This window comes from Malaclemys terrapin, chromosome 2 (assembly GCF_027887155.1).
Source record: "Malaclemys terrapin pileata isolate rMalTer1 chromosome 2, rMalTer1.hap1, whole genome shotgun sequence".
Lineage (NCBI taxonomy): Eukaryota > Metazoa > Chordata > Testudines > Emydidae > Malaclemys > Malaclemys terrapin.
In genome coordinates this window covers 204899170-205475885 of record NC_071506.1, presented here as the reverse complement: position 1 = coordinate 205475885, position 576716 = coordinate 204899170, and the positions used below count along the sequence as shown (strand labels likewise).

At 42.5% G+C, this 576716-nt stretch overlaps 2 protein-coding genes across 8 annotated transcripts; both read right to left on the bottom strand.

The window, feature by feature from the left end:
* Nucleotides 1-125695: 125695 nt before the first annotated feature.
* Nucleotides 125696-132362, bottom strand: EIF1B (eukaryotic translation initiation factor 1B). Of its 3 annotated transcripts, none has more exons than XR_008443954.1 (5): nt 131980-132362; nt 129568-129731; nt 128735-128836; nt 128453-128623; nt 125696-126066 (listed from the first exon to the last, which is right to left on the bottom strand). XR_008443954.1 is itself a non-coding variant. In XM_054019545.1 (4 exons), the coding sequence occupies exons 1-4, from the start codon at nt 132008-132010 to the stop codon at nt 126022-126024; spliced, it is 342 nt and encodes a 113-aa protein (XP_053875520.1). In that variant the 5' UTR covers nt 132011-132352; the 3' UTR covers nt 125696-126021. The 3 variants fall into 3 exon arrangements, 1 of the variants encoding a protein (XP_053875520.1); XR_008443953.1 differs by having other exon boundaries at nt 128453-128603; nt 131980-132359; XM_054019545.1 differs by lacking the exon at nt 128453-128623 and having other exon boundaries at nt 131980-132352.
* A 33540-nt stretch (nt 132363-165902) lies between these two features.
* MYRIP (myosin VIIA and Rab interacting protein) lies at nt 165903-516696 on the bottom strand. Of its 5 annotated transcripts, XM_054019536.1 has the most exons (18): nt 516083-516696; nt 498529-498651; nt 341791-342012; nt 244678-244814; nt 242886-242966; nt 239164-239261; nt 238736-238816; nt 232493-232642; nt 216233-216410; nt 211651-212306; nt 202221-202460; nt 192279-192341; nt 179478-179672; nt 172898-173059; nt 171028-171132; nt 170880-170940; nt 169467-169585; nt 165903-168477 (listed from the first exon to the last, which is right to left on the bottom strand). In XM_054019536.1, exons 2-18 carry the CDS (start codon nt 498636-498638, stop codon nt 168445-168447), a joined length of 2691 nt encoding a protein of 896 aa, XP_053875511.1. In that variant the 5' UTR covers nt 498639-498651; nt 516083-516696; the 3' UTR covers nt 165903-168444. The 5 variants fall into 5 exon arrangements, with proteins under 5 accessions (XP_053875511.1, XP_053875507.1, XP_053875508.1 ...); XM_054019532.1 differs by lacking the exon at nt 192279-192341; XM_054019533.1 differs by lacking the exons at nt 169467-169585; nt 192279-192341.
* Nucleotides 516697-576716: the final 60020 nt, after the last annotated feature.

The window sequence follows — 576716 nt, the reverse complement described above, 5'->3', positions numbered from 1 at the left end:
TTACATGCAGCACTATTCAGACGCACACACCTCCAGTGATTGTAGATTGAATTGGCAAGGAGGGCTTGAGGAACAAAATCCTTGTATCGTTTTCCCAAGATGACCGTAGGCACTTCACAGTTGCAACATGCCCAGCCACCATTGGGCACATGAAGAGTGTGAGTCTTGTGATGATTCTTGCATAGCAGAACAATACATGATGTCTTCATGCCCTGCAAATGGGCCTTTTAAACCACTTTAAAAGAAAACTCCCTGTAGTATTGTGGTGCAACAAACATTTTTAAAAAGCAACAAAGAAATAAATCAACACAAAAACACTCTTGCAACACAAGCATGGTTGGTATGGGATTAATCATAGAGCAGTGATTAATGTTATGGTACTGCTGTTTTTTTGCATGTCTTAGACCTAGCCATTCACAGGATAAAAGAGATCATATATCTCTCTGTTGTTTCAGAGAGCTCTTAGCTTAATAATTAAAAGTGATTGATTGTTCCATGCAGTCAGTGCTAGTAATAGGTCAGATTAATAGGAAATTGATCATATTTTGAGTATATCATTGCAAAGTGCAGCATTAGCTACAAATGTATGTAAGCAACTTAGAAATGTATTACACTGTGAAAATGGGGGGATGGGGAACAAATCCTCAGTTATTGTAGGTCCATTAGTTTGACTGAGGAACAGACAAGGGATGTCCATCCACATTCATGTTGCTGGATCTCCCTGTGTGATGACTGATTGATAAGGGTATGATCAACAACTTTCAGTTTATCTGCTCTTGGGATACGCTTAAATATGTTTTATTAGTTAGTTTAATATAGGGGTGGCCAATCTGTGGCTCCGGAGCCACATGCGGCTCTTCAGAAGTTAATATGCAGCTCCTTGTATAGGCACCAACTCCAGGGCTGGAGCTACAGGCCCCAGCTTTCCAATGTCCCGGGGGATGCTCACTGCTCAACCCCTGGCTCTGCCATAGGCCCTACCCCCACTCCACTCCTTCCTGCCCCCTCCCCTGAGCCTGCCGTACCCTCGCTCCTCCCACTCCCCCTTCAAGCCTCCTGCACGCCACGAAACAGCTGATCCAGAGGTGCGGGGAGGGAGGGGAGACACTGATCAGCGAGGCTGCTGGTGGGTGGTAGGCGCTGGGAGTGGGAGCTCATGGGGGGCTGCTGATGTATTACTGTGGCTCTTTGGCAGTGTACAGTGGTAAATTCTGGCTCCTTTTCAGGCTCAGGTTGGCCACCCCTTGTTTAATAGGTTAGTTTAAATGGGGGAGGGATGTAGCAACAGTCCATTCTGTGACTGCTGAATCCAAGCTCAGACCCTGTCTGGTAGCTCTGTACAACACACACTGTGTTCCTCACTCTGAGAGCTGGAGCCTAGTGTGTGTGCGTGTGTGCACACAGCACCCTAGGTGTTTCTCTTACTTATCCCCCAGCTACTTATTAACCCTCCAAAGATGTTTATAGTAGGGATGGGATAAATTCACTTCCTTCTGGTCTGACCACTACCATATCGTTGGCCCTTGTTATTCAGCAGACCCTGATGATAAATAACGCAGGTGGTGATGAGACGGAGCCAACTCATAGAAGGGACCAGGAGAGGGGTTCTAGAATAGTGTCAGGACTCAAGGAAGTGGGTGAGGAGGTTGGGAGGGCCATTGGCAGGAGGAAAGTATCTGACCTAGGGAGGGTTCTGTATTTCAACGTGGTTGTGTTGCTGGAGGCGGTAACTGCAGCACGAGGAAGTAGGTGGGGTATTCCCTGCATTGCATAGAGGTGGCCTGGGCACAGAGGACCAGTTTTTGTTTAAAGGTATCTAGGTGCCTAAATATGCAGGTAGGCACCTAGTGGGATTTTCAAAAGCATCTGAATGCCTAGCTGCCATTGACTTTCAAATTCTTTCTCTGGCGTAAGTTACAGCTACCTCACAGATAGCCTGACTTAGGCCAGTTGGTAACAGTGCCCTAGAGGTCATTATGCAGCTGGGCATCACTGGGGCAGAAGGCACTCAGGCTGTGCTCCATCCTGAACAACTCCTAGCCAGGGCAGCTGAGAGTGGATAACACAGGGCAGCTTTCCAGCCCTTTTGTGCCATGGAAGCAGCTCATGAGGAATGCAGGTCTGGCCCAGAACATATATCAGAATGAGGTCTTTAAGCTATGGTGCCTGGGGCATGAATAAGTTCTTCATCTTAATAGCTTCAGAATCAAATTGAGAGGAATGTAGTAGGATAGCCAGTGGCATGTAGGAAAAATACAAATAGTCCTAATGATACTGAGGATAATAATGAACTGTTCCCAATCTGTGCACAATCGGAATGAGACTAGGACTTAAAACACTTTTAAGAACAGTTGATTGATACCATGCACAGCAATTGTATAAAGAATGCAGTTCTGATGGGCTGAGGGCTATGTGATTACTGAACAATAATAGACAATCGTTCAGTGGGCTTGACTAGATTTCATAAGAAATGTTATTCATCTGTGCCTGAGCTCAAATTCTCCCAATGAATACAGGCAGCAAAGGCAAGACTGCCACATCTAATGAACTTGCTATATGGCATATATATTTCTGTATTTATTTTTTCATTAAATGTGATCTACTGGTTCATTCTTTTGACAGGCATTCTGCTCTGCCACTGCTAACAAAAGAAAGGATGCAGGGTAAGAACCCAGTCCCATTCCTCTTGAAACCAATCGACTTCATGGGAGCTGGATCATGATCTAGGTCCTGCATGGTCTCTTTGGGCCTCCAGCAATGTGGCTTCAATGGAGCTATGTGGGCCAGATGGTAGAGTGGTGATGGGGCTTACAGAGACCCAGGGCCGGCTCCAGCTTTTCTGCTGCCCCAAGCGGCAAAAAAAAAAAAAAAAAAAAAAAGATGAGCGGCGGCTCTTCGGCGTCAACTCAAAGAGGAAGAGAGGGAATGAGGGACCTGCCGCCGAATTCCCACCGAAGACCTGGATGTGCCACCCTGATACCGGACAGAGTGCCGCTCCTTTGAATTGGCCGCCCCAAGCACCAGCTTCCTACGCTGCTGCCTGGAGCCAGCCCTGCAGAGACCATATTCCTGCTAGCTGAGGGTGGAAAGATCATACGCCTGTAAAGGTCAGGGTGGGAAGCTAATAAGAACTGTGTTACCTTTCCTCAGCTCCCTGCCCCACTGGGAATGCTTGGGGAAGCCGCTAGCTATGGCTGTTAGCATAGCTTCATCAAAGCCACATTGCTGGAGGCTCAGAGGCAGCATGCAGGCCCTACATGGCTTTAGCATCTCAGTCATCAGAATTTGTGAGGAACTTGAGGGATCAGTGTGGTTTGTGGTTGGGCCCTATGGCCTGTTCTATGAAGGGCAAATCCTGCCCCGTGACAGAATGACCAGGGAAGACTCAGAGATTTGGTACTCTTCAGTCTCCCCCCAAATAATTTTCCCACGGGAGGGGGGCGGTTGGGCCCACAATCTTTCCTGGCTGAATTACTTTACTCTGAAGAGGATATTGACTTGTTTAAAATAACTAGACAATCTTGAGCTACTAAAGAAAATAATAATAAAAAAAACTCCAAAGGGCTAATTCTTAGGGCTGGTCCACACTAACCCCCAAGTTCAAACTAAGATACGCAACTTCAGCTACGTAAATAACGTAGCTGAAGTCGAAGTACCTTAGTTTGAACTACAAGGTACTTACCGTGGGTCCACACGCGGCAGGCAGGCTCCCCCGTCGACTCCGCTTACTCCTCTTGCGGAGCAGGAGTACCGGTGTCGACGGCGAGCACTTCTGGGATCGATTTATCGCGTCTAGACAAGACGCGATAAATCGATCCCAGAAGATCAATTGCTTACCGCTGATATAGACGTACCCTTAGATGGGTAACTGGAATAAGAAACAGGAACACTTCTGCATCAAAGGGTTTTTGAAATTGCAATGAGTAAAAGAAAATTGCTAGTGCTTCAAAGACAATGCTTGCAGAGATGTTTTACTGACCTCATTGTGATGGCATAATTAGCAAAGTCACTTTGCATGCGATGGAATCACTCACTGGAGTAGGGTTGCCAATTTTGGCTGAACATATTCCTAGAGATTTCCTCACATGACATAATCTTTAATTAAATATTAATCTTTAATTCCTGAAGACTCCAGGACAATCCTGGAGGTTTGGCAACCCTAAGTAAGCACTACTCCCCATCATAAATGTTTGCAGATTTGGACCCTAAATTATTAATCCTAGTTTGTCTGTTCTCATTCAGGAGTTGCTTGTGAATCTGGTGGCAGGAGATTTCTTTTCTGAAATGGTAAAATCTTATTCTGTCTGGTATTTGCTAACTGCGTGCATGTACCATACTACAGGATTTATTATTACATTTTGTTGTTGTTGTGCATTTAAGTAGCATATAGGCACCCTACACGTGGGTTAGAAATACATCACAGTTCCACAAAGGGCACAACCCTCTATTGCTTTGCACCTTGTGTAGTCACAGATGTGCAAAGTGGAGTATAACACACGACTACAATGGGAGTATGTTATACCCACTTTGCACTCAGTCTGCCCAGATGTAAATCACTACATAGCATGCATGCAGTGGAGAATCAGGTGTTCTTACTCATAGCCCCTTTCTTAAATGGATCACAACCTGATGGTAGACATTATTGTCCTCTTATGCTGGTGTAAACCAGTGCTTTCATGCTGGTTGAAGTTAGTGGAGTTACATAGATGTAATGCCAGTGTAAAGGAGAGAAGAATCCAGGGAAAGAATCACAATAGTAACCACTGCTCCCATCAAACCATCTTTTCTCTCTGAGTTGTGGTTTCCTCCTGTATTTGGCAAAACGGGGAAATTTTCAAAGGCATGATCTTATACTGGCATATCTATGTCGGGGGTTGAAAAAAACACCATCTAGTGACATTGCTATACCAACAACCCCCCAGTGTAGCTGCAGCTATGTCAAGAGGAGGACTGGCCTACACTTAAAATGCTACAACGGCACCGCAGTAGCACTTCAGTGAAGACACTACTTACACCTATGGGTGAGGTTCTCTTGTTGGTGTAGGCCAGCGGTTGGCAAACTTTGGCACGTGGCCCATCAGGGTAATGCGCTGGCAGGCCGCGAGACATTTTGTTTATGTTAACCGTCCGCTGGCACGGCCCCCCGCAGCTCCCAGTGGCTGCAGTTTGCAGTTCTCGGCCAATGGGAGCTGTGGGAACCAGTGGGCCGCAGGGACGTGCTGGCTGCCACTTCCCACCGCCCCCATTGGCCGGGAATGGTGAACCGCAACCACTGGGAGCTGTGGCGGGCCGTGCCTGCAGATGGTCAACGTAAACAGACTGTCTCGCAGCCCGCCAGAGGATTACCCTGATGGGCTGTGTGCCGAAGGTTGCTGACCCTGGTGTAGGCGATCCACCTCCCCGAGAGGCAGTCACTAGGTCAACAGAAGAATTCTTCCATCAAACTAGAACTGTCTACACTGGGCCTTATATCAGTATCACTACATCTCTCGGGTGTGGGGAATGGGTTAATACTGATGTAAAATCCTTGTGTAGACCAGGCCGAAGAATTCTTCTGTTGGCATATCTAACGTCATTTGGGAAGGTGGTGTTCCTGAACCATAAGCGTACATTATGTCTGTACGAGGGGGCTATGCCAATCTGTGTTTCCCAGCAGAATCACAATTTGAAAATAAGCTGCAGTTTCTCTGAGTTGTAGCTGAGGAAAAAAATTGAGAGACTAGAACAAATAATTTTTAATTTATTCTTTTGGTGCTTTTTAACATATGGCTTCATTAATTTTCTGTTGGCACATAAATTTTGCCGGAAACTCCATTCTCCAGTTTTCTTTTTAGTTAGAAAAACTGCCCTACTCTTTTGATTCTATAGACTCTGGAGGAAATGTGTGTTGGTAGAGAGGAAAGAATCATTTTGACATGCCACACAGCTTTGCCAAACAGCTTAGCAGAATCTCCTGCTTGGAGAAAATAACCATCTGCTTAACTTTATAAAGAGGATGGTAAAAACCTATCCAAGGTTCTAGAAGCGCTTTTGTAAATATTATAAAAACTAGTCCTAAATGCCCTTTTCATGCTTGTACAGCATCCATACAACAATCTAGCAATTATGTACTTAGTACACAGTAAATGTTAATATTATTACACATTCATAGGCCAGATTGCTGGCACGTCATCTCTTTTCAGAGCTTGCATTAGAGAATCAGGTGTAGTGAAAGAAAGGAAAGATTTTTTACAAAAGAGCTTCTTTTGGAAATATAATGCCATGCAAATTACTTTAAGACCTGTGAAGTTTTAGAACTGTTTCTTTCTTACTGATACAAAATAAAATGTTTTCTTCCTCCTTCCTGCCCTCCAGTATTGGCCAGAGGACTTTGAGTGCAAACGATTGGCTTTTGTCTGATTGCCTGAGGCTTTGGCTAGAAAGTAAATAATGATTTGATTAATAGTTTCTTAAACAGCACACATGCTTCTTATTCTCTGCTGAAATGTGAAATAATGTATATTAGTCACAATGATTCACATGTTCCCTCTGGAGTTGAATGATAACATTAATGAGGCTAATTCTTTCTCCATTTAGAGCTAAGTACAGTACCATAAGTAGGCAGACTACATATGATATGTGATACTGATAGAGATGTCAGACATCTGGATTTCTCTGTGTTGAACATTCTTGCTTTCAGCATAAATTCTCACATCCTGCCTGTAACAGGCTAGAATCCTGAACCCTGCACAAGTGCTCTGCCACAGCACATGCGGCTGCTCAAAAGTGCCAAATCCATAGTCCCAACACATGCCTGATATGTTTCATGTGTAAGCCTCAAAGCTAGAAGGCTTAGCATATGTCTACACTGCAATTAAAAACTTGGGGCTGGCCTGTGCCAGTTGACTCAGCCTTGCGGGACTTGGGCTAAGAGACTGTTTAATTGTGGTGTAGATGCTCTAGGACCCTGAGAGGCGGGAAGGTCCAAGAGTTTGAGCTATAGTCCGAGCCTGAACATCTACACTGCAATTAAACAGCCCTATAGCCCGAGCCCAAGTCAGCTGGCCCAAACTGTCCACAGGTGTCTAATTGCAGCATAGACATACCCTTAGAAGGATGGAATTCTCTGCTGCCTTTACAAGGGAATAGACAGCTGTAGGGTGGCTTCATTTACATTAATTATTGTTACTTACTCATAGTTCCATAAACTATGTTTTGTTGCTTTAGCTGGAATTGTGGGTTGTGGCTAGGGTAACAGAGTCTGACAGAAGAACCAATGAGGGGAGGGGGAATGGAGGATTGTGGGTACAGGAATCATGGAAGAAGTGGAGCAGTTAGGAGAAAGGAAAAATCAAAAATGGGAGCAGAAGGAGATAGAATGTGAAAGTGGAAGCTATGGAGGTAGGAAACACTTTCTAACTATAAGGATCGTTAAGCATTGGAATAGGTTACCAAGGGAGGTTGTAGAATCCCCGTCACTAGAGGTTTTTAAGAACAGGTTGGACAAACAGCTGTTAGGGGTGGTCTAGGTTTACTTGGTCCTGCCTCATCACGGGAGGATGGACTAATGACCTCTTGTGGTCCCTTCCAGCCCCACACTTCTATAGTTCTATGATTTTATGCTGTAGGTAGGACAGACACAAATTTGGCAGCACACAGGGGAACAATTTCTTTTTTCCGGAAACTTCTAATCAGTAATGATTGTTTCAAAACTACAGCACTTTTAAAAATAATTAAAACCAGGTTATTTTAATAATTAATTATTTTAATTAAATTAATTAATTTAAAAATAATTAAAACCAAGAGTTCTAGGGGCCTTAATTTTCTGTCCTGCAGAGTGGCGGATTTACAGGCGCTTGGAGTTATTTAATATAATTCAACTTAATGATGTTGCACCAGTGTAATTTGAGGCAGAATTTGGCTTACTATTTCCCCGGTTACTGGCTAAGAAAATTGAATGTGGGAGAAAAATCACATCTATATTCATTATTCTTCTGTATTACAGCCTGAATTTCCAATTAGAAGGGATGGCAGGAGGAACAAAACATGTCCAAGCCACTTAAGTTCAGAAAACTCAAATGAAGCAATACAGGCCAAATTCTTCCTGTCAATTAGGGTTACCATATTTCCACAATCAAAAAAGAGGACACTGGGGGGGGGGCAGCCTCGCTCTAGCCCCACCCTTCCCTGCCCCCATCCACTCCCTCCTACTTCCCACCCTCTGACTGCCCCCCTCAGAATCCCTAACCTGCCCCTGCTCCTTGTCCCCTGACTGCCCCCTCCTGGGACCCCTGCCACTAACTGCCCCCTAGGATCCCACCCCCTATCTAAGCCTCCCTGCTTCTTGTCCCCTGACTGCCCCCTCCTAAGAACCCCCACCCTAACTGCCCCCCTAGGACTCTACCTGTCCCCTGACTGCCCTGACCCTTATCCACACCCCCACCCCATATTCACACCCCTGCCACCAGACAGAGCCCCGGGACTCCCATCCCCTATCCAACTGCTCCCCGCCCCCTGACAGCCCCCCCAGAACCCCCGACCCATCCAACCCCCCCCACTCCCTGTCCCTGCCTGCCTCGACCCCTCTCCACACCCCTGCCCCCCTGACAGGCCCCCCAGAACCCCTGACCCATCCAACCCCCCCACTCCCTGTCCACTGACTGCCCCCCTTCTCCAACTCCCCGGCCCCCTTACCGTGCCACTCGGCTTAGAGCAGGTGTCTGGCTCTGCCCCGCCCGAGCTGCGTGCTGAGGCTGTGGACGAGGGGGAAAGCGGGGGAGGGGCTCTGGCCGCTGCTGCCAGCCCCACCGCCGCGTTCCCTCACAGGCACACAGCCCCGCCCCCCAGCGCTGCCGGGCGGTGTACTAAAGCTGCAGGGGATGGGGGGAGCCGGGAAGGGGCTTTGGCTGCCGAGGCCCCAATGCGAGTAGTGCTCGGCTGCCCTGTCAGCTGCTTTTCGCTCTTTAAATGACGGGGGGAAATCCCGGACATTTTTAGATTTTTAGAAATCCCCCCCGGACGGCTATTTAAAGAGCGAAAAGACGGACATGTCCGGGGAAACCCGGACATATGGGAACCCTACTGTCAGTGGAATAGTTGAGGGTGTAATTCAGTACAGAATTTGGTCTTACACATTTTCCACACAATGATCAATTCAAAAGAACAGTATAGAAACAAATGGTGATTTCCCTCAAAATCCTCATCACAATCATGTAAAGTTCAACAGTATTGCTTCCAGAAAAGCAATTTAAACAGTCTTCTAGTCTGCATTCCTTAACCAGGAAGGCAAAGTTCAGTATCTATGGTACTTATGTGGCCCCCATCGCTGTAGTCAGGGCTGGCTCTAGGCACCAGCAAAACAAGCAGGTGCTTGGGGCGGCATATTTGCAGGGGGCAGCATTCGGGCCATCCTTTTTTTTTTTTTTTTAAACTCACTTCCTCCCCTCTCACAACCCTGCAGAAGCAGAGCCATGGAGCAGCGGGGGATCCAGCATGGGAGCTGAGAACCCTCGGGACCCTGGGAGCTGTAGTTCCTTGCCTAGCTCCCTGCCTATAGAGCCAGCCCTGGAGCAGGGAAAGAACTACATTTCCCAGGAATCCCTTGGCGGTTATCAACAGGAAAGGGAGGTGTAGGGAGTGAGGTAGCTGAGCCATGCTGCAGCTTGCTGTGAGTCGAAAGGGGTGGTACTGTGAATGGGGAACAAGTGTGCCCAAGTAGTAGAAGGCTTAGCCTCAGATATCCCCTTCAGAAGACTTTCCCAGACTGGATTAGGGATACTGGTGTGACCTCACCTTGCAGCCCCCAAAGAAGGAATTGGGTGGACTAAATGGACAGTGCCCCTCTCTATCTGAAGCCTAGCAAGGGAGGTACGTAGATCCCACTAGAATTTAAAATGAAAAGTAAGGGAGGGGAGGCTCTGGACCTGGGCAGCTTTAGATACAGTACCAGGCACTTAGGAGGATTTCCACTTCTGAGCCATGGAAGTAGAAATTGACTTTTCCTTTCCAGATATAGTTATTATTCAGAAAGGGAATCTAGCACCTGCCTTCCAGATTTGAACACCTCAAAATTCAGGAGTGCTCAAGCTCAATTCAGGCAGCTGTTACTTCATTTCTCCCAAATCAAATATACTGATCCACTGTAACTTGCTGTAGAAAAAGTAGGATAAAATTGAGCAAGAAATGCTTCCCAGTGGTTTTTAGGACTGGAATTGCTATTTTCAACAGCCATTGCCTTTTTTAGTTTTATTTGTTTAAAAGGAAGATAGTGACATTGCATTGGCAAATTCCCCGTAGAAAGAAAGAGTGGAACAAAAGAATAATAAAGGCACCTCAACTTTTCCTCATTTGTGTAGCACAGTCTTATAATATGCATCCAGATAGCCTTCAATCACACAAGCTGAAAATTGTTCCACTTTACTGCAGTTCTGTAACCATATGGGAACCAATCCTGTCTGTGTTCTGTGCACATCCAAAATTCATGCTGAATGACCCGCCCTGGGAGTGAGTTACCACTGACCCAGGGCTGGGACAGCAGGAGGGTGCAGGTTGGGGGGAGAGCCCAGGGCTGGGGCGGCGGGGGGTGTGGGTGGGAGAACCCAGGGCTGGGGTGGGGGGCAGCCAAAAAAAATTTTTTCCTTGGGGCAGCAAAAAACCTAGAGCTGGCCCTGGCTGTAGTATCTGAGTGCCCACAGCCTTTGGTGTATTTATCCTCACAATACCTCTGTTGGTCCTATTTACAGATGGGGAACCAAGGCACAGAGCGATTAAGGGTTTGTTTAGACAAACAATTAGTGGGTAGCAAGCTGGGGTATAAATCTGCACTAACTGTCTGAGAGGACCTTCATGCTGTGCACTAAAATTTTCCCAGTGCATATTGACCGTACACTAGCATGGTAGCAGGGCCCACATGGGACAGTTAGTGTGAAGTAGGCTAATGAGCTGTAGATTTGCACCCCAGCTTGTCACACACTAAGTGTTAGTTTAGGGTCACACATGAAGCAGGGACTTGAACTGTGGTTTCCTCAGCCCCAGGCTCTGAGCCTAACTGCTAGACCATGCTTTCTCTGAATAGGAGGTTAGTCTTGAGTTAAAAGGCCCAGTCATTAGAATGGGCTATTATCTTCTGCCCATGATTTCTCCCTTTTATAACCATATGAAACAGAAATGTAGGTGCAGTTTCCATCATCCTTTTTAACATCAGCTAGTATTTTAATGCTCGCTTCACGCAACAACTACAGCCTGCTAATCTGTTCTGTTAAACGGGGTTCTCTCCATTCCTGATAGATGACCAGCTCATGACCCTCAGAGATACAAGAATGGAGGCTCCCCATCCCAAGAAGATATCATCTCTTCTAAATACAAGAGCATCCCTCATCTCTGCAGCACTTTTGCCCTCTTACCAAGAGCCTTGTAGGGCTCTTTTGTAGGGTTGGTATCTGTGTGGTGGGCAGTGGTGGGCAAAGTGACTGGACATTCTGTTTTTTCCAGGACTGTCCCATTTTTCAACTATCCTGGAAATCTGGAACCTTCAAACTGGACACAAAGCTATTTGTTTTGTGCTCAGCAGCCTCCCATATTCCTCCTCCCTAGCAGGGGGTGGGGAATCCATTCTCCCCATAGGGCCTGATACCATACATAGGGCTAAAAGTTTTCCAAATTTTGATTTTTATGAAGGGAGCTCTGCTTCATGGTGGCAGAGGGGTAACGTATGGCCCTTAGTTTGTATTTGTTTTACTGTAAATGCCTATGTTGCTTTGTTAACTGAGTCTCTGATGGCTACAGTTTGCATTTTTTTCTGTCAGACCCCACTTTCATGGGCTAGATTCTTAAGTCATTTATCCATTCCCACTTTTTTTCTGCATTATTAAAATATCAGTAAAGAAGTATTTAAAAAATACCAACCAACCAATAAATAGCATCCAGAGCAGGGGTAGGCAACCTATGGCACACATGCCAAAGGCAGCACGCGAACTGATTTTCAATGGCACTCACACTGCCCGGGTCCTGGCCACCGGTCCGGGGGGCTCTGCATTTTAATTTAATTTTAAATGAAGCTTCTTAAACATTTTAAAAACCTTATTTTACTTTACATACAACAATAGTTTAGTTATATATTATAGACTTATAGAAAGAGACCTTCTTAAAACGTCAAAATGTATTACTGGCATGCGAAACCTTAAATCAGAGTGAATAAATGAAGACTCGGCACACCACTTCTGAAAGGTTGCCGACCCCTGATCCAGAGAGTGATCAGCTTCCTAGCTGAGGAAGCATAAGGGGATCGTTTATATCACCAAGTGATTGGAATAAATTATGTTCAATACTCTGGTTTCACATCCACTTGCTGCAGACAACAATGAAGGAATAACCTACAGTATGCATTTGGTAAGAAAAATAAAAATTCCCCACTCTTGTTTCAGGTGCTTTGCCTTTATAATTATAGAAGAGATGTAGGGCTGGAGAGCCCTGCTTTTCACAGCATAGCAGAATACTACCGGATCTCAGCAGCACAGAGACTGCTGATAACCCTTTTAAAGCACAAATCATTCCTAACTTTTTAGGTCAGCCCCTGAGAACAGAGGGGAGAATCACTACCCAAGTACTGAACAGAGTGTTTGAACACAGTGTGTATACTGGTGACATTCTGACATTTTGGTTATAATACACGCATTTAAGATTATTACACTGTGAAAGAGTGCTGGATTCACAAGGGTTTTCTCGGTCTTTTCTGAGCCAGCATTACAGCTGCAGTTTCAACTCTAATGAAAAGTGGCTAGGTCTTCTGCTTTTGTAAATCAGTACGACTTCAATGGAATTACACCAGTTTAAAACAGCTGAGGATCTGTCTGACTGCTTTTTCTGAACCAGGGCCGGCTCTAGGCACCAGCAAAACAAGCTGGTGCTTGGGGCAGCACATTTTTAGGGGCGGCATGGCCGGCGCCAGAATGCCGCCCCTAAAAATGTGCCCCGGCCGCCCTAGCTCATCTCCACTGCTGCTGCCACGGCGCGCGAAACAGCTGATTCGCACGCCGCTACTCGCGCTCCCTCCCAGGCTCTCAAACCTGCGAGGGTGGGGGAGCAGCGGCGCGCGAATCAGCTGTTTCGCGCACCGCGGCGGCTCAGGGTCTCCCCCTCCCTCCCAGGCTCTCAAACCTGGGAGGGAGGGGGAGATCCCGAGCGGCCATTTCGCGCGCCGCTGCTCCCCCCCCTCCCAGACTTGGGAGCCAGGGAGGGAGGGGGAGAAACAGCGCCCACGCCGCAGCCACTCGGAGTCTCCCCCTCCCTCCCAGGCTCTCAAACCTGGGAGGGGGGGAGACTCTGAGTGGCCGCGGCGCGGGTGCCGCTTCTCCCCCTCCCTCCCTCCCTCCTAGGCTTGAGAGCCTGGGGGGGAGGAGGCAGGGCTGGGGATTTGGGGAAGGGGCGGAGTTGAGGCGGGGCCGTGGGTGGGGTAATTAAAGAACGGGGGGGGGCAAAATTGTTTTTGCTTTGGGCGGCAAAAATCCTAGAGCCGGCCCTGTTCTGAACAGACCTGCTTATAGAGTCCAGGTGGTTACAGGCCTTGATTCTGTTCTAACGTTGCTTTTACACCAGTGTAACTCTATTGACATCAGTGGGGTTACTCTGACTTACACTGGTGTAAGTGAAAGCCAAATCATCACCTAAAGTCTAGTGAATGAAACTCTGATCATAAAAATTGGCTGTGCGCTGTCCTTGATATTTCCAAATTTCTGACCAGAACAGCTGATTTGTGAGCTGTGTGACACTTTGACAGATTGTCTCACTGTATGGTATTGTGTCATTTATTGCCTCCAAGATTAGGTGAAAAGAGGCAGATCCAGATTCTGCTGGGTGCAGAGAGAGTGGGCTGTCAAGGAGCCCATTATCACTAAGTGGTTCTGACCCTGATCCTAAACTGAAGAACTCAATGTAATTTATGCCATTAACACCACTGGGAGCAGGATCAAGCCCTCTCTCTCCAGCCTGACTCTGGGCACAGCTTAGAGTAGGCTGGGAACTGCTCTGAACAGTGCCAGCTCATGATACTTGGAGCACATCTTGCTCCAACCACCCTCCCAGCTGCCCTGACACATTCCTTGTGTGTTGGGAGGAAGGCAGAGGACCCATGTTTGCTGGATCTACACCTGCTCAGGCCTCTCCCATCTGACAAGAGGTACTAGCTCTCTTTGTGTCATATGAGTGATGATTAAGGAGCACAATAGGATAGGGACTCTGGCCTCTCTCTTTCTCTTTTTTTAAAAATTAAAATGATACTTCTCTGTAAATGGACATCTAAAAAACATAAAAATGGTGGATTTACTTTACCAAAAAGGTACAACATATGGACACATTTAGATCTTACTGTTTTCCTTCATGTGCACACAAGTTGTGTAAAAGGATCCTGTTTCTCCATAGACGATAGTATTTAATAATTAGCATCTGCTCAATGGGATAAACTTCCTCACATAACTGTTTGCAGGCTCTGGACCTCATTTGGTGATGTTAAAATACTATGCTTAAGCTCATTTACAGGACGAGACAAAGCAAACAGCCAAAATCCCATCAAGATGAACCGCTAACAGAGGCAGATTAAGGTTTCCTGGGGCCCTGGGCCAGAGCAAGTGGGGGGCCCCTCTCCACCTCTTCTGCTTGTGGACCCGCACCCGTTCTGCCCTTTCCACCTGAAGCCCAGCCCACAGTTCCACCCCTTTCTGCCCTTTCCCCAGGGTCCTGCCCTTGTTCCACTCAGGGTCCTCCCATTGCAGCCCCCAACCTGTTTGCTCCTTTCTCTCCCCCACTCCCGCCCCTGCAGCCCCAAGACCAGAGAAGCCCAGTCCCCATACCACAGCCCCTGAGTAGCTTGCACTGCTGCTCTCTATACTGTACTTGGTCTATGGTTAAGTGGTGGACTTGTGTCTCCAGAACTGTCCTGATACTTTTCACATGTGTTAAATTAACTTAAAACTTTTCTTTGGAGAAATGCAGGGAAACACATACAAAGTTGTAAATTAAAAAATTGGGGGTGTTTAGTCTAATATTTACCCTAGTATCTTTATGTTCCTAATTATAAGATTGGGTTTTGTTTTGTTTTTTGAGTAATTAAGCCTCCAAACCAGCAATTCCAGAGAGAGTTTGGAATACACATGTGAAGTATATAAAGGTATGTTTTATTTTAGCTCTAAATTTTGGCACTAACATTAGTGTTTACTTCTATAATACATAGTGGGCTAGATCCTTAGTTAATGTATATCAACGTAGCTCCACTGACTTCAGTGGAGTTTTATGCTGATTTACACTAGCTGAGGATCTGGCCCTAAATTTCTATAAAGTTCTTAAATCTTGATTTCTTTTTGGAATTCTAAGGCAAGGGTGTTCCGTAGCATTTTAAGTTGCAGGTGCTCCTACGTTAATTCTTCTTTGTGCTCTGCTGTTTGTTAAGCAACATTTACTCAGAATTTTCTCTTGGTCAGTAGAAATTGAAATTGACAGGCACAATTTTCTGCAGGGAGAGTGGAAATGTAATGAGAAACCTGGTGCCATGGATGCTCTTCCATGCAGGTATGTGAGAGTGACTGTGCTCTCGTACTATCCGTGCTGAGTTTCTAGGGAAAAAAAACTGGAGGATTCCACACAAATGCTACTTGATACCATGTTGAATTGTTTCCCTCCATTAAGTACTTCCCCAAAAAACAGAGTACTGACTTTTCAGGAATATTCACACTGAAAACAAACTCAGAGCTACTGATCACAACCAGTGCTATGTTCTCTGTTATATTCAATTATTATTTTAATGCATTGATATGTTGGTTTACATGTATGATATTGGTAATGTTAGGAGTATTGTAATGCTCTGTATATGTAAGCACAGGCATAAGTAGCTTATCTGTAGACAGTGGTTGGTTTCCATACATATACCTTTGGTCTAGGGAGTTTGATTTGTGCAGATTAGGGATGTGATTAATCTAATATATATTTGAGATATTCCAGATGCCAAAGGCCATCTCTCTTCCAACACACGCAAATCTGGATAATGACCCCTTTGGACAACGTCCAATCCCATTGACTTCAATGGTCTTTGGATTAGCCCTTCAGTGAAAATAACCCATGCTTGCATCATGACTCGTAAGGAATGAACTCAACTGCCACCATTCTTCAACAGACACTGAACCTGGAAAGCAGCTCCGCAGGCCTGAAAAGACTTTTGCTTCTTGGTGAGTAGCTCGTTGCTACGGAGATTTTAGTGTGGATTCCCCCAAAGCAGGATTTGCAGCCTATGAAGGTAAACTGGAAATTTCCTTGTCTTCTAACACTGTTCACATTTTAAATGTATTACTGAAGGGCTAACTTTTGCCCCAGTTACACCTACACAACTTCATTGAGTCAATGGAGCTGCACCTGAGGGCAGAATTTGGTTCTAAGGCCCTGATCTTGCAATGAGCTGAATGTAGGCAGAGCCCTAGTGAGCAGGATTGGGACCTAGGGTTTGTATTTTAAGCTCTTTGTCAATATGGCGATACACTGAAAAATCCCTAAATGCCAGCTCCAGAGAAAGTATGAGAGGTCCCAGCCCACTCCTAGGCAGATTGTCCTAAAACGCCGTAAGCAGAGAGAAAGGATGAGGAACTTCAGCCCACTCACACTCAGACTGATTCAGACATGCTAAGTCCCAAAGAGAAATCATTCACCTATGTAGACAGCTACTTAGATACTGAGTCTGAAGAGAAAGCGAAAAGAAATCACTGTTTAGGAACTTTCGGAATTGTAGAGCATTACCAAAAAGTAGCATTTAACTCTGCAGAATGGCACCCTTTATTTCTGATGGGGCATTTTAAGCCACTTTTATTCCCATAAGCAGAGTTGCATCTTGGGACAGGTTGTTGGTGTCGTGTGTGCATAAGTGTGTGCACGCTTTTGCGTGTCCCTCTTTGAAAATCTGGGCTTTGCTTTAGGTATAAGTTAACGTTGCCGCGGGATGTTTGTAAACATTAAACAATGTGTGTCCTTGCATCATCCTCATCGATATCCTAACATTTGCTTTGTCCTCCAGCATGAGCTAATTGTTGACATAAGGCTGCCATAAACTGTTGCTGACGACCTGTGGGATTAATGGGCTGGGAGGAGATGGCAAAGTATTAGATTTGTTCCTCATTTTGGATTATAGTTTGATCAATTGTACTGTGTCAATATGAAAGTTCAGGGTTAAATGAAGTGTATACTGTATTTTACAATATCATTACTAGTACTTTTTAATGGGCTTTGTTTTCTCTGTACTCTTCGAATGATCTTTGCATTCACTGCTAGATTGGAAAGGGCTGTTTTGACACTATTTATTGTTCTAAGCTAAATGCTTCAGCATTAGAAATTGTCAGTGATCTCTTTCAAGAAGGGAATGGTGGAAAGGGAGAGAGGACATTTTATGTAGTAATTGTCTTGTAACCAATTTAGACTCTCTATTGGAATATTAAAAGATGTTACAGCATGCTGTGCCTCTTGGGAACCTTTTAATGGTTCTATATTTTTCATCACTGAGGACAGAACTCAGGACATCAAGGAAAGGTCTAGAAACGGACTTTTTAACCACTTGACTCTAAAGGACAATCTCCCTTAGCCATCACAGCACTAGGGCTTTTTCCCCCATGGATCAGTCACTAGATGGTGACATGATCGCACACACTTCAACAAGTTGGATAGTCCATCAAACACACTACCTATTTGTGATAAATATCTTCATTTGCATTGAAAATATTAGGAAAAAAGTGATGCTCCTGATTCCATCTCCTTGATTGCTCCTCTTTGTTTCCTCAGGACACAAATTATGTGTAGGAAAATTTAAATATGCTGAATGTACTGTGTGTGGCTGGAATCATTGGGTGGGAAGTCTCTGGTGTGAGTTATACAGGATAATCACATGTTAGATGCCCATATGTTAGATGACTATACTCATCTCTGAATTTCCTGTAAAAGAAGGTCTAATAGGTATATCTGTAACAATCTTTGAACATAAATACGCTGGTTTCTTCTCTTTTCTTCTCCCCTCCTCCCCCCAATTTGAAAACCAAGGCCTGCATTTTCAAAAATGACAGATTTATCTCGTTAGACTGACCTAACACTTGGTAAAGCACCCCCATCCTTTCATGTATTTATATCTGCTCCTGTATTTTTTACTTCATACATCTGATGAAGTGGGTTCTAGCCCACGAAAGCTTATGACCAAATAAATTTGTTAGTTAGGTGCCACAAGGACTCCTTGTTTTTTAAAAAAGAGGACAGGTGATCTTGGGTGCCTTAAATCCTGGTTGCGCAACTTGAGCTATCTTAAAAAGGCCTGATTTTTTCTGATGAGTGGGTGCTATTCAAAATGCATGTATTCCCCACCACCCAGATGGAATGTTCACTGTGCCAATTGCCTTGCTTAAAGCTCCTGTCCAGCTCCTGGGTTATCATTCATTTTACAACAGAAGAAAAATTTCTATCTTTCACAAAAGTGTACTTCTCTGATATTTTATAACCTGCTTCCCCACTGCCAGAAGTTGGGGGAATGACTTAGTGGCATTGACTTGCAAATATTGATTATAGCCCATTGACTTCAATGGAATCATCACTGATGTGAGAGCAGCATCAGGCTCTCTGTTTTGAACTGTGTGCATCTGAGATTTATTTGCGCTGCTGTTTCAGTACTGTCCTTCCAAGTACAGGTGCTAATTAGAGGCGAGATTGAGGCCTTCTTGCATAGTCATGCAAGAGGGTCAGGAAGAGAAACTTTACTTCCTTGCATTGGCCACCCAGATTGTGGGCATCAGCAAAAGAAGAAGAGCAGTCTCTCTGTGGGGTTGCTGCATTTCCTTATCCTACTCAAGTGGGTGAGGTGTAGGTAGCCTTCGCTCTGATCCCACAGTTCACCAGCTCGCATAGTTGCAGTGGTGTGCAGGGAGAAGTATGCTGCACCTGGTTTAGACCTGCCACAAAGTAATTCCCCTTGCAGAGCAAGAGGGAAACCAGAAGGCAGATTGTGACCTAAGACGCCAGTCTGCCGTTGGGACAGCATAACATAGTGCTCAGGACTCCTGACTGATCCCCAAGGATAGGCCCATGCTCCAAAATTCAGATCTAAATCTTGACCTCCTCACACTTGCCGTATATGTGTATTAATATCCAGGGTTTTATTTTGACCCATTACAGAATTGCAGCAACCAACAGTGAAGTTCCAATCTGGGGTTTTGCTTTGGGCCAATCTTTCACAGTAACACTGTTGTGTTTCACGTTAAAAGCTGGAACCTTGGCACTGACTCCAAATTTCGCATTTCAAAGCATTCCCCTGTTCTAAATAAACAGCAGCCGCAAACTCAGCCAGCAGGAAAGGTAGACGTTGAGACAGGACATTCACATTTCCACCCTCCATGAATAAAGAGACAAAAAAGATCCACCGAACCAGTGAAAGAGCTAAGGGCTCAGAGACAGGGAAGTGAAAATTCACCAGACACTTGTTAGACTTTGCATGAAGGGTTTTAAATAGACAGTTGAGGAGAGTATGTTATCTCTGCCAAAGTAATGAAAAACAGATTGCAAAACAAATTAATAACAAAGGGCAGCATCTGGCAAAAGTGGCTGTACACACTTCTGATTTATGCCAAAGAGAAATATGTCTAGGAGACTATAGAATAGAACCAGACTATATTAAAATTTTTAAGTGCCACTTCTCATGTTGATGAGCATGAAGAGATCCCATTTCCCTGTGCTCTGTTTAGTAGTGCACATGATTAGATGATACCAGACAGGATAAACCATACTTTGTGCAAACCCTGAGCTTTTTCGTTGGCCTGCTTGATTAACCATACAAGAAGCAACACCCATAGACAGATTTTTAGGCAATTTTCAATGTATTTAAAAAAAATTTATGGGGGCTTAGGGATCAGAAGCAAATGGAAAAAACATCAGCTGAGCAGTAAAACTTATAAAAGTTGATTAGAAAATAAAACACATTTAAAACTGTCAACCCCAGCTGACTGTACACAGCCAGCTGTCTAGCTGGAAAGGTAGACAAAAATGTACATGGACACAAAGATTACATCTACACAGGGATAAAAGACCAGCGACATGGCCATGGTTGGCCTGGGTCAGCTGACTTGGGCTTGGGTTGTCGGGCTAAATATCACTGTTTAGGTGTTTGGGCTCCGGTTCGAATTTGAAATCGGGGACCCTCCACCCTTGCAGGGTCCCGCAGCTTGGGCTCCAACCCAAGCCCAAAAATCTATAAAGCAATTTTTCAGCCCCAGAGAAGAAGCCCCGCGAGCCTGAGTCAGCTGACCCAGGCCAGCCGTGGGTTTTTTATCCCTATCTAGGCGTATTTTAAAGGCCCAGGGCTAAATTTTCCGCTAGCATAACTCCCTTGACTTCAATGGAGTTACACCAGCAAGAGAATTTGGCCTCCAGGTTCACTCAGGATCTACACTGGCTTCTGCCTGTGTAGATGCTGGTGGAAGTCAGTGGAAAATCCACCAGGGAGAAGGTTGCAGTATTGTGAAGTGTAGTATCCTCTCCATCCGCTGCTGGGGTTTCAGGAAGCAGGCACAGCACTGATTAAATAGTAAGCTAGGGCAGCCAGGGAATGCATTGAAATAACACATTCACTTAGCAGGCCCCACCATTTGGACTCCTATGGAACTTTACCCCATACATTACAACAGCTGTGTCTGGTTGGGCACTCTGGATGGAAAGGTGGCAGCCCTGCCCCAGGATACGTTCCTCAGGGGGAGAGAGGTGCAATTTTCACCTCCCTACCATCTTGCATAAATATAGTCCTCGGCGGGGGGCATGTGAGAGAGAGAATGTCTGTAAGAACCCTTGTTAAACATGAATGTCAATGCACTGCCAGTATAGGGTCCTGTAACATCATAGCTGGCTATTAAAGGAAACTGGGCTCAGCTCTCCTGTTCCAGTCCAGGTGAACCCATTTGGGCCAATTAAGAGGGCAGGGAAGCATCTAGGGGCTAAAAGAGGCCTGGTAAGAAAGCCAGGAAGTCAGAGCAGACTGAGTCAGTCAGGAATCAGACAACAGAACACCAGGAAACCTGTCAGAGAGAGAAGCTTGTTCCTGGGAGAAGGCTGAAGGCACGAAAGTAACAAGTGGGTTTGCTGGCTGGTATCACCAAAGCTGGAGAGAGCTGAAGGCAGGAGGAGAAGCAGCAGAGGGAGTTGCTTGCTGGCTCTAAGCCAGAGAGCTCTGGACCCAGAGATACTGTGAGAGGGCCAGGGGGAGTGAGGGATGCTTCACGCCAGGAGGCTGTGGGATCTCCTGCTGGGAATAGTGGGGTTATCCCCCCAAAGGAAGGGCTGGAGTGACTGTCCTGACAGACAGTCTGGGTATAGCAGAAGACACTGCAATGTCTTATATCAATGGCCAAGGAGATCTATGATTTTTAAGGACTATGTGCACTGGGGTGAGATGGATTATGCTATGGGACTTCTGCTTTATGTTTTGTTGTTAAAGCATTTTGATGGACTTGAGGACATGCTTGCATGGAGTTACTTGTGACGCAGGAGGCAAACTGAGGTGAGGCCTCTAGGTCACAAGGGGATGCCTGGAGAAGGCAGTGCACCTACAGATCCCCAGAGGTTTATTTCTGCAATCCAGATTTTGCTACTCTAAGGAGTTTGTGTGTGTCGAAGGGATGCTGCTGGAGGCAGTGTAGAAGAACAAAGTGTGAATGATGGTACGCATTTTCCATTTTTCCCCTTCAGCAGAAGAACATCTATGAAATTCAAAAGCCAAGTTGAACTAACACTAAGTTTCTGAAACAAGCACAGAGAGAATTTCACAGCCAAGCCTGCCATTCTGTGGCATAATCCACCACATTATACTTAGATATCACAGCATATATTAGATAATAGTGAACCACCCTCCAAATGCTGTCATAACACAATAAACTGTTATAGCTAAAATTGCAGCTCTATATGCATTATAAAGCTCTGTTTTTTCATACACATAGCTATGTTCAGGACATACCAACAGAGAAAACCCTAATTCTCTTGCTAGAAGGTTGCAGCATAACACTACTTTATTTCTTAAAATTCAGAATGATAACACACAAGAACCCCAAAACACAGAGAGAGACAAAGCAGGCTGCTCCTTAAGGCAGAGAGGCACAACTCAAACCACTTCATTCTAAGATAGGTGTCTGATGAAGTGAGTCTGATTGCACACTTTCCTACAGATTCCCCTAACCTGCAAGCAGGACCAGGAAACTCCTTAAAACTTAAAGTGATAGCTTGTAATTTTAACACCTTTTCAATACACCACAATAATACGGTAATAAGGTTCCTTTTGGACCATAAGCTCCCATGCTTGGTCTCAGCCCAAAGATGGATTTTGTTTGGAAATTTGAGTTAGAGCTATTTGGCCATTCTTGTGGAAGCTGTTGTCTCCCACTAGAGGCCGAGTCTAGCTCCCACCAGCATCAATGGGATTTGAATCAGGCACTAGCCTACACTTGGGTTCAGCTTCTGATAAGGCTGCAAATTAAATGAGCTTTGTGGTCTGTTCCTAACCCCAGTGGGTCTTTGTCTGCTTTACAAAGCCTCCGTACAGCTTAGCAGAAGGTGCCAGTAATTGAATAGCAGGAAAATTACAAGTCATGACAGAGGTGTATTGACACAGCTCTGTGGAGCTTTTTGCCACACTCCATTCCTGCAATCCACCATTCAGCTGTGGATTCCCTGCCTGCAGGCTGAGTTCCTTCATAAAAGACCCCCTCTTCCTGCAGCACTGGTGGAATTTTTAGGCTGTGGGACTGCAGATCTAGGTCCTAGGAGTGTTACCACTTCCTGCTCACAACCTCCAAAATGAATAATAGAAACTTAATAATAGTAATAAACGGAAGAGACTGCAATTAGAGCACATTTGTTGCAGCAATTTCTTTTCCAATAGATTATTCTGAAATCACTTCTGTTTCAAACTAAGCTTCCAAGCAGTTCATTTTTATTGCATCCTAACACCTGCTCGGTTTGTTTAACCTAAAATAAAAATGAGCATGAAAATATAATGCTAGGCGCTTATTTGGTTTTTACTGTTATAATCCAATAAGAGTCATGTCTTGGTTTTGTTCCCCAGAGAGCAGAGTAATTTTTGTTTGGCAATAATGTTATAAGCAGTTAGGAAGAGAGATACCTCTACTATATATATTTGTGTGATTTTTTCCAGGATTAAATAGAGTACAGAGTTCTAAACAGTGAAATGAATTGAGATGCAACTGACGTGCTGTATAAATTCAACATACTGTAGCAGTAAACCTATATGGAAGATCTGCACATTGTGAAATCTCAAACCAATAGGTTACAATGATGAACACCAGGCAAACAGCTGTAAAAAAATAAGGAATTCCTCCTTCTGTTTTTACTCATTGAAAAGGTCCCATTGAAGATGATAGGAATACAGTACTCATGTGTGAGTAAGGTGAGCAGGATTTGGGGCCTTTTCTGTGTGTATTAAGTAAAATCACAGTCCAAGAAGAACAGCAGGAATTCTAAGGGATTTATAGATAGAGGATAGAGGAATTACAAGAAGGCAGTTGCAAGTCACAAAAGACGGGCTGGGTCATGCCCCACCATATGCTTATGGGGAAATCCTATAGATTTTAATAGGGATTAAACCAATAGGTCTCTACAGATTTGACAGGTATCTATAGCAATGACTCTAAATACCTGTAGAATTAAACAGAGAAAGACCATCTTTATAGAGGCTTCATGAGCCATCCTATAAGAATTCTACGGCAGGGGCAGAGTTCCCTCTTAAATTCCATAGGTTGATCTAAAAGTCCTTTAGAAAAGTTATTCTCTCTGAAATTTGTCTAGGATTTTTCCAAGAGGGATTGTCGCTTCTTTCTCTTGGGATGTCTCCTTTTTCCCATCTGGTGCCCATGTCCCCTATTTTGCTGTCCCCACATGCAAACTGCCAAACTCTCTCGTGTCTGGGACCAACCTCTTTCCACACACTCTTTGCTTCTCCTGAAGATTCTGACTCCCATTCGCTATCTCAGGCCATTGCTAGCTCTGACCACTCAGGTATATTACTACTAATTAGAGATTGGTGATCCAACTTTATACACAACAGTTTTGCGCTCCCATTGGGCATGGGATTATTTTACAAACTCGTGATTGGCAAAATGCTCTTTGAAACTGAATCCTTGCAGAAGACTCTCTAGTGCAAGGCAATCACAGCTCTGTGTTTGGGATTGAGAAATTCTCTCCCCTTAGTGGGAGCTCTGGGAGGAATTCTGCCTCAGAAAGGCAGGATTGTTCCCGAGGATATGCTTGATGCACAGAAGCAGCGTACCTGCTGCTACATGGCTTCTGGGGCCACAGCACACTCACCACGGCTTACCCAGCCAGTTTTGCTGGCTAGTGATTGATGCTGGGGAGCTATTGGGATTGTAGGCCTACTGTTTACCTGCCCTTCCTCACCATCTTTGGGGTGTCTAACCCCCAAGGCAGCACAGAGACTGCAATGGTTTCTAGTTTCTGCAGAGAGGTGTGAGACAAAGGGTGTAGGGGGCTCTGTGCTCCCTAACCCGCTGCAGCTGCTGAGGAACCTAGTCTCAATTAAGCATGGGTGTTTCAAAAGTGACCTGTGGCCCGCTGACTTTAGTGGAGCAGAGTTAGGCCATGCTGAGCATTTTTGAAAATCTCACCCTTAGTAAACAGACCCAAAATGCTAATATGCACCGCTCAGTGCTGTGTTTTTTGCAAAGGGGAGGTCCAGAAGCTGGGAATGTTGATTTCCAGAACAAAGCACATCCCCTTTGCTCCAAGCTTAATGCCGGATTTTCTCAAACATACAATATCTGGAGCACAGCTCCAAGCTCAGAGAGAAAAATCCTTTCTCATCACTGCCAGATAAAGGCCTGATCCTGGCCCATGGAGTTCTCTGGGAGTCACCTCATTGAACTGATTGGCTAGTAAACGTAAACAGGACCATAGTGAATATAAAAAGACAAGGCAATAATACCTGACAGTCAAATGACAAATTCTGTCTGATACAGCTTAGCAAAAGGAAAAGCAGCCGTTCTTCAGGGGTCTATGCTCTCTTGATGAATTTGACAAATATAAATATTTAGTAATAGATGAGCTGTCCAGGCCTATTAAATTTCATGCTGTTTGGCAGTTGTGAATTGAATTGTCACCAGCTGTTTAATAACTTTCACCAGAAACCCTTGTGAAAGATCTCATTTGGCTCTGCAGTCCTAGGAATCATACTGAAAACCAAGTGGATTTATCATAATACACTATCTGTTCTGTTCCACAGCATGGGTCTCTAAACAATCTGTAGGCTGCATTTTGCCTTGGAGTGACATTTCAGGGTTCTCTGTGAGTCTAGATAGTAAACTGAAGTCAGCATGCTGTCACAAAACCCTCCCCAACATGAGACACTTTTGCCCACATGCATTCAACTTGTGTATTTCATTAATATCTTGTTATTTATTACTAGCTATAGTTAAATTTACTGCTATTTTTACACTATTCCCTGAAAAGTTGACAAACAGCTTAATTGATATTTGATTCTGGGCACCTTAGTTTGCCTGGGATCTTAGTAGTTACCACTTGGAGGGATAGCTCACTTTTTTCTAGTCCAGCTGATATTTTTGGTAGAAGATGTAAGGAGAAGCTTTAGGCTTTTGTTAGTAACTGTTTTTTTTTTCTTCTTATCACCATTATTGTTTTGCTTTCCTGACGTTATTACCTTTGCTCTATTGTATTCCTTTTTGTTGCCTTTCTGTCTTGTGAAATCTAATTTCTTAAATTACAGTTTTGTGTTTTCTGTGTTCTGGAGTTGGGTTAATTCAATTGAATATTTTGACATTTTCTGTTTTTACTTTCATTCAGACTGGACCGAGCATTGGGGACTGTACTGGAAGGAACAGCCCTGCACTTGCATGAGCTGGCCAAGATGATCCACTGTATGCTTTACACTTCTGAGTTCTGTTATTCTAAACCATTGGGTTGAGAGCATTCCTTCCTTCCTTCACAGGCGAGGAGAAGAATGCCAGCGACTGAATGAGCTAGTGAAGTATGATGAATGCATGAATCCTCAGATTATGCAGCTGCAAATCTTGTCCAAACTTCCCAAAACCTCTTTGGTCTGGAAATGGAACCAGAGATCTAATATCTGGCTCTTACGAAGTGCTTTTCATCTGTAGATCTCAAAGCGCTTCACAGTCTTTAATGTATTTATCTTCACAACATTCCTGTGAGGTAGGGAAATGCTCTTATCCCCATTTCACAGATGGGGACTGAGGCGCACGGAGACTAAGGGCATGTCTACACTTAAAACACTACAGTGATGCAGCTGCAGTGCAGGTAAACACTACCTATGCCGACGGGAGGGGTTCTCCCATCAGTGTAGGTAATCCACCTCCCCGAGAGGCGGTAGGCAGGTTGACAGAAGAATTCTTCCGTTGACCTAGCATTGTCTACACAAGAAGTGACTGGCTTAACAGTGCTGCTCAGGGGATTTTTCACACCCCTGAGGACATAGTTACACCAACCTAATTTTCTAGTGTAGACCAGGCTTAAGGGACTTGCGAAAGGTCACACAGGAAGTTTGTGGCAGAACGGGGACTTGAACCTCTGTCTCCCAAGTCCTAGGCTAGTGTTTGAGAGACAGGATCCAGTGTTGCCAGCTCTGGCTATTTTATCACAAATCGCATGATATTTGGTGTTTTCCTTGATTCTCCATCTCCTGGATGCATGTAATTGAGAATCTCACCTTTTGCTTTTTTTTTTTTTTTAAGTAAGTTTCTAGTCTTTGTGGCTATGGAGATAGTTTTTTAATTCATGAATTTTAAGCCTAATAAATATTGGGTTCTTTGTTGTTTGCTTGCTGGGTTTTGAGTCTTCAGGGTGTACTCAGGTCACGTTTTCAAGCTTGCCTCATGATTTTTAGGGGCCTGACTCATGATTTTTGAATGTTTGAGGTTTGTTGATGCTGAGGATCTCTTGTAAGGTTTCTAGTACTACTTCATTTCAATGGATATTTGCTATTTGAGACTTGACCCAATTCCCATTTTAGACTTTACGTTGCCTGCAATGGGCATTGAATCAGGGCCCTAATACTTTTTGTTGCATTATAATCTGGGGTGCACAAAGAGCACACAACTGAAGGAAGGAAGGAAATTATTTTTATACAGTACTTCAAAATAGCTTTGGTTTCAATCAATGGATGATTCAGGTTGCTGCTTATTGTAATCAAAGCAGTTTTCCCATGCCTACTTCTCACTTATTGCTCAGTTAGGTCAGTTAGGAATGGCCCTGCATTCAGGGTGCTGAGGTGCTGCTGTATCATCCCGGGTGGAGCAGTGGGAGGCATTCTGCATCAGGGTTTGCAGGTGTACAAAGGACGCATGCCTACTGCTACACCCTTTTGTGCAGTTTGCCACCTTCTCTCAGCAGGTTAATTCTCCTGCCCAATGTGGGAGGGATGGGGCACATCCAGAATGCCACCTTATCATACACACCGCTCCCAAGGGTGTACCATAAAAGAAGCAGGGAGAAAGAAGTTTCTGTGCTTCCCAGGGCAATTCTACCTGGCTTTTCTGCAAGCTTCATAGTGGGAGAGAAGGCTCCATATGCCCTACCTTACACTGTACACATGCGTAAGATCTAGGCACAATCTGGCCCTTAATGTTTTTTTCATGAACCCTGCTCTATTTCATTTACCTTTCCTGCCTCCAGGTGTGTGGTGAAAGTTCAATCCAGGTAACTATGGACTGGAATAAGGTATCAGTCATTCTGTTCTGTAATAGCTATAAGTAACTGTAATGGTTTCCATTGTGTGCATTGAAAGGATCTCTGGGTTGAGCGAGAGTCTAGGGAAAGGTCTGGCCCTTTTGCATTATTTATTTAGCTTAGATAAAGAACTACATAAATCCATGGAGGATAGGTCCATCAATGGCTATTAGCCATTATGCACAGGGATAGTGTCCTTAGCCTCTGTTTGCCAGAAGCTGGGTGACAGGGGCTGGATCACTTGATGATTACCTGTTCTGTTCATTCCCTCTGGACAGGATACTGGGCTAGATGGACCTTTGGTCTGACCCAATATGGCCATTTTTATTTTCTTATGTTACCCCCATAGAAAAGTGTAGAAGAATCTGGACCTAAATAGCCAAGCAGGTAAAGAGTAAATGAGGCAGCAGGATAATTCACTGTTCGGTTTCTTGCTTCTGCCTTCTGTTGTTGTAGCATTCAAGCCCCAATCAAGACTGGGACCCCATTCTGCATGAAGCTGAACATACAAAGGTAAAGAAACCTTGCATTTAAAATAATTTAAATCCCTTGTCCAACACAAACTGAATATTAACCTGTCAGCTCCTATATTGTTTAGCCCCTTGTTGGCTTGACTTCACACCCCTCTCTTATGTAGAGAACTGAGAAAACTCTCTAGCACATCAGACATTGAGAATCTGAATCATTGCTTCAGTGGAACAATGGGCATGGAGTGCAAAATAGATGCAAAATGCTACCATTCTGAATTAGTAGTGATTGATACCCCGTTGCACTGATGTCAATGAGGAGAGAAGGTGCAGGCTAACAATGAACTAGGGCCAAGATGTTATACTTGGGATGTACGGTGTGAGTGCTTAGTAAGTTTAACTCTTTCTCTGAGTGCTGTATGTCCTGAACCATGCTGGTAGCAGATACTGTGCTGCTGGAGGTATGATGGTCTGGAAGAGGTGGAAAGCCAAGGTCTGACGATTCATAATCATTAAAAATCCAATAGAGCAGTTTGTTTAAGCGAGAGGGCAGTTATCCTCAGTGGCCTGGCCCAATTCCAGTTTGATCCATTACATTCTGTCTACCAAAAAATCCCGTCTGCTGTTTCAATTGGATAGAATCTTCGTTCCTTCCCATCTTAAAGTGTACTGATGCTGTGCACGGTTAGACAGCTGCTGTTGTTCCACCCCAAAGGTGGCTGCATTCAGTGGTAAACAAAGTGAGGGTGGTATATTTAGGGATAAATAAAGGCTCTGAGTCAGCGGAGCACTGGGGACAAAGCAGCTGTGACACAATAGTGGTGGTGGAGGGAGGCCTTATGCCTACAGGATTGAAGGGGGAGCATGCTCAGGAGTGGCACTTGTTACAGCGGTATTCAAGGTGAAGCAGGTGCTGTTCCCCTCTCAGTACTGCCTTGTGCAGCTCAGGGAGTGCAAGGTGATGCACTGTGGCTGCACTCCTGTGCATGTGCCCTCTAGGGTGACCAGATGTCCCGATATTTAACCTTTTGTCCCGCGTCCTGATCAATGTATGATCGGGATACCATTTGTCCCAATATTCAGGTAAGGAGAGGGAGGCACCGACGCTGTGGGTGCTCCAGGGCTGGAGCACCCACGGGGGAAAAATTGCAGCCAAGCTCCCCCCTCTCACCTCCTTCTCCCCCCTCCCCCTCCAGTGCTTTCCACCGCCTAACAGCTGTTTGGCAGTGCTTAGCGCTTTCCAGGAGGGGGGGAGGAGCAGGGATGCAGCATGCTCAGGGGAGGAGGCGGAGAAGAGGCAGGGCAGGGGTGGGGCTTGGGGGAAGGGGGTGGAATGGGGGTGGAGCGAGGGCAGATGCTTGGGCGGGAAGAGGCAGGGGGTGGGCAAGCACCCACCCAGCCGAGAGGAAGTCGGCACCATAGGGGTGAGTGGCGGGCGGGGAGGGTGAAGAGGTGAGCGAGAGGTGGGTGGGTGGGGGGTGAGGAGGCGAGAGGTGGGTGGGGGAACTGAGGAGGGAAACAGCAAGCCAGCAGGAGGCCGGGGGATGAGGAAGGGCATGGTGGGGGCGAGGGGGCGGGACCTGGAGCAGAGTGGGGGCGGAGCCTGGGAGGAGGGGACATGGACTGTGGGCGGGGCTGACAGCACCCCAATCTGTCCCAATATTGCAGTGTTGTGATCTGGTCACCCTAGTGCCGTCAGTGGGGTCTGTAGGTAAAAGGACTCTCTCCAGTTCACCGGGGCACAGACTGCCATAATTTGTAAGGCGCTACACTCTCTATGGCTACCACATTAACAGGAGTTGATCTAATCATTTCTTTAAAAAATTAACCTCTTTCTAACTCCCCCCAAGGTTTGGGTTCTGATTCAGTTCCTACGGTGGGCGAATGCTCTGGTCAATTTTTTCATTATCTGAACCACTTTCCCTCATCCTTAATGAGATGTCACTTTGTGGCCATTGACATACCGGGAGTTTGATACTGGAGTAGCTGGTGGAATAAGTTAGATTAGCTACATTGACTAAAGAAAAATAATACAAAAGTTGCCAAGGACCTTAGGGCAGAAAAGATAGAAAAAGAACACAGTAGATACGTTTCCTGGGAGATAGTGGCAGCTGCTTCTATCTTACTCCCTCAACCCCAACAAACTCACCAATTAATATTTTAAAAGTCCCATTGAAACCCTATTCAATATTTTATTAGATGAGGTGATTCTCTTTTATATTGTCCTGGTAAATATTTTATTTGCTTGTAAGGATTCAGCATGTGAGAGAAGTTTCTGTGTTTTCCCCCCAGTATTATTTTTTATATGAGCTGATCCAACTATAGCTCTCTCATCAGTGATATGAAAAGGAATACATTCTCCAGAGTGCTTTCTCACAGAGTCATAAAAATCAGAGCTGGAAAGACCTATTGGGCCATCCAGTCCATCCCCTGCCATTTGAGGCTTGCTTCCTACAGTATATGCTTGAGAAACAACTGAAGTGATGGGACTTCAACTATCACCCTTGAGAAATTATGACAGAGTCTCAGAATGGTACATTTTACCTGACGTTAACAGGAAAGGAACGAAACTATACAGCCCCAGAAGGTGCCTTTGGCGAGATTCCATAAGGTCTTTGCATGTGAAATCCAACTTATTTCCCCAAGAAAGTTTCAATTTGCCTCAAGCAAATTCTGCCTAATATGAGGTACTTAACGTAGATCAGCCATGAACTGTTTGTTGAACTGAGGTGAATAGTCCCTGTGAAATCCTGCAGTCATGCTTTCCTCTGTTCACCTGGGTATAACCCAGACCAGTGAGAGATACTGTCACCACTTGTCCTGTAAACCTGAGTAACTTAAATGCTCTACTGCTCTTGCTCTCTGTGTGGACACTCCCAGCCAGCATACAAGCATGCACTGAGGCCTGGTCTACACTAAGAGGTTATATTGAATTTAGCAGCATTAAATCGAATTAACCCTGCACCCGTCCACACAAGGAAGCTATTTAGTTCGACATAGAGGTCTCTTTAAATCGATTTTTGTACTCCTCCCCGACAAGGGGAGTAGCGCTAAATTCGACATGGCCATGTCGAATTAGGGTAGGTGTGGATGGAATTCGACGCTAATAGCTCCGGGAGCTATCCCACAGTGCACCACTCTGTTGACGCTCTGGACAGCAGTCCGAGCTCAGATGCTCTGACCAGCCACACAGGAAAAGCCTCGGGAAAATTTGAATTCCTTTTCCTGTCTGGCCAGTTTGAATCTCATTTCCTGTTTGGACATCGTGGCGAGCTCAGCAGCATTGGCAACGATGCAGAGCTCTCCAGCAGAGGTGACCATGCAATCGCAGAATAGAAAGAGGGCCCCAGCATGGACTAATCGGGAAGTCTGGGATCTGATCGCTGTGTGGGGCGATGAGTCCGTGCTTTCAGAGCTGCGATCGAAAAAACGGAATGCGAAGATCTACGAGAAGATCTCCAAAGCCATGACAGAGAGAGGATACAGCCAGGCAACGCAGCGCCGCGTGAAAATCAAGGACCTGAGACAAGGCTACCAGAAGACCAAAGCGGCAAACGGACGCTCTAGATCCCAGCCCCAGACATGCCGTTTCTACGAGGCACTGCATTCCATTCTAGGTGCGGCCGCCACCACTACCCCGCCACTGACCGTGGACTCTGACGATGGGGTATTGTCGATGGCCGCTTCCTTGGAGATGTTCGTGGACGGGGAAGATGAGGAAGGAGATGAGGAGGACGAGGCAGATGACAGCGCATACAACGCTGATTTCCCCAACAGCCAGGATCTCTTCATCACCCTCACGGAGATCCCTTACCAACCCTCCCAAGACGTTAACTCTGACCCTGAATCAGGGGAAGGATCAGTCGGTAAGTGTTTTAAACATGTAAACATTTATTTTGACCAGAACAGGAATGGAATATTAACAGTGGGTTTTTCATGATTACTTTGCCCTAGGCGCTTTATTTTTTAGTCCTTGCCAGTGCAGCTACTGGAAAATTGTGTCAATATGTCCGGGGATAGAGCAGAAATCCTCCTGGGACATCTCCATGAAGCTCTCCTGGAGGTAATTTGAAAGCCTTTGCATTAGGTTCCTGGGGAAAGCGGCCTTATTGCATCCTCCATGGTAGGAAACTTTTCCACGCCAGGCTAGCAGCAAGTACTCCGGGATCAGTGCCTCGCACAGCATGGCCACATTCGGCCCTGGTTTTTGCTGGCATTCATGCAGCATGCGGTCTTTCTCTGTGTCCGAGATCCTCATCAGAGTGATATCACTCATGGTGACCTGCTTTGAATTAGGGGAATGTTAGTATTGGGACTGATTGCCTGTTCCTTTACATAACTGTAACCAGTGGTTTACAGCCACACGGTGGAGGCGGGACAGGGGCAGCATGCAGAGATCTTTCCCGGGGACAGCCATGAGGGGGGTGGGACAGGGGCAGAGTTCTTGCTGGCTGGATTGCCGGCAGCAGGAACTGGCCAACGCTAGGATCATTGCTTGGAACGTGAAAGGAGGGCACTGCTATAAATTAAGCTTTAAGCAGCCAAAAGTCTACGGCTTACCATGTCCGCCTGCTAGCTGAATTCTGTTGTCCGGCCCCACTTGTGATCTGTACAGCAAGACCCCAGGCACTCAGTGGGAAGGCCGAAAATTCGACCTTGTACTGAGTGCGCATGTGATAGGTACTGTGTATCGTCTTGTTCACAGAGAAAGACTATATTCATTGTTTGCAAAAATGTATCTTTTTGAGGAATTCACTCCCTTTTTCCCATCCCACGGCTGTGAGTGTCTCCCGAGCTACCCCGGCATCCCCTTCCCAGAGGCTGGCACAGATCAGGTGAAGAAAGAAAAGGACACAGGACGAGATGTTCTCAGAACTTATGGGCTGCTCCCGAGCCGAGGCAGCACAGCAGACCCAGTGGAGGGAGAACATGTCGCAATACCAGTAATCACACAGCGAACTGGAGGACAGGTGGCGGCAGGAAGACCAGCAGGCGACTCAAACGCTGCTTGGACTAATGAGGGAGCAAACGGACACGCTCCGGTGCCTTGTAGATGTTCTGCAGGACCGGAGGCAGGAGGACAGAGCCCCGCTGCAGTCTATCTCTAACCGCCCTCCCCCGCCACCAAGTCCCATATCCACCTCACCCAAAGTCCCAAGAAGGAGGGGCGGCAGAGGCCGTGAAAACAGTCACTCCACCCCTGCAGACTGCTCAAGTACTTGGCGGCTCTCATTCCCAAACTTCTGATAAGTCCTTTCCTTCACTCCAAAAGCACCTCACCCAAGCCCCCGTCCCAGTGTCATCCCCTAACTGTGTAGTTGTTAATAAAAAATATGTTTCTGTTCATTACTGTTTCCGTCAGGTTCTTTTAGAGGAGAGTGTGTTTGAAGGGGGGAAAGGGGGTTGGTAATTGGAGAGGACAGTCACCTTTACCAGGGTACAGACACGGGGGCAGGTTCAGCAGCAGGTCACACACACATTGCAGTCACTAGGCACCCTGGTCAGTCTGGGAGGTGGTTTTCATGTTCTGTGGGGGGGGGGCTATGTGAGTTTGCGTCGGGGGAGGGCGGTTACAGATCTCATGCAGTGGTCCTTAGCCTGGATGACAGAGCCACGCAGCAGGGGATCTGTAACCGTCCTCCCCCGCCACAAAGTCACATAGCCCCCACACACAGAGTTCCGAAAAGGAGGGGTGGCAGGCTCCGTTGAAACAACCAGTCCACTACTGCGGACCGCTCTAGGAGCAGGAGCCTGTCATTCCTCGAGTTTAGAAGCGTCCTTTCCATCACTTCACCCGCTCCCCACCACACTCTGCCTCCCAGTTTCAACCCTTTACCACGAAACCCTTAATAAAGAAAACGGTGTTAATGAACAAAGTTCAATTTATTTTATTTTTAAAGGTATGTTGGAATGGGGGCAACGGGGTGAAGGGGGTATGTAACTGGAGAGGATAGTCAACATTAAGTGGGTAAAGAAACGGGGGCAGGTTCAGCTTCTCTTTAAACAAACTTAATAGTCACAGGTTACCCTGCTCACTGTGGAACCTAGCTTTCAAAGCCTCCCGGATGCACAGCGCATCCCGCTGGGCTCTTCTAATCGCCCGGCTGTCTGTCTGGGCGTAATCAGCAGCCAGGCGATGTGCCTCAAAATCCCACCCCGCCATAAACGTCTTCCCCCTTGCTGTCACAGAGATTGTGGAGCACACAGCAAGCTGCAATAACAATGGGGATATTGGTTTCGCTGAGATCAGAGCGAGTCAGTAAGCTTCTCCATCTCCCCTTGAGACGTCCAAAAGCACACTCCACCCCATTCTGCACTTGCTCAGTCGGTAGTTGAAGAGTTCTTTTTCACTGTCCAGGGCACCTGTATAGGGCTTCGTGAGCCAGGGCATTAGCGGGTAGGCTGGGTCCCCGAGGATCACTGTGGGCATCTCCACATCCCCAACAGTTATTTTGTGGTCCAGGAAGTAAATGCCTTCCTGCAGCCATCTAAACAGACCAGAGTTCCTGAAAACACAAGCGTCATGAACCTTGCCCGGCCATCCGACGTAGATGTTAGTAAAACGTCCCCTATGGTCCACCAGTGCTTGCAGCACCATTGAAAAGTAGCCCTTTCTGTTAATGTACTGGCTGGCCTGGTGCTCCGGTCCCAGGATAGGGATGTGAGTTCCATCTATAGCCCCACCGCAGTTTGGGAATCCCATTGCGGCGAAGCCATCTATGATGACCTGCACGTTTCCCAGGGTCACTACCTTTGAGAGCAGTAGCTCAACGATTGCGTTGGCTACTTGCATCACAGCAACCCCCACAGTAGATTTGTCCATGCCAAAGTGGTTTGCGACTGACCGGTAGCTGTCTGGCATTGCAAGCTTCCAGAGGGCTATGGCCACTCGCTTCTGGACAGTCAGGGCTGCTCGCATCCGGGTGTCCTTGCGCTTCAGGGCAGGGGACAGCAACTCACAAAGTTCCAGGAAACTTCCCTTACGCATGCAAAAGTTTCACAGCCACTTTGATTCATCCCAGACCTGCAGCACTATGCGGTCCCACCAGTCCGTGCTTGTTTCCCGGGCCCAGAATCGCTGTTCCACAGCATCAACATGACCCATTGCCACCATGATGTCCACGGCGTGGGGTCCCGTGCTTTGCGAGAGGTCTGTGCCACTCTCAGACTTAATGTCCTGACCACGCTGCCATAGCCTCCTCGCCCGATTTCTCTGCATCTGCCTCTGAAAAAGGTGTATGATAAAGTGCGAGGTGTTGACAATGGCCATAATTGCAGCGATGGTCGCAGCGGGCTCCATGCTCACAGTGCTGTGGCGTCTTCGCTGTCACTCACCAGAAAAGTGCGTGAACTGATTGCCCGCCGGCGCTTTCAGGGAGTGACGGTTGAATGACGACAGTTACCCAAAACCACCCTCAACACATTTTTTTCCCCAGCAGGCATTGGGGGCTTGACCCAGAATTCCAATGGGCAGCGGGGACTGCGGGAACTGTGGGATAGCTGCCCACAGTGCACCGCTTCCAATGTCGACGCTTGCCCTGTTAGTGTGGACTCACAAAGTCGAATTACTGTTCTTAGTGTGGAAACACACGTTCGATTTTGTAATATCGGTTTCACTGATTCGATTTAAGTAAAATGGAACTACTCTCGTAGTGTAGACGTACCCTGAGTCTCTTTGTGATAAGCAGCCCTAGTTCAGCAGTTCTGACTCCAACAGCTTTGGTTAGTACTGGCCAACTGACCCCAACACATTCCACTTCCAAATTTCCCAGCCTTCTATTGGAAAATGTAGGTCTATTGCTCTTTTAAAGAGGCAAAAACACAGCAGTTTGTTGCTTTAACTGGAGTCAACAATCACTTCAATTCAAACACAGCACTGAGTTGGTTTAGATTAAAAGTAAATCTTTTGTGGTGGGCAGGATAGCTCAGTGGTTTAAGCATTGGCCTCCCAGAGTTGTGAGTTCAATCCTTGAAGGGGCCACTTAGGCATCTAGGGCAAAATCTGTACTTGGTCCTGCTAGTGAAGGCAGGGGGCTGGACTTCATGACCTTTCAGGGTCCCTTCCAGTTCTATGAGATAGGTATATCTCCATATGTTTGTGAGCCTGGCTAACTCAGTTGGCAGAACACCAGACTTTTAATCTGAGAGTCCAGGGTTCAAGTCCCTGGGCAGGCAGAGGGACACTTTCCCCCTGTAATATCCTCCAAGAAGAACTCTCTTTGACATCAGTTTTGGGGGGAGGGATAGCTCAGTGGTTTGAGCATTGGCCTACTAAACCCAGGGTTGTGAGCCCAATCCTTGAAGGGGATACTTAGGGATCTGGGGCAAAATCAGTACTTGGTCCTGCTAGTGAAGGCAGGGGGCTGGACTCAATGACCTTTCAAGGTCCCTTCCAGTTCTAGGAGATAGGATAAAAAATTAAAACAAGTTTATTAACAAAAATGAGAGGTTCTAAGTGAGTTCAAGTATAAGGGATAACATTAGAAATGGTTACAAATAAATAAAAGTGAAAAATGCTTTTCTAGTGACTAAGATTTAACAAAACTACAGTCTTGGTTGAAGATAAGACTCTTACCATACCTCTTCCTAGCAAGATGGCTGACATCCCCTTGGTCAGGATCTCCCACAAACTACAAAGCACTTGGTTCCTTTGTCATCTTAGGTGAAAGATAAGATGGGGTTCATTGTCCCTCTCTCTTATAGTCCAGTGAACTTTTAAAATGTATCCTTCTCAAAGTCCAGTGACTGTGAGGAAAGGTGCCATGGAGTCTGAGGGAGAAGGTTCCATGCTGGTTTCTTCCCGCTGGTGCTTTCTTCAATGCAAATTGATCTGTTCCTGCAGCCTGTGATTGCCAATTGTCTGTGATTACACCTGGATGGAGACATTGGCCTTTCCTGTGTCTGGAAAAAACGTGTTTACCCACTCCCCAGACTTGTCTGGTTCAAACACATTTTAGTCCCATATTTCCTTCACATTTGTACAGTCCTTTGGGTGTTTACTGTACATCCACCACACAAGAATATTAATGATCAGTATGTTATTGGTTTTCCAGTGATATCTTACTCGACACCTATTAGACACAGATCATGACATAAGTGATGAACTGGTCAGGCCAGCTGAAATTCACTATCTGATACCAGTGATCCCGTTGCCCTCTGGCACTGGGATGCTCTTAGGGTCATAATCTGTCACATTCTCATTTTCTGCCAGGCTTTCATGCAGTCAATACTCTTGCCTTGAGGATTTTGACTTGATGACAGTATTAGAGACTTGATTGTGATGAGCATTGGCCTGCTAAACCCAGGGTTGTGAGTTCAATCCTTGAGAGGGCCACTTAGGGATCTGGGGCAAAATCAGTACTTGGTCCTGCTAGTGAAGGCAGGAGGCTGGACTCAATGACCTTTCAAGGTCCCTTCCAGTTCTAGGAGATGGGATATGCGCACATGTAGCAGCTAATTTTTATAAGAGACCTAGCAGTTAGTGCCTGCCTACAGTATACTGAAAGGCAGGGTTGAGCCATAAGACTGGATTCTCCAAGTCAGCAGAATAAGTTTTTTAGTCTTCCTATATGTTTGTACAGTGTTTGTACAGTGTCTCTCTCGCACACTGAGGCCCCATGCCTGATTGGAGCCTTTGGTTGTTACTGTAGTACACATATTGATGATTTGGTTCAATAGGATCTATCTATTCAGATTTTTACAAATTCACTCATCATTTAGGTATCTGAACACATGTATTATCATTGGTGTTGAAAGTAACTTAGCTTGGGAGATCAGATCAAATCACAGTCTAAATGTTCTCTTCTGGAGTAAAAAAATGCCTTTGCTAATACTTTTCTTAAATCTAATGTGATGAACAGGTCAATTTTTTCATATTTTCACATAATAGCAATTAATCTTTTTGATAACATGAAGCAACTAAGAGTCTTGTGTTGCATCATTTTCTGCTCTATGTAAAATACAAATCTTGGAGTAAGAATAATTTTGTAGACAATTTTAGATATGTCCTGTTATTTCTTGCCAGTAACTGGTCATGTTTGGACAGTGGCAAAACATCTGTGTATTACTCATATAACTGTGACAGTTCAATGTACCAGATTTTAGAAAATTACCTATATTTGATGCTGACAATGTGGGGTTTGGGGTCAAAATGTTATTCCACTTTTTAGTTTTATGTCCAAATCTAAAACCCACTTTTCTTTTCTTTTTACTAATTCCACTCTCAGTTAAACTAGCATAAAGACTGGAATAACTACACTAAAGGCATCAGAACTACTCTAGAGTTTCACTGTTGTAACTGATGTCAAAATCTGGCTCTACGTTTGGCCTGTCTATGAATACAGACAATGGACCTGAGTCTGATCTTATTTACACTGATTTTACAGCCGTGTAACTCCACTGACTTCACTCGAATTCTTGATTTGCACTGGTATAAGTCAGAGAACCTGAGTGTACTCTGTGTAATGGACAAAGCTGTACAAATCTCCGATTCCCATTTTTGACCCTTTCCTCCCCTCCCCCATCCGCATATCAAATAGTTTCCACTCTAGCTTGCATTCCTCATTTAAAAGTCATCTCTCGTGACTAAACCTTTAATTAATCTGACTTCGTCTTGATCTGAATTTTTTAAAAGTAAATACAAAATAAATAATTAGAGCTAGTCAAAAAACAGAAACAATTTTGTGAAATATTTCAAAGCTGTTTCCATTTTTATGGTTCAAAATGGGTCTGTTACTTGTTTTCCACTGAATTTTCAGCAATATTTTTACCAAAACATTCAATAAAATGTTTATCAACATTTTTACTGACTTTTTTGTCAAAATCATTTTTAAATGTTTTTTGTTTAAAGAAGAAAGCACATTTTTGGTTTAAAAAAACCCCCTCCGGAATGATTTCAAAAATATTTTTGATTAAAAATTTGAGTTTACAAAAAAAGTATAAAATTGCAAAAACCAGAAAATTCAATGTCAATTGGGGGGGGGGGGGCGGGGGAGAGGAGAAGGCCATTAAACAATTTTGTCTCATCCTGCTCTATAAATAATGATGCCTTGTGCTGTTAAATGCCTTTCCTGCATCTCTTGCAACAAGAATGCCTTGATATTTCTTCTTAAACTGTATGACAAGTTTCTTTCTATTTACCTAGATTTTTTTATTATAGGGTTTATTCTATTAACCTAATGCAAAATTAGATTATATGACCCTATAGAAATAGATGTACATGACACAACATAAGAAAAATGAAGGCAGCCCTCCCATGGGAGAAATAAAAGAAACAGTCCAATCCCACTTTGCAATAGCATCAATTAGTAGAAAGAATTGATTCTACCATCTGCCTAGGACTCCTAGTTAGCTGAGTCACACACAATAAATGCTGCAGTGGAAAAAGACAACTAATTCCCAAAAATCCCAATGGGAAAGAAATTAATAGATGCTGTTTTGCAGGATTTAAAACAAACAACCTGAGGGTCATTTTTAAGCTCTATATTATAAATTACTGCATTTGAATTATTTGCATTATCCCTCCCAATTGTCTTTACCTAGTAAATATGTAACTTTTCAGATCAATTTATTCAGTGCTTTGCTTGTAGTATGTTCCTGATCTTCCTAATTTCTTTGAAAGCCATATGCAACCTAGTCTCATAAAGGGAAGCTGTACAAAAACCATAAAATGTAGCTCTTAGATTTGGGGCCAATCATTTTAACTTCACTTGAAAGTGTATGTTATTTTTAGGGAAAGATCTTATCAGATTTATCACACACATTTATTTCAATGGGGGTTCTGTGTAAGATTGGATCTTTAACTGAGACAAAATTCTTATGCTTGTTTCAGGAAATGAAAAGTGTGTGATTGTCTTTGTAAGAACAATTATGTAAAATCTTAAACACAAGAGTACATAAGATGCCATCAATTAACAGAATTAGTTAGAAAATATACGACACAAATTCTCAGAGCTCTTGGAATCTGATATGAACTGCTAGAACAGTCAATTCAATAGAGACCTGAGGATTGTAATACAAACCTGTACCAAAATAAAAGAGTAGTAGAAAACATGCTTTATGGACACGGAGTAAATCTGTAATACACTAATTTAGAAATGTGAGTGAAATATTAGCCACTAAATCAGGATTAAAATAGATGGAAATATATTCAATACATTGATGGTATTTGAAAGGTTATATTTAATGTTATCTTGTCTTGACCTTTAGATGAAATTTGCATTTGATTTTGGATGCCTCAGTGAATTTTCTATTTCCTGTTCAAAACCTTTTTAAATCTTGAGGAAAACATATACGGTTGCAATAGGCATCATTTTACAGTCTCACTAATATAACTTTACACACCATGACTTTATAACGTTAGCTATTATTTGAGGTCAAATTCTGCATGGAACCTATATCCACAGGGAATGCATGGGGTATACAGAAACACAGAATTTGGATGCTGAGTGTTGTTATAATGACATTGCCCCTTCCAGATTTCTGACCAGGACTTTAGAAGACGAGACAGACCCAAAATATCTGTCCCAACTTTTACACTAGATGCATTGTATGCTATGGCAAAAAGTTATGAGTTTTACTTAGTGCTTGCTGTGTGCTCTTTCAATATAGGCATGTTTACTAAAACTAATCGAACAGTCATTCAAGAAGCTCGCAGTAATACAGGACATTGCACAAGTCTGTATGTAGAGAGAGCACAATCCTGAAAGAACACACCAGTATGTTTATAAATGTGTTCTGAAAATGGCACGTTGTATGTAACCCTGTACTTATAAAGCACAGAGAACAAAAAAATGAGTTAGCCTGTAGTGGGGAGATAAAAGGCAGTCCAAACGTCAGAAAAATTGGAGATTGTTTCTTTCAAAAAACACATGGGGTCTGATCCAAAGCCTGTTGAAGTTAATGGAAGCACACTCATTGACTTCAGATCAGAGCCACAGGGTCCTTTGGGCTATGGGACCTGGGATTCTGAATGGGCTAAACACAGTGTTTATTTCAGTTTTATGTTTGGTCAGATTTCTTTGAGTTTTGTTCGTCCCCATGTATTATAGCCAGTGCTTGTGGTATAATATGTTCAGTGAGGGAATTACAGCAGACACCTAGGAGGTGTAAGTGTCATAAAGGTGGCCAAACAGTTTCTCGTCTAACCGTTATTTTTACCTGCTCATTGTGGGGGGAGGGAGAGAAGGTGTTAGACATTTTTAACTTTGGGGCAGAAATCTTCCATGCTTGGGGCAGAAGCTTAGTGTTGTTGTTTTATTTTTGTAAAAGCTTGAACCATCTTTGTGCAATGGGAGAATGGAGGAAAATTACACACGCTTTTTTGAACAGGACTCCAGCCCAAATAGCTGAAGTTTGGAACTTGACATTTTGTGCAGACCTACCACAGTGCTCACTGAGGCCTGTTGTAGGTTTGGAGGAGTGGGAAAGAAATGATTAAAAAATATATATCCAAAAATCATTTCTGAGCATGCTTAGGAGACATCTATTAACAGTTTAGCAAAGCCTAATGAAGCCAGTGGCCTAACTGACTTCACTATTCACTGTGTCTGCCTGCTCTGAAGAAGGGATCAGGTAGAAATAGTCTATTCATGTCAGGGCCCATCTATACTAAAAATAAAAAGCCCTAATTTGTTGAGGAACTTGACTACAATACAATTGTCCCTTGAATGGCTATCAAAAACAGAAAAGCACCACATGTGAAAACATGTAACAGTTCTGTACAATTATTCACATATTAAAAAGTGCAAATGCAAAGTAGGGTGGCCAACCCTCCAGAAACTAAAGATTAATCTTGAATTGACGATCACATGATGTGATGAAACATCCAGGAATACATCCAACCAAAAGTGGCAACCCTAATGAAAAGGGTGATAAAATATTTATCACATGCTGGATGCAATACTGAAAGGATTTCTTGGAAGGCAACAATTGCTGGCTCATACTAGCCTTCTGCTACTGTATGTCTATTCTGCAGTTCATGCTTATGTTAGAACATTGAACAAAAAACCTCTAGAGGACAGAGCACATCATTCCACTTGTACTTGGAAGCACCACCATAGGCGTCGACTTTCTAATGTGCCGGGCAGTGCTCCCGCCAGCTCTGCCCCCACTCCACGCATTCTCCCAAGGCCCTGTTCCGCCCCCTCCCCTGAGTGTGCCCCACCATCTCTTCTCCCCCTCAGTGCTTCCTGCACCCTGTGGAACAGCTGATCCACAGGAGGCGGTGATCAGCAGGGCGGGCGGGCGGCACTGGGGGGAGAAGGAGGTGCTGATGCAGGGGCTGCTGGTGGGTGCTCAGCACCTACCATTTTTTTTTGTGCGTGCTCCAAGGCTGGAGTTGGCACCTATGAGCACCACTGTTAATTTTGTCTTGTTTGGCTAAACCAGCAGTTCTCTACCTGTGGGCTGCGGGCACCCACGGTCCACTGACTATGTGTAAAGGGTCCACAAAAGACACAGACTGAAAACTGACTCAACAGAATTCAACTATATATACAGACGATAGATTTCCAAAGGGGTCTGCACCTCCATTTGAAATTTCTAAAGGGGTGTGACCTCCATTTCAAATTGTTTAGGGGTCCTCAAGTGAAAAAAGGTTGAGAATCACTGGACTACACCATTTAATCAGCGAATGTTTGTCTAAGTTTCTCTGGCTGATACCAGAGATCAGATCAGGTTAGCAATATATAAGGAAAATGTAAAAATCTGTTTTTTTTTCTATGCAGGAGATTTCATTGTGAATCGTAATTACTCAGGAATTCTGTAAGGAGCTTGATACCACTGCTGTTCTCAGTGTTTGCAGACAAGTTTACATTTGTTCCAGCAGCATGGCATGTGTCTGTGCTCTCTGATTTTTCTAAGTGACCCCTCAGCAGGCAAAGGAAAGGAATTAAATTGGTAATCCCCTTGCAATGTCCGAGAAACACCTATTTTAGCTGCCTTGTCCTGGGTTGGGTATTAACGTAGACTTCTTTCTGTTCCAGAAATAACTGGGATATTAGTAAATAGAGCTCAGGGCTGATGTGTTATCTGACTGTGAGCCAGGCTCCTTCCTGAAGCAGATCAATTCAAACTTTTTTCTTTAATCTGTATTTTTCTAGAATTCATGTAAGGAGACCAGCTGTACGGACCACAGAAAGACCATTGTAGATGTTAAATATTGACGAGAGCCATCTGGACTTCACTGCAGAAGATTTACAGAAATTCTCGTTCCTCATCAGGTAACACAAACCCAAAGGAAAAAGAACACAGCCAATGGATGGCTGCTGAAAGCTTTCTCAGCATTTGTATTTTACATGATGACAGAGAAATTCTGAGAAGAGTGTGGGGGTGGGGAAACAAGGGCCCAGATACACTGGAGCAAATCTGAAGTGCAGTGGGGGCTAAGGTGGAGTTAGCCACATTTAACCGGGGGCCAACAAGAGTCAGCCTGGTCCCCAGTGCAACATAGCATAACCTTTGGGCTGCTCTATATTATACCCCCTGAGGCTGTTCTGGCAGCTGGAAATCAACTGGGCAGTGAGGTGCTCTGGCTGGCCTCATTTTCCCTGGTGATGCCCCCCACCCCTGCACAGGGGCCTGGGATGGGATTGGCAATAGAGATATGAGGGCGACCCTATGCTTCCAGATGATTCCCTTATGGAGAGGAATCCTTCACTGGCTGATGAAGCTAGATTTAATCAGAGACTATGGCTTATGTTAAAAAGCAGTGCAAAGCAGACTTTACAGGCCAGAGAGACTGGTCCAATATTTAAAAAACTTGTTAATTCATAACTGGACTCTCAGCATGGTGTTTTGCCAGAAGCACTAACTTAAAGCATGACTTCACACACCAAAAACATTACAAAAGGAAGGGGTAGAAAACCCATTGGTCAGGCATTTAACACTATAGTGAACGAAGCATTCCTAAATATACCCCAGGGACTAATCCTTCCCTTGCAAGGAGATGGATTGAATGATGTAACTGGTCTGTCTCCTCTCTGACACAGAGTTTAGTTTAAGGCCAGAAGGGACCATTAGATCACTTAGTCTTGACTGACTGTATATCACAGGCTATCAACAGCACCTCCCACTAAACCCAACAACTGAAATTAGACCAAAGTATTGCAATCCACAGGAGACTAAACTATTATGTGCCACTGGCAAAGAATAGGAGGGACTGAGGTGTACCAGTGCCAGAGGCCCATACAATGGAGGATGATTCTGTCACCTGTAATCAAGGATATCTTCTGTTCCATAAATTCATCTCAAATTAAATGACTGTCAGTTTCCAACTTCATGTAAGGTGCAGTATAGCCTGCAATGGGCACTGTTTCCCCTCAGCTCCTGCTAATAGCACAATTCCTAATAAGGGGGGGTCAACCCCCTCTTCGCAGACACATGGGAGGGTGGTTATGACATATCCCACAAGTCTCCACTTAAATGGTAACGTAACTCTTGATGACGATCTGTGACACTTATATAGCATTGCTCATCCCAAAGGTCTTTCAGAAACATTAATTAGTTAGGCCTCACGCCACCTTGGTAGGGTTGACAAGTGTTAAGTTATAATGTAGTATTATTACATGCACTAGTGAAATGCCACCCAGGGATCAGAGCCCCACTGCCGTAGGCATTCTACATGCACGCACACAAAGACAGCCCTTGACCTAAAGAGCTTACAATACAAACATATAACAAAAGACAACAGGGCAAGGAAAACAGGTAGGCGAAGATACTGTAACTACGAAACATGCTGCTTTTTTATTACAATAAGCAGCACTCACAGCATGCCCACTGCCTTGCCATATAATCACTCCCAACCCGAGAACAAATCCCAAGGAAAAAAAATCAACCCTTTGAAAATGTTCTGGCTGAGCCACCTCACAAGGGAAAGAATGACACACACAACATCTGCAGCATTTGTTTCAAGGATCGCATGACACACATACCGTTAAGTGTAAAGAAATACGTTTTGCTATTGAGGTGAGGGCTGCATGCAGCACTTGATGAAACAATGATCCTCTTTGCTTTCTGGAACTGGCAATCTGATGACCAGCATCTTTAGCGCAGTGAGATTCATGGCCTGCTGTATTAGACAAAGCAATCTAGAACACACTTGGACTCACTCTCTGCACATGAGAGGCCTGTGTGGAAATGGAATGATCACGAACACCCTTGTCTAGGTGTTTATTTCAAATCTGATCTTAATTCATAATGCAACAGAAATTTTAAAAAGTGTAACTGAAATACTGTGATGGCAGATAAGAATAAGTAGAGCCGGGAGAACTTGGGAACATCCTGTGCATTAAGTAGTTCTGGTCAAATAGCAGGGGAAAATATGTTGAATAATTAATGTCACAAATATTGCTAGTACTTACTGAATAATTTATTCAATACATATCCCCAGCATTCATCACATTTATTCAATGAATAGGACACAAGCAGCTATAGAGCTGGTTAAATCCATAAAAAAAAACGGTTGTTAAATAAATTATTTGATTAAGGCAGCAATTTTTGGTGTCTAATATATTCTGTAAATATTATTCATCCAGCTGTAGTAGTAATGAACAGGCTCCTTTTAAAAAGTTCCTCCAGTTTTTGGAGGCTTCGAAGCCTGTAGCTGTATAATTAAGGCCAGAAACAAAAGCTCTGTTCAAGTAATATTACAATTCAGGTTTAAACCACAAAGGACAAGGAATTTAAGGCTGCACTCTCTTCTCCACTTATCCTACTATGACATACTACGGTAAGGTTGCCCTACAAGTTACATTGGTGCAGGACTGTCCCAGCTTCTGAACAGGTCCTGCATTCCAGAAGTGCGTTGTGGGGGGAGAGAAATTAATGAACACAAACACAGGCATTGTTCCCTAGTCTATTGTTTACAATAATTACATAGTTCCTGTCAGTGCTATGAACAAAGACAGATAACTTTTCTGCAGTTTTTGTTGTTTTTTTAACACAGCTCTAGGATAACTTTCAGAGTTCCAGCAAAATAACAATGTTTGCAAATGCTCAGCGAGCCGGCCTGCTCCCATGTTCAACTGCTGTGCAAATCTTCCCAGCCCTAAGCTACCTTTGCTTAGCACAACCCTTCCTTGGTTCTAAGTGATTAGTATCTTTAGCCATGTGCTTCTGGGCACATGGTTCATGGGGCAGTTGCATCTTAGCCAATGTGGGTGAATTCTTCTTAATGCCCATCTCCCAGAGATTTCTCTGGGAGATGGGCATTAAGATCCGTTGAGGCACCATAGGAGCCCTGCTGGTTGTGTCTCCCAGGGAGACATGCTGAATCATGTGTTGTTTTGTTTGTCTTGGATATGGAAAAATGATGGTAGTGAGGTAGGGGAAGGGTGTTCATTGTTGCTGGGGGTAGTAGGCAATGTTCCCTCTAATTTTTACATCCATGTGCAGAATGAAATTTCTTATGTGCACCAATATGGAGGTGATGTGTGGCGGGGGTGGGGCTGAGGGGTTCAGAGTATGGGAGGGGGCTCCCGGCTGGACAGAGGGTTGGAATGTGAGGGGGTGAGGGCTCTGGCTGGGGGGTGCAGGCTCTGGGGTGGAGCCGGGGATGAGGGGTTTGGGGTGCAGGAGGGGGCTCAGGGCTTGGGCAGAGGGTTGAGGTGCTCTGGGGTGGGGCCAAGGCTGAGGGATTCAGGATGTGGTAGGGGGCTCGGGACTGGGGAAGAGGGTTGGGGTTCAGAGGACTGATGGCTCCGGCTGGGGCTGTGGGCTCTGGGTGAGGCTGGGGATGAGGGGTTGCGGTGCAGGCTGCCCCGGGCCTGTGGTGGGGAGAGAGGACTCCCCCTAGCCCTCTCTTGCTGCAGCTGCCCTGGCGCTGGGACTGGGAGAGAGGCTCCTCTCCCCGCTGTCAGCAGCTCCGGGGCCAGGGCCCGGGGAGAGGCGTCTCTCCCCGCCGGCAGCGTGTCTGCATGGCCCTTTATAGCCTGCTGCACAGCTGCGCAGCTTAGAGGGAACTTAGGTAGTAGGTATTTCTGCATGTATCTCTCTGTTGGTTTAGCAAACATGCCTCCCTCATCGCATATCCTGTATACTCTGCGCACAGTGAACAAGGTTCTCATCTTACTACATACTAAGTCACAATGACACCAGAAAACATCTCCCTTTTTCCTACACTATTGTGTGTGGATATTTTGTAAATAGTTGGGGCAAAATACAGCTGTGTTCATAAACTTATTTCTCTCAGTTTAACATGCGTGTTTGCCTATGTGCCATCCCCTCGTACTTTCATACCGCAATAACACCATTTTCTGTTTGAATAGCACTTTCATTTCACTACATCACCTTGCTATCCTTGATACAGCTTTCTGATTGAAACTTACTATATAGTAGAACTTCAGAGTGATGAACACCTCGGGAATGGAGGTTGTTTGTAACTCTGAACAAAAGGTTATAGTTGTTCTTTCAAAAGTTTACAGCTGAACATTGACTTCATACAGCTTTGCAACTTTACTATGCAGAAGAAAAATGCTGCTTTCCCTTTATTTTTTTAGTAGTTCACATTTAATACTGTACTGTATTTGCTTTTTGTTGTTGTCTCTGCTGCTGCTGCTGCCTGATTCCATACTTCTGGTTCCAAACGAGGCATGTAGTTGACTGATCAGTTCATAACTCTGGTGTTCATAACTCTGAGGTTCTACTGTACATGTATTACGCTGGGTGAGTCTTATTGCTCTGAAGTGTTCTCTATGCCCATAGACTGCACAGGTTCTGCAAAGCTAAATCAGGTGGCGTTGCTTCAGTTTCTGCTGCTCTTATCGTTATTGCCTAGTATATAACAAAATAACACCTCCTGAAGAATAGTATGCAGTAAGTGTTGGCTACCAATCAGAAAAAAAAACCCCAAAGGAACTACTCATTTAAGTTATCTTCCTTCACTATTGGGGTAGAGATACAATTATAAGCGGAGGAAGCTGTGTTGTTGGGGGTCTCTTTAGTTTGCTTGCCGGGGCGGGGGGGGGGGGAAATTGGATTAGACCTAGGACCCATGTAGTCTTAATGCACCACTGTATCAACATCCTGAGGCCAGAGCTTTGGGGCGGGAGAGTGGAAGAAAATTTAGGGTGAAGTCTAATGGGAGCCATTGAAACTAATGCTGAGCACTTTTGAAAATTCCACCCTTTCCGCTCTTTAAATTATCCACTTCATGAATATCCAGTTGAGATTTTAACTGAGGCAACCAAGCAATTAATGTGTGACACTGATCTTTAAATTCTTTACCCCAAGAGGGAATAGAACATGTTCATAGCGGCCAAGAGTCAACAAGCTCTTGCTTCCAAAGGAAAAAAGTCTGCATACTTTCTATACTTTCCACCAAATCTGTCAGCACCGCTAAAGAATGTGTTGACAGGTTAAGCAGTCTTGTAAGGACAAGACCTAAAATGTTTCATCAGGTGTTATGCAAAGAGGCAGAGTAAGATAATAAATACACTTCACTCTAGATGCAGCTGTTCCCCATGTAGAGTATTTGCAGAACAGACAATTTGATAGTGACTCATTTGCAGGGGGATGATCAGTGGCTCTCTAGCACTATCTGTGGAGGAGCTTGAGAGAATCAATCAAGTCAAGTGTTTCTCTCTCTCTCTCCCTATTTCCACCTCCTCCCAGTCCTTCAGAACGCTGACTGCTACTAACAATTTTAAAATCACACACTTTTGTGCCTGATAACTACTGTTGTCTGTATGCCACTGCTGACCTGCAGAGCATGCCAGAGCATCACTCAGAGAAAGGAAGACCAACAGAGTTAAAAGGCCTTTTTCATTTTCCTCACATCACCCATTTTATATCCCCTCCTCTTTATGCCTGTTTCCTTTCACAATGGTGCTATATGCTGATAAGACAATATTTGATTGCAAAAAAAAAATCTCATTTTGGCCATGAGGGATGGACTTTTTGGGCTGCTTCAATATTCCTCTTTAAGGGCTCAGTCCTGTAATGTGCCAAGCACCACAACCTCACACCTTCAGGAGGCACTCAGTACCCCACAGCATTGGGCCTTGATTACACACTAATTTCATGCCCTTATCTTCCAGGCCTTGCACAGTTTTGGACCAGTTACTCTCTTCTCTCATAGCCTTCAAGTCTCTCTCTCACTCAATCTTCACATTCCTCAGAGCCTCTCATGTAGGGCACTCTACTCGCCTCAGCTACACTGCTATATACCAGGCTAGCTGGGTGTGACGTATCTGTGGCGGGAGGTCCTAGTAAAAATACGTTACAGAATTAAAGAAACAGAAGTTTTTCTGTGTCCCCAGTAAAAATCACCAAGACTAATACAATCGCTGCATTGCTTGCACCTAAACTGATAAGGCTGACGTTTTGTCAAGATATTTCTAATGTTCCCATCACAGCAGTATCTGTGTATCCACCATCTGACTGCTGTCATCGTACTTGGATAATTTATTACAACACTAATCAGGGCCAGCACCAGGCACCCAAGCACATGCTTGGGGCGGCACCTGGTAAGGGGCGGCGGGGGGAGCGCGGCGCGGCATTCCGTGTGGGGGGGCGCTCTGGCGGCGCGGCGCTGGGGGGGGCGGGCTCCAGTTGTGTGGGGCGCGGCACTGGAAGGGGGTTCCGGCGGTGGGGGGCGGGGGCGGGCTCCGGTGGCGCAGCGCTCGGCGGGGGGGGGGCAGCTCGGGGCTCGGCGCTCGGGGGGGGGGTGCGGCGCTGGAGAGGGGTTCCGGCAGCGCTTGGCAGGGGGCGGGGGCGGGCTCCAGCGGCACGGTGCTCAGCGGGGGGGGGGGGGTTGCGGGGCTCGGCACTCAGGGAGGTTCCGGCGGCGCTCGGCGCAGGGGGGGGGGTGGGCTCCGGCGCTCGGTGGGGGGGCGGCGCGGGGGGCGGCGCTCTGGGGGGGGGGTTGGGGCGGCGCTTTTTTTTGCTGCTTGGGGCAGCAAAAAAGCTAGAGCCGGCCCTGACGCTAATAAGGACTAGACAAGCTAAAAAGAATGACTAATCCACATGACAATGTACATTTCTGCTGTGACAAGTTGACACACAATAGAGCAACAAATGGGAGTGTTATTACATTGTCAAAGGAGAATATTTTATACTGTATGGTCCACTATATACTAGATGTGGGCTTGTTTTTTAAAATTCTGAAAAGGAGAACCTGGTATTGTTCATGAACAAGTTCACTCTACTTCACTGTTTTGAGGGAAAACACTTAACATAACACATATTCCCTTTCTTCTCAAAGGTCTCGAAGCAGGTGGCAACCAGGGCCTCTGAGGCTGGCTAGAACAGTACCATGGTTTCTGAGGTTGGTAGCAGTAGGACTCAGTCTAGTGTTTAGTCTAATGGCAGCAGCACACAGTTTGCCAATGAACCTATCAAGTAGCTGGCTAACTTCCACCACATATGTGAATATCGTTACAGTAGAATCTCAGAGTTACAAACTGATCAGTCGGCCATGCACCTCATTTGGAACTGAAAATACACAATCAGGTAGCAGCAGAGACAAAAGACGGAAAAAAAAGGTACAGTACTGTGTTAAATGTAAACTACTTTAAAAAAAAGGGAAAGCAGCATTTTTTTTTCTGCATAACACAGTTTCAAAGTTGTATTAAGTCAATTTCAGCTATAAACTTCTGAAAGAATAACCCTAACGTTTTGGTCGGAGTTATGAACAGTTCAGAGTTACACGCAGCCTCCATTCCCAAGGTGTTCATAACTGAGATTCTACTATAATTCATCCTACCATGTCAGCCAAGTGTGTGATCTTAAGTGCGCACTTAGTAATTCTCCTCTCACTATAGCAACTGGTCATTTGCTTTGAAAATTACAGTATAATTATTAATTAATTAAATGTGTGCAGCCTTTAGATTGACGGCCTCTTTAAACCTAGATTAAAATATATACTAGCCCTAATTTTTAATAAATACTCTGAAGTTTGTTAGGACAGAAGCCATAGCACTCTTTATTAACTGCACAAGCACTCAGTCCAGTCAAAGCATGCTTGGTTTCTAGAAACTCCTAGTTCACATTGGACATGTTTGTAGGCTTAATGAACTTTAACACATTATGTAGCCATTCCCCTTTCTTTACAGCATGGCTGTAGTGTTGGCTTCATTTTCCCCATCCCCCCTCCAAATATTGCCTGTTCAGAATAAAACTAGGTTACCTTGGTGGAGAAAAGTTCACTTTAATTAACAAGTATAGAAGTGTATAAAAGGAGCACCCACTTCCAATACTTGTGTGTATCTGTGAGTGTACTCCCCCCTGCAACACCCACAGGAATTTTAAATTGCAGCCTGAACAATGCACGTAGATTGAGAGAATTTTATTTAAAAAAAAAATCCTTTTGTTTGTAATGATAAAATAGCTACATCTCTATAGTATTCCATTAGTTTATAGGTTAGCAGAATACAGTATTCAGAATAAATATGCACAACTAGCACTTCTATATTATTATCACATTAAACCCCTGGATAAGTAAGAAAAGAATAACAATTGTAGTTTTTATGTATCCCTTTATGATACCTTTGAGAAAACTATAGCAATTGTAGTTCATTATGAAAAATGCAATTTTAAAGTACTGTAGTTGGAATTTTGCACAGTATAACTGCCTGATTTGATCAGTCTGCTACTCTTGCTTAACTTGCTGATAGCTATCTGTAGACTGCTAAGTTCCTCACTGGTGTGATGGTTTCCAGTTCCTGGCATAGTCTTTGGAAAACTCCTCCATGTTCAACACTGATGTCTTTACTTGTGCTGGGAACCTAAATCTAAAGGATTTGAAACTCATTGCCTAACTGCTACCCGTGATTAAATCAATCAATGAATCTGTCTAGGTCTTTTCCAGCACTAATTCTTAGGAATAATATCATTGAGATAACTCTAGTCAATTGATCCTGCCAATTTAAAATTCTCAAACTATGTCAGGCCTTAAGAGAAAAACATTTCAATTCTAAAAAAAACGAACCCTGAAAAAAACTCAATTAAATGGGATAATGTAAACTCAATTAAAAATATCATAAATAAAATCCCAGCAAAAAAAATTGCAAGATCTCCTGTCAGCATAATACGTCTTCACCAGACGTGCTACAGCTGTGCTGCTGTAGCACTGCAGTGTAGACTTGCCCCTAGTGTCAAGGAGGGCAGATTTTGAGGGGATGTTTTAACGACATGAAGGGCCAGAGTTTCAACCATGTTTGCGTGCTGAAAAATGCATATACAACTGCATACTTAATTTGCACATGCATTTACTGTGATTGTGCATGACAACTGGGTCACTGTAGTTAACTGTATGAAAATTAAGCTTGCAGTTGTATATGCAATTGTTTTGTTTCAAAATCTGGCCCAAAAGATACAGTTACCATACTCCCATACATATTTAACATACTGAGCCAGATCTTTAAATAAGTTGCTGTAAATTGACATAGGGTTTGTCTACACAGTGCATTAGTCCGCACTAGAGGGTGTAAATTCTAGTGTGCAGTAGGCTGTCATGCACTAACTGACCCCTGTGGACACAATGACATGCACCACAAGTTCCCTAGTGCATAATAATATAGTCCAATTTCAAACAGTACTTTGTTAACACACACTAGGGAAGTCTTAGTGCACACCAAAAGTGTCCACATGGGCCAGCTAGTGCGCATTAAAATTTATATTCCTTTAGTGTGAACTAATATGCTGTGTGGACAAGCCCTTAGCTCCCTTGGCTTGTATAGAATAACATAGATTAACAGCTGAGGATATGTCCCTATATAACAGACACACAATAATTTCACTGAAATTTTCTGCATGCCTTCCATATTGTAAAATGGACACACAATATGGATAATTGAGGGTACTGATTATTCATAGGGCCTAAGCACTTCAAATGCAGTTCTATTAACCAGATCGCCTACTGTTCCTTATTTCTATGACCCCTAATTGCAAAAAGGCGTTTTGAGTTAGTTAACCTGGAGGGCAAGAATTATTTATAAAAGATTAGAAACACTGATGAATATTTTTAGTGGTATATACTCCAGAGTTTTTAAGTCAGAAGGGTGCTGTTACATCTGTGATCAGAAGTTGAAACAAATTTACTATAACAGGTATTTCATAAACATCAAATGTACAGTATTCTTTTTGTAGTTGGTAAAAACGAATGGAATCCTTGACAGGCAGAGCTATGTAGAAATATGTTTGCTCTAGAACTGCTTTAGTTCAAGTAACACAGTTCATGTTAAGTCCTTCTGTCTTATGAGGAGTGGGTAGGGGTGGGAGTGGAGGTGTTTCTGTCTGTCTCTCTCCTCGTCAGATCTCTTAGTTTTTGTGTATTGAGATGTTTATAAATTCACATGACCTTCTGCTCTTTCCTGTTTGTTGATAGTCAGAAGGAAGGATGTTTATTAAATACCAAATATAATTTCCTTTTTATTTCATTAAGGACGTGTTGGTTCTTGAAGGAGCATTATCACCACATTGGCCCAAGTTGTTAGCTGGTGTAAATCAACATAGCTCCATTAACGCCTATGGAGCTACACTTACGCCTGCTGAGGATCTGGCCCTGGAGTGTTTTTAATAGATGTAATGGTGGGCACATTCATTATAAAGAGGAGACAGGTTACTTCATTTCTTTTCCCAAGGATAGTGGAAGAGGGATAGTCAGATATTTCAGCTCCATTTTGAGGGATGGTCAAATGTTTGTCTAATGGCGGCCAGATGCTTAGAAAAGACCTAGCAAATCAGTAGAGTCCATCTTCATCAAGTGACTGGATTTGCTGTATAGACATGCATGAATATTATCTCAACCACCACAAGAGGCAGCAGCTTCTCTAGATGAACTAGAGGGAAACACCCCCTTGGATGAATCAACTTGAACCATGGTTCAATCCCCAACTCGAGGTTCTTCTATTGAAGTTATGATGCACATCACACTGAAAACTAGATAAGCATTTGAAGTGGCACCAAAAAGCAGATGAAACTTAAGTTTTGCTATAAACTTCATCTTCAAGACAGGTTTGCCCAAGGGTTCACTGGGGTTCATGAATCTCTTGCCTAACCAGTTTCAAGTGAGCCTAGACAGACTTTTGGCTGTTATCAGAAACTATGTGAAACTCATAGTTTTGTAAAAAAGCAACAGAGAGTCCTGTGGCACCTTAAAGACTAACAGATGTATTGGAGCATAAGCTTTCGTGGGTGAATGGAGATTTCCAGAGGCAGGTATAAATATGCAGGCAAGAATCAGTCTGAAGATAATGAAGTTGGTGTCAAATTTGCAAATTTGAACTATCAGCTCAGGATTAAACAAAGACTGTGAATAGCTACCCAACTACAAAAGCAGTTTCTCCTCCCTCAGTGTTCACACCTCAACTGCTAGAAGAGGGCCTCATCCTCCCTGATTGAACTAACCTCGTTATCTTCAGACAGATTCTTGCCTGCATATTTATACCTGCCTCTGGAAATCTCCATTACATGCGTCTGACGAAGTGGGTATTTACCCACGAAAGCTTATGCTCCGATACATCTGTTAGTCTTTAAGGTGCCACAGGACTCTTTGTTGCTTTTTACAGATCCAGACTAACACGGCTACCCCTCTGATACTTGACATCATAGGTTTGTGCAGCTTTGACTTGAAACTAGGCAGTTTTGGTTGTGTTTCATTTTGAGATGACCAGTAGAGCTGGTTGGGAATTTTTTGACTAAATGTTCTTTCAGTAGAAAGTGTCAGTTTGTCAAAAATAGAACTTTTCAAAGGAAAGGGGCGGTTTCAATGAATTTTTTTGACTTGGAAAAAAATAAAAATTGTCGAAACATTTTGTTTCAATTTTCAGAGTGAAAAAAACTGGTTGAAAATGACTTTTTATTTTCAAATTTAAGTTAAGCATCGCAAATAAATACATAAATGGGCAACATCAAAATGAAGTATTTCAACTGACCCAAACCAAATATTGGGGTCAGACTTTCAGTTCACAAAATTTTTTTCAAGATTTTGACATTTCATCCTCTATCGGGACAGGAACATTTTTCAATATCTCACAAACTTTCATGTAATGGAAACACCTGCTCTACTTCTGAGTTCATTACAATGCAAAACTCAGGGATTGCCTAACCAAGCAGTGTGGTAAAGCTTTACCAACATTTCCCATGCCTTTAGCTTCCCTTTTCTGATCTAATTTCTTTACATGCTTTCTCTTTGACAATGCCATTATAAAAGGACGGTCAACTGATTTATTGAAGCAAAAACATTCCACATGTAAATTAAATTTCAATCAAAAAGAGAAAGTAGGGAATTTCAATGCACTATTTATGTACCAGCACAACATGTAGTTTCACAACTATTTGATAAAATATATACTCATCAGTGCATAAGCATTTTTAAGTGGAACTTCCCTTTATTATATTTTTCCCCTTCTTTTATTATAAAGTTCTCACCTAAGCATGTAACCAGAGCAAGAAAATTCAGAGTAAATGCTCTTGTTCCACACCTAATTTTTTCCATTTTACATAGAAATTATTGATTCTGAGAGCAGAGACAGAGTGTAAGTAGTGTACACTATATACTCCTATAAACTAGGCCTAACAATGACAGCTTTGCTTCTGAGTGTCCTTGCCTTGATCTTTCTACATTAATTCCTATTCCCATCTATTACAGAGAAGATCATGTCTGGATTTAAGTGAAATTCAAAAAGAACAATATCCCCATTTCTGTGATGATGTTTTCATTTTTGTGCTATCATCTTCTTGCCCTTGGTTTAAAGCAATGAAATTATTATGGTGCCCCTGATGACCCATGTATTGCTGCCATCCATGAAATCTGGAAACAGTGAATGCCACTGGCAGTGAGCAACAAAGTTTGATTAGTCTAAATTCCATTTGAAATTGTGAAATGACATAGCAAAAACTATGTAACCCAGCTCCAAATTTAGGCAGAAATAAAGTTCGGGGGAGAAAAATATATCTAGACCTAAGGCCTGTTAGGATGCGGCTAATATTATTTATTCATTATTTCAAGCCAGGCGTAACGATTCTATAGCATGCCTAGGATCTGTCAAATAACATTCCTTTGATTTATGGTGTGAGGGGGCGTACAAGCCCCACACTAGGAAAGCAAAGGTTAACAAGCAGCTCTGGGCCTAGACCATCACACCCCACCACACCTGTGAGGCATGCTCACAATGGAGGCAGAGCTCAAAAGGGAGCAGCCCAGTGCAGTCAGGGTGGACAGAGTGATGGAGCAGTCTTGTGCTGTTAGCTGCTGCAGAGAGGCCACAGAAACTCCACACCGACTGGACCAGACCTTGCTGCCACGCAGTCAAAGGCCCCCATGGAGACCGGGAATGGGTGGCTGCACCTGACGGAAAAGAGTTTCTGCTAGGGAGAACCGTTCCCACACACTTGATGAGTCCATAAGCAGAGTCTACGGTGACTTTGGAGGGGCAGAGGCCCTGGCAGGGAGTGGCCCAGGGAGCAGGCTTATGGAGGGACATCCACTCTAGGCCACATACCTGACCTGCTAGTTACTGGGTCCTGGGTTGGAACCCAGTGGAGCAGGGAGGCTCTGAGTTCCTCCACCGCCAGCACCACTGACTCTCACCACTTGGCCATACCGCTTCAAATTCTCGCCACTGGGAGATGCTACCGGGTTCAGCTGCTGAACCCTCTGACACATGGTTATACAAGATGTTAGCTAGACCCCATGTTTAGAGTCCAGTAAATTGGCTATGTCTACCCTGTCCGGTTAACCTGGGCCATTGGCACCCGGGTGTCAGCACCTGGGTTAGCCTAGCCAGGGTGTAAGCATCCCCCCCAGCAAAGCTCTATCTACAGTGTCATCTCAATGCTTCTGCACGGTGACTCACCTGTGTGTGTTGGGGGCATAGCCCAGGATTCATTGTGCTGAGAGGCTCTAGGGTTCTTTTCCAGTCAATTGTGGGAGAACATGTCTGTGTTTTGAGGAAAATTGTGGGAAGGCACTGGAGGATTAAACCAGCATCCTCACTGCAAAGTGAACAGGTTCCAGCCTGAGTTAAAGGAGAGCCTAGAGTCTAACCCACACCCTCAGGTAAGCAAGCTAGCCTGGGCTAACAGCACCTCCAAATCAGGAGCAGAGGTTTTTCTGTGTGGCTGGTAGTGGGGGTTGGGCTAAAACCCAGGTTAACTACAGTTTAGACATACTTATAGTATTAGAAAGGTGAGTCCAGGCCTTTGCTGAAGCTTGTTTGGCTTACTTGCCTATTATCCTAATACAGAGAGTAGCCATGCATGCAGCACACAGGCCTCAGAGGCAAATAGCAGAACATTATGACTTCCTTATGCAAATAGAATAGCACTAGCATTCTCAGTGATAAAACAAGAGTAAAACTTGAAAATAATACCAGTACCATTTCTGTATTTTCCCTCATATCTCCTAAAACTTCATAGATTCGTTGTTATATCAACTTAACTTTGTATTGCCCATCCACTTAGGCACTTCTGTGGCCTCTATCATGGTTGTATGTGAACACCTCACAGCCATTAATTAATTTATTCTCAAAACATCCCTGTGAGAAAAGGATGTTTAATTAGCCCCATTTTACAGATGGTGTAAAGAACAGCCTTTGCAGTGCACAACAAGTTTTACTGGTCCTATAAACTTTAGGAACTATGCTACTACCTATTGAGCACTATCTATTAGCACCTTAACTATTTACATATAGAGAGCTACAGAGCACTCCTGCAACAGTTTGATTGAGCCAGGGATTAAAGCTTGGATTTTCAAAGGCCTTTAAGAAAGGCAGGAGTCCAGTTCTTATTGAATTTCAATGGAACTTGGGCACCTAACGTCTTTGAAAATTCCATTCTAAACCCAGGTCTCTAGAAAGCTACAGGACTATTTTTCTTCCCTGTTCTTTTTTTCCCCATGAGGTCAGGTTCATTTACCTCAACAGGCATTTTCCTTCTGTTTATTACAAATATCTACCAATGAAGCAATGGTATCGGCAGCCTCTCTTATGGTACTGTATAAATTGCAAAAAGTTCTTTTCAGAAAGCACCATATACCTTCACTTTCTGGATCCTTGATTATGCTGTTATTTCAAGGAACAGCATAAACAGCAAAATATTCAATGTATCTTTGAAACAGAGAAGTAGCACACTTCTAAACAAGATTTATTGCTGTTAATGAAGTTTGGAAGCCCTTGGGGGCAAGAAAGATGATAGCGAAAATCTCTAGAGAGGCCCTTCAGTTATAAAATATTTCCTTCATAAATTGTGGAGCAGAAATTCTATCACTAAAAAACTTTGATTTGGTTTCAAAGGGAGCATGTCTTTGCTCTGAAAGCATTTCCGTGCAGCTGGGACCTATAGCATTGCTATGTAATTTTGTCCAATGGTGGATGTGCTTCCTTTATAAAAGCTTTTTTCTATTTCGTCCCTGCACGATAATTCTACAAAGATAAATAAAAACAAAATGCAAAACTTCCTGCAAGCTAGTGATAAAATACTTTGCAAGGTGGCAGAACACTCTTTGAATGTACTTAACTTAGTTCTTATAAACAATTCCAAACTGATCAGACTGGTAAGCAAAGTGCCCTGTATAGCTAGGGGATAGGCAAAGGCAGTGCACACTTCTCACCATGGCAGGATACCTCAGCCCTGATGCGGAGAGAGCATTCTCTGGGAATAAGAGAGCAATTCCGTCTCCATGCCGGTTCAGTCCGCAGCCTCTCAAATGAGCCGGACAATGAGATTGAGCATTGTGGATATATCTACACTGCACTGAAAGACTCGTGTCTGGCCCAGGCCAGTTGACTGGGGCTCGCGGGGCTTAAGCTGCAGGGCTATCAAATTTCAGTGTAGATGTTCGAGCTGTAGCATCCTCCTCCCTTGCAGGATCTCAAAGCCTGGGCTCCAGCCCTAACCTGAGCAGCTACAGTGCAATTATATAGCCCTGCAGCCCAAACCCCACAAGCCCAAGTCAGGTCACCTGGGCCAGCCACGGCCGTGCTGCAGCTGTTTTATCACAATGTAAATGTACCCTATGATGGTAGATTTTTGTGATATGAACATGCATCTGCTGGAGGCCAGTCAACTCATTTCACTCAGGCAACTGAATAGTCACAGCATGGGAGCAGACCAATTCTACTTCAAGGAAACCCCATAAGAAAGGTCCAAAGAAGGAAAACTCCCCTATGACAGAAGGGAGTTGAAGTGCTGTGTGGTCATCCCCCCTTCCCAGCCATGCAGATATCAGGGATTCATGGGAATGGGAGAAGCTGGAGGGATGACTGGTGGAAGAGCCCCAAACTCGTTCTGGCCCCTCTGTCAGGTGAACTCCTGAGCAGCGTCAGCCCTCTGTTAGGTGATCAGCTGCCTAACTCCAGCTTTCCCTCTGCCCCCAGGTTCATACTGAGAACAGTAGTTCCCCTGCTCTGCAGCCAGTCTATTGTTCAGGGGTGGATCCATCTGAATGGAGGACCATCAACGTTGAGGACCCTTAATGGCTTTCCCACTGTTAGCACCTCTGCTTGGTATAAGGATTTCTCCTAACACTTCCTGCATGTCCCTGCTCAAGGGATGGAGGCTACAGTGCAAAAGTGAAGAGCACAGTACAGTTTACAATCAAAATGACGTTCACAAAACAAACTGGAGGTTGTGGCTAGATACAGACATATCCCAATCCATCACAGTGATCGTGAAACTCAATCTTAAGGCCTGCATGCAAAAGGATAGTATCATGGTTCTGAAGACAACTTTAACTATGATTTAACAGCCTTAATATTCTTTTAACATTGGTTTCTCTATGGAATTTCCAAGAGCAGTTAAAAGACAAATTATAAAACTAAGAAATTCCATTAACGTGCAGTTATGTGCTGGACAGCTGCAGACCATAATATCTGCACCCACTTAGGCAACAGCTGTCACAGAATAAATTGGGGCTCTCAAGTCCTATGTACTTTTTATGTATCATATAGAATGCACCCCAGCATCTCTCTAGTATTGCCATATTTCAGGTTCCCAAAAAGAGGATACTGCCAGAAGGAAAGGGGCCTGGGGGTGAGGGGGAGCTGGAGAGGGGTACAGTTGGGGGTGATGGAGGGGTACCTGCATCAGGGGTACTCACTGGTGGGGGGGGGGGCAGTGTTGCTCCCTGTCACAGTGGCAGGGCAGCTGCGCAAGCTCAGGATGCAGCACCAGCTGTCAGTCAGCAACTCCCTGAGGAATCCCCTCTCCAGGGCTGGGAGCCGGAGTCCGGATAGGTGGGATCCAGCAGCTGTGACTTGCAGAGGATTGGACCAGTCAGCTGCAGATGGCAGGGGAGGGCCCAATCGAGGCGCTTTCTGAGGTGCAGCGTGTCTGCTCTGCAAAAGCCCCTGGACATTTCCTGTTATTTCAAAAATCTGCCTGGACAGAGAAGGGAAGCTGTAACGATGCTGGTTCTGGCGGGACCCAACTGAGAGTGCCAATTCAGGACAAATTGCTTAAAACAGGGCAGTTACAGCCCAAGGCTGGGGGTTTTCCACCTCTAAGGCAAACCAAACCAGCCAAACAGAGAAGACTTTGGTTTTACCCCACTGGCTAACCACAAGTCACACAAGCACTTAGACACTCCAGTTTCCCAGTATCACCACCAGTGCCACTCGTTATGGGGGACAAATGGTTATGAAAACCAATACCCCAGTAAAAGAAAAAAAAGGTTCTCTTGATCCCGAAGGACGAAGCCCCAGACCCAGGTCAATATACAATATACAAATCAGATCTTACCCACAAATCACGCTGTTGCCAATCCTTTAGAATCTAAAATCTAAAGGTTTATTCATAAAAGGAAAAAGATATAGATGAGAGCTAGAATTGGTTAAATGGAATCAATGACATACAGTAATGGCAAAATTCTTGGTTCAGGCTTGTAGCAGTGATAGAATAGACTGCAGGTTCAAAATTAAGTCTCTGGAATACATCCCCAGCTGGGATGGGTCATCAGTCCTTTGTGTAGAGCTTCAGTTTGTAGCAAAGTCCCTCCAGAGGTAAGAAGCAGGATTGAAGACAAGATGGAGATGAGGGATCAGCCTTTTATAGTCCTTTCCAGGTGTAAGAACACCTCTTTGTTCTTACTGTAGAAAATTACAGTAAAATGGAGTTTGAAGTCACATGGACAAGTTCCTGCATACTTCGCTGAGTTACAAGGCATATCTGCAAAAAGAACAGGAGTACTTGTGGCACCTTAGAGACTAACAAATTTATTAGAGCATAAGCTTTCGTGGACTACAGCCCACTTCTTAGGATGCATATCTGCTTTCTCTCAATGGGTCAATTGTATAGCTGATGGTCCTTAATGGGCCATCAAGCAGGCTAGGCAGAGCTAACACCAACTTGTCTGGGATGTCTCCCAGAAGCATAGCATAAGTTTGAAATACAGACAGTAAAGAGCCAATATTCATAACTTCAACTACAAAATCGATACACACATATAGACAGCATAATCATAACCAGCAAACCATAACCTTGTCTTAGACACCTTATTTGACCCCCTTTATACAAGATTTGGTGCCACTACAGGACTTTGGTTGCAACCATGTTCTATATGGTCCCAGTTCAAGTCAATAACGTCACAGAAGCTCAAAAAAGAGGCTATGTCTGGGAAAACCCAGATGTATGGTAACCCTACTTCTCCCACGTGCCTTCACGCTACCTCTGAAAGGAGGCAGGGCACACATCATCACAGAACATATGCCACAATGTGTCGCATATTAAAACTGAAATTCCACTCCGCTTTCTTATGGACACCTGTGCAACCCGAATGGAATACTGGGACATCATTTATTCAGTGGAAATTTCCACTCTGCTTACATACATATATATATATATATATGCTTAGTGCCAATGGGATGTTGGCTGCCCCACTGATTATAATATAGACGAACTGGCTTCTTCAACACTTTAAACCAATAAAAACAAATGTAAAGTTATGGCAGCGTGATTAAAAACTGCTAGTGGATCGATGCTATTGAAAACAGCATTAGAAATAACATTTAGACTGGAAGTGATTGGCAGTGTTTCACAAAAGAATACTTATCTGAAGTCCCACCTGCTTTACTGAAATTGTGGTTTTGCATTTCTTTCATTTGCATTGATATAACAGTTACAACTAAGAGGCTCTGACACTGTCAGCAAAGATGGCAATTTGGATCCCTCATTTTTCTGTCTGTCAATCAAGCTGAAGCTAACTGGGGTAAGAGGAAGCTCCTGCATAGTTAAGCTGAATGCAGTTTTTCAGCAACTTAGGAGTGCAAACTGTAACAGAATTAATAGAGATATTTCATAATGTGCGGTGCATGTCACCTCTTCCCCCCCTTGCATGGACAGCCACAATTTTTAGCATCTCACTTCAAAGCCTAACTTCTACCTGACCACTTCTCTTCCTTCTCTGTCTTCAGCACAATTGGCTAACAGCTTGATGTAGCCAACAGAGAGTTCAGAGTTCCGGATTCCTTTAATGTAGTTACATCCTGCTACAGATTACTGGTCCTCTCAGCAGATCTTTAATTAAGCCCTTTACAAAATGAATGGCAATAGAGCCTTCAGTGTTCTCACGCAACCCTATAATTCCAACAATTGAGGAACTAGACCACTTTTAAGGTCTAAAACTTGCATAGTTAGTATATACACTAGATACGTACAATGCTACTAGTTGTGTGGCACTTCTCCAAAAAAGGGCCATATTTGGAGTTTAATGTACCCACCCTAGACACAGCCACATCATATCATTTGAGAGCTTATTTTATGTATATTTAGATGAGGTATGTTGTGGAGCTTTCAAGTAGTCCCATACACCAGTAGGCAAAGTGAAACAATGGTACCTAAAATGAGAATGTCATTTTTTTTTGCACCGTTCCAGAAACACTGCAACATGATAATAACTATAGTTTTTACCGTTTAAGTTAATTTCAACATCTTAATGGGATGTTTATTGGTCAAAACTACCACACAACAATGAATTAAAAGATTTTTATTTATTGGTTTTGCATGGGCAAGTATTTTCCCCCCAGAAATGCTGAAGCTGTTTAGCATGTAAATATCAAAATTTTGCAATAAAATACATATTCTTAATTGTCAATGTATCTCACAAGTGATTACAATAGTTTTCTATATTTTCAATTGAAATTTGCTGACCAGATCAGTCTCACATTGAAGGTTGTGCACCAGTAGCAGTAGTTTGCATGCCCATAATTTGCTTCATGGATAGATGTAAATGCATGTGAATTCCTCATGTAATGCTTCTTCATTTGTCAGCGTTTTTTACATACAATGTAGTATCTAGTCTGCCTAGTAGATGGTTTTAATGTGTAATTGCCTATGCATGCAGTACTATCCTTTGAAATATTTTAGAAATTAGCTTTTTAATTCAGTGACACTTATGTACAGCTCAGTATTAGTGTTATCGATGACAATACACAGCTTCATATTATGAATATGCAAACACTATGAGAGAAAGAAATCGCCTAACTAGAAGTAGCAAAGACAAAATCCACACACAAGTCCTTGTCTCTGCACTGAAGAGGGATGATGAGTGTTACGGCTCTTACCAACCATGTCAAACAATATGACAAACCCATTTGACACTGAATCACATCCAGAAGTGCTTATCAACATATCTATTGCACTTCCCACAATGTCAGATGTACAAGTGTTTCTACTGAAAATAACGGATGTTGGTGAAGAACAAATAGAGAGATTTGTGAGATTTGCACTTGATTCTGATGGGACACGTAGCTTCTGCAGCCTAGCCAAGAAATCTGGCATCAAAACATTTGCTCACATAGCCAAGAAGTCCAAATATAAGTCTGGAAAGGGAGGGACAATCACAGCAGCGCAGTCTAGAAATTGTTTTCTACAGAGCCCTGTCCTTAGCAAGATGCAGCGTTCTATTGTCCTATTGGGCGAGGCCGGCTTTAGGGTGATTCACCCGATTCACCCGAATTGGGCCCTGCGCCCCTAAGAAGGCCCCGCAACGTCCCTAAGAACCCTCTGCCGCTGTGCCACCGAAGGCACCGGCAGACAATAGAGCTGCTGCTGAAGTCCCACCACTGTCTTCAGCGGCAGCTCAATCGCTGCCGTGGAAGGAGGACCCTCCGCTGATGTGCCGCCGAAGGCACCGGCAGCCAATTGAGCTGCCGCCGAAGTCCCGCCGCTGTCTTCGGCGGCAGCTCATTCGAATCGGGCCCCGCAGTGCCTAAAGCTGGCCCTGCTATTGGGGTCACCCAATGGGACTTGTGCCCATGTCCCTCTTCCATGCCGATGGAACAATGAGAAGAACAGACAAAGGTGAAGTAGGGTATCAGCTGGAAGCTCAAGCTGAAAGAATCCATGAGCTAAGAGCATGCAACAACGAAACCACAATGTACATCAGCGATGCCATGGATGTCATATAAATGATGGCTGGAGACAGTATGCGCACATTCAATGAATTGGCTGCTGAGTACTTGAGGCAGGTCCTAAAAGGAGTTGATAAAGCTCATTCTGTAATCAAAATCTTTGAAAGATATGACAATATTAACTCTGTGAAAACTGCAGAAAGACAGTGCTGAACAGGAGCTAACGTTGGATGCAAGAAATGCCAGGTGGTTGGGGGATGCCCAATGCCTCCATGGAAAAAGTTTCTAAACATGGCATCCAACAAGCAATAACTTGTAAAATTCCTTTATGAATATATGGTTCAAAATGCACCTGAGAGTGTAGGAGTGCATCCAACACAAATATTCCTTTCTTGCAGGAGGCTTTTCCAATGGTGAAGTAGCAAAATCCATCACCAACAGAAGCATTGAAAAAGCACAAGATTTGTACAGTACTCAAAAGGACATGGTCACAAGGATGCTTCTGCATACTGCATGTGCCAATATGGTTTTGGGGTTTCTTGATGTCAAAGGAACCATGACAATTAAGTCATCCGATACAGATGTTTTGGTCCTTGCTGTTCATTATATTCCAGAAATGGAGCACATAGATAACATGTGGATTGAAGCAGGCGCCATTACCAGCACAACTGACAATTGTTGCTTCATACCTGTGCATGCAATTTGTGACACGCTCACTTCTGCCTTCTGCAACATACTTCCTGCTGTACACAAATTAACAGCATGTGACTGTGTCATCCCTATTTGGTACTGAAAAAAATCTGTGTTTAATGTTCTCAAAACAAAGAGAGCTTACCAGAGGCACAGACTCCATGGGTGCGCCGGGGCTGGAGCACCCACAGAAAAAAATAGTGGGTGCTCAGCACTCACCAGCCACCTGCCAATCAGCTCCTCCCCTACCCCCAGCTGTATATAGCACTGTATATACACGGTATATCAGCTGTTCAGCGGCGTGCAGGAGGCACTGGGGGGAGGGGAAGGAGCAGGGGCAGGAAGAGGCAAAGGGCGGGGGCAGGAAGAGGTGGGGCGGAGGGTTGGGAAAGGGGTGGAGTGGGGACAGGGCTGGGGTGGAGTGCGGGAGGTCGAGCACTTCCCCGGAACGAGGGAATTCAGCTTACTGCTGCATAGATCTTGCAAAATTTGGAGAGAATTTGAAACTGCAACTTCTGCAGCAAGGAAGCTGGAAGCAGTGCTGTATGACCAGAGTGAGATAGAAAAGAAGACCCATAAAGACATGAATTGCTTGTGCCTCAATCTAGCCATCAAAAAGGACAAATCATTGGCCAAACTCCCACCAAATGAGTCAAAAAAGTGCATGTCAAAAAAGCATCTTGGCAAACAAAGATTTGGATGTCTCCATACATAGTTAAACCAGATGTTGGATCACCATTGCAACATGGGTGGAAAAATGTGGATGATTAACTACTCTCTGTATTCTTCAAGGGCCCAATGGCATCTGACCTCTACAAGATTTTTTTTGTGCCTGTACCAGTAGAGGTTGTTGCACAATCAACTGTGTCTGTTGTCACATAATTCTACACAAGGAAGTTTGTTCAATATGCCAAGGCAATGAAGACTGTAGTAACCTACACACTCTCAACAAAGGTTGTAATCTTGAACAAGATGATGATAATGATGATTATATGATGATGCCTGTACAAATTTATTATTAAATTTTGTTTTACTCTTTATATTGTTGTGATGCTTTGAGGTCACAAAGAAATCCAATTTTATTTCTTGAAGTAATACATAGAGTAAGTAATACATTAACAGAAATGAATGCAAATATTCCAAAGTGGTCATTGTTTATCCCTGTTTCTATAGTAATGGCACCATTTGACAGCTCCATTTCATATCTCATCTTAAAGTAGACATAATAAGCTTTCAAATGATATATTATGTACAGGTGTGGAAAGGGTACATTAAGTAAACCCAATCCGTGGTGTCAGCCACTCATCTATACAAATGTAGTTGATACTACAGGTATTTAGAGACACAGTTAAACCAACGATGGACTAATGGAATTCTGACAGTATCACAGAAATGTCATTATTTAGTGCATTCATCTCTCAGAGTTTCCAGTTAATTTTTTTCCATTTTATTGTGAAGGAAATAATTTATGAAAGGGGAAGAATGCCGACATGCTGAACGTAATTTCAAATAATGTTATCAATTTACAAAATAACACAATGTACCTTCTTAATCCAAAAATCACTGACGCTATATCTTGACATTTTCATTATGGGAGCTGTCATGAATAATCTGGAAGGGGGAAAGTGTCGTATTAGAAAGATCCTTCTTATCTTCTATAATCAAATAATTAATCTTCAACAGCACAGGTCAAGTAATTTTTATGATACAGCCTTTAATCCTTTCATCAGTTGCTACTTTTAATAACCACAGAGTGACTGGGAAGTATAGCGATTCTCTGGTGACAGTACAGTACTGACCTGAAAAGTGCTCTACTACAAAAGAGATGGCAGTATTTTTTTTTCTTTCCCATATGAATGTAGTGGTTGTAAAAAATGCTGATCTCATTACCTGGAAGACTATAAATCTTGGTCATATTATCTGCATATGCACAACAGGGCCAAATTAAGGTTGCACAGGGAACCTTACTTAGGCATTTAACTTCTTGACCGCTTGACTTTGCCACCTTAACATTCATTTAACACAACCAACCACACATATATATTGTTTGTAGCAGGAATTTGGTCTTTGGAAGGGAACTTTTGCTGGTCCCATGAAATTCCATTCAGCTCTGGCCTCGTTACAAACTGGAGTACTGTCTACCTCAGTAATATATATTTGCATGGTACATTTCTATTGAACTTACTCACTTTCTTTGGCCCTTCAAATAAATGCACACGATGTAAAAAGTCTTGTGTTATCTTCAGTCAGGATTCCATGCCCCATCACCTTCTTGGGAAGAAGGGCATAAAGAATGAAGGCCACATCTTGCTCTCATGATTTCATAAAAGGAATAATTCAACTGCAGTCTTTTCTTAGACCAGATACTGCTCTCAATTGCACTTCAGCAACCCCATTTATCTCAGAGATGAGTTCAGATCAGTGGGATTGCAGGGATGACACAGCACAGTGTAGGGTGACCAGATGTCCCAATTTTATAGGGACAGTCCCGATTTTTGGGTCTTTTTCTTATATAGACTCCCATTACCCCCCACTCCCCGTCCCGATTTTTCACACTTGCTGTCTGGTCACCCTAGCACAGTGTGGTCCTTATTGATTCTATAGGCCAGTGGCTCTGAACCTTTCCAGGACTGTCCCCCTTTCAGGAGTGTGATTTGTCTTGCCTGCCCCCAAGTTTGACTTCACTTAAAAATTACTTGCTTACAAAATCAGACACAAAAATACAAAAGTGTCACAGCCCCACTATTACTGAAAAATTGCTTATTTTCTCATGTTTACCCTATAATTATAAAATAAAGCAATTGGAATATAACTATTGTCCTAACATTTCAGTGTATAGTATATAGAGCAGTATAAACAAGTCATTGTCAATATGAAATTTTAGTTTGTACTGACTTCACTAGTTCTTTTTATGTAGCCTGTTGTAAAACTAGGCAAATCATCTAGATGATTTGATGTACCCCCTGAAAGACCTCTGCGTTCCCCCAGGGGTAAGCATACCCCTGGTTGAGAACCCCTGCTACAGACCACAACAGCAAAGTCCAATTTTGAGTTAACAAAACATATGTGAACCAGAGCACAAAGAAATCGTTCATACCAAGCAAAGCTTTTTTCCCTTCTCTATATTGAACACCTAACTCCAAAGCAAAGATGCAAAAAAAAGACCCTGAAAATAGTATCAGTATATGTCAGAGGCTGAAATTATTTGTCAAGCCATTACTCAGTATGTTGCTTACCATATTTGTCATGTCTCCTCTCAGCTTCAGTTCTTGCTGCTCATGGTTATTTTATATCACTTCCTTGGAGGGAGAAATAGAAAAGAGGGATTTTATATGCCTATTACTTAATTGAAGGACTTTCATTCCAATGGAACGATGGACAAGAAGGATTTTGATGGACAAGTAAAGTGAATTAGATCACATACAATTTCCTAACCCTGAATCTTTATGAACTAATTTGCATAACTCCAATTCCAATGCCACTGACTTCTTTTGTCCTCCATTGTTTTTCTTTAAATTCAATTGCATGTATATTCATTTTCATGCTCCCGGAGCCAGCATCTCTTTGAGATCTAATTTAGATCCTATATATATATATATATATATAAACCTTTGGAAAATAAGAGAGATTCAGACTATTAGAAATGAAGGTCAAGGACAACAGCATCTTTGAAATAATTGACTGAGAAAAGTCAGTTTCTGTTTCATTTACAGACCTTGTTAAGAAGTTTATTTTCTTCTCAGGATATTTACCTGCATAGGGACTTCAGGTTCTGCTACAGTAAGGGACCAGCTGCTCCAGCAGTGCTGGCTGCTTTGTGCTGCAGCCTTGACGCAAACTAACCTTAAAGCTGGTGCAACCAGCCTGGGAAGATTATTTCAGGGCAAGAGTAATAGTCCTTGTGATGAATGCCAGCATAGAGATTTTACACCACTCATCCTCCCTGCTGCTGGCATGACAGGGGAAAATGGCCATGGACAATTTATTTACCCTCTCCCTTGCCCTGATTACAACAGCATTATAACAGCAGCTGTGTTGTGAGTTCTAAGGGACGTTTAGTGTACTCCACTTCACATTTTATAGACCTCTATCATATTCCCTATTACTTGTCTCCTTTACAAGCTGAAAAGTCCAGTCTTTTTTAATCTCTCCTCACACAGAAGCTGTTCTGAACCCTTAATAGTTTTTGTTGTCCCTCAAATACCGTTAAATGGCTGCAGGGATATTGTTCCCCTTTGGAGTCTGAATCTACGTGAATGTTCTTCCAAAGCAACAATGAGAGCATGTCAGCTGGGGATAAGGACAATATCTTATTTCCATTAGCGACAAGATGATGCCTTTCACATCAAATTTACGCTTCTCAACTCCTCATCAAAGCTAATGTTCCTGCCTCTGCTCTCTGCTTATTTCCTCCACCATCTGCAACTTACAGATATTCCAAACCTCCCTTCTTAATGCCCCTTTTGATCATTTTCCCCAGGCTCATCTTTGTACCTTCTTCCATGCCAACCCCTGCTCTTGGAACGCCTTCCCTCGCCTTCTGCACAAACAAGCTCCTTTTGTAAAAATGTTCATTATTAAGCCCTCTAAAACAGAACATTTTTAAAGTTGTATCACTACAAAACTAAACTCACAGGCGGTGTCTCCAACATGTCTGACCTACGTTGATTATGAGTTTCCTGGACAGATAAGTCTTCCTCTGTCTTGTCCTGCATGCTGACAGCACTCAATAAATAAAATAATAAAAATGGTCATAAGACATAACATAAAACTGTTCTCTGGTCCTGAGGCATGAGTAAGCCCAGATGGAGGGGCAAAGGTGGCTTTAACACACCTTTGCACTCTTCATTCCTGAGCCGGAGTCCTCGACTGGTTCCTAGTTTACAAGAGAAATCTGATGCCAATACCCCGCAGGGGCTGTTACAGCAACAGGGGATAAGCTGGATGCACGGCCTGGCCTTGCCCTCTTTTTCCTGGCCACATACTGTGCAATAGAGGCCTAAAGTGGCTGGCACTGGACACACTACAGTTACTCAAGAGCATTATGCAGTTCCCAGTTAAGCCAAAATTGCCCAAAGTGGGCCTAAAGTACCAGTGACTCTGTCCCTGTAATTTCAGTGAGATAAAGAGAAACTGCAGAATTTACCAGTGGCACAATGAACCTGATCATAATTTTGCAAACTTTGCACACTGTGCTCCAGTTTCGCTGCTGTAAAATGATGCAATTTGCAATACCAGATGAAATCCTTGTATCTTCAAAACAAAATATATTCTAGAGGCACACCTCTCTCCTTTTCCATGTGCAATTAATGCCGGTGAATGTTTGCGCGTGTACACACATATATGTATACAAGGTATGTCTACACTTCGAGCTGGAGGTATAAATTCCAGCTTGAGAGTCATACGCATACTAACTCTGATGGAGCTGGAGTGCTAAAAATAGAATAAATGGGTGGTACAAGTAGTGGGAGGGCATAGCCACCCCAAGCATGGATCTAGTATCTTGGATAGATACATATTAGGGGTGGCTAGCCCCTCCCACTATATACTCAGGCCTGGTCTACACTACGACTTTAATTCGGATTTATCAGCTTTAATTCGAATTAACCCTGTAACCGTCCACACAACGACGCCATTTAATTCGATGTAAAGGGCCCTTTAAATCGATTTCTGTACTCCACCCCAACGAGCGGAGTAGCGCCAAAATCGATTTTAGCAATTCGAATTAGGGTTAGTGTGGCCGCAATTCGATGGTATTGGCCTCCGGGAGCTATCCCACAGTGCATCATTGTGACCGCTCTGGACAGCAATCCGAACTCGGATGCACTGGCCAGGTAGACAGGAAAAGCCCCGCGAACATTTGAACTTCATTTCCTGTTTGCCCAGCATGGAGAGCACAGGTGACCACAGATACCTCATCAGCACAGGTAACCATGCAGGCTGATAATCGAAAAAGAGCACCAGCATGGACCGTGAGGGAGGTACTGGATCTGATCGCTGTATGGGGAGAGGATTCAGTGCTTGCAGAACTTCGTTCTAAAAGACGAAATGCAAAAACTTTTGAAAAAATTTCCAAGGGCATGATGGAGAGAGGCCACAATAGGGACTCTGAGCAGTGCCGCGTGAAGGTCAAGGAGCTCAGACAAGCCTATCAAAAAACAAAGGAGGCAAACGGTCGCTCCGGGTCAGAGCCGCGGACATGCCGCTACTACGCCGAGCTGCATGCAATTCTAGGGGGGGCTGCCACCACTACCCCACCTTTGTTCGTGGATTCTGGGTCGGGGATAGTCTCGACGCCTGAGGATTCTGCCGATGGGGTAGAGGAGGAGGAGGAGGAGGATGAGCTTGCAGAGAGCACACAGCACTCCATTCTCCCCAACAGTCAGGATCTTTTTCTCACCCTGACTGAAGTACCCTCCCAAGCCTCCCAAGCCAGTACCCAAGACTCTGACCCCATGGAAGGGACCTCAGGTGAGTTTACCTTTTAAAATATAAAACTTGTTTTAAAAGCAAACGGTTTTTAATGATTACTTTGCCTGACTTTGCATTCGCGGTCAGTTCAGCTACTGGAAAAGTCTGTAGCTACTGGAAAAGTCTGTTAACGTGTCTGGGGATGGAGCGGAAATCCTCCAGGGACATCTCCATGAAGCTCTCCTGGAGGTACTCCGAAAGCCTTGCCAGAAGGTTTCTGGGCAGTGCATCCTTATTCCCTCCTCCATGGTAGGACACTTGACCACGCCATGCTTGCAGCAAGTAATCTGGTATCATTGCCTGACAAAGCCTAGCAGCGTATGGTCCCGGTGTTTGCTGGCATTCAAGCAACATCCGTTCTTTATCTTGTTGTGTAATCCTCAGGAGAGTGATATCACTCCTGGTAACCTGGTTGAAATACGGGAACTTAATTAAGGGGACAGAGGTGGCCGTTCCTACTGGGCTGTTTGCCTGTGGCGGAAAATAAATCCTTCCCTGCAGTTAGCCAAGCGCAGATGGGAAATTGGCCCTGAAGTTTTCCGCGTTTGGCTAGCAGGGTTCTTCCCTGTTACCAGCCACGCGGTGGGGGGAGGGTACCGTGATCATCCCAGAGAATTCATGGCGAGGGGGGGCGGCGGCGGCGGGGGGGGGGGTAGTTTGGTGCCTGCAGGGATCTTCCCTGATACCAGCCATGCGGTGGGGGGAGGGGTACCGTGATCATCCCAGAGAATTCATGGCGGGGGGGGGGGGGTTAGTTTGTTTTCTGGTGCTGCTGAATGTTAACAGAAAAACCGCAGCACTCTACTTGCCTGAAGGGGCCCAGACAAGCCCCCCCACACTGCCCCCCCCCCAACTGGCTGAGATTGGCCAGGCTTCTGCAGCACTCTACAGGCTATGCTTGGTATGTGGGAAAGGAGGGTGCAGAAGCTGTAAAACAATGGCTTACCATGGCCGCATGCAAGCCGAATTCTGTTGCCCAGACCTGTGATCTCTAGCAGCAAAGCCACAAGCACTCAGCATTAAGAGGCAAAATGCGACCTTGCACAGAAATCACATGTGCTATGTAATGTGAACAGTGTTGGTCACCGTGAAAGAGTATAAGCATTGTTCTGCAAAATGTAGCTTTTAAAACAATTCTCTCTTTTTTCCCCTCCCTACAGCAGCTGCAAATTCCTCAAGCCTCCCTCCTCCATCCCGAAGGTTATCACAGATAAGGCGTCGTAAGAAGAAGACGCGGGAGGACATGTTTTCTGAAATTATGCAATCCAGCAGGAGTGACAGAGCTCATCTGAATGAGTGGAAGGAAACAGTTTCAAAGTATAGGAAAGAAGTCAGTGAACGTGAGGAGAGGAGGGACCAACGTGAGGAGAGGAGGGACCAACGTGAGGAGAGGAGAGACGATCGAGATGAGAGATGGCGGCAGGAAGACCAGAGGATGAAGGATGCAATGCTGGGGCTGCTCCGGCGTCTGGTGGAGGTTCAGGAACGGCTGCTGGAAAACAGACTGCCGCTTCAGCCCCTGTTCCACCCTCCCCCCTCCCCATGTTCCGTATCCTCCTCACCCAGACGTGTAAGAACGCGGGGGGGGAGGCTCCGTACACCTTCCCATTCCACCCCAGTAGACAGCCCAAGCAAAAGGCTGTCATTTTTTTAACCTTTTCTTTGTGGCTTTTTCCTTCCCAGCAATCCTCCTCCCAAATACCACCCGGATTCCCTCCCTCTTTTTCTAATCTATTAATAAAGAATAAATGATTTTTAAATGATAGTGACTTTATTTGGTTTGAAAGAAAGCTGGGGGAAGGGGCAGGGTGGGTTCCTTACAGAAAATCAGTCAGTAAAGGGGGAGGGTTTTCATGAAGGAGAAACAAACAGATATTTCACACGGTAGCCTGGCCAGCCATGAAACTGGTTTTCAAAGCTTCTCTGATGCACAGCGCTTCATGGTGTGATCTTCTAATCGCCCTGGTGTCTGGCTGCGCGTAATCAGCAGCCAGGCGATTTGCCTCAGCCTCCCACCCCGCCATAAAGGTCTCCCCCTTACTTTCACAGAGATTGTGGAGCACACAGCAAGCAGAAATAACAATGGGGAGATTTCTTTGGCTGAGGTCAGAGCGAGTCAATAATGAACGCCAGCGACCTTTTAAACGGCCAAATGCACATTCTACCACCATTCTGCACTTGCTTAGCCTGTAGTTAAACAGCTCCTGACTCCTGTCCAGGCTGCCTGTGTATGGCTTCATAAGCCATGGCATTAAGGGGTAGGCTGGGTCCCCAAGAATAACTATGGGCATTTCAACATCCCCAACGGTTATTTTCTGGTCCGGAAAGTAAGTCCCTTGCTGCAGCCCTTTAAACAGAGTAGTGTTCCTGAAGACGCGAGCGTCATGAACCCTTCCCGCCCAGCCCGCGTTGATGTTGGTGAAACGTCCTTTGTGATCCACAAGTGCTTGCAGCACCATTGAAAAGTACCCCTTGCGGTTTATGTACTCGGTGGCTTGGTGCTCCGGTGCCAAGATAGGGATATGGGTTCCGTCTAGTGCCCCACCACAGTTAGGGAATCCCATTGCAGCAAAACCATCCACTATAGCCTGCACATTTCCCAGAGTCACTAACTTTCGTAGCAGCACCTGAGTGATTGCTTTGGCTACTTGCATCACAGCAGCCCCCACCGTAGATTTGCCCACTCCAAATTGATTCCCGACTGACCGGTAGCTGTCTGGCGTTGCAAGCTTCCACAGGGCTATCGCCACGCGCTTCTCAACTGTGAGGGCTGCTCTCATCTTGGTATTCTGGCATTTCAGGGCAGGGGAAAGCAAGTCACAAAGTTCCATGAAAGTGCCCTTACGCATGCGAAAGTTCCGCAGCCACTGGGAATCGTCCCAGACCTGCAACACTATGCGGTCCCACCAGTCTGTGCTTGTTTCCCTTGCCCAGAATCGGCGTTCCATGGATAGAATCTGCCCCATTAACAACATGATCTCCAAAGCACCGGGGCCTGTGGTTTCACTGAATTCTGTGTCCGTGTCCGTGTCCATGTCCTCATCATGCTTGTCGCTGCGCTGCCGCCGCCGCTGCCTCCTCGCCTCGTTTTTCTGGTCCTGGCTGAGCATAAACTCCACAAGAACGCGCGAGGTGTTTGCAATATTCATGAGTGCTGTCTTGACCTCAGCGGGCTCCATGCTTGCCGTGGTATGGAGTCTGCAGTGTTCACCCACCCAGGAAAAAAGGCGCGAAAATGGTTGTCTGCCGTCCGTTGCTTTCATGCAGGGAGGGAGGGAGGGAGGGAGTGAGGCTGTACCCAGAACCACCTGCGACGATGTTTTTTGTCCCATCAGGCACTGGGACCTTAACCCACAATCCCAATGGGCGCAGGAGACTGCGGGAACTATGGGATAGCTATGGAATTGCTACCCACAGTGCAACGGTGCAGAAATCGACGCTAGCCCCGGTACTTGGACGCACACCACCGAATTACTGTGCTAGTGTGGCCGCACTCATTTCGACTTTATACAACCTGTTTCTCAAATCCGAATTATCTAAATTCGGATTAATCCCGTAGTGTAGACATACCCTTAGTTGACTTGTTTGCCCAATGCTTGCTCAAGAAAACCTATAGTTCAAATTTTTGATTATGCCACAAAATATTCTTGGTTGTTTCTTACTTAGTGACTTTTAGTAATTTTCCAGGCCCATCTCCTGCCATATTTTAAAGATGTAAGAACGATTCAGTGAGGATCCAACGAAAGCATATTTCTAAATGGCACAACAGTTACAGTTGTACTCAAGAGTTCTTCCAATCAGAGATGAGCCTATGCCACAAACCCAGCAACACACAAACGTTGAAAAAGCTAAGATACAAATTTTGCAGCGCAAGCTCATCTGTACCCCCTGTAAGCAAACACCTGTATGAAGTGACCACTAAGTATCCTCAAGGGTTCTCAGTGCAATTGTATGCAACCATTAGTTAACAACATCCTTACTAGGCAATCACTTTTTGTTTCAGCTCTCTGCATAGTTTACTACCTCTCCTTGCTTTACTGCTCAGCTGGAAAACATCCAGTGTATACTGCCACCTAATGTCTGTACTGGGTGACGTAAAGTACTGTGGGATATCAGAATAAGGATATGAAATCATTTGATTCGCGTTACATTTATTAAGCCAAAAGAATGAGGTTGCTAGAAGTCATTTTCTGTTGCATGGGAAGTCAGTCGTACAAATCCCATGAACTTTAATAGTAGCTTCACAGCTAATATCCATGGAAAAATTGTGAAATGCTATGGTGCACTGACTAAGTGCTGAGTTGTATTTACCCATAATGCAACACCTCCATGCTTGTAATTAACACATTAAAATAGTACTGATTTCAGTCTCTAATATTTTTGTTTAGGTGCACCAGCTTTGCATCCAAGAAATGAATCCTGTGTTAGTGGATAAAAAAAAGGTCTATTGATATTCCATATGCACTGAACTAAACGCCTATAGGGTGGGTAGTCAAATATATTCATACTGATGGCTCCAAGAGTATTTTTGTTACATTAAAAGTTTTCATGGCACCTGATCTTTTTCTGGTTAATCAAAACATGCTGCTGGCTTTTGTAATCAAGTTGCAGTCTAATTTTATAGGCTGATACTGGATATAAAATGACAATACAGCAATTAAATGAGCCATACAGCGGAAAGTTTAACATGCATTTGTATGCAAATAAGGCCAGCTTTCCATCAGCTAAAGGAATGCTGTTGCTTCATATCATTTATAAGAGCTACTTGTAGTCCTAGATTTTAAAGCCAGAAGGGACCACTGTGATCATTGAGTCTGACCTCCTGCATAACATGGGCCATAGAATTTCACCCAGTAATTCCTACTGTGAACCTAATCATTTTGAACCCAATAACTGAACCATAGATTTTAAGAGTCATCCGCTCTGCATTTGGACAGCCTTAGAAAGATCTGGAGAGTTATATACCACACAGCAGGTTTTTGGTAAGGTTCAACTTTTGGAAGGAAGTTAAGCTCTTTCAGCTACATAGAGCCTCATTCTGTTTTCCACTTATGAAAGCAGTAAGGGCTAGTCTTGTAGTTAAGACATTGGACTGAGACTCAAGAAAACTGAGTTCAGTTTCTAATTCTACATGAACTTCCTATGTGACCCCGGGCATGTCGTTTAGGCCAGCCGTGCCTTCTGATTTGGAATGCCTCAGTTTCTTACTCAGCTTGAAGTATCTCAGGCCTGATTTTCAGAGTGGGCTGAGCATTTGCAGCTCCTGCCAACTTCAGTCAGAGGTGCCTGGCAGCACCTCTGGAATTCAAGCAAAGGATATGTAAAATAGGGCTCCCTGAAATAGCTCCAAAAATCAGTGGCTACTTGATTATTTTGGCCTTCATCTCTCCATGTGTCAGGTCTCCTGCTGTAAAATGGGGATAACAACCTACCCCATGGAGGTGCTGTGAGGATAAACTCATGAATGCTTGTGGCGTGCTCCGATACTATGGTGATGGGGCTATATAAGTAGACGGACTATGTACCTTCTTTTATTTATATGAAATCTATAATACAGTCTGTCAACACTTGTCCACAAAAAATTCTTACACCCCAGAATAAAGATTTACTCCTAGTAATAGCCTAAGTAAAACTATTTAATTGATTTACTTTATGCACCAAGGAATCTAAATCAGTCGTTTTTACGGTAGTTGTGTAACGTTACATGTCCATGTGTCACTCGTGGATCATATTTGGGGGTGATTTTAATTAAATGAACAAAAGCTGAGGCTATTAACAATTACTGATATTCATCACAAGCTGTTCCAGTGATTTATAAGTGTGGCTTTTGCACTGATATCATAGCACCCCCATAATTTTCACCCTGTTTTGCAGCTGAATGGTGTACTCACAAACTAACTTTCTAAAATTATTGATATCTTTTAAAAAATGGCAGGGTTGGCAATCTGTATTTCAGACTCCAGCTCTTTCTTCTGACCCAAGGGGTTTTGGTGTTCTCAGTTGCCGAAAGCAATGTTGGGGGGGATGAATAATTTATTGGGCGAGATCTAGATCTATGTCATTCACATCTTATCCCAAATCTAATCCTTTCTTTCAGACAATTGAACTTTGCAACTGAGATGGCTTTTTTTTGATCCCTTGGGCTTTACTTAAATGTTGGATCAGAGACATTTTAGAGATTTCTGCTGCCATAAAAGTATGTAAAAACGGCTATTTCAACCGAGCACTACTTAGAACTGGAGAGCAAACAGCTGAAGTTTCGAGTTGTCAGTACCCCTATTTCTCCCTCATCCTTTCCATATAGGCTTTTTGTCTTCACTACTAAAAAAAAGGGGCGGGGGGTTGCTGTTTTATTTTTTACAGCAAGATAATAGTAAATGATAGTTATCATGCTGTCAAATCCTAGTGGAGAGATGCTCCCTGTAATTTTTATCCATGAGGTAGCTAGGTGAGGTCAGTGCTGTAACTCCGCTTGGGGTTGACCTCATCCTATTTAACTTGCAGTAAACCTGCAGCACCTTGTCTCCACAAGGAGTTTACATTGGGCTAGCTCACACATTAGTAAACATGCTGTCTTTTTAGCAGTGTAGACAAAGCTATAGATATTCAGTGAGGCGAATAGGCAGGCCTTCTTCAGAGACCTATAAAGTAGAATGCTTCTGTTTTATTTCCCAAAGACAGCATCCTACAACAGGAAACTAGGGCCAAGTCCATACTACAAAATTTTGATGGTGTAGCTATGTTGGTCAGGGGTGTGTGAAAAAACCCCAACATGCCTCTGTCAGAACATGTATTGTTGTTCAAGGAGGTGGTGTTCCTACACAGGCAGGCAAACTCGTTCTGTTGATATATGCTGCGTCTACACTAGGGGACTCTGCCATTATAGCTATACCAGCAAAACATTTGTAGTGTAAACAAGATACAGATTTGGTCACTGGATAGCCAGCTTTACAAGGCCAACTTCACCCCAGATGAAATTCCATTAAAGTCAAAGCTACACCAGAGGTGAATTTGCTCTTTAAAGATGGAGCTGGAAAGATGCACTGTTACTGCCATGAGAAATTCCCTCTATTCACAAAACTGACATGAGGCTAACATGTGAAGAAATCTATATAATCCTCATATAACATAGTTAGTTTTGTAGGTCATTAAACATTACTGCTAAGCTACCAGAAATTCTCCCTCAATTATTTACCCTAGAGAAAAAGCCACTCAACTAAATGCATGCAGAGATGTCTAGAAAAGAAATTTCATCCAGTGAGAATTCAAGCTGAACAGACTTTTTGTTTTATGGGTTTTTTTGGGGTGGGAGGTTGGTAGGTAGAAAAGATTTAATTTTTAAAAATTACCAAATTACAAAGTGTATACATGTTTAATAAACCTTCTGAATGTAGGATGAAGCTCTCTACACCAACATTCCACACAAAGATGGACTACAAGCCGTCAGGAACAGTATCCTCCAATAATGTCATTGCAAACCTGGTGGCTGAACTTTGTGACTTTGTCCTCACCCACAACTATTTCAGATTTGGGGATGATTTATACCTTCAAGTCAGCGGCACTGCTATGGATACCTGCATAGCCCCACAGTATGCCAACATTTTTATGGCAAACTTAGAACAACACTTCCTCAGCTCTCGTCCCCTAGTGCCCCTCCTCTACTTGCGCTACATTGATGACATCTTCATCATTTGGACCCGTGGGAAGGAGGCCCTTGAGGAATTCCACCAGGATTTCAACAATTTCTACCCCACCATCAACCTCAGCCAGGACCAGTCCACACAAGAGATCCACTTCCTGGACACTACAGTGCAAATAAGCGATGGTCACATAAACACCACCCTATATTGGAAACCTACTGACCACTATACTTACCTACATGCCTCCAGCTTTCACCCAGACCACATCACACGATCCATTGTCTACAGCCAAGCCCTAAGATACAACTGCATTTGTTCCAATCCCTCAGACAGAGAAAAAAACCTACGAGCATTCTTAAAACTACAATACCCACCTGGGGAAGTGAAGAAACAGATTGACAGAGCCAGAAGGGTACCCCGACGTCACCTACTACAGGACAGGCCCAACAAAGAAAGTAACAGAACGCCACTAGCCATCATCATCATCAACTGTTGCAATTTTTCACTGAGTGAAATATTCCCAAAATGGTTGATTCGGAAATGTCAAAATGTTTCCTTTTGACATTTTTGGTTGAAACAAAATGTTTTGACATTCCAAAAGCTAAAGGTTTCGTTTCGGTTTGTTGACTTGACCTGAAACAATTTATTTGAAGTCAGTTCAACATTAAATTTCATTTTCCCATTGCGGCACATTTCCTCGTGGGAGTTTTAGTTTGGGAGCCTAATGGCTCCATTCTCCTCTTTTGGCCAGGCTCCCAAGCCTAAATAACAGCCCAGTGACACAGACTCCAATAAGCCAAATATTAAGAACAAAACAGATCCCTTTTTGGTTTTGTTTTATTTTTTGATTGCTCTAAGCAAGAGGTCTGGTCAAGCCTTCCAGCAGGTGCTGGAGGCATTTTGTACTGGCTGGCTGGTGCTTATGGGGTGTGATTTGATTGGCAGGTTCGGGCTTCTGCCTCCAAGGAGCTACCAGCAGGAGTGAAACCCATTGTCATGGATTTGCAGACTTTCCCTGGGAAGAAGGTGGTCAATTTCAGTGGAAAATTCCCAATTAGTGCTATTTACAGCTATGTTGCTGTTTTTTTAATTATTCCCCTTAGAAATGGATGAAGTACAATTGTCTAGAGAGCATATGCATATTGTTAGGAGCTGAGTGAAACCTTGTTATGGGTTAAGTTAAAAAAAAACCTCATTCAAATTGATGTCTGAACACACGCTTCACTTACAATCATAGTGAGACACAATTAAGGGCCACACCTCAAACAAGACCTAATAGAGTCTGACCAGAAAATAGCACCAGGTGGGTGGGGAGTTCCACTGGGGACTGTGACTGTGTCTGGGTAGTGTGACCCTGGATAAAGCTGGAGAGAGAAAAAAGCTGGGTCTTGGGCTAATGAGGCTTGGCGCTGTAAGCTAAGGCCAGGTCTACACTACCACGTATGTCAACAAAACTTATGTTGCCCAGTGTGTGAAAAAAACCACCCCCCTGAGCAACATAAATCACGCCTATATAAGTGGTAGCATGCACAGTGCTAGGATGGCAGGAGAGCGTCTCCCGCTGACATAACCACCGCTGCTCATGGGGGTGGTTTTAAACATGTCGACGGGAGAGCTCTCTCCCCTCGGAATAGAGTAGCTACTCGAGAGATCTTACAGCAGCGCTCTAGTGTAGATGTGGCCTAAGAAAATGCTCCTTTTGTTTTTGGTTCCTCCTGCATTTGGAGAAGCAGGACTTGGTCCATTCCTTGCAAATAAACAAGATTGCATCAAAGAGAATACCAGACTCCATCAGTGTCTACTTCCAACTGGAACATCCCAGAGCCCTCAAATTTGACTAGCTGCTCAAGTCAAAAAGAGGCAACATTATCATCAGAAATAAAGAGGACAGATTTTGCTCTACGTGCACACCTCACTGGTTGTACAATTCTTACGTGATAACTCAAGATTTATATTTCAGAGCTGACAAGCAGGCCAGGACCCCATGGTGCAAATATATAGTAAAGGACAGTGCATGTCACAAAGAACTTACAGCCGAAACTGAAAATAGATTGTGGTCCTAAATCTTATGTAAGACCCCTTGCTTGTATTGACATGACAAATATAGTTACAGCTTTAATCTTGACAAAGAAGCTAAAAGGTTAGTTTACCTGACCTATAAGCTATTTGGTTTGACATTCTATATCTTGCCATCAATAAACTTCAGAATTAAGTGTTCTTTTTGTTCATTCCTAGTTTCTAAGGAACCTACCTGCTTTATATGCACACATCCATAGTTGTGAGAGCTTGTTTTGCTAGATATGAGAGTAGAGATTTATCAGATCAGCAATTCCCAAATAGTGATCTGCAAAAGAGCTGGCTGGCCACAAGGACCTGATGTGTGTAACTCCCACTGAAAGGTAGGAGAGAGGTCCTGGAGGCCAAATTTAGGCTGATAAGTAAGAGACTAAAGTCGATGACATCCATAGTAGCCTTCTCTGAAATGCTTCCAGTTCCATGAGCAGGGCCAGTTAGGCAGAACTGCAGGGTCTCAATGTACGGATGAGAAGATGGTGTAGGTAGATGGCATTTAGATTTATTAGGAACTGGGGAACTTTTTAGGAAAGGGGGAGCCTGTACAGGAAGGATGGGCTCCACCTAAACCAAAACAGAACCAGATTGCTGGCATGTAAAATTTAAAAGGTCGTAGAAGAGTTTTTAAACTAAGGGCTAGAGGAAAGCTGTCAGGTGCTGAGGAGCATGCGGTTTGGACAGAGACATCTTGTAGAGGAGGCTCTATTAATGGGAAATGAATGTCACTCACTTCCATCACATGAAGGCAGACAACTAAAAAGTGACAAATTTTATAAGTGCTTATATACAAATGCTAGAAGTTTAAATGCCAAGATTGTGAACTTGAGATTTTACCATACTAATTTCCCCCTACTGTTACTCACACCTTCTTGTCAACTGTTTGAAATGGGCCACCCTCATTACCACTACAAAAGTGATTTTTCCTCCCTTGGTATCCTACTGTTAATTGAATTGTCCCGTTAGACTGACCCCCCCCACCTGGTAACTCCCATCTTTTCATGTACTATATATATATATATATATATACCTGCTACTGTATTTTCCACTCAAAGTTAGGTCCCACCCAGCAAGCTCCCATAAAGTCAGTGGGAGATAGAGTTGCTCAGCACCTTTGAAAATAATTATTTAAATTGCCATAGTGCCTTAGCCAGTCCCAAGCTTTGTTGAAAAAAGAAAGGAGGGTAGGGGTCAGATGGGTAGCCAGCCAGAAAACATTCCAAAGAAATCCATGAAATGAGTCCTACCCAACCTCACATAGATTATACTAAGGCTACAAGAAGAAAGAGGGGGTGCCCAGGAGACCTAGACCATGACACCCACAGTGCTAAGTGCGGTACAAACACAGAACAAAAAGTTGGTCCCTGCCCCAAACAGTTTACAATCTAAGTAGGCATCTAAATATGGGTTTGGGAGCCAAATTTTGGGTATCCAGATTTGTTAACATTTGCTTTAAATATTTTAGGTGTCTGTTAATGTAATTTAGCAAAGCACTTAAGCCTGTGTTTAAATCCAGCTTCCAACAGTGCCAACGTTAGATACTTCAAAGGGAATGATCAGAACAGGGCAGTTATCAAGTGATCCATCCCCTGTATCTAGTCCCAGCATCTGGCAGTCAGAGGCTTGGGGTACCCAGAGTATGAGGTTGCATTTCTGATCATCTTGGCTAATAGCTATTGATGGACCTATCCTCCATCTAGTTCTAGCTAATTCTTTTTTGAACCCAGTGAGCTGAACAGTCAGTCTTTTTAATTTCTTCTCATATGTGTTGACCCTTCCCCCAATAAGTTGTGTACATCTATGTGTCTGATAATTATGTTCTTTACTATAGTTTCAACCAATTTGCCTGGTACTGAAATTAGGTTTACTGGCCTGTAGTTGCCAGGATTGCCTCTGGGGACTCTTTTAAAAATTGGTATCACATTAGCTATCCTCCCGTCATTTGGTACAGAAGCTGGTTTAAATGATAGGTTACATACCACAGTTAGTAGTTCTGCAATTTCAAATTTAAATTCCTTCAGAACTCTTGGGTGAATACCATCAGGTCCTAGTGACTTATTGCTGTGTAATTTATCAATTTGTTTCAAAACTCCTCCATTGACGCCTCAGTCTGAGTCAGTTCCATGACCTAAAAAGAATGGCTCAGGTGTGGGAATCTCCCTCACATCCTCTGCAGTGAAGAGTGATCAAATAATGCATTTAGCTTCTTCACAATGGTCTTGTCTTCCTTGCGTGCTCCTTTAGCACCTTGGTCATCCAGTGGCCCCACTGACTGTTGGGCAGGCTTCCTGCTTCTGATGTTCTTTCAAAAACTAAGAGCAATTTTTTTTCTGTCTTTTGCAAGTTGCTCTTCAAATTCTTTTTGACTCGCCAGAGTTTATGCTCCTTTCTATTTTCCTCAGTAGGATCTGACTTCCAATTTTTAAAGGATGCCTTTTTGCCTGTAATGGCCTCTTTTACATTACTGCTTAGCCAGGGTGGCATTTTTTGAGTTCTCTTAGGGCTTGTCTATACTTACGCGCTGGTTCGGCGGCAGGCAATCGAACTTGAGCCCAAGTTTGAAACATTTGGCCTAAGTACTTTCCTAGCATATGCATTTGTTCTAATTGCCACAGGGATATTATTGTATTCTGAAAGGGAGGGGAGGTGGTCCCAGCAATCCCAAAAAGAAGGGCAGGTGTCCATGAGACAATCTCTAGAAAAATGTGCTTCACACTACAATAGGATTAAGAAACCCTGCTCCAAGTTACTCATTAAACCTTCGCAAGGTCTCTTTCCTTATGAAGGGCAGAGCCTCATATATATAAATTGTGATAGCGCCACTGGGCCATAGGCCCATGACAGAGACATGACTGGCTAACTTGACAAAGTTGTCCTATGCAGTCTAGAATATTACTAAGCTGCCCTCCACTAGAGATAATGAGTGAGGCTTTTTTTTTTAATTGGAACAATTAAGTCATTTATTTGGTAGGTTTGATGCTTCAAAGGATGCACAAATACATGATGAGTTACAGATGTCACCATTTCTAAATGAACTCACCAGTAAGTAGCTTTGTTTTGTTACCCATGAAAGCTCGTCAGGTGTTCTACAATGTAAAATGTCATTGCGCTGAACCAATTCTTTACAGAGATGATATGCCTCTCTGCATGCAGACGACAGCCTTTGTTTGCTGTCTAATTGTTTCCCTCCTTGTGAGGGCTGAAAGAAGTCATCCTGATCAAGTTTTCCTTAAAGAGAAACAACTGACTTTCATGGGGATTGATTTACAATTACCCTCCCCACCATCATTTGTCCCTTTGTTTTGTGCTCTAATGGAAATATGCTGTTGGGTGTTTCCTGTGGTTATGTGTTGCACATTGGTTTGTTTGTTTGTTTTAAAGTGAAGTACGATTTTCAAGGGGAATACAGTCCCAAGGTACATTAAGTTATGCTGGAGTTCTAGAGTGTGATGTGTTGGGGGAATAGATTATTCACATAACTGGAACGATTGATGTCTCTGCCTCCCCCAATCCCATACAACCCTCTCCTCCATGACTATACTGGCTTCTCTATACCTCATCTTCTCTATGCCTTTTTTCCAGTCTTCTACTCTCATATTATCATCTTGCGCCCTTCCATACTCTCTGTTAGTCCCAGTCCCCTGCCTTTTTTCAATACCTGTGATCTGTCGCCCCACAACACTGTGCATGTCTCCCTGTGCCTCACCAGTTGCCTGCTGCCCCAAGTGCCTCCACTTACTGTTTTCCCAGAAACTTTTCTACCCATTCCAAGCCCAGCCAACATGCCTCCATTCCATCCTTCCGTATCTCACAATCCACGGCTCCGCCATTGTCCTGCCCCCTTATCCATGTTCCCCATATCCCTTCCTAGACTCTTTCTGATTCCCCTGCTCTTCCCTAACTCCCACTACATCAGTGCCCCTCTGGCTTAGTGCAGCCTCTGCAGCAGCTCAGCCTGGACTCAGCAGGAAGTCAATTTATATCTGGAAATGTTAAAAACTAGTTTGAAACTGCTCTGTGTTCCTCTGAAGGTGGCTCTGCATGTACATAGCCTGGGCTGTAGCCAAGCCTAAAAGAATGTTTTAAAAAATTTACACTGTTAAACTAGATCCACTTAGAATGGTTTTTAACCTTCAAACACTATTTAAAAGACAGGCTATTAAAGCCACTGGTGTTACTCCAAATTCACATGATCACATCATGATCAGAAGCTGGCCCACAGACTTCAGTTCAAGGCTGGTTTTTAACATTCATTTTTATGTGCCAGAAATGTTCATTGAAAAACACCTGCTTCACTGATGATCAGTCACTGCCTATAGGCAGTTGTTATGTGGAACAAAATGAACCTGGAGTAATAGTGTGAAATCTGCTTAGTCATCTGCCTGCAACACTGCCATAAAACCCCTTTGCATATACAATCAAAAGTGGCTATTGGGGTGGGGAGAGCATTCAGATGAAGCTGAAGGTGCAGGGAACATCCACAAACTTTTCAAATGTGGGTCGCTAATGTGAGACACCAAAATCCAGATCTAAGCAAAAATTGTCTGAATTTCAGAGGTGCTGAATAGCTGTAGCTCCTGCTAATATTCAGGACAATTTCCTTTAGATCCTTAACTATAGATTTGGGGACCTAATTTTTAGTCATCCACAACTGAAAGGTTTAACCTAAATGGCCTAGAGCTGAGCTACCTCAAGGGGTATCTCTCCCTTTTTGAGCCACAATTCCACCTGCTTTTGGCTGGGACTCTGACGTTAACCATCTCAAGGATAAGGCTTCAGAGAGCCAGGAGCAGTCTTGGGAATTGTCCCTTCTTCCCTCTAGATTTTGCTCCTGCCAGGTCTAAGTCTAAGCTTGGTCCCATTCAGAAAATTAAGGTGCACCATTCTGTCCAGGTAGTTTGCTAGCTAGTGGCTCCCTCGCCACCAGCATTCAGCCTACTGGTAAGGTTTTCACCATGCCTGACTTTAAAGTTGAGCTGTTCTTGGGTATTAGCTTCCTACACAGTAACTGGGAAAATGGTTTCCCTTATCATCTAAGCCATGGCTAGAGGGCCAGATCCCAAGTTGATGGTCTGAGCTATTCAAACAACAGGAAAAATACTGTGAACATTTTGGTTGAAGTTTTTCCCTTTGTCATAAATATTTTTCAATGAACATTTTATGCCATCTCTGGAGAGGGTCAGAAAACAGAAGCCATTATTGGTGGCGATTTTCTAGCTGTATCTTGTGATGGTGAGTCCCTATAAATGCTCCTAATAAAAGAAAGTCCTCTTAGCAGTAGTCCAGACTTTGAATGGCACTCTATAGACTAATGAAATCCTTTGAGTGGTTTGATTTTAAAAAGAAAGAATTGATTCACTAGGCTGCAATAGCCAAGAAAAGCAGGTGGTGCCGTAGGAAAGGAACCTGAAACCTACTACAAGAGGAACAACAATGGCGCTAAATTGCTAGGGGCCAAATCCTGCAAACTCTTAAGCATGCACATAACTTTATTCAAAGGAGTACCCTCACTGGGAATGTCTACACTGCAAGTGGGAGCAAGCCCCCCCCAGCCCAGGTAGACAGACATGCACTAGCACACTAAAAATAGCAGTGTGGGTATTGCAGCTCCAGTGGAGACTCAGGGCTGGCCACCCAAGCTTAGACTCTTCAGGGTCAGGTGGGCTTGAAAGCCTGCGTGCCACCCAAACCACAATGTCTACACTGCTGTTTTTAGCGCGTTAGCTCAAGGGGAGCTAGCGCAAGACTGTCTACCCAGGCTGGGAGGTTTGCTCCCAGCTGCAGTGTAGTCATAGTGGGATGACTCACGGGAGCAAATTTACTCACCGGTGTGTTTGTAGGATTGGACCACAGGCATGTGCAGTAACCTTCATTCAGACTCAAGTGTTGCAGGTACGTGCTTTCACCTGCACAGACTTATTTAGATGCCTAAATAGGAGATTTAATTGGGATACCATGTGAGTGCAAGAGTCTGCCTGTGCAGATCTGGTTGCAGAGACAGGGCATGGTTGCAAAGGTCAGGAAAAATCACACTAAAATACCTAATAATCCAGAGCCTCTCTCCTTTTTATGGAGCTAGATATCTGGTTGGTCTTCTGCTGTGGTGCTGTAACCAACACACAGTAGGACCATACAAAGCCCTACCACACCCACCACACCCACACTGGTTCTGAGGCCCGGGGAGCCCAGATGTAGGGCTGGATTTTGCCATTTCCACTGTTTCTCACTGTATCTCACTTAGGCCATAAAAAGTTTTACAGGGTCTGATTTCTTCTTATTGTAAATGGCAAAACAACAACTTCTCAACCAAGCAAATGACAAGTCAGTCTCCTTCCCTTAGTCCCAAAACTTGGGGAGCAGCTGGGACCTTTCTGGCAAATAAGGCACTGTTGTGATTCTCGGTGGAATTAAAATAGACACTGTAAGAGACAGCTCTACCCAGGGCTAGTTAGGTCAGAGAGCATAAGCAGAAAAGCATCATCTTACATTCTAGAAAAATGCTATCCAGTTTAATTATCTGTGCCTGAATTGAAAAATTCCTCTCAGGGATACAGACTAGTCAAGTGTCTCTTATGAAAAGGCTGTTCAAGGTAAGTCAGAGAAAGTAGGTTCAAAACCACCACTTGTGAATTGCAAGAAGGTAATGATTATACGTGAGATCTTATTTTTTAATACGGCTCAGTGGATAGTAACAGCCAGCCTGCCAAATCCCTGGGTACTAACTCCTGGCCAGCTAGCTCACAATTACAGAGCAGACTGTGGGCTCATTTCTACAGAAAGCTCTTGCAATAACTTTACATTTAGAATCAGAGTCGCTGTAACGGCTTCACAGTTGTTAAACGGAGCTTCTTGTTGGTTTGTTGGGCTGAAACTGAAAAAAACCTCTTTGACTTCAGGAGTGAGCCCAATAATTTTTTTCACTATTAAACAGGGGCTGGATTATAACCCTACAATGCAGCCTGAGTAAAGATTAGCTGTACAATAAGCACCATACTGCTGCCCAAAGCCAACTTCAATGGCTTACTCCTGAGAACGCCCTTCTCTGAGCTACCTCAAGCCTTACACTTGAGGTGATTAATTTCAGTGTCCTAGGTCAACACAGGTGCTGGCCCCTAAACTATATAGGTCAAAATTTTCCAATTTATTTAGGAAATCAATTCCAGACTTAGTAAAGCTGATAGAAATTTTTCCATTGAAACAGTTTTTTTGATGGAAAATTGGGTTTTCAACTAAAGTACCTTTTTTTTTTTTTCTTTTTTCAGTGTCTGCTTTTACTGGAAATCGTTGATTGTCTGGTGCTGGAGTGGGAGTAGAAAAACAGAATGTCTGAAAACTGAAAAGGGAGCCTGGCCATAAAGGAGCACAAGACACTTGAACTACAGCTCCCCTGAGGCAACACAGGAGCATTTCTGAATTGAAATATCTCAGAGGGTTGATTTTTCTGCAAAAAGTCAAAATTTTCAGATTTTAGATTTTTTTTCCTTTTTGTTAAAATATTCCATAGGAAAAATAAATCCTACCACCTCTCATACTTAAACAACTAAATAAGACTGGCCTGATTTTCAGAGGTCCCAAGTAGCCATACCGCCCACTGAGAATGGGTGATCGAAATTATTCAGTGAACACTTACAAATGAATTCCCAGGAATCAGGATCAGTTTGTGAATGAGTCAGAAATAGAAAACCGGGCTAATTTAGTGATATTATTTGCAGCCCATAATTTGATCAGTTCTTCTTAAAGATAAGGTAACACCATCAAAAAATTTTACTGAACTGGCACGTGCGGAAGAAAGAGTCCCTGGCTATTCCACAGAACTCCACCTACCAAACTCTCCAACAAGGATAGCAAGTGTTAACTCTACCAGCGAAAGACAAGTTAAAACATTAGAACAAGTCCCTACTTGCTGATCATATCGTGAGATCAGGAGACTGAGTCCGGCTGCTTCTGAAAGCTACCTTTGCCAAATTAATACGTTCATAGGTGTGATACATCACAGCTCCTGAACTCTTTTCTGTTTCTTATTGTGCAATGCATGCCACTTGAAGAAGGATGAATGGACCTCATCACATTGCACCCTATAGTCTCTCTTGTAAGCTAAGCCCCGTTAGGTGGTGTATTCTTCGTAAAGAAATTTTCAAGTTGTCAGAAACCATCTAAATAAGCATAACAAACACACTGCATTTGGGGATTAATTTGTTATGGAAACCAAAATCATCCTCACACTCTTGGCATTCACATTTTCACTTGAGGTGAGCCCCCGTGGCTTTGTCATCAGTACATTTGATGGTAGCAGAGAAGGAGAGTTCCTAATGTAAGAATTCCTCTTATGGAACCTACTCGGAATGTCTTGCTTAAATGGATATCTGTCCATTTCACTCACAAAAATGGATTTCAAACCTACTCATAGCATTATATTTTTAAAACCCAAAGACATGCTATATTTCTTGCATGTTTTTAAAGCAGAAAAAAAGGCTCTTAATTTAGCATGTTTCAGAGTAACAGCCGTGTTAGTCTGTATCCGCAAAAAGAAGAACAGGAGTACTTGTGGCACCTTAGAGACTAACAAATTTATTAGAGCATAAGCTTTCGTGGACTACAGCCCACTTCTTCGGATGCATATAGAATGGAACATATAATGAGGAGATATATATACACACATACAGAGAGCATAAACAGGTGGGAGTTGTCTTACTAACTCTGAGAGGCCAATTAATTAAGAGAAAAAAAAAAAAAAAACTTTTGAAGTGATAATCAAGCTAGCCGAGTACAGACAGTGTGATAAGAAGTGTGAGAGTACTTACAAGGGGAGATAGTCAACGTTTGTAATGGCTCAGCCATTTAATTTAGCATGTGGCTCTGGGTTTCTAATTCCGCACCTGCACTAGATTTCTTCTTCCGGGGTATGTTCTTAACATTCAGGGAAGGCCCTCCCATTGCTATTTATTATGTGAATAGCAGTATTGGGCCAGAGTCTTACTTGGTGTAAATTGGCAGAGATCCATTAACTTCACTTGAGGATCTGGCCCCCAAAGGCATCACTCGATGGACAGCAAGAGAACATAACTCTTAGTTTTTCTTATGCTGCTGGGGAGGAGGCCTTTAAATAGACTGTAGAAGCTCAGTCTATCCTTCCTTTCTTTCTCCCTTTTGAAAGATGATAGGCTCCCAAGACAGAATTGAATCAGTGAATTTGCAAACAAGGCAAAGGTACTGATGCTCTTTCTACACTTTTGTTTCAGTAGTTTCCTCCTCCCCCTTCCCCAGCGCCTCCCCCCGACCCCACAGCTGCTGTCATGTACTCTGCTTTGTTACCAAACTATTTAATAGCTAATCACAGATCCCTATTAACCATGGTTGGAATAGCATTATTTCAAGAAAAACATATCACATGACAAATACATAAAAGAGTAGAAAAAATTGCATGAAGTCAATAAGCACCCCTAAAGTAGTTAACTAGCTCCCCCTAGTGGAGCTAGAAAAGTACTAAACTACTACAAACTATATTTGACAATGAGATCTGCATTTTCTTTTTACGCTGGAGATTTTGCAGTACACATTGTACAGCATATTGAAATTTTAAAAGCTCACACTAATAGCTACACGCAAAAATGTAGTAAAGATACTATACTACAAAAAGTTCTGCTATATCATCATTATTATATGATATACTCAAAGTGATCTCTGTTAATTCCATGTTTGAAGTTTTATGGAACTTACTGTGAACAATATTTAAGGACCCTGGGTCTGTTCATCTGAGGCTCTCATAGTGCTTCAAAAAGATTGGTATTGTTATCCCTGTTTTATAAATAGCATAACTTATGTTCAGAGATGTGAAGGGACTTGCCCAAGATCAAATAGGATGAGAAAGAACACAGGTCTCCTGACTCTTAGCCCTATGCGCCAACCAATAAACCGTGCCTCTCCAATGGATCCTTTACTCTTAATTTAGGTCACTAGTTCAAATCCACCTCAGTGCAGTAGTGACCAGATGTTTTTGCCACTTGATGACTATTGGTGTCTTATTTCAGTGGAATGAGATCTTGGAGTCACCATGGATGGTTCTCTGAAAACTTCAGCTCAATACACAGCAACAGTCAAAATGGCTAACAATGTTAGGAACTATTAGGAAAGAGATGAAAATAAGCCAGATAATAACCTAATGTCACGATATAAATCTATAGCACTCCCACACCTTGAATATACTTCCAGAAGGATAACTGGAAAAGGTTCAGAGAAGAGCAATAAAGATGATCAGGTGTATGGAACAGCTTCCTTACAAAGAGAAACTAAAAATGTTAGAAAAGAGATGGCTAAGGGTATATATGTATATAAAATCATGAATAGTGTGGAAAAAGTGAATAGAAAAGTGTTATTTACCCTTTCCCACAATACAAAAAACAGGGGTCATTCAATGAAATTAATAGGCAGCAGGTTTAATACAAAAAAGAGGAAGTATTTTGTCACACAACACACAATTAACCTGTGGAACTCATTGCCTTAGGATGTTCTGAGGGCCAAAAATATAACTGGGTTCGGAAAAGAACTAGATAAGTTCATGCAAGATAGGTTCCTCCATGACAATTAGCTAAGGTGGTTAGGGATGCAATCCCATGCTCTGAGTGACCTTAAACCTCTGACTGCCAGAAACCTGGAGAAGAAGACAGGGATGGATCACTCCAGCTGCCCTGTTCTGCGACTACCCCTGAAGCTCTGGTACTGGCCATTCCTCGGGTGGGGGTGGAGTGTGGGTGGGGCCACGGGTGGAAGAGGCAGGACAGGGAGCTAGCCTCCCCCAGGGGAAGCTTCACCACTGCCTATGACCTTAAGATCAAAGATATGAGCTACTGTGGGAAACTAATAATATTACCTACATTGTCTAACTCTCTCTGTTATAATGAATGACTGGCGGTTATATTACAGTGTAACTACATTATCTGTGCATGCACAGGAAATAGAAAATTAACTTCAAAGCAAATGTCCACAAACTATCTGCAATGTCTATTCTTCCTTGGAGGAAAGCCTTGCTCTGACAATTTCTGTGAGGAGGCTTGTCAGACTGCTAGGGGGTATACAAGAGAAGCCTCGGGCCTGATCCTCTCATCTCAGGTCTGCTTAACTTTAATAGGGGAGGTCTAAGCCATAGGACTGAGATCTTCCAAATAGTTATTTGGAATACCCTGCAATATTCATGGAAAGACTCTATGGCCTAGTCTACACTGCCGCTTAAGTCGATGTAAGTCAGAGGTGTGAAAAAAATCTCCACCTCCCCGAGCGACATAGCTTACATTGACCTAACACAATGTCTGCACTGCGCTATGTTGGGCAGGAGAAGCTATCCCACCGACATAGCTTCCACCTCTCGACGGGAGAGCGCTCTGCCATCAACTCATTGCGTCTTCACCAGACCCGCTAAATTGACGCCGCTGCATTGATCACAGCAGCACCGATTTAGCGTGCCAGTGTAGACAAGCCATCAGACTCTACATCTAAGCTGCATTTGGATTCGAATCTTTTTGGGATGATTCCAGAGAGACTTTTACAAGCCAGCACGTACAACATCAGTGCTATGAACCTGATTTGTGAACATGGAAAATCACTTGTATGTATATGACTCCTTAATCATTAACAACATTTTTCTTTTCTTTTATTAATAAATTTGTAGTTAGTTTACTAAGAACTGGCAGACAGTGTGACAGTGGGTAAGATCTGAAATTCATATTGACCTGAGGGTAAGTGTCCGATCCTTTGGGATTGGTAGAACTTTAAGTATGGTGAATAGGGTTTTCAATAACCCCTCACTATATTAGACTTGGTTGTCTAGATAGGAGCCAGGGGCTGGAATGACTAAACAGGGACTGTGGTTGGCTTCTTGTTACCCAGTCTGGTACTGCAGAAGCTCTTTTGTTACTGGCTTGGTGAATCTAATTATAGAATAAACCACGAGTCTGGGGGATTGTCTGCTCTATTTCTTGCAGTCTGCCCTGAGTGTGGCATTCTCAGTGGGGCCCATCCAGGCACCCTGTCACAGCCTGGTGTCTTTGGTTTTCTGTGTATAAGTCACATATTGATGTGTTGCAACTTTTTACAAGAGTTTAGGAATCTCTGAACTAATGTGCACTACACACGCTTTTGTCTGAGCCACCTAAAAAATTTCATTCTAAAAAATACAAAACAGAAAAAAGTTCTTGAGTCTTACAAAGCAATCTTTCTTCAGATAGGGCCTAATCTTAAGCCTATTGGAGTCAATTGAAAGACTCCCATTGACTTGTAGTGGGCTTTGGCTCAGGCTAATAAAGGATAAACTTATTTTCATCACCAGAGGAAGGAAACTAGCCAGTGTAAATTAATCCCCTGGCCAGCTCCCATCTTAAAGTCTGTTGATTTTTATCCTCTCAGAGGTCAAGTTCTAGAAGTAAGCATCACTTTCAGCACCTGCTAGCCAACCTTTTCCACTCCTGCTGAGTTTTGTTTAGAGAAAGCATTCAGTTATAAACAAGGTCTTCAGGCAGTTAACAATTCATCGAAGACGAGTCTTAAAGCTGTTTTACTGCATAATGGCAATGTTTTGCCATCAATTCCAGTTGGTCATGCAGTCCATATGAAGGAAACCTATGACAACATGAAACAACTTTTGAGGTGCATAAACTATGACCAACATCAGTGGCAGCTTTGTGGCGATTTGAAGGTTGTTGCTCTCTTGCTTGGTCTGCAGACTAGATACACAAAGTACTGCTGTTTTCTCTGCGAATGGGATAGTCGTGCAAGAGATTCCCACTACATCAAGAAAGATTGGCCACTCCGACAGTCATTGGAGCCTGGGAGGAAAAGTGTTCAGCATCCACCACTTGTTGAATCAAGGAAGATTTTACCACCACCCTTACACATCAAGCTGGGTCTGATGAAGAAGCAGAAGCGGGAAGACAGTCTCCTGACCCTATTGATTCCATTTGCACCACTGACCTATTTTGTTTCAGTCACAGATTTGGGCTCCTCAAATGACCACTATTACTACACTCTATTGGAGGAATAGGCTCTCAGATGGATCAGGAAGGATGCATCTCTGAGTTGAAAGGTTTGATTTGTGGGCACCCAAGGTACTGGGGCAGCGGGAGGAGTGTGAAGTCTTCAGGGCAGGGACTGTTCCTTATACTGCCTATCACAATGGGGGCCACAATTTTGGTTGGGGTTTTTATGAGTTACGGAAACACAAATCAACATACTGTAACACTGTCTGTAATGTCGTCTCTTTAGGTCTCACAGCTGCCTTTAGTTAGTTAACTTGATCAAAGCTAGCTGAGATGGGTGCTGCAATCACACTCCCTGATTGCTGTGCAGACATGCCCTTTATATCCACTCACTTCACACAGGTACCCCTTCAAAACTTTTTTTTTTTAATGTCTTCTTGGAGAACTGCTTAATGTCATGTGTATTAAGGTGGCCTGAAAAATAGCATAGGGAAACCTTTTTAAAGGGGGTATTAGAAACAAAAGTCTATTTATGAGATTTTTTTTTCCACCCAAAGAACCCACTCCAGGAGCAGAAAATTCCATGTCATACACACCTTGTCTTGCTCCTTGCAGAACTACTGTGCTTATATAAGCTTGTGCCCTTCTCTATTACAATGCTGAGTAGGAGAATGGTTTCTTTGTGTTCAAACTGCCAATGGTCTAGTCTGACATTCTGCATCTACTAGAAAGGGGGCACTTCCTCCTCTGAATAGGAAATAGCTTCTGCAGCTGTGAAGCCTGTTTTCTGCTGGATTCAGTCCTTGGTACTTCCAGAAGTATGCAGATGCATTATGAACATAGCAGGGTGCTGACAAGCCCCCTCTATAGCATGGGATGAGATCACACCTACAGTATTGCGTTCAATTGTAGGCACCTCTTTACCATGAAGAGATAATTTAGAGAACAATAAAATGGATTAAAGGAATGAAGGGACACAGATCTATAGTTTAGCTAATCAATGACTAAGAAGAACAGGATAACTTCCTATATGTGTTCATTGTAGCTAAGACAATCCACGTATTACAGAACACTCATACCTAGCAAATTCCCTAAAGTAAGTGTTTGAATAAATCAGTGCCTTTAAAGCAAGCAGATGAAACAATCATTCCTATAGAGAATGAGGGAAAACCCTCCCTTTAATGCAAATTAAATTGCAGGCCAGCAAGTTTACCTGTGTGGATGGGGGAAGAATGTTGCACCTGGTGAAGAGGTGAGCACTCTGCGCTGCCTCTGATAGCTTGGGAGCTCCAGGAAGTGCTTCCCCTGGGCTGACATCTGCACCGTACACTGTGTCTGAGCCCTCTGAGTAAAGCATACACTTTCAACTATTTGTCCCACCTACTGACCGTTCAAATACATATCTGTAAAAACAGTACTGTGGCTCCATGAACCTGACCATTTTACTGCATGGTAGGGGAAACAAGCAACCTTAGCTAGAATAATCCTTCCCTAGGAAGTGGTGCCAGTCGCCTGTAACAGTAAATGCTGTCTTCTACACACAAGCACCATTCACTGCTGAGGAATCCTTCCTAATCAAGCATCTACTGCCTTTGGGTAGAAGTTTGCATGCTTTGTTCAGGCAAAATTCCCACTGAATTTAAGAGGAGTCTTACCTGAGGAGGTGTGCAGGATCAGGCAAGCCGTAGCAGCAAAGCCCCTGTTCTAGCTCAGTAGTTTGGGGCATCCAGGTGTTTTTGATCAGAGTATTCTAATTATTAATATTATTTGTTAAGTTGTATTGTACCTAGAGGCCCTGATCAGCAATCAGGCACTGTATATACATATATATAACAAATATAGTCCCTGCTCCAAAGAGCTTGTGTTCTAAACATATAATAATGTTGTCTACTTACTATTAAGCTTGCAGTCTGTGCAGTGCTTAGTACAGGTTTATTTGGGCTATTTAATTCCTCCCTAACCAAGTTTAGAAACCATTTGCTTTGACAATTCTAAAAATAACCAACTCATTATTTTCAAGGAAATTTGTATGCTGTTCTGTTCCCCCTCATAGTAAATTGCCTTGAGCCATCTCATAGACCTTGAGTACATGGGCTGTGTGTGCACGGGGGAGTTTTCTCTCCCCTCCACCCTGACCAAGGAGTAGCAGCACAGCCTGTAGCTCTGCAGAAGCCTCTACAGTTGCTGTACTTCCAGTCTGTTAAGCGTGGTTTGATAAGTGGAGCTACTTTAGATTGGAGCCAGTCACTACCCCTGCCCAGACCAGGGCCGGCTCTGGCTTTTTGGCCGCCCCAAGCAAAAACAAAAACAAACAAACAAAAAAAAACAGGGCGGCCACAAAGACAAAGCAAAAAAAAAAAAAAAAAAAAACCAGCAGCGCGGCCGGAGCGCAGGTGCAGGGGGAGCAGCTGGGGGGGGGAGGAGGAGGAGGGAGTGGGCAGGAGAGAGAGAGAGAGAAGGGGGCGGCTAGGGCTACAACAGGGGCGCTGCTACGCGGCCCCTCCCGCTGCACCATCTCCTGCCGCCTGCCGCGAGGGCTCCGCTCCGGTCAGCGGGGAGGGAAGGAAGAGGACTGCCCTGCAGGGCGCTCTGGTTCTCCGCACCGCTGCCCCCTACAGGGCAGCTGGAGCGGAACAACAACAAAAAAAAAAGCAGCCGTGCCGCCCTAGGATTGGGCAGAATGCCGCCTCGAACAATCTGCCGCCCCAAGCACCAGCTTGCTCAGCTGGTGCCTAGAGCCGGCCCTGGCCCAGACAGCTCCTGTGCTGGGACCCCAAGTCCTGTTCTAGATCTGCTGGGCCCAGAGAGTTCTGTGGGCGTGGTAAATGGTGATAGGGTGTATCCACTGAGGAAGAGTAACTAACTGAATGATTGGGGTGTCCCATCAGGAAAGGTTTTCTCTATTAACATAAAACCAACACAGACTTGTTTTCACTGTTAAAATTAAATAATTAATAACTCATATAATCCACTTTCTAGAACATATTCCATTCAAGTAATGAATTACAACACATTAGTGAGGGCTGTAGTGGAAAACTGGATACGTGCCAGGAGGCTGGCTATTTAGATCTCAATGTGACAGATAGCAGGCTTAAGCAATGCCAGTAAATTCACAAATCTTTTTTATAGTCAGTAACAGTTAATTGATGGGTACAGGCAAGGCAGCCAGAAGTAGACAGTCAATCTCATAATTTGTGAATGTTGCAAAAGTATATGAATCTGACACAACCAGCCTATGTCTGAGGAAAAATGGCTAACGGCTTGTCTTCACAGCAGAGTTAATCTGAGTTAGAATTCATGTGTTGCCCCTAACTAAAGTCCCATTCACACACAGAATCTCTTGAGTGGGATGGTGCTTTTAACTCAAGTTAGCCAGCCCACTGGGGATACAGGCTACCCCACAAGTTAGCTTTGCTTGTGAACAGTTAATGCAACCACTCGGTGCAGCTCGAATGTTATTCTGCAGTGTGGCCACTCTCAATGGAGCTAAGCTAATTTGAAAGGAATTAATTAGAGTGTAGATAATAATTTGAGTTAACTTGGCAAAAAAAGACACATTGTGAATGAATAGTGGAAATTACAGAGAGGCTGTAAGAGATGCCATATTTTGTCCCAGTTTCTTCATTTCATTTGTATTTGAAGATAAAGGGCAGTTCCTCAGCTGTGCAGTGCATCTGAGGGGGACTGGGGTGCGTGTATGTATGTGGGGAATGGGGGGGAGTGACTGAATGGGCTGAGGGAAGGAACAGAAACACCTTCCCTTTTCTAGAAACCAAGAAGGTGATGGTGGCAATGAGAAAAGGCTATTTCCTCTCCTGGAAGGGGGAGGAGGGGACAAACAAGGGAGCCCTAATCTTCACCCAGCAGTTGGGAGAGGAGAAAGAAAAACTTTCTCCCTTCCTTCTCAGAAATCGCCTTCCCAGTAATGGTGACGATTGGTCTCAGAAGGGAGAAGAGGGCAGAAAGAGAGTGGAAAGTGAATCCCACTCCTTAGAGCACTTTTGAAGCAGTCTCTTTCCAATTCCCGGTCTCATCAAGCCCCAGCAGCCTGCCCACACAGGTTTTATTAGGTATCAGGGATAATGCTTTCTCCAGCTGTCAAGCTGCCCATTGTTAAAAATCATGTTTCTGCCCTTGTTTTATAATCCCTTTGTTTTACACAAATAGCTCACTAGCAGGAACATTCTCAGGCTTTCAGCTTTGAACAGCTCAAATAGGGTTTCAATGATATTATGACTCACTACCTCTCATTTTTTAAACTGCTGGCCTTGCACTATTAAGCTTTTCCTTGCAGTCATAGTAAATAGCGACCCTGTTTTTTAAGTTCCTGGATCATGTGAGAGTACAGGCAGACTATTCTGTTATTTCCTTGCAACTCTCACTAGTCATGTTCATGGTGGATTCTGTCATGTTCTGTCTTTCAAACTCAGCATTTTTTTTCTGGCATCTTTCCTGGCTGCTTTGTCAGCTCCTTTCACTGACCCTTTGGCTCTCTCTGCTTCCATTGGTACCTTTTCCATTGCAATGGGAATCTGTTTATCAGTCTCCAAGTTTGAATGGAGTAGCCACTTTTGCAAGTAGCCACAGCAGACAGTTATAGCAGCAGGGTTGGTCAGTGTGACAGAGATTAGGGCTCTATTAGAGGAGTGGGTAGTTGAGGTTTGGTGGCCTGCAATGTGCAGGAGGTCAGACTAGATGACCATGATGGTCCCTTCTGACTTTAAAGTCTATGAAACACATTTCACAACTGGTTACTATCCACTCAGTTACTTAATATGAGAAATAACATTAATATAAATAAAAAATAATCATAAAATCTATCTAGAGCTGGTCAGACATGTTCAGATGGAATGCTTTTCTGTCAGAAAGTGCTGATTTGTCAAAGTTGAAATGTTCCAAAGGAAAATGTTGATTTCAACAAAATTCCAACTGGATGTCTTGGGAACTGGAATGAAACACTGCCCGGTTTCCTGCCAACTCAGCCAGCCAACTCATTGACAACTTGCCTCTGGGGGTGCTGGGGAACCTGCTCCCAGCTCATCAGCAGCCCAGTCTCCCAGGGATCCCGGCTCCCAAGCTCTCTGCCTGGCAAGATGCTGAGGCTCTGAGCAGCTCAGGGAGCCTTTAAACGTTTCATTTTCATTCTGTTTGGAACTTTTTTTTTTAATTTCAAAATTTCCCATAAAATAGAAATTCTAGTTTCCAGCTAGCTCTACTTCTAACCACTAAAGATAGTGCACACTACTAGAAACTGGTTGTAACGTTAGTAGGGTTACCATATTTCAGCAAGCAAAAAAGAGGACGGGAGGAGCCCCGCCCTAGCCCCGCCCCATCCTGCCCTAGCCCCGCCCCTGCCCCTCCCACTCCCCCCCCCTCAGAATCCCCAACCCTCCCCCCGCTCCTTGTCCCCTGACTGCCCCCTCCTGGGACCCCTGCCCCTAACTGCCCCCCAGGACTCCGCCCCCTACCTAAGCCTCCCTGCCTTTTGTCCCCCCGCCTGAGACCCTCCTCCCATCCTAACTGGCCCCCTAGGACCCTACCCCCTACCTGTAGCCTGACTTCCCCAACCCTTATCCACACCCCCACCCCCAGATAGACCCCTGGGACTCCCACGCCCCATCCAACCACTCTCCACCCCCTGACAGCCCGCCCCCCAGAACTCCCGACCCATCTAAACCCCTCTGCTCCCTGTCCCCTGACTGCTCCAATCCCTCTCCCCACCCCTGCCACCTGACTGCCCCCCCTCCAGAACTCCCAAACACCCCCCCCCCGCTCCTTGTCCCCTGACTGAGCCCTCCTGGGACCCCTGCTCCTAACTGTCTTCCAGAACTCCACCCCCTACCTAAGCCTCCCTGTTCCTTGTCCCCTAACTGCCCCCTCCTAAGACCCCCCCAACTGCCCCCCAGGACCCTACCTCTTACCTGTACCCTGACTGCCCAAAATCTTATCCACACCTCCCCCAGAAAGCCCCACCCCAAACTCCCGCCCCGCCCCCCGTCTCTTGACTGCCCCCTCCAAAACCTCCCTGCCCCTTCTCCAACCCCCTGGCCCCCTTGTTGGCCTTCGCCTAATGTCTCTGTGAACTTGCTCAGGAACGGCCTGAGCCACTCGTCTCGGCACGCTGGGCAGCGGGGGAGGAGCTTCAGACTGCCGGAGGCGATCTGTGAGTGCAGGGAGGGAGGGAGTGATCTCTGCTGCAGGGGAAGCGGAGGAGGGGCTCTCTCTGGCTGTCGGAGCCCCATGTAAGTGGCACCATCCGGCCGGCTGTCCTGTTAGCTGCGCGCGCTCTGCATGCGGGGGGGGGAGGAAGTCCGGACATTTTCAAATTCCCCCCAGACGCTATTTTTAGCTCAAAAAGCCAGACATGTCCGGGGGAATCCGGACGAATGGTAACCCTAAGTAAGAGCAGGTTTATTGCATACCAGAAGGATTTGCATACCAGCATTTTCCAACCTGGTTGCCTACAATTAGGCACTTACACTTGTATTTAGGCACCTCAATAAAGGATCAGATTTTCAAAGGTGTGGGTGCTCAGCATCTTTGAAAAATCAGGCCATTTTTATTTAAGACCCTAAAGATTTATTTAGGCATTTACTTAAATTGAAAATTTTGGCCAAAATGTACAGCAAAAATATCTGGACTTTTCTTTGACCTGTAATGTCCAAGGAAAAAAATCATTTTTTATGACTAACACTTGTGTGCTATTAATTCTCTAGCATAGACTCATTCTCTTTCCTCAAATCACAGCATTATAAAATTAGCAGCATCTGCTTATATAATTAACTAGTCATTCATGCTACTCTGGGGGATGAGATTCTGGATAAGTTCAAAATCAGCAAATCAAGATTTCCCTTCTCTACACTGGGTCAGATTTATGACAGAGAAAGATGATATGTTCCTTCTTCTTTCCTGTTTACACTCTGGTTCTCTCTCCTAATATATTTTGAGTTCACTGTGGCTTTGGCAAGCACAGAAACTTTGGCTCAAGTCAACTAGACTTCCACTTACGTTGAGAGGAGAACATAAGATCTAAGTACTGCAATTAATAGATTCATAGAATTTAAGTCAGAAGGGGCCATTTTGCTTAACTAGTCTGACATCTCCTGCGTAACACAGGTTATAGAATTTCACAAAGCGATTCCTGCATCAAACCTGTAACTTCTGGTTGAGCTAGAGCATATCTTTAAGATTAAAGACAGTCAATCTTAGTTTAAAGACTTCAAGTGACAGAGAACCCATCACATCCTTGGGTAAGTTTTTCCAATAGTTAACTACCCTCACTGTTAAAATTTTGCCTTTTATTTCTAGTCCTGATTTGTGCAGCGATTGGATCTTATTATGCCTTTGTCTGCTGACTTGAAGAGAAATCTTCAGACTGTTCAGAAATCTTCTCCCCATGTAGGTACTTAGGTCAATTTGTAAAGGCAATGTAGATGAGTAAAGATGCAGATAGCCTCCTAGTAGGATTTTCAAAAGTGTCTAAGTTAGGCACCTAGGCACTTTTGAAAATCTCACTAAACAATACTTTGTATCATTAGGTGCCTAAATACATTTACAAATCTGGCCCTTCTAGACCATAATCAAGTCATTTAATGGGGTAATGCAGTCCCAATTAACCCAATAGCCTAACTACATAATGGCAATGAGAAGGCATTAAAACTGATTTTTAAACATCCATAGTACTAACAACCTGACCTGGTGTTTATCTGCAACTGGAAGATTCCAGAGGGATTTACAATACATGTAAATGGAGTAATGGATCATAATTTTGATACCCACCACTGTTTGGAATCCCAATTCTGAGTGAGCTTAAAACAGAAGTTCTGTTACAACAAAAGTTCTGGTAAAAAGTTAAAACAATAAGCCGTTCACCTGATGCTTGGGTTTCACAGAAAAGATGTTGTCAAGTTAAACTTGTCCCAAAAATTAGAATCTATTTAAAACCGCAAAATTAGCACAGTAAATTTTAAGACCAATTGAAATGCTTCCATATCTTGTTTTGCTTTTCAAATTCAAATAGAAACTTTAAAAAATATCAACCATTTCCCCCCTGTAGTGTTTGCAACACAAATATTGGCATAATTTGGTAGCGTAGGAGAAGCAGAAAAGGAAACTGGCTTGTCAGTTTTCCTTGTCCACACTGAGAGAAATGCAAAAAAGCAAAGTGAACAGGTAAATTAGAAGTTTTGCATAAATACAGTTTTATAATGTGAGGAGTTATTTGTAACATTTGATCAAGCAACTAGTTTTTCCACTTACATCTTGACATTTGTAACACATATATATAAATCTAAATGTATGATATATTTAAGCTATTTAACATTTTATATATAACATATCCCATTAAAAATAGCTTATATATATCAGCTATAAGCTATATTAAAGGGATACTAATATACATTACAGATAAAATGTTAGTATCCCTTTAAAGATAGCTTAGCCTTTATAAGGAGAGTGAGGCAGGGTGTTGAGCATTCTAATCTTCACAATTACTTTCAAATACATCACTATTCACCAAAGCATTGTGTGTGCAGTAGAAACCTCCCCTGGCATAAACAATTATGCATAGTTTACACATTCATAGGTCATCACAATATAATTTTACATCACCTTATAATATGTAGCAAAATTTCTCTATTTAATATTAATTGTAGTACGTTTGCTCATACTGCATTATCTTGGCATTCATGGAACCGTATTAAGTAACCCTATAGCAATTCTCTTGAATAATGTATAAATTATTAACCTATAAGATGCTACCTATAACTTTATAAATCATCTGAGGCAGCACTTCCACATCATGTGCTCCTGGGGTCTGGCCCAGATATGGTTTTGAGTAAAAAGATGTTACAAGAGACTGAAGATATATATAACTACCGTACCACTACATAGCATGCACCGAGCACAATTCATAAGGCCATTTTTAGCAAGGTTGTACAGTAGGATATGCAAGAGAATTGCCAATGTTTGCCTTATATGGATATATATTATTTACTGAGGATTAGCGCATTATTCAACATTTTCCATAAGCAATTCCTACATTACCAAAAGGCACCCCAATCTCTGTATTTCTTTTACAACAACAGTTTCCCATGGACTTGTCAGTAAAAGTGCAAAACCATAGCAAGCCAAGTAGGTTTTCAGAGAAATAAACACAATAGTTCTCAACAGGAGTCTTGGATTTAGATGTAACAATTATTCTTACACTTCTCGCTGTACAGCAGTTCCATGACTGCCAAATACACACTAAGTATTTATGCCTTATTTTGGTGTTTAAGCAGTAGAATATCCATGTGTTTAAGGTGCTCACTTGAAAGGAGAGCTTTGTAGTTAAAGCATTGGACATAGACTAAGAAGACCTGAGTTCCAGCTCTACTATTGACTTCCTGTGTGACCTCACTCAAGCTGTATAAGCACAGAGACGTAACTACTGTTGTAAAGCAGCAGAACTATGCTTGACCATGGTTATTTTTGCTATAATCATAGCAAGGCTGGTTTAACAGGGACAACTTACCAAGCCGATAACTCATTTTTAAGGGCGGTATGACAGCATGCAGACACAAGCTATATTTGAAAACAGTTTAGAGTCTACTGTGGGCAGAGACTTATTCTAACTGCCAGTACTTGCATCATGTACAAATATTGTGACTGTCCAGAATGCTAGATGATCCTCCTCTACCTAACATTCTGGACATAGTATCAACAGCCTTGTTTTAGAACTGTGAGATCATTCCAGAACATGGCACAGTATGCTTAACTACTTAAGTCAGTTAACATAGCCACAGATTGAAACTTAAAACTGCAACATATTGTTTCTCACACTGAAAAGTATATTCCCCATTTAAACTCTGCTTCCTTTAAGTATTTTTGTTACATAATGAAAAGACAATTCAGAAAACTGATTACGCAAGACTCAAGTACTAACATTAAACATTAGATATTAGAGGATATTAGGGCTGTCAAGGGATTAAAAAAATTAATCATGATTAATCGCATGATTAATCACGCTGTTAAACAATAATAGAATATCATTTATTTAAATATTTTGAGTGTTTTTCTACATTTTCAAATATATTGATTTCAATTACAACACAGAATACAAAGTGTACAGTGCGGGCAGGGTTGGAGTCGGGGCGGGGCCGGGGGCAGAGGGGTGTCGAGCACCCATCGGCGCCAGCAGAAGTTGGCGCCTATGATCAGCAGCATGGAAGCATGTCCTCTGGAATGGTGGCTGAAGCATGAAGGGGCATACGAATGTTTAGCATATCTGGCACATAAATACCTTACAATATGGGCTACAAAAGTGCCACGTGAATTCCTTTTCTCACTTTCAGGTGAGACTGTCAAATAAGAAGAGGGTAGCATTATCTGCCATAAATGTAAACAAACTTGTTTGTCTTAGGGATTGGCTGAACAAGAAGTAGGACTGAATGGACTTATAGGCTCTAAACATTTTACATTGTTTTGTTATTGAGTGCAGTTATGTAACCAAAAAAAAAAAATCTACATTTGTAAGTTGCACTTTCACGATAAAGAGATTGCACTACAGTACTTGTATGAGGTGAATTGAAAAATACTATTTTATCATTTTTACAGTGCAAATATTTGGAATAAAAAATAAATATAGAGTGAGCACTGTACACTTTGTATTCTGTGTTGTAATAGAAATCAATATATTTGAAAAAGTAGAAAAACATCCAAAAATATTTAATAAATTTCAATCGGTATTCTATTGTCTAACAGTGCGATTCATCACAATTAATTTTTTTAATCGCAATTAATTTTCTTGAGTTAATCGCGTGAGTTAACTGTGATTAATCGACAGCCCTAGAGGCTATATATTACTCATATTTTCCAAGAAAGAATCTACCTTAAAAATGGCATAAACTTTAATTTTTTAGAAAAATGTACATAAGACAACACTAGTACAATTTCTTTTAGATAGTCTCCCATTATCTCAACTAGATAGCATTACTGAAAAACAGGTTAAGACTTAACATGAAGTGATCAGTTACAGAAATGTAACTGAAACAGAAATAAGTGTGCCAAATAGTTAAAAACAAAAACAAAACCCACAACAACTTCAAAACATTCTTTATATGTAGATTGAAAGTAGTATGTACAATGAATCTGTGTAAAAATCAGTAAACACTTTAGTTTTTCCCTTACTCAGTTTATAAAAACATTTGAACTGCCAATTCTAAAAATAATCAACACATTATTGTCAATGGAAACCTGTATACAACAAACCCCACAGGCTTACAGACACATTAACATTTAAGACTTAATTAATCATAGCTTGTATGAATGCCTAGAATACAACCTGATGAAAGGGACCTGAGTGTACAGAGGTTTAATGTTCAAAAAAATGTGTGCTATCTGTAGGGTCAATGAGTCATCTTAAGGATATTCACATACCTCACTGGTTAGGAGAATTTTGATCCTTGCTGGGACGATTGTGATCAATGCCACAGCACCAAAAATGACTAAAGATTGTTTGTCTGGGGGTTTTATTTGGAGGGTGAGGAGAAAGAGAGTTGGAAATAAACACATATGGTAACAAGAATTTTTTGGGGACTGCAGTATTTTAAAATAAATATCTACACACTTCAGAGAGTCTGAAAATACTCAGTTAAAGTTCAACTACCAGCCCCCCCCTTATCCCCTGCTTACTGCTGGGAGAATCCCCGCTAGTTGACACAGAATAGAAACAAGCACTCCCTGTTGTGCACATGGATTACAAAGTATGGCCTTTTGTTGTATGATATACCCTGTACACACCATCCCAGCCTATAGCAGGAGGAAATTTCAGGCCTGTTTCAACAAGAGCATGGTACAGGGAGTCTATGGACCATTGCCTTTAGCGAGGACGTCAAAAAAGCTAATCACTGACCTGTAGCATGAATATCGGATCTGACCAATATTGTACGGGTGATCAGGGTATCCCCCAGACAGCTGGGTGGTGGATGAAAGCAGGATCTTGTGCAGATTATATGAACAAGGTGATAAATCCCCAACCCATCAGTAAGAGTGGCATCTGGTCTTTTCTCTACTTACGGATGGGTTTGGAACATACAAGTCTATATGTAGTGTTTTGTTTAGGATAACAGGAGTATGCAGACCATAACCAGGATGGCAGAGAGTGATCAGGAGAATAGGGCGGAGTTAAAGTTGATGTTGAAAACGGAGTATTCCCAGCCTCTGATGTAATTGTTTTGTGGGAATTTCCTTAGTATTTTAAAACCAACCAGTTTAAAGTGTTATTTCTATTTCTTTCTGGCATTATTTTTAGAGTAGAGTACAACCTAAGCTACTTGAGACAACTGCCCCAAATGATACAAAATAAAGGCATAGCCCCTGATCTTTTACTAGCGAAACAGTCCTACAGGAAAAAGAGCAACCTGCTTAGTATGCATAAGGAATGGGATGGAGAATAATATAGAAAATATGACATTATATAAATCAGTAGTATGCCCTCAGTTAGAAACAGTCACCCATCTCAAAAAGGATGCTGCACAATTGAAGGGGATGAGGGAAAAAGAAGGGCAATGAGATTGATTTGAGATACGGAAAACCTCATCTAAAGATTCTGTGTCTCAGCACATGAACGAAGGACATTTGAACTTGAAAGGTGGCAAATTCAAAACTGATACAAGGAAATGCTTTTACACTCAGCATGTAATTAGACTGTGGAACTCATTGCCAAATTATATTGTTTAAGTGAAGAATTTAGCAAAATTCAAAGAGGGACTGGCCATGCATATGGGTAATTTTCTGTTAATGCTAAAAAGTTTTGAAGGGATATGAAATCTCATGATTCAGAGTTTAAAGCAATCTAAGTATTAGCTTAGGAGGAGACCTTCATAGGGGCCAATTATTGCTAAGGCTAAGATTTAATCACGGGTATTTTTAGTAAAAGTCATGGACAGGTCACAGGCCTGTGATTTTTTGTTTCTTGCCTGTGGGGGGGGGGGGCACACTGCATGGGGGAAGCCCCTGGCACCAGCTACAGGGGGAGCCCCAGGGGCCCGCTGCCACTGTTGCTGCCCCCAGGGGGAGCCCTGGGGGGCCTGTGGGGACCAGCTCCAGTGGGAGGAGCGCCAGGGGGCCCATTGCCAATCCAGCTGCCACTTGGGGGACAGTGCCGGGAGGCCCGCTACTGTGCTGACCACTGCCTGGGGGGGAGGGGAGGAGGGGAAAGCAGCTGTTTTGGCTCCCACGGCGGGGGGAGGGGGGGAGGGCGCGGCACAGAGCCCAGGGCTAGGCACTACTCCAGCCGCCCTGGGATCACTGCCCAGAGCTGCTGCACTATGGCTACTCCGCCTGCCCCTGGGACTACTGCTCAGGTGGTCCCTGGGGTCAGCTACATCAGCAGCTGCTCAGGCGATCCCAAGGGCCAGCTGCCAGGTGCTGCCTGCCAGAACAGCTGGTGCAGGTGGCTGTGGGGCTATCCAAGTGGCTAGCTGCAGAGCGGCTCCGGCAGCAGCCAGTGGGGCCAGCTGTTTGAGCGGCCCTGCGTTCAGCCACACCAGCTACTGCAGAAGTCACGGAGGTGGCAGGGGGTCACGGCCTCCATCACCTCTGTGACAAACACAGAGCCTTAATTATTGCACATCTGCCTACTGAAGTTTCTTGCATCTTCCTCTGAAGCATCTGGTGCTAAGTCTGGCCATTGTCAGAAACAAGTTACTGAACTAGGCAGGCCGTAGGTGTGATTGAATATGGTAATTCCTATGTTCTTGGGAATTCATGAACTCCACAGGAAGGAATGTGCACATCTGCAGCTTCCAGGATCATGGGCTCTCTCTGTGTGAAGGGATAGGGTACATTACCCCATTTTGTATCAAGGTGAGATGGTTCAGTTAATCGTACTTATCGTACTTACAATGTTCCTAACAGAATTAGAAAGCAATAAACTCTACAGAAGACATCTTAAAAGATTTAAATACTAATTTCCAGAATGGCTTGACCAATTAAGTCACAGATTTTTATGGCCAGCAGGAACCACTATGATCATCAAGTCTGACCTGACACAAAGTAATTTCATCCAGTAATTCCTACATCAAACCCATAACTTCTGGTTGAACCACAGCACATCTTTTATAAAAACATCAGTCTTGATTTAAAGACTTAGTGTTGGAGAAACCGCCCCATTCTGTGCTAAGATTAAAGAGCTCTATTAAATCTTTTCCCAGGTAGGCAGTTATACAGCATCATGTCACTTAACTTGCTCTTTGATAAGTTAACTAGGCAAAGCTTTTAAAGTCTGACTGTAAGGCAGGTTTCCAGGCCTCAAATTGTTTTCATAGCTCTTTTCTGAACTCTTTCCAATTCTCAAACAGATCTTTGAAGCGTGGAGACAGTATGTCAGTAGTAGTCTCACCAATTAACTTAGTTTAAATATTATTTTTGCAGTGAGAATTGACAAGGAAAGCAGGTTGGGGTTTGTTTTGAGGATAGGAATAAATCCTGAATTTCCAATGAAAACGTAGATATAATCTTATCAAGTCACCACTCTAGTTTAAAAAAAAAAATCAAGGTTAGTGAAAGTGATTTGTGCTTTTATTCTAGATGGGTGTAATTTTCTCTTGTATGTTACCACATTAAAACTTAGCTATTCAAACTTTAGCAAAACATTACTTATTTACACCCCCTGAATAGGAAGTAAAAAAAAAAAATTCCCATGCAACATGAAATCAAGTCACCCAACCACACATTTCTAGCAAGATATTCAGAACTTAGCAAGCTTTTTCTGCTACACAAGCTTTTAAGCAGAGGAAAGAAAATATGGCAATAAAAAGGCTTAGTCACTATGCTTAAAATAAAAAAACAAATTTAAAGATGGATGATTCAGTTTTCAAAAACCCCCAATGGATGCCTTCTGCACCTAGGAGCCAGATTGAGTAACATGATGAGACAGTCTGTATCCCTATCTTCACCCTTTCTACAAGACTGGTATTTTTTGTACAAAGTATGCCTTGTGAGGCATCATTTGAACACTCAATTTGCTGAGTATTGTCCTGGTAAAATGTGAGAGACAACATTGTATTTAAAGTTAAGATTCTACTGTACGAAATTACTGCGAGAGGTTCCAAATGTAGAAAACCAGGCACAAACCAGTTCCTCAAACAAAAGGCAAACTGATGCCTTGGCCAGCTATCAACATAATCAAATGGACTATCACCTGGTTAAAAGAGGCGTAGCGAGCGCCCTCCGTACCCGCCGATCGGAGGGGGCTCCGCAAGGAAGAGGGCCCCTAAAAGTGACAAAATAAATACCGCATTCCAGTTTCTGCATTGTAAGGGGACCAGCCCGGACATATGTTTGGAGGGGGCCACCGTTCGGAGGGGGCCACATTCTTTGTTGCTTCGGCCCTGGCTGGGGAAGTCACTCCACGCAGCCAGAAGTATTGGATTTCCCCACGGCATTTGCAGCTGGTCATTCACAGCGACTCAGAGCTCAAGAAACTGCTGGGAGGTGTCACCATCTGGTTTTACCTTCCAAGAAGAGGAATGGCAGGAGAGCCATCAAGAGAAGGATTGCCCCTGCTCCTGTCCCTGTTAAGTGAGAACAGAGCAAAGGGGAGACTGCCACCCCAGATTTGGGAGAAATGACATTCACTTGATTGCAAGGCTCTTTTCAAATGCATCAATATGGTCTAATAAAAGCAGTTAAAATGCCTGGTCTTCTTTTGTGAATTAATTTCCTCTTTTACTATCCTACAATTTTAAGGGATCATTCAGTTGGTCAGGTAGCTGCATTGATAATATGGTATAAAAGCCTAGAAAGATAGAACTCAATCATTTCATTAAGAAATTTACATCAGAAATTGTCTAAATGGTCTCAAGTATTAGAGGGGTAGCCGTGTTAGTCTGGATCTGTAAAAAGCGACAAAGAGTCCTGTGGCACCTTATAGACCAACAGACGTATTGGAGCATAAATGTCTAAATCGTGTAGATTCTGGGAGGTGATTTCTGTGTCTTTTTCAGGCATTTCCCCAATAGATTGAAGATTAGGAATATTTTTCCCATCGTGAAGTTGATGTGTATTGCATGTTTTGTGAAAACAGAAAAAAGAACAAACTCATGACAGAAAAATGTCATCCATTACACATGAAGGATAAAGCCTATGGGCCTAGTTTTTCTTTTTGTTTTGTTTTCTTATTTTTTAGTTACCCCATTATAAAACCATTGACTCGTTTAGAGTAATATCAGATTTATACAGTATAAGTGATACTAGAATCAGGCTTGCTGAAATTATTAAATACCTGAAGGGGTTCACATAAACTTTGATCACCTTTTTAAAGGGAAAACATTACCCACTTGCCAGCACACAGGTGTCCAGGTAGACTTACAAGTAAAAGAGAGCCATCTGCAGACCATTGTCCTGGTTAATGGGAGTCATCAAGATTCCAAACCACCATTAATGGCCCACACTTTGCATAATTACAATAGGCCCTCAGAGTTAGATTTCATATTTCTAGTTTCAGATACATGAGCGGTACATTTATACAACTAGGATGACCACACTCAGTAGATTATAAGCTTTGTAATGGTACCTTACACGAGACCTTTTGCATGAAGCATATTCCAGTTACATTATATTTAACTCATTAGCATATTTTCATAAAATCATATAGAGTGCAACATCACACAATGGATTTGGCCTGATCTGAGGGGTTCTCTCCAGATGCTGTTTTTAAACCGGTCTCAGAAAATAGCTCACGAACAAGAGAAGCGGCTAATCAAACCTGAGAGTGACAAATGGTGAACACTTGGGTTTCTGGAATGGCAAAGAACCCTTACCATGGGCTTGGGTGCCAGGAGGGTTCTCTAAGAGACGGGAAGCATCACCAAGTTAAGGGCTCCAGAGAAACTGGCCAATATTTTCAAACTTTAGGGTGCCTGAATTTCAGCCCCTAAACCCACTTTTAAGCAACTAACTAAAAGTGACCTGATTTCCATAGGTGCTGAGCACTCAAAACTCCTAGTGAAATCAACAGGAGCTGTGGGTGGTGCTCAGCTCCTCTTCAAATCAGGCCACTTATAAGTTATTTAGGTGCCTAATTTAAGGCATCTAATTTTCAAAATGTAACCAAAGCCTATTTCATGCCCTTACAGGATGAGTTTTGCTAATAGCAGATATCACTGACTAAAAATCTAACACGAACGGTGAATCAATGGGAATGATGTCATAAAAGGATGACATATCCCCTCTGGCTTGGGTAACAAATGAAGTAGCTGCCCATTGGTTCTCAGACAACCAATCAGAAAGTATGTTTTCTCTGTCTGCACTGAGGTTATAAAAGGCTGCAGGTTCAGACAGGGTCAGCATACTACTCTGGTGATTTCAAGAGGTGGCTTAGCCAAGCCACACTTTGTCAGGCCAGTCATAATCAGGCCAGACTAGGAAGAAATCAAAGAAGGCAAAATAAGACAGAGAAAACCAAGTGAACAGAGCCAGGAACAGAAGGAAAGAGAGTCAGGCAAGCCAAGCAAAGAAAGACACAGGCAAGTGGAGCCAAGCAAGGAAACATCCTCTGAAGCCAAGCAAGTCAAGAAGAAAGCTAGGCAGGCCAATTCCTGAGTAAAGACTCAGGTAAACCAAGCAGAGAAAACAAAAGAAAGCCAAGAAAGTCAAGCCAAGTGTTGCTGGAACCCTAGAAGTCTGCAACATGTCTGAGACTGAGTCTGAGTCTGAGCACTGTGGTGAGACCTCAACCGCAAAAGACCCTAAGGCCAAAATCACCCCTTCTTCCCGGGCTGGGCTGCAGTTCTCTGTCGGTCGCATAGACAGATTGCTCCGCAAAGGACAATTTGCAGACCGTATTGGAGCTGGAGCCCCAGTATATATGGCCGCGGTGCTTCAGTAAGTGACTCGGGAGATTGTGGATATTGCTGGGGAAGTCGCTGCACGCAGCAAGAAGCGTCGGATTTCCCCACGGCACTTGCACCTGGCCATTCACAGCGACTCAGAGCTCAAGAAACTGCTAGGAGGTGTCACCATCTCTCAGGGCGCAGTCCTGCACTTAAATCAGCCTGTGGTTTTACCTTCCAAGAAGAGGAATGGCAGGAGAGCCATCAAGAGAAGGATTGCCCCTGCTCCTGTCCCTGTTAAGTGAGAACAGAGCAAAGGGGAGACTGCCACCCCAGATTTGGGAGAAATGACATTCACTTGATTGCAAGGCTCTTTTCAAATGCATCAATATGGTCTAATAAAAGCAGTTAAAATGCCTGGTCTTCTTTTGTGAATTAATTTCCTCTTTTACTATCCTACAATTTTAAGGGATCATTCAGTTGGTCAGGTAGCTGCATTGATAATATGGTATAAAAGCCTAGAAAGATAGAACTCAATCATTTCATTAAGAAATTTACATCAGAAATTGTCTAAATGGTCTCAAGTATCAGAGGGGTAGCCGTGTTAGTCTGGATCTGTAAAAAGCGACAAAGAGTCCTGTGGCACCTTATAGACCAACAGACGTATTGGAGCATAAATGTCTAAATCATGTAGATTCTGGGAGGTGATTTCTGTGTTTTTTTCAGGCATTTCCCCAATAGATTGAAGATTAGGAATATTTTTCCCATAGTGAAGTTGATGTGTATAGCATGTTTTGTGAAAACAGAAAAAAGAACAAACTCATGACAGAAAAATGTCATCCATTACACATGAAGGATAAAGCCTATGGGCCTGGTTTTTCTTTTTGTTTTGTTTTCTTATTTTTTAGTTACCCCATTATAAAACCATTGACTCGTTTAGAGTAATATCAGATTTATACAGTATAAGTGATACTAGAATCAGGCTTGCTGAAATTATTAAATACCTGGAGGGGTTCACATAAACTTTGATCACCTTTTTAAAGGGAAAACATTACCCACTTGCCAGCACACAGGTGTCCAGGGAGACTTACAAGTAAAAGAGAGCCATCTGCAGACCATTGTCCTGGTTAATGGGAGTCATCAAGATTCCAAACCACCATTAATGGCCCACACTTTGCATAATTACAATAGGCCCTCAGAGTTAGATTTCATATTTCTAGTTTCAGATACATGAGCGGTACATTTATACAACTAGGATGACCACACTCAGTAGATTATAAGCTTTGTAATGGTACCTTACACGAGACCTTTTCCATGAAGCATATTCCAGTTACATTATATTTAACTCATTAGCATATTTTCATAAAATCATATAGAGTGCAACATCACACAATGGATTTGGCCTGATCTGAGGGGTTCTCTCCAGATGCTCTTTTTAAACCGGTCTCAGAAAATAGCTCACGAACAAGAGAAGCAGCTAATCAAACCTGAGAGTGACAAATGGTGAACACTTGGGTTTCTGGAATGGCAAAGAACCCTTACCATGGGCTTGGGTGCCAGGAGGGTTCTCTAAGAGATGGGAAGCATCACCAAGTTAAGGGCTCCAGAGAAACTGGCCAATATTTTCAAACTTTAGGATGCCTGAATTTCAGCCCCTAAATCCACTTTTAAGCAACTAACTAAAAGTGACCTGATTTCCATAGGTGCTGAGCACTCAAAACTCCTAGTGAAATCAACAGGAGCTGTGGGTGCTCAGCTCCTCTTCAAATCAGGCCACTTATAAGTTATTTAGGTGCCTAATTTAAGGCATCTAATTTTCAAAATGTAACCAAAGCCTATTTCATGCCCTTACAGGATGAGTTTTGCTAATAGCAGATATCATTGACTAAAAGTCCAACACAAACGGTGAATCAATGGGAATGATGTCATAAAAGGATGACATATCCCCTCTGGCTTGGGTAACAAATGAAGTAGCTGCCCATTGGTTCTCAGACAACCAATCAGAAAGTATGTTTTATCTGTCTGCACTGAGGTTATAAAAGGCTGCAGGTTCAGACAGGGTCAGCATACTACTCTGGTGATTTCAAGAGGTGGCTTAGCCAAGCCACACTTTGTCAGGCCAGTCATAATCAGGCCAGACCAGGAGGAAATCAAAGAAGGCAAAATAAGACAGAGAAAACCAAATGAACAGAGCCAGGAACAGAAGGAAAGAGAGTCAGGCAAGCCAAGCAAAGAAAGACACAGGCAAGTGGAGCCAAGCAAGGAAACATCCACTGAAGCCAAGCAAGTCAAGAAAAAAGCTAGGCAGGCTAATTCCTGAGTAAAGACTCAGGTAAACCAAGCAGAGAAAACAAAAGAAAGCCAAGAAAGTCAAGCCAAGTGTTGCTGGAACCCTAGAAGTCTGCAACATGTCTGAGACTGAGTCTGAGTCTGAGCACTGTGGTGAGACCTCAACCGCAAAAGACCCTAAGGCCAAAATCACCCCTTCTTCCCGGGCTGGGCTGCAGTTCTCTGTCGGTCGCATAGACAGATTGCTCCGCAAAGGACAATTTGCAGACCGTATTGGAGCTGGAGCCCCAGTATATATGACCGCGGTGCTTCAGTAAGTGACTCGGGAGATTGTGGATATTGCTGGGGAAGTCGCTGCACGCAGCAAGAAGCGTCGGATTTCCCCACGGCACTTGCAGCTGGCCATTCACAGCAACTCAGAGCTCAAGAAACTGCTGGGAGGTGTCACCATCTCTCAGGGCGCAGTCCTGCACTTAAATCAGCCTGTGGTTTTACCTTCCAAGAAGAGGAATGGCAGGAGAGCCATCAAGAGAAGGATTGCCCCTGCTCGTCCCTGTTAAGTGAGAACAGAGCAAAGGGGAGACTGCCACCCCAGATTTGGGAGAAATGACATTCACTTGATTGCAAGGCTCTTTTCAAATGCATCAATATGGTCTAATAAAAGCAGTTAAAATGCCTGGTCTTCTTTTGTGAATTAATTTCCTCTTTTACTATCCTACAATTTTAAGGGATCATTCAGTTGGTCAGGTAGCTGCATTGATAATATGGTATAAAAGCCTAGAAAGATAGAACTCAATCATTTCATTAAGAAATTTACATCAGAAATTGTCTAAATGGTCTCAAGTATCAGAGGGGTAGCCGTGTTAGTCTGGATCTGTAAAAAGCGACAAAGAGTCCTGTGGCACCTTATAGACCAACAGACGTATTGGAGCATAAATGTCTAAATCGTGTAGATTCTGGGAGGTGATTTCTGTGCCTTTTTCAGGCATTTCCCCAATAGATTGAAGATTAGGAATATTTTTCCCATCGTGAAGTTGATGTGTATTGCATGTTTTGTGAAAACAGAAAAAAGAACAAACTCATGACAGAAAAATTTCATCCATTACACATGAAGGATAAAGCCTATGGGCCTGGTTTTTCTTTTTGTTTTGTTTTGTTATTTTTTAGTTACCCCATTATAAAACCATTGACTCGTTTAGAGTAATATCAGATTTATACAGCATAAGTGATACTAGAATCAGGCTTGCTGAAATTATTAAATACCTGGAGGGGTTCACATAAACTTTGATCACCTTTTTAAAGGGAAAACATTACCCACTTGCCAGCACACAGGTGTCCAGGGAGACTTACAAGTAAAAGAGAGCCATCTGCAGACCATTGTCCTGGTTAATGGGAGTCATCAAGATTCCAAACCACCATTAATGGCCCACACTTTGCATAATTACAATAGGCCCTCAGAGTTAGATTTCATATTTCTAGTTTCAGATACATGAGCGGTACATTTATACAACTAGGATGACCACACTCAGTAGATTATAAGCTTTGTAATGATACCTTACACGAGACCTTTTGCATGAAGCATATTCCAGTTACATTATATTTAACTCATTAGCATATTTTCATAAAATCATATAGAGTGCAACATCACACAATGGATTTGGCCTGATCTGAGGGGTTCTCTCCAGATGCTCTTTTTAAACCGGTCTCAGAAAATAGCTCACGAACAAGAGAAGCAGCTAATCAAACCTGAGAGTGACAAATGGTGAACACTTGGGTTTCTGGAATGGCAAAGAACCCTTACCATGGGCTTGGGTGCCAGGAGGGTTCTCTAAGAGACGGGAAGCATCACCAAGTTAAGGGCTCCAGAGAAACTGGCCAATATTTTCAAACTTTAGGATGCCTGAATTTCAGCCCCTAAACCCACTTTTAAGCAACTAACTAAAAGTGACCTGATTTCCATAGGTGCTGAGCACTCAAAACTCCTAGTGAAATCAACAGGAGCTGTGGGTGGTGCTCAGCTCCTCTTCAAATCAGGCCACTTATAAGTTATTTAGGTGCCTAATTTAAGGCATCTAATTTTCAAAATGTAACCAAAGCCTATTTCATGCCCTTACAGGATGAGTTTTGCTAATAGCAGATATCACTGACTAAAAGTCCAACACGAACGGTGAATCAATGGGAATGATGTCATAAAAGGATGACATATCCCCTCTGGCTTGGGTAACAAATGAAGTAGCTGCCCATTGGTTCTCAGACAACCAATCAGAAAGTATGTTTTCTCTGTCTGCACTGAGGTTATAAAAGGCTGCAGGTTCAGACAGGGTCAGCATACTACTCTGGTGATTTCAAGAGGTGGCTTAGCCAAGCCACACTTTGTCAGGCCAGTCATAATCAGGCCAGACTAGGAAGAAATCAAAGAAGGCAAAATAAGAGAGAGAAAATCAAGTGAACAGAGCCAGGAACAGAAGGAAAGAGAGTCAGGCAAGCCAAGCAAAGAAAGACACAGGCAAGTGGAGCCAAGCAAGGAAACATCCACTGAAGCCAAGCAAGTCAAGAAGAAAGCTAGGCAGGCCAATTCCTGAGTAAAGACTCAGGTAAACCAAGCAGAGAAAACAAAAGAAAGCCAAGAAAGTCAAGCCAAGTGTTGCTGGAACCCTAGAAGTCTGCAACATGTCTGAGACTGAGTCTGAGTCTGAGCACTGTGGTGAGACCTCAACCGCAAAAGACCCTAAGGCCAAAATCACCCCTTCTTCCCGGGCTGGGCTGCACTTCTCTGTCGGTCGCATAGACAGATTGCTCCGCAAAGGACAATTTGCAGACCGTATTGGAGCTGGAGCCCCAGTATATATGGCCGCGGTGCTTCAATAAGTGACTCGGGAGATTGTGGATATTGCTGGGGAAGTCGCTGCACGCAGCAAGAAGCGTCGGATTTCCCCACGGCACTTGCACCTGGCCATTCACAGCGACTCAGAGCTCAAGAAACTGCTGGGAGGTGTCACCATCTCTCAGGGCGGAGTCCTGCACTTAAATCAGCCTGTGGTTTTACCTTCCAAGAAGAGGAATGGCAGGAGAGCCATCAAGAGAAGGATTGCCCCTGCTCCTGTCCCTGTTAAGTGAGAACAGAGCAAAGGGGAGACTGCCACCCCAGATTTGGGAGAAATGACATTCACTTGATTGCAAGGCTCTTTTCAAATGCATCAATATGGTCTAATAAAAGCAGTTAAAATGCCTGGTCTTCTTTTGTGAATTAATTTCCTCTTTTACTATCCTACAATTTTAAGGGATCATTCAGTTGGTCAGGTAGCTGCATTGATAATATGGTATAAAAGCCTAGAAAGATAGAACTCAATCATTTCATTAAGAAATTTACATCAGAAATTGTCTAAATGGTCTCAAGTATCAGAGGGGTAGCCGTGTTAGTCTGGATCTGTAAAAAGCGACAAAGAGTCCTGTGGCACCTTATAGACCAACAGACGTATTGGAGCATAAATGTCTAAATCGTGTAGATTCTGGGAGGTGATTTCTGTGTTTTTTTCAGGCATTTCCCCAATAGATTGAAGATTAGGAATATTTTTCCCATAGTGAAGTTGATGTGTATAGCATGTTTTGTGAAAACAGAAAAAAGAACAAACTCATGACAGAAAAATGTCATCCATTACACATGAAGGATAAAGCCTATGGGCCTGGTTTTTCTTTTTGTTTTGTTTTCTTATTTTTTAGTTACCCCATTATAAAACCATTGACTCGTTTAGAGTAATATCAGATTTATACAGTATAAGTGATACTAGAATCAGGCTTGCTGAAATTATTAAATACCTGGAGGGGTTCACATAAACTTTGATCACCTTTTTAAAGGGAAAACATTACCCACTTGCCAGCACACAGGTGTCCAGGGAGACTTACAAGTAAAAGAGAGCCATCTGCAGACCATTGTCCTGGTTAATGGGAGTCATCAAGATTCCAAACCACCATTAATGGCCCACACTTTGCATAATTACAATAGGCCCTCAGAGTTAGATTTCATATTTCTAGTTTCAGATACATGAGCGGTACATTTATACAACTAGGATGACCACACTCAGTAGATTATAAGCTTTGTAATGGTACCTTACACGAGACCTTTTCCATGAAGCATATTCCAGTTACATTATATTTAACTCATTAGCATATTTTCATAAAATCATATAGAGTGCAACATCACACAATGGATTTGGCCTGATCTGAGGGGTTCTCTCCAGATGCTCTTTTTAAACCGGTCTCAGAAAATAGCTCACGAACAAGAGAAGCAGCTAATCAAACCTGAGAGTGACAAATGGTGAACACTTGGGTTTCTGGAATGGCAAAGAACCCTTACCATGGGCTTGGGTGCCAGGAGGGTTCTCTAAGAGATGGGAAGCATCACCAAGTTAAGGGCTCCAGAGAAACTGGCCAATATTTTCAAACTTTAGGATGCCTGAATTTCAGCCCCTAAATCCACTTTTAAGCAACTAACTAAAAGTGACCTGATTTCCATAGGTGCTGAGCACTCAAAACTCCTAGTGAAATCAACAGGAGCTGTGGGTGCTCAGCTCCTCTTCAAATCAGGCCACTTATAAGTTATTTAGGTGCCTAATTTAAGGCATCTAATTTTCAAAATGTAACCAAAGCCTATTTCATGCCCTTACAGGATGAGTTTTGCTAATAGCAGATATCATTGACTAAAAGTCCAACACAAACGGTGAATCAATGGGAATGATGTCATAAAAGGATGACATATCCCCTCTGGCTTGGGTAACAAATGAAGTAGCTGCCCATTGGTTCTCAGACAACCAATCAGAAAGTATGTTTTATCTGTCTGCACTGAGGTTATAAAAGGCTGCAGGTTCAGACAGGGTCAGCATACTACTCTGGTGATTTCAAGAGGTGGCTTAGCCAAGCCACACTTTGTCAGGCCAGTCATAATCAGGCCAGACCAGGAGGAAATCAAAGAAGGCAAAATAAGACAGAGAAAACCAAATGAACAGAGCCAGGAACAGAAGGAAAGAGAGTCAGGCAAGCCAAGCAAAGAAAGACACAGGCAAGTGGAGCCAAGCAAGGAAACATCCACTGAAGCCAAGCAAGTCAAGAAAAAAGCTAGGCAGGCTAATTCCTGAGTAAAGACTCAGGTAAACCAAGCAGAGAAAACAAAAGAAAGCCAAGAAAGTCAAGCCAAGTGTTGCTGGAACCCTAGAAGTCTGCAACATGTCTGAGACTGAGTCTGAGTCTGAGCACTGTGGTGAGACCTCAACCGCAAAAGACCCTAAGGCCAAAATCACCCCTTCTTCCCGGGCTGGGCTGCAGTTCTCTGTCGGTCGCATAGACAGATTGCTCCGCAAAGGACAATTTGCAGACCGTATTGGAGCTGGAGCCCCAGTATATATGACCGCGGTGCTTCAGTAAGTGACTCGGGAGATTGTGGATATTGCTGGGGAAGTCGCTGCACGCAGCAAGAAGCGTCGGATTTCCCCACGGCACTTGCAGCTGGCCATTCACAGCAACTCAGAGCTCAAGAAACTGCTGGGAGGTGTCACCATCTCTCAGGGCGCAGTCCTGCACTTAAATCAGCCTGTGGTTTTACCTTCCAAGAAGAGGAATGGCAGGAGAGCCATCAAGAGAAGGATTGCCCCTGCTCGTCCCTGTTAAGTGAGAACAGAGCAAAGGGGAGACTGCCACCCCAGATTTGGGAGAAATGACATTCACTTGATTGCAAGGCTCTTTTCAAATGCATCAATATGGTCTAATAAAAGCAGTTAAAATGCCTGGTCTTCTTTTGTGAATTAATTTCCTCTTTTACTATCCTACAATTTTAAGGGATCATTCAGTTGGTCAGGTAGCTGCATTGATAATATGGTATAAAAGCCTAGAAAGATAGAACTCAATCATTTCATTAAGAAATTTACATCAGAAATTGTCTAAATGGTCTCAAGTATCAGAGGGGTAGCCGTGTTAGTCTGGATCTGTAAAAAGCGACAAAGAGTCCTGTGGCACCTTATAGACCAACAGACGTATTGGAGCATAAATGTCTAAATCGTGTAGATTCTGGGAGGTGATTTCTGTGCCTTTTTCAGGCATTTCCCCAATAGATTGAAGATTAGGAATATTTTTCCCATCGTGAAGTTGATGTGTATTGCATGTTTTGTGAAAACAGAAAAAAGAACAAACTCATGACAGAAAAATTTCATCCATTACACATGAAGGATAAAGCCTATGGGCCTGGTTTTTCTTTTTGTTTTGTTTTGTTATTTTTTAGTTACCCCATTATAAAACCATTGACTCGTTTAGAGTAATATCAGATTTATACAGCATAAGTGATACTAGAATCAGGCTTGCTGAAATTATTAAATACCTGGAGGGGTTCACATAAACTTTGATCACCTTTTTAAAGGGAAAACATTACCCACTTGCCAGCACACAGGTGTCCAGGGAGACTTACAAGTAAAAGAGAGCCATCTGCAGACCATTGTCCTGGTTAATGGGAGTCATCAAGATTCCAAACCACCATTAATGGCCCACACTTTGCATAATTACAATAGGCCCTCAGAGTTAGATTTCATATTTCTAGTTTCAGATACATGAGCGGTACATTTATACAACTAGGATGACCACACTCAGTAGATTATAAGCTTTGTAATGATACCTTACACGAGACCTTTTGCATGAAGCATATTCCAGTTACATTATATTTAACTCATTAGCATATTTTCATAAAATCATATAGAGTGCAACATCACACAATGGATTTGGCCTGATCTGAGGGGTTCTCTCCAGATGCTCTTTTTAAACCGGTCTCAGAAAATAGCTCACGAACAAGAGAAGCAGCTAATCAAACCTGAGAGTGACAAATGGTGAACACTTGGGTTTCTGGAATGGCAAAGAACCCTTACCATGGGCTTGGGTGCCAGGAGGGTTCTCTAAGAGACGGGAAGCATCACCAAGTTAAGGGCTCCAGAGAAACTGGCCAATATTTTCAAACTTTAGGATGCCTGAATTTCAGCCCCTAAACCCACTTTTAAGCAACTAACTAAAAGTGACCTGATTTCCATAGGTGCTGAGCACTCAAAACTCCTAGTGAAATCAACAGGAGCTGTGGGTGGTGCTCAGCTCCTCTTCAAATCAGGCCACTTATAAGTTATTTAGGTGCCTAATTTAAGGCATCTAATTTTCAAAATGTAACCAAAGCCTATTTCATGCCCTTACAGGATGAGTTTTGCTAATAGCAGATATCACTGACTAAAAGTCCAACACGAACGGTGAATCAATGGGAATGATGTCATAAAAGGATGACATATCCCCTCTGGCTTGGGTAACAAATGAAGTAGCTGCCCATTGGTTCTCACACAACCAATCAGAAAGTATGTTTTCTCTGTCTGCACTGAGGTTATAAAAGGCTGCAGGTTCAGACAGGGTCAGCATACTACTCTGGTGATTTCAAGAGGTGGCTTAGCCAAGCCACACTTTGTCAGGCCAGTCATAATCAGGCCAGACTAGGAAGAAATCAAAGAAGGCAAAATAAGAGAGAGAAAATCAAGTGAACAGAGCCAGGAACAGAAGGAAAGAGAGTCAGGCAAGCCAAGCAAAGAAAGACACAGGCAAGTGGAGCCAAGCAAGGAAACATCCACTGAAGCCAAGCAAGTCAAGAAGAAAGCTAGGCAGGCCAATTCCTGAGTAAAGACTCAGGTAAACCAAGCAGAGAAAACAAAAGAAAGCCAAGAAAGTCAAGCCAAGTGTTGCTGGAACCCTAGAAGTCTGCAACATGTCTGAGACTGAGTCTGAGTCTGAGCACTGTGGTGAGACCTCAACCGCAAAAGACCCTAAGGCCAAAATCACCCCTTCTTCCCGGGCTGGGCTGCACTTCTCTGTCGGTCGCATAGACAGATTGCTCCGCAAAGGACAATTTGCAGACCGTATTGGAGCTGGAGCCCCAGTATATATGGCCGCGGTGCTTCAATAAGTGACTCGGGAGATTGTGGATATTGCTGGGGAAGTCGCTGCACGCAGCAAGAAGCGTCGGATTTCCCCACGGCACTTGCACCTGGCCATTCACAGCGACTCAGAGCTCAAGAAACTGCTGGGAGGTGTCACCATCTCTCAGGGCGGAGTCCTGCACTTAAATCAGCCTGTGGTTTTACCTTCCAAGAAGAGGAATGGCAGGAGAGCCATCAAGAGAAGGATTGCCCCTGCTCCTGTCCCTGTTAAGTGAGAACAGAGCAAAGGGGAGACTGCCACCCCAGATTTGGGAGAAATGACATTCACTTGATTGCAAGGCTCTTTTCAAATGCATCAATATGGTCTAATAAAAGCAGTTAAAATGCCTGGTCTTCTTTTGTGAATTAATTTCCTCTTTTACTATCCTACAATTTTAAGGGATCATTCAGTTGGTCAGGTACCTGCATTGATAATATGGTATAAAAGCCTAGAAAGATAGAACTCAATCATTTCATTAAGAAATTTACATCAGAAATTGTCTAAATGGTCTCAAGTATCAGAGGGGTAGCCGTGTTAGTCTGGATCTGTAAAAAGCGACAAAGAGTCCTGTGGCACCTTATAGACCAACAGACGTATTGGAGCATAAATGTCTAAATCGTGTAGATTCTGGGAGGTGATTTCTGTGTTTTTTTCAGGCATTTCCCCAATAGATTGAAGATTAGGAATATTTTTCCCATCGTGAAGTTGATGTGTATAGCATGTTTTGTGAAAACAGAAAAAAGAACAAACTCATGACAGAAAAATGTCATCCATTACACATGAAGGATAAAGCCTATGGGCCTGGCTTTTCTTTTTGTTTTGTTTTCTTATTTTTTAGTTACCCCATTATAAAACCATTGACTCGTTTAGAGTAATATCCGATTTATACAGCATAAGTGATACTAGAATCAGGCTTGCTGAAATTATTAAATACTTGGAGGTATTCACATGAACTTTGATCATCTTTTTAAAGGGAAAACCAGGGCCGTAGGAACAAAGAACGTGGCCCCCTCCAAGCATATGTCCGGGCGGGGCCCCTTGCAATGCAGAAACTGGAATGTGGTATATATTTTGCCACTTTTAAGGTCCCCCTTCCTTGCCGGGCCCCCTCTGGTCAGAGGATACCGAGGGCGCTCGCTATGCCTCTGCTGGTTAAGCAGCCATTCTTTGGCAAGAAAAAGAGTGTGAGCAAGAAATTTACAGCTTGGTCAAGGAACAGCTGAGGTTTCCTATGCAAACCCTCTGTCTCTTGAACCTCAGCTGAAGCTGATTTTCAAAGAGGAAAATATAAGTGAGAACAGAGGACAAATCCTCTCTCTTTCTCTATGCCCACAACACCTGAAGGACAAGGAAAAACATTGGACTGGAGGAAGCATCATGGCTGAAAGCATCCAGACAGTAAGACTGCAAAAGCAAAGCTGTGTTTTGAATTCACTTAGCTTTAGTTAGAGGTTAGTTGCATTTTACCTTTTATTTTCTTTAACCAAATTCTGACTTATGCCTAATTACTTGTAATCACTTAATCTTTCTGCAGTTAATAAACTTGTTTGATCTAAGCCAGTGTTTTGAAACTTCCATTTGGGTTAACAGGGTTTGTGCATATCCTTTTCTATTACAAAAAGAAGACTATGAGCTTGCCTTGTCCAAAAGGAAAGAGCTGGGCAGTACAATGTGAACATTTCTAGGGACATGTCTGGAACTGGGAATTTGCTGGTGTAATGCTGTACTATAATTCAGGAGTGGCTGGCTAGAGCACTCATAACACAGCTGCGAGTAATGTACATGCTAGAGGCTGTGTGTGAGCAGACCAGGCATGGTTGCTCTCAGTGTAGCAGTGTAAAAGGTACCCCAAGTTGGAGAATTAACGTGACACAGCTGTTCAATAGTCTAGATTGTTCCCTGGGGAATGTCACATGGCTTTCTGGTTTGCTAATCATTCTTTACAATCTAAGCCCATGTCTGCAGTAGGCATAGATGCAGCTAGAGTGGAAAATTTGCTTTGTACCCAATGAGTAAATGCACCACCCGCCGAATGAAACAAGCTATACCACTAAAAATGGGATCCCCCCCATACACACAAGCAATAGCCAACGTAATTCAAAACTGTTATTTAGCTACAGAATGCTGCTCCCTGATCCTACTTATTAGCCCCATAACTGCAGGATCATACCTGATGTAGGCTGGTGGAAGGGGGTTACACCAAAGCTGCACCAATCCAATGTTTAGTAAGTCAAGCCCTTTAGGTAACTAGCGAACAGCCATTATGAGTATTTGGTATAGCTCTGCAGATCCCACAAACTGTATTTACTACTTAGTCAGTTCCTATTAATCCTAATGTTTGTACATGGAAGCATAAACCAGTACAAAATTTTTTTTGGGGGGGGGGGGGGGGGAAGTGAGGGGGTAATATTTGGTGGGGAGATGGGATGTTGGAGAACAAAAGTCATTTTAGGACCTCAGCTACGGCAGCAGTTTTGTAATTTCCTGATTCAGCATATCTGAGGTACCTATTCAGAAGTTATCCATGCCCTTCCCAAAAAAGGAAGGGATGTTTGCATACTTCAGTAACAGGAAACATTTTTTTTCTATGAACAGATATGACCTAGAGATGGAAGTCCCTTTAATGGAAACTAGAAGGCCAGCTTAATAAAAACATATTGTTTCAAACAAAACAGAATGAGCTTTTTGATAGCAAAGTTACCTAAGCCAACTTTCTGAAATAACCACTATCCCTAGATAAGGAACTAAACTCCAAGGGCACAGCTGTGGTAGAAGCCATCTCAAAACATTCTCCCTCCATTTGGGAGAAGGGAAGAGAAGATCCTATGCATTTCTTTAACTTTTTTGGTGCTGAAGATAATGGCAGTGTGTAATAGAAAACCTAGATATGAAGTACAATAGCCAAGGTCCTCTAAGAAATCAGTACTGCTTGCAAAAGTCCTCTTGACTGTAAGACTAGCATTTCAGAATTTACTGATTATCTTAGATTTTAACCTAGTGAAGATCCAGTTCTTAACTGTACAAACTATCAATAATTGTATTAATAAAATTGGTATTAAATGCACCAACTCAGAAGAGATTGTAAAGTCCTAATTTATCTTACTTTTGATTTTAATTAGCTAACACTTCATTATGCAGACCTCAGTTTAGTTGGTATTCAGTAAACTAAACTTGCCACAGAGCTGTTTTAATCACACTAAATCAGGATTGTTGCTTGACTAAGTGTTCCAAATACTCAAAGAAACATACAAAGAGACTTAATTTTTAAGCTGCAACATACATGGTTTTAATACAACAAAAAACATTTAAGTCAGGTGAAAAGTAATAAACTCAACAATCAGCACTAAAACATTTCCATTGGAAATGTGTTAAAAATTCACAAAGGTCTTCATTACCATCTTACTGCAATTTTTTTGTGTGTTTCTAGTCTACACACCACATGTTTTCTGTAATCATGCAAATGTGAATAAAACTTTAAATGCTTAGGTAAGTGGGAAGTCCATTTACTGAAAAGACTCATATTTCACAGTTTAGCCAGTGTGAGTATGAACAAAAACTGCAGAATTCTTCATGTGATTATACACATTTTAGAAACCATGAACTTTCAGCTGTTCCTCCTTGACGATGCCAACCTGCAAAAGGGAAACACAGTTCAGTAAAGCTTCTGTACTGCGGAGTGACCATAACATTACATCAAGAGAGAAGATCTAGCAGTCATTAGGAGTGACAAGGGACTCCATGTGCATCAACAGGTACAATACAGGATTCATGGCCGTTTTCCAGGTTCCAGAGTCAAATGTTAAGAGAATTATCTCCAGAAGTTTGCCCCAAAGAATTATGCCTTAAAATTTTTATTTAGGAACCTGGTTACTAGAAACAACGTAGAACATCTCAATCTTTTAGTCTTTTCCACTTATCCTTTCGATTTGAATGGCTTTAAAAACCCCAACTGATAACACTGCTTCAAACAGCAGCTACAACTGAGTATTCTTATGACAAGACAAAGGATATTAGCTATTTTACCCCCACCCCACAGCACCTGTTCAGTATCAGTTATATTTGTCAGACATATTTTGGCTTTTACAACAAGAGGCAAAACTCAAAACTTTGTTTCCCCAAAGAATGGGAATTGTTAATTCAATAGAGAGGTGCAAGAACATTTAGAAACATTTTAGACTCGTAGATGTTTATCACCTGATTATCACAATACAATACTACACAAAATACTATACAATCACAAAAAAAAGGTAGAACATCAGAAGCAGGAAGCCTGCTAAGCAACCAGTAGGGCCACTGGACGATCGAGATGCTAAAGGAGCACACAAGGATAAGGCCATTGAAGATAAACTAAATGGATTCTTTGCATCAGTCTTCACAGCTGAGAATGTGAAGGAAATTCCCAAACTCGAGCCATTCTTTTTAGGTGACAAATTTGAGGAACTGTCCCAGATTGAGGTGTCATTACAGGAGATTTTGGAACACATTGATAAACTAAACAGCAATAAGTCACCAGTACCAGGTGGTATTCACTCAAGAGTTCTGAAGGAACTCAAATGTGAAATTGCAGAAGTACTAATTGTAGTCTATAACTTATTTAAATCAGCTTCTGTACCAAATGACTGGAGGATAGCTAATGTGACGTCAATTTTAAAAAGAGCTCCAGAGGTGATCCTGGCAATTACAGGCTGGTAAGCCTGACTTCAGTACTGGGCAAGCTGGTTGAAACTATTGTAAACAAAATTGTCAGAGACACAGATGAATATAATTTGTAGGGGAACAATCAACATGGCTTTTGTAAATGGAAATCATGCCTCACCAACTTACTAGAATTCTTTGAGGGGGTCAACAAGCATGTGGACAAGGAGGATCCAGTGGATACAGTGTACTTAGATTTTCAGAAAGCTATTGACAAGGCCCCCCACCAAAAGCTCTTAAGCAAAGAAAGCTGTCATGAGATAATAGGGAAAGTTCTCTCATAGATTGGTAACTGGTTAAAAAGATAGGAAACAAAGGGTAGGAATAAATGGTCAGTTTTCAGAATAGAGAGAGGTAAATAGTGGTGTCTCCCAAGGGTCTGTACTGGGCCTAGTCCGATTCAACATATTCATAAATGATCTGGAAAAACAAGTAAACAGCCAGGTGGAAAAACTTGCAGATGATATAAAACTACTCAAGATAGTTAAGTCCCAGGCAGACTGCGAAGAGCTCCAAAAGGATGTCACAAAACTGGGTGAACTGGGCAACAAAATGGCAGATGAAATTCAGTGTTGATAAATGTAAAGTAACGTACACTGGAAAACATAATCCCAACTATACATATAAAATGATGGGATCTAAATTGGCTGTTACCACACAAGAAAGATCTTGGAGTCATTGTGGATAGTTCTCGGAAAACATCCACTTTATGTGCCGCAGCAGTCAAAAAAGCGAACGGGATGTTGGGAATCATTAAGAGATAGATAATAAGACAGAAAATATCATATTGCCTCTCTATAAATCCATGGCATGCCCACATCTTGAATACTGCCTGCAGATGTGGTCGCCCCATCTCAAGAAAGATATATTAGAATTGGAAAAGGTTCAGAAAAAGGAAACAAAAATTATTGGGGTATAAAACGGCTGCCGTATGAGGAGAGATTAATAAGACTGGGACTTTTCAGCTTGTAAAAGAGATGACTAAGGGTCTATAAAAATCATGACTGGTGTGGAGAAAGTAAATAAGCAAGTGTTATTTACTCTCTCAATACAAAAACTAGGGGTCATCAAATGAAATTAATAGGCAGCAGATTTAAAACAAACAAAAGAAGTATTTTTTCACACAACGCACAGTCAGTCTGGCGAACTCTTTGCCAGACTTGGTGAAGGCCAAGTTTATAACGGGTTCAAATAAAGATCTAGATAAATTCATGGAGGACCGGTTCATCAATGGCTATTAGCCAGGATGGGCAGGGATGGTGTCCCTAGCTTCTGTCTGCCAGAAGCTGGGAATGGGCAACAGGGGATGGATCACTTGATTACCTGTTTTGTTCATTCCTTCTGGGGCACCTGGCATTGGCCACTGTCGGAAGACAGGATACTGGGCTAGATGGACCTTTGGTCAGACCCAGTATGGCCGTTCTTATGTACTGCAAGCATCTGGTTTTGTCCTTTCAGGTCAGTGTATTAAGAGCTGTATTAAAGGTTCAAAAACTGGTTAAATGTAAAGAAATAGATTAATATGATACCTTTAACAATTAAGGTCTTTATCAGTTTCAGAGAGAGATCTAAAATACTGCTAGTGGTCTGTCTGTAGTCACTCACCTCTAAGAGGAATTGGCAAATGTTCTTTCTCTGGTCACCTTGAAGCTGGATAACTTCACCGTACTCAGGATGCTCAATCACAGTACCATTACAAGCAAATTTCTAGAAAAACATTCATATTGTAAGACATCTCATGTCAACTGTAATGAAGCTTACTATGCTTTACAGTGTACTTTAACAGAAGCTGCGTAAGAAATATTGAAGGTTATAAATAAGTTGGTTATCAACAAAGAGACAGAAAGACAAACATGGTTAAAACGACACTATTCTTATTTTTAAAAGGAGTATGGAAGCTACTTGGTGACACCAGGACAGCAGCATTAGACACGCAAAAAACTGTAAGCTGGCAAGCTGCAGCCCCTCCCGCCCCCAACCAAACAAAACACTTAAAAGCAAAAGATGGAAAGTCAAGCACAGTAAGATTTGCCTGTCCAATTTGCCACTAGTTTCCATGTTTCTTAAGAGTTTCACTGGAAACAAGACACTCTCACTGCAAATCAAAAATTGCAGTACCATGAAGTTAAAAGCAACACTCATGTCATTGATTTATATCTGCCAAATCAACAAAAATGGCAGACACCTGTGGAAATTAACTAGATTACTGAGAACAAGTTTTAAGAGACTAACATTTGTAAAAAAATTGTTCATTTCACAAATACTGTATTGTCCCTTGAACAAAGGTAATTATTTTATACAGTTTTGACAAACTGTTCCCTTCCGGCTTAGCCAAATGTGAAAATGAAGCAGACACGTAGCCAAAAGTCAAAGTAAAATACTCTATTTTCACAAATTGGCACTGCGTTCCCATTTCCACATCAAGCTAGCAGCTTTACCTTTTTGAAAGCTTTCACAAGTTTTTTTTTGTCATAATCATCTGCAATTCCCTGAACAGTAGTTAACGTCTTCCTGCCGTTTCGTTGCTGGATCCTTATATGAATGTAATCCTCAGTCCCTGCCGGGAGTAAGTCGTCACCCTTAGTTGCATCAGCAAAGGGGTCTGCAGGGAAAGAGGCAATTTACTACATATGAAGCATTTTTCATGAGAAAATCAATACAGCTAGCAGAGAATTTTCCAGTTGTACAGAGGGCCCTTTGGCAGAGTCTTGTTACTCTGATCCTAGGGATAAGAGTAACGGGGGGGTGAGAGAAACTGTTTTTATCCCAAATAGAACTAACTACATTATAATAGCTCTAGCTAACTCACTGTCATGTTTTCACCAACTCATACATTTGTTTTCTCTTCAAAATCCCCTCAAAGGTTAAATAGATGACACAGCCCAAAACTATTGTGTGTTTACTTGTTAAACCATAAACACTGAAATCCAAGAACGGTCACATCAAAACTTCATTTCACACAGAGCCCCATCACCTTAAAGGGGGTGTCTCAACTAATATTTCTGCTGAAAAATTTCCCCACCAGTGAGGAGTCCTAGTTCCAGACAGTCACCATAATGTTAAGCACTATATGTAACGCTGTTAAGAGGTCTTCAAGACATGGTGACAAACACTGGCAGATACCAGGGACTGCACACACACAGTGCCCTCTACAACTGGTACCTAGTTTCAGGCAAAAAAGCCAATACAACTCAATTTAGCCTTGTCTACATAACAGCTCCCTTCAGACTCCTTCAGTCTTCAACTGCACTGAAGCATGGGGAGAAGAGCCAAGTGTCTTTAGAAGGGGATAAAGAAAAAAAAAAAATGGCTTCCTATTGCCCTTCAACCAGTTTGAGGTATTCCCTACCCCCTAAACAAATGGGATTTAAATACCTTTTCTAACCAATTTAGATTAGACCTGCATGTTTCCCAAACAACAACTCCTTCACCTATTACATAGCATTCTTCAGCTAAAGTAGGTAATGAGCTTTAGGTCAAGATTTTTAGACCTTACTAGTGATTTGGGTTACCACTTTAACAGCTCCAATTATCAGAAGGTGTATAACTCAGCACTTTTGGAAATTCAGGACATTTTAAGGTGTCAAATTTAGCATAGAAAATTTGAGGCCCAAAAATGACTAATCACATTTGAGAATCTTCACTTAAGCATCTACCTATGCAACTCCACTACTTTCCAGAAGCAGAAACAAACCTCCAAGAGAAGGAATGCTCAGGCCTAAGAGCACCAGCGAACTAGCTTGGCAGCAGGCCAGGCACAGGCCTGGCCTGCAGAAGCAACTAAAATGGGGAGAATGTGGAAGAGGGGTCCAGTGGCTTGGGTCAAAAAGCACAACTCTGGCCTGTCAGGAAGTGGAAGGAAGGAGAAGCAGGTTGGTTCCACTTCCTCCACACCTCTGTTAAAGAATCAAGGAATTCTGGATCATACATGAATCCCTTGAGTCTGCACCTTATTAAAAGAGTCAGTGGGAGTGGGCATGGGAAAGGTTTAAATTCTGGGGCAAGTTGACCAAATAGGGATTTCAGTCACTGTGGATATAAAGGAAGAGGGGACCAAGAAAGGAAAATCCCTTACCAAAGGGGATAAGAGTCTGGACAGGGGGCGGGCCCGTTCTTACTCACAAGATGAGACTCCCCAGGTAGGTCAGTCACTAGGATTTGGGACTCTGCCCCAGGCAGCATGGTACCAGTACCTGGGACACCTTCCTTAAGGATTAACAGGCCCCACAATCCATGCAGGTCAATACCTGAAGTGGGCTCTACGGTAAGGCAGTCACCAGGATTTGGGGGCCAGAGTTTTTCCCCACTGAAGGACAGTGGGTGACAGGGGATGGAGAAGATAATCCCATGGCAGTTCAATTGCCAGTGCCTGGGCAGATCCAATCCCAGAGGGTCTATACAGCGGATGGGGGGAGGGGGAGGAAGAGATGATGAAGCTATAACTTCATGGGGCGGGGGAGAGGGGTTAGCTCTGCACAGCAGCTATGGGGCAGCCTAGGCACTGCCAGGGAAGCAGAGATCCTAGAGGACGGACTATGGGGGGGGGGAAGGAATACCCCCAGAGCAGTGCTCCTTACAAAGGGGGACAAGGATCATGGACTGAGTGGGGACGCGCCCCCCACCAGGCTGCTCCCCACTGCAAGGAGAAGCCCAGACACCCGGGATAGCGGATGGGGGGCGGGAGGAGGTCAGGGGGCCCAGTTCAGAGGATGGGACACCGGCAAGCGATGGGATCGCCCGCACGGGACGCCGGGAGAGCCTGGCAGGGGCGGCGGGGTGTCAGGTGGCTCCGCGCTGGCGCGTAGCCGGGCAGGGGCCTCCCGCGGCGGGGGGTGCCGGGGGGCGCTTACCGAAGGATTGGAGGTTCTGGATAGTGGACATGCGATTCAGTGGCGGGGCGCTGAGCAGGGGAGAAGGCCGCGGCTGGGTGCGCCCGGGTCACGTCTCACTGGATCTGCAGGGAGGAGAGAAAAAAACAAACCGCAAGTCCGGAGCGACGGCAGGGAGCCGGGGCGGCGAGCGCGGCGCAGACGCGGAGGCAGCAGCGACTGCTTCTCTCACAAAATGGCCGCCCGCTCTTATGCCCGGCCCTTGCCCCAGCCGCGGACACGTGACCTCCGTCGGCTCGGAGCATCCTGGGGAATGGAGTCTTCCCAAGCCGGCAGCAAGCAGCCGCAGAGCGGTGGGGAACAACAACGCCCAGCATGCACCGCGCCGCCACTGCCAGCTGCCCCGCCTGCTTCTCTCCCCCCCTCCCACCACCACCGTCTGTCTCTGCCCAGAGCCCGGTCCCGAAAGGGTCGGCTCGTCAGGGACCCTGCAAGCGGGGACGGGAGACAAGGACACCCCAGGGAGCAGTGTGTGCGTGCGACCCCTCCCGCCGGGGCATGCCACGGAGAGAAAGAGAGAGAGAGTGTGTGTGTGACACTCTGCAGCCCCCCTCCCCCCCCCGGCACTAGATGGGACGTGACAGCCCGTCCTACATACTCCGCGCACAGCCCTTTCCCTCCCCCGGAACGGACCCTGTGCTCTCTACGTGTGGCAGGACACGGACCGTATCCCTCCCCTCCCCTCCCGGAGAATAGCTACCGCAGAGCGCTCTCCATGCGTTATATTCACCAAGGAACAGACATCGGGCAGGAGAATGTGCATATTATACACCTCCCTCCGCCAGGCAGCCAATGCTGTGCTAAATACTTCCCGTATTATCCTCCCCACCCCCACCTTGGGGACTAAACATTGCAGTACACACACACACACCCCGCCCCATACGTTAAGTATCAGAGGGGTAGCCGTGTTAGTCTGGATCTGTAAAAAGCAACAGAGAGTCCTGTGGCACCTTTAAGACTAACAGATGTATTGGAGCATAAGCTTTTGTGGGTGAATGCCCACTTCTTCGGATGCACGTAATGGAAATTTCCAGAGGCAGGTATAAATATGCTGGCAAGAATCAGTCTGGAGTTAACGAGGTTAGTTCAATCAGGGAGGATGAGGTGCTCTGCTAGCAGTTGAAGTGTGAACACCAAGGGACCAGAAACTGCTTTTGTAGTTGGCTAGCCATTCACAGTCTCTGTTTAATCCTGAGCTGATGGTGTCAAATTTGCAAATGAACTGGAGCTCAGCAGTTTCTCTTTGGAGTCTGGTCCTGAAGTTTTTTTGCTGTAAAATGGCTACCTTTACATCTGCTATTGTGTGGCCAGGGAGGTTGAAGTGTTCTCCTACAGGTTTTTGTAGATTGCCATTCCTGATATCTGACTTGTGTCCATACGTTGTTTCCTTCACCACTCCTGGGAGATAGATACTATGCCACATACGCTGCTTCTTCTACACCCTTTGCGGGTCTGGGAATAGGTACCGTGCAGGATACTCTGCATAGTTTACTCCTCCCCCACATCCCATTGGAGAATAAATACTGCAAAATATACACATACACTCCTAGGAAATATATAGCACAGACTATAGGCTGCTTATTGTACACCTCAAACAAACCGTAATTCTGTGCAACATTACTATATTGGCATGACCACACTTCTACAATTAAGGCTGCATTCCGTTTGTCACTTAAGCAGTCACTGCTTGGTTTTTGGGGGAAAAATCCAGTGTAGCTACCCAAATTTAAGATCAGAATCTGTGATTAAACTTTTCAATTTCTGAGGATTTGCAAGGAAATCTGTTATTTATTTTATGAACCAAAGTTAATTAAAAATAGGTCCTTTAGGAAAAAATTCTGAGTGGCTCATTGCTTTTGGACAATACTAGCTAACAAATGCTTCCTTTGTTATCCTCCAAATTTTCCAAATAGCTAATTTATTGTAAACCAGTGCCCAATGTATATCTGAAGAAGCCAGGTTACAATTAAGCTCAGTGATTAACGATGGTTGTGTTTAATTTTCCCTTTTTCAAAATGATCGCTACTTCCCATACCTTACAATAAGACTGAAGCCAAACTGTCCTCAGGGAAAATGCGACCCCTCTCCCCTCCTTCCTCCTCTTTCCCCTTCCCCCACAGTTCTGTAGTACATTGGACCAAAAACTGAGAGGAAATAATCTATGTTGTGAACCCTGTGTCAGTCAGGATGAGTAGCAGGAGTTGCTAGGGGAGAGGAGCTACAAGCTAAAGCTCTCTTCGGCCTTTGTTGAAGGCTAAGCTCTGTGGTTTTGACAGAGGCTACTCCACTTTTCAGAAGCAATAGCATAGATGGCTTGACAGACTCTTACTCTTTCCATCCCAGGATTGCAGGCACGGTTGTGCTGGAAATAGGGAGATAGAGACAGATCTACCGCTGGCCTCACAATTATCCTCCCCTTACCTCCCTTGTAGTGTGAGCTGACAGAGGACTACCATGTGGACAAAGTTTACAACCTCCATGGGCTTAAGCAGAGAAGTAGAGTGTGAGCTCCTGCCCAGAAGCCCCTCACTTTATGAAGGTCTTCCTACAACATATCCTGATCCACTCTTGGTAACTGGAGGACCAAGAACTCCACAAATTCAACTCAACACTACATCCCCTCCCTACCCTACTGTCTGCCCCATGCTGTGCCTCCGTTAACCCTTCCTGTCCACTCACACCAGGGGCAACATCGAGAGAGGGCGTCCCTTCCCCACCACCACCCTTGTTATCTACCCCTTCATATCCTTCTTCGCTTGTAAAAAACAATAAACAAAACCACCCAATAAAAAAAAACAATTCCATTAGGAAATAGTTCATTTGAAAGGGATTAAGGTTGGTTGTGTGACATCCCCCCAAAGTGCAAGCCACAGAAGGAAGGAGATGCCATGTACCCTCACGTCCATTGAATAGGTTTACACTGTTAGTCACAGATTCCACAGCCTTCACAAGGAATTTTCTTACGATTCCAACAGATAAAACACACTTCTCAATCCTATTAAATCTCCTTCATAGCCATATAATGCAAAACTAATCCCAACTTCAGCAGCATTAGCAAATATTCAGCATTGACATGTGTGTGTGTTAAGTGAGCATGTCTTACGTATTTGTGGGGGAAGAACAAGGTCAGTACACCCGTTGCGCATTGCCAGAGCACAGTGTGCTCCAACTACAGCCCATTGAACGCTCTGGTTGTGGCACTGAGTTGACTATGCCATCTGTACATCATCTCACCAGCTGGGGAATCCCCCATGCCAAGAGAAGCTTAATGTGGTTCAATTTGTGCTTGTCATACCAGGTATGTATGCCATGCTGTTCCAAAGAAGTTCAGCAGATAAAATTGTACATATGTTGAAATTGAGGATTAGCAGAGAAGGGGTTAAAATAGCTTTTAAACCTAGGTACCAGCAGGAGATATTTTGATACCACCAGTGTCATCTCCTACCTCATTGTTACACACCTAAGGTGGGTGTTAATCACAACCACACATTCTATTGTGTTTTACTATTTAAACAACAGATGGTCTACTATGGGCAAATTAATGATATAATTGCATGATTAATATATAACCTAACAACTACGGTGCAGTAAAAGAACATCATTTCTAATTATCCTGCTCATAGCTTCATCCTTTTAAAATATAGTACTTGGAAGATCTGGTTAAACAATTAGTTGGAATGAATAGCAATTAGTAATTCCTGTGCTTGCATTTTACTGCACCTTTGTTAAGCTGTCATGTTTCACATGAATAATAAAACACTATGGCAGGATCAGGAACTATTGTTAAATCTTGGGACTTACTATCATGTATGAAAAATCCTACATACTGTAGCAAGCCCTGAAATTCATCCCTATGCAGAGGACCAGCACAAGCCCCACGCAGAGAGCTGAATTTCACTCCCACCTTCATAAGTACACATTTCTTTATAGAGCAGTGAATAATTCATACAGATAGGGAAAATCTTGTATACTTTTTCCCTTCAAGAGAATTACTGTACCCCAAGCTCTTAAAGCAAATATAATTAAAAAGCTTTATGATATGAAAGAACCAGTATTCCAGTGAGGAGGAGCTATCTCTTTGCCCTAATACTTATGGCTATTGGTATGTTTGCTCAGTGATCTTACTATCACTAGCCTGAACATACAGGTGAGTCGCATCATATGCGCATTTAACTTACGCAAAATCAATTATACGCACTCTGCAAAAAAAAAAGAAAAACAACAAGATACCTGTAAACAGTGCAGGCGATTCCACCCACCATTCCACTCATGAGCATATGCCCTGGAGAGAGCATGAGATGGGAGACATGAATCTGCTGTTCCCTCAGTCAGTCTCAGTTCCTGCATGCCTCTCATAGTGTGAGCATCTCACCGCGCTGAGTGTGATTCTAGTGTTTTAAAAATATGTATTTTTCATACAACATGGCCCCTAAACGCAAGCCAATTACTTCATCTGGTGCTCAACTGAAGAAACAGTGATCTGTTCCAACACTGGAGGAAAAACTGGCTGTGTTGGACTTATTGAGAGACAGTATGTCTGTCTCCAACGTGGCACGTAAATATGGCCGCAATGAATCTAGCATCTGTGCCATCAAGATTCGAGAGAGAGAAATTCGTCAAGCCGTGGCATCAAGTGCTCCAATAACTGCTAAGGTGACAAGCCAGGTGAGTAATAAGACTTTAGTGAAGTCTGAAAAGGCATTAAACTTATGGCTGGAAGATATGAACCATAAACGTGTGCCTATCAATGGCAACACGTTGCGAGAAAAGGCTCTTAGCCTCTACGCGCTGTTCAAACCTCCTGCCGAAGAGGGACAGCCTTCTGATGAGAAGGAATTCAAAGCCAGCCAAGGTTGGCTTAACAGTTTTAGGAACCGCTTCAACCCCAAAAACGTGCAGACTACTGGTGAAGCTGCATCTGCCAATGAAGAGGCAGCAAAAGCCTATCCCGAACAATTAAAGAAAATCATAGAAGAAAAGGGCTATCTTCCAGAACAAGTTTTTAATGCTGGCGAGATTGGGCTCTTCTGGAAAAAAATGCCCGACCGCACTTACATTTCGAAATCAGAAAGACAAGCCCCTGGCTTCAAAGTAACTAAAGACCGTGTGACTGTGTTGTTTTGTGGCAATGCGGCTGGGCATTTAATAAAGCCGAGCTTGCTCTACAGGGCTGCAAATCCCCATGCCCTAAAAGGCAAGAACAAAAATCTCCTGCCTGTGTTCTAGCAATCAAATAAAAAGGCTTGGGTGACGGCAGCATTATTTCTGGATTGGGTCCACAAGTGTTTCATTCCAGAGGTCAAGCGGTACCTCGAAGAGAAAGGACTTGTCTTTAAAGTGTTGCTGATCATAGACAATGCTCCTGGTCACCCTGCAGCACTCTGGTTTGCACATAACGATGGTGAAGTTGTCTTTCTCCCGCCCAATACCACCTCCATCTTCCAACCTCTCGACCAAGGCGCGATTTGTTGTTTCAAGGCCACATACAGGAGGCTTACGTTCTCACGGATATATAGCGCTATGGATGCTGATCCCAATCTTAATGTGATGGAGTGTTGGAAGTCCCTCAACATTGCCGATTGCATCACTTATATTAAACAGGCAATGGATGCAATCAAGCCTGAAACGGTCAATGCATGTTGGTGAAACCTATGGAAAGAATGTGTGAATGATTTTAAGGGTTTCCTGACCATTGACAAAGAAGTGAAACGCATTGTTGAGGTGGCCAGGCAAGTGGGTGGTGATGTCATCATCGACATCCTTGAGGAAGAAATTGACGAATTAATTGAGAGCCATAGAGAAACATTGACTAACGAAGAGTTAGAGGAACTGATAAAATCGTCTAAAGAAGACGAAGATGATGAAGACGAACAGGAAGAGCCAGCATGTTGGAATCTTCATAAATTTGCTGAAGTATTCCAAGCAGTGAAACACTTGAATGATTTAATTTCTGAATATGATCCCTCTATGGAACGAAGCCTCAAAATCACACGTAGTATTATGGACGATTTGAGACGGTATCAAGAAATGTTTGAGCAGCTCAAGAGACAACAGCGACAGTTGCCGATCACCATGTTTTTCAAGGAAAAACAACCAGCAGCAGATGAACCTACGCAATCAACTTCTCGAGCTGAACCAGACCCAACCACTTCGTCTACAACTCGCTCTCCGTCACCCAAGCTCTCCGTCACCTCTGTCTCCTGGATCGACATCAAGCCCTGACGACCCCCTGTAATTAAAAATACAGTACTGTAAAATTATATTTTGCATATGTACTCTTTATTATAGACTGTACATTACTGTATACATTATACATTTATATATGTTACTGTACAGGTTGTATACTGTACACAAAACCATGTATACTGTACTTTATGGGTGATTTAAGGGATTTTCAAGGGTAATTTTGACTATATGCGATTTTTGCCTTATGCGCTGACTTTAGAACCTAACCCCTGCGTAAGATGCGACTCCACTGTAATTCAAAGAGTTCCAGTCAAGGCAAAATCTTTATCACATATCACTTGGTTTACTTCTCTACTATTTGTATATCAGGAGTCAGAGGCTGGTTTGGCTTTGGATTTTCTTCTTTTCTTTCTTTTTTTTTTTAAATTTGGTTGGTAGCTAAACTGTTCATTCTTTTTTTTAAAACATAAAATTCAAGGCATATTATAAACCATGCATTTTTATTGATTCATGACAATTTTTGAGATTTCAAATTTTGTCCCAATTTGTGACAGATTTTTTTTTTTTTTTAAATCTCAAAAATTCTCATGGGATGGAAAAAAACATTTCCCACCCACCTCTAGTATTGAGTTCAGAGCTGAAGCTAACGTGACCCAAAGTTTGGGGTGGAGAGTGACATTTACGTTGTAGATGGTGCACGTAACAAAATTCATTCCGCACATGGATGAAAAAAAATAGAGGGAACAGTGCTTGTGGTATAAAATATGCTTGTTATTAGTTTTTATTATTACAACAGTGCCTAGAGACAACAAGCATGACATTGTGGTGGGCACAGTATGGACACACAGGAAGGGACAATTCCTGCACCTGCCCAAACTTTTCTTTTACAATGTTTGACTGTGACTGGACAGTAACAAAATACTGTGTGGAAGGCGGTCTTGCAAGATTTCCATCCAGGAGTGGAAATGCTGGCAATCTCACAAGAAATCTTGTTCTTGCAAGATGTCCAGTTTGATTTTTGCACAGTTGGGTGTTTTGAACAGTTTAATTAAGCTTCAGCTACCCATTCAAACTTCTGGATTTTTAGGGCTTGTCTACACTACCACGTTTGTGGGGAAAAACACACACACACACACACACACACCCTGAGCAACATACATTACGCCGACAGGAGCACCAGTGTGGACGGTGTTATGTCAGTCTGGTGGGAGAAGCTCTTCCGCCAACATAGCTACCACCACTTGTGGAGGTGGTTTTATTATGTCGATGGGAGCTTTGTCTCCTGTTGGCATAGTGTAGCTACGTGAGCAATCTTGCAGCGATGCAGCTGCATTTGTACAGTAACTCCTCACTTAATGTTGTAGTTATGTTCCTGAAAAATGCGACTTGAAGTGAAACGATGTTAAGTGAATCCAATTTCCCCATAAGAATTAATGTAAAGGGGGGGGTTAGGTTCCAGGACAGCTTCCCCTACTCTGCAAGCACCAGGGGCGGGGGGGCTCAATCCTCAGCCCGCCCACTCCACACCTTCCCCCAAGCCTCCACCCTTGACCCGCCTCTTCTCCCCCCACACCTCCTCCCCCTTTACTTTGCACGCTGCATCCTGGCTCCTCCCCACTCCCTCCCCTCCCTTCTAAACGCCACAAGCCAGCTGACTGCCGCGTTTGGAAGGCAGGGGAGGCGCACCGAGTCCTCGCTCCTCCCCACTCCCTCCTGCCCAGGGCAATCAGCTGGCTTGCGGCGTTCGGGAGGCAGCGGAGGGAGGGGGAGCCTGCGCGCCGAGTCCTCGCTCCTCCCCCCGCCCCGCCTCCAAAACGCTGCAAGCCAGCTAATTGCCATGGTCAGGAGGAGGGGGAAGGTGCTGATCCGCAGGGTCTGCCAGTGGGTGGGAGGTGCTGGGGGGGAGGGGGGCGGCGTGTAGGGAGGCTGCCGGCTGTGGAGAAAGCAGGCAGCCAAACAATGTAAGACTGGAGTATTGCACAACTTTAAGTGAGTATGTTCCCTAATTGATCAGCAACGAAACAACGTTCAGAGGGACGACTTTAAGTGAGGAGTTACTGTACAGCTGTGCTGCTGTAAACTTGCTAGTTTAGACATGGCCTTATCCAAACTCTAAACCTTTGGAGTTTCACTCACTGATGCTTACAAAAGGTATGTAGGAACATGAAGCCAGAGAGATTACTTTTGGTTTATCCACTAGATGGTGCTTGGCTATCAAAGAAAAAACAAACATTCTTTAGCATGCTTCCTCTGGACATGAATAATGTTCATGAAATAACTGGATGTCCATGTCCAGAAGTAAAACAGCAGATAATTATAGTCATATCCACTCACTTAATTTAAAGTTTTCTACATATTCAAATCCTTTTGCGCTACTTCAGTTCAACCAGCCTATTATGAATAATTTAACAATAAACTATGCCATCGTCTCCATCAGGGCATCAAAGTCCATGACTGGAGCTGGCTCTTACAGCTTAACGAGAAAAGAGCCTATAGGAAGCAAGCAGCTCCAAACCACGATACATACATTTGCAATAACTGCCAAAGATCATGCAAATCTCGGATTGGACTAGTCAGTCACATGAGACATTACAGACCATCTACATCATAGGCTGCAATTCCCACCATCTCTGGTAGACAAAAGGATGCCAACAAGAGGCAGAGTGACCTCCCTCCAAGCTTGAAGGGGAGGGTCTACTACATTCCCCCTGGTGGGTGGTGCCAAACCAGCTCCACCCCCACTCCAGAAGCAGAGGGGTGGGGCAGGAGATATAAGAGGTGGGCCCTTGAGCTCATTGGGAGGGAACCAGTGAAGGAGGTAGAAGTTGTTAGACTGCTGCAGGACTCCAGCCCTGCTACTGAGCCATGTAGCACCCTGCCCCCAGAGGGGACTGAGTGTGGAGAGGAGCTGCTGGGACTGCTGTTTACCCAGAGGAGACTGAGGACTCTCAGATGATGGAGCCCTGACAGTGGACTGCAGTAGGAAGTAGCCCAGGGAAACTAGACATCAGTCTGGTTGTGCTGTCACATCATGAGTCAGTGGGTTCTGGTAGGATTCCTGCTGACCCATGGTGGGACCACCTGCCACTGTTAGAGCCGTGGGCTGGGACCTGGTGGAGTAGGGTGGGCCTGGATCTCCCTACCCTCTGCTGCCACCCCACCCCTGGGGTGGTGTCCTACTCATCCTAGGCCTGAAGGCCTGTGCCTTGTGTGTTGGCTGTCTGCACTAGGCAGAAGTCCAGTCTAAAAGAGTGCTCATTGCTCTGTCCTGCCCTGGGGGTCAGAGCCCCAGACAGTATAAATTACTGTCTGCCCTGCCAGGAGGTTGGGCTATAGCCTGAGTGGTGCTTGGCCCTGCCCAAGGTGGCCAGAGCCCTATCCTAATAATTAACTATCTGCTGTGTGAAGTAGTGAGGCAGAGTAGCCTCCCTCTGAGCTTGACAGGGAGGGACAACCACAGGCCACTTCAATTGCTTTATACCATTGTGTCCAGTATTTTTATATTTGCAATGTAATTGTGTGCTGTATAGATAAAACAACCATATGAAACACTGATGTGGGAAGGCTAGAAAAATCATTCTGTTTAGCACACAAGAACTGAATTAAGACACCCCTGGTTTGGTGTTTTCACTTTCAATTTGAGGAGGGTCAGATCACTTACTGGAAGGTTCTGGCCAATGTCAAAAATGTTGTAAATTAGTTTTGACTTTGAGTGGGCTTAGCTGTAGTATTAGTATTAAAAACTGAACCTCATTTAGGCCCTTCCTGCATCCACTGGGAATATTCCTCTCTATAACAGACTCCCCAAACCTCTCCGTAATCTCTTACTCACTCCAAGGTCCTTCACCTCTCAAGAGACTCCCTAATCCTCTCTTACTCCCACCATCTCCTCCTTCCCATTCCTTCTCCAATGCACTGTTGTTCCCTTTTCGCTCTCTTTGAAGCCAGCCCTCCTGATAATAGTCATTTTCAACTCTCAGTCCGTTCCTAATAAAAGTCTTCCTGATCACACCCTGCTCTTGTGAGAATATGTCTCTGGCAAGGATAGCAGGTGGAGGATCTGCGCAGCTCCCACAACTGCCCAGGCTCCCCAACCAGGCTCCACACTGGCCTGGCTGGGGGGTGGGGCCTCGGTGGGGGAGAGGAGGGGACAGGGGTGGAGTCTGCCCTGGCAAAAAGTGGATTGGTCAGGCCGGTCCACTTTCAAAAAGTGGGAGGGCCCTGGCCCCTCTGGTTCTGGTGCCACTGTGACCGCCCATTCCCAGATTTTGGGGCTGCTGGCAGGTGTTTTCTTTGTTTTTTGTCTTTTTTTTTTTTTTTTTAAATACACTCCTGGTGGTTCATAGTCCCACTCTACTTCAATAGTTTCCCATCTTTGAACATACTGGTTGAACTTGCACATGTGAACATTATTGCAAGACATTCCTTTTCAATCTGGGTGTATCTTTGTTCCACTGGTGATACTAGTGACTTTTGTGTGAAAGCTACCAGCTATCCCTCTTGTAGTAGTGATGTTCCAAACCCCATCTTATTGGAATCACATTGGATGGCTGCCTCTTCATTTACATCATAGTATTTCAAAATGGGATATTTGGTCACCAGCTCCTTGTTATGTGCAATGGCTGGATCATGGTGAGGTACCCATGTCCATACTGCATCTTCGTCCAGTAGTTGCCTCGGGGCTTTGCACACATCTGAGAGGCTTGTGTAACGTTTTGGGGATCACCCAGACCATGAAGGGGTTCTCTCACTGCCTGCCTTATAACGATGCTGCTAGGGCTCAGAGCCATGACACCAGCAGCCTGCCTACAAGCATAAAGGTCTCACCCAGGCTTCTACCAGCCTAGTTACTCCTTGCAGGTGTGACTCCAACAGCCCTTCCAGTCCTGAGTCACCCAAATCCATCCACATCGAGTTCTTAACTACCAGACACTCAGACTTTTCCACTCTGGTTTGTCACCTCTGAGGCCTGGAATCAATCCCCAGCCTGGTTTGCTTTGGCGCATACACTCCACACTGTTTGCACACCAGAGATGCGGTTGGGATAAAAATAATGTTTTTTGATAGAAAAATCAGATTCAAAGATGAAATGGTGAGAGAGCAAGCCTGTACAAGTGACAGAAAATAAACAAAGACACAGCCTCAGACTTTACACTTTCTTTTGTATTAGAAAAGAGATTTTTATCTAAGCTCCCTATTGCTTTTGAACCATTTCCCAGCAGACCTCCTAACTGTAGCAGGGGATCCAGCATTTCACAGATAGCTTCCTAGCCTAGCTGCTGTCCCTTGTCGCTAAAAGTCAGCGTGTGTAAACGCTCTGTCGGTATTTTGTCGGCACTTATGCCGACAAAATACTTCCACCACCGCGAGCGGGGTTAGCTTTGTCAGCAGAGCAACAAAACCACATTCACACTGCCACTTGCATCGGCAAAACTTTTGTCTTTCGTGAGGAGGAGGGGCTTTTTAAAGTAAACCCGTGAAAGACAAAAGTTCTGTCAACAACGACACACTGTAGACAAGCCCAAAGGTTTTAAGGGATTTTTTTCCTTTCAGTCACTATAGATATTCAAAGTGGGGTAAACTCCCTCCTTTTATAGTTTTTCAAGATGGGGGGAGGGAGGGTGATTCTTTTCAGTTGTGTCAATGTTTTCCCATTAATTTTTATGGCCCATTATCGGTCTTTTCCTAGGTTATACAATGCTAGGTACTTGAAGCTAGTTTTGGCTGTTTGGGGAGGCAGACCCTGCCTACCAGAGCTGTATGTTGCAGCAGAAATTAGGAGCACAGTTATATACAAATTCATAACTATAGTCTGTACATGTATCTAACAATCACTGTCATGTTCAGAACATGACAAGCTTTCATAAAAGACCTTACTTGACATAATTTATAGCACATAGCTCAATCAACTGGTTGTATGCAGTTTATTCTTTGGGGTTCAAACCCCCTGTTCTCTGCTTGGGGTGTCTGGAACCTGCTTGTCACAGCTTTGTAGAAATTTTGTCAGATAATTTACGAATCTACCAGGCCCTAAACTGATTTAATATCTTTAGGTGTGGGCAACTGCTGTATTGCTTTTACCTTTTCAGGGTCATATTGTAGCACTTGGGAGGTCAACAAGTGTCTCCATGGATAGTACTGCAGTCAATTACAATTCCATCTCGCTTTTATTCAATTTCTGATTAGCTTTCTTGGTGATTTCTAGTAGACGGATAAGGTTGTAGTCGTGATCTGCCACAGCTTCTGCCATGCTGCCTTGACATTCTGATGTATCGACATGATGCTGATCCCTGCGAGTCCGGTTAGTATGTCGTATTCGCAGCACTGATATTCTTCTGCTACAGGTTTGATCCCAAACAGCATTCTCAACTATCTGTATTTACCTCCTAGTGCCTGGGCTGTGGTGAGGTAGCTGTTTCACTTTTCCGGTAGCACTTGCCAACACCCATCTTTGGTATCAAGTATTAAAATTGGGTAGCACTTCAATTGTAGGAATTTGGTAGTACACTCTTTCGTGCTTTGTTTAAATTGCTTGGGTCTATACAAATGTACAGTTTGTGTGGCTTCTCACAGGCTATAATGCTTCCTATCCAACTTGTGAGGTCTAACTTTAGCAATGATGCTTTCTTTTTCCATTTACTTTATTGCTCTGATTATATCCCATTTTAATGCAAAGGGTACTCTGTAAGGTAGGTGCTGTACTAGTTGAATTGTTTGTGTTTCTAGGTGTAACATGTCTGGAAGACATCCCAGATCTTAAAAGTTCATCTGGGTAATCCGTTAGCAAAGGGGTGCCACAGTGTATATTTTGTTTTGCTTGTGTGCCTATTAGGAGTCATTTGTCCCAGGTTTAGTGTCACTAGACTGAATTGACTAATTTTAGCTAAATGCAAAGGTTCCTGTGTGATCTATATTACCTGAAATTTCAGCCTGTGTTCTTTCCCTTGGAATTCTGCATATAACTTGTATTGCTTATAGGTATTATGATTGTGCCACATTTGACCTTGGTTGCAATTTCACTTTCTTCTCTTGTGTATAACTGACCTTGTCTACACTGGCAAGTTTCTGTGCAGTAAAGCAGCTTTCTGCGTTCTAACTCCCGAGATGTACACACTGCCAAGCCACATAATGCGCAGAAACTGTGTAGTTGCAGCGCTCTAAAAAAACACCCACCCCAATGAGAGGAGTACAGCTTTCTGCACTGGTGATAAAGCACTGCGGTGCCAGTGTAGACATCCTGCTCGATTACAGCACTGCTACTGGCCTCTGGGAGGTTTCCCACAATGCCTGCTCTTGCCTCTCTGGTCATCAGTTTGAACTCTACTGCCCTGCCTCAAGTGACCAACTGTCAGCCCCACCCCGTAAATTTCTTGGGAATTTTGAAAGTCCCCTTCCTGTTTGCTCAGTGATGCGTCTCAGCGCATCTTTCCAGGTGGCAATGCCTGCTCCATGCACAGGCGATCCCCCACTTGGAGCAATGCCGAGCTGCTGGACCTCATCAGCATTTTGGGAGTGGAACTATAGGAGGGAACAATGGTCTCTGGCTGTTCAAATTCAGCCTCCAGGTGCTAAACCTCAGCAGTCCAGTCAAGCTTTCACCCTTCCCTTCACAAATATTATGGCATGTACAGCACATGTCTATAAGCATAGGAATATTGTCATCGGCCAGGTCCAGCCTCCCATATAGGCAGCGCCAGTGGGCCTTTAAATGGCCAAAAACTCACTCACCAGTCATTCTGCACTTGCTCAACTGTTGTTGAACTGCTCCTTCCTGCTATCAAGTTGCCTCGTGTATGGCTTCATAAGCCACGGCATTAAGAGGTAGGCGGGGTCTCCCAGGATCACAGTGAGCATTTCGACTTCCCCTACGGTGATCTTCTGGTCCAGGAAGAAAGTCCCTGCTTGCAGCTTCCTGAACAGGCCGGTGTTCCAAAAGAGGTGTGCGTCCTGCACATTTCCGGACCACGGTGATCCACAAGCTCCTGAAGAACCATAGAGGAATACCCCTTCCAATTAATGTACACAGTGGCTAGGCAGTCTGGTGCCAGAAGTGGAATATGTGTGCCATCTATCGCCCCTCTGCAGTTACAGAAGCCCATTTGTGCAAAGCCATCCACAGTGTCATGCAGGTTGCCCAGAGTCATGGTCTTTCGGAGCAGGATGCTATTAATGGCCCTGCACACTTCCGTCAACATGAGTTCAACAGTTAACTTTCCCACTCCAAACTGGTTACCGACCGATCAGTAGCAGTCTGGAGTAGCCAGCTTCCACAGTGCAATTGCCACATGCTTCTCCAATGGCAGGGAAGCTCTCATTCTCGTGTCCTTGTTCCACAGGGCTGGGGTGAGCTCATCACACAATCCCATGAATGTGGTTTTCCTCATCCAAAAGTTCTGCAGCCATTGCTCGTCATCCCAGACATGCATCACAATGTGATCCCGCCCTCAGTTCTTGTTTCCCTAGCCCAAAAGCAGCGTTTAACTGTGGTCACCACCTCCATGAATGCCACAAGCAATCTCATGTCATAGCAACAACGTGTGGCAAGATCAATGTCGCACTCCTCTTGCCTTTGTAGTTTAAGGAATAACTCCACTGCCACTCATGACGACTTAGAGCAAGCAGCATACTGGTCAGCAGTTCGGGATCCATTCCTGCAGCCCAAAGAGGCAGAGTGCGCAGTACACAAACCGTTGGAAGATGGCGCCAAATGTGGGTGGAAGCGCAGGGATTGCTGGGATGCGAAGCAATGCATCATGGGGCATTGGGAAAGGACCCAGGATGCCCCTCAACCCCCCTCCACCTTCCCACAACTCTTAGCGGCAGAAGAGGAAGAGATACTCTGTTGGATAGCTGCCGAGAGTTCACTGCTCCAAATACCACTGCAAGTGCCACAAGTATGAACATGCTATTGTGCAAGCAGCTGACAGTGTGAACTCACAACAGTGGTTTCCCTTTAGCACTCCCCGAGCAGCGCTGTAACTGCCGGCATTGTAACTCTGCCAGTGTAGACATACCCTAAATCTTTGTAGTCTAGCACATTCACTGATGGCCCCTTGTCTATTTGGCATTCAGCCTCCTGTTTGTGTGCTGCTGCTTTGTTTTTGCCTCTGGTGCTATTATAAACTTTACAAGACACTTATTTTTGCTCTTTTACAATGTATTAATGTCCTGTCATTCATTAGAGTAAAGTCATCTGTCTTGTGACCTCATTGGAGTTAAGTCATGGCTGCCGTGAGCCCATTTGGTAACAGCAAGGATGACTATTCTTTACAATTTCACTATTGGGAACATAGAATATAATCCAGACATGTCACACTCAGATCAGTGTTTAAATGTATTTTCCAGTCATGCTAAAAGTAATGAGATGTTTTAAGAGTCAACATTTTTGTGTTTTTTTGGTTTTGAGTCACGCTACAGTTTCATGTCCTTTACACTGTTTTATTTATTCAATAAAATGAATAGCCAATCAAAAGTGACTTGTGAAACCTTGTGCCTGGAAAACAGCTATGCAGATATTCCATTATTCCTCTGAGGAAGAGACCATGCAGAAAACACAATGCTGGATGATCCACAAGTTTTTTCCACACTTTAGCATTATTCCCAGAATAAATATATTCTGAAAGGGACTCATTTCTTCTAAAAATCATATAAAAATTATGCCTGCATTCAGCAGATAAAGAAAAGCCAAATTCCTCCAACCTGGATGCCTAAAGTTAGTCTCCTGGATTCATAACTAGTTATCTAAATAGTAACCTAATATTGTGACACTCTGTACCTCGGGGGAACACCCTACACCTCCATGTTCATCCTTATAAAATGATTGTGTGGTATCCAATGCAAAGTTTGTCATGTTGGGAGTCTTCCGAAGGCTCACGATGCACTGAGCATTGTTGTTATAAGTTATAATTTTATGTATATAGTTATGAGGCTGAAAATATATCCTCATGTCTTAAAGCAAGCCCAGACAAAGACTCTCCTGAAGCAGAGGGGCAATTCACACCTCACCAGGGCATGGATGGGACAAATCCAGCCCAGCCTCACAAATATATAAACAAGTGTTTTTAATTTATAAAGGGGGTTGTACTCAGAAGCTTGCTATGTGAAAGGGGTTACCCGTACAATAGTTTGAGAACCACTGATCTACAGCCACCACCACCAAGCGAGTGAAGTGCTGATCAAAGGGGCGAGCCTGGCTGAAGAGCAACCAACCAGCTTGCGGTGAGAAGCAGCTAAGTTTGTAAGGGCACTGAAAGTGTTAAGATCAGCTTAGAATGCGTTTTGCTTTTATTTCAAATCTGACTTGTTCTGCTTTAACTTATAATCACTTATAATCTATCTTTATAGTTAATAAATGTGTTTGTTTATTCTACCTGAAGCAGTGTGTTTGGTTTGATGCATGTCAGAGGCTCTTCTTGGGATAATAATCCTGGTCATATCAATTTCCTTGTTAAATTGATGAACTCATAGAAGCTTGCAGCATCCAGCAGGCATAACTGGACACTGCATGATGGACATTCCTAGGGTTGTGTCTGGGACCGGAGATATTGGCTAGTGTCATTTGGTTGCACAATCCAAGGAGCAGCTTATGTGCCAGAGGCTGTGCGTGAACAGCCCGGGAGTGGGGGTTCTCACAGCAGAGCAGGGTAAGGCTGGCTCCCAGAGTCAAGAATTGGGTGACCTATCAGATCACCAGTCCAGATAACACCAGAGGGGAATGTCACAAATATACAAAGGAGCAGAGCACATGCAGTTCCCACTGACTTCAGTGGGATTTGTGGGTGCTCAGCATCTAAGCATCTGGCCATTTTTATTTATGCACCTAAAAATGAATCCCAGGTGGAAAACTTTGGACAAAGGCTGTAGGTGTCAAAAATATGCTCCTTTCCTATAGTTCACTTGCACATGTGCCAGTAATCACTCTTCCTGTGGGAAATGCCTGAAGTATCTCTAGGTCTGGTCTCTGAACCTAAGTCGCCCCGAGGCAACTTTCTATATAAGGATATGACACCTATAATGAGGTCAGTGGTTTGACATCAATAGGAGTTTTGCCTGCAATATTTGGCCTCTTGATTGAAACATGGTTAATTAATTTTGACTGTTCCCGAACATTTTTAGTATATCCTTTCACTATCGTATCATGCTTGAAAGCATGAAAATATGTGCACTTTAAACTGTAGCTCTCACATTAATAGGCATCATGTCATGTTGCATTTCACAGCAGTACATTAATTTGGATCACTACTTTACCAACTGGCATAGAAAAAGCATAAAACAAAATAAAAATTGTATGGTAACTTTAATACAACTGGGTCATTCCTTGAGGTACCCAATGTCATTGGTGCTATAGAATCCTAGAAATTTAGGATGGCAGACCCAGGCCCCCTGCACTGAGTTCCATAATATAATTAGATAAAAATAGCAGAGGGAAAAAGAAATGAAGAGGCATAAGCAGGATGGGGACAGGGAGGAATAGATTAAATGGAGAATCAACCAGGCAAAAGGATAAAGGAAGGCTGTTCTAAGAGCTAGGAGAAGTCTCCCACACCAGCAGTGGCCCAATTGAGTAGAGAGAAACAGGAGGCGAGTAGTAAATGAACAGAAGTACAAAGGAGAGTGGCAAGAGAAAAGGTCTCTGAAGCAGAGTGGAGTAAAACCTGTGTTTGGTTTGTCCTCTTTGTTGGTAAAAACCAAGAAGTGGATTCTTAGCATGAACATACACAATTAGCAAGAGTGAAGAGTAGATGCTGGCTCTTGAATACATTGATTTTTTTTTTTTGGTAGGAAATATTTTCCCCGTAATTTGAGGTTCAAAGTTAGTGCTCTAAAAATAGGTAGTATAGGAGAGCATGTGTATGCATTATTGACTGAGTCATGTTTAGAAAGGGCTGTAGTACTCTGTTGTGGACTTGAAGTGTTTTTAATATTTTGCCAATGTGATCTTAAGCTGAATAAAATCTTAAACTTTAGGTGAGGAGTGTGACAAGTTCACCCCAGGGCACCACGTAGAATTGGGGTACTACTGAAACCCCTGACCCACCAGCCTGGGCTCCCTCTCACACTGTACTTTTGTGACAAGCTGCAAAGCCCCCCAGACTGCACTTTCACCAGCATTCATACAGGAAAGGACAAACCCAGCTGCAGTTACTTGCAGGCTCTCTGACCAGCCCCTGCATAGAAAGGCTACAGCCAAAGCAACTCTCAGTTCCCCAGGCACACACCCCTCTGGAGTATAAACCCAAAATTATACCGGCTTGCACTACACAGGGAACTGTACAGCATAGCTCATAAACTTTGCCCCCTCTCTCAATGTGGAGAGGAATATGCAAGTGCCTTTGCCCCTGGAGCTATACTTCCCATACACTTCACTCCAATTCACTGGTTTAGATAATAAACTTGTTTTTGCTTTAACTACAAAATATAGATTTGAAGTGATAGCCAACAGATCAAAGCACACTACCTAGCAAATAAACACAATCTAAGCTTAATATACTTAATAGATTGGATATGAATTAGCAGATTCTCACCCTAAGAGATGATACAAGCAGGCTGCAGATTCATAAGGGACAAGCTGAACTTGCTGTACAGGTTGGAATCCCCAGGTGTTTCTTTCACAGGCTAGAAATCCCTTGAGCCTTGGTCCAGTACTTTCCCCACTTTAGTCTCTGTTCCTCACGTATTTTCTTGTGGGGGAGTGAAGAACAACAGTTGATATCACTCCCTGCCTTATATAGCTTTTGCATAGGGCAAGAACCATTTGTTCCAAAGCTTGGTTCCCAGACCAGTCTGTGGAAAAATACCGACATGCCAAGATGGAGTCCAGCATCATGTGGCCTGGTCACATGTCCTTGAAGAGTCATAGCAGCCATTACTTACAGGCTGTCTGGAGTGTTCTCAGGAAGGCTCACAGGTGGGGATAAGCTTCTCCTAAGGCTTATTGTTCTCCCTAATGGCTCATTGCCCTAAATAGGCCCTTCCTAACCAGCTATCTAGACTTGTCTAGTGGGCGTTACCCAGTTATAACATTTGAAATACAGATACATAGCCAGTATTTATAACTTCAGATGCAGAAACGATACATGCATACCAATAGGGTAATCACGTTCAGCAAATCATAACTTTTCCAATGACACCTCACGTGACGTATCTTGCATAAAATAATTATTCTATCACCATATCATAATAATATCACTGAAGAATATGGGGTGCAGTGTCACAAAGAGCATTTTTTGTGATCTCTTTAAATATCATAGCACTGGAGAAAGGAGCTGTGATGTTGCACTCCATATGATTTGATGAAAATATGCTAATGAGTGTGAATATAATGTAACTAGAATATGCTTCATGCAAAAGGTCTCTTGTAAGGTATCATTACAAAGCTTATAATCTGAGTGTGGTCATCCAATCTGTATCAATGTATCATTCTTGTATCTGAAACTAGAAATATAACTCTGAGGGCCTATTGTAATGATGCAAAGTGTGGTCCGTTAATGGTAGCTTGGAATCTTGGTGGCTCCCATTAAAGTAAATGGCTCTGTTTACTTGTAAGTCTTCCTGTATACGTGTGTGCTGGCAAGTGGGTAATGAAGTCTTACAGTGACATGCATAGGTGGTGAGTTATATGGGCCCGTGGTACCCGTGCTTCACCAATATTCAGAAATGTGGGCCTGACTCCACCAATGTTTGGGCTTATTTTCAGAGCCCTCCTGTCCATAGGGTGGACTGGGGCAACTGCCCCGGGACCCATGCTTTGGGGGGCCCCACACTTCAGGGTGATGCAGGGTCCAGGGCAGCCTGGGGAATTAGCGGGGGGCCTGGCACCAGCAGCAGCAAGCGACCTGGCCCCAGCCCACTCCGCTCCTTCCCACCCCTGCTCCACCTCCACCCTGCCCCCATTCCACCCTTTCCCGGCTTCCGCCCCCTCCCCCGAGTGATGCCGGAAGCCGGTGGAACAGGGCGGGCTGGAGCCAGGTTGCTTGCTACTGCCAGCGCCAGGCTGCCCTAGACCCTGCGTCCCCAAAGCACAGGGCCCGGTCCATTCTATGGACGGGACAGCTCTGCTTGGACCCATTCTGGGCACCACCAAACCTGGCACCCATGGTGATATGTGATCTGAACTGGAATCCATCTTTAACCTGGTGCTTTTCCATTTAGAAGGAGGGGTGGGAACCCAGAGAGGGACAAAGAATTCCCGCCTTGTGCAAAACCTATATAAGGGGGTGGAACAGAACAAAGGGGGGTGCAGTCATGAGAAATCCCCTAGCCACCACCTGAGCTGGAACAAGGACTGTACCAGGGGAAAGGATTGGGCCCAGACTAGAAAGAGGTTAGTCTGTCAAAGAAGCTTATTGGAACATCTGTGAGGGTGAGATTTGGCTGCATTTAGTTTCCTGCTGCATTAGGCTTACACTTGCATGTTTTATTTTATTTTATTTGGTAATTTACTTTGTTCTGTCTGTTATTACTTGGAACCACTTAAATCCTACTTTTTGTATTTAATAAAAATAACTTTTTACTTATTAATTAACCCAGAGTATATATTAATACCTGGGGGGGGGCAAACAGCTGTGCATATCTCTCTACTAGTGTTATAGAGGGCAAACAATTTATGAGTTTATGAACGGATTTATTTGGGGTTTAGACCCCATTGGGAGCTGGGTATCTGAGTGCTGGAGACAGGAACACTTCTTAAGCTGTTTTCAGTTAAGCCTGCAATTTATGGGGGACATAGTTCAAACTTGGATCTGTGTTTGCAGCAGGCAAGTGTGTCTGGCTCAAACAAGGCAAGGTACTGAAGTCCCAAGCTGGCAGGGAAAACAGGCTCAAGGCAGTCTAGGTGGCACATCAGGTGGCAGTCCTAAAGGGGTTTCTGTGATCCAACCCATCACAGAAGCAACTCTGCTATATGGGAAAAATATTAATTGATTTAACATCTTGATTGAAGTTGGTGAAATGAACTGACAAGTAGTATTTTCCCTCTGTCAGATGATATCTGGTCTCATGTCACAGCAGGGACTTCTGAGAGTCAAAAGTGCATCTTTTAATATAGGCAGCAAAATACAACAATACCCCAGCAGCAAAGCAAAAACATTTGTTTTCTTCATATGTATCTGCTATGGAAAACTTCTCTTTAATGTACCATGGATTTCAGTACTTAGCAAATGTGATGTTTTCCCCCTTATGTTAAAGCATTCCTCCTGGCTAAAAACTAGTTACTGTATTCAGTTGTTCTATTTACTCAACTGACCAACTTTGAAGCATTTTTAGAGCACAACTAAATCACAGATCTCTGATTCTCTGTGTGTACATGTATAGACATATAATTCCACTTTAATAAATGAATAGCAATCACTCCATTCCTCTGCACATATTCACAATAGAACTAAGAATTTCAGGTGTGGGATTAAAATTTCTTCTGGCTGCAAAGCTCACAGCTAGCAAAATGCCAAATTAGACCATCTTTTTAACTGCAAACATTTTTAGCAACAGGCCCTGGGCTTAGTAATGGCCTGCAGACACTTGTATAAAAACTTACCACTTTCAGCAGCACCAGGTGACCACGAATTATCAAGGACATACCGGCCTATTCAAACCCTGTTCAGAGAGTTGTATGTAAAACTTCAGTTTTGAAATCAAACATAGGCTTACTTAAATAAATGGAAAGATCCCTAACACCACCCAGACTACTGCAGTGAGGACAATCGAATACCAGTTTAATCAAGAAACACAGTTATAATGGCCTTACTGGAGAAATGATTGATGGAATCAGCTGATCCAGCAACGCATTTAAGCACATGCTTAATGGTTTTTTTTTTTTTTTTTTTTTAAATAAGTACTTTGCTGCCTAGGGATTGCCTTAACAATTTACTTCAGGATTTTGTTGACTTAAAGGGTGTCATAAGGAGGAGGGAGAAAACTTGTTCACCTTAGCCTCTAAGGATAGAACCAGAAGCAATGGGTTTAAACTGCAGCAAGGGAGGTCTAGGTTGGACATTAGGAAAAAGTTCCTAACTGTCAGGGTGGTTAAACACTGGAATAAATTGCCTAGGGAGGTTGTGGAATCTCCATCTCTGGAGATATTTAAGAGTAGGTTAGATAAATGTCTATCAGGGATGGTCTAGACAGTATTTGGTCCTGCCATGCGGGCAGGGGACTGGACTCGATGACCTCTCGAGGTCCCTTCCAGTCCTAGAATCTATAAAGCCCAAAAGCATATGCTTAACTCTAAGGAGTGGGGAGTTGTCAGTTTCAGGCATTAAAGTTCAGCAGGTGTGTAAACGCTGCTCCGGGCTCCGTCCTGGGATGCGACCGGTGTCCCCCAGGCTATTGGGGGTGGGGGTTATTAGCCACACACAGGTGAGTGAATAGCCACTGATGAAGGGGGGAGATCGGCGCAGCGTGGTGGTTGCTGATCACTGGTAGGAAGTCAGCTGGGCTTATTAACTCTTCCTCGCCCTAGTGTGGGTAAGGGGAGCAAACCGCTTCAGAGCAGCGTCCCGCAGAAAGGACAAACAGCAGCACGCAAGAAGGGGGGCGGCTCTGCAGCACTGGCCTAGCCCCCTGCCCTGGCAGTTTCCCTACTGCTGCGTGACCCTGGGCATCAGCAAGCACTTAGGGCTGGAGACTGCTCCCCTGCCTCCCCCCAGCAGGGCTCTCCAGCATGGGCAGGTTTTTCCCCACCTGCGAAGTGCTTCTCAGGCACCCACCTTGGGCTGGTGGGAGGAGCTCACCTGCTGCTTTAGCCCCTGAGAGCCAGCGGTAGTAACTCCATGGATGGGGGCTAAGGCTGAGCCCACCACCTCGCCCCAGTAGCCTCCTCCTTAGTCATGGGGCGCCTAGCAGCTGCTCCATCAGCCTGACAAAGCACCCCCAGCCGTGCGCTGCATTAACACCGCCCCCAGCTCTGCCCCATTGATCGGTGCCTGGCTAATGGAGCCACACGAACTACTCTCTTGCTCCGGCTGATTTAAATGGTGCCCGGCCACGCGGCTGACGCCCCCTCGGCTCTCCCCTCCCTCTCTCCAGCCCGAGCCCCCAGCTATAAAAGGCCCGGCTGCACCCCAGCTCCGGGACTGGTTTCCCTGTGGAGCAGCAGCTACTTACGGAGCAGCAGCCCCCGGGGGACAGGTGAGTGAAACAGCTTCAGCCACGGGCTTAGCTCGCCTTTGGGTGAGGGACAAAACTGGAGCGCAGCGGCGTGGGGAGGCAGCTCCGGTTTCAATGGGGATTTGCTGGGCCAGGCGAGCGAGTGCGAAGGCTGGTCAGAAGCAGGTGTCCGAGTGAAGGCAGATCTGGGGCAGAAGTGGCGGGTCTTCCTGGCTCGATCCCTGACTCTGCCAGGGACTCGGGCAAGACCCCAGCTGCCCCCTGCCTCAGTTTCCCCACATGTAAAGTGGGGCTGAGCCCTGCCTTGCGGGGGGCGGGGAAGGATTGGAGTTTAACGTTTATAAAACGCTTTAAGGACTTGACCCTACCCCCGCTGAAATCGGAGGCGAGGAGTGCTGCTATTGACTTCGGTAGCTGCGGGATCGGGCCCTGAGCTCTTCAGATTCACGTTCCTGTAACAGTATGAGACTGTGTAACGTAAACTAACTCCCAGTAACTTTTCCCCATTCAGATGTCAAGATCTAACCTCTGAACGAGGTTTCTAGGCAGTTGCGTGTTGCTGCCAGACTCCCGTGGGGAGCGTGTACAGGGCACCCAGAAGCAGCCGCCGTTCCCTTCCTGGCACTGGCTTTCTCCCCCTTTGGAGAAGGAAGGAAATGTTATTAAAGAAATATCAGCGATCTCCCAGCTCAGTCAGTGTCGGGGTGTAACAGAATCTTCCAGCGCTGCAGCTGATATTTGATCGTGTGGTTCACTGGAACTATTTCCTCCAGACTCGTTTACTTTTGCTCCAGGAGTTTTAGGCATGTCATGGAGCAATGGGGTCTGTTCCCGCTGGCCTGCCAACATCAATAATGAAATACTCAGAGGTGACATGATTTCTCTCCTCAGTAACTAATAATCCTGGTTGGATTTAAAGATGAACAGTTCACTCCGTTTATTTTAGGAGGACGATGAGCTTGGGGCTAAGGCATGGGTGGAACTAGAGAGCTCTGGGTTCACTTTTTTTTTCTAGTTCTACCACAGACTCACTTGGGCAAGCACTTAGTGCTCGATCCTGCAGGGTGCTAAGCATGACCTTGTTGAAGGAACGTATTTCCCACTGAACTCGCTGGGAGTTGAGTGTGCTCTGCACCTTGCAGGATCAAGTCAGTAGTCTTTCTGTGCTTCAGTATCCCCATCAGTAAAATGGGGTTACTACTTCCCTTCCTCCCAGGGATAAATGAACTAGTATTCTGAGGTGCTGTCACTTGGTTATGTGGGTCATAGAACTAACTACAGAGAAGTGTGTGGAAGAAATGCACTTCACTAAGATCCTGTCCTGATTAGGATTAGCCAGTCAGGCCGCTTGAATCAAGACACTAATTCTATAGAACTATGCTAAAAAACTTGCATTATGCAGACAAGTATAAATGCCTTTGCTTTTTAAAATATTTTTTCATTTTATAGCAATAATGACCTCAATGCAGGGACTTTTCTGGGATAAATGACTGCAAGGAGGCTGATAAAGATGTACAAACCAGACAGTTGTTAGTCCCCAAGAATATTTATTGCTTTAGTAATGTCATGGAATGAGAGAGAGTCCTTGTAATGTGACATTTGGGATCCAGATTCTGGTTTCACTACTTTTGGAGTCACTCCACAGATATACCCATGTAAATAAGTGACAGCAGAATTTGCCCCACAAAGTCTAATGCTCAGGAAGAGTTAGGATATTTCTAAACACATTCCCTCTACTAGTTTTAGAGAGATTTGGCTGGATGAGAAGTAAATCTATTATTACAGTGAGAATTATGCAGCTAAAAATTAAAGGTTGTTTAAAATACCCTTAAAACACTCCTTCTCTAAACTGTTATATGCTTGTTTCTCACTCGGTCTTAAATAACCGGCAGTGTAAAAGTAAAACTACATTTGGAGGATTGAGCCTTTGACTGTACAAATATTTTACTAAACAAAGTGAATAGAAATGCACAAGTGCTTCAGACAACGAGCATTAGTTTAGTGCACTGCATATTATGCTTTGCACTTTGATAGCACCTTGAATTTGAAAATCTTAGGGCCCAATTGTATACTTATTGGAGTTAATAGAAATACTCTTCATGGAGTTTAATGGATGTGGGATCAAGTCCTTGATGTTAAACTAAACTTTACTACACCTCTATAAAGTACATATTATCCTTGCTTCACAGACAGGAGAACTGAGGTATGGAAAGATTATGTCTCAGATCTTCAAAGATATGTAGGCATTTAACTCCCATTGATTTCAACCTAAGTACCTTTTGAGGATCTGGGCCTAAGTGACTTGCCCAAGACCTCCGAATGAGTGAATGTCAGTGCTCAGAACAGAACCCAGAATTTCTTACGGTCTAGATCCTAACGTCTGGATTTCTCTCCCTTCCCCCCTCCCCCCATTACTGCCTGGTTTTTGACCCTTGATGTCTGTAGAACTCATCCTACAGTCCTCAGGTAAGATTCCCAACAGTGCCCTGGAGAACTAAGGACTGCAGGATCAATCAGTGGAAACTGTTTCATTTAACAAACCACAAGTTGGCACCTGGAAAGCTTTATCTTCTAAACAGAAGAATTAGTTGATAAACCAAATTTTAATTAAAATCTAAAAATGTCCTTTATAAATGCTACAAGTTCAGAAGATTAAAAATAGTGATATTTTGCACAGCAACATTCAGATACACACAGATGCATGTACTTAGCACTAGAGAGAGATCTAGAATGTATTCTCATTGTTTATGGGAATTTAGCCCTATTTAGGGCAGTAAAAATACCTTGATACTTAACATTTAATATTAGCATCTTTGTGCAAAGGAATGATGGAAAACAATAAAATGGGTATTTGTTAAAGTATACTTCATACAGCAAGTGCTTACATACTACAGCACACTGCATCTCTGAAGCTCCTTTACGGTCTTTGACTGACTAGTTCTCAACACCTCCGAGGGAGGTAAATGTTACACCCATTGTCCAGGCAAGGAAGCTGTGGGAGACTGAGTGAGCTGCCTAAGGTCACATGGCAAATCAGTGGCAGCACTGGGAACATTGTGGTTTCCTGCTCTGTGGATTAGACCCTGGTTGTTAGATAAATAGTTGTTTAATAAACAGCCCTAGTTATCAACTGTCATATCTATAGATCTTTTTTCAAAACTGATGGAATGTTTTTTTTTTTAATCGTGTAGTTTATACCATGTTCCCTTCTCTCCTCCCAGCGGCCTTACAGTTGATCCATCATGTGGCATGCAGTGGCGGGGTCTCATCGCTCTCACTGTTCACCTCAGCCCAAGCACTTAAAGCGGATCACAGTCTACATGTTGGTGCTGTTGGTATCACTCAGCTTTACGTCAGGCCAGCGCAGACCGTTTAACCATCAGATAGACAACAGAAGTAAGCACTGACTTTCTGGCTTTTTTTTTTTTTTTTTTTTTTTTTTTTCAAATGATCATTTTATTTTGTTCCCATACTGGCCACTACCAGCCGGATTCTCCTCTCGCACCGATTTGACACAGTAATTCCACTGGCTTCCACCGAGTGACACCAGACTCAAATATGCATGGGTGAAATCAGATTCAGGTTGGGGGTCTCATGGAAAGTCCTGTCAGATGTGTATATAATGTTAGAAAGATGTAGTAGGGCATCCTGGGGGCATTACTACTTAATGTGAATGGGATGAGGGTCTATTTCAGTGTTTCTCAAACTGGGGTCGCTGCTTGTGTAGGGAAAGCCCCTGGCAGGCGGGGCCAGTTTGTTTACCTGCCCCGTCCACTGGTCCGGCCGATTGCGGCTCTCACTGGCCGTGGTTCGCCGCTGTTGGACGCGGTGCGGGCCGAGGGACTTACTGGCTGCCACTTCCAGCAGCTCCCATTGGCCTGCAGCAGCAAACCGCGGCCAGTGGGAGCCGTGATCGGCCGGACCTGTGGACGGGGCAGGTAAACAAATTGACCCAGCCCGCCAGGGGCTTTCCCTACACAAGTGGCAACCCCAGTTTGAGAAACACTGGTCTTTCCTTACATGCTCTGAGTCAAATAAAACTTCTGTCACAGAATTTTAAAAATGGAATCTAATGCACGGGGGAGAATTCCCCTCCAATATTTAAGTCAGTGTAGTGCTTTGATGCCAGGCTAGATAAAGGGCATTATCTCTTTCTATACTGGGCCACATTTAATCAGAGAGGCTATCCTGACAACAAGCAGCTTTGAGACAAATTCCCTCCACGATCATGGGTAGAAGGGAGCAAAAAGTAATGGAAGGGGAATATTAGCTCCTAGGTATGCACCCTTCTTTCCCCTGCCCCTCAGAATCTCCTCAGTGGGTTCTGTGTGACCACAGGACTCTGTGGTTGGGGAGGGGGCTGGCCATGAGTGGGATGAGTGACAGGAATGGGCTCCTGCCACAGTATGTTCTCTACATTTTAAAAAATGACTGGAGATTTTGGGAGCCTCGGTATTTGGGTGCCCACTTGAGCCAACGTAAAGGGTCTGGTGTTCAGAAGGTGGATGCTCAGTCTGAAAATCAGGCCCCTTTAAGGTGTCAAGTTGGGCACTCCAAAATTGAGGTCTCTAATCCCATTTACACTACACATCTTTATGAAAAGTACCTTCTATTTATGGAGCAACTTGTGGCCAACACGGAAGGGAATTTTTTGCACTTCTCTCTTGTTAAAGAATCAAAATGCTCCAGCCCAGATTCTGCAGCCTTACTTCAGGTCCTGGAGATATCTGTATAAACTAAGAAATGTTTTTGAAATTTATCACTCTCAATCTTGACATTTCTATGATATTCCTGGAATCTCAGCCCCATCATTATGGTTCTGGTGGTGTCTTCATCAAAACAGTTATAGATTTCTCCCCTCTCCCCCCCCCCCCCCAAATGTTTGCACTAACTAAACCTTGCCACTCTCCTGATACAATTAAAAAGAATTCTGAGCTTGAAAAAAAAATCCTGCAAATTAAACGAAGCACAAGTGAGCCATGTAAAAATGTGATCTCCATAAAAAGAATTTCATTAGCAAAGGGTGGGTTAGCTCTTTGAAGGAGTTAGCTTTAATTCCCACCCACACTGCAGCTCAGTGTATTTCTGAACCTTATTATGGGAACCAGAATACTCTTCAGCCATGTCTCTTGACAAAGGCTTTTCTAATGCAGCTCCTTCATAAACATCAGTTATACAGCTCAACTGTTCTTTTTGTACATGCTGAAACCACTGATCTGTGATCAAAAATCAATTAGCTGCAGCTTCAGATATTTATTAGAGCTGGTCAAAAATGGATTTTCAAAACTTGTTTTCATTCTGAACCAGGATAAAAAGTTGAAATCTCAAAATATTTAATGTAGTAAAATGTGACATTGCAACTTGGAAACATCAAAACTGCCTTTGAAATGTTTTGATGTCAAAACTTAGTTGGAACATGTAATGTTTTATATTAAGTTAGTTAAGTTGAAACAAAACTAGTCAGAACAAAATGACAGTGAAAACATACTCCATTTTGATTTTGAATAGTTTTGAAATTTTTCCATCAAAATTGACATGCTCCCACAAAATGTTTTTGATTTTGACAAAGCAGCATTTCCTTGAAAAATTTTTCCATCAATTGTTTTCAAACCAGCTTTTCACCTTTGATTTAGGAGGGCCAATTTTGGAAGCAATTCCATTCACGTGCAAGGTCTTCACTGACCGCTTATCTAGCAGGATTGGTTGAATGCAATCTTCTCTAAATTAGACGTTAGATGGAAAAGACTTGAAAATAAAATGGGTTTTGCTCCAGTGGGGGGCAAAGTGAATTTACACATTGAGCTGATGCACCCATGCTGGTGCCAAGAGGCATCTTACAACAAGCTAGCAACCTATGACTGAGGGAGGGTGGGGGTGGTTACCTCAATTGAGGGCAAACACTAATATTGCCACCCTTCTTCAAGACTTCTGCTGAAGAAGGGCAGTTTTAAAATTGATCAGGGCTCTAGAAGAGTCCAGGAAGCTCAAATACACAGGTCAGTGCATCCCCCTGGTGTGAGCTATCTTCCACAACTACAACCTTCCTCCCCAGTGGATTTTCCACCTCCAAGGCAGTGTTGATAAAAGTTGGTGCAGACCTAGGTCTGAGTGCAGGTCAATAGTTTGCTTTATGCATTGTAAGCGCTAAATCAAGACAAAGCTCCCAGGAGGCTTTGCCTGTATTAAAGAGGAGAACAAAATCAGGCTTTAGACTTATTTCAGTAGACTTTTAATTGAATAATCTTGTCTTAGTACAGACACACCCTCCCAAAGAAAGCATTGTCTGACAGGTGGCTACGATTTCCAGAAAAATGTAGTGGCAACTTGTGCTGAAAATTACTTGCCTGCCATTTTGTCATTAGAGAAACCACTGCGGGCCCTTAATGAAGTCAATGGGAGCTTTGACTGAGTAAGAACTGCAGGTTGAGGCCCATAAACATGGAGAAGTCTTTTTGATAGGAAAGATCTTGGCCATACCTGAACCCTTATCCTACAGCCCCTACAGATGGGGAATTTCCATTAAAAGCAATATACGTTTGATGTTTAGGACTATAGGGGTGCACTGTTAGTGATCCCTGGGTTTTTCTTAGGGTATATTATCCCTTTGAATATTCTGGCATTGTTCAGTAGATGTTGCTCCCAAGCGGAGTGCTGTTCACTGATCGGGGCTCAGTGTGCACTTCCTTACTGAATGCTTTGATTTCCAGGTCCTGAGATTGATCCGTTTTGGTACGTGGGACGTGGGGTCCGACCTATCGGCCGGTTTGGGAAAAGGCAGCTAAGGAGCAGCCACAAGAGCCTGAGGCCTGGGACCAGCAGCCTGGAGCTGATTGTGAACGCTTTGCAGGAGCAAGAAGCCCTGGCTGCAGAAGATGGTGACTGGTGGTGATTTCCTTGTCAACTGCAGTAACTAAACTCAGTTGCTTCTCTCATTTGAATTGAATTCTCTCTCTCTCTCTCTCTCTCCCCTCCCCACATACACATTCATTTGGTTCTGCTTTTTGCTTACATGTCCTTTGCCACATCTTTGGTTTATTTCCTGTGTAAACTCCTTTTAAGAGAAGCACATTCAGGTGGAAAGATCCAAACTGAAAAGTGATGCTGACTGCAAACTACACTGTTCACACACTTTCTCTCCTGAACAAAGCATCCATGCTCCCTCCTTCCCTCCCCCATAAACTAATGCCACTGTGAAAGTAGATCTGTACAAGAACCAAAAGATTTCCATGCTTGGAATCAACTCTGTATAAAACATGCTCTCCATGCTAGCCTGACAACAAACCTTTGTCATGTTTCAAAGCAACTTGTTAATGCTGGTTAAAAGTAAACAATGGCTGGCTGAACTAAAACACATTCTCAGTAATGTATTTACCACTATTAAATAGATATGAAATGTTAGTGCTTTTTGAGTATTTTCATACCACAGTGACATGTGGTTGTGATGCATGTGTAATGGCTTGGATTTATACACTGTATATTCCTGGCCCTTTAAAATGTCTGCTATCGTACAGGGTGTACTCTACAAACAGGTGCATTTATTTTTTGCTTGCTTATTTTGAAAAAAACAAACAACCCTCCCTTCTGAAGGACAGGGAGTTTAAAAGGCCACAGGCTAAACTGTCAGGGTAGCTTTGTGCCATCCTAGCACGTCACCCTCAGCAGCACAATGAGGCCAAAGACAAGTGAAGCTGCTGGCTGATGTCCCTCTAGAACAGTGGTTTTTAATCTGTGGTCCACGGACCCCCTAGGGGTTTGCAGACTATGCTTAAGATTTCCAAAGAGGTACACACCTCCATTTGAAATCTTCTGGGGTCTGCAAAGGGAAAAAGATTTATAGTAGTGGTTTTCAATCTTTTAACTGGGAAAGCTAAAAGTCACTGTTCAAGCATCATACCTAAAAAATTATCCTATTATAGTGGATTGAATAAATAATCCATGATTGCTTGATTAATGTGACCCATCACTCTTCTGGGTAATTCAAAAACTTCTAATTAGCATTGCTCATATAATTATACATATTTAATCTTGATAAGCAACTCGTGCCACCAAAAATACATCAGATAAAATTATAAGCTAAATTGTAGCTCATGGTAAAAAAAAAAGGCCATTCACTATTTAGCTAATGGACCAGAATTAAAACTTCGGTCCTGAAGAGTACTTCAGAAGATAACTAGACACACAAGCTTGGTCTATTGTCTTCATGAATCACTGCCAAAGTAGCAGTGGTTGACTTAATCACAGCACATCATTTATCCAACTAACTTAATTCAGAGGCAGAAAAATGGGCTATCTGCCATCAGGAGGTGATTTTATTTTTACAGACTTGATTGTATTTCTCAGTTGTTTGATAAATAGTTTGTGTGAAGGAATTTGAGCCCTGGGCTTGGTTGTAGACTGCTTGCTATGCATATCCACTATTTGTTGCTCATATGAGATGTGACCTGAGTCCCATATTATTGCAGTTAACTTTTTTAGGAGAGTGTGGATAGCTTATGAACTAAGACTACTCCAGTTTTTAAAGCCAATCATTCAGACTTGTTAGACACAGCTATTGCTTGAACAACAATAAAAAGACAATCTACCAGCACCACCAAAGAAGCCTCTGTCACACCTATCTTAAAAAAGAGAGGAGGCTTTTAGGTAATAGTGTTTTGTCAGCATTATGCCAAAACCTTCTGAATAGCTTAATCAAAAACATAATTATAGTACTACACAATCTTATAAAATCTTGGCCACTGTGGCCTGTTGAAGGAACAGTGTATCCTCTCAATGGCCTTTTGCAAGCACTCCGGTTCCTTTAGCCTGCAAGGGTGTGTATCCTTAAAATAGATCCTTCACATCACTGAGGTAGGTAGCCTTAATGCAAGAGATAATGGAAATGTTCAGTTCCTGATGCTAGTCTAGTTGCCAACAGCCTAACCACCCACCCAAGCTAAGACAACTGCCCACACTCATGATGCAGCTATGTGAATGGAGCATGAAATCAGCTGGGATTATCCAGGGCTCTCACTATGGTCATCATCCATTTGGCTGTTAAAATAAACCCACTATCAGCCTTGGTAGCTCCTATGCCACTACAGAGAGAAAATTCAACAGCTTACATAGACTTTGCAATGGAGTAGAGCAAACAGTATACCAGAACTAGTCCCAACTTGGCCTGGGACTCCCACACAAGCTAAATATACTGGGCCAGATGATCAAGATTGTGCTGGTCCAGGCCTGAAGAACTTAGAGTGGCACCAGCTGCTAGCCCTCAGTAAGTCATTCTGGTGGTCAGGGTTGACTGGAACTCCGTACTGCTGCACCCATACCCCCTTTTTAGGGGATAGAAGATGTGTACTGTATAACTGCTACTCAGGCTTTAGGCCAGCCAGGGGATTCTGCTTTTGTGAGGAAATCTCCAGCTAGCTGATTGAGGCATTTTTTTGTATGCGCATATATCTTTTCTGTGAAAGGGTTCTGCAGCCATATTCTGACAGCTGACACTCACTTGAAGGAAGGCTTGTTATCCACAGCACTGTGAATATGAGCACCACTGAGAGGGACTATATTTCCATCGCATTTTCCAAAGGACCAGGCCAAATGTGAAGTACTCACTGCTTGGCAATGCAGTAATCCACACTAAGCGTAGTGACACTGACTGCCCACAGCACAGAGATGGAAAAGTGCAAGCTATAGCAGTAAAAGCCTCAGACTGCACAATTCCAGCTGGGCTAGGAAAGTGATTCTCCTAATCATGAGGAATACAGAGCCTGGGGTTTAGGACATTTATCACTTGCAAGAAAAAAGCACGGGGCAAGAACGCAGAGCAAAAAGGTAAAAGTGAATGTGCTACCTGCAAGGAACCTGCCACATGGCATGAAACTTGCATTGGACACATTAGAACAGGGAAATATAGGAAATGAAGGTGGTGTATGTATTTAGAGAGGCCCAAAGCCTGAGGTTACCCAACCCAGCTCTTAAACCCCCACTGACATCTATGGGAATTTTGCCAGTTGAGGGACAATATTTAGCACAACGTGCATATGGTTTAGAAGGATGTAATACATTTCTTAAAGGACTCTCTTCTTTTTCCGCTAAAATCAATCTGAAGGGAAGAGTATGTCTCTCTATCCCTCCCTGGCTACATTGGTGCATTTCACACACTGGAATACTGCAGTCTTTTTCTGAGCTGTATAGCTGCGAAAGAACCAATGGAGAAGTGGTCATTTATGTACAGCAAGTTCTTATACTGCCAGGGCGGAGCACTTACCATCCTACTCAAATATATGGCTGTGCAGTCTGCACCTTTTCTGAGTAAAGTGCACAGAAATCCGAACAACAGGAGATTTATTTTCTTTTTCTTTATGAATCAGGTCCCTGCAAAGCCATTCTTTTTCATAAATTGCTTTTACTCTTATAATTTCTCTTAACAAGAATTCCTGGTGAATACGCAGATAACAACAACAAGGCAAGCTTTACTTTCACTCAGACTTAATCAAATAGATCATTATATAGTCTTAATTTTTGTAACCATTAAAATATTTTCATTTATAAAAATTAATCTAAATATAAATATTAACGCTAAAGATTGAAATCACTTGATGACAAAATAATTCTTTGTGTGCTATAACATGTTTTTATGATTTTTTTAAAACAGTAAATTAAATCTTTGCACATATTTGGCACAAGTAAATCTGTAAAAATGCAAATACCATGTAGCGGGGTGGGGCAGGGTTTGTTTTGTTTTTTTGTTTTGCAATACCTACACAATACACATTTTTGTCAAAGAAGACTTAACATTGTAACAACAGTAGTTGCTTTTCATGCCTCTTATGGAAAACATCCTACTCCAAAGTCTGTTTTTTAAATCACACTAACAGAACAAAAGCCATTAATCTATTAAAATTAGTCATTTATGAATTGATATTACATACACAGTATTAGCTTATTATTAGACAAATATGTAAACCAACCACTATTAGTGACATTTCATGACACGCATACCTGCATAAACAAAAATCTGGGAATGTATTGTACACACATAAGAGAACAGTCTACTGGATGGAGATTGAAAAATGTATTAGGCATCCTATTCTGTTTAATCTCCTTCATTAAATGGTGTGTGTATGTGTGTGTATATATACACAAACACACATATACACACACACACTATTTTTAAACATACTGGACCAAGTTCTGTCCTCATACTTGTGCAAACAAATTGAAGATAATGAGGACTGCAAGAAAATAACACAAGGCATAATTTAGCCCAGAATGACCATCCTGGGCTAGATCTTCAACTGGTGTAAATCACCATAATTCCACTGCTATCAATGGAACTATGGGGATTTCCACCAGTAGGGGATATGGCCCTACACTTCTAATTAGATCCAATTATTTTAAAATAATTGGATGATCCAATTGCACTGGTGAGGAGACTTCAAATTAGGAGGGAAGTTCACACTGGAACCATTTACCTGGCTACTCTGATCAGGTCTGGGTGAGCTTGGACAAAATGGAAGCTGGATCTGAACCGCTCCTTACTTTTAGTCATGCAGAATCCAAGCCTACTGATCAGATCTTGCTAAACTAAAACTATTCCATCTCTTTGACATACAGACCCGAACTGCCAAAATGGCTACCTACAGTGTATGTCCAATTTTCAATAGTGCTGAGCATCCGCAATTACCGAGGAAGACGATGGGAGCTGCGAATGCTCAGCATTTCTGACAACCAGGCTGCTCTTCTGTAGGTCACCTAAATGTAGATCAAGGTGCCTAAATTGAGGCAGCCAAATTTGAAAATTTTGGCCATCATTTTTTGAATCAGTCAGAAGTTGTTTAATGTCCCCAACTTTTAAATTACTGCATATTTTAAAATGTATTTCTAAACCTCTGTGGTTAAATAAACTAATCACTCTTTAGGGTTCTGTACTGCCCATTAAGTAATGACCAGCACTGGTGGTCGTACAGAGAGGTGCTACCCCTGGTGGAGCTTCAGGAGACATTCTGGGATGCAGGGAGAGCATGTCTGCTGCTACACTCCTGTATGGTGTGCGGCTCAGCACCCTCTGTGCACTGATCCTGCTCTGGGGGTCAGCATGGAAGGGAGACGAGCCATGGCCCCATCTCCTCTCTGCTTCCTTTAGGTTACAGGGGAGAGCAGTTCCAGCGCTCCTCAGAGCAAAGGGACTGCAATTCTGAAAGGCCCTTCCACGCATCATGCAAGGGAAGGGAAGTGAGGTGAGGTGCCCCCTCGTAGCACCTGTACAAGGGCCTTTTATAACTAGCCCTTAATGTTTAAAAATACATTTCAGGAAGCACTTTCTTTGAACAATATCCAACACCCAGCATTGTTTTATTCTAATTTTGTAATCTTAAACATTTGATAAGGATTAATTCAGAGATGCACCTGCTGGGTGTAACAAATATCTAGGACACTGCCTAAAATGGATTATGCTTCTAAGCATAGAGGTGCAGGGTGTTGATTTTGCAATGGTTTTCAGATGCCAAAATAATGACTCAGAATTTATCTTTTTGTAGACATGATACATGCGTGTCCCCCACCACAGTATGCTATGGTGGAATGTGCCAGCCTATCGCAAATGTAAACTGCTCCTTTAGCATCCAAACAGCCCAGGTCTGGAGATAGAATAATAACTCAGCCAAAGTTGCTCTATTAGCATACAGAGGGTCTTTTAGAAAATGATATTGGGACTGATCTACAAACACTGAACTCAGTGTCAAACGTGCCAGCAAATATGGATCACAGGTTTGTTTTTTACCTTTCTCTTCACATGAAATATTGACCAACAATTATGGTTAAATTAAGTATACAAAAACATATTGTATTTTAAAGACAATATACTTTAGTACAATCAATGGGGGAAAAAAAGTGCATCTTAAAACATGGAGCCTTGCTTATGAAACTCAGTATCCTTTCTGGAGTCTCATGAGAACTTTAAGGCAGAGTTTCCATTAGCAGACCACAATGCTGGACAGCTTTCTCAGTGAGGTATCCAAACAAAGCCCTATTACTGAGGCATTGTGGGTTCTCGAGGGTCCGTTTTCCATTGGACATATACAATGGCTGTTAAATAAAGGCACTATAGTGTACAGCCTTAGGCAGTGTGTTATTGGCAGTAGTTTTGTAAGTCTAGTACATTACAGCAGATCCTATAGTTGGTTCCTAGAATGGAGAGAAAAGGAAAACATTAGCAGAAGATTTCATAATGACAAAAATGTATAGAGTACAATGCTGATAAGGCTTTTTAAATGAAAGGGGACCATCAATGTTTTATTACCAGGTGAAATATACCCCATGCAGTACAAAGACTTGCATACCACTTAAGTCCCCTCCTGATTGTTGAGCTGAGCTGAGCTGCTTCTGTTTGACAGTCCTTAGATTTGAATTCTGTGGGTGAAATCCTGGCCCCACTAAAGGTAAAAGCAAAACTTTCATTGACTTCAGTGGGGCCACGATCTCTATTTGGGTGTCTGGAGCAAGGTGTTTTCAGCTCTTGGACTTGTTCCCCCATTGGCCTGATAGAACATGAGATTATTGATCTTCTGGGTACAGTGAATGGCCCATTTGTTCACACACGGATGAAATTCACCCCTAAGTACACGGTTTATGCATCACTTAATTCCCACTAAATTTGTATGCTGAGCATTTCCCCGTAAGCAGCTGAGATATGAGGAGAGTGTCTTCTACTGTATTATATTGTGGCATTGTTGCTGTCAGGGTCTGCCCCACAAGTTTGCGCTGTGGAGCGAATGTCTATTAATTCTGCCTATTTTGACAGGAGTTTTTTGAAATGGTTTATATTTATAATTCTATAAACACACCCAGAGAACTTGCAGTAGGAGCATGTTTATGCACATCAATGTAGGTACAGACTAGACTAGGGCTTGTCTACACTTACCGGGGGTTCGACACATGGCGATCGATGCATCTGTGGTCGATTTAGTGGGTCTTCACTAGACCCACTAAATCGACCACTGATCGCTCTCCGGTTGACTCCTGTACTCCACCTGAACGAGAAGTACAAGGGGAGTCGACAGGAGAGCGTGAGCAAGTGAGTAAGGGCTAGGCACAATCTAGCCTTAAATGAGTAATCCCTCTCTCCGTATTTCCTGCTCTTAACAGTTTTAACAAGGTCTGTTCTCAGATGTTACCATCAAGTCCTTGGCAGTGCTTTTTCTCTCTTTAGTTCTTTGTGTTAGAGATCCTTGGAGCATAAAGTTTCTGTTAAATGTTCTAACAGTAGTAACTGGAGAAGCATCAATATTTTCACCTGGGAGGGAAAAAATGGGAACATCCTTTACGTGACAACTTGAACCAAGCATCAGACTTGAAAAAGCAAATCTTCTAGCTCTTTAGAGACTTAAATCTAAGTTTTGAGGAAAGTTAGGTTTACTTTAAATGGAAACTGGAAGACTGTGATATTGTAAGAGAGGTTTTTGAAATTATGAGACAGGCTGGTTCACGATCAAGTGACTTCATCGGGCCCAGAAGTTGTCTGAGATCGGTATTTTCATACCACTGAAGAGTTAAAAAAATTGGAAGGCACACACTGAAAACTTAGGAAACTTGGAGTAAACAGGAAAGCAAAGACAGCTCTATCTCATGAAAATGTTCATGTGTGTACACTAAATCACCAGATAATGTCACTAAGCCAAAAGTTATAGATGAATTCCAGAGATACATTTCTTAAGATGATTTTGTGGCATGGCGAAAGCATGACACTGGGATGAAGGTAAATAAAAGAGACAGGCATGTTAGCTGGGTGGCTTCACCCTGTCCCTAAAACTTCCTACACCTTCCAGCCTGGATTCAGCAAGGCACTTAAAGATGTGCTTAAATTAAGCTCACATTTAAATGTTTTATTAAACAGTGCTTTACTGGATTCAGGCCTTAATTACGCTTTTCCATGTGTATATAGTAAACTCTAATCAAGTGCATTGACTCTCCAGAAACTAGAAATATTTTTAAGACAAGAAATGGGATCTGTTGTCTATGGTACAGGTGGCTTCCTGACACATGCTCCACTTAATCCCAGAATAATGCTTTGAACTACAATTGTCCATCGCTAACTAGCAGAGCTGGTGCTTGGCATAAGCAGACTATGCAATTGCTTAGGGCCCCAAGTAGCTCAAGGGGGCTCCCCACTCGCTTTTTATTGCATGTTATGTGGGGGGCCCCCAATGGGCTAGCACCATCTCTGCTAACTAGCATGCCGTGATTGCTCTGTCTGCTGATTCTAACCTTCACTCACTCCAAAATACCCTTTTGGGGATCCTTTTCAGGTCACACAGTCATCTTTTCTTATTTGCCTTAGCCAGTCTTCTGCTCTTGTCCCCATTGACGTATGGCATCAGATTAAATCAAACGAGCAAGTGAAATCACCTTCCAAAGGGCCAGATCAGTATTTGATTTTATGTACATATAGCTCTGGGGTACTGTTTATTCTCATTGCATTCACTTCGTAATTTAATTCCCCTTTGCTGCCCTCTTTAGGCTGTACACTATAGTTTAACCAGAAAGAGAACATAATAAATAAAATGAGTTGAATGAATTTTTTGGTGCACCTTTTACCGGTGGAGCTGGCAGCTTTCTCCTCTGCTGTCTTGATGTGTCTATTGTTTGCATCTGTGAAAAACACATAGGTTTTACTAAGCTTTAATTCAGAAAGAAGCAGGGTCTTCCCCCATGCAAAACTGCATAATGTTGTGGCACCTGGTTCATTTGCTTTTGATCCCGTTTTCTTGTCAGGTGAACACATGGAGCCACGTTCAAGCCTGCAACACTGAGAGCTGAAATTCTGCTTTCGATATCTGAAATCTTAAAGCAAAACAATACATTAAAAAGAAACAAAGGGAGGGAGAAGTTTCAAAATTACTGTAAACACCACTAGTTAACGGCAAAAGGACCTCATGCTCACATCCTCATCAATCAGAAATATAAAGAAAGAGACAATTGATTTCTTCTGTAACTCTGAAAGAAAATCTAATTGAGACATTGTGGACGGCTGTGTTCTTTAGTCATGAGTGCCAAAGGGAACATTCACATATTAGAAAAGATGATTGCTCATTACATGGAGTAAACGAATGATCTCGTGGCACTGTACTCACATTGTCTATGACTATGGACACTTTCCTACATTTGAAAAATATCCAGTAACAAATGACTCACAGCTGTGTAATTCTAACCTCGTTCAAGTTGTGTTTTAAAAAGTTATGCTTAAAGCACTATATTTTATACTGCATTTGCTATTTCACATTGGTTCTTATTTCTCTGAACACAGAACAAAGTGGTTTCTTTGTAACAACACCGAAATCTTCTACCTTAAACGTTCTGTAACTCATACTTCAAATACCTCAGTAAGCAGGGCCAGCTCCGGGCACCAGCTTGTCAAGCAGGTGCTTGGGGCGGCCGCTCCGGAGAGGGGCGGCACGTCCAGGTATTTGGCGGATGGTCCCTCACTCCGCCTCGGAGCGAAGGACCTCCCGCCGAATTGCCGCCGCAGATCGTGATCGTGGCTTTTTTTTTTTTTTGGCTGCTTGGGGCGGCCAAAACCCTGGAGCCAGCCCTGTCAGTAAAGACATGTTATTAAACAAACAAGCAAACAAACAGCAAGTAAATAAGCCTTTGGGAAGAAAGCAGGCTGAAGTGGAGATAGAGGAAACAAATTATGCAAAAGGGACAGAATTGATAGAAAAACGAGAAAACAGCCAGACAGATAACATGTGCATGGGCACACTGATGACAGATGACAATCTTAGTTGCCAATACTGTGGGAAAGATATTCTCACTAGGATCGATTGCTTTTTAACTGTTTTAAGTACAAACTTATTTTCCTTCGACATCTTGTATGGCTGTCTTTTTTCCTATTTACATGTTACCATAAACTAATGATTCAAGCCAATACAAAGAAAACACCATCCTTGGTTTTAAAGCTACTCAAGTAGTTAGGACAAATCCTGAGGTCTCAGTCCTTACACAAGCAACTGCTGCTGAATGAAGTCAATGTAAGTTTGCCTGTAAAATTTTTTTTAGTAAAGACCTCAGAATGTGCCAGCCAGTATATATTGGCACAGTGAAACAGTTCAGAAGGTTGTTCAGAACAGAGGTGGTAAAATCAGCACACGCACATTATGTGGCCGTAGTTCTCTCATTCTGGTCTATGAACACCACCTGCACAGAGTCCAGCGTCTTTGCTGAATCTGAAGATGTATAGCATGCTGTCAATGGAACTTGGGCATGAATCAGCACCTATTGACGTTAATGGGTGTTTTGCCAACTGACTTCAGTACCAGCAGGATTAGAGCCAACATATCTGGTCCAAAGAAGGGGATTCCTCCTGTATATCTATATGTGATGAAATATGGCCCAAGCAACACACACCCTGCTCAGCTGCTGTTATATGGATACATATTTTTGGATTATTAAAAATGAAGTCCAGCTAATTAATCCATGTGGGTACAGACAGAATCTGTATAATAGTGATGATAAGCTTGAATAAGTGAAATATTAATATATAAGGGCTAAGCACGACAGTACAATACTGTATTGGCTTTCGAAATAGGAAGGTAGTGAATTTCCTCACCTGAAACTCTGCATGATGAACCTGTGCTGCTGCTGTTGCTACCTGATCCTCCAGATCAGCTAGTTCCGATTCCGCTGTAACACTGTTGATTTTGCGTGCTGCATCCTCTAATTCATTCAGCTGACCCTCTAACCCATACACAGTGCCTGCTGTCAGATACACCTAAGGATCCAAATCATGGTACAGAGTAAGTCAGATTTGTTTTTATTCGTGGTGTAACTCAAAGAGACCATAGACTATTGGCAGCAAAAGATGAAAGCCAAAAAAACCCCAAGACCCCCAAAATCTCTGCATGCACCACAGTTGTTATGAAATAGATCTGGTTGGAAATTTATTTTCCCCCTATGGAAAATTTCAACTTTTTGGTGACAAAGCAAAAATTGAAAACTTTAGACTGAAAATGAAAATTTTGAATTGGAAATGCCTCCATGGTGCCTCCTGTGAGTTGTATGTTTGGATACCTCATGACCCCATTTTTCATTATGTTCAAGGCTATCTAGCCTGCCTACATCTCCAATTATGCAACACAGTTTCCTCATTTGCCAAGCCACCATGGGGCACCACAGAAGTCCTGGCTGTGGTGGATCATGGGAGATGTAGTCTGGCTGGAGAATCCAGCCCCTAGAGGAGAATGGAGGCAGGAGGCAGCCAAACTACAACTCCCAGGAGGCACTACAGTGGTGTTTTGAAATGGAAATATTTTCAGCCAAAAACTGAAAACATTTTAGTTTTCAGGTGTTCAGTTTTTTGATAAAAAGTTGAAATTTTAGCACAAATTGACAATTTAGTAAAAAGTTTTGTTTAAATCCCAATTTTCTGTCAAAAGCAGTTTAGATGGAAAACTTTCAACCAGCCCTACTATGAAATAACATTATCTATATATTTAATTTTAAAATAAAAATGCCTATACATAAAATCAAGGCAGTCTGACAATTAAAATTCCACATAGGAATAATTACTCAGCAGAATATCAGCACTTAGACCCAGTAAAATAAATTATCTTGATAATTAATCAAAGCAGCAGACTATACACCATCCCACAGCATCCAAAACTCATATCTTCATCCCCCTCCACAAGCCTTCACAAATAGATGGGGTTTGCAGTGTATCTCGAAGGTCAACCAACTAAGCTATTTGGGTATAAAGTGGGAGGGGCAAATTCCATAGTTAAGGGGCCCTCTCAGAGAGCATTCTGTTAGCAGCTCCCTCTCTTCTGTAACATGGGAAGTCCCGGATCAAGTGTCCTTTTTGACCGCAGCAGTGGCAAGGGAGAAGGGAAGATTCTCAAGCAGGCCAGTCCCAATTCATGTCAAGCTTTATATCTTAAGTCTAATACCTTGCATTATACCTGGAGACCAAGAGGCAGGCAGTGCAGATCTCAGACAATGATGTCGTGTTCCCATCGAAACGCAACACTTGCTAAGCAGGTTGCCACATTTTGCATTAGCTTCAGTTTCTGAATGAGTCTCAGGGGCACCCCCAAGTACGGTGCATTAGCAGTCTGACCGTGGGGAGATAAAGTCATGGATAACTTGTCCTTAGTTATAAGATGTTTGGGATAAATAAATGTATCACTACAATTCTGTTAGAACTATTTTTTAAAACAATCTCTCCTGCACAGTAATCTCATCTAGGGAGAAACCACTAATAGTTTATTTCCTATTCAGAGCGATTATTCACAATACATAGTGGTTTATTTACTTTCTTTCATCTTACTCAGAGAACAAAGTATGTTGTCTATCTGTTGGGTTTTCTTGATAGGACACAGGCATCTACCACGTAGTGCTCTGCCTAAATGTCTGCCAGTCCACGTGACAATATTGCATCTTCTACCCATTCACTAAATAACCAGCACGCAATCCCAGCAGCACTGTTGCTGAACAGTGGAAGTAAACTAAAGAATGCTGCCAAGTATTTCAGCACCCCCGAATGATCACATTGTTACAAACACACCACAAGTGGAAAAAAACAGTGCAGCTGGCTTCTGGGTCCCACAGCTGAGCACTGCGCACGCAGGGAGAAGAGCCTCCAGCAGAAACGACACTCCCCCTCACAGCAGCATCACTCCCTCACACCCCACACAAGCCTCACAACCCAGCAGCAACAGTACCAGCCTGTGTTCCAAATCCCACAACCCTTCAATACAGTTGGGTAGGATACAATTTTGGGGCACTTTTGTGGGTTATCATGGACCAAAAGCGCTGGAGAACCACTACATTAGATATTATCATTTCCTAACTATTTGAACTAGATTGTGTTTTCCTTAAGTCAAAATCATTTTAACCCCCAAAATAAAAATAAATAGGACTTCTTGAATTGGTTGCTATAGAGCAGTGGTTTTCAACCTTTTTTTCATTTGCGGAATCCTAAAACATTTCAAATGGAGGTGCGGACCCCTTGGGAAAACTTAGACATAGTCTGTGGACAGCGGAGGTCCACAGACCACAGGTTGAAAACCATTATTCTATGGTAACAACAATCTTTCATGGCCCCCTTAGACAGGGGTCCCCAACGCGGTGCCCGCTGGGGGGTCTAAAGTGTGCCCGCGTACTGGCCAGGGGACGAGCATACGCCAAAATGCCGCCGAGAAGCAGCGTCATCCAGATTTTCGGCGGCATTTTGGCGGCAACGCCTCTGGATGACGCTGCTTGTCGGTGGCATTTTGGTGGATGCTCGTCCGCCGCCACGGTCCTCCGTGGCTCATCGTCTGGCGCCCGCCAGACGAAAAAGGTTGGGGACCACTGCCTTAGACATAGTCTGCGGACCCCCAAGGGTCTGTGGACTACAGGTTGAAAATCACAGTCTTAAGAGTATAAATCTGTATTGTATTTTTTTTTTACACATGTGTGACTATGCTGACAAGCTAATACACTTTGTCTCGTACTAAGTGAATCTCCAAAATGACAAATTTTAGCATGGAGGATAAATCCCTTAATAAGGTGGTTTGCTGCAAAGAAGTGGCCTGCCTTGACATCTTGATTGAAGCACTTAAGACTCAAAAGGATGACTAAAAGATGAAAATTCTGATTTAAACAAGAATTTCCATGCTTTAGTGGGTTTTTAAAAAGTTCTTTCATTTCAAAGCAATTTATTTGTGTGCAACATTTCCTGCACAGTAATTTTAGATTAAAAAGAGACTGTATGTCTATATCTATATCTGACTTCTTTTCTGCTAAATACATCCATGCAGCTCACAAGAGGAGAAAGAGGAAAAAGGAAATATTTAATCAGCAAATACTTCAGAAAGCTGAAGAAAAGATTCATTTAAATGTTTTGGCAAAATACAATGTACAACTGGTTAAATTTTTCACAAGGAAAAAATGCTTACAGAAAACAGAACTGCTTGGAAAATAGAAAACATTTTTCACAAAGTTTTCCTAACTCCTCCACCCTCAACTTTTGTTGAAATTTAATGTCACTGCAGATTTTCCAGTCAGCTCTAATGGGGAGAGTTTCAACGTCACAGAGAGTAGACAGGCATCCAAACCCCATTCATTTTCAATAGGAGTTGGGCTAACTCCTCTTTGTGCCTTTGAAAATCTCCCACTAAATTATTTATCTATAAATTTAAATGTCTGAGCCAAACTCAGCTATAAGTTAGCGTGTGCAGTTCCCACTGAAGCACATGTGAGGTTATTTGCACATATCCGGCAGAAAAGTGTGCTCTTTTTTCTCCCCTTTGACTCATACACATAATTCCCAATAATTGTTAAGGAGAGTTACTCGTGATGGATAAAATCCTGAAGTCTCTTCTCAGGCCCAGATCATGTGCAGAGGGAATCCTGTGTGTGCAGATCTGCTCCCAGCTGCACTTGAGGAGATGGGGCAGCTGACTTGGTGGCACCAGTCCTGGATTTGCAGATGGCTCTTCACAAGTCTGCACATGTATATATGAGGTGTGAAAACCTGGCCCATTGAAGCCAATGGAAGTTTCCATGGGCCAGGATTTTGCGTGGAGAGGGAAAGGATGGGCTGAGGCTGAGAGTGGGGATAATGTGCATCGTCCCCCCTTGCAGCCTGCATGGCTTTTGCAGGAAAATGAAATCAGGCTGAGGTTGTATGCCTCTCCTGTGGAGCCACTCTGTGCTGGGGAACCCGTTAGAGGGCAATTCTGGGGAGTGTTGCAAGTGTGGGCAAGCTCTGGCACTGTGACTGGGGTTGTACTACCACAGCGCAGGAAAGCCACAGCCGATGTGAATGCACAAGGCCCTGTGCCCCAATGGATCCCAAAGAACCATGTGGATCAGGGGGAACCTCTTGGAATTTAAGGGTGGAGGTCACTGTTTATTCCTTGGTGGGTGGATAGGAAGCAAAAGAATGGGGAGGAAATCTTTTAAACTGTCCTCCTCTTCGGGCGCCTCTTGTGACCTGGGACAATCTGGCTTTCAGTTTTCACTCTGTTCTCATTCTCCCAGTCATTAGGGCTCCACACAGGCACAGGGGTCAGCCCACTAGAGCAGTGCTTCTCAAAGCTGGTCCATCGCTTGTTCAGGGAAAGCCCCTGGCGGTCGCAGCCCCCATTGGCCTGGAGTGGCGAACCGCGGCCAGTGGGAGCCACGATCGGCCGAACCTGCAGATGCGGCAGGTAAACAAACCGGCCCGGCCCGGCAGGGGCTTTCCCTGCACAAGCGGCGGCCCGACTTTGAGAAGCACTGCACTAGAGGATCCCAGTGCAGAATTAAGGCTTAAATCATTAAATATTTCAAGTGACTAAAACATCTACATTTCCTGACACTCTAAACTTGTTACTTCATTATACTGATTAATGCACTATAAAATCAATTGGACACTGGCAGGAAACTGATTTAAGTAGGCATCTCTGTTACACATGCTGTAGTTTAGTTTAATTTTCTGGCACCCTTTCAAATGTGTTCAAACTAAGAAGTATGATGGGGGGAAATTCACGAAAAGCAAACATGAGGCTCTTTACACCACTGAGGTTCCAGGGTTGGGCTGCACAGGGGGAGCAACTACACAAGGGCCTGATTCACGCCAACCTCAACACATAGGATGGGGGTATGTCTGCACTGTGGTTGGAAGCAAGCCTCATACTTGCGGTAGCGCAGCTTGAGCCAGTAGAAGTTGAGCTAGTGCACTCATAATAGCAATACGGACCTTCTGGCTCGCACTGGAGCTTGGGCTCTGAAACCTAGGGGGTTGCAGAACCTCTGCCTGAGCCGGAATGTCCACACAGCTATTTTGGTGCACTATCGTGGCTCTGCTAACCCAAATCTGTATACCCAGGCTGCGAAGCTCATTCCCAGCTGCAGTGTAGACATATTCATAGATGGCAGCAGTTGCAGCAAGGTGGGGAACCAGTCAGGGGAATGGGTCATGGGATCTGGGGAGCTCAATATCCTTTGCAAGTGATGCTAATGGGCAGCAGCCACTATTTCAGATCATTGGCAAGAATAGCAGTAACGGGGAATGGAGTAAAACACCAGAGCCCTGATGGCCAGGTCCCAGACCAGAAAGTGGGTGGCAGATTTAACTTTTAGTCCAGATTTATTTTTATTATTTGTATTATCAGGACACCGAGTCCCAACCCTGGATCAGGATCCCATTGTGTTAGGTGCTGTATGAAAATATAGCAAAAAGACAGTGCCTGCCCCAAAGAACTTACACTCTAATGTGGAGGAAGTGAATTCACCCACTGCGAGGAGCTTCTTTCTTTATGGGTTTTCAGACAGAGTAAAACAGGTGTCTATTTGCTTTAATTGTTATAATGGGATAGTTGGGATTCCTATTACACTTTAAAATTCACTTAAGAAGAGAAAATACAGTAGTTTAAATATCAGCTAAGACAGACTTAGGGGAAGATCGAGAGGCATGAAAAAACTATTATTCCATTCAGGATACACCAGAACATTTAGTTAATGACGACTTACAAATAGCTAAATTCTTCCTTTGGGTGACGATGGGTAGCACCTGCTCATTCAAAAGGGCAGAGGAATTTGATTCTTCTGAGGAAATGGCTTTTTCGGTATTTTTTAGGACTAATGTATGGTTTTCCAGTCTGCTCTATGTAATGGGGGCAGTACATAGCTACACCACCCCAAAAGCAGTGCCGGAGTGCCACATCTATCCATTTCCCCTTACTCCAGGTCCTTCTCAGATCAGACTGGTGTGTTGGGAGTGGAGGTGGAGTCAAGGCTACTCTTACTCCTTGCCTGCCTACATAGGTTCCTGCTTACTCTTTGTACCCTGACTTGATGTCCCAGGCGGTTGTTCGGGGACATAGAGGTATTTTGCTTCCCAGTACGCCACTCCAAGGTTGTATACATCAGGTCACCATTTGACTTTAAGGGATTAAGTTTCTTTTTAGAGTAAGATAATTTTACACCACTATAAAACCCAACAGATGTTCAGTTTGTTCCTATTATTATGAATGCTTCCCAAACTGAATTAAAAAAAAATAAAAAATAGGTGATGATCCTTTCAAAACAAGTTTGTTCTTTTTAAAGCAGAAAATTAATACTAAAACTCAACATGCTATTGCTTAGGTCAAAACATACCACATGCCACTTTTTTCCCTAAAGAAGACAATTTGCTATATTTGACATTGATATCGTACTCTTACATTTTCTTCCAAGGTGGTGAGCTGCTCATCGAGTCTGATAGGATCTGTACCTAATGGAAATGCCCCTCTCCCTCTGTCATGAGTATCTGCTGGGAAATCACAGGGACCGGTGGATTCTGCGATCAGTTCCTCTGTGGCATTGATAACTTTTAGGACCTCTGTAGATATGTTGCAGAGAGAGACAGCAGAGTACTTCTGTTTCGTTACAAGAGTAGATAGGGATAAACAACAGCATTATGTTAGGATGGAGATATAATTATGGCAAGAGTCTCTTATCTGTAGCTTTACTTTAAACATGCCTTCTAAAAGAATACCTAGGTGGTTCATATGAACAAAGAGGTTAACGTTAAGCCATGTACTTTAAATAGTCAAACACACATGCAAAATAACTCTTCCTAGGTTAGGACTCAAATGACAAGGACCAAACTCTATCCCCAAATGTGAACACCACATATCATTCCCTTTGAAATCAATGGGAGCTGAATGCGCCTATTTGGTGGCAGAATTTATAATCAGATTTAAAAAACTTGCCCCCACACAGGTTAGGTACCTGCAAATAAGTGGAATCATTAATTTATGGGCCCAAAGGAGGATATATAAACATCTATCTTACTGTACCCACAAATGAGGAAGTGCCATCTTCATTTGACTATAAAAATAATAGCTTTCTAGGAGCTTAAAAAACAACAAGGAGTCTGGTGGCACCTTAAAGACTAACAGATTTATTTGGGCATAAGCTTTCGTGGGTAAAAACCTCACTTCTTCAGATGCATAGAGAAGCTTTTCTAGGAGCTGTTCCTCAATTATTTGTCAGCCTCCCAAAAAAGAGGCTAAATTAAGGACACTTTAAAAATCAGCATCAAAATGTTTGTCTGCTTCTTATATTTACTAACTAAATTACTTTAACTAACATGGAAAATTGTGTATCCTCTCCAACCCTGTTCTACTGAGTCCTGTTTGCACATTCAGTGGACCTTATTCTGATTAGTCTTACATTGTTTTAGACCAGTGTAACTTTGACAACAATAAAGTTACACATGATTTACACCAGGATGAGAGGATAATTAGGACTAGTGAGGACAGGACTAAATCTGATATTGTAAATGCACAGGGCTTGATCTAAAGTTCACTGAACTAAATGCAGATACTCTCACTGACTTCACATGGAGGCACATGGGAATATTTCAGTGCAACTACTCACAGGAGTAAGTGTTTGAAGAGTCAGTCCTTAAATGTAATTATTAATTCCCAAACCTGCAAACATTACGCATGTGTGTTATGGGACTCCTCGTGTTTAAATTTACCCACATGCAAAGTGTCTGTAGGATAAGAACTAAGGACGGTTAGATAGTGGAAGTATTTAATCCATTGACTTTACATATATTAATGTGTTTACATGACTGTCATTTATTAAAAATAAGTCACATTAAACTTTCACATTCAATGGGGAACAGCAGAAATAATTTTCTTTTGTTTTCTGCAAACTCTGGTGCAGGAAATGTTACAGTAACTCTTACGTTATTTCTTTTTTGCTAAATTAGCTGTACATTTTTTTTTAAAAGCACACTTATCTACATGTCAGATGAGGCCAGTATTGAAAACTTGATTTTTTTTCAGACCATGTTTGGATTCATCCCTTGTACACATACATTAGGTCAGCTTTAGTTCTGTTATTCAGTTAAATTACAAGGAAAAATTAGAGGCCTGAGATTAAAGAGAAAGAGAACAAAAGCAAAGCCAGTTTGTTAATGGGTCACAGGTCGGCAGGTTGTCAGGGAGGCGAGAGAGTCATTAACAGGCAGGATAAAGGACACTCTGTACAGAGCGGAAATACTTGAATCACAAAGTGTTACCTGCATCTCTCTTAAGATTCTAGTGTTTTTTCCATTTATTTTTGGAAGTGCCAATTAGGTTAAAATAGATCAATACTACTATAGGACGGAGGAGGAAATCAATGTTACTTTGCTTTTATTATTTGCCTTCACAAGCATCTTTTCTTGTTCTATCCTATTAATTAAGACAAAAAAAGTATTCTGGATAGATGTCTTGAATTTTCTTCAAAGTATACAGCATTGACATATGTTCCAAGGAATTGCAGATCTGAATTCAGTGTTTATTTTTTCATGAAATCTGTAGCACTTACTGCTATTATGGATCATTTATAAAATTCCAGCTCTTTCGAGTTTTTCAGTCTAAGTTGCTGAGAGCATGTCTACATGGGGCGATAGTGACCAGAACAGCTATTCTGCAATAGCTCTTCTGGAATAGCTCCCTGTGTGGCCACTATTATAAGTTATAATACACTATTCACAGGCGCCGACTTTCCAAAGTGTGTGGGGGGTGCTCGACCCCCAGCTCTACCCCAGGCCCCGCCACCAACTCCCCGCCCCACCTCTTCCTGCCCAGTTCCGCCCCTCCCCCGAGTGCAGTGTGTCCTCTGCTCCTCCCCCTCCCTCCCTCCCAGCACACCGCCAAACAGCTGACTGCGGTGGCTGGGAGGTGCGGGGATGAAGTGGGAAGTGCTGATCGACGGGGCCCGCTGGTGGGTGGGAGGCGATGCGGGGATTGAGGGAGAGCTGATAAGGGGGCTGCCAGTATGTGCTGAGTGCCCACCATTTTTTCCCCGTGGGTGCTCCAGCCCCGGAGCACCCATGGAATCGGCACCTATGACACTATTACATAATTATAATAAAACCACCTTTTTCTGATGTAGCTTAATCTGTTTCCAAAGTGTATTGAGCTAAATTGGAAAAAGGCATTCTTATTGTGGAATAAGAGTATCAAGACAGGCCCTAAGAAATCAAGATTCGAAGCAAAGCACTACTTGGTTCAGTACATTGCTGACCAAAAAAAAAGTTAAAGGAAAGATAATCATTTTAGGATTTTCTACACTTCTGAGGAAAGTTTTTAATGGCAGCTGTAGTACTGCTCCTTTTAAAATCTGCCCCAAATTCAGTATATCCAAAGCAGCAACAAATCCTGGAAACTGGCTTGAAAGTAGTACTGAACGTTTAGGATGTGTGACAGAGTCTGTGAATGTATCTTGAGAATACAGTAGTTGGACAGGAGTAATAGATTCCGTGACTTCCTATTTTTCTCTGAAGGTCCTGGAGAATCTACTCATGCCGTATAAGAATGCTGCAATGTTTGATTCCAAAGAAATGATTACATGTAAACAAAAATCGGTTTCCCTTTAAATTAAAATATTTCTGATTATTACATTTGCTAAAAATTTTCCAAAACAATAATTAAATTCAGTCTAAACTTCCTGAAAATATCCCAGTGAAGGGCATTTACAACTCACCTTTCTCTTGGCCTGCATTTTGAAGAAAATTGATGGTAAGGTTTAATAACTGCCAAACAGAGACATCACAACCAAATTTTAGGGAGTTTAGCCCCTGTGAGCTATTAGGCCCATACTGGAAATGCTCCCTGCTTGATCACATTTTTCCTCCATTTTTGGAGCATCTACAGAGCTGGTCAAAATGATTCCAGTTTCAAAATTTCAAATGTCCAAAATCAGGGTTGGGAAGGGGTGGGCAAATGCCCAGAAAATTCTTCTGTGAAAATGGGGCATGACTTTTTATTCCTAGTTTTTTGACTTCCTGTTGTGCATGAAAAGGCGTTTCTGGGGCTTTCTCCAGGCAGCTGCAGGAGGTGGGCATCAGGAGGTAGCCCAACAGCTCTGATTGTGAGGCAGCAGGAAACTCTGCAGGGCTCCCTGGAGCTGGTAGGGACTGTAGCTGGGAAGAGTGGAAGGCAACTCTAAATCTCATGTTAACGAGGGTCAAGTCACACATGAGTATCCCTCCCCCACCAAAATATTAATAAGGGAAGAGACACCCCTGAGATCCAGAGATAAACAGACAAGGGATTCAGGGTCCCTCACCTTTCTAGAGATCTACCTGCCTGGGATTGCTGATCGTGGATGCTAACAACTCTATCACTCTCTTTAAAACATCTCTGTATGAGAAGGAGTCAAAACAAGAGGGAGCAGGGAGGGCAAAGTTCTATTTTAATTAATGGTGCAGATATCCTATCAATTTTGATGGGACCACATCTACAAGAAAGAAAAAATAATCATAAAATTACAGCTCACACAATGATGCTATTATCAGTGAGGGCCATTTACTGTCCTCAACCAGTAGAAGAAACAGTGATGTCAATGGGAATTCCATTCATGGGCTGTGTAATGACAATATTATTCTCAAGCTAGCCGCACAGTGTATTATGGAAACGTCATTCAAAGTTCCATCGTTAAGGTTGCATTAAAGTTTGCACTTGAAGCAGGGATTCAATCTTTTTTTTTATATATATGAAGAGTACAGAGTATTCTCCTTAAAATTACAGTACTTCCCTTTGGACACAGAACAAATATCCTGATTATTAAGAAAGCTGACAGGAGCAGCAGCTGCTTGGTGAAGGCCTTGATCCTGCAAACATCTGAGCATGTGCTACATTTGAAAACAAGTGAGTAGTCCCACTGAAATCAATAGGAGTAGTAATATATGTAAAAGAAAGCACATTCATATGAGTTTTTACAGGACCAAGGCCTGACACTGCTGATCTCATAAAGCCTGACCCAAAGGCCACTGAGGTCAAGGAGTGTCTTTACATTGGCTTCACTGGGTTTGGATCATGCCTTCATAGATTGTAAGCTTTTAGGGGCAGGGACCATATCTTCATATGTGTTTGTAAAGTGCCTAGCAATCTAGACTCAATCCTGATCTGGGGATTTCTAGGCACTAATGTGATAACAGACTATTCACTAACATCATGACAAGAAAGGCTATCGTTTATAACATGACATTTACACATGGCTGAGGATTTTACTAAGTAAGAGAAAGATGTCTGAGCAGTACATGGAATCTTCAAACACTGCATGATCCCTGGACACACTGGGCCAGATCCTCCATGGAGCTACACTGATTTACACCAGCAGAGGATCTGACTGCAATCACCAATGTCTATACTAAGAGTGAATATTTTAGGGGTACCTATGAGATTCGTTTCCTTTGTAAAAAAAATATTGAAAAGCTATGGGACACAATAACAATCTCCTAAAATTCATAGACACATACCCAGCCTCGGCATGTTTGTAGGTGGACATTTCAAACTGATAAAATGCTCTCTTGGCGGACATTTATTATATGCCTCATTCATTGTGCCACTGGAAGAAGGGTCATCATTACCTCCTACAGGTGATTCAAAGACAGCCATCACACCATGATAAAGTCTCTCACATCTGCCTTGTCTCATAGTCAAATAACTAATACGGATGAGCCAGACATGTAGACAATCTGTATTACAAATCTATAGCGCAGAACAACTAACCACAACCAAGATTTGGAAGCACTGGGTCAGATTCTGATCTCAGCTATACTGGTATAAATCTGGAGTAACACCACTGATTTCAACAGAGTTCAATGGAATTACTCTGAAATTTAACATCTGTACTTGAAATCAGAATCTGCTCCATTGAGTTTGAGATAACTTAAGACAATGGGAGCCGGGGGGAAAATTACAGGCCTTGAATATGTTCTTTTGCTGTAATTAATGTCCACATTTACAATACTGCAACTCTTCATTGTGTTTTTAAATTGATACCAACGGCACTCAGAGCCCTGGATGGATGTTCATTGGTGAGGAGTTTTAAATCTAATGAAATAACACAATCTATATAAAGAAAACAATAGAAGCAGCATCTAATTCTTAGGCCATTTTTCATCCTTCTTTCAATCTGGAACAACAGTCACAGAAAAGGCTCCCTGTATATTATATACAATTTTTCAATAGGGTAGGCAGCTCTTGCTAAGTTTTAATCATTTTTCTTTCTCCTGTACTGTGCATTGTTTTGTTCTAAAGGTCTGCTCCAGTTAGATGGTGTCTCAATTTATTCACAAAATGTGTGCTATGGGGTGGGAAATTGCCACATAGTAGAGGCAGGCGCTAGGGACATCGGGGAGCACATGCAGCTATAACAGAAATGCTTTATTAGAAATAACCCAGGAGTGACACTGATAAACAACACTACTTCTGGGTGTAATGTGACTTACGGTATTAACCCTTCAAGTACTTTCCAGCAAATTTCAACTCTGAGCTTCAGACGCACCCTTCCTGAACTTTGACCACTTCTAATATATGTTAATATCAAAAAGAAAATGTGGTCTAACTATAATCTTGAACTCAGAGGTGCTGACTTCCCCAGTTCCTGGGGGGTACTCGACCCCTGCTCCGCCCCAAACCCTGCCCCACCCCACCCCTGCCCCCAACCTGCCTCTTTTTGCCCCCCTGCCACCTCTTCCTGGTCCTGCCCCTTCCCTCCTCCCCAGCGCCTCCTGCACGCCACTGAACAGCTGATCGTGGTGGGCAGGAGGCACTGGGAGGGAGGGGGAAGAGCTGATGGGGGGCTGCCGGTGGATGCTGAGCACCCACTATTTTTTTTCCTGTGTGTGCTGCAGCCCCGGAGCACCCATGGAGTCGGCACCTATGCTTTAACTAGAGGGCAAAGTAGACTACCTGAACCTCTGAGCCTGCTGAGAGGATTATTCTATGCCAAAGTCATTTGACTCTCTAGTAATACTCTGAAATTCTTTCTTCTCTGGCTCTTCATGTTTTCTTTTCCTTGGCTTTAGACTTGGCCTTTTCCTCATTCTTCTCTTTCACTTTCTACTGGTCATTTTAGACTTGGGGCCTTTTTGATGCTCTTTTTTTAAAACTTGGGATTTGTCCTCTTTCAATCCTTGGGTTTCAGGCTTCTTCTTTTAATTATTTTTTTCCCCTTCATTTTTGTCTGATTTTGCCTTGCTTTCTCTGTCCTCTAGATCTGTAATGGCTCTTCTCTCATCATCAGGCTTATCACAGAAATCACCAACGGCAGCTCTAAAGCTCTCATTACAATTTTGGTCATTTGCCACATGACTCCTGGGTCTGTGGAAAGGAAGCTCAATTTTCCTGACCTCAGTAACCGCAGTTTGCAAACTCTTCAGCAAGCCAGATTTTTAAAACCCCAGAGGGGGATGAAAATTATTGCCCGGAGCTTCCAATTTGAGTCTAGCCAATGAATTACCTCAGCTTTCATTTGCCACAAAGTTCAATGCTTTTTAGGGTTCAGTCTGTTTGGTTAGCATCAAAGGTCTCAAGTTTATGTGGCGATCTTTTAAATTTGTTGCTATCTCCTCTACGGCGCTACCATCATAATCATAAGTAAACTGCTCCTCACTAGGCTATGACAGCAGAGATGATGGGATATCATGGTCAGTCCTACCTCAAAAAGACATGGTCTGTCTTGCCTTATCTACTGTGAACAATTCTCCAAATTATATCTCCTCCCCTTTTTCTGTCCCCCTCCTCTCTGCCCAACTGTAGATTGCGTTCCATTTACAAGACAGTTTATGTCGGAAGAGGCTTTCACCTTGCTTTCTTTCCTCTCCCTCCCCTAACTAATCAGGACAGTTAGAATGCTATCAAAACATACAATCTTGACCTTTCTTTTTAGAAGTGCTACACTGTGAAATTCTGTAGCACAGCATTGGCTTCCTAGGTGAAAGCTATTAATTAATGGAAACAAAACAGCAGTACCACCACAAACGTATCATTAGGACAAAAAATTAAGACAAAACCAAAACAGTGCCACGATCCGGACAGCTGTGAGCCAGCAAGTCCTCACTGATGTTCCAAGTGAGGAACATAAGTGTACCAGGACAGCTCTGTATCAGGTTTTCTCGTCCAGAACTTACTTACATTCAGGACATCTCCATGCCAGGTTTCCTTCTTTTGGACTTAAGTACATGACGATGGATGGCTCTTAACATGCTGTGCATTATTTTCACTAATCTTTTTTCCTCGTTTTCCTTATATTTTGACCCAGCTGCTAGTATTTGTTCACTTTGCTACCATACTGTCACTGTCAGAGGTGAGGGCACAATCTTCAGCCTCCCATACAAACATCTCTTCTTCAACCAACATCACCGCTGTGATTTGCGATACAACTGAGGAAATTTCACATCAACATTATGCTCAAGAAAGGGACAAAGAAAGAAAGTTTCCATCACTAATGGCCCTGACAGTATTGATCAGATTCTTCATCACTGTTAGCGCAAACATTACCAGCTTCATTCTCAAGTTGCTTTATCACGCTCTCTGCAGTGTGGCTGTTTGATGAATATCTGTCGTCTTAATTTATGGAGAAGGAAAAGTTTTATTTCATAGGATGTGTAACTCCCTTGGGATTTAGAGAGCATGGCCCCTTTAAAACCTGTCCTGAGGCAGGGGAAGTGCTGTTTTTGCCAGGGGGAAGGGAGTATGGAGAGGGAGAGTTGACAGGATGTGTGTGTCTGAAGTTCCAGACAAGAGGGCCTACAGGGAGCAGGCCCTCACACAGGGAAGTAGTAAAAAACTAGCCCAAAGCCGGGGAGGGACAGAGCGGCCAACCAGGGATATCCCAGGACAGGAGCCAGGGGAGAGCACTGGGCCAGGGAGGAATCACCAGAGAAGGACAAAGTGGAGCCAGATCCAGTATCGCTGCCACCCAGAGCAATATGGAACCGTGAGTATTGAGGCTTGTGACTTTGCATTGGGAATATGGAGGGAGGTTGTAGCCAGTTGAGTGAAGAAGTTGTCGCTCTGTGTAGGTTTGCAGAGAGCGGCAGAAAAGGGCACCGGAGGGGTTTGTTGGGGAAAGTTTACTGGCGCTGAAGATGGCCAGGAGCACCCAAGACTCACTGCCAGATTGGAACTCTGCTCAGCAATCCTGAACTCTGGGTCTAGACGCATTGCTTGGCATCTACCCTTATATTTTGTGGTACCACCGGTCACGTGGGTCCTCGTGTTGGATGTAACCTTGTTTTATTGCTCCCCCATCTTCTTTCCCTGTTCATATTTCCCTTTCCTATATTCATTGTACTGATCCGACGTGTTTATTCCAGGGGGTTTGGAACAGGTGCTTCTGGGGTAAAAGTGAGTTTCCCTGTTGCACTCATGCATGTGCGTCTCCTTGGCAGGAGATGCCAGCAAAGTGCACTCCATCTTGGTCATAAGGATGTAATAGTTACATGGGGTCATAGATTCCAAGGCCAGAAGGGACCAGAGTGATCATCCTAGTTAGAGCTTATACATAACACAGGCCACAGAACTTCCTCAAAATAATTCCTAGAGCAGATCTTTTGAAAAACATCCAATCTTGATTTTAAAATTGCCAGTTAATGATAATCCACCACAATGGTTCCAATGGTTAATTACACTTACTGTTACCCTTATTTCCTGTCTGAATTTGTCTACCTTCAAATTCCAGACACTGGATCGCATTATACTGTTCTCTGATAGACTGAAGAGCCCATTAGCAAATATTTGTTCCCCGCATAGATACTTATAAACTCTGATAACCACCCCAGAGTCTTCTCTTTGGTAAGTGAAACAGATTGAGCTCCTGGAGTCTATCACTATAAGGCAGGTTTTCTAATCCTTTAATAAGTCTCGTGGCTCGTCTCTGAACCCTCTCCAATTTATCAACATCCTTCTTGAATTGTGGGCACCAGAACCGGACACAATATTCCAGCCGTGATCACACTAGTGCCAAATACAGAGATAAAATAACCTCTCTGCTCATACTCAAAATTCCTCTGATTATGCATCCAAAGAACACATTAGCCATTTTGGCCATGGAGACACACGGACAGCTCACGGTCAGCTGATTATCTACCATGACCCCCAAATCTTTTTCAGAGTCACTGTTTCCCAGGATAGAGTCCCCCATCCTGTAAGTATGGCCTGTATTCTTTGTTCTTAGAGGTATACCTTTACATTTAGCTGTACTAAAACACACTGTTTGCTTGTTCCCAGCTTACCATGCAATCCAGGTTGCTCCCTGTCAGTGACCTGTCCTCCTCATTATTTACCATACCTGCAATTTTTGTGTCATCTGTAAACTTTATCTGTTATGATTCTATGTTTCTTCCAGATCATTGGAAAAATGTTAAACAGCATAGGGCCAAGAGCCAATTTCTGGAGGCCCCCACTAGAAACACACTTGCTCAAGGATGATTCCAAGTTTACAATTACATTTTGAGACCTATCAGTTTACCAGTTTTTAATCCATTTAACAATGTGCCGTGTTAATTTTATATCATTCTAGTTTTTTTAATCAAAATGTTGTGTGGTACCAAGTCGAAGTACATTTCATCAACACTACTGCCTTTATCAACCAAACTTGTAATCGCATCAAAAAAAGATATCAAGTTAGTTTGACAGGATCTATTTTCCATATACCTTAGTCACCTGCTGAGAGCAGTAAGATTCACTCCAGCTTTTACACAAAAATTTGTGGAGCTCATTCCAGAGCCTGACCAGATCCCCAAGAAAGATCTATCTTCTGCACAGATGAGCTTTGCCTTTGTGGTGGATAGCTCCACTGTGTTCGAGGAACAGAGCTGTTCACCATAGTCTTCATCTGGAGCTTCAGGTGATCTTTGAGGTATCCTGGGCCCAGATCATTTTGTGCCATGAAGAGAAACATAGAAATCTTGAATTTGACTGAATAGTCTATGGGAAGCCAATGTGGAGTGCAGAGGTGTGACGTGCTCACGGTAGTCTTTGCTGTTCAATGGATGCACTGCCACCCAAGTGTGAAAATTCTGGCCTTGTTTTAGCATCAGTAACTTCTTCACCAAGGAAAGCTGAACACTCATTTAGCAGCAGAAGACAATTATCTTTGATAATGTTCTATTCCACGGATATTCTCCAACATACAGTAAAGTTAGAGAAACTTTAGTCTTCCTTTTGAACTGTGCTCATACTTCTCTGTATTGGAATTTATTTTTTTGTAATGAAATTAAATCACTTTCCCAATATAAACACTGAAGCTACTACTAATTAGAACTAACACATTGTTTCTGGAAATCAACTTGCCACAAAATAAGGAGGAAGGTTATTTTCTCCAAATGAAATATTCTGCCCCAAATTATAAATACAATCTTTTAAAAATCTCATAAAATACAGGGCACACAAGATTCCATAGCTATCTAAAAATGAACACAAATTTATAAATATTGAATATATGGAATGAAAAGATAAGAAATGTCTTCTGTGATTTTTACTAAAGGAAGCCAGAAAAATGGTAGTTCAAATGGATTAACAAAATAAGTGTATAAAACAGGATGAAAAGAAAAGGCTGAGGGGTTCATTTTATTGAATTAAGGATCAAGCTTTCATCCAAACAAATGGGTCTCTGCTTCATGTCTATTTTGTGGAACACAATTAAGTTAGTTTGTTTAGCTGTATATTATATGTTGGTGATTTTATAACATCAACTTTTATTAAAAGAACAGGAGTACTTGTGGCACCTTAGAGACTAACAAATTTATTTGAGCATAAGCTTTCGTGGGCTACAGCCTACTTCATCGGATGCATGTAGTGGAAAATACAGTAGGAAGATATATATATACACAGAGAACATGAAACAATGGGTGTTACTATACACACTATAAGGAGAGTGATCAGTTAAGGTTAGCTTTTATCAGCAGGAGAGAAAAAAAACTGTTTGTAGTGGTAATGAGAATGGCCCATTTCCAGCAATTGACAAGGAGATATGAGGAACTGTAAGGGTGGTGGGGGAAATAAGCATGGGGAAATAGGCTCAAATAAATGTGTTAGTCTCTAAGGTGCCACAATATTCCTGTTCTTTTTGCGGATACAGACTAACACGGCTGCTACTCAAACTTTTATTAAGTATATCACAAAGACCACACAACACTGTAAAGTTAGTACAATTTTTCTATTTGCCAATCTGATTCAGATATGCCAAGATTCAACTAGCACTGATCATGAAACAACCCCACACGCTGGAGGGAACAATAAAGGTAAGGCATTAGTAGCAAAAAGTGGGGAAGGTATATTATTACGCTCCCTACATAGTGTCTTGATTGTAAAAAATTAAGATAGAGAGAGCAAGACCTTTAAGTGTGGTTGTAGTCAGAAACTTCTGTAATTCACCTCATCTAAATCTTCATCTTTTTATTTATTTATTTTTTCTGATTTTTAAAAAAATATTTTCATTATGGTAAAATCCACTAATAAACAACTTTATGACAGTAGCAACTTTTTTACTCTACAGTAGAACTTTAGAATTACAAACACCAGAGTTACGAACTGACTGGTCAATCACACACCTCATTTGGGACCAGAAGTATGCAATCTGGCATAAACAACTAAAAAAATAAAGGGAAAGTTTTAAAAAAAGATTTGATAAAGTAAGGAAACTGTTTCTGTACTTGTTTCATTTAAATTAAGATGATTAAAACAGCACTTTTCTTCTGCATAGTAAAGTTTCAAAGCTGTATTAAGTAAATGCTCAGTTGTAAATTTTTGAAGGAACAATAACGTTTTGTTCAGAGTTTCAAACATTTCAGAGTTACGAACAACCTCCATTCCCGAGATGTTTGTACTTCTGAGGTTCTACTGTACATATCTGCCCTCTGCTTCTTCTTACTTTACTAATAAAACAAGTTCTTCCTCCTGATACAGCTAAGAAAGAGCAAGATGACTACTCTTCTGTTTCATGGAGCATCAACAAATTGTCTGCTAAGTTCTGATTGCATAATCTTTTCTTTCCTACGAGTGATGAGGCATGAGCCAGACAAACAAGCTTGATTTTTCAGATCTATATTTTTTCAAAGCTGATAGTCAGAAACATTATCTTGACTTGTAAAGGGAACAAATTTGCTCTGGAAATATGGAAACCCTCAATATCATTTTTATATCCCTTTTATGGAATAAGAAAACATGGACAAAATAAAGCACTCTCACCTGCTGTAGTACTGAGGATAAAACCTGCAGTTTTAAATGGAGATCAAAAGCCTTTTGTTTTTCCTAGGTAGTTGGTCAGCAATTAAATAGAAAGGCAGAAAAGATAGGTTAATTCCTAAACAGGTTAAGACAACTTGCTTGCAGAGAACTATGGAATTAAGATAAGGGATAAGATGCAAATGAATATAAAATACAATAAACCATTATATTTTACATGTGTAACAAAAATATATGAAATAAAGCACTGTCTATTTCTTTTTATCTGCAAGATTCAGGGTAGCATAGCTCTTTAAAGACGGCTATATTGCAAAATGTCTGGATTCTCAGGATACATTTTTGATAATATGAAATAAACCTGAAATAATGATTTGTATCATCACTAAAGAAAGTGGCTCCAGACAGATGAGTTCTTTAGTGAAGTTGAGAAACAAGAAACTTGCATTCATAGCTTTTGGACCCACATGACAACTCTCTGAAAACAGATTTCTGTGCTACTTTTGGCAACAATCAACTATGCAATAAATACTGCGTGTGAGTCCAGGGTCAACAATGTTAATATCTCACTTTCTTATATCATTGTCAAGTTCTATCAGATGCTGATGAAATAAATTCAAGATGCAAAGACTTTTTTTTTTTTTTTTAGTAAGTCAAAGTCTCCTGGAGTTCTATACTTTTTCTTTTGTTACCCGGTACATTTCTTATGTGTAGCCAGTGCTGGTATCTTAATAAAAGGACTTCTAAAGTTCCTTCTGAAGAAGGTGAACCTTTTGTATTGAGAAATCTATAAAGATTCATGTTACTAACATGTAGGAGATTACTTCAGACTAAATTTTCAGACGTGACCATGGATTTTGGGTATCCAATTTGACATGACTTGGATCCGACTCCAAATGAAGTCAGTGCTCAGCACCTCAACAAAAGGTGTCTCAGTTTGGGCATTCAAAATTGGGGGAACCCAATATCAATATTCGCTTTTGAATTTTTTTCTTTTAAGTGTTTACCCTGGCATCCTTAGCCAAAATATTTCACCCCACACTGTTGTTCAGTATGGAGTGCATGAATTGGTTGTCATTCTCCACCCCCGAGATGGCTCCATATCTATGATGCCGTGTGCATACAATTTGTGAAGTGCTTTAGGATAAAATAAGATTGTCTTAATTATAATAATATGAATCATAATGTACCAAAATCAAGAATTATTCTGTGTGTATCACACACAAGTGTAAAGTATTTAATAAGAAAAACATCTCTCAGGGCTTGTCTACACAGGGACATTTACTGGCATAATTATACCCATATAATTATATTGCTATTGTAATACTGATATAACTCCCCATGCCAATGCTCTTATTCTGGAATATATGCTGGTGAATTTCCCCATGTAGACAAGCCCTCAGTTTTAGGTAGAGCAGCTGTCATTCAGATATTTATAAAGCTCATGGATATCTGCACTTAGCATGCATTTTTTTATTAATTCTTTTGTAAATGGATTAAGCTAATTTGGAATAAAGTACTCCTTCTCTGGAATAAGAGTGTCCACACACAGTTAATCAGGAAGGGACAATCCACTTTAAATTCACATCCTATCTTATTCCAGGTTAACTTTCATGTGTAGATAAGTCTTGAGTCTTACTGGGGTATCTTAATGTTTTCTTTAAAAGAGACTGTAGCTACCAGGTTACTCCCATTCATGAGTATAAAGGCTTTGCCATAGCTGGACCCTGGAAACAGCAGCTCCTCTTTAGACGAAGTCCAGACTGGGAATGAGTTTTTCCCTGGGTGCAACATCCATGGCCACACTTCTGCTTTCACAACTTCCCTTAATGAACTCCAGCTGTCATCTCCTCCCTCTATGACTGGCAGCTTTCCACAGCCTTTGGGGTTTGTCAGGGCTTCTCTCTTCCTTCCCAGGAAGTTGGTAAATTTTCTCCTCTCCTTGCTGATGGACAGGGACAATAACCCAGGTGCAGTCCCCTAGGATTTTTGCCACATTAGAAAAAGACTTTAATGCATTTTTCCTACAATTATGTCTGATGTTGGTTGTTCATGGAAGTATGATCTCATGGGCATAGTGGTCACTTTATAGCAGAGAATCAAGTAATGCTGTTTTTCAAAATGCAAATTGACATGTTTGCGTATCAGTCACTATAAGAGAGATATTCTTTATTGCAAGTGGGTACCTATCCCTGATGCATACAATCTGAATTAAGAGGACACTGGCAGGTCGCACTTGCCCCCAAATATAGGCTTTGTAAATGTATAAAATCTAAGATAAGTAGAAAGGTTTCCATGAATTTTAAAAAGGAATATTTTAATGGAAAAGGAATTTTTATGATTGTTATATTGTGATACTCTGCAGAGGATCCAAACAGGGATCCACTGTGCTTGGTGCTGTACAAATGAGTGAGGATGAAAGAGAGAGTCACTGTCCCAGGCAGCTCACAATCTAGGGAAGTATTTATTTTTAAACGAATCAACTTGCAGGTTCTGATTCAGAAAATCATGCCTATTTAGGAAAGCACATATGACCAGCATCCAAAAGATAGAAGACAAAGCTCAGGCTTGAAGTTAATAAGCATTTGCTTATGTGCTTTCCTGAACAGGGATGGACTTTTTCAAGAGTTTAAGCGCATTGCTCAACTGAGGCCTTAGACTGTAATCCAAACATTGAAGCATAAGTAGGGAAAATTAAACTGGCTGCAAGAGTGAAATTAGTTATTCTATTTTTATGGCCTAAGCAAAAAGAAATAGAAGAAGTAAACAAAAATAGACAGACAAATAACGCAAATTTTTAAAATTCTTTTGGTTTTAATGATATAATGATGACCTGTAAACAGGCCAAGAAAGTTTGTTTTTTATAATATATGACATGCCTCTGTAAAATCTAGCTCTTCTGATTAGTGGGGCAGAGCGCAGAGCAAATCTCAGGGCTAGTGTTGAGGAAATTGTTGTCCAGGGCAAATGATAAACTTGGAACATTACTACTCATGAATATACCAAATAAGAGAGCTAAAATACGCATCGTATCATTAAGACTTCCACAAAATGGTTTCAATATTTTGTTTGTTTGTTTGGTATTGAAATATTTTGCTAAGTTTTTAGAGGAAAAGAAGAAAAGAAGTAAGATATAAAGAGTAAATCCAGGTTAATTTCCAGACAATCTAATTAGAAAGAGAAACGTATATTGCATAACGCATAAGTTATTAAAACAGAACTTATGCAATGGGCTCTAAGAATGTCTGTGTATGAGACTAAATCTTCAGGAATACCACATATATCAAGTAAAACGTTCAAGGCCAACATTTTCAAACTTGTGTCCTAAAGTTAGGCTCTAAACCCGTATTTAGACATCCAAATGTATATGACCTGATTTCAGAAGTGCTGAGCACTCACCAAGATCCACTGAAGCCAATACCAACATTTCAGTAGCTTGAAGACTCAGTGTTGCCAGTTCTCACAACTATACTGCCGGTCTCTTGATATAATGTGTTTTTCTTAAAGCATCAGCTCATGAAATCATGGGATTATGCGAGATTCCCAACTTCTGTTTTTTCTTTTTAAAAAGTGTTTACCTCTCATGGTTGCAGAAAAAAGCTTGAAAATATGAACCCAAAAGGCTCAAAAACCAGAAAGCAAATAAATAGAATCCCAACATTTATTATTTTTAATAATACTGTAATCTTAAGCCAATCTCATGATTTTTTGGAGCTTAAATGTTTAGGTTTGGCAATATTGAGGATGTCATTAGCATATACAGCTATCCCCCTCCTGCCTTAGTCTTTCATAAATTAAGTATCTCACATACAGCCCAATTTTCAAGTAAGGATGCTTAAAATAGGGTGCCCAATTCTACATTCAGGAGCTGCAACCAGCCATCAGTTACCCAATCACCTGCTTTAGACACGTAGAGTAGGCGCCACTTTCAGTACCCGAATATGAAATTGGGCACCCAATTTTGACATCTGGAATCTCAGGTTAAGATTTTCAAAATTGGGTAATGAATTCGGGTGTTCAGCTTAAGACACCTTAAAAAGAGCTTGTTTTGCAGACAGGGCTGAACATTCACCCTCTGAAAATCAGGCCCCTTTAAGGTGTCTCAAGTTGGAACACCTAAAATTTGAGGCACCAAAATTTCTGTTTTTTGTGTTTATTCCTATTGGGGATCTTCATCTACTAAGGTCAGGGCTGGTGCAACCACTTAGGCAAACTAGGCGGCCGCCTAGAGCGCCTAATGGTTGAGGGCGCCTAAAAGCCCGCTCAGGCGAGGAGGTGGAGTGGAGGTGAGCTGGGGAGGGGGAGGGGGAGGAGGGGGGTGCGGGGAGGGCTGCCCGCAGTAACAGGGGGGTGCACAGGGGAACCGCTCCCCGCCCCAGATCACCTCCACTCTGCCTCCTCTGCTGAGCACACAGCCCCCGCTCTAAGTCTCCTTCAATCGGCGCCGTAAGCCTGGGAGGGGAGGAGAATTAGAGCAACGCCGGCGTGCTCAGCAGAGGAGAGCTGGGGCGGGCTCCTCGGGAGGGGTTAGCTGCCATGGAGGGGGGCAGGGTTAGCTTCCGCGGGGGGGTGTGTGTGTCCCCAGGCCGGGTTAGCTGCCGTGGAGGGGAGGCTTGCAAGGGGGGGGGGGTCCCCAGGTGGGGGGGCGGTTAGCTGCCATGGTGGGTGGGGTTAGCTGCCGCGGGGGGGGGGGCTCCTCGGGTGGGCGGGGCGGGTGGGCGTGGTTAGCTGCCAGGGGGGGCGGTGGGCAGGGTTAGCTGCCAGGGGGGTGAGGGGGAGAAGTTTCGCCTAGGGCGCAAAACTTCCTTGCACTGGCCCTGACTAAGGTATCAGTTATATAATTTATCTATCACATATGCTATATGAATTTAGATTACTTTTCATCTTTGGGTTGCTGAGGCCCTAAATTTGTATCTGATCTTCTCAGTTTCGGTATTTCATTGCAACAAGTAGATAGCCAGTTGAAAGAGAGATTAAACAACATCTATGAAATATTCGCCAAGAATAGGAATGAAGTCAGCTCACATTTTTCTATATAGTGAGACTTCAGCAAGTTCCGCTATAAATTCCTCTGAGGCCATGACTGTGAATAGTGTTGGGAAGTCTTGACTTCTTTATTACAGACAAACATATACAACAGGCTTGGATGACTAACTCTGGAGGACCTTACTTTCTTTTCTTACTTTTACTTTAAATAATTTACCTTACTTACTTTTCTTTAAATAATTTAATTTATTTATTTATTTTAAAAACACTTAGCCAGGGATGCTGGACATTAACTTTTTGTACATTTTTAAAGTTTCTTTCTTCCTGATAAGATAATATTACAGAAAAGCATAAAATAGTTTTATATATATATATATATATATATATATTTAAAATGCTAAAATAAAAATAATGAATAATCCAGTATCTATTCAGGGTTAAAGTTAGAGGGAAAACCCAGGCATTCCTGTGGCTTTAGAGGTCTATAAACTTATTCACAGAAGAAAAGTACACCCCCAAAACTACAGAGGTAAGGTCTCGATCACAAATAGCAAAGACTAATTTCAAGGTTCTCATTGTCACAAAATTGCTTTTTGCAATGTAACTATGTTAACTACAGCCAATTTTAAAAAAAAGCCTAGACTACAATCATTAGTTCCCCTTCCTCACTATATGATGCCCACGTTGCTAAAACAACTTCAGTTCCTTCTCAAAAGATCCATAAAATAAAGGGCTGTGAATCACAGAGAACACAGTTCCTAATAAATTAGGGTTACAATATGTCCGGATTTCCCTGGACATGTCCGGCTTTTTGGTGCTCAAATCCTTGTCCGGGGGAAATTTTCAAAGAGCCGGACATGTCCGGGGAAATAGGGAGGCATAAGCCAGGGTCCGCCCGGCACGATTCGCCGGGTTCGCAGCGCAGCCCAGCTGCCCCAGCTACAATGCTCAGGCGGGGAACGGGGTGGGGCTCGGGCTTCCCTCGCGGGCGGGGACCCTCCGGCCACTGGGGGACCCTTCCTGTGGCCCCGTTGCCCCGCGCAGCTTGGAACCTGGCGCCGCAGGAGCTGTTTCCGGTGGGGACAGACAGGCCGGGGAACGCACTCGGCGGCAGGAAGGAAGCTGCGGCCGGGGCTGCAGGGACCCGCGCTGCTGAGCATCTGAAGCCCTCAGCAGGCAGAGGCTGCCAGGTGAGCGGGGGAGCAGGGGCAGGGCAGGCGGGGGCATAGAGGCTGCAGGGGCTGCAGGGCGAGTGAGGAGCAGGGGTCACAGAGGCTGCAGGGGGGCGCAGAGGCTGCAGGGACAGGGTAGGCTGGGGGGTGCAGGGGCTGTAGGGCGAGTGGGGAGCAGGGGTCACAGAGGCTGCAGGGGCGGAGGGGCTGCAGGGAAGCACTTAGCAACCCCCAACCAAGATCAGAGCGGGGGGGAGGAGGGGGAATGCAGGGTGCTCAGAGGAGGGGCCAGAGTTGGGGAAGGGGCGGGGTTAGGGCGGGGCTGGGGTGGAGTTGGGGCGGGGCCGGGGGTGGGAGTGGGGAAGGGGCGGAGTTGGGGCAGGCCCCCGTGGAGTGTCCTCTTTTTTCAGTGTTGAAATATGGTAACCCTAAATAAATGAAAGATATAGGTGGAATCATCACTCATTTTGAACTGTCAGACCCTGAGCAGGAAGGAGCTGGGTGATTTTCACGGGAAACAGAAGCCTCAGGTGTGGGGCTAACACTGCATCATTTGAGTGGCATTACAAACTTATCCTAGACTATCAGCATTTTTTGTCACTTGACTTTTACTGTAAGGTACTGTAGCTTAAGTATGTTGCTCACACACTGTAACCCGGGGACCTCTTGATGCCAACTGGCACCACGCATAAGGAGTACATAGGGGTTTACAGAGATCTGTACGTCAGCTATCCATGCAACAGTTTGCCAAAGAGTGGCATGGAATCTAGTGAGAGCCAGTACCTTACTGGTCATCATAATCATTGCAATGGATGGATAGATGGATATTTAAGGAATTAGATATCTATACTGAGAACTATGTCCTTAAAGTTTGTAAGGTAAGACAGGTCACCAGAAGGTAACACCCCAGAAGGTAACACCCCAGTTCAGGCTGGTCATTGTGCTTCTCCCTGGCTGGTCATTGTGTATTCTGTCTCTCACAATTTAAGTCCATTGCATTACTGAGCCTAAATGAAGAAATTGTGAATTCACATAAGAAAAGGTTTGCAGGAATAAACAAAAACAGCAGGGCAGGAGTGTCATTTTCCCAGTAAAGACAATGGATTTTTGTAGTATAACTAGATGTACTGAGGTACACTGGGGATCTATCTTTTACTGAGGAGACAAAGGCCATGTCTACACTACCCGCCGGATCGGTGGGTAGTAATCGATCTATCGGGGATCGATTTATTGTGTCTCGTCTAGACGCGATAAAATGATCTCCGAATCGACGCCCGTACTCCACCTCGGCAGGAGGAGTAAGAGGAGTCGACGGGGAAGCCGAGGCGGTCAACTTTCCGCCGTGAGGACGGCCAGGTAAATCGAACTAAGATACTTCGACTTCAGCTACGCTAAATTGCGTATCTTCGATCGATCACCTCCCATCCCCAGTGTAGACCAGCCCAAACTGTCAGTGCATTCTGTATTATGAAAGGAGGGTCACAACCATCCTGGCTGGAAATCGCTGCAAAGAGGTTGGGTGAGCTAAATTTCATTGTACAAGACAGTATCATATTAAGTAAGTCTAGGCTCTAGAAGACATGTTATGATTTTATTTTACATGTAACCATTTGTTTCCAATACTTTGACTTGCTATTTCTACGGCTCAAATCTCTATACTTCGTTAAATAAACTTTTACTTGTTTTCAAGTACGTAAGTCCTGTGTGTTAAATGGAACAGTGATCTGAAGAGAAATTGGTAAGATGATGTATGCTTCTTCTTTGGGAGCAGCAGATCTGTGAATTCTGTGTCTAGTGGATCAGGAGCTGGGTATTTTAGAGGGATTGCTCAGAGGGCTCAAAGACTGGAGTGTGCCTATCACTAATCTGGAGTAGAGAGAGAGCGAGAGAGCAGGGGAGTGTTTTTGTTGCCCGTGTTGTAGAGCTGAAGAATGAAATTGTTTCTTTTGGTTATTACTGTTTTAATATTGTAACTCTTGTTTACTGTTTGTCTTTCAACATTGTAAATTGTTCATTACCCTTGTTTTAATAAGACTCCATATTGTAACTCAAACTCCATTTTGAAATGCTCACTCCATTTTGTAAAACCCTGCTGTAACCTTCATTTTGCAAAACCCTGCTGTAACCTTATTAGTTTAGTTTAGATATGTGAATGAGGTATGCATGAATAATGGAATCAACTTCCAGCCCCAGCCTGTCCTGATAGAGTTAAGTGCAAACACCAATGGCTGAAGATGCAGACAACAGCCCTGACAAAGTAAGAAGAGTCCACCCTAAAAGAAAAGAACAAAGGTACAATTAAAGCAAGATCAAAGTCAGGTCCGAGGCTGAAAGTCTCGTCTGCAATTGACGGGTGATCAATCACACCGAACCCAGAGGCAGCGTGACACAGCAAGACCTATAGACTCTTGATTCAAACTAAAAGCCTATTAAAAAGATAGGTGAGATGGAAGACTTTGGGTAACGTTCTGCTGCCAACACTGAAGGGCATCGGTGCATGCCCTACAGAGACTCGGCTCTTCCTTGTGCCAGGCTTTCCTGGCCAGTTAGCTGCCATGAGCTACGAACCCAAGCTGCGAAATTAAGCCACGGACTCAAGCTACGTTCAGGACTGGTAACTATCCAGCAGCTGCAGAACATCTGGTGTGTGTGTGTGTGTATGTGTGTGTGTAGGTATTAGCTATTGGTTATAGATCAAATTGTTGTTATAATAAATGTGACATCTTGCCTTGTCCCCTGAAACGATCCTGTGTAGTTTTATCTGCATAACAGTGGCTGGTGGGGTTGGAGAGCTGACCCCCAGCAAGAACCGACAAGGCTTCCTCACACTGAGGGCAAGTGGTAGTGAGGTGCCTCACTAATCCGGGAAGTGTCACTCTCATACAATCATCTTGGTCATCAGCTAAACCACACGCACATTTCATGAGGAACTCAGGCTACAGGAGCCCAGCGTATACATTTGAAAAGCTGGATTTAATCAATATAGAGGGAAGTACATTAAAAGGTGAAGAGAGCACTGGCGTATTCAGGTGCATGGGTATAAATCCACATGAAAAGACATTCAAATAAAGACAGACAAAAAAGCAGGTGGTAAATACCCTTCTAGGTTCTGGATTTCGGCACACTTCATACAAACAATGGATCAAACACATTCTGTCAGGAGAGACTCTGCATTTCAGAATCTGTATAACATTTTGATATATATGAGATCTTATTATCAGATAGAAAACAGAATCAGTAGACATGACAACAGGTCTGGAAAGCATTAAAGAGACACACACACTACCCAGATAGAGAGGCAACAGGAGACTCTAATGCATCAGCGTCAATTAAATGATGCTACGTAAAGGAGAGCAGGTAAAGGCTGAAAAGGTTTTCACTGACCACTTAATGAGCAGAGGTGAAAAAATAGATGCCGATATGTGTTTAGGTAAAAACAAAGGGTTAGATCCTCTGCTGGGGTACAACGGTGTAATTTCATTAAAGTCAATGGAACTACACTGATTTACATGAACTGAGAATCGGACCAAACATAAATTAATTGCATTTGGCCTGATCTTGCAGGCTTTCCATAAGCAAAACTCTCATTCATGGAAATGGGAGCTTTGACTGCACAAGGATTGTAGGACTGGGTTTCACTTTTATCAAGTGACTGTGTTTAAACTCTTTGCCGTTCCCAGTGAACATTATATACTCTATCCCTTGTTCCACTATAAACAGGGTAACTTTCCAACCTCCTCTTTAAGGATTCTAGTTTCTAAGCTATTATCCCTCTTCTCCTTTCATTTACCTTCTTCAACTCCTCCTGAATGTTTTTGCCATTTTCTTCTGAGGACAAACTTTCCTTCTGGGTCTCCGATTCTGTTCTAGGCTCTGACTCCTGCTCTTCACCAGAAGAGGTTTCCTTGTCACTCATTTTAGCAGCTAGTTCAAATAACTCGGATTTAAGCTTTTCCTCAACAAGGTCTGTCTTGATTTTATGGTGTTGATCCTCACTGCTTATATCAGCTTCTGATAAATCCTCAGAAACCTACAATGAAAATCAAAATAGCAAAAAATTCAAATAAAGTGCAAAGAAAAGAAAATCAACAGGGTTTCTACAAAGGCTACATTTAAGTTCACAATACATACAAATACACTTTTCTCTGCAGGAAATCTAGAAAAATACCACAGTAGGAATCTCTAGGCAGATAGATTTTTACTTCTGTGTAGACTATGCCCAGCATATTTACTTTCAGAAGACAATAATATTTCTCTTTTCTGCTCTTTTCCATATTACATGAAATAAAGCAACAGGTCCATAAATAATGAGCTCCCTCTGTGCAAATAATAAAACACTCTCATATTATAGCACTGTTCACCAAAACACTGTACAAAGGAAACCCATCATCATCCTCAGAGTCATTTTACAGATGAGGAAACTAAGACAGAGAGGTGAAGTGGCTTGCACAAGGTCACATGTTCAGTGGCTGACTTCAAGTCCTGTCTCCTAGCCAGGTCCTCTGACTCCCAGCCTGGTGTACTACCCATGAGTCTACACTGCTTCTTTAAGAATTATTGGAAACAAGTTCAACCTTTAGATGCACAATGTTTTCTTAGCATTTGATCCTGAAAGATGCAGAGCACTCATAGTTCCAGTTAGCTACAATGGCAGTCATGGTACTTAGCACCTGTTAGGATAAGGACTTCAGTCTGGAGACAAAATGGAAAAAGGAGAAATCCCCTTATGTAGTTATAAGTACTTTTGCTAGGATGTCTGCCCCACATTTTACAAAATGGAGACACTTCTGAGCACTGAAAGCTATCATTAAAAAATGGAACTTTTCATCTCTTCCAGTAGGGATGAGAAGAAATATCAGATCACAATTCCCCAGTACTAAGGATCCATCTACACGTCGAGCTGGGGTCTGATTCCCAATGTGAGGAGACATTCTTGTGCTAGCTGTCATCCAGCTAGTGCACTAAAAATAGTGGTGAATGGGCTAGCTGCCCCAAGTATGTACCCGTCCAACATACTCCAGTTGCTAGCCCCTCCTATGGTTTGTGATGCCATGAGTACGTTCTATTTTTAGCACACTAGTTCTATCAGAGCTAGCCCAAGTATGTCTTCTTGAGCTGGGAATCACACCCCTAGCTCAAAGTGTAGACGTAGTCTAAGTGTCAGGAATTCTTTGAAAAAGAACACTGTCATAGATCTAAATGTCCGGGGAGAGAGGATACAAAGAACGCAGATTCTAATCCACAAACAGCAACTGCACAGCACTTGGCATAAATAGATGATTGATGGCAACTCTAAGAAAGGAAATAATATAGATTATGACACTAAGAAAAACAAGCTAGGCAATCTTATTTACCTGGTGCTCTCCCACTGACAGGACTGGAGAATGCCAGGGGGATTAACAATCTGGATTCTTCGCTTCCATTCATAAGAAACAGAACAGTAGATTTGTTTTGTGAGGCTAGTTTGTTTGCATTCCCAAATGCAGTATTCCCTGGATGTATCTACCGCTTGGAAATCTAAAAACTATGGTAATTTTGACATTTCCCTCATAACTTGACCAGTTATGCTTTGTTACTCATGATGGAAATCTTACCTTGCTGTGGAGCCCTTTCACAATTTTGTATCTGTCATTATTTGTGAGCACAAATGAGATCATGCAGCTCTCTAATTAATAATGCAAATCAGGTAGCTGGACATTTAAATGTTATAATTTGCACCCACAAATCTGGAGGTTGTTTTTGAAAATTAGGATCAGGGTACCACTGTTGCTGCAAAAATGGCTGCCACAATGGAAGGGGACTCCATCTGGATTTAATGGATTTACTAGATTAATGGATTAATTTTTCCACCAAAGCACCAGTTTTTGCACAGTGAATAGTTTTCTCATCACTTGAGCTTCCAAATTGTTCTGAACAAGATGGGGTTGCACCTGAAGAACAGAGCCTCAAATGGAAATGTTTCCACTCTATTTTTACAATGTTACAATAGAACTTTCAGTATGTTTAAAAGACTGATCTCCTTCCAACCCTTTAATTCAAATACCTTCTCCTCTCCCTGCTCCGAAGACTTACCCAGCACTTGCACTAATGGCACCTCGTAGGAAAATGTCAACAGGAATGGTGAAAGATACAGAAATTGTGCAGAAATATTTTGCATGCCTGTCAATAGATTTGCAATGGAAGGCATGGACTCATATTGTCTCGACGATCAGAGTTTGTTGCTGAATCCCTGAATTTGAAGCTCGGAATAGTGACAGATATAATTAATTTGGGGCTAGGCAGTGTGGTTAATCATTGCACTAATATTTCAGATATGCAGATCTGTTTTCAAACACTGGTTAAGAGCTCAAGTGAGACATCGGTGGTCTCCATGTACAGTAATAGAGACTGGACAATTTTGTATTCAAAGCCATCAGATGATTCTCCACAATCTAATCAAGAAAGGCCAAGACTGAAATTTCAGAAGGTATTGCCTGTTAGGACTGAGGTACAGTGGCAAAGCAGGTCTGAGGGAAGAATTTTAGACATAAGACTTAACTTAAGACTGCGAGTCTTTCATTGAGGTCACAGAAGTCACATATTCTGTGCGTTTCCGGGACCGCCAGGACTTCTGCAGCGGACGGTGCGGGTGACCCGAGGGCTGCCCAAGCAGCTGGGGCGCCCCCAGAGCCAGCTGCACTGGCTGCTGCTTGGGAGGCCCCAGGCAGCTGGTCCTGGTCGCTGCCTCGGAGTAGTGGCGGGGCCGTGGACTGTCCCCCGCCCCCAAGCAGCAGCGACGGGGGCCTGGGTCACCCCCCCCAACAGCAGCACCCTGGGCCATCCCCCACCCTGAGCAGCAGCGGCGCTGGGGCTCCAGGCTGCACTCCCTTGAAGCAGCAGTGCTGGCGCGCCAGGGCACCACCCCCCAGCAGCAGTGGTGGCGTGTCGGAGTCCCCTCTCCCCCAGTGCAGCAGCACTGTCTGCTGGAGCGCACCCTCCCCAGCACCTGCAGCACCCTGGAGGCCCCCAGAGCACCTAAGATTTAGTCAGGGGTATTTATAGGACAAATCGTGGACAGGTCACGGGTGTGCATTTTTGTTTATTGGCCATGACCTGTCCATGACTTTTACTAAAAATATCCGTGACTAAATAGTAGCCTTATTTATACTATCCTGGCACAAGCCAGTGCTATTAAATCCTAATATTCAGGGGCACCAAATTCACAAATTAGTTTAAAGAATCCATATTGAGGTTGACTGGACCAGATGTCCTCTTGAGACTGAAAATACTACACCAGCCTTTCAAACCAAGAACTGCAGCACTTAAAACGCTTGCTCTCTAAGGACCTGATCCAAAGTCCATTGAAATTAGTGAGAGTCTTTCTAGTGACTCCCATGTGCATTGCATCAGGGCCTAGCAGAGCAATTCAACCAACTAGCCCACAGGGGTATTGGCTTCATTAGGGAGATAAAAGGGTGTGTGTAAGTTGAGCTGTCTAACTTGAGGTTAAAGTCGAGGTCATTTGTAGTTTTCACACAAGGAAGCAGACAAAGTTAAAGTCTACAGGGAAGCCTAGTCTTTAACTTGACCTGTTACATAGTGTAAAAGCTAAAAATTTGTTTTCACTAGAATTCACCTCCTGTTAGCTGATTTCACTTAAGGACACCTTCCCCCCCCAGTGAAGACACAACCTCAGAGGATTGAGTTTGTTGAGATCATGGATGCAGCTATGCTTGCTGTGTACGGTTGCCAATTTTGGTTGGACATATTCCTGGAGATTTAATCACATCACATAATCTTTAATTAAAGATTCATCTTTAATTCATGGAGACTCCAGGCCAATCCTGGAGGTTTGGTAACCCTATGCTGTGCCATCCTTTCCCTGCCCAGCCTGCTGCTTTCTTGTGAGTAGCCTGAGTATTTATATTTGCGGCAATGCAGGGAGAATGACGTCCAATGTTATACACTGTGGTCATTGTGTTGTTCGTAGGCTTCTTGGCTGAAACACTGAGCTTTTAACACAGTTACAGTGAAAGTTTTGTGATGACATGATGCATTTTTCTGTATTTTTTTTTAAATCAACTGTATTTTTAGGGCAGGTCACTTTGAGGGCCTTGTCAACCTTAACAACAAACCAACCAAAAATGTACTTTCTTCTCTTGTATGAAAAGTTTTCTTCAGAGTTATGCAGTGGTAGTTTACAGTTCACATAATCTAGCCTAGTTTTATACCATCTAACGTCCCATCTTTAAAGTCAATGTATAAATTCACACTGGCATATATCAGCAACAGATATACCTATTTGCAGAGCCAAGTACTAAGGGCCACATTTTGCTTTGTTACACTTGTGTAACTGAGAGTAGGACTTGGCCCACAGCTTCTAAACTATAAATGTTTTAAGAAAATGAAGTGTACCTTTCCCACAAGATATTCTGCAAATTGCATGTAAAATCATCATCAAGTCAGTGTAATCAAAACAAAATATGCACAAAAAAGGAAAAAAGTGAACTCAGTAGTGCTAAAACAAAACTAAAAACATTCAAATTAAATTCTTCCAAGACAAACCAATTTCAAATAGCAAAAGTAAACCCAAATTATACTGTAACTAATTAAGAAAAATACCACAAAAAATGGGCGTTGCTATAATCAGTAACTGCACTGAAGTTCACATGGAAAATGAGGGCCTACTCTCTAAATGAGGGCAAAGACATCGTATAAAATGTTCACTTTACTGGTTACTTTTCAATGTTTGTTTGCACTTAGAAGTCCCATATTTCCAATAAATGAATCACAAGCGCCATCTAGTGGGGCTTGAAATTCAGAGCACACAATTCAGACTAGCAGCCGTGTTAGTCTGTATCCTCAAAAAGAACAGAAGTACTACAAGTACTCCTGTTCTTTTAGAGCACACACTGTATCCCGCCTTCACTTATAGCTTTGTCAAGATAGCATAGAACTACATGACATCATTTTAATTAATGGATAATGCCATTTTATAAGAGCAATAGCTGATTTCATAATGAAATTAGGTCAAATTAATCTAAAGCAATCAAGTACTGTAGTTTTCATCATACAATGATCCCAATGGAATTAAACACCATTATTATTCCCCTCAAAATATAAAGTGAAGTTAAGGTTGAAGATTCATATAAGTGGTTTGAGTGCATATCATTTTTCAAGGCTATTAGTTAAAAATAGAATTAGAACACAGAGATAAGGGTTGTACTTCCCAACCAAGGCAGCCAAATTATCTTAAGTCTGCTCTGTAGAGATACTAGCCTACCATCAGGGCCGGCTCTAGGTTTTTTGCCGCCTCAAGCAAAAAAATTTTTGGCTGCCCCACAGCCCTGGGCTCTCCCCTTTCCCCCCCAACACCAGGGCCCTCTCCCACCCTCTGCCGCTCCAGTCCTGGGCTCCTCCCCCCCGCCAAATGTGACCTCGTTCATCACAGCAATCCCCATTTACACTTGCAGTCAGGGCCGGTGCAACCTATTAGACGACCTAGGCGCTTGCCTAGGGCGCTAGGATTTGGGGGCAGCATTTTCTTCGGCGGCGACTGCGGTGGCTGATCTTCGGCCGCCCCAGTCGTCGTTGGCATTTAGGCGGAGGGAGCTGGGGCAGGGGGCCGCCTGCAGCAAGTAATGCGGGGGGGGCGTGGCACGCAGGGGAACTCCCCGCCTCAGCTCACCTTGGTGCAACTGTATCGACACTAATGTTGTGACTAGTGGAGCAGCAGGCCTTCTATCACAGGTAAGGGCTAGAGGTGTAAACACTCCAACCAAATAACACCTGCAGAAACAGAACGATTGGTCGGGAGAGTCAGAAGAGCGGAGCCAATTGCTAATCGCCTTATGGAGAGAGAGATAGGGGAGAAGAAATGGTTCACTTCCTTGATTCAATCACACCATCCTGCTACTTTAGAAGATGACCTAACCAGGGAATTTATATGTTAATTTCTCTTAAATACCTGAGACAGGATGCAGGGGAACTACCTGGTCCCTAATAAATAATGGGGTTGAAGCCAGCTCTGCTTGCCCCTTGTCTTACTCAGGTGTAAGAGTGACTACTTGGGAGACTGCCTTTGGGACAATCAGGCCCCATTCAGGACTTCAGTCACATGACTGGTGTGATTTCCTGCTTACTTTCTGCTTAGATTACATTATTTTACTTCCTTGTTATAAAAACTGTCCTTTGAGGAAAGACTTTGCTCTCTGCAAATGTGCTAATTATTTCTGAACCCGAGTCATTACATTCTGACAGTTTACAATTTTCTCTCTTTTTGTTATGAATGACAACATCCTTATAAAAGCAGCATGTAGAGAGACACCCACATGCACAATGCCTAAATACAATACAGTGGGAAATTAAAAACAGCCATTACTTGAATTATAATTCAGTAACAGCCCATAGCTTTTACATTCCTGTTCATAGCAATCCACACCAGTGTTCTCCATTAAAAGGAAGTTTGCCAGCAGTTACCCCACAATATTATCTGAGATAGCTCACTTGTTGCCCATTCCAAGAAGAGTGAAAAATGTAGCTACCCATATACCACTGTGTGCTAAATGTTGGGAAATTCTAATTTTTTTAATAGCAACTTCTGTATTGTAGTGTACTACTAATGCCACTGTATCGCCTGGAAGTGATAGGGAACAAAGTGATGAATATACAGGAAAGACCAATAGCAATTTATGCATCACATTGCCTTCTACTCAATTCTGATACACCTGAGGGATAAAAAACTTGAGTGTGCTTTCTCTCCTGGATGTGATCAGTGCATTGCTGTGAGTGAGTAAGTCTGAGCTGATTTTTTAAAGTGCCTTCTAGTACATACAGTGTTCACAGATTCTAAGGCCAAAAGGGGCCATTGTGATAATGTAGTCTGACTCCTGTATAACAAAGGCCACAGAACTTCCCCAAAATAATTCCTAGGGCAGAGATTTAAAAAAAAATCCAATCTTGATTTAAAAATTGCCAGTGATGGTGAATTCACTAGGACTCCTGGTAAATTGTTCCAATGGTTAATTACCCTCACTGTTAAAAATGTACGCCTTGTTTCCTGTCTAAATTTGTCTATCTTCAAATTCCAGCCTTTGGGTCATATTATACTGTTCTCTGCTAGACTGAAGAGTCCATTAGCAAATATTTGTTCCCCAGGTAGATACTTATAGACTGTAATCAAGTCACCCCTTAACCTTATCTTTGTAGAGCCCTACATGGATACACAATTTATATCCCCGGATGCGGATATCCGTGGCTACAGTGTGGATATCCACGGAGCTGCAGGGCAACAATGAGCGAGACCAGCAGGACCATGGCCAGCGACAGGTCCAAGAACCACAGCAGCGAAAGCAGCAGCATGTTGGGCCGCCGCACACAAGAGCCAGCGCCCAGCCCTGGCAGCTCCTGCAGCCTAGCTGTGCCGCCCCCATCCCCGCCTACTGGGGCGGACACCAGGCTCACTGGCAGCTGTCCCTAGTCATGCTAGCGTGCGCAAGCAGCTCGCATGCTCCCGGACAGGAGTCGCACACCACTGCGGCTTAACATGCTGCTTGCAGGACCCCGCTAGAAACACACCCACTCAGTGATGGTTCCCCATTACAATTACATTTTGAGACCTATCAGTTAGCCAGCTTTTAATCTATTTAATGTTTGCCATGTTAACTATATATTGTTTTAATTTTTAATGGAAAAGTTATTGTAGCATTAAGCCAAATGTTTTACAGAAATCTACGTATATTACATCAACACTATTATCTTTATCAACCAAACTTATAATATCATAAAAAGATACCAAGTTAGTTTGACAGGATAGATTTTCCATAAACTAATGTTGACTGGCATTAATTCTTTATTAATTGAGTCCCGTATCAGCCGCTCCATTATTTTGCCCAGGACTTATATCAGATACACAGTCCTATAATTACCTGGGTTGTCCCATTTACCCTTTTTAAATACTGGCACAACATTAGCTTTCTTCAAGTCTGCTGAAACTTCCCTGATGTTCTAAGACTTATTGAAAATCAACAGTAACTGTCCACTGAGCTCCTCAGCCAGCTCTTTTAAAACTATTGGATGCAAGTTATCCAGACCTACTGATTTAACTACATCTAACTTTAGTAGATATTGTTTAACATCCTCCTGAGATATTAGTGGAATGAAAAGAATGTTATCATTGTCATATGATGAGACTGCATCATCTGTTTTTCCCCAAATACAGAACAGAAACATTTATTGAACACTTCTGCCTTTTCTGCATTATCACTGTGATTAGTTCTGTGACCATTTCCATCTAGTAATGAACCAATACTATTGTCAGGATTCTCTCTGTTCCAATATACTTAAAAAACTCCTTCGTATTGTCCTTATCTCTGCTGGCCATAAATTTTTCCTTGTGTCCCTTTGCTTTTCTTATAAATTTTCTACAATTGCTAGCTTCTTATTTATATTAATCGCTATCAACTTCCCTTTCTTCCATTTGTTAAATTGTATTTTATTTTTTTTATAGCTGCCTTCGCTTCCCCTCTAAGCGAGATCAGTTTTTAAACCAATATGGTGTTCTTCCTCAATTGTGTTTTTTTGGGCATCTAATAAAATGTTTAGAAACAATTACCAATTATAATTCATATTTTTCTGATTAAATTCTTCCTCCCAGCTAATTTGACTCAAATATTTTCAGCTTTGTGAAATTGGCCATTTTAAAGCACCAAGCATAGATATTGCTGGTTTGGACTTTATTCTGTTTGCATATTATAAATGGATTAAGTCATGATCACTTGTACGTAAACTATTGTTAATTTTTAGTTCTGTGATCAGTTCTTCTTTATCTGTCAAGATGAGGTCCTACTACAGAATTACCCTGTGATGGTTGCAACACTTGAGTCAAGTTGAATCAGGAAGTTGTCATCTATGATATTTTGAAATTCCAAGGATGTTTTAGTACTGGCAGCCTGAGACCTCCAGCATATGTCCCTCAAATTGAAGTCCCCCATAACCACACAAATTTTTTCCCTACAGATTACAGATAGGTACTTAAGGAGCTGGTCATCCTGCTCCCTAGTGTGAGTTGGTGGCCTGTAGCACATATATACAAGACCCCATTTTGTGCTTTACTTCTTAAGACATTCAAGACCATCTTCTGAGGGACTCAGAAACAGATAATGCCATTTTTGACAAAGTGTGCCACTCCCCCCGCCCACTTTTGCTTACTCAATCCTTCCTATATAAGCAAATGTAGTTACCTGATTTGTGCTCAAATTCTTCTTGTGGGTTTTTGTGTGATTTTTTCCTTCACTTAATTCTTCTGAGACAATTTTGCTCTTTCTCCACCTTCTAGACCTCTTTTCTAAATCATAATGGACTTCCTCAGTCTCACTGCTATCTGAATACTCTAAACTGTCAGCCTGTGGATTGAAATTTACATCCAGTTCTCCATGTAAATGTGCTTTTTCCACTCTGGGTTTGTCACTCTGAGTTCTCCTTTGTAGCCAGGGAAGTTTGCTAGATTCTCTAGCCTCCCTTGAGGAATTTACTGAAGATGTTTCAGAATCAGAGTACACCGTCTCTGTATTGGTGTATAGCCCAGATGAAGGTGAGGTCACTGGCTGGTACGGATCACTGCCATAAGCCCATTCAGTATTGTACTGGGAATCGGTATAATAAGAATCCTCGGACAACTGCTTGGGCCTCCGACGCAGCTTGTTCAAGGCCACATTCCAGTCGTAGTCGTCCTCGCTATCCGAGCCCATCTCGTCATAAGCAGACACAACACTAGATTCATTCTCCAAAGCTTTGAATACTTGGCTCTTTGGTTTGGCAAGCATTCTAGGGCGAGGCAACGTAATGCTCTGCAAAGCCACCCAGTTCCCATCAGTGCTTTGTAAAACAGGAGGTGGACCTGTGAAATTAAAACAAGAACAAATCCCCTAATTATTACTTTATTATTTCAGTTTGACAGGCTGACTTTTGCACAGTCAAATAAGGATTTTAGCAGCGACTAGCCATTCTGGGTATGTCTACACAGCAAAATCGGAGGGCTAGCTGCATCGGCTAGTGAGCTAAGTACTTAGCCAGGGTCCTTGCCAGGCTTGTCTACCCATGGTGAAGCACGCACCATGTTGTCTTTATTGCTATTGCTACCCACACTAACTGGATTCAAGCTAGCTTGAGTAGGCTAGTCTGTGCACAGCTTCTGCTGTGTAGACATACCCTCTATGATGGGACCAGCACAAGATAATGACAGACACAATGAATATGTGGTACGCTACATAGATTTTATCATACCCTGAATCAGGGATCTTCCCGATTATCCCATTTTAATCAGAAGTCACCACAGAATTCTGTGGGGACATCTTTTTAAAATATATGTGACAATAGGGTCCAAGGTTAGGCTATACAGCCTGTGTTTCAGGCTAACCTAAAATTCAGAAAAGAAAAATATGCAAGAAATACTACCTATCTACTCAAACTGTAAAGCTTACATTGCTTCTAAATATAGACTCCATTGTCAACAGGACATGAAATGTCTTTTAATGGGAAGTTTGAACATCTGATGGGTTTATTATTCATATTTCTCATAATGACTGTAGAACTAAACAGTATTGTGGATTTGCATACTCTTCTTAGCATACTGAATCAAATTATATCTGCCACACAGATTTCTTTCAGAGGCACAATTGACTGTTCAGATTATCCATTAGAAGGCCACAAATACAAGCTACAGGCAGAGCATTACTGTTCTAAAGTTTTAAACCATATTTTTTACATGAACAGTTACATTTAAAATATTGATATTTTTATGTATCTTTATGTATTTTTCTCCCTTCAATTTATGTGTGTAAATATATGGAACTCAAGATCACAAATTTTATTTGGCATTCTTATTTTCCCAACACAGAACATAATTATGGAATAAATATGCCATATAGTAGCCATGCTTTGAGTTTTGGAACAATTTTTCCCTGGAGCATAAACAAAACTACAAACAAAAACAAAATCAAAACAAAACCCCCAGAACTCTCCACCAACAAAATGGTAATTAAACTGATAAGATCTGCCAAGCTTCTTATTTTCAATTATTAATTTATTTAAATCTTTTTGGCCTGTTTTCACTCCCAAATTTTATGTTAATTAAAAGAAATTGAGTGAGTGCCTCAGGAAGTAATTCTCCTTCTTGCAAACAATTTTTGAAGATCTAAATCTGTTGACAGGCTTGGCTGTTTAGCTTAGACCTGGCTTAATATGAACCTAGAACATTTGCCTTCTTTTATCGCCACAGAAAAACTACAAATTTGTTACAAAAGGGGTGACACCTGTTGTGCAGGGTAAGAAAGTTAACAAAGATCCAATACCATAAAGTTAAATGTGAAACCAGTGCAACCCGTATGGTGTGGAAGAAGTTTGTTTTCCCTCCTCAAATACTGTAGCAAGACAATGCAAGGTCTAGAAGGCCCCAAATTTGTACTACTGTTTGCCCCCGGGGAACACTTACACGTGCAGGTGTAACATCTTGCAGACAGAGTTGCTGGTATGTGAGTTGCCACTAGGGGAACCATCTCCAAATTGCACAGTACAGTTGAGACATTAGGATGTTGGTAAAGTAAAAACTGTCTATGCTGATAACAAGTATCGTGTGGTGGCTAAAAAGAACCACTTCTGGTAGGGAACAGAGAATGTTATTTTAATTAGCTTCTGTTCTGTTTGCCAACTATATTTCCTGTGGTAATAAATATTTTGTTTATATTTTATACCAATTTTTTATAATGCAATTAAAATAAAAGCAAAATGAAAATAAAAATAGGTTTTAAAGACAAACTAAGCTTACAATGTAAAATCACACCCTAGTGGGCTATACCATAGGAGGTGAGCTTCTACAGCCTGCTTCGTACTCTAAGCCTTGCGTTAATAGTAATTCGAATAATTACAACTACTATTGTCTTAAAAGTGTGTTGCTGGGTAATAAACTTAAAAAAAGAAAGAACAGAAAATAAAAACTATAATGCAAATAAAACAAATGCTAATATAAAAAGGAAAAAATAAAAGCAGTGAAATGTAGTCTTGGCTTGACATGAGTGATTGGACACGGGTAAGGCCTCATTTCTTGGGAGACAGGATTAGGAAGGTAAATGGATCAGCAGGCTAGAAACAGAATGACTGTACTACCTAAGGTAAGGGGGAACACCAACAAACCATTTACAATGGACAAGATAACAATCGATAAGCCTGGAAAGTAAAATGAGGTAATGAGTAAGTTGTTCAGTGACTGTGTGCTGTACAAGGATTGGTTCCTACTAGGGTGACCAGATGTCCCGATTTTATAGGGACAGTCCTGATATTTGGGGCTTTTTCTTATATAGGCTCCTATTACCCCCCACCCCCTGTCCTGATTTTTCACACTTGCTGTCTGGTCAGCCTAGTTCCTACAAAGTGACCAAGCCAATCCCATGTGATGCAAAACGTGATGCAATGAATACTAAACACAATATATTGTGTTAATGCATATAAAAGAAGAGGTCTGTTGTGTAACTTTGAATGTGTGGTATGTCCTATAGTCTGATCAGCTCAGTACAGCTCTGCTGTCTGCCAAATAAGGGAACCTGAGTGACAAGACTGGTGTTGAACCGAATGTGTCTCAGGGGAACCCCAACATTCAATGCTTAACTAATTAAATTCAAACTAGTTGTGCTTCTGCCCACTGTCCCAAAACACATACAAAGTTCATGGTCATTTGTTTTGAGCAGCTGCTGCCTGTGGCATAGCTGAATTTGTTAAAATGTATTTTAGTTGATTAGAAAAGTGAAGTATGTTAGCTGATTAGCAGGGGGAAGGCAACAACATACAGAGAAGTTACTTACAAAGAGTAACATTGACTTTATCCCTCCAGCTAATGATGTCAAATACTGTTTATTAGAAATCTCTTTGATGTAAATTAAAATGCACTTGCCTGACATAACAAAAGACATGAGGCACAAATTGTGATGTCACTGGTGCCTTACATTATGAATTCTTTGTGTTAAAATAAGAATGGCCAGAGAAATGAGCTCAGTGTGGAACCGGTCACCTGTAAATGAAAATTCAGAGCCGGTTTCTGTGCCACCTGGCCCTTGTGCAGTCATTTACATCTGTACAAAGCAGTTGCAAAGTAGATGTAAACACTACTAATTTAGGGCCAGTCTACACTGGCAATGCTAAAGTGCTGCCATGGCAGCGCTTTAACATGGCTTGTGTAGTCACGGCAGAGTGCTGGGAGAGCGCTGCAAGCTATTCCCCTCGGAGAGGTGGAGTACTTACTGGGAAGTCCTGAGTGTAGCCAAGGCCTAAGCTATGGTTAAGTAATTGCTAAATACTAAATGACTGTGTAGTTGACTTCAGTGGGACTTCAGTGGGTGCTTAAATTTAAGCACATGCTTAAATGCTTTGCTGAATCCAGGCCTTGGACAGGAATCCTACCCATAAGAATAACACTTTCTATATGAATGACAAGAGGTTATTTGGAGCAGCAATGAATATTTCATTAGCTCACTGTTTGATATTACTTTATTGTTATTTTATGCACCAAGGGCCAAATTCTGAAGTCCTTATTCAGGGAAAACTAGTAGTATCATGATTAGTGCCACTGTTTGATTATTGTTGTCATACGAGGCATCACAAAGGTAGTGCAGGCTTTTTCTTTTTCCATTTAGCGCTTGACCCTGCCTCTCATTGAAGTCAATGGGAGTTTTGCCACTGACTTCAATAGGAGCAGGACTGGGTGCGTACTTCAAGTTTAGTTTGTTCAACAGGAAAAACAGAAGAAGGGGTCATACTGATACTATAAATATTTACTTGTTTCATTCAGTCTGTCCACACTTTTCCAGCTAGGTAACGCAGACAGTTTGTGCTCCCTCTGTCTCCTGACTAGGCCTTTCTGCTGCTTCCAAAGAATCTCAGGCATAGATGACGCTAGGTCCAGATCTTTGCTTGGTGTATCTTCACTAGTCAGTGAGAATGCAGACTGAGACCTCTGTTGAAATAAAATTCAAAGAACATTATCTAAAAATAGTAGTAGCCAACTATTGAAGTATTAATTCCAATTAGCAATAAACAGTAACATTCTGCATGTCAAAGAAGTGTAAGGAATGAAATCAGCCTGAGAATGGAATTTTATTAGTTCAAAACAACATTCTTGGGCTTGGATAGCGTGTTTACATGCATTTAAAATGCAATTGCTTCCTGTGAGGAAGGCAGGGAATTGTTTGTATTGCTAGGCACAAGATTAAAAGTAGTTACCCAAGATGAAGCCGTACAAATTTGTCAGTCTGGGAGTGCTGCTTGAAAGCATCAGTCCACTTACATGTTAGCCAGGGACGAGCCCAGAACAGTGATACAGAACATTCTGACGCATTGCTTCCAGTGGCGCCAAATTGAAGAGGTTAAAAAAATAAAAGAAAATATAACAGAAAAACCAAAATAAACCTGCATCTCAAGCAGCTTTAATTCTTGGATTCTTCTGCCTGCCAGGGAATACACATAAAACAAGAGAAGAACAGAGCAGGATCCAGCCAATGGATTCCACAAATTCATATACTGTGTTTGCTACCCATTTCTAACACAGGGTCTCTTATAGCAGATAATTCAAAAGGAATGTAAGTTATGAGACAAGGTACTACTGAGATGGAACAGTGATTCCATACCTGTGGGGAAAGGGATTTTTTTAGGAACCATATAAGCAGGTCAGTCATTTTAGTTCATGTTTAGTTCACGGCACCAGATAATGGCATTACACAACAGTTGGGGGTAGAGTGAGGGCCCAATGAACCAAACGAGAAAACAAAATGAAATATAAAAGCATATACCACCCTTTTATTTTTTAAACAATCATTTCTTTTGGGGGTTGGTGGGATACCAGCGCACTCTGCTGAAAGTTTTAGAACTTGAGTCCTAATATTAGTTTGTGGCTCTATATTTAGGCATCTAAATGTTACCTCATTTTCAGAGATGCTAAGCACCTGCAGCTCCCATGGATTGCACAAGGATTTGTAGGCTCTCGGCACTTCTATAAATCAGGCCACTTATTTAAATGTAGAAATTTGAATAAAGAAACCTAACTTCAGGCACTTGACTTCGAAAATTTTGTTCATTATCAGTCAATATTGTTTAGCTGCACAATTTTTTTAACAGATAATTTTGCTTCCAATTACAGCATATTCTTAGACTGCCTGAATGGCATAGACACTGCATTTTCCAATGGCAGTCTACTTTTTCCAATTCACTCTTAGGGACTAAAATCTCTGTCACTAGAGAGTACAACTAAGGGATTGTCTTTGTAGGCCCTGGTCATATAAAAGGGTTTGCTTTGAAGTTGTGCAGCATCTTTATGCAGGGGGTGGTGACATTTTTAGGGCTCTGTCTTTTTCAACTGGTGTCCAAATACTTGACAAAAGTAGTTGACCAAAGTAGTTAGTCGGAAAGGGCCAGACCCTCAGCTGCATCAGAGATCTGCTTCGCACGGGCAGGGATGAAAGAGGTGGCAAAGTTTACTTTAAGCTATTTTTGTTTCCTCCCTGCCCCTCACTCCAGTTAATCCCTGGGGCAGCATCAGGACTGGTCTAAGTCCCTTTGGCTTGTAACAGCCCCTTACAGGCCAATATGCTGACTAGAGATTGCCAAATGCTGCTTCTCTGGCCACGCCCCCCAAGAATCCCTATGCCAGAGGAATTAATTGTGAATCACTCAGTACTCTTGGCTTAGTTCTATGATTTCATAAGGGAAATAGTAAAAAGGCAATGAATCAAGCAAGAGGGATTAGTGAGGCTTCAGGACGCCGAGGATCTGGGAAAATGCCAGAATATTGTCCTAGATTTGAACCTTCCATAACATTGTAATGGCCTTGTAATATTGTTAACACTGCCAATGCGGAGCGACAAGTTCTAGCACGATACACTGGAGTATTCCGTTTCAGCTCAATGGCACATGTTAATTAATAGAACATTGTATAAAATAATTGTGAGTTGCATTGGATGGTATTTACTTATATAACAAAAATCTTCAACATGTGAAAATAAATGTGTCATTGCACTAAATCCCTATAGAGTACACGTAAGGTTATCTCATGCTGAATTTTAAAAAGCTGGGCTAAGCCAATTTTTTTTAAAATTAAACTATTCTGAAGCTGAACCAACCTGTGTGACTTCAGTGAACATTACCTTAAATGGTAATAGTTGCAACAGGAAAAACACATGTACCTATGGCAGTTACTATAACTGAAATAAATTAGAGAAGAAAAACTTTTTTCTGTACTTTTGAGTGAGTTTACTTTGTGCATTTGAAAGCACAGTCAGCAGCACTGTCTCCCCTGAAGTCAGACAGTCATTTACCCCCTGGCTGAAAAGACCTTTATAGACAACAGGGGAACAGGGTTTTCTATCAGAAAGAGGAATTATTTCATATTAATCACTTTAACCATTAACAAAAAACAACATTATACCTTTGGATTCCAGTCAATTTCAAAAGACATATCTATCTTTAAGCCATTTTAGACCTTGGAACAGATCTTTGCCTGGTTTAAACCATCTGAGGATCTAGCCCCTTGACTTATTTTAAAAGTTCCACTATTAAAACATGGTACTGTAGTCCACGAAAGCTTATGCTCTAATAAATCTGTTAGTCTCTAAGGTGCCACAAGTACTCCTGTTCTTTTTGCGGATACAGACGAACACGGCTGCTACTCTGAAACCTGTCATGGTACCAACAGTTATACTAATTGCTTTTGGTGTAGAGTTTTGCTTTATATTTGGATTTCATCCTACTCTTCAAAATTCCATCATCTAAAAATAGTATAGTTATTTTAATTTCTCTGCATTCTTGTAGGAAATCAGGAGATATGGGGTCCATAACAAGCTCTGCCACTAACTTGGATGAACTTAGGCAAGTTTTAACCCCCCTTCTCCACCCTCCGCATGAGAGAATGCTAAAACCATATTATAATGTTCAGTCACTAGGTGGCGCAGTGTGGCTTATCTGAGCTGGTAACAGCCATACCTGGCAGTGCATTAAAGTAGCATATCTCTTCTCCATGATGGAAGCTCTGTAGATAGTTCAAATTTGGTACACAAGCCTGATCTGCTAGTAGTGCCCCTGCAACCTACCATGTACACAAGGAGTACGACACCCTTTGTGATTCAATTTACTCAACTGTAAAATGGGGACTATCTTACTTCCCGCCCTTAGAATTAACTAGGCTCAGCAACTGTTTGTAACGTGCTTTGAGACCTTTGGATGTAAGGTGCTCTGTACTGTAAATGCCAAGTTGTTTATTTAGTGCTGACAGCAGGGTTGGCACCACTCAAGACAGAATGATGATGATAGTCCCTGCTCAGGAGCACTTACCATCAAAAAGGCTTCTAGAAGGCAAAAGACTCTGGGAAATCCAGAAGAGGGGATAATGTATATTCTCTCTTGCTAATACATATTTACAATTGTTATTAAGAATTTATAAGAAGTGGTGAATTTTCAGGTAGTATTTGAATGAGGGTGTGACATTCTATACCTTGGGGGAGTGCTCTGTAACCCCCATATTCCTCATTTACATATACACCTCTACCCCGATATAACGCTGTCCTCGGGAGCCAAAAAATCGTACCGCGTTTTAGGTGAAACCGCGTTATATCGAACTTGCTTTGATCCACCGGAGTGCGCAGCCCCGCCCCCCCGGAGCACTGCTTTACCGCTTTATATCCGAATTCATGTTATATCGGGGTCGCGTTATATTGGGGTAGAGATGTAGTTGTGATGTTGCATATAAAGCATGCCATGCGAGGTATCATGAGAAAGGTTATGATCTGCTGAAAGCCATTGTTCCATCTAAATAGGTGTATCGTTAATGCATATAACATTATAAGAATTGTGTTGTATGGTTTTCACTAAAATATGCTGTGGGTTGGGGACGTGCCCAGATACTAGCCCTACAGAGACAATGGCAAGGGAAGAGGTAACCAACGCCCAAGTGGGGGCTGAACAGACATCACCAGCCATTGTCCAGCAGAAGAGTTATAATTCAGTGACTCCCTCACAGGAGACACACAGGGGTATTGCTTCACCTCCTGACTCAGCAATGCCCACTAGACATGCCTGGATTTGTGTTCTCCAAGCACCTGAGACTAAGGGTATAAAACAGAACACAGGGGCCCCATGCTTGGCCTTTTCTCTGGCCCCCACCTATGCTGCAAGCAACAAGGACGCTCAGAAGACTGCAGACTCTAACAGAGGAGACTGGCTCAGGTTTCAAGGGTGAAATCTGTGTATTATAAACTGCAATATCCAGTGGGGTGAGAAAAACTGCTTAACTGCTTAGAGGTTGCCCAGTCTAATAGGGTTGACAGTTTAGATTGCGTGCTTATATTTTATTTTATTGTGGTAACCACTCTGACTTTTGCTTGTCGCTTATAATTAAAATCTATCTTTTGTAGTCAATAAACTTGTTTTACTGTTTATCTTCACCAGTGAGTTTGCCTGAAGTGTTTGGTATATCTGCTCTGTTTTACGACGACTGGTGTAGATCCACTTTCCAATGATGAAGTGGTGAACCAATTAATAAACTTGCATTGCTCATCTTTAGTAGTGCAAGATGGCATATTCCTGAGGTGCCAGGCTGGGAGCTGGGCGGGGGGATTCGGCTGGTGCCTTTCTCTGTGTGATTCATGAGTGGCTCATGCAATCTAGCTGGGTGTGGGGCTCCACATGCAGTTGTGCTGAGTGATAACAGCGTCTGGAGGGGTTTGCTGCTTGTCACTAGCAAAGTATTGTGAGAGACAGCCCAGGCTGGAGAGTTAAGGGGGCACAACGGTCCCACCATCCTAGGCGGCACCCCAGGGATCCCGTTGTGATGCTACGCCCATATTCTTCACAGAAATATTGTTATGATATGAATATGGCATAACTAATATGTTTTATGCAAGATGGGTCATGTAAGGTATCATTGGAAAGGTTATGTTTTACTGAATATGATTATTCTCTTTGTATACATGTATCAGTTCTGTATCTGAATTTAGGAATATTGACTATAACAATTACAACATTTAATTTTCACCTGTTCATTTGGAATATGTAGAGTTCAGACCAAGGCATCTCCTTTCAAGGCATCTTGATTCAGATAAATCCAATTGGGAATAAATACAAAACTGCAAGACTGCTCTAAAAAATTTATTATCCTGTCATTTTTCACTGCCCCTGGATTTTCTTTGGCGCCTGTGATTTTGCCCAAATTACTTGCTCCTGTATTTGCATTTGAGCACAGCAGTGAATTAGTTGGCCAGAAAACCTTAAGGCAACGGCAGTTCTACAAACATCCAGACGCAGTGCAAAAAATGCTCGAGGGACATCATTGCCTTGAAAAATGGTGGAGCCTATCACAACCCACAATCAGTTATGGGCATGCCCATATTCATGACACAGATAATTAAATCCAGCCCCCCCCTTCCCCCCCAAACTCCTCCTCCTCTGCACAGAGGGGGAAATTCACTCCTCGGCAGACACCCAGCACAAGGCCTTCTCACCATCTAAATCCCCCAAATAGGGCTTACATGGACTTCAGTGGTGCATAGGCCTTTTGCTGCCCCTCCTTCACCCAAAAAGAGGCAGGCTCCCCCCTAAAACACTCTGCATCCCTCACCCAAAGGAAGGTCCCACACAGCTTACTTTTGGCCCTTTTCCTTCTTTTATGGTGTTGCTGCTTCTTACGGCTTCCCTGGACTCCTTGGGACTTCCCTGGGTAGTCCCCAGCTGCCTGTTGGTGCTGCCACTCTAGAGTAGCCCAAGACAGCTGCTCATGAGCAGGAGTGGAAAGGGGACCACAAACCCTGTAGGAGCCTCATTATAAGGCAGCTGCTGTTGGTGTCCCCAACGATAGGGCTACCATACGTCCGGGTTTCCCCGGACATGTCCGGCTTTTCGCTCTTTAAATAGCCGTCCGGGGGGGATTTCTAAAAATGTCTGCGATTTCCCCCCAGTCGGCTATTTATCGACCGAAAAGCAGCTGACAGGGCGGCCAAGCGCTGCTTGCATTGGGGCCTCGGCAGCCAAAGCCCCTTCCTGGCTCCCCCCATCCCCTGCAGTCTTACCACGCCGCCTGGCAGCGCTGGGGGGTGGGGCTGTGCGCCCGTGAGGGAACGCGGCGGTGGGGCTGGCAGCGGCGGCCAGAACCCCTCCCCCGCTTCCCCCCTCCTCCAAAGCCTAAGCACGCCACTTGGCAGCGCTCGGGCGGGGTGCTCCTTGGGGCGCGGAGCCAGACACCTGCTCTAAGCCGAGCGGCACGGTAAGGGGGCCGGGGAGTTGGAGAAGGGGGGCAGTCAGGGGACAGGGAGCGGGGGGGGGTTGGATGGGTCGGGAGTTTGGGGGGGCTGTCAGGGGGCAGGGATGTGGAGAGGAGTTGGGACAGGGAGCAGGGGGGGTTAAATGGGTCGGGGGTTCTGGGGGGGCTGTCAGGGGGCGGGAAGTGGGAGGGAGTGGCTAGGGGGCGGGGCTACCCCCCAATGGAGTGTCCTCTTTTTGGAAGTTCAGATATTGTAACCCTACCCAACGAGCCCCCATAAAGGGCAAGAGGAAGAAGGCATCCTGGGTGCTGCAGGAGCTCCAGGACACATCAGCCCTGAGGAGGGGAGAAGGAGCTCTGGTAGAGTGGTCTGAGGAAGCTGCTTGTGCTGCCTCCAGGAAGAGGAAGCGGCTGGTGCTATGCAACCACAACTGCTGTTCCCCAGGAACCCCCACCAAGAGCATGATGGAGAAAGGTGCCTCAGCCCAGCCTAGAGTCAGGCCGCCTTCGTCCCTTCTCTGCTCCTTAGGTAGGCTCCTTGGGCTTGGGCATCAGTATCTGCCTCAGGTTGCTCTGCCGGAGCTACTCCTTCCCTTCCTCCTTTCGGTGATGCCACATGATGTCCCAAAGGCTCAAGGACAGAAGAAAGCCATGCAGAGCTCAGCAGAGAACAAGTCCATCCATCATGACCTAATAGCTTGCTGCCGAACCAGCACTCCACGCTGCTTCATTCGAAGCTCCATTTACTCCTGGATCGGGAGAGGTTTGAATTCAATGGAGCTGACTGCATTCTAAAAAGCCCTTGGGAAGCTATTTCACATTGCTGATGTCAGTTTTAGATTGGGGTTAGAAGCTAGGTAATAAGATTGTGTTTTATTAAGATAACCAGGGGGATAATTGAAATTGGTAACAGTTAAAATCACTGGTGCAGGCACTAGAAACCCAGACAGCTATAGATAAAAAGGAGCCAACACTTATGTCCAGTGTAGGAAGAAAGGGGAAGAGAAGCGTGTCCTGAGATGAGAAGAAAACAGACTAAATTTGGCCAAGAGATACTTCAGCTAAATGGCTTCTTCGGCATTCAGAACACAGAAGCAGGCATTTAGCTAGAACACGTGTCAACAGGTTCAATTTCTGTAATATGACGTGCATGGATGATTTGGGATCTGCTTTTGGTTCCTCCACAATTAATGGTGAGGGCAACTTGAGAGTTATGCATTTAGTGGCAAATCAACAGATGCCATTAGTCATAGTAGGACCAAAGTATTATGGGATGGGATTTAAGGAGCTCAGGTAAGGGCTGGCGCCTGGGTGTGCTTCCTTATACACAGATGCAGAAAGGTGGTTGGGGCTGAGCCTGACATATCTGAAACTATGTGGATCCACTGGCAATGTGCCCCACCTAAAGGAGATGTAACCCAAGCAGAGGCTACTGAAGCTTTGAATCTGCAGTAGCGGCTATAAAGTGGCTCTACAATCTAGGAATAAAATTCATTCTCCTTAATCCTGCAGCATCCCCTGTGACAAGTATTGTTACTTGAGTTTGGTACATACATTACAGCACTATATTAAAGTACCCTAAGAAACCTCTAGTGCACACCAGCAGGGTCTACACAGATCAATTAACGAGCAACATGTTAGTGTGCTTTAGAAATCACACCCCAGTAATGCACATTACCCCACCATGCAGACAATCCATAAATCCCATTTTGAAAGAATGACTTGGACACCTAGGAACTTAGGGCCAAATTTTTAAAGGTATTAGGCACCCATGGGAATCAGGTGTATAGGGGCTTTTTCCACCTAGCCCAGTATCTTGTCTTCAGACAGTGGCCAGTGCCAGATGCCCCAGAGGGAATGAACAGAACAGGTAATCATCAAGTGATCCATCCCCTGTCGCTCATTCCCAGCTTCTGGCAAACAGGCTAGGGCCACCATCCCTGCCCATCCTGGCTAAAAGCCACTGATGGACATATCATCCGTGAATTTATCTAGTTCTTTTTTGAACGCTGTTATAGTCTTGGCTTTCACAACATCTTCTAGCAAGGAGTTCCACGGGTTGACTGCGTTGTGTGAAAAAATACTTCTTTTTATTTGTTTTAAACCTGCTGCCTATTAATTTCTTTTGGTGTCCCCTAGTTCTTGTGTTATGAGAAGGAGTAAATAACACTTCCATATTTACTTTCTCCACACAGTCATGATTTTATAGACCTCTATCGTATTCCCCCTAACCTGTCTCTTTTTCAAGCTGAAAAGTCCCAGTCTTATTTATCTCTACCATGGATTTATATAGAGGCAATATGATATTTTCTGTCTTATTATCTATCCCTTTCTTAATGATTCCCAACATTCTGTTCGCTTTTTTGACTGCTGCTGCACATTGAGTGGATGTTTTCAGAAAACCATCCACAGTGACTCCAAGATCTCTTTCTTGAGTGGTAACAGCTAATTTAGACCCCATCATTTTATATGTATAGTTGGGATTATGTTTTCCAATGTGCATTACTTTGCATTTATCAACACTGAATTTCATCTGCCATTTTGTTGCTCAGTCACCCAGTTTTGAGAGATCCTTTTGTACCTCTTCGCAGTCTGCCTGAGACTTAACTATCTCGGTTCATTTTTTTCGCCAAAAGTTCTGTTTCTCCAAATGGATCAATAATTATCAGTTTTACAATTTTTTTTAAAACTAACTATAAAGCTTCTTAGCCAAAATGGAGTAATTTTTAAAAAGTACATCAACCTTCATTCAGTGCAATAAATAAATACATCAGCAGATGGCGCTGTAACCAAACATGTCATTCAGTTATGTGAACTGCATATACTTTTTTCTTCTTTGGTTGTTTCAAGGTGCAAATCACTGTAGAATCTTAGTACAATATGTCAAAGATTGGAAACTAAGGTTATAGTATTGACAGAAATTTTCAGACACTTTGCTGTGATGAGTCTACTCGCTTCCTGTAAAATCCTATCTAGTGGAATTCTGCTATAAGAATATTGTTAGAAAAAGAAATACCAGGCACTTACATCCTCACTCCAATTTTCTCTCTTGACATAGTTCCTAATGAATAATTACAGCTGCCTTTTGATGGACAGAACTGACCGTATTGGAATGGCACCGCTTTTTCTATAAACAGACTGGTTCATTGGGAGCTTCAACATAAGAAGACGACGGTGTGGTTCTTAACTGATTGGAGGGGCACTAGTAACACTGTCCGCACGCAATGCCTCCTATCACTTAATAAATACCAGTGTACACTTTATAAAGCTCACTGCTATAACACTATTGGAGAGCAAATGTTAGTGAACCCTGGATTATAAATAAACTATATAAAGGACCGTCAGTGCAACATAAATTTTTGAAAATCGCTCTTACAATGTCTGAATGAGGGGTTAATGTTCTATGGGCATATTTTGGAATGTATTTACATGGGATCAACAGGAGTATTTTTATTTACCTGAATATTTTCAGGGGAGATAAATTGATATTTGTATCTTTTGTTCTCTCCTCCCCCCCCTCCACCCAAAAAAGAAAAGAATGGAGGAATGGGTAGTTCATTCATCATTTGATAACGTCTTTTGTTTCTATCTGGAAGCTAAAATGAGGATTAAAAGAAAATATTCCAAGCACATCTGACTGAATTCTAGGAAGGTGACAGTCACTTTTGTTTTATTTTCTCATCCCTCTCTTATTTCACTGTACTTCAGCATCTAGATACAAGAGATAAAATCCTCATCCTATACAATCCTTTAACTGAGGGATGAGCATCTTGTAATTACCATTTTTTTTTTCAAAAGTAAGTAATTTGCTCTTAATTTCATGTTCTGTGCTGGGCTTCAGTGAGGAGGAGGTGCTGCTGCTGACTTTCATAAGGAGGAAACTGACAGGAGCTAACACATTGAAATCCAGGTGATTGGCACCCAGGTAATTGGGAGAATGTCCATGCAACACATTCTGTAGAATACATTTCAATTATTCTAAACAATAGATACCAAATTATGTCTAAAAACCTGTTTATATTTTATCTGTATTTTTATATTTATAGAATACATTTTACATGTATTTCTATAGCATGGTTTATGATATATTGTAGTTAGAAGATGTGAATCGGTGTTAGCTGGCATATATTTCCTGCTCTGTAATCCTTTCTTTGCTCCATGCTGCTGTCCTGCTCTGTTATGTCTGCAACAGGATCCACTTTGTTATACTTTCTTTGAAATGTTTTAATGCTTTGTATAGAGTTTGGGGCAAATGCTAAGAGGTGCTGAGCATACGGCTTCCACTGATTTCAGCGGGTATTTTGTTTGAATAAGAGCCAAGTAAGAACTGCAGGTTTTTGGCTCCTCCTTTTTTCAAGCAAATCATTTAAACAAGTAAATAACTCTCAGTATATTGTATTCCTCACAGGGAGTCAAACCGAACCCAAACCTGAAAACCAGTTCAGAGGGGGGTTTTGAGTGAACTGGAAACTGAATCCGAACTGAAAACCTCCGAGTTGCAATGAACCTGAACTGGAACCAAACCCAAAAAAACAAAAATCTGTAACTAGTTCAAAATCATAGGTTCAATAATCGCAGGGGAGGGTCTTTTGGGTTTCCTGAGGAAGGGTCTCTCTCTACTCCACCACTAGAGAGAGAGAGGAGGGGGAAGAGACTAAACTTCCCAAGAAGCCATTGAAGGTGGTGAGGTAGAGAGGGGTTCTGGGATTGGTAGTTATCCTGTTATGCCCACTTGAGGACTGCCCATAGAAGGGAACTATAACTCCCAGAACACCTCCCTTCCCCCACTGAGGGCTTGGTTCCTGCTCTGCAAGTCAATGTAGAAAGGGCATTTTCTGGACTGAAATTTATTTTGTAACTTCAGTGGTCAAAATATGACTGACAGTTCTGGAGAAAGGTTTACTAATGCGTACAAATAACTTGTTTTAAAACAATTTTTCTATAAGGAAATATTTATCATTGTATTCTTTTGCTAGAAGTTACAAGCATAATGCAAGCATAAGTGTGTGTGACATTAATCTGCAGGAAATGTACCTGAACCGGTTCAAACAGGTTCAACGTGATTGAAATGGTTATCGAACCATCATTCTAAGTTAGCGTCTGAACTAGAACTGAACCAAAATGTTAAAACATGTTGATGAACCTGAGCCAGAAGTGACCTGCAATTTTTAATACAGTAGTTCGACTCCCTGATTTCTCACATAATTAGTTTAACTGGTACATTTCTGCGTCCCCTGGACTGCAACAATGATGTGGATTTTAATGAAATACTCCTCTTTCCTATATTCCTAGCTGTTTTAAATACACTAAATTATGAATGAATTTCTATTTACATTAGCATTATTTTAGCCAAAATATAGAAGACCACTTATATACCAGTTACATCACATTGGGATGCCTGCATTCCATCAGTACACCAAATGGTTGTTTGCTTTAAGTTGCAGTGACTTATAGTAATGGAATATATTGAAAGGATACAAAATAACCTGTCCCTTGTTCAAAATTCCTGACATCTTAACATTGTCTATTGCGCCAAACAGTGCTAATGACAAACAGATGGAGTCATCCATCTCTTTTTATGGGACACAAGGAATACAACATTCAGTCTTACATCAGCAATTTAACATTGGCATGGGACTTTGAGGAAATTTGGGAAGAAAGAAGGTATTTTATAGCTAGTGGCACAGCATAGTACTTACAATTAAGCAATTAGAATATATTTCAGAAGAGATGCTTTTAAAAATACATATATATGGAGATCAACACATTTTTCCAAAATCAAAACAATCAAATATGTCAGACAGTCTGTTTCTATTTACTCTGTTGCCCTTGATTTATAACTTGGGCTGTATTCATACACTATTTATATTAGAACGATAAAATGCTGTCTTAACTAAACTAACAATTATTTAGAAACAAGCAATTTTGGACAATTGGGGAGGTCATGCAGACCGCCCAATGGCATTTTCCAGCAGACACAGATCAGACATGTACAGTAGTTGACATTAAAAGTCAGCATTTCACATCAGTTAGAACACAGTGGTATTTAAGACTATAACAATTTCCCTCTATACTTAGATAGGTGATATCTGTCATAAACTGTGTGGGTAAATGTGGATTTTTAATGCCTTCTGCTGTAGCATGCAATCTGTTTAAACAAATGTGTGATTAGGTCTATCATCCTGATTAAATTCAATGTGTTACCATCTTACATACAAAAGGAATACACTTTTTGCACCTAGGGTAATTTGCCAGTTTTGCATTACAAAAAAGATAGTTGTTCTATCTCTCTCCCGTACTCTGTGCATCTTTCATTCCCTGTTCACATTCTTGTTCCACTTGATTTAATCTAACCTGCTTTCGCTTGCTTCACCCAGGAATTTGGTTGGTTGTGAAGAAATTCCTAAACAGAAGAAACTCTGCCTACAAAATACTTATTAGGAGATGGGTCTATGTATACAGCTCTGGCCCTGATAATACTCTGCCTGGGATGGCTCTGAAAGAGGCGTGAGCTGAAGAGGCTGAAACTGCTTCTATTAGACTGGTCATAGCCTTTTTAGTTTGTGCATATATAATCTCACTTATCACTGGTCAGTGTGAAGCTTTCTCTAGTGAGCACGTGCACCTAAATGTCAATTTCTGTAGAATTTACGCTTTCATTTAAGAACAAAAAACTAAGTTTCTAGTATCTAGTTTCTAGTAAATTAAGATAACCTTCTCAAAGGAGAACTTGTAAACGAATGCAATTCAGTCTTGAGTCTGCAGACAGATGCAGGTCTCCTCTGCTGCTCATATCTTTGCGAAGCACAGCTCTTATTCAGAACCATGTGGCCACTGACCGCTCTCTGCTTGCTCCATGTGAGGCACTTTGCAGCCACAGGTTCCACAAGTATTCACTGGGAACTCAGAGCTCTGTTTTGCTGATTTGAGGGTAGATTCGAGTTTCAATAGAATCCAGATGGACAGGCTTACTTCTGTTCTATTCAAATTCTTATATGGCCTCCATCACGTCTAAATAGCCAATACAAACTGATGGCAGTTAAAGATTTGTAGCTGGTTATTATAAAGGGACCAACTCTAACACAACCAGTTTTATCTGTCCAAATTTCTCCACCGAGTCTAGTACAACCGAAAACAAAAGAAGAGTTTCACTGAAGTGAAATTACAAAAATAGGGATATGACCTTGTCTGCTATTTCTGTACTGAATCCCAACGTGTATTGATTGCATGTTGAGTTCTCTAAATGCAAAGGAACAGCAGGATTCAGTTTGCTATTAAAAACTTTTAAAATAATACCTGAAGATTTGAACAGAACATTCCTTTTGCTCCCGAGGCAAAACTCTCATTGACTCAGTGGCGGATTTACTTTTTTTTCAGCCCCCAACATGGTGCCACAAACAAGCTGTCCAGTAGTTGGATAGCACGGTGTCTGATATGCTTGTAGAATCATAAGAGGGGTGTGATGGAGGAACAGGGCAGAGGGATACATACATACAGTTTCACAGGGATCCCCTGGGTCAGATATATGCACAATGAGTCACTAAAGGATGGTGTGAGGTCTCTACCAACAGCCAGTAGCCCACTGGTCATCATAATCATTGAGAAATGTCTGTACAGATGATAATTATTATGAAGTTATGTGCACATGCTGAAAATTATGTTAAGGCAGTATCCAGAAGGTGGCATGTCTCAGAAGGTTCCTTTTAGGCAGGGGGTAACAGACATTTATCCTCCCGTCTGGTCATTGTGTGTTCCAGTATATGCCTATTTGCAGCCTGAGCCACATGCTGATAAAGTGGTTGTGAAATCTACAAGGAAGGAGTATACAGGAAATAACCACTTTCTGAATAAGGACAATGGATAGTTCTAATATATCTGGAGTGCAAACAGGCACCTGGGACCTTTCACTGAGAAGACAGCTGACAGAGTGACTTGTCTTATGAATGGAGAGTCACTGCCAAACGTGGCTGTAAAAAGGTGGAAAGACTTCAGGTGAGCACTGCTCTGTAAGACAGGTAAGTAGCTAATTAAGTAAGTCTAGTTCTACAATGCGTGTTATGATTTTTTTCTATAGGCAACCATTTGTTTCCAATTCATCTACTTGCTATCACTTGTATCTCTATACACTAAATAAACTTTTACTTGTTTTCACTAATGAGATGTCTCACAGCCCAGGGTACACCTGGGAAGTGTCTCAAGGGAGTCTAAAAAGGGAAATGAATCTCTCCACATAAAACATCCAATCCAAAGAAACTACTGATGCTTATTTTCACCCACTTTCCCTTATTGCTGTAACTGAAATCTTACTATTGTAGCCTGTGTAGATTTTCTTCACTGCCTAGCAGGTGCTAACAATGTTTTGCTGAGAAAATAAGCAAAAGGAGGGGAAAACACTCTGTAATATAACATGGGGCCTACACAGTAATCTGCAGCTGTGTTTAGTTTATTTGTTTAGAGAGCTAGGAAACAAAATACAAATCAACATTTAGACTTGTGTTAACAGCTCACAAAACAAGAAATAACATTTAACAGACTCAAAATACAGCAAACCAAGCTTCAAAAATTATTTTAGAGAAAAAAGCACCAAGGATCAAATCTTGTTTCCACTGAAGCTAACACAAGTTTGGACTTAATCGTGAACATTAAGAATTTGCACCCTCCTCCCCAAAAAACCCACATCCCCAATATAGTAGGAGGTCTCCACTGCAAAAAAGAGGCTCAACGTCTGCAATGAAAAAAATGTAGGCACAAAGTTGTGTCTGTATCTTTTTGCACACCTCAGTGTGTGTAGAGAGAGTCCCGATATTACGGTTTAAATCACCCACCCCTTGTATGGCGGATCCCGAGCACAGTGGAATAACTGGAAAGGATCCTATTGACTTCAGTGGACAAAGTAGTAGTATATACATTGGAAAAGACTAGCTTGAAACTTATTCATTTCTATCAGTACAGAGGATACTCTAGAACAGTGGTTCTCAAACTAGGCCCACCATTTGTTCAGGGAAAGCCCCTGGCGGGCCAGGCCGGTTTGTTTACCTGCCGTGTCCACAGTTTCAGCCGGTCGCAGCTCCCAGTGGCTGCAGTTCGCCACTCCAGGCCAATGGGGGCTGCGGGAAGTGACGCGGGCCGAGGAATGTGCTGGCTGCCCTTCCCGCAGCCCCCATTGGCCTGGAGCGGTGAACTGTGGCCAGTGGGAGCTGCAATCGGCCAAACCTGTGGACACAGCAGGTAAAGAAACCAGCCCGGCCCGCCAGGGATTTCCCTGAACAAGCGGCAGACCGGCTTTGAGAACCACTGCTCTAGAACACAGTCCCTGTTCGCCCTGTGAAAGAAAAGTAGGGGCAGCCGTGCCAGAGTGGGGATTTTCAAAATGATCCTCAACATTTGCCGTCCAGGCACAACATCATCTGTTCCCCCACTGTTTGCTGTGATGATTGATGATAATGAAAAAAACTCCCTGGGCTGCATTCTGTGGTCTGCTACAGCGGTGCCAAGTGGATGAAAACTTAACAAAAATGGCCAAGAGAACATTCCTCTTGCAGTGAGGAAAGCTTCACTGACATAAAGCTGGCATAGAGCATGGTGGAAGAGAGAGGTAGTGTGACAGGAATGACCAAGGGCCCTACATCTCACCTGATCATCAGATTGTGGTATGCAAACAACATTTACTCTTTGGATTTAATGCTCATGCTTTGTATATTTGCATTTAACATTCTAGTCAGCATGCCCATCTCTACTATCTCTATTTTCCAATTTCTTGCAGCAGAAAATTTAGATGGTTGAGTTTGGTCACTCACCCATAATGTGTAGGATCCTCTGCGACTGCCCGGAAAAGTCAGCATGCTCTGATCTGAAACAGCAACAGATGCCAGACCGCTGCTTCTGGACTGTGGCCAATTAAAATCAGCCTCTGCCTGCTCAGCTTTACTTTTTTGCTTTCTTATAATCTGTAGGGTTGAAATAGAGAGAAAAAAAAAAAAAAAGGTTACTGGAAAGTACTGCCAGAGCCATATGGCTCAAAATGCATTGGCTGTGTCAAGATGAACAGCGTGGAATAGAAAGTTTGAGTTTCCTTTAGCTTCGGCCCCAGCTAATTCAAGTTTGATTTTCACAACCTGCACTTATTTCTTCTTATGTGAAGTCAGAGGATTTGCAAGTGCACAAGAGAGTTACAATAAAGTCATTATCTAATATCTGTAGGAACACCAGAGCTGAATTAAAACAATATGGAAATCTATACCCCACCAATGGTACTTAATGTGATCTATATCTGGAAGCCAAGTATACATTTTCTAAGAATAAGAATGCATAAGTAGATGAATATTGGTATGGAATCGTAGAATAAAGAATATGGGCTTGATTTCAAAAGTACACCTAATTCCTACTGACTTTTAACGGGAGTTAGGTGCTTAAGCACCATTTCCTTAGATTCATAGATTCTCAGGCTGGAAGGGACTACTGTGATCATCTAGTCTGATTTCCTGCATAACACAGGCCAGTGAACTTCTCTGAATTTATTCCTGTTTGAACAAGAGCATATGTTTTAGAACAACATCCCATCTTGATATAAAAATTGCCACTGATGAAAAACCACTTCAAACCTTGGTAAATTGTTCCAATGGTTAATTACTTTGATTGTTAAAAATGTACACCTTATTTCCCGGTCTGAATTTGTATAGTTTCAACTTCCAGCAATTGGATTATGTTAAGTCTTTGTCTGCTAGATTGAAGAGCCCATTTTCTAATATTTGTTCCCCATGGAAGTACTTAAAGACTATAATCAAGTCACCCCTTAATCTTCTCCTTGTTAAACTGAACTGGTTGATCTCCTTGAGTCTAAGGGTATGTCTACACTGGCAGAGCTACATCGCCAATCAGAGAGCGCTGAAGGGAAACTGCTGTTGTGTGTTCACACTGTCAGCTGCCTGCGCAATAGCGTGTTCACACTTGCGGCACTTGTAGTGGTATTTGGAGCGGTGCACTCTGGGCAGCTATCCCATAGAGCATTTCTTCCTCTTCTGCCACTAAGAATTGTGGGAAGGCGGAGGTGGTCGCAGGAATCCTGGGTTCTGTCCCAATGTCCCGTGATGCATTGCTTCACATCCCAGCAATCCCTGTGCTTCTGTCCACATTCGGTGCCATCTTTCAACGGTTTGTGTACTGCGCGCTCTGCCTCTTCGGTCTGCAGGAATGGATCCCGCACTGTTGACCAATATGCTGCTCGCTCTGACTAACACATCACGAGTTACAGTGGAGTTATTCCTTAAACTACAAAGGCAAGAGTTCTACACTGATCTCGCCACATGTAGTAGCTATGACATGAGATTGCTTGTGGCATTCATGGAGGCGGTGACCACAGTGGAGCGCCGCTTTTGGGCTCGGGAAACAAGCACTGAATGGTGGGAATCACATCGTGATGCATGTCTGGGATGATGAGGAGTGGCTGCAGAACTTTCAGATGAGGAAAGCCACATCCATGGAACTGTGTGATGAGCTCGCCCCAGCTCTGCGGCACAAGGACACGAAAATGAAAGCTGCTCTGTTGTTGGAGAAGCACGTGGCGATTGCACTGTGGAAGCTGGCTACTCCAGACAGCTACCGATCAGTCGCTAACCAGTTCGGAGTGGGAAAGTTGACCTTTGGACTCATGTTGACGGAAGTGGGCAGGGCCATTAATCACATCCTGCCCTGAAAGACCGTGACTCTGGGCAACATGTGTGACATTGAGGATGACTTTGCACAAATGGGCTTTCCTAACTGTGGAGGGGCAATAGATGGCGCACACATTCCAATTTTGGCACCAGACCACCCTGCCACCGATACATTAATTGGAAGGCGTATTTCTCTATGGTTCTCCAAGTGCTTGTGGATCACCGTGGGTGTTTCACGGACATTAATGCAGGCTGGTCTGGAAAGGTGCATGACGCATACATCTTTTGGAACACTGCCCTGTTTAGGAAGCTGCAACCAGGGACTTTCTTCCCGGACCAGAAAATCACCGTAGGGGAAGTCAAAATGCCCATTGTGATCCTGAGAGACCCTCTACCAGGGGCCTCCTCTCCTGTTTGTGCTTTGCCAAGATCTGACAGCTGTGACTGGCTGGCCTTCTCCAGGGTAGAGAAGAGCTCCTGGCTGCATGCATCTCTGACCTCCTAGTCGTCCTCTGTCTCTGGGTCCCCCTCCCACTCCACATCCTCATCCAGGATTTCCTCTTCCTGGCTCAGTCCACTCTCGACTGGCACGCGAGCCACCAAAGCATCCACTCCAGATCTTTGTAGAACTGGCAACTCGTGGGCGCAGCACCGGAGCGGTGGTTTGCCTCCTGTGCCTTGTGGTAGGCGTTCTGCAGCTCCTTCACTTTGACCCTGCACTGCACTGTACCAGTCATGGCCCCTTTCTGTCATGCATCATGAAATCTGTCCATAGGTAACATAACATAATTCCTGGGACTGGACAGCCTCCTCTCCCTAAATGCTGATGAGGTCCAGCAGCTCGGCATTGTCCCAAGCGGGGGATCACCTGGTGCGTGGAGCAGGCATGGTCACCTGGAAAGATGCACTGAGACCACTGCATGCGTCATCAAGCAAACAGGAAGGGGACTTTCAAAATTCCCAAGGTGGGGCTCATGGTTGGTCACCTGAGGGCAGGGCAGTGGAGTTCAAATCACAGCATTGTGGGACACCTCCCGGAGGCCAATGACAGCGCTGTAATCTACCACGGTGTCTACACTGGCACTGCAGCACTAGCGCAGAAAGCTGTATGCCTCTTGTTGGGGTTGTTTTTTTATAGCGCTGCAACTGTGCAGTTTCTGCGCACTAAGTGCCTTGGCAGTGTGTACACCTCAGGAGTTACACCACAGAAAGCTGCTTTACTATGCAGAAACTTGCCAGTGTGGACAAGGCCGAACACTATAAGGCACAGTTTCAATTCCTTTAATCATTCTCGTGACACTTCTCTGAACCCTCTCCAACTTTTCAACATATTTCTTGAATTGCAGACACCAGAACTGGACACAGAATTCCAGGAGTGGTCACACCAGTGCCAAATACAGAGAGAAAATAACCTCTCTACTCCTATTTGAGATTTCACTGTTTATTCATCCAAGGAACGCATTAGCCCTTTTGGGCACAGCGTTGGACTGGGAGTTCATGTTTAGCTGATCATCCCTCATGACCCTCAAATCTTTCAGAGTCACTGCTTTTCAGAATACAGTCCCCCATCCTGTAAGCATGGCCTATGTTCTCTGTTCTTAAATGTATCCATTTAGCCATATTAAAACACATATTATTTGCTTGCATCCAGTTTATCAAGCAATCCAGATTGCTCTGTATTGGTGACTTTTCCTCTACACTATTTACCACTCCCCCAATTTTTGTGTCATCTGAAAATTTTATCAGTGATGATTCTGTTGGGATATGTTAGGTTTAAGAAAAGACCTGGGAAGCTGCTGGTATGCTGACATGGCATTAGGGGAGAAAGGCACAGACAGGCAGTATTTCTTTGTTTAATAAATAAGTTGCCATATTTTTCCATTCCCTGTTGCTTGTTGAGAATTGATGAGCCTTGCAGCTGCATAAGAAATGTAGTTGTCTAAAAAAATACCCTTTGTGTAAAAGAAGGGTTATCTCCCCATCCCTTCTTTCCCAGCTACACAAGAGAGCCCTGGATCATGGCCCCTTCCTCCCTCCCCTGAGAACTGCTGATTAAAGAAATTTGTAGCAACAAATTATTGCAAAGAAATGTATTTTCAAGGTAAAAATGCCTGTATAACATGCGTAATGTTGTGAACAATAGAGAGGGGTGGATATACTAATTGTATGGGTGTTTCAATTACTTAATAAGCGTTTTTCGGGTGTTGTACCAGATGTAGGCATTTACATACTAACTTAAGTAAAAGGAGTGTGCTGTAACTAATCCAGTGCTTACTCGACAATTGGATCGAGGGGAACAAGTATCGCAATAAAGGATCCCATCTAGTCAATCCGCCTCTAGGTCAACCTGCTCCTTCTTCTAACAGATTCTATGTTTGCTTCCAGGTCATTAATACTAATGTCAACTAGTATGGGGCCAAGAACTGCGGGACTCCACTAGAAATACATCTACTTAATGATGATTCCCCGTTTACAATTACATGTTGAGACCTATCAGTTAGCCAGTTTTTAATCCATTTAATAGGTGCCATGTTAATTATATATTGTTCTAGTTCTTTAATCAAAATGTTATATGGTACCACGCGAAATGCCTTAAAGAAGCCTAAGTATATTATATCAACCCTATCACCTTTATCAGCCAAACTTGCAATCTTACCAAAAAAAGATTTCAAGTTAGTTTGACAGGTTCTATTTTCTATAAACCCATGTTGATTGGAATTAATTATTTCACCCTCCTTTAATCAAGGCTTGTGTCAGTTGTTCCATTATCTTGTTTGGGGTCGATATGAGGGAAACAGAACTATAATTACTATAGTTGCGTTTACTATTTTAAAATATTGGCACAACATTAGCTTTCTTTTAGTCTCCGAGAACTTCCCCAATGTTCCATGAGTTTTGAAAATCAACATTAATACTAAACGATCTGTTCGGCCACCTCTTTTAAAACTCTTGGTAAATTGTCCGGAGGTGCTGATTTAAAAATGCTCAGCTTTAGTAGCTGCTGTTTAACATCTTCCCGAGTGGAATGGAATGGAAAGTGTTTCACCATCATCTGATAAGATCACATCATCTGTTCCCCCGCTGCCTGCCCCCCCCCCATACAGAACAGAAATATTCATTGAACACTTTGGTCTGTTCTGCATTATTATTGACAATTCTATCATTCTGCATTATTATTGACAATTCTACCATTTTCATTTAGTCATGGACCAATACCATAGTTAGGATTCCTTTTGTTCCTAATATACTTTAAAAATCCCTTTGTTTAGGTCCTTAACTCTGCTAGCCACTGATTTTCCCTTCTGTCCTTTTGCTTTCCCTATTAATTGTCTGTAATTGCTAGCTTCTGATTTATATTCATTACTGTGAATTTCCTCTTTTGTTCATTTGTTACATATATTTTTATAGCTACCTTCACTTCCCCCCTAAGTGTTTGAAAATGTACCTTTGAAAATCTACTTCATCTGCAGACAAAAAAAGATTGAGTAGTTTATCTAATCCATCTCCCTGCAAGTGTAGGATTGTTCTCTGTAATACTTGAGCTCAGTGCAATATTTTTGACACAAATTCGCCAAAGAGATTCAGCCAGAAGGGTTTTTTCAGGCTAGTTTCAGAAAGGCACTTAGGTGCTATTCGTAAAACAGCAAGAGGAGGAGGAGGTGACCTGTTACCCAATAGCCCACTGGTTAGGGCACTCATCTGCAATATGGGAGCCCCCATATAGGCAGATTAGGTATCTGAACCCCAGTCTACCACCTTCCAGGTGAATGCTCTAGCCACAAGGCTATAGAGGAGAACACGCTCCCTTGTCCTCTTCCAATGACGTTTCTAAATTTCCTTTGTTTTAATTTTAAAAAGCAGTTAAAAGTGCCTAAAATCAAAGCAAAATGTTTCATTTGACCCCAAATGAAATTTTTGGTGCTTTGTTTTGCCAAGAAAATTTTTCATTTCAGATCGCTCCAGAACATTTGTTTTCCTCGATTACTCGCATAGCTCTATGTAATGAACGTATGCACATTTCCCTGTCTGATTTGTAATGGTCTTCGGGAAATTATTCTATAGTGAAACAGATCTCATCGACAGGCAGCTTTTGACAAACTTGCCAACAGTTCCAATTTGTCTGGGGTGGTCCAGGTTTTTAAAACTTATTCAGGAGAATCAGTCTTCTGACCAATTTCCCAAGAGCTGCTGCAGCAGGAGGCAGGATATTTTCCATTGAGCTGTTCCTCTCCTGGATATTCTTGTCATCCACACATACACATTCAATCCTTTTCTGATCTGTATCATCTTGCGTGAGTTAAATCAAACCTTGATAGACTACAGGGCTGTCTTCTAGCCATTTAATATTCCAAAGACTTCAATTCGCAACAGCAAAGCTGCATCACATACCTTCTGCACTATGGTAGTGGCAAGCTCTTCAATCAGTTCCTCCTTATGTTCCCGTAAATAACAAGCCTCGTTCTGTTTGTCCTGCACAAAGATACAATTTATAAATACTACAGAGTCACATTTGAGTGGTATTTGTACAAGATCAATATCAAAATAAAAATGAGTAATATCCTACTTCGCATTGTATGCAGAAAGAACTGAATGTAAATAACTCTAATTTATTTGAATATCCTGTATTTCTGAAGTGGAACATGTGTGCTATCTTGATAATAACTTTCAGAAAAACAGCACACAATTCTTTTAGCTAATGCAGTAAGCTAATACATCACTGCATTACATTTTCTTTGATTTTCACTCACCTTTCCACTATTACTTGAATAAAGAAAAAACTGATCTATATAAGCCAGAATGTTATTAAAAATTTTTACCAGGCTTTCACCATATGTCTCTGCCTTGGAAATGGCTTCTTCTACTGCTTCTTCTGCCACACGTAAGGCCACAGCTAGGGTGTCCATCATACTATGTCCTAGTCAAAAAGCAAACAAAATACCCACATTTATGCTCAGCTGCAAAATTCAGACCAAGATTCTTCAGCTTCAGTAATTCTTAGATCTAGGATTTTGGTATAGTCTATTGCAGAGATGCAGAGCCAGACCTCAATCCCAAGCTGATCAAGATGCACAGGAACATAAGAACGGCCATACTGGGTCAGACCAATGGTCCATCTAGCCCAGAATCCTGTCTTCCGACAGTGGCTGGTGCCAGATGGTTCCGAGGGAATGAACAGAACAGGACAATTATCAAGATCTTTGGGGGTCCGGTTATTTACCTCTCTCCACTGTGAAAACTGACCATTTATTCCTACTCTTTGTTTTCTATACTTTAACCAGTTATTGATCCATGAGAGAACCTTCCCTCTTATCACATGAATGTTCACTTTGCTTAAGAGCCTTTGGTGAGGGACATTGTCAAAAGCGCTCTGAAAGTCCAGGTACGCAATATCAACTAGATCACCCTTATTCATGTGCTTGTTGACCACCTCAAAGAATTCTAATAGATTGGTGGGGCATGATTTCCCTTTACAAAAGGTGTGTTGACTCTATTGTGTTCATCTATGCATCTAATCATTCTATTCTTTATTATAGTTTCAACAAATTTCCCTGGTACTGAAGTTAGGCTTACCGGCCTGTAGGTGCCAGGATCGCCTCTGGAGCCTTTTTTTTTTTTTTAAATCAGCATTACATTAGATATCCTACAGTCATCTGGTATAGTGGCTGATTTAAGGAATAGGTTAAATACAACAGTCAGTAATTTTGCAATTTCGTATCTGAATTCCTTCAGAACTCTTGAGTGAATACCATCTGGTCCTAGTGATTTCTTAGCATTGAATTTATCAATGTGTTTCAAAACCTCCTCAATTGACACTTCAGTCTGGGACAGTTCCTCAGATTTGTCACCTACAAAGAATGGCTCAGGTGTGGCAATCTCCTTCACATCCTCTGCAGTGAAGACCAATGAAAAGAATTCATTTAGCTTCTCTGCAATGGTCTTGCCTTCTCTGAGTGCTCCTTTAGAACCTCAATCATCCAATGGCCCCACTGACTGGGAGGCTACCTGCTTCTGATGTACTTTAAAAAAAATTTGCTGTTAGTTTTTCTGTCTTTTGCTAGTTGCTCTTCAAATTCTTTTTTGGCCTGCCTAATTATACATTTACACTTGACTTGCTATAGTATATGTTCTATTCTATTTTCCTCAGTAGGATTTGACTTTCAATTTTTGAATGCTTGCAGGCATTTCACTCATGACTGTTCCTTTAAATTTCTGTTTAACTAGCTTCCTCATTTTTGTGTAATTCCCGTTTCTGAAGTTAAATGCTACTGTGGTGGGTTTCATTGATATTTTTCCTCCAAAAGGCTGTTAAATTTAATCACATTATGGTCGCTTTTACCAAACAGTTCAGCTATATTCACCTCTTGGACCAGATCCTGTGCTCCACTTACGCCTAATCAAGAACTGCCTCTCCCCTTATGGGTTCCAGGACTAGCTGCTCCAAGAAGCAGTCATTAATGGTGTCTAGACTTTTTATCTCTGTATCATATCCTGAGGTGACATGTTCCCAGTCAATATGGGGACAGTTGAAATCCCCCATTATTAATGAGTTTTCTGTTTTTGTAACCTGTCTAATCTCCCTGAGTATTTCACAGTCACCATCACCATCCTGGTCAGGTGGTCAGTAGTACATTCCTACTGCTATGCTCTCATTTTTCAAGTGTGGAATTTCAATCCATGGAGATTCCATGTTACAGTTTGAGTCATTTAAGACTTTTACTATATTTGACTCTATGCTTTTTTCACATATAGTGCCACCTCCCTTCCCCCAGTCAGTCATTGCTACTGTATATATTTTGTATGCGTCCCATTGCTTTTCATAGTTCCAGCAAGTTTCTGTGATGCCTATTCTATAAATATCCTCATTTAATATCAGGCACTCAAGTTCACCCATCTTAGTATTTAGACTTCTTGCATTTGTATACAAGCACTGATCAAATGTTTAAGTATTTAGTTGTCTGACTTCATGTGATGTAATTGAATAGGAATCTTTTTTGTTTGACTTGTTTCTCTTCATTTCCTGCCTGTACTTTATCAACTTCTAGCCTCTCCTCTTTACTAGGCTATGGAGTATCCCCAAGGGACGTCTGTCTGAACTGTGTGCTCCTCTGCACCTGTCAACTTTCCCCCCAGCCTTAGTTTAAAAACTCCTTTATAACCTTTTTAATTTTACATGCCAGTAATCTGGTTCCATTTTGGTGTAGCTGGAGCCCATCCTTCCTGTAAAGGCTCCTCCTTTCCCAAAAGGTTCCCCACTTCCTAATAAACCTAAATCCCTCCTCTAAACATCATCCTCTTATCCACGCAAAGATACTCTACAGTTCCGCCTGTCTAACTGGCCCTGCGCGCGGAATTGGAAACATTTCAGAGAAGGCTACCATGGAAGTCCTGAACTTAAATCTCTTACCAAGCAGCCTAAATTTGACCTCCATGACCTCTCTCTCCTACCTTTCCCTATGTCATTGCACATGCACCTTGATTCTCAGAACCATGATGATGAGCATTGACATAAACATCTCAATAGACAGAAAAAATGTTGGGTGGTCTGTACCCATTTCTATATTCTGCCTCTCTGGCATGTCTATGTGCCCTGGAGTTCAGATTATGGGGGTGTGATAGCAGTGCTCACCAAAGTGCTGCACTGTAAATCCCTATGTGGACTTTGTAGGAGTGAACTAAAATGTTCCTAGTTTGCATTAACTTAGTCCTCTTCAAACAGGGCTACATTAATGCAAAGTAGGAACCTTTTGTTCGTGCCTGCAGGATTCACGCAGGGGAGTTATAGTGCAGCACTTTGGTGTGCACTGCTATTCACACCCCCGTAATCCGAACTGCCAGACATTTCCCTAAAAATACAGTATTGACAGAGGCCACTAACTTTCTAAACTTAAATAATACGTAACTTACCATTTTAAATAGAAAAACACAATATTTCTACAAAATCCATTTAGGGAGACTAACAATGTGCTTACTTTAGTTGGGTAGTTATGATGAAAGGAAGGTTTGTAACAGAATTTAACAAAACTGAGACCTATATGAAAAACAAGTGTGTATGAGCATTAGGGGAAAATCATGTGTGAGAGAGAGAGAACAAACTCTGAACATAGAATATCAGAGTTGGAAGGGACCTCAGGAGGTCATCTAGTCCAACCCCCTGCTCAAAGCAGGAGCAATCCCCAGACAGATTTTTGCCCCAGATCCTTAAATGGCCCCCTCATGGATTGAACTCACAACCCTGGGTTTAGCAGGCCAATGCTCAAACCACTGAGCTATCCCTCCCCTGTGTACAGTATTAAGAAAACCATATTGAAGTGAATGCATAATAGCCATGATGCAAAACAGATAAAGTCTAGCATGTGCCCTGTGAACCACAGAAGCTCTGGTAACTCACTAAAGGTTTTAGCTAAAAGATTAGTGATCCTGTAAACTTTTCATCACCAGGGACCAATGCGACTTGGAGACCCTCCAGCACTGTAGGCTATTTATCAAATAACTCAGTAACAGCTCAGTTTTAGTGCAAATGAATTTTAAGTAGAGTTACCTTCTGTCTGTCTGTAGAATGTAGAGTCACTGCCACAAATGCTTCCTTCATTTTCGATGCTTCCTTCAAAAAAGCTTCCTTCTGCTCAACAAGACAGCACAACACATATTGTATATGAATATTCAATATATTATGAGATTAAAGTACTCTTTCAAAAAGTAGTGGTGTTTCTAACTACACCACATGTATAGAAGAGTAGTCTGAAAATTCCTGTTTGAATTTCAGCTGTTATACAAAATGTTATTTCTTTTATATGAAAGATTTCTCAGACAGAGAGGAGGGAGAGAGAGGATGAAGTTACTTAAATGCAGAACTTGTAAAATGAAAGCTAGTGCAGTGAACTTGCTTTTAACATGACATTTGGGACTTGAAACAGATCCTGGATTTTAAAGGCCACTACTGTATAAATAAAACAAACCCAGACATTTAAGCTTGTATTTATCTTCAAATGAAACAAGAGGGTTATCTTACAGTCATACTGAAAATAGAAAAAGAAAGTTAACAATGACATTTAGACGCTGAGGCCTTCTACAGAAAGGTCTCCTATATCCTGCATATCCTTACTTACATATCCTGCATGTTATTACTCATGGGAGCAGTTTCATTTAAAGGCATAATTCAATGAGACTACTTTTGAGCATAAGGAATGCCTTGATGTGTAAGGTTTTGCAGGATCAGTCTCCTGACTTTTTTAATTTTCTGCATGTATTTAAATTAATTCTTTTGTTCCATTTGCATCACACCCACTAAATGTAGCATGCCCGCCTTTATTTTTTCATTTCCATTTTTGAAGGGTTTTTTTAAAAATTGATATGAAGAAAAAAGCAACCTATCAAAATGAAATCTTTTAGGATGGCATTCTCCTGTTCTACCTACAGACTTGCCATGTACTTCTAAGTAGTATTAAAAGAGCCACTTAGAGTTGCCTTCACCCGGGGGAACACAGCCTTGCTATTACTTTTGTTTTCCAAGTGCTTAGCTTATCTTCCAGAAAGAAAGAAAGAAAGACTTTATAGAAAACATAAACCCTATAGAAAACACGAACTCTATACAGATTTCAGTCGAATTACACTAGGGATGAATTTGGCCCAGCGGAGGCAAATCATCTCAGAAAGATTAGACTGGTTCTGCTTCTGAATCATTTGCTATTCAATTACAGTAAACGTGCCAGCATGACAGCAAGAAAGCACTGTCCCCAAACTCACTGAATACCTTCAATTACTAGTTTTATAGGGGGATGCATCATCTCTCCATAGTTAGGAAAGAATTACATCTCATTCTAGAAGGCTGATATTGATATTAAATTGATCACATTTCTTCCCCATTTACTAGAGAAACTTCAAATGTAAGCCGCAGCTGCAATTCACATGGGGCCAAATTCTATGGCAAACAGGCAGAACTCCAGTTGTGGTACGGACTGCAGGATCTGGCCTTAGTCAAATTTTGCTTTAAGTGCAACGGAAAACCTCAACTCCAAAATTCTGTGCTCATTCATTATCTACACAGAACTCTCAGAGCCCTAAGCATGTTCATGGAGAGCAGAAACAGCTGAAATTTGCTTTGTAGATCTGAGAGCAGAATTTTGCCTTATCGATTATCTAAATTTTGATTAGTTAAATAGCTCAAACCTAAGCCCAACTCCCTAGATATTTAACTTCTTATATTCCCTCACTGTAATTCTTCTGAAAAATTGTAATTTTCTTCCCCCCCCAAAATACTCTCCGAACTCTGATTGGGTCCATCATGTGCGTTAATGTGGATGAGCCTATAAGAAATTAAAACTGTACTGTACCTATTATTTCAGAACAAGCACCACTCTCCAGTCTATGTTTTCTGTATAAATTCTTCAGGACTTTGGCACTACCAAAACGCTTGAAGCGACTTTTCACATTATTGTAATACCATTCCAGGGACTGGGTCCTTAGGAGTCTAAAGAGAATAAATGAGCAACAGTTCAGAATGCTTAAAATGAGTCTACATCAAATAAAAACAAAAACTCTCCCTGGTCTTTCCTAAAAATTATATCTACTGGGCTCTTTTAAATCAAAAGCCTTATAGCATAATATTTTTGAACACTGTTTCTTGGTTTTAGCTTGAACAGGTCTGGTTTTATGGCAAAATAAGTACTGGAAATGTAGCTAAAAGTCATTCTGATTACAGTAGTAAGTTGCTTAGTTACCATATCAAAATAGCAGATTATATATTTTAACAAATGTACTGAATACATTTTGAAAGGCCATCTACAGTATTATAGAATAACATATGAGGCTATGGTTTTAAAAGTGTTTAATATTTACATGGATTTATAAATAACTCACTATGGAAAGAATAGTTAGTTAAGATTTTACAGGGCCTGGAGAGCTCTCTTTTTCTCTTTGAGATTTTTTCAAGATTTATTTTTCATAAACATATACAAACATTTACAGAAAAGAGCTCATTGGACAAGGTCTGTACAAAGAATCTTAACTCATTGCAAGCAAATAAGAATGGGTGGAAAACTTTATTGGGAAACATTCAAAGAAATAGTGAAAGTGCCATCATACTGGAATGGGTAAGAGCAAGAACTGTGAGGACAACAAGCCAAAAGACCTTGTAAACATCTACATCTTTTCCCAAAAATCAACATGGAACCTGGATTTAGCATCTGTGCTCTGAATGGAAAAAAACAACCCACCTTTGAGTAGATTGTTCCAAAGCCCACTGAATGGAAAGACTCGCAGAGACTTCAGGGGGCTTTGGATCAGGTCCCAAAAGACCAAGAAGATGATGCAAGCCATATCAGCCCCTTTTATGATAATAAAACATAAGCAAGGGTGCAGGGTTAGCAGCAGAAAGTCTGCTCAGAGAGTGATTGTGGGTAGCCCACAGCTGATCACCACAGTCTCAAAAATGGTATCAGGTGGAAAGAACTCTACGAATTCCCAGCTGTAACTTAAAACTGACCTCCACCAGCAGTAGCCCCAGGAAAGATAAGCAGTGTTTGCACCAGTGGGTCTGAATCAACTCCCATGTGTTTTTTTTCCACAAATTGATCTGATTTATTTGGTTGTGTACTGTCACATTAGTTTATTTTATTTTATGCCACACCTACTTACATCAAGTCAAATCACATGTAGCAAAGTGACTGGTATATTCTGATGTGACAGTACTAGAACTTTGTATGTAATTAAGGCAATCTGTTGCTTCTTAAGACCAAGATTTTGAAACTTGGAAGCCAAACGTTAGCCTTCTAAGACTAACTTAGGTACCTAAATAAGTGGCAGGGCCGGCTCCATGCACCAGCTTACTAAGCAGGTGCTTGGGGTGGCCACTTCGGAGAGGGGCAGCACGTCCAGTTGCTCGGCGGCAATTCGGCGGATGGTCCCTCACTTCTGCACCGAGCGAAGGACCTCCCGCTGAATTGCCGCCGCAGATCGCGATTGCGGCTTTTTTTTTTGTTTGTTTTTTGTTTTTTTTTTGTTTGGCTGCTTGGGGCGGCCAAAACCCTAGAGCCGGCCTTGATAAGTGGCCTCATCAGAAGTGCTGGGCACCCAGCAACTCCAACTGACTTAAGCCATGATTTTCAAAAATGGAATCAATGGAATAACTGGCTACTTGATTCAGATGGGGTAATTCACTTCTGACACAACTCTAGTTAGCTTGTATAGTATTAATCACTTGGAATTTCTGTGGGATTCCTCTCAGGCACCAAAATAAAAACACACTAAGAGAAAGTGGTGATCTCAAAAGAATGTAATCGTAAGACCTGTTTTCTTCAGCAAGTCTGGGTTTCCTTTGCCTATATGAGGCAAATGATAATCCACAATTTTTCTCCAACACACATCATTTGATAAGAAATTGTGTTTTCCTTTGAGGGTACTAACTGTATGGTTCTGCCAGTTATATCATTTTTGTCAATTATCTCCACAGATTCTATGCTATGACCAAGCTCACTGTACAATACATGACCCAGAAGTTTCACTAAATGTTCCCATCGGTCTCAAGTGTTCAGGGAGATGCCTACAATGCTAAATGGAATAGCACCAAACAGGTCCATTTATATTCTAGTCCACTTACATGTCATCACTGAAAAACATCTGGTAGAGTATACCTATAACCTACTAATGCAGAGTGGAAACTAAATAAAAGTGGTAAAGTTTGTTCGCTGAATTCTTGCACACCAAAGCCCAGCTATAGATTCATTATATTAGGTGCAGGGCTGCAAATAACAAGAAAATGCATGTATAGCACACAAGTGTCCTTTTTCTGTATGTCTCGGCTTCAACTAGATTCAAGGCAGCAGCTTTCTCTTACTGTGTTTGCACAGTGCCTAGCACAATGATGCCCCAAGCTTGACTGGGGTCTCTGAGAGCTATTGTAATACAGATACTCTGTTAGTATACGAATAATACTAAGACTGATACATGTCCTGACAGAGTTGGCCAAAAATCTGTTTTCTATATGACGTCCTCACAGGTCACCTTGGTATGCACATGATCTACAACAGATGAGATATATGGGGCCAATGTCAAAGTGGCGGTCATTGTGCCCAAATCTGTTTGATTGTGAATTAGAAGGCTTTTGATTCCCTACGCTGTGGCTGCCAAAAAGCATTTTGTTCAATTGTAGGATGTCTGTGAAGTCCTGATTAGCAGAACTGTGCTTGGCAGTGGGAAACCTGGTAAATCCATGAATTCAGTCAACTTTTACTCAAAAACAGCTTTCAGCATTTCTTCCCACTATGAGAGTTTCTTCCACTTTATGGATCAATAGCATGATTGATAGCACTATTTGCATCCATGGTATTAGAATTGTGTCAGAAAGGGAAAAATGCTACATCTTCTCTTGCTGAGTTTCATTTAGATTTGTCCACTAACGTTCTGGAGGGTTGGAAGGTTTGGCCTTCAACCTCTGACATGAACACCTGATCTTCATGATGGGTAAAATCAAATTCATGTGTATGGGAGAGGAGAGAGGGCGAGATGCCCATTATTAGTTCAAATTGCTCCTAGCTTAGGACAGCGTTCAAATGCTTGCTTCCCTTAAATGAGCAGTTATTAAATTAATACTTAAGAAACCATGCCTTCAAGTTGACAATCTTCCCAACTACCACTCTGTTCCTAACCTTTGCTTTATGTGGTAGAAAACCTTGCAACAAAATTACTTTTGTACCATCTGGCCTGACTTCCTTGACCCTTTTCAATGCACCTTTCAGCTGAAGTATAGCATGGAAAATGAATTAGTATCATTAGACAGATGATGATCTAGCTGTGAGCAGAAGTCAGCAATCCATGCTGACTTTTTTTCCTTTTACATCTGTCAGCAGCCATCGATACCACTGACCACAACAATAGCGACTTGCCTGCAGCTGTTGACTGGACTGGATGAGACTGCACTTCAGTGGCTCCACTTTTTCCTCTACAAGGTTGTACCCACACTAGGGAATGTTTATGAAAATTCCTAACACCGTTATCACTAGTGTATCTGCGGCAGTGTTAGCAACATTGGGAGCGCTACCAGAGATGGCTCCATGGCTCTGGCATACATTTTAGCACCATGCTAAGTAGCTTAGCGTTGTGCACTAGAGGCATGTGCTTGCTAGCCACCATGCCATCAGGTCTCATTACCACTTTTATGAAAGTATCAAGCTCTTGCAAGTTAGCACCATGAATTCTAGTGCTGAGAGTATCACGGAGCTACCACAATTGCAGCTGCAGGTTTATGGTAAGCATAATGCTTTAAATTTCTGTATAGGAACTCAGAGATTGTGAGAAGGGCAGATGTGATACAGCTTGGTGGGAAATGGTTTTCCCATCTCATGACCATTTTTGTGTAAAAAAATATCCAATGCTGCATCAGGATGACATTGAGATCTTTCAAAAAAAAAATTTTGATGAAAAAATTCAGAGTGACAAAGAGCGAGCGAGAGAGAGAGCGCTCCACCTCAGAATAGCCAGTAGACTGGAGGTCAGGATACTTGACTAGGATGTGGGAGATTCAGGTTCTAGTTTCTGGTTTGAATCAGGCAGGGATTCAAATCCCTGATCCACCTGTTTCAGATCAGGGACTAGATCCAGGTGAGTTCCCTGACCACCAAGCTATTCTGGGATGAAGCTCTCTCTTTCTCCCTCCGACCCCCCAAAAATTCCATGCTGGACCCGAGAAACCTTTTCCAATTACAGTTTAGTTAAAACTGATCTGTTCCTCCAAAAACTTTTGGTTTAGATGAATCCAAATTTTCTAATGAAAAACGTTTAGTCAAAAATTTCCTGACCAAGCCAGTGAATGACTAAAAATGAGGCTTGCTTGCCTACGCCACCACATCTGGTTGAGGAGCAAAAATTGGGAATAGTTTTGAAACTTCCTCAGTTCTGGGGGTTGAAAATTTGTAAGAAACCTTATAATCTCCCTTTTGTGATAGTGAGCCACAACAACTCCAGATCTGTGCTTCTATTCTGCATGCATTCTATAACAAATTGCAATGACTCTTCTAAAGCTTTTCAGCCTCTTAACATTCAGATAAGTCCCCATGTCCCTGCTGATTTCTACTGTGGAGAAAGGATTTGGAGAAGAGAATAGCCATCCCTATGGATACCAAAATAAAGGACTTATTCACAAAAGAAATATGGACACTTTCTGCTCATTTCAAAATCCTTTAATGTTGGTCTGTATTTTAAAGCCATGACTCTTCTACATACTGCAAAAACGGCTTTTCTATGTGCCTAGAATTATGAAAAGCTACATCATAGCAACCACCAAATCTTACACTGAAGCACTTTCCCCCTCTTATCTATATTGCAGTGTGTGCAAATTCTTTCCATGAAATAAAAAGTTCATATTTAAAGACTATTAGTCATACACACATAAAAGCAGCAGCACTGGCTGAAGTTATTTATTTGTATTTCTGTGCTACAAAGTCAGCTATGTCTGTATATGTAAACCGCTCTAAAATCCAAGGCCACTATTTATGTTACATAAAATCATTAGGAAGGTGAATCACATTTCAAAGCCTTTTGTTATGGAAACAACATTGTGGGTTTGGAATCAGTATTACTACAATATGTAAAAATTATTAGTCAACTTCAGTTCAATAAAGAAAAGCTTGACAGAGTATGAGAGATTGAATTTTTTAAGCGAGAGAGAGAGAATGAGGCACTAATAGAATAACAGACTCAGAGCAATGGATAAATCTGGGCATACTGTGAACAGTTCCTGTGGCTGCTTCCTCACATCACTGTCAATACTCCCCAACCCTGGCCTGCAATACCCACCTACTCCATTCCAGGCTCTCTCCTGAGAAGGAACAACTGCAAGTTGTGCTGTGTGATTGTGATATGAACAAAAATTCCCTAGAGATGAGATCTCCTAACACATTTTTACTTATGATCATAGGGCGAACATTTGAAAGACTTCACTCAAACATTTCTACAAGCCGTCAAAAAATCCATTACACAACACGCAGAAGATAAACAAAGCGATTTATCATTTAACATTCATAGTCTTCTAATAACATGACACAAGTTAGGGGCACTCATTTTGATTAAAGGTCAGTGCAGCAAACCCCTTTCTCTAGAACTCTAAATGTTAACACAATGGAAATGGAAAGGATGTTCATGTTTTTAGAGGCTGTTTATAACATAGTTTAAACTGGGAGAAAGCACACAGAAATTGTAGAACACTGAAAATATTCAGTGACCTCCATAGTGATTAGGAGTAAAATTTCAAACATGCTTAAGTGATTTAGGCACTTAAGTGACTTGTGAGCTCAGGTGCTACTGAAGACTTTAACATACTCACAAGTTGTCTCAGCCACATGTGAAAGTGAGGGAGGAAATATATAGTAGGTCTGAATTTCATCCCTGTTGATGTACGCTGATAGCGAGGGCCTCATTTTCAGTTCAGCCTTAACCGGACCTGTATTTTTGCAGGTGCAAAGGTCATTTAGACATTCAACTCCCTGAATATGCCCCCCCAAAACATCAAAGTGACCTAAACTGCAGGTGCAAAATGGTACAGTAGAACTTCAGAGTTACGAACACCATAGTTATGAACTGACCAGTCAACCACACACCTCATTTGGAACCAGATGTACACAATCAGGCAGCAAAGAAAAAAAAACCCACTATACAGCACAGAACTGTGTAAAACATAAACTACCAAAAAAATAAAGGGAAAGTTTAAAAAAAGATTTGACAAGGTAAGGAAACTGTTTGTGCTTGTTTAATTTAAGACGATTAAAATCACATTTTTCTTCTGCACAGCAAAGTTTCAAAGATGTATTAAGTCAATGTTCAGTTGTAAACTTTTGAAAGAACAACCTTTTTGTTCAGAGTTATGAAAAACCTCCATTCCCAAGGTGTTCGTAACTCGGAGGTTCTACTGTACTTGCAAGTATTTATGCCTGAAAATCCACTTGTCTGTCCTGGGGAATCCCTAAATACTCGAGTTAAATCTTTTTATGTACATTTTATGTCATCCTTTTAGGGCACCTTAAGTGCACTAGCCCTTTGTGTCTGGATGCATCTGCACAGAAGAATGTCTTGGCTTTTTCAGCTTTGCTGATCCTGTTATGGCCCTTTCCTCTCACCTTACAGGGCACCTTCTCAAGTTTTCTGATTCCATGGTGGAAATCACACTGTGCGTTAAATTATGCCCTCAGTTACACCAGTGTAACCCCACTGACTCCTGTGAGGTTTCACAGGTATAAATGGAGTTCAGAAATTTGGCTCTATGAATATTAAGTAACTAACTAGATGGTAATAATTATGTAGTAATATACTTTCAAGTAACATTTGGGAGTTCATATGGCAGAAAATATACATAAAATTTGTTCCCATTAGAGCCCAAGTGCTAGATTAAAGAGTTTATTTATATAAAATCACTGTAATCACTGCAGCAGCACCTGCCAATGCCGAGATAATTATGGTTTTTGTCAATGTTTCCATTATAAACCCAATTTTTCAGGTGTTTATAACTCAGTTACAATTTTTCTCCTAGCTTCTTAGTTCATAAGACTGGAAACAATAAAGGACATCAGGGCAGACCCATTAGACTCTAATGATTAGAGTAATGTTAGTAATATAAAAGATCTTCATAACATTACCAATAAATACACCTGAAGGGACTTCAGCACTTTAATTAGCCTTGAAAGCAGTCAGATATTCAGCAGCATTCTTCCAAACATTGATGACCAGAAGAGAATGAATTAAGTTCTGAATTAAGTTCAACAGAAACCAAATTAAACTGCTACTGAATACAACTTCTGTGTATTATAAAAAAGGCTTTTGAATTATATATATATATATATATATATATACACACACACACACACATACACTGTGTTTTAAAGTAGTCTGACACTGAATTAAGAAGCTGTGAAAGACCCATATACACACCTACAATGGTCACTATTTAAGAAGTCTTCCACCTTTGCCAACAGCTAGTGTATCGGACATATCACAGTTACCACCCAGAGCTAGTATAGGAAATAAAGGGAGCTATGTGGCATCAATTGACAAAGAATGCCTTTATAATGGAAACCACTGCATATGAATGGGAGTGTGATATTTACGCTTCAAACAAAGGGAAATAAAAAGTTCAGATTGAAATAGGAGATGGAGCATTTCACTACTTACTCTAACTAGAACTTTGTTTTCAAAAACCTTGAACAGGAAGAAGAGGGTAGCAAGACAAAATAGAACATAGCGTTCTTCATGTAAGCCAGACTCACAGGTGGCCTTCTTGCCTTTGCTGACCACCTAATCTTGTTGATTTAATAATCAGAAAAAATAATATATGAACCAAGAACGTGAATTTGGGATTAAAACACAGGAAGTCAAAATTCTGATCAATAGAAATGGTGACAGATCCCATTCCTAGTTCAAGGCAAATGGTTGGACAGATAATCTTTGAAAGGTTGATGTTGTGGGGCAAGTGCACCCCGTCCCTTCTTGGGAGGAGGTGGGTGTAATGATGGCCCTGTAGCTGAGTCTATACAACCATCCCTTGTCTATCATAGCTTGGCCTAAGGGTAAAAGTCAATATGGCTGTCCTCTCTCAGGGCTGTGTGGCCTAGCGGCCAGAGTCAGTATAATGGCCCTCTTCAGCAGGGCAGTTTGGCCTGGGGGCCTATCAGGGGAGTGGGCCGCAACCTGGAGGGAAAGAGAGAGGTGTGGCGGCTGGGTAGGGGGACCTGGTCCCCCCTGCTCCAACGAGTCCCAGCTCAGGGCCCTGTCAATGGCAAGTAAGCCCACCACAGGGTCAGCGGTGAATCTGCCCGAAACACGCTGATCCCACGCAGCACAATAACTAGTCCCTCAGAGCTGCTTCCTACCCTGTTCCTGATCCAGTGGCCCCAGCGTCTTTGGGCTCCTCAGTCAGTGCAGCTCCCAGAAGCCTGCGGAGTCTCAGTGTCCCTGGCTTCCACTGTCTGGGGCTTCCGCAGTTTCCAGATTGGAGCTCACAGCATGCGGCCTCCCTCCTCGGCAGTCAGCTCTGAATGAGCCGTGCGGTTCCCTTTTATTGTAGGCTCCAGCTGGAGCATGCCTGGCCTCCTTGGCCCACAGAGTAGAGTTAACCCTCACGGTACCAGTGCAGAGCAAGTGTGCCCTGTCACAGTTGACTATAACAAGCAAGCTCATTCTCAGTTTCAGAGAGGGGTTTGGTGACTGCTATACATTGAACAGGCTGATTCTGAGCTGTAAGAGTGCACTGTGTCAATGGTTTGCATTGATATTATGAAGTAACATGGTTCATTGATGTAACAGACAATGGATGTAATGTCTCCTCCAACAGATGCCTTGCAAATGGCCTTCAAAGCCCAAAAAGCAGGTAGGGCTAGTTGGAGAAGGTACACAGTCTGCTGTCGGAACGGCTATAGAGCCTCCAGTTGTAACTAAAGCTGCCAGCCCCAGCAGAGACACCATCCCTAGGGAGCCAATCATCTGAGAATTAGGCTTCACTTGCATAGGGAGGCGAAATTAGCACCTCCCTTCTCCAGCAGGGGTGCATCTGGCCCAGTAATTTTATTGCAGTAGACAGTGCTCTAATTAGTACAATGTGTTCAGCCTACAGCTTGCCTTATGTAAGGTATATCATCAAAATATGTTTTCTAGCAACCTTACATGTAGCAATAAGAAGTTTTATTTATTAAGTACTGATTTCTGTTTTAAAATTCCACTTCGCAGGCACTGATAAGGAGAATAAATTGGATAAGTATAGCACAGGAGAAACAGGAGGCTCTCTTTTTTTAGGAATCAATGTGCCATATGTAAACGTTTAGTTTGTCTCTTTTTCAGTCAGCTCCAGCATTCCCTTTTGAAATGCTGATACGCAGGTTGTACGTATTTGAGGGGAAGGGAGAGAACAGATGGGAGGAGATACTCTGAAAATACATGGCTCATTTTCAACCCGGAAATAAGAATCAACATTTTTGGCAGCGAGGGCAATTAACCAAGGGAAGTATTAAATTCTCAGTCACCTGGGAACTTTAAATGAAGACTGAATGTTTTCCTAAAAGGCAAGGTCATCTAATTCAACCATGGGTTGTTAGGTTAGCTACAGAAATTACTGGGTAAGGTTCTATGGCCTGTGTTATGCAGAAGGTCAGAGCAGATGATCATGATGGCCCCTTCTGGCCTTAACATTGATTAAGCTCTCTTCCTTAAGCATTTTAAAAAAAATCACAATCACAACCATTAACATTTTTAAAGCTTCGTCTTCTAGAATTTCTCTTCAGATTTCCTACTGTTGCTGGTGCAGCTCCACTGTGGGGAGCTCTAGTGGAGATAGGGCGCTGGAGCTCTTTCCCTCATGTCATCTAACCCCTGCTCAGAATGGGGTTACAAGAGATAGTTCTTAATCAGCAGCTGCTCTACATTAGCAGTCACTCCACTAGAAGCACCAGTGAGCTAGTGTTAGTGTGCGAAAGTGAAGAAAAATGTTCATGTAGATGTAATGCTGGCAAACCAGGTTCCAGCTTATGCCAAGGCTCCCGAGCCTCACCTGAATACTGACAAACACATAGCTGGAATCGGTCGGGTTCATCTGTTTGTTAGTATCAGTAAAATAGGTATTAGAGTTATAAAAATGTGCCTAGTGTTTAAGCTTCACTGAATGCTCATAAACTGTGGCATGCATTAATCTCACTTATAACATCTGTATCCCATACTGTAAGGTAATATTTGAGCCTTTGCATCGTAAGCCTCTGTAACTGTGTAAAAATCACCAGACAGGAGAGAAGCATTAACTAGTTTGCAATACTGGTCTCCAACAGAATGGATTAGGTCCTGCCTGACAAAGAAGGCCCATCAACCCCAGACAAACTATTGTGGAACATCATAGGACAAAAGACTTTGTTGATTGCTCTCTCCACACACAATGAAGAGGAGATGTGCAAGTGAATTCCTCCCATCAGCTAAATTTGCAACTTGAAGCAGAAGAGGGGAAGGAATAAAAAGCCCTAACAAAGAGGAACTGTATCTTTATGTTTATTGGATTCGGAGGAGCAAGGATTACTAAGCATAAGCAAAAGATCCCCAGTGCTTAGCCTGGGTTAGCCCTAAAGGACATACAGAACTTGCTTATCAAAGAAGCTTCTATTACTTTTTGAAACTTAAGATTGGAATCTATTTGTGTGTACTGTATATATGTTTATCAGCTTTAACCTTCTAATTAGCTCTCGTTTCCTTTTCCTATATAATGAATCTTTACGTAGTTCATTATAGGACTGGCTACTATAACACTGTCCTTGGTGTGAGATCTAAAGTGCAGTTGACCTGGGGTAAGTCACTGGTCCTTTGGGACTGGGAGTTAACTCAATATTAATGTGATTCATGGTATAAGTGACCATCTAACACAAAATAAGCTTATCTGGATGGCAAGACAGATTTCGAGTAACGAAGGGGACAGTATGAGATTCCATGTTAAGCCTGTTATAGTGCCCAAGGAGTTTACATTTGATAATTGCATGTGAAATCTAAGTATTGCACTCTCAACGAATTTGGGGTTTGTGTCCTGTTTCCTAACACACTGCCCTGAGATTGGTACGCATGTTCTTGAGCCACCGCAGGACAGCCTGACAGTGGACACTAGCTAGTGAGGATTTAATAAAATCAGCCAGAAAATCTGTCGAAATCACATTAAGGTTCAGAGAATCACATTTCAATCTATCGTATGACATTTCAATGCCTATCAGCAGAAAATAGGTTTCTTAAAATATGCCATCTATTGAGTTCACTATAAATCCCCATCAAAGCTAATAAACACTACCAAGTACTGCAGGTTCGTAAACAAGACTCCCTAAGGCGGTAGCTTGATTATTCAGTTTTCATTAAAAGACTGTGAGATTCCAGTTCTTTGGAACTTTGACTCAATTTTCTGAAAAGAATGTCATCTGACTGTAGAAACCAACAATAAAGTATCTGCCTCTAAAGGGTGTGAACCAGACTTTGAATAAAACAGACCTTCAAAGGCTGATCCCTGGCTTCTGAGGATTACTGACATAATTTAAGTTTTAATTAAAAAAGACATACAATGTATTGTTTGCAGTGTTGTTGCAGTTGTGTTAGTCCCAACATATAAAAAAGACAAGGTGGGTGAGGTAATATCGTTTATTGGACCAACTTCTGTCGGTGAGAAAGATAAGCTTTTGAGCTCCACACCCACTTACCTCACACACTGTGCCTCGCTCATGCAATACACTGCAATTCATAATTCATGTAACCATAAAAACAATATTTGTGTGTAACTCAGCAAAAAAAGTGCCCTGTCTAGACAACACATCAAGTCTGTTGTGCTGCAAATAAAAGGATTCCACCCCAGGTGTAAATTTTGACCAAATTTTGTTTAATTTAAAAAACAAAACAAAACATTTTGACAAGGTCAATATGTTTTTTAGAATGAAATGTTTTGATTTTTCATTTTTAAGCAACATTTTGTTATTACATTTATTTTATTTTATAAGTGATAATATAAAATGAAGTGAAAATTGGAACAAAACATTTTGATTTTATCAGAACAGAATGTTTCAACTGACTCTCAATGAATTTTTTATTTTTTTTTCAAAAATTTTGTTTTGCAAGAAATTTCAAAATTTTGATTCTGTCTCAATTCAAGACAAAACAAATGTTCAAAATCTCAAAATTTTTCCTGGGACAGAAATTCTGTTTCCCAGACATACGGGCATTTGTAGATAAATTGCATACATGAAATAATACTGAAACAACAATGTGTGTATTCTACACCCCGCTCTGCCACATTGAGACTGCTCCATGCAAAATGCAACTAAATATGAACCAAAATATATATGTTACAACTAAACTGAATAGTGATAAACCATCCCCTCGAAGAACTTGTTCAGTCTCATTCCTATTAGCTCTTGTTGCTAAGCAAACTGAAATTGATTGTCAATGTCGTACCAACAAGATTTCTGAAATGAAAATATGAATATGCAGAGCTACAAAGATTAAACCTATAAAGCAAAACTCTTGTAGCAACTGTAGCTTTTAAAAAAAGAAACTAGAAACTTTGAAAAATCCTCAGCTATACATCCTTATTAATTTTTTTGTCACTTTTATCACTTTTTTTGTCACTAACATTAAAGATTGCATCCTTTAGAATCTGTCTCATGAAGTGAAACAGATAAATTCAATAGCAATTACAGTCATGCAAACGCTTTTGCATTTGAGCCATAGAACACAAATACTTATATCAATAAACTCACATGAAAAAATGGTCAAAGAACTTTTGCATTAATGTTATTAAATGAAAACATTTTCTTTCAAAATATAAATCAACATAACTATCTAGGAAGAAATGCACCAGTCTCTGACATGAGAAATGTTTTCCATTCCCATGGCAGATACAAAACAAAGCAGCAGAACAAAGACGAACTTTGATTAGTTATTCAGATTACCTTAGAGAAGGGTTTTCTTTCTGCAAACTTCATTTCTAGACACAGATTCTTGAAAAACAGCTGAACAAAAATGTGCAGCTGATGAAGCAAGAAAATATTCACAAAACAGATACAAAGTCATCTCTCAGGGCGGGGGGGGGGGGGGGGGAAGCAGAGGCTAAACCATGCAAATTAAATCTGTAATCCTGATTAGAAAAATATAGAGCTCAAGAACACCAAAAGGACAACAACCTGCTTTATGGTCTGTTTCTTCACGAGAATGTTTCTAATAAACACAAATGCCAGCAATGGAGATGAAATAAGCCATCAGCACATAATATTAAAGAGAAACCAGGACCCAATTCAAGCTTTGTTGATACATATATATAAAAAGGTCTTTCTTTTTTTGATTTCTCATTAAATGTGCTCAGATTCAATTCCCCTTTTAAAATAATTAGTATCTCACCCTGCAACTTTAGCTTTTGCAAAGCACAGATGCACAGTCTACTTATGGAAGGCATAGATATTATATTCCATCACTGCACACTCTGAAACTGTGATTATGGACATCTGAAGCTTTACAAATTGTGAGAGGCAGAAAACTGCATAGGAAAAATGTTTCTGATGCTCATCCAACAGAAAGCACTACTCATAGCATACAGCACACATATGATGGACTTAATCCTTAACCCCACTCTACACCCCAGATGATAAAGAGCCAATGTAGCTGACTCCTATCCACCCTCTGAAGCCCTCAGGATAAGGGGAATTCTAGGGGCATTGCAAGGGGCAGGAGGCATAGACAGAGAGATGCTGCACTCCAGTCATCCCCAAATGGCAGACAATCCCTGTGGGCCATTGCTAAACAGGCATACCGGTAGTTTAAAGCACCAGGGCTGTACCAAACTACACCAAGTGCCAAATGAGCCCCTAGCCAGCCAAAGGAGTGAAAAGCAGCAAATGATTCTCCCTTTTCAGTTCTGCCCTTTCAGATAAGCTCTGAGGCCAGTATGGGTAATGCATGTGTTGTAGTGTGACTGTACTACATGTATTTTTGAATACAAATGTGTATCTAAACATGCTGTATGGGCACAGTAAGTCTACCCCTGTTCCTAAGAAACCCAGGTAACACCTTCTGTGTTTTCACAATTTGCAAGTAGAATGTGATTAGGAAGCCTGCAAACCACATGGGACTAGATACTGCACAGACCACAGTGAGAGATTATGCCATACGTTATCAAAGAAACTGAGGAACCACCTGATCAGCATCCTATACAGCAAACAGAAAAACATCAAGAAAGAGCTCTCCAACCTGGAGACTCTCATAAATAACCAACCCTCCACACCAACGGACTTTACTAAAATAAGACAGGAGATCTACATTACCCACTTCACCACTCTACAAAGGAAAAAGGACCGTAAGCTGTCTAAAATCCTACCTGCCACATGGGGCCACAACAGGGGTACCCCTAACTCACCCAGCAATATCGTCAATTTATCCAGCTACACACTCAACCCAGCAGAAGAGTCTGTCCTTTCTCGGGGACTCTCCTTTTGCCCCAGCACCCCCAGGAACATGATACAGTTCTGTGGTGATCTGGAAGCCTACTGTCGCCGCCTCCGACTCAAAGAATACTTTCATGATAACACTGAACAGCGCACTGATACACAGATACCCTCCCACCAACAACACAGGAAGAAGAACTCCACATGGACTCCTCCTGAGGGTCGAAATGACAGTCTGGACCTATACATAGAATGCTTCCGCCGACGTGCACAGGCAGAAATTGTGGAAAAACAACATCGCTTGCCTCATAACCTAAGTCGTGCAGAACGCAATGCCATCCACAGCCTCAGAAACCACCCTGACATTATCATCAAAGAGGCTGATAAAGGAGGTGCTGTTGTCATCATGAACAGGTCTGACTACCAGGAGGAGGCTGCCAGACAACTCTCCAATACCCAATTCTACAGGCCGCTTTCCTCAGATCCCACTGAGGAATACACTAAGAAACTACACCATCTACTCAGGACACTCCCTACACTAACACAGGAACAAATCAACATACCCTTAGAGCCCCGACCGGGGTTATTCTATCTACTACCTAAGATCCACAAACCTGGAAATCCTGGACGCCCCATCATCTCGGGCATTGGCACTCTCACTGAAGGACTGTCTGGATATGTGGACTCCCTACTCAGACCCTACGCCACCAGCACTCCCAGCTATCTCCGTGACACCACAGATTTCCTGAGGAAACTACAATGCATTGGTGACCTCCCAGAAAACACCATCCTAGCCACCATGGATGTAGAGGCTCTCTACACTAACATCCCACATACAGATGGAATACAAGCTGTCAGGAACAGTATCCCTGATGATGACACAGCACAACTTATTGCTGAGCTCTGTGACTTTATCCTCACGCACAATTATTTCAAATTTGGTGACAATATATACCTCCAGACCAGTGGCACCGCTATGGGCACCCGCATGGCCCCACAATATGCCAACATTTTTATGGCTGACCTGGAACAACGCTTCCTCAGCTCCCGTCCACTCATACCCCTTCTCTACCTACGCTATATTGATGACATCTTCATCATCTGGACCCATGGGAAGGAGGCCCTGGAAGAATTCCACCATGCTTTCAACAGCTTCCACCCCACCATCAACCTCAGCCTGGACCAATCTACACGGGAGGTCCACTTCCTGGACACCACCGTACAAATAAGCGATGGCCACATTAACACCACCCTATACCGAAAACCCACCGACCGCTACGCCTACCTTCATGCCTCCAGCTTCCACCCCGGTCACACCACACGATCCATCGTCTACAGCCAAGCACTGAGGTACAATCGCATCTGCTCCAACCCCTCAGACAGAGACCAACACCTACAAGATCTTCACCAAGCATTCTCAAAACTACGATACCCACACAAGGAAATAAAGAAACAAATCAACAGAGCCAGACGTGTACCCAGAAGCCTCCTGCTACAAGACAGGCCCAGAAGAGAAACCAACAGAACTCCACTGGCCATCACCTACAGTCCTCAGCTTAAACCTCTCCAACGCATCATCAGTGATCTACAACCCATCCTGGACAATGATCCCTCACTTTCACAGACCTTGGGAGGCAGGCCAGTCCTCGCCCACAGACAACCTGCCAACCTTAAGCATATTCTCACCAGCAACCACGCACCGCACCATAACAACTCTAACTCAGGAACCAACCCATGCAACAAACCTCGATGCCAACTCTGCCCACATATCTACACCAGCAACACCATCACTGGACCTAACCAGATCAGCTACAACATCACCGGCTCATTCACCTGCACGTCCACTAATGTTATATATGCTATCATATGCCAGCAATGCCCCTCTGCTATGTACATTGGCCAAACTGGACAGTCACTACGCAAGAGGATAAATGGACACAAGTCAGATATCAGGAATGGCAATATACAAAAACCTGTAGGAGAACACTTCAACCTCCCTGGCCACACAATAGCAGATGTAAAGGTTGCCATCTTACAGCAAAAAAACTTCAGGACCAGACTCCAAAGAGAAACTGCTGAGCTCCAGTTCATTTGCAAATTTGACACCATCAGATCAGGATTAAACAAAGACTGTGAATGGCTATCCAACTACAGAAACAGTTTCTCCTCCCTTGGTGTTCACACCTCAACTGCTAGCAGAGCACCTCACCCTCCCTGATTGAACTAACCTCGTTATCTCCACACTGATATATACCTGCCTCTAGAGATTTCCATTACTTGCATCTGAAGAAGTGAGGTTCTTACCCACGAAAGCTTATGCTCCCAATACTTCTGTTAGTCTCAAAGGTGCCACAGGACCCTCTGTTGCTTTTTACAGATTCAGACTAACACGGCTACCCCTCTGATACTTGACACATGGGACTGTTATTTTTATTTATTTCTTCAAACCATTAATTAGCAAAGTACTATATTTAAATGTACATCTCTCTCTGGACTGGTTTTCTCTGCTGTAGAAGCAAGTCATTTTCAGCTGGGATCCTGAAGCTGGAAGCTTTATTTTGTAAGCTGCCTAGCAGCCTGTCAAAAGCTAAATTCCAGCTTACAGCTGAAAACGATGGGGAAATTCCGAAGCCTTTAAAAATTATACAAATGAGATTTTAATCCCAGCCTGCCTCACCAAAGGGGACTCTAAATCTGGCAAATTTACTTTGAATGTTTGTTTGCAGCTATTTGAATAACTGGAAAACTAGAGAAATAAAGTCTATTTTTGTTGGCATTTGTGATTCACCTCCACACTTCTTATGACCATAATAAACAGCAGAGAGAGCCCTGTAACTACAGATTAGTCAATCTGGCATTAGGGTGCAGTTGCTGCCTCAATTTCTCCTCAAAGACAGTTTTCCCGGGAACTGATAGGGTGAGTTGAGCCTCTGATCAAATCACAAAAATCCCTTTCTGGGGTAAAGAAGAGTCCAAAACAAAATAAAAAAGTTTAAAATTTTCTTCAAAAGTTTTTGTTTAGTTTTGTTAAAAACTCAGACACCAAAACATATTTGGCTTTAAGTATCAGACAGTTTTTTTTAGATTTTCCACAAAACAAAAAAATCAAAAACAGATGTTCCTTTTGGAAATTTCCATTTTGCTGAAACCGTTAAAAAAAAAAGTTTCAACCAGCTCTATTTGTTAGCACACCAAGCTCCATAAATAAAAGCCCTTTAAATGTTAATACAAATAGTAATAAAGAAGTAATACTAATACCTAGGGAGGTGGTGGAATCTCCTTCCTTAGAGATTTTTAAGGTCAGGCTTGACAAAGCCCTGGCTGGGATGCAGGGGTGAAAGTAACTTAAAGGACTTACCGGTACGCTGGAGTCCTGCGCTGGGGGCATGGCCTCAACCGGAAGAAACATGGCCTCAACTGGAAGAGGCAGGGCCTTTAAATTGCCCGGGCCCTTTAAATCAAGATTTAAAGGCCCCGGGGCTCTGGCTGGGAGCCCCAGGGCCTTTAAATCACCCCCAGAGCTCCCAGCTGCAGAGGCGGCTGGGAGCCCTGGGGCTCCCATCGCTACCACAGCAGAGCTTGGGACCCTTTAAATCACCATGGGAGCCCTGCCACCACTACCCCAGGGCTCCGGCAGTGGGACTCAGGTGGCGCTTTAAAGGACCCAGGGCTCTGCCGCCACGGGGACCACCGGGCCCTTTAAAGTGCCGCCCGGGGGGCAGCGGCGGCAGGGCTCGGGCGGGGATTTAAAGGGCCCTTTAAATCAGCAGCCGGTCTGGTCCGGCACGCCATACTGGCTCTTGCCGGTGCACCGTACTAGGCCATACCGGCTTACTTTCACCTCTGCTGGGATGATTTAGCTGGGGATTGGTCCTGCTTTGAGCAGGGGGGTTGGACTAGATGACCTCCCGCTGTCTCTTCCAACCCTGATATTCTATGATTCTATAAAACACATTTTATTTCATATCAAGCTCCATGTCCATGGAAATCTCACTCTCAGAATGAAACTCAGTGTAGGTAATGGCAGCTCAGTTTCTACCTTTTAGAGTATCCAGCGTGTGCACACCTAAAAATCCTGCTGCAAGAACTGATGAACTAAGACAATCCAAGCTATTGAGGGCCCTAAAGGCTACAAGCATGGAGTGATTCATAAACTATGCTTAAATTGAATTATAATGAAATATAGGGCACAGGAAAGAGAATCTCTGGACAAGACTCAAATAGAGCTGAAACACAAGTGCTTATTAACAAAGGATACAGAAAACTTTTTCAAACTAGGCCCAAACTTCAACCCCTCATTCATATACAAGTGCTTATGGCCTTATATTATGTTTAATAACTATTAGAGAAAGCAAACACTTCACACATTTTAGTGTATTCATTATAATACAATGAATAATCATACCTTAGTAATCATTATTATAGGTATGACTGGTAGTACCACCAGTTAATTATTATTATTAATGGAGTACTATTATTCATTTTATTATAATAAGGAGTACACTAAAAATAGTTCCAACAAAATTCTGCCTGATGCACATGTGCTGCAAGGAAAATTTCAGAGCGAATGATTAAAGCTTGTCAAAGTTGTAAACAACTTAAAACAGTGTCTTATAACAGAAAGAGTTGGGCAACCTTAATGATTACATATATAGTATATTAAAATAATTATGTAAATTATAACAATAATATTGTACCTCACTTCTACAGCACCTTTCACTCATGGATCTTAAACATTAGTTAAGCCTCAAAAAAATAATAGGCAAGTTAGCTCAATATTATTACCCGCATTTTACAGATGAGAAACTGAAGCACAGAGAAGTGAAGTGACTTGCCCACAGTTACACAAGAGGACTGTGAAAATGAGAACAGAATTTAGATTTCCTGACTCCAAATTCCAAGCTTTAATCACAAGATGATTCTTCTCCTTATGAAATATAAAAGCACCCTAGAATATCTTCTCGGTATCTTCAGATAAGATATAGTTTACACAGAAAGAAAAAACAAAACATACTGCGGTGTGAGCAACTTCTCTGTACAAACTATGTCTCAATGGGTGTGTCTACAGTGGATCTGGAGGCATAATTCCCTGCTCAGGTAGATGCACATGCGCTAGGTACACTCAAGCTAAAATGCTAAAAATAGCAATGTGGCCATGGCAGTGCAGGTGGTGACACAGGGTAGCCACCCAAGTACCTACCTAGGCTACCCTGCCATTTATAATGTGCTCACCCGATCAGAGCTAGCATGTTTACACGTACCCAAGTTGGATATTACAGTGTAGATGTACTCTAAGAATAAAAGAAATTAGTCCTTGCAAAATCTTTTGTATAAGTATGAATTACAACCTTCTGTGAGATCTAGGGCCAGAGTTAGTTAGCATGATAATGTACACAATTCTCTTCTTAATTCACTAGACATGCATTGTACTAGGGCTTGGAAACAACACATATACCATAGTTTTGCAGGTTGTTTTGTTAAGTTATAGGACAAGAACTATAAATGGCTGAATATGTAATGACAGGTGAAAAGCTTGATACAGTAATGATAACCTGCATTGAGCTTATTTAGCACTCTTTCCATTACAACTTTGCTCAAACAGCAATCAGGCAAACAAGGAATTCTCATTTTTAATTGGAAATTCACAATTACACAATATATTCCTCATCCAGCTCTTACCACACAGATCCCTTTGTGTGATGTGTGGTCTCTCTGGCAGTTCAACTATTGGGAACGTTGTGGTTTTAGTGACTAATGCTTTTAGGCCAAAATGAGCTTCCTCACTCAGTTGTTAATATTTTCTTATTTGGAAACAGACCACTGCTCAAAAGATTACTGTCTGCCTTTTATCACCAAAACCACATTTTAAAAAGTACCGACGGCTAACATGATCAAAAAGCCTTCACGTTCACATGGCTATTGAAGAGTCAGTTGTCATTCCAGTCTGATGCTTTCATCATGGTTTACAAACAAGATCACAATATTAACATTTTGGCATTTGCTAAGATTATTGGCAGCTATACACAGTAGGAGACAAAGGGGAGAAATGGAAGTGCCCGCACTCTCCATCATGCCCAGATGCAATGTCACTCTCCAGATCCATCTGCAGCACGACATTTATGTAAAAGCTCTCCTCTGTTATGACAATCTTGCTTTGATGCTGTTACAAAATGATACATCCACAAATTCCAGGATATTCTGAAAGGCCAAATGCATAGCCATACATCTGGTAAACCACTTAAAATCTACACTGAATTAACATTAGGGCTCTGATTTAACAGGCAGAAGTATGGAAAGGAATGTAGCCTCACTCTGAGTAAGTCGCTGGGACTGCAAGAAGGTTAGAAAAATGAGTGATGTTACAGACATTGTGATACTTTGGCATATGGAGAGAGTTATGTACAGAGCGTCAGCCTTAATTCTAAACATTCTTCCTGTTTAATTTAGACTGAATTTTTTAAGCTATTTCATTTCCATATGTTAGGCAGTACAGGGAGGAGTCAGCAGCAACACAGCTTGACAGCAGGACTGCACATGGCGCAAAATTACTTTGAGACCATTTGGAGGACATCAGACCTGTGTATGGTGTCTCAGACCTAAAGGAGTCTCATGTTCAAGTTGCTTCTGCTGTGTCTGCCAGCACAAAACTACCGTGTGTGCTATCACCAGTACTGTAGCTGGGCTTTGTCCCAATTACCCACCATTCACTGTCTGCTCTGAGTAGGTGTTTAGTACAGAGATACAACTTAATTGACAGATGAACATGCTCCTCCACATAGAGAAGCTCCTGTTTATCATACAAGCACCTGATACTATGGGAGTACTACAGGGGTGAGAATATGGTCTCTGGAGATGAAACACTTAGCAAAAAGGTCAGAGAAGACTGAGGAAAATATTGAAAGCCTTCTTCAGCATTAAGTTACCAATCACATGTGCACCAATTTGTACAGTTGCCAGCTACTCCCTTTTGACAGAATACATATGCCTTTTTGTGTTCTACAGGCATTTAACCTTAATCATCAATTTAGGAGAAGAGGCCAAAGAAAAAGAGTTACTTGACTGCACAGCATCAGTTTACATACCGGGACATAAATTCACTTCTATTTGTTTTTATGTAGCTTGACAATTGCTGTATCCAGCTGCTGCTGTAATATAAATATCATAGGTAGGAATGGCCCCATTTGATAGGGTTAGAAGGGACTGCAAGGGTCATTACATTTGGCTCCCATAAGTTAGTGCTTACACATGTATGCTAATAGCATGCTCAAAGCAAAATGCCAGCTCAGAATATTTCTGAACTTGTTTTGAAACACAGATCAAATCCAACTTCAGGGTGTCTGGATTTGGGCCATTAAAGAGCTATTATTATGCATTATTTTTGAGCTGGGAGCCAAGGTTTTGATTTGCTCCTCCTAATAAATATGTTTACTTCATTCTCTGAAATATCTGTGACTTCCCATTGTGCAAAAGCCCAGCTCTGCCACTCTTGGTATTACTGAATTATATTTTGGTTTGTTCATCGTCAGTCCATGTCAGATTAAAGGATGCTTTGGCTACACTTTTGTTCAGAGTGGGATCCTGCCTGGAGGTTTCTCTCTACTGCAACTGCTATCATCCTTTGTGCTACTTGAATATTCTCTCTCATCTAAACTTTCTGCGGTCTTTTAATCCTGCTACTACCTGTGCAACGTTTCTGAGTGATGCTGATCTTGGTGCCCTGCCTGGATGGCCTATCACACTTAAATGCAAACAGGCAGAAAAGCTGGCACTCAGTTTTTGCTGCTTTTAGTAATAGGGTTCAAATCAGCTATTATCTTTGTGAAATTTTCATATAAACGGAGGAGAATCTCTGGGAAAGCCTCAATATTATTATATAAGATTCTATGCAATACTTGTAATAGTCTATATCAGGCCTGCACAACATGTGGCTCGCGTGGGCTCACTGTGCGGCCCGCGGGAGTGAGTAGGTGGGCTCACTGTGCGGCCCGCGGGGGGGGGAGTAGACAAGCGGCGGGGTGGGGCAAGCCAATGGCTGGCTGGCCAGCGGGTGGCCGGGGTGGTGAAGAGGCCAGTGGCAGGCTGGGGAGTGAGGGGGCAGCGGCCAGGCAGGTGAGCTGGCAGCAGGGGGAGCAGGCAAGCTGGTGGTGGACAGGCAAGTGAGCTGGCGGCAGCGGGGGGGGGTGAGTAGGCGAGCCGGGGGGGCAGGGGGCTGAGGAGGAGAGCAGTGGCGGGGGGGCAGGTGAGCCGGCGGGGGGGGGGGGCTGAGGAGGTGAGCTGGCGGGGGGCTGAGGAGGTGAGCCGGGGGGGGTGTCGGGTAGTGGGGGGGGGGGCTTTATACTTGGCGGGAGTGGGGGTGAGGAGGCCAACGGTGAGTCGGTGGCTGACCTGTTCTACTGATCTTGTCTCTCATAAAAATTGGTCCTTTTTGCTGCTTTTCTCTGGGTTGGGGGTTGTCCCAATGCTGCAAAGAGAGTGTTCCCAAACGAAGGTGCTTACTTCTAACCCCCGAGGCCATCAGTATGTCTGCTCTTCTCTAGTCACCCCACTTGACAAGTTTAATTGTTCTTGGTCTGGCTCCCATCCCCTCTCCAAGGGTTGCAGCTGTCTGGAGGTGCTACCTTCCATGCATTCTTCATTCACACCTCATTCATTCAACAGGGCAATTGATTACAAAGTGGGGGAAGATCTTATTCTCCTTCTAGCAAAAAGACATTTTTCTTTTACCTTAATTATACTACCTTAGGGGCCCGCTATAACATATTACCAAGGTTCAATACCGCTGTTTCGGCGGGGTGGTGCTGAGGAAGGAGGATTTGTTTCCACGGGGCTGGGTGGCGCTGGGGGGGGGTGTTTCCGCGGGGCCGGGCGGTGCTGGGGTGTGTCTCTGTGTTTCGGGAGGGGCTGGGCGGCACTGGGGGGAGGGTTCAGGGGGGCTGGTGGGTTTCAGCCCTCAGCTGTTTTCTTTGGAGTAATATGGCCCTCGCTGCTTTACGAGTTGTGCAGGCCTGGTCTATATTATACTATTTTGTGATTGAGCTTGACATATTTCTTCAGGCTTAGAGCTGAGGAAAGGTCCAGTCTACTCACAGTATCTCAAATGCGGGATGAAGTGCACGCTTCACAGTAAGAGCGTTATTCACTTACACAGCCCCCATCTGAAGTGCAACACTGCCTGCTCAGCTATGTAACTTGTTTCAGCAACAGCTTTCCCATCAGTGCCTCCTACTGGAAGTGTCTCTTTTGGATCCACATGGGAAGCAGCCAAGGCCAGCACCCTCATGAAATATCCAAAGCAGGCCCTTCACCTCCCTGTACTAACTTTTTAGCTTTTGTCTACTCTACTTTAAGGCCTTCTTCAACTCCCCATGTGACTATCGCGCTGCTGACAGTGCTCAGGTAGAACTTTCATTGGGGTGGCAGCTGCTGCCATGCTTCCATAGGACTCCACAGATGCCTGGGCCTCACTTTGGGCACTGAGGCACAGAGTCAGAATGCTCCTTTGTTGATACTCTTCAGATGTGTCCACAGAGCCACGGTACCTACGTGTATCCCAGAAACACAGCTCACCTCTTTTAGGGTATGTCTACACCCAGCCGCTAATTCGGCGGCTGGCAATCGAAGTTCTGGGTTCGACTTATCGCGTCTTGTCTGGACGCGATAAGTCGAACCAGGAAGTGCTCGCCGTCGACTGCGGTACTCCAGCTAGACGAGAGGAGTACCGTGGAGTCGACGGGGGAGCCTGCCTGCCGCGTGTGGACCGAGGTAAGTTCGAACTAAGGTACTTCGAACTTCAGCTACGTGAATAACGTAGCTGAAGTTGCGTACCTTAGTTCAATTTGGGGGTTTAGTGTAGACCAAGCCTTAGACAATGAAAGCATTGTGGATGTGGCCTACTCCATGCCTCATATAAGGTAAGGTGGTGCCAACCTTTGGAGTGCACTCTGCTCCCTTTTCCTCCACCAGCATCAACATCTTCAGCTACTTTCCTAGTCCTTATCTCATTCTTCCTTCTCTCCTGCTCTCCTCCTCTTCCTCTACCTCCCACCAAAATACCAAAAGTATCTAAGTAATGTGCTAGTGCACATGTTTGTACAGCAACCCTCTTTCTTTCTCACACACTATCACTCTTTTTTCTTTCCTTACAACTCATTTGAAAGATACAATTTTTGAAAGATGGCTGCTATCCCAACTTTTGTGTCTAGCTGACAGCAGTATGTCACAGTTGCATAGATGTCTGGGCAACACCCAGCCCGCCTTGAGCTAACTTGCAACATTTCTATTTCAACCAAAGCAAATGTTTCTTCAAAAATTTCCTAAATTAATCAATCAATCAATAAATCAAGGGATCTGAAAACATATGAGACAGTTTTGGTGGGAAATTCCACAATAATATCAGGAAAAAATTGGATGTGTTCATAGAGCACTAACGAGCACATTAAAACCCATAAAGAATCCAAAAAGTAATGGGAAGTTTAATTACACTTTCAATAGTAACCTTTCAAGTTCACATTTTGAAAATGTTCTACAAACCTAGAGAGACAAGACATTTTATTTTAAAGCACTAACATAGGGCAGTAACCTTTGAAAATTTGGATTGTAAAATCATTAGTATCACTTTTAGGAAAAAAGAGTTCCCAAGGACTTGGACTTTATGCTGCTCAGGCAGCGCAAAGCAGACAGAAAGCTCTCATAAAGGGGTAACTGGGCACACCTGACATGGGGGAACCCCAGATAACATAAAGGTGGTATACCCAGCTCCGTGCCACAATGCAACCATGACCCCAGCTGGCATAGGAGCGTTGGGAGCAGAAGAGGGCTGGAACATGCTGTACTTTGGAGAACTTTACTAGCATAATAGCCCCTAGGTGCAATTACAAACCGTAACAAGTTAGAAGAGCACCACCGCTGGGCCCTAGATAAGGTTGGCAAAAAGATGGCTTAGAGCAGGCCTGCACAACTCGTAAAGCGGTGAGGGCCATATTACTCCAAAGAAAACAGCTGAGGGCCGAAACCCCCCCTGGCCCCGCCGAACGCCCCCCAGCACCGCCCAGCCCCCCCAAAACACAGCAACCCCCCCCCAGTGCTGCCCATCCCATGGAACCCCCCCAGCACCGCCCAGCCCCCCCAAAACAACCCCCCCAACAACCCCTCCCCCCAGTGCCGCTTGCCCCGCAGAAACAAACCCTCCTTCCCCAGCACTGCCCCACCGAAATAGCGGTATTGAACCTTGGTAATATGTTATAGCGGGCCCCTAAGGTAGTATAATTAAGGTAAAAGAAAAAAGTCTTTTTGCTAGAAGTAGAATAAGATCTTCCCCCCCACTTTGTAATCAATTGCCCTGTTGAATGAATAAGGTATGAATGAGAAAGGCATGGAAGGCAGGCAACTCCAGACAGCTGCAACCTTTGGAGAGGGATGGGAGCCAGACCAGATCAGTAGAACAGGTCAGCCACCGATTCGCCACTCGCCTCCTCAGCCCCCCTCCCACGGCTCACCTACTCACCCCTCACCACTGCCCGCCCGCTTGCCTCCTCAGCCCCCCAATCTCCCGGCTCGCCTACTCAGCCCCCCTCCCTTGCCGCTGGCTCACCTGCCCCCCCGCCACTGCCCGCCCACTCGTCTCCTCAGCCCCCCACACCCCCGGCTCGCCTACTCACTGCCCTCCTGCTCGCCTCCTCAGCCCCCCTCCCTCACCCGCCACTTGCCTACTCAACCCCCGCGGGCAGAATAGTGAGCCCACCTACTCACCCCCCCACGGGCAGCACAGTGAGCCCACCGGGGCCGCATGTTGTGCGGGCCTGGTTTAGAGCTATATTTGTTCCACCCCGCACACAGCATCACCATTCCAACTGCACTGACCTCTGCTTTGGTGCAAATGAGGGCTTAGTCCAAATCTTTGTTGATGGAAAGTTAATTTGTTTATTCCCCAACTGAAGTCATAAGCCTTTGTTTGTGACATCATAATTAGTTGCTGTGGAGAGGATTATGCTGGCAAAGAAAGGCTTATGGCTGCACGTGAGAAATAAGCAGCCAGGACAAAAACTATTCCGCAACGAAGACCTTGTTTTCATGGAACTGCCCCATAATAACTAACAATAATTATAATTTAAAAAAGAAAGCAAATGGGAAAATACACACACACACACACACACACAAATAGAATGAGACAACAAGTTTTCACATTTAAAACACGTTTTATTTATGGAAATAATGGGTAGATGAACTAATATTGAGCAAAGAAAGTACATCTTCAGAAGTCATTGGCGTTAATTTAAAGCATGGGCAAATACATTAATGGTTGTCTTAGTTTGTTTAATGCAATTTCCATTCTTACTCAGCTAGAAGGTTTGGAATAGTTTCAGAACCAGTACGCGCAACATTATTTTTCATGATGGTTGATGGGAAGCTGTAGGTAGTGACAATTTGTGAAATTAAGTTACAGTATGTCAGCTGACTTGGCTTAACAGGCTCCCCTGGGTTTCAATAACTGTTAATAGAAAAATGAAGCAATAGGATTTTCAGGCTCTCTGGGCCATAATCTGCATTCAGTGCACATATGTAACTACTAGAAATGTTAATGAATCACAAGTGTACAGTACACTAAACTGGGAATATGCTCCTCTGTAAGGAAGCCTTTGCACTGGAGACTAAAAGATCTCAACTAATATGTAACAGATAACATCACTGAAGATATGTTTAATACAGACCACAAGCCTGGCTCTGGGGGGAGAGGGTGTGGGTATCTGGGCAAGGGGGGGAGGGGGCACGTGGCTGGGCTCTGGGGATGGGGGAGAAGGGGACAGAGAAACAGGAACTGGGTAGGGCCCTATCAAATTCACGGTCCATTTCACAGTCATAAGATTTTAAAAATAGTAAATTTCATTATTTCAACTAATTTCATGGTGATGTAATTCTAGCGGTCCTGAGTTGGGGGGGGGGGGGGTCGCAAGGTTATTGTAAGGGGGGTTGCAGTACTGCCACCCTTACTTCTGCGCTGCGGGTGGGCAGCTGGAGAGAGGCGGCTGCTGGCTGGGAGCCCAGCTCTGAAGGCAGAGCCACTGTCAGCAGCAGCGCAGAAGTAAGGATGGCATGGTATGGTATTGCCAACCCTTACTTCTGCACTGCTGTCTGCAGAGCTGGGCCATCGGTCAGCAGCCGCCACGCTCCGGCCACCCAGCTCTGAAGGCAGCACAAGAAGTAAGGGTGGCAATACCACGACCCCCCCTAAAATAACCTTGCAACCCTTCCCCCCCCCCCGCAACTCCCTTTTGGATCAGGATCCCCAATTTGAGAAACGCTGGTCTCCCTTGTAAAATCTATATAGTATAGGGTAAAAGCACACAAGACCAGATTTCATGGTCTGTGACATGTTTTTCCTGGCTGTGAATTTGGTAGGGCCCTAGTCATAGGGGTTTCTTTAATTCTCTATTCCTGGGGGAATTTTTGTGTGTGTCTCTATTGTTACAGACATACTTGCTGACAGGTATTTTGAAATAAATTACCAAAATAATTGAAACTGGTGTGATTATGTAGTATTATTTTGACAAATAACATTTATAGAATTTTGCAGAATTTTAAAATATTGTGTGCATAATAATTTTTTATTTTTTGGTGCAGAATGCCCCCAGGAATAATGTAGAGTAAATGTAAACATTTCCCTCAGATGTAAAATGCTGATAGATAGCACAGACTACTAGTACTACACTGAGGCAGAAAATTCTATAGATCTTTGCACAACTTCCCAAATGAGACCACACATCCTCCAGCCCTGTCTGATGCGTCTCTCCTTAATTCGTGTAAAAGCTTTAAGGTGGTGATTACAGCAGATCTGCCATTTTTGATCTTGGAAAAGAAGTTATTTATATTAACATTCATATTAATCTGAAAGATTTTTATAGTAATTGTGCTTGAAAATAAAGCTCTAGGGGTGGGACTTTTAAAAGAGTTTAAGGGAGGCAGATGTCCAAAGCCCTTGGGCCCCTAACTCAATAACCCAGCTTATTATCTTGGCCATTTCCCATCTTTGACCAGCGAAACATAAACAAAAGAAGACGACACTTGGATTGTAAGTCCCTTGGGACAGGGACCATCCGTTTGGTTTGTGTTTGTCTAGCACCAAGCACAATGGGGATCTGGTCTATGACTGGGACCCCCTATCTGCTATGGTAATACAAATAATAGTAATAAGAAGTTGGTAAAGAGAAGAGTGGGGGCGAGGGGGATGGGCAGATAGAGTCAGGAAAGTGTCTCCTAGCTCTGCAAAGGGGCACAAAATTAAAGAAGCCTATATTTTATGATATATTGGGGGTGGGGGGAAAGAGTGTTAAATTTCACTCTCAAAGGGACAAAATGCTACTGTTTTAAAAGGCAGTTCATTAACATACAGAAATTTAAAAGTAAAAATCTTGTCAAGAAGACATTGTTAAGGCTGACAGGCCCTGAAAATCTGGTCTTTCTTCACTCCACACCATTTTAAAATGTACCCATGAGAGTGGGGAAAAAATAGCTGTTCTCAACAATAGGCAACAGGGTTAACATGTCTGAGTGTATTCATTCCCAATGATCTTCCCGTCAGCTCTTGTTCCTTCTCAGTTTCAATCCCATGACAGTTCACAATAATGATGCTGGCAGACTACAAAGGATTACCACAAATGACTACAGTTTGTGAAGGCTTCTCCTTCTCACCTCAATTCTTTCCTAAAACCTTGAGAGGGGGCAGGGGAATGTAATTTTCTGTCTTTTTTTTTTTTTTTTAATTCTGTCTCAAGTCCTTTCCTCATCATTCTCATAGATAATAGCTGGCAAGTTTTCCACATTCTAGAAGGCTGACACTGCTTATTCTTTTGAAAAAGAGCCACAAACAGCACAGCTTTTCTGATCAAAGTACAACATGTTAAAATCCAAGATGCATGAAGTGCTTGACTACGAGTGGACTTAACTCCCAATGAGTTCAATCATGGCATGCCCCAAAATCTACAACATGTTTTCATTGCCATCAGTGTGGTTTCTCGGCTGTTATAAAGGGTGGGGGGGATCCATTGTTCTCCATATCCACTGAAGGTAGGACAAGAAGCAATGGGCTTAATCTGCAGCAAGGGAGATTTAAATTAGATATTAGATTTTTTTTTTTAAAACTATAAGGGTAGTAAAGCTCTGGCATAGGGTTCCAAGGGAGGTTGTGGAATCCCCATCACTGGAGATTTTTAACACCAGGTTGGACAAACACCTGACAAGGATGGGTTTAGGTTTACTTGGTCCTGCTTCAGTGCAAAAGGCTGGGCTTCATGACTTCTTAAGGTCACTTCTAGTTCTCTGAATAGGGGATAAGAATTGAGGGAGCCGCACAGTAGCAAGGGTTGCATGACCTCCAGGCCACACCAGAACATGCTGGTAGCAAAGTCCCATGGAGGGATGCCCTGCTGAAGTGCTGCCTGGCTTTTTCCTCTCATCAGCATATCTTCCGGAGGAAACATTGTTGCTGGCACTTATTGTGGTTAATGCAGGAGAGTGCATATGATAGAGATAAGTGCTTTATTATCAATAGCTTAGAAATGAGTTATCCTTGTGGATGTAAACCTAAGGTATTAACTCTTCAAATAGCTTCTAGAACATTGCCCCTCTTTTAGCTTTAGAAATATTAATTTTTTAAGGCCCAGTGAGGTAGACTACCTGAACCTTGGTGTCTGCTGAGAGGACAATTCTGCCTCATATTCAACTGGGTCTCTGTTAATGTACTGAACTTTTCTTTTCTCTGACTTTTAGACATATTCTTTTTCTTCCCTTTCCCTCCTCCTTTTTGACTTACTTTGTTTTTTTCCAGGTTCCCAAATTCTCTAGCTCAGAGTTCCTGAGTGGCTGATTCTCAGTTCACCATTTCTTAACCAAAGTGACCAGACCGACCACTGAGGTACGTGGCCTGGACGTTAAATTCCAACTCTGCAGAATCTAAGCTTCCATTTAAAAAAAAAAAAAAATGAATTGGACAGACCAGGGAGCAAACTGGCCCAGAAGTCTGGAAGCCCTGGGGCCCCTGACTCTGAGGTAGTCCGCATGGTGGACTGTCCAGAGCCATGGACCGTAGAAATTTGTTCCCTGACTCCAAGGCAGTTCATATAGTGCCAGCTCTAGGACCATAGACCCTGGAAGCCTGGGCTCCCTAGCAGCCTCCCCAGGCAGGCTGCGGAGGAGCAGTGCAGGTGAGCTGGCAGGAAACCAGGCAGGTTTCTGATGAATCTGCAAATTCTTACAAAAAATGTTTCACTTGAATTTTTCCAACCAACTCTGTCAGACATCCCCGACCTAAAGTGTGAGAGGAGACACAGCACAGGTAACTACATTCTCCTCTGTTCTTGTTCTTCAGGGCATTTGGAGAGGATAAGTTAAATTAGAGCGTGTTATTTCAGGCTTAAAAGCAGGTGTTCAGCTTGCAGGCACTGTAACGTTTAGAAAGCAAACTTTTCACATAATTTTTAAATGCTACTATTATTTGTATAGGACTTTCAGTACACAAACACTTCACAATTATACTGCACAAAAACCAAATCCCCGAACCAGGGTCTGAGCCTACAAGGACCCAAGAGCCAAAACTCGCATAAGTCAAGAGAGCTGAGAGCTCTCAGACCCTCAGCACCTCCCAGGATTGGGCCCCTGGTATATATGCTTGACAACCCCATTATTATAATGGACAGTAATGGGCACCAAACTCCATCTAGTTAAGTACACACACATTATCTAATCCCTAGGTAAGCACTCACACTCGAACATTAATTGCATTTGTAAAAGGCTGTCAATAAATCTTTACAGAGTACACAGTAATAGCTCACTCGAATAAGCATGGGAAGTCCCAAACTATGAAGTTCTACAATAGGCCATAACTCTGTTAAAAAAATCTGACCTTAAATCTTTGGGCAGGAATTTTTAAAGTTAAGGTTGACGCTCTGCCATATGTTCACTGATTATTTTGACACGGTGCAGCACATAAGTGGCCAAATTCTGTCCTGCCACATCTGTGCATCTTGGAGTTGCCCAGGGAGTCAGTGGGGACAGACCTTGCCTCTTGCTATGAATAAGAAGATCAGTCCTTATTTGGAAACCCCTGCAATACTCAATTAATCCTGACAAGTTATGCTAAAGAGAAAGCTCATCTTTGAAAGTCAATATTTTTGCTTTTGTAGATTTAAATTAGACTTTTGTTCCCACGTTGTTTATTTAATAGAACTATTCAAATGACAGATGAGGCATAGAAGGTTATTGTTTATTACCTTTGCACAGGGAAAAGGAATCTAGGTTAAAAACCGCAGCATTTTTTCCCCTGCACTAACTAGTTATTTGGCGCATGCCAAACAGGACAGAGAGGAGATTGCATCTGTGCATGACCCTCTCCACTACAAACATTACACTGCATCCGTCAGAACCGGACCTGGCCTTTCAACTACTTTGGGACCTCTCTGGGTTACATCACTGGCATAATGGAGGAAAAATCGCAAGCTCACTAAAATGAGTTAGACATACACTATCATTGTTAACTGACCCAGAATAACAAGTGAATAATGGGGATTATGAAAGAACAGATAGTGTTTCTTGAGGCTATTTATATGACTTTCATTCCTCAGAGTGACGCAAGAGGCAAGTGAACTGTGTCTGAACCACTGTTGACTATAGGTAATGTATGACTTATATCTCATTGTTTAAAGTGCAATTTAGGCAAGCAAGGTACATTGATGTATACTGAATAGAAGATAAATCACAAGTTCCAGTAACAGAAGACAGGAAGGAAAGAAAGAAAAACAAATTAAAGTTTTAGCTTCTAGCTCAGGAGGAACTTTTACCATATAGGTTTACCATAATCATTTGCTCTTATTCATCTAATAGGATCATTCATTGCCCAATATTAATCCACTGAAGAGTGAACACAAGCTCTCCGCACCACTTCAGTGCTGTCAAGTTTCATCAACTTGCCTCCATCTCCTATTTCTCTAAAGAAACTTTATGTCCTGCCCATAGGGTTGCCAACCTTCTGATTGCAGAAGACCGAACACCTTTGCCCCACCCCTGGCCTGCACCTTCCACGAGGCCCTCCTTCTCCAAGGCTGCACCCCCACTTACTCAATCCCCCCTCCCTCTGTTGCTCGCTTTGCTCGCTTTCGTCCACCCTCGCTCATTGTCACTGGGCTGGGTCAGAGGGTTGGGGTGCAGGGGGTGAGGACTCTGACTAGGGGTGCAGGCTCTAGGGTGGGGCCGGGGATGAGGGGCTTGGGTGTGAAAGGGGGCTCAGGGCAGGGGGATGAGGGCTCCAGCTGGGAGTGCGGGCTCTGGGGTACAGGAGGGGGATCTGGGCTGGGGCCGAGGGGATGAGGGCTCCAGCTGGGGGTGTGGGCTCCAGGGAAGAACCAGAAATGAGGGGTTCAGGGTGTGGGAGGGGGCTCTGGGGTAGGAATTGGGGTGCCAGGGGATGAATGCTCCAGTTGGGAGTGTGGACTCTGGGGTGGGGGTAGGGATTAGGGGTTGGGGGGGGTCGGGGCTGGGGCAGGTAGTTAGGGTACAGGGGGGTGAGGGCTCCATCTGGGAGTGCATGCTCTGGGGTGGGGGCTGGGGATGAGGAGTTTGGGGTATGGGAGAGGGTCAGGGCTGGGGCAGGGGTGCAGGAGGAGAGTGAGGGGGGCGGGCTCCAGGTGTCACTTACCTCAGGCCGCTCCCATATGCAGCCAGTATGTCCCTGTGGATCCTAGGTGGAGAGGTGGCCAGGGGGCTCTGTGTGCTGCCCTCGCCTGCAGGCGCCACGCCCCGCAGCTCCCATTGGCCGCGGTTCCCAGCTAATGGGAGCTGCGGGTGGAGCCTCCTTGGCCGCAGGAAGATGCCACTTCCAGGAGCTGTGTAGAACCAGAGCAGGTAGGAAGCCTGCCTTAGCCCCACTGCGCCACCAACCGGATTTTTAACAGCCCAGTCAGCAGTGCTCACCGGAGCCACCAGGAACCCTTTTCAACCAGGCGTTCTGGTTGAAAACTGGACGCCTGGCAACGCTATCTGCCCATGATTTCAAAATCATCCTGAATCAAGTGGTACATAGATGATATCTAAAAGACACCTAACACATTTTAAACCTGGCAGCTCCACTGTCAAAGTCACCTTCTTCTAACACCAGTATTGAGCATAATATGTCTGCAAAACGGTAGTCTGCTGCATCACAAATATATTCAGCATTCCATGACATCCAATTTATCTTTGTCTACACCTAAACCTCTCGCTTTTATTTTTGAATTTATCTTTGCATCTTCATTCCTCTAACAAAGAGGTTCATGTGTTCACCAAATTTACTTCCAACAATACTTGGAGCTATCTCATCTCATGAGATTTGCAGTGCAAATGCAAACACACAAAAAACAACAGGCAAATTAACTTATCTCAGTGCAGAAAGGCCTCCACAGCCAGACCAATCAGTGTTGTAATCATACCTGCTTGCAGTGGGCTTGTCTTCTCAGCAGTATTAGCTTGAGGAGTGCAGCTTCTAACTCAGCTCCCATCCACACACGTGTTCCTAGCTTGAGTTAAGGTGCTTTAAACTCACGCTAGTTGGCCCATCAGCAGGGGCAGCAGGTTTGTATAATTTTTGGTGGTGCTCAGAACAGGTCCAAGTCCAACTCCTCCCCCCCCCACGTGCCTAAGGCTCTGGGAGTGAGTTTGGGTGCGGGAGGGGCGAGGGGTCAGGCTCTCGGAGGGAGTTTGGGTGCGGGAAGGGTGAGGGGTCGGGCTCTGGGAGGGAGTTTGGGTGCGTGGTGCGGGCTCTGGGCCGGGGCAAGGGGTTGAGATACAGGAGAGGGTGAGGCACTTATCTTGGGCGGCTCCCGAAAGTGACCCACAAACCCCTCTGACAGCGGCTCCTAGGTGGGAGGGCCAGGGGCTGCAGAGTCGGTGCTCAGGCAGCGTGCAGAGACATATACACCCCCACCCCAGGACCATAGGGCCGTTCCGGCCACTTCCGGAAGTGGCACGGATTGAGGCCGAGCAGGAAGCCACCTTAGTCCCGCTGCGCTGCCGGTGGTGGCGGCAGTGGCCGGGGGCTCCTGGGCCTTTTAAATCACGCGGGGGCGGCAGGCGAGACTGGGGGAGAGACCCGACCCTGAACATTGGTGGAGCCGCTGGCAGCGGCTGGGGGCCCCTGGGCCTTTTAAATCACCTGGGGGCGGCAGGCGAGACCAGGGAAGAGATCTGACCCTGAACATTGGTGGAGATGGGCCCCTGGGCCCTGAATATTCCTGGAGCATGGGCACCACGGGCCCATATAACTCGCTGCCCCTGCCCATCAGAGGTATGGATTGAAGCTAGAGTGCTATTGATCCTTGAGCTATTAATGCAGTTGGGACTGCTACACACTTCAAATTTGAGTTAGTACAACTCATCAACCGCTAGTCCAATTACTCTGCTAATCCAATCCTCTGTTAGCTTGAGCTTTGTTTCACAGTGTGGCCAATACTAGAGTTAAGCTAATCTGAATGGAGTAACTTGAGATAATTGTGGCAATAAAGACAAGCCTTCACTCTAAGAAGAGCTGCACTTGCCAATACTTGGATGGAAGACTTCCAGTGATCTATGTGGTACAGGTAATGGCATTGGTAAAATGCAAGTAGATTCAGCACTTGCCAGCATTCAAATATGTGAGCTTCCTTTTGAAACCATACTGAACAAATGCCCCAGCGTTTCTAGGGAGCACAGTGGTATTTGAGGGGCCATCTTTTGGATGAGTCATAAAAGCAAGATCCTGACCACTTGCAGCCATTAAGAATCACATAACACTTTTCATAATAATAAAGATGTTAATTCCATTGTCCAGGCTAAAATTTACTCCAGAACATTCTACCTATCTAAAATCCCCCCCGGCAGTTTCAATTGGACATGCTACTCTTCTATATACTACCTAGTTTCTAGATTAAGAAATAAGAGTTTATAAAAAAAATTGGAATTCTTGGCTAGATATGTTACCAAATAGACTATTCTCTCCATCATACATCCTACATTTCTACAACAGAAATACATCTTGTAAAATCCTTTCCATTTAGACTTTCTTTTTCCTAAATTGAACAATTTTTACTTTGTTAATGTACATGACAGTGGAGAATTAAGACAGGACTTGAATAGGGACTGGGAGTGGCTGGCTCACTACAAAAGCAATTTTCCCTCTCTTGGCACCTCCTCCTCAATTATTGGGAGTGGACCACATCCACCCTAACTGAATTGGCCTTGTCAACACTGGTTCTCCACTTGTAAGGTAACTCCCTTCTCTTCATGTGCCAGCATATTTATGCCTGTTTCTGTAATTTTCACTCCATGCATCTGAAGAAGTGGTTTTTTTTACTCACAAAAGCTTATGCGCAAATAAATCTGTTAGTCTTTAAGGTGCCATCGGACTCCTCGTTGTTTTTGTGGATACAGACTAACACGGCTACCCCTCTAATACGTAGCAAGAATAGTAATTGCTGTAATGAAGAGCTGAAAAACATTCCTCCAATCCCAGCAAAGGACACACCAACATGTGAAGCTACTTTTCCCCAAAAGGGATGCCATTTTTCTTGCACAAATGATCACATTCAAAGGTAGGACAGAAGCAGCACAAATGACCCTGAAAAGAGGCACAGAAAGATGGCAAGCTCATTAGAAGCACTACTGCAGGGGAGTTAAAAATAACTTTATCTTCTTGCCTATTCACAAAATCACATTTTCTTTCAAATTACAAATCTTTGTCTGTGTCAATACTTAATGATACCTTTTTAAAGTATAGCAAGGGAGATGAAGGATGGGCCAGGGTTTAGTAGAGAACTAGCTTGGGACTTGGGAGACTTTGGTTCAATTCCCGATTCTACCACATTTCCAGGGTGAGCTTGATTTCAGGGGAGTTAGGTACCTAAATATATTTGAAGCTCTGGGCCTCAGTTCCTCATCTGTAAAATGGGGATAATAGCACTTCTCTACCTCACTGAGTTATTGTGAGGATAAATATATTAAAGACTCTGAGGTGCTCAGATACTATGGTAATATGGCCCATATAAATATCTTACATACAAGCTGTATTCCTACAGTTTACACATGCTATGTAATATCAAACTTTTCACATACTTGTAGTTTAGCTTTATTGGTAACTCAAATAATAGTGCCAGAGCATAATCCTTTTAACCTAAGCTTTCTCACTAAGTCCAGCTGTTCCCAGGATTTCCTACAGAATGTCTAACTTTCCCTCTTTGTTTCCTCTCATCAGAGATTCATTTCAACCCCCCTCTCTTATATTCTGGTGGGGCTAGCAGAATTTGCTCAGTAGTTTTGTGCAGAGCTCTACATTCTGTTAAGCAGGTGGATCAACTGAAAAATCCTATGATCTCTAAGTGGGGTTTTAAGTCCTGTCAACCCTGTTACATGCTTCCATACTGGATTTGTTTTGCAGTTTTAAATGTCTCTCTTAAGCTGTTTAACAGAAAACAAGCACTGCGAACAGCTCCTGAGCACTGTTTGGAATTATCCAATCAGCTCATGAGAGCATGTTATACTACAACAAGAATCAGTCAAGAGAGCGCTTTTAAGTTTATATTAACAAATGGAGTGTTTTTGAAATGGCATTCTTGATACAAAACCTAATACTACAAATCTAGCTTTTCTCCCCCCCTCCCCTCCCAATGCTGCTTTCTGCCTCCTTCATTTCTCAGCTGTAATGTATGGTGTCTCATTAGAAATACTAGTTCTGATGAGTACTTTTAGGCTACATTAACCTAAACGCTACATTCACCAAAAAATTAATCTGTTGATTCGTTGCTTCACTGGAGCAAAAGTCACTCTTCTCAGCTATGGATTCTTGACTCTGAATTACTGTAGTAGGGTCTGTTTGCCCTTTGCAAGTGTCCAGCAAACTTAGAGGCTGTTGGTCAAACAAACATTAAAATAGCTTCTTCTAGTAAAGTTTCCTCAGAGTTTAAAAACCAAACTTCTTTCCCTTCCCTGAGCTGTCATTGAATAAAGCACTGAGACTACATCTCCCTGACATAATACCATGTCATCACATTCACAGGAGTAGTGCCAAAACCTCGGACAACACAATGGCCCTTATCATCATTCTGAGACATCAGTTCAGTTCAGACTCAGAGGGAAAAAAAAAATCTTAATCACAAAAATTACATCCTGGAACCATGCATTCTGATACTCAGATCAAGCCTGCTTATCTTAAGAGATATGATATCATAAGCTGATACGGTTGTACATTATGATGCTGAGAAAAAAATATACAAAAATACATTAGTATGGTGAAACTTAGAAATAAATACATTCTGCCTTTGTATTAATATATTTTTTAAATATCATCCTTCAACAGGCTTCTGCAAACCTTACTAATGGTCATCCTGTATTTTGACTCAAATTGAAAAATCATACAATTTTTTTTAAGTCATGAAAATTTTTGAAAAGTTTAAAATAATTTTTATTCTGTAGGAATGATTTTCCATGTATACAAAATGTTTCAATTTTTCCCTCTACCTTTTCATCATTCCCCCACTCCCATTTTCCTTTCCCTCTCTCTGCACTACTGTCTGGATTTAAGGGAAGGGCAGATTTAAAAGAAAAAATATCAAGGAACTTTGGACAAGGGCCTGAACCTTTCAGACTCTCTTGGGGTTAAGCTTATTCCTCCGCCCTCTAATTTTTGTTTTGGGGTTGTTTGTTTTTGTAAAATCAGTTTAAATATTCACTGAACCAATGCAATAACAATTTCTGCATTATAAAGTTTAAAATATTCTTTTTATTTGTAGATTTTTGAGGGACAGGTGAGGGAATGGAAGTCACAACATAATTCCCCATAGTCTCTCACTGCTGATAGAAAAGGGAATTCAACCTGTCCTAAACTCCAGATTTTTGTCTCTCCTGCCAGCACAAATAAAACTACTCTCTCTATGGGGACAACTCACAGATCCACCTCTTCATTTCAGCCCTGTATCCTTCTGTCCAAACTAAAATCTCAACCTGACTCTCTGACATCTCCTCATGGCTATCTAGCTGCTAGGTCAATCTAGGCATGGCTAAAACAGAAAGCCTAATCTTCCCCCACCCCTCCAAAACCCTCCCCCCGTTCTCGATCACTGTGGACAACACCACCATCCTATCACTCCAGTCCATAACCTGGGCATCATCTCTGACTCAGACCTCTTTCTAGGTCTTCACATCCAGGCTATATCTAAATCTTTTAGAGTCTTTCTGCATAGCATCTCTAAGATACAGCCTTTCCTATCCATTCACACAGCTAAAATGCTCATCCCAGCTCCCATCACCTCACATCTTGATTACAGTCACATCTTTACTGCTCATATAATTCAGAATGCTGCTGTAAAGATAATTTTTGTAGCCTATCACTCTGACCAGGTCACCTCTCTCTTTGCATCCCCTTCCCCTGGCTCCCCCTTTTCTATTGCATCAAACGTACGTTACTTGTATTCGCTTTCAAGGCCCTCCACAGCCAGTCCCCACCTTTCCTATCATCTCTCATTTGCTATCGAGCTGTTAACGCTCGCCTTCAATCGGCCAATGACACCCACCTCCATTGCCCACTTGTTAAATTTTCAAACAAGCACCATGTGCTTTCTCCCATGCTACTTGTGATGCCAACAAAACACTTGATAATGGTTAGACTGCTGGTGTGCTGAGACCACTGCCTATCATGCTGACCAATATCATCTCATTGTTTCCTTGTACTCCCCCATCAATCTGTCTTTCTCTGTTGTCTCTTGTTTTATACTGAGATGGTAAGCCCCTGGGGGCAGGGGCTGTGTTTCTGTTCTGTGTTTTTACAGTGCTTAGCACAACAATGTCCTGGTTTATGACTAGATGTCACATTCTGAGGTGCAATCCAGGCCAGTAAGGGGTCACCGCCTGCACTGTAACCCTGGGTGCCTTAAACGCTCTGCTGCTGTGGCACACTGCCTGGACACCAACAGCCAGCAGCATGCCTACAACACAACAGTCCCACTGGGGTCTCCACCAGGTTGGTGACTTTCTGCAGGATGATTCCAACACACTACCAGTACTGAATTTTCCCAAAACCACCTGCCTGGAAGTGTCCAGCCCTCTCCTGGAACACTCGGGGAATTAATAAGGCTAGGTCTATACTACCCGCCTGAATCGGCGGGTAGAAATCGACCTCTCGGGGATCGATTTATCGCGTCCCATCGGGACGCGACAATCGATCCCCGAATCGGCGCTCTTACTCCACCAGCAGAGGTGGTAGTAAGCACCGCCGACAGAAAGCCGCAGAAGTCGATTTTGCCGCCGTCCTCACAACGGGGTAAGTCGGCTGCGATACGTCGAATTCAGCTACGCTATTCACGTAGCTGAATTTGCGTATCTTAAATCGACTCCCCCCTGTAGTGTAGATGTACCCTAAGAGACAAAAGCACAGCTGATTGTTAACCCCAGTTAAAGTAATCACTTCAATTCAAACACAGCACTGGGCTGGTTTAAATTAAAAGTCAAACAAGTTAATTAGCAAAACGAGAGGGGTTTTAAGTGAGTTCAAGTACAAGGGATAAAGACAAAATGGTTACAAGCAAATGAAAGTAAAATATGCTTTCTATTAGCTAAGACTTAACTCAACAAGCTACAGCCTTGGTTTAAGGTAAATTTCTTACTAATCTTTTTCTTTCCAGCCATGTCTGACTTTCTCTTAGTCAGGACCTTCTGCAGAAGAACCAGGTGCTGGTTTCCCCTTGTTGGCCTAGGTGAAAGATTTTTACCTAAGCAGGTTTCTCACCTATACAAGGCCGGCTCCAGGCACCACACGACCAAGTACGTGCTTGGGGGGACACCTTGTAAGGGGCGGCCAATCTTGGGGTGGTGGGGTGGCGCTCTAGGGTTTTTGTTTGTTTGGTTTGTTTCGTTTCGGTGGGGTGGCGCTCAGGTGTTTTTGTTTTGTTTTTTTTGGCGGGGCGGGGCTTGTGGGCTTTTTTTTTTGTTTCGGCGGGCCGGCGCTGTCACGTTATTGACTTGAACTGGGACTGTATAGAACATGGTTGCAACCAAAGTCCTGTAGTGGCACCAAATCTTGTATAAAGTGGGTCAAATGAGGTGTCTAAGACAAGGTTATGGTTTGCTAGTTATGATTATGCTGTCTATACGTGTGTATCAATTTTGTAGTTGAAGTTATGAATATTGGCTCTATACTGTCTATATTTCAAACTTATGCTATGCTTCTGGGTGACATCCCAGACAAGTTGGTGTTAGTGCTGCCTAGCCTGCTTGATGGCCCATTAAGGACCATCAGCTATACAATTGACCCATTGAGAGGAGGCAGATACGCCTTGTAAGTCAGCAAAGTATACAGGAACTTGCCCAGACTCCATTTTGCTGTAATTTTCCACAGTAAGAACAAAGAGGTGTTCTTACTCCTGGAAAAGACTATAAAAGGCTGATGCCTCTTCTCCATCTTGTCTTCAATCCTGCTTCTTACCTCTGGAGCGACTTTGCTACAAACTGAAGCTCTGAACAAAGGATTGAGGACCCATCCCAGCTGGGGATGTACTCCAGAGACTTGAGTTGAACCTGCAGTTTATTTTATCACTGCTACAAGCCTGAACCAAGAACTTTGCCATTACTGTATGTAATTGATTCCATTTAACCAATTCTAGCTCTCATCTCTATCTTTTTCCTTTTATGAATAAACCTTTAGATTTTAGATTCTAAAGGATTGGCAACAGCGTGATTTGTGGTTAAAATCTGATTTGTATATTGGAAACTGGAGCGTCTAAGGAAATTGCTTGTGTGACTTGTGGTTAGCCAGTGGGGTGAAACCAAAGTCCTCTTTGTCTGGCTGGTTTGGTTTGCCTTAGAGGTGGAAAATCCCCAGCCTAAGGCTGTAACTGCCCTGTTTTAAGCAATTTGTCCTGAATTGGCACTCTCAGTTGGGTCCCGTGAGAACCAGCATCGTTAAAGGCGCTCGGGTTTTTTTTTTTTTTTTGGTTTGGTGGGGCGGCACGCAGGTTTTTTTGTTTTGTTTTGTTTTGGTGGGGCGGCGCTCGTGGGGGTTGTTTTTGTTTTGGCGGGGCAGCTCTTGGGGGGGGGGTTGTTTTTGTTTCGGCGGGGCAGCTCTTGGGGGGGGTTGTTTTTGTTTCGGCGGGGCGGCTCTTGGGGGGGGAGGATTGTTAAGGGTGCCGCCCCGCCAATTTTTTTTTTTTTTTGCTTGGGGCGGCAAAACAGTTAGAGCTGGCCCTGCTCCTATATTCACTTCCCAGAGACTTCAACCTCCGCCCCCTTGGTTGAAAGGCCCATCTTTCTCAGCTTGCCAGAACTCTGGCCCCTTGTGTTTGTCCAATGATGGATGGTTTGTCCAGCCAAGATGGTTTCTTCTCTCTCCTTATATCTTCCCCAAATCACTGTTTTGTCCCCTGATTCAGGATGACCTCGTGCAGTTCTTCCCCTTCTGTGAGCTTCCCATCCCCCTACTGATTCATATGTAAATAAGGCTTCCACTTTCTTGCTTAATTTAATTGGCAACAGGTAGACAGCTGCATTCCCTGCTGTCTGAGAGAAAACCTGTTTCTCTGTTTGGCAACAAACTTTAAAGCCTATTGGTGAATATTCATAATTCCTCATATAGTGTTAATATATACATTTCACAATGATATTCATCACCAGTGTGCCATTAGTTTTCATAAAAGACCTTACTCCATACACTTTTATAATACAGTAATGTTGTAAACAATCAGTTGATTCAATTACTTATTTGAGGTTCAGACCCCACCTTATAGTTAAGAGACTATCACACTAGGTTGATGGATTTGTTTACCTGTTATGCAAATGTGCCTCTACTGTCTGATGGTCAGATGATTCAGATAATCAAATACACATTCCTTTGTCTAGGGCAGACTGGGCTTATGCAGTGCTTGCCAAACACTTTTAAAGAGCATAATTTTAGCACATAACCATAACTCTTTGTACACACCCATACATACATCGGGTATATACCATGACAACAGTGTGTTAGGTCTGACAAGAATTGCTGACATACAGTAATGAACTACCTATGGGCTTGTGTGTCACATTAGGGCTCCTAGGTATTATGGCAATATGAAGAATCAATACTACTAATAAAAGAACAAGGGAACAGTCAATGAAATGGAAAAGTAACACATTTAAAACTGATCGAAGGAAATACTTTTTTATGCAACATATAAGCAACATGTGGAACTCCTTGCCACAAGACAGAATTAAGACCAAGGATTCAAAAAAGGATTAGACATTTATATTGGTGATGAGATCACACACAGTCACAGTAAAAATGGGGGGGTTGTATATAGGACTATACACACACGCACTTCATGGCACTCCATTAATTGACAGAAGTTAGGAAAAAACTTCTATGGCTCGGTTATTTCAGAATTATCCATTGCAGGGTGTCTTGTCCCCCCTCTAAAGTATCTAGCTTTGACCACTGTCAGAGACAGAATGTTAGGACTCGATGGACCACCATTCTGATTGGTTAGGCAGTTCCAATGGAGGATTATTTTAACAGCCATATGATAATGAGTTTCTGCAGTGAGCACTGAGAGTTCTAATAGCGAGCATAATGAAATGAAGTGTGGAAAGCCTGTAGAGGAGGAGTAGGGGGAAAGTGATCATTTTCATCCCTAGAATGTCTAAAACCAACCACTTCTTAAAGAAGGGCATACAACCATTTATCCAATTAGCATGGCAAGAGAACTATAAACCTTAGGTTACATGACAAATAAAAATAAGTTGCTCCATTAGAAAGTTCAGTTTGTTCCCAACATTCGTACACTATCTTGGATGCATCATGGCACTTCTGAACACAGCAGCAAAGAGGAAGCTGCAGGATTCAGTTTGCTACAATCAATATTTCTCTGCTGCTTTCGGAGCTCTGCACTCAAATCACATTGGCCAGCTTTTGAGAATAGTAATAATTTCAGTTATCCATGTCTCAAGTGTATATTTTTCATTTATGGCTTACTCAATTTCTATTCAATTACAAAAATGAGAAACGTCAAGATTATTTATTTTCTAGCACAAGAATAACCATTAATCTTTAGAGCATTTACTGTTTCATAGGCTGCAGCAGTATAGGCAAACGACTTCACAATTGTAATTAGATTCTTGTAACCCACTACATTTAAAAGTATAAATCAAATCATCACTGCCTGCAATAGTTTTTCATCTTTAAAACCTCCCACAAATTTTAAGTCTGAATTTCTTCATTGATAAGCTACAAGAGAACCAAAGTTTATGACACATTTAAACCAATTATGCAGGAATCATCAGCCAGACCCTTAGCTGGCTAAGTCAATGTAGCTTCACTGATTTTAATGCAGCTAGGCCAGTTTATACCAGCGGAGGGTCTGGCCCAATGCATACAGCATAATAAGCAGGAGATGTGTCATGAAAGCACTACTGTAGCAAGCTAAATTACAAACATGCGGCAACAGCCAGAAGAAAAAAGAACTGGAACTCAGCCTTCTGTTCCAAAAACTGGGATGTCAGTAGTTTCAGGGCTTATAGCCTGCTTAGCTCTCTACAGTGATTTTCCTCAGTAGATCTCAAGATACATTTACAAAGATAGGTAGGCATTACGACTCCAATTTTACAGCAGGGGAAACAAAGGCACAGAAAGTTCAGGTGATCTGCCCAAAGTTATATGGTGGGACAGTGTCAGAGCCAAAATATAGACTCCAGATCACCTGACTCACCATCGAACCCCCCCACCTACTCGATCAGGCTGTTTACCAATCATATCTCCAATATTTTTACTTCAACTGTGATTCTGATCTGACCAATTTTGGTATTTAAAAAACAAATCAAAAACAAGTCTGTACAATTGAGAGCGAGACAGCTAGAGAGAGAGAATTCTTCCTTTGACAGAGCTGCTACTGCTTTGGTTTCACCTTCATTAATTAGACGGTACCATAAAAGTCTAATGGTTTGACGATAATTGGCATAACATTTTTTCTTAATCTTTAATGCAGAGCAAAAATACCTAACTGGACAACCAGACATTGCATTTCTGTTGACATGGTTCATTAAAAGCCAAGTTTTCCTAATACTCTGGCATCCAATTATAGGGTACTGGTAGCTCATTCAGAAGCCTTACATGGCAACGTTAAGAATTATGGGCTATACTTGCTATTCAGTAACTGATTCTTAAGCAATGTAGTTAACATTTCATTTCATAAATGAAGCCAGCCCGCACTGTCCTATTCATTGCTCACTCCTGAAATCTCCACAAACAAAAATCCTTTTCTCCCTGTTGAAGGATAATTTTCATAGGGGCCAAATGAGTGCCACATAAGTAGTCAGAAACCTAACATGTAATGAGTTAGTCCAACACACCCAGTTATTCTTCCAGTACGGAAAAATATGGCCAGCAGAAATCCTAGAGATGGTAACAAGGAAAACTTTTCACAAGACTTCCTTTATTGTATTTTATTTTAACATCTATATATTGTATGCATTTGTAATGCGCCCATTGCCAGGGATTTAAAATTTGTTCAAAAACAGAATGAATTTGCTCTCTAAGTATCCTGCACTACTGAGGTTAATGGGAGTTTTGCCACTCACTTCAATTGTGTAGGATCAGGCCATTAGGGAGCTTGTCAACAATACTGCTTAATATCTGCCTGTCATCAACTTTGTCCTCTCAAACTTAAACTGACATAAATTGCTTCTAATAAGCAATTTTTCTTTACTGGGTGGCATGATATACATACATCTGCTGATATACATCAAATCAATATCACAATTTGTTTATACCTGGCCAGTGAGGTATAGCATACTGAATTTCAGTGTTAAATGACCTCAATGTTCTATACCATTCATAAATTTATGACATTTATTGGAACAATGCAAAAAAAGAATGTAATTCCTTGTTTAGGGAGCACTCTGGGAGTGTCTATTCTCTTCAAATACGTTATCTAAGCTCTTCATAATGAGATTAACTAACTGGTTGTCCTCTTGTCGTCTACTGGGAAAGAACTATAATGCTTAAAATAAAATTTAATATCTAGCCAGATGGATTGGTTGTTCTCCTGTCCCCACCCCGCCCAGCACTGAAACTTCAACTGCTTGGTAGCTATTCTTTTTAATCGCTGCTCTTTCTATAAGAATGCACAAGTAGGTCTGAATCATATTTTTTTCTGTATGAGGACATGTGAAATGTTTAGTTGAGGTTTAGACCTCTGACATGGAAGTACAGTACAACCTCAAGAAACAGATGAAACATCTGTTACTTTTGTGTGGATACAATGAACAAACTTTAAAAGTTTTGCCTTTTTGACAGATTTTTCCAGTTTGAGAGATATTGGAGAAAACCACTGGAACTGGCCGAAACTGTCAAAATGGAATTTTTTTTTTAAGTTTACCCACTATGCAAAGAAATATTTTATCCTTGCATTCAGCTTTCTTGAGAAGCCTCCACAAATTTACAGCAGAATATATTCTGATATGGACCTCTATTGTTTTGAGGCCCAAGTTCAAAAAGCATTCCTAATTCAAGAAAGCATTTAAGTGCATATATACATTTTTTCCTAAAAAGAGATGAATTTCAGTACAAGTTTAAGTGTTGTCCTGAATTAGGGTCTGCTTGAGTTAATCCATAATTATGATAATTTCTTTATTGACAACAATAACATCTGTTCCACTTATTAAAGACTCAGCATCTTGTTCAATAACTTTTCACAAATGTATTTATTTTATACTTTTGAAGTCTCTCATTCAAACTCTTCCTAAATTCACTTACTATTTTAATTGCCTTTTAATATAAATCAAAGAGGTACTGTGAATTTTGAAATTTTGAACACATTTATTTTTTATTTAGAGTCCAATTAATTTTTGATAAATTACTAATGTTTATAATCCAGAGGACCTATGAATAAATCTTCTTATTTCTTCATAGTTCTTTAATGGTATTATTATTACAAGATAGTATTTTTGGTGCTAGATTAATTAAAACCATTACATAGTTCCTGAGATTTACAGCAGAAGGTGAAATTCATTAAGGATATGTGTCCTGAAAACACTGCTAAGTTCCCATCTCTAACCTTCCTCTTAATTCTTCTGTTTATGGTTTGGGGTGGGAAAAAATGAGGCATCATGCCCCCTACTCCTGCGGGTTCCCCCAAGGCCCATGTGGCTTAGTTACGGGCACAGGGACTTGTGTGCAGAGGTTCAAATACCCTGGCTGATCTCAGTTGGCAGGTTAGAGGGGCATAAAGAGTAGAGTGACCAGATGTCCCGATTTTATAGGGACAATCCTGATTTTTGGGTCTTTTTCTTGTATAGGCTCCTATTACCCCCTACTCCCGTCCCAACTTTTCCACATTTGCTGTCTGGTCACCCTAATAAACAGAGCCCAAACCATACATTAATATGAATAGATAGGCTGTGTCTACCCAGAGATCAGAGGTGTGACTGCAGCAAGTGTAGCCCCACCTGAGCTACCTAGTCTGAGTAACAATGGTAGTGAAGCCATGGCAGCACGGGCTGTACAAGCCTCCCTGGCACCCTGATTGTGTACTTGAGAGCTAACCCCTTCTGACAGGGCTTCACTTCCACTGTTACGTAAGCTAGCTAGATCAAAGCTAGTTCGGGTATGTCTACAGGTGCTGCAGCCACACCTCTGATTGCGGGATCGACATACCCTTAGGATCACATGCAGAAATAAAACGGGAGCCAGGGCTGTCTATGAAGCATAGCTGCATTATGCTTTATGAAGAACTACTAAGGACCTGGATCCTGAAAAGCACCGAGCATTCCCATGAGCACTGGAAGTAGAGGGCACTCAGCACCTAGCAGGAGTGCTCAGCACATTGCAGGATAAACGCGGGGGAGGGGGAAACACATGCCTTCTGCGCAACTTGAACTTTCCAAGTAATCTTCAAAGGAAACCTCACATTTAGGGATTATTGCAATAATCCAATCTGGATGTGGCAAAGGCCTCGCCCAACTGTTTTCAGTGTTGATGCTGTTTCGTCTCTGCCTGGGCAGCTTTCTTTTCATGCCACAGGGCCTCTCTTTTTTCTCCATACTACATTTAACACTCAGCTGATAACTTACACTTTCAAACCCTCAAGTGTGTGCTATTAAAACATTTCAAACCTCTTCTGGGGGTCGGCCTCACACCCTCGGAGCAGCAGGTGCAAGTGGAACAAAGGACTCGTTTTTAAATGTATATGCTATTATATCCCCATATTTAACTTTGTGTTTGAAAGGGATACCAAATATTAAACTGCCTAATGTATGAGCCACAAGAGAAATAAAAATACTCTCTATGTGTGTACTAAGAATTATTTTATTAATGACTGTGGTGGGGTCTTGGCTCTGATAGGCTGTTCCAAACTCCCACCCCTTGCCTCAGGATGGAGAACCCTCCTACAGCTTTTGGACAGACAGGAATTCACCCTGAAGTTGCTTCAGCACCTTTACTGATGAACAGTCACCTTTATCATGTCAGCAAACAAGCAGTCCCAAAGCCTCTCCAGCATCAGTTCCTCAATCATCAATCAGGGCACCTCCTTCCTTTTGGGCTCTGGCTGATTTTCGAGCACATTGCGGCTACATATAGGCTGCTCCCTGGGCTTGCCCTCCAGCCTTGAGCTCAGATTTCAGCTTGCTGTGTCCAGACAGCAGCTACAGGTGCCTCCTGTCTAGTAGCCCTTTCTTGAAAGGCATCCCCCTCCTCCAATCACACAAGCCCTGACAGCATGAAGTAGGAGTGGGATTTCCTGCCAAATCCCTAGCCGATCAGTGCTTTGGGCGCAGAAGGCTGGTCCTTTCACACTTGGTATGTAGAGTGTACTCCTGGGGGAATTCTGCACCACTGCGCGTGCGCAGAATTCATGCCCCACACAGATTTTTTTGCTTCCCCGCAGAAAAATGACTTTCTGACATGGAAGCAAAGGGAAGCTGCACGAGCAGTCATGCACCACTCCCTAGCTGTGCAGGTACATTGTTTCAGGCACCTGGAGCAGCTGGCGGAGAGGTAAATCACCGCAGGGCTGGAAACACCCCAGGCAGTGGCTCCTACCCTGAGCCAGGATCAGCTGCTAGTCCTGGCTGGGCTGGAGGCAGGAGAGGACGGGACTTCCTTTTCCTCTGCAAGGAATGGCTGGGACTGTGTCAGACCCACCCCCAGAAACCTCCCCCAGCTGTAGGAAGCTCAGCATCCTCCCCTGCTCCTCAGCTTCAGGGGGAGGGGTCACTGTGCAGGAGCTGCTCCCCCATCCACCCAACTCCCGGGCATCTGGACCTCCCATACCTAGACATCCCCGCCAAACCTCACCCTGTACAGCCAGAACTCCCTGAGCCCCCCATACCCGAACCCTGCCCCACTGGACCTCAAACCCTGCATCTAGAGCCCCCTGCACCCAGACCTCCCCCCATTGAGCTCCCTGCATTCAAACCTCCACCCTGATGCCCCACCCCCGGCACCACTCTGAGCCCCCACATCCAGATCCCCACACCACTGACCCCCAACTAGCTGCACCCAGCCTCCCACCCCACCAAGCCCCACTCCCCCAGCACCCCCTGCTGAGATTCCCACACCCAGACCCCTCCACTGAGTCCCAACCACTTTCACCTGGAAGCCCCTGCAGAGTCCAATTGCCCCTGCACCTGGAACCCCTCGCCCCCAACGAGCCTCCGTGCATCCAGATCCCCCCACACCTAGACCCCTCACTGAGCTGCTTGCACCCATGTTGTCCCACACAGAATCATCTCACTCCACACCTGGATCCCTCCACACTTGGATCCTGCTTGGTTGAGCCTGCCTACCCCATACCTGGTCCGCCTGGCGCAGAGGGACAGGCCCAGCCCTTGTGCTATGTCAGGGTTGGGTGCAGCCTCACCACTGAGTTTGTGTTTGGGGGGCAAGGGGGAGGTGAGGAGGAGGCTACAGGGTCATCTCCCACGATTGTGCAGCCAGTGGCCTGTGCTCCCCACTGCCATGCTGCAGAGACTATTTATTTATTGACAAATAAAACTTTTAGAATTCTGCAAAATTCTGCAATACTGTATACAGAATTTTTATTTTTTTTTGGCTCAGAATACCCTCAGGAGTAAGAGTGGGGATGCCTCATGAGGAATAATAAATCATGCCTGACTCTTAAAGGGACAGCACAATATAAACAGGGAACTCAAAATGTTTTGCTGCTTGGTTTGTTTTTTAATACTTTGAAAATGTTGAACTATTTTCCAGAATAACAACATATACAGCAACAGAGAGCACTGCTGGATCCGCATTGGTTCAAGGAGTCTTATACTCCTAAATCATTTATGTGCTTTTGAAAATCTCACTTTTAGGCACCTAAACATAGATTCAGGAGACTAACTTTAGGCTTCTATTTTTGAAAGTTTCAGCCACAGTCTAGTGATTTAGGAAATTTACGTGTCTGTGAGCAGCTCTCTTTAAAAATACTGTAGTTGTCATTATCATACTGTAAATGTGTAGCACTGCTGTACCTTTCACTTCAAGGAGGAGATTCTAATTTTTTATAGAGCTTTCTGAAGTACACTGGTTGCTGGAACTGAAAAATGATTTGTTTAATGTTGTTTGTTCTTCACCTAATATCCAGTTGTTTAGACAGAGTTCCTTGAGCAAGGCTCATGCCTCTCTTTGGAAAGCACCTAGCACATTCTGAGTGCAACTGGAAATAAACAAACAAGACTAACAACAACAACAATAAAAACTACAGTTCCATCATCCAAAAAGTTTTTCAGACTAGTGCAAATTGTGAGTAATCACACCTGGAGTTCTGATTCAGCCATCCATCTCTACTGAGAAAAGCACATGCTTAACTTTAGGCACATGTTCAAGTCCCATTGATTTCAATGTCTAACAATAATCCTGCAACATCCCTGAAGGACTCAAACTGCATTGTCGAAATAGTCAGATTTTCTATAAACTTCTACTGGTACCACATTTCAGGTCAGATGGACATGAGAACCACTGGACCAGCATGTGGAACCCAATGCTAGAAAGCGGAGATGGGCCCCGACAGCAGCAGCAAATAACAAGTCTTCAGCAGCCTGCGGTTGTTGTCACCTACCATTTGAGCTACCTCCTCTGACAAGTACTGTAGCAGGGACCACTATGGGTGTGACTGTAGTAGAACATGAACATGCATCATAGGGTACTCTCCACAATGACCCGAGATGTATCCCTGATCACTGATTAGTCAGATATCTGTCTTGCCTTTCCATACCATGACAAAAGCATAAGAACATAAGAATGGCCCTACTGGGTCAGATCAAAGGTCCATCTAGCCCAGTATCCTGTCTTCTAACAGTGGCCAGTGCCAGATGCCCCAGAGGGAATGAACAGAACAGGTAATCATCAAGTGATCCATCCCCTGTCGCTCACTCCCAGCTTCTGGCAAACAGAGGCTAGGGACACCATTCCTGCCCATCCTGGCTAATAGGCATTGATGGACCTATCCTCCATGAATTTATCTAGTTCTTTATTGAAGCCTGTTATGGTCTTGGCCTTCACAACATCCTCTGGCAAGGAGTTCCACAGGTTGACTGCATTATGTGAAGAAATACTTCCTTTTATTTGTTTAAAACCTGCTGCCTATTAATTTCATTTGGTGATCCCTAGTTCTTGTGTTATGAGAAGTAGTAAACAACACTTCCTTATCTACTTTCTCTACATAGAATGAGAACCTGCCATAACTGAGAGGGAAGAAGCAGACTAAGAAACAAGACAAGGCCTATCCCAATATGCTGAATATTGTGATAAATGTATGTGATATAACAAAATTTCATCTTTTGGTCACTTTGGAATTGTGACTTCCTCTTTACTAGTGGTGTATCATATCATCACTACCTCATTCCACAGAGTACAATGTGAACTTATTATGAAATAAAGATACCCTGGTAATTTTGATAAGATCTCATGTTTACTCTTGAGAAAACTGTATCATTACTCCAAGACAGCACTATTTAATGTTAATGTCGCTCTCTTCTAATACATTTAATAGGAAGTAAAAGAGATCATCTTTAAAAGCATTACAGGAACACTGTCCAAATACCGTCAAGATAAAAACCACATACAGTATGGAACAAAATTTTCCTTAACTGGATTAGCAGTAACACTGTGGTTTATTAAAACTGATCATTTTAAAATCCAATTTATTTTCACCACCTATGCAATTTGCTTTCGGCATGTCTCTCAACTTGGACAATAAAACTATTGTAAATTAGTTATTTTTTGCTTTCTGGTTCCCATGTACTAACATAGTGCTGCATTGTTTGGGGCTACACCACTCTATGGAGTGTTTATGTTCTAATTTATTTGCTTACATACAAGTAAATAAAACATGAAAATATTTTTACTCTCACTGTTTCATAACACTCTTTTCACCTTCACCCCTTCTAAAAATAACTTATATTTTGGGTCTAAGTTATTTCAAAATGTCTATTAAAATCATGATGAATGTATGCTGATTTATGATAGCTTTAGTAAAAACAAAGCTACCCCATATTAATTCCAAATAAATGTTCTTTAAAGAAATATTCTTCCTGAATATGAAGAACTGAAACTTTAAACTCGTCATATTAGCCACTGCCAATTTAGCATCCTTTCCACATTAAATACTGAAGGATAATCCTGATACTATGAATAAAATACATGTTAATGATATGAATTGAAAGAATTGCAAGGCAGGATAACAGACAGATGCACAACATGATGAATGAAGTCATCAGTCAAATGTCTTTCAAGCCAGGAAATGTTGATATTTTAAATACAAATAACAAGAAATAATAAAATAAGCAGGTTTACCTGAAGGAGTTTTAGTGTTCTGTTCCTGATGTGTCTCATATTCTTTTCAGTTAGCCACCCCTAAAGTACATTTCCTACTTTTGTCCTAATATTTTATTCAGAACACATACATTGTCCATTATTAAACTAAAGATTTATGAAATTTGGAGGTGAAAGAAATCAAGCGGGCAAAAAAAAAAAAAAAAAAAAAAAATCTCGGCTCCTGAAAGCCCATTAAATAACACAGATGGACCGAACAATTCTGTTGAAGGGAAGGCACAGTGTATACAGTTCCTCTTAAACAATGCTTCTCTTCCCAGTAAATGCAGCTCACTCTCCGTGAAACAGCCTGCAGCAGAATAATAAAAGAATTGCTCAAGTGCTAATCTGAGAAAAGGAGGGGGTGTGAGGGGAAGTAAGGAATGCAAACACGCAAGAAGCTTCTCTTACTAACAGCTAAGGGTGTTGGATTTCCCTATCTTACAGGGGTGTTCTAGGATAAATTCCTTAAATATTGTGAAGCATTCAGATACTATGATAATGGGAGCCATATACATAATTAAAAGATAGATAGTTAAAATTACCAAGGTCAGGAAATGCAAAAAATAAGATTTCAATAGCAAAACCATATTCTTGTTGCATATCTGGTAATGTGGTGTATATTTTAGAACAAACAGTTCTATATTAAAAGAACATTATTTGAAATTTAGTCACTAAAAAAACCTAGTTAAATCGAGTTTCACATCCTACAATTGCCCATTTGTATTTATTTATTTAAATGTTTGCTCTCCTCTGTTGCTGAGTAAAAGACCCACTCAAAAAATGGGAAACTAAGTGGTTCTGTGTGGACAGACTCCTGCACAGAGCCCATGGCAAGACTGACTGAACAGAGAAAACAATGTCAATATTCACAAACTGACCACAAACCCACAAAGTAAACAAACTAAAAGTTTACAGAAAAAACATGATTTTCTTTGTAATCTCTGCCAGATACAGCCATTTTAGGTGTGATTTACTAATAATAACTATTTTGCAGTCAGAAGCATTTTTTAAAGAGGGACACTGTCAACTATTATACTTCAGTGACTTTTAATAATTTTAACTGTGTAGCCTTACTGTAACATTTACACAGGTTTTGCCCTCTTTTTTAAAGGGACATCAATTTAAAAATCACTGTTTCAAAAGTATTTTTTTCTTTAGTTCTGTTGTTAATAATACATTGGAAACCACACAGTGAAATTTGTTTTCAGTTTAGATATGGTCTTTCTTCAGTTATACAACCTGTGTGTGTATGCTAATTCCTATGCAAATTAAGAGTTTACTGGCATGTACAGTTACTTGCAGGCTGCTGTTAATACAAACATGGTGAAATAATCATGCTTATATAATGCTTTGGAAACAGGGTTGCCAATTTTGATTGGACATATTCCTTGAGGTTTCAGCATCTGACAGTTTAATTTGAAGTTTAATCTTTAATTCCTGGAGACTCCAGGACAAGCCTGGAGGATTGGCAACGCTATTTGGAAGTAGCATATTCTCCCTCCCATATAATCTTCAAGAACAGAAGGTGTCATTGTTATCTAAAAATTGTGGGGTGTGGCTACATAGACCAAAGCTCACTCTCCATTTTGGAAGGCAGGTTCTGGTCAGGAGGGGATGGAATTAGAGTGACCAGATGTCCTGATTTTATAGGGACAGTCCCGATTTTTGGGTCTTTTTCTTATATAGGCTCCTATTACCCTGCACCCCGTCCCGATTTTTCACATTTGCTGTCTGGTCACTCTAGATGGAATGGACTTTGGTTGGCTGCCACTTACAACAGGCTGTCATTCTTGTGTTATATAATCAGTATTGCAAACCCCCAAAATTATGAGATTGATTATTTCTTAAAATGTCATGACTTTTAAGCCAATGTTGGGATCTTTTTGTTTGCCTTCTGGTTTTGTAGCCTTTAAGGTTCATGTTTTCCAGCTTTTCTCAGAAGTATGAGAGCTGGAAACTTTGTGGGTTTTTGTGTAATGACAGCTGAGATTCTTGAGTACTTCCATGACTCCAGAAGCTGGGGCTTTAAACATCACAAGACTCATAGTAAAATCAGGAGAGTTGGCAACACTGCATCAGGTTGTTAAATACAAACTCTCCATGCCTTCCTAAGAAGAACAGACAATGTAAATCAGGTTGGGCCTTGGCCATATTGGGAGATGATGGAGCCAAACTGTCTCATTCACAGGGCACGTTCCAGGAGGGACTGTGCTTCTGGTGGGACACACTGTTCCCAGGGATGCAGGGGGAATGCACACACTATGCCACCCAGTATAGTGAAATCTATGTTCTGTAGACAACAGATGCAATTGTTGAAAAAAAATCACACATGCAACATTACAATTTTTTTCCTTCAAGTCCAAAAGCAGAGGCCTCTAACATGCCAACTAAAGGGAAACTCCTTTAGCTTGTATTAATAGTAGACCACTTATCTTTCTGTGGCCCAGCTGCTAGTGGGCAACATTGCTCATTCATTTTTACACACAGATCCAGGACATTATTCTGGCCAGCTCCATGGCCAATGGGGTTGTTGAGAGGAGATCATTCCCTGTCTCCTTCCTACCCCCTTCAGGTCTCACTCTCCCTCAAGTGCAGGTGCTGTGACTGTGCTTGCCCCTTCGAGGGGGGAGGGGGGAAGAGGAGCAAAGATTATTTACGTCTCCCTGTCTGTGCACCTGGGTGAGGGCCAGTCACAGTGCAGCCCTTTGGAAGACCGTGCTGTTCAACTCTGTGTCAGACGCAGGAATGGTTATTACTTGTTATCGTTTGTATTACAGTATTGCCTAGAAGCAACTGAGATCAGGCTCCATCATGCTGGGACTGTACACACAAACTGCAAGAGACATCCCTTGCCCTGAAGAGCTTATGATCTAAATAGATAAGACAGACAAAGATTTGGAGGGGAAACAGAGGCACAGAAAGGTGAAGTGATTTGCTCAAGGCCACACAGCAGGTCAGTGGCTGAGCCTGGAACAGAACCTAGGGCTTCTGAACCCAGTCCAGTGTTCTATGCACCAGACCACATTGCCTCTCCTGGACGGGAGATTAGATTGCTAGTTCATTTCCACTGCTGATATATTTATTTATATTTGTATTATTATTTACAAAGCGTGTTCCCTATTTGTACTTATCGCTATTTGCATCGCACTGCTCAAATCAAGGTCTCACCAATCACTTTCATTTAAAAATAATACCAGTAGAAATTGCCCATCACTCAATCCTCCCAATCTTGAGCTCTCTCAACCCTAAAAATATGCAACACGTAGACCAGTGGCTCTCAACCTTGTCAGACTACTGTACCCCTTTCAGGAGTCTGATTTGTCCTTAAGAACTTAAAAACTACTTGCTTACAAAATCAGACATAAAAATACAAGTGTCACAGCCACACTATTACTGAATAATTGCTTACTTTCTCATTTTTACCATATAATTATAAAATAAATCAATTGGGATATAAATATTGTCCTTGCATTTCAGTGTATAGTATATAGAGCAGTATAAACAAGTCATTGTCTGTATGAAATTTTAGTTTGTACTGATTTCATGAGTGCTTTTTATGTAGACTGTTGTAAAACCAGGCAAATACCTAGATGAGTTGATGTGCCCCCTGGAAGACCTCTGTGTACCCCTTGTTGAGAGCCACTGACTTAGACAACACTTAGTCCTTCTGCCACATAGGACTTTCTGAGGGGAAAGTGAGGCCTCCGTGGACACAGGATTTTGGAAGTGGGAGAAGGGACAACTAACCATGCCAGAGAAAGAAAGGGGTTGCTTCAGCCTATAGGCCTCCCTATTCCCTATGTCTTCCCCAGAACAATTCCTGTGGAATAAGCCCCAAGACAGGAAGGCTGCCATGAGCAGAAGTCGTCAGAAACACAGAATGTGGCCCTTAGGACTGGCACAAAAAATTTAAAAGCACTTTAGGGATATGGGAGCTTATGTCCCATTGACAGTCCATGGGATTTAGGCTTTTACATGCTTACATCACTCCTAAAAATGGGACTTGAGTCCTTTTGAAAATTTTACTCCTTATCTATTGCCTTGGAAGGATTAATTTTTTATCGGTAAATATTGATAAACATCAATTTCACTGTACAAATTGACAAAATATTTCCATCTATAATAATCAAAATTTACAGATAGGCAAAGAAACAAAAATGCTGCTTAAGGACTTATTAATCATTTGATATAAGGCTATTTATTTTGTATATTTTAACACATGATGTTGACAATTTGTGTTTTAATGGTTATAAATCTTAAAATTTTTGAAAATTTAAAATAACAATAAAAATTCTTTAAAATAAACATCAACATTATCCATCAGAATTGTTAAAAAAAAAAAAAAAAAAATCAAATTCTGCCCTGCCTACGGATCTACCTTTAAAAAGTTTGCACCGGTGTAACTACATCAGGCTGCAATGGCACAAAGAGGGTTTACACTGGTGTGAGGCCAAAAGGGGAATTTTTCAGAAAGTCTTGAGCATATCAAAATAGATTACAATGTTCAGCAAGCTTAGCCACACAGGGGTGCTACCAGATGATTGCTATCATGCGGTGTGTTGTTTTATATTCAAATAATCCTCCACTAGTCCTAATAATAATTCATTGCTAGTAACTTAACATATATACAGAGCATCTTATCAGTCAAACCTAAAACAAGCTGCCTCCTCCCACTGTCAGCTCCCACACACTGAAGATACTATTCATTCTCTTAAAGCCACAGTAACACCCCAGCTCTGTTCTTTAAATTTTTTTAGCCCAAATTTATTCGTATATATCAAAATTTCCCTGAAGGTTCTTATAGCCACTGTAATATGATGTGTGATTAAAAGAAGGGTTCCAATGGCATATACTCCAATGTAAAAGCAGAAACTTCATTCTGAACTGTAAAATATTTTATGTTTGGTGGGTTTTTCCTCTAAACGATTTCTTTTTCTCCAAATGACTTTTGTTTAGGAACAAAACACAAACTACTATTCAAGCAGTGTTTTTAACACCTAACTTCTTTCTGTTGCATGCACAGCAGGGTCCTGCAAATTCTAGCACTGTTTCCAAAAAGTATCATAATTCGTTCGTTCTCTCTGAATGTTAATACAGATTCTGCCGGATGAATATACACTGTTCTTAGGCCAATCTCACTGCGATTTCAAACTTGAGTACGTATGCATTAATTTTATCATACAGTAGAGATGGCTGTATTTTTTCCCCAAAGGAATGTGTCAAACATATCTAGTGCAGATACAGAATTTCAGTGCTAGCCTTCAGACTAAAAAAGATCTGACAATTACTGAACTCCTTAAAAAGTCGTAGGCAAAATTCAGCATTGACATATGTGATGGCACAAGCTGATTACAAATGGATGTAAGTAGATCAGTATTCAGTAGGTACTAAATAAAATTGGATGAAAAACGGGAAAATAGATTGCAAAAATTTTGTCCCTTATTTTCAATTTAAAAAAAGAAAAAAGAAAAATTGAAAATGTTTGACCCGGAAAGCAACTAACAGGAGGATTTAATATTGTTATTTTCCCCCATTATTTGTGAAGTGTCATTCCGATGCTATCTAAATACATCTTATCTCCTTCAGTTAGTTGTCTCACATACATCACTTTCCACCTCCTTGGTGTATAAATTACACTCATTTACTGCAGTCACTGAATGCCAAGTTGTTGATATTAATTCAAATTAAAGGCATGCATCTAAACCAGGGCTTCATTACCAGAAACCGGAGAGTACTATCATGACAGAAGCAATCACATAAGCACAGAAAATAATAAAATGAGAATGACAAATGATACAACCTTATAAAATTGCTATCTTAATATAATTCCAAAGGCAACCAGTTTTTGATTATGTGGACGATAGAGGTCCCCCAAAATGAAGAGCGTTAGAAATTAAACAGTCTGAAAGGTCAGTTTTCTAACTGGTTATCTGTTACAGGGAACAGATTGTTAATGAAATTGATGTTACAACTTTCCAAAATCCTTCACTTGCTATCTTTATCAGACTATGTTACTTCATATCATGGACAAAAAACACCTCAAGATTCTTTGTTTATTGTTATGTTACATATGCTATAATTAAAAACAAAACATTATCCTGACTGATTTCAAGGGAATTATTAAACCAAAGTTCATAGGATTTCTTTCTTTCTTTTCCCATGTAACAAGGCATAAGCAAATTATTTTTCCAAAGTACTAAACATTTCTTTATTCCTAGACTGACTCATTATATAACCAAACCTGAGCAATTTTACATATTTGCAAATCTGGATTTCTCAAGTCTGGGACACCCAGATAGAATACATATTTGAAAGACGAAGATGGCAGAGTCACTTAAATATAATTCCAGTATTAAACAGATGCTGAGTTCCAGACAGAAGACATTGAAAGAAATGTAGAAAGTTCATAGAGCTCTGTCCTGCAAACATTTAAGCCCACGATTGACTGTAGTTATGTGAATAAATGTACTTAAAGATTTGCAGGATTATGTCCTTAGAATGTCCACTCTTTTAGGCAGGACTCTGTTTTCCTGTGTGTCTGGATAGTGCCTAGCACATTGGGGGCACTACCAGAAAAAATCATTAATTCCACAACTACAAACAATACTACTAATAAAAAACCCCCACTAATTTATAATATGGGACTCAACGTCATAGTTTCATTGGCAACATGATTTAAAAAATTGCTCTACACTGAGTAGAATAATTTCTTTATGCGACTTGCTACTCATTGAATCATTATAACTGAAAAAATTCTCTCAATAAATCAAATATTGTAAACCTATATTTCTTGAATTTTACAATCTCAAACATTGCTAAATATGTATGAAGATTTTGATAGTAATCTTATAAAATAAAACAGCTAGTAATAAAGTACATATAGGAGTAAGATATTTTCTTACAAGTAGTAAAGAATAGTTTCAGGGGATAAGGAGTTGGGTGGGTGGGTGGCTGAAGTAGGGAAACAGGAGTAGTTTCTGTTCTTGTGGGAACACAGAAATTATAAGTTCTTCACTTGTCTGGAATTTTTCAGTCTCATACAGACATATACAATGCATAGAGAAAGATAGACAGACACAGAAATACAAGATTCTCTTTTCTTTGACTCATCTCTTAGCTGCCAAACCTCAGCTAGGTGCTGTTTGACAGCAGCCGAGAAACGAGCTCTCCATCGGATGGAGAACTTCTATTCACAGGATGAAAAATTAAAAAAAAAAAAAAAAGAATGTTTGGATTTGACACAAGTTCATATACTGGTTTAATTTCTTTTGGAAATTTGAGTGGTGGTGAATGGACGAGTCTGTACTGAAATGCAACAAACAGGTACTAAAAAATTACAGCTATGGCAATATTTGAACTTCCCATTACACTCCTCACATCATGGGTAGTTTTGGGATGTAAGGCTGATGAGAGGGGGAAAGCAGGCACAATTATATCAGGGCCCCATGCTCAGGGGGCTCTTCACAAAAATGTAACATCTGTGTAAATAAAGTGAAATAGGAGGGTGTGACCTGCCAGCAAATACAATGTAAATTTCTCTTGATGAGCCAGGATGTAATAGTGTCCAAACTAGCACCAGAAAACACAAGTCCAACAGCCTCAGAGGAGAAAAAGTACCATTAACCTAATGTGGTGAAATTACATTTTAGACATGGGGATTTCTGAATCAAATAGCACAGCTCGTAAGAGTGACGTGACTTGCCCAAGGTCACAGAGCAGATCAGAGGTATAGCAGAGAACAGAGTCCAGGTCTCTTGACTCCCTGCTCAAGACCAGTGTTTCTCAACCTTTTTGATACCAGGGACTGGCTTGCTGCCCTCCTAAACTATGTCAGGGAGGTCTCAGGGCACAGTGCTGGTTCACGGACCAGTCCTTGAGAAACACTGCTCTGGATCACCATTATATGTTTTAAGATGTCTATTCTGGCAGGGAATATGGTTCTTATTTCAATATGTATTTCAAGTACTGAATATCTCAGAAACCTCACTGGCTTACATTTTCAGGCTAACAGTGTTGATGCTCATGAAGACAAAGAGCAAAGGAGGTTTCACAGACCAGGATGCTAAGAAAGATATTTTTAAGAGTGGCTTTGTAGAAACCTAGAAAGTACAGTGCAAATATCAGGGAGAGTTGGAGTGGTAGTACCATTTAAAAATACCAGAAAAAGTCACACTCTCCTGAATAGGCCAAAGCCCATATCTGAATCAGTTATTTCCTATACAACCTATATAGCTTCTGGTCATTTCCAAGTATTAAATATGGGTCCTCTCACATTTCAATATTACAGGAGGTCTCTCAGGATAGTTCAGACAGGAAAATGTATCCCTGTTTACCTGGAAATGACAGTGTAAGAGGCAAAACCATAACTGTCAGTCACTGGCAGAATGGGAGCAACCTAGCCCCAGAAGATCCTATCCGTTTGAGATGATTTCTACAGCTCGACTGTAGAGATAACGTATGTAACACATTTGACTTCACTACATTTTTAAAAGATAAGGAATTTAGTCTAATTCCTACACACACACCCCATTGGGCATAATTCTCCCATACCTATGTCACCTTTCTGCCAGATGGCGTCAACAGCAACAAGGGCTGGGTTCAATGTCTAGGGGTTTCTCTTAACACCACTAAATAGAATCAGCTTGAGCCCCCAGCCAGTAATCTGGGACAACTAAACACAACCCCTTGGGCACCTCTCAGAGACAATACTTCCCCTCTCACAAGCACTGAGTCTGTGTGTAACACAATCACACTTATTCAAAGGGGGGTAGGGTGGAAGGAGAGACCCAACATTAATTTGGGAAAACACCCAACCACATTTTAGAAGCACATGATAATAGGCAAACACCTACCCCACAGTGAGTTGGGCAATGTCCTTTGCCTCAGTTTCTCACCTCGCAATGTGAAAGTCTGACAAATATCCCTTAACACACCACTCCCCTCTCCCTCTGCTGCACACCACTCACAGTTGGCGGTCCTTGGGTAGCAAGGACCCAGAATTCAGAGGTGTGTTCACAGGGGTTCAGCTCTCACCAGGAATCATCAACCTGAAACAAGGACTCTCAATTGAGTCTAATCAGCTCTGTCTTAAGCTCTGCTGGAGAGGTCAAATGGTGCCTAGGACGCTCAAGGCTGAGTCCCCATGGCCAGGTGGAAACACCTGTCCCCACCCCCTCTCATCTTCACTGGGATTTGGCATCCCCTGAGTAGCAAGTGAGGTTAACTTTAGGGTGACCCCGCTCAACCAGGCCAGGCTAACCACAATTCTGCTGCCCTTTACTCATACAATAAGGTTAACAACATTTCATTACCCTTGCATTCAAATACTAGGAGTGATTTGCAACCCAAACCAGCCAAAACTGATCATTTTGGCAGAGTATCTCCATTTGCTGCACACCTAGGCAGAGTAGGGTGTCTATGCAAACACGGGTCTGCTCCTCAAGTCTTTTCCCCAGTTCATCACTAGATGTCAGGGGAGAGCTCATTCAGACCCTGCTTATAACTATAAGCCAACAATTTTGTCCTGTATTATAAGTCAACTGTCAACAGAGGGGCAGATCTATGGACCATGTTACTCAAAGGAAAAAATGTAGGTGAGCAGGGGGCCCATTTTCATATTCATCTGCACAGGAAGGTCAGTTCAAAAAATATCAATAGTTAAATCTTTAGACTTAACTTGGAGGCTATAGGAGTCATAAGAGTCACAGACGCTCCAAAAGAAAGGGAGGCAACAGGAAGGCAAGAAATAAACCAGCGTGGCCAAAAGGCAAGGTTCAAGAGGTTATCTGAGTCAAACAGAAGTTTTAAAAAACAAAACAACTGGTGAATAAAGCCTGAAATGTTACAAGTAAATAAGATTTTTACAATTTTCAATGTTATGTTTTGTGAGTAAAACAGCAACAGTAGGTAAAGAAATTGTTTGCTCTTACAGTTGCAATTTTTAATGTGGCCTCTGAGGCATAAAAATACAAACTTATTCCTTTGAACGCTATAAATGTCACTTACATTTTCATATAGGTCCCAAATAATGAATGAACATGCCTGCAAGTTATGGAAATAATAATGTTCAGATATTGGGTCTCAGTTTTCAAAATACTCATGTGCTGTACAGAATCAGTCCATTGGGTCTAGAAATAACATCAATGATGTATTTATGCAGGAACTATTTCAATAACTCTGACATGAAGCTTCCATCCCAGTCAATATAAGTCATTAAAGGACATTTAGAGTGTGTATGGAAAGAGATGTTCTTTATAGCGGTTCTAGCAAAATGAAATTTATTTTGAACGTAAAGTCTAATAATACATTTTGTAGTAAAGATCATATCAGTCTTCTACTTTGTTGTAATAAGTAATCCTTTTCTTTAGGAAAGATACAGTTCATACAGTAAGTACTCACAGGGATGTCAGCTATTTTTTTTAATTAAAGCTTTTATATTCTCTATTGTTTGCAATGTCAACTTCTTAAACTGAAAATGCAATTTCTTTCACTACTGGTTTTCCTTTACTTGGTTAACATTTAATTTACCACCAATAGCAGGAAAGTCTTCTCTTTTTAAAAAAATTTACTTCAGCTCAGTCTACAATAACGCAGGAAGCCATGCTCACTTATCTAATGAGCCCAGTTGAAGGAATCCCAAAGTATAAATACATGTAAGACTATAATTTCCTTTCGAAGGTCTAGAGACATAAATCAATTGACTTTCAATCTTGTGGTTGTTGATTTCAGCATATCAGAGTTCTGTGTGTTGGAATTTAAAAAAACTTACTAGCTAATATTGAGGAATACACTATTCCTTATAATGTATAAAACATGCAAAGGTTTCTTGGCTGGAGGATGAACATGAGGCGATGTTGAGTTTCTTAAGGAGAAAGATGAATTTTGAAATGGGAACTTTTAAAAAAAAAAAAAACCTTTTTTTTTTTGGAGACAGGAACAACTTTCTAAACTCCATGCCCAGAGAAAATGAAAAAAAGGGACACTGACATTATTATTAAATTACCGTTGTGTCATTATTGCATTCTAGTATTACCATAGTGCCTATCAGCCCCAAATAAGATTGGGGGGCCCATGGTGCCAGGCACTGTACAAACAGATAGCAAGAGGCAGCATTTGTCCAGAGAGAGATTGAAGTCCTAATCCATCCTCTCTTTAAATAAATGTGTTTTCCAAACTGAAACAAAATCTTTACTTAACAGTTAAACTACAGTGATCTGATTCTTAACAGACAAGGAGTACTGATATTATTTTCACAGGAAATGTATCCATTACATATTAATTTTCATCCATCAATAACTAATAATAATAAAGAACAGTGCACTAATTTTCAATACCAATATTTCAGCTACTGAAATACCAATACCACTTCCTGCAGCACCTAGTGGTTTCTTGGATGCCTTCCCCGCAAATGTGACCTGACATGATTGTATTATGGAGACTGAAAGCTGACAAAATCACAGCACAAGGTAATACAGCTACAGGGCAACATAACATCATTATACACCTCCCTCACTGCAGCCAGTCATGTAAAAGAAAAACTGAACAAATGCACATAAGAGATAAAAACTCCTTATGCAATTATTTTCCATAGCATAAAAAGGCACTATGATCAGACCAAGGAACAAAACAGATTTATTAGCATCAGCCCTCAATTAAATAGAGATAACTGAAACTAGAAAAATAACCTATTCTAGAAAGCAAGTTCAGAAGAAATCAGTTAATGAATGTGAATGTCACTAGGTATATGTGTTTATAAAGTATCGTATAAAAGCATGGGATATTAAGGTTGCCAGACACTTTTCATTATAAGACCCTGTTTTCAGTTGCGTATAACATTGCTAAAACTTTAACCATTTGGGCTGAAACTTTCCAAGCCAGATGTCTGCTATGTCTGAGTGTTATGGGAAAGTTCCAGCCAAAATGGTTCAGCTGTTTCTGAGAAAGAGGATAGAGAACAATACATTGTTTTTCATATGTTAAAAGGTGTCCAGCATTTTTATTTGAGACTCTCTAGGGCCCTTATGTTTTGGAGAAGGGCCTTGAAATTTGACTGAGGGATGGTTTTTGTACCCAGGATGTACCTTTTGCTGTCCCTGTGAAAATCTTCCCACATTTACCCAAGTTATAAGCCGGAAACTGGGACAGGCTGGGCAAGAGCACTGCAGACAAGGGGCCGGGAGTTGAGGGGGGACTTGGACAGGGAGTCCAAAGAGGAGAGATTAGCACTTGCTAGGCAAGGAGACTGGGAATGAGATGAGAAATTTAAGGAGTAGAGACTTAGGCTGGTTAGGTGAGGAGACTGGGATGAAGAGTTAGGGATGCGGAAGAGACAGGGCAGGGAGATGGTCAGATTGGAGGAGACAGGGTGGAAGAGGTGTTCTTCTGCCTGTAGACATGCCCATTATAGCACACTCCCCCTCCAGAGTCTGGAATGGAACCCAAGATCCTTGCGTCTCATCATTTCCCTGCTATCAGCAAATATCAACAAAACAAACGGGTTAAGTGTCCCATCTCCTGCTAGTGCTGGTCCACATAGAGGATGGCAGCTTACTAGTGCTACCAGTTACTCTGTTAGCTCAAGTGACTGATGTCTGTGTGATGAATCTAAAGGTTCTCACTAATGCTGCTCACCCATGTGGGTGTCAATATGACGTCACAACGTGGACTTTCTGAATTTTCAGTTTGTTTATTTTCGGAACATAGGAACTCTGTGGCATAGGCATGGATAGAATCCAGTTATCTGCAGCAATATTCAACTGCCTTAGGCATGAGGCCTTCCTTTTTCTTCCTGCAATCCCTTGAGGCTGAATTAAGGTTACATGGACAACCTTAATCACGGCACTTCCTATTTTTGAGTGCTTGACTTTTCAACCTTAATGTTGTTTTACATGTTCATTTCTGTGTGATATAATACACAGGGTAGTATCGTAGTCTCCAATGCCAGTCCAGTTTCCTTTAGTCCAATTCCACCCACAATTTTACCACACAGAATGGTTTGCTAAGTTCATAAGGGGTGAAATTTCCCACATCATATCACTATTGGGCACAGTTAAAATTGTTTGAGAGTCTTAAATGTGCATTTACAGATGAAAATCTATAGAGATGGTAAAATCAAACAACTAAGGAGAGATTTGTCCACAGTGGGAGACTGCCCAAATTACGAACTTATTACATGACTTTGAAGGACAGATTTGGTTTCCAAGTATTTTTTCCATTCTCCTGATACTAACATTGTGGATGTCTAAATATTCCATTGCAATGTTTTTTGTGTCCTTCCACTAACAATCTGGCCCATGAAAAACAAATTGTAAGTACACAAGGAAAACCATTTAGACATGGTACTCTTAGACACAGCTAATCTCTTGGCATCAAATGAAACATGAAAGCTGGAAGGACTTTCAGTAGGGGCTTTGTCAAAACCAGACAAAAGACCAGAAACATTTTAAAATCAAGTTTATTATATAACCCTACTAGGACAGAAATGTGGGCATACCTCCCAAAATTTATGATGATTAACTATATAAAGCAGAACACTTCATAGCATTTCACCTTTGGAAAAAACTTCTGGTAAGCATGAAGAATTACCTTCTCTTTGTAAAATAGTGCAGGACAGATTAGTAATTCACTGAAAGACTAAAAGTTACAGCTATCTTTCATGCAAGAAAGCAAAGTTCACACACATTTTAATGGTGGCTTGAATTAATTTTGTTAGACTCCAAGTAATATCCCATGACACTGCAGGTGTTTAAAGCGGTAGTCATAAATGCATCTCTTCCTAATAAATCTTACCACTAAGGATGACAGAGAAATTATTTTACCTTTCACAGACTATTAAAGGCTGAAATGCAGTAGCTGCTACATTTATTCTGAGGGCAGTGGTCAGATGTGAGAAGATATACCAGGTATTTGTAGAAAGTTATTCTGTGAGAATTATGAATGGATCAGACTTGTAAGATATACATCAGGTGGTATACCCTTTCCATTTGAAATTGTACTCGGTGTGTGGATTTCTTTTTTCAAGCTCTAAGGATTTAATACATGGTGTTCAGCACCACAGAACATGTGTCTCCTCTCAGAGGAACCATGTCCCACTGGAAGCAAGTATTTTTAAATTAGGACTGAGAGAAGTGTTTTTGTTTGTTAGTATTTCTTGACTTCATGCATGGCTGCAGCATAGGATCAGATACTTTATGAATGGAGAGAATTACTATTTAAAGCAGAGTTCCCCGAAGTTATGCACCTAGGAACAAAGAATGCACACCATACTTACAGGATGGGGGACACAATCCTGGGAAGCAGTGACTTTGAAAAGGTCTTGTGGCTCATAGTGGATAATCAGCTGACCATGTGGACAAAAGGGTTAATGCAATCCTTGGATATATAAACAGGGGAATATCAAGTACAGCAGGGAGATCATATTACCCTGTATTTGGCACTGATGTGACTGCTATCGGAATACTGTGTCCAGTTCTGGTACCTGTAAGTAAAGAAGGATGTTGAAAAATGAGAGAGGGTTCAGAGAAGAGCCACAAGAATGATTAAAAGATTAGAAAACCTGCCTTTCAGTGATAGACTCAAGGAGCTCAGTCTATTTAGTTTAACAAAGAGATGGTTAAGGGATGACTTGATCACCGTCTAATTACCTACATGGGGAGCAAAAATTTGATAATGGAGGGATCTTCATTCTAGCAGACAAAAGTATAACAAGATCTAATGCCTGGAAGTTGAAGCTGGACAAGTTTAGGCTAGAATTAAGTCACAATTTAACAGTGAGGGTTCTTAAGCATTGGAACAACTTAGCAAAGATTGTGGTGGATTCTCCATCACAGGAAATTTTATAATCAAGACTGGATGTTTTTCTTACACATATTCCTTAGTTCAAACAGGAATTAATTCAAGGAAGTCCTGTGGCCTGTGTTATTCAGAAGGTCAGACTAGATGATCACAGTTATCCCTTCTGGCCTTATTATTTATGAATTGGCTTGAAGAAAGTAAAAGCTTGCCCATGCAACACCGCGCACCAATGTTTAGTTGTAAAAAATTGCAAGCGGCTCCCCTTCTAAACAATTTGTATGACCGAAGCCCAGGTTCCGTGTTCCTCCATTTCTGCATTGGCACATGAACAGAATGGAGCTTTAATCTTGATGCCTCCCTAATTCTGGGCCTGCCCAACCCTCCAGTGCATCTTAAAACAGCCCTCCATGGGCTCGTATGTGGGCAGAGATTAGCCAGTGTGCAGTGCACAGCAGGGAGCAGTCTAGCACTAAAGGAGAGAAGTGACTTGGTGATGTGCAGTGTTTCCAAACCACTGGTAGGTCAGATGAGGCTTCAGACCCACTCTGATACAAGGCTCAAGGAAGGGGTGGAAGACTTGTCCAGCGTTTCACAATGAGAGTTAGTGATGAGTTGGGAATGGAACCCAGGCCTTGACTTCCAGCCTCTAAGCTTTAACCAATAGATGCATTGCGTTTGTGTCATCTTCCTATTGCTTACCAGGAGGAGAAAAATCATGGACTGTATGCACTGTAAATTAATTTAATTATCTACAAACCATTTTTATACTTGTTATATAACATATTAAGGAAATTTTCTTAATTTCTTTACAAGAAACATAATTCATTTTCTATCTTTTTCCCCGATTGCGTTTCGACTAAAATGTCTTCTGTTCTTCATAAATCATCCAATCTGCACATTTGAAATGTACAGCATCAGCACAAGCAAACACTCAGTGGAACTAAAACGTCTACATCATTTTGGAAACCAGTGTTGATTTCTGTATGATTTAAATGATGCGTGCTGGTATCATACAGCCCAAACGATTCATGAGATTCAGCACAATTCAGAAGATAAACCATAGCCTTGCAGTGACAACCTGACTGCATAAATTGACATTATATTCTGAAAATAATGCTATAGAATACAACTTTGAATTTAATCTTAAAACAAATAACACTGGAGTAGCAGCTTTCTCATCTTTGTCATAGAGTATTTACAGAGATTTATGTACCTTTTAAACTATAAAACAGTACATTTGAATAACTTTAAGCATCTAATTTAAACCCAGAAAAGCAAGAACATTTCCTGACAAGTATTCAAAAGGAATCCAAATATGAGACTTCAAAATTGGTGCATGCAAAGACCAAAATTTGCTTGCACAACAGATACTTGGATATAGAGTGTGAATTTTTGCAGCTAATTATTATTTGTATTATAGTAGCACCTTGAGACTGTACCCAAGATTGAGTCATAGTAAGAGACACTCCCTGCCCGAAGATCTTACACTATAAACATGCACATCAGAGAAAGGTTTATTGTTATCCACCATATTTTATGGATAAGAAAATGAGGCACAAAGATTAAGTGAATCACCCAAGATCACATAGGAGATCTGTGGTAGACGCATTGATGTCCTGGTAATTCAAAGGTTTTAGTAACACAGTAAACTAGGAGAGAGAAGCAGGAAACAACTCTACCAAAAAGGGTCTCTCTACCAATGACTCTACCAATAGTCACATACCGAATGAGGAGAACAGAAGGCATACAGAGGTGACCAATGTAGTCCAAGCAACATACGTCGCAAAGCAAAGACGGGCGGGTCATGTAGTCCGCAGGCAAAACAATAGGTGGACAACCCGCATCAGTGACTGGATCCCCAGTGACCACAAGAAACCACTGGGCAGACCAAAAACGCGCTGGGCCAGTCCCATGACAAAACTCTTTGGCCAGAAATGGGCGTTCGTGGAGGGACAGACAAGGACAAGCCGGACAAAGGTGACAAAGATGAATAGTTAAAGGATAGGACTATCACTGATACCTCAAACTTGTATAGGGCTTTACAGAATTGTTTACCCACGGAATTACTTTTTTTTATTTCTGAAATGCAGCCTTCTCTGGGGTGAGGCCAGTATCTGCGTGGACAACTGATGCACAGGGTACAGGTCACAGAACATTTAACCTCAGTGCAAAATAGTCAATTACTATGGTTAAAGGTCTCTATGAAAGACACCTCCTCCTTCCCCACAGTAAACTCCATGGCACTCAAGTTAACCTTCTGCAGGTTGGAAAGATGAAAGGCTGAGTTCATCCTGTCAAGATTCTAACCCAGCAAATCCAAATATATCAGATCTAATACTTAGATTGCCAATATAATATCTAGCTTTCTACCCATCTTTTGCTTATGCTGTTTCTCTTACTGTACTGAATATACACATAGAAACTGACCTGTTGACACAGAGAAAGGGGAAAGAAGAAAACACTACAAACTAGAGAATAATCTTCATCTCCAAGGACATAAATAAGTGGCAAGAAATATATATATATATAAAATCCAAATAGTAATTGACATCATGAGGAAAACTACTGCTTGGGAAGCTGGTGGCTCCCAAATGCAATCTGTCCATATTTGCTAACTTTTTCATAAAAAATAAATTTTAAAATGATAAATACATGTTTTTCTTATCTCTTCTTCATGAGTGACTATTATGCTACTGGCACGGTGTACTCAGAGCCCCAGTGTCAGACAGCAGAGCTGAAGTATACACATTCTAAAAATTAATCTCTATCTCTAGTGCTAGTGACAGTTTTTTGTTCCCTGAAGCAAAACACAATAAACCAGCCACTAGAAAGCCAGTTTTACATAGGTCACATCACATCCGAAAGCCCACGACTTAATGGCACAGTTCATTGTGCTTGAAAAATGAATTCCACCATACAGACTTTTTCAAACAGGCTTAATGCCTCAGAGATGGCCCAAGGTGTACACCAGGCATGAGAAAAAAAAGCATTAAAAGTATAATTCAGCATAGCAAACATTTCTCTCAACACTAGATACTAGTGGGTTTTTTACAATATTTTTGTATGGAGAAATTTCCACAGGGATACTTTTCTCAGATGTCTGAAGTGCCATCAGTTAAAGAGGGCTGAATACCTGAGATGCAGGATGGAGTTTGCAGGCTTTCAATAGTTCTTTGTTGAGTTCTCTGCAGAGCATTGAATTTGCACAAGTGCACCAGACTTTTCAGCTGACAGCAGCATGCCTGCAATTTTAGTTTTCAAATCAGAAAGATGTTGCTTATTTATAGTGGGATAAATATGGGCACAACCTTTTCTCACAAGGGCACAACTCAGAGTAAGGGTGGCATATAGCTAATTCCTTCTTTGCTCCTAGGGGTAATAATTCACTGCATAGATCAAAAGCTCTCCTCACAATCACTGCTACCCGAGTAGGCCGTAGTTATTGGGAATCTAAAAAATTCTCAAGGTCATGAATCTTAGCAACAAATCGAAGGAAGTCCCCACAGTTGCAGATGTTGATGTAATTTTCACAGTTCTAGTTATTTCTCCAATTATAAAAAAATTAGTTTGTTTGGTCTATGTTGAGTCTCATATATGCACCAATGTCCATTACATTGGCTAGGCCAGAAGAAATAGGGACAATCGAACTGGATTCAATCAGCAAATTAAAGACAACTTGAACTGTATTGCCTTACTTATCCTATTGGTCTCATATACACCTGGAACATGAGGGGTGACAGAACAGAACACTGTAGAAAACCATGAGCTAGCTCTCATAATTGGCCTATACTACCCTCTGGGATCTTCAAAAGAAAGAAAAAGAGCCTGTCTATGGCAATCCCATCCAGGGCTGGTGCAACCATTTAGGCGACCTAGGGCGCTAGGATTTGGGGGGCGCCATTTTCTTCAGCAGCGACTATGGCAGCCTGATCTTCGGCCGCTCCGGTCCCCGCCGGCATTTAGGCGGAGGGAGCTGGGGCAGTGGAGCGCGGGGAGGGCCGCCTGCAGCAAGGGGGGAGGCGGCATGCAGGGGAACTCCCCGCCCCAGCTCACCCCTGCCCCGCCTCCTCCCCGAGCACACCGTGGCTGCTTCACTTCTCCCACCTCCCAGGCTTGCGGTGCCTAAGCTGATTGGCGCTGCAAGCCTGGGAGGCAGGAGAAGTGAAGCAGCGACGGCGTGCTCGGGGAGGAGGCGGGGCAGGGGTGAGTTGGGGCGGGGAGGGGTGCCTCAGGGTGGGGGGTGGGGAGCAGCCGCAGAGGAGGCGCCTCAGGGTGGGGAGCTGCCGCGGGGGGGGGGGGGGGGGACCTCAGGCCGGGGGCTCGGGGACGAGCGGGGTGCAAGGTGGAAGTTTCACCTAGGGTGCGAAACATCCTTCCACCTGCCCTGATCACATCTGTCTTCTCCTAGGGTCTGCAGACACATCAACAGCTCCTCATGGTCACTGGTACAGAATGGCAGATAGTAGATCTAAACAAATCAGTATGGAACCTAATTTTTCTCCACTACCAATAGGACACCACTGACCAATGCCACCGGGCGGTTTCAGACTATATGAGGCCTAAAATCAAACTGACCAGGATCAGAAACCTGAGGATTAGGCAAGCCAGTCAACTGGCCACCTATTATTTGATCACAATAAAATATTGTCAGATATTTCAACAAGAATGCCCTGATATAGGCGGCAGCCTACCTTTTTGATTGCATAATAGTGCCATCTGTTAGCAAGCCTACTTATATGTCTTAATTGCTCACTTTACTATGTGCTAATGTCACCTGTTGAGAAAAAAGTGAACTGACTGAAAGCTGAGCATCTTGATTGGCTGGAATAGTCTAGAACAAGCATGGTATGTATGTATGTATGTACCAGGCCCTCAGTGTACATGGCAGTTTACAAAGCACATTAAACAAGTTAAAAGACACAGCTGTCCTCCCCGAGAATTTACAATCTAAACTGACTAGACCAGAGCTTAATTTGTAATAAGGGAGGTGTCAGGGCTCAGGCAATTAGATGCCTGGGCTCAAGAAATCAATTTAAATATGAATTTACTTTCATAACTGATGTGACAAGTCCAGAGGTGCCGGGGCTATGAACTGCCAAGCCTACAGGTGTCAGGACGCAGCCTTGGCACAAATTAAGCACTGGACTAGACAAAGATACAGATATTAATTCAGAAGGGAATGGGATAGGAATGAGAGGGTTCACAGTCATTCAACTTCCTCCCCCAACACAAAAGAGGCATAGACATTAAGCCTCTTCCTTAACAAACAAAGGTGTCACAGCTATTATCTCCTTCATAACCGCCCCCCTCTGCACACACATTTCCCCAGCCAAACCTTACTGATAATATGAAAAGTTTTATGCTCATGAGAGAGTAGGGTTGTCACCCGTCCAAGTTTTACCCAGTCCGTTTTTTGGCTTCTGTGTTCAGGGGTTGCCAAGTGCCGGGTTTTCGACCGGCCAGACACCAAAATCTGGTTACCACGGGGTGGGGGAAGGCACCATGTCATTAACCCACGCGAGTCCCTGCTCAGCTGGGGCCACTTCCTACCTGCAGGCAAACTCCTTGTCAGGCTGTAGCAGTTCCTGCCCCAGCCCCGGAGCAGAGGGAGCCCAGCTGGGGGGGGAGGAGGAGGAGAAGGAGGGAGGTGGAGACAATCCAGTGAGTGATGGGGGAGGGAAGTGGGAAGCAAGCGGGGCTTTTGGGGGAAGAAGCGGAGAAGGAAGTGGGGCCTTAGTGGAGGGGTTGGGGGGGGGGGGGAGGCAGAGCAGGGGACAGGGCCTTGGGAGTCTGGTTACCATCAATTAGAAAGGTGGTGACCTTATGAGAAAGGTGTGACATCACATCTCTGTAGAAGCCTTCCTGCTCTGTTCCTTCTCCTGCTGCTGAGTCCATTCCGTTTGCTGCAGGAAGGAGTGGCTGCCTGCTCCCCTACCCCTTCTTGTGATCTGGGAGTCTGTAAGGGTCTTGGGAGGGAGAGGTCAGTATGCCCCAAAACATTTTGATTGGCTGGAATCTTTTTGAACAACAGCAGTTAGAAACAGAACAGCATTACTGGTTGATTGAAATACAACAGAAACGTCATAATCTAGAGAGTGTGCCAGAAGTAGTGAGATATTAATAACAGTGACATAATAAATTATATAGTCAGGGGAAAATCATGTGTATGGAAATTTTCTAATAGACATGAACATGGAAAAACTGTTAAAGGTAAGTATCAGAGGGGTAGCCGTGTTAGTCTGGATCTGTAAAAAGCAACAGGGAGTCCTGTGGCACCTTTAAGACTAACAGATGTATTGGAGCATAAGCTTTTGTGGGTGAATGCCCACCATGTGTCTGACGAAGTGGGCATTCACCCATGAAAGCTTATGCTCCAATACATCTGTTAGTCTTAAAGGTGCCACAGGACTCTCTGTTGCTTGTTAAAGGTAAGTGCAAGTTCTGTTATTCTGAATATGTGACACGTAGATAGAATAGAGAAACACTTGTTGAATTCTTGTGATATGTGTCCAGCTACTGTCAAAGATGGATGATTGCAGTCAACCAGCAAGAAATAGAAAATTGGTCTGCGTCAAAATTTGTTTTCTTTTGTGTATTCTCCTTCTACTTTGTCTTTGGAAGCAGCATCACCAAGCCTGGAGTCTTTTGATGAAGATAGTAATATGAGTGACAATAAAAGTTAAGCTAATTCCATTTCTTCATCTTCTAAAAAGAATTTTGCTAATCCATCTGCTTCAGCATCAAAAACTCCTACTTCAGAAAAGACCTCAGATGTTTATCAAATTGGTATTAGGAGGCTTTTGGACAGAATATCTTATGACCAGAAAAAACAAACTTGACTGTACATTTGCTTGAGGTCAATTGCCACCAATACATCATTTCATAAAGTCAAAAATTCTTATATGCTAGAACTTTTTCATAAATTGTGTCCAATTTACAAAGTGTCAAGTAGGAAACAGCTTGCAGAAGTCTTCTGAATGCTGAAATGGATGATGTGAAAGAGAGTGAACTCTTATTCTTATTGCATAAGCTCCTCGCATGTCTCTAGCATCTGATGGATGGAGCAATATTTGAAATGAGGGTGTCATCAACTTCATGGTAACAATGACCCAAGTGTTTTACTCATTCCAGTGCAAAAAATGAGCACCAGCACACAGCCCAATAATACTGTTGACCAGTTAACCAATGAACTCGGTCCATGGAAGGTTATTTCAGTTCTGACTGACAACATTGCTAATACAAAAGCTGCCTGGGTTTTGCTAGTAAACAAACGAGTGTCCACACGTTCTGTGTTATGGATGTACTCCCCAAATGATTCAGTTTTTCACTGATGATGTTGAAGAGCTGCCAACTTTCTCACTATATGTCAAAAGTGAAAAGCATTGAACTAGTTTTTTTTTTTTTTTTTAAACCTGACAAACAGCCATTTTCCTGTGTTATTTTGTACAGTCCTCAATTTCATCCACAGTGAGTAAGCCTTGTCATACATGATGGACATTTACTATTAAATGTCTCAAAGACCTTCAACTTTGAAAGAAGGCTCTTCAATCAACTGCTGTTGAAGAAAGAATGCCTGGGTGTTGCCGCTGAATAATCCATACCGACATGCTTTTTGATTAAGTCTTTTGGATACAAAACTCAAAATTCTCTTCATTGCTTGAACCAGTCCATTCAGAATACAGAAAATTGTAGTTCTACATTGACTGATTCCAAGAACATATTTGCAAGACTACTGAATACAGTCCACTTACAAAAGCTGACGAGAAAAAGATAATAGACAAAATAGTATTGTTAGGGGGCAAAGTGGGGAAACAGTCACAAATCCACCCAATTTAGCCTTATTAAATTTTTCCTTTATTTATACATTTTCAGACAGAATTATTGTCCGTTATAGTATCTGAATGTATATTTATGCCAGACTATAACAGACAAGACACAATTGGTAAGTGGCCCAAGTTACCACATTCTGGGGCACTGGGAAGTTCTGTCTTCCATGCAGGGCCGGCTCCAGGCACCAGCTTGGCAAGCAGGTGCTTGGGGTGGCTGCTCGGGAGAGGGGCGGCACGTCCAGCTATTTGGCGGCAATTCAGCGGACTGTCCCTCACTCCCGCTCGGAGCGAAGGACTTTCCACCGAATTGCCATCCCAATCGCGGCTTTTTTTTTTGGGGGGGGGGGGGGGGGGGGAGGGGCTGCTTGGGGCGGCCAAAACCCTGGAGCCGGCCCTGCTTCCATGATGGTCATCGTCTCCTCTGATTTCTTGATCTGATTCTTCAGTCCTGTCCTTCAGTTTCTGGACTGGTGTTTTTCCCTCCAATCTGGGCCTTGTTCCCATGAATCTTTTAATACATGTACACATTACATATTACCTAACTTTTCTCCAATCAGCTTTTAGCACATCAAGCCTTTGGGTTTTATGTAACCTGTACATTACACATACACAAGTTTCAGTTTACCCAACTTCTGCATTTTTGCTGTTATGCTGTTTTTATGTCATGCTGTTTTGTGTCACCCTGTTTCTGGGTCTTCCTGCTAAAAAACTTCTTATTTACACAGGTTTGTGTGTTTTTACTTCAAAACTTCCAGCACAACATGTTACTTTCGTTCTGTCACCAATGACACCATTTTAAGCAGATCATCAATTCTATGGAAAAGAAGAATTGGCAAAACCACACTTATGCCAGCAAGGCCTTGGCCTAAGTGTTACCTCATCTACACTCATTCACTATCAATAATTTTAAGACATTAAACTATAACTAACAAACTTTTTAATCTTACTGTCATGCTGTCCAGAGTGGCACACGGCTGTGAGTGCCAAACTCAGGACAGACTGTCAGAAAACAGAGCAGACACTCCAAACTGGTGGTATATTCAATTACTAGATTTCACCAAACCAGTAACAAGTGTGAATGCCTGGATCACTATATTAGTCTTACTATGGAGCCACAGACAGTCCCTCTTAGGCTCTCCAGCCCCTACTTTACCACACAAACAAACAGGACTTTGTGATGAAAGGTTATTAAAACCAAAAGTCACCACATATTAGGTCACTCCCAACCCCAAAGGGCCAGTCACTTATCCCAGGTCATCGGATGCTCTGGATCTCACACTAATGGCGATGCTGTAGCTAATTTCTCTTATAAACTAACTAAGGATTTATTAGCTAAGAAATGAGAGTTATTGAGAAGTTAAAGCACGTAAAATACATTACAGGTGACTATCACAGCTCTGCTACTTCTCCATAAGTCTCTCAGGGTTATCCAAAATGGCTTTGGGGACCTCTGGCCACTTCCTCAGAATTCCACCTTGTCAGAATTCATCAGTCCAGAGATGCAGAATCACTCCCAGGGTTCCGTCTTATAGTTCAAAACAGTCTGGCAAGTGTTCTCAGCACAGCTTGGGCTCTTGCTTTGTTGTCTAAACACAGATAAAGTTTGTGGATTTTCCATTGTTGAATGCAAAGACCCATGCTTTGAAGTTAATATCCCGTCTCGATGAGCAATTTAGACAATAGAGTGCAGAATAGCAGAAACAGTACCAGTATGCATTTAGTTACAGCCATCCAAACAATCTTTCATTAGTTTCCCTGGAAGTTTCATACATGAAGTGAATTCACATCTAAACACCAATATGTCATTTTGATCTAGGGCTAATTAAGAAGGGGGGAGGGATAGCTCAGTGGTTTGAGCATTGGCCTGCTGAACCCAGGGTTGTGAGTTCAATCCTTGAGGAGGCCACTTGGGGGTCTGGGGCAAAATCAGTACTTGGTCCTGCTAGTGAAGGCAGGGGGCTGGACTTGATGACCTTTCAAGGTCCCTTCCAGTTCTAGGAGATAGAATATCTCCATTAAAAAAAAAATATATATATATGAAGAAGAAGAACAAGCAGATACATAATGTAAAGAGATAGCATTCAATAGGTTACAGATAAGTAATGAAATGATCATGTTATTGTCTTCAGTTTTCATTAATTTAGTGCAAATGTAATTACCAGGGCATATGCCATGTAAATGTAATGTGATAACATCCACCTTTGTTCTATTCTAACATGTGAATTGGCTTGAACACACTAACATGATCTTTTAGCATTTCACAAAAGTGAATTGTTCTGAGACTCTGACCTGAGCGGACCTGTCAGCATCACACTTACCATTTAGCAATACTTCATTTTTAATTTCAGGACACATATTCTACTACTTCTGTTAAATTCAGGACACCTATTCTACTACTTAATCAATAAAAGGGAAGGGACAAGATCTGGAGTGCATGCTATGATTCTTTAATGTCAACGTTTCTTTATCATCTTTAAATATGAGTTTTCTAAAGCTTTTTTCAGTCAAAGTCCAGTTTTGTTTGTAAGTCGTTACAAAAAAAAAAATCAGAAATTTTCCTGTGTTGCATTTTGAGGGGTGTCTCAGTTTTGGGGCTGCGATATTAACTGCTTTTAATGGTACCTCAACCATATCATGGAAAAAATCAAGTGAGCACTCCTGCACATAATGCTGCCTACTTTCTTGATCCACACTTTCAGGGCCAAGACATTTCTGATGATAAATTCGATTCAGCTTGTAACCGCATAGTGGCTGTTGCAAATTTTAAAGGATATACAAATGAACAAACAGTTCTGACAGAGGTAGAAAATTATAAAGCAAGAAGCAGTCTGTTCAGTCATAAAACAACGTGGAGTGCAATCCCAGCAGCTGAATCAAAACTACCTGCTCCGTCATCATAGTGGAAAGAGTTGTGTCCTCCTTGCACGCTAGCTACAGGGTCAGAAATTCTTTTAACACTTCCATGAACTACTGAACATGCAGAACAAAACTGGTCGAATCATCCATTCAAAAACCAGAAATAGACTGACGATCTCCACTGCCAGGAAGCATGCATCACAGTTTAAGGTTAGAGAAGAAAATAGAAGATGAAGAGTTGACTCAATATACATCAGATGAAGAGTAAGAAGAAGATACTAATGGATTTGATGACAACGACGACGACAACAACAAAGATATAAATGAAGCAGCTGAAGCTGATAAAGGAAAAGCAAGATGCTTCAAGAGTTGGAGTGCTGCCTACCTAGCATAAGTGCATTTAAAAATGGATTTTTCTTTCATAGTTGCTATGTTTTATGTGCTTATTTCATTTTTCTTTTGTAGCTCTTCAGTTTTGAACATCCACATTTAAATGCTAACCTAATACTGATTAAAAAGTAACAATTATTTTGATTTTTTAGAACTTCATATCATTGTATTTTGCATTTTTCTGAGTGAAAATAACTCGGCTAAGTAATTTGGTTTTTGTGATTTGGCACACGTATCTATCTAAGGCTAAGCCTATTGAAGGCCATATAGTCTTACTCTTTTTTTGTTACTGTTGTCACTATTGTAATAAATTAGTGCTTTAAAATATTTGTCCAATGTTTGATCAGTCAATGGATCAATCCTATTGAGGATTCCAGATATTGCTGGGGCAGTCTTGTCACAATCTTTCCCAAAAGTAGAAAATTCAAAATCAAGGAAGTGAGATTATCTGTGCCAAGAGATGGCTTGTTGAACTCGTGACTAACAAGATTTAAGGGAGCTGCTGACAATCAACTCACTGATCAGCCTAACAACTCCCCATTGTCTTTCACCAATGAGGAGGGACAAGAATGTAACTCAAGTAAGGAGCATGTACATTCCCCAGCAACTGAGCAATGTTGTTGGCTAAAACACCAACAATGAAAACTGTCTGCAAATTATGAAAATAGCAAAATATATTTTGCTGCTCAGGGTAGGTCCAATCCTACCCTGAGAATGTACAAATATGATTGAATACCAACAAAAATGGTAAACTACTTACCAGTCAACACCGTGTATTTTCCTTTTGTTTTATTTTAGGGTAATATTTTCACTGCATGCCAAAGTCACATCAGGAAAGATTTCTGAGATAATGGTGGAATTCTGCCTCTATAGAGACACATGATTAGGGTTGCCAACCCTCTCGGTTTCGCGGAGTCTCCCAGAATCAGGCTCTATCTCCCGGAGGCTACTGAATCCAATCTGGGAGATTGTAAGCGCTAGAAGTCCGGCAGCACAGCGGGGATAAGGCAGGCTCCCTGCCTGCCCTGGCCCCGCGCTGCTCCCGGAAGTGGCCGGTACGTCCTGTGGCCCCGGCGAGGGGCAGGAGGTCTCCACGCGCTGCCCCCACCTCCAGTATCAACTCCATAGCTCCCATTGGCTGGGAACTACGGCCAGTGGGAGCTGCGGGGGCAGTGCCTGCAGGCAGGGGCAGCGCGCGGAGCCCCCTTAGCCCCCGCAGGAGTCGCAGGGATGTCCCAGCCGTTTCTGAGAGTGGCATGGGGCCAGGGCAGGCAGGGAGTCTGCCTTAGCCCTGCTGTGCTGCCACCCGGGAGCCGCCCAAGTTAAGCTCTGCCCAGCCAGAGCCCACACTGCCTAAGCCCGGTGAAAGTGAGTGAGGATGGGGGAAAGCAAGTGATGGAGGGAGGGGGATGGAGTGAATGGGGCGGGGCCTCGGAGAAGGGGCAGGGCAAGGGTGTTTGTGTTTGTGTGGGTTTGGCAACTCTACAGATACCACCAGCAGCACTTATGGAGACCCCAATTTAAAACCTGATTTAGGTTGCAAATGAAACAAATTTTGTTGTTTCATCCTAGTCTCCTATTTGTGGACATAACATCATGGCAAATCTCCACTGGCAGTGCTTGAGCTAGTATGAAAAGGATGCGGCAGGTCATGGCTGAAGTACAACATGCAGATACAATACGGGGGGAGGAAACACTAGTATTGTACAATCCAGCATGACTAGTCCTTTACTTTCACAAACAAATTTACTCTCAAATTTTAAAAACGGAGGGCACTGTGAGAATGTTTAAATTCACAAGCAGACATTAGGGCCCACAAATATAGGGCATCTGAAGAACAGCTCCAGAGAATTTAGCCACAGCAAGAAAGGGCTTCAGAAATCACAGGTGTAGTAGAAGACATGTTGTCTTAGTTTTTGCTGCCATAAACAGTGTAAGAAACCTGCATGCATTCATTTCCATAGGATCCAGAAAAAAATGGGCAAAATAAAAATCAGTCTGTCTCCTACTCTCCAGACCATCAAGTATGCAGCTGCCTTTGACAGGTAGACAGGGGACGTCTACCACCCATCTTTTTCTTAAAAGCAGAGAAGCAGTATGGGTTGTGGTCCATCTCATGAAAAATGTAAACGTGATCTCATAGCTTCATATTAAAAACACAGAGCAACAAGAGCTTCATTATCTATTTGAGTGAAAGGTGTCTCTGAAGAATAAGAACAGTGGGGGATTTATTTGTGTGGCTAAGCATTTTAAATGACAAATTAAATTCTCACTTTTATTCTTGTGAGAACACAAGAGCCTTTTAAGATGACACTATCCCTAATTGCAAAGCACATTAGCTACAGAAAAGGCATATTTAGTATTGCTGTTCACAGCTAGTGGTTACAAGTCTGAAGTATTTCCAATTCTATCTTCAAGAGAAAGACACCTGTACCAACCACTGCATTTAAGATGCTTTCTAAATCTATGTGTATATAACTTGACAGCTGTTCACATGTAACAGTGTAAATGGTGTGGAGGAAAACAAAGTCCTCACTCTGAGTTTGAAGCAACAAGCCAGAGGCAGCTTTATTAGGAGCAATTGCAATATGCACAGGAGAGTACACAAGGACAGCGATTCCCCCTCCTGAGGCAGGTCTCCGTTAGATAAACAATTAGGGCAAGCTTTTATACCTTTTGTTACATACAGTAATGATCAACAGCTGCATTTTGTTTATACATATTCCTTCCTGATATCTTACTTTTCTCAGCAATTTTCTGCTACAGTCTCCGTTCCATTCTTATCTAACACAAGGTCAAAATAACCTCTCACAGTTTTTCCCACTCGCCCAGGCCCTGCATTAAAGTCTTGCGTTATTAAATAGAAGTGTTAGCAGGACTCGTGCTCTTCCTGGAAGACTAAGATGTCTGCGCTTTCCCCAACTTCCACAATGGTTTTGGAGGAAAAATATCCTAAGGAACCATAAAGGGCTCTGGCCCATGGAAGAGGAGGATAAACTGTTAGGACTCGGCACAATGGGGGGGGGGGGGGAAGGGGGTCAGGGATAGCTCAGTGGTTTGAGCATTGGCCTGCTAAACCCAGGGTTGTGAGTTCAATCCTTGAGGGGGGGCCACTTAGGGATCTGGGGCAAAATCAAAATTGGTCCTGCTAGTGAAGGCAGGGGGCTGGACTTGATGACCTTTCAAGGTCCCTTCCAGTTCTAGGAGATGGGATATCTCCATTTAAAAAAAAAAATGCAGATTCCCTGTGCAGCACAGAGCTGGACTCTGCCTAGCACATTGTGGGCATGGGTTGGAGGGGGACACAACTGGCAAGTTTGTACAGTATTCCCCACTTAGAGGGAGTATGCAGTAGCTCCCAGGAGTCTCTCTTTGACCACTCTGCATTCTGGTGGTAGTGAGAGACTACTTCTTTACTGGACCCCACAGAACTCCCCAGGTGCATAGCTCCAGTTACATGAGCTCACAATTTGCACTTTAAAATATGAATCCAGCATTTTCAAGGTCAATTAATTTCTAATTAATGTAACAATCCTGAAACATTTCAACCGGCTCTTCAACTGTACACGTCCTGTGATTCACTAAATAAGGGCCTTTCGAGATAATTTTGTTTTAGAACAAAAGATCTCCTTATGGGCATCATCATCTCTGGGAGACTGCAGGCATACAGCACACTGTGTACACAATATATCCCCCCTAAGAACTAATCTGGCTGACACTCTGGAAATTGCCTTTGTTGTAAGGGTTAATGATGTCAGGATTCTCTGGAGTGAGTTACTAATTTCTAGGTTTTATCAGGGATTAATGGTTGCACACATAGTGTGAGGAAAACTGAGGGCTCAGCTAGTGTATGCTAATAAAAACTAACATATGTCAAAATCAGTTAACCTTATATCCATCACTTTAAAATGCTTGATTATACAATTGAATTAAAAAGAATTCCGTGGATAAATGCTCTGGCTAAATGCTGTCTTAAGGGTGCCTCCCACAAAAAAACATATTTAGCTGATTGCTTGGTCTAGTGATTTCCACACCTTACTAATTTTTAGCTTCCTTTTCTGAAAAGGAGGTGTTTACAGGGATCCTCATCATCGTCTCTTCACCACCTTCAAATGCAAAAGGCCCACGTTGCGGCACCCTTAGCCTTCAGGAAAGATGACCACATACAGCGCCCTCTGCGGACTATTTACAACATTCCGTGAGTTGGCCAATCAAAGACACTGACTCCTGCCCTCTCTTCTTGCGCCCTTCTCCCCAAGTCTGACAAATGAGCAGACTGATTCCATAGTGTTTCCAGATCCTGCCAGCCTGAAAACTGTCAGGTGACCTTGGAACCCAAACTCTTTTTTCCCCTACTGTAAAATTTTCCTAGTGGCTACTGGACTGCTGCTTCTTGATAGTGCCCAGAGGTCCCAACCAGTATGTACAAACAGAGGCAAATAGGGTCCCAGGCCCAATGAGCAATACAATCTAAGAAATGAGCAGTATACAAATAGTGGGAGAGAGGGGGACAATTATACATACATATTATGTGGTACACACATGTAAGAACTCAGCCAATATGTAAAGGACAGGCTGAAGGGTAGCTGGGCATATATATTTAGTTTGGTAAAACTGACTAGCAGGCCTGTGTGCCTATGTGTGTATTCCCGGACAAAAAACTACTTTAAGATGAAGTTGAAGTTGAGTGTCTGGATTGGGAATTTAAGGATAAAAAATTATTAGTGATGTTGTAATTATACCCAAAACAAGCATTGTAAACTCAGGAAATTCAGAGTTAAGATCAAATTTTAATGAAATTCAAACATACTTTGCCATATAGATGCCATGCGATAAGCATACGATTATGAATGCTGTATTTTAGTATTTGTGATAGATTAGATTAAACCAATTTTTTAAAATACTTTCCCCTAAAATACTTCGTTGCAATGTTTTTTAAATCCATTGACTTCAGTGGTACTATGCTGATATATGGCAGCAGAGGATCTGGTTCAAAGTGTCTCTGATGCTCTCATTTCAGGCTCATGTTTTCCTGAGGTGCTATGAAACGACATGTCCAAATTTATCCCAGTTAAAATGAGATTGAAATAAACCATAAATTCCCTTCGTTTTGGTCTCACAACAGTTAAACAAGACTTTATCAATATATGTTGAATTAACAAATCCCACAGAGAAAAGTAGTGAAAAATACTTGCTTCTAAGCAGCATTCAATGTAGAACATAAAACCACAAAAACAAAGCAGACTCCACCCCAAAGGTGCTGATGATAATTCTCAACTAAGGTAGAATTTCTTGTACATTTCGTTATGATTACTGATTTAATTTTACAAAGCAAGTTTCATTTTCAATTTACCAGAGCAGCCAAGCCTTGCTTTTAATTTATATGGTATTTCAGGATCCCTAAACCTTATAACTTTGCTAACAGGAAAAGAATGGTTATTTACCCATAACTGTGGTTCTTCGAGATGTGTTGTCCAGATGGATTCCACTCTTGATGTGCATGTGCCCCATGCACATGAGGTTAGATTCTTTTTGATCATCAAAGTCCATTGGGGCTGTGCAAGGGCCCTAAATATCCTTGTGCCCCCACACATAAAGGGCTCAACAGGCCCAACCATCCCTCTGTTCCTTCACCAAAACAGAATCCAGATGGTATATGTGGCAAGGAAGGCGGGCAGCAAAACAGACACTGCAGACCAAAAAGAATCTGATTTTGCATGCATGGAAAAAGAAATGACTTATGAGATGGCTACTTTCTATATTCCAGTTTGTTTAGCCAAGGAAAAAATATTCTTTTATTAGTAATACAAAATATCCAGAAACATGCCATGATGTCACCATTAATTAAGAATTGAACATTGAATTTTCAACTCTTTCACAGGTCAGCAATAATTAAATAGCAGTAGTTACCTATGATAATTCAAGCACTGTGTACATGGTGAAAGAATGCATAACTAACCAGTGCCTTTACACTAAAGACAGACTTTAAATATTGATGGGGAAAGAATAAAGAAAAGTTCATGGTAATTTAATAGCTTTGATAAATATTAAGCCCCACATTTTCCAAAGGTTCTCACCTCCTGCTTTCATCTGAGTGCATGGAGCTTTGTATCAAAGATGCTGATTCTCACCTCTCTCGGTCCCCTCCAAAAGCACTTACACCTGTAATTTTTACAGATCATAATTTGCGCAAATGTCAGAATTCACAGATAGAAACCCAAATACACATAACTGGTACATATAAATTCTAGCTTTTATACACACACACAGTTGTGCATGCACACAAAGGAACCCCATTTTGAGAATTTGTTCTAAAAGGGTTAAACACTTGTTGGTTTGGATAATTTGTGATGAGAGAAAACCCTTGTGCTATATGTCCCAGATCCAAGTCCAATCAGGTCCAGGAGAGTGAAAGTCCTTTATACATAGTGACCTATGTGAAATGAGTTAGTAGCCTCAGCCCAGTTCCTAGCACATCAGTGTTTATAATAAAGACAGAGTCCCTCACAGTTAGCAGTAATTGTCACCCCAGTTAGCAGTTTCAGGCTATGACTACACTACAGAATTATGTCATCTAACTTACATCGGCATACAGCCACTGCAGTTATTAAATCACTTATGTGTGTGCATACTTGGCTCTTGTGTTGGTGCTCCATTTCCTTACTAGGAGTACTTGTATTGATTGTATTGTCAGCGTGAGGCATTGTCGGATGGCTCCAGAAAGCCACTAACAGTCAACCTAAGCAATACAGTGTCTATGCTGCATTGTGCCAACCTAATTACATCAACCGTGACTCTATGCCTCTTGGGGAAGTGATGTTACTAAATCCGCATAGAGAGGCGCTTACATTGGCAGGAGCCAAATTTAAGTGAAGATACTTCCACAGCTAGGTTGACGAAAGACAGCTTACATAGACCTAACCCTGTAGTGTAGACCAGGGCTCACCAGAGGCCAAGGGGACTGAATGAGTATGGTAGCAAACTACCCTCTCATTTCTTGAAAGTGCATGAAAGTTTTGCCTCATTAGCAGACCATCAGGAGACAAGGATTACTTTATTTTCCAGGGTCATTAACTCAACATCCTTCACAAATTTGGGAATGAGAACTAAGAAGTTGAAAAGTTTGATGAGGCATGGATGTAGAATAAGAATTGTCAGACCATCACTGAATCTAGAACGTCAGAATCAACTCACTCTAGGTAGGATCCCTTGTACTAATAGGCAAAATATTAACTGAGCCCTTAACATTTCCTTCAACAAGGAGGAACTGATACTACCAAACAGCAGAGAACATAAGGCTTGGACAGAATACTCTGGTGAAATGTCTTTATTGTTTTTACTCCTTGATTTGTAATCCCTTATTACTTTACACTTTTTTCTTTCAGTATTTTAAGTGGATTTTTACATCTTGTATTCTTCCTTGTTCTACATACCCTTCTTCCCATGACTCCACTTCCACTGATCCAACCGTGGAACTGCCATGCTAGTGGCCCTTCTAGTCGGGTATCCTGTCTCTAAGAGTAACCAGTACCAAATGTTTCAGAAAAAGGTGCAAGAATCCTATAAAGGGCAATTACAGAATAATCTGCCAAAAAGAGAATTTTCCTGCTAACCTGTCAGAAAGTTAATCCCTTATATTTTCTATCCTATCTGTTATAACTGTGGATGTTCTCATCCTCCATACAAATGCCTAAGCCTTTTAAGCATACTGATTAAAATAGTATTTCCTATTATCAGTTTTAAACATGTCATCTTTCAGTTTCCTTGAATGTTCCCTTTTTCTTATATTAAGAAATGGGTATATAGGAAGACCCAATGTACCTTTTCTATACTTACTATTTGTTATTTTAAATAACTCTATTATAGCCCCTCTTATTCATCTCCTCTCTAAATTAAATAGTTTCAAACTTTTTGCTTTCTGTTCATATGGAAGTTTTTCCTTCCCTCCAATCAGTGTTATCACCCTTCTCTGAGCACTCTCTTTTTCTGAGATATTTTCGGGGTGATCAGAACTGGACACAGGTGAAGGAATATCACTGATATATATAACTGCATTCTAATACTTTCTGTATTCTTTTCAATTCCATTCTTTATACATCCTAACACTAGTATTTGCTTTTTTTGACTGCAGCCGTACATTGAACAGAGGTCTTCACCAAGCTGATCTATTACAGTGACACTTCTCCTGAGTGTTTATAGTTAATTTATTAATGCCACCACCTAATTCTCATATAATGCTTTTCATCTATAGAACTCAAAGTACTTTGCAAAAGAGGACAGTATCTTTCCCCCCATTTTGCACACGGGTAAACAGAGTCACGGAAACTTGTCCAAGGTCACCCAGCTGCTCAGTGGCAGAGCCAGAAATAGAACCACATCTGAATTCAAGACTAAGCCATGCCGCCTACTCTCTGGAATATGTCAATCTTCTCCAGTCTTGACTATCCTAAACAACTTTATTATTAATTATTATTATTATTATTAATAAACAAACACATAATACATCATAATATTTAATCACTGCAGTAATCCCCCCTTTTTTGCTCTCCTCTCCCTTCTGCTAATTCCATTTTTAGATGCTTTCCCCCAAAATGAACGGCAGCATTGCAGATTGTTGTGTCTTATGCAAGTATAGCTTGATTCTGTCTAGCAGAATAGAGATTTTCACAGTGCATATATTAGAAATAACTAAAATAGATCAGAATACCAGAGAAACCGCAGAGACCAACGTACCAAAGCAATCAGTGTGAAAATTTCTTTTAAGCCATCCAAACGTAACTCAACCAAAGACAACAGAATAGACTTCCCTGGTTCTTGTGAGGAGAGCACCTTGCTTCTGTGCTCCCCTTGCACACCCTGAGCAAAGGGAGCGTGGGTCAGAACTGGGGCTATGGGTTACTAAGAGGAATAGGAGAATGCATTTTGGATGGTTCTGAACCTACACATTATACTGGATATACAACTTTATAACTTGGAAACATGGGCTTTCTTGATATTTATTTTGATCAGCAAATCATTAAGGTGTAACATAAATTGTGTCATTTAGTGGATTTAAAAACACATCACAGTGGAGGCAGTATTTTCTGCCACTAAAACATGACAGGATGAAAATGTTGTGCACCTTTTTCATGTCCTGACATTTCAGATTACCAAAGTCATGGTAGTTCTAGTTCAGTTCTAGCTTAGCCCAAAGAAGTGGTAACATTTTCTACGATCATTGCACATGCCATATTTCGGCACTGCACGCTGCCAGTTCCTGTGAGAGTTTTCTCAAAGTGGCAGAGCAAATACAGTATGCAGCACAGATACTCATATCCACATCTCATACAACTGTAAGAAATCCAGTTTTACACAGAGCTCTAAGCTGTGGCTTAAGCAGACCATCCAAAAATATGTTGGCTCCATCCTAGCAGATGGCTTCACCTACTTGAATGCAAAACAAGATTATTAACCAGTATGATGCCCTATTTAGCTTTCTGCAGCCAAGTCATGAAACCAACTGTTTTGTTACATCTGAATGTATTAGTAAGCAAACACTGAGTCCAATTATTAGCTACTACTTATTTCTTAAAGTACTGTTGCAGGGCTTTACCAATTCCAACACTTTCTTCAGTTAAATATGATGATTATACCCTTAAGTTGTACAACAGCTGTTGAAGGTGACAATCTAATACCACCTGTGCTTTTAAACGTACCTCTGTCATTATTATTTGTATTACAAGAAGGCCTGAAGGCCCCACTGAGATTGGGTCCCATTGCACTTGGTGCGCTACCTACCCATAGTAACAGACAAGCCATGCCCCCTAATAGCTTGCAAGCTGAGCAAACAAAGAGACAAAGGAAGTATCATCATCCCCATTGTACAGATGAAATTGAGGCACAGGGAGATTAAGTGACTATGCACAGTTCTAGGCGGAATGTGTTCAAGATGGAGTTTGCAGAATAGAAGGGAGCCAACTTGAGTAATGCAGAATTCAGTGGGATTATAAGGAAATTACCTGCCAATCTAGCACAAATCAAAGTACATGCCAAAGAGATGAAATAGCCACTATTGTCTCAGTTTGTCCATGTTATTTTTATCTCATATCACAAGGTCTGTATTGTACAAGGTATTTTCTTCCATAAAACTGGACACACCAAAACATACTTCAGAGCTTACTGATTGTATATTGTGCATCAGAACGAACAATAGGACAAATAGTGGAAGCAATCCTGCAATTGATTCTGTGTGGGCAGACTCTCATTGGCTTTAATGGGGCTCTGTGCAAGCAGACTCTTTTACCCCCACACACAGCCCCACAGAAGTCCATGCGGTTTCCCCAAGGCAGAGTCAACTGCAGGATTAGGGTTTTATTCATTACTGTTCCTGCAGCCCGTATGCAGGCAAAACTTCCACTGACTCTCTGATGGGAGTTTTGCCTGCATAACGACCACAGATTTGTGTTTTGTGTTGCAAGTTTTAACATCATTGTTGTGGAAAAACGACCACGCGTTGTGTTTGGATCAGAATCGCCTGAGGCCTTTTTATTTTCATGCATGCACGGGGGGTACCAGTGAACTACCAATCCCCCGACTACAGATTTTTAAATAGCTTATATAGCATAAAACCACAATTAAGTAATGCATACTTTCTTATTAACATTATTGCCATATTTGGAATTAGGGTGACCAGACAGCAAATGTGAAAAATCGGGACAGGGGTTGGGGGGTAATAGGAGCCTATATAAGAAAAAGACCCAAAAATCGGGACTGTCCCTATAAAATCAGGACATCTGGTCACCTTATTTGGAATACATTCCCCAAAAAAGGGAATATAGTTTAGCAAGCTTTCCTGTTTTTCACAGTCTGCCCCTTTGCGGTTTCTTGCTTTGTCACCTGACATCTATTAATCATAATCTGTTACAAAGGTTAATTTTACTTTTATAATGTCTATAGTTAGTTCTGCTTTTATGATTTCTGTCTACCCTTCTCCTTTTACTCCCCCACTCCCGCCTTTTTTTCCTTCTTCCAGGCCACACATACAGTTCACCTGACCCTACATACAGTTTACTTGACCAAAGTTTAGGCCTTAGACTATTTTTCCTCCACAATTATCAAAAACAATTGCTCTAAATCCAACATTTTTACATCAATGTTAGTAATGGTGCAGGTTCATCAAGGTCAAATATACTGTGTATTGCAGATAAGAGAGACCTTGATAAATTGTCTACCTGTTCCACTGCAGTACATATTTTAAAAAGAATTCCTGTGTTTAAATTCCAATTCTATTAAGACAATACAATTTGCTATATTATGTGAATTGTTATAATTTAACTAGTACCTTATCATCCTTCAATCATACACCACAATAAGTACCAGATTAAATGTTGTATAGAGCAACCAAAAATAACTCCAGATTGAGACTCTGAAGATATATATGACAATATTCTTTTTCCCCCCCCTAAACAGCAATTTAATTACTGATGCAAGTAAGGTCAACACCAGGGAATACTAAAAACAAAGAAATAGTTTTTCTCCTTTAATATTAAACAGTCAACTAAATAGTACTACAAGTAGACATTCTAATAAATTAAAATATACCATATATATTTAAACTAAACAACAATAACCTGGAATTTTAACGTAACTTATCTGGAAAGAACACATTTTGTAGAGAAAAGCAATGGAATGTAAATGAAATAGAAATCTCAATACAAACATACAACAAACTTCTAAAGTATGCACTTAATAGAATGTGAGGAAAGGGGGAAAAAAAGTGTTTTCTTCAATTCTCCTGAGAACCTATACAGACACAGCTATAAACAAATTCCAGCAATATTAAAGTTCTATGATAAAATGGATCCTATACTACATAAAGTAGGGTTGCCAGGCATCCGGTTTTCAACTGGAATGCCTGTTAGAAGTCCGGTCGGCAGTGCAGCAGGGCTAAGGCAAGCTTCCTGCCTGCCGTGGCTCCAGGCACCGCTTACCTCAGGTGGCTCTCGGAAGCAGCGGCATGTCCTCCCTCTGGCTCCTAGGCGGAGGTGCAACCAGGTGGCTCTGCACACTGCCCCGTCCACAAGGGCCAGACGTGCAGCTCCCATTGGCCAATCATTGAAAAGTTTATGATTCACTGAATATGATTAGCCTATTTGTATGCATGTATCATTTTGGTATCTGAAGTTAGGAATATTGTCTATGCATCTATTACAAATGTGTTTACACCTGGGGAACGCCCACTAGGCAGAATTCATCAAGTGATGGTCTGAGTTCAACACCCAGCTTGCAAACTGAAGTTATACAAAAGAAAGATGCAGCAAATCTAAAAGATAAGATAAAGAGTTTTCATCAATCTTGGCTACATAGCGAATTAGACAGAGCTTTTTTGCTTTTGAGGATTATTATGGTTGTTTATTAATAGTCTTTTGAATACAGAAAGTTGATATTCTTAGTTAAATAAATTTTTCTTATAATAGTGATATTGTGCAATATAGGGAAGGGGCGGGACTTGGACCCGTTCAGAGCACCAAAAACATACAAATCTGCCACCCCTGGTCCCCTCTGGTGATGGCCAGGCCACATAGAGGCCTGCTGCACCCTCGGGTAGGAGAAGTGAGTCTTTTACCTCAAGCTGTAGAGGCTCATGCATTAAGATCCAGAGATCCCAGGTTCAAGCCCTGCTGCCAACAGCCCAGCCAGGAGTGTGGTGTTACAGTTGGCTTATTTGAATATCTTTCAATTCTTTGCATTGCTCACAGCAGGGAAGTCAAGAACCAAAATGAGACAGGATGGGTGACGACACCAGTCCACCAAGAAAATCACCCCCTTCCTGTCATTCAGCCCTTCCCCACAAAAGGGAAACAGTATGGCATGTATTTTTAACAGCTTGTAATTTGTGTCAGGCACAAAGTTCACTCCAGCTCTTTTCCAGAACAGGGCTCACAAGTGTGGGTGGGTCAGGGTGGCCATTGACAGTGCTCTTGTTGTCCTGTGGATCCAGGACTTCATTCTGTAGGGCTGCCAAGCTAACACTAACCTTATTTGAGAAAGAAGCCAAAGAAAAATAATCTCAACAATCAGTCATATCTAAAGTATTTCTCTCACATTTACTCGCATGGAGTTACACGGTGATGTGCCCTTGCGCAGATATGCAGGAGCCAGGCAGGAAACCTCCACTCCTTGTGCTGTCTTGTACAAGGGCACAACAGCAGTCCCCATGACTAGAGAGACAGCACTGTTGTTGCTTCTTCTGAGGAGCAAATCACCCAGAAAGGGACAAGCAATGAGGCAGGACAATCGATCTGCCTCTCCCCTTTGCATCAGCTTACAGAGTCGGGGTGGGTCATTTGTGGGAGAGCATGGGAGCATCACCCTACTGAATGATGCACCGCATCTAATGAGCAATCCCAGGAGATATTACGCTTTCTAAGACTCAGAGCGTGGCTACACTTAAAATGCTATAGTGGCACAGCTGTGCCGCTGTAGCACTTCAGTGTAGACACTACCTTTGCCAATGGGAGGGATTCTTCCATGGGTGTGGGTTCTCCACCTCCTTGAGAAGCAGTAGCTAGGTCAATGGAAGAATTCTTCTATCAACCTAGCACTGTCTACATGAGGACTTAGGTTCGCTTAACTACTCTGCTCAAGAGTGTGGATTTTTTTATGCCGACCTAATTTTCTACTGTAGACCAGGCCACAGCCTTTCCCAGTGCAGCTCCACATCACTCCTTAATTACACAACTGAGCCAATAAATTGGGTTACAAAATTATTAACAGCAATGATGTTAGTAATCTATTCACTGAAATATAATGCATGACAGGTTCCAGGTCATTGGCCTACAGCAAATATTTATAACTGAGTTACAAACCAGTGACCCTGGGGAGACTGTGACAAATGTGCTGATTTAACTACAGTGCCAAAAATTACAATTTTTATAAAGTACTTATGAATTTTCCTTGTTAAATGAAACTCATCCAAGACTGTTTCCTTGCTGAGCCAATAAATAAATACTGCAGGTATTACTCAGCGGCATTCTCAACCTTGGCTGCCCATCCCCTGCCTGCAAGGGTGAAGGCAGGGGAAAAGGAGAAAAAAGTGCAATCTGAAATGCTCGCGTGACTAAACTAAGAATTCGCATGAGCTCTCTAGCTCTTTTGTCAAAGAAAATACTATTGTCGCTCTTCTGAACTGTCTCTTCCCTAGGATGGGTGAAGAAGTTCTAAGGAAAAAGTGAGAGTGAGCAAACACCATGGTGAATGCAACCTTTTGCTGACTCAAAGCCTGGTGTATGGAAGTAATGCTGAGGCACAGCACTTGCAGGAGTTCACAACTCCAAGAAGAGGGTCTTTGGCAAAATGCTAGAATTCTTTTTCTTCTTCATTTTTATGGCAAGCAGAAGAGCCAGAGAAAGTTTGTGCGTAAAGGAAAACATGATCTGCCCGTCCTACTTGCTTCTCTGCGCTTTTGTTTTCAGAAGTTTAAACGTACGTAAGTGTTTTCCAGCAGCAGTTTCCCAGCAAACACTTCCTCCAATAAATGGAACGCCAGAATACACCTGGGTCACCCAGCAATGGAAGCGTGTAAGCTTCCAAATGAATTCTTACCACATGCATTGCCCACCACTGAAGACATTAACAATATTCATTTTGTTCTGTTATTATAGATGGAGCTAGTAGCTGCCAATAGCTAAGATTTCCCAACACTTACCATTTTAAAATCCTGTTCTCAGTTGCTTATTTATTGAAACATTGAAAAACTACCCAATTGCTGGGGTCCAGTGGACAAAAATGGCACATGATCATAATGCATGCTCACAAGAGGGCTGAAATAAGGTTGCACAGAGAAACCTTAATTCTGCCATTTCCTAACGTTTACGTGCTTAACATTTTCGGCCATAGTTCTTGGAGGTAATAACAGAAATGTAGGACCTCGAGAGGTCATCTAGGCCAGCCCCCCATGCTGAGGCAGGAGTAAGTATACTTTTACTAATGATTTAATTATACAGTGGTCTGGAGTCTTATTATTATTCCATGCATTGGCCAGAGGGAAGGGTTGCGTTTCTAGAGCAATGGAGTACACGCCTTACCCCTGTACCTTTGGTTTGAAAGTATTTTCTCTTCAGCACTCTCCACACTTGATGGTTGGGGAGCAAGCACATGACCTGACACTTTTCTCACAACTAGATGACAAAGTCAACCCAACAGTCTCTCAAGGATTTGGTTTAAGACCGCTGTAAATTATATTTTCAAACTGCTTTCCTGAGTGTCTTGTTTTCATGCTTGATGCGGCACGTACTTTTTCCATGCAGGGTTATCAGCTATGATTAGAAAGCTCCAATTGCCAGAATCCCAAGCTGTTTTTGATCAAGTAGCAGTAAGAAGCATCACTGAGTTTAGAATCAAGATTTCAGATTTATTGTATAATAAATTACATGGTAACTCTGATTAATCTTCAGTCTCACAGTCAAGGGAAAAAAAGGTGGCAGACACAAATTCTATTTTTAAATGAGCCTAGTGTCTTTCTGAAAAGTCCTTCTATAAAAGATGCTCAGATTTTCCTTATGTTCCTCTCCAAGCCCTGCTGTACTGACTGAACAGCATCGTACAAAGGATGTGAACTGAGAGAACTCTGTCAAAATGAACCACATATCCTTTGCACCGTACTATGCTTCTGAAACGAAGTATTTAACCAGAGGATCATAGGTATTTGCTAACTCCCCATTCTGCATTGACAGTGAGCAGTTATAAGCAAATACACAGTTTTTAAAAAGGACATATTTAGGCATTCAATGGCCTGTGAGTTTGGTACGCGACGTACCTCCTTTTACCTCTAGGTTACCATAAACAGCCCAGTTTAGCAGTCCGAACAACATTACTATCTTAAGGCTACTCAGTAGCCTATTGGAAACAAGTTTATGGTCTCAGACTAGATCAAGGGTGGGCAAACTACAGCCCATGGCAAGGTGGGGTGAAAAACAAGCATAGCCTTGACCAAAGTAGTTGAGCCAGTGAGAGCCAGTAATCTATTATTGTAGGCTGGCAGGAAATTACTGTCCCAGGAAGAAAAGAGGGAGTGGAGAAAGAACTGTGGCTCGGAGCTGCGTCTCTGATTCATAGTGCCTCCTGGTTTATTGCCATGTAGGCACCAACCCCAACTGAGGGCTATGCCTGAAGTCAAAATCCCAGAATTCTGAAGCATCTTGCATCAGCAAGGACTTTCATCCCCATTACCTTTAAAGGTAAAAAGTATAAAAGAGGCTGAAAGTGCAAAAAAGTCTCTTTCAATGATGACTGGATCTGTGCATAAAAGGGGAGGAGTCTACTGGCTATTTTATTGATCTTGCAACACCAGTGCTACCAACCTCAGAGCCAGCATCAGATGATATTGAGATCCATGAGCTTGCTGCTGATGTTGGGGATTTCTGTCCCCTTGAGGCAGTAGATGAAAATATCAATTCTCAGTAAAAAACAAAACAAACAAAAACACTTCACAGAATGCTACTAATAAATGCTGTATTATAGGTATCTGGTCAGCAACATTTAATACATCTGTACCTATGTCTACATAAAACACATCTCTATAGATCTATATTTTTATACATAGAGTTTTTAAAATTTTGCAGGATACTTTGAAATACAGAGCAGTATTTCCAGTGCCTTTTGCATCACTTTGCTGTATGCTTCATGCAATTTATGTCAAAATCTTTCAGTTGATTGCTGTTTGCTATATATGGCTGTCAAGCTGAGTTTCACTTTGATTTTTGTTACACCTTTTTAGCAGTTTCAGTTAATATAATTTTATACCTATTGAGTTTAGAGTTTTCTATTTGTCTGAACCCATCTGGACAGCAGAAATTAGAACTTTGTTCTAATCTATAATATATTGCCCATCATTTTGTGAATTTTGGATGTTTCATCACTGAAGTTTCACCAAGTGAAAAAATGTGTCTAAGTGGATTCATGACATTACTTGATTTTGTCCACACTGAAAGTTGGGAATAGTGATATGACCAATAGATATAGAAGTATCAACACAAACCCCCACATTCCTATCCAAAACTGTCAAAAAATTGGTTTTAACACTCAACAAAAAGTCAAGGGAGCAAAGAACAGATTCTGATGAAACCTGGATAATTTAATTCCTTGCTTCAAGTTCGAAATTAGACAGATTTCATAAGGTTGAATCTTTTGAAACACAGCAGCAGCATTCCATTCCCATTCTCTCTTGCTGAAATAACCCTTATCAAAAGGCAATTATTTTTCTATTTGCTAGTGTTTTATTGCATCTACTCCATAACTATCTACACTATCCACAAAATCCTCCTCTTTACCTAACATACTCTGAGTACAAGGGGACAAAATACAGGTAGACAGACTGAAGAGAAGAGTTTTCCATTGTCAAAGCTATTTTATATTCTTGCTTTATATTAGATAACCAAATACTCTGTCGAACTAGCCACACTGATTATCTTTTATTAGTTTCCTCTGTATATTTTTAACCTGCAGGAACATAGGCTTAAACCACAGTAGATGATCAAAACAAAAACAAATACCTTCTTCCAGGACTGATCACCAACATGGGGGGTGAGGGAGGGAGGAAGGTAGGCTATCACATTTGCTAGCTGTTAAAGAGATGACACGGCCACCAAGCAATATTATAAAAGATTTTATATTATGTGGAATACAATGCGCCTGATTTGATCTCACTTACCCTAGTGCAACCCCACTGAACTCACCGGAATTACTCCTGATCTACACTGTTGTAAATAAGTTCAGAATCAAGCCCAATGGGGTTGCTTTGATATAAATGCGGACTTCAGTGTGTGTGTGTGTGGGGGGGGGGGCTGCTGCTTCCTCTTCTCCCTATGCCCCTGCTGCTCCCCTTCTTTGTGCTGTAGGGAGGCAGGAAAAGGTATTTCATGCTGCATCGGGGCACCAGAGCCTAACCTAGCAACCAGGCAAAGGGTGAAGCTGACAGCCGTGGTTCATGGGATGCCATTAATATCTAAGTCTTTCAGTGGGCTAAAGGAGAGCTCCTGATAAGAAACAGCAGTACTTCCTCTTAGACAGGAGTGAATTGGAGCCTGGAAAAGGGATCAGGGTGGTCTCCTTTCCCCGCCAGGAGAGAGGAGGACTGAGATTACGTGGCTACCCTGGGCCAAGTTTGTTTTGGTTAAACTACCATAATTGAAACAGAGCCATGCAAGACCAAATGTCTCCCAGGAAGATTGGCCCTGAAGAGCTGTTTTATGTGGGCTGGCTCTTTTTACTGGTTTGGGGTTTTTTTTCATGCTGGTTTAAAAGGGTTGGTTATCTCAGGCCCAAGGGGTGGGGAAGCAATTCTATCCAAGGTTCCATTAGGCAGCATTTTTTGAACTAGTCCCAGTTGTGAAAATTACGGTATTGTTTGGAATGTATTTTTGAAGCATTTAGTGTTCTGTGGAAAGTCTGTCATTCAGAAGAGCATTCCAGACAAATTCACTGCAAGATAATCTACTGTGAGAGACCCTTCTTCACCATCCCGGCCTTATTTTCAAGTGATTGCTGCAAAATGGCTGGCCACATCTGTGCTTATATGTTAGTAACCTAGATATTTAAGGATCACACCCTTTATGCAGACTAAATCCAATTAGTACTTGTTGGTTTATCAATCCAGCAAAGCAGATTTAGAATAAAACATTCCTGGCCCAAAGCAATCCTTAATATCAACTTCTAGACACTCTAGAGTATTCTGTATCTTATGTCTTTCACCTCATCACTGTTAACAGCTGACAAAGAGAGGGAATTGGAGGAAAAGTCAAGTCAAGATTTCAGTCCAGCTGTTCTATACCTGGTAGTGGTACAATAATCACCTACCTAGCTTGCTGGCAGACATTGCAAAGCCATGCCTTGTCCTTCTTCTGATAGGAGCTGCAGTTCTTGCAGATGTTGTATTTGCAGTCTTGGCACTGCCGCTTGCTATTGATGAGAAACGTAAAAGGAGAGCAACAGCGAATGCAACAGTGCTCATTAAACTTCTGCTGCTTAGAAAGGATACTGCACTTGTTACCCTCTTCATCGAGTTTCTGCTTCATTTCACTGGAACCAAAAAGAAGAAACAAAAAGACAAATCAAAATAATCCTCATTTTGGAGTTCTCTCTGTACGTCATTTAGCCCCCTTCTTACAGCCGCATCAGGCCCCCAAAACAACCTTCTTTGGGAAAAATGCATGATAGAAATGCATAGTCTGGCCACAGAACAGCGAATCAGGAGCTTCCGCATTCTAATCATGCCTCTGACTGTGCACTTGGGCAAGTCACCAACTCTCTAGACCATGTTCTGGAGCAAATCATACGACTTCACATATGTGGCTCTCTTCTTCGTTAATAATTAGTAGCTTTTTTTAACGATTCATTGCTGTTTTTAGAATGCTTTGAAGATGAAAACCACTGTACAAAAGTGAAAGAGCTGGTTGGACAGTATTTCAAAAAAGTGATCTGATTCATGAGGTTATATTATTCATAAGGTCCCCAACTGCAGGCTTAACTTCAATGAGATTTTAAAATGTTGCTGAATAAAGGCAAATATTGGACCAACTGCTGGTTATTAGTTAAAATGTTTCCAAACCCTGAAAGTTCCATAAGCTTTAGCACAAGTGTTTACTCATCCAAAAATTCATACCAGAGGTTTGATATTCATTATTTGCTTTTCTACTATTTAAAATGTATCAGCCATCCAATCTAAGAGTGGAAACAATACCATGTGACTTAAGCAACTGACCACAAAATACAAATAACAAAGAGCATATAGTTAAAGTGAGCAGCTTGTAAACACTGTATAGGCTGCAAAGTAGTCATTGAAATTATTCAGCAAATACTTAAGACCAATGCATACACTAGAAGAAAATCAGGATTGTTTCGTGACCAATTTCCTAAATAAAAATGGCCTACATTTATATAGAATAGTACTATAATGAATAGTTTGGCCACTTCTAATGACTGATCATTATTATTTAGTATGACCAGGATAACATAGGATAATGTCAAAAACTCATATACAGCAGGACATGTTGATTAACATACAGGAAAACAATCATGATTCATTGACTTTAATTTAAATTTACACTTTTTTATTACACCGTTGCTAAAAGAACAGATAAAAATATGTATTTATTAGCACGTATGTATTCAGAAATTGGTTTAAGATTCAGTATATAAATCATTGTAAACAAAGCTTGGTATGTTTCTAAAAAGCCCACAGTACTGTGCTATTCATCTTCCTATCTGCCATTTCCACCTCTCAAATTCATAACTCAAAGTGAAAACAGTCCATTTTGTGAAAACCTTACAAACCAATTCTAAAGTTAAAGTCTAAAAGGAATGCAATTACATCAGTGATATAAAAGGTATATTTTCCAAACCTACACAGACCTTGGTATTAAATTGAGTTCTGCATGCATGAGATGTTTTGAATATTTAACACCACGGACCTACTTAGCCACTGCTGGTATTGATCTATCTCGGAGCAGCTGAAAAATACAGTATTGCTTAGTTACGCCAGACAGGCAGATCAAACATAAGAAGAATGTCTATGCAGTTCCAAAGGAAAGGCTTATTTTATTTAAGAGATTTGTTTTCCAGGAGGAATTATTTATTTCTGTGAATGTCCAGGAGAAATATCACACTTCAAACAGACATGAGACCATCACTTACAGGGACAAGTTAAGGGAATACAGTTTGTTTAGCCTGAATAAATTGGACCAAATTAATTCCTGGGGTAACTCCACAAACTCAGTAATTATGCTAGGGATGAATTTGGCTCATTATGTTTAAAGCGTGAGCAGACTGTATTTAAAAAGGGGGAAATATAAAGGGAGGAAAACCATTTGTAGTAGTAAAGAGGTAAATTGTGGTTAGTCATTACACTGCCACACAAAGGGAAGGGAGAAAGGAAGCCTCCCACCAAATTGTCTTTTCCAATTTGTGATTCATTTGTAAGAATCTTTAATGTAAGGGAGGCAAAGGTATCCAAAATGTCTACCATCAAATCTAACTCTGCCACAGAAATTTGTTTTAGAAGTGTGTATTTTAGGAAATAGAAATGTACACTTACATTGTCAGACTATAATTAATTCATTCATTCTTCTGATTGAACCAAAAGGCCTTGTTGTGACAGTTTATGTAAAAAAAACTAAGTATTTAACTTCAGTCACTGCTTTGGGTAGTGGATGTTTTCTGGCATGTCATCCTACACAAAAGCCAGTTTAGGAACATTATTTAGCATAATGCTTTTGGTCTAATTCTCTCGATTAAATTTTGATTGACGGTCCCCTTCCTCTTTTCTTTTTTTATACTGTGTCAAAAACATTAATTGTCGCTGCCATGCTTCAATTTGTTTTTAATGTCCTAAAGGAGTTTAGCCAGCTTTATAAAAAGAGAGGCCAGATTTGCAGCTTGACTATTTAATACTAAGATTTACGATCTGTTACAGTAGGTATCTTGGTGCTCTGAAGATATGTACTGCAAATCAGATTATACAAATTATAGATACCTGTAATTTGGAAATTGATCAAATACAGTCATAACAACATACTTGTGATGAAAGAGCTAGCGCTAGAGCAGTGGTTCCCAAACTTTAACAACCTGTGAACCCCTTTCACTAAAATGTCAAGTCTCGCGAACCCCCTCCTAAAAATGAATATTTCCAGGGATTTTCTCCTTTACCAGAGTATAAATTATAAAAGCAGTGATCTTGGAAATATAAAATTTGTTTTTATGACATGCTTATTACACACTATTATTAATTATTATTTATCATTATGGTATTTTTATTACATTATGAAAACGGCAACACTCTTCCAAGATCTCACTTTTGTAGTTTGTATCACTCTGAATAAGCCTGTTATAAGACAAAGCTCTTATGTTTCATCAGAGTATCAGATGTGAAACAGCATGACGGTATTCAAGAAGCCAACTCAAAGAGTTCCTCCTACACAAGCATTCAGGCCTTGAGCAGTCCAGGCAAACAACGCACGTTCCAACAAAGCCTAAACTTGTTCTTCATAATAATTTTAAAAACAATACTAGCTGCCTATTTAATTTTAAAAACAGCAAAAAATATCCACCTCCCTTTCCATTTCTTATAAGGAGTCTTGAAGTTTCAATCTCCTCAGTGTAATAGATATACGTGCTTTGATCTGCTTAGCTCTTGGAAGTCCCGGGGCTCCGTGCTGCTGGCCCCGTGCTGCCTGGGGTCCCTCGGGACAGCTCTGTCCACCATTAGGGAAATTTTTCCCCAAGAACCCCCTGTAACATTTTGTGAACCTCAGTTTGGGAACCACTGCACTAGAGGTAAGAATGAGACTGGGAGTCAGCACTCCTGGATTTTCTTCCCAATTCTGCCATTTATTTGCTGAGTGACTTTGGACATATCACTAAATTCTCTATGCTTCACTTTACCCATCTGTAAAATAGATAAAATAATACAGATCTAAACCCCACAGGTGCTAGGAAGACTAATTGTATGCAAAATTGGGATCCTTATATGAAAGATACTAGTTCAAAATATGTTGCTTCATTTCACACTTGTTGCCATAAAAGCTATTTGCTTTATAGGATCCTCCTCCCATGATGATAGCATCTGAGCAACTGATCCAAATATTAATCTGTTCCATCACCAATACAGTTTGCAGGCAATTAAGTTATCATTACTAAGTAAAATTTTGTGTGTGTGCAGTACTCTAATCCTTACTGTTAGGGGTCACCAGCCCGAAAAGGCTGAGAAACACTGCTCTAGCTCAGAGGTTCTCAAGCTATTTACCATTGTGGGCCGCACATCTGGGCTGCATCTAATTCTGCCCTGTATGGGCCTGAGGATGTCACATGGGCCACAGCTCTGTGCTGACTGGGCCGCAGGTTGCTCTAGCTCAATCAGAAGTTCTGAGCTTGATGCAGGAATCACTTGGCCCGGGTTAAACAGATGATCAGACTAGATGATCCCTCCTGACCTTAAAATCTATGAATCGCTGTAAATGTTGAAATCTAGACTGGACAAAGCAATCACGAAGGGAACAATCCTCCAAAGCAATCGTGTAGAGGAATAGACCAAAGTGACCTACTCTTTATTTTGCTTCTCTAATCTCTAGAAGGGTGTGATAAGTATGGACTATGCATCAGTCTATATGGCTTCTGCTCTAAACAAATGACTAATAGTGGACACAGCTGAACACATTCACATGTAGTGAAAATAGTGCAAGACACCGGTTACATACTGGGGGCAGCCAGACCCTACTGCTTGTGTTGCCACGGCTACACTACTTCAGTGCACTAGTGCAATCAGAACTAGCGTGGCTATGTCTCCTCGAGCTTGGAATTACTTCACCAGCTCAAAGAGTAGACACTCCCTAAGTTAAAGGGGAGCAAAGGCTTACCGAAGATGTGTATATGGGGCTAGAAAGGAAATGGCGGAGGAGTCAAGAGTCTTTAGAACTTTGTAGGAAACTCTGGGTCTGCCCTATCTTGTTGCTTTGCCTGGACTTTGCTCCCTATGCTGTCCTAGCTAGCCAGACAACAGCTCCTGCTACTGAAAACATGAAGCAAAGGAACCCTACAGGCTCAGAAACCAGAAAGCAAATAAAAAGCGCTCACTATTTATTTATTTTTTCAACTTTATGATTTTTCAGGGCTGACTCATGGTGTTTGAATGCTTGGGCTTGGCAATACTGCTGGTATCTTCCCCTTCATTGTTGAGGTGCTACTCTCCCTAAATCACCGTCAAGCTCCAATGCAGCCAAGAGGTTGCATTGTCCAGAATATAGAAACTGTTCAGCTGTTAAAAGTTTATTGAAAATACTTGGGGGGGGGGGGCGGGGAGAAAGAAGGTGCAGAGTGAAGCAAAGGAGCCTTTTAGAGAATGAGGAATCACCAACACCATTTCAGGAATGGAATTACACTGGAGGGCCTGATGACCAGTACTTTGAATTAGCCCATTTCCACTGCTCCGTCATGAAGTAAATAGGACAACAAGGTAGAGAATAAAAGGCAAGCCTGGCACTCTCTCTCACAGCTAACAGGCAAGCTCCAGCAGGGAGAGGCAAACTGGTTCCGAAGATCCAATAACTTTGATGAGTGTTAAAAGGTTTTGAGTCTTATCCAAACCTTACTATACATCACATTATATACCATAGCATAGTAAGGAGAGTATGTAACCCAGTGTAAATTATTACTGTAGTACAAAACTGGGCAGCAGATCCAAACTTTTTCTAGGTCTTTTATTCCAGTTGTTTTTATTGCTAGAAAAGAACATTGTACAGAAATTTTTTGAAAAGGGAAAAGCCAATATTTTATCTCAGGGGCTTAGATGGCCCCTGTCTTAATTTGGCCCCTGCCTCATGTAACCTCCAGGAGACCACATCTGTACGCAGTATTTGAGATGTGGGCGTACCATTGATTTATATAAGGGCAATAATATATTCTCAGTCTTATTCTCTATTCCCTTTTTAATGATTCCTAACATCCTGTTTGCTTTTTTGACTGCCTCTGAACACTGCATGGACATCTTCAGAGAACTATCCATGATGACTCCAAGATCTTTTTCCTGACTCGTTGTAGCTAAATTAACCCCGGTCATATTGTATGTATATTTGGGGTTATTTTTTCCAATGTGCATTACTTTACATCCTCTAGGAAATCGTCCTGTTCCCTGCGGCTCTTGGTGCAGCTCTGCAAATACCAAAGAATCATGCATTCTGTGCTTGCAACTCTCATGACAATCATGCAGAGCTGTGCAAGCTCCATGCTTCTGTCAGAGATGGTGGACATTAACAAATCCTGTGTGGGTTATTGGGATTTTAAAAATAAGCATGAAAAGTATGGGATAGGCATGGCATTATAGGACAGAGAAAGTTGCATGATGGGAACTTGACCCTGCAGAGCAATCTCCCCTGTGTGGCTCATTTCTGCCCCACTCTGCGTTGCCAAAACTTCTGTTGGGGTTACTAGGCCTGCCTGAGCCAGAGTTCTTCCATGTTTAAACTCTGTCCTTCCATGTTTAAACTCTGTCCTTCCATGGACTCAACAACCAAGGACAGGAATAGGAATGTGTAAACAGCTAGTTAGCAATTATGACCTTGTTCATGCCAGGTACCAAACAATAATGATGAGGTTTGCATGTTTCTAGCTGGGGAAGTGGTAATAAACTAAGGGTAAACAGGACCAAACAACAGTTTAGGGAGAAGTTACTAACAAGCTAGATTTATAGCCCTAGAATGATTTAGTTGCTTAAATGTATAAACATGCCTTCGGTAGAGAGGGGAGGGAGAGTAGGGGGGAGGTGGTAGGAAGGGGGAGAGAGCGGGGGCTTAGTTGTAAAATGTATAAAGAAGAGAGAAACTGTTTTTGCTGGTGTGCTTGATTTGAGACTTGCCTGTCTCCTTGCACCACTTTGAGATCTCAAATAAACTTTGATTGTTTCCCCACCCCGGTATGTTTATTGGCGCGAAGCACTCCGGGCAACGAACCCCACTGTTGCTGTCCTCGGGCCCCTGTGCCGGCAACACTTCCAAAAAGACAATGGCGAGTTACACCCATGGTGCACCTAACTGTGCATTGACACAAGAACTCCTGTTGAGTACGCGCAGCACCGACGCAAGGAGCCAAGTACACACACACACACGCACAAACAATAGACTAACTGCAGTGGCTTTATGCCCAAGTAACTTGTGTCATCAGAAGTTTGTAGTATAGACATGCCCTTAGAAAGGTTTTCCTAATATCTAACCTAAATCTCCCTTGCTGCAAAGCAATGGGCTTAATCCGCAGCAAGACTGAGATTTAAATTAGAAAGTTTTTCCTAATATCTAACTGTAAGAGTAGTTAAGCTGTGGAATAGGCTTCCAAGGGAAGTTGTGGAATTCCCATCATTGGAGGTTTTTAAGAGCAGGTTGGACAAACCGCTGACAAGGATGGTCTAAGTCAGAGGTTCTCAAACTGTGGTCCACGGACAACAAGCGGTGCACAAACTCCATTTAAGTGATCCGTGGATAGTTCCCTCTAAGCTATGCGCCTGGGCAGCTGCACACGAGAGAATGAAGGGCCACTAGTTAGGTGCCTGGACCCTGGAGAAGATGCACATGTAAGGTGATATGGTGGCCTTGGGGGAAATAAGGGGAAGGTGGGAGGGGGCAGTGGGGTGAGTAGAGGGGGTGGGGAGAATTTGGGACATGCAGGGCTGCGGTGGCCAGAGAAAAAGGTGACTTTCCCCAGCTCCAGGGCTGCAGCTGCCAGAGAGAGAGATCCCTCTTTCCCAGGCTCAGCTCTGTGGCGGGGAAGAGAGGGAGAGACCCCCTTCCTTCCCAGCCCCAGTTTGGGGGCTTCTGTGGTGGGAGAGAGAGGACACATCCATCGCATTAGAAAGGTAAGACTACTGACATTAAAATATGAGTCGTGTGCTTTTATTTGTAGAACAAAAAACATTAATTATTATTACAGTTTTTTTATATAACATTTTTATCCAAAGAGATTTACAATAGTTAGCTAATGGTACAAACAACATTTGGAAAGATCATTAAGTGGTCTGCCGAGACCCTCAGCAATTTTCAAGTTGTCCGCGAAAAAAAAAGTTTGAGAACCACTGATCTAGGTTTAATTGGTCCTGCCTCAGCACAGCAAGTTGAACTTGATGACTTCTTGAGCACTAATGTACGATTCTAGGAAAATGCAGGAACAAATTCAGCCCTAATGTACTGGAATAAGTGGGGCTGCATGAGGTGCAAATCAGGGCCAAATATGGCTCACAGGGAGCAAGTTACTAATTCCTTGCACATCATCAGTTCTAACTATTTCCCTATGCAGCTTTCTGAATTAATTGGAAGAGTCCATATGCACTTACCTTCTCTGTACTGAATGATAACAATAGATATGAGCACTACAGTAACTATGCACGCAAACACACACGCAAGCTGGGGGGGCACAGAATGTATTCTGGGGAGGTGTGAGAAGACAGAGTGGAGAGTGCTGTCCGCTGGCCACGTGCCCAACTCTGAAGGCAGTGCTGCTGCCAGCAGCAGCGCAAAAGTAAGGGTGGCATAGAATGGTATTGTCACCCTTACTTCTGCACTGCTGCTGGTGGTGATGCTGTCTTCAGAGCTGGCCAGCCGGAGAGCGGGGGATTTTGGAGCCTGTAAATAATGAGTATTTGCCTTTTCTAAGATTAACAGAAGAACAAATATAAATGCCTGGTTCAAGAATATAAAACAAACATTTACTATGACATTTTGGGGATTGGAAGTACGCTCTATACTACCTCTCCAGAAAGGGCACGTAGAAATCACACCCAGGGCTGAGTAAATTCATATTCTGAGACTAAGTACTGTACATTTAACAACAGAAATTATTATGCTAAAACCTTACTGAGATACTGATTTTTTTAAAGCATTATCTGCATACAAATGTACCATGGATTCAGGATACAATCTCTCTTTTTTTTTAAAAATCCAACCCAGTGGAAACATTGGATTTTGTTCATTCACACATGCTCCTGATAATGGGAAGTGTAGGTACACCAAAGGCCTTTGTATCTTTTATTAAACATCATAAAATAAATGTAATGAAGGACAAGTTGTGGAAACCCACTGCTAATCGTTGCTGAACCAATTACACCGCTGATGGGCCCTGTGAATGTCAGCATGCCTAACATGTGCCATCTTCTTAAAAATGCACAACAGGCAATGCAATTGCTAAGGGAGAGAATAGATTCAGCCAGTACCAAGATCAGAAGTGAGCACACATGCCCAACATCAATCCCACACTAATTGCGCTAGTCTCTAACCTAATCTCATAACAATTTCATGGCCAGGGGAAGCAGTTTCACCAAATGAATGATTCATGCTTTTTCACTTTATAGACACTGTACCAGTTGGGTTGTTTTCCAGCTGGTACAGCCATCAGATTAGTGTTTATAATCAACTGGAAATGAGTGACATGTCAGACTGTAATTAGATGATAATGAATAATATATTGATATTATTTTAAATTCCTTCTTCCTATGTAAACTTGTGAATTGTTAGAGATTGTAAGAGACATATTTAGCCCCATTTTTGTTGTCCTGTTGTATTAGAACAGGGGCTCTCAAACTTCGTTGTGTCTGTAGTAGTTTATGCATCCCCTCCTGCCATACAAGTACATTTACTGATTTAAAAAAAAAAATCAACATGCAACTCTCACTAAATATTAAAAACAGTAAAGCATTAATTCAAAACAGAGCCATTTAAGTATATAGTACATAGCTCTCCGGCTGGCCAGCTCTGAAGACAGCATCGCCACCAGCAACAGCGCAGAAGTAAGGGTAACAATACCATACCATGCCACCCTTACTTTTACGCTGCTGCTGGCAGCAGTGCTGCCTTCAGAGTTGGGCACGTGGCCAGCGGCCAGCACTCTCCACTCTGTCGTCTCACACCTCCCCAAAATACATTCTGTGCCCCCCAGTTTGCATGAGCAGCACATTTGACTAATAGGTTTTGAATACGTGTAAGTTGATACACATAGAAGAAACAGGAAGCAAATTATAAAGCTATTCTTTGGGGGTTCTCATGAGATCAGAGCAAAGCTTGAGTAGTTAATGTAATCACTAGGATTTGAAGCAGAAATCATTGCCCTGTCATTCAAATTTTGCCAGATTATTTTGTATATGTAGAAGATGTTCTGTTTTCAGAGTAGCAGCCGTGTTAGTCTGTATCCGCAAAAAGAACAGGAGTACTTGTGGCACCTTAGAGACTAACAAATTTATTAGAGCATATGCTTTCGTGGGCTACAGCCCACTTCTTCGGATGCATATGCATATGCAGTAGCCCACGAAAGCTTATGCTCTAATAAATTTGTTAGTCTCTAAGGTGCCACAAGTACTCTTGTTCTTTTAACATGTTCTGTGTTTTTCAAGTATATATTTTATATATCCCCTTCTACTCCCTTCTTGAAAATCCTATCATGTATAAAGTTTTATACAAGCGAGTCCCATCTTATGCTGGGGTTACGTTCCGCTGTCAGCACGTAAAGCGAAAATCGCGTATAGTCAAAAATACATTGAGTGTAATGGCAGGCGGAATCGCTCTCACTACAGGTACAATATTTAAATTGTTATTTTTCTCTTTTTTTGTTTTTTGTTTTTGTTTTGCCGACAGCTGAATTCGCGCATGTTAAATGTGCGTAAGATGAGACTCGCCTGTACTCTAATTTTTGATGAATGATATATTATTCGTTAGCTCCCCTGACTTAAAGCAAAAAGAAAAAAAGGTATAGCGGCTTTATTTTTAATATTATAAAATTACTCTAGTAATCTAGCAATAGATTATTCTGAAAATTATGGAACAACATGTGAAAGTTTAAAGTCTCCAAGCAACATAGTCTTTTCAGATTTAGAGACTTAAAGAGACTCATGGCAAAATTTTCAAAAAATGGACTGTTTAATTTCCCTTAAGTAAATGAGTTTCTCATTTTAAAAAACAAAAACATTCCCCCAAAAATTCAGCTGTTCCTTAACGGTAAGGACCCAATTCTACAAAGATTTACACACATGTTTAACGTCACATGCTGAGTAATCCCATTTAAGTCAAAGACTTTGCACAATTGAGACCCAAGTAATTAAATGTTGTGAACCTAGTTTAAAATGTTCATGTTTATACAGCTAGGACACAGCCTTAATATGGAGTCACTATTAGCATCTCCATAATTAAAACACCATGGGATTGTCTTTTTTTTTTTAAATGTACTAATGTATTTTCATTCAGATGCTATATCATTTAAAATTTTTCCCTTTCTAAAAAGTAGCAATTCCGGACATTGAAATCCCTATAAATTGTAAGTTTTTATTTATAAAATACTTATTTTATCCATATTACATTTCCACCCCATAAAACAGATATATACATTGTACAATATACTCTCCCATTAAAAATTCAAAAGACCTAGCAGCATCGCACCATTGCACTTTTCATACCCTAATTAAATCCCTCTCTAGGATTTGTTTTCCTTTTTACTTTTTATATTACTTGTCGCTATCTCTCTCTCTCTCTGTAATGTAACCCATCCATTTTTCAACCGGAAATATGTTCTTCACTTCCCACTTTTTTTGCCTTCATAGTATCCTTCTATAACTTGCATGTTATCTTTTCCTCTGCATTATTCTATTACATCCTATTAGCATTCCACTTTTCTTTGACTGCCCCTTGGATATCTAACTTTTTCCAGCAGATTTGCTTGATTTTCTGCCTCTCTACAACCTAAGCCATAAAGGGTTAAATTCTCTGCTAAGCAAGTACAACTCCAATGAAATCAATTGCAGTTGCTCCTGTTTACACCTGCAGTTTATTTGACCCCAGTTACCAGTCTGTGTAGCTCAGAATCTCAGCATACATTTTCCCGTCCTTATGCTATTATTCTTTATAGCAATATCCAAAGCATAGTGCTAAAGAAGTTGCTCAGAACTATTATTTCTATATAGTTGCTTCTATATATTACTGCTCCTGTGCTCACTAGGTTTTCTCGTATTTTTAATACTGGGGGGGTGGGGGGGAGGGAGGTTTCTATGTTGGGTTCAGCTAGATTTGCAGACTGACAACTGCATTTTCTCCTTCACAAATTAATTAATTGTGTTTACAATCAGTACCAGAGCTTCATTTTAAAAGTCTCTCTCTATATGTTGTCAATGCCCCAGGGCTACCTGTAGCTCTGTTGTCCCCTTTCTGGTCTCTCTGAGTGCACTCTCTCAGGTGTCAAACCTCGTTCCTTTAGCTCTCCTGGATTAGAGTTCGGCAGTTCTCCCACTCTTACTACCCTATGTGTCAACTGTGCTTCCCCTGCGGGTCCAACTGGGTTTGGCACCTGCAGTTCTTCAGGAATCTGTGACCACTGGTGAATATGACTCAGCAGCCTCCTTAAAAACCACATGGTTGTTTATTTTAACAGTGGGAACAAAGCATTTAGTGAAAAGCGATTTTAAAACCAACCCTTGCTGATAGCCAAGGCAGGCCTAACTTCCTCAGACACTCCAGTGGATACTTGTCTCTGTTGGAACAGCTCCCCAACAACTGTCACTTCTCTGGACAGAATCTTTTTAATTGCTATAATCCTTCTGCTTCCCAGCATTGGCCCAGCATGGCAAAATACGTTTTGTAACTTGGCTGGAGCCAGGAAGTAGAACTGTCACACCTAATAGCTTGGGTACTGTCTCTTGATGCCCCCTTATCTGGAGCCACTGTTTCCCCTTCTGCTTGCTTTCCCAACAGTTCTGTTGATTTAACCCAATATAGTCACACAGTAAACATCCCAAAAACCAGGTCAATATACGGTATTCATAAATTATTACTGAGCAGCTCCAAATTCACCGCATGTGTGTAAAAATGACAAGTGTATTGCTGCCATACAGACTCTTTTCGTTAGGATTTTCTCACACTTTTCAATCTCTTTCATCTTATACTGCATCAGAACATTGTATCATTTATGTCTCAAAAAACATCTGACCACTACTTTAAAGAAAGTATCTGTAATACTGATGTGCGTAAATACCTACAGCCCAGAATAATGTGATGCAACCCACCATAAAATAATTACTTTACTGTCTTTCAGAAATAAGAAGACAGATGCTGTTATGCATCAGAAAACCAAGAGCAATGCCAAAAAGTAAGTTAGAAAAAAATTACACAGATCTGCATAATCTAGGTGCTACATGGCCCTCCTCTCTGCAGGAATTCACGCCAGAACATAGCCTGAGAATCTGCAGAGGGGTCTGTGGTTAAGCCAGAGGAGAAGCTGCACACCTAACAACCACCAGCTCAAAATGTGGAACCAGATTTTGAATATCCCTGCTTGGATGAGGAATTTTGGTTCAGCTGATTAAAATCTGAATACACTAAAATTGTTGGGGTGTTTGGTATTGGTTCAGACCCATCTCTAATGCCTAGATTAATGTTTTTATTTAAACGTGGAATAAAAGTTATACTAGCAGATATGAGAGGCATGGCAGATAAAGATTTTGAGATATATGAGAGACAGAGAGAGAGAATGCATGCACACACATAGTTAGGGAAGAAAAAATGTGTTTAGAATCCCCCCACCAGTGCAGATTTGTGTTATTATCCATTTCATTATCAATAAACAGTTGTTACTTCCCTCATGTTGGCATGTGGAAGTCCAGCATATCCCCCTTGACCCATCACCCAGACCGTGCAGTTAGGTAAGCAGTACAACTTGCTGAGGAAGCAGCTTTTACGGCATCAGAAGCAGGCAGCATCAGAGGACTGCACTGAGGCAGGTCAGCACTGCAGTATGCACTGACAAAAGCAGTTTTATTATTGTTTGTGACAAACGAGGAGTAACATTGTCGTATGGCAGCCTCGCCTGGAGCGCCCCCTTTCGACAGGCTGCAGTGCGACAATTGTGCCTACCCTCCATTTCCCTCCTTTTGAGTCCGCACAAATAATCCACAGTGTATTACTAAGAATAAATAAATATAGCCCTTGTGGGAAGATACAAATACAGTCTTTCTGTGATCCATTTATTAAAAAAAATCTTGTTCACACAAATCATAACAGAAGTCTTTCTATCATCGTCCAGAATTCCCCCAGCATAGTCCAAACAGTACATGCAACATATAGCCCCGGAGTCCCTCACCATACCCTGGCACCCTTCACCACATCCCGGCTCTCCAGTGTAATCCTCTCCTGTCCTTGTACCAGGAAAACCACACACATTCCAGCTGGAGTGCAACTCCACTCTTCCCAGCAAAAACCCCCGCAGCTGCTCTCCTGGGAGCCTCCTTGCAAGGGGAGCACCCCTAACTCCCCCAGACCCTCTCAAGGTTCCTCTGGATCCAGCTCTCTGGCCCTGAAATTGTCAGCGGTTAAGCTCCTCTGCTGCTCCCCTGCCTTCAATCCTTGGCTCCAGCTTAGAACCAGCAGGCAACTCCCCCAGTGGCTGCTTCTCCTGCTTTCAGCCCTCTCCTGCCCTCTGGCACGATGAAGTCAGCCAAAAAACCCCTCTTGCTGCTCTCCTTTCCTTCAGTCTTTCCCCAGGAAACACCTTCTGCTTCCTTCTGGGACTTTCCACAGACTCCTGGTCCCTGCCAGCTCTCAGTGAGCAGGTGAGATTCCCCCACTCACTCACTGGGTGTCTCTGCTCTCTAGGATCCAGGGGATAGCCCTCAGGTGATATCCTGACCACTCAACTGGCCAAATGGGAGCACCTGCTCTGGCAAGGGGAGCTGGACCTACTTCATTTACTGGGGCCAGACACCATGTGACAAATATATATAAAGAATGAAGTTTCCTCCAAATCATTTTGTAATTCTGTGCTCAAATGTAGAGCCGGCCACATTCCCTACCAGTGCTAGCACACTCTTGTGCAGCTGAGGAACCTAATGAGAAGAGTAGTTTTGGAATTTTTCAAATGAAAGTTGTTTTTTTTTCCTCCCCGAAAATGATGATTTGTCAAAATTGAAACTTTTCATGAGAATGCATCTGGCTTGACAAAAAACTTTTGCTGGGAAAGGTTTCTCAGGTCCAGCATGGAATGGCGGGTCAAAACCAGAGAGAGACCATCAATGTCCTGGTGGGTAGGTCACACTCTTCTGGTAGGAGACCTGGGTGGGTAGGTCACACTCTTGTGTGGTGGGAGACCTGGGTTCAAGTCCCTGCTCCAAATCAGGCAGTGAGAGAGAATGCCTATGGTCCAGGGGTTACTCACCTGTGAGGTAGCCTAGTCTGGTATAAGCCCCTGCACCAACAAATAGTTAATTACTTATACAAAGTTGAATAGCTCCAACAGGTGAGATTGAGAGAGCCCACCACCGCCCCAGAACAGCTAACATGGTAGTCAGGGCACTCTTCTGGAATGGGGGAGAACTGGTTTCAAATACGTGCTTCAAATCAGGCAGAGCAGAAAACTTGAACCCGTCTCCTATATCCTCGGCGAGTGCATTAATCACCAGGCTGTTGGCTACTCTAGGGTCTCTCTCTCTTTTCTTCAAAAACTTTGAAAGTTCTCGGTTTTATCCTGATGTGGAACAGGAAAAAAAAGTTCGGACATCCCAAAAATATTTGTGAGACATGAACAACATTTTTTGCCCAGCTCTAACAATAAGGTCACTCAGTGTCAGGGAATGCAGTGAACTGCATTCCATCCTGCATTCTGAATTTCCATTCTATCAAAGCAATAACTTGGTTTGGCCCTCCAAACTCTCCCATCCTCTTGAGATTACATCCACATCCTTGCAACACATTCCTGGTTCCCTACAAATAACCACAGAGTGACCCAAAGTTTCCAACAGCTTAGCAAGTTCCATGCTGCCCAAAATGCTTATGCAGAATAATAATAATGCTTGTATAATTACAATGGCCAACATTAAAACTTCCACATTTGTCAAGAGATACCACACACTTTCCACAGTCCTTTCATTTAAAAGTATAGGGGAAAAGGTGTCAGCTGCCTTTTTTTAATGGCAACAGTTGTACTTGCTTAACTTGTCTTTGAATTTGCTGTAAAACACTATACATATGAAATGCAAACAATTTTATAACAAAACCCAAAGAAAATACATAACATTACCATACTGTAGAAATCTACTTACGACTAAGGAAGATTCAATTTCCAGGCTTCTGCATCACTGCACAGACTTTTGTAGCATGTTTACCAGTTATATTAAATATATTTTAGGAGCACTCATAAAAACTCTGGTATTCCAACAATAAATGTGTACAGTTCAAAAAAGATTTCTACATGTTTAATGCCACCCCTTACTTTCCCTTGCCACTTGGTTTATTTCACACAGAAAGGATAATTTGTTTCTTATTTTTGAATGTTCAGTTTTGGCTTGTAACATTTATACCTTTTGCTCTGCTGAATGAGCAGCCTAAAATAAGAAAATATGTATATTAAGTGTTCAACCAAATACAGAAGAAGAAGGTTTTAAGTCCTCAATTTAAAGCAAGAGGTTTATTTCCTAGATTCATGTTTTTTCATGGGTAGTAGGTCTTTGAGCATCTGTTAAATGGCTCCCATGGGGCGATCTCCACTGGGGTTGGGAAAAGAAAGAGAAAGAAAGGAAAGGGAAGACCAGAAATGGAGTTGTTTTCTTTCCTAAATTAGATTTCACTACTTTTCAAGGGTTGTGGAAATGTTATGGCTTTGCCTTTACCTTTACAAAATTCCTAAAAATCACTATTACACAACCAGAATTATTGCCAATACGAACATTCTGGTTATTAATTACAAGATTTTCTTTACCTTACATAAAGCTAGAAATAAAAACGAGCCTAAAACCTTACTGTTAAGATTGCACACTTCTGGCAGAACTCTAAAAATTGTAATACAAGGTAGTTAGCATCAAACACCAAAAAATCTGCAAATAAAAATAACTGTATTATCAGATTAGCCTGGGCTTTAACATCACACTGATAAAAACTGACCATATTTGGTGATTTTTCAGACTATAATTACAGAACTTCTAGTGCCAGGTTCTCTATTCTGTTTACACTGATTTTGCATCAATGTACCTACCATAACTACACTGAACTCTCATTGAAGTTATATCAGTTTAAAATGGTACAGAAAATCAGGTCAGTAGTGTCCAAAGATATCTAATAATAAACTCATGCAAATTAGGATCCATTCATGGCATTACACCACATTACATTTAACTAAATTCATCCAGAATGTGTTTTCGAATGAGATGGGTGTTCAGTACATTAAACTTCAGATATCGTTAAGAGGCAAATTTGCAAAGCCATGCACATGTTCTATGCATGCACCTCCCAGTGATTTTGAAGGAAGGCTGAAACTCCTAATCTGAACCTACATTTCTGTGTGCCTGAAAAAAAGGAAGTATATGCATCAGGATGGTGCATCTCCATTATTGTTGGCAGGATATATGTAGAAATATACAAGATTCTGCTTGTAATGAATCCATGGCTGCATATACGAAATAGTTAACCTAGCCACAGATGCTTTGACCTGCTGCTCCAAACACACCTATCTTCAACCACTTTTGCTAAAGGAGAAATTCCACTAGCAATAGTAACAGGGCTTATCGCCTTTTTGTAGACGAGCCACTTTATAGCGAGATTTATCATGAGCACTTAGTTTCTATATTATTTGTGCATTTCAGCTGTAGCAGCACCATAATCTGTACAGAAAGGGAATATACATAATATTAGCACTAACTGGGACTGATTGTTCCCTCAGATCCACACAAGAAAAATCCTCTGCATGCACCATCCCTTCCCTACTGGAGAAGAAAGTCAGGGGGTCTCAACTACCTACATGGGAGTATCTGTCCTCCCCTTGGCATTGTACGGACTCCACAGAGGCTCTTTTGAGTCCGGGAATACACAAATAGGAAGAGGCAAGTGGTAGGTGGCCTGCAGCGAGCATGCCCAGTTGTGCATTATTCTTCTCTGAACCCAGCTGAATTTTCAATACAAAAATTGCTATACCCCTTTCTGTGATGGAGATCCCTTTTGGGGATAGTAGCCACCAGCAGGGCAGTCTTTGTCAGTGAGACTCTGTTGGAACCATGCTTCCAAGGAGCAAGGAAGGAGCCTCAGTGCACAGAGTCAGGAAGCCTCTACACAGATGGTCTTGGTCTCCCTCTAGCTTCCTCGGGTCCTGCTGAGTGTGTGGTCCAGCTCTGCATTCTCTTCTAAGGAAATGATGAATTCCGCTCCCCAACAAAACATTTGGAGGTAATTCTCCACCAAGGAAAATTTCAGAGATTCCCTATGCCTGTTGGTTTCCCTGCTGTCATTTGCAAGGATTACTAACTAATATGATATGCACATACTTAGGAAAGCTGCATAAAAGTGACAGTACAGTTGAAGCATTCAGACCAAAAATCTTTATTTAACTTGCCAAATTCGTAGGTCTTCACATTATCAGCACTTGTCTTGTCAGATCTCCTTACACCTCATTACTATATATTCCTTTCACATAAAATGTTAGTAAGTAATTAAAATAGCAGAAACATTTCTATAATAAAAGGATTTAGATTTAGGTTAATGAAGTTAATGCTAGCGTTGGGGGTTTGAAGCTCTGAAATACTGTATTTAGATGGAATGAGTCTTGGGTCTTCTGCTTAAGTACTTGTGCTACTATAGCAATACAGCAGACACTTTCACCACCTTAAAGAGACTACGCTGAATGAAAATGTAGATATTTTCCTGTTCCTTTGCAGAGTTTTGTCTGGTTTGTAATATATATGACATTACATTGTTATCAGAAAGTGTAACCGTTGTTAGGATTAATATTGTTAATGTAATGTAAATACAGTGGACAGAGCACTGGATTGGAACTCAGGAGATCTGGGTTCTGTTCCTAGCTTGGCCGATGGCCTGCTGGGTGACCTTGGGAAAGCCACTTCATCTTCCCGTGTCTCAGTCTGTGCATTTGTAAAATGAGGATAAAGATACTAATCTCCTTTATAAAGTGCTTTAAAATCTATGGCTGAAAAGTGCTATGTAAAAGTTAGGTACACTGCTACCTCGATATAACACCACCCGACATAACATGAATTTGGATATAACACGGTAAAGCAGTGCTCGGGGGGGGAGGGGCTGCGCACTCCGGTGGATCAAAGCAAGTTCAATATAACACAGTAAGATTTTCTGGCTCCCGAGGACAGTGTTATGTCGAGGTAGAGGTGTATTATTACTGATAATATTAAATACTCTGGTTTTACTATTTGTGTTAAATATAAAATAAATTCTGTGAATTCAGTTTCATGTTACCATCCATCAAAAATGAATTATTTAGAATATCATTGTGATTCAGTTTTGTAAATCTTCTGCTTTTTTAAAAAAAAGCACTATATTCTGCTATGAACTAACTATGGGGTCCTGGATGAAATCAGGGATGATGTCTGGGATGTCAGAAATATTTACTAGACCCAACACAGACAAGTTGCAACATCCAATTTCTCTACTGTGTTTTCAAACAGTCAAGGATTGTTTTGTTTTGTTTTTGAATGGTGTGGGCAAGTAGTCCTGTGGCTATAAGTCACCTAGGTAAATCAATAAGGAAAATAAAGAAAAATTCTTTTTAAATTTTGCCCTGAAGTTGGTTGCAAAATTTCTCTTTAGGGAAAAGTGGTAAATTAAAAATTCGAGTTGGTCTTCACTCAAGGTTAAGCAGAACAAAGGAGAAACAGTATTCCAAATCCCCTCCTCTTTAGTTGACTCTTTCTTTAGTGTAGAGATAGGGTAATATCAGAAACAAGCTTCAACTAAACTTAGTCTCTTGGTTTCATCTTCCTTCAAGGAAAAGACATGGGAAACGCCCCAAAAGGTTTTAAACAATCTCACAAAATTCCATCCATGGGTAGCTGAAGTCCTTCACCGTGGCTTCACCTTCCAATGAACTTTTCCCCTTCTTTCCCTCTCCCGACCTTGACATTGAAGTCTCCCATCGCAATCATATATGTGGCTTTTTGAGTGAGGGTTTCCTCAAGCTCCTGATAGAATTCTTTCACATTATCTCTTCACTTGTGCTTGTGGAAGTGCATATAATCTTGGATAATCTTTAGGGTGCTATTCTTGTCCAGTTGGTGGTATAGCACTCCGATCGTAAGGACTTGAACTTGCTGGAGATGATTTTTGAAGACCATTCCTTGATGACGATTAAACCAATTCCTCCAACAGTTCTTGTGCCTTCTCCTTTTCCCAACATGATGGTGCTTCCGTCTCTCCACTTTGCTTCCATCTCCTTTCTTCGTCACATTTCACAGAGACCAAGGACATCGCAGGCTGCCCTTGATTTCTCCTCCATTAGATGGTTGATTGAGTCATCCCTCGTCAGTGTCCTGCAGTTGTAGGTACAGAGAGGGGAGTTCTTGAGATTCTTAGCAGCTTCTCATAGATCGAACTCCACACCACCCCCATATAATGGATCGAGGGACATGCAAGGAACTGGGACCTATTTATTAGTGTTGTTTTAGCCATTTCTTCAGCCATCCACTGGCTATGCTGTCAGTGGCATGTTTACCTACTCAATTTAGCTAGCACCCAACCTCAAGAAGGACAACTGTCTCCTCCCTGGGTTGGCAGTCTGACACCTTAATAGCACGGTAAGACCTACTGAAGAATATACTCTGCTACCATCACTGTCAGACAAGCCAGGGTCACCGCTGCCCCAGTTTGAGGTATTGAGGTAAGAATTTGCAAAGTGATGGCGACAAACTTGAGTACTCCCTCCTCTGCAAGCTGATAAGAAGACTAAAGGAAGTACCGAAATGAAAGGCTCTTAAAGACAGCTGAAGATCGCAGAAGCCTCAAAAAATGCAAACGGGAACTGACGCTGTACAGGTTGACAATAACGGCGCTGAAGAACAAGGATAGAAAAGCAGTAATTGACAGGACAGGGATGGAAGTAGTCTGCAAAGATTTCTACACCGAACTGTTCGCATCTCAAATAAATGTCTCATTACCAACACTTCAACACACCAATGAGCACGTACTCCCGGTCCTCGTCAGCGAAGTTCGACATGCAATTTACCAAATGAAGGAAGGAAAGTTCCAAGAAAAACAGGACTGACAACCGAAATAAGAGCCGGATACCATGACCTCTGGAAAGCCCTTGCTCAGAGCAGTTTGTATCTAGTTTGATGCCTCTAATAAGGCAAAAACAAGAACAGGTCTCCCTTTAAATTGTCTTATATAAGCTTAACTAAGTAATCAACTGAGATTTAAAGACTTATTATTGGGGAGGAGGCAAAATTTGGAGGCACAAGCTGCTGAGGATAGATTCTTTGGCTTGTTCCATGTCTGGGGTGATGTTTTCAGCTTAAAGAACATCTCCATTTGGGTATTTTTATTGCAGAAGAGACCATTCAAAAATATATGAAATTATCCTGTGTTTACTTCTAGCTCTCCCCGCCTCCTCCCCCCCAACCAAAGAGACCTCATTTTGAAAGATAACAGATCGTCTTTTCTTCTAATTCTTGGGATAGACAAGGGAAAAAATCAACTTCTTTTATTTTTAAAAGTGGTTATTACTATATATTTTTCCTGGGAGATAATGGGAGCCCTGGAGACAAACTGTTCTTTCTTTGCTTATCTTCCATATTCAGGGGCAAGAGACATGACAAGCTCCTCTCATGTGAAGATGACTGAATATGGCTTTGAACTGGCTACAGGGGGTGCTGTAGAACAGTTCATTCCACTCCGTCCTCTACAGGTTGAGCACCTATGCTGTTGTCATGATGCCATTTTGTAAGCATCAAAATTTCATAAATGTATTCCTCTGAACCTGCTACCAATGTAGAAAATGATAATTTTTAAATTATTTTTCTATAATGCCAAGCCCTTGCAGTACTTTCATGTACAATCTGGCTCTAGAACAAGTATCCTGGGAAAATATTAGCTAAAGTAAGCTTAGCAATATATCACATATCAGGATGCCAAAAGTAAACCACAACAACAAAATGTGACCCATGAGCACGCTCTCCCCATAAATGCAGGCTAAAGATGTGATTGATCAACTGCAGGCTGCTGGCATATTTGAATCACCAGCAATTTCTGTTGATCAAGGACGAAGAAAGCACAAGTAAATACTCACATGGTGAGGTGCTTTTTTTAATTGAGATCTACTGATGAAAAATGCTATCAAAGAGCAAGGTATTATTAATTATTATTATTATTATTATTATAGGATATGTTCATTTGTAGGCAAATTAAGTACTGAGGCTTCCTAAAATGTGCCTATATGGCTCTTGGTTTCAAAGTCAAACATCCCTGAAAAATATATAAACCGTGCACAAGAAGAAAAACATTTCAACATTATAAAACACAAAAATACTCTGAAAACCTTGACTGACAGCAGGTTATTTTTTAATCAGGAAAAACAATTCCACACATTCTTGCCTAAAGCAAATAACCAATTATATATAATATTTTTGAGAGCTATAAAAAACAAACTGATTCTTAGCAACAAGGATTCTCCCTTTGAGCAAGAAAGAGTTTAAAGAAATTCAATGCACAGATTTATATATGTACAAACCAGAGAAAGAAGAGAGAATGATACATGTTTAATAATTGAAGAAAAGCTTTGCCTTAGACAAGAAAGGACAAAGAGAGGACCTGAGAGGCGCAGTCGCTTTTTAAAAATCATGGTTTGAAGCCTTTTACCAGCCAACCAAGAAATAGTGTTTTTCTTTTTATTATTACTATTTTAATAATTCATACTAGATGGACTAAGCATACAGGAGCTGCTGATATATAACTGCTGACTACAACTAAGGTATGGTATTTTTTCTGCAAGATTCCTCTCTGCAGAAAACGGTATTCCAAAACACAGCTTCCCTTGATTTCAGTTTACTTTCACTTAGTAAATGTTATCACCACTCAGCTATTCTCTGAAGAAAAGAATAACAAAGGGTATGGGATCCCCAAATCATGGTGAGGACCTCAAGACAACAAACTGCAGATCAATGTAAAGGGCAAGTCAATGCCTTCAAAATGCAGGGGGAGCCAACGACCATGGGAGCAGAGGGAGTGTTTGGTTCCCAGGCCTTAACAAAGCGGATTCCTGGGCCATCCTACGGTACCTATCTCTCAGTGTCAGGTCGGTGGATTTAGGAATACGTAGTTGAGCTGCAGGGGTTATGGGATGGGAAGCTGTGGTAGTTCAGTAGCAACAAAGGCACTACGATCAGCCAGGGTCTTTCAGGGTTGGCCAAAGAATATGATAGCCAATAGAAAGTGCGGGCAGGGGAGCGGGGGAGGAGAGCATGGTCGGGAGAGAGAAAGCTGCACTAGGGACTAGAAGAAAAGAACTGGTAGGGACCCAAGACATGGAGAGGAGAGGAGGAATCTAAGGGATGGGGGAGGGAAAAGGAGCTGCCAGATTTACATAAGAGGAAGAGCCAAGATATGAGAGTCAACAGGCAGTTGAAAAGAACTGCATGACTTGAGAAGGGCCTGAAACCGGGTTGGGTTTTGGATTCACTTAATTAGCTCCATGTAAATAAGGGAAATATACAAATTCTGCTACTCCTAGCTGGGCACATGAATCCATGCAGCTGGGATCCTTGATCCACCTGCATAAACAAACATGCAGAGAGAACAATCATCAGATTTACCAGCTCTAGGTGAGAGGAGTATAGGAATTGCTGACTTTGTTGCTCTTTATAATAGCCACAGACTTTCAAACAACCATTAATTTTATCAGGTAACAATAGCCCCAACAAAACCCAGCAGGAGGCTATTTTAACTAATAAATAGACCAACAGGACGAGGATCCAGATGGGTGTAGCCAGCTAGGAGAAACTCAGTTTACAGATAAGGATATAATTTCCTTCCCTTGCTAACTGAAACATCAGTCCAGAGATCTGAGCTCTGATAGCAGGAGGATAATATCTGGGAAGGGACTATAACTATAATCTCTTCCTCTAGCACCCAGAAAACACTTTCCCTCCAAGACCCTGCAGCCATTGACCACCTCTTCAGAAGTTTTCATATCCTGTTTTTTTAGAAAAGAGGAGATTCCCAAACAGGCAGATCAGCGGTGCTGAAAGGAATTCTTGCCCCCTCAGAAAAGATTAGAATCAGACCTGAACTAAAATCCTTGATCCAAACACTTCCCAAACTTTAAGAATGACTCAGAACTTGAACCAGAATCTAAATGTCCTGCCATCTCTATGATGACCTGAACCAAGATCACAGTTTTGAAACACCCCAACATTTTGAGAGAGATTCAACATTCTAAATCTCTATCCAAATGTTCTGGTTTGGGTCCATTTCTAGTTAAAACTATTGTGGGATGAAAAGAGCTCTTTTCCCTTAACTTTAATGGGCATTTTGCGTGTCAAGCATACATCTCACATTTCTTAGCAGACTGGTTTGCGTTAAGAGAAGATGGTTTCTTATTCAGACTGTAAGCTGTTTGGGAGAGAGAACTTGTTTTCTACATATTTGTTGGCCACCAGGTAGGTTTATTGCGCAATAAATTGTAAATGCTTCTTATAAAAATATGTCAAAAACTGGAGTTTCTTACTGATCCCCTGGCCAGTCTCTTCATGCAAGTGGAACAGGGAGCCCAGGTGGCTGGACTAATGTCCCAGTAAACAAGAAACAATCTTTTGAAGTTCAAAAAGATTTTTTTTTTAAATGTGTGTTATCTTCACATCTCTCTTCACATCTTATTTGTAGCCATGAAAGGAAGTGATGAAATAAATAAAAATAAACTTTGAGGTATTTATTTCTGTTCAGTCTGAACTCCTGGGTGCTTATCAAAAGTGAACTGAAGTTGAGAACTTATTTGAATTTTGTTCCTCACTACTAGACACCACTGGTGTAGTTGAAAGAAAAAAAATGTGGGTAAACGAACCCAAACTCCATATTCCCCAAATGAGAATGTGTAAACTCAGTTTTCCCTCGACTACACTACTGGTATACACACTGCCTTCACTTATGCTGGTATCTTCATCTCTGGTACAAGTTCAATAGACTTAGGACAGGTCTATACTGGAAGTGCTACAGCGTTGCAGGTGTGCCACCGTAGTGCGTCTGGCGAGGATGCTCTATGCCGATGTGTGAGAGCTCACCTGTCGGCATAATAAATCCACCTCCATGAGAGATGGTAGCTATGTCGGTGGGAGACACTCTCCCATTGACATAGCACTGTCCACACTGGCGCTTAGGTCGGTGTAACTTACGTCACTCAGGGGGGTGGCTTATTCACTAGGGGGTTCAACTGTGGAAAAGAAGGGGGTGGTACTCTTCCAAGCTCTGCCCATGTGAGTCACCAAAATGAGATGCTGCTCACAAAAGATTGTGCAGATGATTAAAATAGGATTGTCCCTGTTGTCTAAGCTTCACGGGGCTCTTTGCACTTGGCTCACCTCAGTGGAGCTTGAATATGTCCAGGGCTCTGCTAAGCTTCATGGACTGGCTTCTTGATTTAGGAAAAAGTTAGTGGTAGTATCTGCTAAACTCTACCCCTTCACAGCATAAAAATGAGATGGCACAGTGTGGTCTTGCTTTCTTACAAGAGAAGTGAAATAGTCAACATTGTTGACATCTCAATTTTCATCCCTGGGTATTTGAATTAGCACCTCACTGAGAAGAAACATGACAAAAGTATACAAAATATTGAATAGTCTAGAAAATCAGGTTCTTTTAAAATATCTCAGGTTGGGTTCCCAAATTTGAGGGACTTACAATTAGTAGTCACTTTTAAAAATCTTGGCCTAAGTTTCTCAAGCAGGAGCCATGACTTCTCATACTGTATAACTATGAAGTACCAGCTATGCCATGTGTCCTTAAAAACTGGATATTTACTACATAAAGTAGATATTTTCCATAGCATTTGCAATATTACCATTCTAAATATAGGAAACACTGCAAATACCTAAACAACAAGGAGTCTGGTGGCACCTTAAAGACTAACAGATTTATTTGGGCACGAAGAAGTGAGGTTTTTACCCACGAAAGCTTATGCCCAAATAAATCTGTTAGTCTTTAAGGTGCCACCAGACTCCTTGTTGTTTTTGTAGATACAGACTAACACGGCTACCCCCTGATACTTGCAAATACCTAAGTAAAAGTAAATGCTGCATTGCAGTAAACATCCTTTCTTAACTGCATCCACTGTGTGGTGTTGAAGAATAATAATAAAAAGCATAATTCAAAACATGACGAGGTCTTCAAAATTCTAAATGATAAAATATTTACTTACTATCCTGCAGAAGTCCCCAGACTTATTATTTAATCAGAAGAACATAGAGGAGAATTTGTAGAAGATCAAAAAAATACAAATATACTAAGAAAAGCAATAAGTTATGTAAATCAAATAAACATTTTAAAATATGCATTATGTGCCTGTACAATTATAACAACCAAGAAACCCCTGAGAGGACCTATAGTATATGGCTGTATTTTGTCTTGGGAATTATAGTAATATATTTAATGCTGAACAAATCACTCAAATTTTGTTTTGATGGTTTACACTGCTAAAAAATGTAAGAAAAAAGAAAACACGGTAGCCATCAAATTTAGTATAGTTTATGCCCCACAGAAACTTATTGTGACGCTGATCCTGCAACTCTGAAGTTGATGGGAGCTTTGCTACTCACTTTAATGAGAGCGTGCTTGGGCCATTTAACAATTATTTAAAACCACTCAACACTTGGCTCCTAAGGAAGCTGATCTAACAAAAGTGGTGTTACAATGAGATTTATCTCGCCCAATACCTTAACATTACACAATACATTAGGTGCTGCAAGTACAATAGAAACTTGGGATAGGGGCTGACATACTGTAATACATGATGAAAGAAGATCAGACTTAACGGCACTTTATCTTAATTAGCTCTCGTAGGTGTTTCTAAGGGGTCTATCACTATGGTATCTAAACACCAATTAGGCTGGTACATACTATTATATGAAGAATGCATACCACAGAAAAATATAACATTGAATAGGCCACTTCCACCTTAATTGAATAGGCTCATTAGTACTGACCCCGCACTTGTTAAGGCAACTCCCACCTTTTCATGTGCTTTAATATATATTCTGCTTACTGTATTTTTCACTCCATGCATCTGATGAAGTGGGTTTTAGCCCACAGAAACTTATGCCCAAATAAATGTGTTAGTCTCTAAGGTGCCACAATGATTCCACATTTTTGCTGATACAGACTAACACGGCTACCAGTCAAACATATTTTGGGGTTATTACATTGTAAAAGAGTCAAACACTCAGGGCAAAATCCTGGCCCCAGTGAAGTGAATTGTAAGACTCCCACTGACTTCAACTGGATGCAGATTTCAGCTTCTGTGTCTGACTTGGGCATCTGCTCATATTAAAATGCACCATTAAATTAGAAGTGTTTTTTCAGTACATTCCTCCTTGGGCTCCAACCTGCCAATATGATTTACAGCTGACCTGCAATTTGTTTTTCTTTCCCTCCTCTACACTCTCATGTCTGCCTGGCAGTGGCTCATAGTACATGTATAACAAAAAAGGCTAAAACACAATTACATTTGTCATATACATACAACAGCAGGTGTTCAGATGTAAATCTTGTCAACAGAATGAAGTATAAAATTAAACACCATAGTCCGTGTTCATATGTGCATTTGGTGCCAAATATTTGACTAAACCAAATCTTATTTCATCAACTCATTAATCTTCCCCACTTCTATCATCTTTCTTCCTGGATTATGTGGTCAATCACATCAAGTGTAAAAAAAACAACAGAGTTTTAGGATGGATGTTGGAATGTTTCCATTGCTGAATTGTCACTCAAAAGCACAGTCATACTACTAGATCTGACATCAGGAAAATCACAAAGAGACATTGATGTTAAAAGTATTATTTCTGAGAGACAGCTCAAGTGGATGCAGTGCCTTCCTAAGTACAGAAACACACAACTTCCTGCTGCCTCTCAAACCCCAGCAATTGACTACAGTGTGTATATGTCAAATAGAGAAGTGGCCTTGAACGTGAATCCTCTAGCTATTTTTCATTACCCTTTCTTTTCTCTTTCTCTAGCTTAGCAATCTAACTTGTATTTAGGCTTGGGAAAATTTGATTTTTTTTACAATTTCAATGGAAAATATTGGTGTGCATTTTTCAGTATTTTTTTTTAGATTTTTATCTATTTTAATCTTCACAGTGGATCAAAAGTATGGATTTTAAGCATTTTTCAATTTGTATTGGTTTAAATTTTCACAGTTGTGGGAAATTATGGGAGAGGTGTCAGAATTATTTAATGACAGTAGATGTTGATATTCAAAGAGTTAAAGCTTCATAACCATCAACACACAAACTGTCAATATCACATTAAAATGTACAAAGTAAATATCCCTAAATAAAATTCCAATTAACTCTCAAGCAGCATTTTTCCTACACTGGTGGTCTGTACATTTTAATTATTATTGATGGAAATATTTATCGGTTTCTGTGTGTATGACGAAATTGATGTTTACTGACATTTAACTGATAAAAATCTAATCTTTCCATATCTACTTGTACTGGATAAAGGCAATGACTACAAAACTCCTGTCATGTAAACACTGGTGTTAAGACCATAGTAAAGGAAGTCTTTGCAATGGAGATACTTTGATGGACAACACCACTATTTAGGGAGATGTTCTGAGGGGTAACGCTTATATCACATCACATTAAACCAAAGCAAGCAGCCATGGTTTCTATTCTACTCTACATTTGCAGTTGTATCTGTTTAAAAAACAAACAAAATACTGTTTCTCATTGCAGTCTTACATGCTCAAAATAGGAAACTTCATCTTTAGCAAAAATACTCAACTCGACAGCAGTACAAAACAGACCACATTGCTGCACGTCGCACGAGTACCAGTGTTAAACATTTTTAATTAGCACTGATATTTAAGAAGAAATACAAGTAGTGGTATTTAAAACAAAATTAATTTTGGATACTTACTGGTAACTATGAATTTAATCTTTTCTGTGCTTTCATTTAGCTTTTTCAGTAACACTCAACAATCCTTATTAAAAGATTATCTATCACGCTTAAGAAATCACATTTTGTCAGTCTCCTGAATTTCACTGTGTTGCAGCTTCTTGACTGTACTGCACCTGGGATTATTAGTTCTCTCGTAGACCTTGTCTACACTTGAGGCGGCAGGCAGGGTACATGTAGCTACACACTGCAGTGAAAGGCAGGCTGTGTCCAGACTTGTCCCTGTGGTGTGTAGCTACATGCAGCAGTAAGAGGCTCCAGAATGGGGAAAACAGCAGGGAAAGACTCTGGCAGCTCACTGTTGCCAGACCTTTTCACTGTGGCGAGGAAAGGCTCTGGCAAAACGAAGGCAGTGTGGAAAAGCTCCAGAAGCAGGGAGCTGACGGAGCCTTCCCCCTCCCCCACAACTCCTGCCAGAACTTCCACACAGCTGGAGCCTTTTGCTGCAGCAGGGGGGGCAGTGGAACCCAACACTGCTAAAAACAGCAGTGTAGACATGGGAGACACTGGCTTGGGTAATAGAGAGACATGTAGGGTATATACACCCTAGGGTTCAGGTGTGTAGGGCACTCTACTGTACTCACCTAACCTGTGCCTCACCATGTACACTGCTATTTATACGCCATGCTAGCTGGGTGTGCAATGCCTGTACTCTACACACTAACATAAGTGTAGACGTACTGTACCTTAACTTGCACAAGAATTCTTCACTGTATTGCAAAGGTGTCAGTGTATCTAGTATTGCAATTTATTGTAATAATGTGAATATCACTGTAAGATAAACAGTTCCTTTTTCATGCCAACCACAATATTTACCTCTATGGATGATGCCAGGTGGGCCTGTGCCTATAGTACCATGTGTTCCTGCTGTTTGTGCTATTCAAACGTGGTATTTTTTCCATTCTTAGTGGATTCCTCAATAGCTCTCTCACAGCTAGGATTTCCAAGTGCCATCCAGCCTTGGATATTTGCAAGCTTCCTAAAACTGAATTTCTACAACTGTTGTTTTTTATGCCTTGCAAAGTCAAATGTCAATTGGCAATTTCTTTCAATAGCTGTTCCATTTGGCCTGCACTTAAAACTTAGAATTTCAGAATTACATTAGTAACAAGTGGCACCACCGTCATCATCGGGGTATCAAAGTCCATGACAGGAACTGGTTCCTATAGCTTGAAGAGAAAAGAGCCCATAGGAAACAGCAGCTCCAAAACCAAGATACATACATTTGCAATAACTGCCAAAGATCATGCAAATCTCGGATTGGCCTATTCAGTCACGTGAGACATTGCAAACCATCTCCATCTTTGGCTGCAATTCCCTCCGTCTCTCACAGACGAAAGGATGCCAACAATTTGACCCAGCTCTTTTGAAATGCATAACAATCAAAACCTTATATTTCTACTTTATTAATATCACAAGGTTGCATTCTATGCTCCCTGGAATAGACGCTGAAGCTTATGCATATGTTCATTATCTCTCACTTTGATTACTGTAACTCCATTTGCTAATCTTAGTACTGTTCCTTTTTATTTTCATTTATTTTTAGTCAGTTTAATAGCTGTGAAAGAGCTAGATTTGCAGTGCTGGTGAGTGAATGTAAGAACTGCCATATAGGATCAGAGCAGTTATCCATCTAGGGTAGGTGGTTATGAAGCATCCTGCCAACAAGGAAGATTTCCTCCTACTCCTCCATCGCCCAATTAAAAGTCGTCTTATGCTCTTAAGTTTTACATCCCTTTTAAAACTCTTGGGTTTTTTTAATCCTTATTATTGTAACTATGGATGTTCTTGTTTTTCAGATAAATGCCCACCCTTTTTTGAATCCTGCTAAGCTCTTGACCTCAAGTGTTTCTTGTGACAATGATTTCCACAGGCTAAAGTATGGGGTTGTTTCTTTGAATCGGTTTTAAACTTTCTGCCTTTCAATTTCATTGAATATCCTTTGGTTCTTGCATTATCTAAAAGGGAGACTAAGAGTGCTTGACCTGCCTTTTCAAGGCCATTCAATATTTTATATAATTTTATCATGTTTCCTCTCTAAAGTAAATAGCCTTGGTCTCTTCAATATCTCTTCATATGAAAGCTGTTATGTGTTTCTTGTCACTGATGTCTGAACGCCTATCTTTACTATATCTTTTTTGTGACATGGTAACCAGAAATGAACACAATGTTTTAGGTGAGAAGGTACCTCTGATTTATGTAATGGAACTGTAAGATTTTCAGTATTATTCTCTATCCCCTTCTTGCGCATCCTGACATTTGTTTGCTTTTTTGACCACAGCTGCACACTAAACAAGGGTCTTCACTGACCTGTCCAAAATTCTTTTTCCTGCCCAGACCTTTTTCCTGAGTTGTCACAGCTTGATGGGACCTCTCTGCCCCACACTGGCCATGAGGGGTTAAGGACACTAAGACTCTCCACTGGCAACAAGAGATTTAAGGAGACCCTGTGGACCCAGCTCACCCCACTGCACTACACTTATAGACAATGTCAGGAATGAAAAAGCGAGCCAAGAGAGGGAGACCTAGCACGAGTCCGGGCTGACCAGAAAGGAGAGCAAAGTTCTGCTACTTCCTTAATGAGAGAAGCCTGGGTCCAGCTGAAAAGCTAAAGCAGCTTTGTTGCTTGGGTAAGCCATTTGGTGGATGGGATGAGTAGGCCCAACTAAAACGTACTAGCCACCTGGAGACCAGCCTGGAACAGATTAGTCCAACAAACCCATGGATGACCCTGATTCTGAAGTCTGCTCTTTTCCTCTTTCCCAGAAGGGGTTAGGACTTGAGCATGGCACAGCCAGAGGGCTAAGGTGCCACAACCCTTAATCCATAAGGGCCATGTACAGGGACCCACAATGGGGCGAATCTGCCCTGACAGGGTACAAGGGGGCACTGCCCAGATACCCCAGCATCACAGTGAATTTAGAATTCCGTAAGATCTAGGAGTGATTCAAATTCCACCCTCCAATCCGCATGTGTGACCCAGGGAGCCCCTAAATGCCAACTGGCAGAGGGCACACCATACCATAACTCACATCAGGCCTGACACACACTACCCCAACTCTCTGTTCTCATTATCCGTATCTAAAAGGTGTCATGAAAGGTATCATATGCAAATAGATAACACACTTGTATATACATCATACAATAATATTCATTACAGGTGGTGTATAAAGAATTATAGATGTGTGCTGGAAATATGTTCTTAAAATGGGTTTGTTAAGCAGAGCATAAGCCCAGCCTGTCCTAGGAAAAAGAATGTTGTTTGACCTGCCTGCCTGTGTTTCCAATGTAAATTGAGCATGGCAAGGCAAGAAACAATGGAAGTACATTTACATATAAGGTAAGCAAAGCCATCAATCTAGCAAGTGGGAGAGATGATCATCTAATGATCATGACAGGGGATGGAACCTTCCTGGCTCTTCAAACAGGGACAATGGACTTTGGGAAATAAAAGCAGAAACAGAAAGCCATTTTGGCATCCATCACTTGAAGGACACACGAAGTCTCTTGAAATATAAGGAAGGTGGATCCTTCAGCCAAGAAGGTTGACATCTCTGGAAAGTTACTATAGGTGAGACATCTGCTTTAACAAAGATTGCAACTTGCTGAAGTTAAGTTTTAGTCACCAGACAGCAGGTTTTGTTTATAACCTTTCATATCTTTCACTCTTACTTGAAATCACTTAAACCCATGTTCTTTGTTAATAAACTTACGCTTGTTTTATTATAAAACAATTTCAGTGCTGTTATACTAAGTGAAGTGTGGGTCTTCAGCTAATTTAATAGGCTTATGTGTACTCTCTGTCCCTTTGAAGGCAGGGAACTTAGTAACTTCTGTGAGTATCCAGTGAGAGGGACTGGAAACTGCAGAGACACATCTGCTAGGGAACTCAGGAACTGGTGTTCACTGATTGTTACCTGCAAGGCAAGGTTTGGACTGGCTGAATCCTGAGGAGTTTGCTGGCATGGCAGACAAGCTGGTGTGTCAGGGAGATGAGACACAGCTTAGCAACAGCGAAGCTCACGCTTGCTGAGGCAGAGTGGTAGCACAGTGGCTCAGAGTTCTGGGTGACCTGAGCAAGGCATCACATCATTGCCTTGCATTTGTCCACAATGAATTTCAACTGCCACCATGTTGCTCATTCACCTAGTCTTTGACCTTGACTAATCTAAATAATTGTGTGTCTTCTGCACAGTTTGCCCCCTCTTTTCCAGATCATTACTTAGTATATTAAACAACACTGGCCTCCTATGGAATCTTGGGGCTCCCTGCTACTAACTTTTAGTTATATTGAAAATTCACCATTTATTATTCCTAATCTTTATTTTCAGTCACTTAACCAGTTTCTTATCCATAACTGCACTTTGCTCTTCACCCCATAACTTCTGTTTCCTTAATTGCTTTTAGTGAGGGACTTTGTCAGAGGCTTTTTGAAAGTTCTAATAAATTATTTCAATGGAGTTACAAAGGCAGAAAGCTGGAATAATTAATGGTGAATCAAGCCGTATGTTTTTCATGTGCTTGACGTTTTTTTATATATATAACCTTGCCTTGCAAGTATCTTCAAGAACACAGAACACCTCCAAGTCTAAACTATTTCTAAACATTATAATAATTATTATAATATGCCGTTCTATAGAACTAGCAAAGATTTTGAGTTATGTGTTCCTGAAGATACTTGCAGTAGAAAATTGAACTATGGTTCAAATTAAAGTTTAATATAAGATGCATGTAATCTTTTCTTTTAGATTAACAAAGCCTTCTTTTAGAATAGAACATGAAACTTTCACTTTATTTAAATCAGTAGGTGAAGAGTGTCTGTGTATTAGAGTTTTTATGGAACTCAGGCATACCTTAGAAGTTTTTTTGTTATTTAAATTTACAAATAATAAATGAATGAGAACCACCTTATCTGAGAGTTTCAAACTTTTGTATGTTTAAGATGTTTTTAAAACATTTATCATTTTCAGTTACAATCCTATTGATTAGTGACTAATAGTAAAATACAAAGTTCAGATATAAATCCTTATGTCACCTTGGATCCTATATCAGTAAAAATGACAGTTTCCAAATATGCTGAAAATTAGTAAGAATATATGAGAGAGTCAGGAGGTTATAAGGTGAATGCAATGCAATTTCACAGTATTTTGCAACATTTTACTGAATGTCAGAAAGAATAGACTCTGACACAAGATTGTCCTCTGAACCATGTAGACCCTCATCACTCTGCCTTTCATTCACATTATTTAGACATGACCTAAAAAACTTTAGCTTCATCAAAATCAGACATGACAAACTTCTTCCCCTCTAAGCTTTTAAAGGAGAATCAGATGTTAAAAGCTCAGATTTAAACTTCAACAACTTTTTTCTGTGCACCTGCATAGCTCTAAACACACACAAAAAAAGCATACTGTATGTAAATATATCTTCTTTTTTGTCCATGCTCCAGTAATGACACTTTCTTTCCCAGTTACTGAAGGGAAAGGAAGTATTGACATTTGACAAAAACAGAAGAAGAAGGTTTTAATGATCGTCAAAAATGACTCATAAATCAATAAAGGAAAGATAATTTAACAATTCTGAGATTTTATAACCAAGGTCTGGGCCGTGCAAGGCCCTGAATCTGCAAGCTGATCCATATGAGGAGACCCTTACACTTATGCAAAATCCTACTGAGGTCGGCGGCAGGGGGCTCCAGGGGGCTGGGACCAGGCTGCCCACCTTCCCAGGCTGGGGAGGCCGCGGCGGCACCACGCGCTCTCCCTCCCGGCGCTCCGGGGCTAGGGCTAGGGCTAGGGAGACTGCAATGGCGGCACCGCACGTACTCCCTCCTGGTGCTCCAGGGCATGTGCTCTCCCTCAAGTGGAAGGGGTGGGGCTAGGAGTAGCCTCCCCCAGCCAGTCATTCACCTGCCGGCCAATCGTGCCCCCCAAAGCGCGGGGCCCGGAGCGGCTGTCCCCTAGAGACGGCTCTGTTTAGGTCAGATGTAGATTTAGACCAATCTGTAGCGAGAAGACTACTAAAGGTTGTACCAGCCTGAAGTATACATTATTTAAAACATTGTTTCTAAATGACTGACTAGATTACAGCTTCAACCTATGCAGAGATAAGGAGAGGTCACTCATCTTGTGCAGCAACTGGAGTTCTTCGAGATGTGTCCCCCTATGGGTGTGCCACTTTAGGTGTACATATGCCCCTACACATTTCATTAGGGCATTTTTGATAGCACGGCCAGTTTGATACCTGCATGTGCCCTACATATCCTCATGCCCTCTACAGAGGATACATAGGGCTGTCCAGGAAAACTGCCCTCAGTTCCTTATCTATCACGAAGTCCTGCATTGAAAACTCCAAAGTGGAGGAGGAGGGCAGGTAGTGGAGCACTCATAAGGACACACACACCTCAAAGAACTCAAGTTACTGCAAGGGTGAGTAACCCCTCCATCTTTGAGTAGTGTCCCTATGGGTGCTCCACTTCAGGTGACTCCCAAGCAGTACCTCTACAGGGAGAAGGGAACGTCGGATCAGTGTCCAATACTGAAGACAGAACCACAATGCCAACTGCAGCATTGATCTAGAAGCATGAACTAAAGCATGGTGGTTAGAGAAGGTCTGATGTACTGAAGTCCAGGTTACAGCTCTTCAGATGTCAGAGACTGGAACATTCTTGAGTAATTCCATGGAAGTAGACTGCAACCGTGTATAATAAGATAGTACTCTAGAAGGAGGTTGAATAAGAACATTAGATCCTAAGCCCTGGTCTACACTATGAGTTTAGGTCGAATTTAGCAGCGTTAGATTGATTTAACCCTGCACCCATCCACACGATGAAGCCATTTCTGTCGACTTAAAGGGCTCTTAAAATTGATTTCTGTACTCCTCCCCGACGAGAGGATTAGCACTTAAATCGACCTTGCTGGGTCGAATTTGGGGTAGTGTGGACACAATTCAACGGTATTGGCCTCTGGGAGCTATCCCAGAGTGCTCCATTGTGACCACTCTGGACAGCACTCTCAACTCAGATGCACTGGCCTACACAGGAAAAGCCCTGCAAACTTTTGAATTTCATTTCTTGTTTGGCCAGCGTGGCAAGGTCAGAGGTAGCCATGCAGATCTCATCAGCAGAGGTGACCATGGCATCCCAGAATTGCAAAACAGCTCCAGCATGGACCGAACGGGAGGTACTGGATCTGATCGCTGTATGGGGAGAGGAATCCGTGCTATCAGAACTCTGTTGCGAAAGACAAAACGCCCAATATTTGAAAAAATCTCCAAACCGCCGCTGCAGCCCCTGTGTAACCAACCGCCCTCCTCCCCAAGTTCTATAGCCTCCTCACCAAGATGCCCAAGAACGCGGTGGGGGAGCCTCCGGGCACCCAACCACTCCACCCCAGAGGACTGCCCAAGCAACAGAAAGCTGGCATTCAATAAGTTTTGAAGTGCAGTGTGGCCTTGTCCTTCCCTCCTCCCCCACCTCACCCTGTGCGTCCCTCCTCCCCCATCCCTCCTGGGCTACCTTGGCAGTTATCCCCCCTTTTGTGTAATGAATTAATAAAGAATGCATGAATTTGAAACAACAATGACTTTATTGCCTCTGCAAGTGGTGTTCAAAGGAGGGAGGGGAGAGCAGTTGGCTTACAGGAAAGTAGAGTGCTTTGCTCCTCAAAGTTCTCTTCTCTCTGCACTGGTTGGTAAGGAAGGAGTGAAGGCCCATGAGAAAGCCTATGTCTATCACTCCAAAAGGGAGGCCCTTAGAAATTATTGACAGTATAGGGCCCATGGATCCCAATAAGGACACTGAGGACAATAGAGCATAGGAGGGGGAAGTCACCATTTGTCATCCAGATGGTTAAAGGTGGAGGATGCCTACCTTCCCTTCTTTCTGCATGTAGAGGCAAGTAATGTCTCCTTGAATAGACAGGAGACCCTTGAACAGAGAACTATGAGTCAGAATCTGAGTCCTCCTGCACATATTCTAAAGGAAGTGATCATTGTTCTCCTTGGAAAGTGCAGGTTAGAGAAGTAGAGGATCTCAACAGATATTCAGTGGATGGTGACCCAGAAGATCTCGGTGCCAAGAGGTGCTTGGCACCAGTAAGCAGTACAGACTCATTTCATTAGAGACAAAGGTTTCTTCAGTACCTGAACTTCAGCAGCACTGAAGGAACATTGCAAGTCAGTGTTGGTACTGAGGTAGGTACCTGGCTAGTCAGCATTGAGGAATGCTGGCACAGACTTAGATGTAGACGTCAAGAGTGCCAAAGTAGGTACAGAGGGTACTGAAGAGTCTGACGGTGCTGATCTCCTGCTAGCATGGACATGACAACCGGAAGCAGAAGAGGTCTTTGGTACGGGGGTTCTTTTTAGTAAGGGCATGAATCTTAGAAGCAGCCTTAGACATCTTCATTGGACTGGAAGCACTTGGAACCTCAATAGCACTCCTCTTGAGGCCTGAGGTCTTTGGTGACCAAGACTTCTTTGAAGGAGACCTAGCACTCCTGCTTCTCTTATCAGTACCCATCGACTTAGAATATAAAGCTCTCGGTACCATGGGCAAGGATACAGGTGCCTTGTCCCTCGAAACTTTCAGTGACTGGAGTAGCCACGATCTTCTCCCTTGCATCTTTCAGTGACTGGGATCCTGAGGTACATGGGGTACTATGTACAGAGGGCTTCTCAGAAACCTGGTCTGAAACTGGTTTTAAGGTTTGTCCATTATGAGGAGCCTGAAGTTTATCTCCTATTTTTATGAGATCTGCTTTTAAAATAAGTGCAGATATTACACTTTGAGGGAATATGGGTATCTCCCAAACACTTCATACAGTAGGATAGCCTCCTGGTAGGAAAGTTGATGTTTAAAGCCTGGGGATCCTGGCATACCCCAAAAGTAAAGAGTCCAAATGACCCTGCAAATGGGGAAAACTGAGTAACAAGGAACTACTTACACTATAAACTATTTACAACTACACACTATGTATCTATCTAACAACACTAAGGCATTCAGCAGAGGTGGGCATTTTAGAGACTCCGGGTATGTTTACAGTGCAATAAAAGACCTGCGGCATGGCTGCGGCTGGCCCAGTCAAGCTGACTCAGGCTCGCGGGACTTGGACTGAGGGGCTAAAACTTGCAGTGTAGACATTATGTCTCTGGCTGGAGCCTGGCCTTTCAGATCCCACCAGGGTCTCAGAGCCCAGGCTGCAGCCCAAGTCTGAACATTTATACTGAAATTTTTAGCCCTTCAGCCCGTGCCCCACAAGCCCAAGTCAGCTGACCCAGGTTCTGAGATGCAGTGCCATGGTTTTATCTCAGAATATATGTGCTCTCTGTCTCAGGCCAAAGGTGGTTCAGAAGGAACTGAAGGCAGTTTGCCCACCAACCCCTACCCCCCATATATTCTTGGTACAGGGCACAAGAACTTGTGAGCAGAATGAGCATTGCTAGCAAAAATCACCAAACGCGTGTGCACCCACAGAAGAAGAGAGTCATTTAGGGCCAGATTATTAAAGGCATTCAGGCATCTAAAATGCAAATAGGCACCCTGGTGGATTTTTAAAAGGCACCTAACTTCCCATGGGGAAGGTGCTTTTGAAAATCCCACTAGGCAACTATCTATATCTTTAGGTGCCCAAATACCTCTGAAAATCTAGCCCTTACTGCTTTCCTAAGCAGTGTTTTCTACATGATTTTAAAACATCACAAATAACAATACTGTGTATGTATACAGAACCTGTTACATGAGCTTTGTAAATACTGATTAAGCCACATGTTGCTGTGTACATGTTACACTTTTAAACTTTGCTAAAGACAAGGGGATACAGTTCATGTTCAGCCCTCTAAAACCTGTGACTGGACAAGTTGTGTGGACTAAAAGTCTAGTCTAAAGTGACAGATTACATGCATTTATGTTGTACTGGGGCTAGTTTCTGATGTAATTGCAAAACTACAACATTGTGTTTTCACTGGCTTGACATACAGCCAGTGTTCATCTTGCACATTAACAAAGGTTTATATCTAATTTATGTACTTTCCCCACTGTACACTCTGAAGTATCATGCTTTGTATTAATATTAGTGTGACTGATTCAGTCACAGAGATCCCCTTGGAACTGTCACCTGAAGTGCTGAAATTACCTCTGAGGCCATCCATCTTCCCTGCCAGCTTGGGATTTCCAGAACCCTGCCTTGTTGAGCCAGCCTGCTGCAACACAGATCCAGGCCACCTCCACCCCCCAAAGCTGCAGGCTTTAAGTAAAAACAGCTCTGCAGGTTACCTGACTCCAGCACCCAGACACCCAGCTCCCAATGGGATCCAAACCCCAAATAAATCTGTTTTATTCTGTATAAAGCTTATACGGGGTAAACTCAAATTGTCCGTCCTCTATAACACTGATAGAAAGATATGCACAGCTGTTTGCTCCCCCAGGTATCAATCACTTACTCTGGGTTTACTAATAAACAAAAGTGATTTTATTAAGTATAAAAAGTAGGATTTAAGTGGTTCCACGTAATCACAGACAGACAAAGCAAGTCACCAAGCAAAATAAAGCAAAAACATACAATGTAAGCCTAATACATTAAGAAACTGATTACAGGTAATATCTCACCCTCAGAGATATTCCAATAAGCTGCTTTCACAGACTAGACTCCTTCCTAATCTGGGCCCAATCTTTTCCCCTAGTACAGTCCTTGCTACTTCCAGCAGACATCTTAGGTGGAAAATAGGGGCTCGCTCATGACTGGCTGCCTCCTTTGTTCTGTTCCACCCCCTTTTATAGCTTTGGCACAGGGCAGGAATCTTGTGTCTCTCTGGGTTCCCACCCCTCCTTCTAAATGGAAAAGTACCAGAGTATCAGGTGACATGGTCACATGTCACTGTAAGACCTCGTTCTTCATTGCCCACGGACTGGCACACACATGCACAGAAAGGCTTGCAGGTAAATAAACCATCCATAACCAATTTCCTAGTCAATGGGAGCCATAAAGATTCAAAACTGCCATTAATGGCCCACACTTTGCATAATTACAGTAGGACTTCAGAGTTATACTTCATATTTCTAGCTTCAGATACAAGAATGATATACGCATACAAATAGGAGGACCACACTCAGTAGATTATAAGCTTTGTAACGATTCCTTACAGGAGACCTTTTGCATAAAGCATATTTCAGTTACATCATATTCACATTCATAAGCATATTTTCATAAAGCATATAGAGCGCAACATCACAATTAGAATATCAGAAGAGCTACAATATGAACACAACTTCCTAATAAATGTCTAAGAGTACATGACAGTCATAATTTAGAAATATAAATATCCTAAATCATTAAACAGATCTTCTAATTTATTTTATAAAGGCCCTCAAATTATATGCAACAAAGGCCAGGCTAATAGTAATAAAGGTCAGGCTATTCACACACCCTTACTTGAGTCCAGCCCAGACATCCAACTTGAACATCAGGGGAAGTGGATTGGATTGTGGGGTACCTCACTCCTATGTATAAGGGAAAGAGCCTCTTCAATTTGGAGAGGTGTACGGGGAGATTTTGGCAAACCAGCAAAGTGCCTGAAACCACTATGGCTTATTGTTAAAAGCAGCCTATTCGCCAGTCTCAGCATGATCAAGACAGGAGGGGTGGGGGGGTTGGGGTGCCACAGAAAGGGCAGCTTGACCCAGTGTCCTTCCTGATAAGAATTGTGTTGAAGTTGCTGATACATGCATTTTAAAAGAGCAGTATATGTCCCAGGAATGTCTATTAGAGTCTCAAGGCTGCAAACTCTGGAAAAACCCAAACCTGGTTAATCAATAATCAGAAGGAACCTCTTGCTTGACCACTGAAACTGCTTACTTAACAAGTTTTCTTTAAGGGGCATGTCATTCTATTACTAATGTATAAATAAGGGGGAAAAGTTTGAGATAGTTGGACTCGTTTGGGACTCTCCCTCTGGATACATCTTGCGGTCCCCACCGGCAGACGGAAGATTTGGCCACTGGAAGCCTGCCGCTGTGTCACTCGAGAGCCACACTCAGCTTTGGTAATTATCAAGGGCTGGGGGTGTTTTACTAACCTGTTGCGGACGTGTGTAAGTGCTTGAGACTTAAGTAAAGTTTAGCTTTAAGAGAAAGCACTCTTGTGTTGTCCTGTTTGTGCCAGCCATCTATTGGTCGGACGGCCGTGTCTCCCCTGATTTATTTCCTGACACCACCTCGTACAGAGTAAAAGTTACCAAGAGCTTTAGGTTGAAAGAACCCCGGGTAACAGAGGGAAAGTTGCTTTTGTGAGGGGGGTGGGGAAGAGAGAATAATTCAAAATTAACGAGATGAGAGGTGAAGGTGGCTGGAGATGGGGCTGATGGGGAGAGTAAGGGATTCTTCTCTTCTTCTATGGAAGAAGTCTTTGAGGTAAGAATGAAGAAGAATTTCCTGTTTTGGTAACAGACTTTACAACCTGCCTTGGAGACCCTAATTTGGGTGCTCATCTTGCCCCTCCCCCCGCCCCAGGCTTCAGAACCCAAACTCCAACCTGAGTTGTGACTTCAAAGTGCTGTCTACACAGCTTTTTTTTTTTTTTTTTTTTTTTTTTTTTAAGAACAGAAGCCCAAGCCCACTAGCCTGGGCTGTGGGCTTACTGCCATAGGGTATGTAGACGTATGCCTAATGGCCACTCAAAGGATGTCTAAACACAATTGTGACATATTGAGGATAGAGGCACCTAGAATGGGGTACTGGTTGCAAGGCTTTGAAACCCCTGATCCCTGTGGTCATTGTCAAGGGGAGGCAAGGCAGGAAGAGATTTACTAAGGGCTGGTCTACACTACCACTTAAGTCAATGCAACTTACATCACTTGGGGATGTGAAAAAGCCACCCCTCTGAGTGACGCAAGTTGCATCAACTTAAAGCAGTATCCACACCACACTATTTCAGCGGGAGACGCTCTCCTGCCGACACAGCTTCCACCTCTCATTGAGGTGGAGTAAGTATGCTGACAGGAGAGAGCCCTCCCATCAGCATACAACATCTTCAGCAGACGCACGACAGTGACGCAGCTGCATCAGTGCAGCTGAGCCAATGTAGTGCGGTACCGTAGACACATAAACCAGAACTTGGTCAAAGTAGGATTGAAGGCAGCTTTGGTCAATTAGACATTTTACTCTCCACAACAATTCCAACGCTGGAGATTTTTCAAATGCTATGGAAGAGGAACACTAGACTTGACTCACAGCTGCAACATAGAATTAAAATGTCAAACTTTATGAATGGAGAGAATTACTACTTAATGCAGTGTTCCCCAAAATCATGCATCTAGGAACAAAGACAACAGAATGAGAGGACCCTACCCAGCAAAGCAGTGACTTTGAAAACGTCTTGGGGATTATGGTGGATAATTAGTTGACAGTGTGGCCAAAAGGGTTAATGCAATCCGTGGATATATAAAGAGGGGAATACCAAGTATAGCAGGCCAGTTTCATTACCTCTGTATTGGGCACTGGTGTGACTAATATTTGTATACGACGGTGTCCAGTTCTGGTATCCACAATTCAAGAAAAATGTTGAAAAATTGGAGAGGATTCAGAGAAGAGCCACAAGAATGATAAAAAACTGGAAAACATATCTTATAGATTGAGCGACTTGAGTCTATCACTATTTAAACAAGGAGAAGTTTACAGGATGACTTGATCACTATCTAAATACCTATATGGGGAGCAGAAATTTTATAATCGAAAGTTCTTCAATCCAGCAGACAAAGATAACACAAGATCCAATGGTTGGAAGTTACTTGAAGCTATATGGGGGGAGGGATAGCTCAGTGGTTTGAGCATTGGCCTGCTAAACCCAGGGTTGTGAGTTCAATCCTTGAGGGGGCCACTTAGGGATCTGGGGCAAAAATCAGTACTTTGTCCTGCTAGTGAAGGCAGGGGGCTGGACTCGATGACCTTTCAAGGTCCCATCCAGTTCTAGGAGATAGGATATCTCCATTAATTAATTTATTTATAATTTATATACATTCAAAATAGAAATAAGGTGAAAACTTTTAACATTTAAGGTAATTAACCATAGGTCCTGCTTACCAAGGGCTGTGGTGGACTCTCCATCATGGGCAATTTTTATATTAAGATATGCTCTAGTACAAACAGGAATTAATTCAGGGAAATCTGATGACATATGTTGGTAATTAAAGCAGATGATCACAATGATCCCTTCTGGCATTACAATCTATGAATCTATGAACTGCTGAGTTCCTCTTCTAGAAAATAACACCTCCTGCAGTCATACACCTTTTAAATCTTCCTCTCCTAACAAGCTTGAATTGCTTCATGAGCTATGAAATAGTTAACAACATTGACAAAGTATCATTATTAGCATCTGCACTGGCACCCACTGAAATGAATGGGGACAGTTTACATCTATTGTGTCAGGCTCTGTGCAATCTCAGGCAGGCATCACTGCACATTCTCGTCACGTTCAAGGAGAACAACTGAGACAGTTGTCCATGCTATGCTCCTTTGGCTAGAGCTTCACGACCCACCCCAAGGGGGCGCACACACTACATTTTGGGAAACACGAGTAAGAAAATAATCTGATTTCTACAATATGTCTAATGTATTTCAGTAACAAGTCTTTTTCTGTAGTCACTGCTGCGTTTACAGTATGGCACCATCACCCAAGCATTTATTGTCAGACTTTTTTAAACAACTGCTATAAAATATCACCATTTATTTGCCGAAAAGATACTGAAGTCTTTCAGGACTGCTGATAAGGTGAATGTCATCAATAATAAGCAACACATTGCTATTTTCCCATTACTGGGAAATTCACTTTAGATCTCATTAGGCCACACCAGATAGTTGCAAACTCGCTGCCTAGCATTTTTTTAACCTTATGTTCATGACCTCATGCTATAGTTACACAATTATGAAAAAAATGAGGTTTTTTTGGTTTCCAGGAATGATTCATTTAATGCTTTCAGTGTCGCTTTGGAACAATTAACTAAGCAGGAATGTAGAGGCCCAGTAAATGATGTACTACCATTCATTCACTATTATTTCACTTAGATAAATTAACTGAAAGAATTATAGGACACTACCAGAATAATAACTGTAAAGTATAATTCATCAGTGCTCTTCATTGAGGACTGTAATATTCTCTTATATTATAGTATATAGAAAATTAAATTACATTACTATATGTATTTTGCCCTAATTAGGGTAAGATGAAACTTATATTAATAGCGTTCATATGTATATCAAAGGTTATCTTAGGCACTGAGCTTGCCATAAGATATCACAAATACAATTTTATCAGTTTCCCTTAACAAATGAAAATGTCTGATCAATTGGCGGATTGTTCAGTTTATAATATAGATGGTAACAATTTCTTCCATGACTTGTTTCAGTAATGCATATCTAATTTGCTGCATGTTCAACTGCACACTGGTTAAAACTGCAAGAACCAATATTATGGGCTTGTCTACACTTGAAATGCTAAAGTGGCACAGTTGCACTGCTGTAGATGCTCTAAGTGTAGACACTCCCTATACCGACAGGAGGGGTTCTCCCATTGGTGTAGGTAATCCACCTCTCTGAGAGGTGGTACCTAAGTCAACAAAAGAATTCTTCCATTGACTTAGTGATGTCTACACTGGGAGTCTGGTCGGCTTAACTACGCTGCTCAAGGGTGTGGATTTTTCACTCCGCTGAGCGACAACTGGATCAACCTAGCTTTTTAGTCTAGGCCAGGCCTGTGTGCCCTAATTAACATTTAAAGACACAAATGGAAATACTTAGTATAAAAGATGAACAAAGGAAAAGATGAGCAGAACATTTTCAGGCTGTTTGAAAGAGACCAAGCCAAAGTGAACTACCAGAAATATGTGAGGAAGATCTACCATCAGAGCTTGATATTGATTTAGGAGATATTAAAATGGAAATAGTTATAAAAAGCCATCTGCAAACTCAAAAAATGGAAAAGCAGTGGAGAGATACTACCTGAGAAATGCTTAAAGCAAGTGACACAACAGCGCTCCAGACATTCCTTGTGTTTTGGGTAGAATAAGGAATGAATTAAAGAACCCAGCCCAGTGGAAGAGAGGCTTTATAATAAAATTGCCAAAAAAGGGTGGCCTTACCAACTACAGTAATGGAGGGGAATCACATTACTCTCAGTGCCTGGAAAAGTTATGTGCATCATCATCCTGGACACTATCAAGAAACAAACAGATCTTCAGTTTCCGCTATGTCTACACTATGAGGTAGTGGGTGAGATTTTTTGTAGACATATTTGTGCTAACTCTCATCGAGCTAGCAAGCTAAAAATAGCAGTGTAGACATAATAGCATGGGCAATGGTGAGCGGAGGCATGGGCTAGCCATGACAAGTACAAACACACCTGAACCCCATGAGTACGTACTCCGCATGGCCATGCAAACACTCACCACAGCCTGTGCTACTGTGGCTACACCACAATTGTTAGAGTGCTAGCTCAATGACAGCTAACGTGAGCTGGGACGTGTTAGTCTCTAAGGTGCCACAAGTACTCCTGTTCTTTTTGAGGATACAGACTAAAACAGCTGCTACTCTGAAACCTTTCCATGTCAAGTGATAATATGGACACCACATGGGAAGAGAGAAAAAGAGTGCAACCTAGAGAAACATAATGCAGACTAAAGAAGCCAAATCCATCAACATCATACTCAGAAGCCTGAAAAGACCAACGCAAGATTGAAACAAATGTCGGAAACTGGTGGATGCCTTATGCAGGCAATGATGTTGCTCAGGTGATCTGGAGGAAAGGCAATTGCTATAAACATGCAGGGTCTGATTTTCATAGGCATAGTACAATCAGAACAATCATTGTAATCAAAGGGAGAGTTTGGTTTTCAACACTTGTGAAAAAAGAAGCGGAGGGAGGGAAGCCTGCTTGGCAAGCTGTCAAACCATGACACTCATTGTTCTTCCTTTTCATTGTGTTTATTTTATTACAGTAGGAATAATCAAATCACAATATTGCTAGAGAAATTACAAGCAGTGGGCGATGGGAAAAAAAAATCACCCCACAAAATGTTTTAGAAGGAGTGTAAAAAGCACATATTTTTAGGATGATTCAAATTAACTAAACCTGAAAAGGTCAAATTAGTGTTGCATGCTTTTGTAATCCTGACATTGTTTTCACCCAAATATCAACCAGTTTGCTCACTTACCATAATGCATGTCATTAATAAAGGAGAGAGTTCTGTAACGAATTTCAGAAAGTTCCAGTTAAATGATTTGCTTTCGTTAGTCTCATGTGATTATCACAGTATAGATCATCTACCAAGGGTTAGAAAGGTGTGCAGAAGTAAAATTGACAACTACAGTAGCATAATGCAGTTCTTTCAAATACCTCAACTGCATTCCCAAATCTCTCAAGTTGGATCATTAATATCCAGATTGCTTCACTCCCTTTGTTTCCATATATCTGGGAATGTAACCTACAACATTCTGTGCCAACAGAACAAACAACAGGCTTACAGACTAGAACATAAGTCTACATCAAACACTTAAGGTTCCCTTTCCTAAAATCACCTTTCTTTCTTTTTCTTTCTTTCTTTCTTTCACATTGACCATCAGACATTGCTACAGTACTTGGCCTCCTATATTTGATAACCATGAGTGCATTAAGTGTATGGCCCTAAAAGGCTCTGTTTGAGTAAGAGTTGAGTGTACATTTAAGAGGCAGTAATGCGGAACAAAAGTAGTCCAGAGCACCTAACCACAACTCTTCTTAGGAAAAAGTTAAGTACTTTCCTAACTTTTACAAGAAGAGAACACAGTCAGACTGGTTTGTATGATTAATGGCAACTCACTACGGGACTTACAAAACAAAAACATCTGAATTGTGAATGTCATTAGTCAAACATAGACCTGCCTCTCTCCCACCCACCCCCAAAAAAAGGGAATAACTTCTTTAGCAGAAGCATCTAAGACCTTGATACAATACCACTTCAGGTGCAAGCTCTCTTGCTCTAGAGAGTATGAAATTTGTTGTCCTAACAATCCATGTTTGGGAACATTTCAGCATCAAATGAGTTGTGACCACCCTTTACAAAGGAAACAAGACTTGCGAAGGAAAGCCTCATCATAGCAATACACAATGGCATATACTCTCCACCCTCACATAGGTTATATCTAAGGCTATGATTATGTCACGGAGGTAGTGGAAGTCACGGAATCTGTGACTTCCAGAGACCTCCGTGACATTAGGGGCCTCCACAGCTGACCAGTCACCGTGGGCAGCAGCAGAGGAACCCAGCAGCTCCCCATCTACCGCTGCTGGCAGGGGGGAACCCCACAGCACCCCAGCCACCGCCGCTGGCAGGGGGCCATCCTATAGCTCCCCAGCCGCTGCCGTTGCAGCAGAGGAACCCTGGAGCTGCCCAACCACCGCTGCTGGATGGGGCTCCACACAGCTCCCCAGCCCACCGCTGCCGGTGAGGGGGCCTCCTGCAGCTCCCAGCCGTGCAGGGTGGTGGAGGATCCCTTGCAGCTCCCAGTCAGTGGCCAATGGGGTCCCTGTAGCTCCCAGCCACTGCGGGGGGGGGGGGGGGGGGAGGGGAAGGGGAGGGAAGGCAGCAAGGTGCTGGACCCTCCTCCCTCCCCATTTTGTCAGGGATATTTTTAGTAAAAGTCAGGGATGGGTCACGGCTTCTGTGAATTTTTGTTTAACTCCAGTGACCCGTCCCTGACTTTTACTAAAAATAACTGTGACAAAATCGTAGCCTTAGTTATATTGGCCTAGAACTTCCTTGCACACTTCTGCCTATCACAAACACTCGACTAGCCTTTGTCAAGGCCATTTAGAGAGGAAAGAGCAGCTTAATGTGTTGATATGCATAGACTATCCAGCTCCCGTCAGGCACATTCCTTAATTTTCCTGTTCCATCTCTGTGTCTGGATCAATAAGACATAAAAGTAAAGACCATGTAGTCACACATTGTGATTAACATTTGTGTCAATAACTGCTGGAAGTTTGGGATAAATATTCAGTAATCTCAGAAAAGTGATCAAATCTAAGGAATGCAAGATAAGAAAAGGTATTCACCATTTTGATGAAGATGTTTACATGTACAGAGAGCACTAAATCATTGTGTTTGTGATTTAGTTTGTTTATACTTATCATGAAACTGTGTACTACAGTCTCTACATAGCAAAGAAACCAAATTGAATGCAGTTAACAACCTGCTAGTCAGTTCAACCTCACTGAACAGCAGGACACCCATAAGCCCACCATTCAAATAGGTAATTACATATGTCACAGAGCCTGACTATTATTGCTCCTGAAACCTTGTGATAAATACATTAGTAGTAGTTTTACCATCATTGCAATAAACTGCCCATTACAATTTAGAATAGTGTTAGTAAACTGGCCCTTGCATTTCTCACAAGTTTATGAGGATAAATTATGTTAATTTCTACTGTATATAATTTCTACACGGTATATAGCCGAATTAGAAGTAAACAATGAGATCCTAAATTATAGACACAAGGTGGGTGGGGTAAGATCTTTTATTAGATCAACTTCTGTTGGTGGAAGAGAAGCTTTTGAGCTTACACAGAGCTTCTTCTTACCTCACCCACCTTGTCTCTTGAATATCCTCGAACCAACATTGCTACACAACCACTGCAAATCCTAAATTACGGCAAATGAAGTACAGGCTGACTCATTTCATAGATTTTTTTAAGAAGTTAATTATTAAAGTATACATGGCATGTTTTCCTATAATGTCCTCTTACACCCAATAAAATACAGTAAATAATTTAGTAGCAGTGGCTTAATGCTGATTCAGAGTTGGTGTTCTATGCAAGAATTTAATATTTCACTACATAGAATGCGCTGTTATATGCTGCAATAGGAGATTTGCTATTTCAACCTATGTCAGAGACTTTCACTACAGTATATATATGACAAACATGTCTCACAGTTCATTGGTTCAATAATATCTAAAACATAGCTTAAGCCTCAAAATTTAGAAAGGAAGAGAAATGCAACATGCGGAGCAATGAGCATAGATCAACTCCTTTGGTTCTTGGCTTCTTTATTACAAATACACCTGAGCACAGTTCTCTAGAACTACTCAAAAATCCTGAGTGCAATACACCAGCAAATTGGCTGTGCAGATGCCAAGCCTTAAGGATTCCTATGGTTTAACACCCACATAGCATAATTTTATTATAACTTCCAGAAAAAGCTAGAGTTCACAGCTTTGCACCAAAATCAGGCCTTTGACTTTATCTACTTTTCTGATCAGAGCCTTGTATCCATTTACAATCCCAGGCCTACCATGAAATATAGAATAATTAGCAAGAGACCATGCATTACATTAATGGGCCCTGGAGGCATCTAACTAGAAAACAAAGCTTCAGAACCATGTGATGTGCTATTCATTTAGGTAAAAAACAAATACCACCACCACATTTGTATTACAGTAGGAGGGTAGATAGTAGTACATGATTTGAAGGCGACGGTCCAGTCATCATTGTTCTAATCTGGGACTTAAGAGACTGAGGTTCCATTCCCTGTTCCACCACAAACTTGCTGTGTGACCTTGGGAAAGTCATTTAGACTTTCTGTGCTTCAACTCTCTCCCCATAAAATAGGGATAATAGCATCTTCCTATCTCACAGGGGTGTTATGAGGCCAAATACTTCAAAGACTGTGAGACATTCAAATATTGTGGAGATAGAGGCCAATAAATATCTAATAGATGAATGGAACATTTATAGCTGTAAGGGTAACAAATTAATTTTTCTCAAAAAAAAAATTTCCATGTATTTTTTCCATGAATATATTTCTCTTTCGCCATAACTGTTCTGAGAATACCCTTTCTTGGTGTAAGTTAAGCTATGTACTTCTACACAGAAGCAGTCTGATAAATTACAATAATTAGTATGACATGCTTAGACACTTTTCATCTATAATTCCAGAAAATTAACATGATGAGAATGACCGTTCCCAATTATTAATTCATAATGTTCCTTTTGGTTACAAGAAAAATCTCTGCCGAACACCTCATCTATATTACCCTGATGGGAAGACGTAAAGCTCCACTAGCAAGCAATATTCTGGAGTTTCTCTCAGCTTTATTTCAAACATTACAATAGGGGGTAAAGTGGGACATATTAAATATTAATAAATACTTTACACATATCTTGCACTGTTTACTTATGGCCCTCAAAATGCTTTACAAAAGTGGGCGTATTATCCTTCCATCTGGCCTAGGGCAGCAGAACACTTACCCCAAAAGTGTCAGCATTAACCCACTGTTAAAGATGGCTCTACAGAGTAACAAAAAGTACGTCCATCCCATGAGGGATTCAGCACTGGGCTCTAGTACAAAATTGGAACAATATTTAAGCTACATCTACATTGTTGGGCTATATTCCATTTAGCATAAGATTTTCAAATAAGATTTCAGCACTCAGTACCTCCCATTAAGACCATTGGGAATGTTGGTGCTAAGCATTTTGGAAGATCTGACCCTTACAGTATATAAAATTTACATTTTCCAAATATAAAATTGGAACTATCTTGTATGTTCTGCTATGGGAACAAGAATGGTCTTGTGGCCCTGACCTTTATAAGTGTGTTTGTTAGAAATAAGGCATAACATTTTGCATTGCGAGACTGGTGTAGAGAGTTAGAATGGATACTACATGATGTGGCTGAACAAGCAAGATTCTTTTTGTTGAAAAAGATTTTAACCATTAGATAACAATTTCCAATCAGCTACCAGCCTGAGCTGCATTTGAACCAACCATCTAGAGGTGATAGTCCATAGCCCATTAAGAATCCCCACAAACTAACCAGCCCCATAACAAGCAATATCTTGAAGCTCTATTGCACTATGAAACAAAAATGCCAGATGTTCTAACACACATTCACATACTGTAAATAAAAAGCAATAGTGCTTGTATCTAGAGAAAGTTAACTAAACAGTGAGAAAAGGTCTCGAAATAGAAGCCTGCCTTTGACAAGATATGATGGTGATAGATAAGGTAGAAGTATTTGTCTTTCAAATTTTTAGGAATTTCAAGACACTATATTATCTGGGACCCTAGTAACTACAGTACATAATAGATGCATTAAGAAGGAAAGGATAAACTCATAGTGAAGCAAAACAGAATAAATTAAATTTGCTAAGTAATTGAAAGATTATCATTTTTCACTTCCATTTGAACTAAAAAAAACCCCACCCATGTGTTCAGGGACATGGAACGTTAACTTTAAAACACATGAAATTAAGATCATAATTGGATATGATGCTTCCCCTAGTAACACAGCCACACAAGTATTTGGCTTGATAAGAACAGATGCTAGGAATCTAAAGTAATTGAAGATGTACAGTATACATTAATATGAGGCATTCCTGCTCACTTTTAAGGAATGTACACTGAAACATAGTACTTAAAAGTCCACTTCTCCTTCCCTTGCAACCTAGATATAGATGATTTGGTGTGTACTATATTTATTTCAAGGATTTACTGTAAGGATGTAGATGATGGAAATATGTGGCTGTCATACCAATAGACATGCAGAATAACATCTATACAAGCTTGCACACTTAGGCCTTGTCTACACTACCGCTTAGCTTAATGTAAGTTACGTCGCTCAAGGGTGTAAAAAAAAACCACCTCGCTGAGCCACATAGCTTGCATCGACTTAACGCAGTGTCTACTCCACGCTATGTCAGCGGGAGATGCTCTCCCGTCAACATAGCTTCTGCCTCTCATTGAGCAGCACCAATTTAGCGCCGTAGTGAAGACTAGCCCTCTGTGAAGAATGGACACAGAGGATCCCTCCCTTCTTTCACCAAATGTCGTAAATGTATAAATATGGAGGAAGAAAATACAGCATGGGCTGTCTTATTTCAGCCCCTTGGTAAAACCACACACAGCAGAAGGAATACAATTCCACCCCAGTATACCTTGGGTGTATTCAAACTTAGATAAAACAGCTTGGGACAGATCTTTAAAGGATGTTGCCATGCGAGATTTCCCTACCCAACCTGATGCCCGGTAGCCTCCTTAGCAGACTAAGGACTTTGTCAAACCCAGGTGAATAAGAGGGACATTGCTGTCAAAATTCCTTTAGTAGCTTGTTTGAAGACTAAACGTTTCTTTTTCGCCTGCATTTCCTTCACGAGACAGTTGGAACCATTTAGCCTCTTTAGGGAAATTCCTGTCACACCCATTCTCTCCTATCAATTCTCAGATTGTCAGCTAGAGTAGAACTTTTTTTCTACTTAAAAGAAAATATGAGAAACTTCTGCAATTTATGTCATATGACGTGTAATGAATTAAGTCTATATAGGGGAGTATATTCTGCTTGCGATTACACTTGCATAAAAATAATCATAATCATGCCTGCAGTCCAGAATCTTTACTGCATATGATTTTTTTTCCCCCGTAAAAATAAAGTCTTGTAACCCAGAGATAAGAAAGTTTTCAATGGAAAGGAGAAATGTATTTTCTGTCAAGACATTAAATAAAATGTGATTAATACAATGTGGTACCGATTCCATTCCTACACCAATCTAATCCCTCTGACGTCAGTGGCATTACTTTTGATTTACCCAGGTGTAAATAAGATTAGTACCAAGCCCATTGTTTTTAAGACTGACACAAGTGTGAACAAGTGATGATAGTATGACCCTGTCAGACCAGGTGCCAGCTCATGCCACAGCCCCTAATTATCACTGAACACTGACAAAGGCATATCTAGAAACCAGTCGGGCTCACCTGTGTTAGTATTGTTAAAGCAGATGTTAATTTTATAAGACTGTGTACATTGATGAAATGCTTCTAGGATGCCGAATGTATTGATCTCACTTATAACATCTGTATCCCATGGTATTAAGTTATATTGAGTGTTTACACTGTAAGCCTCTGTAACTGTGTAACTCACCAAACAGGAAAGAAGCATTAATTAATGTATAGTGCTGGTTTTGCACACAAAGAGGTGCAGTGAACCCAAATGAGCCATTGTGAAACATCAAAGGACTAAGACTTGGTTGACTGCTCACACCCCACATCCATGAAGAGGAGATGGGAGCAAACACTTGTCCTATCCATTTGAACTCTGGGGGAATGGAATAAAAATCCCTGACCAGAAGGAACTGAATCACTATGGTGCTTGGAATTTAGAGAGGGCAAGATTTCTAAGCATAAGAAAGGGATCCCCAAGCTGCTTAGTTAGGATTCACTCTAAAGAACATGGAAAGCTTGCATATCACAGCAACTTCTGTAATCTATTGGAATCTAAGGCCTGGTCTACACTAGGCGTTTATGTCGAAGTTAGCGCCGTTACATCGAATTAACCCTGCACCCGTCCACACCGCAAAGGTATTTAGTTCGACATAGAGGTCTCTTTAATTCGACTTCTGTACTCCTCCCCGACGAGGGGAGTAGCGCTAAATTCGACATGGCCATGTCGAATTACGCTAGGTGTGGATGGAAATCGACGCTAATAGCTCCGGGAGCTATCCCACAGTGCACCACTCTGTTGACGCTCTGGACAGCAGTACGAGCTCGGATGCTCTGAACTGCCACACAGGAAAAGCCCCGGGAAAATTTGAATTTGAATTCCTTTTCCTGTCTGGCCAGTTTGAATCTCATTTCCTGTCTGGACATCGTGGCGAGCTCAGCAGCACTGGCAACGATGCAGAGCTCTCCAGCAGTGATGGCCGTGCAATCTCAGAATAGAAAGAGGGCCCCAGCATGGACTGATCGGGAAGTCTTGGATCTCATCGCTGTGTGGGGCGATGAGTCCGTGCTTTCCGAGCTGCGATCCAAAAGACGGAATGCAAAGATCTACGAGAAGATCTCTAAAGACATGGCAGAGAGAGGATACAGCCGGGATGTAACGCAGTGCCGCGTGAAAATCAAGGAGCTGAGACAAGGCTACCAGAAGACCAAAGAGGCAAACGGACGCTCTGGATCCCATCCCCAGACATCCCGTTTCTACGAGGCACTGCATTCCATCCTCGGTGCGGCCGCCACCACTACCCCACCAGTGACCGTGGACTCGAGGATGGGATAGTGTCCACGGCTGGATCCTCGGACATGTTAGCGGACGGGGAAGATGAGGAAGGAGATGAGGAGGACGAGGCAGTCGACAGCGCTCACAACGCTGATTTCCCCGACAGCCAGGATCTCTTCATCACCCTTACAGAGATCCCCTACCAACCCTCCCCAGCCGTTACCCCGGACACAGAATCTGGGGAAGGATCAGCCAGTAAGTGTTGTAAAAATCTAAACATTTATTTGTAACAGAACAGGAATATTAACAATTTAAAAAATGGGTTTCTCATGATTAGTTTGATTAGCTTAACGGTTCAGTCATGGGCAGTGCAACTATTGAAAAAAAATCTAGCAATGTCCGGTTTTGCATGATTGTCCTGCCCAAGCCGCTCTACTGGTTAGTCACTGCTACAGCAGCTACAGTAAAATGCGGTCTATATGTCCGGGGATGGAGCAGAAATCCTCCTGTGACATCTCGAGGAAGCTCTCCTGGAGGTAATTGGAAATCCGCTGCATTAGGTTCTTGGGGAGAGCGGCCTTATTGGGTCCTCCGTAGTAGGACACGTTGCCACGCCACGAGACTATCAAGTACTCTGGAATCATTGCTCTGCACAGCATGGCGGCATACGGCCCTGGTCTTTGCAGGCTTTCCCGGAGCATTCTCTCTTTCTCGCTGTCAGAGATCCTCATGAGGGTGATGTCGCTCATGATGACCTGCTTTGAATGAGGTAGGGGAATGTTAGTGTTGGGACTGCTTTGCCGTTCCTTTACAGAACTGTAACCGCTGGTTTGCAGCCACGCGGTGGAGGCGGGAGAGGGGCAGCCGAAAGGGATCGTTCCCGGGGACAGCCGCGAGGGTGTGGGACAGGAGCAGACTTCCTGCTTGCCGAATTGCTGGCAGCAGGGACTGACATTGATTTCAATGTGAAATGAGGCCATTGCTAATATTAAAGTTTTAAGCTGCCACAAGTCTACGGCTTACCATGTCTGCCTGCAACAGAAATTCCGTTGTCCTGACACGGTTCTCAAATGTGCTGTGCAAGACCCCAGGCACTGAATGCGAAGGCCGAGAATTCGACCTTGTGCTGAGTGCGCATGTGAGAGGTGCTGTGCATGGTCTTGTTAACAGAGAAAGACTATGTTCTTTGTTCACAACTACATTTATCTTTCTGAGGAATTCACTCCCTTTTTCCCATTCCCACAGCCCCATCTGCGACTGTCTCACAACCTAGCCTGTCATCACACTCCCAGAGGCTAGCGCGGATTAGGCATAAGAAGAAGAGGACACGGGAGGACATGTTCTCGGAGCTTATAGCCTGCTCCAGAGCCCAGGCAGCACAGCAGACCCAGTGGCGGGAGAACTTGACCCGAATGCACCAAGCCAACATGGATCGGGAGGAGAGGTGGCGTCAGGAAGACCAGCAGGCGACTCAAACCCTGCTTGGACTAATGAGGGAGCAAACGGACACGCTCCGGCGCCTTGTGGATGTTCTGCAGGAACGGAGGCAGGAGGACAGAGCCCCGCTGCAGTCCATCTCTAACCGCCCTCCCCCGCCACCAAGTCCCATACTCCCCTCACCCAAAGTGCACAGAAGGAGAGGCGGCAGAGTCCCTGCTAACTCTCACTCCACCCCTGCAGAGAGCTCGAGCAGCAGAAGGCTCTCATTCCCCAAAATTTGACAAGTTCTTTCCTTCCCGCCTGACACAAGCCCCCGTCCAAGTTTCACTTTCCCAGTTCCATGTTTGGTTGATAATAAAAAATACGTTTCTGTTAACTACTGTTTCCATCATGTTCTTTTGCAGGAGGAGGGGATAGGGGGTTGGTAATTCGACAGGACAGTCACCTTTGGCAGGGTATATAGTCGGGGGCAGGCACAGCAGCAGGGCACATACATAGTGCAGTGATGCAGTGACTAGTTACCCTGGTTAGTCTGGGAGGTTGTTTTCATGTTATGTGGTGGGGGGTGGGTTGCTCTGTGACTTTGTGGCAGGGGAGGGCAGTTACAGATCTTAAGCGGCGGTCCTTAGGCAGGATCACAGAGCCACACAGCAGGGGATCTGTAACCGTCCTCCCCCTGCCACAAAGTCACATAGACCCCCCCATACACACAGTCCCTATCAGGAGGGGTGACAGGCTCCGTTGAAACAACCATCCCACCGCAGCGGAGCCTGTCAATCCTTGAGTTTAGAAGCTGCATTCGCGCCACTACAGTACACCCGCTCCGCACCACAGTCTGCGTCCCAGTTTTAAAAAATTCCCGCGAATACAGTATTAAAGAAAACGGTGTGCTTTAACAAAGTAGAACTATTTTTATTTTGAAATGTGTGTTGGAAGTGGGGTGAAGGGGGTATGTAACTGGATAGGATAGTCAACATTAACTGGGCAAAGAAATGGGGGCAGGTTTAGCTTCTCAATACACAAACTTTAAAGTCACAGGTTACCCTGCTCACTCAGGAACTTTGCTTTCAAAGCCTCCCGGATGCACAGCGCTTCCCGCTGGTCTCTTCTAATCGCCCGGCTGTCTGGCTGTGAGTAATCAGCAGCCAGGCTATTTTCCTCAACCTCCCACCCCGCCATAAAGGTCTCCCCCTTGCTCTCACAGAGATTGTGGAGCACACAGCAAGCTGCAATAACAATGGGGATATTGGTTTCGCTGAGATCACAGCGAGTCAGTAAGCTTCTCCATCTCCCCTTGAGACGGCCAAAAGCACACTCCACCACCATTCTGCACTTGCTCAGCCGGTAGTTGAAGAGTTCTTTTTCAGTGTCCAGGGCGCCAGTATAGGGCTTCATGAGCCAGGGCATTAGCGGGTAGGCTGGGTCCCCGAGGATGACTATAGGCATCTCCACATCCCCAAGAGTTATTTTGTGGTCCGGGAAGTAAATACCTTGCTGCAGCCGTCTAAACAGACCAGAGTTCCTGAAAACACGAGCATCATGAACCTTGCCCGGCCATCCCACGTAGATGTTGGTAAAACGTCCCCTGTGGTCCACCAGTGCTTGCAGCACCATGGAAAAGTAGCCCTTTCTGTTAATGTACTGGCTGGCCTGGTGTTCCGGTGCCAGGATAGGGATGTGAGTTCCATCTATGGCCCCACCGCAGTTTGGGAATCCCATCGCTGCGAAGCCATCTATGATCGCCTCCACGTTTCCCAGGGTCACTACCTTTGGCAGCAGTACATCAACGATTGCCTTGGCTACTTGCATCACAACAACCCCCACGGTAGATTTGCCCACCCCAAACTGGTTCGCGACTGACCGGTAGCTGTCTGGCGTTGCAAGCTTCCACAGGGCTATGGCCACTCGCTTCTGGACAGTCAGGGCTGCTCGCATCCGGGTGTCATTGCGCTTCAGGGCAGGGGACAGCAACTCACAAAGTTCCAGGAAAGTTCCCTTCCGCATGCGAAAGTTTCGCAGCCACTGGGATTCATCCCAGACCTGCAGCACTATGCGGTCCCACCACTCAGTGCTTGTTTCCCGTGCCCAGAATCTCCTTTCCACGGCATCAACATGACCCATTGCCACCGTGATGTTCTCGGCGCTGGGTCCCCTGCTTTCTGAGAGGTCTGTGCTACTCTCAGACTTCAGGACATCACCGCGTTGACGTAGCCTCCTCGCCTGACTTTTCTGCATCTGCCTCAGGGAAAGGTGTATGATAAGTTGCGAGGCGTTGAGAGCGGCCACAACTGCAGTGATGGTTGCAGCAGGCTCCATGCTCGCAGTGCTGTGGCGTCCGCGCTGTCACTGACTAGAAAAGTGCGCGAACTGATTTCCCGCCGGCGCTTTCAGGGAGGGAGGGCGGGAGTGATGGACGGATGACGACAGTTACCCAAAAGCACCCTGGACACCTTTTTTTTACCCAGAAGGCATTTGCGGCTCCACCCAGAATTCCAATGGGCAGCGGGGACTCCGGGAACTGTGGGATAGCTGACCACAGTGCACCACTTCCAATGTCGACGCTTTCCCCGTTAGTGTGGACTCACAAAGTCGAATTACTGTCCTTAGTGTGGACACACACGTTCGACTTTGCAATATCGATTCCAAAAATTCGATTTAAGTAAAATCGAACTACTCTCGTAGTGTAGACAAGGCCTAAGACTATAACTCATTTGTGCATGTATGTTTATCTGCTTTAACCTTGTAAATAGCTCTCATTTCTTTTTCTTAGTTAATAAATCTTTAGTTAGTTTATTATAGGATTGGCTACAAACATTGTTTTTGGTGTGAAGTCTATACTGCAATTCACTTGGGGTAACTAATTGGTCATTTGAGACTGAGAGTAACCTGAATATTGTTCTGGTTTTTTGTGTATAAGGGACCATCTATCACAACGTCAAGCTTGCCTAAAGGGACTGTCTGTGACTCCATGCTAAGGCTGTTATAGTGCTTGAGGAGTTCACGTTTGATACTTGATTGGAGAAATCTAAGTACACACAGCCAGTTTAGGGTTTGTGCCTTGCTTCTGAACAGTCTGCCCTGAGGCTGGCACCCCCAGTCGTGAGCCACTCCAGACAGCTTGACAGATAGGTTTGCCTCAAGTTCAAATAAAATATTTTCTTAAACAATTCAAAATTACTGAACATTAATGTACAACTATTTGCCACATAAAGACTCTGTAAGAAAGTATTTTACAAACTATTTTACAGCTCAACAAATCTTGCCATAACCAGACTTCATTACCTCAGCTCATCTACTATGCCAACAATGAAATTAGCCTCTGTCCTGTTTTTATGTACTTTAAGGATATCACATGCTCTCTTGAACTATGCATCCCAGAGAGTCACTCATTTGATCAACCTCTGATCACAGGATGAAAGCATATCCTTAGTAGATCACACAAACTCGATTATTCTGAAGCAATTTAATTCAGAAGGTTACTCTAAAATATAGATGTACAAGAGAATATGTGAGAGAACTCTAATTAAAAACAGAGAATGTAAACACAATGGCTTTGAACCAAGCTGAAATCAGTTTATGGCTAATGAGATGGACAAAGCTACCTAGGAAGCACCAAACTCCGCTATAGAAACTGGTGTTCCTTGAAAAAGAAAAGTGTAACAGACTGCCAGGGTAATGGCTGGCGGTATATTAATTGGTTTCTATATGCTATGATGCGAGTCCCTTATAAATACATGTAATAAAATAAATAATCATAAATAACTGACCAACCATATCTTGAAGCCCTTATGCAGTTTTTACACAGTTCTTACTCAAGCAAAATGCTCACCAACTTCATTGCTTCAGGAAGGGCTGCAGTATTTGAGCTACTAAATAAATTATAAAAAAACCTCTTCAATATTTGATCAGTGTTTCGACTGTAATTTCTTTAGGGGAGGGATCATTTTTTGAGTGTTTGTACAGAGCACAGAATAATGGGGCCGTGATCAGAGCAACCAAATGTTTCTGCAATACCAATAAACAACAACAATTAACAATACAGTGTGGTTAAGGTGGTTGAAATCAACATCCTGACTGCACATATATTGAAACTGCATGAACTGGTGATATACAGACAGAACATGACAGATGGAGTTAGTGAAGAAAGAACTAGGAATCAGTGTGATAATAGTAAGGCACTTTATAGAACACAAAATAATGGACTATTTGCTATCATTTCTTCTAATTAGATATAAAATACCTCTGCACAATAAATTAGAATACACATAGCTTTTGAACTGCTTCTTTATACCTCACCAATTCCATCCAAAGATGAATGAATGGAGCAAAGTACACAGTGCAAATCAAAACAGGTGTCTTTTGCACTGAGTAGAGGTAAAATGTCTGGTGTAAGCAGTTTTCAATAAAGTGCTTTTCCTGTTACTTTGTGGCCTATATATATATATCCATAATTGCGTATGATTGCTTCATTGAACTGAACTCTGAGAAAGAGGGTCAAAACAGAAAGGCGTAATTAATTTTACAAATACTCAGTAGGATAAACTAAGATTTCTCTGGGAATTACAGAACCTGGACGGAATAATTAATAATGAGAACAGTGTAAAACCTACTGTCTTAACTTTCTATGGGTTTTGCAAATACTACTTTGGTTTTGATCCAAGTGGGCTAGCACCACTTCAAATTTTGCATTGATTTCTAGGTTTCAATTAATCCCAAAATCTCAAAGGAAAACTCAATCAAAACTGCTGAATTTCACTTATGTTCACATCTAATCCAGGTTAAACTATGAATACCCTACATGTATGGCACACTTATTCTTGACTTCCAAATCTGCATAAGCATTTCAAACTAGTTTTTACAATGTTGCCAACTCTCTTAATTTTTTGAGAGTTTTGCAATATTCGACACTTTGCTTAAAGCCCCAGCTCCTGGATGCAAGTGATTATAGGAGATGCTCAGATTTCACTAAAAAAAAAAAAAAAAGTTTGTAGCTCTTATGGCCATGGAGAAAAAAACTGAAAATGGCTCAAAACCAGAAGGCACATAAAATTATTTTTTTTGTAATAGCATAATTTGGGCAGGGGAGGGGCACGATCATGATTTTTGAACATTTAGGATTGGTAATACTAAGTGTGTGAATTATGATCTTTACCAGATGGCACATTATTGGTGAACAACCAAGCCCATCAACTGTATCCATACATACTCGCAGCCGTTTCACAGTGAAATTGATTAGGATTACAGTGTCTAGTAAATTTCACTGTGCACTGACTCTATACCCTAAAGCACTTCAACTCAGTGGTATAACATTGATGCTGCAGTTGATCTGCCAGAATGAGAGTCCAGAAGGAAAGCCAAGTATAATCAATGTATTTGTATCCAACTGCAAGGGTAAGCCATGTAAGAAGTTAATTATCCCATTAATTTTCCATCAGTTACAGAGTAATGGATTTTGCCCATGCAGATATATGGCTCAAAATCAAAATCAAGATTAGTTTTTAAAAGAAAAGCATTTCATTTATTAAAAATGCAAATAAGTACAGGAAAATATTGTTTAAATAGCAGAATTTCTAGACTCAATCAGCCAATATTGTTTTTACATAAAGAAAATGTTTCAGCTCTAAAAGAATGTGCAATATCACTGAAAATATGATCTCTCTACGTATTCTAAAAGAGCACAGTATTAGACCAGGACACAACAGAAGTATGACTGCAAAAATAAGCATGCAAGCATCTCTCACTATCTTTAAAAGCCAGTGCCTGATTACTACAGCAACTCTCTCTCACATGGAAAGATTTGCATGTATTATGCATAATACCTAGACAAACCAATTTGCACAACAACTTTTGCTAATTTCACTGTTTTAACCTTTACACTGTACTTTTCACATCTGTACTATATGGCCTCACAGTGCTTAAACAGAGAAACATGGTCACACCATTAACATATGAGCACATAGTTGCATAAAACTGGAACTCATATTTGTATAGCAATTAGGTAAAACAACAGCTACACATTATACAAAGTACATAGATACAGCTGTTGCTTGAGCTATACAAGTAGCTCAAACTAATTGGGGGATTAATTGCACTAAAACATAAAGCTCTCCATTTATCCAGGTATAATATTTAGAAGCTGGGGTATAGTATTCCTGCTTCCCTCAAATTCCATTAGATAAACAGATCTTGTGAACTTCAAGACTATTTCAGTTGAGATAATTTATAGAAAAAAGTGGAGAGAGCTTGCTTTATTGCTACCACTTGCAGAGCAAAATAATTTCTAGCAATGCATTCTCCCCAACATTTAACAAATAGAAATATAGTATATAGTTTGTATTAGCTACCTTTCTCATACATTTGTATGTTACATCATGAAATAACTTCACAATGTCATTATCATTTCTCACTGAAAACTTAGTTTTAATAACGTACATTGTCTGCCATCTGGCTATTCAGAGCTCCTAAACAGAGAAAGAAGACTTGGAGTTTTAACATTAATCAGTGAAGAACTAATAGGATGTCTACACAATGAAGATAAATTCTGCAGAGAAATAAACCTCTAGCATTGAAGGATCATTAAAATTGCAGTAACCTGTATATTTCTATCAGAAGAGCTGCTGAGTTCATAAAGAGAGTTTATTCTTCTGAAGATTCAGAAGAAAGGCTGTTTCTATGACCTTGCACAGGAATTCTCTGCTGATCCACCCTAAACTCAAGTGCTAGAATCTTTTCTAAAGATGCAGAATGTTTGCTGCTGACTTACAATGGCAGGTAGATCTTTCAGGCCGGATACAGTTGGGGTCACAGAATGCAGATGGTGGAGAGGGCACTAGCGGCTAAAAAAAGAGGCCCTGCAGTCGGAGCATACCCAGTCCAGCATCACGCCCAGCCACTGCCTCTATTTCCCTTCTTCAAAATAATTCACCCCTTCTCATAGTCTAGTTTATTAACATAACAGTTCAAAACACCACAAATCTTCCACCTAGCCTCCTGCTGTTGCACAATTCTTAGACTTGCCCTAGTGAGGTTTTGCACTGTAAAGCCTGCAGGCTTAGGGTTACCATATCTCATAAATAAAAAAAGAGGACCCTCCACGGGCCATGGCCCCGCCCATTTCCCCACCCCTAGCCCCGCCCCAACTCCGCCCCTTCCCCCACCCTAACTCCGCCCCCTCCTCCCTCCCACTCCCAGCCAGGGGGAAAGGGCTGCCCCAGTGCTACCAGCATCACGGTTTCCCGGGCAGCCCCCAGACCCTGCGCCCCCAGCCGGCGCTTCCCCAGCGCAGCTGGTGCCCGGGAGGGGAAGCGCCCAGCCGGGGGCGCAGGGTCTGGAGGCTGCCCAGCAAACCGTGAAGCCGGTAGCGCTCGGGCTTTGGGCAGCCCCCTTGCCTCCGGACCCTGTGCCCCCAGCCGGGCACTTCCCCTCCAGGGCTCCGGCGGCTCTGCGTAACACTGTATAAGTTACTCTTATACACTGTATAAGTTACACAGAGCCGAAGAGGAGCAGAGCCTCCACAGCTGGAGGCTCTGCTCCTCTTAGGCTCTGTTTAAGAGCCGGACTGCCCCAGCGCTACCGGCTTTGGGCAGCCCCCGTGCCTCCAGACCCTGCGCCGCCGGAGCCCGGGAGGGGAAGTGCCCGGCTGGGGGCGCAGGGTCCGGAGGCAAGGGGGCTGCCCGAAGCCGGTAGCTCTCGGGCAGCCCAGTTCTTAAACAGAGCCTCCAGCGGCTGGGGCTCTGTGTAACTGACACTGTGTCAGTTACACAGAGCCCCGGGGGCTGGAGGCTTTTCTCCTCTTTGGCTCTGTGTAACTGACACTGGGTCAGTTACACAGAGCCCCGGGGGCTGGAGGCTTTTCTCCTCTTTGTCTCTGTGTAACTGACACTGGGTCAGTTACACAGAGCCCTGGGGTCTGGAGGCTCCAGCCGCCCCCGCTCTGTTTAAGAGCGGGGCTGCCCAAGCGCTACTGGCTTCGGGCAGCCCCGTGCCTCCGGACCCTGCGCCCCCAGCCCGGCACTTCCCCTCCCGGGCGCTGGCAGCGCAGGGTCTGTAGGCACGGGGCTGCCCGAAGCCGGTAGCGCTCGGGCAGCCCGGCTCTTAAATAGAGCCGCGGGGACTGGAGCCTCCAGCCGCCGGGGCTGTGTGTAACTGACACAGTGTCAGTTACACAGAGCCCCAGCCGCTGGAGGCTCTGTTTAAGAGCCCGGCTGCCTGAACGCTACCGGCTTCGGGCAGCCCCGTGCCTGGAGACCCTGCGCCGCCGGAGCCCGGGAGGGGAAGTGCCCGGCTGGGGGCGCAGGGTCTCCAGGCACCGGGCTGCCCGAAGCCGGTAGCGCTCGGGCAGCCCGGCTCTTAAACAGAGCCTCCAGCGGCTGGGGCTCTGTGTAACTGACACTGTGTCAGTTACACACAGCCCCGGCGGCTGGAGGCTCCAGTCCCGGCGGCTCTATTTAAGAGCCGGGCTGCCCGAGAGCTACCGGCTTCGGGCAGCCCCGTGCCTCCAGACCCTGCGCCCCCAGCCGGGCACTTCCCCTCCCGGGCTCCGGCGGCGCAGGGTCTCCAGGCACGGGGCTGCCCGAAGCCGGTAGCGTTCAGGCAGCCGGGCTCTTAAACAGAGCCGCCATTTTCCCGGACATGTTCTGCTTTTTGGCAATTCCCCCCGGACGGGGGTTTGACTGCCGAAAAGCCGGACATGTCCGGGAAAAAGAGGACGTATGGTAACCCTATGCAGGCTTGCTCGCCCCAGACCCTCTACCCGGGAACAAGAGAGATATTCTCTCTCCATGAGGAAAGCTCACACAGCCCTCCTGCTCCTCTGGGCATTTCTCCTGACTGAACTCAGACTGCCCTTATCTTCTGCAGACAGCCTGGGATCTATTCACATACATGCCCCTGTCATGTGACCCATGGACTGAGAGGTAAATTAGTCACAGGGGAGGCAGAACCAGTCCTCCCTTAAAGGGCCAGCTCACACTGTGACAGAACTTTAAAACAGCAGAACCTTATTAAGCTCCATGACAGTCAAAAGTAACCTGCAAGATACCCAAATACACACATAAATAATGCATATTTAAAATAAAACATTATAGGCTTTGGCTCCTGGGTCTTTGGTGGCTGACTGTGCCTCCATCACATTCTGTTTGCACAGAAATGCAGAAATGTTGTTTTTCCCCTTGATTGGTTGGTATCAGAGCTCCTTTTTGTAATGCCTTTGCAATACTTCATGCTCATGGGCAGCATGTAATGGAAGCAAGGGGAGGCTAAGCCTCACACCGGTGGGGGCATGAGTGGCAGACCCTGAAAAATCTCGCTCCGTCACAGCCTGTGGCTGGAGGAACTCTGGCTCCATGCTGTGGCCACGGCAGGGGCACCGAGCTTTTCTGGTCTCGGGGCTGCACCACACGGGGGGGAGAGTGCAGCAAGTGGGGGGGTGGGGTCATGGGAGAAGAGGCTCCGGCCTCGGAGTTCCAGCCAGGCAGAGATCTCCACTGCTGTCCCAGTTTAGGCTGGAGCAGTCAGCCCCCCACCCCCACCTTCCATGCCACATCACTTAGCATTGCAGTGTTGTTATTGTTCTGAGTATATTGTGCATGCATATAAATATTAACTAATCCTAAAAACAGCATGTGATGCCTTTCTGTGATACATGCATACCAAACATCTTGAAATTCTCATATAAATCTTCCATCTCCTGCACGGTGAATAGTTTAACTTCACTAGCATTTGTGGTATGACCTAGTTTGGTTGCCCAGCAGAGAACCTGCATTCTTACTATTAATGCCTAACATGTGATTCTTAATCCCTATATGCAGTTCATTTTTTGATTCCACAATATAGTTGTCCTTGATCTTCCCATAAAAAAATCTTGTAAACACACAAAGTTAATTGAGAATGTTTCTTAAATATGCCTGCATTTATTAGATTTATTTTGTGTTGCTCATCCAATTATTTGAATAAAACTTACTGATACTAGCCAAAAAGGAGATAATTTGCTTGGTTTATTGTTTCATCAGGTTTTTAACATCCAACTTACCATGTATCTCACAAAAACTATTAATTATTTGCCACTCATCTATTCAGTTTGAATTGCTATTGAACGTTTTGCCAGCTTGATTGTTTTCCTTTGTTCTAGAAGAAGCTTTTTAAAAGCAAAATGTCACTGCACCAAAGGCCATAGTACAGTTCTAAATTTGAAATAAGCAATTGTACATTGCAATGTATTTTGAAAAATTTCCCACTCTTATTGAAAAAATTAAGGCGTTTTTAGGAAACCTGATGATGCACTCCAATATATTTCAGATTATAATCAAACCCCTACATCTTTTTAGTTTCAACAACATATTCTGCAATCAGAAGATGGCTTTGTCATTGCACTTTACTGTTCTTAATAGTCTTGGAAAGATACATGGAATGAAAGACATAATACTTAAGTGACAATCAACATAAAGCCTAAAGAACATATGTAGTGGTTCATGTTGTAGTAAAAGAACAAGGTCAAGATTTCTCTGTACGACTCTGCAAATCAATCATCTAACACGAATTTCAGAAACTAAGGCTTGGCTCGTACAACAAAATTTAGCTGGGATAGCTATGCTGGGTAGGAGTGTGGAGAAAAAGTCACTGCCCACTAGCCAGCAAAACCTCCTGTGTAAATGCAACTATATCAACAAAAGAGTGCTTTTGTTAAACCTAGTCTACACTTAAAATCCACACTACTGAGCAACATAGCTATTCCAACCCAACCTCTAGCGTAGATGCAGCAAGGTTAGCATAAGAATGCTTCTGTCGACCTGGCTATCACCATTCAGGAAGATGGTGTTCCTACACTGTAGGAAAACTTCTTCCATTAGTGTAGGCTGCATCTACAGTACAGGGTTATGCCAGCACAGCTACAGAACCATAGTTATGCCGGTATAGCCCCTGTAGTGTGGACATGGCCTTAGCATACCTAATGTTCTTCTGGGAGGTGGTACAGCAATGTTGGCAGAACTCCTTCTGCCAGCTTACATGCATCTCCATTAGGAGGCTTTGTCAACATAGCTATACCAGCCCACACTCTGTAGTGTAGACAAGCCTTAACTTTATCTCATTTCAATTTGAATAATAGAAACAGAATGTTTCCTAGGCATCCTACTCACAGAATTACAGTGATAACGTACAGAAAAAAGATAAGTTGATAAACTTGTCCCAGAAGACGTAAAACCAACTGATCTGAATGAAATACTATGAGTGGAATCTTTAAGGAGAACTGCAACCTTAAGATTTCCCTTTGCCATCATTAATCCATATTGCTTTCTACTACAGCAACATGCCCAAAGTACACAGTTATGCCAAATATATTAAATAGCATGCGCTCAAAATGGAAATGTAATTATATATATTCTACAGTACTGGCCTATTAGGTACATAATATGCATTTTTAAAAACTGCCTAGCTACTATTATAGTCTCATGGGTAAATCAAAAATGTAAAAAACACAGAGCTGAAATATGCATGTACCTGAGAGAATAGTATTGCTTCTTATAAGTAACACTGCACTTGCTTTACAAAATGGTCGAATCACAATATTGCCTGAAGTGCTATCCAATATAAAAATTATATGTTTAAGTAATATTTGTGATGACTCAGAGAAAGTGAAGATATTTAAAATACAAGCAACACAATCTTGGTTCTCTGTTTTTAATTCACACAATTACCTCCCTCTTTCCCACTTTCCCCAATTTAAGACAGAACAATTTTCCAGTGGTCCTCTTTATCTATCTGTAAGATTTGGACATATATCTATTATCAGGATGGCCTATTTCCAACAGTTGACCTGATTATCACTACAAACATATTTTTTTCCTCCTGCTGATAATAGCCTACCTTAATTGTTTACTCTCGTTATAGTTGGTATGGCAACGCCCATTTTTTTCATGTTCTCTGTGAATATATATCTTCCTACTGTATTTTCCACTGCATGCATCCGATGAAGTGGGTTTCATCTCCCACAAAAGCTTATGCTCAAATAAATGTTAGTTTCTAAGGTGCCACAAGTACTCCTTGTCTTTTTGCTGATACAGACTAACATGGCTACCACTCTGAAAGTTATAAAATGGGTGCTCTAGACAGGCAAATAGTGAGAGGGAAAATAGAGGCACAGAGGTGAAGGGATTTGCCCAGGGTCACATAGCATGTCAACAGCAGAGCCAGGGAGGAATCTAGGTCACTTGAGTCCCAGTCCAATGCCCTAGCTACTGGACCACACTGCCTCTCTATTAAAGTATTTGTTTACGTTCCCAAGTACAATAGAGGGGACATAATCAATAAATTTCAGAGTAACAGCCGTGTTAGTCTGTATCCGCAAAAAGAAGAACAGGAGTACTTGTGGCACCTTAGAGACTAACAAATTTATTAGAGCATAAGCTTTCGTGGACTACAGCCCACTTCTTCGGATGCATATAGAATGGAACATATATTGAGGAGATATATATACACACATACAGAGAGCATAAACAGGTGGGAGTTGTCTTACCAACTCTGAGAGGCCAAGTTAATAGTAGTAGAGAAAATAATCAAAGTTTGTAAGGATTTTAAAGTCTGGGTATATTCTAAAAACATCTTGGATACTGTCACCGATAGTAATTTTTTCCTTAATGAAAAATGTTTGTTTTAACTTTTGTCTATGTAGTTGTAGCCATGTCGGTCCCAGGATATTAGAGAGGCATGGTGGGTGAGGTAAATCTTTTACTGTTGGTGAGACAGACAAGCTTCCGAGCCACACACAGCTCTTCTTCTGGTCTGGGAAAGATATTTCCAGCATCACATCAAAATGCAAGATGGAACAAATTGTTTAGAATAAGTACTTAGCACAAATTGAAAGGGACCATTCAAGGCAGAGCGGCCCGTTAACACCTCTGCAGTCATAAGACAAAAAGAGGGGGTGAGCGGGTTATAGATTGTTGTAATAAGCCACAAATCCTGTGTCTCTGTTGAGTCCATGACTTCTAGTATTTAGCAGAGTAATGAAATGTAAGCTGCCAGGTGGCTTGTCTTTTGAAAGTGTTGTGCAGGTTTTCTTTGAGGACAAGGACTTTGCAATTCCTAGAAGGCTGCTGTCCCCAGATCACAGGAGGGGCTCCACCTTTTATATCAGGTTCCAGACAGCATGTGCTTGATAAATTAGAGGCCTGCTGTCCCCCATTTGTCTGTTATGAAAGGGGAGTAGGAGGTTTCTTCTTTTCTAATCCTTCCTACTGGTTATTTTGGTCCTCTCCCTTGGATACTTCTGATGCTGGCCGTAGCTTTGCAAGGCAGCAGGAACAACATAAAAATGACAAGATTCTTCTCAGTTTTGCAGCAGCCTACAAGTTCCTAAATTAGAGTGTGAAATTTACCAGCATTTTGAAAACTGAGACATCTCGAGGTCCAACATCCAGGAAAGTACTGAAGGACACATGCTTTATATCAAATTTATCATATATTTAGCTCTCGAAAATTAAACATGTACTTCAGTACTTTCCTCACTAGGGGGACTTCCCTGAGTCAGGGCACTTGCTCCCTCTGCTCCAGTGACCACTCATCTCTTAGGGTATGTCTACACTATGGGATTACTCCGAATTTACAGAATTCGATTTTGGGCAACCGATTGTATAAAGTTGAGTGCATGCGGCCACACTAAGCACATTAATTTGGTGGTATGTGTCCATGTACCAAGACTAGCATCGACTTCCGGAGCGTTGCACTGTGAGTAGCTATCCCATAGTTCCTGCAGTCTCCCCCGCCCATTGGAATTCTGGGTTGAGATCCCAATGCCTGATGGGGCAAAAAACATTGTCGCTGGTGGTTCTGGATACAGCCTCAAGCCTCCCTCCGTGAAAGCAACAGCAGACAACCGTTTCTGCCTTTTTTCCTTAGTGAACTGTGCAGACGCCATACCATAGCATGGAGCCCGCTCAGCTCAGCTCAAGACAGTAGTAATGAGCATTGTAAATAGCTCGCGCACTATACAGCAGTTTATGCTGAACCAGAACCTGCAAAACCAGGTGAGGAGGAGGCTGCGACTACAGCGTGGCGATGAGAGTGATGAGGACATGGACATGGACACAGAATTCTCTCAAACCGCGGGCCCCGGCACTTTGGAGATCATGCTGTTAATGGGGCAGGGTTCTAGCCGTGGAACGCCGATTTTGGGCCCGGGAAGCAAGCACAGACTGGTGGGACCACATAGTATTGCAGGTGTGGGACAATTCCCAGTGGCTGCAAAACTTTTGCATGCGTAAGGACACTTTCATGGAACTTTGTGACTTGCTTTCCCCTGCCCTGAAGCACCAGAATACCAAGATGAGAGCAGCCCTCACAGCTGAGAAGCGAGTGGCAATAGCCCTGTGGAAGCTTGCAACGCCAGACAGCTACCAGTCAGTTGGGAATCAACTTCGAGTGGGAAAATCTACTGTGGGGGCTGCTGTGATGCAAGTAGCCAAAACAATCACTGAGCTGCTACTACAAAAGGTAGTGATTCTGGGAAACGTGCAGGTCATAGTGGATGGCTTTGCTGCAATGGGATTCCCTAACTGTGGTGAGGTGATAGATGAAACCCATATCCCTATTTTGGCACCGGAGCACCAGGGCAACCAGTACATAAACCGCAAGGGGTACTTTTCAATGGTGCTGCAAGCACTGGTGGATCACAAGGGACGTTTCACCAACATCAACGTGGGCTGACCGGGAAGGGTTCATGACGCTCGCGTCTTCAGGAACACTACTCTGTTTAAATAGCTGCAGCAAGGGATTTACTTCCCAGACCAGAAAATAACCATTGGGGATGTTGGAATGCCTATAGTTATCCTTGGGGATCAAGACTACCCCTTAATGCCATGGCTCATGAAGCCATACACAGGCAGCCTGGACAGTAGTCAGGAGCTGTTCAACCACAGGCTGAGCAAGTGCAGAATGGTGGTAGAATGTACATTTGGACATTTAAAGGGTCGCTGGCGCACATTACTGACTCGCTCAGACCTCAGCCAAACCAATATTCCCATTGTTATTGCTGCTTGCTGTGTGCTCCACAATCTCTGTGAGAGTAAGGGGGAGACCTTTATGGCGTGGTGGGAGGCTGAGGCAAATCGCCTGGCCGCTGATTACGTGCAGCCGGACACCAGGGCGATTAGAAGAGCACACCAGGAAGCGCTGCGCATCAGAGAAGCTTTGAAAACCAGTTTCATGACTGGCTAGGCTACGGTGTGAAAGTTCTGTTTGTTTCTCCTTGATGAAAACCCGCCCCCTTGATTGACTCGTTCTCTGTAAGCAACCCACCCTCCTCCTTCGATCACAGCTTGCTTTCAAAGGAAATAAAGTCACTATCGTTTAAAAATCATGCATTCTTTATTAATTGATTATAAAAAGAGGGAGAGAACTGACAAGGTAGCCCAGGTGGGGTTTGGGCGTAGGATAGGAGGGAAGGAAAAAGCCACTAAAAAAGTTCAAAATAAAGACAGCCTTTTGGTTGGGCTGTCGACTGGGGTGGAGTGGAAGGGTGCATGGAGTCTCCCCCCCACACACACGTTCTTACACGTCTGGGTGAGGAGGCTATGGAACATGGTGAGCAGGCAGGGTGGTTATACAGGGGCTGCAGTGGCACTCTGTGATCCTGCTGCCGTTCCTGTCCGTTTGCTCACGCAGCAGCCCCAGCATTGCATCCTGCCTCCTCTGATCTTCCTGCCGCCACCTCTCATCTGGAGCATCTCGCCTCTCCTCATGTTGGTCCCTTCTGTCCTCATGTTGGTCCCTCATGTCTGCACGTTCACTGGCATCTTTCCTGTACTTTGATACCACGTCCTTCCACTCATTCAGATGAGCTCCTTCATTGCGGGTCGATTCCATGATTTCAGAGAACATTTCGTCTCGCGTCCTTTTTTTCTGCCGCCTTATCTGAGATAGCCTTCGGGACGGCGGAGGGAGGCTTGAAAAATTTGCAGCTGCGGAAGGGAGGGGAAAAAAGGGAGAGAAGTATTTAAAAAGATACATTTTACAGAACAATGCTTATACTCTTTCACCGTGAACAACACTATTCCCATTACATAGCACATGTGATTTCAGTACAAGGTCACATTTTGCATCTTCATATTGAGTGCCTGCGGCTTTGGTGTTAGAGATCACAGACGCAGGTCTGGGCAATGGAATTTGGCTTGCATGCCACCATGGTAAGCCATTGTCTTTCGGCTTCTGCAGCTTTCCTACAAGCAGTACCCTCCTTTCCCACATACCAAGCAAAGCCCGTTGAGTGCTGCGGTTTTCCTGTTAACGTGCGGCTGCAGAAACCAAACTAACCCCCCGCCCCCTCCGATCCAATTCTCTGGGATGATCGCTTTACCCCTCCCACCACTGCGTGGCTGGTATCAGGGAAGATCCCTGCTAGCCAAACGCGAAAAGCTCAGCGTCAATCCCCCTCACCCCCCGCTTGGCTAACTGCAGGGAAGAATTTATTTTCAGCCACAGGCAAACAGCCCAGTAGGAACAGCCACCTCTGTCCCCTTAATTAAATTCCCGTATTTAAACCAGGTTACCATGAACGATATCACTCTCCTGAGGATAACACAGCGAGATAAAGAACGGATATTGCTTGAATGCCAGCAAACACCGGGACCATACGCTGCCAGGCTTTGTCATGCAATGATACCAGATTACTTGCTACTAGCATAGCATGATCAAGTGTCCTACCATGGAGGACGGAATAAGGCTGCACTGCCCAGAAACCTTCTGCAAAGGCTTTTGGAGTACCTCCAGGAGAGCTTCATGGAGATGTCCCTGGAGGATTTCCGCTCCATCCCCAGACACGTTAACAGACTTTTCCAGTAGCTGTACTGGCCGCGAATGCATCCCAAGTCCTCAGGGCAAACGAATCATTAAAAAACGTTTGCTTTTAAACCATGTTTTGTATTTTAAAAGGTAAACTCACCTGAGGTCCCTTCCATTGGGTCATGGTCTTGGGAGGCTTGGGAGGGTACTTCAATCAGGCTGAGAAAAAGATCCTGGCTGTTGGGGAGAACGGAATGCTGTGTGCTCTCCGCAAGCTCGTCCTCCTCCTCCTCCTCCTCCTCATCTTCCCCGTCTGCAGAATCCTCAGGCATTGCTGAGATTACCCACTCCTCGGAATCCACGGTCAGGGGAGGGGTAGTGGTGGCGGCCCCCCCTAGAATTGCTTGCAGCTCAGCATAGAAGTGGTATGTCTGCGGCTCTGTCCAGGACCTTCCGTTTGCTTCTTTGGTTTTCTGGTAGGCTTGTCTGAGCTCCTTAACTGTCACGTGGCATTGTAGTGAGTCCCTATTGTGGCCTCTCTTCATCATGCCCTTGGAGATTTTTTTCAAATGTTTTGGCATTTCGTCTTTTGGAACGTAGTTCTGCTAGCACGGAATCCTCTCCCCATATAGTGATCAGATCCAGTACCTCCCAAACGGTCCATGCTGGTGCTCTTTTTCGATTCTCGGACTGCATGGTTACCTGTGCTGATGAGCTCTGCATGGTCACCTGTGCTCTCCATGCTGGGCAAACAGGAAATGAAATTCAAAAGTTTGCGGGGCTTTTCCTGTCTACCTGGCCAGTGCATCTGAGTTCAGATTGCCAACCAGAGCGGTCACAATGGTGCACTATGGGATAGCTCCCGGAGGCCAATACTGTCGAATTGCAGCCACACTAACCCTAATTCGAAATGGCAATGTCGATTTCGGTGCTACTCCACTCGTTGGGGAGGAGTACAGAAATCGATTTTAAGAGCCCTTTATGCCAAAGTAAATGGTTTCGTTGTGTGGACAAGTGCAGGGTTAATTCGATTTAAGCTGCTAAATTCGAACTAAACTCAGTGTAGACCAGGCCTTATATTCAGTGAAACAGCCTGGCTTACTTAGCATCCAGCAGCAAGAATCTAGTAACTGTCAATGAAATGGGCGTGGTGTGAAGCATCCCGCGTCCCCCTCCCCCTACAGAATAATAATCTAAGCATTTCATAAAAGTGACTGTGTGGCACTGTTCAGAGGATGCTCTGTGGTGAACAATTATTGGGGCCCTATCCAAAACAGTGTATATTTTAAGGCATGAATGAAGACCAGAACAGAAGGGAACTAACAGCATGGACTGTAGTTGTTTAACTGTGCTGTTTCTTTTCTCCTTTCAGTCTGGCATGATCACAAATGCACATGTCTGTGTTGGTGTAGATACCTTACAATTTTTTGCCTAGGACATCAGCAAGCTCACGGACAGAGTATCACACTTACCGCAGTATTTGACAACTGGAAGATATATATACACCCATAAGCAAACAAGTTCAAAGACACTCTGCACCCTGTACACAGAATATTGCAGGGCCAACAGATCTGTACAAAAAAATATCTTGGGCTTTCCAGACTATTCCCAAACTTCATCTTAAATTGCCCATGCATAGCAATCCACTGTGCTCTCCTCCTCCCACCCCCAAGCTGTAGCACAACACTTAATTGTCAAATAATTTTTGCCGACAGTGAACAAAACCTGCACAGCTCATTTCTGTTTCTTTCCACATTTCATTCCTCATGATAAGAGCAAAGTGCACTTTTTTTTGGCACATTTTGCGTTTTGTTCACTTTCTTTGTAGCTCTCGCACACACCTGCTGTTGGGAGGATAGGGCAATATTTCACAGACTCTCACATACAGATTTACACATACAAAGGTGTATACATCAAGCGTCCATTGAAATATATAAGGTAATAAGATAATAATCACCACCTTTTATAAAACCACTGTACTCAGTATCATCTAAACCCTTATTTTTTTGGCCAAGATTTTGCATCCATTCCTGACTCCCATTTTATTTTGTCTCTCAACCATGTATTCATTCTATCTGCCGCTGATGTGCTTTCAAGCCATTAAGGGGAAAACTGCCGGATAGCAAATATTGGGTTATCAATTCTCTGTCTCTTAGGACTGCTATATCGATCTCAGATTTATGTTAACCTCCTGAAATTACTTAATGTCATAGTAATCTGAGAATTATCTTTTTTTTCCATTAATGATAAGCATAGTTGTGCAAGGCTCAGTGAAATTCCATTAACAACAAAGAACCTGAACCAAATGTAATTACTGAAAATAATTATTGGAAAAGGTTTATCAAAGCCTATCCCTGATAGCAAGACAACATTAATAATTTAAGAGTCGAAGTTATTTTTAATATACAAACTCAAAATTATCTTGGGCACCTATCTCTATTTTTAGACTGCAAAACAAAGACTTAATAATTTTAAAGGATGTAGCTCTAACAAAGCAATTTTACAGAACTTAGTTTGTTCCAAGGTTTTGCAAAACCCAAGATCAACAACAATTTGATTTTCTTTTTTAATTTAAATGGAACAGATTTTTACAAGTAAATATGGCTCTGTATTGTGTATAACCAAGACAGTGCAGAATTGTGCTAGTGCATAAAAACCTGGAAGTGATTACTCTTATCTTGGACAATGACAACAGAAAAATGAAAAAAAGCAAACAAAGTAGTAATTTAGATTTTAGGAATTCTTTCCGTTTTAATAAATTGTATAGCATAGTGTCCCTCTTAATGTCCCACATCTCTCAAACAAATTTAGAACACAGAATGAATTCAAATAGTAAGCTTAATTTATTAAACACTAATGGTTCCTATTATCAGGGGGAACATTTTATATAATGTTAATATATATAAACATTACATAAATATAATGTTCAGTATATTTGTTATGAGCCAAGAAACCAAGGGAAAGTTCTCTTCCTCCATTTCTTTATGCATGGGACTTGAGTATGGAACTGGGAATTAGGAACTCCTGAATTCTAAACTTGATTCTCTCACTCCCCTCAGATCTTAGGGCATTCGTTATGGCAAAATGTCTAAGGTGGCCTCCAATTTAGGATGCTTCTATTTTCAGGTGCTTAAATATACATAAACAGCTAGAAATTTCATACAGAAATTGACTGGCATGTATGAGGATGTGGAATGAGTTTAGGCCAAGTTGGGATTGGACCACAGCTCCCAGACAGGGGACATGTCAGATGTCAAACTGATATTAAATTTGAGTCCTAGTCTGGCTCGCAAAGAAGCCAAGTGGCAAGTCTTTCATAGACTTCAATGAGAGTAGGAGTATGCTCTTGAGCTTAGCAAAAGGACCAAGAAGCTGGAAAAGCTGCCGATTATCCTTATTTTATTTGGTGATCAGTGTAAAAATATTAATCATGATGAATCCTTTAGGCATACATGTGGCTGCAGAACATTATTATATAGAGATCCCACTGCATTTTATTAATTCCATCATTAAAAAAATTAGAATTGTGCCTTCAAGCTAGCTAGTTTCTTCTGATTTCTCATTAACTAAAATATTGTTGGATAAACACTGGGAAAACAAAAAGCATATTCAGTTGCTGCTGCTGCATTTTTCCCCTTAGTCATATTGATGATAATTTAGAATGACATATTTACTTGAAGTAAACGGATATTAGAAAAATAATCCATTGCCAAATGGCTTTTTATTTTCTAATAACTTAACCATATATGTTACAAAATATATTCAGCTACATCTTCACCTTAGCCTCTAAGGATAGAGCAAGAAGCAATGGACTTAAACTGCAGCAAGGGAGGTTTAGGTTGGACATTAGGAAAAAGTTCCTGTCAGGGTGGTTAAACACTGGAATAAATTGCCTAGGGAGGTTGTGGAATCTCCATCTCTGGAGATATTTAAGAGTAGGTTAGATAAATGTCTATCAGGGATGGTCTAGACAGTATTTGGTCCTGCCATGCGGGCAGGGGACTGGACTCGATGACCTCTCGAGGTCCCTTCCAGTCCTAGAATCTATGAATCTCATACTAGAAATTTGGGTAGAATCATTATACATCCGACTGTATTTTGTAAACCTGACTTTAAGGGACTACAAAGAAATCTGAGCAGGTGCTGTCAACCCTCCTTCACAACAGGATAGAGAAAAACAGTTCTCGAACCCAGGAGGAGACAAAAAATTGTCTGTAGGACCTCTCAAAAGAATTGAAAAAGCTCTTACTCTTTATGAAATTCACACATGATGCAAAAAGCCAACCCAAGCACCCTCACAAACGTTAATCCAGCTGATGAAGGCGACTGGGTGTGTGTGTGTGTGGGGGGGTAGCGGGGTGGGGAGAGGGTAGTTTAACAGGTAAAATAGCTGTGTGGGGGGGCGAAGCTCCAACCCAACCTCAAACTGACTGACTTATAAGGAGATGTGGAATGAGTTTAGGCCAGGCTGGGATTGGACCACAGGACCCTACAAATACATGGAAACCCCATGTAACCCCAGCCCTGCAGCCTGCCCATGGGACTGGAAAAGTGAATTCCTAACACTTCCCTAAAACCCTGAAGAGACAAAGTATAAATAGCACAAATGGCTTTCTGTGAGAAGCATGAATATCACTCACTGTGAGTTGATAAGGCTAGGGAGATTTTGTAGTCATACTGTATTTCCATCTTGAAAAAGAATTACTATATTGGGGGAGGGGGAAATCAGTTGCATCTAGAATTCCATCATTTTAACTGTCAAAAAACAGACTCCAGAAAAGTCTATGATATTTCAAATCCAACATCTTCTCCATTCATTGCCATCTTTTGTTTAATTATAATACACACACACACTCGGAATTACTATCTCAGTATTTATATTGCACTCATTCCCATACGACCCGAGCGCCTCACAATCTTCAATATGTTTATCCTCACAACACCCCTGTGAGGTAGGGCAGTGCTGTTATTCCCACTGTACACATGGGGTAAACAGAGGCACAGAGAGGCTAAGTGACTTGCCCAAAAATCACACCAGAAGTCTGTGGTAGAGCAGAGACTTTAACCAGGTCTCCGAAATCCCAGACTACTGTCCTAACCACTGGGCCAGCTCTCCCCTCTTACTGATAGTAAGATTAGCATAAAAATAAATTCAGAGAAAACTCTAGGGATTGATGATTTTATTTCAAAATAACTGGAAAAAAAAAAGATAACTTTGGGCCAGATTCCTCCCTCCCTTACCCCTGTAAGCAAGGACAGAATATAATCTTAACAAAACTGTGTAACTGTCATTCATTTTATTCAGTACACACTACAGCATCTAGGAAGAGTGCTTCGAAGGGCTACACGAGATTGTCACAACAATCTCACTTTTTAAATCCTATGAAATCAGGAATCAGGAAGATTTAATCTAGTAAAGCATTCTAAGAAAATACAAGGTAATTGTAATTGCCTACAGGAGGGTGAGTTATATATGCTCATATTAAAACCATTGCAGAATATTAGCCTTTTGGTGGGTAAGGGACTTAGCTCACATCTTAATGCAAAATTTTAAAAATTTTGAGGCAGTACCCACAAAGGAGTCCTTTTGAAATGGACTTTCAAAATATTAATTCTCTAAAGTACGTACAGCGTACATTTGGGATGTTTTTAAAACACAAAAATGATACTACCATCAGCTTGCACTCAGAACTCTGAATGTCATCAGTGGGAGCTCTGCCCACTGACTGAAGGCAGCGTCTGGGTTTAAACTTTATGCTTACTCATAGAAGTATGCTTTACTGTGGAACTTACAAACTTGGCTTGTGTGCTCGCAAGTACGGTAACTTGCTGTACTTAGTAGATGAGGACAGGATGTTGGTGTGGATGATGGTCAGGTTTCGGGTGCAGAGTTAAGCTGAGGTTGGAATCAGAGTATTTCCATACTTTGATATTTAGATAGCTTTTTAAACAACAGTGTTCTAATAAGAATATTAAATAGTAATATAAAGATTCACAGAAATGTACAAGAAGATAGAATGAAGTTGCTTCTTCATCTCTGTGGTCAATGAAGCCCCAATCCTGATACGGACCTCTCAGCATTACTGTAAGATAAATGTTAAATTGCACCACAACTTAAACATCAGCTCCTGCCAACAGCCATAATAGCAAAGTAGTAAATAATGTCTTGCCACCCCACAGCCCACCTCTTCCTTAAATGCCTTGGGGAAAATATAGCTCTTGCAAGATCTGAGAGTTAGTAAATTGGACCTACTATGGCAAACCAAAAGCAGCAGCAAATTCTAGATAAAAAGAGTCTTCACAGAAAACACTCTTCTAGCAACACTCGTATTCTGTTCAAAACAAGGAAACTTCAGTTTGAGAACTTTTGTGTATAGAAATTGTGGCAATATGACATAAGGAGAGAGGTCTATCAAGGAACCATTTAGGGCTTTAAAAGCATAAAATCAACACAATGCAACTGTGACGGGTTGGATCACAGAAACCCCCTTGGGAGCTGCCACCCGATGTGCAAAGACTACCCCTGCTTCTGTTTTCCCTGCCAGCTCAGGACTCCAGCACCCTGTCTTGCTGAGCCAGACACTCCCGTCTGGCTCCAGACACAGACCCAGGGTCTGAATCACTTGTCCCAAAGCTGCAAGTTTACCTGAAAACAGCTCGCAGTAGCGCGCTTGTCTTTAGCACTCAGATGCCCAACTCCCAATGGGGTCTAAACCCAGATAAATCCGTTTTACCCTGCATAAAGCTTATGCAGGGCAAACTCATAGATTGTTCGCCCTCAATAACAGTGATAGAGAGATATGCACAGTTGTTTGCTCCCCCAGGTATTAATACATACTCTGAGTAAATTACTAAATAAAAAGTGATTTTATTAAATACAGACAGTAGGATTTAAGTGGTTCAAAGTAGTAACAGACAGAACAAAGTAAGTCACCAAGCAAAATAAAATAAAATGCGCAAATCTATGCCTAATCAAACTAAATACAGATAATCTCACCCTCAGAGATGTTTCAGTAAGTTTTTCTCAGACTGGACACCTTCCAGGCCTGGGCACAATTCTTTCCCCTGGTACAGCTCTTGTTGCAGCTCAGGTGGTAGCTAGGGGATTCTTCATGATGGCTTCTCTCCCTCTCTGTTCTCTTCCCCCCTTTATATATCTTTTGCATAAGGCGGGAACTCTTTGTCTCTCTGGGTTTCCACCCCCCCTCACTGGAAAAGCACCAGGTTAAAGATGGATTCCAGTTCAGGTGACATGATCACATGTCACTGCAAGACTTCATTACTCACTTGCCAGCACACACATATACAGGAAGACTCACAGGTAAATACAGCCATCTGCAGACAATGGGAGTCATCAAGATTCCAAACCATCATTAATGGTCCACACTTTACACAATTACAATAGGCCCTCAGAGTTACATTTTATATTTCTAATTTTAGATACAAGAGTGGTACATTTATACAAATCAGATGATCACACTCAGTAGATTATAAGCTTTGGAATGATACCTTACAAGAGACCTTTTGCATGAGGCATATCCCAGTTACTTACATTCACTTATTACCACATTTTCTCTAAAACTATCTCAGTTACATTATATTGACTTATTATCAAGTTTTTATAAAACCATATAGACTGCACAACGTCACAGCAACCCACTTAAACTCACTGCTACCAGATCTGCTCACATCAGTGCTAGTTTTGTACAGATGCTCCCCAACTTACGCAAGCGTTCCATTCTGGATCGCCTTGCGTAACTCAAATTTTGCGTAAGTCGGAAACGTATCTCCAACCATTACACAAAAAAACAAACAAACAAAAAACAACACTCCTATTTCTAGCTTACGGAACTTTTTCCAGAAGTGTGGATTTGCATAAGTCGGGTCTTGCGTAACCCGGGGAGCATCTGTATGTTCTATTTTGCTGCAATCTTTACAAAAAAAAGGTTAATAGTGACCAGATATTCAACACAATTGATATTAACGACAAGGGGGAAATGAATGTAAGCCAAAATAGGGAAAGAACTGGTTAAAGAGTATTAAGATAAATTAGATGTATTCAAGTCAGCAGGGCCTTATGAAATTCATTCTAGGATACTTAAGGAACTAGTTGACGTAATTGCAGAACCATTAGCTATTATCTTTGAGAACTCATGGAGGTCCTAGAGACTGGAGAAAGGTAAACATAGTACCCCTCTTTAAAAAGGGAAACACAGAGGACCCATGGAATTATAGATCAGCAGCCTAACTTGGATACCTGGAAAGATACTGGAACAAATTATTAGTCAATCAATTTGTAAGCACGTGGAAGATAACATGGTTATAAGGAATAGCCAGCATAGATTTGTCAAGAACAAATCAAGACAAATGAACCTAATTTCCTTTTTGACAGGGTTACTGGCCTAGAGAATGGAGGGAAAGCAGTAGACATGATATATCTTGATTTTAATAAGGCTTTAGGCACAGTCCCAAACAACATTCTCATAGGCAAACTAGGGAAATGCGGTTTAGATTAAATTACTATATGCTGCTCAACCAGTTGAAAGACTGTACTCAAAGACTGGTTATCAATGGTTTGCTGGCAAACTGGGGGGGATGTATCTAGTTGGGGTCCCACAGGGGTCTGTCCTGGATCTGATACTACTCAACATTTTCATTAATGACTTGCATAATGGAGTGAAAAGTAAGCTTATAAAATGTGCAAATGACACCTGAAAGGGGTTGCAAGCACTTTGGAGGATAGGATTAGAATTCAAAACAACCTAGATAAATTGGATAACTGGTCTGAATTTCACAAGATGATATTCAATAAAGTGCAAAGTACTTCTCTTAGGAAGGAAAACCAAATGCAAAATTACAAACTGGTTAGGTGGTAGTACTGCTGAAAAAGATCTAGGGCAGTGGTTCTCAAACTTTTGTATTGGTGATCCCTTTCACATAGCAAGCCTCTGAGTGTGACCCTCCTAAGACACAGGAGATAACTGTTCCACTCTACTTGGTGCTGGTGAGGCCCCATCTGGAGTATTATGTCCCATTCTGGGTACCACACTTTAGGAAATGTGCAGACAAATTGAAGAGAGAGAGTCCAGAGGAGAGCAACAAAAATGATAAAAGGTTTAGAAAACCTGACCTATGAGGACCTTGAGAAAAGAATCCCGAGGAGGGGCCTGGTAACAGTCTTCAAATATGTTAAGGACTATTATAAAGAGGACTGTTATCAATTGTTCTCTATGTTCACTGAAAGTAGGACAAGAAGTAATGGGCTTAATGTGAAGTAAGTGAGAATTAGGTTAGATATTAGGTAAAACATTTTTAACTTAAGAGTAGTTAAGCTCTGGAATAGGTTTGTAAGGGAAGTTGAGGAATCTTCATTACTGAAGGATTTTAAGAACAGGCTCAACAAATACTTTTCAGGGATGGACTAGGTATACTGCCTCAGCACAGGGGGCTGGATTTGATGTCTTTACGAAGTCCCTTCCACCCCTACAATTCTATGATGCTATGTGCCATGGCTGGAGATCTACTGCTGGCTGGAGATCTACTGCTACTGGAATGGCCTGTGGAGACTGTTGCAGCTGGGTGCAACTTAGGGCAGCCCTCAGGCTACTCTAATACATGCAGGGGGCAAACTGGCCTCCAGCTGGGAATGGGGGTACATATAAAGTCACTCTTGTCCCCAGCCACCACCTTCAGGTCCTGCGCTCACAGAATCTTGGCGGCCTCGCTCTATTTCTAAAGTGAGGATTCCAGCCAAAGACTCCAGTCAGCAAGCTTCTTTAGTATTATTGAACATTTATATTGTAGAAGTGACTAAAGGCCTCAACCAGGTCGGACCCCATTGTGCCAGGTGCTGTATAAATATACGACATCCCTACCCCCAAGAGCTCACAGTCCAAACACGTAGGCAGGACTAACAAGCAAGGCAAGGTGGGGTGGAGAGATGGGGTAACAAATAAATATAACAGGATGCGTGCAATTCTTAGCCAGTCAAGTAGCAGTGTTCACAACTCTCAACTGGCGTAGCCATTATCAGGTGAGGTGGCAGGCACCAAATTGAGAGAGAAGAAGATTTCTCTAGTCAAGATGCAAGACGACCAGGGCTTGGACTGGAGTTTTGGCAGTGAGCAGAGAGGGAAGGAGAGGAGATGTTATGAAGAAAGAAGTGACTAGTGGATCAAAGGAGGGGGTACAGTCAAAGATGAAGCCAAGACAATGGGGTTAAGCAACAGGGAGGATGGTTGCGCTGCTTCTGTTTTATCAAACATATTATTGCTGGCAATTTTTAAAGTACAAAATGATAATTGCTACCCAAGTCCTGTACAGACGGGAAAATTTCAATCTCACTTCTCACAACAGAAAATGGATTTACAAAACACAAAGCCTACAATCTGGAACGTGTTCTGTACCACCACAAACATTAAAGCAGCCTTCGTATTCGTGCATGCAGCAAGAGCTGCCGCCTCAAGAATGTACTGTGTAAGGGGTAGTCTACACTGGCAACGTTAAAGCACTTTAATGTGGCTTGTGTTGTCACAGCAGAGCGCTAAAAAACCCACCTCCACAAGGGAAGTAGCTACCAGCGCTGGGAGCACGGCTCCTAGCACTGGTGTACTAACGCTTTACAGCGCTGAAACTTGCTGTGCTCAGGGGGATGTTTTTTCACACCCCAGAGTGAGAAAGTTGCAGCGCTGTAAAGTGCCAGTGTGGACAATCCCTAAGAAAGCAAAATGTCAAATCTACATTGAAAAGTTTGTTTCTTTTCAAATAGTTCACCTTAAAGGAGGAAGCTTTTATTTTCAATAATACTTTACTTCTAAATGCCATGGCAATTATTCACACAAGTTTTTCCTGTGGTTTTATACATTTTTCTTTAACTTGCCCTGAACAATTTCACTTGTTTTGTTCTCCTGAATCCTAGTTTTAAAGGGTGAGTGGTGAGAGTTGGATAAACAGTTTGGCACACTAAGCTGACAGAACACAGTTTGTGTTTTCTAATCCCTAAGCCGGCCTTATACAGATGGCAGGGGGAAAGTCTTCTCACATAGTACCAATGTAAACTGGAGTAAGTCAATATAACAGTTTAGTCCTTAGCATTAAAAAAAAAAAAAAAAAAGAAAAGAAAAAACAAAAACCCACACCACCACTCATCTACAGGATCGTGGTCAGACTGGCTCACTGAAATTTTTTACCTACCTTACAACAGCCAAAAATTTGTTTTAAAAATACCATTCAGAAAGTTCCATATGTGCAACTTTTGGATTGTTTGACATGCTGGTATAATGACTGAAAGCTGGGAAGGGGTATTTTTTGTAGAGATGACAAACTCAGAATTTACACCCCACAGATAATTCTGACATTTTCACATTTTCATTCGAAATCAAAACAAAAGCGAACATTTTTAAATTTCCAGCAAGTGTACTTTAAAAAAATCATTTTGAGTCAGTCAAAATGCTCTGCTTTGATCAAACTGAAATGTTATTTTGATTTTAAAAATACTTTATCATACAAAATTTCAAAACAAAATGTTTTTGAAATAAAAATCAAAACATTCTGCTTCAACCTGATCAAAACACGTTTTTCCTTTTTTTAAGCATTTAGATTTTCATGAAACAGCATTTTCCGACACAAGAATTTTAAGCAGTTCTAGTTGTTTCCAGCTAAACTGTAGTAAAGACTACTAATTTATGTGGTTGTTAGAGTCACCATTAGTAGAAAAGAGCAGATTTGTGGCAATAGTTGTTCTCCAACACAGCCTCAAAACTGAGTGCTGGAACGTTCTCTGCGTAAGCATCTAATTGGAACAAAACTACTTCCCTATTTTGCCCTTTAATTCTCTCTCTAATGCATCTTGTTGGGGGGGGGGGGGCGGGGGCTTTCCTTGGGTTCTCAAATATACAACTTAATGAACCTGACAGAGAAATGGCTGGGAGATATCAATGCCTGTGATCTGAAGAAAGCTAATGGAAAATGCCCCTAGAGTAAAGTGAGTTATCCTGTGTCAAGGCATTTTACATTCTGCAGCCACCTGATCCTAAACTCTGCTGCAAGGTCCCTCACTTCTGTGTCACTCCGGTGTGGCAGCCTGGCAATTCTGGGGCAGCTTCATTGCATTTTTTAAAATGAGGCTTATTACACCTCTACCTCGATATAACGCTGTCCTCGGGAGCCAAAAAAAAAAAAAAAAAAATCTTACCACATTATAGCTGAAACTGCATTATATCGAATTAGCTTTGATCCACCGGAGTGCGCAGCCCCGCCTCCCCGGAGCACTGCTTTACCGTGTTATATCCGAATTGGTGTTATATCAGGTCGCGTTATATCAGGGTAGAGTGTATTTGTAGTATTGTAGTGCCAAGGAGCCTCAGCCATAAATCAGGACTCCATGGTGCTATGTTCTGTGCAAACACAGAACGAAAAGACAGTCTCTGCCCCAAAGAACTTATAATCTAAGTCAGGGGTGGGCAAACTACAGCCCATGAGCCGGATCTGGCCCGCGAGCCGTTTTAAGCTGGCCCGCGAGCTCCTGCTGGGGAGTAGTGTCTGGGGCTTGCCCCGCTCTGATGCTCCAGCCGGAGCTCTGGTTTGGGGGCCACACCACGCGACTCAGCCCCGCTCCGGTAAGGGCGCTAGGTTGGGTTCCATTTCGGCGCTCCAGTCGGGGCACTGGGTCGGGGGCCACACCACTTGGCTCCCGGAAGCCGCGGCATGGTGCCGCTCCAGCTCCTACGTGCTCCAATGGCCCCTTCCGGCACTCCAATGGGAGCAGCAGGGGCGATGCCTACGGATGGGGCAGTGTGCAAAGCTGCCTGGAGCCACGTAGGAGCCGGAGAAGGGATATGCCGCTGTTTCCGGGAGCCGCTTGAGGTAAGCGCCGCTTGGAGTCTGCCCTCCTGAGCCTCTCCCCGTGTACTAACCCCCTGCCCCAGCCCTGATCCCCCTCCTGCCTTCAGAACCCCTCAGTCCGAGCCCAGAGCACCCTCCTATACCCCAAACTCCTCATCCCCAGCCCCACCCCTGAGCCCGGACCCCCAACCAGAGCCCTCACCCCTCCCACACCCCAACCCCAATTTTGTGAGCATTCATGGCCCGATATACAATTTCTATTCCCCGATGTGGCCCTCGGGCCAAAAAGTTTGCCAACCCCTGGTCTAAGTATAAGACAAGATACAACAGATGGATACAGGCAGGCAGGCAGACAGGGGCGCTTAAGTAAACAATGAGACCATACCGGTCAGCCTGATAGGCAGTGATATCAGTGCACCAACTGCCTGATCACCGTTAAGTTTTTTGTAGACATGACAGCAAAGAAGAGTTTTAAGGAGATATTTGAAAGAGGATAATGAGGATGTTTGCAGGGAGTGTTTCCCAAACACAAGAGGTAGCATGGGAGACGGCACAACGATGCTCATTTGAAAATGTAACAAAGTGGGTGATGGAGACTGGCATTACTGGCCAATTGGTAGAATAACTTGATAGTGAATAAAAGATGACAGGAGGGTGGGGACTGACTATGAAGGGCCTGGAAAGCAAAGACAAGTAGCTTTGTGCTTGATGCAAGAGAAGGAGGACCCAGTGGAAGGATTCAAACATGGCCAAAGCAACAGGCTAGGAAAATGATCTTTGCAGCAGCGTTTTGAAAGGATATCAGCGAGGCAAGGTTACATTTGTCAAGGCCAGAGAAAAGGATGTTGCAGTAATACAGACTTGAGATAAGGAGAGCCTGGGTGAGAGTTTTAGCTGTGTGACTGGATAGGAAAGGCAGTCTCTTAGAGATGTTATTCAAAAAGAATTTGCAAGGTTTAAATATAGCCTGGAGATGAGGATCTGGAAAGAAGACCAAGTTGAAAAGAATGCCCACATTGTGGGCCGGAGTGACCAGCAGGATGGTGGTGTTGTGCATAGTGACTGAGAAAGGAAGTGTGAGAAAGGGGAACTCTGTTTTAGCTATGTCAGGCTAGAACTGATGGCATGACCTCTACAAGGAGGTGTCAGAAGAGACAGGCTGAGATTTTAGTTTGGACAGAGGGAGACAGGTAGATCTGTGAGTCATCAGCTTAGAGATCAGTAGCAGAATGTATATCCGTGGATGAGATTACCCAGACATAAGGTGTAGAGAGAGAAGGAGACCAAGAACAGAGCCCAGTGGAACCCCCACAACAGATGGGGGAGGTGAGGAAGATCTTGCAAAGGACACAGTGAAGGGTATTGAACCAGTAAAAGGGAAGCATCATGGAAACCAAGAAAGGACAAATTTTCAAGAAAAAGAACAGGGTTGACTGCATAGAAAGCAACCAAAGGAGCAGACTTAATTTATTAGTTCTGAAAATAAATAATAAAGGCAATACAGTAGCCCCTATGTAGTTCTGATATTAAATTCAAGCTATTCTAAACTGTTCCCATACTTTCAGTGCATTGCAGATTTTTATACTGACCACACACGGTAGCATTATGGGCATTGTTATGAGGGCTAGGGATGCTGGGGTTCTGACAGCTGGAGAGGAAACAGGGACAGTAGAGGCTTTTTGCATAGGGAAGTCTGGGAAGTACAATAATCTGGAATTGTGCAATATGCACATTAGCTGGATTAATCAACAGGGAAACAGTTAAGAATGGTAACATTTCATTTCTCACCTTTTAGGTTTACGGATAGCTCAGTGGCTTGAGCATTGGCCTGCTAAACCCAGGGTTGTGAGTTTAATCCTTGAGGGGGCCATGTAGGGATCTGGGCAGTGATGAGCTGCCAAAATCTTAACAACCGGTTTCTTCCTCCTCACCCCACGAGGGGGTCGTGGTCTGCCCCCGCCCCCCGGGACTGCTGCCCCATCCAACCCCCCGCGTTCCTTGACGCCCCTCCGCCACCCCCCCGGACACCTGTCCCCTGACTGCCCCCCGCCGCCCCATCCAACCACTCCTCTCATTCCTGATGGCCCCCCGGGACCCTTGCCCCCATTCAATCTCCCTGTTCCCCGCCCTCTGACCGCCCCAACCCCTATCCACCACCCTCCTGAACTCTCCCTTACAGCGCTGCCTGGAGGTGGCTGCCGGGGCCAGAGCAGGTCGGCTGGGGCCGGACCCGGGGCCGCTGAGCCGGAGCCCATTGAGATACTTGGGGGCAAGTCACCTCTCGAAGTGATTGTTTTAGGCTTTCTGTATACATAGGAAGAGGGATAGCTCAGTGGTTTGAGCATTGGCCTGCTAACCCCAGGGTTGTGAGTTTAATCTATGAGGGGGCCATTTAGGGATCGGGGCAAAAATCTGTCTGGGGATTGGTCCTGCTTTGAGCAGGGGGTTGGACTAGATGACCTCCTGAGGTCCCTTCCAACCCTGATATTCTATGATTGCTTTATGCATTTTCAATGCTTTATTTGCAACCCAAAGAGCAAACCTTAACATTATTTTTTGTATTTATGGATATAAGTCAGAGGCTAAGCATTACTTTATTAAGTAGAGGAAATATTATAGAAGTCCACGAGAAACTATTGCTGCCACAAAAGAAATAATCACAAAAAAGGATAGGCTGGGTATATTTGTTGCCTGAATACAACAGAGGTGGCGATTACTTACACACCTAGTAAACATATATCCCATCCTAACAACTGATTTTTAAATTGTGCCCACAAATAATATGGTTCACAGAGGCAAGACAACTTCATGGTCTCCAGTACTGAAGGAGCTGTATTCAAGAAACCTACATGCAAACTCACTAGTCTTTCCACAAATATGACGCTTAATGTATCTGTTTATGTATCATTCTAAAATATTTTAATTTATTTTAAATGTTGTAAGATGTGCAGATAAGAGCAGCTTCTAACGGAGACAAATTCAGCCCAACTCAAACTGGGGTGGTCACGAAACGTGCTTATGTTGCTCACTTTACTGAGCTGCTGTGCACAGATCTAGAGTCTTGGTTCAAGTCTCAGATGCAGTAAAACTCAGGGCACAAACTCACTGAGGCAGCTCTCCAATAATTGGGTGTGACTGCTGCCTGGCCACAAGCTGCCAAAAGCAAACATCCCCTTTCAGGGGTCAGAGAATAATTAAGTTTCCAGATGTGCATTCAATCCTTGCTCTTTACATTAAAGCTGCCAAGGGTGACTGTGGGTTTTATTTTGGTTTTTATAATGTTGGCACTTGTTCACAGAGACCTGGACTGAGACCAACAACTCATTTCAAGACAGGGTACTGAGCAGCTGTCAGAGCGTAACTACAATCTGTCACTACCAGCTAGGGCTGGATTTGAACCAGTAACCTAGAGGTGAAAAGCTATGTAGCCCATTATTAATGCCCTTACCCATTCAGTCTTTAAACTCGTGAATGCTAATATAAAGGAAAGGACTAATAAAAAAATATTTGCAGCATTAAAGGCATAAAGTACATCTAGAGGGGGTCTGGTATGTATTGTCAATATAATGGGAACAATTATTCTGTTGATTTCAGACATCTTGCCCATTCAATAGTTCTCTTCTCTTGCCATTACAATCCTTGTGACATCTGTTGTTGTTACCTGAAGGTAATACAGATGATGTGTGCTTCCTGTTTTCTTCAGCTTGAAAGGCTACAGAGCAAATATGCTTTGTATATTTTACTAATTATCACAAACTGAAACACTGCCCAATTAAAGTGAGATTTTCTGGCTACCATGCAGCTTCATCACTGGTGATTTAGTTCTTTGTTTCTAATTTAATTACAAATAGTGACAAAAAATTATTAATTATTCTAAAATTTCATATTTGGTAATTAATTTTAATGAAGACAATGTCACTTAATTATATAATGTTTTATGTAATTCAACTTCCCAAATATGTATGAACATGCGACATCAATAAGTTTAAGCTTCCCTATATGCTACAGTTATTATATTATATGCTATTTATTCACTATGTTATCTTTGGATTCCTTTTTGACAACACTCACCTAGTATATAAAAACAGAGAGAAAACTGAACCTTGCTACTTTGCTTTTATTCACATCAGTTTCTGAGCACCTCAAAAAGCAGGATTCTTCCAATCAGATTGTAAATTTTTGAGATGAGGACTGTCCCAGTGTGGTTTGTACAGCACCTGGTACAATGGGGCCCCAGTCCCAGTTATTGCCGCTGGATGCTACCAGAGAAATAATAATAGAGGACATTTATAACTGCGTGCTCCAAGAACTAGGGTAGAAACTGTGGACCACACTGAGAACACAGTATCCGTGGTTTGTTCTTGTAGAGATACTTAAAACTAAAGGAAAAATCCATTTTCTAAGAATTTTCCGGCCTTAAAAAATACCATTTGAGTAGAAGAAAGTGAAAATAAACATGCAGGTTTATAGTAGGTCACACTGTAGACGTACCAACTTGACAGCATCCTATTAACTGAACCAGCGCTTGAGAATACCACTATAACAACAACGATACCACATTTTTCATTTAGTTCTCCCTTCACATTAGGATCTCAGTGGGATCATAGGATCATAGTGCTTTACAAACATGAATACATCCTCCACTGTCCTGTGATGTAGGCCATTACACCCCTTTTTCATTTAGGTGAACTGAAATATAAAGAAGTTGTATGACTTGTCTGACACGTCATGTACAAAGAGCACAGAATTTTTGTCCTTGGATCTAACAATGTCTAAAATTTGTACCATAGATTGTGCTTACTCCAAACTGATTTTTGCTGCCCTTTCGATGTGTGAATTATTAAAATGTATTTCTTTGTTCTTAATGGATATAGACCTTAAAGGGCTAGAAAGGTTTTATTTCCGTGAATAAAGTTAAGAACATATCCTTAAAAAGATAATCTTTTCCAATTGATTCAGAGCATGTGAGAGCATACTGTTCACCTCACTTACCTACATTTAATGGCACCACTGTGAAGGGAAAAGACATTTTAAAAGAAAAAAATGTAAAAGAACGCTAAAATAAACCACAACGAGGAGTGTTTGCACAACAGAAATATACTGGTTTAAGAAAACAAATGGATTTCCAGGTATTTGTGTTCAATTGAATTTTACAAAAGGGCTTTCTAACATATGCATTGCCATATAGAGAGTAGTTTTAATAATCAGCAGGGATTCTGGATGAGACAGAATTTGCAGCTAAGAAATAGTTATTAGAAATTCTTCAATAGACTGGGGAACATATTCTTCTCACATAAAGCAGTGTAAATCAGGAGTAACTCTGTTAAACTCAGTGGAATTACACCAGGGTCAAACACTGGGGAAATCAGGCCAAAAACAGACTATTACAAATTTTGAATGGCAATATTCTCTTTAGCTGAACCTATGTCAATATCTCATATAATTTAAATCCCATTTTACAACAGATTCTATAAAAAAAAATGATAACGCTTGTATGTTCTTTAAGAGAATCTTTTAATAAAAATAAAGCCTTTGAAAGCCAGGCCACATGGATTAAGGTCTTAATTCAACAAGGACATGACTAACTTTAAACATTTGAGTAGCCCCATTGACATCAAAAGAGATTGCTCTAGCACAGGGGTCAGCAACGTTTGGCACGCGGCTCGCCAGGGTAAGCACCCTGGCGGGCCGGGTCAGTTTTATTTACCTGCTGATGCGGCAGGTTCGGCTGATCGCGGCCCCCACTGGCCGCGGTTCGCCGTCCCGGGCCAATGGGGGCGGCGGGAAGCGGCGCGGGCGAGCGATGTGCTGGCCACGGCTTCTCGCCGCCCCCATTGGCCCGGGACAGCGAACCATGGCCAGTAGGGGCCGCGATCGGCCGAACCTGCCGCGTCAGCAGGTAAATAAAACTGGCCCAGCCCGCCAGGGTGCTTACCCTGGCGAGCCGCATGCCAAACGTTGCCGACCCCTGCCTAGCATGTGCCTAATTTTAAGCACATGCTTAATTATCTTTCTAAATCAGGGCCTAATGCCCACTGAATATTTTCTTTAAATTGATTATATCTTCTACCTTTGATATTTGCGCTCTCTCTCTCTCTCTCTCTCTTCCCCCCACCCCCTTAAATCCTAGCTACATGATTATACCCTTGGTTGCTAGAATCTGAAAAGTCTCAGGACTTTTCTGGCCCAGAAAAACATAGTGAAAACAATTTTAAGGGGATTATGCCCTCTAGTACTCATGACACATAATGCAACCAATATAAGCATTAATTTCATATATACCAAAAATAAACAAAACAATTAGGGTTCCATTGTGCTAGGCACTGTACACACAGTAAATGACAATTGCAGCTCTGAAGATTTTATAATCTAAAAATACCAATGACCAACATTTCTAGTTCAGAGGAACACGAATATAGTTTGGGAATCATTATTTAAATATACTTTATGGGGGTGGTTGCATCTTTCATCCTTCTCCAGACATGAAAGATTAGGCTAGACATCAGATTTACACAAATTCATGGTCTCCACCCTGGCTTTTTCTCAGCACAAGAGGAAGGTTTTTGGTATATGTGAAGGGAACACAACTCCAAAATCAGCAAGAAGGAGAACAACAGGGTATCTGGCAAAAAGGAGCAAACTACATTCAAACTGTTAATATAGGATATGCAGAGATACTGTTTTATACTCTGGAACCGTGAAGCCAAACTCACTGTGAAGCAAAGTATGCTAACTTCTCTAATGAGCAGACGCCAATGAGACACAAAAATATGGTAATTTTTAACTGCGGTTTAAACCAGAGAAGGGGGAGGTGGGAAAATGTATGAATCTAATGTTTGTAACAGCCTCATAAAAGATTGACAAAATTTCTTCATGGTCGTTTTGTCCATTTACATTTTCTAAATTAGTTTTATATGTGTAAAACACTCATTTGTTCAGTTTTCCTCTCTGCAGGGCACTAATTAGTTTTATATTGTAAAAACCACCTACAAGCTTTTCAAACAGATTATATCCTGACCTTGCATTAAAATGATCAGTAACGACACAGTACTTGAAGCTCTGCCATGATAATGCTACAAAAGGAATTACAGTTGCAAAATCATGTAAACAGGAATGCAGCAGCACTAATGGTATTCAGCTAAAGGGCCATATGTTCCACTTCCCATATATAAACCATACAAAGAGATAGCACTGATCTCACCTAGTTGCATACCCCTCCACTGCATCATAGTCTAAACTCAGCAAAGTACTTTATACACATGCTTAAATCCATCCCTATTCAGTAAGCCACTGAAGTGCATGTTTAAGTATTCTGCTGAATCAAGCATGTCCCTGTGAACCAGAGGAAAATAGCAGAGCGCAGTAGCCAGGGGACATGACCACCAGTTGGTCACAACCTCCAGCTGCCATGCACAGCAGAGATTAGAGGGAACAAGTTGGCCATTTCCCAAGAATCTCAGCCCGTTCACACTCTTTCTGGGTCCTCAGTATTGCAAGCTATATTGTCATCTCACAACATCTGACGTTCCCATTCTCACCTTTTCCAAAATATGTTAACATTGCGAAGGGGAACTACTACTGTTTAAAACAGCATACAATACGTTTGCATTATAATTATGCTGCCCTGAGTTGCAAATACGCTATGTAGAGCATTTATTCCACAACTCCTTATCTAGGGTTGGAAAGTGTCTGGTTTTCGACAGGAAAGTGCTGTTGAAAAGGGGACCGGACATTCAAAGTCCAGTTACTGCAGACGGGGGAGGCACCGGGTCATCACCCACACTAGCCCCTAACTCAGCCAGGGCTGCCGCCTACCTGCATCGGGTGGCTGCAATGCATGGGGGATGGGACCTCAGGGGAAGGGGCAGGGGCAGGGCCTGGGGGGGAAAGGAGGAGGCCTCAGGGGGAGCTTCTGCCACTCCTAAACAGTTCAACATCTTTGCCTTCATAAATTATAACTGGGGTGCTGGGGAATAATTTTAAAAAGGATATTTCTTTTCCACTGATTTCAGAATGCAGCAAGTTCAGAAAGCATAAGCCGTAGTATGCAAACACTTCTCAACAAATGTAATAAAAAACAAATCTCTGCAATCACAAACACAGATTCCATGCTCCAATGAAGAAAATTACATGGCTTTTGGAAAATGAAGTGTTAAATAAACATAACATCAATAGATAGTTTCAGCCTAATCTAACTATTTTCAGAAATTGTAGCTCTGCAAAATTTTAATTCCTATGCATTTCACATTGTACACCTCTACCCTGATATAACGCGACCCGATGTAACACGAATTCAGATATAACGCAGTAAAGCAGTGCTCCGGGGGGTGGGGCTGCACGCTCCGGCGGATCAAAGTAAGTTCGATATAACGCAGTAAGATTTTTTGGCTCCTGAGGACAGCATTATATCGGGATAGAGGTGTACATTTTTGTCACCTTTTTTCCTACAGCACATTGCAAGTCAAGACACATTGATTCAAGCTCCTGGAAAATGATATAAAATGATGTGACAGATTTCATTTCAATACAGAACTGGAAGATACCAGGACTTCGCGAAAACAAGATAGTTGCATTCACTAGACATAAGAATATTAATGGATCTGATATTCATTAATGTTGAAAAACAAAAAATGCTTCTTCTGAACTTTCTGATGCAATCAAAAGGGAACTTGTGGAGAATTTGGCAAGCAAATTCTAACAACTTGTTCTTCAAAAGCAACACTAATAATTTTCCATATGTACTAAGGAAATATTTACACACTGCATTACTAAATATTCTTCACAAGAAAATATTTTAGATATAGTTTTAAATAAGTGTAAGGTACTCTAATACTTTATGTTGATCTCTCAGAAAAATGAAAACTATGAATTCTCTTTCTATCCTGTTCTTTCACTTCTTTGCACTTCACTCTAGTCTCCACTGACTTGTCCTTCCCCCGTTAAGCCAAATAAAGAGAAAATATTTCTTTAAGATGTATAGTATTTTCCATGTAATTGACAGTTACTGAATACAGTAAACAAAAAAGATCTGCCCTGATAATACAAAGGACCAGATAGTTTCTGTCTTATTCACGTTGTCTCCTTGAATACAATGACTCAGATCCTCACCGCAGCTCTTGTTGTAGCTCAAATTGGGGAGTAGGGGGTGAAAATATGGCTTTTAAGCCACCTTTGCTCTAATTTCCACTAGCTGCCAACAGCCACTCTCCTCCCCTTCCTATGGGGGGGAGGGGAATCTTCCAATGGTCTACTAAACTGGCAACCAGAAAAACCTAGCAGGGAGAGTTCTATCAGAACCCTGCTTCAGTTCTGTCAGAACGTCATCGAAATTGAGCCTTCTCTGAGCAACATTTTGATGAATCGTCACATTCAGACAAAAACCAGGTCCAGCTCTAACCACCACATTAAGAATTTCACAAGGTTGGGGGCGGGGGGGGGGAGGGAAGGATAAAGTACAGGATTACCGACTTTGAAAATATCGGAAAGATAGTCAGAAAGACAGTTCTATTATTTAAATTATTTTATCCAGTCATAAATTATTTAAACATGCCTATAGTAGCTATTTAGAATACCATGTTTAAAGCTAAATATAGTACGTTGATTGTTCATCACTATTCTGAAGTATTCTATGATCACAATTGAGAGCTTATTTTTTGACAATCAATATGATCTGCAAACTTAGTATCAGTATGCCTGTTAGTTAAACATGATGCAGCTGATTGGCAGTTTACTAGACTTCATGTCTCTCATTTCATTTTGAGCTGTTTCATGCTCTCCAAAATTCTCTGCAGTATCAGCATGGTAGAGTTTGGGATAAAGAGAGGAAAACCACAAGTCTGGGTGTTTCAATTTGGAGTTCTGTGTTTGTAATCAATCCAACCAATGGCAGGAGCTTCTTTCCATCTTTCCCATCTCTTCTTTTCAGTATTTTATTCACTCTTTTCCTAAAATAATTCTCCCTCCCAGTGTTCCCCTGGGGAGTGCTTTCTCCAAACTGTACCATCAGTGGGTCAAAAGCAGTGGGACCAGCCCCCAAATTCCATGGATCTTAGGAAGGGGAGCCTCTGGAAGCAAGAGACCAATGATGGTCCCCTCAGTCAACAGCTACATCTGAGATTTCCCTTAAACAGGGAACCACAGCCCTGAGGCGGCTCTTATTAAAAAAAAAAAAAAGAAAGGAAGTCAATAGTCTCCTGTTGTATAAACCTTTTAGCAGTTTTATCATGGGTACCAAAAGAAAATGACATTACTCTTCTTGGCCTACCCTAATCCTCCTCTTTCCCATGTCGTCTCCAGACTGGGAGCCCTCCGCTGGCCCAGGGACAGCACTGTGCAGGCAATCTACAACCACTTCCACTTGAAAAGGGCAAGTGCCATAAATAGAGTGGGCCCTCCTTGCACAACTCTGGGGAAAAGCTTAGGCCTTTCTATAAACGCAAGATCATCTACCTCAACCATGCCATTTCTACCAGTCAAGTGTAACTGATACTTCTATTGTATCTTCTTCCACTGATGTGATTGACTTCCTCTCATGTATAAGCCATAGGACCAGATTCTTATTCCACTATGTCAAATATAATAGTTTAAATGCAGAATCAATTAGTTGATTTACATGGAGTTACTCCAGTATACAGGAGAGCTGAATCTGATCCATACTGAGTGATGCTTAGTGTAGATGAAAATGAGTCCTTGTCCCACCCATTGTTGCTGACATTTTGAATACATTAAAAGAAATAAGCATATCGAGTTTTGGGGGAGGGATCCAAATTGATATTATCCTCACAAGCATAGCACAAATCAAATCCTCATAGCAGACAGCAGACGAGTATTCAAAGCCAAGATGCTCATTAAGAACTCTTATGCTGTCTCATTTATCACCTAGTCTGCCTCTCAAATTAATCAAGAAGAAAAGAAAAGAAAACAAATACATAGAAACAGCAACATAACAGAGCTCTACAGCTCACCTGCAAATATCAGCAGGTATACAAGTAGGTTTTCAATCTGATCATTGCTCACTGACTCTAGCAGCAGCATTATCGCTACAGACCTTTTTGGTCTTGGCAAAAGTATCTCCATATTCACAGAATCTGAAAAGCCTAGTACATTAATACCCGCAGGAATGCTCATAAACTGTCCACATCCTGAGATCATAAAATGGGAGCCCATCTGAATATTACTGTTAAAGGATAATTGGTCTCACATCAACTTAATAGCATATAAACATTCCTAGCTGTATTTGCTTTCCATGGATTAAACAGGTTTGTAGCTAAATACAGGTATAAAATTGTACGGGGTGCATTGGGAATTAGGAATAGTAGACACATTGCTTTTAGTGTAACACACCCAGCAGAATAATTTTTTCTACAAAAAGGAAAGGGAACAATCACTCTTCCCTGTGGAAGAACCTCCAGGTAGACGCCTTTGCAAGGAGGAAAATTTTGTGAGATTCTCTTTATGGAGTTATCCTCATATCATTCAACTGAGGAGTAAGGTGACCCCACAGATCAACCAACTGTTTGGCCTCTGAATATTGTAAATCCATCAGAGACACAGGCCCAGTGCCTCAGCAGCCCTCTTCTTCTGACCCTCCCTCAGGCTCTCTAAGAAGCAGGAGTCCATTGGAACAGTACTGCCTGGGTCTTCCCCACTTCCAGATGAGCCCGGTACCCACACTGAAGGGGAATCCCCAGAACAAAGTCTGACCAAAATTGCAGCTCAGGCTGCATTAAATTTCAGGCAAATTTTCTGCTGGTGGCTGGCCAGAATGGGGAGGGTGACCTGGACCTCCCTGCATGTGGATTCTCTCCTAGGTTGGGATGAAGTGACACCACACAGGTAGACAACCCCCACCCTCCTCCAGACACAAAGGGTGAGATCTACCTACAAGACAACTTCTCCATTCACGTGAGAATGCTTCCCCCATACTACCCTTCTCTCCCCCAACGTCAGCATCTCTAGTTAATATTCAAGAGTATATTTCCAAAGCAATGCTGTTGCATGAGAACCCTAACTCCCATTCCAAACTGGATGGCCAAATCCTTATCAGATAGATTGAAAACAACAGTGGTTTTGTCTTTTTTTTTTTTTTTAAAGCAGATTTTTTAAAAATATTTTAATAACTGATCATATGTGATTGATTTGAGGGATAAAATTTTTCAAAGAAGCCTGTATTTTGGCTTTACTTATAAAGCCAAACACAGTTACAATTGGAGGAAGGAAACACTTATGCTGAACATTTCCACAGTCAGATGTAGTTCTCAGAAGCAAGAAAGCCAGTATATTCCAAAGCAAGGAAAACAAAGCATAAATGAGGTTTAAAAAGTGGATAAAGCCTCAAAATGGCAGAAATAGTCAAGACAGAAGCTGAAGATATTTACAAGTAGAAAGCTAAATTAATCAAAGTAACCCGAGCTTCAAAACTCAGGCCAAAAGGTGATTGGAAAGGGAAATAGTCTTATTTTATTTCAATGGGTAAGAAATATTTTTGGTTCTAAATTGGAACAGAAATAAAATCTAAGGAAACTGGGATTTTTATTACAAACTAATACTCATTAAACATGAATACAACAAAGCTAACTGGCTCTGTTCAGATCAGGTGATCATTACAAAAAGATTATTTTAGCTGTAATTGTAACAGTAACACATTCATTTATGAGCTACAATGTAATAAACTTCGGCAGTGGAGAGCTTTATATTTACCAGACTAAATGCATGTTCATTTGAAGGACGTAAATGCTTAAACTGAACATTAAAAATGGAGTAATTTAAAGATTATTATCAAGAAAAATATTTTTAATTGTGCGATGCTGATCTACCCCATGGAGACTTCAGACCCCCCTAAGATGCTTGGTGCAGCAGCAATTTGTATGGCTCATGTAAGGTTGAAAGTTTTTCCCCCTCTTTTTTTCTGGATTTCCCTTAATCCTTAAATCCTCCATCAATATTGTCTTCTGACATTCTGAACCAAGCATGTCAAATGGATTTTCATCTAGTTTTCCTTTTCTTGCATAACTCTCTTTGTTAACTGAGCCAATTAATCTAATAGCTGAATATTGAACAAGCTGCACCACAGTGCTTGAGACATTTAGACTGACCAAGGCACTAGGAAATATATTACAGAGAACAATGCTACACTGGAGGACATAATACAACAACAGGATAGGCCTTTTCCATTTCTAATTCTATGCCAATACGATTTTTGTGGATCTATGCATTCGATAAGGATGACTGAGTTTCCACCAGACTATGGGTTTTTATAGGTGTGGATCTTGGCTTTGTAGACCCAGATGTCAAAAAAACTGTAAAAGGGTTTTGCAATTACACAAATTAGGAATATCCAGACAGTTTTTTCCAATAACTGGACCTACAACTGGGATTATATTAAAGGGATACTCAAATTTAAATATCTCCATATTTCAAAGGTTGTAAAAAAAAGTTTATATTAAATATAAAACCAGAGGTGTTTCCACAAAACTTAAAATAAATCAAATGAAATAACAGTTGGCTTTGAAACAAATATTCATCTGCAATGTCTGAAACCCAAACTTAATAGTACTGAGAACTAATAAAATTGATTATAACCAAAAATGAAAATTACTTTATTGGTTTTCTGTGGTGACGCAAAGAATTCAGAAGGTAAATAAATAAAGAGCAGATATGGTAATATGTAAACTGGATTTTTAAAAATCATTTCAATTTTAATAATGTATTGTGTTAAGTAATATAGGTAAAGAAATGCCTTTTTTTTTTTTTTAACAACTCATGATTTTAAAATTGACCATGTCACTTTAATAATTTTTCTTCATTCACAGTAACTTGTTCTAGTTTTAAAACCATGCCTGTTTAATTAAAGTTCCTTAAATTGAAAGTACATTGATCACTTCCCTAAAAGGCACTAGAGTTATACCATGTGCAATTATGTTTGTGTTGAAAATCCAACAGATAATCCAAAAATTTAGTCCATAATAGATTTTGAATGTGCAGAGAATATCTATCAAAATTAGGTCATCTCACAAATATGGGACAAAGTATGTTATACTCAGGGTTGAACATAATATAAAGGAGTGGCACATTAAATACCTATGGTAGTAAGAGACTTCACAGACTGAGAAAACAACAAGCTAGTGATTCTTCAGTGTTTTAAGTATCAGATAATTAAGGCACATCTAAATACAAAGGGTCAGATTCTGCTATCCTTTTTCACAGAGTAGAACCTTCTCCTTTGCAAATAGTTCCAAGACCCAAACACTCCTCATTGTGAACATGGGTTTTAGAAATTTGTACAGAGTTAAATAGCTCACTAGTATGACCAATATACCTACTACATTTCAGGTGTGGAGGAATTATGCCTTAGTGATCATAATATTTTGTGGCATGTATGTCCGTTAAGTTAAAGGAACTTTGCACACCTGTTTTGTTTTTGGTTTTTTGCTTTTGTAATTAACTCAGGATGTCATGGCACTGTTTGCTCGAACAATGTCACATCTTTGTTGACATGCTACATAAAGTAAGCAGCCATTCAACATGCCCCTCACTTCAGGGAGGAACATGACATACTAAAAAATGGTGCAAACCAACTTCATACTTTAGACAACCACTTTTCAGACCTTTGTGATGGATCACACATAGTGTGTATAACATAGTTCAAAGGAAAATGCATCCTTTTTGCTGGGCTCAGAGGTACGATCTTTTAAATAATAATGCAAGAATCTATTTATATACAAGCAGTTTGTAAAAAATGTTGGAATTATATTCCAAAGGAAATGAGTAGTAAATGAGTAAGGTAGAAACAACATTTTATATATATCAAACATATTCAAGTTTCAGTAAAATATTTATTTTGTTTTATGGATGCAGAGTCCTCCAGGGAGTGTCCCCAGTCAATAAGAAGATATCTGCAAGTGTGATTTTACATGTGAATCTCTAGCCTAGTTAAATATTTTAATACATAGCGACTATTTATTGGGGAGGGACAGTAATATGTACAAGTTGTTCAGCTAAGATGTGGATCATCTTATGTTCTCAAAAATTTCTCTCAGGTCTAACTCTAATTCACAACATAGTATGGTCGGGTGTTATGAATAAGGAGAGAGAATCTTGTGTTTAAGGCACGAGTCTGGGGTTCAATTCTCAGCCCATCCAGAGACGTCCTGTGTTACCCTGAGCAAGTCATTTAATCTCTCTGAGCCACAGTTCTCCATCTGTAACGTGGAGATAATAATAAATACTTTCCTTTCTCCCACCTTTTGTCTTATCTACTTAGATTGTAAACTCTTTGGGGCATGGACAGTCTGTTATACATTTGTGTCTTACTAGCACCTAGTACATCAGGACCTTGATCGTGGTTGGGGCCTCTTGGCACGGCTATATTACAAATAATAAATTAAGAAATAGATGAGCAGTCCTACTGCTACAGTGCCAAGAAGGCGGCTCTCTGCTGGGAACCAGAGTAACAACAGTGGCATAGTCCCTCTGGCTTGATGGCGCTGATGTTCTGCAGATCCTGGGGGAAATCTGCCAGGTTTGTGGGAAGACCCTACGGCCTTTTATATTGGAAGAAAATCCTGCACCTTCTCCCTCCCAACAGGACGATCTGAAAAGATCCTCATGAAGATTTCCTCCTTCAGACACCCTTACCCAGGAGATTTAGCACTGGAAAGGATAATCTGGGCAAGTCTAGGAGCTAGGAACACCTGAATTTTAATCCCAGCTCCACCACATATTTGATATGTGTTCTGAGCATGTAAATTAATTGTTGTGTCTCAGTCTCCCCATCAATCAAATGCAGATTGTACTCTTTACCTACCTACCTCCAAGGAGTATTGGTGAAGCTTAAATTCATTAATGTTTGTACAGTACTTTGAAAAAATGAAGAGCTATAAAGGTAATAAATGCTGTGATCGCCAGAACAACCACCAGGCTGGATACAAAGGATAGCTTTAACCCCTACTAAACTGCCTCATTCAACCATCACATCTTTAGTCCATCAAGGGCTCATCAGTGGAAAGGCTTTCATTAAAATGGGCTTTGGACAAGGCCCGGATTTACCATACCAAAAATCAAACCAGAGTTCACAGTACAACGTGGTACTGCAAACAAATAACCTGCTTGCTTCTGCCGCTCATTCTTAGTATAATACCATAATCCTCTGTTTATGACAACATAAATCCTTTTCACAATAACAAACTGAGATTGCACATGGACTTCATTTATTAATGCAAAGTGGTTTTAGGTCTATTTAGTGGAGTTGTTTGAGTGTCAAATAATTTTGATGAAAAAACACCACCTGTTTGCAATTTTGTTCCCAATTTTTTGACCAACTCTACTAGTCAGTTTGATAGGCCAGTCCCGCAACAGCAGAACTGAAAAAATGCAATATTTGGAATTGTTTTTCAAAACGGATTAAAAAGTGCTAGAAGCATTCACTATATGCAGTGTTACTGCTTATTGCCTTTATTAGGATTTGAACTCTTGCATATTCTATCACTCTTACAGGTTTTTCACACAGCCCATTTTCAAAAGTTCCAGCTCTGCATCTGCTTCCAACTGCTATTTCATCAATGAGCCTCTAGGATTCTCAGCAGATCTATCCACAATTCTCTGTCCCAATGCTCATTTTATATTTGGTACAAATAGTTCTGTTCCTAATAGTTTATAAACGACTCTGGAGCCTGAAGGAATCAGCCCTACACATTATCACTGGAAACACTGCTTGTCTGCTGGTGGAAGATAAGTACTACAGGTCTAAAAAGCAAACTAAAATAAATATACAAATACAGGTGGTTGAGAAAAAAAAAACAGGAGCATATGTTTTGTTATTCTATATCTGAAAGAGATTCTGGTGGAACTTCAAGAGACACATTAAACATCACTATTTCAGGATAAGCTACTGAAAGTCAGCCTCCTATAAACTGTAACAATTTATCTTAAGAGATATCGCATGAGAAAAAAATAAAGCTGCTTTGAACTGATAACCCATGGGTTAAAATGAAAGGAAGCTCATATTTACTGATTTGTCAGTATTGTTTAAGGAAATCATTAAATGTTTTTACAATACTCTAGGTTTCTCTTTACATTCTATTTCATATAAAGAGAAATCAAAAGTTTACTATCAAACTAATCAGGCCTAAAAACTACTTACATGAATTCCTGAAATTCACGTGAAATCTATCACAATTGGTTATTGTGGAAAGTGAATTATAACTTATAGTGAGGATTATGATGCCACACTGACAGTAAACAGACAGATTTGTAAGAAACAAAGATCCTGTTTTCATGCAAAGTATCTATAAACACATTTCCCCCATGTTTTCCAGAAGGTGATGGCGACAGCAGCACCGCTTTTATAATAAATATTTTATTGAATTTGTAATAAAAAATGAATTGTGCAGAACAAAATGTAAAAGATAAAGATCAGCATTCATATATCACCACTAAAAGATTTTAGCAGCTAAATTAGACCATCTGCTATCTAGTATAATCTCTAACGCCAAAGAGCTCTTTGTATCCACATGGAACACACCTGACTTCAGTGGTCCTGGTTTCAGTTCATGTGCTGCTGCAATGTACCAGGGACATCACTGGTAAATAATGGAATGCTCTGAGATTTTTGTAATGTATATCTTCAGGTATAAAACTCCAAAGGAACAAGTTAATCAAATAGAACTGGATTCACAGTAGACTCGCATGATCCACAATACAATTGGTCTCAAGGAAGTCAAAGCAATTTCTCATGAGTTCCTAACATTAGACTGGTATTTTCATGTTCTGAAGACAGCTAGCAAGAGTTATTACTGTACAGCTGTTTGGGCCAGGGATTATCTTCATTTTTTTTTTCATCTGTATGATGCTAGTGCACTTTAATAATGCCTCATGAGACTGTCAACAAGAAATTCTGAAATATTTAAAATTGTCGTCATTTATTCCTATATGGAGTACATTTTCCTTGAAAGTGAAGTTCTCCAAAACATGACTGTATAAATGGAGCTACGCATCCATATTTATTTTCTCTCAATGATTTCCAGATGAAATGGGTTCAGTTAACAAGTAAATATATGGTTGTTGAGCTTCCTAACTGCCATCTGTGAAAACTCAACCCAGGGATTCAATAACAAAAGGTTTAAAAGCCAAATTATGCTCACCTGGCATGATTTTCAGAGGTGCACAGCACCTGTAGCTCCCATTGAACTTAAAGGGACCTGGGGGTGCTCCACATCTCTGAAAATCAAGACATTAGTGCATTGCTTTAGATAGGGCTGCACAAGTGTAACTGGTTGAAACTTACCGACCAGTATTTGAATGAGCCACAAGAAAGAACATAATTAGTTTACCCTTGCTTAGTCATTGTCTCAGCAAGACTAACAAGAGTTAAAAACAAATAAAAGTGAAAGCATACTTTAGTCCAGGGGTCGGCAACCTTTCAGAAGTGGTGTGCCGAGTTATCATTTATTCACTTTAATTTAAGGTTTTGCGTGCCATTAATACATTTTAACGTTTTTTAGAAGGTCTCTCTCTATAAGTCTATATATAATATAACTAAACTACTGTTGTATGTAAAGTAAACAAGGTTTTCAAAATGTTTAAGAAGCTTCATTTAAAATTAAATTAAAATGCTGATCTTAAGCCGCCGGCCTGCTCAGCGCGCTGCCAGCCTGGGGTTCCGTTCACCTAGGCCAGCAGTGGGCTGAGCAGGGCCGGCAGCTAGGACCCCAGCTGGCAAGGGGTCGGGAGCCAGAACCCCGGGCCAGCAGCCAGCACCCCAGACCGGCAGCAAGCTGAGCGGGGCTGGGGGCCAGGACCCCAGACCAGTGGCGGGCTGAACGGGGCCGGCACCCCAGACCAGCAGTGGGCCGAGCAGCTCAGCCTGCTGCCGGATGGTCTGGGGTTACGTCCGCTGACTCCTGCCAGCCAGGGTCCCGGCTGCTGGCCCCGCTCAGCCTGCTGCCGGTCTGGGGTTCTGGCTGCCGGCACCCTTGCCAGCTGGAGTCCCAGCCGTCGGCCCCGCTCAGCCCACTGCCAACCTGGTGCTCAGGAGGGGGGGGTGGGGATGTGGGGGGGTGCAAGAATCAGGGCAGAGGGTGTGGGGGGGCTGGGTAGGTGTGAGGAGTGCAGGAATCAGGGTTGGGGTCGTGGGGGGATGCAGGGAGCTGGGGTGCAAGGGGGTGCAGGGGTCAGGGCAGAGGGCTGGGGGCGTGTGAGGGGGTGCAGGAGTCAGGGTATGGGGTGTGAGGGTGCTGGGTATGTGTGGAGGGTGCAGGAATCAGGGCTGGGGTGCAAGGGGAGTGCAGGGGGCTGGGATGCAATGGGGGTGCAGGGGTCAGGGCAGAGGGCTGGGGGGGTGGGCTGGGATCAGGGGGGTGCTCCCAGCCCCCTGAGCAACTCATGGCAGGGGACTGGAGGGATATGCCCCGCTCCTACCCTGCTTCCCCCTGCCTCTTCTCCGCCTCCTTCCCGGTCTGAGCAGCGAGGGTACTGGGGCTGCTCTTCTCCCCTCCCTCGCAAGGGCCATCGGCGGCAGGGAGGGAGTGGAGGCGGGACTCGCTGCAGCACGCTGGGGGAAACGGCGGGGGAGGGGGAAGCCTGGCTGCCGGCAGAGCCTGCCCTACAGCAGCAGCCGGCAGGAGCAAGCTTGCTTCTGCGTCCTGCCCCTGCCAGAGAGAGCGGTAGGCGGGGGTGGAGAAGAGCGGGTTCAGTCGGGCAGGATTTTTAATGGCACGCTGCTGCCTGCCGGGGTTCGGCAGCGGGCTGAGTGGGACCCCGGCAGGCAGCAGCGTGCCATTAAAAATCAGCTCGCTTGCCGTCTTTGGCACGCCTGCCATAGGTTGCCGACCCCTGCTGTAGAGTAAGAAAATGCCATTTTAACACAGCCAGTTTTCAGAATAAAACTGCACATTAAACCACAGAGCGATCATACCTTAAAAGTCTTATTAAATGTTGAACTGTTGCCCACATCAAATGCAAAACTCTTTAGAACACAGTTCAATGTCATCTAAAGCTTGAAGCTCATAAAGAATTCTAACTAATTAATATTTTAATTAAAATTGATTGAATTAGGTTGCAAGAGACTCATCACTGGTAAAAGAAACACATCTTGCAATATTTTCTTCCACAACTTCTTGATATTAAGTAAGGCTCACATTAATAAGGCTGATTAATAAACTCTAGCAAGATTAATTAAGTGATAATATCAGCGGAATATGAAGTTGTCACAGGATACAGGTCAGCCAGTGCTAAGTAAAGGAAAAGAAAACAAAGCTCTCCATCAAAAATTAAAGGGGATGTAAAGGCCATAGGTTTCTTTCAAAGCAAGAGACCCTGATCCTGGAACAAAGTACTGGACAAAAACTTGATTTTCTAGTATACCAATCTCTGGCAAGTGGGACATTCTGTTATTTTTACATTTGTTTTTGTCCTGAATTGGGAAGAAGAGCCAAAATATTTAATTTTTCTGAAAAACTTTGATTTGAAAATGTCTAAACAGAGTACATTTCCCATGATACACTATAGACATGATATTCCCATGATGCATTGCAGCCGTTCTTGCATCATGCAAGAAGTAATCCAACCAGCAGCCTAGCCCATAGAGGGCATATGGGGGCATGAGGCACTCAAACTACAACTCCCATGGAGGTACTGTGGCAACTCAGGTGGACACCCATTATTGTCGCTCTCACCTGAAACTAAACATTTTGATTCAGTTTGACAAACTAAAATTATTCACTTTAGGTCACCCCAACCAGCTCTATTAGTAATGTAAATTTGTGCATGAGACTTTCTTTCTGACTGGTTACAGTATTCAAGTTTTAGCTAAGCAAATCAGAACAAAAAATAAACCATTTTGAAATCACAGACTGTGTGAGGCTAACTTAGGTGTGTAATTAAAGCACGTGTCTCCTGAACAAGGCAGTGTCCGCAGCATCCATTGCCTCACTGAATAAGGTCTGTCCTATATGGGGCTGAGCACTTTTAACTCCCAGCGTTACGGACACTCAGTACCTCTCAGAATCAAGCCCTTCATGAGGCACGGCCAGGTAGGTTCCCTTGCTTCCTTTATCCCACCTTATATGGGAGAAGGCAATCCAGGACTATACAGTCCAATGGTGCCAGATTATGGAATTTCTTTTTAGTTTAAATTAAAAACATATGAAATTCCATTAAAAAGATAGGACAAGAGACTGTTGTGCTTTCATAGTTAAGCAAGCAAACATATACTCTTGAAATACAAGAGTTCAAACTGCATGTGCACCACTAACTCTGCATTAGGATTCAGTCTTTAGCTACATAATCTCATCCTATTTCTCCAAGACACACTGGATTCCTCTCCCACTGAAGTACAAAATGTTATCTTTCAGGACACTGAGGATTTTTGAAGCGGATACTTCAAAATGAACATTTCCTTATCCTCCATGGCTTTCCCAGGAGCTACTCCTATTGGCCTTCTGATGCAGCCATGCAGCCACCCAGGTGGCAGTGACGCCAGCCTGGTACAGTAGCTCCTGATCAACATGCAAGCTCCCAGGCTGGTGTTTACAAGGGCCTCCAGAACACCAGCTTCAGTTGGGTTCCTGCCTCTCTCTCCCCCCAAAATAAAGCCATTTTGAAGAAAAATATAAAAAGACTGCTCATAGGACAAGCATTCATGATTTAAAAATAATACATGCAAGCTGAGAATGTCCCTTTAATTCAAATTGGGCTGGATATGGGCAGTTTCACATGGACTGCAAACTATCTGATGGACTGCACAATAAAGAGTAATGATGTAATATGGAAGCTATGTATGTGAAGGCTAGTGGGTTGCTACCAGTGTTGGGTCTATTCATATTTAACAGAAATACCATAATTAATTATCTGAATATTGGGAGTTGCTTCCAGAATTGTCAAAACAGCTTCTAAACTAGAAAATTCAGTAAACATCTTCTATGTGAACTAAAAGAAAATACAAAGGGTCATACAAATTACATTTTAAAATCACCATAATTCCAATACTCCGTAACACATTCTGTCAAGAAAGAAATCTACCGACCACATGTGCAAGCTCTAGAGACAGTCCATATTCTTCTCAGACAACATTCCAGTTAGTACAGCTTCAGATTGAAGAATCTTCTCCTTTTCTCTCTGTATTTTCTGCCTTCATATTTCTGTCTCTGCTATATTCCAAAATCAGACAACAAACCACTTGCAAATATGCGAAGGAAAAACACACAGCCCTCTCTGATGTCTGCGAAAGACTTCAAACTGCCTGTTCCAATTTAACTCCTTTGAGTCCAAAAATTCTCCATAATGCAAATGATATATTCCATTTGAAAGAACAGACACAAAGACCTGTTATAAAAGGGCTACAGCCATTAAAAAAAAAATCCACAACCCATTTCACATAACACCAAGGGACAACCCACAGTATTAAAGTCATTGTTCATTTCCAGAGCTCATGTGTTCTGGCTTCGTAAGGAAACTGCAGCTGATGAATTAAGAAATTTTATTATATTGTCCAAAGACAATTCTCTTTTAGTAAAACCAATCTGACTCATATGAATAATATATGCCAGGATGTCAGATAGCCTGTAAGTACAGTTCTTTACTGAAAATGACTTTTATAAAAATGACAAGCTTTCAAGCTTACACAGAGTTCTTTGGGTCAGGAAAAGGTACTCAGAGTGTCATACCTAAATACAAGGTGGAAAAGTGGAATAGATTGTTTAGCATAGGTAGTTAACACATTTCCAAGGACCACTCAAGGTGAAATGACCCGTTAAAACTTCAACAGTCACAGGGAGAGAGAGGGACTGAATACATCTCCCAGACCTGAAAAAGAGCTCCATGTAAGCTCAAAAGCTTGTCTTTCTTGCCAAAGGAAGTTGGTCCAATAAAAGATATTACCTCACCCACCTTGTCTCTCTAATATCCTGGGACCAACATGGCTACAACACCACTGAATACAACAATGGAAGATATTGAATTTTGCAGTCTGAAATGAAAAACGCCACAACATGAAGAAAAAGGAAGCAAAACTTAACAGTGACATCTACTTCCTGAACAAATGCAAGAAACAAAGTATCTCCCCCAGAGGTCTCACTATCTATAACACTCTGACCATTACACACAACTCCAAATGTGTAAACAGCTCTTCAGAAGGACATCAGAAAAACTAAGGAACCACTTACTGGACCTAACATACTCCGGAAAGGATGCCCTCAAACAAGATATCACCACATGCTCCAACACAATAGAAGACAAAAAAAATCTGGACAATTACCTGGAAATCATGCAAGAAACCCAGAACTACTATCAAAAACCTAATGACACAAAGCCATCCAACACAAAAACAAAAAGTGGAACCAACTACAACAACTCCACAACTACAAACCATCACCTCTTGAAGAAACAATGGCACCAGGACCCACCACAGAGACACTACAGGACACCCTAACACATCATGACTACCCTTAACTACTGGAGCTGAATTAGCTGTACTTTCCAAGGGGCTGATCTTCTGCCCACTCCACAGAACTGATACGACATTAATATATGGAGCACTAGAAGGATTCTGCCACTGACTCCGCCCCAAAGAATTATTTCACGGCATTGACAACATCACCCACAATTAACACATCCCCACCAACAGTCATAAGAAGAAAAAAAAGACACCCCACAGCAGACAAAACCATACTCTGGAGCAATACATAATTTTTTTTCCCCTGAAGCAATCAGGCTATGAAATCTTTAACAAACATCACGTTCACCACAATCTCTACACTGTGGAGAGAACAGTGATACACAACCCCTGAAACCCAGCCATCAGATAGTGATCAAACCAGCAGACAAAGGGGGCACCATTGCAGTTCTCTACCACGAGGACTACGTTTACGAGGCCAATTGACAACTCTCTGACACCACCTACTATAAAGAATTCAGAGAAGATCCCACCCCACAATTTACCCAAGAATTTAAGGTATCATCAAATCCTTCCCCACCCAACTCCAAGAGAAACTCTATAACCTCTACAACCCAATGAACTCACCCCAGGGACCATCTACATGCTTCCCAAGATATACAAACCAGGTAGACCCATCATATCTGGCTATCGCACTTTTACTGAAGGAATATCAGGACTCATAGAAACTGTCCTCAAAGCATTCATCACACAAAGGGCTAGCTTCTTCCAAGACACAACCAACTTCCTCCAGAAACTCTGCTACATTAACAATCTCCCTCAGAACACTATCTTTGCCACCATTGCTGTCACTTCCCTATACACCAACATCCCTCACAATGACAGCATCTGCCTCAGTAGTTACAAGATAAAGGACATCCTTTAGTTATCCACCCCAAACACATCGCCCATGGGTTCATCCTCACTCATAACAATTTTACATTCAACAACAAATGCTTTGCCCAAACTATGGGAACAGCCATGGGTACTAGAATGGCTCTCCAATATGCCAACATGTTCATGGGCCACATGAAGAATTTCTACACAAATGCACCATGAAACCTGATATACATTGTTGATATTTTCATCTTGTGGACAGACGACCTAAACTCCCCCACAGATTTCTACCACCGCCCATCCTTTAAATTCTCTCTAGAAGACTCCTAACACTACCATCAACTTCCTGGACACCTCGGTCAGCTTCAACAATGGAACCCTACAGACAACTATATAAAAGAAATCCAAAGATCACCACATCTACCTTCACAGATCCAATAACCATCCCAAACACACCAATGAATCCGTTATCTACAGCCAGGCATTCCGATACCTCTCAGAGCATATTCTGGGGTAAGTCTGGGATATACTACTTAACGTGCTTTAAAATGCCTTCATCAAACAAGGACAATCCACCAGAGAAGTAGATTGCATCATGGAAGGGGCCACCTTCATACCCCAAAAGAACTTGCTTCGATACAGAAATAAAGTCCCCTCCGACTGCACATCCCTAGTTGTCACCTATCACCCCACACTGGAACCCATATGGGGTATCAAACAATTACAACCCATACTCGATGGGGACTGCATCCTAAAAGATATCTTTCCCAAACCCCTCTTCGGGCCCTCAAACAGCTGCCAGCTTCACCAAGCTCATCATCAGAAGCAAGCTCCCCAAAGACCTGGACACCAACTCAAAAAAGCAGCAGACCCTGCCAGAACAGATGCAAAACCCGCAAACATATTTCTGTTGCCACGACGATAAACAGCCCCCCACCCCAAAACACACCTTTCAAGATCCATGGGTACTCCACATGCCTATTTCAACATGTACCTCTGGTCTGGTATACCAGTCACTACAATCTCAATGAACTCACACAGAAAAAGTGACAAAAATTGTATCACCTGTGATGAACACTTTTTGCAAAGCAATAACTCAACATCTGACCTCTCACCCTCAAAGAAAACCTGCACACCACCTTCAAAAGACAAGGCTGGGAGCTTAAATTCATAACTTTGTTAAATACGAAAAATCACTGACTCAATAGACACACTGGATTTATGGTGTATTAGAACAATTTATAACCCTCTAACCCCCCTAACCTCTAATAGCTTCCCCCTCCATCCCCCCATGACAGGTGAACAGGCCACTTCATCTTGAATAGCCCCTTGAAATGTGTGTTTACTTATGCTAAACAATCTGTTCTACCTTGTATTTAGCTGGGTCACTCGGGGTACTTTTCCCAGACCTGAACAAGAGTTCTGCGTAAGCTTGAAAACTTGTCTCTCTGTCACCAACAAAAATTGGTCCAATAAAAGATATTGGCTTGGTCTATGCTAACATGTTATGCTGGTATAACTACATCATTCAGGGGGTGTAGAAAATCCACACCCCTAACTAATGCAGTTTTACCGACCTAACTCCCAGTGTAGACAGCACTATGCTAATAGAAAGAAGAACAGGAGTACTTGTGGCACCTTAGAGACTAACAAATTTATTAGAGCATCCGAAGAAGTGGGCTGTAGTCCACGAAAGCTTATGCTCTAATAAATTTGTTAGTCTCTAAGGTGCCACAAGTACTCCTGTTCTTCTTTTTGCGGATACAGACTAACACGGCTGTTACTCTGAAACTTGTCATTATGCTAATAGAGAACTTCTCCCATCGACATAGCTATCGCCTCTCGGGGAGGTGGATTACCTAAACTGATAGCAGAAGCCCTGAGCCCTCCCATCAGCGTAGGTAGCATCTTCACTGAATGCTGCTGCATTTTAAGGTGATGGGCTCATCTACACTAACTCACCTCGTCTCATTCAAATTACTGTGCCTCTGCAACTCTGCCTCACCCATTCATTTCCTGCTGTGAGTTACTGTACAGCTAACTTTTATTAGATCGATTACCAAATTACTCTGACATGTCTTTTCTACTATTTTAAATAATTTCATCAACATTGTAATAAACTGAGCGTGTGTCAAGATTTACTAGATGAACCATCACTAGATGAGCCATGAAAGTTCATGATTTGCATCCGCCTACAAGGCCAAATTTAACACTCTGTACTATTTTTAACATGGGGACCAATGCCAAAGCCAAGCCAAGCAGAGACACTGTCCCAAGCAGATTTTCAAGGAAGAACATATATGCTTATGGACAGCTTGTCACTTGTCATAGATCTATTTTAAAAGCAGGATCTGGATGCTGCAGTTTTACAGGCATCAGTTAAGCCCTGGAGAACACTGCATATTAAAGCTAGTATCTGAGGGTGGAGGCTGTCAAACTTACATGAAGATAATACGGCCCTGAACCTTGGGAGTTTTATCAACAATTTGGAATAAATAATTCTATGCACCAGTTGGGAGAGCTCCTGATAGATATGTGCCAGAAAGTGTAACTTCAACCCTTAGTAACGAAGTGGGGAAAAGTGTAAAAATCTAAAAGATCTAGCACTGTTACATAATTTGCAAACTGGGTGATGAGCCACGCAGAAAGGGTAATGACAAAGTACTGAGTTTCAAAGAGGTGTCTAGCGGTGTGCCACAAGGTCTGTTCTAGGTCCTCTCCTATTTAAAATCTTAATCATCTGGAAGAGGAACTAAAGCAGCCTATTAATGAACCATAGCAGTTACAGGTGGAAAAAAGATTTATTAGGTCATCTAGTGCATGAACTTTGTAGATGATACTAAACTGGGAGGTGATGTGAACACCAGCCATCACAGAGACATAAAATACAGAGACCTAGAAAGGTCAGCACCATGGGCAAAAAATAAAATGAGACTCATGTTGGAAAAGTGCAGACTAATCGAGGTACAGGGGAAAAAAAACTTACAACAGATATTCAATGTAAGGGAAAACTTTTGAAAGCAGTAATGCCAAAAAGAGATAGAAGGCGACTGTGGATAGCAAATGGGCTGCCATGTTTTATGACAGCAAAATGCAACCAGTTCAATTATGGGCTCCATGCACAGGAGCATTATGTCATTGAACTAGGGAGCAACAGGCCCTCCTGGCATGACTATGGTTAGACTGCAGCTGGGAATAGGGCATTCAGCCTTAGGTACTTTGATACCAGAAAGATATTGGCAAACTGGAAGCAGTTCAGAGAATTGGACCAAAAATGATAGACAGGCTAGAGGGACTGACTAGTAAACAAAAATTATTATAAGGGCTAAAGATGTTATACAGAAACTTGGCTAAGATGTTGGTGAGGTAGGATACGATAACTGCATATGTGCGGGTGTGCAAAAACGTGAAGAGTATTACTTAGGATGACACAAACAGTTTATAACTAGGAGCAATGGGATGAAAGTAAGAAAAGGAAAATTTATCAGGAAAAACTTCCTTGCAGGGACATCTGTTAGCCTCTGGAATAGTCACCCAAGTAATGGAAGCCTGTTTAAAAGAAGGCTAAACAAAGAACTAGAAAATATTTTGCAAGGAATAATCTTGCAGTGGCAGGATCATGGACTAGATGGCTTTATTGGTCTTTTCCATGTACAATTTCAGTGATTCTACTACATGAGTGACTTGGCTGCTATACTACTGAAAACAGAACTCTGGAATCCTGTGCAAATAATCTCTGGCTATGTCTACACTTGGAGCTGGGTAGGATTCCCAGCTTCCATAGACATACACTAGCTCTCATCAACCTAGCATGCTAAAAACAGTAGAGTAGCCAGAGTAGCAGGGGGAGCAATGGGCTAAGCTGCCTTGAGTACAAACCCACCTGGACTCAGTGGATGTGTATTCGGAAGGGCTAGTCCACGCTGCTGCTGCCGCCCTTCATGCTACTGTGGCTACACTACTATTTTCAGCGTGCTAGTCAAGAAAAGCTAGCACAAAGTATATCTACGTGAGCTGGAAATCACACCCCTAGGCCCACGTGTAGGCATAGCCTAAAAAGGGACAGTATATAGAAATTTAAAAAATATTTTAATGAAGCATAGAAAGAGTGGTATATCATGCAGTTCTCAGCGTCTAGTGCTTCAGTAGGCTAGAATGTTATGAGGCAATGAAAGAGAGCCAGAACTCCCTGCTCCAACTTCTCTAGAGCATGTCTTTCCTGCAGAGCTAGCTCAGGGTTAACACACAGGTTAGCCTAGCTGGGTGGAATGTCCCCATTATTAAGTCCTACCCGTGCCAGAGCCCTGTGACTGCACCCACGCTGGTGCTGCACTAACGTACTTGAGGTGCTAGAACTTCTGGGGGGGGAGGTGGGTATCTGTGGCTCTTTGCCCTATACTAAGCTGCGCCACTCTACTAATTCGGTGGCAGTGTACTGTGGGAGAACTTATCTGTCATGGGCCCTTATACAGAAGTGCTCTTAGCTCACACTCCCATTAAGTGACCACTTCTGATTTGGCACACTCTAGATTTCTGTCTGTAGCCTCCATTGCAACTGGTGGCAAAACATGGATCCAACTCAGAACGATTTCCTACTATTGGCATTGAGGGCAGAAATCAACTCAGTTAAATTGCCACCTTTCCTACTAACAGAATTTTTATACAATAGCGATGCCATGTTCAGTGGAAACTCCTGTCAAGTAACTTTAAAAAGTTATAAATGAAGCTCTGTGTGTCACCAGGCTTTTGGTGGTAAAATAGCTCCTACTACGCCATCTACCGGATCAGACCCCTCAGGTAAAGCAGCTTGTCATATCATGACTACCACACTGGAACAGAAACTTTACGCTAGTGACCTCACAACCAAATTGCTTCCCCAAGGTATAGAGATCTTGAGGTCTTGCAACCTATGGTGCAGGGGTGGCCTGTCAAGATTCAAAACTCACTCTGCACAAAGCCAAGAAATGCAGTGAGGGAGGAACTTGGTGTCTTCTACTTCCCCTTCAGAGAATGGTAAAGGAGGAGAGGAATAGAGACACTGATGAAATAAAAATCCAGTGGAATGCAGAGTGAGTGGTCTCTGGAAATCTACCAATTGCCTTCTGTCACTCTCGGATGAGGTCTAATCAACTTCTTCTGCTAGAGCAGAGAGCTATAGAAGAAGGCCTGTTCCTCCTCGATTCCCTTGTAAGGACTCTCCCATGCTTTGCTTCCACTTCACCAACTTATACCCCAGAAATGCGGGGTAATGCAAAGAAATGCAGGCTTGCTAGAACTACCATTAAGTGGATACATGATTGGTTAAACAACTGCAAACCAAGAGTAACTATTAATAGAATGTCAGATTAGAAGGTCTCAGGTTGGGTTCCACAGGATCTGTTCCAGGTCTGGTGTTATTTAACATCGTTATTAGTGACTTGGATGTAGGAATAGAGAGCATACTGATCAAATTTGCAGATGACACAAAGCTAGGCAGGATTGCAAACACTATAGAGGACAGAACTAAAATTTAAGTAGATCTTAACAAATTGGAGAACTGGGCTATAGACAACAAAATGAAATTCAACAAAGACAAACATAAGGTACTACACGTAGGGAAGAAAAACCAAATGCACAAATACAGAATGGGGGATAACTGGCTTGGCAGCAGCACTGCTGAGAAGAATCTAGGAATTGTGGTGGATCACAACCTCAACATAAGTCAACAATGCGATGCTGTTGCAAAAAAAAAAAAAATGCAATTTTGGGTTGTATTAACAAAGGCATAGCATGAACATCATGGGTGGTGATAGTATCGCTTTACTTGGCACTGGTTAGGCCTCAGCTGGAGTACTGTGTCCATTTTTGGTCACCGCTATATAAAGAAATTGGAAAGGATCCAGAGGCAAGTGACATAGATGATCAAAGAGATGGAATGTCAGCCACGTGAGCAAAGGCTGAAGGAATCTAGTTTGGAAAAGAATAGATTAAGGAGGGGACAAGATAGCAATATTCAAATACTTGAAAGGCTGCCAAATGAAAGATGGAGAAGAATTGTTCTCTCTCGCCACAAACAGCAGGACAGGAGGTAATGGAGTCAAACCACAGCATAGCAGATTTAGATTAAATCTCAAGAAAAACTTCCTAACTGTAACAGTAGGACACTGGAACAAGCCACCTAGGGAAGTTGTGGAATCACCACTGGAGATCTTCAAAAAGAGGCTGGAGTGACATCTGGCTTGGATGTTTTTTAGACACAAACAAATCCTGCATCTTGGCTAGATGACTAGATGAACCTTGTGGTCCCTTCTAACCCAATGGTTCTATGTTCTACCCTATGCCTTCCGTTGTCAGCCTTGATCACCAGCACCCATTTTCCTCCTGCAAGGCAGAACTTTAATAAAAACAAGAACAAAAAGTCAGACCTCCTTTTGGATTGACATTATGGAAATATATATAAAATATGTTATTTTATTTGAATAATGTTTCCAAAATTTAGGACATGAATAAAATAAAATAAAAATACCAGGGCTGTTAGATCTATTTGATGATTGACAGATATTTTTAATGAGGTAGAAAAGGGTATCTGGGCTCAACACAAGGGCAACTGGGTGAAAATTAATTGCCTGTGATACACAGGAGGTCAAACTAGATGATCTAATGATCCCTTCTGGCCTTAAACTCTATCAAACACCAAGCTATAAAGCATGGTGCCTAGTGTTGCAATGAACAAACAGCTTTACTTCTCTTTGCATCCTTCATTATTATTTGCTGAAATCCCCTATCTGTTTCAGTTAGATACAGTATTCTTTTTTAACTTCCTTTCTTGAACTGTCGTATAATGTTGCTGTTACAACTAAATACTGGCTGCATTTCATCCCAGAGGTGGCTGCATTTCAGTGGGGAATGAAGCAATCTGTATATATGCAGTACTTTGTACATCAAAGGAGCCCTCTGAGATCCTTTTGTAGGAAATTGTCAGATATTTAATATTATTATTAAAGAATTAAAGATTTGGCCTAAAAGACTAAGCCTAACATATCTTTTTGTACAATAACGTGTTTATGAAAAACTCTTTATGGACATGGAAATGACTAAACTGACATACAGTGCTATCACTTTAAAAGTGTCATGAACCCATAATTCCTATGGGAATCTGTACTATAAGAGCTATGAAATCTTTGCACATCACTGTCTACAAGAAGTGCTATTGCCAGCAATTTTGACTTAAGTTACTTTAAAAGAATATTTTTATGTGGAGAAAAAAAACCCACCTTGAACACATGATATACTAAGGCATTTTTCCTCCCTAAACCAAATTATTTTTTAAACAACACTGGTCAATGAGCCTAGGATTGCCAGGTGTCTGGTTTTTGACTGGACAGTCCGGTTGAAAAGGGAACCTGACAGTGTCCAGTCACTGCTACTGACCAGACAACCAAAGTCCAGTTACTGCAGGGGGGGAAGAGGAGGGAGATGTCAGGTCATCACCTGTACCAGCCCCTACTCAGCTGGGGGTACCTCCTACCTGCTTTGGGCAGCTGCAGCTCCCAAACCTGGCTCTGCAGGAGAGTCCCTGCTGACCCAGGGTGGGGGGTAGGGAGGGAAAAACAGCAAGCGATGAGGGAGTGAAGAAAAGCGGAGCGAACAGGGGTGGGGTCTTGGGGGGAAAAGGTGAGGTCGCAGGGGCGGAGCCTCATGGGGAAAGAGCAGGGCAGGGAAAATTCCAGAACTCCTGCTGGAGTGTCCAGTTTTTAAATATTACAAAGTTAGTAACCCCAATCAGCCATCATCTTGCCAATTCTATTAAGCCAGTTACATGGAATTTTACCAGTCTTTCATAACCCTCAAAAGTCCTGCACTCAGCCCCGTGAATCTACGGCTCATATTTTAAATGGTGACATTGTCAATACATATTTGGCAACTAAATATACTGGACCTGATTCGTCACTGAATTACTTTAATTTTACGGCAGTGTAAGCCCATTGCAATCACTCAGGAATCAAGATAATTATTTTCTTGATATTCTGTAAAGGTCTGTCCTTTCATATCATTCAGAAGTTTATAGCTGTCGCAATGCTAATATTTTTAAACTGATCAAACCAAAATTATTTCAGTAAGTCTGCATACATTGTATGCAATAATGAATATTTTAAACATGAATAGTAAAAAAAAAAAGACTAAGTCAGAAGACCTAGTCCCCTTTACTAATTAAGAACCAAAAGGTTATTGAAAACAATAAAAAATGAGTTCTACAAGTACAAGAGAGGATATGAACCAAGACAGTTACATTATCTTAATGTATCCACATTTACGTGCTCATGAAAAGTGATAGACTCCCGGGAAAGTGAAGACCTTTTGATCTACAGACCAGGTTCAATACAATATACCACAGCACACTCCTAAATCATATGGGCCTAAATTCAAACCTTCAGTCATATTACAAATTTCAAAAAATGAAAAATGATATATTTGCGGGGTTTCATCTCAGCTTCCAGATGGGGATCTTGCAAACTCTCGTGACTGTATCATGAGTTTTGCAATACTGGGTATTTTAGTAAAAAGCCCTAACTCCTGGAGACAAGTGATTAGGTGAGAATCTCAGCTTGCACATTTAAAAAAAAAAAAAAAATTAGTTACTATCCCTTTTTTTGAGAAACGTATGAAAATGGGATCCCCAACGTATCTTGAAGGCTCAAAAGCCAGACGGCAAATAAAAAGAACCTCAAATTTACCTTGTTGAAATCATTATTTTGGGGGAGTGACCCATGATTTTTGAACATTTGGGAGCAATACTGAATTGTTTAATTTATTAAATATCATTTGGTCAAGAGTAAGCAGGTAGATCCCAATCCCGCAGATCCTATTCACCACAATTGATTTCAGTGAAACTATTCATATTAGTAAGGGATTCAGGATCAGGACCCCAAATGATGAATTTTTGCAGATTTTTACATGCACATAAAAAAAATGAATCCTGAGCTTGTTTCCTGAATCTATCATATCTGGAATTACTAATACATGAGGCTGTTCAGAGAACTACATAGCTAAATTAGCATTCATACACATTTCCACTAAGTAAGAGATACACAGGTAAAGTTTCTGAGCCCCTGGATTCTTCCTTATAGACAAATATTTACATGTAGAGAATCTCAGATGAAAGATACTACACCTCTAACCCGATACAACGCTGTCCTCGGGAGCCAAAAAATCTTACTGCATTAGAGGTGAAACCGCGTTATATTGAACTTGCTTTGATCCGCCGGAGCATGCAGCCCCCCGGAGCGCTGCTTTACCGTGTTATATCCGAATTCGTATTATATCAGGTCGCATTCTATATCGGGGTAGAGGTGTATATTCTCCATCTCTTTATAAAGAAGTAATTAAGCTTCATAATATTACCTGTTAAGTAGGTGAATATCATTACATCTATTTTACAGATGAGAAAACAGATACAGAGAAGTTAATTGGCTTAGCCCAAGCCATGTGCCAGTCAGAGTTGCTACACTAGACTGATATGTTTGGTAAAGAAATAACCAGTAAATCTGTTCTCAGACAACAAGAGGCCGATAGTCCTGTAGATACAAACATTTGTCCAAAGCATAGATGTGGAAAATCCATTTGTAACTGCAAACACAAAGCAGAACATGGCAGATATTTCGCAATCCACACAGCAAAGAATTCTCTCCTGTTACTTTAAAAAAAAAACCATCCCCCAAAATAATTCATAAAACAAATATGTAATTATAACTAGTTCACTCTGGGGATAGAACTTTATAGTCCAAATTTCATCCCCTAGCCCATTTTTTATGTTCAGACTATAAAACGCTGAAAATAGGGAACACTCCCTGACAAAGCACAGGAACAAATCTGTACAGACACATGCCTAGAACCCCGACCAGGGGTGTTCTATTTGCTACCCAAGATCCATAAACCTGGATATCCTGGACGCCCCATCATCTCAGGCATTGGCACCCTAACATCAGGCTTGTCTGGTTATGTAGACTCTCTCCTCAGACCCTTCGCTACCAGCACTCCCAGCTATCTTCGAGACACCACTGACTTCCTGAGGAAACTACAATCCATCGGTGATCTTCCAGAAAACACCATCCTGGCCACTATGGACGTAGAAGCCCTCTACACCAATATTCCACACAAAGATGGACTACAAGCTATCAGGAACAGTATCCCTGATAATGTCACAGCTAACCTGGTGGCTGAACTTTGTGATTTTGTCCTCACCCACAACTATTTCACATTTGGGGACAATATATACCTTCAAGTCAGCGGCACTGCTATGGGTACCCACATGGCCCCACAATATGCCAACATTTTTATGGCTGACTTAGAACAACGCTTCCTTAGCTCTCGTCCCCTAACGCCCCTACTCTACTTGCGCTACATTGATGACATCTTCATCATCTGGACCCATGGAAAAGAAGCCCTTGAGGAATTTCACCATGATTTCAATAATTTCCATCCCACCATCAACCTCAGCCTAGATCAATCCACACAAGCGGTCCATTTCCTGGACACTACTGTGCTAATAAGCGATGGTCACATAAATACCACCCTATACCGGAAACCTACTGACCGCTACACTTACCTACATGCCTCCAGCTTCCATCCAGGACACACCACACGATCCATTGTCTACAGCCAAGCTCTAAGATATAACCGTATTTGCTCCAATCCCTCGGATAGAGACAAGCACCTACAAGATCTCTATCAAGCATTCTTAAAACTACAATACCCACCTGCTGAAGTGAAAAAACAGATTGACAGAGCCAGACGTACCCAGAAGTCACCTCCTACAAGACAGGCCCAGCAAAGAAAATAACAGAACACCACTAGCTGTCACCTTCAGCCCCCAACTAAAACCTCTCCAGCGCATCATCAGAGATCTACAACCTATCCTGAAAGATGATCCTTTACTCTCACAGATCTTGGGAGACAGACCTGTCCTCACTTACAGACAACCCCCCAACCTAAAGCAAATACTCACCAGCAACCACACATCACTGAACAAAACCACTAACCCAGGAACCTATCCTTGTAACAAACCCCGATGCCAACTCTGTCCACATATCTATTCAAGTGACATCATCATAGGACCTAATCACATCAGCCATACCATCAGGGGCTCGTTCACCTGCACATCTACCAATGTGATATATGCCATCATGTGCCAGCAATGCCCCTCTGCCATATACATTGGCCAAACCGGACAGTCTCTACGCAAAAGAATTAATGGACACAAATCTGACATCAGGAATCAAAATACTCAAAAACCAGTGGGAGAACACTTTAACCTGTCTGGTCATTCAGTGACAGACCTGCGGGTGGCTATATTACAACAGAAAAACTTCAAAAACAGACTCCAACCAGAGACTGCTGAGCTGGAATTGATATGCAAACTAGACACAATCAACTCCGGTTTGAATAAGGACTGGGAATGGCTGAGCCATTACAAACATTGAATCTATCTCCCCTTGTAAGTATTCTCACACTTCTTAACTGTCTGTACTGGGCTAGCTTGATTATCACTTCAAAAGTTTTTTTTTTTTCCTCTTAATTAATTGGCCTCTCAGAGTTGGTAAGACAACTCCCACCTGTTTATGCTCTCTGTATGTGTGTATATATATCTCCTCAATATATGTTCCATTCTATATGCATCCGAAGAAGTGGGCTGTAGTCCACGAAAGCTTATGCTCTAATAAATTTGTTAGTCTCTAAGGTGCCACAAGTACTCCTGTTCTTCTTTTTAAAAATAGGGAGTTTGTAATAGAAATCCTGAGATGCTCAACCATAATGGTGCTTGAGGGCTCCTCTATAACAGTTTATTACATAGTATATATCTATCTTCTTTTGGATTGTTTTGAAGGAACACAGTAAACAGTTTCCCCATCAATAACAACACATAAAAACAGTGATGAGAAAATCATCCCATTAAAATCCAAGAGCCAAAGCAAAGTTTACACACCACTATTTATCTAGTTTCTGATGCTGACTTCAGAAATAAAATCCATTCAAAATACTCACAATGCAAACTGAGATACAAGCAGATTCCAGATGCCATTAATTACTAAATATTCTACTTAAGAGAAGAATTCATAGGTTAAATCTCTCCAATATCTACTGCACCATTAGCATTTCAACTAGGGTGACCAGATAGAAAATGTGAAAAATCGGGACGGGGGGAGGGAGGGGATAATAGGCACCTATATAAGAAAAAGGCCCGAATATCAGGACTGTCCCTATAAAATCGGGACATCTGGTCACCCTAATTTCAACTACAGTTTCCACTAGGGGCCTGATCCTTCTACAATTGAAGTCAATCCCAGAATGTACATTGACGCCGATGGAAGCAAGATAAGGCAGCAGGAGTTCTGCATGTTGGCCTAGTACATGTATTTGTAATCAACTGAAATCCAATTTTCAAATTGCTAGTTAAGTCTTAGTGCTTAATATTTATCTGGTGACAGTAAAAGGATAAAAACAAGCAGCTGAAACAATAGCAATTTTCTCTAATTATGAAAAAGATTTAGATCCCTAATTATGTACGGTGAGTGTCTAACACTGATGGTTTATTTCAGCTAAGCAGATACAGAAAATAAAACACTCCAGCAGAGAAATAGATCCCATCATGGAATGAATCACCCAACCCTGGGAGAACCTGCTTCAGTGGGGAGAGAAAGGGGGGCAGACCTCCAACCGCACACCCCTAGTTGTCACCTACCACCACATACTGGAACCCATATGAAGTATCATTAAACCCCGTACTCAAGGGGGGGGGCGGGGCGGGGACATCTTGAAAGAAATCTTTCCTGATCCAGCACTTCTGGCCTTCAAACCCCCCACCTTCACCAAGCTAATTATCAGAAGCAAGCTCCTAACAGACCAGGACACATGGACTCAAAGAAGCACCAGATACTGCCAGAACACCACATATCTCCACTGCTCAATGATCAAATACACCCACAACACACCTTTTAAGATCCACAGGTCCTCCACATGTCTATGTGGTGTGCCTCATCCAGTACCCTAAATCACCCAACAACTACTAAATGGGTAAAACAAGACAATCACTATGCTCTCAAATAAAAATGATAAAAAAACATATCACTTGTGGGCGAACACTTTTCACAAACAAACATTCCCTATCTGACCTCGCAAAGGAAACCTGCGCAACACTTTCAAAGGACGAGCCTGAGGGGAGCTTAAATTCACAACTTTGTTAGACACTGAAAATCATGGACTTAAAGACACTGGATTTATGGCTCATTATAACAATTTATAACCCACCAATCCTCCTTTGTCCTATGATCGCAGAGGTATTAACTGCCCGCTTCACCCTGAATGGTCTCTTACAACATTAACTCCTTATGCTAAACAATCTGTTCCACCTTGTGTTTAGCTGTGACACGGAGTGCCTTTCCCACTCCTGAAGAACAGCTGTGTATGGTCAAAACCTTGTCTCTTTCCCCAACAGAAGTTGGTCCAACAAAAGATATTACCTCACCTACCTTGTCTCTCTAATATCCTGGAACCAACATGGCTACAACAACAGTGCAAACAGAAAATAAAATTTGATTTGTTTCTCACCCAAGGACTATGAGAAAGTCAGCACTGTCTTAGAGGGCTAAAAGATCAGTCTTAAAATCTGAGCAGTCAAGGACTGGATGCTGAGACAAAGGTTCCACAAATGTTAATGTGAAGTAAAGTGTGATTGTGCTCGGTAAAGAGACTACAGAAGTGGTACCTTTTTACCCTGCAAATCCACCCCCACTGCATATTCACAGTTATATTTTCTTAACTGACTGACAAAAATGAACATACTGCTTCTTATTCCCAATAGCTCTGCTGAATCGACAATACTAGGAGAGAGCGCGCGCAGGATTCTATTTTTTCTTGCACAACTTCAAAAAAAAATCATTTATTACGTTCTAAATCAGCTACACTTGTGCAAATCCTCTGCTGATCACAAGGTTGAACAGGTAGCACTGAGGATCCAATGGACACCTATAGAACTTTTATAATGGTGATAATGTGTGAAAAGGAAAGAACCCAGCTGAACAATCGGGTTATGTCTACACAGCATTTTTGGAGTGAGCCTCCCAGCTTCGGTTGACAGACTCGGGCTTGCAGGGCTCACACCAATTTCTAAAAACAGCTATATAGACAGCGCTTTGAAGTCGTGGCTCAGGCTGGAGCTCAGGTAGGCTTCCGAGACCGAGCCACAACAACTTTAAAAGTAGCTGTATAGACAGCACTTTGGAGTGCGAGCACTAGCCCCGCCAGCCCAAGTCTATCGACCCAGGCTGCCATTTCAAAATGCTGTGTAGACATATCCTTGTAGCCCAGGTTGAGTTTGCAGGCCCGACAGTTGGAAACTAGTAAACTGAGCACATTCGATATGAAGTCACTGAGAAACAACAAATATGGAGCCTCATAATGGCATTTGTACAGAGTCATGTTTAACGGCACATTAAGCACCCAACTAGATGCTGAGCACCATGAGATCTCATAGAAAGCAATGTGAGTTGACAGTGCTCGGCACATTGTAGAACTGGCCTTTGTGATTCAAATTAAACCTTATTTTAGTTATTTCCTATGTCGTTCCCCTCCCTCCCGCTCCCTCCCCTCACCTCCCCGCCATATTTCACCACACAAAAGGCACGTCTAGGTCAGGGGGGTGGAGGGGGACACAAAAAAATCTTTGCCCTTCAGCAGCATCTCTGAAAAAAAATTAATCCCTTACTATCCTATCTGATGTTGTCCCACTGTTTTTATCTATACCCCAAATCCAGCATTTTCTAGATGATGGGCCCTTATTCATTACTGCTCTCTGGAAGGGCAAAACGACCACCATTCTCTGTATGCTCTTTAACAATAGTCCACAGCTGAAACCAGCAATGAGTGCTATCTGAGCAGTGATTTGGAGACTAAGGCTAGGTCTACACTACCCGCCTGAATCGGCGGGTAGAAATCGACCTCTCGGGGATCGATTTGTCGCGTCCCGTTTCAATCCCTGAATCGGCGCTCTTACTCCACCAGCGGAGGTGGGAGTAAGCGCCGCCGACAGAAAGCCGCAGAAGTCGATTTTGCCGCCGTCCTCACAGCGGGGTAAGTCGGCTGCGATACGTCGAATTCAGCTACGCTATTCACGTAGCTGAATTTGCGTATCTTAAATCGACTCCCCCCTGTAGTGTAGATGTACCCTAAGAGAGAATATTTATACAGCAGCCCAGACCTTGCAGCAGCTGAGCCACGCTAGTCTCAATTCTTTGGTCAGACAATGTGGAGGGTGGGGGGCCCAGGGTTGCTTTTCGCTACCTTTATAGCTCCCCAATCCTGAGGTGGATGCACACCTTTGCCAGTCTCTAGAACAAGATAGCACAGACTCAGGGCTCCACTCCATCCTCTTATGCCATCTGGTTAGATCCAGTTGAGTAGCCAGAGACCAACTGAGTGCAGTAGCTCCTTGACCACCCATCTTTCTCTCCACCATGTCCCCTACACCAGGGATCAGGAGGAGGATGGCAGAAGAACCACAATATGAGCCTACATCACCACAGAATTTCCTGATTGCCAATGGAGTCTTCATGCAACTGGAACTGCTTTATACCAGTGGACTGGCATACCACAATGCCAATTAAGACCAAAATCAGGTCCCCACTTCTAAGGAACAACAACCTCCACTAAAAATGTATGTCCTTTCTTTGCCAGAAAAGCAGTCAGCCTTGTATTAATCTACCATCAGCATAAATGTGAATTTTGTTGACAAGAGAATTTTTCATTGCTTTTAGGGAGATCAATTACAAAACAAATGACAATACTTATCAAACCCAAATGTTTTCCAGATTGTTGTTTATTATGGCAATAGAATCAGCATATTTACTCCCCATACTTCAGACAGACAATAGGGTCTTTAAAACATTTTCCTATCTATTGCATTAAAACAAACCTTGAATATTTTCCCACAAAAATTATGATTTTTTAAAAAAATAATACACAGTTCACAACCCAGCTAGTGCCCTCAAGGTGACTGAAAGCATTGCCAAGGCAGCAAAATACTTAGAACTGAAAAACTGGAAGGGGTTGGAGAGAAAGAAAACACGGTTTTAAATGTTAGTCAACACTTGATATAAAGCAGTTTTTTCAAAAAAACGTACTGTAGAAAAATGAAATCAGCTAATCTAAATCTACTAAAACATTTATGAAATGAACTATAATTATCTTGTTTTCAGAACAATCTGCATGAATTTAAAGGGTGACATGGAACATGATAGGTAAATCACAGCAGTTTGATCATCTGTTTCAAGCTTATTTGTTTTTATCTAAATAGCGATTTTAACTCTACTACAAGTAAATGTTTTAAATAAAATAAGACGAGTGGGGGAAAACAACAGTTCTTTGTGTGCTATAACAGAAATTCATGATAAAATAGCACTAGCCCACTGCCATCTGACATTATCTTGGCTATCCAGTAATACTGATGAAATGAACAACAGATAATGGGCATCCTTTTACACATCTATGATGTTCTTAATCATTACAGGCTCCCATCCCTTGACTGGCTGACCAGTTCTGCTGGACAATGAATTGTGGGGTGGGGGGGATTGGGAGGACAACAGACACATCATTTCCTCAGCCTCTTTTGGGATGCCAGGTGTCCCTAGGGGAGCAGTGTGTGATGTCCCAGGTCTTAAACTCAGGCCTGTGAATTTCCAGACAGCTACCACATCCTGGCCTCCACCCAATGTCTACTGAAACTGGGGGGCCAAGAAGCTAAGCAAGACTACAGTCTCAGCCATGGCACCACCCCTGGGACCCCAGAAGGGAGAAATCTGGGCTCCACTGATTAGTCCAACCATATTATTTAAGCAATCAGGGAGTTCTCTAAAAGCAACTAGGCGATTTCCTGTTGCTGCTGCTTTGAACACCGCTCGTGCCTGCATCCTGCGCCCAGCCCTGTTCCTGATTCCTGCTCAGCTCCTGGTCCTGGTCCTGGTCCTTGCCTCTCCTCCAGTTCCTGCCTTCCCTCATGCCTCGCTTCCAACCATCAGTTACCAGTCCTGGCTCTGACCCAGGCCTCTGACTCTAACTCAACCCCAAACTCTGATAATTGACAGTTGCCTCTGGTGCTGACCCTTAGCTTCGTTCCCCAACCTGGATGCCTGCTCAGCCCACTACACCCGACTCCTGCTCTGACCATTAGCCCAGACTGCCTACATCCCAGTCCATAACAGGGACAGAGCAGATCCTGTGCCCCCATGAGTGACCAGAATTCTGACTGGCTTTTATGTGGGCCACTTAAAGTGGTTGTGGGGGAGAAAGTCCCCACACACACACATACTATATCTCCATAAACACTAGGCAGAACATTATGAGGCCCCATATTTGTTGTTTCTTCATATCAAATGTGCTCAGTTTACTAGTTTTAACTGCCCGGCCTGCAGTTATATATTTGAGTAGCATGTCTTCAAAGTAAGGTGATCTGATCAGGTTTGACTCCAAAAATGGCAGTATTCAAATACAACTAGCTCAGGAGGCAGATTCTATTTAATTTCAGGACAACAAAATAAAGCCTTTTAGAAGAGCATTTGGAGCCAAGGTATTTATTGAAGCCAAGAAAAAACAACAACAGTATTTCAATCACTGAGTCCTGAGCCAAGTGTTACTACATTGTTCTTACATAAACTAATCCACCGTTTTACTTCCTGTTTGATTTTAAGATAAAAGAATGGAAACTGCATTCCTGTGCAGAAACACATTTTATATTTGAGAAACTGACTTGTCTTTCATTTTGATTTTATATTCAAAATGTTACAAAACTTGAAAGCTGCTATTAACAATATTACAGGGAAACAGTAAACCAGGAAATTTTACTGAAAAAACAAAGCCCCCCAAAACTTAAATAAATGTCATCAGTTTCTAATGTATCAAACTGTGTTCACCTAGGAACACGTCCTTGTGCCCACAAGGAAATCTTGGTTATATTTTAGATATCTATAGTCTCAGTTTTAAACACGGCGGTAGATAAAATGATTGCATATGCCGGTCTAGGGAAAAATCAAAATGACTCCAAAGGTTTTAAGTGGCTTTTGTAATTAAAAAAAAAAAAAAAATTAACAAGTACATAGTCCTTTTTAAAAGAATTCAGAACAAATCGAACTATGAAAGAGACCTGTATGAGGAACTGTATGACTATATTCTTGCATAACCCTCTCTGATAATGTATCGTATAATAAATTATGCTAATCTGGTGATGCATTTTCTATAATGTGGGGATTTAACAGGTTTACAGTATGTAGGGAGATAGTGATACTTAGATCCTTGGATGAAAAATATTGTATAAATGCTAAGTGCTATATACAGGTTGATACACATTATTATCTCTGTTATACAGATATGGAAATTGAGACAAAGTTTTGTGACTTGCTCCGGTTATTCAGAGAGTCATTCAATGGAAAAGTGAGGAGCAGAACCCAGGTCTTGACTTCCAATTTCCTATTCTAACCAGGCGTTTGGCCCGGAGCCCGGAGCCGGAGCGCGGAGCAGCTCCAGAGCAGTGGAGCTGCAGGTTTTTGTCTGGAGCTGGAGCACAGCTCCAAAGCCCTGATTCTAACACTACATTACTACTATAATCTACAATGAAAGTAGCACATCACATATCTTCAAAAGAACAATACTATTCGGTCATTCTCTAGCTTTATGCTGTTCTCCCGCGTGTTCACATTTGTGGTTACCAACTCCAAGTAGATCTTGCTGGGCCATTCTGTGCTTATCATTGTTGAAGACAGGCTTGTGAAAAAGGCATTTTGTAGTAAAGTTTGTAGTAGGGAGTTCCACAGCCAATAGCCTTCCACCAAGAATGCTCAGCCTCTGAACCCCAAGACTTTTGTCCTGCATCCTTATTAGAAACTAGTCAAAATAAAAGAGGGCTCTCTCTCTCTTTGGTCTCCATTCCAAGATACTTACCGGGGGGGGGGAGGGGGAGGATTTTCAAAAGGCACAGCCCTGACTTCACAAAGCTTCAATGCCACTGGCATCAAAAGTCATCAGTGCCACAGACTTTGATGGGAGCAGTCAGGATGCACTGAGTACTATTGAAAATCCTGCGCAGTACGTGAAAATGGATTTCTGTTTGTAATCATTAGGAGACTCTTGCCCATTCTCTTATGGCAGCAATTCTCAGACTGGGGTCCTGGAAACTGCACAGGGAGTCCTCAAAATGTCAACCATCACACCAAGGATAGATAAACTCTGCAGTAAGAAGCAGACACATCCCTCTCACTGATATCTGTAAATACTCTTGTACTCTTTTTCTTAAAGCATTAACAACAGTTCAGGTTTATATGAAGTACACATATACCCCGGTCAATCAGTTTTTCGGTTGGTGGTCTGTACTTAACACTGCATTCGTAAAGGGGTCCATAAACAAAAACAAGTTTGAGAAACTGCTTTATGAAGCTGGTGAGAGGCCTGAATTGAGTGAATGCTCTGCTGGATCTCTCTTATAATGTCTGATGACAGGAAGATTTTGCTCTGGGCTGTCTGGAACTGCTTCCCCAATTAAAACTAAAGACCAATTACGTTTCAGGGAACTGTTGGCTTTGTCATCCAGAAGGTCTAGCCAGCAAAACACTTTCAGGGCTTCCTGGATAGTGCTGCAGGCTGCTGTAGTGTTTAACAAAAACAAAACAGACAGAGATGATCATTAGATCAAACTATAACCTACCTCTACTAGGTCTTCACTTCTCGATGCTACTGGCTCTACTGCCATCAATGCTATCAAAACCAGCAGAACTCACAACATGAAAGAAGTAGTTCATTGGGGAGGGGTAAATGTACAGAATAGACAGGTCTTCCCTTCCTAGCCAAACCACAGGGACAGTGAGGGATACAAAAGCCTTTTACCAGATGCAGGTACACATCTTGCACATTTAGCCAGCACTGACTGCCAGAATCTCCAACTGACTGACTCAATCTTGAATCCTATTCCTCACAAAACTATTTTAACCGTATTAAATCTAAGTATCATTTCTCTAAAATTAGATAATTTTTGGACTATGAACTAGCTCTGCAGATTGTGAAGCTGGTGTTCCTGGAAGGCTCAAGTCAACCCCACTTTAAAGGGAGAATAACCAGAGGGCAACATGTTTGTTACCAGATTTCCTGTGATTATCTTATTCCTGAGGCCATCATCCCACGGATTCTTCACCCGCAAAGGCACACTGAGTCTGGTTGTGCTGATTAGAGGAAGTTATTTATACAATTATCAACAAGAGTCTGGGAAAAGAGAATGAAGGTCCAGAGGGTGACAAAAAAATTCAGGGTGTCTATTGCTGCTGTGTATCCAGACTCAAAACGCAATCCACCAGGCCTGGACTGATGGATATAAAGGTACAGAAGGTGTGTGGCAGGAGGAGGGGGGGGGGGGGGTTCACGTGCCCACAGACAGTGGTCTCACTCTATGCACTTACTAAAGGAATGTTGTCAAGAACTGGAATGAGTAGAATAGGAAAGGGGGAAATGTGATAAATCCACTGTTGCTGAAACAGATTTTTTAAAAATAAAATATATTTGAGCAATGACCTATTCTGAAACATGGATGTTACTTTCTGCCCTTCTTAATGAATGCAATAAATAATGACCATCAAAATACATAAACAATAGACAATGTATAAGATGCATCTAGATTTTTAAGTGACTTTCCACAAGAGTAAACAAGAAATAGTGCTTTCTCACCTGTGGGAATATACTGAGAAAGACTCTGATCTCCTAACTGCAGTGAAGTTATACACATGTTTAACAAAAGAATTTGTCCCATTTTCTGTAAGGAGTCCAGGAACTTAAAAATCAAATAACTTCTCTTAATGTATCATGCAATTCCTGCTTCCAATCAAATTATATTGAGTCAAGACTGTTCTCTTTAGCTTAAAAAAAAAAAAAAGAAGAAGAAGATGCTATAGGATTACATCTACTCGAGTGACAGGATGGATGCAATCAGCAGCAAGAAAACTTTTAATCAACTCCTGATTAAATTTCACCATATTTCTAGAATGCCTGTTAAAATCATACATAACTATTTTATTTTGTACACAGGACACTGAGTTTGGTTTCTTAAACTCATAATCTGCTGTAGTTTTAGGAACACATTAAGTAGGTGCTAGGACTAAAAAGATATAAAGTGACTAACCAATGAATAGTTTTCTATCTAGATGCTCCCCCACAATCAAATGGTTTCCTCATTTAGAGCAGCCCACTCAAAATGAAGTGCTCAGGTGCCAATGCACAGCAGGACAGGAGGAGACTGATGTCAATGTTAAGGGCAACTGCACCTGTATTTGCTCTCCTTGGTCCAGCATGGGAATCTATTCTCAGGCTCCCAAGCCATCACCTCTCTCAGGTAGAGAGCCACATCTCTCTCCCTCCTGACCAGGCTGCACAGTTCCCGGCCTACACTGAGTTTCCCCAGTAACTCAGACTGACTCAGCAGCTTGCACTGATTTCTCCTTTAAGGCTATAAACGGCATAATTGCCCACAGTTATAAGTTACCACCCAGCTCTTTCTAAGCAAGTACATTTATTCTTAAGGTAAAAGCATTACAGGGAAAAAAAACATTAAAACAATAAAAGAAACTACATGCATGCTAATAACTTTACCAGAGATTACCCCACCCCATCGCAACAAGGGCTCTGGTTGAGGTCAGTCCTTCCAATCCTTCCCTAAGGACTGGGGCTCTCCTCTTGGACAAAAGGTCCTGTCCATTTGGTGGATCAAAACAAAGGCCCCAAGTCAGTTTAAACTCAGCTACTTATGCAAAAGTCCTTTCTTTGTCCGCCGGTCTCTAGTGAATCCAAGCTGAACCAGTATATGTGAGCTTCTCCAGGTGGTGATCCTTCTCGGGAGATGCTATAACCTGAATGAATCTGCCTAATCACTTCTCATTGTTCTTAGTTCCTGAAGGGCTGTGGTCCCTCTACCCCCATGGAATTATATACAATTCCCCAGCCCACGGTGATACATAAACTAGTAAGATCTCCCAAAGATATCACAGGAAATTGCCATATCTATCACATGGCATCATATTAAGCTTTTCCTATTCTTAAGTAATGGCTCAGAGCAATTAAGAGGTCTCTCTTTTCCTCTGTAATGCCATCTATAAAGTCCCAAACAGCAGAACTTGTCTGGGTTGTTTCTCTGGAATAATACAGGCTACCTCTGTGAAGGCTTCAATATCTAAATGGTTCCTGATTCAAGGAGTCTTTAATCATCTTCTCAGATACAATTATGGGGATTTGTGATAACCTCTCTGGTTCCAGGGACACAATGTAAAGGCAGAAGGTAGCAAATGCTAACTTTTCCTGATTTTCATCCAGTTTCATCATCAGAAGGCTTGAATGCACAGAGAGGTCCTATGAAATGGTCCCCTTGCCCTTAATATATGATGAAAGCCAAATAAAAATGTCTCATATATTTATTCGGATTCGTGTAAGCCTCTAGTAGGGAATACATGTAGCTGGCAACCCTTAAGTATGCTCTGATCTCCCAGTTGCTTTTTTTTTAAAAAAAGGATGAACAATCTTCCAGTCTTCCCTGTCTAGGAGAACATATTGAGAGAGCCAACTCCCTTAGCAATTGCTATTCTCCAACATTTATCACAGACTTCTGATTGAACTAACCCAAAAAACACTGAGCCTGATTATCCATAGGTTTACAACAATTCTATACTAGTGTAACTCCAGTGAATCACACCAGCATAAACCCAGTGGACCTCCATGAAGGACCAGCCCCACTGTATTTGAGATCTTCACTAATATACAGCTCCACCCAGAATTAATTGTTCATTATCAAGGAGAGATGGAGAGAATTTTCCATATTTTTTTATCACGGAGCCTGAACACTGGTCAATGGATCAGATTAAAATATTTTCTGCATTCTAATTTTTAATTAGTATCACAGCAAAAATACGTTTGAGTCATGCTGCTTCTACATATTGTAACAACCATAAGAGTCTAGGGATTAGAGTAATAAAAAGACACATTTGAATATCCTATTGATTTAGTATAATTCATTTCAACCATGAAAGGGCAGGCTGCTACGTGATTTATTAAAGTCATTTTATCACATAACAACCCAGCCTATTGTTCAGTTCAGAGAAACATTTAGTAACCTCTTCTAATCTCAGATGCAGAGACAAGTGTACAGTAACTGCACATAGGACATAGACTAACTTGTTTTACAAGATATGTGAAGAGCTCGTCCCACAGGTTTCTTTAAGTCAAAGCAAACCTTGGACACAATTCAGGAAAGGATCCCTGATCAGTCTCCGGGTCTTAAATGCATGCTTAAAGTTTTGCTTCATTGGTATCCTGACTATGGACTAATTTAAGCATGCACTTAAGTCCATGTATCAAGACATTTGTGAGCACATATTAAGCCAAAGTTTCTCAAGTGGCAATCATAAAAGGGAAATTAGTGTTTGCAGTTACCTGTTATATGCACGCAATAGGTACATAGGCAAATTTTGCGGGCACAATTTAGGGAGTTGGTTGGCAAACCCTCTAACTTTATCCTAGATCCACTTCATTCTGGCTTCTACCCTCTCCAATCTATTGCAAGTGCTCTTGCCAGATTCTCTTCCTTGCCATATCCCATCACCCATATCTCATCTTCCTCAACCTTTCTGCAGCTACCCTTACCTAATCTCCTAGAACTGGAAAGGACCTTGAAAGGTCATTGAGTCCTGCCCCACTAGCAGGACCAAGTACTGATTTTTGCCCCAGATCCCTAAGCGGCCCCCTCAAGGATAGAACTCACAACCCTGGATTTAGCAGACCAATGCTCAAACCACTGAGCTATCCCTCCCCCTCTCCTTCATCTTGTCTTTTTGTGGCTTTCATAATACTGTCCTCTCATGGTTTTCCTACTACCTGACTATTCTTTCAGCAGGTCTTTGGATAGTTCCTCCTCCTCCACTCACCAGTATCAGTTAGCTACATTTCTACCTCAAAATAATGCAAGTTATTTATGGAATAATAGGAAAGATACTTTTGGGATAGTTCACTCTCAATGAGAGAACTAAATTATTGCTGAAGGAGTGGGGCAGACAACTTATTATGCTGCAAGTTAAGCAATAATCTATAAAAATGGATTGGATGAAAGCTGTAATTTAATTGGCTGCTTACTCTTTCAGCTCAGGTAATCATTATAGTGGGGCTAGGTAGCCCCCTTACCAATCAAGAGTTTATTCTGATCTTAGCTACACAGACAAATGCACAGTAACTGCAAATTGTATACTATAACACTAGACCAGTTCATTTCAAAAACATTACTCATTCTGGTTTCCTGCATCTGAAACTGCTCCTAAGAAGCAGAAAGTCTTAAAATTAACCCGTGAAGCTGTACATGTATGGGTGTTCTCAGCCTAGCCTTTCCCCATCTAGAGACTTGTACTCTCCCGAGTAATTTAGGCGCTGCTAAAGACCAGTCCTTTGCAAGCTATGTAAATGCTCTATTGCTTTACCTAGGACAAGGAGGAGTTTCCAGAGTTAAGAAATGTCTACCCCTTGGATACCTTAGGCTGCTCTCAGCCTGCACCTCCCCCATTAAGAAGTCCTCTTTTACTCCCTATGACTTTCTCTGTTGCCAGCACAGCACTTCATATTTTACCCTTCCTAATTTAAACACTAAAGACGGGACTCTCCTCTGCCTTGCACTTTGTGGAATCACTTACTTCTGTGCAAAGCAAGTCGCAGTCGGATTTGGTGATGACTGTGCAAAAATTAACTATTTGTTAATGATAAAACATTATTTCCTTCCACTATTTATTACTCTAGTTCCTGGTTTCGAAGGGATTCAGGAATACGTTTTAAACAAAATATAAACAGATAGCAGTGGTGAGCGCAGCACTGGCCTCAACAGAACACGCCAGCTGATCACTCCTGCCGCCCTCCTCCACTTCCCCATCTTCCGGTGCTGCATCTTAGTGCTGCTGTTGGCCCTGCCCCTGCTGATGATTTGAAGCCAGCCTCACCAAGGTCTGAGGGTCCCCCAAGTTGCTAAAATTAGATATAATTTTAAAAAATACAAAAACTAGACACTTACCCTGATTTACTCTCTTAATTAAAACAACTGACATCAGTGAGTTCTGCTTCACATCAATATCACTTAAATAAAAAATTACATTAATTTCCCTTGGAATATTTCTGAGGGATGTTGTTTTGTTTAATGCCTTCTATATAAGGAAGGCAACAGCTAAACATAATGGCTCCCTTTTTTGACACATCATCATCTATTATACAAATACATCATTATAAACGTTGCCTGTAGAAAAAGCCTCCTTTAATTGCCAAGGTTGCTTTGAAACCAACAAACTTCAAAAGGTTGAATAGTAACCCTAATTTTTCAAGAGTCAAAAATGAGCACATTTAGGATATGGTGTCATATCACTCCAGTCAAACCCACAAACGGATCAAGACAACCAAGCACAGTTCTAAAACAACATTTATCATGTTGCTATAGAAACTGAGAAAGTATGATAATTCCCTTCTAGCGCCAAAAACAAATTTTAAAATACAACACTGTGCTACCAACACTGAGAGCCTTGACACGTATCATTTACAATTTAGTATTTCCTTACAGCAACAGCATATCTTATTGCACATTGTTAGCACTCTACTACATTTGACTATTATTCTCATGTGACATTTGTTTGCATGCTTTATTTAAATTTGTGGAAGTAATACAAACAGTAATAAACAAAACACATGAACAGAGATGACATTACTTACAAGTTAGATTCTGACCCTGCCTACATGGCAACTAAGTCAGAGGATCTAGACATGATGGTCCACTAAACTAGTTACAAGCATGTCCCTCCAACCAAGCCAAAGCCTTTGCCAGCCTGGGGGTGAAATCTTGCTATAGAAACATAGTTAGGTTTAGTCTATAATACAATTTTTAATGGCATTGTAACTCAGTAGCACCCCCCATTCTGCTTCAAATATTATAGAGACAAAGCCTCAGCTGATGTAAATCGTAAGTATAATCGTAAGGTTTGTAAAAAGATAGGACCTCACTGACCTTGTCTCTCTGATGGTTTGTAAACTTTTTAATGACTAAAAATAAAAGGCTTTTCTTACTTGTACTAGATAGGTTTCTAGTAAAGAGATTTGGATAAATTAATATTGAATAAGGTTTTTTGCCAGAATGTTTATGGCTGGCACCCTTGATTATTTATTGGTTTTGATAATGTAAAATATTTTCTTACTAAACGGCACTCTATATTCAAAATATCTGCAATAACGCCTGTCACCATGCCCAAATTCTGCAGACTTGGATGCTACAAAGCGTAACTCAAAGGAGTATTCCTTACTCATATGAGTAGTCCCATTTGGAGAACTATGCATGTAAATGAGGATTAGTCCTATGAATCAAGTTAGCAAGATCAGGCCCTCCATACAGAAGATATCGAAGATTAAATACACCTCTACCTCGATATAACGCTGTCCTTGGGAGCCAAAAAAATCTTACCGCATTATAGGTGAAACCGTGTTATATTGAACTTGCTTTGATCCACCAGAGTGTGCAGCGTTCCCCCCCGGAGCACTGCTTTACCACATTGTATCCGAATTCGTGTTATATCGGGGTAAAGGTGTATTGATTTTACATCTGTTCATTATCTCTACATATGCTCACACCTTTAAGCTAAACAATTATTGTTAATTTACATAACAGACAGCAGTGAGCAATATTAAGTGTATAAAAATCTTAAGTACATATATGACTCCCATTACTAGAAAGCAAGGGCCTGTTTTTCAATGACAGTTAGGCACCTAAAGATGCAGACAGGCACCTAGTGGGATTTTGAAAGGTATCTAAACTGTAGGGTTAGCAATTGTGATTGGACATATTCCTGGACATTTCATCACATGACAATCTTTAATTAAAGATCAATCTTTAATTCCTGAAGACTCCAGTACAATCCTGGAGGGCTGGCAATCCAGTTAAACACTTAACTTTAATTAATTAACCTGCTTTGCAGTTTTTGAAAATCCTTCTAGACACACCTCTGAATCTATAAGTACCTAAATACCCTAAGTGCCACATATATTTATCCTCATGATACCTCATTACAGATAGCAATACCCCATTACTCCTTTAGCCTGAAACCCAAGCCCGAATGCCTACACCACAATTAAACAGCCCTTTAATCCAGACCCTGCAGTCCTGAGCCTGGTGGGATGGGCCAGCCCCAGGTTTTCAGATGCAGTGTAGACATACCCTCAGAGAGACAAGGTGAATGGGGAATAGATTTTATTGAACCAACTTCTGTTGGTGAAAGATACGTTTTTCAAGCTGGGAACCGCAGCCAGTGGGAGCTGTGGGGGTGGCGCTTGTGAGCAGAGGCAGCGCGCAGAGCCGCCTGCCGCACCTCTGCCTAGGAGTAGACGGAGCCCGGGACAGGTCACCGCTGGCGGGGAGCCGCCTGAGGTGAGTGGCCCCCGGATCCGCCACCCGTACCTCCTCCCATGCCCCAATCCACTGCCCCGAGCCCCCTCCCGCACCCACACTCCCTCCCAGAACCCATGCCCCAGCCCTGCAGTCCTGCCCATGCCCAAACCCCCTTCCTCTTAGTTAACCAGCATTTTTCACTTACCAGCTCCCCTCCACCCCCCAACATGCTGGATAAAACAACTTTTACTGTATTTTTCTTTTTGTAGTTATCTTTATTAATATAAAGCTCTTCTACAGTTCTAATTTAGAAAGCAGATTTACATTGGAAAGCAAAAGGAATGTCCTGAAATAATATTATTAAGGTGCTTAGCCCAATATTCAGGACTGACAGCTTTGCAAATTAAAGTCCTCTATTTAGAACTGGAATTTGCTACAGAAACATGGCAGTGTAGTCTTCTCCATATAAATGATAGGTTATCAAACCTGTAACTCAGAAACAGTTAAAATCCTTCCTCTCATATACTCTTGAGAAGCCGTTTTAACACTTTTATTCCCCCCATCCCTTCCCACTCCCCCTGGTGAACACCATAAAAACCCAAAAGAGATCATTGGGGTTTAAATAGAGAAATGTGGCAGCTTTTTTTTTTTTTTTTTTTTTAATTTGGACTACTGAGCTCTCTCTAAGCCCTGGTCTACACTACGGGGTTAGGTCAATTTTATAATGAATGCGTCTACACAACCAACCCAGTTCTATCGACCTAAAGGGCTTTTAAAATCGACTTCTGTACTCCTCTCCAGCGAGGGGAGTAGCGCAAAAATCGACCTTGCTGGGTCGAATCTGGGGTAGTGCAGATGCAATACGAAGTTATTGGCCTCCGGGAGCTATCCCAGAGTGCTCCAATGTGACCGCTCTGGACAGCATTTTCAACTCCGATGCACTAGCCAGGTACACAGGAAAAGCCCCAGGAAATTCTGAATTTCACTTCCTGTTTGGTCAGCATGGCAAACTCAGTAGCACAGGTGACCATGCAGTCCCCCCAGAATCGCAAATGAGCTCCAGCATAGACCGAACGGGAGCCACTGGACCTGACTGCTGTATGGGGAGAAGAATCTGTGCAGGCAGACTCTGATAAAAAAGAAGAAATGCTAATATATATGCCAAAATTGCACAGGGCATGAGGGACAGAGGCTATAACAGGGACATACAACTGTGCTGCGTGAAAGTTAAGGAGCTCAAGCAAGCCTACCAAAAGACACAGGAGGCAAACGGTCGCTCCGGGTCAGAGCCCCATACATGCCGCTTCTATGATCAACTGCATGGTATTTTAGGGGGGGACCCTACCACTACCCCACCTCTGTCCGTGGACACCTGCAAGGGGGGGAGGATTTTGTGGATGAGGAAGAGGGGGAGGAGAATGCACAGCAGGCAAGCAGTGAATCCGTTCTCTCTGGCAGCCAGTCTTTTCATCACCCTGGAGCCAATACCCTCCCAAGGCAGGATCCCAGACACTGAAGGAGGAGAAGGCAACTCTGGTGAGTGCACATTTAATGTTTGATTTGCCCTGAAGACTTGGGATGCATTCGTGGCCAGTACAGCTACTGGAAAAGTCTGTTAACGTGTCTGGGGATGGAGGGACATCTCCATGAAGTTCTCCTGGAGGTACTCTGAAAGCCTTTGCAGAAGGTTTCTGGGGAGGGGTGCCTTATTTCATCTTCCACAGTAGGACACTTTACCACGCCAAGCCAGTAGCAAGTAGTCTGGAATCATTGCAGCACAAAGCATGGCAGCGAATGGTCCTGGGTTTTGGTCGCATTCAAACAACATTTTGTCTATATCTTTCTGGGTTAGCCTCAGGAGAGTGATATCATTCATGGTCACCTGGTTGAAATAGAAGAATTTTTGTAAGGGAACAGTAAAAGGATCCTGGTCATGCTGGGCTGTTTGCGCTTGGCTAAAAGGGATTATCCCTGAGAATAGGCGTGCGGTGGGGTGGGGGGAGGTGTGCGCTGCACATACACCCGAAAACCGCAGCCCCTCCTTTTAAATGGCAAACCTAACCGGCATTGCTTGCTATGGGAAAGGAGGACGCTGTAGTTTGAAACCATTCCCACATGTTATGAAGGCATTAGAACCCAACCACGCGTACCTTTGGGCTTACCATAGTTGCCTGGAAACCGAATTCTGTTGCCCAGCCATGTGTGACCAATATAAAAGCAAAATGCGACCTTGTACTTAAAGCACATGTGCTGTCTGCTGTGAATTGCTTGATTCACTGTGAGAAAGTCTCCCTTTTGTTCTCAGAAATGTATCTTCTTAAATTTTACTCTCCCTTTTTATCCTCCCGCAGGTGCAAATGTTTCTATGCTCCCCCTATCATCTCCATCCCTGAGGTTATTGCAGATTAGAAGGTGAAAAAAACGCACTCGCAATGACATGTTTTCCGAGCTCATGCAGTCCTCCCACACTGACAGGGCACAGCTGAATGCATACAGTGACAGAGTCCAGGGAAGCATTAAGTAAACATGATGAGAAGAAGCAGGAAGCGATGCGGAGGCTAATGGGGGAGCAAATGGACCAGCTCAGGTGGAGCTGCAGGAAAGCCAACAACAGCACAGATCGCCACTGCATCCGCTGTATAACCACCTGCCCTCCTCCCCAAGTTCCATATCCTCTTCACCCAGACGCCCAAGAATGTGGGCGGGGGGGAGGCTCCGGTCACCCAGCCACTCCACTCCAGAGGAGGGCCCAAGCAATAGAAGGCTGTCATTCAAACAGTTTTGATTTGTAGTGTGGCTACAATAAGCAAAGTGGCCTTGTCCTTTCCTCCTCCCCACCCTACCTGGGCTACCTTTTTTTTCTCCCCCTTACTCTTACAGATATTATGGAGCACACAGCAAGCTGCAAATAATGGGAATATTGATTGCACTGAGGTCTAACCTAGTCAGCAAACAGCACCAGCGAGCTTTAAAACGTCCAATGGCACATTATACCACCGTTCTGCACTTGCTCAGCCTATAGTTGAACTGCTCCTTACAACTGTCCAGGCTACCTGTATATGGCTTCATAAGCCATGGGAGCAAAGGGTAGACTGGGTTTCAAAGGATAACTATTGGCATTTCAACATCCCCAACAGTAATTTTCTGGTCTGGGAAGTAAGTCCCTTCTTGCAACTGTTCAAACAGCCCGGAGTTCATAAAGATGCAAGCGTCACGCACCTTTCCCGGCCATCCCACATTGATGTTGGTGAAACGTCCCTTGTGTTCCACCAGTGCTTGCAGCACCATTGAGAAGTACCCCTTGCGGTTTACGTACTGGTTGGCAAGGCGGTCTGGTGCCAAGATAGGGATATGCGTGCCATCTATCGCCCCACCACAGTTAGGGAACCCCATTGCAGCAAAGCCATCCACTATGATTTGCACATTTCCCAGAGTCACTACCTTTACTAGCAGAAGGTTAGTGATTGCCTTGTCTACTTGGATCACAGCAGCCCCCACAGTAGATTTGCCCACTCCAAATTGATTCCCGACTAACCGGTAGCAGTCAGGCGTTGCAAGCTTTCACAGGGCTATCGCCACTCGCTTCTCAACTGTCAGGGCAGCTCTCATCTTGGTATTCCTGCACTTCAAGGCAGGGGAAAGCAACTCACAGAATTCCAGGAAAGTGGCCTTACACATGCGAAAGTTTCGCAGCCATTAGGAATCATCCCATACCTGCAACACTATGCGGTCCCATCAGTCTGTGCTTGTTTTCCAGGCCCAGAATCGGCATTCCACTGTATCAACCTGCCCCACTGCTGCCATGATGTCCCAATTGCCACATCCCGTGCTTTCAGGAACGTCTGTATCCATGTCCTCCTCACAATCATCCTCATGCTGCCATCTCTTAGCCAGGTTGTGCACATACTGCAGTATAATGCGCAAGGTGTTTACAATGCTCACAACAGCAGCAGTGAGCTGAGTGGGCTCCAGGCTTGCCGTGCTATGGAGTCTGCACGGATAACCCAGGAAAAAAGGCATGAAATGATTGTGGGAGGGAGGGGAGACGGACTACATGTACCCCAAAATCCCCGTGACAATGTTTTTGCCCCATCAGGCATTGGGAGCTTAACCCAGAATTCCAATGGACAGCAGAGACCACGGGAACTGTGGGATAGCTGCCACAGTGCACCACTCCGTGAGTCAATGCTAGCCATGGTACTGAGGACGCACTCTGCTGACTTAATGGGCTTAGTGGGAACATACACAATCGACTTCCATAAAATCAACCTAATTTCGTAGTGTAGACATATTCAGACGAATAGCTTGCTCTTATTTGAAAGGTAAGTATTTGTTTTTAGTAGATACAGTAAAGTATTTTATATTTTAGACCCCAATCTCAGCAACTTTGTAAACATTAGTGCAAAATAAATTAAACAAATCAGGAAACCACTTTTAAAATTATTTGAAAGCATACTCTAGTTTTTGCTCATATGATCTGTAGGAAACAGAACATTACAAAGAAAGGTCCTGCTCCAGCACCATTAAAATGAATGGCAAACCTCCCACTGGCTTCAATGGGTGCAGAATTTGGCTCAAACTACTTTTAAATATAATTATCATGGTGACTTACATATGCAAATACCATACATCAATTAAGTACAGACAGACCATTAGGCATTTAATTATGCTGAAAATTACTGCTGCACTCAAGACACAATCACCAGTCCACATTACCCACCCAAAGACATCCAACAGAAGATCCTTGAGGAGCAAATAGTTCATTTGCTCTTGTCCCAACCTCTTGAGAAAGGTAAAATGATCATATGTGCCACTTAGATGTACAATTGCCAGTTTTACCCTTCCAATGCATCTTTTGAAACATTTACCTCTAAAGGTGTCCAATTTCATTTTATTTGCAGTGTAATGGACATCAATCACCACCACCACGGAGGACTAGACTGAGCCTTTAAGCAACCCTGTCTAAGAGATGGCTTACAGCTGTGCTTCTCCAGGAGATCCCTGGGAAGAATCATCATCAGAGAGTCACATTTCCAGCCCTGTTCCCCCTTGTTCAGGGTAAGGGAGGGGTCCATCTGGGATGGGGACTAATTTACTACATTCCTTTAACAGGTGTAACCTACCCCCCCTTAGCTCTGCTGGCTACAAAACTGGAGGAGTGCAGCCAAGTCTCCACTCCCTCCCAGCCCCTCTCCACTTTCTCTTCACCATCTGCTTGAAGTGGGGGTGGGAGGTAGTAGTTCCATGCACATACTCCCTCCTGTGCCTGGAGCTGTATTGAGGGGAATATTTACAGAGCCATGCAGGGTGTAACAGTATCTTACTCCCCTGCATAGTTGTGTGCAGCTAGCCTAGGTACCAGTCCAGTCCATAGAATTAAAGTGTACATTCAAAGAAAGGTGATATTACTTCATTCCCAACGAAAAAAGTTAGTGCTATTTTACTATTTACTAATTCACTTCTCCATTTAGCATCAGCATTTAGACTAAAAGCCTGAATAATAAAATGATACCACTGTACATGTTCCATCCTAAAATCTCCAAGTGTTCGAAAAAGGCGGGAACTATTACTGTTTGTTAGGCTTCACTGCAACTTTATGCATAAGGACTATGGGTTTGCAAGATCCAACCCTTTGAGAAGATGCCTTTCCCAAATGGTTTTTTCCCCCCCTTTTCTCTTTTTTTAAAAAGTCCACACACTATGTTGAGTCAAAACTCTACCCTCTTCCTTATATAACCCCCCTTTCCTCCTTGGGTTACTCGGGAGCAGGCAACACTCACCTGTGTGCCTGGACGCCTGATGATGTTGACATTAAAGGAGATCCTGGGTATCCCAGTGGTGATGTTGGATAGGTGGGTATCCTCTATCCACCCCTCTGCTGCAGTCCCTTTACTCCTAAAGGAAGTTAAAATTGGCGGTGCCTCCACCTGGCTGGCTCCTGTACACACTCAGTGGCGTGCCTTGGGAACCTCCAGGAATAAACCTATTCTAATATTAAATAAAATAATAATAATAATAGTGTGTGGCATGGGTCAAACTCAAACATACCAATTATAAATAATATACATCCAAGATACTTAAATTCGAGTTTTCACACCTTTACTTAACAACTTAAAGAAATAGGATATAACAGACTAAAATTAAATGCCACTACTAATTTAAATCCATGGGGGGCAGTTGAATAAAATCAAATAACAAATATAGGATACAGTGATAAATGAAACTTATGTAACTGGTATTTACACTGCCACCAGTTACCCCACCCCAGAGTGTACACTCCTCTGGATTTCAGATTCCTAGACACTTGCTTGCATAGGCACACTTGAAGATCTGCAGCTGGAGACAGCACTCTGTTGGTTCTGTGTATCAGTCCAGCCAAGGCAACAAGCCGCACAACCCCTCTGATAACTGGAGCTGGCCCCACCAAATGTCAGCAGCTCGGGGGCCTGGTTCAATGGGAAGATCACTCTGCATCTCCTCAGACTCAGTCTCTCTGCTGTGCCCCTTCCCTTGCAAGTACTTTCCCAAACAAGAGTGGGGTTACTCACAGTTCCTTCATGGCAGGCCCACCTCAGTCACCTCTAGGCACTGCAATAGTCTCTGCCCTGGCTCCAGTGAAGCCACCAATAGCCTAGGAGACTCCCTGCTCGATCAAAGCCCCTGCAAGCTCTCAGCAGCAGCTTCTGGTTTCCTAGCAGCAGCTCCTAGTATGAGCAGAGCTCAACAGCAGCAATCTCACTCCTCTTCCCAAAACAGAGTCCACTGCCTGCTCTCCCTGTGCTGTCTGGAAGAACAAGTCTCTTACTCTTTCCCCAAGGCATCATGGGAGTTGTAGTCTCCAAGGCTAGATTGCAGCACACAGTATCTTCCCAACTGGAACACTCCCAATAAAGTTCAGAGGCCCCTCTTGTAAAAGGTGCCTACACTTAGGTTTGGCTTTCTTGCCAAAGTTAACAAAAAAAGAAAAAAAAAATCATTTCCCCAGCTATAGCTGTTACCAGGATTCCTCCCTCAGAACTGATCAGCCTGCACCCTAGTCCTCACTCTCCGTCTCTTTAGAATGTCACCACCACCTCTCTGATGCCTAGGTGAGATAATGCACCCACTGCAATAATGAGTCATCTGAATCCACCTACTCCTTCCCCAGTAGGATCAAACCTACTAACAGGTTAGGGGTGTATTGTAGAAGGCTGGAAATAAATTGAATACGAAATAGTGTATAGGTGTATTGCTGGTGTGTGGATATGCTAATGTCATCAGTGATATATCTACAACCTTGTCTGATCCCAAACACAGTATTACTAGTAAGCAGCACACTTTTAGATCAGCATATCCTGCAATCAATGAGAAATAACAGTTCCTAAGAGCACTTTAAAGTCTGACCTTACTGACTCTGCAGCCAAAACAGCGATTAACTCTCCAGCTCTTGGGCAGAATTTATCCAGATCACTAACTACTTTTTGACAAGCAACTTTGACCTGAGAAAACCCTAAGGGGATTTCAGTTAAAATATTAAGCTTTACTCTTTGGACAACAATGGCATAAAGTAGTACATTTAGTATGCAAATGAAATGAGACAACTGTTAATCTTACTCCTCCAATACACATACAGATTGTTTTCTTGCATATTTGAAACCTATGTAACAGGAGCTGTGGTACTTATCCTGTAGGTGAAAGGTTCTGATTTTACTTCTGTTGACACTCTTGTGAATGGACTATAGTTCCAGGAAAAGAGGACTACAGTTTATATAGTTTTGTCATATCGTCATTTCACCTCTTTGCCATAGGCATAGTTTGACTTCTACACTGGGGGCGGAGGGAACGCAGATTGCAGAGAGCACCCATCCGATACTACCCTCTGTTCTTCTTAGCACTGTTCCTGCTTTGATGGCCAGTGCCTGGGGTGGGGGGTAAAGCCATATTTCAGTCTCCCCTTCCTTCTCTGCATCCCCAGAGAAGTTATCAAGGGAGCAATCCCTGCGCACTTTTGACCACGGGGACTGGAATCATACCTGGTGCTTGTAAAATCTGTGTAAAGGGTCCTCCTTGTGCCCTCCCCATCTATTTGGTAAGGGCCAAATAGATGTTGGTTCTATTAAACTACTTAGGCAACAAAGTTCAGTGTTCAGAAATCAAAGTCATCTTCTGGAATTCTACTGCCCAGGGACACAGCAAGGCTGAAAACCGGAAACTGCCTTTAAAACCTATATTGTTAAAAGCTACTTGAAGCAAAGCTGTTCTAGGAATGAGGAATATGAATAGATACGCCTCTACTGATTCAATAGCCAGGTAGTTACCAGTGTGTTTGACTTGGCATTTTGCCAATATAGGAAACGAATTACACAGAAGACGCTTTGTAAACACAGGTTAACAGAACTTTAATTTTATCTGCAAGACCTATGACACATACAGTCCATACACTAAATCCTCTTGTAATAGGAGACAGGAGAATGAGTTTAAAAAATAAAAATAAAAAAACCCACTTGCTTTTTATGGAAGCACAAATAGGATGGGACGACACTGGTAAAAATGCCTGTGCCCCATCTACATTAGCATTTCCACCAGACCTAGGCCAATTTTCTGAAAATCACCAGCACAGACAAGGCCTTTCACTAGCCATACAAGTGACTAATTCTCAAGTGGAGTAAGCAGAGTAGTCAGAAATCTCTTCAGAGCACTAGCCCTTCCTACACTGAGGCTAGGTCTACACTGGGGGGTGGGGTCGACGTAAGATATTCAACTTCAGCTACATGAATAGCGTAGCTGAAGTCAGCGTATCTTAGGTCGATTTACCTGGCCGTGAGGACGGTGGCGAGTCGACCGCTGCCGCTCCCCCATCGACTCCGCTTCTGCCTCTCGCCGCGGTGGAGTTCCGGAGTCAATGGCAGAGCGATCAGGGATCGATTTTATTGCGTCTACACTAGATGCGATAAATCGATCCCTGATAGATCAAGCACTACCCGCCGATCTGGCGGGTAGTGTAGACGTATCCTGAGACTAATAATTCCTGTTTAGAAATGCAAAAGTAAAAATGGCACAATAGGGAAAACTGGCTTCAGCACTTCTAGTGACAGTTGAAAAACTGTGACGAGTACTTAGAACTGGAGGATAAATTTTATTTCATAACTTCTTCATACTGACAAATTCCATTTAGCTGGAACACCCACCCAGTTAGTACACAGCATAGCATCTTGAAAGCATACAGGATCTGAGTTTCATGTACACCTTGGCAATGTAAATAGCCTAATGTACATAATAATCAGGCCCTTGTAAGCTCCTCTGTCTGGGTTGTGTCCCCTTTCCTCCCCTCCCCCCGCCCTCCCGAATCATGGACACTAATGGGAAAATGATTTAAATAATACTGGTACCCAGTTTCTACAAGGACTTTTCCCATTGATAGCACTGCTGCAGCTGCACTAATTCCAAACCAACGTAGGAAAAGTGCCAAAAATTCCCACTGGAAACACACCAGTTAGTATATCTGCCTAAGTTATTTAGAACAGTGGTTCTCACATATGCCAGTAGTCTGAGGAGGTTCTAGCATAAATATGAAACCTATACATTTGAAAGACAAGGTGGTCCCACCATGTCTTTCAAATGTCAATTTTGAAAGAAATCACTTCAAGTTGAGTGCCTTTATATTCCTCCCTGTGTTCCCCTGTACACCTATTCCTGTGTGCATTGTTTCACAGAAAATAAAGCCACTCTACTAACAACTCTCTCTGTAGGGAATCTCTTTGATGTAATTTCAGCCATGATGACACTAAAATAGAGGAGTAGCCAAATAAAACAAAAAATATTCCACCAACACAAACTGAGCTGGAGAGATTCAAGTTGTAAGAATAGCAGGCCTGATAGGATATATGGTATGAATAATTACGGAGTTTTATAACATATATGAGAAAATAAACTGCACAAATGCAGATACAAAATGGGTGGAAGTAACCAACAATAGACTCCACACGGAGTGAGGTTATTTTCATCTGGTCACCTTAAACATTGTTCAGTTATTACATTTTCATTTAATCACTCTCTAGAAGGTGTGGGAACAGAATTGGGAGCTTCTGAGAGAAGATGACATAAAAGTGTTTGAGAACTACTGATTAAGAGCCTGCTACAAGAACTTACAAAAGAGCATTACAGCAGAGAATGCAAAAGATATTTAAGAAGCTTCAGTGAAACTAGACCTTTCCAGCCAGCCAAGGCTTACCAGGAACGGCTCTGGCTTTTTTGCCGCCTCAAGCCAAAAAAAAAAAAAAAAAAAAAACTAAACTTGCGGTGCGGCCGGAGCCAGGGTGCCGGGGGACTCCCTGCGCTGGTGCCCCGGCTAGCAGGGGAGAGAGCGGGGGGAGAGAGAGAAGGGGGCGGCCAGGGCTTCAGTGGGGCGCTGTCAGCGGCCCCAATCGCTGAGCCGCCTGCCGGAAGGGCTCCGCACCGCAGTCGGCTGGGAGGGAAGGACGCGGGCTGCCCTGCCGGGCTTGCTGCAGGGCGCTCCTCTCCACCACACCACTGCCACCTACAGGGCAGCCGGAGCGGAACAAAAAAAAAAAAAGAAAAAGCTGCCGTGCCGCCCTAGGATTGTGCCAAATGCCGCCTCGTACAATCTGCCGCCGCAAGCACGAGCTTGCTCATCTGGTGCCTGGAGCTGGCCCTGAGGCTTACACAGTTCCTATATAAAGGATGATGAATTAATATTGAAAAAGAAAAAATCTGTATGCAAATCATTTTAATAAATAACTAAGGGAGGGGGGAAAAATCAAAGCAGGCCCTTGATTATTTTTATTTTGTGTATGCACAAGTTTTACATGGGTTACAATACTGCTACATCTTTCTTTAAACAACACATGAACCTAAAAAAAAAAAAAAAAAAAAAACAAAAACGAGGAGTCTGGTGGCACCTTAAAGACTAACAGATTTATTTGGGCATAAGCTTCCCCATGAAAGCTTATGCCCAAATAAATCTGTTTGTCTTTAAGGTGCCACCAGACTCCTCATTGTTTTTGTGGATACAGACTAACATGGCTACCCCTCTGATACATGAGCTTAAGCTTCCCAAGTAGCTATGGTATGCATCAGAGGGGAAAGACAACATGAAACTCATTTGCCCTTCTGAGGCAATGGCACTTTCATTAGCTTCAATAAATCTAACCATCCAGCCAAAAAGTCCGATTTTGTCATAAATTTCTTACATCTTATCATTTAAGCTGCATAGAAGTGTGACTAGACAAAACTACGTGAAAGAATTAATGGAAGATATTGGTATAATGAGACTGAAAACTATACTGTATGTTGCGTCTTTCCTAACTTTAGCCACACTTTCAATAAATACATTAGTTTAAACTGTCATTCTGGTTGTGTATTAGTAAGCTTTTTATATTCTGCTGGCAAAGTAGATTTGGAGCCAACAAGCCATCAACCTATTTCAGTTTTTTTAGCTTGCATTCTTGTTAGACAATTTCCGCTATATCAGCGTCTACTCTCCTACATTATCTTAAACAGTTCTTGTTCTTTGTTGTCATACAGAGCAAAACAACATTATTTTCAATGCCAAAGTCAGATCTGAAAGGTAGCTACTAAAATTTCAATGGTGAAATATAAAGCTCTATATAGTAGAAGCAGGTATACTGAAACCCCTTTTTATATAGATATATAAAAATACATTTCATGTGAAAGCTTTAATAAGTTCCCTTTCAATAAACAAACTTACTATGTAAAAATTATTGATCTCTTGATTTTCACAACTGACATTCAATTTTAGCTAATTTGCCAATCTAGAAAAGTTTATAAAGGTTTTTATCAATTTCCTATATAAAACTGTATTGTACATGTAACAAAGGGAAATATATTACTATTACATCAAGATAAAAAACAACATCCTCATACATATCTTTAACCATTTTTGTAACAATACTCTATACAATGTTAATAGGTAAACAGTGATTTTTGTCTTCTACAGAAATTCTAGTGTGTTATATCTGACATTTTAAAATCATCATCATGCTGGCAGATCTTGCCAATTATAACTTTTTCAAAAACTAAAACTACATAGAAACAGCCTCAAGAATTGATCTGACTTATAAGTTGCAAAATAAGTTGTATTTAAACAAGGCAAAAGCTCCTTATATGGTGATATTGGGGGTACTCTCTTGTGTAAATATTATCCCTTTGATCATACTAAGTTCCTTCTCCCAACACTACTCCACCAAACAAAATATTTACAGTATTGTAACATATGTGACAGAATATAACCCGTGTACACACCCTACACAGTATTGTAACAATTTTTGTAAAAGTATACCTTATAAGGTATCATGTGAAAACTCAATTTGCTGGTCAGTACTGTCCTAGTGTAAAGTACGTACAGCAACATTGCATGTGAAGTTATAAGATTCCCTGCATGATGTTATTAACACATTTCAAACCCCACAGTCCTGCCTAGGCAGAAGTCAGGTCTGTTCTAAACAAAGGAGGGAATGTGTGCTTGCCTTAATTTGCATTTAAGCAGTATACAGAGTAATCAAACAGGGAAGGAAAACAAAAGAAGTTCAAAACACATGGAAAAAGCTATCCTTCCACATAGACTCTTTGTCTCTTGGGTCTCAGATGGAAATGTTTTTCAAGAGGGAGTCAAAACATAAAAAGGAGGGATAAACACCCCAAAGCACCCTCTCTCTGCCCCTGCCCATTGCATTCACTGCACCTGAAGAGACAAAGAAAGCAGCCTTTGGACTCCAGGGAAGGGGTCCTGACCTAAAGAGTCTGGTCAGTGAGACTGCTGAAAGCATGTGGTGAGAAATCTTTGCTTTGAATCTAACGTAGCTTGTTAAGTTAGGCATCAGTAAGCATTTTATCTTTATTTTTCTTGTAACCATGTCTGACTTCTATGCCTCATTACTTGCACTCACTTAAAATCTCTCTTTAATCCCTCTCTAGTTAATTAACTTGTTTATTGTTTTATCTAATCCAGTGAGTTCACGCTGAAGTGTCTGGGTAACTCCATTTGGGGTAACAAGTTGTGTGCATAATTAGTCCCTTAAAGGAATAAAGGACTCAATAGATTTGTACGGTCTCGGAGAGGGCATAGCAGTAAAGGACATTCATTTCTGGGGGGAAATCTGGGATTGGGGGGGTGTTACAGTCACCCTACAGAATAACCAAGACTGGTAAGGACCAAGGTGTGCCTCGCTGGCTGTGTGCTGGGAGTGACTTACATGCTGGAGGCTGTTAGTGAGCAGTCCAGACTCAAGACAACAGCAGCAAAGCAGTGTTTAAGGGCACCCCAGGTTAGAGGGCAGGAGTGACACAGCTACTCATTCGTCTGGATTGTACTCTGGTATGTCACACTGCAAAAACTAGCCACAACAATTTAAACCACAAACCAACCAGTAACTTTGTTAAGTGATCCATTAGTTAACAGAAGATCCAAATTTAATGTCTGGTCACTGAACATTTGTTACAATCAATCTGTGGTAGAGAAATGTGGCTTCATCAGGAGTGCTCATAATGAACAGATCCCCGCTCAGGAAACTAGTTGCTCAGGAATTCTTTGTGAAAGCATGCAAACAGAATTGCACCTCCTCCCTCCAAAAAATGGAACGTTCCTAAGCCAACTACATGGTCAGTTGTGTACTGTGGGAACCCATTTTGCCTTTAATTTGTGATATTTCTCCCCTTCCGATGCCCCGTTTTCACAAATAAATGACTATTAACCAACAACTTTTATAGACAACCCCAGAAACAAATCCTCAACCACCGCACAACCCCTGAATAAATAGGCTTTGCACGGGGATTCTCCCTGGGGACGAAGGGTCATGGAACCATCTCTTCAGGCTTGGGGGGAACTGGAATCACAGCATGGCCACTGCTGCAGCATCTTTCCCAGCTTTTGTATTCTCACTTCATTAGGATGCAATTGGCCCTGTTCAAGTAACTGCTGGCTACTTCCTCATTCCTCTTCTAGCCTACCCCGCACTATCCCCAGCTCTCCCCCCACCTTCATTCTGCAGTGGAGTAACCACTAAAATCCTTACATGTGAAGGGTACAGCAGAGTCTCCGTGTGTGCGCCCTCCTCATCCTGCCCTTGCTCCACACAGCAGAACCGCACTACCACTGTTTGGAAAAGCTGGGCAGGATCTTGTTTATTGATCAGGACACGCAAATGAACAAGGACAAATATGGGGATGGATTTTAAGTGGCAAGCCACTTTATTAGAACTTCACATTGAAGAGGGACACTATCTATCCATCTCCCCATGCTAGGCATTAGGTGCATTCAGTGTAGGGTTCACAGGGCATTTATCATATAGCCCATACTAAGGGTAGCCTCCCTAGTGCCTATGCAAATGTTTCGTCTTCCTCTGCTGAATCCTCTCCTTTTCCTCCTCCAAAGGGGACTGAAGGTACCAAAGAGGGTCCCTACTCTCTAGATCTCCACTTTTCCATAGACCTAGGATCCACCAGAGAAATCACATGTCTCTTATTTTCTGGTTGCTGGCTCTTTGGCCTATTATCTGCACTGGACACCTGCCTCAAGTGGCTAAAAATGGTAAAAGAGGTCTGAGAAACCCCAGGCTGGGTTTAATTAAGGCCTGGTCTACACTACGAGTTTAGGTCGACTTTAGCAGGGTTAAATTGAATTAAGCCTAGACACGTCCACATGACAAAGCCCTTTCTTTCGACTTAAAGGGCCCTTTAAACTGGTTTCTTTACTCCACCTCCAACGAGGGGATTAGCGCTAAAATCGGCCTTTGCGGGTCGGATTTCGGGTAGTGTGGACGGAATTCGACGTTATTGGCCTCCAGGAGCTATCCCACAGTGCTTCATTGTGACCGCTCTGGACAGCACTCTCAACTCAGATGCACTGACCAGGTAGCCAGGAAAAGCCCCATGAACGTTTGAATTTCATTTCCTGTTTGCCCAGCATGGAGAGCACAGGTGACCACGCAGAGCTCATCAGCACAGGTAACCATGATGGAGTCCCAGGATCGCAAAAGAGCTCCAGCATGGACAGAACAGGAGGTACGGGATCTGCTCGCCATATGGGGAGACTAATCAGTGCTAGCTGAACTCCGTAGCAGTAAACGAAATGGCAAAATATTAGAAAAAGTCTCAAAGGCCATGAAGGACAGAGGCCATAACAGGGATGCACAGCAGTGCTGCATGAAAATTAAGGAGCTAAGGCAAGCCTACCACAAAGCCAGAGAGGCAAACGGAAGGTCTGGGGCAGAGCCGCAAACATGCTGCTTCTACGTGGAGCTGCATGCCATTCTAGGGGGTGCAGCCACCACTACCCCAACCGTGTGCTTTGACTCCGTCAATGGAGAAACACGCAACAGGGAAGCGGGTTCGGGGTACGCGGAAGATGAAGAAGAAGAAGACAATGAAGATAGCTCACAGCAAGGAAGCAGAGAAACCGGTTTCCCCAACAGCCAGGATATGTTTATCACTCTGGACCTGGAACCAGTAACCCCCGAACTCACCCAAGGCATGCTCCCAGACCCTGAGGGCACACAGGAGACCTCTGGTGAGTGTACCTTTGTAAATATTACACATGGTTTAAAAGCGTGTTTAATGATTAATGATTAATTTGCCCTGGCAATCGCGGCCAGTACAGCTACTGGAAAAGTCTGTTAACGTGTATGGGGATGGAGCGAAAATCCTCCAGGGACATCTCCAGAAAGCTCTCCTTCATGTACTCCCAAAGCCTTTGCAAAAGGTTTCTGGGGAGGGCTGCCTTATCCCTTCCACCATGGTATGTCACTTTACCACGCCAGGCCAGTAGCACGTAGTCTGGAATCATTGCATAACAAAGCATGGCAGCGTATGGTCCCGGTGTTTGCTGGCATGCAGACAACATCCATTCCTTATCTCTCTTTGTTATCCTCAGGAGAGTGATATCATTCACGGTCACCTGGTTGAAATGGGGTGATTTTATTAAGGGGACATTCAGAGGTACCCGCTCCTGCTCGGCTGAACAGAAATGTTCCCCGCTGTTAGCCACGCGGTGGGGGGGGAGGGGTGAAGGGATCATCCCAGAGAATTGGGTGTGTGTGTGGGTGGGGGGGGTAGTTGGGTTTGTGCTGCATGTTAACCCGGAAACCCCAGCCCCTCCTTTTACATTGCAAACCCATTTTAAATGGCCAACCCAACGGGTCCTTGGTATGGGAAATGAGGGCGCTACTGTTTGAAACCATTCCCACATGTTAAGAAGGTTAAAAAAGCCAGAAGACTGTGGCTTAACATGGCTGTCTGCAAGCCGAATTCTGTTGCCTGGCACCGCGTGAGTGATCTCTCACACCAAACCGGCAGGCCCTCAATATAAAAGGAAAAATGCGACCTTGTAAAATTTAACAGCAAAATTTAACATGAAAGAGTGTACCCATTGTTCTCTAAAATGTGTCTTTTTTAACCACCTCTCCCTTCTCCTCCACCAGCTGCAAATGTTTCTCCTTCACAGAGGCTAGTGAAGATTAGAAGGAGAAAATGGCAGACTTGGGATGATATGTTCACGGAGCTCCAGATGTCTTCCCACGCTGAAAGAGCACAGCAGAATGCGTGGAGACAGTCAATGTCAGAGTGCAAAAAAGCACAATTTGAACGAGAGGAGAGGTGGCGGGCTGAATCACGGGCTGAACAGAGCAAGTGGCGGGCTGAAGATGATAGGTGGCGTCAGCTTGCAGACAGAAGGCAAGAATCAATGCTCTGGCTGCTGGAGCATCAAACTGATATGCTCCAGCATATGGCTGAGATGCAGGAAAGGCAGCAGGAGCAGAGACGGCCGCTACAGCCCCTGCGTAACCAACAGCCCTCCTCCCAAAGTCCCATTGCCTCCTCACCCAGACGCCCAAGAACACGGGCATTGCCCGAGCATCGGAAGGCTGGCCTTCAATAAGTGTTTAAGTTTTAAACTGCAGTGTGTCCTTTTCCTTCCCTCCTCCCCCAACCATCCCGGGCTACCTTGGCAATTATCTCCCTAGTTGTGTGATGAATTAATAAAGAATGCATGAATGAGAAATAACGATGACTTTATTGCCTCTGCAAGCGGTGATCGAAGGGGGGAGGGGAGGGTGGGGTGGTTGGTTTACAGGGAAGTAGAGTGAATCGGCGGGGGAGGGTGCGGGGGGTGGAGGGTTCATCAAGGAGAAACAAACAGAAGTTTCACACCGTAGCTTGGCCCATCACAAAACTGGTTTTCAAAGCTTCTCTGATGCGCACCGCACCCTGCTGTACTCTTCTAACCGCCCTGGTGTCTGGCTGCGCGTAATCAGCGGCCAGGCGATTTGCCTCAACCTCCCACCCCGCCATAAATGTCTCCCCCTTACTCTCACAGAGATCGTGGAGCGCACAGCAAGCAGCAATAACAATGGGGATATTGGTTTCGCTGAGGTCTATCCGAGTCAGTAAGCTGCGCCAGTGCGCTTTTAAACGGCCAAATGCACATTCCACCACCATTCGGCACTTGCTCAGCCTATAGTTGAACAGGTCCTGACTACTGTCCAGGCTGCCTGTGTATGGCTTCACGAGCCATGGCATTAAGGGGTAGGCTGGGTCCCCAAGGATCACGAAAGGCATTTCAACATCCCCAACGGTTATTTTCTGGTCCGGGAAGAAAGTCCCTTCCTCCAGCTTTCGAAACAGACCAGAGTGCCTGAAGACGCGAGCATCATGTACCTTTCCCGGCCATCCCCACGATGATGTTGGTGAAACGTCCCTTGTGATCCACCAGGGCTTGCAGCAACATTGAAAAGTACCCCTTGCCGTTTATGTACTCGGTGGCTTGGTGCTCCGGTGCCAAGATAGGGATATGGGTTCCATCTATCGCCCCACCACAGTTTGGGAATCCCATTGCAGCAAAGCTATCCACTATGACCTGCACGTTTCCCAGAGTCACTACCCTTGATATCACCAGGTCTTTGATTGCCTTGGCAACTTGGATCACAGCAGCCCCCACAGTAGATTTGCCCACTCCAAATTGATTCCCGACTGACCGGTAGCTGTCTAGTGTTGCAAGCTTCCACAGGGCTATTGCCACTCGCTTCTCAACTGTGAGAGCTGCTCTCATCCTGGTATTCTGGCGCTTCAGGGCAGGGGAAAGCAAGTCACAAAGTTCCATGAAAGTGCCCTTACACATGCGAAAGTTTCGCAGCCACTGGGAATCGTCCCACACCTGCAACACGATGCGGTCCCACCAGTCTGTGCTTGTTTCCCGGGCCCAGAATCGGCATTCCACGCCATGAACCTGCCCCAGTAACATCATGATTTGCACATTGCTGGGGCCTGTACCTTGTGTGAGGGCTATGTCCATGTCAATTTCCTCATCACTCTCGTCGCCGCACTGCAATCGCCTCCTCGGCTGGTCCTGGTTTTGCTTTGGCATGTCCTGGCTCTGCATATACTCCAGGACAATGCGCGTGGTGTTCATAGTGCTCATAATTCCCGCGGTGATCTGAGCGGGCTCCATGATCCCAGTGCTATGGCGTCTGGTCTGAAAAAAGGCGCGAAACTGACGGAGGGAGGGAGGGGCAACTGACGACATGGCATACAGGTACAGGGTATTAAAATCAAGAAAGGTGGCTGTGCATCAGGGAGAAACACAAACAACTGTCAAACAGAATGGCCCCCCCAAAGATTGAACTCAAAACCCTAGGTTTTGCAGGCCGTTGATTTCACGGAGGGAGGGGGAAGCAAATGAATACAGAACAAATCTGGTCCATCTATTTTTTAGATCTTAAGCTGGCAGCAGACGGTGCAGCATCACTGATAGCCCTCGGCATCTTCTGGGTGCTTGGCAGAAGATACTGTACTACGACTGCTAGCCATCATCGTCAAGACGGTTCAATAGGACTGCCGGCAGGACTGAGTCTCCAGGAGACAAAGCATGTCTGCCCAGGTGCCTATGATTGAACTGGAGTACGACGATGACGGATACCAGTCGTAATACACCATCTATTGCCAAAAGGCAAGGGGCTGCTGCTGTGTAGCAATGCAGCCCCATGTCTGCCAGCACCCAGATAGCCGATGAAGGCTACCAGTCATAGTGCACCGTCTACTGCCAAAAGGCAGTTAGCTGCTGCTGCTGTTTAGCAATGCAGTACCACGTCTGCCGGCACCCAGATGACATATGGTGACGGTGAGCTGAGCTGAGCGGGCTCCATGCTTGCCGTGGTATGTTGTCTGTACAGGTAACCCAGGTAAAAAGGCGCAAATCGATTGTCTGCCGTTGCTCTGACAGAGGGGGAGGGGCCTGATGGCATGTACCCAGAACCCCCCGCGACACTGTTTTGCATCGTCAGGCATTGGGATCTCAACCCAGAATTCCAATGGGCAGCGGAGACTGCGGGAACCAGCACCTTGCGGTTCCAATCAAGTTTCTCTTCCATTAGATCAGTGGGTGTCAGTGCACTCAAAACGACATCTGAAGAAGTGAAGTTTTTACCCACGAAAGCTTATGCCCAAATAAATCTGTTAGTCTTTAAGGTGCCACCAGACTCTTTGTTGTTTTTGAATGATAGTGTGATGATGTATTTCCCCTTCTTCTGACTGTTCCAAAGTAGTAATTATTTCAGAGAACAGCAACGGGAAATAAAACCACAACAATAAAAAGAGGGATTTCTTTTTCAATTTATATAACATACAGGCTGGGTTTCATATCTTTCTTAAGCAACTTCCTGCTCTTGTGATTCCAGTGAGATGTTGGGAGATAAACAATGGTATCCATTTGTCATGCTAGCATTAGGGCAAGAGAAATCGCATGCAACAAGTAGAGATAGGTACTTCAGTCTCTCCTCAAGAATAAGCAAGTCATGTTTTCTAGAGAAGCTAAAAGGAAACATGGATCATACAAAAGGAAATGTAGTTGGAAACTATGGGAAAGCAATTACATCTACCAACTCACATTCCTGCTAGTCCATGAGGGAAATTGTCTTTCATACTTAGTTTGCTTTGCTTTGTAATGGGGTCTTTTTGTTTTTTAATGATTTTATGTGACTGAAAGCAGAAGTTAAATATTTGGTCAGACAAAAGTTTTCGGCACAATATACTGTATATTACATTGTGTGCGTGTGTGTGAGAGAGAGAAGAGCTTACTTCACCTATTCACTTCTATGAAAAATGTATTCAAAACACTTTTTAAAAAGAAATCAATTATGATATTTAACCAAATAACTGAATCTGACTATAATTACAAACCAAAATAAATATTCTGTGCTCAATACACCCAGCTTCATAATGTGAAAAATATTTATTATGGATGCTGAAAGGCCAAGTTTCTCCAGTTTGTTCAGTATATATCTTGTTCGTTACCCAGACAGGACAATCAAAATGAAAATATATATTAATAAAATCTCTTACCTCAGCCTCTCTTCTTCTTTCTTGCGAAGGCTGAAATCTCGTTGGACCACCTGAAGAACATGCTCTGCTTCATCATCTGTCAAACCAGATAGATCCAGTTTCCTCCCCATTATTTGCTCTATCCTGGATATAAACAATAAAAAAGTACCGGAAATCACAAAAAGCAACAAAGTACCAAGTGAACAACTTGAAAGCATTGTATGGACTTCAATGAATTCATAAAATAAAGGACTATTTCGAATAGGCCCTCAAAAGTTATTTTCAAAAATGGGCAAATATTTCTATCACTTGGTAAGGGGCAACATTGCTACTGTACCTACAAGTAATATGTTACAGTGACGAAGAAGAAATTTAGAAATTCCAAGAGTTCAAAATCAAATCAACTACATGTAGACTTTGGAAACCAATAAAATACAATTTTATGTCCAAGAAAAGCATAGGATTTTTTTTAAATTCCCATTGCGATCCCGATGGAGGAGTGAGATTCATGCTTCTGGAATGTCTTGCCCTATTGGACTAAATATCTCAAGTTACCTGTTTCGTCTTAATCCATCTAGAAACGTTTTTTCAGAAAACTGCCATTCAATAATATTCCTAACACAAATTTGACGTACCCTGAACAATTCTGCCTCAAAACTATGTGTGGGTGGGGGGGACTCAGAGTGGAAGATTCACCACAAACCAATGCACTAAATAATTACTAATTTCATTTTAGCCTTGAAGATTGGAAAACAAAGTTGAAGTGTTGAACATGTAAATCATCAGTATATCTATAGAAACAAAGGAACTGAAACAAAGAGTATCTGATTTACAGGATAATGCCAGATAAAGCATCCAGCAGGAGCTAAAACTACAGTGTAAAGCCCAACAAAATAATTGGAAGACTTAGAAAAGCATAGGAGCTGAGAAAACATCCAAATAATGGGACCTAGAGAACATAAAACAGGAAAATTCAATAAAATATTTGAGGCCTGGATATGAGAATTTTTGCAAATGGATAGCAACAAAAAATCATTATATTTGAAACAGAAATACAAAACAGATCCAATTAAAAACAGGAAGTGTAAACAACAGATTTGCTGGCAAACAAAGAGCAGCAAGGCTGTAAGACTACAACTTCTAGGATCATCAACACAAAATTTTGGACATGTCTCACTCCAAAACAAAAATGCAAAGAAGGAAAGAACAGGATCTCATTCATCTAGGATTATGCCATCAATATACCGAACAGGCGAGGAGAATTAAAAAATTATAATTCATAAACAGCTCCACAATATACAGATATAATTTGCTCTGCAGTCTGCTATCCCAAAAATCACCTATGAAAAGAACAAACTCCTCCTCATCACCAACATATGTTCAGAGTTTTCTACAAGGAATCAAAAACTATCTCAAAACCTGATGAAATATTTTTACAGCTAAGAAAATATATTGAAATGTATTTACCTAAGGGACTAAACTAGTTTAGAGCTCATTATCTAAACACTTTGATTACCCCTACCATGATAGTATCAGTATCCCCCAAGTAGTTATGGATTTTTTTTTTCCCCTTTCTGTGAGTGGTTGATGGGACAAAAAGGAAATGTTCAAGCATTCTAAAAGCCCTAAATGTGAAACAGAGAAGCGGCTGTGAAAAAGGCAATTCCTAGAACCTACGCCTACCTGTCTGGGAAATGATGGTCCAACACTTTGTGTTTTTTCATTTTCATTTGTTTTGTTTTATTAAACTGGTAAGTTCAACTATCAATACTGGCTCCTGTGAAAATTTTACCAGTAAGGGAACCCAAAAACCATGCATGCTATTCATAGTTTTATATGGAAGCCACAGTATCCAATCATTGCAGATCCATTTTGCACTCTTAATAATTTCATATAAAATTTTACAAAGAACTCTTTGGAATTCTTATGTGTAAAATTTTCAGCAGCTTTGTATGTATTACAAGTTTAAAATCTCTTCTAAGAACGTGTATAGCCCAAAGATATATCTAAGCAATACTCTAAACAAATAAAATTATGGCGTGGAATTAAGTGACCTTTGTGTTAGAGCAAGCAGTGAAAATGTGAAACATGCTACATTTCATCCTGAAATAATTTTCCAAAATAAGATGGCCCATTTGTTGCCAACAATTCAATTGAAAATGCATTTGTGTTGTTTTTACTGTATTTTATCTGCTCCAATTCTTTAGTTCTTTGAAAGGGAACTGCATATTCCTGGAAAGAGAATGTCATTTATCTTTTTCTACTTGTTTGGCTATTGTTGAACTTTAAAATTCACTAACTAAAATATCTTATTTATTATACTCAAAATATAAATAGATGTAATTAATGGTATGTTTGATGAAATCAAAAAGACATTGTTAATAAATGTCTGAAATTAGATTACAAATTCTTTGGGTGAAGAACTATTTCTTAATGCGTATCTGTACATTACTAGGCACAATGAGGCTGTGATCTTGATTTGGTCCTTTGTGTGTTACCACGAAACAAAACCCAAACATTTATAAGTTTAAACAAATGACAGGAAAACTTTTGATGAATGCTTTCAAATCTCAATTCTAAAGCAATAACTGAAATCTATAGTTTTTCCTTGTTGTTCAACGACACGAGGTCTTTTAGGATTTCCCTGATAGAGCAATTGCTAGAAGAAATATTTTAGTAAAGCTGTGCTTGAGGCGGCATTGCTTGGTGGTAGGGAATCAGACCCCAGGGTAGACTGTCAGGATCTAAAAAAAGGCTGTTTCATCTGTCTGGCATTTATTTTTTTGAATTACATCAATTTTAGAAAGAATATTTCAACACTAAAAAGTTCTCAGCAAAAAAGTATTACATGCTTTTTTCCTCCAAATTCTACAAGCAGCAGCTTATTTATCTAAGATAGATTGACTACCTTGTTTGCAGACAAGCTCTCTTCCCCACAACTTGTGTGTGTTTGTCTCCACACATTTATTAATTAAGAACAACTAATCATATTACCAATACGGTCTTTAAACAAGATTATTTTAGTGGGGTTTTGTGTGTGTGTGTGAGAGAGAGAGAGACGAGGAGGAGAAAGAATAAAAATAAGTTATAATTGCAAAGGAGAGGACTTTTGAATTCGGGATTACTGCAGCATACTTTCTGAGCATAAATTTGAACTAAAAAGATATTGAATGAACATTACTCTGCAGCCATTCCATATTTGGCTAGGATCCCAGCAAATATCATAATCATAACCTAAGCACCCTCAGGATTGGTCAGCAATTATTTGGAAGGGAAACCTCCAAGGAAAGTCTAGATGTCACAGGGAACAGTGTCTTAGGCATTCTTCCCTTGTGAATCAGCAGTGAACCAATGTCCCAGGATATTGATGGGACTACATGCTGCAGAAAATATTGAGCCAGATCTTCGGGTGTTGTAAATCAGTCTAGCACCATTGACTTTAATTGAGCTTTGTCATTTACACTAGCCGAGGATTTGGAATACCATCTTTTGAATGAGATAAACAAAGATCCTACTCCTTTGTGATCTCATATCACTTTTAGCAAGACTAAAATTGTTATATGTAGTCTCGACTAAATCCTATTACACATACTCCATGCTTAAAAATCTCTGTAGTACAAACTGGAAAGATTTTTTTTCACTTCTTGCCCAAAATTCTTGTATAAGCTTGTTTTGTGATATTCAATAGATGCTGAGTTCCACAGCACAGTTAACTTCATTCCACTGGCAGGTGAAATGATCCTTATATATTCAGTAAAATAACTTTTAGAGCAAGTTATTATTACTATGTTATCTTACTCTACATTAATCTACAAGTCTGCCACTGCATATAGTAACGGCAGGCATTCAAAACACCAAAAGACAAAAGGTTAGTATTGTATGTTTTGAAGTGTTTGGATAACCTCTTTAAGAAACCAGTGAGAGCTCCTGATACATCTTTCATATTCAGTAAGGAAATTAGTGAAGGATGTGGAAGAGAGATCAAAAGCATAAAAGAGCAATGAAATCATTTAAACTTTTCTCTAGATGAGAGACTAAAACAAAACATTTTATGTCAGTTGATGGTAAATATACAGGAACAAGAGCAAGGAGTATTTCACCTAAATATGCCACTCCTCTGCAGACATGAAAAATAACATGCATCTCTGAGAGTCATTTCAAAAGGTTGTAGTTTTTTCTCCTTAAATAATTTATAAGATGAATTGAAACACTGCACTGGACAAACCAAAGCACCCTTTATCAGGATTGAAGGATTTTATTTTTATCATCTAACCCTAATTTTATATGAAAAAATTAATACCATATAAAAGAGCCTTCCTAGTAAATCATACTAACAAAGAATCCTTCAGGCCAAATTCTGCCAATTGTTATGCAAGTACAACTCCCAGTGAAGTCTGTGGAATTCTAAATGTAATCTCAGTGTAAAACTTGACTTTACTGATCAAGTTGTTGGATTCAGTGTGAGGGTGCTGGGTGGTGTTGGTGGCCTGTGATATACAGGAGGTCAGACTAAATCAGGGGTTCTCAAACTGGGGGTCGGGACCCTTCAGGGGGTCGCGAGATTATTACATGGGGGGTGGCGAGCTGTCAGCCTCCACCCCAAACCCCGCTTTGCATCCAGCATTTATAATGGTGTTAAATATATAAAAAAGTTTTTTTAATTTATAAAGGGGGGGGGTCGCACTCAGAGGCTTGCTAATTGAAAGGTACAAAAGTTTGAGAACCACTGGACTAAATGATCTGGTTGTGTCTTCTGCCCTTAAACTTCATGAGACTAATTTGTCCTCCACAGCTATGCTGCTGAAATTTCACTGAAGTCAATGGAGTTGCAGTAGTGTAACTGCAATGAGAATTAGGTCCATAAATTCATAGAATCATAGAATCATAGAATATCAGGGTTGGAAGGGACCTCAGGAGGTCATCTAGTCCAACCCCCTGCTCAAAGCAGGACCAATCCCCAGACAGATTTTTGCCCCAGATCCCTAAATGGCCCCCTCAAGGATTGAACTCACAACCCTGAGTTTAGCAGGCCAATACTCAAACCACTGAGCTATCCCTCCCACCCCCAAATTCAGAACAACAAGGGAACATTTTTATATTTACCTCTCCATTATTAACTTTCTAGGCCCTATAATCTCACCTCATCTCTCCTGTTTTTATCTTGTACATTTTTATAATGCTGAACTAAGCAAACTGTGTTCAGCTATCACTTAATTGTCTGTACTGTACTTCTCTAGCCTCTGCTACTTAGCAACAAGAGTCATAAGAAAGGTTGATCTACTATGTATTCTATCAGACTTAATCTTCTGATCATATAAGAATGATTGATGTGTTTCCAGTCATGAGCCAGAGACTGGAGAGAGACAAAACAGTAATGGTCATGTATGGATAGACAATTATTTCTTGGACAACAGGCACAGAGAAAAGAGGCCACTGATTGATAGTGTGCAACTCACATATTATAACCTGACCAATAATGGACAGCCAACAGTCATTATGTAAATTGTTCCAGGTCAGGGTACAAATGGCAACATGGCCTAATGGTTCGAGCATGCAAATGAGCACTAAATTTTTTTAATTATATGACTTACTGTGTGACTATCATCAGCTTGTTGGCAAATTTACATTATACAGTTAAATAACTGTTGTAATCCCACTCTGTCCTAACATGTTCTCAGGTCTCTCTGCTTCATACTAAGCCTATAAAGAGCAACTTACTAAAAGAAAAACAATCCACAAATCAGCACAAACACTTCAGCATGTTCACGATGCCCAAGCATCAGTACAGCTGTGAAGCTGCAGTAAGTCTTCCTTTTTTATCATCTATACTTTTAACGATCTGGGAATAAAAAACATTTTGAAAGAAAGTGACTTTCTGGAAAACGTATGCAGTGTAGTTGTAGCTGTGTCAGTCCCAGGATATTAGAGAAACAAGGTGGGTGAAGTAATATCTTGTATTGGACCAACTTCTGTCCAAGCTTTTGAGTCACACAGAGTTCTTCTTCTGAGCTGGTCTCTCACCGACAGAGGTTGGTCCAATACAAGATATTCCCTTACCTTGTATTAAGTTACATAATTTATATTGACGTAATTTTGTGCAATTGAACACAGTAGGTGAAAATCTTTAACACAGTATGCTGCTCCTCTGAATTATTTAATTCAAAAGCCACATCATGATCAATGCATGCAACTATATGTTCAACATAATATAGTCAAGTGTATAATTTAGCTTCATTTTCCAAACATTTTAATAGCAGTCAACATAATATGAAAATACACTACTTCGCAGTGCAAATACTCTACTTCACAGGCCATAGCTTACTAAAACTTTTTCAGTGCAATACATTTTGAATTCACTAGTATGTTATGTCTTATTTCCTAAAAACAGTTTGTCAAACAATGTAAAATTTGGTCCCAAAGTTGACCTCCAGCCACAGACCACTTATGAAGCTGGAGAGACTTTTCCGAAGGACTTTTCGAGGGGAGCCAAAAATTTTGTTTTAATGGAAAGTAAGTTGTTACTACAACAGATATTGCCTTGCCATAATGATATAATATACTCTATTAGTAACCAGATATAAAAGGAAATTTACTATATTAAATCTGCTAATTCATACTTTTAATAGGAAAACTTGTTAATTTGTAAAATTCAGTAATTTGCAACAAGTAAATAATCAAAAACAAACAGCAAAGATAATATCACAAAACTGCGCTTTCTTCATTTACTACAACACCTATTGAATGATTCTAATCTTGCTTACACCAGTATAAATCACAAGTTAGTGGGTTTATGTCAATGCAAAACTAGCGTAGGTATGGTCAAAATCAAGCCCTTGTAGCTGAGTTGTTACAATATTCTCCATCCTTGAAGGGGGAGGCAGATTTCCCCTCTCCCCCTTTTCTAGAAAACACCCTACAATGGCTTTATTAAATGAAACACAAAATTAATGCTATGTTGTTCATCTAGTAATAATTTCATTCTTCAAACATAAAAAGAACACAAATTATTCAAAATTAAAAGCTTGCAATTCAGTACAAAAAATACAAGAACATCACAGGCCAGCTCTTACTCCTGCTATGGCCAGAGAGATGCTGTGCTCTGGTAATCCCTCACTTTGGGTCCATTGGCAGATGGAGACAAATTAGGGCATTTCTAAAGCAATTCTAATTTGCACTCAGGAGCTGAAGTCCTCATCCAGCTCCAGGTGAGTATGAAGATAAAAGAGCAAGTCTGGCTTTACACAATCTATATTCAGGTCCTGCACTAAATATAACTGGTCTGGATCCAAGAATGGTGACTATTTCTGGGCCTCAGTCTATTAACTGATTATGCCTCTTTTGTACCTGCAATTAGATACTGGCAAATGTTAAACCTAGGTGTGACTAAAGGGAAATAAGCTGGTTATCACAAATTTTGACCAAAACTATCTGTACATGCTAAAAGTATGCACAAAATTATACAGAGCTGGCTGGACAGGAGCACAGGTCTTTTAAAAACAGATAAAATTCTGAATTCAAGTTTTCTATAACATTCCAGCCACTGTTTTCCACCATTCTGATGCAATCTCCTTCTCAAAGACTGATTAGGAGTAGAAATCTGAATCTTCAACATTAAATGCTAGAAGGAAGTAGCTCAGGATTATGTTTCAGGTTCTTCTTGCTATCCTGGACTCAACCTATGGACTTCTGTATTTGGGATCTGCCATATTAGCTCAGGTAATGAAAGATTCCAGTTTTTCTGAATCACTGTTTGGATTTGCACTTGTGTGTTCCAGTTCCTCTTTCTTATTTAGATAAAGCCAGATTTCCACTGAGCCATTGACAAAAAACAGCAGTGTTACCAGTCTATAATCTATTAAATCCTTTCAAAACTTATTTTAATTATTTTAGTTTAGTGCCTCTATGGAAATCCTTGTTCTGCAAGACATGAGCTATGATTTGATCAGAGTCCACTCCATGATGAGTTATGCAAATTTCAACATACTTATGATAGAGGGATACAAATGTAGAGACAAAACTTTCCAGGAGTTTCACCAAGTACCACAGGAATCTGGAGCACCATTTCTCCTTTTTTAGAGTCAACCACACATGAGGCTGATGTTGACTGCAGGAAAATGACTGGACTTCCACAATGTGCCTAAGAATATATTAGTTGTTACTTCTTTATGAGCAATGTTTAGTAATATGTTGAACATCCATATGTCAGAAGTTTAGGATGATTGCACCAAATACGTTTGCTCTTTTTCATTTTATTTTCTAAGATTTAAATGGTCAAAGACCACTTTTCTCTGTGTTTTTGGATGTAATTGTGACAGGTTATACAGTGCATCCTCAGGAGCACAGATGATGGCCAGGTCAGAAAGTACTGGTGCTGCACACAAGGAAGACTATGGTTAATAAGCAGAGACAAGAAGCAGCTAGACTCAATTAGCCTCATAAGAGAAGGGAAAACAGCTGCCAGAGTATGACAACAGAAAGGCTATTGCACAGAGGTGTGTTTTTTTTTTTTTTTTTTAAAATATGGAGGTGTTTGTTTGTTGTTCTGTGTTTGGTTCAAGGTGGGGTTTTGGGCTGTTTTGTTTTATAAATAAAGTTTTTATGTTTCTTGGAGGAAAATGGGCTGCAAATGCTGCTGATGTCATCCTAGAAAAAAGAGGAGTGAAAAACTGTTTGGTAGGGTTACCATTCGTCCGGATTTACCCGGACATGTCCTCCTTTTTGTGCTAAAAATAGCGTCCGGGGGGAATTTGTAAAGCACTCACAATGTCCGGGATTAGCAGAGCGAGCAGCTGGGAGGGCTGCAGGGAAGTCCCGGGCTGGACTTAGGAGCAGCTGTAGAGGAGCCGGATCCGCCCTGCATTCTGAGCCGGCAGCTCCCTTGCAGCCCAGTCCGGCAGCACTGTGCAGGGCCAGACCGGGTTTTGTTGTGCAGGGCCAGGGACCGGGTTTTGTTGTGCTGGGGAGCTCAGCCACGTGTCCGGCTCGGCTGCACAGAGCTCAACACTCTGTTCTGAGCAGCAGGGTAAGGAGGTCAGGGGGCAGGAAGGTTCTGGAGGTGGCAGTCAAGAAACGGGGGGGGCTTTTTGGGAGGGTGGAGAAGGTTTTGGGCACTCAGGGTGCAGGTAGGGGGTAGGGTCCTGGGGGGCAGTTGGGGGGGGTCTTAGGAGGGGGCAGTTAGGGGACAAGGAACAGGGAGTCTTAGGTAGGGGGTGGGGTTCTGGAGGGCAGTTAGGAGCAGGGGTCCCAGGAGGGGGCAGTCAGGGGACAAGGAGCAGGGGGGGAGTGTTTGGGAGTTCTGGGGGGGGCTGTCAGGTGGCAGGGGTGGGGAGATGGATCGGAGCAGTCAGGGGACAGGGAGCAGAGGGGTTTAGATGGGTTGGGAGTTCTGGGGGGGGGCTGTCAGGGGGTGGGGAGTGGTTGGATGGGGCGTGGGAGTCCCAGGGGTCTGTCTGGGGGTGGGGGTGTGGATGTGGATAAGGGTTGGGGCAGTCAGGGGACAAGAGGCAGGGAGGCTTAGATAAGGAGTGGAGTCCTGGGGGGCAGTTAGGGGCAGGGGTCCCAGGAGGGGGCAGTCAGGGGACAAGGAACGGGGGGAGGGTTGGGGGTTCTGGGGGGGCGGGAAGTGGGAGGGGCAGGGGCGGGGCTAGGGCGGGGCTCCTCCCGTCCTCTTTTTTTCTTGCTGAAATATGGTAACCCTATGTTTGGTATCTTCTCTGGAGCAAAGAGGACTTCTTTTCTTTTGGCCCTGAAAAGGCCTCTATAGAATGAAGGTAAAAGACTGCAGCCCTGACCAAAAGCCCATTGAAGTCAATGGGAAAACTCCTATTTGAATGAAGGTCTGAGTTTGGGATTTCTTCTTGCACAAGAAGGGACTGGGACTTATCTTCTATTATGAAGGCTCTAGACCTCCCTTAAATGGGAACAGATTCAGCAACTGGGACTGTGCCAAACTGTGTTTACTCTGGCATCTTCCATAAGGAACATGGTGGTTGTGGGGCAGAAATAGTAGTCTCGGGAGGGCAAGAAGTTTGGGAAGACAATCCAGTCTACTGCTACATTGCAGGGTTTGAATTTGGAACTCCAATAAGCAGGGTGGGCTATAATTCCCCTTCTTGCTGGTACTAAGGAACCATACAGGAAGACTACTTGGATGACCATTGTGGGCACACTTTCAATGATGACTGAACACAACAGTAAAAGAGAGTGCCATTTGCAAGATCAAACTGCTCCGTGTTCTGGCTCTCCCATTTCAATAGACAAAGTTTCATTGAATGTCACATTTCATTTTGAAGAACCCCAAAATAATTTTACAAGGTAATGCTTTATATTGAAGCCTGCCAGGAGACAGTAATGGCTGCAACTAGGGTGACCAGATGTCCCGATTTTATAGGGACAGTCCCGATTTTGGGGTCTTTTTCTTATATAGACTCCTATTACCTCCCACCCCTGTCCCGATTTTTCACACTTGCTGTCTGATCACCTTAGCTACAACAATAAGAATGCCAAACACCAATAATAGCATAATTTAAATGAGTAGCAATAGGCAAGGTTTATGAATAAACAGAAGTTAAAGAGATGTCTCATTTCTTTTACCAAATTGCAGTCTACTCCTGTGAGTAAAGATTTGCAAGACCAAGCCCTTTGTTAGCATGATATTCTCACAAACACGCGCGCACACATCTTTGCTACAGAAATGATACTGGCCCAGAAATCTAATATATTCCCTTTTCTGGTATAATCTCTGTGAAATCTAAAAACCTATCATTGAAATATTGCGGATATTGGCTTGACCTGTCAAACGCTAATGTGGTCTTCTCAAAAAGAATGTATTCATCTCTGCTACAGCTTTTAGGTGGGACACTAAACCAGCTTACACAACACATTTTCAGAGTATCAAGTATTTAAGATGCTGCTCATTGATTTGAATTTGGGATAAGAATTGCATCGAAGTATTGTAACAAACTTCTTCAAAGAATACAATCCTTAATTTATTCACCTGAAAGTGAAATTGACTCAATAAACATGAGAACACAATCACTGATCTTTATCATATCTCTGCCACATATAATGGACCACATTAAGCCACCTGTTATATCTGTATAATCCCTCTGAGAAAATTTGGATGTGTGCATGTGTGTCCTTCCCCACAGAGGGATAAGTGAAGTTAAAGTACACCGCAAATCTGGCTGCATTTGTCTTTTCTACACTGCTCACATTCTATTTTGCTCTTCTGGATCTCAATTTCTTAAATGGTTTGAACAAAGTGGTAGTACACTTCTCCCTCATTCAAATTGCCCAATCTGTCTTCCTCTTCCTAGTATTCAATGAACTCCTTTTGAAACCAAATTCATGAGTATAAGACACTTTGATGAATTAGTATGCAGCCTGAACATAATCACCTTCAGGTTGCTAGCAGTGCAAACGTAAGCTAACAGCCTTTACTTGTGATTGAGCTACGCTTATCAAAAATCTACAGAAATATACCAGGTAAACAAGGGTAGGTTCTATGGGTTCAAATGGAAGATGGAGAAAGTATCTTAAGGGAGGGTTGCGGGACTTATTTAGACTATTCAAGCAAATTAAATCCACACTTTCTCCTTTTCAAGGAAGAAATTCTGCCCCCTGGTTTCAATGGGAGTGTGTGCATTTGTCCAAGGTATGAATTTGACCCTTCACATTTCTGAAACAGCAAGGGAATTGGGTGTGCTCGTTAAAGCAGCTTTAATTGTGCAACCAGCATTTATTCATCAGATCACAATAGACCTTGCAGATCTTGGCAGCAATACACGAGTCATATTTTCACATGGATGAATTGCTTATGAACAATTATGTATTAGGCACACACAGCTTTTCTTCAATATCAGCCACGCACTTTAAAAAAAAAAAAAAAAAACCTCTTTCAAACATCCTATTTCTTGTACCCATTGTTCCACTTACAAGATCTCAGGATGATGACAATGGAGCCCTGTACAGTAGGCACTCAGCTCCCCCACCCCACCCCCAAAAAGTCACAGAGTTTAATGCCAGAAACGATCACTAGATCATCTAGTCTGACCTCCTGTATATCACAGGCCACCCACTTCACCCAACACCCATATACCAAATCCAACAACCAAAATTAGACCAGAGTATTAAAGCCCACAGAAGACTAGTCTATTATGTGCCCCAGGCAGAGAATAGGTGGGACTAAGGTACATCAGTGCCAGAGGCCCCCAAATGTTTGAAAGAGATATACCCTGATAATCCTGGCAAGTGACCTGCTCCCACCCACTACAAATGATGAAAAAACCCTAAGGTCACTGTCAGTCTGAGCTGTGGGAAAATTCCTTCCTAACCCCACATATGGGTGATGAGTTAGACCCTGAGCACAAGAGGAAGAACCAGTCATCCAAGCACCTGAGAGAGAGAATGCTCAATGCCACCTCAGAGCCCTGGCTCTCCCTGACCGATGTCCAACCTCCAGCTGTGGCTGTCCCTGATGCTTCAGTGGAAGGAGATAAAAAACAAAAACAACAACAAAAAAACAGAAAACTTCCAGAATACTCTGGGGGTGGGAGAATCCCTTCCATACCCCTGCAGGTGGCCAGCTGAAATCCTGAAGCATGAGCTTTTAGGGACATGAGACACAAACCAGAAATAAGCTTCAGAACTGTTAAGCCCTGTCCCCCACCGTCAAAAGCAACCCCGTATAACCCTACTCAAATTTATCCTGCTTTCCCTTAACACTAAGCAAATTGTTTGTCCTCACAACTCCTATTGGGAGGCTATTCCAGAACCTCATCTCTTTGATAGTTAAAAACTTTCTTCTAATTTCCAGCCTGAATTTGTTCATGACTAGTTTATATCCATTTGTTCTTTTGTCAACACTGTCCTTTACCTTAAATAGCTCTTGGCTCTCTCTAGTATTTACCCCCCCAATGTATGTATAGAGCAATCAGTCTTCTTTTTGCGAGACTAAACAAGCTAGTTTTCTCATAAGACAGGCCCTCCATTCCCCGAGCATCCTAACAACTCTTGTCTGCACCTGTTCCAATTTAAATTCCTCTTTCTTGAACATGGGTGACCAGAATTGTCCACAGTCTTAGCAGTCCCCCTTATACAATGTCATTAATACTTCTCTATCTACTGGAAATGCCTCACCTGACACATTCTAAGATTGCATTTGTCTTTTTCACGGGTGCATCACATTGGTGGTTGATAGTCACCCTGTGATCGACTCACACCCCCAGGTCTCTCGTCTGTCGCTTCCAACTGATAAGCCCCCGCCTGCAGAAGAAATTCTTCTTATTATATCCTATGTGCATGCCTTGCACTTTATACTATTGCATTTCATCCCATTTCTGTCACTCCAATCTTCGAGGTCATCCAGATGTTCCTGTCTAATACTTCAATCTTCCTCTGTATTCAAGATGACTCCCAACTTTGTATTATCAGAAAATTTCATTAGCACACTCCTGCTTTTTCTGCCAGGGTAATTAATACAAATATTGACTAAGATTGATCTCAGAACCAACCCTTGAGGAACTCACCTAGTAACCTCCCTCCAATGTGATAATTCACCTTTCAGCAGAACTTGTTGCTTTTTCTCTTTTAGCCAATTCCTTATCCTGCTTACAGTGATCCTCATCTTTCCTAGTTTAACTAATAATTTCCCTTGTGGTACCATGTCAAATGCTTTACTGAAGTTCAAATATATTAGATCTATGGCACTTCCCTTACATTAAAAAAATCAGTTGTTTTCTCAAAGAAATAAATCAGATTAGTCTGGCACGATCTACCTTTGGTAAGCCCATGTTGTGTTACTTCCCCTTTACCTCTATGAATTTAATTATTTTTTTCTTTCACAATTTGTTCTAAAGCCTTGCATACTACTAAAGTCAAAATAACAGGGGAAAAAGTGATCCAGGCAATTGCAGACCTTTCTTAAATACAGGTACATTATCTATTTTCCAGTCCTAAGTACTACCCCTAAATAGACAAAATTTATTTTAAATCCTTACAACCTGATGTGACGGGTTACCTACCCACCCCTCCCCCCCATTCCGGGGTGCCTCCTGATGGACTGGGGTACCACTGAACCCGCCTGTTCCACCAGTCTGGGCTCTCTTACACTGCCCTGCTGAGCCAAATGAGCTTGGTTCTGCATGGGAATTGCCCAATACTCAAGTGCATACCTCCTCTGGCGTGTAAACCCAAAATGATATTGTCTTGCGCTGCACAGGGAACTGTACAGCATAAGCTAATTGAAATTCACCTCCTCCCTCAAAGTAGACGAAAATATGCACAGCTTTTTGTCCCCCAGTTAGGAATTCCACAAACTGTTTTAGAGAAAACAAAACACGTTTATTAACTACACAAGATTTTAAGTGATTATAAGGGATAGCAAACAGATCAAAGCAGATTACTGAGCAAATAAAACAAACATGCAAACCAAGCTTAATATACTAAAGAAACTAGTTACAAGTGCTAATTTCTCACCCTAAATGTTGCTTTAGGCAGATTGCAGAGGTTCTTGAAGACAAGCTGCTCTTGCTTGCAACTTAAAACTCTAGGTATTGCTTTCACAGGCCAGACGCCTTTTCCAGACTGGACTTAGTCCTTGTCCCCCCACCTCCCTTTTATCTTTGTTTCTTAGATGTTTCCAGCAGTCATCCTTGGCGGGGATTCAGTGTTATGAGGAGTAAACAACACTTCCATTTCTACTTTCTCCACACCAGCCATGATTTTATCTCTATCATATCCCCCCGTAGTCATCTCTTTTCCAAGCTCAAAAGTCCCAGTCTTATTAATCTTACCTCATCCGGAAACCGTTCCATACCGCTAATCATTTTTGTTGCCCTTTTCCAATTCCAATATATCTTTTTTGAGATGGGGCAACCACATCTGCATGCAATATTCAAGATGCGGGCGTACCATGGATTTATATAGAGGCAATGTGATATTTTCTGTCTTATTATCTATCCCTTTCTTAATGATTCCCAACATTCTGTTCGCTTTTTTGACTGCCACTGCACATTGAGTGGATGGTTTCAGAGAACTATCCATGACTCCAAGATCTCTTTCTAGAGTGATAATAACTCATTTAGACCCCATCATTTTATATGTATAGTTGGGATTGTTTTCCAATGTGCATTACTTTGCATTTATCAACACTGAATTTCATCTGCTATTTTGTTGCCCAGTCACCCAGTTTTTGAGAGATCCTTTTGTAGCCCTATGCAGTCTACCTGGGACTTAACTATTATTCACTTCCTGGGACTTCGCTATTATTTCTAACAGTAGTTTCATTTGTTTGATAGAGCTGGGCATGGGAAGCCTGGGCAGCAAGGAAACTGAAACCATTATTAGTTATCCTCATTTTGGCATGTTCTAGACTGTAGTCCTGTTCTACCTCCATGCAGTGCAAGTTATGATGGAAATAGCTCATCAGGAAAATTAGCTGGTATAAAAAGACAGTTCTAAAAAACGACTTCCTAGGAATGCTAAGCAGGTCTTGTGCACCTGTCCCAGGAAAGAGCTATTTTTTTCAAGCATACCTTATAATGTACATATTGCACATTAATGCTCTCAGGCCTAGTTCTGTGCGCCTTTTAAAAAAAGTTTACATGTGCATACTTGAAGTCTGCATTCGAATTAGCCATCAGATTCCACAAGAAGATTGGCAAATGGCTGCATATTTTGGATGGTGTAAGGGCATGAGACATCAATACACATTCCCGGATACAATTATGTACAATAAAAAAATCCATAAACATGGTATTGGTACCCTTCAAGGGATTGGTAATGGGGGACACAATCTTTCACTTACAGGTTATGTGTCATTACTACGTGATGGGTGACTGTTCAGTGTGCTATAGGAAATGAGTGGGTTGTCTCTTCAGTCCACTAGGAACTGGACTGATATCTACATCACCAAAAAGAAAAAAACAACTGTCATTAATTGGCAAGCCTGCTGACAGTCTCAACACAACCACAAAGATTTGTGAGAATATGGAAACTGAACTATCCTATCACTTGTAGGCAATTCTTCCAGAATAGGGTTGAGACATATTGTCAGGAAAGTAAAGGAGACCTTTATTACCAGTCCCCATATTATAGATGTTCTAGTAGTAAAAGATTCTAGCCTCCAGCACTGTCAAGATGACACCTATCCACACTTTCAAAAAAAGGAGGAGGTGATTAAAAGAAAAACAAACCCACATATCTGTCCATGTACGTCTCTAAGCACTGTTTACATCCATGAGAATATTTTTAGTGAGGCACCCACACTAAAATATTTTGCTTCATATTATGTTCTAACTTGGTTACATTAATCTAAAATAAAAACACAAAACAACTCAATACTACTTAATCAGATTCTCCAAGACAAGTTAACCTAAGCCATATGGTATTTTCCCCAGCAGTCACAATATACTGACCTTGATACTAGGAAAATGTGTGCTCTTCAGCTTTAAAAAAAAATGGTGCTATGTGCTGTACTGGCAAAAAGGACGCAGTGAAAGAGTGCTACACATCTTACAGTACAATCCTGAATGGCCTCAGAGAAGTTAGTCAAAAGTAAAATATTCTATTTATTGTTAATAACTGGAATGACAGTGTTTGAACAATGATCTCACTAAAAAGGCTGCCAGGCTAGTTGGACATCTGGCCTGTAATCAAACTAAATAAATCTTAACATTTTAATGTAAATAAATTAAATCACTCAAAAGAGGTGATCTGTTCAACCAGATAATGTTGTTTTTATAAGGTGGGAAAGATGGCAGGATCTAACTGCTTTGCTGTTGTAAATTTCATTTGGGAAATATGTCCCTTCCTTCACACAATGTCTTGGGGAGTATTTCCTCTCTATTTCGATATCATAGGTCATTATAATACACATATAAACATCATGTAGTTCATATAAAGAAGAAAGACCCAAGAACCAGAGAAAAATAATAGCTATAAATAATGCATAGCTGTGTAAATGAATGAGGATGGCTTGAGTCTGGTTTTGACCTTTAGGATAAGTGCAAAATAAGTTCAGATCCTTAGAAGAATCCCAACCTCCCTCCCCTTCTTATGCTTTGCCATCATCCCTTCTTTCTCAGTTTCTCCTTCTCTGTCCTAGGGGGTGACATCTCAGCCTACATCCTCCTCTGTCGTCAACCGAATTCGGTGTCATTAGTTATAGGACTCACTTACAATGGCTATTTTAAAAGGAAAGTTAAAAAGAGCAAATTCCACACTGAACAGGATTGCGACAGGCAAAATAAGCGGAAGAGCCAGATGCAATTGGGAGAATACAGGCAGAGGATTATGTCACACGTATCTTCCCTCCCGCCCCCCCAAAATCATCCCAACCCTTCTCCTCGGTCGGGTGTCACATTAGTTAGTGAAACTATTGTACAACAATCCAGCCCCAAATTCGGAACAGGAGGAGCTGCTTCCATGCAAGCCACATACAGCAGTTTCCAACTGAGCAATTGCATCCAAATACCAATCCCGACACAAGACACATCTCCTCTCCCCCTGCATTACGTACACAGGCAAGCAGGAGGGCTTGCAGGGAGAGAGATGGACAATTGTCAGTACTCACACTCAGAATAACGCAAGATGGAAGCAGGGCAGTAACTTCACTGATCAATTCTCACAGGCGCCAGCAAAAATACACCGACTCCCGCTGCAGCTGATCCCGCTGGGTCAACAAGTCCTTCAGTGCCTTCCCCCTCTGGATGCGCTGTGGAGCAGTGAGGGGGGAAGGCGGCTGTTCCGCTGTTTTTGGTTTAAGAAGCAATCAAACCCAGAACTGTCATGCAATAAAACCCTCCCTTCGCTATTGCTGCTAGGCTTCTCTCCAACGCTGCCCGGGCTACTCCCGTCCACCGCACGCCGCAGGGAACTCCCGGCTGAGGCCGGTCGGCGTGCCCTCAGCTCCAGCCAGCATCCCAGAAGGGAAGAGCACAGGGCAGCAGGACGCTGCTTGCTCCCGCCCGGGGAAAGGGGCAGCGCTGGGCTCCCCCCTGGCTCCAGCCCCGCGTCCCTCGGGAAGCGCCTACAGGCTGCGATTGCAGTGCAAGGCGCTGCGGCTGCAGCCGGCTCCTGCCATCCCCCTCCGCGCGCCTTGCCCTGCCCGGCCTCTCCTCGCCGCCGAGCCCGACACCTGGCCGAGCCCAGCCAGCCAATCACTGCAGAGCGCCAGCCCTTGCTCGGGAAGGGAGGGGGGAAGCAAAAGAGGAACTAAGCCAGGGCGCGCGCGCGCGGACCTGGCCGCCTCTCCCAAGGGAGGGGGGAGATGAGGAGTACAGCGCGCGCTTGAACCACGCGAGCCTGGGGCTGGCGCGCGCGTGATCTAAGCCGGGGCACATGCACTGCAGCGCGCAAGGGGGGCGGGGGAGAGGATGCAATTGCAGTCATCACACGGAAGGAGGTGTGTGCGTGGTGCACAGGGCGCCCCAGGGGACAGGGCTCACACGTGCTGTCATTTCACACAGCCTTGCCCGCACACACGCACACGCCAGAGGGAGGGGGAACTCGAGTTGCCACACTATTTTAAAGTTGCAGTCAAGATTGTGAACGTCGCTCTCCCGCTGCCTCCTTCCCATCTCACCCCACTTCTGCAGAACATAATAGAGGGGGTGGGATGTCAACACTAGAATGCATAGAGGAAGCAAAGGAATCTGATAGATTAGATCAAAACTAAGCTGATGAATTCTGGTCAGGTGGCAGTCCAACCTGATCAGAAGGGGAGAGCTGGGAGAAGTGAAAATTGGCATGTGTTAGAGACCAAAGGCAGGAAACACAAGCACTAGGAAAAGGCTAGGACCACCAAATCTACCACGGTACTTAGGCACCTAAATTCCGGTTTTAAGCAACAGAGCTCCTGCTCAACTGACGCCTAACCATGGAGGCAACTACATTTACTCAGCACCTACGTTTTTGCAGTAAATGTTCCCTAAGCATGTACATTTCTGCCTCTAAGCATGCATACAGCTGCCTCCCTCTAGGTATCTGGATACTTGCCTCATAGTTAAGCAAACTGAGGGAAGACAGGCCCAGTAGTGCTGGAACAATTTGTACAGTGAGGATGCTGAGAACCCTGTATATGATGGAAACCACTTCAAGACAGGGGTGCAGCAGCATCCCCAACACTAGCATCTATGTTCAGGCCCGTTGGGTCTGATCAAGTAGGTGTGTTCAGAGGCTTCCATTGGATAGGGTCCCATTCAAAACCAGCCAAAGAAGAAGGTAGTGCTGCTGCTGCTGCCCACCTAATAACTTCGGCCCAGTGATTACAGCATTTACCTGGGTTTTGGGACCTTCACCTTGAATTCCCCCCTCAGAAAGAAAAAGGATTTGAACAGGGGGGGTCATCCATCTTTCAGTCAAGTGCTCTAACCACTGGACTATGTAATATTCTGATGTGGGATTTCCTCTCTCTCTCTCTATGTTGAAGCAGTTCCACTGTGGATAAACACTTAAATGGTCATTGAATCAGAGAGAGAAAGAGCAAGAGAGAATAAGATTGTAGCCTCGTGGTTAGGGTACCCACATGGGAGGTGGGAGACCCAGTCCCCCTTTCTCCAATCACTCTCACTATTTTTCCAGAGTACAACAGCTTCAACTGCAGACACTGAAAGAACAGGAGTACTTGTGGCACCTTAGAGACTAACACATTTATTAGAGCATAAGCTTTTTGAAGGAAACCTGAAACTTACTCTGAAACCTGCAGACACTGAGGGAGCCCTACAGCAGAATTCAGAGTAGCAGCTGTGTTAGTCTGTATCCGCAAAAATAACAGGAGTACTTGTGGCACCTTAGAGACTAACACATTTCTTTGAGCATAAGCTTTCGTGGGCTACAGCCCACTGCGCGCAGTGATTAGTACATGCTCCTGAGGAATGTGGGAGACCCCGGTTCAAATCCCTTCTACCCATCAAAGAGAGGATACTTCAGTCCTAGTATGCCACACCCCAGCGAAGTGCTCTACTCCCTGGGCTAAAAGTTATAAAGGAGGCAGTGGGGTCTGTGTGGAGTGAGGCAGGCACCTAACCCATTCTCACAAAAAACAACTTAGGCTTCTAAGCTGTTTGACTCCAGGAGAAGGTTCCTTTTTGTGGATCACAAGCAGACAGCGTTCCTCCTTCAGGCACACACCCCTCTCCTCAGCATTTCCCATTGGCTAGATTAGGCAGCTCCCTAAGTAGCATGTTGGCTTCTGTGGCTCCCATTCTTAGCCACTTATCCCTCCCCATTCATTGGATAGGGAGCCTCTCATGCTTTGTGGGTTGTGTTGTTTCTGTGATTTCCTAGATGCCTAAGAGTTAGGTGTTGCAACATTCCGCATCACAAAGCTTAAGTCCCTTTGTGGATTCAGGCCAGAGCCTCTGGGTGCCTCTACAGTAGAAAAAAAAATAGTGCCTGTGTTACAGCAATGGCCAGAAACAGTGCAGCCCAGGTGTTTACCACCATCATCTCATGAAAACCTGCACAGAGCAGCTTTTCATTACATGATGCTAAAACCCCTTATATTCTTGCTTCTACCGATGCAGCTGCACCATTGGTGACATTTACTGCAACCCAGTTAATAAGTTTTCTAGTATGGACAAGGCTTAGGTGGAAAAAAGGAACAATTTATGCATTTTTTAAAGCGGGATGAGGATGCAATGTGGAAATCTCAAGTAAAATTGTTTGTCACCACATATCTTGAAAACGATCAAGTGAAAACTCAACAGTACAAAGAAGAAGAGACCAGGCTTGGGAATTATTGTTTACATCCCAGGAACAGAGAGTTTAAAGAGAAGTATTTCACTAATTACCCTGGGTTTTAGTTAAAAAAAATAAATCCTGCATGAATGTAAATCAAACTGTCTCTTTGTTGGTCCTATTATGCCTTTCAAGAGTGACATGGAAATGGGGGCGGGGGAGGGGAGAGAAAGTATCTGCTCTCTTTGCCCTGTTGTGAGGCTTTTCCTTTTCTGGTCAGAGCCACTATACATTTTACATGTTTTCCTTCAAAGTCTCACTTTTTAATATTTCCTGTGGCATTTTGACTGGTCAGATAACACCATGTTCCCATTCTTTGCAGTAGAGTGTCTTACAATAGATCCTGCCTTCAGGATGACATGATGAGACAAAAGTGTGCTCTCTGGAGCTGTAGCATTCATATATATTTAGCTTAACAAGATCTGAATTATGAGAAATGAAATTTTCATTTTCTCTCCAGGTAATTGCCTCTGTATCAAGATCAGATCCTGTATTTGTTATAAGGGTGCCTCTTTTCTTTCTGGTGTAGTGATCTACAAATTCAACTTGAATATGTCTGTTACAACCATAAGTTACATAAATAGTACTGAAGAATTCTTTGGAAGTATGTGAGAGGTAGGAGAGAGAAGTTTTCAAAATGTTCCTGGCCTGTTTGAGTGTATTTTTGTTATTTACCTTGACAATGTAGGTTATGGAGTTCTGTGCTGTTTATAAAATGGATATGTAATAAATCATACTATCTAATAGGCTACTATGGCAGTAATTACAAGTGTAAACATTAATTTGGACAGCTGTTGATACTACTATGCCTATAAATATTTAAAGGTTTTAAGATATGTAACACACCTTCCTAAAAATGCAAACAATCTTCATATATGTCATAAGCTTTCGTGGACTACAGCCCACTTCTTCGGATGCATATAGAATGGAACATATATTGAGGAGATATATATACACACATACAGAGAGCATAAACAGGTGGGAGTTGTCTTACCAACTCTGAGAGGCCAATTAATTAAGAGAAAAAAAACTTTTGAAGTGATAATCAAGCTAGCCCAGTACAGACAGTTTGATAAGAAGTGTGAGAATACTTACAAGGGGAGATAGATTCAATGTTTGTAATGGCTCAGCCATTCCCAGTCTTTATTCAAACCGGAGTTGATTGTGTCTAGTTTGCATATCAATTCTAGCTCAGCAGTCTCTCGTTGGAGTCTGTTTTTGAAGTTTTTCTGTTGTAATATAGCCATCCGCAGGTCTGTCACTGAATGACCAGACAGGTTAAAGTGTTCTCCCACTGGTTTTTGAGTATTTTGATTCCTGATGTCAGATTTGTGTCCATTAATTCTTTTGCGTAGAGACTGTCCGGTTTGGCCAATGTACACGGCAGAGGGGCATTGCTGGCACATGATGGCATATATCACATTGGTAGATGTGCAGGTGAACGAGCCCCTGATGGTATGGCTGATGTGATTAGGTCCTATGATGATGTCACTTGAATAGATATGTGGACAGAGTTGGCATCGGGGTTTGTTACAAGGATAGGTTCCTGGGTTAGTGGTTTTGTTCAGTGATGTGTGGTTGCTGGTGAGTATTTGCTTTAGGTTGGGGGGTTGTTTGTAAGCGAGGACAGGTCTGTCTCCCAAGATCTGTGAGAGTAAAGGATCATCTTTCAGGATAGGTTGTAGATCTCTGATGATGCGCTGGAGAGGTTTTAGTTGGGGGCTGAAGGTGACAGCTAGTGGTGTTCTGTTATTTTCTTTGGTGGGCCTGTCTTGTAGGAGGTGACTTCTGGGTACTCGCCTGGCTCTGTCAATCTGTTTTTTCACTTCAGCAGGTGGGTATTGTAGTTTTAAGAATGCTTGATAGAGATCTTGTAGGTGCTTGTCTCTATCCGAGGGATTGGAGCAAATGCGGTTATATCTTAGAGCTTGGCTGTAGACAATGGATCGTGTGGTGTGTCCTGGATGGAAGCTGGAGGCATGTAGGTAAGTGTAGCGGTCAGTAGGTTTCTGGTATAGGGTGGTATTTATGTGACCATCGCTTATTAGCACAGTAGTGTCCAGGAAATGGACCGCTTGTGTGGATTGATCTAGGCTGAGGTTGATGGTGGGATGGAAATTATTGAAATCATGGTGAAATTCCTCAAGGGCTTCTTTTCCATGGGTCCAGATGATGAAGATGTCATCAATGTAGCGCAAGTAGAGTAGGGGCGTTAGGGGACGAGAGCTAAGGAAGCGTTGTTCTAAGTCAGCCATAAAAATGTTGGCATATTGTGGGGCCATGCGGGTACCCATAGCAATGCCGCTGACTTGAAGGTATATATTGTCCCCAAATGTGAAATAGTTGTGGGTGAGGACAAAATCACAAAGTTCAGCCACCAGGTTAGCTTCAATTGGTGCAGAATAAGTCCCCCTGAATAGACATTGCTGATGGCTATACGGTGTGGTAGCACAACCCCATAACTGGTAGGTGAGGTATATGATACTACCACAAATTATGCATTAAAAACCACCACCTGGGACAGATGAGGGGTGATGACCCATCTCTCCAAAGAAGATTAGGTGCCACTACCCAATTCCTGTATTCAAGGACTTAGTATAGATACAGTCTGCAGACTATGTGCCGAGAAAAGGTGGATAGATGTACACGTTCAAAAAAAAAAGGTGGGGGTGAGGAACCAGATGGTACAGACTACCAAGACTTTCTGCCATTTGGGATGAATGTACTGTTTTATCATAATCAAGTTGTGGCCCGGTCAAGTCATTTCCAACAATCAGTGAGTCATTGCTGTAAGCGGACCATGCTCTTTATACCTCCTGTGTCATTGCAGATTGTACTGTATTGGGCTAATTAGTTTTTCAGTAAAGTTATTTTCATATCTGTTTTTCATGCTTGTTTAACTTTATTTTAAAGTAGCTGCAGCTGTTCATTGCAAGGTACATTGGTTTGATTTCAGTTAAAATATTTTGTATTCAATAAATCTTGGCAGATTATCTAGAATAATCTTTCATTTGCATTCATATTATATCACAAATGAAATAAAATACTACATCAAATATTTATGAATGTGTGACAGAGTGCAGGGTGCAAATAACTGAGTCTGCACTCTGATCACTCTAAATTAGTTCCCCAGTAGGCAGCTGATGGGGGTAATTACTCAATCAGGCTGCCTGGCTAAGCCAATTATCCCATCAGCCCTTGGCTGATAAGAGGCAGCACAGGAAGGAAGTGCAAGGGGAAAGGAAGGAGAGAAGGAGAAACAGGGCTAGCTGAATCTAGCTAGACAGAGGCTGTCAGGGTTCCCTCCCCACTCTGAACTCTAGGGTACAGACATGGGGACCCGCATGAAAGACCCCCTAAGCTTATTTCTAGCAGCTTAGGTTAAAATTCCAAGGCACAAATTCTCCCTTGTACCTTGGATTAGGTAATGCTGCCACCACCAAGTGATTAGACAAAACTCAGGGAAAGGACCACTTGGAGTTCCTACTTTCCCCTAATATTCCCCCAAGCCCTACACCCAGGGGCAACTCCAGGCACCAACGTGGTAGTCAGGCTGCCTTCAGCAGCATGCTTGTGGGAGGTCCGCGGGTCCCGCGGTGGATACGCCGAAGGCGCGGGACCGGCGGACCTCCCGCAGGCATGCTGCCGAATCCATGTTACCAGTGGACCTCCTGCAGCCATGCTGCCGAAGACTGTCTGACTGCAATGCTTGGGGCGGCAAAATACATAGAGCCACCCCTGTCTACACCCCCTTTCCTGGGGAGGCTTGAGAATAAACAAGATGAGCACAAACCAACCTTGGGTTTTTTTAGACCAATCAGATTAAACAAAAACAAAAGAACTTTATTAGAAAGAAAAAAGTTAAAAGAAGCACCTCTGTAAAATTAGAATGGAAGATAATCTCACAGGCAGTAAGATTCAAAACACAGGATTTCCCTCTGGGCAAAACTTTAAAGTTACAAAAAGAAAACCAGTAATACACCTCCCTCTCAGCACAGAGAAAATCACAAGCCAAAATAAAAGTAAGCTAACGCATTCCCTCATTAGTACTTACTAATCCTAATGGAGTTGGATTGCTTGCTTTCTTGATCTGTCTCCAACAAGCACAAAGAACAGACAAAACAAAGTCTTTTCCCCCACCCCAGATTTGAAAGTATCTTGTCCCCTTATTGGTCCTTTTGGTCAGGTGCCAGCCAGGTTACCTGAGCTTCTTAACCCTTTACAGGTAAAAGGATTTTGTGCCTCTGGCCAGGAGGGATTTTATAGTACTGTATACAGGAAGGTTGTTACCCTTCCCTTTATATTTATGACAGAGGCTCAGAACCAGGAGTCTTCTGTTACCCGCAGGACCTGGTGAGAAGGTCAAAAGCTAGTTGAATATTGTAAATAGGCTGTTGCACAAGGACTGTTGTGTAATTGGTGGAGCGTACACAAAATAAAAGCACACGGTGGAGGCACAGCCACGGGAGTCTGTGCAAGAGGATCCATGCCCCATGATGGAGTATTAATATATTCACTTGTGTGAGTTAATAAAATAGCTACCACTCTATGACACATACACCATTTCAAAAAGTGCAGTTCTTCTGCAAACATCATCATCTCACAAACAAAAAGAAGTCACTTCTTCAGATAAAAGTTACAAAAAATAATCTTCCACAGCAGAATTTTTCACAGTAACAAATTAGTTTGAAGAAAATAACTCTCAGCACTGGATAAAAATTAAGGCCACTCATTGCTTATATTAGTACAGTAATCAATAACATCTACCGAGCATTTTAATGTGATTGAAAAAATACCTGACTGGAGATCAATCTTGAAACTCACACCTCAAGCTAGCAGTCACTGGAAGAGCAATATGTTTTTTAAAAAGATTAGACATTCATATGAATTACAAACAACATTTGCAATTATACTAGTGAAGGCAAAAATTGTATGTCCTCATGGTTCAGCACATATGCTAATAGCTGAATTCAGGAATAAGGGTATGTCTACACTACGGGATTAATCCGAAATTACAGAATTCGATTTTTGGCAACTGATTGTATAAAGTCGAGTGTATGCAGCCACACTAAGCACATTAATTCGGCGGTGTGCATCCATGTACCGAGGCTAGCGTCGACTTCTGGAGCATTGCACTGTGGGTAACTATCCCATAGTTCCCGCAGTCTCCTCCACCCATTGGAATTCTGGGTTGAGATCCCAATGCCTGATGGGGCAAAAAACATTGTCAAGGGTGGTTCTGGGTACATTCTCCCCCTCCCCCCCCCCAGGAAAGCAACGGCAGACAACCTTTTTGTGCCTTTTTCCTGGGTGAACAGTGCAGACGCCATACCGCAGCAAGCATGGAGCCCGCTCAGCTCAAGACAGCAGTCATGAACATTGTAAACACCTCGCGCGTTATTGTGCAGTTTATGCTGAATCAGAACCTGCAAAACCAGGTGACAAGGAGTAGGCTATGGCAGCGTGGCGACGAGAACATGGACATGGAATTCTATCAAATCGTGGACCCCAGCGCTTTGGAGATCATGCTGTTAATGGGGCAGGTTATAGCCATGGAATGCCGATTCTGGGCCCGGGAAACAAGCACAGACTGGTGGGACTGCATAGTGTTGCAGGTGTGGGACAATTCCCAGTGGCTGCAAAACTTTCGCATGTGTAAAGGCACTTTCATGGAACTTTGTGACTTGCTTTCCCCTGCCCTGAAGCACCAGAATACCAAGATGAGAGCAGCCCTCACAGTTGAGAAGCAAGTAGCAATAGCCCTGTGGAAGCTTGCAATGCCAGACAGCTACCGGTCAGTCAGGAATCAATTTGGAGTGGGCAAATCTACAGTGGGGGCTGCTGTGATGCAAGTAGCCAAAGCAATCACTGAGCTGCTGCTACGAAAGGTAGCGACGCTGGGAAACGTGCAGGTCATAGTGGATGGCTTTGCCGCAATGGGATTCCCTAACTGTGATGGGGCGATAGATGGAACCCATATCCCTATCTTGGCACCGGAGCACCAGGGCAGCCAGTACATAAACCGCAAGGGGTACTTTTCAGTGGTGCTGCAAGCACTGGTGGATCACAAGGGATGTTTCACCAACATCAACGTTGGATGGCCGGGAAGGGTTCATGACACTCGCGTCTTCAGGAACACTAATCTGTTTAAACGGCTGCAGCAAGGGATTTACTTCCCAGACCAGAAAATAACCGTTGGGGATGTTGGAATGCCCACAGTTATCCTTGGGGACCCAGCCTACCCCTTAATGCCATGGCTCATGAAGCCATACACAGGCAGCCTGGACAGGAGTCAGGAACTGTTCAACTACAGGCTGAGCAAGTGCAGAATGGTGGTAGAATGTGCATTTGGACGTTTAAAGGGTCGCTGGCGCACATTACTGACTCGCTCAGACCTCAGTCAAACCAATATTCCCATTGTTATTGCTGCTTGCTGTGTGCTCCACAATCTCTGTGAGAGTAAGGGGGAGACCTTTATGGCGTGGCGGGAGGCTGAGGCAAATCGCCTGGCCGCTGATTACGCACAGCCAGACACCAGGGCAATTAGAAAAGCACACCAGGAAGCGCTGCGCACCAGAGAAGCTTTGAAAACCAGTTTCATGACTGGCCAGGCTACGGTGTGAAAATTCTGTTTGTTGAAAACCCGCCCCCTTGATTGGCTCATTCCCTGTAAGCAAACCACCCTCCCCCCTTCAATCACAGCTTGCTTTCAAAGGAAATAAAGTCACTATTGTTTAAAAATCATGTATTCTTTATTAATTGATTATAAACATAGGGAGAGAACTGACAAGGTAGCCCGGGTGGGGTTTGGGAGGAGGATAGGAGGGAAGGAAAAGGCCACTAAAAAAGTTCAAAGTAATGACAGCCTTTTGCTTGGGCTGTCCACTGGGGTGGAGTGGGAGGGTGCACAGAGCCTCCCGCCCCCCCCCCCCCCGCATTCTTACACATCTGGGTGAGGAGGCTATGGAACATGGTGAGGGGGGAGGGAAGTTATATAGCATCTGCAGCGGCACTATGTGATCCTGCTGCTGTTTCTGAAGCTCCACCAGATGCCGGAGCATGTCCGTTTGATCACGCAGCAGCCCCAGAGTTGCAGCCTGCCACCTCTCATCTCGAGCATCCCTCATAGCCTCACGTTCACTGGCATCTTTCCTGTACTTTGATACCATGTCCTTCCACTCATTCAGATTAGCTCTTTTATTGTGGGTGGATTCCATGATTTCAGAGAACATTTCATCTCGCATCCTTTTTTTTCCACCGCCTTCTCTGAGATAGCCTTCGGGATGGAGGAGGGAGGCTTGAAAAATTTGCAGCTGCGGGAGGGAGGGAGGGAAAAAAAGTGAGAGAAGTATTTAAAAAGATACATTTTACAGAACAATGCTTATACTCTTTCACAGTGAACAACACTATTCACATTACATAGCACATGTGATTTCGGTACAAGGTCGCATTTTGCATCTTAATATTGAGTGCCTGCGGCTTAGGTGTTAGAGATCACAGACGCAGGTCCGGGCAACGGAATGCGGCTTGCACGCGGCCATAGTAAGCCATTGTCTTTCAGCTTCTGCAGCTTTTCTACAAGCAGCACCCTCCTTTCCCACATACCAAGCAAAGCCCGTTGAGTGCTAACCACCCCCACCCTCCAATTCTCTGGGATGATTGCTTTATCCCTCCCCGCCACCGCGTGGTTGGTATCAGGGAAGATCCCTGCTAGCCAAATGCAAAAAGCTCAGCGCCAATGATGTCCCTCCCCCGCCCCCCGCTTGGCTAACTGCAGGGAAGGATTTCTTTTCAGCCACAGGCAAACAGCCCAGTAGGAATGGCCACCTCTGTCCCCTTAATTAAATTCCCGTATTTCAACCAGGTTACCATGAACGATATCACTCTCCTGAGAATAACACAGCGAGATAAAGAACGGATGTTGCTTGAATGCCAGCAAACACTGGGACCATATGCTGCCAGGCTTTGTCATGCAATGATACCAGATTACTTGCTACTAGCATGGCATGGTCAAGTGTCCTACCATGGAGGACAGAATAAAGCTGCACTGCCCAGAAACCTTCTGCAAAGGCTTTTGGAGTACCTCCAGGAGAGCTTCATGGAGATGTCCCTGGATGATTTCTGCTCCATCCCCAGACTTTTCCAGTAGCTGTACTGGCCGCGAATGCATCCCAAGTCCTCAGGGCAACTTAATCATTAAAGACAGGTTTCAGAGTAGCAGCCGTGTTAGTCTGTATCCGCAAAAAGATAAAATTTGTTAGTCTCTAAGGTGCCACAGGTACTCTTAATCATTAAAAAACGCTTGCTTTTAAACCATGTTTTATATTTACAAAAGGTACACTCACCGGAAGTCCCTTCCATGGCCTCATTGTCTGGGGGTTGGGAGGTTACTTCAGTCAGGCTGAGAAAAAGATCCTGGCTGTTGGGGAGAACGGAGTGCTATGTGCACTCTGCAAGCTCATCGTCATCCTCCTCCTCCTCCTCATCTTCCCCGTCCGCAGAATCCTCAGGCCCCCCTGCTCAGAATCCACGGTCAGATGTGGGGTAGTGGTGGTGGCCCCCCCCAGAACTGCATGCAGCTCAGCATAGAAGCGGCATATCTGCGCTTGTCTGAGCTCCTTAACTTTCACGCGGCACTGTAGTGAGTCCCTATTGTGGCCTCTCTCCATCATGCCCTTGGAGATTTTTTCATAAGTTTTCGCATTTCGTCTTTTGGAACGTAGTTCTGCTAGCATGGAATCCTCTCCCCATATAGTGATCAGATCCAGTACCTCCCGTACAGTCCATGCTGGTGCTCTTTTTCTATTCTCGGACTGCATGGTTACCTGTGCTGATGAGCTCTGCGTGGTCACCTGTGCTCTCCACGCTGGGCAAACAGGAAATGAAATTCAAAAGTTCACGGGGCTTTTCCTGTCTACCTGGCCAGTGCATCCGAGTTCAGATTGCTGTCCAGAGCGGTCACAATGATGCACTGTGGGATAGCTCCCGGAGGTCAATACTGTTCAATTGCGGCCACACTAACCCTAATTCGAAATGGTAATACCGATTTCAGTGCTACTCCCCTGGTCGGGGAGGAGTACAGATATTGATATTAAGAGCCCTTTATATCGAAGTAAAGGGCTTCATTGTGTGGACGGGTGCAGGGTTAATTCGGTTTAATGCTGCTAAATTCGAGATAAACTCGTAGTGTAGACCAGGCTTAAGTTTTCTCCCATGTTACAATGTTCTACCATTTGATGCATTATGGAGTTTTTATGTCTTCCTCTGTAATATAGGGTTACCATTCGTCCGGATTCCCCCAGACATGTCCGGCTTTTTAAGCTAAAAATAGCGTCCGGGGGGAATTTGAAAATGTCTGGACTCCCCCCCCCTCCCCCCATGCAGAGCGCGCGGCTAACAGTGCAGCCGGCCGGATGGTGCCACTTACATGGGGCTCCGACACTCAGCCAGAGAGGGGTCCTCCTCCTCCCCCCTGCAGCAGAAATCACTCCCTCCCTCCCTGCATCGCAGATCGGCTCCGGCAGTCAGGAGCTCCTCCCCCACTGCTGCCCAGTGTGCCGGACGAGCGGCTCATGCAGTTCCTGAGCAAGTTCACCGAGACATTAGGTGAAGAAAGGCCAACAACAAGGGGGCCAGGGGGTCAGAGAAGGGGCAGGGAGGTTTTGGAGGGGGCAGTCAAGAGATTGGGGGGGTCGGGAATTTTGGGGGGGCTTTCTGGGGGTGTGGATAAGGTTTTGGGCAGTCAGGGTACAGGTAGGGGGTAGGGTCCTGGAGGGCAGTTTGGGGGAGGGTCTTAGGAGGGGGCAGTCAGGGGACAAGAGGCAGGGGGGAGGCTGTCGGGGCAGGAGTGGGGAGAGGGATTGGAGCAGTCAGGGGACAGAGGGGTTTAGATGGGTCGGGAGTTCGGGGGGGGGGCTGTCAGGGGGTGGAGAGTGGTTGGATGGGGCATGGGAGTCCCAGGGGTCTGTCTGGGGGTGGGGGTGTGGATAAGGGTTGGGGCAGTCAGGGTACAGGTAGGGGGTAGAGTCCTAGGGGGCCAGTTAGGATGGGGGGAGGGTCTCAGAAGGGGGCAGTCAGGGGACAAGAGGCAGGGAGGCTTAGGTAGGGGGTGGAGTCCTGGGGGGCGGTTAGGGGCAGGGGTCCCAGGAGGGGGCAGTCAGGGGACAAGGAGCAGGGGGAGGGTTGGGAGTTCTGAGGGGGGGGGAGTGGGAGGGGCAGGGGCGGGGCTAGGGCAGGACAGGGGCGGGGCTCCTCCCATCCTCTTTTTTGCTTGCTGGATGTAACCCTATGTAACACCTTGTATTGGCCACTGCTGGAGATGGAATGCTGGACTAGAGGCTCTTTTGTTCCATTCCGTATAGCAATTTGTGTGTGTTTTACTATGAAAGATTACTCAGTGCGAAGGGGTATTAACTCAGACCACACTTGAAGCAGTCCTTTGCAGCTGATGGTGTGTAACTAAGAGAAGGGCTGGAGAAAAAGAGCACACATGAGAACAATAGGAGCAGATGGGATAAAATCCTGGGAGTTTATATGCATTGGTCCACCCCACCTGTCTCCATTGACTGCCAATTCCTGATTCTTCAGAGAAGCGTTTCCACTTTAATATTAAACTAATATACTGTGTATATATATATATATATATATACACACATACACACACACACACACACACACACACACACACACACACACATAATATTGAATTATTTTAATATAAAACTCAATGAAATTAATTTATGTGATAATGTTAAACAGAATGTTTGAGAAACTAAATGAGAAAGTCAAAATGTGTTCCAGTGAAATGTTTTAGTTTCAATGAAACTATTTTTTTAAATGGATATCTGTACTGGTTCAAATTTTTCAGTCATTTCTAGTCATGACAAAGGTAGGTTAAAGAAAACAAAAGATGCATCCGAAGAAGTGGGCTGTAGTCCACGAAAGCTTATGCTCTAATAAATTTGTTAGTCTCTAAGGTGCCACAAGTACTCCTGTTCTTTTTGCAGATACAGACTAACACGGCTGCTACTCTGAAACTTATACTGGTGTGAAGCCAGTGTGACTCAGCTGACTACAATGGAGCTGTTCTAGATTTACATACATGTAAGTGAGATGAAAACCAGGCTCCAAAACCTTCAGCCTCAGACCTCAAATAACTCTAGAAAACAACAAGTAGTAAACTTCTAGCAGGTAATAACTAACTTCCCAGAACTCAGTTTCCAGATGCCCCAAACTTCTGTGGAAGGCATATTGCCTCATCCAATCAGAATAATGGAACTTATATATTTAGGTTTGCATAGTCCCTGTTAAAGAAGGACTCATGCAAAGCTCCTTGTTTCTGCCACATAGACCCCTTATGAACACACATCTTCAGAGTATTGCTAGCTGTGAGCAGAAAATAAAGACAAGGCATAAATAAGTAAATCTTTGTTGCTTGCAATAAGAATGGATCCATTAATAAGTAATCCATAATTGTGTATTTAAAAATATTTCCTATAGTGACATTTACATGAAAATGAAGTGAATAATTAAATAGTATTTTTCAATTCATAGCAACCTTTCCCCCTAGTTTCTCAAAGGACTTAATTAAATTAAGCTTCAAAATACCCATGTGATGTAGGGTGTTGTGATAATTAAAGTGAAACAGTTAAGTAACTCAAGGCTCAAGGGCAAATGATAAATGAGTGCCAGAGCTGGGAATAATTATACAATTATTAGTAATAAGAATTTAAACACCACCATAATTTGGTATGGCACTTTACAGAGATTTCAAAAGACTTGGTCCCTGCCCCAAAGAGCTTACCATATAAGTTAGACAAATATTGAACATGAAAAGAGATAAAGGCAAAGGTTAGGGAAAGGGGGGATTAGGATTAAATAAAGAAAGCAATATGTTTTTATATAGCAGACAAATCATACACAAGTCCTGCATGTCTACTTCCACCATAGAATCATAGAACCACAGGGTAAAAAGGGACCATAAGGGTCATCTAGTCTAACCCCCTGCCAAGATGCAGGTGTTGTGTCTAAACCATCCAAGACAGACGGCGATCCAGCCTCCTTTTGAAAACCTCCAGTGAAGGAGCTTCCACAATCTCCCTAGGCAGTCTGTCCCATTGTCCGACTGTTCTTGCAGTTAGGAAGCTTTTCCTCTGAGATTTAATCTAAATCTGCTATGCTGTAGTTTCAAGTATCAGAGGGGTAGCCGTGTTAGTCTGTATCCACAAAAACAAGGAGTCCGGTGACACCTTAAAGGCTAACAGATTTATTTGGGCATAAGCTTTCGTGAGTAAAAAAAAAAAAAAAAAAAAAATCTCACTTCTTCAGATGCATGGAGTCAAAATTACAGATGCAGGCATAAATACACCTCTACCTCGATATAACGCTGACCCCGGGTACCAAAAAAAATCTTACCGCGTTATAGGTGAAACCACGTTATATTGAACTTGCTTTGATCCACCGGAGTGCGCAGCCCCACCCCACTGCTTTACCTCGTTATATCCAAATTCGTGTTATATCGGGTGATGTTATATCGAGGTAGCAGTGTATACTCATAAGAGAAGGCACTCCCTGTAGTTTGAACCCATTGCTTCTTCTCCTGCCTTCTGTGGTAAGAGAGAACAACTTTTCTCCATCTGTAAGGCAGTCTTTCAAGTATTTGAAGACTGCTAACTCCAGTGTTTTCTAGATTCTGACTTTTTATACTTTGGGGCAACACACATTTAGTTTTACCAATAAACCAAGCTGCACACAATGATCTTTTACTTCCATTTCATTTTAAATAACATTGTAAAGGCTATTTTGTATTCCTTATATCTTAATATCTTTTTGTAAGACTCAAAAGGATGCAACTAATTTTGTTAGTTGTTTTCCTGTATCACTCCTGATGGCCTCAGAACACCCCTCTGACCTGGGCGGCCACCTAGGGCGCTACAATTTGGGGAGTGGTGACTGTGGCGGTATTTCGGCAGTGGGACCTTCCGCTGCCTCTGGGGGGGGGGGTGGCATTTCAGGGCGGGACCTTCCTCCGCCTAGGGCGACAGAAAAGCTGGTGGCGCTCCTGCCTGTGAGGTAGGGAAGTGCTATTATCCCCATTTTACAGATTAGGAACTTGAAGAGCATAGAGGCTAAGTGTCACACAGGAAGTCTGTGGCAAAACAGGGACTCAAACCCAGATGACCCAAGTCCTAGGCTAGTGCCCTAACTCATTGTATTAGCCTTCCTTCCATCACACTTAGGCCTGCTCTACACTACAGAGTTAGGTCGACGTAAGGCAGCTTACGTCAACCTATTTATGTCAGTGTCTACACTACAGCCTTGTCCCGCTGATGTAAGTGTCCCATTACACCAACATACCACCACTTTCACAAAAGGAGTAGGACTTATGTCAGTGTAGTTAGAGAGACGCAATGTCTGTGTAGACGTTGTTACTTACATTGGCTGTTCGCTCTCTTGTCAATTTCACAGCTCAAGCGAAGCCGTGAAATAGACAAGAAAGCTAGGCAGTAGAGCCCAGCTTCCCCTGGCTCCTCTGCAGAGCTGGGCAACTCTCCCTGCTGCTCCCAGCAGGGTGAGAAGCCCTGCATGGCTTCCTCCCCACTCTTGGCCATGCACAGGGAGCAGAGGTGGGGCAGCCCACCAGGAGACCTGGAGCCTGTGGGGCAGGGAGCTGCCAGTGGAGCAGAGAGACTAGGGTCTCAACTCCATACACTGCCCTTCTTAGGTTGGTGGAAGCACTTCTGTTGAGGACGTGCACCGCTGACAGAAGGAGGGTAGTGTGGACATCTGTAAGTCGACCTAATAGAAGTCGTCTTATGTTTTAGTGTAGACACTCTATGTAACAGTCTAATAAGACAGGAAAAGAAAAATAATTTATCCAATTGAGGAAAGGAGCACTGTTGATCCATGAGACAAACAGGACACAAAGCATTGTGGCCAACTATCACTCTGAATTTTTTTTTGGGGGGGGGGGAGGGAGGGGAGGAGGAGGAGGAGGAATCACATCAGAAAGGTGAAAGTTTGGGAATTCCAAATGTCCAAACTAATCCTGGCTTAATTAAATATGGGCAGCATGATCTAACATTTCTCATTTTTACTGCTTCTTTATTATGTACTAAAAATGGTTTCAATTTTTTTAAAAACGCTGATCGTCTGCCTGATTTTTACATTTGAGATATCAGAGCTTCAACTTCTCTTTTTGCTGGAGGACCTTGGTAAAACCTTTGATGAAGCTGAACAGTGATCACGTAAGGTTACACAACCCCAACTGCAGTTATCTTCCTAATTAGAGATTCTATGGAAACAACATGCACAAAGGACAGAGTTTGGACCCTAGCAGGTGGAGTAAACAGGGAAGAGCAGTTTCTTCAAGTCACCCATGGTGAAGAAGGAGGCTGCAAGGAGACCGTTGTGACTCCTTGATCATAGAGATGTAGGGTTGGAAGGGACCTCAAGGGTTCATCTAATCCACCCCCCATGCTGATGCAGGATTAAATATACCTAGAACCTCCTCAACCACTTAGCTGTAGCGTAAATTAGAGCTGCACAGGAATAGCTCTAATTTTGTTCCACTGACATAAGGTCCTTTCAGCAGTGAGGAGTTCGGTGTAGGGAAACTATGTTTGACATGCTGCCTCCCCTCCCTGTCCTACCCATATCCTGCTTCCCCCATAGAACCTCATCCCCCCTTCTGAGCATTTAACCGTCAGCCTCTAACAAACCTCAGTTAATCATGTGCAAATGGTAATTTTCAGAGGTTTAATAACTTGGCCAAATGGGTGGATTATCACAGGGACAACCAAGGGCACCTCTCTGAGCCCAGAGCGATCCATTGCCAAATTTCAAGAACTTGCTCCAAAGCATGGAGGCACTAGAGCTTTGCAATGAAATGGTTGAGAGAACTCAACATGGGAAACACAACATACATTTCCTAACCCTCCTTCTTGAAAATGGCTGGACTGTTTTTACTGCAACTTAAAAAAAATAAATAATGTAGTCTGAGACAGATTCTGAGCATGTTACATTTCAGCATAAACAGTTATAGTTTGGCAAAATAATAAGCAACTGATAACAGGGTCTTATAATGGAAAGTGTTAGGCAACCTTAACTATAAGTGCCACTGCCAACTCAGTCTAAAATCTGATTAAAGAGAACTGAGCCAAACTTCATTCAAAAGTTAAATCTAACCCCAATTTTCTTGAGGTTCAAAATCAGCAAAACTTACTCACATATCTGTCGGTGTGTCACTTTTCACAGCCTCTTGTGCCTGTGCAATGGAAATGAACATACTGAGTTGCAATGAGAAGTGGCTATTCTCAGTATTTCCCATCTAGCTGAAAGTAGGAAGTCATGGCCTGAAAAAAAAAAAAAAAAAAAAAAAACACCACACCTCATGAAAATGCACTTTTGATATTTTCATGATAATTCAGAGAAGCTTCAAATCAGCAACTGAATTTTTATTGTGTAATGTAAGGCACTGTCATGTCACAGATGCCAGAGCGGGGAGGGAAAGGGCTACAGCCTCCCACTTTTTGAACAGGAGAATAAGACCACCCCAGAGCTGGGTGATATAACAGCAGAGCCCATTCTCTGCTAACATGATGAAGGGCGGCCAAACCAAATTTGAGTGACATTGCAACCCCATGCGTGAAGTTGCTACCCTACTGAAATTTAGCCCAGCCACCCCTCAGTCAGGGTTGCAATACCACTCAAATTTTACCCAGCTGCCCCTGGTGGAGGGGCAGCGAGGCCAAATTTGAGTGAGTGGAATTGCAACCTGGTGCAGGGAGTTGCAATACCACTTGCATTTGGCCCGTTTGGGTTTCCTGGCCCCCATTTTTGAAGTTCTTGCAGCACCCTTGTCACATGTCTCTTATCTGAAATGAACAAAGCTTTCAAATTTCACCAAGCATCAGCCTGTCTACACTAGCCAATTTAGGGCTAAATTCTACTGTCAGGAAGATCTGCACATGGATCTCCCAATGGTATGATATCTGTGTGCGAGCCAAGCTGTGGAACTCAAACAAAATGTTTTAGTTGCACCTTTTGTTGCCTTTCAAAACAAACACTGAACAACATTCTGTTTGCATGAATGCTCCTGGAAAGGATGCATGTGCTGAATACACCTACAAATACATACTTGCATGGGAATATTCATGTAAATATGTATTCACTGAAGCATTTATGCAGCCATCTTGAAGCTCCTCATTGGTTTGGAAATTATCCAGTAAGAAGCAGAATCAGTACACTGTGGCTTAGGATATAAACCACAGTGTGAGAAGAGTATTATGAATAGTGAAAACTCAAAACCACATTAAATACTAGCATTTTGCAAGTAGGTTGTAATCAGAAATATGTTCACATGAACCCTTCATCAAATAATGTCAAACAGCAATGAAATTAATAAAACAGTGGTTCTCAAAACTTGTGTACTGGTGACCCCTTTCAAATAACAAGCCTCTGAGTGCATCCCCCTTAGAAATTAAAAACACTTTAAAATATATTTAACACCATTATAAATGCTGGATGCAAAATGTGGAGGTGGAGGCTGACAGCTCGCGATTCCCTCCCCCCCCCCCCGGAATAACCTCACAACCCCCTGAGGGGTCCCGACCCCCCAGTTTGAGAACTTCTGTAATAAAAACTAAAGGTCTGTTCATGTACATTTCAGAAACAGAAAACGGCTAAAATGCGTTGACTGAATTGATCACTGAAAATAGTTCGCCCAGCTCTAGTCACAACAGATAAATTTCAAGGAGGGTTTCCAAATGGACTCTACCAGGCAATTTTTAAAAGATCTCAAAATAGCCAGTCTGCTGGTGACTCTTCCATCGAGTCAGTTTTACTGTCACCAAAAAGAAAGGTTCCAAAAGGAAGCAGTGGCAGTTGTGGCAATTAGTAGAATGTGGAGATGCCTTTAGCTCTGCTCACATTATTATTGTTTAATATTTATATTACAACAACTCCCAAATGCCCCAATTAGGATCAGTGCCCCATTGTGCTGAGGTCAGTACAAACGCACACGAGTGACACTGTACCTGTCCCAAAGTGCTTATGCCACAAAATGCCATAATTTCCCTCTCACATTTTGTATAATCAGTTCATTCCACTGTTTTCTCACACATGAAAGAAAACTTCTACCATTTAACTTATCCCAGAAATCTGAAATAGCATGAAATGTATTGGAGCAGGATTATAACTGTCACAAGCTGCCAAAATGATTTTGTGGCTTTATGGAATTCAAATCCTCCACGGATTTTCACAGTTCCACATAATGTTCTTGTGTGCTAATATTTGCATTGGGATCTTTTACATTCACAGATAAATGTGAGAGAAAATAAACATATCCATCTATGTGTCTTAGTGATTCTATATCTAGGGAGATTACAACACACCAGTTATTCCACCTCAATTTTACTTCATTTAATCCCACATTAGGACTGTAGAATAAGATTTATTGTTGTGCGAGTCTAACCACTCTTCAGGACCTAACCATGTCCCATTTTAGCCCCAATCTAGAAAAGTAGCAAATACAGCATAGAAAATTGGGGGGTGGGGGAGGTGGAGGGGGGGTAAGAAAGAATTCAGCAAATTTGCAATTTCTAATTTCTACCCCAGTTTTATTGTTTACATGAGATTTGCCCAATCAATCTAAGGCTGGATATCAGTACTTTTGCACATTTAGAAAAAACAATGCTTCTCCCCGCCACCATGAATAGCTCTTTAACCAACAGGGTGTGTCATCCCAGTTATAAAAGAAAATGTTGAATTTTACTTCCCCAGACCAGTTCCAGATGAACATGTAAAAACTATAATTGGGAGATTTAAAAAAAAAAAAATCTAACACTCAATTTATTGATAAACTAAAAACTCAAAGACACACATTTTATATATATATATTGAAGTGTTTTATTATTCTATGTGCAATCAATTATACTACAATTATACTGCATCTGTGTTATAGTTCTCAGTCATGACTAAAGCTGGGCAAATATTGTAAAAAATATTTGTGAATATCAGGTTGGATAATGTTTTTTAAATTAGTATTTGTATTATAGTAGCATCTAACTATTCCAACTGAAAACAGGGCTCCATTGTGCATACACATAGTAGCCCCTGCCTCAAAGTCCAGAGTCTAAATGGGTAAGGCACACAAAGGATGGAAATAAAGAAGTTTCATTATCCTCATTGTATAGATCTGTGGCACAGGAAAGTTAAGATAATTTCCCAGGTCACACAAAGTCTGTGGCAGAGCCAGGAACTGAACACAGATCTCCAGAGTCCCAGTCCAGTGCTTCAACCATAAAAACATTCTTCTCATGTTATCCTGTTCACAACCCCTTTATAAAGATTCATATGAGTGAATTTTTGTTCAGAAGACTAGAAAGAGGAGAAATTTTGCACCAATAAATATCCTCCTCCATCCCCCTGCAGCAGAACACTGCTGGCTGTGCTGTTTCAGTGCCATCTGCAGCTGCCAATGATGGGGAAAGCATTTGACACTGAGGGTACATCTCTACAACAATTAAACATTGTGGCTGGCTTGGGTCAGCTGACTTGGGTTTAATGGGGCTCATGCTGCAGGGCTGTAAAATTGCTGTTGAGATGTTCCAGCTCAGCCTCGAGCCCAGGCTTTGGGACCCCGTGAGGGGGGAGGTCTCAGACCCTGAACGTCTACACAGCAAGTTTTAGTCCCACAGCCCATGCCCTGCGAGCCTGGGTCAGCTGACCTGCACCAGCCACAGGTCTTTTATTCCAGAGTAGACCTATCCTGAGTGTACAATGAGATTAAATGTCTCAAAAAGAAGATCTGTCAGTTAAAATGCACTCCAGCATCAGAATTAGCATAAACTGAAGCATTTCTATCTTAGACCATATGACCCTGTATTAGCTATCTATATTGTGTTTTACCCATCGATGTTACAATACATATTATTATAGCTTTTTCTGGCTATTAAATCTTTGGGCAGAAACTTTCCATTCCTAATCAAATAAAAGTGGCTTGATTTCCAAAGGGATGAAGCATCCACAACTCACATTGCAAGTCACTTTTCTTTAGGTGCCAAAATATGGACCTTTAATTTGTGTAACTTTAGGCACATGCCTCTGAAAATTTGGCTGATGTTATTTACCAGAGGCAAAGAGCCAACAGCAGAACCAGGAAGAGGCCCAGTTCTCTGAACCCCAAGCCTGGTGCCCATGGGCAGCAGCAAAAGTAAGGTGTCACCCATTCTTTATTTAAGCTTTATGAAGTGCAGGCAATGTGTTTGTCTTTCTTTAAGAATTAGAAGGAATTTAACAGTTAAAAAAAAATCTGATCATGTACTAATAAGGTTGCAAAGTTAAAAGAAAAGAGGCAGGAAATGCAAATGATAAGGTTCCGATGGCATCAAAATACACATCCTGCATATTGCTATGTGACCTGGGTACTTTTAAAATATTTTATGGTCTATATTCAACAATATTAATAGAAGTAGTTTCAACTATATAGTTTAGGCCAAATCCTGTTTGTTGTATTCATACAAACAGTTGTATTGCAAGATAAACCTCGTGTGAAGATAAACAAGAAAATGTTGTACTTAAAGTACTGCACAGGATCTTTTCAGGGGGAATAAGACAAAATGCCACATTTATTAGTAATACATGTATTCATTAACACTGTATTATATGCATATAATATATTACACTTACACTCACACACACACACAAACCCATTCCGTCTTGTTGTTACCAATTAGTTGCTCCCCTTAACTTCACTGGCCAGGTGAGTTAGATGGGGGAGGGGGTGGAGCCGGGCTTCTGCCGATCCGGATCGATGCTCCCATGTTGACAAGACGAGACCCGGGGTCCTGTGCAAGACACCTCACTTTTATAGCAGCTTTCCTCTTATGCAAATCTAGACCAGATTCAAACTCTGTATCTGTGTCCATTGGTCCTTTGTGCTGCTTTCTTTTGAGTGTTGTCCCAATGCTGCAAAGAGGGTGTTTCCAAAAGAAGGTGCTTGCTTCTAACCCCGAGGACGTCAGTATGTCTGCTTGTCTTTAATGAGCCCACTTGACACGTTTTATTGTTCTTGGGTCTGGCTCCCAGCCCCTCTCCAACAGTTGAGGCTGTCTGGAGGTGCTGCCTTCCATGCCTTGCTCATCCACACCTCATTCATTCAACAGGGCAATTGATTAAGAGTGGGGGCGGGGAGAGCTCTTGTTCTACTGCTAGCAAAAAGAATTTTTTCTTCTATCTTATTCTATCCTTAGGGACTATAATATTATACCAAGGGCAATGCAAAGTTTCTAAATGAGGTTTTGATACAAAGTCCCATGAAAACAGAGGTCACACGTGGGTAGACCCACCACAAGGTTATATGAAGAGGCACAATGTAAAGTCATATGAAAATTATCAGAGATTGATCTACATTGTCCCCCTTTTGACCTCTCAAGAACAATTCTTGAGTGGTCACCATACAAATTTTTTGTATTTGTTGCAAACAAACCAAACAATTATAACCAGGTGAATATAAGTAAAACCATTACAATTGACTAAACACCAGATATAACATAAACACAAATGCAAACAATTATCATTATAATAATTGGAAATACAACAAAACCATTACCATTACAATAATTGGGTACATTGACAAACAAAATGAGGCCCAAGTTTGATGCTGCAACAGCCATCAAACAATAAAAGTCACTGAGGTCAGGACCTTTTTAAGCACACACAACAAATAAGATTTTGTAGGATTACCACAGTTGTTATGCAAGGTTAAACTGATTTGGACTTATTTAGTTGCTAAAATGTTGTAGAATTCCCTATTTTTAACAGTTGTTTTCAGAGGTTTCTGGGGACCTGAAAGATGGGGCCATACAATTATGGGCCAAGGTCTTACAGGTTATGGGGGCCCAAGAACTACCCTTCAGGGCTTGGGGAAATAGAACCAGAGTGCATAGAGGAAAGTGTGGAATTAATAATAATACAAGCAAATGTAACTAACAATACAAATGTATCAAGACCAAAAATTAACAACAAAATGATTATTAGAGAACCTGACAAAACAAAACAAAATAACCCTGATGCACTGGGGACCAAAGTCTTTTGGACACAAGGGGTGATTGATAAGTTGGATGGAGATGGGGGAAGTAGAGAGAGGAAAAGACATTTGCCCTATCTAGTGTAGTATCCCCTCTCTCTCTGGACCCAATGCTAGCACAGGACACCACTAGAGACAGACACAGAACATGCAACACAGAACACTGAACACAGACTTTGTCATGACACTATAACCATGGTATTTTATAACTCTTCAGCTGGTACCAGCTCTCCTGATGTTCCGGTTCAGAGCCTGAAAGATAGAAGCTTGGAAACAAATTAGCACAGTGCTTTTACCATGGCAGAACCTGCTTGGTCTCTGCCACAGTGTGTTTGGTACTTGGGGCTGCACAAATGCTAATTAAGTGGTGCATTTCTTGAGAGTGTAAATCCTCCCTTTCTCTCAGTAAAAGGGCGTTAACACTAGGGTTACCATACGTCTGGATTTTCCCGGACATGTCCGGCTTTTGGGGGCTCAAATCCCCGTCCGGGGGGAAATCCTCCAAAAGCCGGGCATGTCCGGGAAAATCGGGAGGGAGGGCCGGGCCGGGGTCGCGGGGCCGGGCGCGCGGTGCCGGGCCTGGAGCCGGGCCGGGGCCGCGGGGTCGGGCCGCCGAGGGGGTGCGCGGGGCCGGGGGGTCGGGCCGGGAGCCGGGCCGCCGGGGGGGGTGCGCTGGGCCGCGGGGCCGGGTGGTCGGGCCGGGAGCCGGGCCGCCGGGGGGGTGCGCGGGGCCGGGAGCCGGGCCGCCGGGGGGGTGCGCGGGGCAGTGGGGCCGGGAGGTCGGGCCGGGAGCCGGGCCGCCGGGGGGGTGCGTTGGGCCGCGGGGCCGGGAGCCGGGGAGTCGGGCCGGGAGCCGGGCCGCCGGGGGGGTGCGTTGGGCCGCGGGGCCGGGAGCCGGGGGGTCGGGCCGGGAGCCGGGCCGCCGGGGGGGGGGGGGGTGCGTTGGGGCGCGGGGCCGGGAGCCGGGGGGTCGGGCCGGGAGCTGGGCCGCCGGGGGGGGTGCGTTGGGCCGCGGGGCCGGGAGCCGGGGGGTCGGGCCGCGGGGCCGGGCCGCCGGGGGGTCGGGCCGCGGGGCCGGGCCGCCGGGGGGGTGCGCTGGGCCGCCGGGGCCGGGAGCCGGGGGGTGCGCTGGGCCGCCGGGGGCCGGCTGGCAGTGCTGGGCGGGCCGGGGGTGGTCGGCCGGGGCCGGCACCCCAGGGCCGCAGCCGACCCAGGCTGGAGCCGCCGGGGGGCCAGCCTGGGCCGCACCTCCTCCCCCCACACCGCCCCTTACCTGCCCAGGCTTCCCGCGAATTAAATGTTCGCGGGAAGCAGGGGAGGGGGCGGAGACTTTGGGGAGGGGGCGGAGTTGGGGCGGGGGAGGGGGCGGGGCTGGGGCCAGGGCCCCGTGGAGTGTCCTCCTTTTGGAGGCACAAAATATGGTAACCCTAGTTAACACTCCATCTAGAAAAAAATTTTCTGTTTTAAAATCTTCAGCCATTTTGCCATGGCCTGGAGATCTGAGGCAGAAGCAGGCACTGTTGTTAACTGTTTCAATGGCATTTTGGCCCTGGGAGGAGGAGTTCACCCAAATATTCCGCTTCCCAATCTCCAGAGGGGTCCCAAAGGTCTGCCCCCTTCTGGGGTCTCAAATGTTTCTTCTCCTGATGTTACTGCTGCTGTAAGATTTGAGAGTGCTGTTTTAACTCTCTGTACCCAACCTGTTTTTTAGTTTCTTTATCTATTGCTTGCCTGGGCCCGATCCTGCTTTTTCCAATAAACAGTTCCTTTCCCTGGGCACAAGCCTTGTTTTACTACCAATTTAGCAAGGAGGGTGGGCTTTTTAACTAGCCCCCACCCTTCCTGGTCCCGTTCCTTAAACATTTTCTTCAAAATTGTGAAATTACCACAATATTACTTACAAAAAACAAAACAAAACAAAAAAAAAAAACAAACATAAACCACACTACACTGCCCAAACTCCTATATCCTTCAGAGTTTGGCTTAACAGAACAAGATCTGTATCTTATGTTTTTAACCCACTCTGGGCCAGAGGGAGACACTAAGCCTCCCTCTGTATTACTCGGTCTGCTACCACCGAGGGTTCATACACCAATTATACAAATCCTTCCCCGGATTAGATCCTTCCCCGGATCAGAGTGAGAAACACTAAGTTCTCCTCTTTAGCTCAGTCTTGCTACGGCTGAGGGTGTATGTACCTCTATAACACAATTTAAACCTAAACTCCTATATCCTTCAGAGTTTGGTTAATCCTTCCCCGGATCAGAGTGAGAAACACTAAGTTCTCCTCTTTAGCTCAGTCATGAACACAATTTAAACCTAAACTCCTATATCCTTCAGAGTTTGGTTAATTAACTGAAAGTTTACACTCTTTTTCCTCTAGTGCCAGGCTTGCTAAAGCTGGCGGTGTGCACACCAGTTTTATAATAACTGTGGATTTTATGCTTGCTCCCCCTTTCGCATTCTCCACCAAAATGTTGTACTTAAAGTACTGCACAGGATCTTTTCAGGGGGAATAAGACAAAATGCCACATTTATTAGTAATACATGTATTCATTAACACTGTATTATATGCATATAATATATTACACTTACGCTCACACACACACACAAACCCATTCCGTCTTGTTGTTACCAATTAGTTGCTCCCCTTAACTTCACTGGCCAGGTGAGTTAGATGGGGGAGGGGGTGGAGCCGGGCTTCTGCCGATCCGGATCGATGCTCCCATGTTGACAAGACGAGACCCGGGGTCCTGTGCAAGACACCTCACTTTTATAGCAGCTTTCCTCTTATGCAAATCTAGACCAGATTCAAACTCTGTATCTGTGTCCATTGGTCCTTTGTGCTGCTTTCTTTTGAGTGTTGTCCCAATGCTGCAAAGAGGGTGTTTCCAAAAGAAGGTGCTTGCTTCTAACCCCCGAGGACGTCAGTATGTCTGCTTGTCTTTAATGAGCCCACTTGACACGTTTTATTGTTCTTGGGTCTGGCTCCCAGCCCCTCTCCAACAGTTGAGGCTGTCTGGAGGTGCTGCCTTCCATGCCTTGCTCATCCACACCTCATTCATTCAACAGGGCAATTGATTAAGAGTGGGGGCGGGGAGAGCGCTTGTTCTACTGCTAGCCAAAAAGAATTTTTTCTTCTATCTTATTCTATCCTTAGGGACTATAATATTATACCAAGGGCAATGCAAAGTTTCTAAATGAGGTTTTGATACAAAGTCCCATGAAAACAGAGGTCACACGTGGGTAGACCCACCACAAGGTTATATGAAGAGGCACAATGTAAAGTCATATGAAAATTATCAGAGATTGATCTACAAGAAAAATAAAACTTCAGACCAATCTAACATTTCTGTAGAAACCTTAGCTTTTGCAGTTCCAGTGACTTATTTTCATTTTTCCTTGCTGCCTTCACATTGCATTAGTATAGTTTCTTGTAATAGTTTAATGTAATTATCACCTACACAAACAAAAAATATCCATAAAAAATACCAACAAAAAAGTACCTGAGCTAGTCTGTGAGCACTAAGCAGAAGTTCCTTGTACATTAAGAATACAGACACTTAGGGTATGTCTACACTACAAAATTAGGTCAATTTTATAGAAGTCAATTTTTAGAAATCGATTTTATACAGTCGATTGTGTATGTCCCCACTAAGCACATTAAGTCGGTGGAGTGTGTCCTCAGTACCATGGCTAACATCAACTCACAGAGCGGTGCACTGTGGGATAGCTTCCCACAGTCTCTGCTGCCCATTGGAATTCTGGGTTAAGCTCCCAGTGCCTGATGGGGCAAAAACATTGTCGTGGATGGTTTGGGGTACATGTCATCAGTCTCCCCTTCCTCCTTCCCTCCATGAAAGGAACTGCAGACAATCATTTCGTGCTTTTTTCCTGGGTTACCCGTGCCGATGCCATAGCACGGCAAGCATGGAGCCCCTGTTGTGAGCATTGTAAACACCTCACCCATTGTACTGCAGTTTGTGCAGAACCTGGCTAAGAGATGGCAGCACAAGGACGATTGTGAGGAGGACATGGACAACACTGTAGTTACAAATGTGAACTCACCAGAGGTGCCTTCTCTGCCTTCAGGGTCGGGGATCCCGCCTTGGGAGGGTATTGGCTCCAGGGGGATGAAAAGGTCCTGGCTGCCGGGGAGAACGGATTCACCGCTTGCCTGCTGCGCATTCTCCTCCTCTTCCTCATCCACAAAATCCTCCTCCCTGTTGCGTGAGACTTCCCCCTTGCAGGTGTCCACGGACAGTGGTGGGGTAGTGGTAGGGTCCCCCGCTAGAATGCTATGCAGCCGATCATAGAAGCTGCATGTATGGGGCTCTGACCCAGAGCAACCGTTTGCCTCCTTTGTCTTTTGGTAGGCTTGCCTGAGCTCCTTGACTTTCGCGCAGCAAAGCTGTGTCCCCCTGGTGTAGCCTCTGTCCATCACGCCCTGTGTGATTTTGGCATATATATATTAGCATTTCTTCTTTTTGTTCAGAGTTCTGCTTGCACAGATTCTTCTCCCCATACAGCAATCAGATCTAGTGTCTCCCATTTGCTCCATGCTGGAGCTCGTTTGCGATTCTGGGGGGATTGCATGGTCACCTGTGCTGCTGAGCTCGCCACGCTGACCAAACAGGAAATGAAATTCAGAAGTTCCCGGGGCTTTTCCTGTGTACCTGGCTAGTGCATCGGAGTTGAAAGTACTGTCCAGAGCGGTCACATTGGAACACTCTGGGATAACTCCCGGAGGCCAATAATATTGATTTGTGTCTGCACTACCCCAGATTCGACCCAGCAAGGTCGATTTTAGCGCTACTCCCCTTGCCAGGGAGGATTACAGAAGTCGATTTTAAGAGCCCTTTAGGTTGACGGAACTGGGTTGCTTGTGTAGACACATTCATTATAAAACTGACCTAACACGGCTAAATTTGACCTAACCCTGTAGTGTAGACCAGGGTTTAGATAATCTAGCAGAATTAGAAACACAAAGGGGCATATACTTTACTATGCCTAGACATGTAATTTATGAGAGAATACAGAGTGGCCCTTTCAGTCATCTTTAGTAAGAGCTTCACAGGAAGAGACTGGCAATGAGCACAAACCTGTCATGTGCCCAGTAAGATCCCTGGACAGCAGGCAGCCAATGGAAAAAAAAAAAAAACCCATGGGCAGGCCTTGTCTCCTCCTTATTATAAGGAGGGTTCCCAAGGAATGACAAATGAAGATAATCCCAAAGAGATGGTGGAATCCTGAACCATTGGGACTCCCTTAACTGGGTACAGATTAATTAGTATTAGGGTGCAGCATCCCCACAATGCTGAGAGTGGAACCCACATCTGGGAGCCAGAGGCTAAGCCAGTATGTCTCCAAAGCCCCAGGAGTCCCTCTATCATCAGGAGGCACTTTTCTGATTTTCACATCACTTGATGGAATGGGGCCTTCCCAAAGGGATGTGCAGGGAAGACGGAATGGGAAAACTATGGATAAGGAGTAGGATAAAAATAGCTAGGATTGTAGCTAGGGGAGTGAAAAAATAAAGTAGAGAAAGAAACTATTCCAACCTATGTACCCAACTATTCTAGTCAAATACCACCCAGTATGAAGCTTTCCATTCCTGAGCAAGCTCACAGACAACATAGACAGAGACCTACTAACAAGTTTCTCTCTCCAAAGTGGATATCGTAGACACAGCACAATCTGGATTCAGGTCAGGACATGGGACAAAGCACATTTAGTGGTTTTAATGGATGATGATCTCCTGATGTCAATGGATGAATCCATTCTCATCTCCTGGACCTCTCTTCAGCATTCAGCGCAGTTGACTCTACTTGCTCTCCCACCTGAGAGAGGCAGCCAGGGCCCAGAGGCATGTGCTAAAATTGTTTAAATACTTCCCTGGAAGGAAAGGCTGAAAAGATAGTGGTGGAAAAATGTACCTCCTCCATTAGATCCCCCACTTGTCAAGATTCAATTCTCTCTCTAAACCTTTTCAACATCTGCATGCAGCCATTAGGTGACCTGGTAAGCTGACATGAACTGAAGTGCCAGCAATATGCAGACGACACACAGTTCTACTTAACCTTCTCTGTACACAACTGTGTTACCACCTCCAAGATGGTCCAGTGCTTGGATTAGATCAGTTCACAGATGAAGAACAGCTGGCTGACACTGAACTTGAGAAAGACAGAGGTGATGCTGGTGGGCAGAGGGAAGCACTTTGCAGCTACGGTGCAGTCTCCTTTGGTTGAAGATACACTCTCACTTGTGAAAAGAAAGAGGAGTACTTGTGGTACCTTAGAGACTAACAAATTTATCTGGGCATAAACTTCCGTGGGCTTAAACCCACTTCATCAGATGCATGAAGTGGAAAATACAGTAGAAAGTGTGTGTGTGTGTGTGTGTGTGTATTATATATGTAAATAAAAATAAAAATACAATACACACCCACACCCCGAGAACATGAAAAGATGGGGGTTGTCATACCAACTCTAACGAGACAAATCACTTAAGGTGGGCTATTAGCAGGAGAAAAAAAAAACTTTTTTAGTGATAATCAGGATGGCCCATTTCAAACAGTTGACAAGAAGGTGTGAGTAACAGTAGGGGGAAAAATTAGCATGGGGAACTAGTTTTTAGTTTGTGTAATGACCCATCCACTCCCAGTCTTTATTCAAGCCTAATTTAATGGTGTCCAGTTTGCAAATTAATTCCAGTTCTGCAGTTTCTCAATGGAGTCTGTTTTTGAAGTTTTTGTTGTTGAAGAATTGCGACTTTTAGGTCTGTAATTGAGTGTCCAGGGAGATTGAAGTGTTCTCCGACTGGTTTTTCAATGTTATAATTCTTGACATCTGATTTGTGTCCATTTATTCTTTTGCGTGGAGGTTGTCCTGTTTGGCCAATGTACATGGCAGAGGGGCATTGCTGGCGTGTTTGAAATGGGCCATCCTGATTATCACTAAAAAAGTTTTCCCCTCCTGCTGATAATAGGCCACCTTAATTGATTTGTCTCGTTAGACTTGGTATGGCAACCCCCATCTTCCTACTGTATTTTCCACTCCATGCATCTGATGAAGTGGGTTTTAGCCCACAAAAGCTTATGCCCAAATAAATTTGTTATACTCTAAGGTGCCACAAGTACTTGTTCTTTTTGCTGATACAGACTAACACAGCTACCACTCTGAAACCTCTCACGTGAATGCTTCTAGATTCCTCACTGACATTAAGCTCTTACCCAGCAGCATCCACAAGTAACATCTGTGGTTGCCTAGGAGATTGCAACCCATCTTGGTGTAAAATGATCTGGCCTGGATTATACATGCCTTTGTCACCTCCTATCTAAATGATAGCAATGCAGTATATCTGGGAACGAAGCTTTCAGCCCTTAGGAAATTCCATCTAGTACAGAATGCTGCAGTGAATCTCCTCAACAACATAGCCTATTGAGAGCACATGAAAATGTCTACTATAATGATAAAGCTTTTTTTTATACAGGAGAGAGATTCTAGGGTCTGGTCTGAGAGCATGGGACTAACTCCCAGAGGAATTAAGGACCATCACAAACCTCACTCCCTTCTGCTCCAAAAACAAGGTGCACTTCTTTGACCTTGCCTTCTCTATTATGCACATAAAAAGTAATAAACCCTTACTAAATCAAAACAGCACACTGCATGCACAATTGTCCCCCTGGGGAAGAGGAGACAGACAATGAACCACAAATGGCAGATGTTAGTCACATTGCTTAATACACTACTGGAAAGTGCTCAGATACTATGATGAAAATGGTATCAGCACCTATTTAGAACAGAATATATATTTTTAAAAACAATGGAACTAGCAAGTTGTGTCCCAAGCACTCTGACCACTCTGCTTGTATGATATATCCTGTTTCCCCCCCCCACAAACCTGGCATCCATTTTTTGTCTCGTTAGACTGTAAACTCTTCAGGGAAGGGACTGTGTCTTCCTGTGCATTTATCCTGTGTCTAGTATACTTTTAAGTCTGTTATTGAGTGTCCAGGGATATTGAAGTGCTCTCCTACTGGTTTTCCTGGACACTCAAGAATAGACTTAAAAGTGCCCATTCTTCAACAAAAAAAAAAACTTCAAACACAGACTTCCAGCTCTGCAGTTTCTCATTGAATTAATTTGCAAACTTGACACCATCAAATTAGGCCTGAATAAAGACTGGGAGTGGCTGGGTCACTACAAAAAGTAATTTTCCCCTCTGTTGATACTCACACCTTCTTGTCAACTGTTGGGAATGGGCCACATCCACCCTAACTGAATTGGCCTCGTTAGCACTGCCCCCCCCCCACTTGAAAAGATGGGAGTTGCCTTACCATGTGCTGTATATTTATACCTGCTTACTGTATTTTTCACTCCATGCATCTGGTGAAGTGGGTTATAGCCTACAAAAGCTTATGACCCAGTCTCTAAGGTGCCACAAGGACTCCTCATTGTTTTTTTCTTTAATACAAATATCAAAAACAATAATTCCCTTAGGAAGAAAAGCAACTCTTTTCTTGTCCCAAATTTCTGCTCCCACAAATTTGTTTATTATTATATTTTGCGATCTGTACTGGCCAAATAAGTCATTCACTATTTAGATTATTCACACTGACAAAATGTTAATAGCAGTGAAGATAATTTTTGAGCTAAATGCTTTTTATTTAAAACAATCTGCTCTCATCTTAACAGCTATGTTTCTGCTCATTTCCTCCCACTCCCGTCCATCTTCTCTCAAGACAATAATTTATTGATATAGGCATTCTGGCATCAGAGTGGTTTGTTTGGTATAAGAACCTAATTAGAATGGAATATTTGCTTAAAACTGAATAGTACCTGTAACGGGGTCCACTTACCACTAGAGCGCCTCCTCCTCTTGGCTGCACAGGTCTGATGCCCCTTTCTATCACTTGTTCATGTGCCCTGCTGCCTCTCTCCCTCTCTCTGCAACTCAGGGTGGTCTCCCTACATGGCTTGACTAGATCACTGTGTGTTTTCCCCTTCTGAGGATTATCAAAATGTCTCAGCAAGGAATACAGTGATAGATTTAACAAACTTTCTTCTAGTCTGATATTTGGAATGTATTTTTTCAATTAGGGTGTGTGAGATCCACTTATCTTACACCTACTTTCTCCCTCTACTGGTCTGATACAGAATGATAAATCACTTTCCACACGGGAGATTTCAAGGCTTTTCTTATTAAAAATTTGACCTTTGTATTTGTAACACAAAAAGGATAACATGATCCCCATGAGTACATTCTTTGCAGTATTTATGCATCACATGCTATCATAATTCATGAACAAATGCCAAAGACAAGTTCACAGCTTTGTTGCTGTGACCATGTTCGCATTATTCCTCCTCAATATACTTCCATTGTACAAGGATTTTAGCTTGATTAGTCACATTATGGCAAGAGACTTAATCATAAATCCATGCTTAATTGTTTGTGGTCGCAGAGTGGTGAATGCAATTATTGTGTGAACTGTTTCTATGCAAAGTGGAGAACACAGCATATAAAGAACAAATCCTGGGTCATCTGCCTTTTCAGAAAATGTAAAAACCATAGAAGTTTTCCTGTTTTCCAAGACACACCCTACATTTAATTTAGAATATCTCCCTTAATTGCCTATAGCTCAATCTTTAAAATGCTGAGCGCTCTGTCCCCAGTCCAGAAAAGTACTTAAGCAGAAGCTTAACCTTAAGCACACGAGTAATCATATTGTAGTCAATGTCAATACACACACCTTTAAGTGCTATGTTGGATCAAGGACATTACTTTCAGCACCTTGCAGGGCTAAGTGCATACACAATGTTTCATGTAGAATATAATCCAGAGATTGTTCCACTTGCTGGCCATCATCTCCAACACATAAAAATATTCATTTTTAACATCACTCATGGAAACTATATATAAGTTTGTACTTCAATATTTGCACCCGGTAAAGCTCACGTTGTGAACCTTATCTGACAACAGAACTATAATGAGAGGATTTCTTTCAACACTAAACTCTTCAGAGTCCTTGGCGGTCTGTTGCTACTCTACAACAGACTCCTGTGGATGGTTACAGCGGTGATATGCAAAACTGCATTGTGCAAGCCTGCTGAGCTCCTTTGCTCCTCTTTGAGCACGAATCTGCTAGGTCTAAGCACAAATTTGCATAAGCAGCAGATCCATGGAATTGTGAGAACCGCAGCAACAGTGGAGAGAGTTCATAAGGCTCAGGCACTTTGAAGATGTACTTTTATTTAGAACTTGAATTCATTTTCACACTGGAGACTAGATTGACTTTGCTTTTATCGGTACAAACTTGGTACATTATCCAAGAGCCCAATCATTCAGAGCCATTACAATGAATGGCACCCTTTCACTATAGCCAAGGAATCTGCAGCTTTGACGTGAAGTAGAAAAAGATGACCAGAAAAAGTTCTTAAAGAATGTAATGACGCATAACTGTCCTGAAAGACAAAATAGTCCAGAACTAGAGAAAGTCTAAATGAATGCAAACTCAGGAGGAACAAATGAATGCCACTGCTAGGCTTGATGGCAAGTTGAAATGTTTAGTGAAGATCTGTGTGTTAGAGGGAAGGAGAAAGGAGAAACAACTACTTGATAGTATATGAAAGAATATAAACCTTACTGTCAAAGACTTAAGACAGAAAGAGAAATAAGCCATGCTAGGCTTCAAGGGTGGCTAAGCAAATGCTTAAAGCTAATCTCAGTTTGGACAGGTATCAGGGGGCGGGGGAGGAATCAAAGAACATGGACATTTTTTAAACTAATAAAAAGAAGTACTTTGGAGCAATCCCATAGGCAGCAAAATAAAGAATGTAAAAAGAAAGCAGAGCTTATTAACCTGAGTTCATGCTTTTTTATTCTGAGGCCTTCTGGCTTTTAAAAAGAAATAAACACTTATAGGTTCAAGAGGTTTCTAGTCTTCAGGCCAGATTCTAATCTTAGTTACATCAGCATAAATCTTGAGTAAATCCATGGAGTTTAAGGGATTTATGCCAGTAGTACTGAGATCAGAATCTAGCCCTTCATTTTTGGGGTTCATACCAGCCATCATATATTCTATATATAGTATATTTGTTTTTGGAACAGGTGGTTTGAAGAGATGTGCTTTTCCTGAAGTGGACCAGGTCTGAACAGTATCTTAAGTAAGAAAGAAATAGTGGACAGAGTGCATATTTTTATCATTCTGGTCAAACGATGGGTGAATACAGAGTCTGGAATTACATATATAGTAGGCACTAATTACACAGTGCCTTTTCAATGCTCTTTGGATTCATATTTTCAACTTCACTGTAAAAAGGGCACACCAGACCTCTCTGAACAATTTTAAAATCTAAAAGCCTAACCCAAAAAAACCACCAATTGTTATGGCATTAATCAAAAGACACTAAACAGCCTGGGTGAAATCCACAAAAATCAATGGGAGTCTTGAGATTGATGAATGGCAAAACCTCCATCAATTTCTATGGGGCCAGTATTTCACCCCTTATCTACACACAGAGAGATACACTTAGCTATGTCAAAAATAAATATATAAATACAACTGAAAGCATTTAAAAAAAATCTAAATTTATTTTTCACTATTTATTATAAGCGATATTATGAATCGCCCGGATAGGTTGCTCAGGATATAAGAGGAGCTTTTAGACTTCTGCTTTCCTCCGCCATGTGTGGTCTCCCCACATCACCAGTCTCTGCAGGTTGGGATGGGGTGGGCGAAGAGAGGCAGTCTGTGCAGAGACATTATGACAGACAATCAGAAAGGGAAGTAATCTGCTATGAGGCATGCACCAGTAACAGATTACTTTACCACGAAGCAAGGGAGGAAGCCATGTGTTATACTGGAAGGTGTTAATGGTGGTAATCAAGTGGGTCTTTGATCTATAGATGATCATAGACCTCATTAAAGCTGATGGATGTGCTCAGCTAGAGAATCCTTCCATAGGGGCTTAATTATTTAGCCCCTTTTACATAGTGATAGCTGGAAATAGAAGCCACTGCAGAAGGCATTGACTGGGCTGCATGGCAAGGACTAAACAAGAACTCCATGAAAATATCAGTCGCAGGGAAACTTCTCTTGTTCTCCCTGCCTCTCAGGAAATCACCTGCTATTGTTTGTTTCTACTGTGTTTAGGGAAATAGCACTTTATTGCTTCTTTATAAAGAATGTAGAAAGAAATATCTCCTGAGCCCCAGTCCTGTGCACTATCCACTAAGCCAAACTGTCTCCCAAGGGCTCATGAAGCAACAATCTTTTCTCTCTTCTGAACTTCCTGCCTACATTTGTCCTGCATTTGCATTAGAGCTGGTTGGGGAGTTTTTGGCAGAATGTTCGTCTGTCAGAAAATGCCTATTCATTACAAGTAAGACATTTTATAGAAGTGTGTCAATTTTGACAATTTTTCATTTGGGGGGGGGGGGAAATCCAACATGAAGCCTTTTAGTTCCTCTGAAATGTTCCAGATTGACATTTTTGGAATGGAACATTTCAGTTTCTCATTGTGAAATGCCTTTTATTCAATATTATACAAAATTAAAACATGGTAGCATATCAAAATTGGAATGAACGATTGTTAGGCTCCTTCTGAGAGCTGTTCACTTTTATGTTGCCGCAGGCTGACCCATTCTGAGATGTTGTTTCAATAAAAGATGGGCCACTCTGGCCATCGAGAAGCTTATGAACCTGAAACATGATAAAAATACACAATTTGACTGCCACTTATTCATTTCTCTTAATCCAAAAATAGGAATTTAATTGCCATTTTACATCATATTTGCCATTCTAACTGTCAAAATAACCCCTAACCTTATGCCAATTCTAGTTTTGATTCTTGTTTTTCAGCTAACACTGGTTAAATGCTCGTTTATTGCTATATAAATATCAATTCTGAATCACCACTGTTACCTAAATTTTATGATGGTGGAATTTTATGTAGATTTCAATGAACTTGCACTGGTGTAAAACTGGAGTGACAAAGTGCATCTCTGCATATTAATGTGAAATGGTTGTGTGTTTAGATAAGACACCCACATGGCCAGATCCCCAGCAATTGTATATCACTGATTTACAGGAGGTAAGAACATAAGCACGGCCATACTGGGTCAGACCAAAGGTCCATCTAGCCCGTTATCCTGTCTTCCATCAGAGGTCAATGCCAGGTGCCCCAGAGGGAATGAACAGAACAGATAATCATCAAGTGATCCATCCCATCACACATTCCAAACAGAGGCTAGGGACACTATCCCTGCCCATCCTGGCTAATAGCCATTGATAGGCCTATCCTCCATGAATGTATCTAGTTCTTTTTTGAACCATGTTATAGTCTTGGCCTTCACAACATCCTCTGGCAATGAGTTCCACAGGTTGACTCTGCATTGTGTGAAAAAAATATTTCCTTTTGTTTTAAACCTGCTGTCTATTAATTTCATTTGGTGACCCCTAGTTTTTGTGTTATGAGAGGAGTAAATAACATTTCCTTGTTTACTTTCTTCACACCAGTAATGATTTTATAGACCTCTATCATATCCCCCCTTAGTCATCTCTTTTCCAAGCTGCAAAGTCCCAGTCTTATTAATCTCTCCTCATACGGCAGCCGTTCCATACCCCTAATCATTTTTGTTGCCCTTTTCTGAACCTTTTCCAATTTCAATATATCTTTTTTGAGATGTGGCAACCACATCTGCACACAGTATTCAAGATGAAGATTTGGCCCAGAGTATTAAATCCTTATACTCTTTTCTCATAAGCCAATCCTTCCAGCCTCTTCTTCATTTTTTGTTGCTCTTCTCTGAATTTCCTCCAATCTGTATTGTGTTAGTCAAATTTCAGAAAGCAATGCCATCCATAGTTGAACAGTTAAATAAAAACCTCCAATTTTATAACATGGCTTAAACTGCTTCCTATTAAAAAAAAAAAAAAAAAAAAAAAAAAAAGGACAGTGCATCTATCATCTCCGCTGTCTGCTTACTTCTTGAATTCCCTCTAAAAATTATTCTAGTAAGAAGAAAAATGTACAAGTTCTAAAGACAGCAAGGGCAAAGTCCTCTGTGAGGATTTAAAAATAGGTAGGCTATAAAGGGTATAGGTAGGTATACAGATTTTTTTTTTTTTTTTTAAACCTCCCCAGCACTGCTTGCAACCCTTATAAATATTCTGGTAGCATCACAGTAAAATTTACTGCATGTGTTTAAATAGGCTGGCTAAACAGAACGCTACAAGCCTGTCAAAATGCAAGGATTTCATGTTTTTGGATCATTATCCAATCCATTTTTCCAATGTTTCTTCTTAACCATGTAACTTTTGCCTTAATTGCTTACACTGTTTTTTGACATATTTGCATAGGAATGATTAACATACCATCCGTTACTACACATCAATTTGATATATGACAGATTAAGTTCTGCTACTACTGTAGGGCAGTGTGAGTGAGCATTCAGCACTCTTTAAATGCATTGATTTTTCCCCCCCTGGATCATTCTTCTAACCCTCTTGGGGACTATTATAATATCCAGAGCTCTGATATTTTTATTGTCTCATTCCTAAAAATAACAAACAGTGCACAGCAACATAAGCCCATTCCAACAAAGCCCAGCCATGCAATTAACAAAGAATTTATGCATTATGTGTTGTTTTCTAAAAGCAGTTTTGCTCAGCAGAATTTTAATGCATAATTTTTCCACTGGCTTATATTGGATAGCATGATCAGTGTCACAAAGACATTTGCTTTTAAGTGCAAGTTTGTTCCTATTCTCTCTAGAGGTGGCCGAAAAGAAATTATATATACACTCATCTCTGTTTACATAGAAAAGGGCACACACAATTATATGGAGATGATACCCGTTTAATTAAGTTTTTATCAAGGGTAAGTAGAAGGCTGTACAAGCAAATTAAATTTATTGGGTTTAAGAGAAGGAAGAATGTGGTGACAGAAATTTAATAAAAACTTAAAAAAAAAAAAAAACCTGCATCAGCATTTTACCTAGACATTTGGTTTGCAATTAAAGAACACAAATGGAAAATTCAGAAATAAATTTAAAACCATGAAAACAGAATAGACAGCAACCAGCTAGGCAGCGTTTGAACAGTTCTCAACTGATGTTCACTGAACATTAGAAATAGGCTTAAGAAAATAAGGTTAAAATCTTAAATAAAACAAGCAAACAAGCCGCCCCCTCACCCCCCTAAAAAAACCACACCTGCAAACCACTGAATTCTGTAAATATTAGTGCTTATTACTGATTTGCACTTTAAAATATATTTGGAATTCAGCAGAGTGGCATTAAGTAGTATATATTAAGGACTTAAAAATATAAGCTAGAATAATTAAAAACTCCATCCAGCACATGCACTGTGGAGACCCCAGATACATTTTCCAAGGTTTAAATGCTTTGCAGTGACTTTCGGAGTACAGAAATTGGCCTGACTGGACACTACATTCCGAAGTGGTAGTGATTTATTTGTTGGTTTTGTTTTAACGGTTTCAAGTTTGTGCATATAAACCTTACATTTTTTTTATTTTAAGCCTGGGACATATTGTTTAGTAAGCTCAGATAATCATTCACATTAGACTACAGATAAATGAGGAGGACTGAGTGTCTGAAGTCATAAAGTAATCAATGTAACCCTTCTGCCAGGTATTGTCAGCAGCAAAAAGGGCCAGGTTCAATTATCTTGGGGTTCATTCTGAAATCTTAACAAAAAACACCAGCTCGAGCCCCCACCCAGAAACCTGGGAAAACGACACACTTCCCTGGGAGCCCTTCACTAGGGTGATCAGATGTCCTGATTTTATCAGGACTATTCCAATATTAGGGGTTTTGTCTTCTCTAGAACCCTATTATCCCTCACCCCCCGTCCCGATTTTTCACCCTTGCTATCTAGTATTCCTACCCTTCACAGGCAATACTTCCCCTATGCAAGCACCAAGTCCATTGTACAAACAAAGAAAATTGTATTGGGGAGTGAGGGGAAAGCCAGTAATAATTAATCTGTATATATCTATTAAGTAAAACTCCCATGTCATAGAGTATCTCAGCAACAGTCTTAAACTCATTAAAGACATTCACTCAGTTATTAGCACCCAACAAGGCAACGCATTCCTACAATAGCCACTCCCGTCCTCCACTGCACCCCCACTCAGAGTTTGTAATGCAGGGTTTGTGGAGTCCAGAGTTCAGGCAAGTCCATCCTTACCCTCCTAAGAGAAGTGCTCCCTGGTCTGGTCCCAGGGCTCTACCATGTAACCCAGCTGTAGTGATTACAGCTTTTACTAATTGTTTGGGGGGGGGGGGTGCTCATTGGAATTCTTCAGTTATGCTGCTGCAGCTTTGGCAAAAACCAACACCATCACCCACCTTGAAACCACCTCCCATTCACAAAAGTTTCCACATACAGAACTCAGAGCAGAGGCTTTGCAGGGATTCACCCACTCCAAAAGCTAGAGTCCCCCTCCATATTGCTATAGCTTGTGCCCAGGCTCAGCTAACCAACTGTGCCAGCCTACAGTTTGGTTAAGTTGACCCCTCACCCCAGCGACATGTTTTGCAGTTCACTTGTCATTTCAGTATACAACAGAGGTAATAACCCCCCCCCCCCCCAATTGTCTCAACAGAAATGCAGATGAGGCTTGGCCTATACAATCATTTCTCTTGCTCACCAATAGATGCTGGCAGAGAGCTCACTTCCTTATGAAATTTATGTCCATCTTGAGTTCTCAAGCAGGCTGCTTTTCTCCCTGTTCATCAACAGGTCTGACTAGCAAGCTCCCTACACTCTAGGGCTTCAAACCACAGAGCTTACACATCAATACAATTTCTGTGTTCGAATATTGTGTGAATTTTATATTACTTTAAGAGGTTAGTGTAACTGAATTCTGGCTAGAACCTCTCTGGGTTGCATTTTGATCCCAACTCTTCAACAACATCTTGTAAAAGAAGTTACAGCCTCTAAGAGTGCAATATAAGGGCCTGATTCCGATCTCATACTGGTACAGTCAGGTGTAACTCCATGGAAGCCAATGGAATTACACTGGCTTAAGTGAGATGAGAATCTGTCCCTTTATAAGCAAAACAAACCCAGAGGGGGAAAAAAAAAAAAAGAAAAAAAAAGAAAAAAAAACCACATGAAAGCTACTCACTGGCCTCATGACAGCATGAATTTTATACAGAGGTGCTGGGGAGTGACAGTTTTAGCAGATGAGAGAAAGAATGATTCATAGTATTGATTTGTTTTTGTTATTAGCCCTCAGACAGATATTACTGTACAGATCTGTGGTATAGGTTTACTAGAAATGGGTCCAAACCTAAACCTCAGAGCTGAAATCTGGAGTGAAGATAAGGGATAAAATCCTGTTCTCATTGAAGTCAATGGCAATGGTGAAATGGGTTACTTTACCTCTAGAGACTTCAGTTTGAATATTGCCCTAGAACACAAGTGAGATTAAGAATTAGCTTGGTAGCCTCATTCCAGTCTTTTTTTGTTTACAAAATAAAATATTGGACATCATTCTTTGCTCAAGAGTAGCCAAGACTGACAAAGTTGTGTACAAAAATCTTGCCCCGGGTCAGGCTCAAGCCAGCACTATTTGTATGTTTTACATAAGCATTATAAAAAGAAAACCTTTTCCATCAACACTTCCTAGACAATGTGCTTTAAGCAGCACATTTTACCTAGATACATTTGCCTCCTGCGCTGCTATTTGCTATGATAAATTTCTTGCAGTTGCCCAATGGCATTTTAATAATCAAAGGTTATTGAACATACTTTTCTTGAAATGTGTGCCCATAAATTTCAAATTTAATCTGTTTTGTAGTTCATTTGTGCTGCAAGAGCATGCTTCCCTTTTATCTTTCTTTGCAATCACACCTTTATAAATCTTCCTTTGCCCTCTTCATTCCATCTGAGAAGCTTAGCCTCCCCCCGGTTTATTTTTTCTGCAGGAGCACTAGTCTGCTGCTGCTGGTCCATTTATGACTGATGCTTTCTAGGTAGGGACTCTCTCACAGTGAGATTTACAGTACCTCACAGAAGTAACAAACAGTTCATAGGAATATTCTTCATCTTTCTCCTTTTCACAGTCCTCAAAATTCTCCCAACCTTCTCCAAAACAGAGAATCTTGTTTGAGCAGGTGGCATTGTGTGGTGTGGCATTCCTCTGTCCCACTGACCTTTTCTACTACACTTGCTATAGCGTGTAGTCTATAGTCATTGAACTCTCTAAAGTCCAGGCTACATGCCTCTATCCTAGAAAAGGGGATATCCCTCTGTCGTGTTGTCAGTTATTTGCAGTTTCTTAATACGTAGAGCAGCCAGTTAATGGTCAACATCTAGAATTCTCGACTCAGACACTCCAAGGGTGCAAGCGTCATATCTGTGTAGGCAGGCACATGTTTATCATAGCATATCATTTTTAATTTCCTGGAGCAACATTTCTAATGGCATATTGGCAAGGTTCCCAGTATGAGACTTGAGCATATTATTACCTGGCTACAAGGTTACACAGAAGTATTATATGATCAATGTGTGTCAAACCAGCTGTCACTCTTAAATTACCAAGCCTAAACTGACAAAGGAGACACAAGGTAGGGGAGGTAATATCTTTTATTGGACCAACTTCTGTTGGTGAGAGACAAGCTTTCAAGCTTACCTAAAAAGGAGCTCGGTGTAGCTCGAAAGCTTCTCTCTTTCACCAACAGAAGCTGGTCCAATAAAAGATATTACCTCCCCCACCTTGTCTCCCTAACATCCTGGGACCAACATGGCTACAACTACACTGCATACAACAAAGGATCATATAATCCCACATACACATTGTGTAGCAAAGAATTAGAAATCTTCCTCCAATGGCCTGAAACCAGGCACAATGGGGGAGAAGACCCAAAGTTTCATCCTCTTCCCTCGTTCTTTGTGAAACATGGAAGCTACTTTGCTAAAGGACCATGAAATAGGGCCTCTGGGATGAGTGGGACCTGGCCAGAGTGCGCATGGCTAGGGAAAGATGCTCTATATGCAATCCACAGGCAATTTTATCTGGGCATAAATGCTGAACCCCTGTCAGTACACACATCTGCAGAGTTCCACTCGGCCCTCTCTTTGCTGCTCAGGTGGGAGCTAGATGGAAGAGGCAAAGGGGGAGACATGCTGCCAGGAGAAGGGAGCAGCTGGTGAATAGCACTCTCCACAGGATAGCCCGAGATCAATGGACTTATCTTGCTGATTTGGGGCCATCTGTGCATCTGAGAGGATACTTCATGAACTCCCAGTGTATATGCACAGAGTTTTTTCACTTAATTTTGCTTCTCCCAAGGGTTCTCTCTCTTTTTTTTTTTAATTTTTTTAAATGGGAGAAGATGATATAGCCCAAGATATTTAATTTTTTTAAACAAGTCAGTCAATGTCAGGGTCATGAAAGATGCTGTATCATCCTCAACCTTGGTAGTCCTTTGCTGTGGAACAAATATACAGCACCCGCAGCTGCAGTGAAAGCTTCCTCATGCTGCATCAACACTACCCCTCAGATTTGACCTGGAGGGGAGAGCTCATGTGTTGATGGGATAGTTCAGCTTCAGTGTCCTTTGATTTCTCTAACACTAAATTTAAAGGTAAGGCGGATAGTTTATTCTTCACTTATACCAGTGAACCTTAACCATTCTTTTTTTTTTTTCTTGGCTATGCATTATATGTCTAGATCAAGTGGTACCTGTGCTTTGGAGCTGAAATGCTAGCCTTCTGTCTGGTGGAACAACCATGGGAGGGGTCAAAATCAGTAGGCCTCAGACTCTTTCCCCACTGACAACCTGTGGTGAGGGTCATCATTACACATTACTTCTATTACAGTAGTTCCTACAGGCCCCAACTGAACTCAAGATCTGAATGTGCTAAGTGCTGTACACACCATAAGAGACCGAGCTTACATTCTAACAAGACAGAGTGGGAGAAAGCAGGTATTATCCCCATATTAACAGTCTGGTTTAAGCCAATGAGAGGCAGAGAATTCAAAGCTAAGGCTGAATGATGGGGGAAGAATGGTCTTGTTGCTAAGGAATTGGGCTGGTACTGAAGAGGCATGAATTCAAGTCCTGATTATACCCAGGGTCACACAAGCTGCAGTATAATCAGGACTTGAACTCATACCTCTTGAGCTTTAGCTTTGAATTCTCTACCTCTCACTAGCTTAAACCAGACTGTTAATATTAAAGATTTAAACTGGGCTGCAGCAAAGGTTAGAACAGAATTTGTGCAATAATAGTTTTGTTTGTAAAAGCAAAGAAAAAAAATCAATCTTATTGTACTGGGTTTCACTACTCACCGCTGGCATGCTTCCTTATGGCTCATCTGGGTATTAGCTTGCCACTAGTCAGACACCTCTTCCTGCAGTTGCTCAGTCCATTGCCTCAATCTCACCCTCCAGGACTCAGGATAGCCTTGTTCTTTAGAACTTGGCTGTTCCCTCTTCATGACTTGGCCCTCCAGCCAGGTCACTATAGTCCTCCCATTCTGGGGTCTGTCAAAGTCTCTCAGGACAAGCTGATCCTCTGCTGTTCCAGGCAGTCCTCCATTCTCTGTCTACAGGCTATACCACTTGCCCAGTGCCTGGTAGGGGAATCAGGACCCACCCTCTACCCTGGGTTCCAGCCCAGGGACCCAATGCTGCACAACTATGGCATACTTACTCCCAGACCTAGTTGCTACTTCCCTAGGCTCTATCCTACCCCCTCCTTCTAACCTCTGGCATACCACCCATCTGAACTTCCTCCACACTCTCTGTAGCTACTTCCCCCTTTAACTTCTTGTAATCTCTAACACACCTCCCTCCTATAAGGGAGTGACTGTAGACTATTTCCCCTTGGAGCCCCCTTCTGTTCTTAGCTTTACAGAAACTCTGTCTGTTCCTGTCCAGCTGAGTTTCATCCTTAATTAAGCATTATGGATCCCCAGCTGCCCTCCAGGTGCAGCCTATGCAGTTAATTGGCCCAGCTAGCCTACCTTCACCCCTTCAGGACTGGTGTGGGGTGAACACCCATCACACTTTTTATAAAAGGTCAAACCTAACCAGAGCTGGATCCAAACCCAAACCCCCTTCAAGTACCCTGAACTTTGTGGAAGTTCAGAGTCAATTCTGGATGACCTGTGAGTACATTCAAATTCATATCAGACTGTGGAACCTAACTCTGAGTCAGGCCCATCTCTGGTTCAACATGTGTTGGACTGTTTCTGTTGCCCTGTTTTAAGGACATCCTGCATGTGACACAAGGATGAGGAGGCAAGGTAAATGAACTATTAAGAACCAGAAACAGCCTCCTGTGAAGGCGTTATCACATGGGGCCAGTGTACTGTACTGAAATTAAGTGGCAGAAGCAGATGCTTCTTTTAACTTTTAATGAAGTATTGACCTATTTGCAGCTGTAACAGCAGCATAAATCCTAGAGGGGTTATAGTCCCCAGGGCTTCCTTTGCCGTGTCCCCTCTTCTACTACTTTTTCCAGAGAGTTTTAAAAAACCCACATTCCCAGCACAACATGTGAGCTGGTTCCTTTCCCGACCTGCTCTAAAAGAGAGCCTGCGCATGGGCAGAGACATAAAAACTCATCCCTTTCCTGGAGCTTGTCTTTGTCACCAAAAAAATTAACAATATTATAACAAACTTCAGCACAAGCCTTCTTCCCCACCATGGCTGCTCCTACATCAGGAACACCTAGGTAGAGTGCTCCAGGTAAATATGGCCATTTTTTTGGAACCAGGTTTACAAATTCTGCATGTTTTGTTGATTAAGGGTTTGAACCAGCAAAAAAGCATGTGCATAGACTTCTGGAGCACACTATCTCTAAAGGCCCACAGCGGCTGCCCACAAAGCCGGCCCATGGGAAACAGCGGTGTGCTGGGAAAGCAGGAAAACAAGCTTTTGAAAATGGACTTCCTGCTCCTTGGAAGTTCTGCTTGTCTGGATTCATCTCAGCCAGATCACAAAACTCAGAGCAGCTGGTGCAGGTTGAATTAACTCTCTTGTGCATTTTACACTACTAAGAAAGACCTGTAGCAGGAACAAATATTTGAAATAACTATTACCTGGGATAAAGACCGGAAGAAACTTCCCATTCTTCATCAATGGAGTTCTGGGTTGCTCTTCCAAAATCAGCTGGGAAGCCACAGTCGAAGTAGGAGCGTGGGAGTCACGAGACCTGAGTTCTATTCCTGGCTTAACAAAATCACCACTTCTCTATGTTAAATTCACTCAACTGCAAAACAGGATTAATAAATAAAGCTAGCTAAAAATATATTTTATTTTTTAAGAAAAAATTCAAAGAAAAGAAACTTTTTTTTTTTTTGCTAAACGTCTACTCCCTCCTCCCCCCCCCCCCCCCCCCCGCTTCCCCCAAAAGTTTGGAAACCATCTCAAAATGTTGTTAAAACCAGAAATTTCTTTGAAAAAGTTTTGAGTTTATAAAGACCTACATTTTTCTTGCCAATTTTTTTCTGCATGCTCTAGTAATATAATGATTATGTACCTTGTATGTATTTGAAATTCTTGCATGAAAGGTCTCAATGTAACATGTTGCTATTACAGAAGGCTTCCCTGATCAGCAGTTATTTGTAGAGAGATTCCATTTTCTCCCCAAATGCTGTTTTTCAGCGGAACTGTAGGACCAGCTGGGCAGCATGGTCCCTATCTTTATTGTCCCATGCTGTGAAATAGAGCAGTCAGCCAGAGGATAATGCACTCATGGCTGCGGGGACCCTTTAAAATTCTTTGCTTACCGATATACTACAGAGAAACTAAGGACCAGTATATATACCCAAAGTGGGCTAAAAAATTTGGAACCTTCCTGAGTGAATCCAAAATTAGAATTTTGTAATTTTGCTTTCCTCATGAGATGGAGCCAGGTACCACTGGATTAATAATGTGTGTGTTTTCTTTCATGGAGGCACATAAAGGTATATACTAGATTACATGGGAACTAATATATATGGAAGGGAATTTCATTAAAAGCGAACCTTTTACGTTTGCTAAATGTTCCATCTGCTTCCAGTTAATTTTTGGATTTCCATAGTATTTATTGTGAATCATAATGTGAATTAGGTACGTGTGCCTCACTGAAAGAATTTGCTCTTCCTTTTATTTCCAGGAGATATTGGTTTGGCTAAGGATAAAAGCAGATAATTCTCCTTTTATCAAAATTGCAGTTTTCTGAGAAATGCAAATGCAAGCAGTTTTACTTCTGGGTGATCTGTGAGGAAAGGCTACTGCTAAGGCTGGATTTTCAGAGTCACGGAAATCACTGAACTGAACTTGTTTTTCTGTGGCATCTTTAAAATAAGCAGAGGCCTGAGGTTTGGATGCTAAAAATTTACACAAATTGTGCTTCAAGGGGATAGGCAAACCAGGCAATTACATATGTAAAATAGTGCTACAGTTTAAGACGTCAAGCCTGATTTCCCACTCTGGCACTTCGAGTGCAGAAGGTGGGGGCCAACAAGGATTCTAAAAATTAATACTGGCCACTCCAGGCTTGTATTAAACTCCCAAGGTCACAGCTTCTCTCTGACCTTGGACGGGTAGATGCTGTCACCACCCAAGTGCAAAAAAACCCCTTTGGACCCAGGAAGCACTTGGGAATTCCTCCCTGTGGGGTACCCTCAAGCCCTTCCACACACACACACACACGGGGAAGAGCTGAGAAAGAAAAAGGAAATTAGCTGTTGCCACCAGCTAATTAAACAACATATGCACAAATCTCTTAGGACACAAAAACCCAATCCTGTTCTTAAAAGAGGTAAATTTTATTAAAAACAAAAAGAAAGAAAATACATTTGGAACATAAGCTACTGCTAGATTTAAAAAGAGCAAATATAATAATTAAGCATCAAGAATGGTGCTTTTTTTTTTTGAGGTCCAGCTTAATGGTTACAAGCAAAACAAAAGCATTTGGGGGTTAGCACAGAGGAGTCCACAAGCCTTACAGAAATAAGAGAGAGAAACCTAATTGCATCTTTCTAGACGTTTCCAGATCTACTTACATATCTGGGGTTTTAAATTGAGTAGTTTCTAGGTATGATCTGGTGATTTTCATACCTGATTCACAGCTTTTTACAGCATACCTCCAGCCCTGTCTCTGCTCTGTCTCCTCTCCCCGGAGAACAGACAGACAAAGGGAAAGTTTCCCCCCCCCATTTTAAAAAGTTCTAGCTCTCCCATTGGCTCTTTTGGTCAGGTGCCCACTCCCTTCCATTTACCTATGGGCTTTTTTAATCCTTTACAGGTAAAGCAAGTAGAGAACAGCTACTAACAGGGATTTTGTAGCTAACTAGCTGGCTGGGTGTCCATAAAAAGGAGCTACTCCCCCTCCATTTATCACAGCAGGTGTCAAAATCACACTGACATATTTAAAATTTCTTGGGAGAGAAGGTGCAGTTTGAGGAACACAAAAAAAACAGCTTTGAATTAACTTTATTAACAACAGACATGAAGAACAACACATAGGACATCCTAATAACTTGCTACGGTGGTGTCAACATCTATCGGTATCAGTAATTGAGCTTCCCCTAATCCTTAGTTTCATCCATCAAAAATCACTAAACTCACTTTTTTAAACCGTAGCACGAAATAACATAACCAAGAGATGTACAATGATTTAGTATCATATCTGTGTAATTTTAATGCTGCCTTTACAAGTACACCTCTACCCCGATATAACGCGACCCGATATAACACGCATTCGGATATAACGCGGTAAAGCAGTGCACTCGGGCGGGGCGGGGCTATGCACTCTGGCGGATCAAAGCAAGTTCGATATAATGCAGTTTCACCTATAACACGATAAGATTTTTTGGCTCCCGAGGACAGCGTTATATCGAGGTAGAGGTGTATAATCAAAATTTAGCTCACGAATAATCTTTCCAGATTGGCTGGTAAATGTATTGTAGTTGGGCAGGATGTCTGAAAATGTCCCAGATGTTTTATTCCTGATTCCTCATGTGCAAGTTGTTCACCCTAATTAACTGTAATAACTATAGTCAGCTCAGCAATGATATCAATTAGTTCTTGTTCCTCTTCCATGTGCAAGAGAGATTGGGTAGAAGTCATTACATTTCTCTTGTTGTGTTGTCAGTTGTAATAAAAGGAGTCTCCATAACAGGCTGGCTGGATTTAAGTGATTCAGCTCTCTATCCTTTCCTAAGATCCTCACATAAAGTGTATGTGCTAAAAAAGGATCATCCCTGGTTTCTCTCTTGAGCATAGCAAAGATTAGTGATAAAAATCAATATTTGAGACATAGGGTAAAATTTTCAAAAGTCCTTAAGCCACTTAGGAGCCTAAGTCTCATTTTCAAGTACAATTGAAGACCAAATTTTCAAAGTTTTTTGGGTGTCTAAAGATGCAGTAGAATCCTAGTGGAATTTTCAAAAGCACCTAATCAGGTTAGGTGCCTAACTCCCAATGAAATCAATGGGAGTTAGGCAGGAACCTAGGTGCTTTTGAAAATTCCACTAGATACCTATTTAGGCACCTGAAAAACCCTTGAAAATCTGACCCTTAGACACCAAAGTCCCACTGACTTAAAATGAGACTTAGGCTCCTAAGACATGTAGGCATTTTTGGAAAAAATGACATATATCTAATATATCTACCACATCTGTTCTGAATAGGTTTCTGAGTAGCAGCCGTGTTAGTCTGTATCCGCAAAAAGAACAGGAGTACTTGTGGCACCTTAGAGACCAACAAATTTATTTGAGCATAACTATCTATCAAGTGACATCATCATAAGACCTAATCACATCAGCCATGCCATCAGGGGTTCGTTCACCTGCACATCTACCAATGTGATATATGCCATCATGTGCCAGCAATTCCCCTCTGCCATGTACATTGGCCAAACCGGACAGTCTCTCCGCAAAAGAATAAATGGACACAAATCTGACATCAGGAATCATAACATTCAAAAACCAGTAGGAGAACACTTTAACCTCTCTGGTCACTCAGTAACAGACCTGAGGGTGGCAAGTTTGCAACAGAAAAGCTTCAAAAACAGACTCCAACGAGAAACTGCTGAACTTCAATTGATATGCAAACTAGATACAATCAACTTAGGCTTGAATAGAGACTGGAAATGGCTGACAAACATTGAATCTATCTTCCCATGTAAGTATTCTCACACTTCTTATCAAATTGTCTGTACTGGGCTATCTTGATTATCACTTCAAAAGTTTTTTCTCTTACTTAATTGGCCTCTCAGAGTTGGTAAGACAACTCCCACCTTTTCATGCTCTCTGTATGTGTATATATATCTCCTCAATATTTGTTCCATTCTATACATCCAAAGAAGTGGGCTGTAGCCCACGAAAGCTTATGCTCAAATAAATTTGTTAATCTCTAAGGTGCCACAAGTACTCCTGTTCTGAATACTAATTCTCCTGTAGTGGTAGTTAGGGCAGTCCATCAGCATTTGCATAGTTTGTTGTGTTCTTAGATTCAATTTCATGTGGGTAACCTCCAAGGAACAGAGCTCAGCATCACAAACAAACAGCAGCCACAATGAGAATACTTTTAGTAGGGCTTGATATAGATATCAGAGGTTGATGATCCCTGGTTAAAGTAAAACACTTCACAAATACTTGTGAAATTACTTAAATTCCCCCCTCCTCCAAACCAAGTTGAAGCCCTCTTTATTTAGCTGTGCATAATTCTTTTCTTCTGGCATTAGTGAAAGAGATGTAAAATGTGACTGATTTTTCACAGTCATCAGGCAGAACATATGACATCTTCTAAGGGTCAAGGCATCACAAGCACAATGCAGGGAACATGCCAGATTGTAATGCATGAGCACTTAATCTGAAATTCAAAGGCTTCTGCAAACGGATGAGGAATGGCTTCAGTTTAGGAAGCAGACAGGGATGGAAAAAAGAGTAAGGAAAAGGAACCACATTTTAATGATCAAATCATTAGCTGAAGGTGTAAAGAGAGGAGATGTTAATCCCTTGAAAACAGCTGAATGGATTAGGCAAAGTATTGGAGATATATTAAGAGTTAAAAAGAATGCAGGGTGGAGGTTTCTTAGTAGAATGTACACATACCAAACAGTTTAAAAACTAGTTTTAGAGAAAATTAGAGCAATTTGTCAGCTACCTAAATTTATGACAGAAGCAAGACAGATAAATTTATGGGGTTTCCCTAGGCAAGGCTGAGGATGAAATTAATAGGGGGTACAGGCGAGAACCAAGTGTGGTTTGTTAAGTGACTGATTAGCAGGAGAGGGTGAGAACAAAAACCATCCACAGCCGTCCAAGTAACTTTTAAAGGTACAGCACTATCCAATAGGGTTAATATAGGATATCAATTCTTCTGGGTTAGACCTCATATCCCAGTCAGTTTGAGATGTTATAAATGTCAAAGGTTTAGGCACGTGGTAGCTGTTAGAAAGGGGAAAAAATGAGGGGTGGTAAATGTGGAGGAGAACACTCATATGAGGACTGTATGGAAGGAACCGAACTAAAATGCAGCAATTGTGGAGATAAGCACAGTGCAACATACAAAAGGGTTGTGGGAGCGGAATGAGCTGAGGAGATACAGAAAATTAAAATTATCCATAAAATATCCCAGGCAGAAGCTACCAGAAGATATTTTACAGTGGAATGTTGAGAAGGAGGAAAATGCCAGTGAGAGAAAAGAGCTACTAGTACAACAACAAACAACAACATTCAGTTCAGGATAGGAAAAATAACATGAGGGGACTAGATGAAGCTGTACTGCTTGTAGGCAAAGAGAAACTTAGAGCATTTATAATAGAAGTGATTAATTGCACTTTACAGACAGGGAAGAAGACTGAAAGAATAGAAAACAGAAGAAAAGTATTTGCATATAGGCAATATCAAAAGATCGCATTCAAGTGACTTTACATGAAAGGTTATAATGTAGTTTAAACAACATGGTTCTAACTTGTTTTGCTGGAACACACATAGTTTAACACCACATGGTCAGGAATTAAAGAAAACTGTTTTAAATGGAAAACAAACCTGACATGTACAAGGAACATGGTTTGTAAAAGAAAGCCTATGTTTATACTTTCAGGATATGATGTATTAAGATGTGACAGAGACAAAGGAGGAGGAGGAAGGGTCTGTATATTTTTAAAGGAAGGTCTTAGTTACATAAGCATAGAGGTACAGAACTTACCTTTTGAGTACAGTGATGTTGAGATTCCTCTGCATACTCCTGAGGGAATTCTGTGCCAAAAATTCTCTGTGCAATATTATAAAATTCTGCAAACATCTGCAAATTTTATTTGTCAATAAATAAATGTGGAGGCTCCAGCATGGCAGTGGGACCCGGCCACTGGCTGCACGGAGGTGGGAGCAGGGCCGCCCAAAGGGGGGGGGGGGCAAGTGGGGCAATTTGCTCCAGGCCTCGGGACTCACAGGGGCCCCCATGAGAATGTCAGAGGCTCCCCACCACCTCCGCCTTCCCCCATCTCCCGGCGCCTCAGCACGTCGCGTCCAGGAATGGCCCTGGACACTGCTGCAGCAGCATGGCTCGGGCGGGGCCTGAGGTCCTCCCACTCGGAGCCACATGGTAAGGGGTGAGCGGCAGGAGCTCCTGGACGCGGCTCACGGAGGCTCTGGGAGAGGGGGGAGGTGGGGGTAAGCGGCATGATAAGCCCCTCTGAGCCGGGCACCCCCTGACCCCATCCCCCCACAGCCCTGACCCCAGCCCCTCTGAGCCAGGCACCCCCCGACCCAGCAGCCCAGCTCCCCACCCAGCCCTGGGCAACAGTAGCGCCACCCCCAGGCAGCGACAGCCCATTGGCAACAACCATCACCCAGCGACAGCCCATTATGTAATTGCAAATGTATACATACAATTAAAGCATTTAATGTTTTTAAATAATGTATTTAGTGTATTTTCAAATTATTAAAAATTAATTTTTGAATGTATTTCACTGGTTAGTTTTTACATTTCCAAATACATGTTACTAGAGTATTGCAACTTTTTTTTATGGAAAGGGCCCCCGAAATTGCTTTGCCCCAGGCCCCCTGAATCCTCTGGGTGGCCCTGGGTGGGAGATCACCCTGCAGCCTCCTGCCCCCCAGGACATGGACTCAGCGGTGAGGCTGCATCCAACCCTGACACTGTGCAAGGGCTGGGTCTGCCGCAGAAACACCCCAGGGCCCTGCCCCTCTGCCCCAGGTGCACTAGGAATGGGCAGACAGGCTCAGCCTGGCAGGATCCAGGAGTGGAGGGACTTAATGGGGTGGGGGATCCAGGTGCTGGATGAGATGGTTCTGTGGGGGGCAATCGGTGTGGGCGGCTCAGTGCGGGGGGGATCCTGGATGCCCAGGGGCTCATTGGGGGTGGGGTTCCAGGTGCAGGAGCACTTTGCATGGGGGTCCAAGTGAAGGTGATTGAGGCTCAGCAGGGTGGTCTGCGTGTGGGGGGATATGGCTCGGGGGGGGGGGGGAGGATGGGCGCTATGGAGTGGGTGCCTGGGGGAAGTGGGGCTTGATGCAGTGTGGATCCGGGTACAGCTGGTTGGCGATCAGTGAGGTGGGGGTCTGGGTGGCTCATTAGGGTGGTGTCTAGGTGCAGGTGGGTGGGGCTAGTCGGAGTGGGGGTTCAATGGGCCGCTTAACAGGGGAGTCCCAGCTGCTGCTGCCACCAAGGGGATGCTGCATGCCAGGCTCCTGCTCTCCCCCATCCCCATTCCCCATCCCCTTCTCTTCCTCTATCCCCTCCCCACTGCCACATCTCCTCGCCCAATCCTATCCCCCTTACTTCCACACTGCTTCTTCCCCACTTCCCCCATTTTCCCCGCCAGGCACTCACATTGTACAGAAAACCGCCCAGCACACATAGAGGGGAAGTTAACTGGCACTAGGACCTAGGAAGTGGTGTCCAGCTGCAGAGTCAGGAACCCAAACTGCACCTTCCATCACCCTGGCAGCTCTGCACCCGCAGAAATGGGGACACGGGGGCAGTTGCGCATGTCCCCCCCCCCACCTCAGTAAATGCAGCTGGGAAATCTATAAAGAAGATGGAAAGGGAGCAATCACTTCCCTATGCTAATTACATATCAAGATGGGGTGCTCCACTCACTGCTAGGGTGGTGCCTCCTCCTGGGTCAGACCAAAGGTCCATCTAGCCCAGTATCCTGTCTACCGACAGTGGCCAATGCCAGGTGCCCCAGAGGGAGTGAACCTAACAGGTAATGATCAGAGGGCTGAGTCAGGAAGAGGCAGCACTAGCAGCAGCTTGTGGAGTGAGAGGGGGCCATACATGAGCAGAGAGAGACAGTGACAGCGTGCAACCACAGGAAGAGCTGCTCGTGTATGGCCCCTTCTCACTCCACAAGCTGCTGCTACTGCTGCCTCTCCCTGACTCAGCCCTCTGGCCAGGTGACTGGCACTAGAAAAGGTTCAGAAAAGGGCAACTAAAATGATTAAGGGTTTGGAACGGGTCCCATATGAGGAGAGATTAAAGAGGCTAGGACTTTTCAGCTTGGAAAAGAGGAGACTAAGGGGGGATATGATAGAGGTATATAAAATCATGAGTGATGTGGAGAAAGTGGATAAGGAAAAGTTATTTACTTATTCCCATAATACAAGAACTAGGGGCCACCAAATTAAATTAATGGGCAGCAGGTTTAAAACAAATAAAAAGAAGCTCTTCCTCACAAAGCGCACAATCTGTGGGACTCCTTGCCTGAGAAGGTTGTGAAGGCTAGGACTATCACAGAGTTTAAAAGAGAACTGGATAAATTCATGGTGGTTAAGTCCATTAACGGCTATTAGCCAGGATGGGTAAGGAATGGTGTCCCTAGCCTCTGTTTGTCAGAGGGTGGAGATGGATGGCAGGAGAGAGATCACTTGATCATTACCTGTTAGGTTCACTCCCTCTGGGGCACCTGGCATTGGCCACTGTCGGTAGACAGGATACTGGGCTGGATGGACCTTTGGTCTGACCCAGTATGGCCGTTCTTATGTTATGACTGTATCTCCCCTTCCAAGGCACCAAACTCTTCCTTCTATAGTCCTAGGCAGTCTTCCCATTCACTGCCTTGTAGTGCCACTCCCTCAGTAGCTGGCAGGGGAACCCAGGCCCATCCTCTATTCTGGGTTCCCGCTCAGTGACCCTCTAGCCAGCAGTCAAGGGCCTGCTCCTTTCTATACCTTACTGCCTTTCCCTGAGCCCTGCCCTACCTTCCTGGCTCCCCCCCTCTGGGTTTGCCAGCCCAAATACACCTCCCTTCTTCCAGGGAGGGACGGCAGATTTTCCCAGCACTCACTTTCTGCTGCCAATTTCCTGCCTTTATAGTCCCAGCCCAGCTCATTTCTCCTCAGCTGGGCTTCCTCATTCAATCAGGCTATTGCTTAGCCGTCTGCTTCCTCTCTGCTGTGGCCTGTTGGGTTAATTAGCCCCTTCTCAGTCCCCATTAAGCCTTTCAGGGCAAGTGTGGGGTGAACACCCCATCATAAGAGGCCAAGATAATGTTAAAAATACTGAAGGAATTCCTACCTGGACCCTTAGAAAAGCAAATTGGACTAAAAGTAAGTGTGCTAAGGATCTCAGTACCACTAAGTAATAATATAGAGGAATTTCATGATACTATGATAAGGGAGTTGTAGCAGCAGCCTACCTAGCTATATGTAAGACATCGAATTGCCACAAACTCAAAAATACACTTCCCTGATGGAATGAAGATTGTAAAGCAACAGTTAAAGGAAGACGTAAGCAAAAAGTACAATGAATAACAAGGACTTAATGAACTATAAAAGATGTAAAAGCAGTGGCACAAAGAATTATTAAAAAGGCAAAGAAAGAGTTGGAGAAAGCACCGTGGGAATATGAACCAAGATTCCACGGTTTCAGAGATAAAAACAAATTTAAACCTGTTCTTGTAGTAAATGATAAATTTAAAGTTCTAAATTAGGAAAAGCACACAGTTTAGCAAAATAATTTCAGAAAGTTAATAATGATATAAATCAAAGTAAACACTTTTTTTGGGGGGGGGAGAATGTTTGCTGAAGAAAGCGAAGTTCTTATGTAGCTAGGTAGAATATAAAAACGACATCATTAAAATTTCAGCATATAGGAACTCAAAAAAGCTAAAAATACAGCCTCAGATATAGATATACACTTAAGCACCTACCAAAAGGGTATTGAATTATATAAACATATATTGTACCAACAATTGTATTGAATTATATAAAAATATATGGGGAAAGGAATAGTACTGACAGAACAGAAGCAAGCAGTGGTTATACCGATAGGGAAAGCAGCCAAATTACACACAAAAGCTGATGCATATAGATCTATTGCACTCACATCATGTGTGGACAAAATTATGAAAAGAATGATAAATGAGAGATTAGTAGCATACCTGGGAAAAAAATGAAATTATAAACTGGTTTCAGGAAAGGAAGATGCACAGTTGATCTTATTGTAAGATTAGAAAAAGAAATACAAAACAACTCAACGAACAGAGTTTATGATAGCTGTCTTTTTGGACATTGAAAAAGAGTATGACATGCTATGGAAGAAAGGCTTGCTGAATAAACTAGCCACAACTAGAATAAGAGGAAGAATGTATGGTTGAATAAGGCTTTGTCTATACTAGCGCTTTTGTTGGTAAAACTTTTGTCCGTCAGGGGAGTGAAAAAACACACCCCGACCGACAAAGGTTTAACCGACAAAAATGCTGATATGGAGAGCGCTATGTCATCTCTCCCACCCACATAGCTACCGCCACTCGTTAGGGGTGGTTTAATTATGCTGGCGGGAGAGCTCTCTGTGCTGCTGTAAGGTCTGTAGTGTAGAAAGCCTTTAGAGATGTCTTAAGGGATAGAACCAAACAAGTCTAGGTGGGGGCAGCTTTGTCAAATATTTACAAACTTACTAATGGCACTTCACAGGGGAGTGTTATCAGCCCAACCCTGTTTAACTGAATGATTAATGACCTCTCAGAGAGTATACCGGCAGGAATAGGTATTACTCTATTTGCAGATGACTGTGTTATAGGGGTCAAACATAGGAGACTTAAGATAGCTGCGAGAGAAACAACAAGGCACTCAGGGATTTCAGAATACAGAGATATTCAGGGATTTAAGTTGTCACTTGCTAAAACAAAGTGAATGATCTTCACAACAAGGAAGATTGGAACCTCTCTCTCTATACTGAAAGAATACAGGTAGTTCAAAATTGTACAGTCTTAGGAGTTGTTTAATTAACTAGGAAGGATCACACAGATAATATAAAGACTAAATGCAGGGGTGAAAGTAACTTAAAAGTCTTACCAGTACGGGGGCCTGGTTCTGGGACCCTGCAAGGGGCAGGGCCTCAGGCAGAAGGGGCTGGGTGGAGGGGCTCAGCAGCCCCCACATCCCTTCAGCAGGGCCAGGCCCACGCCGCCCGGGGCTCCGGTGGTGATTTAAAGGGCCCGGGGCTCCGGCCGTTGCTGCGGTAGTGGCAGGCCCTGGGACAGCTGCCTTTTTGCCCTCCCCCAGTGGCCCTGAGGGGGGCAAAAGGGGCGGCATTTTAAGGACCCTACTGGTAGGGCCACCAACCCGGGGGGGAGGGGGGAGAGGAAGAGACCAAAAGGGGCAGTGACTTTAAACTACTGCCATAGCAGCGCTTTAACATTGGCTGTGTATGGGCCCGTACCAGCGGCCACTTCTTATTGGGATGCCGTACCAGCCCAGTTTCACTTCTGGCTAAATGTAAAGATAGGATGAATCTGCTTAAAAATATTTCTGGGAATAACTGGGGTATAGATAAGAACACACTGTTGGTGCTGTATAGGGCATTAATAAGACCAGTTACAGATTATGGATGACAAGCCTTTAATTCAGCTTCTAAATCAACACTAAAAAAAACAGAGCCGATCCAAACCCAAGCTCTGTGAATCAGGTGAGTATTATGACTCCGTTGTGTGTGCTGCAAGTAGCAACTGGAGAAATGCCTATAAATTTAAGGATTAAATTGTTAGATTTAACTTTTGGGGCTATGGTTAATGGAAACAATGAAGATAAGAGCACTTAACGAATATATGAGGACTGTTGGGAATTAAGTAGAGAAGAACTAACTGGGGGCCACAAACTCCCTCATGCTAACAGGGTCAAAAGGTGGGTAAAAGACTTTGGTGAAAAGGAAGGTCTGGAAGAAATTAAAATCTTAGTAACTGGAAATCAAACTATAGCTGGACAGTTGTCTCTCCAGTTGTGGATTTTGAATTATATGATAAAACAAAAGGAAGAGAAGGACCATCAAATATGATTACTAGATTTGAGAGTTTATACATGGCAAATGGGATCAGCATTGCCAGGGCCGGCTACAGGCACCAGGCGAGAAAGCACGTGCCTGGGGCGGCACATTGTAAGGGGCGGCATTCTGGCCAATTTTGGGGTGGCCAGCCCAGCCCTGCAGGGGCACGAACTAGCGATCCCTGCCGCTCACTGTGCCGCCGCGCTCCCCGAGACGTGCCACTCCCAGCCGCCTGCACCAGCCTCCGCCTCTCGCGCTGCTCTGAGTCCGGCCCGGCTGAGCCGCCTTTAAAGGAGTTGAGCCAGCACCTCCTGCAGCCCCCAGGGGCTCCGCCGGGAGAGGCACCCCAAGGCCAGAGGGCTGCCCACGGACGGAGGGAGCGGGTGGGTGCTGCCCTTCACCCCCCTGCAAGCCGCCTTGACCACCTTCCACGCACTCCCTGCGGCTGCCGTTTTTTGTTTTTTGTTTTTTTTGCTTCGGCAGTCCGGCCGCCTTTTTTTTTTTTTTTTTTTGCCTAGGGCGGCAAAAAAGCTAGAGCCGGCCCTGAGCATTGCCAAATCTATACTGGCGGCTCTAAAGATGACAACACAGGTAGAGTGGAAATATCTTTTGTATCCCTGAATTTGAAATTAAGAGATCTGTCAGACTACCCAATTTTGTGGCCATTACGATGGCTGAATTGATGGGCTTACTGTTGGCACTGACCTAGATAAGGGATGTACACCCAACTATGACTGCCATCCCATCTTTACCGGATATAATGGTGATTACAGAGGGAGCCTCAAAAACTAGGAATGACTTAATATATTGTTCTTAACTACAGAGATAGTACAATTAGATATACATATAATAATAATGTGGATTCAGGTGCCTATTGGGATACCGGGCAATAAAACAGCAGATAAAGCAGCAAAAAATGCCTTAATAATGAGGAGGTTGTGTGATGTTATTGACATGAACTGGGACCATATAGATCATTGTTGCAACCAAGGTCCTGTAGTGGCACCAATTCTTATATAAAGGGGGTCAAATAAGGTGTCTAAGACCAGGTTATGGTTGGCTGGTTATGATTATGCTATCTATATGCATATATCATTTTTGTATTTAAAGTTATAAGTATTGGCTCTATACTGTCTGTATTTCAAAATTATGCTGTGTTTCTGGGTGACACCCCAGACAAGTTGGTGTCAGCTCTGCCTAGCCTGCTTGATGGCCCATTAAGGACCATCAGCTATACAATTGACCCATTGAGAGAAGGCAGATATGCCTTGAGACTCAGCAAAGTATGCAGGGACTTGCCCATGTGACTCCAAACTCCATTTTGCTGTAATTTTCCACAGTAAGAACAAAGAGGTGTTCTTACACCTGGAAAAGACTATAAAAGGCTGATGCCTCATCTCCATCTGGTCTTCAATCCTGCTTCATACCTCTGGAGGGACTTTGCTATGAATGGAAGCTCTACACAAAGGACTGATGACCCATCCCAGCTGTGGATGTACTCCAGAGACTTGATTTTAAACCTGCAGTTTATTCGGTCACTGCTACAAGCCTGAACCAAGAACTTTGCCATTACTGTATGTAATTGATTCCATTTAACCAATTCTAACTCTCATCTATATCTTTTTCCTTTTATGAATAAACCTTTAGATTTTAGATTCTAAAGGATTGGTAACAGCGTGATTTGTGGTTAAGATCTAATTTGTATATTGACCTGGGTCTGGGGCTTGGTCCTTCGGGATCAGGAGAACCTTTTTTTTCTTTTACTGGGGTATTGGTTTTCATAACCATTTGTCCCCATAACGAGTGGCACTGGTGGTGATACTGGGAAACTGGAGTGTCTAAGGGAATTGCTTGTGTGACTTGTGGTTAGCCAGTGGGGTGAGACCAAAGTTCTCTTTGTCTGGATGGTTTGGTTTGCCTGAGAGGTGGAAAAACCTCAGCCTTGGGCTATAACTGCCCTGTTTGAGCAATTTGTCCTGAATTGGCACTCTCAGTTGGGTCCCACCAGAACCAGCATCGTTACAGATTGATCTAAAGATCATTCTGAATAAGCAGGACTTCAAAAGTTTGGTTAAGAGGGAAATGGCAAGAACTATAGACCACAGAGAGAG

Coding starts and splice junctions, on each gene's coding strand:
- EIF1B (XM_054019545.1), bottom strand. CDS start 132,010: ATGTCCACTATCCAGAACCTCCAATCCTTCG. Junction 128,837..129,567: donor TTGTGAAAGCTTTCAAAAAG/GTAAAGCTGCTA, acceptor ATGTTTTTCTAG/AAATTTGCTTGTAATGGTAC. Junction 126,067..128,734: donor TTTGCCAATTCCTCTTAGAG/GTGAGTGACTAC, acceptor TCCCTTTTGCAG/GTTGGCATCGTCAAGGAGGA.
- MYRIP (XM_054019536.1), bottom strand. CDS start 498,638: ATGGGGAGGAAACTGGATCTATCTGGTTTGACAGATGATGAAGCAGAG. Junction 244,815..341,790: donor AATGTCTGCCAGCAAGCTAG/GTAGGTGATTAT, acceptor TATTCTCTTTAG/ACTCCTAAGGACCCAGTCCC. Junction 171,133..172,897: donor TTCATCATGCAGAGTTTCAG/GTGAGGAAATTC, acceptor TTTTGCTTTAAG/ATTTCAGATATCGAAAGCAG.